The sequence below is a fragment of the Leptodactylus fuscus genome, chromosome 2 (genome assembly GCF_031893055.1).
Source record: "Leptodactylus fuscus isolate aLepFus1 chromosome 2, aLepFus1.hap2, whole genome shotgun sequence".
Classification (NCBI taxonomy): Eukaryota; Metazoa; Chordata; class Amphibia; order Anura; family Leptodactylidae; genus Leptodactylus; species Leptodactylus fuscus.
Window position 1 is genome coordinate 156,191,210 of NC_134266.1, and position 576,716 is coordinate 156,767,925.

Genomic DNA, 576,716 nt, shown 5'->3' on the forward strand with positions numbered 1-576,716 from the left:
ATAATCTAGAGTAAGTTTTGTTACCATAAAGTCTTTTGTAGAAATGAAAAGATTTAATAGTAAAGCAGATATTGGGTATTTATATATGGTGTTTGCTCAGGACCTGACCAACCTCCATAGCTGCTGCATCTCTTCTGTAATATATAACAGAGACCTGGCACTAATACCTGTAATCAGTGCCCACACTGATCGCGGGCACTAAAGCCCTGATGCTTCGGTCAAAGCTGACTGAGGCAGCAATTTCCCAGGAGCCTATTGAAATGAGATACAGGGCCAACCTACTGAAGGCTCCAAAAGTTGTCTAGCAATGATTTGTATGACAGGCAGCTCTATATAGCCTGTCATACAAATGCCAATATTTTGCAATGAATTAGCATTGTAATGCATTGTATTATTGATCAGACCCCTAGGGGTCTAATAAATACGATATTAAAAAAAAATTAAATTCAAATCACCCACTTTCCCTAGAATACATGAAAGTTAAAATATATATATATATATATATATATATATATATATATATATATATATATATATATAGTGAAACACATACACATTAGGTATCCCTGTGTCTGAAAACACCCAGTCTACAAAATTTTTCATCGTAGAAGAGAATCAAAAGTACCAATTTTTTCGTTGTTCCGCCTCTGATCAAAATTTTAAACAAAGAGCGATCCAAGCAATAGACATTCCCAAAAATTGTAGATCTAAAAGTACACCTAGCGATAAGTGTTTGCGATAACTGGCAATGAATGGTCTGTTTAAGGTGATGCCACAGAATGTGAATCATAATTAAGTCTAGATTTTGATGAGGCCACTCCAAAACCTTTTTTTTTTTCAGCCATACAGAGGTGGACTTGCTGGTGCGCTTCAGATCATTGTCCTGCTGCAGAACTCAAGTACGCTTGAGTTTAAAAATACAAACTCATCTCCTTCAGGATTTTTTCCTAAAAAGCAGAATTCATGGTTCCCCAGAAAGTTGTCCAGGTCCTGAAGCAGCCCCAGACCATGACATTCCCATCCCATTTGACTGTCGGTATGATGTTCTTTTTTTCTGAAATGCTGTGTTAGTTTTACACCAGATATAACGGGACACATGCCTTCCAAAAAGTTCCATTTTTGTCTCACCAGTCCACAGAATATTTTCCAAAGTATTAGGAATTATCAAGGTGGTTTTTTTTTAGCAAATGTAAGACAGGCCTTTGCATTCTTTTGGGAAAGTTTTTGTCTTGGAACTTGTATCATGAACACTGACGTTAACTGAGACAAATGAGGACTATGTTGTTTAGATTTTTTTCTGGGTACTTTTGTGATTCTTGGATGAGTTGTCGATAGACTCTTAGTTTTGTGAGTCCTATGGGAGGGGGGGGGGGGGTAGTGACCACCAATGTCTATAAAGCTTTGCGGAATATGCTGGTGCTATACAAGTAAGAGATATAAATAAGAGAGGAAACTAAAATTGCTCATTTAAAATGATTTTGTTCTCTGCCACCACCAAACCAATTATAGGTAAAAAAAAAAGAGCAAATTAGACATGGAATTGTGTTTATACTGGAGGAAGTTGTCCTTCTGCATCAGATTTCTATATTTCTAGAGTTGTTTCATCAAGGCTTAATAAGGGCAACAATGTTCCTTTTCAACTCTTTGACAACTTCAAATGCAGCTACGATTGTACACTGGGTTGCTTTATACTGATAACAAGTGTCATCTACGCAATAAGTGGCACATTTATGAACTTTGTTTTTAATATTGATCTGTGAGTGTTTATTAACATTTATATTTCAGTACAGGCTCCCCCCTCCTTGTTTGTGATGTTGAATTATTAAGACCATTTCCATATTAGACATTGTAAAGAGGTAAACAGGTGGGCGTGTTATTCATGTATGGCCAGCCATTAAGCTCTTAGGTCAGACACAAGATCAACATTTTGTTTGATAGGTTCAGTATAAACAAAGGATGTTACAATGAATATTACCTTTTTTAGTGCTTATTATATGTAAAGTTTAGTCACTAAACTGGACATATAATATTCCACGCATTTTCCAATCTCTTCTCCATTGTAAAAATGTAATTTAAAACATAAACGTGTCACTATTGCTTAAAATATTCTTATAATTTGCATGAAACTGTAACCTAGAGATTAGGCCACAGGGTAGAAAAGTGGAGAAACAACAGTCACAGGCAGCTATTGCATGTCAACAGTTCAACTGTAACTCAGAACATTCAACATTCCATGAGAAGGTACACAGTACATGAACACTGCAAAAACACTAATATCTATATGAACAATTTCTATAAAGTGGTAGGCTATGGTGGCTTCCTCTTTTAATAGTTCTTACTCTTACCTAGGTCTGCAGAGCCCTCACACATCATGGCCTACTAGAAGGAAGACTCCTGTTTCACCTTTAATGGTCCAAGTCTGTATAACATCTCCGTATTTCAAGTCTACACGGACTTACCTGTAGTATACTACATTCATCGGATGCACTGAAGCCCTATTGCTGCTTGGCAATGTTTCTTTTGGGTTCTGTCACAACTTTCTCAATTTATCAGTTGCCTCAACAGTCCTCCCCAGCAGTCATTTTCTAAAAAGTGGCTAGCAGGTACATCTGCAGTTTTTCTTGGTAACTGCTGTATCACATCTCTTAAACCCTTTGTACATAAAGGGATTTCTCAGCTCATAGCTTATGCTTAATGCATTTAGCTCCAAGGGCACTTACTTTTTTCTACTTTCATCTTTACTCACATATTCCATCATCCTCTCCTCACTCTCATGTGTTTTTTTCTTCCATCTTAAATCTACAGGTATGTTTCCCCATCTGACCTTAGAAACTAACACACTAAGAAAGCATAACTCTACAATATCATTGTTTGTTTATTGCCATTGTTATTGGTATGTTTTTTTAGCCTGCTATTTGTTTGTACTTCTGTTGGCACCATCTCAATCCATTTATTGTTCTAGATTGTCTTCTACAATCCCATTTTTCTAACCTAATCCATCCCTGTCTTTGATTCTACGTCCATTAGCCCACATGTATCCCTACCCCTGTTCTCACCTGTAACACAGACTGACTGTAATCAACCCTTACTAGCAAGTAGTATATATTTCAGTGTAGTGGTCAGTTCAGTGCAGCTTTTATATGTGCACAAACCAGAAATAGACTGAATGGAACTGAAGGCAATGTAACAATCTCACACCTACTCTCATCTACTATTCCTCTCACTGCTGGCAACATATCTCCTAATCTTGGGCCACCTCAGCAAATCCCCACTTTCAGATCTTATCCCTCTCGCTGCACAAACAGTGTTAACCCCCTTCTCCTTCAGTGCATTATGGAATGTATGTTCCATATGTAACAAACTGGGTTACACCTGCAATCTTTTCATTTCTCGCAAACTTTCTTTTTTGACTCCCTCAGATATTAGCTCCCATGCTGTGCTTTCCTATGCTGCTTTCCAGTTTTCATACACTCTTCGTCCCAACAACAAACCTGGTGAAGGTGTTGGCCTTCTCTTGTGTGATAACTGCTCCTTCACCCAAACCCCACTGTTCCCTCATATACTTACCAACAGGACCTACCACCATCTTCATTGATCAACACCTGGCTTGCAGTTCCTTTCAACTGATATCCCCAAAATGATCATGGGAGATTTCAACATCCTCCTTTTTCAAAACTACTTACAGTGTTGATTTAAAAGAATGCAAAAAAAAAACAAAAAAAAAACCCACATGCAGCCAATGCCAATATGCCAATTTCCCCATGTTAGGGGAAAAATTCCCTTCCGACTCCAATCATTCAATCAGTATAAAACCCTGGATCAACATGTCCTTACCAAAATCTAAAACCCATAACCCCTAATATTTTTCTGCTCAAAAAAGGCATCCGGGCCTTCTTTATACTTGCACAATGAATCCATCATCACCACTCCTGTAGCAGTGAGTTTCATAGCATTGCTTTTCTTAAAGAACCCCAGTAAAGAATCTCCATCTATGTTACTGGTGAAATTTTGTCTCTAGATGGAGCCTGATCAGTACACAGTTAGATCTTACCTGTCTTTGGGCTGTCTCTTGGCGGACTTGGGCAAATCTTCCTATTCTCCCTTAGGGGCTGACAAGAACATGTCAGAGTGCAGATGTCATAATACCAACACTCACTGCTCTATCTCAACTACTCACTGAGGATCTAACGGTCCTTTGGATTGGCCAAGGCTGTACCAAGCCATAAAAAGGTAGCCAACAGTGGAAATAAATCATTAGGAGTGAAACACTAGGGTATCTGCGAACATAAAATTTACATATATGCAACCAGAGGCAACAAACACAAAAAGGCAGTTTTAGCAGTGTCACTCTGGGATGCTGTATGTCCTTCTTGTAAACTGGGGTCCAAAATAACTTTCAACAACCTTCAATAACCTTACCGCCACCACACCATCATCTAAACAGCTTCTACCGCCACCTACTGTCTCTATCCTCCTTCCTTCATAGATTGTAAACCCATGAGGACAGGACCCTCTATTCCACTCTTCCAGTTGGTCACTGTTAGTATTGTTCTTGTTTTGTGTGTTTCATGTATTGTATGTAGACCCTCAAATATACAGTACCATGGAATTAGTAGTGCTCTAAAAATTATTAATTACTAAAATCAGACCAAAACATTGTTTTTACCTGTTGTAAATCCATCCGTGCCTGCAAAAAAATTAAAAAGCTTTATACTAACCCTGCCACTGTACTCCTCGCATTGGAGCAGTTCTTCACTGAAGCCATATATAGAGTCCTATGAAAAAGTTTGGGCACCCCTATTAATCTTAATCATTTTTAGTTCTAAATATTTTGGTGTTTGCAACAGCCATTTCAGTTTGATATATCTAATAACTGATGGACACAGTAATATTTCAGGATTGAAATGAGGTTTATTGTACTAACAGAAAATGCGCAATATGCATTAAACCAAAATTTGACTGGTGCAAAAATATGGGCACCTCAACAGAAAAGTGACATTAATATTTAGTACATCCTCCTTTTGCAAAGATAACAGCCTCTAGTCGCTTCCTGTAGCTTTTAATCAGTTCCTGGATCCTGGATGAAGGTATTTTGGACCATTTCTTTCTACAAAACAATTCAAGTTCAGTTAAGTTTGATGGTCGCCGAACATGGACAGCCCGCTCTCAAATGATCTGAAAACAAAGATTGTTCAACATAGTTGTTCAGGGGAAGGATACAGAAAGTTGTCTCAGAGATTTAACTTGTCAGTTTCCACTGTGAGGAACATAGTAAGGAAATGGAAGACCACAGGGACAGTTCTTGTTAAGCCCAGAAGTGGCAGGCCAAGAAAAATATCAGAAAGGCAGAGAAGAATGGTGAGAACAGTCAAGGACAATCCACAGACCACCTCCAAAGAGCTGCAGCATCATCTTGCTGCAGATGGTGTCACTGTGCATCGGTCAACTATACAGCGCACTTTGCACAAATAGAAGCTGTATGGGAGAGTGATGAGAAAGAAGCCGTTTCTGCACGTACGCCACAAATAGAGTTGCCTGAGGTATGAAAAAGCACATTTGGACAAGGCAGCTTCATTTTGGAAACAAAAATTGAGTTGTTTGGTTATAAAAAAAGGCGTTATGCATGGCGTCCAAAAAGAAACAGCATTCCAAGAAAAACACATGCTACCCACTGTAAAATTTGGTGGAGGTTCCATCATGCTTTGGGGCTGTGTGGCCAATGCCGGCATCGGGAATCTTGTTAAAGTTGAGGGTCGCATGGATTCCACTCAGTATCAGCAGATTCTTGAGAATAATGTTCAAGAATCAGTGACGAAGTTGAAGTTACGCCGGGGATGGATATTTCAGCAAGACAATGATCCAAAACACCGCTCCAAATCCTCAGGCATTCATGCAGAGGAACAATTACAATGTTCTGGAATGGCCATCCCAGTCCCCAGACCTGAATATCATTGAACATCTGTGGGATGATTTGAAGCGGGCTGTCCATGCTCGGCGACCATCTAACTTAACTGAACTTGAATTGTTTGTCCAAAATACCTTTATCCAGGATCCAGGAACTGATTAAAAGCTACAGGAAGCGACTAGAGGCTGTTATCTTTGCAAAAGGAGGATGTACTAAATATTAATGTCACTTTTCTGTTGAGGTGCCCATACTTTTGCACCGGTCAAATTTTGGTTTAATGCATATTGCGCATTTTCTGTTAGTACAATAAACCTCATTTCAATCTTGAAATATTACTGTGTCCATCAGTTATTAGATATATCAAACTGAAATGGCTGTTGCAAATACCAAAATATTTAGAACTAAAAATGATTAAGATTAATAGGGGTGCCCAAACTTTTTCATAGGACTGTATATATATAACTATTGAGAAGCATAACCCTATTGCAGTGCGGTTCAACTGTGTCTAAGTGTCGAATCTTACGAGGAGGTGGCCTGCCCCTCAATGAATGTGCACCCATCTTTCATCCATCATCTGTGTGTTTCCTGACAGAATTTTGTTGAAGAATCTCAGACATGTGTGTCTTCTGTATTTTCACTGCACAATACATGAGACAGCGGGCATTTTAGTTTGTCCGATATAAATTGACATTTATTTGGTTTCTTAAAAAACCTAACAATTTGGAATATATGGGTCAAACCTGTCCTGGAAAGAACTGCATCTCTGGTGGCAATGTGCTTTAGAGTTCACCATAAAGTCACACAAAAATCCTAATCAATCTTCATCCCCCATAGAAATTTCAGTTTTTCTAAGTTACTTAATTGTATAAATTAATGCAAATGTAATGTAATGTAATGCAAACAACACAACAATTCTACTAACACCATCGATTAAATCATATGAATTTCATGTAATTATTTATATTATGTACAAATATAAATATATATATATATATACAGTATATATATATATATATATATATATATATATATATATATATATATATATACAGTATATGTGTAAACTCTGAGCCGGTCAGATGGATGAGTATTTACCTGTATTATTCAGCATTGAGGACACCATTAAATGGTCAACTCTGAGGACCGTTGACGCAGTAGTTGGACTAGGAGACATACTTCAGGAGAAAGACACATCATTCTTACTTCCCTTCTAAATCGGAAGATTTACAGTAAAGCCATCAGTTTATAACTGTGACACTTAGGCTGAAAACCAGGGCCAGCCACAGCCAACACCACACTTTTTGGCTTCACTAGCTAGTAGCTAGTGGGCTTATGAACCTTGAGTAATATGTATACTAAGAACCTCATGTTCATTTTTGTAGATTTTGCTTAAAGAGGACCTTTCACTTACTGCTTTCCCGTACTGTGCCATAGGTGAAGAGCTATCGTGTCGGTACCGTAGCTCTTCACTGTCAGAAGGGCATTTCTAACAGTCAGTCAGAAACGCCCTTCCTCACAGCAGCTATCAGCACAGCAGTACCATCAGGAGGGGAGGGAGGCGTTCCTCACCGTTCAGCGTCATGGCTAGGCGGTAAGGAACTCTCCCTCTCACAGTACAGCACAATAGACGCTGCTGTGAGGAAGGGCGTTCCTGACTGTCAGAAATGCGTTCCTGCCTGTCAGTGAAGAGCTACGGTACCAGCACCGATATCTCTTCACCGGGGGTACAGAACGGGAAAGCCGACTTTCGACTTTCTAGTGGTGTATTACACCACATATGCCCCAGGAGGTGAAAGGTCCTCTTTAAAAGCATTAGATCAATTGGATGTGCACTCCATGTCTTTTTTCTCCATTGTATTATGGTAAGTCTGTCCCCTCACTTGGTACCAGCACTCCTCCCATTTGGTCCAAGTGTTTTTAATTAGCAGGAGACTGCAAAAGGGACCCACCTACTAGCTCACAGTCCTCTGACTGGGGCAATATGGTAAGGTGATTTTTTTTAGATCTGTTCACATGGTACGGTACTGCATGGTATCTACTGCTTCTGTGGGGCGGTGTGGCCCAGAGCCTGGGTGCTTGGACTTGTGACAAGGCAGCACCGCATCCAGTAGAGTAGGGACCCACTACATAGAGATTGCCATGAAGTGGCTAGTAAGCTTATGCACCTTGATCAATATGTATACTAAGAACCTCGTGTTCATTTTTGTAGATTTTGCTGAAAAGCATTTTTTTGTCCATTGTATTATATATCCGGTCACCTGATCTAAAGTTTCAGTTCTGAGTTGTCTTCAAAAATATCCAAGCACACTTGACTGGTTATTTTAAGAACTTCAATAGAAGTAAATAGAGCTGCACATAAATATATTCCCCTGTCAATGACCACAAGATGGGACCTGCAAACATTATATAAATATCCCATAAATGTCTGAGATGGAAGTACCGCAGTTGTTTATTTTTTAGTGAACAGGGTTAAAGTCACTTTTTATACTTCCATCTGTCAATAAATCCGAGTCTATCTTAGCTTTGTGAATCCTATCAATGTAGCATGGGGAGAGGAATACGGTGAAAACACTTCAAAATATTAGTCTAAAAATACTAGAGCAGCAACCTATACAATGTGCTCATTATAGTTATTTGTCTGTAATGTAATAGGGGCACTGTTTCCCAACCAGGGCTTCCTGCAACAATAGGGCTGACACACACTACCTCAAAATTTGGTCCCGACTGCTCACTTTTATGAGTTCAATTACAGAGGGTAATTGTTTGTAGAACATTGTGTGTGCATATTTCATTCACATGGAAGAGATGTAAATAAGCAGGCAGTTCTTTCCAGCATTTCCTGACAACAGCGCTTAAAGCACAGATAGATTTTCCATTAAATGCAAGAGTCTTATGCCTTAGAAATCCCTGCCATCGAGTTGCTTCACCTGAGAGCTCATGAACAAAGTCAGTAAAAAATAATAGGGCTATGGCAGAAGTATATACAGCCTTTACTGTAACTATATATGCTTCCAATTCTTTATGAAATCTGGAAAAAAAATAAAAAAAATCATGACATCTTCTAGTCTTCTACACATGTAGACTTTGCCTGGTAGCTACTAGAGATGAGCAAACATTGTTCGGATCAGCCGATCCGAACAGCACGCTCCCATAGAAATGAATGGAGGCACCTCTGACGCCGGACGCCGGCAAAGTCAGCGTCACAGGTGCCTCCATTCATTTCTATGGGAGCGTGCTGTTCGGATCAGCTGATCCGAACAGTGTTCGCTCACCTCTAGTAGCTACATCTCCACCTCCCCCCAAAAAAAGCTTATAATGGTGCACAGAACCTTTGTGACTCAATTCTGTGCCTGTGTGCATGCATCTTTACAGTCAGCACCATGTAATAGAAATTGGTAATGTAATCTAGTTTTTTCTCAGTTTTAGTTCCGGTGTCTAGTAAAGAAGGTGCTGTGCTGTTCCAGCAAAATATATCTTATAATTTAGGCTAGATTCACATCTGCGCTTGGATTTCTGTTTAGGGGGTCCCTGAACAAAGTAATACATCTCAGCCACTTATTGGCTGAAGTTATCTTATACGGGACAAAGGCAGTGGTGAACCTAGCCTCTCTGCTGCCTGAAGTGGACGATCAAAAGACGCCCCCCCCCCCCCCCCCTGTATTGAGTCCGGGGTGGGGGGTGTGATTGTTGTTCATCTTGTGATCGTCCGCCTATTATTTTGTGCAGTAATACAGGGGAAGTCTTCCTACATTTCCCATCTCTTCCCTTTGGACCGCCATGACCACTTCTTCCAGCTGTGACTTGTCTCTGAAGTTTGAAACACAGACATCTTTGACTCCTCAGTTTTCCATGCACCCAACCCCTATATAAATATTTATCCCACAGCGGCCCCAGCAGCCTATATTATGCCCCACAGGTGCACACTCATGAACTATTATCATACTCAGAGGTCTTTTCAGACCCCGAGTATAATAATCGGAGCCTCAGTTTTACTCACCTCTCCGGGATCCGATATTAATCCTAGCAGGCTTCGGGCCTATATGGTAACGCCCAGACGTCACGTGGTCTGGGATATTACCATATAGGCCCAAAGCCTGTGGTAGCAGTAACAGCCTGTTGCCCTACAGGCCCAAAGCCTGTGCTAGCAGTAACAGGCTATCACTACTAGCACAGGCTTCGGGCCTATATGGTACTGCTAGCACAGGCTTTGGCCTATATGGTAATATTCTAGACCATGTGACATCTGGGACATTACCATATAGGCCCGAAGCCTGCTAGAATTAATATCGAATCCCAGGGAGGTAACACTGTTTATTATGTTCCCTCACCTCCCCTGGGGCTCCGATTATTATACTCGGGGGGTCTGAAAAGACCCCCCGAGTATAATAATAGCGGTAGTGGGATCTCAGATATAGCCCAACACAGTTTGACCTTAGCACTCCACACAAGCAGAAGATAGGTAAGTATGATGCAGAGGGGTGGGCAGGTGGTTGGGGGAGGGGTCTTAATAGTGGGTGGGATAACTTAGCTAGGAAGACAAGGGGGTGGGTGGGCATACAGTAGTGGGAAGTATAACTTAGCTAGAGAGACAGGAAGGGGTGAGGGGGTGGAGCAGTGACAGAAAGGTAGTGTGGAAGGTACACAGGAAACTACATAGTAGGAACCAAACACCATAAACAAATGAAGAGGATGCCAGGAGCTCCCACAGAAACCCAGGCATCACCCAAAGCACTGCTAAAAGTATATGGGTGTATTTTTAACCCATTAATAACACTAACAGATTTAAAAAAAAAAAAAAAAAATTCTTGCCCAGAAATCCCCTTTAAGGCAAAGCACATAAGCACCACCATCTTTATGTAGTTCACCAGCACCTGGAGCGAGATCTAGGGCAGGAGATCAGTTACTATGACAGCCGGGAGACTATCTGGTATCCCTGGAATTGTTCCGACCCATAGACAGTGACATGTTATTTTGGCAGCACAGTGAACTCCATGAAAACAAAGCCTGTAAGAAAGTTGCAGAAATTCAGTTTTTCTTCAATATCACCCCTTTCTGAAAAAGTAAAAATAAAAGTAAACATTTAAAAAAAAAACCTCACATAACATAAACAAACATGTTAGGTATAACTAAGTGCGTATAAGCCCTCTCTATCCAAAAATAGTGTTATTTATCCCGTATGGTAAAAGCCGTAACATAATATATACTGCAATACGGAAAATAACATATTTTTCCCCAAAACAAAGCAATAAAAAGTGATCAAAAAGTTATACATATTAAATTAAACATTGGCACCAATAAAAAGTTCAAATTTGCCCCAGAAATAAAGAGCTCTCACATATCTCTGTCAACTAAACATTACAAAAGCGATAGGCATTAGAATAGTGTGAATCCAGGATCGTCCATTATCAAAAATTAGCAAGAGTCCATTCACATGGAGGAAAATGGCGCTTTATTTGGCGCTGAATTTTCAGCGCTGAAAAAAAAAGCCTCCCATTGACTTCAGTGGGTGCCTCTAGCTTTTTTTCCCTGCTAGCGGAAAAAAAAGCTAGCAGAACCCATTGAAATCAATGGGAGGCTTTTTTTTCAGTGTGGAAAACTCCGCTAGTGGGAAAAAAAAGCTAGCAGAACCCATTGAAATCAATGGGAGGCTTTTTTTCAGCACTGAAAAATCAGCGCCAAATAAAGCGCCATTTTTCTCCGTGTGAATGGACCCTAAAAGCAATTCTTGAGTATGCCATGTGGTTGGAGGCAGCGTGGTGGTCCCCTCTCATAATCCTCTCATCATCTGCACCTCACTGCTACATCAGATCCCTGAACCCTACTCTCCTCCCCGACGTCCATTTTCCTAGTTATGTTTTTTCCTTCTTTTTTATAAGTGGACCTGTTGGTGTATATTTTATCCACCTATGGCAGTCCTGTCTCTTGTGAGGCTTGTACACTTCTCTTTGCACTATATTATATTGCCTTGTTTAACTCTTCCTTTCCTGTTAATCAAAAATGCTTTCAATAAAAAATGATTAAACATAAATAAAGCAATAAACATAATAAATTAATATAAATATGGTATCGCCGTACTTGAAATGACCTGCTGGATAAAGCTGCCATGTCACTTTAAATGTGGAGTGAACACCGCAAAAAATGATGACAGAATTATGTTGTTTTTTTGTTTTTTTTTACACTGACCCCCCAAAAATATTAATAAAAGCTAATCAAAATTGTGCCAAATGAAAATACAACTCATCACACAAAGAGTAAGTCCTTACATAGCTATGTTAACAAAAATTTTAAATAAGTTATGAATTTTGGAAGGCGGGAAAAGAAAATATGAAAAAGGTTGCACCCAGGGGAGTGAGCGTATCTACTGGGGTAGCAGCGGTAGCGGCTGCCACATGGCCTGGGACACTAGGGGGCCCAGTGTGCCCCTGATGTGTGGTGGTGTTTTTTTTTACGGTAATAGGCCGTTACCTGCTGGATTAACCCCAGCAGGTAATGGGTCCTATTTACTTACCAATCCTCGCTCCAGCTCATGGCCGCCTGCGCTTCCCCTTTTGTGGAGGAGGCTGAGAGCAGGAGTCGGGATCTTTAGGTGAGGCTGCGGGCCCGCGAACCCCACAAACAATATCATTATACTCTGGGGGTCTTTTCATGTCAAATGTTCGATTTGGGGCCCTCCCATTCCTAGTTACGTCTGCACCCTTAAAGGGTTAAGAGTATTTAGTATATATCTACAATGTCTAACTCTTCAGCCCCATATGATTTATTCACAGGTTGCCTTTTTGTAGCAATTTCTAAAAATTGTGGAAAAAGCCACAAAATAACTGCAAAGTGTAGCGATGCCTTTTAGAGTACTGTATACGATAGAAACTTTCTGGCACATGCATTATGGCATTTCTGATACTGCTATGTTCTTATGTGGCAGAGGGTCTTCCCTGGCCCTGCTACTAATGCCAAGCTGTTCTTCATATGTAGTGGGGTGTGTGTCACCATGAAGACAGGTTGGTATGGCACAGCACCACTTATGTGCCCAGTGATGGGACTGCTTTTCTCTCATGTAGTGGTGCCCACACGTCATGTCAGCCATACCAATCGCCACTAGTCACACACGATGATCCCGTCCCCATGTAAATATGCACAAATGCATTGCAATACTTTCCATAACAAGACAACCGTCAGCGTTATCTCCCCAGCGCTGTGGTTTCCCGCGTTAACCCCTTCCTCGCTGCACCCCAGCTTGTAGCTTGCACTTGTAGCTGAATAAGAGGAAGTGAAGCTGGGAGGGAGAGGAGGGCTGCCCATATCTATACATGCTCGAAAAACAGTTTCCACTGTAAAATTACCGAAGGCTGCATCTTCAACATGCTAATGTACAAGCAGCCGAGGCCAATGGGCAGAGGCTAGGAGCCGTGGCGGGGGCTGGCGCTATTTGGGTGCTGACAGCAACCAATGAGCAGGCTTCAGGTAGCACAGGATAAGTAAGTTACCACAGAACAGGAACTTTCAGTCAGAGCATTCGCTGCTAATAGTGTAATAGTGCAGCACGAAGCGCTCATCTATGGTGGCACAGAGCAGAGAGTAGGATTGTCAGGGCTCGGCATGGCAGGAGCGGAGAACAGAAGGAGGGGAGTGTAAGAGCTGCAGCTAGTCAGGGCAGAGGCGGATCCCGCACCGGAGCTCACCTTTCACTATAGGAAGACAAGGTGTACGGCTGTAGGGACACACAGCTCCCCCCGGGAGAGGAGGTGACAAGAGAGCCCACTCCTAATAGTGCAAGCCCGTCCTCCTCCGTCTACACCCGCTCTGTTTGTCTGAGGGCAGGGAGCACAAGACCACCATGGACAGCGCGCACGCCAAGCCTGTGTCCGAGGTGCTCCGCCACTTCCAGGTGAATGAGAGCTGCGGGCTGAGCACCGAGCAGGTCAGGAGGAACAGAGACAAGTATGGACCGAACGGTGAGTAGTGGCCGGAGTCCGCATCAGGTCATTGGCTGTGGGCTGCTCTGTCCTCCGGACTAGTGTCAGGCCTCTGGACGCTACACACTGCTGGGGGCTTAGCGCCGGGGTTGCTGGTACTTGTAGTACGGGTGGGACTGCCTGTACCTATCATGTACGAGAGACCTCACCCATGACTTCCGCTACAGAACCGCGGCCCCCACACCTGTGAAGTGCTGCTCACCAGGATGGGGCTTATTTGTACACATGTAAAGTGAGGCAAGAAGCAGATGGGCTGAGATCTGAGCCAAGAAGGCATGGCAGACCTTAGTCAGAAGCTGCTGACTGATCTTACCTGTGCCCCCTCACTGGGCATGTGGTGGCAATGAAGAGGAGCTGCAATGCTCAGTAGGAAGATAGTAGACACATTACATACTATACTATAAATATATATATATATATATATATATATATATATATTACAGGTGCCACTTCTGTCACACTTGGGGGATTTACACGGCTGTGAAAGCATTAAGTCACGCAGGTGGCACATCATGTACCAGTGTTGGTGCCACAATCTGCAGCATTGCTGTCAGAGTGACAGGAACCAAATTTCTTATCTCTGAAGTATTTACTTTCATGTTTTCTAACATTTGCAAGTGTATACATAACATAAAGAAAATCTTGCAAATGCTAGAAAACACAAAAATAAACAATATGTAAACTATCCAGTTGTGCTATTACCAGAGGCAGGGCAGGCATCTATGTTGGTGACTTCTTATGAAAAGATGTTGTGCATTTGTCATTGTATCTGTAAAGCATCTTGACAACATCTTAAAGAGAACCTTTTATGCCTTTGGAGACGGGCGGTATTATATACTGCTAAAAAGCTGAATTCTGCGAACTGTAAGCTCTGCTAGTATGCGCCTGGGTGCTGTTAGTTTTGGCACTGATAACCCTTCACCATCAGAATGGTCGGCCTTAAAGCTCAGCGTCATCACTAGACTATAAGGGACGCCCCCACTTACAATACAAGGCTACGAAAGAGTACTGTTGGGGGGGCATTCCTTACAGTCCAGCAATGACTGATGATCCCACCTTTCTGATAATGGAGGGATATCAGTGGCGACACTAACAGCACCGATATCGCCAACACCCAGGCTCTGAATTCAGCACACTGTCAGCTTTCTATTGGTATATAATATCACCCATCTCCAAGGACAGGAAATGTCCTCTTTAATTCACTAAATAAGGTATTTCCTACGCCAGTCTTGATAAAGTTCACAACTAGTGTGATGCTCCTGAATTCTTAAGAGGCTCCATTCTTTTATTAAATCAGGCACACTCCTGAGGACCAAAATTGAAGTTTACATCAGTCAGGCACTGAAATAGATTTCATGTACAGATTTATGTACCCGAGGCTTCCCATCTTAGCCCGCCTTGCTGCCCACCCCTCTCCGCCCACTTATACAAAAAGTGAGTTCCAGAACAAACAGTTTGGTACATCTTTGAAGTAAGAAAGAGCCATGCAACAAAAATTGCACTACATTAACACCTATCTCAAATTCATAAGAAAATTGGTATGGATAGGTTAATAAATTCCCACCTTTACATTTTTCTTAAATGTATCATAATTTGGAATTGGAGATCTGATAACTAGGCTCCTGCTCTGGAGTTACGCACTGATTTCCATCTGACCTGTGCATATATATATTTTTTTTTAATTCAGATTTTTTTTCTTCTTGATATTTTATCATATAAAAGTTACACATATGCCTTTTTGTGCAACTCAATTACCGTAATTCTTGCATCTGTTACATAAGTAGCAGTAACCCAATTGTAAGCTCTTGCGAGCAGGGCCCTCAGTGACATTGTGTGAAATGACTTTCTTTGTAATGCATCTTTCTGGCTGTATTTGAACCCTACAAATTGTACAGCGCTGTGGAATATGTTGGTGCTACATAAATAAAATTTATTATTATTTATTAACCCAAGCCTTAAAGGGTTTCTGTAAGATTCGGGGAAAAGATTGTATTTCTTTTTATAGAGAGCACCACTTCTGTTCATAGGCTGTGTATGGTATTACAGTTTTGCTTTAGTCAAGTGAAAAACCTGACTAAGGCCTGGTTCACATCTGTGTTCGGTAATCCATTTGGGGAGTCCACATGGAGACCCCCGCACGGACTAACGAACGCATTGGCAAGTGGTGTGCAGTGAAAGCACATGGACACCATAGAATATAATGGGGTCTATGTGTTTTCCATGCGGTCTTCGCACGGAAAAGTAGATTGTGAAGTACCTTTCTATCCGCACTGCGCGGAAAGCACACGGACCCAATTCTAGTCTATGGGGTTTGTGTGCTTTCATAAGTTTTCTGCTTGCCAATGCGTTTGGTAGTCTGTTTGGGGTCCTCATGCGGACTCCCCGAACGCAGATGTGAACCAGGCCTAAGCTTCAACACCAGGCGAAACTGCAATTGCACTGGTTATGATAAGAAAGCAGACCTAGGGGCGCACAAATGTGCTCCCTCTGGGTAATGCTGGTTTTATTTGCCGATGATGTTATAACTCTCTAGGATCGAGTAAGTTACATTCACATAGGAAATACTGCCTACTTACAGACTGTTTATTCCTGGACGGATCACAGTCATATGTGTTTTGTCATATACAGTTTTTATCCGTCCCCACATCGATTATTCGTACTGTTGACCTATCCACAGGTGAATTGACCATGATTAATTGATTATTATTCACAGTGCCACAATGAACTAATTGATTATGGGCTGTCCTTTGTTTCTGGCTACATGGTATGCAAAACCACTTGGCTTATAATGAGAAAAAGATATTCATCAGTTAGAGCTTCCATTTTCTTAAAGGGATTGTGCTGCCCCAAATGGATAGGCCATCAATATGGGATCTGTGCTGTACTGATGATCTATGATGTTGATAGCTTATCAGTATAAAAAAATCAATTTCGGTCCAGACAACCCCTTTAAGCAAAAGAAAGCACTAACTAACGTTTTTTTCTTGTTATAGCCAAGTGGTTTTGCATAGCACGTACACAGAGATTTGGGACAACCCAAAATCAATTAGTGCTTTCACTTAAAGAGGGCCTTTCACCTCTTGGGGCACATGCAGTGTAATATACCTCTAGAAAGCCGACAGTGCCGTGAATTCAGTGCATTATCGGCTTTCCCGTTCTATTCCCCCGGTGAAGAGCTATCGCTGTCGGTACCATAGCCCTTCACTGTCAGAAAGGTGTTTCTGACAGTCAGTCAGGAACGCCCTTCCTCACAGCAGCGTCTATTGCGTTAACATAAAAATGCAACATAGTGTGACCAAGTGTGACCAAAACAGAGCCTAGAAATAAAAATTAAGAATGTGAAGTGTTCATACATGTCACATGCATGTTTATGACCACATGTATTTGTCCTCACACTTTCAGCAGAACTGAAGAGATCAAAAATCTTCATCCATAATTCAGATCCTTTCACCCCAACAGTCAAAATAAATCCTCGCTCTTTAAACCTGATGTTCACAGGAAAGATGATTTGTGCAACTGAGAAAGGAAAACCTGTACCTTGGATCAGTGAAGGCTTTACCGGGGAAGAAGTGACAGTGACAAGTTCTGGCCTTAGTTGCTGATGTTACAAATGGGACAGACATTGGTGATTGGTGGGAGATCAATTACCAGGACTCCGATTTGATCTTGAGAGCAGGCGGTACAGTGCTGTGCCCCTTAACGATGAGGCCATACATTGTGGAAACACAGCTATTTTTTATTTTTTTTTTTTTTTTTAAGCCAAAGCCAGGAGTGATTTTAAGATAAGGTAGAAATATAAGAGCTTCCTATATATTTCCCTTTCCTTATATAGGCTTTGACTCAAAAAAAACTTAACAAAACCTGCAAAAAAAAAAAAAAAAATCTGCCGTGGAAAAGCTGTATTTTCATAAACTACGGCTTGAGACGGAGAGATTTCAAAAGGGATATGAAATAAAAAGGAAGCTCTCATACAAGCCTTTCCTCTCAACCCACTCCTGACATTCAAAAACACAGCAAAATCTGAAACAAAAAAAGCAGCTTTTCCACAATGTGAGGCATTAGCCTTAAAGAGGACCTTTCATGGATTTGGGCACATGTGGTGTTAAAACCCCAATGTTATTTTGTTGTACCAGCAATGTGAACGAGTTTTTGGTTAATCTCATCCACACATTGCAGAAATAAAGAGCTGGGAAAAGCTGTGTTTTTGAAAATGCAGCATGTTAATTTTAGGTGCCCTAGCCATTCCCCCATATATTTAATAGGGGAAGAAAAAAATGCAGAGTTTTGTAACATGGGCCTTAGCCTAAAGGCCCTTTTTCTACGTTGCAGTAGAAACCTTCATTCCTAATTGTGGAAGATACCTCCTTTATTTTAAATAATGATTTTTTTTTTTATTTTGATGCACCAATTATTTTCTGTTGACTTAGTACACAGATAAGAGGTAAGGAACAGTGTTTGATACATCCTCTATTTCACTGCAGGAAACTTTCCCCTGAGATCTACCTCCAAGACATGCCTTGTCGTCTTGGAGCCTACAGCCCAACACATTTTCTCTTCTTTCCTTACTCTGCTTATCTAATTCTCCAGCTCCATGAACAGCTTCCTATATGCCCTCTATACAAGGGCTGACATTACAAATTCATCTGCTCCTTTCAGTTTTTTGCTGCTGTCTGCCATCTTCCTTTTTCTTGGTGTGGCCACACTTTTACTGTCCACTTAAAGGGGCTCTATCAGCAAAATGATGCGTATGAGCCCCATATATGCCTGAATAGCCTTTAAAAAGGCTATTCAGGCACCGCTAATCTTATTTTAAAAACTCACCCGTTTTTAAATAATACCCTAAAAACAGTTGTTAAAATCATAGCTGTGCACAGTGGGCGGTTCGTGCACTGGTGGACGTCATCATGCTGGCATGCCTTCCTCTGTGTCTTCTTCCAGCGATGTCCTCCTGGGCTCGCTCTTCCACACCTTCAACTTCTTTTCTTCTGGAATGAAGAAGTTCGCGAGCGTACTGCGCATGCTCCGGCGCCATTTTTTTTTTTTTTTTTGAGGGGGTTCTTTTTGGACCTAGAGTATAGTGATTGGAGGCCCAGGACAGGTAAGGGAACATTAAAAAACTGTTACTTAGCTCTCCGCGCTCCGGGTAATGCTTGGAGCCTACTTGCATGACGTCACATGACCAGGCCTGCGTCCTTGAAGATGGCTGACAGCGCCGGAGAATGCAGCGGAGCCGGGAGATAGGTAAGTAACAACAGGTTTTTTTTGGTTTTTTTTATCCCCCCCTGGGTCTCTGATTATTATACTCTGGGGTCTGCAAAGATCCCAGAATATAATAATTGTTCATGGGTGTCCACAATGGGGCATAATACTGCGTACAGGGGCCACTATGGGGCATAATACTGTGTGCTGTGGCCACCATGGGGCTATATAGTGTATAGAAATGTGTGTGTGTGTGTGAGGGTAGTGGTCAGTTGGTCAAGATCTTCGGCGTGGGGGGGGGGGGGGGGGCATATCAAAAGTTCGCCACGGGGCCCCGCCACCATTCCTGGTCACGCCACTGGAAAGCTTGGAAGAGCGAGCGCAGGAGGACGTCACTGGAAGAAGACACAGAGGCAGGCATGCCAGCAAGATGACGTCCACCAGTGTACGAACCGCCCACCGTGCACAGGTAAGTATGATTTTAATAATAGTTTTTAGGGTATTGTTTAAAAACGGGGGGAGCTTTTAAAATAAGATTAGAGGTGCCTGAATAGCTTTTTTAAAGGCTATTCAGGCATATATGGGGCTCATACGCATCATTTTGCTGATAGAGGCCCTTTAAAGCTGTGCATAGTGAACTTCTGGAGCGGTTGCTACAGTAAGGGGAATCATCTATCTTTTCAGTCAATTCTGCACAATCAGATTTATTCTGCATTTCTCCGATGTCTACCAAGCACCTGTCAATACAAGGTCAGGCCTTGTTTTCAACCTGGATGAACAAGAATGATACTAGTTACTAACAGTAAGCAGAGATCTTGGACATTAAAACAAAGTATAATAGAAAGTTGGATAACATCTACTGGACGTCCCTTTTATATCATCCATATCCATGTAAGGCTAAGGCCCCACATAGCCACAGCCAAAAAGTGCTGAAGAAAAAAAATGGCGGAAACGCATCACATGCTTTCTGTCCCTATTCTACCTATATGGAAAATGCTAATGTTTCCATAGGTATTGACAGGCTGCGATTTACAAAAATGCAACAATTTTTGGAATTGCAGCATATCTGCTGCAGATATTTTTCTGCAATGTGTGGCTGGGATTCTCATCCACTTTGCCGAAACTTTAAAATGATGCATTTTTTTTTCCAGTTCGATTTCGCAACATGGGCCCTGGCCTAAAGCAGTTTATACTGAGTTTTCTTTGTTTTTAAATATCATGTTACAGATAGAACTGAGAACTATATAAAGAAATGTTTTACCCAGGAGCAAACAAGATCTGATGAAGGAGGAGGTTGACAGTACATTTCATTCGCTTCATGGGTTTCCATATTCTGCTGACAGTTGACGGAAACCTGGCATTCAGTGTCCACCGGTAAGCGCCCATGAGCGTCTTCTGGTCTCCGCGGTGAAACCATTTTTTTTTTTAACCGGACACAAAGTCCTGCATCTCCAACTTTGTGCCTGGTTAATAAAACCCGGTTTTGCCACGGAGAGCAGAAGACGCTCGTGGGTGAATGGGTTTGATAATTGACTGCCACTTTCCGTGTCCTGTCCAGTTTCTCAGGCAGAAGATGGAAACCTGAAAGCGGAGACCGGGTGCAGGTGTGAACCCGCCCTAAGTTTGTGTGAAGGAGACCAGTACTCCAGTACACACATTTGTCTGACTTTTTCAAAGTTCTATAAAAAAATTTTGAGAAAAACTCTGAAAAATATGCTGCAACTGTAGAATGTATGTGTAAACTTTACATTATTTCAATATAGATGTTAAATCTGACTGCAGTGGCTTATGCAGCCTCTCCGCTGGAAAACAGGTTTGTTTTTTGTTTTTTTTTCTTTTTTTCTTTTTTTTTCTTTTTTCTGTCCGGACACAAAATTGGACGTGCAGGACTTTGTGTCCGGCCAAAAAAAAACCCAGTTTCCCTGCGGAGAGGCTGCATACGGACACCGGCAGTACGCTTTGAATGGGTTATTAAACTGACCGCCATCCCCTATGCAGTTTCTCTGGGGGAATAGGACAGAGACCTGGCGGACATGGGCGCAAGTGTGAAGCCCCCTAACAAACACAAAAAATACCATTGACCATATATGAATTGACCCTACAAAGAGGAAGCTGAAGTGGTTAACTTTTGACTGGTACATTACTATTAATACATACAGTTCTGCCCTTTTCAGTAAATTTGATATTGCTCTCCTTATGCTTTATGCAGTTTGGCATTTTTCTTAGAATATTCTACCAGGTGCTTACTCGTCAGTTTCTCAGTCCTTTGCCAATTTTTTCCAGATTCTGTGACATATTTTCATGTGTTCATCAGGCCCGTGTGGTACGTATCATATGTGGGCATTCAGTATAATGAAATAGAGTTTCTTTCTATCCAGGGACATTTGTAGTATTGGTTGATGTACAATAGATTCGAACTGGAGACGGCTATTGTAAAACAGCTGCCTGGCTTGGCTACATTCCTGATTATAGTCTCCTAAATCACCTTAATCCTTTTCAGTGCTTGTTTAACCCATTTGTATCCCGCTAATTTGGAGATTTGTTATCCTGTCATAAGTGCATAGTCTTCATCTGTCTACATGAGATATTTCTCTGTTCAACTGTGCAATCTCTCTAAATCTATCTACCCTGTAATATTATCTCCTACTATGTGGTGGTGGCTTGTCTTCTACTGAAACAAAAACATGGAGTATCAAAATAAATCATCAGTTGGAAGCCCCCCCCCCCCATACAAATCAAATGGTCATCGAGTTTATCTTAAATAAATAAGAAGCATAATGGCATGCTTCTGTGCAGGGTCCAAGTATTGAAGTCCCACAGATCTGATACTAATGATCTATTCTGTGGAGAGGCCGTCAGTATCAAATATGCTTTAGGGCTGGAAAATCTATTTAATGATATGTCTCTAAATGTTTTACTGTTGTGTTGTACTCCTTACCTAATTGTCCAAAACCTTTGTTTATTAATATAATTGTCATCCAGGCTTTACATATGTTTATGGAACAAATAGAAATGATTATAATAGCAGAATTTGAGCAAGCTGCTGCAGGTTCATTTAACAGCCAAAAAAATGACACATAAGTATTTAAAGCATTTGTGCAGCTGGTAAGCTAATGTAATGTCTGCTATCTAATCAGATCTGCATTGCATTAACTCTTGGGTCCTTGACATTTCTATACTTATGCATTGAATACAGGCCAACATGACAGCCTATTATGATTGATCTTTAAAGGGAACACTTAGGATTGTTGTTTTTAAATAGGATAGAGCGTATTGCTCTGAATTCTACCTTTCTATGATACCTGATTGAATAGTCTGTGCTATTGAGCTTAAAGAGGACCTTTCCCCACTTGGAGCACATGCGGTTTTATATACCGCTAGAAAGCTGACATTTCACTGAATTCAGCGCACTGTCGGCTGTCACGATCTGTTCCCCAGATGAAGAGCTATCGGTGTCAGTACTTTAGCTCTTCACCGTCATTAGGGCGTTCCTGACAGTCAGTCAGGAACGTGCTTCTTCACAGCAGCTCCTATAGCGCTGTACTGTGAGAGCGGGGAGGAACACCTCCACTGTACTCGTCTATGGATGAGTACTATCAGGAGGGGAGGGGCCTCCATGCTCTCATTCCTTTTTCTGCTAGGAACCCATTGAAGTGAATGGGAGGCTTTTTTTCAGGGCTGACATTCCACACCAAATTCCTCACCTTTTTCCTCCATGTGAGTGGACACTAATGGTAACAGAAAGTCCGCGGAGGAAAACTCTGTGAACCACGGTGTTTCCGGCCCGTGGGGCCTTAGCCTAAAGGTCCCATTACACAAGAGACTATCATTGGCCAGCCCAAAGGATTTTGGCAGGATTGGACAAACGTCTAACATATAGAGAGGTCTCATGATTCACTTAAAAAGATTCTGTTGGGGGACAAAAGGATGAAGAATGACGAATTTCAATGCCTCATCTTTTTGTTAAGCCAAATAGACAAGCTGCCTCCAGAAGTGTCTAGCAGCACTTTCCCCCCTGTTTCCATTCACAATATATGCTTGTTCAGATGAACCAAATGTATAGGGATATATCTGTTGTCCAAATAAATGTGTATGGACACTTTAAAGAGGAGGCCCCAAGTTGCGGAAAAACACCTTTTTCTGTTGCACATTTTGCTGCAGTTTTTTGACCCAAGAGAAATGGGAAAAACAAAGGAAGTGCTTACACTTCTCCCTTCTGCTCAGTCCATTCATAAAAATCTGTTCATGGTCATGTGATATACAGTTCATGGTCATGTGACGGACACATGACCATGCATGCAGGGTTTTTCTGTCCGCTTGAGAAGTCGGACATCTTCTCTTGCGGACAGGGAAGGACGGGCACGGAGTGCAAAAGAACGCACCCGATGCCCATTCAAGTGAATGACAGGTGTCACGGACACATCTAGTGTCCGCTCCTAGTGTCCGTGACAGATTTTGAGCGGACACTACATGTCGGACACCGACGGTAGTGTGAACGCCCCCTAAGTAATTATGATAGTTGGTGTATGTTTATAGATTTTATAGCTAGACACTACTAAAGATGGTGTTAAGTTTTAAGATCCTACTTCTGATACGGACTACATAGGTACTGACATACCGCTTAATACACTGCTCCATCATGCAGCTCTGACTGAGGTTTGGATGAATGAATGTATTATTGAAAAAAATTAATGTCTAAATTTCACCTCCATATATTTTTATTTCCCATGAAATGCATAAAGGGTTAACAAACTTCCCAATTGTGCTTTCGAATTAGTTGATAGGCGCAGTTTTAAAAAAGGGGTGATTTATGAGGATGAGGGTTTCTAATATATAGACCTTTAAAATCCCTTTCAAAACTAAAGTGGTGGGACATTTTCTTGTGAATCGGAAAAATTACTGTTAGACTTGAAAAATTTATAATGTCCAAAATAAATTAAAGGACTGTTAAAAGATGATGCTGATATAAAGCAGATATATGGTAGATAATATTTAATAATGTATTTGGGAGGTATACCTGTATAATAAGTAGAACATTTCACACTTGGAAAATTACAATTTTTCCTATATTTTTTTTTTCTTAGATTTACAGATTTCCTATTTCTCTATAAATAAATGCAAAAAATATATATAGATCAGATCAATGTTTACCACAATGATTACCAACATTTATCTCAAAACCACTTAAGTTAAAGCGTCTCAAAGTTATTGCTACATAAAGTGACACATGTCAGATATGAAAATTAAGGCCATTTAAGTACTTTTAGGCTGCATCCCTAAGGGTTAAATCTCCCATTCCTTTTGAAGCCATTCTGGGCTTGGGATCACAAAATGCATCTTTTCTGCAACGCGTGACCTCTTTATTAGTGTAGCTTCACACAATGCACTTTTTGGAAAACCATCACAGTTTTTGTGGCAGTTTTCCATTAACTTTTTTTTGTACCAAAGCTAGAAGAGGATTATAAAGAAATAGGAAATATAGAGGAAGACCTTTCTTTCTCTTTTCTGTTGCATCCAAAGAATTCCATATGTGAAACATTATAAGTCTCTGTTGGGGTCCCCTGTTTTTATTTGCATGAGCATGTCAGACAATCTGTTGTGCTCCTGTGTGGGCCAATGGTCACGGAGACTCTCCACTGAATCTAACTGAATGTACAAGCAAGTATAATGTATTTGTTATTTTAGGACTAGTTGTGTAGTAAAACTTTTTAACTGGAACACCTATAATCTATGATTACTTTGTTTTTGGTCAGAAAATAATCTGAACCTAAAGACTGTAGTTTTAATTGAATTGTAATCAAGATTTTATTGCAAATATTCCATTTTCATCTCTTTTATGCACCTGATTTTCACTCCCACGCTGTATATTGGGAATAGCTATGTTTTTTGCATATCTGCGTTAAGAGGCTTGAATAAAAAGTGTGCTGTTGAGATGTTTCTCTCCAGGTCTACCTGCCATATGTCCTGTTCAGTATAAATAACCTATTTGTTTACAGTGTATTTGTTTGTCTCTCAGCAAGCTAAAGTACTACTACATGTTAATATAGATTTCCTGTTTTTATGTCCAGAATCCCAGATCATTTCCATAGACCTTGTTTTATTTTCTGAGGTTCCTTTTTCTTCTTTGCAGGCTGTAACCTATGTCATGGTGACTAGTTTGCATATACTAATTTCCTTATAAGCAAAAATATTTCATATTTGGCTTAAAAACCTTCTCCTTATTTGTAATGCAAATGGAGCTTTGGTATATTTCTTTACTATAAAACATACAGCTTGTTTTTATCCCACTAGAAATTACTATTTATTGTTAGTGTACAATATTCCTGGTGAGGACATATGATACGAGATCAGCGCGGTGTCCAGAGCCCTGCCCTCCTATGATGGCCTCTGGCTACATGCAGGTGCGGCTAAAGCTTTGGACATGGAGTGGATGTGGCTCTGTCTTCATTGTCTGTCCTCACCCGCATATTATTCTGTTTAAATCAGTAATAATTCCTTTAAAATGATTAGCGTAGTGTAATGATTAGTGTAGTATTAATTTATAATCATAAGATGCTGTATGTAATGTATATGGTGGTAGTATTGTGTATGTATTAGCCCAAATCAAGATGATGGTAAACGTTATCCAAGAACTATCCTCAAAGATAACCTGTCGGGACAATTTAGGGCACTAAACCATCAACGGGTCCTTATGGATTTCAGGTTTAATATCCCAAATAGCCAGGTTGTAAATCTGTTGACGTTTGTAGTGAAAAAAAAAAGCTTTATACATTTTCTAGTGCCTGTACTCTAGGCGGTTGCATAGTGGTTCAATGAAGTTGGGGAAAAGACATCTCGACTTCATGGGGCATGCACAATCAAGCCAAGGTGTAATTTCCCAGTGTCTTTGAACCACTGCACAAGCGCCATGAGCATCAGAGATGAGTCCAGTGCAACTCATTAGACTCATCTCTAAGTAAGTATAAAGGTTTTTTTATTTTTTAATTGCAGGCGCAGACAGCTTTACGACTGCTATTTTGAACACTAAGTCCTGGTCCATAAGGACTGCAGGGTGGTTTAGTGTCTCAAATTGCCCTGACCATTTCCATTTAAGAGAGGTCATTCATTTGAGATGAATGTATGTATGAGCATGGAGCTGAAAGCGGATGTCTCCATATACTGTGCAGTGGTCATGCCGCACTATGTCACCTATTCACTTAAATGGAAGCTAGGCTGCAGAAGCTCAGTTGTACTACTAAACATTGTATAGAGATGTGTACACTGTGCAGAGAACAGCTTATTGGTGTGAGGGCTGGGTGTCAGACTAGCACTGAAGTAAAATTAACGGCCTATCCTAGCAGATCCCAAATGTCATGAACTGCTTTGTGACAAAGGTGGCATCCTACTACAGGGCCACATTTAAAGCTAACCTGTCATAGTGAAAACTTATTGCAATATGTTAGAGAGCAGAAGGAGAAGGGCAGATTGGTGGGAAAAGATCCGGCATAACCTGTTATTTATTCTATTATATTTTTTACATTCTGTTTTTAGAAATAGTCATCCAGTCCTGGGGGTAAATCTACATTGTGATTGATGACCTTCCATGTATGACTGCATACAGAAATAGCCTTTAGTAGGATTCCTGATTTATTAAGCTAGAGCCTCCAGATAATTCAGGTGTGCCTCGCACCAGTTGGAGACTTTACTAAGAATGGTGTAGGAAAGAGTAGCCTTAATAAATTCCTCTTTCTACCTGTAGATTAGACTTCATTTTCATCTGACCGTGTCACCAGAAAATGACCTATTTTTTAAATTAAGTTTTATGCTAAACATATTAAGACTATCTGATGATTTCATTTTTAATTTTCTGTGTCACTATCTATATTTTAAAAGAAGTACTCAATCTTGCTACACTCCCTCTATCCACTAAACTTAGAGGTTGTCCAGGATAAACCTGTTTTTTCTTTTTTTATATTAGGCCAGGGAAGGTGACAAACATTAAAAAAAAAAAAAAAAAAAAAAAAATCTTATACTTACCTGTTCTCGGTACTCCATTGTCTCCCAGCATGGTCGGACCCTACTACTCCTGTATTTACTTGTAACAGAAGTCCTCGCTGCATTGTGACATTCCATGTCCCTTTCTTTAGGCCGCTGATTGGCCTCATCGGTCACATGTGGCGGGGACTTCCACCAAAAGAAAAGACCGGAGCAGCAGGACTTAACAACACTGGGAGACATTGCAGCATCGGGGACAGATGAGTGTATGGGTTTTGTTCTTTTTCAATAGAATGACTTTGCAGCAGTCACCTCATTTACATTGCATACAGGAGCATGTTTCTTCTATAGATAACACTACACTGCATTACACTACATCCACTATTGACAATAGATGATATCTTGGCTTGCCTTCTCTCTCCCTGCACAGTACATGTGTAGAAAACTCTCCCATGGATCTCAATGAGTTGACTCCAGTCTGTCGCTGCCTATGACCATGAGTATACTGTAAAGCCTATCACAAAATAATGTTAACTCCGATTTTATTTTATTTGTTGCTGTTGTGTTTAGGGTTGTTTAGTTAACATTTTGGTAATATACTTCATTATTGTATCTAACTTCCTTGTAATAGAAAACAGACTGTAAAATTCTCCCTAGCAACCCTCTAACTGAGATGTTACCAGGGAAATCCACACATATTTGTATTGCCAGTATGTAGAGCGGCAGTATTTGCTAAAGGGGAGTGATTACTTCAAATGGTTGTATCTCCGGTTTTATACAACCTATAAATATGGTTCTGGCATCTTCGGAAAGCTGAGATATCAACTAGATATAAATTTATATTTATATAAAAATCACAATTTTGTCTCTGTTTTTAACTAGTGATGTCTTTGTTTTTATTATAGCCAAACGTGCAATCTTGGCATATGAAAACTAAGAATCTCAACTTCCATAAGATACCAGAACCTTTTTTTCTAGGCTATATAAAACTGAACATACAGCCATATGAAGTGAGCATCCCGCTTTGGCAAATGCCACAGATCTACATACACTGAGTACATATGTATGGGACAGACTAAATGAAACTAATATGATTTCTAGTGTAAACCTGTACTAAACGGTTCATCATATTTATTTTCCAGCATAAACCACTGTAAATGGCGCATTTTATAACTGTTTGGTCCAAGCCTACACTGTTTATAACGTAGACAATATTAGTAAAGCTGCCGCATTGTGTTGTTCCAAATCCATATCTGTTTCCACATTCTAACCTGCTAGTGGACAATCATGCTTATTTTGTTCCATACATAATAGTTATAAAAATAATAGAGTAGCTATTCTGTCTGTCAAGGTAGATGGAGAAGAATGAAAAGCAGGTCAGAGTCCAAAATTGTATCCTTTGAACTCAGTTTGCCCCATTAAAATGAATGGATCTTTATATGTTTATATGCTGTTTTATTGAATTACAATTTATACCCCCAACAGGAAGCCCATTGAGGGCTAAAATGTGGTATAAAAGTAGCCTAACATGCATGTAAAGTGCTCTACAGAGTTTTCATTATTCTTGTTTCTTTCTTCTTTGGTTTGAGACAGCTTGGAAGTAAAATGTTTAAGTCTTGTTATCATGCTTTAAGGAGAAACTTGTGAAAATAGCATAAAGAGAAAAAAATCCACTGACTCATATTTCTTTGTTGCACACACCATCCACCTCCAGAACCCACATTAGATAAAATATCTGATTTGGAGCGATGTGAATGCCAGCCTCTGATACAGGCTCCTGCAGGGAATTTGTTCTTAATTGAAGGGTATGACTAATTTTCAATAGATGTAGCTCAAAAACTAGTATTATACAGCATCAGGAAATTCTCTCAGACTTTCAGTATTTTTAAAGGGAATGTAGTTGGTGGCAATAGCTTGTGAGTAAGGCTGGGATCCCACATAGTGTAAATGGTGCGATTTAGCAAAAGCCGCAGCATATTACATTCCCTGCAAAGTGGATGGGATTCTGGCTAATCCCATCAAAACATAGCAGAAAAAATCCTCATCTGAAATGCTGCAATATCAAAACTGATTATGTTTTTGTAAATCGCAGCATGTCAATTACACCTACGGAAATGCTGGCCTTTTCTGTATAGGTATAATAGGGATAGAAATTCCGCAAAGGAAAACTTTATGCAATGTGGGGCCTTAGTTTTAGGGCGAGTTCACACCTGCGCCCAGTCTCCGATTTGTGGGTTTCCGTCTTCTGCCCAAGAAACTGTACAGGAGATGGAAACCCGGCAGTTATAGTTCATCCATAAGCGTCTTCTGGTCTCCACAGAGAAACCTTTTTTTTTTTTTTTTTTTTTTTAACTAGACACAAAGTCCTGCATGTCCAACTTTGTGTCCGGTTCAAAAAAACTATTTTGTCCCGGAGAGGCACAAGACACTCACAGGCGGACACTTTGCAAGCCCATTCAAGTTAATGGGTTTGAAAACTGGCTGCCGGTTTGCGTCTCCTGTCCAGTTTCTCGGGCAGAGACTGGGGGGACATGAAACTGTGGGCAGATGAAGGGGGGACATATAATTTACGGGTGACTGTAGGAGGATTATACTGTGTGGGAGCAAATTAAAAATGAATGAGAATGATCGGAGTCAACATAAAAGTGGGCGGAGCCAAATTTGCCCATATTTCTACCCTTCAAAAGTTGGGAGGTATGTGTACAGTGTAGTGCAATATAAGATTTTGAATTTAAATAGGACCTTTTGCCACCTCCATGAACTCCAACTCTTTGCATTGTTCAATAGACTCCGCGCCACTGATTCCAGAAAAGTTAGAATTTTATCTCTAGCCCCGACTGTTCCTGTGCAATGAGTACACTCATAGCCAGGCACCTGCTACTAACTCCCAGGACTGCCAATTATTCCTTTAGATGCTGCATTCCATAGTGACCATGGCATCAACGCCCCTATGAACGAGATCACAGGTCCTTTACATGGCAGCTGAGGGCCTAACGAAGGCCCTCAGAACTGCCTCAGCATAATCCTATTAGGCCATAGCAAAGGCATGGTCTAATAAACTGCCTGTCAGAAAGTGAAAGGTAGTGTAATGCATTGTACTACAGGGAGTGCAATATGTTATAAAAAAGATCACAAGATTAAAGTTAAAGTCCCGTAAGGGGGATCAAAAAATAGTATTAAAAAATGAAATAACATTAAAAAAACAAAAAAAAAAAACAAAACGTAAATTACATTAACATATTGATCCCCACATCCCATGATGTTTCATACATAATAAAAAACAAAACTAGCAAAAGTAGTAAAACTTAAAAAAAAAAAAATATATATATATATATATATATATATATATATATATATATATATATATATATATATATATATATATATATATAAATTTGGTATCAATTTAATCATATCGTCCTAGGGAATACATTTCAGATTATTTAAGCTGCATAGTGAATGGTGCAAAATTGAATGAAGTATGATACATGGCCTTTCAGTGTTAGGAGGAAATTAGCTCTTTTTTTCATTGCAAAAATAGAAGTTGGTTTGCAGGTTGATGATGATGAAGACTTCATGCTTGTGAAGGATTCTTTTTATTATCCATTAATTGTATAAGTGGTCTATAATTCACGGTAACTATTGTTAGCCTACTGAACATGCTGTAATCTCGTAAATAGTATATAAAAGAAACTGTATTGGAATGGTGTGCCTATAGACGTACGAAATGTAATCATTATTACACATACCCTTTTTGATCTTGTAATTTACAGAAGAAAACGAGTCACACCTGGTAAATTCCTAGTCTTTCTCCATATTGGTGCGGTGGAGTACCCATTTCTTTTATATATCCCAACATTCCTGCTGTGGTCGCAAATAGTCTATAATTCACTTCTTAAAAAATTTGCAAACCTGAGTCATAAATGAAATATAAATAAATGTATTTCCACTGGGTTACAGGAATGTGGTTTCATATTATGTAAGTGCGAAGTGCAATGCCAGACCACAAGATGTTGGAGAAACTATTATTGCAGAAGTATGGAGAAATAACCTGGGGAAAGCTGTAGTATACATGGAAATGCTTGCATGTTTTAACAAACAGTAATGATAGAAAATTAAAGTTAGTAGTCGGCATTTGGCACATTGTAAAAATGCTATCCAGAACTTCATGGTAATATTTGCCTTCAGGAAATTTTGCCTACAAGTGTAATGTTCTATAAGAAATACATAAAAATTCATGTTTTAGCTAAAAGTCTGACACAAGTCTGAGACATACAAGATCTCCAAGGTTCAAAATATGCAAAGTTCCTACATTGTGTGTGTGTGTGTGTATGTGTATATATATATATATATATATATATATATATATATATATATATATATATATATATATATATATATATAATATAATGTGTGTACATGCACTTTAAATTATTCACCGAAACTGAAGAGGTAAAACTCTATTCTTACTAAAAGTGGAAGCAGGAGGGGAGTATGCAGCCAGGGGGTGATGGTTGATATTGGGGGCAGGGAGCAAAGGGCCTGGTGGTTAATAGTGTCTGTGGCAGAGAGCAAGGCTGGGGAAGTTATTAGGGTCGTGGTCGGGGAGGATGCTGATTTTTCACGTAGAATGAGTTTTGGGGGTTTTTTTTGGCTGTTGCATCATTGAAACAAGACATTTTGGTGGGGACAACCTGAATCTCTCACTACAGCATTGCCGCTGGATGAGTCTCCCACTGAACGTACTCAGTTGGCAGATAGTAATGGAACAAATTGCAACATAAATATAATTTTAAGCACCCTGACTTGAGTGGTCTTCTTGAAGGATCCATTTCTTGAGGTTTCACTGATAGTTATTAGAAATATTTCAGTGAACGTCTCTGCATTTGATGTGCAGTAATGCTGCCTAGACTTCTATGGGTGTTGGGCTTTTCCTGTACAGCACCCACTATTCTTACATTGAAGGAGAGATTTAGTATTGCATGTCAGCTATTCAGGTGCTGCTACTGCTAGAACTGGAACATTGTGCCTGGAGTCAGCAACAGATTGAGACTGACAACAATACATAAATTGTCATCTTTGACCAGAGACCCACAACTTTTTATCAAATTCCAGCATTATTCTGATACATGTTCTGTAACTGTAATGTTTTAAGCTTTGCATTTTCTTTTCTTAGGCTCTTTGCACTATGTAAGGTATCAGAGAAAGCGTATGTTTTGAAAGGTCATTGCCAATACCAGTGCTCTGGACAGGAACTGTTTTAGTACATCATACAACTGTTTTGCTTTCCTGCTTGAATTGTTTCTATGGTGATTTTAGGTCTGTATGTACACAGCTAATCCCTACTATTAAACACACAAACCAGTTTTCTCCAAATAGTGTGTTGGATAGTGGTACAACACTAACACATAGACATGTGGTGTCTTATTACGCATCCTATTTTGCCAGTGATGTAGAATTGACTAATCAGAGCACACTGACCTGGTTTAATGCCATCTGTCTTATAAAAAAAAAACAAAACAAAAAAAAAACACACCTTATAATGCATTAGTTTATTAATCTTATAACAAAAACCTCCCCATGTGTAGTTAACTCAAAGTACCATATTATATTGTTTTTATACTGTGGAAACCTCTGCAGACCTTCCGTAGAAAGCGCTGTAGGACAAAAAAACTGATTCCCCGTGACATAGAGTGGCTCCAAATGAACATTATATAAATGACCACCCCCTTATGTTCATAATGGCCCCTTATATAAATAACGTCCCGCTTGTATTCCTAATGCCCCTTAGTAACCTTTTTTAAATGACCCCCCATTATGTTCATAATGCCCCCTCCCTTATAGTTATAATTCCCCCCTCCAAACAACCCCTTCTACTATTAAAATACCCACAGCTGAGCTTTAAAAAAAAAATTATACTCGTCTACCTAGGATCCTGATGAATGGAGCTGCCGCCTCCTTCATATCCAAGCGTAAGACCTCTGTGTATCAGCACAGACTGCGTGATGCTATGACGTCATTGCGCGTCTGTGCTAAGAAGCAGACAGACGTCTTTCTGCGTTGTCGCTGGCTTGTAAACCGCAGGCCTCATATGGCTTGCGGTTTACAAGTTTCTGTAAGCATTTTAACTAGACTGGTGTCTGCAGACACCGATCTAGTTAAAAGTAAGATATATTAATGGCGGCATCAGGTTGGGCCTGGACAGCCATCCTCTATGCCCCATCCTTTCTGCCTCTCGCCTCCTTCCCCCTGGCAGCACCCCACACAGTTAGCACCTGACAGCCCAGTGGGCCCACTCAGGAGCTTGGGGCCACACCACTTGCCTGTGTTTGCTGGGTGCTGATCCAGCCCTGGATCGGAGTTTCTGCTTCCCTCCCCTCCCAGTGGAAAACTTGTGTAGAGCAGGTGATGCAATTTCATAATTCAGGAATTGCTGGAACCTGTTCTGAGTGACACATTACGCTCCATAGCCTCAAGTAGAAATGTGTGTCTCCGGTGTCTGATTCTCACAGTTCATAAAAAACAGCTGATATGTACAGATAGCAGTAACACCTAAATGGCATTTAAAATGTACATGATGTTACCAAGGCAAACTATGAGGAAAATTTTCAATCCATTTGTGCCACTTTTTTTGGCAGGAAAATACTGTAGATTTTGGTCCATTTCATATTTGCATTAAAATGTGTGACTATTAACATTTTTAAACATGGTGAAAAAAGTTAAAGGGGTTGTCCAAGGCTTTTACCTCTTGCCATTACCTCTTCACTATTTATATCATACACAATCTGTTTCAAAGTGGCTGTACAAGGTAATTTCAACCTCATCCTATTCACTTCTTTGGGATCAGACTGTCTGGAGAGCGTTGTCACGCGGGAGCCAGGAGAAGGGGAGGAGTGTGACTCTAACCTCTGCATTGGCTGCCTCTGATTGGAGTTGTGAATCGCATCCCCCCGCCTGACACTGTCCTTCTGACATGTCCAGAGAGATGTGTGTTATTAAATATTGCTAGAAAGCCAACAGTGTGCTGAATTCACCATACTGTCGACTTTCCCAGTATGAACCTCAGTGACAGTGCAAGGCTATGGAAAAATACTGTCAGGGAAGGTGTTCCTCACAGCTCAGTGATGTCCCTAGGCTGTAAGTCCTGCCTTATTGACAGTGGAGAAATGTCGATGCTGAAACGAATTGTACCGATATCTCCAGCACTGGTATGCATGCTGAGAAAGCTGGCTTTCTAGCAGTGTATAATAGTGCACATCTCTGAGGACATGAAATGTACTCTTAAAAGAGTACATCAGGCACCAAATCTAACTGCCCCTTGTTGCTCTGGAATGGGTATGTGTGAAGGATCTCGCCAAAGCCACTTTGACCCAGCCTCTGGCCTACCTGACCTTGCCACGGGCAAAACTGCAATCACTTTCTTACCTTTACTGTCTGCTCTCAGCCTGAGAGGGGGACCGGATCTTATAGGATAATATGAGATGAGCTTTCTAAAGTCTTATATTTATTAACCCAAGATGGTCGATACTAGACAACCAACATACATAGAGATATATGCTAGCGGATACAAGCTTATATGGTTACAGAAAGGTAGGTTACTGTGCAGTAAGAGAAAAAGAATAAAAGATTAGAAACAGAATTGTAATACCCAGTTGGGTCTCCGGAGTTCACCTCATGAAATCCAGGGCACAGTCCTTTTAGAGTCCATAAGTAGTTAGTCCATAAGTAATCCTTAGGTGGTAAGGGTTTGACTACCCATTAGCAGAATAGTCCAGGGTGCATGGTATCTCCATAGGCAATAGAGACCTTAGTCCAAGGAATTAGCTATCACAGCACTTCGTGACACATCCCAGCAGTCCAGGAAGAACAACAAGAACCTGGGGTCTTGTCATGTGTGACAATATATCTCCACTCAGCCCCCTCCCACAATGAGGTCAGCAAGGTGGACAGCTCTCTCCCTCACCTTGTACCAGTATGACTATATACGGTCATAACTCTTTGAAAGTCCCCTATGGAGTCAGCTTTTTTGCTAAAAGGTGATAGCAAGGCTCTCAGTCCACTGATCCCAGACACCCCCTGCTAAGAATAACTAAGTTAGCACAACCATGACAATGCTGTGCCCATGTTGAGACAAAGGGATGAGCCAAGCTACCTCCAGGGAGGAATTAGGCTTGGACAATTGGACACTATCTCTGGCATCTTGCTAATCAGTTCGAGTAAATTAACAGATCAAAAGGGAAATATATTTGACAGGGCAGTGAAAAAAACCCCATAACTCTGGGCCATTCATCACAGTATGCTACAGAAAAAATGCGCTGGAATCAATGGATCAATGTTTATTAAAAGATGTTAAGAATTTGAATTGGTGGAGGTGGTGAAAGGTTCTTTAAATTTGGTAACCAATTCAGTGTAACGCTAAGACCCCACGTTGTGGAAATGCATCGCTTATTTGTTACATATTTCTCGTGTGTGTGTTTTGTTTTGTTTTTTTTTCTTTTTTTTGAGCCAGAGTCATGAGTTGCTTGAAAAGGAATGGAAAATATAAGAGAAGATCTTAGGACTGTTTCACATCTGCATTCAGGGAGTCCACTTGGATACCCCCCAAACTGAATACCGAATGTATTAAAAGTCGGTGAGCAATGAAAGCACATTGACTACTTTCCTCTCCGCATGATTCGTGCGGAAAACACATGGACCCCATTATATTCTAAGGGGTCCGTGTGCTTTCATTGCTCACCGCTTTTTAATGCATTTGGTATTCCTTTCGGGGGGTTCCCAGAAGACTCCCCGAATGGAATACCGAACACAGATGTGAACCAGGCCTTAGATGTTTCCCTTCGGTTAAATATGTGTCTCAAAGTGCAGCAACATCTGCAACAAAAATGCTGTTTCGGCAGTGTGAGCTCTGGCCTAAAATTCTTTTTTGAACAGATGTAGACATGTATTTTAAATGAAATGTTAAAGGATATTTTATATCCTGCAGTACCCACAAAACATTGATAGAAATAATTTGTCTTCATTGAGCCATGCAGAAGTCTGTGGACACATAGTATGCAAGATGCAGATTCATGTGCAAATTTGAAGTCAAATAAATTGATATTACACTTACGTTTCTTAGCAACATATTGCTTGAGCCTGTGTTAAGGTAAAGGTTCAACAGGCCACCTTTTATTATACTGTACACACTATTCATTTTCCCGGAAGTTAACAGCAAGGGAAAAATGGCAATTATGTTTTACAATGTGACAAAATGTTCATTTAATAGGTTCATTGAAAGGAGTTGCCCCAAGTTTATTTTTATAAACCTAGGTAACATTCGAGTCAGTACCAAATATGCCACTAATACATTTCCTGTTCCTCTTCAGAAAGGTCTGTCTTGGTGACTTTGCCCAATGCCAGTTTGATGCAGTTTTTCATGTAGCTTTTAAAGATAAAACTAAGGCCCGTTTTACATCTGCGTTCAGCTTTCCGTTCGGGGAGTCTGCTTTGGAACCCCCCAACTGGAAACCTGTACACATTGAAAAACATTTACCTAAGGAAACCACATGGACCCCATAGACTAATGGGGTCTGTGTGGTTTCCGCATGATTCATGCTTTTTAATGTGTATAGGTTTCTGTTAGGAGGGTTCTCAAGCGGACTTCCCAAATGAAAAGCCGAATGTAGATGTGAAACGGGCCTAAAAGTAAAACCTTTCCTAAGTTTTTCCTCTACACTTATGGTCCTCATCTGAAAATTGGCTTAACAAAATGCATCAAATCTGCAAATGTGAAAGGACTCTGAGTGCTAGTATCTTTTGATCTATCCCAATTCGCACTTCTCTACCAGACCATGGCACTTGACAGCCATGGTTTCTGAGATAATTTATTTTAAGCCCTAGTTTATAAAGATGGGTAAAATTGGCCCTACATTTGCTTCACTACAACACGATTTTTACATATGAGTGTCTTTTTTTTTTTTTTTTTTTTTTTTTTATAAGCAATTCCTATTTCTACTGGTAACCATATTAGTGTTTTGTCCCCCTGGTCAGTGGCTTTACTGCACACCCTCTGATTGGACAGTGTCTCATTATACTAGCTCATGTATTTGCAGAGCCGTATTTGCCTCAAAACCCTGACCGAAAAGACTGCTCCCATTGAAATCAATGGGAGCTGCTCAGAGAGGTGCTCATTCTTCAGGCCGAATCGCAAGGCGACTCGGCCTGAAGAATGAAGACACTTCGATTCATTAGGCCTAATCCAGAGCAGAGTGCGCGGCTGGATGCCAGTGCAGTGCACCGGCTTTCATTCGCGGCTACCTGGTTTTTGGATCGGAACCTGAGGCGGCCTCTAACTCAGGTTCCGATCCAAAAAACCCTGTGTGAACTCAGCCTTATTTAGCTTCATCAATTTAAGAGGTTGCAAGGACCTTATCAAACATAAATATTAGCACCAGTCGTGTCTTCCCTTTCAGTGTACTTACATTGTTTTCATCCAAGGCTTGCAATATTATACACTGTATCTAGGACAAAATAAGCTAGAAATATACTGCAAACATCTAGCAAATGTTGCTGCTTCTGCAGAATACTAGATCCACAACAATCATTTTAGAATTATTACATTAGTAATGGACGATAACTACACATGTTACAGTGTCAGACATGATCATCCGTAAGATTGCCATTGCAGAAATGATTGTTCCGTTACCATAGATACATTTAAGCTAAGTTTCCTGTGTACATTTAATGTAAGGCAGAAAGCATGTTCAGCAGAAAAGTTAACCCTGGTTTAACCAGACAGCATTCAGATAGTCTTTTATTATATGCATTTCAGTATTAATAAGCACATCAGTAAATGTTATGCAAAATGTATCTAGCTAGAGACTGCAAAAAGTTTACAGATTTCAGAAAATATATATATTTTTTGTTTGTTTTATTCTTTATACACACAAACCTGTTACGCTGAAATGTGGCAAATAATCCTTACACTGAGGCTAATTCCACATGGTTATTAATATCACAACCTCATCCGGTACAGGAAAGCATTTCATAAATAGAACAGTGTACATGCACTGTATGTGGGAGTAGTAAACTGGAAAAAGCAGAGTAACAGACCAAAAGGAAAATTTAGTGTTAGCAAGATGTTCAGTAATATGTCTGATATACCAGAAGTGTCCATAGCTGAGGGAAGCAAATGACTTTCTTGTTAATTGTCCCACAAAAGATATTTATTACTTTATCCCTAGTGCACATGAAAATGGTCTTTTCACTCCTCTGCCCCCACAACTCTACTTATAGTAAGTCTTTCATCCATACCTCCAGTTATAAACAAGTTTTCATAAGTGAAAATAAGAAACTTTGTAAGACCGGGGCCCCACGGGACGTAAACGCCGCGATTTGCCCGCAAAGGGGATGGAATTCATGCGAATCCCATGCCCACTTTGCGGAAAAAAATGCAGTGCGGACACGCTGCAACTTGCAAAGCCGTTGCAGCTTTGCAAATCGCAGCATGTCAATTATATCTACGGAAACGCCGGCGGCTTTCCCATAGATATAATTGTAACAAAGTCCGCAGAGGAAAACTCAGCAAACTTTCTGTTGAAAGCGCTGCGATTACGGCCCTAGGGCCTTAGGCTAGGTTTACATTTGCATTTGGGTTCCATCCCCAATTTCGCTTGACACTTGAAAAATGTGGAAACAAAAGTCCTGCAAACATTATAGTCTTTGGGTTCCACGGGTAAGTGTTTTTTAAGCAGCTTGGGTTTACATTTTTGAGGTCCCTAAGTGGACCCAAAGAGCAGAAAACCCAACACAGGTTGAACCTGGTGTAATATACCTTTTATTAAGAGCTTATATCTTTTACCACTTAAGCTGTTCTCCTTCTTGTTCTCTTCAGTCTGACTGCTTGTTTCCATTATTCATCTCTGTGTTCAGCTTCACACAAAGAGGTCTATGGAGAAGGGTGGGTGGAGTAGAATTCTTCTGCCAGTTAATCGATTTACTGTCTCATTCTGTGCCCTCATAGCCTTTTATCTATAAACCTAAGTGTAATGTAGGAACAGCCATTATTTTAGTATATTTCCTAGTTGCTTTTTCTTCCCCTCTTCATGGTCTAATATGTACATTGTATCTCTCTGCCTGAAGTGGCAAAGCAAACATATTTCTTTAAAGGGGTTGTCGGGGATAAATTGATCCTTATGATCTAAGCTAAACATTTCAACCATCCCCCGCCTACCTTCTAAATTGCTTAGTGTTTCAAATATCCCAGATCACCTAGGTGGTCATAAAAAGGAGGTGCCAGCTGCCCAGAAGAAGTGTCATCCTGTGCCTAGAAGGTCCGGGATGGAAGATAGGTAAGTATGATTGGGGGTTAGTGAGAAAGGTGGAGTGAGAAGGGGTGGGGAGTCGGTACTGAGTGAAGCTAAGCCATTAATCTAATGTGTATGGCCAGCTTTAGAAGGAGGTACAATTCAGTTTATAGCAGAAAGCAGCCTGGCAAATACAGCATCAGTTTTGTTTTTTGACAACTATTGAAGGCTATCTGGACAACCATGAAGCAACTGGATGAGGGTGATCTTTTGAGATTGTGAAATTATTAGCCTAAAGAAAATCTTCCTACCCATTGATTCCATGCATCTTGTGTTAGGTTTCTAGATGTTAAATAGCAGAACAACATGTTAGATGTTCTTTACATATCTATTACTAAACAAATCACAAGTAAATGAGCTTGTGCTCCCATAGGTGGTAATTTGCTGTGCTGTTCCAGTAGATATATACATAAATGTATGGCTGTCAACTAAATATGTATAAATAATGCATTACCTGTATGATAACTTTCTTCATCTCTAGTCAAGTATTCATCCTATTACAGTAATGAAAATGTTTGAACTGAATACTTTGTTATGGAGTAACCCCAGTATAGGGGCTGCTTTGTCACAGACTTGACAACATTGACTACTGTTGTAGTGTTAAAGCAAACCTCTCGCTATAACCAACTTTTTCTAAATGAATATTACAGGTGAATATTAGAGACTTTGTAATATAACTCATTAAGGAAATCTGTTTCTTTAACAACTTATTCAGCTGTACTTTTTCTCCTTATCTTGAATCTGAATGCTGTGTTTAGATTATATTTTGTCTCCATGTTCAGCCTCACACACAGAGCTCTATGGAACAGGGAGGGGTGGGATTCTCCTCGTGGATGGTTAATTGATTCATTGCCTCATTCTGTCCACTCGTAAATTCTTATCTACAACCTAGCAGTGCTAAAAATGTACAGAGTACCATAGTGTAGGGACATCAATTATTTTCTACCCCCTTCATAGACTACCGTGTTTCCCCGAAAATAAGACAGTGTCTTATATTAAATTGTCACTCTAAATATAGGACCTGTCTTATTTTCGGGGGGGTGCCTTATTACAACCGGCAGTCATGCCGGCACTTCCTTAGTGGAGCGTCAGCATGACTGTTGTAGGTAGTGTAGTGTAGGGGAGGGGGGAAGTTATCATACTTACCTTTCCCTTCTTCCTAGCAGCGCTGGTGCTGCTGTTCGTCCTGGAAGTGGTGAGCGGGGCTTAGCGAGGATTCGGGGGCAGGGCTTAGCGGAGCTTTGCAAGCTCCACTTCACTGACACAGCAGCCGTGCTCTGTGCTCCGTGTGCACAGGAAAGCCGGCTGCTGCCTCTTCTGTATGGCAGCTGCTGTCTCTGCCTCTGGGATGAGCTGGGAGAGCTCATCCTACAACAGCAGAGGCAGCAGCCGGCTTTGCTGTGCACACGGAGCACAGAGCAGGGCTGCTGTGTCAGTGAAGTGGAGCTCGCTAAGCCCCGCCCACTGAAACCCCGCACACCACTGCCGGGCATGCCTTTTTTTCGGGGGATGCCTTATATTAGGCAATTCAACAGAAACCCCCGCATGCCTTACTTGCAGGGGGTGTCATACTTTCGGGGAAACACGGTATGTAGAAAGTAACTCTGAAAAGTAGCAAATAAAACAAAACCTATTTCTTTAATAAGATATATTAGTGTTTCCTATATTAAACTGTAATATTAATTTATGAAAAGTTGTTTATAATTGGAGGAGCGCTTTAACCCTTTCACGGCCAAGGGTTTCTGGAAATTTTGCACCTTCAGTAGCCAGAGCAATCTTCACAGTTTTTAGATGGATAAATCAAAGCTAAATTGCAACATTAAAAAAGCATCCAACCCCCACATACCTACCGTATTTTTTGGACTATAAGACGCACTGGACTATAAGACGCACCTAGGTTTTAGAGGAGGAAAATAGGGGAAAAAAATTTTGACGCAAAAACTGGTAAAATATTTAATATATGGGAGTTGTAGTTTTGCAACAGCTGCAAGGCCACATTGACAGGTGACCCTGCAGCTGTACGGGAATGCATAGAGTGTTTTTTTTTGCGGGGCCAGAAGTACTTTTTAGTTATACCATTTTGGGGAATATCTATTGCTTAGATCACCTTTTATTGAAAAAAAAAACGGTGGTTTATGATATATGATTTTCTACTTATATATTCTAGGGACAGGAGGTGATTTAGAACTTTTATTTATTACATATTTTTATTTTATATTTTTAAAGCTTTTTTTTTTAATTTTTTTTTTTACTATTTTATTAGGCTCATTAGGCTCCCGGCTGTCACCCGAACAGGTCGGCTCTTGCGATATCGCCACGCAGGAGCCGGCCTGCAACTTTACAGGTACGGGGCCGGTGGGGACCGGCCCCGGGGGAGAAGGGGCCACGGATACTGACCCGGCATCCGCTGTACTAGAGAGGCGGATGCCGGGGAGGGATAGACGCCGGGGCCTGAGACATCGCTGCCCTGCCCTGCATGAAGCCAGCGGCGGGGGGACGGAGGAGCGGAATAGCATCACTCCTCCCACTGCTGGCTTCATGCAGGGCAGAGGAACGCAGCGATGTCTCAGGCCCCGGCACCTGTAATGGCGTCTATCACTTGCCGGCTTCCGCCTTTCTATTACAGCGGATGCCAGGCGCCACATTCAGCCTATAAGACGCACCCTTCTTTTCCCCCCAAATTTGGGGGAAAAAAAGTGCGTCTTATAGTCCGAAAAATACGGTATATATTTTCTTAAAGTAGACACCTGCAGCATTGTCAGAATGCCACTTGGTACTGTATACGAACAGGCACCTTCATGCAATTTTGATTTAAAGTGAATGTTTTATGAAAAAAGGCAAATAAATGAATATTAGTTGTTAAAAGTGGAAACCAAACAATAAATTATATGCACAAAACCTCCTAAAAAGAAGAGTTCAACATATGCAGAGTTAATTCATATCACTATGGCCTGTACCCGCATGCACGTGACTTCAGAAAATCACTAGAACTGGAAGGAACAAAAATCTGCTTTGAAGCTAGAGATGTTAAAGTATCATCCTATAAAATGTAGGGATTACACACCATGAAAAGCAAGTGAACCCCTAAACCCTATATATATATATATATATATATATATATATATATATATATATATATATATATATATATATATATATATAATTTTTTTTTTTTTTTTTTTTTTAAAGTAGACAACCTGAAGATTACATATGTCTCAATGGGTCATCAATAGCCACATCCACCTTCATGCAACTTTGTGACAAACACAAAACATTTTTTGAAAAAATGCACTAAAACACATATTTGCACCTAAAACTCATGTTCAATCTCACATTCATATGTAAAATACATTTAAAATAGCTTATGGTGTATACAATGTGTATATATACTATATGTACCGCAAACATAAACTACAACAAGAGCCCAGACTCCCAAAAATGCTGATACAGAAGACAAGCAGTATTTTGTTATTAACTAATATGTTAAAAAGCTATACTGCACCTAGCAAACTGACTGTGACACCAAAATATAACTTTTTTGAGATTGTGCATCATACCGTCTATAAAAACACAACTAAATGTTTCATATATACAACCACCTTCCTGCAACGTTGCGGCAAACAGAGATTGCTAGCAAAACTTGCACAAAAATTCAAATTTGCCACTAAAGTGCGACTCAAGCAATCCCTTCCTGAAAACAAAATGTACTTTCTAAAAAAACTGCAAGATATGAGGAGTTCATACATACCACACGTATATATTTACAGGGGCGGGTGTTAAAGTAATGCCAAAATCGCAGAAATGCGCCATCCCATTTTGTGCATGCAAATTAAATAGGACTTTACATTTTTCATATTTTCCATCCCCCTATAAATATTTTAGCAATCTATACATTCATCTCTAGTAATAATCACTATTACTATTATTTTAGCGTGTAACGGATATCACTAGAGATGCATTTTACTCTAGAAAGCTCAGGTATAGACAGGACAGGGATTGGGTGAAATGGAAACTTTATTCATAATTTTGTGTGTTTGGTGCGACTTTTTTTTTTGTTTTTGGCGCTGCGACCTGGACAATGGTAAATGTCTGGGTCACAGCACGAATAAACTTCCTGGTTATGTTCAGGGGGTATAACTAAAGAAAATCCCAGTAGTAAAGCTCAGGGGGAGTCACATTATACCTGTATGTGACAATCAGATTGCAAAAGTATAGTATGCTCTCTGATTGACAGGAGGGGGGAAATAGGGACTGAATCCCCCCCCCTCCTGGGGTCACATACAGGTTGTGCACAGGGACAGAGAAAATGCTTCTCTGTGTTCTGTGTGCATGCTGCAGATTCTCCTACTCCCCCCTTCTTGTTTCACTAATGCTTCCCGAGACAGGAGGGGGGACATTTTAAAGTCCTGTATCTCAGTACTCGTTTGACCTATGAAGATAATATTAGATTCATTTTAAAGATGAGAATCTCATCTTTAAAATGATACCAAGATCTTCATAATAGCCCTTACAGATTTTTATCGAATTGCTATTAAAAACACTGCCGGGAATTGAGATCTTCAATGAGATCTCAATCCTATATAGCATATTCAACAGTGAATCTCTTTGGCACAGTAAGGATTAACATGAAGAACTTGGTAGCATTTTAAAGATGAGCTTCTCATCTATAAAATAAATCTAAAATGATCTTCATAGCCCAAACGAGACCAGAGATATGGGCATTAGAAGTAAGGACGTAGCAGCTATGTCCTGGGCTATACAAGTGACACACTGGGAGCTACGTCCTTGGTAGTGAAAGGGTTAAAGGGGCTCTATCAGCAAAATTATGTGATAGAGCCCCACATATGCGTGAATAGCTTTTAAAAAGGCTATTCAGGCCCTGCTAAAGTTATATTAAACTAGCCCCCCCGGTTCAAAATAAAACTCTAAAAAAGATGTTAAACTTATCTATCGTGCAATGTCCTCAGGTCCCCTCTTCCTCCAAAAAAATGGCGCGGGTGCATGCGCAGCAGCAGCAGTAGTAGTAGCAGCATGCTACTGCGCATGCACCCGCGCCATTTTTTTTATCAATGGCAGTTCGCGAGCGCCGGAGGAAGACGGGACCCAAAAACATCGCTGGAAGAGGAGGCGTGGCTGAAGATGACGTCGGACCCTGAATGCTTGCCCACCGTGCACGATAGATAAGTTTAATGTATTCTTTTTTTTTTTTTTTTTTTTTTAAACGGGAAGGTGGGGGGGGGGGGTAGTTTAATATAACTTTAGCGGTGCCTGAATGGCCTTGTAAAGGCTATTCACGCATATGTGGGGCTCTATCAGCATAATTTTGCTGATAGAGCCTCTTTAAAGAGGACCTTTCACCACCTGCGGCACATGCAGTTTTATACGCCGCTAGAAAGCAGACAGTGCGCTGAATTCAGCGCACGTCTGCTTTCACGTTCTGTGCCCCCGGTGAAGAGCTGTCGGTGCCAGTACCGTAGCTCTTCACTGTCAGAAGGACGTTTCTGACACTCTGTCAGGAACGACCTTTCTCAAAGCAGCGTCTATAGCGCTGTACTGTGAGAGTGGTCAGGAATGCCTAGTGGATGTTCCTGACCGCTCAGTGTCATCGCTGGGCAGTAAGCAAAGCCCCCTCTCACATTACAATGCTATAGATGCTGCTGTGAGGAAGGACGTACCTGACTGACTGTTAGAAACGCCCTTCTGATCGTGAAGAGCTACGGTACCAGCACCGATAGCTCTTCACTGGGGGCACAGAACGCGAAAGCCGATCTGCTTTCTAGCAGTGTATAAAACCGCATGTGCCCCTGGAGGTGAAAGGTCCTTTTTAACTATAGTTTCTCAGAAGAAGATTAGAAAAATCACAAGAGAAGTCAGTTTTGCTGTTTAACCTGACAGTGGGACAGTCATAGAAAGGCCCTTGCCAGCATAAAGAAACTTCTGTCAGAACTGTCTCCTTAGTCGCCCCTCACCATCTGCTGGGAGACGCCTCTCTATTAGGACACACCTGACATTTTGAGAAGCACTTGTGTAAGTCTTAATAGAAACAAATATTTTAATAGTGAAATCTAAAGAATCTCTAAAAACAACTTAACTATGCTTTTTCTAGCAAGGACCACTTTCTTTTAACTATACACATACCTATAAAGTTGTGCTTACTTTTTTATCTTTTTGCATAAAGGCCATTATTTATTTTAAAATCCCCCCCCCTCCCCATTTTAAGACCTATAAATTATCTCCTCTTTGGATTTAGTAGAAATCTTTTTCCACTTGGATCCTTCTAGGCGAAACAAAGCACTCCTTCTGTGTAACTTTTTTTTTTGCTCATTCAGTGAGGGATGGTTATCTGATGCCGCAATAAGCTTTGCTTATTGAGACGGCTTTGCATTTTTCCACTGCTTACTGCCAAACCAATTGTTGAAAAGATGTATAAACACTCACGCTGTCAGAAATCTGACTTTCCAAGGGGAAAAGAAAGGAGCATGGGCCAGACAAGAATGTATCCTGCAGGCTCTGCCAGCCGGGCAGCCTGTGTCTGTACTGTGTCTGTACTGTTTTGTGTGTGAGAAGGCTGATGCACAGGGTGAGCGTGTTGTAATGTTCCTTCTTTGTGGGATGTACTCTGGCTGTCTCAGAATGTGGCTGGGCATGTTATGCTGATGGAAACAGCCTGCAGCTTGGGGAATCCCTTTGTCTGCCATGGAAGGAAACTCCTGGCTTCAGCAGCTCTTGTTTTTTCCCCTTCCTCTTTTTGGCCATGCAGAAAAAAATAAAACGTGTGAGGGAATCCTCAGGATGTGTTTCAGAAAAACATGAGTTGTGTAACGTGAGCCTAAAGTGCTGTGCTCAACTTTTTAATGTCGAGAAACTAAAGTGAATGACATCATTTTTTCATTAGGAATCAGCAGGCATGGAAATGTGCAATATTACTATTGGTACAGATTATTTAGCACCCCCTAAAATGGCACTGCAAATAACATATCAACCCAGTCTAAGCAGGCCATGCCCCATCTCTGTTCGCATGGTCACAGTAAGTAAAAAAGGCTTTTCTAGAAACGTTATATTCTATCCTTAGAATAGGTTATTAATATTAGATTAGTGGGTCCAAAACACAGGAGCCCCATGATCAGCTGCTCACGGTGGCATCAGCTTCCACATCTCAGACCTGTGATGTGTCCTTCACCAGCCACTTGGACTGTTAGCAGCTTAGCCCCATTCATGTGAATAGGGCTGAGCCGTAGTACCAGGTATAGATGCTTGAGCATCTGTGTCTGCTAGAGGTTGTAGTTCTTGTCTGAATGCTAGGAGTCTGACCTCTTTAAATAAGTGATCGGTGACTGTCCTCTACCAGTCTGATATTGATGACCATCTCTGTCTGTCACTACAGAATTTGTCAACGGTTAGGCAGAATTGCTTTCAAGAATAGCGATTAGAATTGAATCCTTAGAAATTGCAGCCATTGAACATATACTACCTCATCAGTTGTACAGATTTTCTGTTCCACCATGTTTTGTCAATACAGGTAGTGGAAGAAAAACATTTTCATTCGTTTGTTTAATGACAGCATACTTGCCAAACCAGTTTATCGTATATGACTGATGAATAAGCAATCCAAGCTGAAGGGAATGCCACTAACAATGAGGCATTATTCTTTCAAGATCCATAATGCAAACTGTGTGATGAAATAAATATATAAGATATGTTCACTTGAGTCTTTTAAATTAGAAATTAAATGTCACCACCTATATCAACTGCAGTTCTTAGTATCTGTTAATAGGTGAGGATCCCCTGATTCTGGCACAGTTGTTTTTTCTCTCTAGCCTCCATTGTACTCAGTCAATAGGTGCTATTAGTTTTGGTGGCTGATATGCACCTAAAGCTCTGAATTATTGAATGGCCACTTACTTTTCAGACAACAGTCTAACTTCATAGAGCATGTGAAAGACATTGAGTGTAGAGGACGTTCCTTTTCTGTGTTGTCAGTGATTAAAGAGGGAAAGAGCTGATTCTGCAAATATAAATTTTTACAAAGTAAGACAAGTCTTGTATACACTTGCACCTACTCCTGGCTGCTCGTGCGATTAAGCATGGGATCCTTTTTACATGTAGCAAACAGCTTTACTGACTGTGGTTGTTGTTGCTGTGTGTTGTGTGTGTGTGTGTGTGTGTGTGTGTTCTAGCTGCTTGGCTGTATACACTCACCGGCCACTTTATTAGGTACACCGTGCTAGTAACGGGTTGGACCCCCTTTTGCCTTCAGAACTGCCTCAATTCTTCGTGGCATAGATTCAACAAGGTGCTGGAAGCATTCCTCAGAGATTTTGGTCCATATTGACATGATGGCATCACACAGTTGCCGCAGATTTGTCGGCTGCACATCCATGATACGAATCTCCCGTTCCACCACATCCCAAAGATGCTCTATTGGATTGAGATCTGGTGACTGTGGAGGCCATTGGAGTACAGTGAACTCATTGTCATGTTCAAGAAACCAGTCTGAGATGATTCCAGCTTTATGACATGGCGCATTATCCTGCTGAAAGTAGCCATCAGATGTTGGGTACATTGTGGTCATAAAGGGATGGACATGGTCAGCAACAATACTCAGGTAGGCTTTGGCGTTGCAACGATGCTCAATTGGTACCAAGGGGCCCAAAGAGTGCCAAGAAAATATTCCCCACACCATGACACCACCACCACCAGCCTGAACCGTTGATACAAGGCAGGATGGATCCATGCTTTCATGTTGTTGACGCCAAATTCTGACCCTACCATCCGAATGTCGCAGCAGAAATCGAGACTCATCAGACCAGGCAACGTTTTTCCAATCTTCAATTGTCCAATTTCGATGAGCTTGTGCAAATTGTAGCCTCAGTTTCCTGTTCTTAGCTGAAAGGAGTGGCACCCGGTGTGGTCTTCTGCTGCTGTAGCCCATCTGCCTCAAAGTTCGACGTACTGTGCGTTCAGAGATGCTCTTCTGGCTACCTTGGTTGTAACGGGTGGCTATTTGAGTCACTGTTGCCTTTCTATCAGCTCGAACCAGTCTGGCCATTCTCCTCTGACCTCTGGCATCAACAACGCATTTCCGCCCACAGAACTGCCACTCACTGGATGTTTTTTCTTTTTCGGACCATTCTCTGTAAACCCTAGAGATGGTTGTGCGTGAAAATCCCAGTAGATCAGCAGTTTCTGAAATACTCAGACCAGCCCTTCTGGCACCAACAACCATGCCACGTTCAAAGGCACTCAAATCACCTTTCTTCCCCATACTGATGCTCGGTTTGAACTGCAGGAGATTGTCTTGACCATGTCTACATGCCTAAATGCACTGAGTTGCCGCCATGTGATTGGCTGATTAGAAATTAAGTGTTAACGAGCAGTTGGACAGGTGTACCTAATAAAGTGGCCGGTGAGTGTATATTTGCCCTGTATACACAGTCCATTGTTCCTTTATCTCCTATATTATGGTCACTTGGGCTTTTTTCAGGTATTTGTTTCCAATTGTATAGTTAGAAAACAAGAACATTATCAGCAATGGATAGGAAAGGGGTCTTACTGTACATGCCCCTTGTCTGAGACACAAATGCAGAATGTGTTTCAGCCCTAATTTGATTATTATAAGCAGACAAACTGATAGGACACCATGTGTGAAAGCGTATACAGTCATAAAACAGACTGCCCAGCAAGACCCTGTACACATTTCAACTTTTCATGAAAACGTTAAATGGGCAGTGTCAGGCAGAGGTGGAAAGTGTCAGAACTCCGAATCACATCCCTTACCTGCCTGACACTGAAAAGCTATATATGCTGCCTTTACCTCCTTCCATCAGTGCATCCTCGTGTCAGCTCTTCCCCACTTAAGGAACACAAGCACGCAGCTGTCCACATGATGTTAAAGAGATCCTATCATTAAAACTCATTTTTTTCTGTCTAACACGTAGGAATAGCCTTAAAGGGGCTCTATCAGCAAAATCATGCTGCTAGAGCCCCACATATGCGTGCATAGCCTTTAAAAAGGCTATTCAGGCACTGTAAAAGTTAAATTAAACTACCCCCTCGTTTTAAAATAATAACTTAAAAAAGAATGTTCTCTACTTACGGAACGTGCACCCTGGGCGGGCATTCAGGGTGTGTCTTCATCTTCTTCCCCGCCTCTTCTTCCTCCGATGTCTTCGGGTCCCGTCCTCCTCCGGGCTTGCTCGCGGACACTGATAAAAAAAAAAATAGCCCGGGTGCATGCGCAGTAGCCGTAGTAGAAGCCGCGTGCTACTGCGCATGCGCCCGGGCTATTTTTTTTTATCAGTGTCCGCGAGCAAGCGCCGGAGGAGGACGGCACCCGAAGACGTCAGAGGAAGAAGAGGCGGGGAAGAAGAAGACGGCGCACCCTGAATGCCCGCCCAGGGTGCACGTTCCGTAAGTAGAGCACATTCTTTTTTAAGTTATTATTTTAAAACGGGGGGGGGAGTTTAATTTAACTTTTACAGTGCCTGAATAGCCTTTTTAAAGGCTATGCACGCATATGTGGGGCTCTAGCAGCATGATTTTGCTGATAGAGCCCCTTTAAGAAAGGCTATTCTTCTCCTACCTTTTAGATGTCTTCTCTGCACCGTCGTTCGGTATATAATCTGTTTTTTGTTGGTATGCAAATGAGTTCTCTCGCAGCACTGGGGGCGTCCCCAATGCTGCGAGAGAATTCTCCAGCGCTGCCTCCATCTTCAGAAACGGGTCTTCTTCGCGTCTTCTTCCAGTGGTGGCTTCAAACTTCTAGGCCTCGGGCACCCGACTGCGCATGCCTGCCGGCCACAAGACAGTGGCCGCTTACAATACTGTGTAAGTGGCCATTTTCTTGTGACTGGCGGGCATGCGCAGTCGGCTTTGCCCCAGGCCTAGAAGTTTGAAGGCTCCGCCAGAAGAAGACCCATTCCTGAAGAAGATGGAAGTGGTGCTGGAGAGTTCTCTCGCAGCATTGGGGGCGCCCCCAGTGCTGTTTGAGAGCTGGGGCCCGCCCCCAGTGCTGCGAGAGAACTCAATTGCATACCGACGAAAACTGGATTATATACCGAACCCCAAGGTGGAGAAGGTTGAAGAAGAATAGCCTTTCTTAAGGCTATTCCTACATGTTAGGCAGAAAATGAGTTTTAATGATGGGATCCCTTTAAAGAAATTCTGCTTCCACCTCCTTTCATTGCTCCATGATACAGTTTGGGTGCACATTTGCCCTTTATAGGCTTTTGACAGCGGTTCAACATGCACTTTGACTAGTCTGCAGCTATGCACTACCATACCCATCAAGTTGTGATGCACTACCTGTTCTGACACTTTTTTTTATTTTTTATCACAGCCAGCATGAACTTTTTAAGATTTTTTTTTTTTTTTTCCATGACCCTTTTGTTAGCTCACTTGTTTGTCTTTGGACTTCTTTTTTTTTGCTTTATCTAGCGATCACTATTTGACTCTTGTGAAAGTCTCTCCAGATTTTTACCATTGCAGATTTTTCAAGATTCCAATATATCTTAAGTAGCGGACTGTTCATTTGCTCTCCCCCACTTTTGACAAATGTCATTGTCCCAAGATATTAAATGTTATTCACTTCACTTGTCACTGGTTTTAGTGGCTGATCGGTATATGTGATATCTAAGTATACCACTATCTAGCTACTGTGGACTAATTATTTTTTCATTTAATAAGTGTCAGTGCTGTTACTTGACTAAATAGACGCACTACATGAGCCGCACAGCCGCTCAGTTGCAGTTGATAAATTTGGAGTATAGACAGCGATACTGGCGAACCACGTTGACTTTCACACACTTCTCAAAAGTGGAGTGAGTGGTGTGCAAAATATGCATAGTGACTCTAGGTTCATAACTGCGCTTGGGTTTCCGTTTTTTTTGGGTCCACTTGGGGAAAACGGAAAACCATTCCACCTAAAAAGCAGTTGCCTGAGGGCCCCATAGACTATAATGGGGTGTGCTGGCTTTCTGCCCAGTTTCCGGCTGAAAAATTAGCAGAGAGGAGGACTTGCAGGGCATTTCTCTACACATTTTTCAAGCAGAATAGGGGATAAGTCTCCAAAGAATTCCAGCACAGACTATTAAGGCTGATACATAATGTGTAATACTTAAGGAAGTTACCATGCAATGTAACAAACATTTAAGTGTTGCTACATGTATCTCTTTTATCTTGACTTCTATCGTCATAGACTTTAAAGGTTTCTGTTGCTGAAATAGAATACAGCGGAAACGTTATTGTACACTATGGTGTCTGTGTGATCACATTTTGTCTTGTGGAGGGGGGGCAGCCCTTACTTCCTACTACAGATGTTGCCTAGTTTCCTGCGTTTACAATTTTGTTAGCTTTCATATAATTCCCCACAGGCTGTGGGGCAACTAAAATTATGTAATGGTGTAAAATTAGATCCAATGTCCAATCTATCTTATAATAGTGTGTTCTTTATCAGCTACACGCAAATGCTATGCCTTTGTCACAATGTCAGCTTTGGCCTGATGATATAGATAGAACTGAATACAATGGTGAATCAGAAAGCCTTTAGTTTCTAAGAAGTTCCATCATTCAGGCTGTGACTGGTGCAGTCTGTGATTGGGTACAGGCCTGCTCTATCAAGCCAGAGATCAGGAGGGAGAACTGTAGTTGGGCTTTGTAGGTATGGCTTTTTTAAAATTTGCCTGTCACAACCAGTGTGAGGGCTACTGAGGGAGCTATATGCTCAGTTATCTCTAAAGTCGAGAATAAGCAGAGATTAAATGAGTATATTACCAGTTCTACTTAAAGTTGTTTTCCCACAAAACAACTAAACTTGCAGATCCGTGAGGGTCCAATCACTTAGACCCCTACTGATCAGGGGAACGTTATGAATGGAATCGGTAGTCAGGCAGGGTGTGCACTGCTCCATTCATTTCTATGGGAGCAACAGAGACAACTGAGCACTGTCGCACACTCTATGGCGCTTCCATTAAAATGAATAAGGCAAATGTGAACATAGCCTAAGATGTTTTCCTCATTGATCAGGAGCTGTGTTCACATCTACACTGGAGGGTCTGCTGCACTGGAGGGTCTGATAATATGACAGAACAACAAAAGTCCTAACTCGCATGTGAACCCAGGTTAAGACCTCACGTTCATTTTGTAGGAACTTGTTTTCCCTGTGTTTGCATGGGGTTCCCACACTCCAAAGACCTACTAATAGGGAATTTAGATTGTGAGCCCTACGTGGGACAGTGACTGACAAGATCGCTATAATGTGCTGCAAAATATGATGGCGCTATATCAGTAAGAATAATAAATAAAGGAGTATAGGTCTTTGGAAGTAGAACAGTGCAGATTTCTGAACTGCGTAGTGGCTTTGTGACGTTTTTAAACACTGACAGCATATTTCTCTTGCTTTGGTTTTCTTGTTAATGTTATTTTAAAAGATGAATTCTGTTCTTTTTCACACTATTTCCTCTGATCAACATGTCGTGCTGGTTTTTTTTTTTTTTCACTCAGCATCCAGCAGGTGTCTATTATCTTTGGTACAGCGTATGTTTGACAAGGTCAGTGACTGCATTTGGATTTATTAAAGCTCTGGGTCTCTTTCTAGGATAAAACAGTAGCATTCTAATATTACACATTATATGGCTCAAGTCTAATTTTATAAATATGTCCCTTTTTTAAACAAATTGGAAATTGCAAATCTTAAAAAGCATGTTGAAAACACTGGTTTTCAAACTGTTAGGCTAAGGCCCCACATAAATTCTGTGAGGGGTCTAGATTCCAAAATCGGGTCACTTTTGGAGGGTTTCCATTGTATTGCTAGTTTAGGGGCTCTGCAAATGATAATCGTGAAATCTGTACCTTCATGGACCCAATGATTTAATTCTCTATTTCCGGATACCAAGCGGACTCATGAAAAGCGAAAGTGAGTGAAGCCTTAGGGAGCCTTCGCACAAAGTTTATGCTCCGCTCATTCAGACACATAAACATGTGTCAAAGTGACCGCTGTAAAACACAATCCCATAGACTTCAGTGTGTGCCGGTCTAACGCATGCTACACATTGAAATCAATGGGTTTAACCCCTTCCCGACATTCGCCGTAATAGTACGGCGCTGCAGGGAAGGGCTTCCTGCAAACCGCCGTACTATTACTGCGGATGCAGAAACTGTGTGCGCACCATGCACAGCGGGTGTCAGCCGTATGTTACGGCTGACAATGCCCCGTAACACCCGCGGTTGGAACCGGGTCCGATCGCGGGTGTTAACCCCTGATATGCCGGCGATCAACATGACCTCCGGGGTTCCGTTCGTGATCAGCCGATCACTGCTTCAATCCCCCATGGCGACAGAAAAAAAAAGTTGGACAGAAGTAAAAATAAAAAAGTTTAAATAAGTTTAAAATAAAATAGAAATAAATAAAGCCCCAAAAAGCCCATTTTCCACATGTAAAATGTTTTATTATGTAAAATAAAGAAAAATAGAAAAAAACATTACATATTTGGTATCGCCGCGTCCGTAATAACCTGAACAATAAAATTAAAACATTATTTAACCCGAACGGCGAATGTCGTAAAAAAAAAAAAACGTAGAAAACCGCACAAAATAATGATTCACCACCTTTCCCTTACAAAATGTTCAATAAAAAGTAATCAAATGGTCAGATGAAAACCAAAATGGTACCAATAAAAAGAAGTGGTCTTCCCGCAAAAAATAAGCTCTCAACCAGCTCTGTCTAGTGAAAAATAAAAACGTTATGCCTTTCAGAAGATGGCGATGCAAAAATAATTGATTTTTTTCCCTGAATTGAATTCTATTCTGCACAAATAGCAACGCATTAAAAAATAATATAAATGAGGTATCGCCGTAATCGTACCGACCCGCAGAATAAAGGTAACATGTTACTTATGCTGTACGCTGCACGGGAAAAAAAATAAATTCTAAAAAGCAATGCTAGAATTGATGTTTCCTTTTACATCCCACCCAGAAAGAGTTAATAAAATGTAGTCAATAAGTTACAGGGCCCAAAATGGTGGCATTGAGAAGCTCATCTAATACCGCAAACACCAAGCCCTCATATGGCCACATTGCCAGAAAATAAAAATAAAAATCTACCTTGTACAATGTGAAGACAAAAACCCCAAAAGTCGCCAAATCATTAGGACATAAGTGGCTGCGACTAGAAGGAAATGTGTAAGCGGTGCGAGCGTTTTCAGGGGACACCCCATATTTAGAGCTTATGACAGATAATACAGCAGCGCTGATCCCCCAGAATGCCCCTCTTCCCCGTCTGTGTCATAAGAGCTGGTGGGAAAATAGAATGGGATTTGGTGTACCCAATTTACTCCGCACAGCTTACATATTCACTTCGGGGTTACTAATGCTCACTACATCACTTGATAAATTCTTTGAGGGATGCGGTTTTCAAAATGGGGTCACTTTCTAGAGGTTTCCACTGTTTTGACACCTCAAGGGCTTTGTAAATGCGACATGGTTCCTGAAACTGAACGCAGCCAAATCTGCCCTCTAAAAGCTCTTTGGCGCGCCTTCCCTTCTGCGTCTCACTGTGCGTCCATATATTAGTTTACACCCACAAGTGGGGTACTATGGTAGTCGGGAGAACTTGCCTAACAAATTGTGGGATGCGTTTTCTCCTTTAACCCCTTGTGAATGTGCAAATTCTAGGGCTAAACGAAAATATTAGTAAAATCAATTCAAATTTGAAAATTTCACCTCCATTTTGTATTAATTCCTGTTAAGCACTTATAGGGTTAAATTACTAGGTATATGTTGTTTTGGCTTATTTAAGGGGTGCAGTTTTGAAAATGGGGTGATTTATGGGGGGCTTTAATACAAGGGTCTTTCAAAACGCCTTCATAACTGGATTAGTCCCTTAAAAAATGGGTTTTGGAAATTTCTTGAAAATTTTGAATATTGTTGTTTCACTTGTAAATCTTATAATGTCTGTAAAAATTAAAAGGGCTCCTAAAGTTTGATGCCGACATAAAGCAGAGATCTGGGACATGAGATTTATGATATAATTTTGGCGGTCTGACTATCTGTATGTAATGCACATCATTTCAAACTTTATAAAATGCAGATTTTTCAAAATTTCCACCAAATTTCCAATTTTTTCATAATTAAACACAAAACATATCAACCAAAATTTACCACTAACATGAAGTACAATGTGTTACGAAAAAACAATCTTAAAATCACTTTGGTAAGTTAAAGCGTTCCAAAGTTATTGCCACAGAAAGTGACACATGTCAGTTTTGAAAAATCGAGCTTGGTCAGGAAGTCAAAAAGTGCCATCGGCGGGAAGGGGTTAAAAGCCTCCCATTGATTTCAATGTGTAGCGCACGTAAGACGGGCACACATTGAAGTCTATGGGATTGTGTTTTACAGCGGCCACTTTGACACGTGTTTACTAGAGATGAGTGAACAGTGAAATATTTGATATTTGTTTCGAATAGCCCCTCAATATTCGTCTATTCAAACGAATATCGAACCCCGTTATAGTCTATGGGGGGAAAAAAAACTTAGTTTCAAGGGAAACCACTCTTCGACTCAGGAGAGTCACCAAGTCCACTATGACACCCCAGGAAATGAGGACAACACTTCTGGAATGCAACTGGACAGCAGGGGAAGCATGCCTGTGGGCATCTAACATGCCCAAGTCCCTGTATTACGCCACTAATAATTTGGAAGCTGACTTTTTCCCATAGGAAAAGTACAGCATTCGGAGTACAGCATTCGGCCAATCAACGCTGGTTCTGCCGGAGGCTCGTCTGTGAGGAGGCGGAGTCTAAGATCGGTTCACAGCAGTTTCCATTGTGGTCCGATCTCAGGTATAGCAGAGTTGACACAGCTCTGCTGCACCTGAGATGCAGCAGAGCTGGCCGTGCGCTGAGCTCTGCTACACCTGAGATGCAGCAGAGCTGGTCGTGCGCTGAGCTCTGCTACACCTGAGATGCAGCAGAGCTCAGCGCACGGCCAGCTCTGCTGCATCTCAGGTGTAGCAGAGCTCATCGCACAGCCAGATCTGCTGCATCTCAGGTGTAGCAGAGTTCAGTACACGGCCAGATCTGCTGCATCTCAGCGTATGGAAACGCTGGCAGTTTCCCTATAGGTGTAATTGAATTTGAAAGTCCTCAGAGGTAACTTTTGTGGACTTTCTGTAAGGAGCACTGAAGCAAAAAATGTGATGCACTGCTGCCGTAGTTTTTCCAGCTTTTATGTTGCTGCCTTCTACATACGGTCTTAGCCCTATGGGGTTTTCCAGGCTCAAATTGAGTTTTCCTATGGATGACCTATTCACAGGAGTCTGATCTGTCAGAGTCCAACACCAGGACTTTACACAGATCAGCTATTCCATCAGCTTCATGAGCCGAAAACTGCTACCTATGCCCATGATAGATATGGCTTTAATTAGTAAACTGACTGGAATAACTTGTTTTTAATAGTTTTTTTTTCTTTTACATGGCCAATTGTACTAAGTGCTGCAGTATTTTTATTTTTTTTATGTCATTGTCCAGTTTTATTATTGTGTAAGGTTGGAAATGTTTTAGGCTACCCTCGCATATCTTTTCCTTTTTTTCTGTTGAAGATTATAACTGGGGGATATACCCTCAGGTTGGATGACCTACTCCGCGCTCTTTACGGTGAAATGAAGAATCGTTTTTGGTATTAAACACTAATTTATTTTAAGATAACGCGTTTCGGGGTTTTCTAGTACTTCACGTGTACCACCCCTTCATCAGATCTCTATTCTATTTGCAATTTCTTGCCCCTTTTTTTTCTGTTGAGACAGAGTTCAATAACACTCGACAAACTGACATTGACTATAATGAGGTCTCTGCCCTTAAAAATAGCAGACACCGTAAGGAAAAGCAAAGTATAATTTTGATCGAGTCTCTTCTGATGGAGATCTGAGCAATGCCTTAGCTAACAGAGGAAGAGAAGCTTGGAAATGTATAATTCTAACTCCTATTACTTTGATTCCCACAAATAGATTGGCTGGCTTGACCAACATTTATCTAATGTGTATGGCCATCTTAGTCACAGATCAACTATGGCAATACACAAAGGAATTTTAGTGGGGGTAAATAATCTCATTATCCGTTCCTTGTGAATCTATACAGTACATGGTTATATGTTTCAAATGTGTATTTGACTCTCAATTTTATTGTGTGCCTTTGCAATGCTACAGTGTATACATTCTTACAATTGGATACTTACAGTTGGATTTTTCCAGATTTGACCATGGGTCAAAATAAACAACCTTGCAGTAATATTAAAAGGGGTCATATAAAGCAATGGCACTTGTACATTTTTTTTTTTTCTTGAAAAATCAAAACTCTAAATTTATTTCCAAGAGGGAATTAAAAAATAGAGTTTAGAAATCTAGGTGCATCCCATAATAAGGGAACAAACTGCAACCCGCAACTGACTGCATACCCCTGTTCTAAAACAAGTCAAAGATCATACATACAACAGAAAGAAGAAGGGGAAAAATCAAAGGATAGGATCAGGATCTAAATTGTTTATATCATATGCAGCGCTCCCTACATGAGGTTCAGCCTTGATTCTCTGTCCTTTTCTGTTTTATTGCTGACTGTTCTGCTTCTAAAGTAAAGTAAATAGAATGTATTTTTAGAGCTGAGCTCACCTTTTTGAGGAAAAATGTCAGGTTTTAAAGTGATTTCGGTGTGAGAGTTGAAGAGAAGAATGTTGTAGTTCCTGTCTGAGATTTTGCAGATGTAACCTGGATATAATGGTAACTAGACATTGTAGAATGTAGCCAGAGAGAGACATCCCAAGAAAGCAATTACTCTATGTATATAATGTCCTTTTTTCTGTAGTTACTTAGAAGGCAACAAGACTAAGAGGTATGTACAGGATAATCTAAGCGGGAATTTCATGATTTCTATCTCCAATTCCAGTAAAATTACACTAAAGGAATGCAATGAGAAACACAAGTCAATTATATATTAAGTAGAACCTCACTAAAAATACATCTCATTGATTATTTTTCTAGTGTTTTTTGCCTATAGCAACTTCTTAGTTATTGCTAGAGATGAGCGAACACTAAAATGTTCGAGGTTCGAAATTCGATTCGAACAGCCGCTCACTGTTCGAGTGTTCGAATGGGTTTCGAACCCCATTATAGTCTATGGGGAACATAAACTCGTTAAGGGGGAAACCCAAATTCGTGTCTGGAGGGTCACCAAGTCCACTATGACACCCCAGGAAATGATACCAACACCCTGGAATGACACTGGGACAGCAGGGGAAGCATGTCTGGGGGCATAAAAGTCACTTTATTTCATGGAAATCCCTGTCAGTTTGCGATTTTCGCAAGCTAACTTTTCCCCATAGAAATGCATTGGCCAGTGCTGATTGGCCAGAGTACGGAACTCGACCAATCAGCGCTGGCTCTGCTGGAGGAGGCGGAGTCTAAGATAGCTCCACACCAGTCTCCATTCAGGTCCGACCTTAGACTCCGCCTCCTCCGGCAGAGCCAGCGCTGATTGGCCGAAGGCTGGCCAATGCATTCCTATGCGAATGCAGACTTAGCAGTGCTGAGTCAGTTTTGCTCAACTACACATCTGATGCACACTCGGCACTGCTACATCAGATGTAGCAATCTGATGTAGCAGAGCCGAGGGTGCACTAGAACCCCTGTGCAAACTCAGTTCACGCTAATAGAATGCATTGGCCAGCGCTGATTGGCCAATGCATTCTATTAGCCCGATGAAGTAGAGCTGAATGTGTGTGCTAAGCACACACATTCAGCACTGCTTCATCAAGCCAATACAATGCATTAGCCAGTGCTGATTGGCCAGAGTACGGAATTCGGCCAATCAGCGCTGGCTCTGCTGGAGGAGGCGGAGTCTAAGATCGCTCCACACCAGTCTCCATTCAGGTCCGACCTTAGACTCCGCCTCCTCCGGCAGAGCCAGCGCTGATTGGCCGAAGGCTGGCCAATGCATTCCTATGCGAATGCAGACTTAGCAGTGCTGAGTCAGTTTTGCTCAACTACACATCTGATGCACACTCGGCACTGCTACATCAGATGTAGCAATCTGATGTAGCAGAGCCGAGGGTGCACTAGAACCCCTGTGCAAACTCAGTTCACGCTAATAGAATGCATTGGCCAGCGCTGATTGGCCAATGCATTCTATTAGCCCGATGAAGTAGAGCTGAATGTGTGTGCTAAGCACACACATTCAGCACTGCTTCATCAAGCCAATACAATGCATTAGCCAGTGCTGATTGGCCAGAGTACGGAATTCGGCCAATCAGCGCTGGCTCTGCTGGAGGAGGCGGAGTCTAAGATCGCTCCACACCAGTCTCCATTCAGGTCCGACCTTAGACTCCGCCTCCTCCGGCAGAGCCAGCGCTGATTGGCCGAAGGCTGGCCAATGCATTCCTATGCGAATGCAGACTTAGCAGTGCTGAGTCAGTTTTGCTCAACTACACATCTGATGCACACTCGGCACTGCTACATCAGATGTAGCAATCTGATGTAGCAGAGCCGAGGGTGCACTAGAACCCCTGTGCAAACTCAGTTCACGCTAATAGAATGCATTGGCCAGCGCTGATTGGCCAATGCATTCTATTAGCCCGATGAAGTAGAGCTGAATGTGTGTGCTAAGCACACACATTCAGCACTGCTTCATCAAGCCAATACAATGCATTAGCCAGTGCTGATTGGCCAGAGTACGGAATTCGGCCAATCAGCGCTGGCTCTGCTGGAGGAGGCGGAGTCTAAGATCGCTCCACACCAGTCTCCATTCAGGTCCGACCTTAGACTCCGCCTCCTCCGGCAGAGCCAGCGCTGATTGGCCGAAGGCTGGCCAATGCATTCCTATGCGAATGCAGACTTAGCAGTGCTGAGTCAGTTTTGCTCAACTACACATCTGATGCACACTCGGCACTGCTACATCAGATGTAGCAATCTGATGTAGCAGAGCCGAGGGTGCACTAGAACCCCTGTGCAAACTCAGTTCACGCTAATAGAATGCATTGGCCAGCGCTGATTGGCCAATGCATTCTATTAGCCCGATGAAGTAGAGCTGAATGTGTGTGCTAAGCACACACATTCAGCACTGCTTCATCAAGCCAATACAATGCATTAGCCAGTGCTGATTGGCCAGAGTACGGAATTCGGCCAATCAGCGCTGGCCAATGCATTCTATTAGCCCGATGAAGTAGAGCTGAATGTGTGTGCTAAGCACACACATTCAGCACTGCTTCATCAAGCCAATACAATGCATTAGCCAGTGCTGATTGGCCAGAGTACGGAATTCGGCCAATCAGCGCTGGCTCTGCCGGAGGAGGCGGAGTCTAAGGTCGGACCTGAATGGAGACTGGTGTGGAGCGATCTTAGACTCCGCCTCCTCCAGCAGAGCCAGCGCTGATTGGTCGAGTTCCGTACTCTGGCCAATCAGCGCTGGCCAATGCATTCTATTAGCCCGATGAAGTAGAGCTGAATGTGTGTGCTTAGCACACACATTCAGCTCTACTTCATCAGGCTAATAGAATACATTGGCCAATCAGCGCTGGCCAATGCATTCTATTAGCTTGATGAAGCAGAGTGTGCACAAGGGTTCAAGCGCACCCTCGGCTCTGATGTAGCAGAGCTGAGGGTGCACAAGGGTTCAAGTGCACCCTCGGCTCTCCTACATCAGAGCCGAGGGTGCGCTTGAACCCTTGTGCAGCCTCGGCTCTGCTACATCAGAGCCGAGGGTGCGCTTGAACCCTTGTGCACACTCTGCTTCATCAAGCTAATAGAATGCATTGGCCAGCACTGATTGGCCAGAGTACGGAATTCGGCCAATCAGCGCTGGCCAATGCATCCCTATGGGAAAAAGTTTATCTCACAAAAATCACAATTACACACCCGATAGAGCCCCAAAAAGTTATTTTTAATAACATTCCCCCCTAAATAAAGGTTATCCCTAGCTATCCCTGCCTGTACAGCTATCCCTGTCTCATAGTCACAAAGTTCACATTCTCATATGACCCGGATTTGAAATCCACTATTCGTCTAAAATGGAGGTCACCTGATTTCGGCAGCCAATGACTTTTTCCAATTTTTTTCAATGCCCCCAGTGTCGTAGTTCCTGTCCCACCTCCCCTGCGCTGTTATTGGTGCAAAAAAGGCGCCAGGGAAGGTGGGAGGGGAATCGAATTTTGGCGCACTTTACCACGTGGTGTTCGATTCGATTCGAACATGGCGAACACCCTGATATCCGATCGAACATGTGTTCGATAGAACACTGTTCGCTCATCTCTAGTTATTGCCTAAATCAATCACTTTGTGCAAAACATGCAAACAGATAACCAGTAACTATGTTGACCCTTTCTGTTGCTTGTAACCATTGTTCGGTCACACTGCCCTAGAAAATAATTTTCATTTGTATGTAAATAAGCTGTTTAGTGCACCTAGGGGGTGGCTACATCTGGCAGAGCAGCTGTTTTTGCCTTTAGTTGCCACCCAGTGCCTCCCCCAAAGGTAAATATTGACAGGTCCCAATGAATGGTGGCCACAGGCAAACATGGGTGTTCCGGCAGGCGCAGCCACATCCTGGGTGCACCAAAGAGCTCACTTGCATAATTGATTTTCTCAGCAGAAAGATTGCATTTTGACTTAATAAAGTTCACAGTTGCACTAGCTGTCCCTATAACTGCATATTTGTAGTTTAGAAGTGATTTTAGTGCTGGTAGACTCCCCTTAAATGGAATGGAAAGACCATTTATTAACCTAGGTTAATGCATTGCAAAATACCGGCATTTGTATAACAGGCTACACAAAGAATATAAATAAATAGCAGACAAGCCTGGGAACCTGCAAAATCTCATTATGGGTGTCAATGATTCTTGCCAAAATTATCACCTTAGACCAAGGCCCTGGAGGCCGTAATTCCCACGATCAATGCAGGCACTGATCACAGGTGTTAGCGCCAGGTCTCTGCTGTATAATACAGCAGAGACCCAGCAGTTATTGCGGCCTTTCAGCTCCTGTCAGATTTAAATACTGGACATCTGCTGTACTATTACAGCAAAAAATATTTATACTTGCCCGTAGTTGTTAGGCTGGGTTCACACTACTGCTGCTGTCTGTCGTGGGATTCCATCCTAAACCCCGGGGAAACTGGACAGGGGACGGCTTGCCGGCGGTCAGCTTTAAAACTCATTCATTTTAATGGGTTTTTAAAGGTGACATCCGGTGTCTGTATGCAGCTTTTTTTTTTTTTTTTTTTTTTTTTTTTTTGCACAGACACAAAGTCCTGCATGCATGACTTTGTGTCTGTGCAAGAAAAAAAATGGAAGTCAAGAAAAGCAAGTAGAAAACTTGAAAGAATTAATAAAGTATATAGGAAAATTGTATAACTTTTCATTATACAAACAATACAATTTTTTTGTAGAAACTGGATATACCCTTTAAAAATCAAACAATACTAGCCTCACTAATCTCTCAGCACTTTTTACTTCTGAATATCTATTTTCAGCACATAAGAAGCCCTTACTCAGTCACTCAGTTTTCAGTAGTGACTGGGCTTTAGCCAGTTATTGGCTGTACAGAAATTTCTGTATCCAGACAAGACCAGATAGCCAGTACCGCCAGTAACCTGATAATGGGGGCAGCGGGTGATCGCTGACTACTGCTTCTATGTTTGTTATTTTTTCACCTTTTCTAAACCTGTATGAAATATCTTTTCCCACCAAAAATACCCTAGAAAAGAATATGCAAATCGGTGTGATTCAATGCTAATTACAGTCGAGACAAATAAATATGGAAATAAAAATTATATGGTTATTCATTTTTAAATTAATGCAGAATGGTTTCCTTCAAACAGAATTTTCTTGGGTGGTGAATTCTAGAATGTCTATTAATCTTAAAATGCAGAATTTCAAGTTTAGTGGATAGGGAATTCCCATTTGGATATTTTGAGAATTATTTATCATTCCCTTGCTCTCTGGCAACTAAAAATTGAGAGAGCAATTTTCTTACACATTTCACATACTTTCCACGTTCAAAATGCATAAGCAACAAACTGATGTAAACTTTATATGGATTTTAAAGGGAGTCTATCACTGCCCCCAGCTACTTTAACCACTCCCTTAGTGTTGTAGATGCTGTTAGGAGAATAAAATTCTATCTATCTTATGTTTCAGAGCCCCAGGGTTGTGTAGAAAAAGCACTTTTATTCTTCATTCAAATGAGGATCTTGGAGCACAGGGGGAGTTTTTTCTATTACTGAGCACTGCTGCATCATCACTAAAAAAAATGCCCATCCTGTATTCAGCTCCTCCCCCTGGGTAGTGGGAGTTTATCCAGTGTGAGTTGGTCCTCATACTGCCCAGGGGGATGAGCTGAATGCAGGATGGACGTGTTTATTGAGCAGTGCTTAGTAATAGAAAAAAAACTCCCCCGACACAATTTACTAAAACATTAAATTGTATTAAAAAAAATTAAAGGGACAGCAATGGGTCCCGGTATCCGCTATGGTAACTACAGTGTATAGAGATTCGGGATCTGTAAATTGTGCTAATGGACTTGCATTCCAGATAACAACTAATAGGTGGGGTGCTGTGTGCTTGTATAGGGTGCTTAAACTAAATTAACAGAAATGATTGCTCCGTAACAATGGTGGCTAGAGGTAGAATTCCAATGGAGTCGGAATCAGTGGAACCCCATGAATTGAATGATACAAAGAGTTTGAATCAGTGGCGGTGGTGAAAGGTCCTCTTTAATAAATTGAGCGCATCTTGCTCTGACTCGGGGAAGATTACAGCTACCCATATGGATTTTACTCATATTATTACTTTGACAGTGAACATATCTCTAGACTTTTGTCTCATCTGATCACGTTTGCTGTGTCCCCTATATGGTTTGTGGCAAACTGCAAATGGCACTTATATCTTTTTTTTCAACAATATTTTTCTTCTTGCCATGCTTCCATAAAGGCCAGATTTGTGGAGTGCACAACTTAGGGAGCCTTAACACGGAGTTTATGCTCCGCTCATTCTGAACGTAAATCAATGGGAGGCTTTTTTTTTTTACCTATTGCTTTCAATGTGATACGCGAGTATTGATTTCAATGGGTAGCACACGTATGCCGACACCCATAGAAATCAATGGGATCTGTTTTTTACGCTGCTCATTCTGAATGAGATTACGTTCAGAATGAGCGGAGCGTAAACTCTGTGTGAAGGCTCCCTTATAGTTGTCCTGTGGACAGATTCTCCTACCCAAGCTGTTGATTTCTGCATCTCCTCCAGAGTGACTATGGGCCTCTTGGCTGCTTCTCTCCTTGCTCAATCTGTTAGTTTAGGTGAAGATCCATGTCTTGGTAGGTTTGCAGTTGTAGAATATATTTTCCATTTTTGGATGATGGATTGAACAGTGCTCCTTGGGATGATCAAAACTTTTATAACTTAACCCTGCTTTAAACCTCCACAATTTCACCTCTGATTTGTCTGGTGAGTTCCTTGGTCTTCATGATGCTGTTTGTTCCCTAGTGTTCTCTAACAAATCACTGAGGCCTTCATAGAACAGGTGTATTTAAACTGAGACTAAATTACACAAAGCTGGACTATATTAACTCATTCTGAAGGCATTTTATTACACTGGATTTTATTTAGAGGTATCGGAGTACAGAGGGTTGAATACTTTTGCACATCACACTTTTCAGATTTTTAATTGATTAAAATTTTGAAAACCATGTATCATTTTCTTTCCAATTCACAATTATCCACTACTTTGTGTTGGTCTATCACTTAAAGGGGCTCTATCACTGGGAAAAGTCATTTTTAACTAATCACATGCTTGCATAGGCTTTAGAAAGGCTACTTCACACCTACCTTTTGTATGTAGATTGCCTCAGTGGTGTCTGAATAAGTCCATTTTTATTCATATGCTAATGAGCTTCCAGCCAGCTCAGGAAGTTCCCAGCAGCCTCCTCTCTCCCATTATCTCCTATGTGTGTGAGGCAAACAGTAAGCTGAGTCATCATCATCATCAGTCTCCCATAGAAAACAACAGGGAAAGGTGTGCACGATCTATCGTGCACCAGTCTAATTAGCATATGAATAAAACGGACTTATTCAGAAACCACTGAGGCAATCTACATACTAAAGGTAGGTGTGGAATAGCCTTTCTAAAAGCTATGCAAAGGTGTGATTAGTTAAAATAACTTTTCCTAGTGATAGAGCCCCTTTAAAATCTCAATAAAATACCTTAATACATTTAAGTTTGTGGTTGTAGGGCAACAAGGTGCAGTGAAACGGTTTTGTTTAATTCTTAAATTGAATGGGGGCAGTGATAAAATAAAAAAATCCATACTCTTTTCCATGATGTTTCTGGTTCTCCCTGCGTGGTCTGATCTTCTCAATCCAGTGTTGATGTGTGGCGGAAGTCACACGTGACAGCTGAGGCCGATCAGTGGTCTCCGCAATGGGCATGCGGTGTCACTACCTGTGATCTCGCGGTTCTCTTTCTAAGCCATATTTAAAATGGAAAAAAAAAAAAAAGATAAATTGCCTCTTTAATGTTAAAACTCACCAGTGCATAGATGTTATGTACTTTTTTAAGGTGTGATGTTAGTTATTTGATAAACATGTTAATTATTATATGCTCTAACTCACGATTGTGTTCTTTTTTTCTTTCCCCTCTTCATGAACCCTACCTTACTTGTTTTTCACGTTGGACTGGATGAATATCAGAGTTACCAGCTGAAGAAGGTAAGTCCATGAATTTGGGTTTTTTAAAGGTCATTTCTATATATGCAGGTTTTGATCAGGTTTTATGGTGCATGATGAAATAGCCTGGGTCTGTTTTCCAGGATATCTCTCCTGCAAGCTTTATGCAGTTGTGAAGTTGTTGTACACTTGCATTGGAATCATCCAGGTCCTCATCAGAGTGATTGTCTTTTTCTGAGTCCATTTGGCTGAATGCTATCATTTAGAAGGAAACGTGTGAGGGTGATAACGGCCTGTACATTGGATTCTCCTTCTTCTTTGCTGTATGGAAGGGGCCAGCTGGCGACCACATTTTGGTTGACGTTATTCTCCAGATATGGGTGTCAGTTATGTGGAGAAGTAAGGTGTAAAGCATCGGCAGTGTGCCACGTCTCTACATTTTGGGGCCAGACATCCCACAGTTTTCTATTTTTTTTAGTAAAGTTTACAAGAATGCAACTTCTTGGGATGTAAGCTTCTCTGTTTTCACTATTTATAAGAGATAATAGTATCTTCTAGTATCTATACTATATAGAAAAAACAAGTGACTAATATGTTGCTGAATTTAATACTGGCAGTCCTCTCTGACAAAAGCCTACAGTATATCCAGTGGGGACAAAAAATGGGCATGTGACAGTGTCATTTATGTATTGTATATGATTTAGCTTTAGCCTGGATTCATACCAGATTTGTATGTATGGACAATACATTTAATCCACAAAGAGCTATTTTTATTGCTTATTGCTTACACAATAAATTTTGGGCATTTTTGCATGTTGGGAGTCTAGTTGGATTTGCTGTCTGTATACCAAAGCATAACAAAGAAAGTTATTACTATATATTATGATATGAATATCTTAGTTATAAAAATATGGAATTCCTTTATAAACGTATTGATTTATGTCTTTCCAGGAAAATCCCTTTGGGAACTAGTGGTGGAACAGTTTGAAGATCTTTTAGTTCGCATCCTCCTCCTAGCTGCATTTGTGTCTTTTGTAAGTTACAATTCTCTTTGGTTTTTATCATGGTTGTCATGATCGGGTTGTGTCAGAGTGTTGCGAGTAAAACTACAAAAATATTATTGCTAATATACCTGTATATCTTACGTTTATACATCCATTTTTATATAGAAAGTGTATACTACAAAGTGAACATGAAGCTATTTTGTGAATCAAGATTGCCCAGTTACCAACATAACAGTTCATATTGACAAAATAAATTACAAAATAAGTGCTTGATCACTTACATAGTCACATAGTTGGTACGGTTGAAAAAGGGCATATGTCCATCAAGTTCTCTCAGGGGAAGGCTATTCCACAGATTCACAGTCCTTACAGTGAAGAAGCCTTGTCTGCTCTTGAGATTAAACTTTTTTTTTTTAAATTTAGATGGAGCGAGTGGCCCCTTGTCTTTTGAGGGGATTTTACATGAAACAGCTTATCCCCATATTTCTGGTATGGGCCACTTATATATTTATACAGGTTTATCAGATCTCCCCTTAAATGCCTCTTCTCCAGACAGATTTAACTCCTTTAGTCTCTCAATGCCTTTTATCAGTTTTGTGGCCCTTCATTGATCCTTTTCCAACTCTAGGACATCCTTTATATGTACTGATGCCCTGAATTGAATTGAACTGAATGTTAGTCCATGCCCCTTTTAATACATGACAATATCCTGCTGGCCTTAGAAGCAACTGATTGAAATTGCATGCTATTACTTAATCTATGATCTACAAGTACACCCAGGTCCTTCACCAGTGACTCTCCCAGCATTATGTACATATGTTGCATGCAGATTAGTTTTACTCAGATGCATAACTTTACATTTATCCACATTGAACCTCATTTGCCAAGTGGATGCCCAAACACTTTGTCCAAGTCTGCCTGTAACCTTCGTACATCCTGTATAAACTGCACTGTACTACATTGCTTGATGTCATCATTAATAATTGTTATTGTAGTAGGGACATTAAGATACTGCCGCAGTCCCATTTACTGTACGCTAGGCCCTAGTTGCTTTTGCCATAGTACACCATTTAGGTTTATTTAATAAATTAGAAATACACATGCAGATATCATTTAGCATTAGTTACTATAGCTATACTTATACATTAAGTAGGTGGCATTGTAAAAATTAATTTAATCATATCTTAAATTTCACTTTAAAAGATCCTGCTGGGTAAGTTTTCTAGAACTATGTGTGGGAGTGAGATTTTTTTTTTTCCCTTCTGTTACCGGCATGTGAGTCACAGCTATGCAGATTGATGTAGACTGCACAAGGATGAGCAAGGTTATGGCAGCAAAAATGCAGAAATGTACAGTTTGCTATTCATGTTACTTACACATTCAAGGCTATACATTGTTCTTTCTGTTCTCTTTTGCTTGCAGACATTACAGTGGAAAAATCTAAAATGTCATTTACATAACATGCAAACTTTGCTTATTTTTTTTTCACAAACACCTGTAGTGTTAGTCACAGAACAACTAATCCTCTATTCTCTTATTAAAGTAGATTCACATTAAAGAGGCAAAACCAGTATGCCTTGAGATTTGCTGATTTGCACCATTATGTTAAAAGGGTTGTCCATCCCAAATTGACTTTTTTTTTTTTTTTTTTTTTTTTAATACTAATGACCTATCCACATATCAATGTGTTAACTGTTGTGGTCTGAACCCATATCCCACACAGATCAGCTATTCCAGCAGCCGATCAGTGCCATAAGTTGCTAGTGGATGGAGGGACAGGGGGCAGCCTTGTTCAGTTCATATCAGTGGTGCCGGTGAATTGCAACGTTGCTCCCCATCTACCAGCCGGGGGCTGCTGTGACAACTGAACTGTGAGGGCTTAAAGTATCAGACCACTGTTGATAGGTCACAAGTATGAAAAAATATTTTTAAGGCTGGGGTCTTACATGGAGTAAAAAAAAAAAAAAAGTACAGCAGACATGCTGTGATTTTTCATAATGGTTACGGTTTTGGAAACTGCAGCATGTCAATTACACCTATGGAAACACTGATGGTTTCCCTATGGGTATAATAGAAGCAGAAAGTCCATAGAGGAAACCTCTGTGGACTTTCTGTGAAAAGCGCTGCAGGGAAAACCTCCATTTTTTTTTTTCTGCGGCCTGCTACTTGGGGCCTTAGCTTAAATGACGTGACTTTACCAGCATCTTATTCTTCAAATATCAGGTGATGTCAGTGCTGACATGTGCACGTAGGCTCTTTGATTCTTTTATTTTTTTTTAAAGTAAATCTATCTTGGGCTAAGGCCCCACGGGCCGTAATCGCAGCGTGAAAGCACTGCGGAAAGAACCACTGCGTGATCGCATTGCGGTTCTTTCCGCAGCGCTTTGAAGAGAAGTTCAGAGTTTTCCTCTGTGGACTTTCTCTTCCCATAATATCTACGGGAAAGCCGATATAAATGACATGCTGCGATTCGCAAAGCCGCAATGGCTTTGCAAATTGCAGCGTGTCCGCACTGCGTTTTTTTCCGCAAAGTGGGCATGGGATTCGCATGAATCCCATCCCCTTTGCTTGCACTGTACAACGCCGCGATTTTTCCCGCAGCGCAGACAATTGCGGCGTTTATGTCCCGGGGGGCCCCGGCCTTACAGATAAATGTAGAAATTGGTAAGGGGATTACTAGGACTTGGGCTCCATCAGTGTTCCAAAGTGTATATACAGTCCTATGAAAAAGTTTGGGCACCCCTATTAATCTTAATCATTTTTAGTTCTAAATATTTTGGTGTTTGCAACAGCCATTTCAGTTTGATATATCTAATAACTGATGGACACAGTAATATTTCAGGATTGAAATGAGGTTTATTGTACTAACAGAAAATGCGCAATATGCATTAAACCAAAATTTGACCGGTGCAAAAGTATGGGCACCCTTATCATTTTATTGATTTGAATACTCCTAACTACTTTTTACTGACTTACTGAAGCACAAAATTGGTTTTGTAACCTCAGTGAGCTTTGAACTTCATAGCCAGGTGTATCCAATCATGAGAAAAGGTATTTAAGGTGGCCAATTGCAAGTTGTTCTACTATTTGAATCTCCTCTGAAGAGTGGCATCATGGGCTACTCAAAACAACTCTCAAATGATCTGAAAACAAAGATTGTTCAACATAGTTGTTCAGCGGAAGGATACAAAAACTGTCTCAGAGATTTAACCTGTCAGTTTCCACTGTGAGGAACATAGTAAGGAAATGGAAGACCACTGGGACAGTTCTTGTTAAGCCCAGAAGTGGCAGGCCAAGAAAAATATCAGAAAGGCAGAGAAGAAGAATGGTGAGAACAGTCAAGGACAATCCACAGACCACCTCCAAAGAGCTGCAGCATCATCTTGCTGCAGATAGTGTCACTGTGCATCGGTCAACTATACAGCGCACTTTGCACAAATAGAAGCTGTATGGGAGAGTGATGAGAAAGAAGCCGTTTCTGCACGTACGCCACAAATAGAGTTGCCTGAGGTATGAAAAAGCACATTTGGACAAGGCAGCTTCATTTTGGAAACAAAAATTGAGTTGTTTGGTTATAAAAAAAGGCGTTATGCATGGCGTCCAAAAAGAAACAGCATTCCAAGAAAAATACATGCTACCCACTGTAAAATTTGGTGGAGGTTCCATCATGCTTTGGGGCTGTGTGGCCAATGCCGGCATCGGGAATCTTGTTAAAGTTGAGGGTCGCATGGATTCCACTCAGTATCAGCAGATTCTTGAGAATAATGTTCAAGAATCAGTGACAAAGTTGAAGTTACGCCGGGGATAGATATTTCAGCAAGACAATGATCCAAAACACCGCTCCAAATCCTCAGGCATTCATGCAGAGGAACAATTACAATGTTCTGGAATGGCCATCCCAGTCCCCAGACCTGAATATCATTGAACATCTGTGGGATGATTTGAAGCGGGCTGTCCATGCTCGGCGACCATCTAACTTAACTGAACTTGAATTGTTTGTCCAAAATACCTTTATCCAGGATCCAGGAACTGATTAAAAGCTACAGGAAGCGACTAGAGGCTGTTATCTTTGCAAAAGGAGGATCTAGTAAATATTAATGTCACTTTTCTGTAGAGGTGCCCATACTTTTGCACCGGTCAAATTTTGGTTTAATGCATATTGCGCATTTTCTGTTAGTACAATAAACCTCATTTCAATCCTGAAATATTACTGTGTCCATCAGTTATTAGATATCAAACTGAAATGGCTGTTGCAAATACCAAAATATTTAGCACTAAAAATGATTAAGATTAATAGGGGTGCCCAAACTTTTTCATAGGACTGTATTGATTACCAGGTTATACTGAGTCTTTATTACTAGTTGGTCATGCTAGAATTTTAATGTTCCAGTATGTATTTATTATTTTCTAGTTCCCAGCTCAGCAGTCACTTGATCATTGGGTGCTGGGAATTGCTGGCCCCCTCTATACCTGGAGGGAATATTTTCCCAGATACAAAAAAGGGGAAAAAAGCAAAACCATAAAATCAAGCCCTATGTATCACTGGAAAAATACACAAAAATTTGAATAACCCAAATGAAAAAAATGTTGGCTTCTAAAATGCTTGAACAAAAAAAACTTGAAAATGTGACTGGCCATAAACCAGGGGAAATGTCTTGGTCATGAAGTAGTTAAACTCTGTTTCCATATTTACTCTATTCTTCTATGTAAATGGAAATCAGGGTTACGCCCCCAAAATCAGAGCAGGCAACCCTTGGTGTGACCTGTCAGGCTCAACAGAATTTTTTCCTACAAAAGTGGAGCTGACTTAAAACTTGTCTTTTTTGTAATTGGACACTTGCAACATTTTGGTGTAAATGAAACAAAGTTATCAGCATTACTAATAACACATCATTAAGAGAAGTAACTATTGGGCAGAAATTCAGTCTGTATACTGTTGGGGAAGAAAAAGGTTTGTAATGCACAAGAAATAGACTGAAGTTTGAATCCAGATCCCCTGCAAGAGTCCTGTGCAGGACGTGCTTGCTCATTTGTACTTTATGCAAAGCAACATGGTGCTATATTAAATCCAAGGAATATGGAGTCTTGTATGAATGTGACAGGATTCATAGAAAATAAAGGTCATAAAGATTGTATCCAAGGTATGCACAGTGACTATAGTATAGTGTGAACTATAGATCAGGCTAGAATCACATCTGCACCAGAGTCTTTGTTGGAGAGACTGCCACAGAAATTTCCAAAAATCAGCAGAGAGAAAAGTGCTGCACTCTGGATTATAGTCTATGGAGTCCATGGGTGACTGCTGTTTTAGCAGTCTGGCTGTCTGATCTGAATGATGGAGAGCACAGCACAGGTGTGAACATAGCCTAATAAAAAACGTTTCAAAAGGGTTCTCCAGTCTAGCAGGTACTTTTTGACAGTTTAGTTTTTTCCACAAATACAACCATATTTACATTTCTAGTCAATTAAGAGTTTTGGAGCGTTTTAAATATTTTTTTTAGGTGGTCACTGTCTTTTGTCACGACAGTGTATATGACCATGAATACAGGAACTTTCTTTGCTCTGTGACTTGTCAGAAACCAGCCATGACGTCCTTACTGTGGCCAGGTTATCAGGCAGGGACACTACATGCTCTGGAAGATAACTTGGCCACAATAATCTATGGCTGGGTTTCTGACAAGTGTCAGATAATAGAAAGTTCCTACATTCATAGTCCTATCCATTGGCAAAGACAAAAGGCTGTCACCACTAAGTTGGTTAGGGAAAAAATCTGTAAAACTTTGCAAAATGTTTAATTACGCATATCTGTTTAACTTTTAATTGTCTACAAATGTAACTATGGCTATGTTTATGGGAAGCCCCCTATAAGTTGATAACAAATTGTCCCTCTACTGGGACCTTCAGCAATTAGGCTAGGTTCACACTACCGTTATTTAAAGAGGACCTTTCACCACCAGTTCCTAGCATCTGTCAATAGGCACTGATTCTCGCAAAATTTAAAATTTTTACTCTAGCCCCCACCGTCCCCGAGTAATCAATGTTATTGGTTTTGGTGTCTGATCTACTATTTAGTCTCTGTACTGTCAGGGGACAGTGTCAGGCAGAAGCAGGCAAGGTGTGTGCCCAAACAGCAGTTTAAGCCCTCATATATGACCTTGTTGTACTCTGTATACCCCACATAATAATGTCATATGTGAGTATAAAATGCTGTTTGGACACTGTAGAAGGGTAGGTGTGCCATTGGGTTTTTGACCCACAGATTTGGACAGTTTGGATTTTGGATGCCATGCCACTTTTACAGATCACCTGAAATGTTACCCCTTTTTGTAAACTGCAACCCTCCAAGAATTTATCCAGGTGTGTACTGAGTATTTTTATCCCCAAGTGTTGCATTCATGTCTTTTCCAGAAAGGAATGTGTATTTGAAAATTGCAGTTTTTCCAGAAATAATTAATTTCAGTGTGCAAGATTTTGTCAGAGATGAACATGCACAAGAGAGCTGGTGGAACCTTGTGAATATGTTAATAACTGCTGTGCACCTAATGACATTGTTAGATATTTGGTTCCAGTTATTTTTCAATTAATTGCCAAGCCCTAGTCTGAGTATATTTAGCTGTGCCCTTTTATAAGGCCACGCCCCTTGAAAAGGACATTCCTACTTTTGCTGTAAAATACCATTTGCAGATCACTTTGTGGTAGGCTCTCCCAGGTTGAAGTCTTATGTATTTTCCTGTGATTGACATACGTAAGGGTGTCACCATTTAGCAAGCGAATACTTGTTTTTTAGGAGATGAAATCTTATGCGGGACCTAAAACTATCATTTGTTGCTCATACTGTACAAATGCAAACTGGAGCAGCCATGGTTGTTGCATGTAAATGCAGCCAACTACACTACAATGGTTGGACACCAACTTGCCTAGGAAAAATCTATCCATATAACTACCCTGTTCTTTAGTTCTATCATTGGGAAAAGTCATTTTTAGCGAAGCACATATTTGCATAGCCTTTAGAAAGGCTATTCCACACCTACCTTTTTGTATGTAAATCATCTCAGTAGTTTTTGAATGATACCGTTTTTTATTCATATGCTAATTAGCCTCCTCCATGCACTCCAGAAGTGTCTGCTATTCTCTATGTGTGTGAGAGCAGAGAGGCTGCTGATGACTCTTCTCCCTGCTATCACACACATAGAGAAAAGCAGAGGGTGCACACAGACACTTCCGGAGTGCATGAATAAAAATGGCCTCATTCAAAAACTGAGACGATTTACATACAAAAGGTATCTGCGAAATAGCCTTTCTAAAGGCAATGCAAGTATGTGCGTAGCTAAAAATGACTTCTCTCAATGATAGAGCCCCTTTGAGGCCCCACTTACAAGGGTCAAGGCAGCTCTATAGATATAAATGAATTGTTCATCTCCACATTGTTTTCATTTACCAGCATGGTGGTGTGCTGCTTAAAGTGATTTTTTTTTGTGATGCCAAAGAGATACTTTGTGTGTTTCTCAATGTAGACCTAAAGCTGCTGCACAGTATGACCTATTCTATGATTGAGTCATGATATTACACAGGATTTGTAAAGTGCAGCGCCATGAATACATCCAATGAGTTGAGGTTAGTGGAGCAATCTGATAAGGGCTAGCTATGACTGCAGTGCTAAGCGCCACATGTCTGCTTCAACGTTTACCATCTGCCTAACCTAGACATTCTCTTGTGTGCACTTATAGGTGTAGATATTAATTCCACCCCAAAGATCAATATGGGAGTAGGAAAATTAGAGCTTTCCTTTTGGCAGATGCAGCAGGATCTAGAGCCACAAAAGGCAATCCTTGTGACATGCTTTATGGTTTTATGCTGATTTTAAAACCATCTTGTACTGTAGGTATACATACAGCTTTATATACACAATATATTACGTAATGTAAAGACAATAGGATTTTAAGGGTATTTCCAAATTATATACTAATTTGCATACAAATAGATCTTGAATTGAAATGTTAAGAGGCGTCACATGAGGCAATATAGGGTCAGGCTGTCTGAAAGATCTGAGCCAGAAATAAGTGTAAAGGCGCCTCGGTTTCCCTAAATTCACACACAGCAATGTAGTCATGGCTTGTGTAGTGAACTTTGTATCAAGCAATTTCCCAGCCAGCAAACACACATACACAATTGTTCAGAACATAACATGAAGGTGTCGATACAAAGAGTAAGGGTAAGTTCACACCGGGTGTTTTGGTCAGGATTTTGAGGCCTTATCCACCTCTAAATTCTGACCAAAAAGATTTCAATGGGAGCCGGTCAGTTCTTTTTTTCCGGGAGCCGTTTCTTCCGGCTCCTGGAAAAAATAAGCGACATGCTCATTCTTCAGGCCGATTCTCCTTGCGATTCGGCCTGAAGACACTCCCTCCTCCCGACTAAGCCCATTCATTGGGCCTAATCTGGAGCGGAGTGCACGACTGGATGATAGTGCAGTCACGGCTACCCATATTTGGTCCGGAACCTGAGATGGTCTCCGCCACAGGTTCCGGACCAAAAAACCCATGTGAACTTACCCTCACACCACTGAACAGTTAGCATAGGGTCATACTGTGGAGATTGTAACTCCACTCCGCCCGCAGTACAAGCCCTATTACCTAACACAAATAGAATATCTGTCTCCAAGTACACGTCAACAGAAGTCGCATTGACGTCCGTTAGAACGTTTTTTACGCGTTGAAAAAGCCTCATGCAGGAGACTTTTCTTGCATTTCAACACTTAAACTTCATTCCGCCACTTCCTTAGCCCCTGTCACAACTTCTCCATCACAACCCCTTGTAGTCATTCACCATACTATTTACTGCTGATGTCTGCACATAATATATGGCACCGGATCCCCACAGTGTGAAACAGTAGAACAAGGGCCAAAACCACCAGGTTTCTGCTGTTGCTTTGCAGTATTATCACACACACACACACACACACACACACACACAGTCCCTGAATAACACAAGTTAAAAAAGGACATTTCCTATTTCTATCTGTTCTTCCAGCCTGGTGGACCAATACAAGCCTATGGTACTGTTTTTATTGTCTTTTTTCATATAATGTATTAGTTTCATGGATGTTAACTATAAATCAGTGGTTGGATAAAAAAATAAATACCATTGCAGTTTGTGCAATTATTCAGCAGACAGCTATATTCACACAACTGTATCTGTTTCTCACTCATGAAAAATGAGTGAATTAGTGACAATATCCTATGTGCATCTGTTTTGCATCTGTTCCATGTCCATTTCTGACAGCTAATTGTCATCTGTTTTGCATCCTTTTATCAACGGACCGTTGAAAATGGACAAATTTAATTGGTCTTTTTAATAGGACAGGAATAGGATTTGTCCTCAGTGATCGAAGCTTCAAGACGATCCCCAAAATGATATGATTAACAGCTATCAGAATATGGTGACTAAAATAAAAAATTTTTTTGCATTTTTCAAAGTTTTGGATTTTTATAAATGTATTGTGTGGAGAATCGCTCAAGTAGACGCTCGGTAGCAGTGCAGGAAACAGGGACACAGGCACTGGATTGCACACAAGTTCAGGCTTTATTCACTTGTAGTGCATTCACTGCCTATGCAAAGGCACAAATAACCAAAACAAAACCCTTCTCAGCTGAGAAACTAACTTAAACATAAGGAAACTTTACCCTGACTATACAGGAGACTGACCACCAGTTTCCCACCTTGGCAACAAGAACGGGTGGCACAGTACCTGCTATGGAGGATCGGGCTGGATAGGTCAGCTATGTCATTGTGGTGCCACACTGCTAGTCTTCACACAGATTATTATTAGGCCTTGAGTAGTTAGCTGACCTTCCTGGTGTGGGTCTTTACCATACACCCTTTATGTGCATGGCTGGAATATACTTGTCTTCTCAGACCACACCCTTTACTCTCTCACATGTGACATAATGAAAAACTGTACAAATTTTGACCCAAAAGATGAGATATATGTATCTGGAAAGTCATTTTTACCACACAATGAGCACCGTAAAAACTAGATCCTAAATTTGCTATATATGAAAGTTATAGAAATAATGTCCATGCTTAAATAGTGATCTCTTAGTAATGTTATACCTACATGTAATTTATTTTTATTACTGTAAACTTTTTACTCCTGTGACTAAAAATACTAAAAAAATTATAAGAGTATTTTTACACTTTTTTCTTTTTTTAAAATACAGATATACGCCTATATAGTACAATGATGCATACCAATTTATGACGAAGTGGTATAGGAATCTACCTATGCAGGTTGCCCAAATCAGCATCTGGCTACTACTTAAAGGGAGTCTGTCAGCACATAATTGAGATATAAACTAATCACAGTACCTTGTAGAGTTGTCAGCACAGTTTACAATGATGTATTTCTTATTCACAACCACTGCTCCATTTGTGTAAAAACCGCCCTTTTATTCCTATGCAGATGGGCAGAAAAGGGCTTTAGGGGCGTTGCGGTACGGTCAGCAAGCATGGACGCAAAACTGGACAGGAATAGGACCTGTCCTGAGTTTTGCAGCAAGGACTATAGAATTGAATGGGTCAGTGTGCTATATCGGAAAACCCAGATAGCACACTGAACTTGGACACGGTCATGTGCATGGGTCCTTAATACAGGAACCTTCTGCCACAAAGTGTGCTCTATGTGGGCATAACCTGAGAGGGAATTGATATTTGGCATTTGCTGCAGAAATTTTTCTCAAACATGAAATTATTAATGTAAGTAGGGTCTGCAGAAAACTGAGTATTTGCCACCAAAACAACCACATTCAGATTAGTAGAACTAATTTTTGATTGCATAAATTTCTGCAACAAATCTGCCTTGTGTGAATCCAGTCAGCTACAAGGGACAGTACATTGCCTGCGAAAACAGACAAAATTTGCAGTGGGAAGAGCTTAAAAGGCTGATACAGGTGAGTATTGAATATCCATTTTGTACGTTCTCCATGGTATTTTTAGAGAAACTCTGCTTTATGTATCTTTTCGTTAGATCCACATCTTTCTCTCACGGTCTAAGGATTATTTGGATTTGTCCTCTGAAATCATTTCAGTTCTTGTAAATGAAAAGCTGGTTCCCAAACACATCCTACACAGTCTAGACCAAGCTTCTGTTCTCTATAAAACAAAGCAGGAGCATGTTTACTCAGTTCCTAAAGTACAGCTCATTGCCAGCATGAGCCATGGTCTCTTTTTCTAAGCAGTCTACAGTATATGGCAGAAAAGAAAGCGCTTTGTTTGGATGATGTGAGTGTCATGTAAATATTTGAAAAGCTCTTGCCCAATCTATTCAATCCTCATAAAAATATTACATGTTGTTTCAACGTCTTACAGTTTACACAAAGAACGTATGGTACCGTATATACTCCTGAGCATATAGAATGGAACATGATGGCGGATACTAGGATTGTATTTACAAATGAACCCACCCACTCAAACATTTAGCACTTTGTGAAAAGCAGAAGTCTCTAGAAGTAGCTACATTTCTGACTTCCATCTTACTAGTCAAATTACATTCTTCTTTCTCTTGGCGAAGGGTTAAATGATAAAATCAGGAGAGAATGGATTGGCTGCTTTTTTTGTTGCAGAGTTTACTGCAATTTCTTTTTAATCCAAAACAGAGTGGCTATAAAGAATGGGAAATATATAGGAAATACTTATATTACTTCCTCCTGTTCAATCCACTCTGGGCTTTGGCTCAAAGTCACAGCAAAATCTGCAACAAAATGTGCAGCGGTTTACAGCACCTAAAAAGTGGATGGGATTCTGGCTAATCTCATCCACACATTGCAGAAAAAATCTGTAGCAGAAAAGCTGCGTTTTCAAAAACAACTGCATTTCTGAAAATCGTAGCATGTCATTTATACCTGCTGAAATTCTGTCGTTTTTCATATTGGTTTCCATCGCACTTTTTTACGCAACTTTTTTTGTTGCTCTTTACTGCGTGGGGACTTGGCCTCAAGGAATTTTCCAGTCTTATAAAATTTAGCCTATTTGAGTTTGACTTCTGGGACTCATACCAATCTTGAGAATGGAGGGAATATAGGGCTGATTAAAAGCCCCATTCATTTCTATGGACCCATGCACATGACCATGAATTACATAATTAGGGTGGGTTCACACCTGCGCCCGAACTCCGTTATGCAGGTTTCTGTATCCTGTCCGAGAAACTGAGCAAGAGATGGAAACCGGCAGGCAATTTTCAAACCCATTCATTTGAATGGATTTGAAAAGTGCCCGGCCATGAGCGCCTGTGAGCGTTTTGTGCTCTCCACAGCGAAAGTTGTTTTTCTTTTAACCGGACATGCAGGACTTTGTGTCCGATTAAAAAAAAACCAAAACAACGGTTTCGCCGCAGAGAGCACAAAACGCTCACGGGTGCTCACCATCGGGCACTGAAGGCAGGTTTCTGTCTTCTGCCAGCAGAAAACGGAAACCTGTATAACAGAGTTCGGGTGCGGGTATGAACCTGCCCTAACGTGTGTGGGCCGACAGTCTATGCTGCAAAATATGGAACAGTTCCTATCACTGACCAATTTTAGCGTCCATGCCTCCACGCCTCCTAAACCTATCGTTATATACGAGCGCTTCCTTTTGAAATCAGTGGGCTCTGTTTTGAAGCGCCACGCTCTGACACGTGTATACGTGTCTAAATGAGTGGCGCACTTACGCCGTGTGAAGGGGCCCTTAGCACGCTTATTCTCAGGATTGTTGGGTTTCATTTAAGAAAACAGTAACAGTAAGTGATAGTAAATTTCATAGAAGTTTCTAGCTGCAGCCTGAAGAACCAGATCACCTGCAATTTGCTGTTACATATATATCTACCTCTTGTAAGGTAATCATACTTGGCTTTTCCCACAGGCGGCTATGAAAGAATGTAAAGTGTGTTCAAGGCTAAGGCGCCATGTTGTGGAAACGCTGCCTTGTTTGTTGTTGCATCTTTTGCTGCATTTTTTCTGAGCCATAGCCAAGAATGGCTACAAAAAATATAAGCAATATATAAGAAGGACTTATACTTCTACCTTCTGCTCAATCCACTTCTGGCTTTGTCTCAAAGAAAAAAAAAAAAAAAAGCAGCAGCAAAATCGGTAGGTAGCAAAAAAAGCTGTGTTTCCGCAACATAGTGATAAAGGGCTTTTCTAGTTTTGTCCCCTGCTAGATCAACTGTTTCCTTGTGACGCTTCACTCGCCATACTTTTGATAGTGAGTGTGCGAGTACTGCATTGTTGCAGTATTGCCAGGGCCCCTATTTTTCGGTAATGTGTGGAATACACCACGTGAGGCCTCGGCCTTAGGTAGTAGACTAACATGGGATTCCAATATCTCAGCAGTAATGAATTGGTCATGGGAGGGAACACTCCCTTCCATATATATATATATATATATATATATATATATATATATATATATATATATATATATATATATTTTATTTATTTTTTACTATTTATTTATGTTGTCAAACTCAGTCTATTTTTAAAAGGACAAGGCAGTCACAGAGTTGGCTGCTGCTGGGGTTGGCAGAGATGAGCTACAGTCTTATGAAAAAGTTTGGGCGCCCCTATTAATCTTAATAATCTTTGTTTCATCAGTCCACAGGACCTTCTTCCAAAATGAAGCTGGCTTGTCCAAATGTGCTTTTGCATACCTCAGGTGACTCTGTTTGTGTCGTGCTGGCAGAAATGGCTTCTTTCTCATCACTCTCCCATACAGTCTCACTTTCTCCTTGTGCAAAGTGCGCTGTATTGTTGACCGATGCAGTGACACCATCTGCAGCAAGATGATGCTGTAGCTCTTTGGAGGTGGTCTGTGGATTGTCCTTGACTGTTCTCACCATTCTTCTTCTCTGCCTTTCTGATATTTTTCTTGGCCTGCCACTTCTGCGCTTAACAAGAACTGTCCCTGTGGTCTTCCATTTCCTTACTATGTTCCTCACAGTGGAAACTGACAGGTTAAATCTCTGAGACAACTTTTTGTATCCTTCCCCTGAACAACTATGTTGAACAATCTTTGTGTTCAGATCATTTGAGAGTTGTTTTGAGTAGCCCATGATGCCACTCTTCAGAGGAGATTCAAATAGGAGAACAACTTGCAATTGGCCACCTTAAATACCTTTTCTCATGATTGGATACACCTGGCTATGAAGTTCAAATCTCAGTGAGGTTACAAAACCAATTTTGTGCTTCAGTAAGTCAGTAAAAAGTAGTTTGGAGTATTCAAATCAATAAAATAATAAGGGTACCAACATTTTTGCACCAGTCAAATTTTGGTTTAATGCACATTGCACATTTTCTGTTAGTACAATAAACCTCATTTCAATCCTGAAATATTATTGTGTCCATTAGTTATTAGATATATCAAACTGAAATGGCTGTTGCAAACACCAAAATATTTAGAACTAAAAATGATTAAGATTAATAGGGGTGCCCAAACTTTTTCATAGGACTGTATATATGACCCATGGAGCAAGTGATCAATTCCTCTGCAGTGCCATTGTAGGTAAAATAAAACATTACACAGTTCCCTCTGAAATAAATGGTTTACCCATGTAAGGCCTCATGTACATGCCAGTGTGCTAGCGATGTTATTCACAGTTAGCACTAACCCATTAATTTCTATGGCGCCATACACATGACCATGTATTTTCACTGTCCGGTGTATGGGCTGTGTGTCGTGAACAAAACTTAGGACAGGTCCTATTCTTGTCCATTTTGCAGACCGTGCTCACGTGTGCATGTTGACCAATTCATATAACAAGTCCTCTAAATTGGAAAATGTTCTTTGCAGCTTATCTATATTGTGGTTCCTAGGTGAGGTTGCACAGGGACCACCCCCTCCATTATTAGCTCAGTTTTTCCCAAATACATTATTGAAAAATGGATATTTTAAGCAAAGTTACTCCTTTAAGTATATTTAAAATATACAAACAAAAGTGAGGTGAAGAAAGCCTAAGCCTGACAGTATATTTCAGTATACCTGAAATCAGAGCTATCTATGTGTTGTATATGAAAAAAACTTTAGACTAAGGCCCCATATTGTTGGACGCAGCAAATAGAAAAGTGCAGTGTAAACGCACCACGATTTTTTCCACAGTGTTTATGCTGCGTTTTTCTTGCCTTATAAATCAATATGTAAAATGCGAGTGTTGTCACAGATACATTTGACAAGCTGAGTGGATGGGAATAGTCCGAATCTTGTTCACTTTGCTGGTACTGTAAAACAAAGCGTATGGGGCCTTAGCCTTGAAGTACGTGATAAGTAGACTCTTAGTCCTTGAGATTCTGTAGGACACATTAAAAACCGATCAGAACAGAACTGTAATTCTGTGTTTGCCATGAATTTGTTGTGTCGCGTTTTAAACAACTTTGTGGGTGGAAATTTTACTAAAAGCACAATTTCTCTGTGACTGTTGTCAGTAGTATTTGTGTGTTTATAATCAGTTTGGCTATACTTGTAACCAAAGTAGGACTGTGTTCATACTGAGTGTGTAATGCATGCAAACCGTATGAATTGGAAGATCTTAGTCATTTACTCCCATTGTAAACCATACTAGCACCAACTGCCTGATTGTACAGTGGCTTGCAAAAATATTCCTACCCCTTTAACATTTTTACATTTTGTCACCTTACAACCACAAACTTAAATGTATTTTATTGAGATTTTAAGTGACAGACCAACACAAAGTAGCAGATAATTGTAAAGTGGAAGAAAAATGATACATGGTTTACGAAATTTTACTCAAATAAAAATCTGAAAAGTGTGATGTGCAAAAGTGTTCACCCTGATATGTTCTGCCAAGGGATAGGAGAGGAGGTAGGGGAGAGGAACAGGTGTGGAAAGTTGAATAATATACAATTCCACAGGAGCTAGTGGTATTTTGCTTTGAGAAGGCATCAAAGCCATTTTTGAACTCCAGCTAGATTCACATCTTCATTGGACTCCCCTGAAGATTCCGTCTAAAATTGGCAAAGAGAAAAGTCCTCTTAGTGGTCCGGGTCTCTGTCGTTTGAGTACCATTGTTTGCTCCGTCATGCGCAGATGTGAACCTAGCCTGACTTGTTAAACTATAAAAAAAAAAAAAAAAAAAAAAAAAAAAAATTCTATATATATATATATATATATATATATATTTTTTTTTTTTTTAATTTATCTTTAAGCTTTTCTGTTTTAAAAATACTCCTCCAGATTATTTTTGTCCTGTTCATAAGTCTATTTTGTTTTCTTCTATACTAATGCAGTGCATTTCTTTCAGATACTGGCCTGGTTTGAGGAGGGAGAAGAAACTACAACTGCGTTTGTGGAGCCTATAGTTATTATTATGATTCTAATAGTGAATGCTTTTGTTGGAGTATGGCAGGTATGTGTTCATGCTCACTGAGCAAGAGATATGGTTTTATTTACATTGTGTCTTTTTTTTTTTTTCTCTTTGGAGCTATGCAGTTCTGCAATATACCTCCATCACTCACACAGATATACATATGGCTCGCCTTCCATGATTTCATGTAGACAGTATTCATGATGCTTTTGCCATCATTGTACCCCTTTATCAGTGGTGAACCTAGCCCCTCTGCTGCCTGACGGTCGATCAAAAGACGCCAACACCCCCCCCCCCCCCATTAGGTTTTTCTTTTGATCGTCTGTATCAGGGGTAAAGTGTGCGTCTATATATATTATGCCCCAGAGTTGCCCACCACCCAACTCTATTATACTCCATAGCCGCTGTGGGGCATAATAGTGGTTGCAGAGGGACGCTGCTACTTTTTTTTTTTTTTTTTTTAGGACCACCCCCCTCCCCCACCCTACTCCACCCTGTTTTTATAACATACCAGTAAAAACGATATGTAAATGAGCCTGTCTGTGCACCCTGGGTGTTCCTCCAAGCCACCGTGCATCCCCCTGCGTCATACCTTGAAACCAGCTCCTCTTTAACTTGTGCACCGAAAATTCCTCCTCCTCTCCCCCTGTAACCGCCTCCACCGTCTCTCATCTCACTCCTGTACATTGAAATCTCGGGCACGTGCAGTAACACTCCCTTCTAAGTGCTACTGCACATGTCCGAGCGCCATTTTTTTGTGGACAGACAAAGAAAGCACGCAAGAAATGGTGATGAGAGACGCTGGTTACAGGGAGAGAGACAGAGGAATTTTCAGAGCGCAAGCAAGACGGGGCTGTTTGAAGGTATGCCGCAAGCGGGTGCGTATAGGTTTCTGTTTGGGGAGTGTCCAAGCAGACTCCCCGAACAGAATCCTGAACGCAGATGTGAACCGGGCCTAAGCATCACATTATAAAATACAATTTTAGTATGTGTAAAGGTAGACCTGTATAGAAGCAAATAAAGACAGACAGACCGATAGATAAGTTGTATATACTTACACATATACCCATCTATTCACACACATACAGTCATATACAACACATATACAGAACTCACACAGTATATAAGATACATAATGTAAACACATATACACATATTTTAACCAAGAATATATACTTACCTTTGGCCGAATTGCTGAGTGCACAGGACATGGAGGAAACTCCTGTGCAGCTCTGCATGGCAGTGGAGTAAGCTGTGACATCGCAAGAGACTTCTCCCCTCACACTCCAATACTGAGGGGGAGGGGCGGCACAGCAAGCTGATGTGTGCAGGGAAACTTCCCTAGTCCTGACAGGTTAGGGATTGATAAGGCACCCTTTGTTGACTATTTCTGAACACAGTGAATGCAGATACTTGGTTCTATTGCAGTATCCGCAGTTTTTTCCTGACAAACACCTAAATGAGAGGGAATTTGGGGGGAATTATTTTATATACATATATATATATATATATATATATATATATATATACACACCAAATATCCCTTAGTGGTTAGGAACTGAGAGGTGTAGCAATAATAATGTTTGTAATATTTATTATACCCAGGCTAGCTATATATTTTAATGAGATTTTAATAAAGATTGGATTTTTAATGCCTATTTTTTTTTTTTTTTTTTTTTTTTTTTTTTTTGGGGGGGGGGGAGTGTTTAAGATAGAGATTTTTGTGGAAGTTTGGATTTACAGGGAAACTTTTACAAATAGCGATGGGCAGCCCCTAATCGTTATTTAAATTACTTTAGCGTATAACAGATATTGCTAGAGAAGATTTTTTTACTCTATAAAGTATGGACAGGATCAATTGTAAACTTTTTTGATAACTTTTTGTAAGTGTTTTGTGCAACTCTTTTGGCGATGCAACCTGGATGATGCTAAATGTCTGGGTCACAGCGCCAGCAAACTTCCTGGATATGTTCGGAGGGGTATTACAGAAGAATACCCCTGTGATTAGGCTTGGGGGGTATTACATTATCCCTCTATGTGACAATCAGAATGCTAAGGCATAGTATGCTCTCTAATTGATAGGAGGGGGGAAAACTTGGCAGAAGTCCATACTACCTCTCCCCCTGGGGTCACATGCAGGTTATGCATGGACACTGATAATTTATCATAGTCTCTGCAGTTATGATCCTTCCCCCCCTACCTCATTCAGAAGCTCTTAAACTGCTGCCTGAGGCAGGAGGGGAAGGACAATTTAGAGCCCCATATCTCAGGATCTGTTCGTGCTATAAAGATGAACTTGGATTCATTTCAAAGATGAGAATCTCAAAAATGCTATCGGGAATTGAGATCTGCAGTGGCCTCTCAATGCTGAATAGTGTTTTTAACAGCAGATCACTCTCTGGATCTGTAAGGGCTATCTTGATGATCTTGGTATTAAAATTAATCCAAGATCATCTTCATAGCCCTAGTGGATCCTGAGATATCAGCCTTAGTAATAAGGATGTATTAGATACATCCTCTGCTACAAAGGTGCCGCATTACATGGGAGGCAGAGAAAGGGTTAAACCTATAGGGAAAATTGACATGCTGTGATTTTTAAAAATACAGGCATTTTTGAAAACGCAGCTTTTCCACTGCAGATTTTTTTTCTGCAATGTGTTGATGGAGTTAATCAGAATCTTATTCACATTACACGAACTGTAAAATGCAGCTTTTTTTGCCACGGCTTTTCTGCAGCGGCAAAAACACTGTGCTTTTGCAACTTGGGGCTTCAGCCTTAAGCCTACTAATAAGTAGTGTCTAGTCTAACATTACAGCAATAGATTTATCAAATCGCCTCAGACACTTTGATAAATCTAGGACAGTTTAAGACTGGGGCAGATTTAAAAATTGTTTTAGACAATGAAACTTTAGACCAGACAATGTGTCGATGCAGAAACAAATGCACTTGTGGCAGAATCTGAAAGACAAATCAAAAACAGAAGGATGAATGTTCAGACATGGTAGACAGACTAGGACATGATTCAATCAAGACAGACAGAAGAACTTGTGTTGAAACATAGAAGACAGAGGCTAGAACATAGTTCATACAAGGCAGGCAGAGACTATGGCATAAAACAACAGAACAGCATGCATGCGTGCAACCAGATCAGGAGCTGAACTCCTTGCTCAGCAAAAATTAGGCTAGAGAGGAGGGCTTAAATACATAAAGGTAGGGAGGGATTGGCAGAAGGAAGCTTAGCAGCTGAGCACATTAATACTTAAAGACAGTAGCACACAGAGGTAGCCAGGCAGCTAGATCTGCTGGGAAAGGCAGTATGCCGGCAAGCTGAGAGTGCGGTTGTTACACTTGTCTTGATTAATCCTCTAACAGACACATGAAAATTTCAAAAAAGCCTCCTGAAAATGTCACTTTTTATTTTAGATTTTGAATATATGGCTTAAAGGGGCTCTATCACTGGGAAAAGTCATTTTTAACTAATCACATCATTGCATATGCTTTAGAAATTCTACTTCACACTTACCTTTAGTATGTAGATTGCCTCAGTGGTTTCTGAATAAGTCAGTTTTTATTCATATGCTAATGAGCTTCCAGCCAGTTCAGGAACTTCCCAGCAGCCTCCTCTCTCCTATTGTCTCCTATGTGTGTGAGGCAAACAGGAAGCTGAGTCATCAGCAGCAGCAGCAGTCTCCCATAGAAAACAACAGGGAGAGGTGTGCACGATGTATCATGCACCAGAATAATTAGCATATGAATAAAAACTGACTTATTCAGAAACCACTGAGGCAATTTACATACTAAAGGTAGGTGTGGAATAACCTTTCTAAGGGCTATGCAAGGATGTGATTAGTTAAAAATTACTTTTCCTAGTGATAGAGCCCCTTTAAGTAAATATTGCTGGGGTCTGCTCTGTTGCCTTATGTGCATTTTTACCTTTAGCATTCTGACACACTTTAGCCTTAAACCAGTAACATTTTATCCCTCCCTGCATTCCAGCTTTCATAACTGTCAATTTTATTTCAATGTAGCTTTACAAGTTTTTATGGTATGTGGTGCTTGTCATGTAGAATAAATAATGTACTAACTTTACTTTTAGGTGTTGTTACAAATATGTTTATTTTATTGACATTAATGAGAGGAAAAAATTCAGTTTTTACTTTTTTCTATGAAACCACTTATCAGTAGCATCTAAGAGGTTAAATGACAAGTTTGCACTTTGATCGATAATGGTGAAGGGGGGAGTGATATAATAAACCAAAGTACGCCCTTCTCTAGGGTCATCTGAAGTGACAGGGGCAGGAAAATGAGAAATCCTTCTACTGTCCCTGCACACTGGCTGAAGTAAGAACTGCAAGTATATACAACTCCAGTTCAACCAGTGATAACTCTGGATCTTCTAGGGCTACAGGCAAGATCTTTCTTATTTTATTATTCTTTTAAAACCAAGACAAGCGCTATAGATCTTGCAGCTCCGGAGTTACATTGGTTTAAGTGACAGCTTTCTTCTTTGAGCTGTACTTTGCTCAAAGCCTGAGCAGGAGACATTCAAAACTGTCAAAAGGTTAAAGATGTATTCCAGTTTTAGAAAATAATACATAATGAATTTATAATGAAATGTTCAGTTCAATTCTTCACAGTTTTAAAGATCTGTATGGTCTTTATGGAAAGTCTCATTGTTTGCTTTTAGATTAAAAACTGTTCTGGGCATTTGATAAGCTTATTGCTTGTTATGGACCTTGCATCTATGTGACCATTACATGGTGCACATGACCAGGAGAGTTTTGTCCTCTAGGAGTTGCAAATGCGTCTCCAGACAGCACAGGAGGCCTGTAAGCGGCCACAGTAAAATGGCCGAACAGACATGCACGGTTGACTCTGCCCGAAACCCGATGACAGAGCTGACTGCACATGCGGGAATTTAGATTCCGAAAGCTGGCTCACCAGAAAAAGACTACACAAAGGATGTGGTGGAGAGGTGCAGCTGTAGAAGATGGTGTTGTCGCTGGAGAGTCTTCAGGCAGCACAGAGGACACCCCCTGTGCTGTCTGGAGACAATTTTTTTTTATTTTTTTTTTTTCATACTGGGAAGAACCAGTATATCAACGGTACAGCGGCGTGGAGCAGAAATATAAAGGTAGGGGACAAATAGCCTTTCTTAAGGCTATTCTGATGTGATATTACCTGAAATATGGATTCTAATGATAGAATCCCTTTAACAGCGAAGCATTCTGTTTCATGAAGCGAATAAATATTTTTAAATACTGGAAAGAAATGCCCAAAGAATACAAGAAACTTGAGGAGCTTTTCATCTTATAGCAGAATTCTCAGCCAATGGCCAGGATGAGATAATGAGATCCATTTACTTGACTATTTGGTCAGGAGTTACAGAAGCAGTCAAGCATGGCTGTTCTGCTTAGTTTTTGTTATGTTAGTAGAAGTAAATAGAGTAAATAGAAATTGCAGAAACAATGTAGTACAGCAATTTTTCTTAACTTCCAGATTTACAGAAACAGAGTAGCTGGTGGTGCTACAATGTTTCCATGCTTCCCGTTTGCCTCCATAGGAATTGTGAAAACTGTATAGAACAGCTATATTTGTCTTTTTCTGTGACTTCTGACCAACTCAGGGGGGCGGAAACTGGGTTAGGGTCTATTCACACAGAGAGGAACCCATTGAAGTCAATGGGATGCTTTTTTTCAGTGCTGAAATGCCACACCAAATTCCTCACCATTTTCCTCCATGTGAATGCACCCTTATTCTCATCTTAGCCATGGAAGGCTGGGATGGGTATAACCCTTTACAGTGTTCTGTAAATATTTACTATAAAATGAATCCGTAAAAGAATATTGGTCCCCTTTAAACCACTATATGGAAGTCTAAATAATTCTAATTATCTGCCCCTTATTTCTGGCACTAAATTGCAATAAACTGTGGAATTCCCAAGAGAAAAAGCAAGCCTCTGAGCAGAGAGAACCGATCATGAGACTCCTATGCTTCTAATTCATAATGATTGCGTCTGATAATTTGGACTATTATTATTATGGATATCTGCCACCTGTCGTGCTCTTTTAATAGAAGCCTTACTATATTAGGAGCAGTAATTGAGTTATTGTATTCCCATTTACAACTGACTTTAGAAGGTATTTAAGTTTTTGTTGCTCATTTTTATTGCTTTGTAGGGATAATAATTTGCATTCAGTGAGGTGTTCCTTTTTTACAATACACTGTTATGTGTAATTCATAGTGTTGTTTGCTGTTTGTTATTGAGTTGTCTCCGTTGCTAGTGAAGAAACATGTTACATTTAGAGCTATGCGGATACATTTCTTTTTTCCTTCTGCAGGGAAATGTTTGATTCTGCTATATACTTGGGTTGGAGAAATTCTGGGTGGTTCATTGAACTCAGCCAGGGGGATCTCCATGACGAAATCCACTGGAAAGTTCATGCTGGCACACCGCAGACATACAACATGCTGGCAGCTAGAAAGCCTAAGTGGCTTTTTTTAACTTAATCCCAGAATGGGAAAAAATACCAAGTGGCTTTAAAATATATGACATTCTCTTTTCTAAAGTATTTGTAGTACATTGGAAGGGAGAAGAGCTTAATGTGCAGGGAAAACACTCCGCAAAAACATCTGTCTCATAAAGTGGTCGTCTAATTATAATGTATTTAGTGTCTGTAAAAAGTATTTCCTAAAGTAAAGAGCTCACTGTTTTCCTGCCAGGAAAACACGGGGACATTTTTGGAATGACTTACTGGCTTGCATCAATAAAAGTTATTTTTTATTTTGTGTTTTATTTTTGTTATTGAAAATGGTAAAAAGAAACAAAATACTCGCCGCCCATAAACTCTATTTTAACACCTCAGAACATGGTCATGCCTTTTGTGCTTCTGGTAGTTTGTGGGTACCTTATTCCAGTGATACACAGGGCTTCTCTGTCCTTCTGTTGTAGTGGTAAAATAGGGCCACGTTATTTCAAAATGACTCTGGGATTTAAATATTGTTTTTTTTAATAAAATATTATTCACTTCCTGTTGAACTTGGTTTTTAACATGGAGACGTTAAACCTACTTTCACACAACCACAAATGAAAATTGTTGAGAAAAACATACCGTTAATTTTTGACAGACATTTTGCACCCAAGAGGCGCCCATTTCTTGGATACCTCATTTATTGCAGTGTATGGAGGGATCCGTGAAAATAGAGCATGACCTATATTTTGATGGTCAGTTACAACAGACTGTTTAAAATATCAGACATATGAATAGCCTCCATTCACAGACAGTGAAATTTATGTGGCCATGCAACTGCGCAAAAAAAAAAAAAGTCTGCCGCATAGCCAATAATCAGTGTTGTGTGAATATACAATACCTCTGTATTTGCTTGTGACACAAATGGAACATTGTCATCTAGATTTTACTAAGGCTAGGTTCACACTAATGCTCAGTCTCCACTTGGGGATTCCGTTCACCATTCCGCTTTAAAAATGCAGAGAGAAAAGTAATGGAAGCAGGACTTCTCTCTCCGCATTGTTCCGCACTTTTTGGGCAGAAACTTGGCAGACCCCATTATAGTCTATGGTGTCCACAGGTTTCTGAGGGTAACCGTTTTTTTAAGCGGATTAGGTTTCCATTCAGGGGGTCCACTTTGGAAACCCGAACCCTAGTATGGGCCTAGCGTAATAACACTTCATCTCTGCAGGTTCAGTGGGTGTAACCAGGCTTTTGCTTGATCATGTACAAATGCTAATTAGTAGTGTAAATCAGAAAACTACCACCACCTTATGGCCGGGTGTCCCTCATGGAAAAAACTTTAGCATTTTATAGTCACTGCAAATTAAATGCTATCCATACATTGTAGAAAAATACGCGCAGTGGGAATGCAACAATTTGCAAAACTGTTGTGTTTTTGGAAATTGCAGCATTTCAATTGTACCTACGGAAACGCTGGTGGTTTCCCTATAGGTATAATGAAAACAAAGTCCAAAGTGGAAGCCTCTGCAGACTTTCTGTGAAAGAACTGTAGGAAAACACAAAATTTGTTGCAATCAAGGTTTTTCCCACAGTGCTTTTTTTTTTTTTTTTGTGGCCAACTATGTGGGGTCTTAGCCTGTTAGACAGGGGCTGTAGTACCTATCCACTTTTATCTCAGGTTGAAAAACCTAAGTCTCAAGTGAGAGTCGCCCCTTACTTTTTTGATTTTGATTAGAGGTTAGTGTGTATTCACATGGATTGCAGAAATATGCACTAAAATCAAATTAAATGCAAGTGATTGGAGGTTCATTAATATTCCAAAGGAAGCCAACAAATAAGATTTCTAATTTTTCTGTAGGTTCTGTTGTGGGCTTGCTTTCTACACTATATAAACCTCACCTTTGTCTGCCTTCACGTTAGTGTATTTGGTTAGTGAAACCATATGGACCATATGTCAGTTGCATTTCCTAGACCAGACACTGAACAGGACCCGGACTCCATGCATCATTGTGAAGTATAATGCTAGGAATCTCTGCGGGACAACAGTCCCATGTTGAAAACATGGTTACAGTACATTGTTTAAACATTACTTCCTTATTCCCCATCCTATATCTGATAACACAGGTTGGAGGATGAGTCACTCCTCTCTGGGGGTGGGGGGGCTGAGTTCTACCCCTGTGCTTCTTGGAGGGCAATTGGCTCAGCGAATTGTCTCTGAGCTTGGCAAAAGTGTTCTCTCCAACTTTGTGTAATGTGATATACATTTACTGGGCATATTATTTGATCTGAATTTATATTAGATTTGTGTTAATCACAATAGATAATCTTTCATGGTAATAGAATGTCTGCCTGATGGACAGGCTACTATGGAGTACCTCACTAAATACAAACAAAGTCCTCCGACCAGCTTGTTAAAGAATACAGGAAGTGAATAGAATAGACCACAAGCAAACTGATGAGATAGGAAGATGGGAAAACCCCTTTAAGTAAAAACAGACTTTTTTAACTTGTTAATGAGACAAAATAAAAAAACACACAATTTGTATCACCACATCTGTCTCTAAAATAAAATTAGCACATTTTTGTTCTACATGAGAAATGCCACAAACTTTAAAATTCAGATGCCAGAATTGATGTTTTCTGATAATCTCTCAAAAGTGTAATAAAAACTGATCAAAATGACATATACTCTCAAAATACAAGGTGTAAAGCTGCATTGAAATAAAATGTAAAAATTTCTGAAAGTTGGAATGCAGAGAGGTATAAAAAGTTACTGGTTATGGGATAAAATGTACCATATACAGCATACTTGAGTATAAGCCGACTTTTTCATCACAGTGTTTATACTGAAAATGCCCCCTTCGGCTTATACACGAGTCAGGTAGCACAGACTGCAAGAATCTGCATAAATTAAGTGAAGGGGGAGTGTCCTTCACTGGTTGCTACAATAATGATATAGGACACTCCCCCCTTCACTAGCAAGAGAGATGAAAGCCCGGAAGGCGGTAGGTCCCTGCTCCTGTGGGTACTATTCCGTTATCTGGCCAGCAGCAGCGCATTTCAGCACCAGCTTTCGGGACAGCAGTTCAGTTCAGCAGCGGGAATTACAATGACATCCGAGGACTGCTGGCCCGATGCTTGTGCCCAGTAGCCAGTACATCAATGACCCCCCCTCCATCTCCTCCTCCTTCCAGTGCTGCCCCCCAGCTCTCCTTACATCTACCCCGTACCCTCTCCCCGCCACATGACTAAGCCGATGCTGGCCCGATGATAGAGGCCGTGCTTGTGTGTAGTAGGCAGTACATCGATCGATGCCCTCATCCTCCTCTTCCTTCCAGTGCTGCCCCCCAGCTCTTCTTACATCTGCCCCGTACCCTCTCCCTGTAATAGGCCTCACCGTAAATCTTGAGCAATGAATGCTACTAGATAGCCGCCGGACGCTGCAGAAAGTTTGTCCCTCCGGCTCGCTGTAGCTCACCGTTCCTATAGTCGGCGTGTTTCTTGTCAGGGCCTGGATTGAGCCCCGGTGTCTTTCCTTTCGGTCTCGGTACTAGCGCTGAGGTGAGGCCTAGTCGTGTGGCGGGGAGAGGGTACGGGGAAGATGTAAGGAGAGCTGGGGGGCAGCACTGGCAGGAGGAGAAGGATGGGGGAGGGGGGTCATCGATGTACTGGTTACTGGGCACAAGCATCGGGCCAGCAGTCCTCGGATGTCATTGTAATTCCCGCTGCTGAACTGCTGTCCCGAAAGCTGCTGCTGAACTGCGCTGCTGCTGGCCCGATAACGGAATAGTACCCTCCTGTGTCTGCATCAAGGAGAGCTGAAAGTGAAAGTAAAACACACAGGTACATACTGGCGTTACAATTCCTATTAATGTCAGGCATTTGGGGTTATTAATTTAGTTTTAGTAACTCTCTGTACCTCACATTAATAGCAGTTAACCCCATCATGTCCCTCACATTAACCCTTAATGCCCCATATAAGGATTACTAATATGTGAGACATACAAAGATAATAAAGTGCCTAGGAGCAACACGGTGGCTCAGTGGTTAGTACCGCAGCCTTGCAGTGCTGGAGTCCTCTGTTTGAATCCCACCAGGAACAAGAAGTTTGCATGTAAGGAGTTTGTATGTTCTCCCCGTGTTTGCGTGGATTTCCTCCCATTCTACAAAGACTTGCTGATGGGAGAAAATGAGTAAATAAAAAAAAATAAATAAAGTGCCTTAATAATGATTAATGTAATAATTATTACCTCCATGTCTTTCACATATCAGTAACCCTTATGTGAGGCACAACGGGGTTAATGTGAGTGACTTGATGGGGTTAAAGGGATATTCCCATGAACATAATTTTATCCATATTTATAGATAATTAAAACTTAAACATTTTTGTAAATATAAGTAGTTAAAAATTCAGCAGAGTTTTAAAGATTTTTCCATAACCATCTTAGTGGTGACAGTCTGTTATCTTGATCAGTTGCCAATGGTTACGACCACTAATGTAGAAACTTTCTATGGTCTGGGACTTGTCAAACACCCAGCTATGATTTTTTTTATTGTAGCTGGGATAACAGGCAGAGACACTACATGTATCAGAAGATATTCGGACACAATAAGAACATCATGACTGATTTTCTGAGCTTAGAAAGGTTCTACATTCGTGGTCGTATCCAATGGCAACCGATCTAGACAACAGACTGTGACCACAAGATATTTAGAGAAAATCTTTAAAACTCTGCAAAATTTTTAATTACTTATAATTGCAAAACTGTTTAAACTTTAATTGTCTACAAATTTATAAATAGTTATGTTCATGGGAATACCCCTTTAATTGCTATTAACCTGAGGTACATGGAGTTACTAAACTGTAATACACATGACCAGACTTTTTATCTGCAATGGTGGATAAAATTATGGACTATTACGTTTCAATGGGCCTGTACAGATAGATGCCGTTGCTATTGCAGCTGTGTGTCTGGGCCAATTTGAAGAACTGCAACTTATGGAGCAGGTCCTGTATGTGTCATATACCTATCCTATATGTGTCTGCTTTTGCAGCCCTATCAGTTCATTTTTAATGTAAAGATTGGTGATCAGTTAATGTAATTTTATTGAGATCTATTTTAATTTTTGAAATTTTCCAGTAGCTGCTGCATTTCCTCCCCTAGGCTTATACTCCAGTCAATAAGTTTTCCCAGGTTTTTTTTTTGGTAAAATTAGGGGCCTCGGCTTATACTCGAGTATATACAGTACATGAAGCGCCTGAGTTATGTCAGAAATTCAAAATCTGCAATTTTAATGTGACTGTTGAGGGTAAGGGGGCGTTCACACTACCGTCGGTGTCCGACATGTAGTGTCCGCTCCTAGTGTCCGCTCAAAATCTGTCATGGACACTAGGAGCGGACACTAGCTGTGTCCGTGACACCTGTCATTCACTTTAATGGGCATCGGGTGCGTTCTTTTGCACTCCGTGCCCGTCCTTCCCTGTCCGCAAGAGAAGATGTCCGACTTCTCAAGCGGACAGAAAAACCCTGCATGCAGGGTTTTTCTGTCCGCTTGAGAAGTCGGACATCTTCTGTTGCGGACAGGAAAGGACGGGCACGGAGTGCAAAAGAACGCACCCGATGCCCATTAAAGTGAATGACAGGTGTCACGGACACATCTAGTGTCCGCTCCTAGTGTCCGTGACAGATTTTGAGCGGACACTACATGTTGGACACCGACGGTAGTGTGAACGCTCCCTTAAAGAATAATATCATAAATATTTCTAATATGGCTAAATGTTCACATTTTCTGCATGTATTAATACTTACAAATTTTACAGTCTGGTTCCAAGTAGCTTATTTCAATAATCTATAGATATATGATATGAGTATAAAATGTCAAGCTTTTCTTCAATAGTGTATAACAGCACCTACAAAATAATGTTTGTTTGTTTGTTTGTTTGTTTGTTTTTTTATCCCACGTGTTTTTTGCAGGAAAGAAATGCAGAGAGCGCCATTGAAGCTTTGAAGGAATATGAACCAGAGATGGGCAAAGTCATCCGTGCAGACCGAAATGGAGTACAGCGTATCAGAGCAAGAGACATTGTCCCTGGAGACATTGTGGAGGTGGCAGGTACTGCTCTTATTTCTATAAAGCTATATGGCTATCTGTTTGTGCAAATATTCTTTGGGAAAATAGAGATTATGATTTGTCTTTCTATGGCTGAGAAATCACATAGCGTGAATTCATTAAAGGGATCCCATCATTCAGAAGTAATTTTTTCTGCTTAACATGTCGGAATAGAATTAAGAAAGGCTATTCGTCTCTTACCTTTAGAAGTGGTCTCCGGCCCGCCATTCGGTAGAAATACTGTTTTTTTTTTTACCGGTATGCAAATGAGATGTCTCGCAGTCCTGGGGGCGTCCCCAATGACGCAAGAAAACTCCAGCGACGCCTCCATCTTCAGCAGCAACTGCCTCTTTTGTGGTCTTCTTCCGGATGGGGTCACACTCCGGCGCCTGCGCAGTCGGCTCTGCCATTGGGACACAGGCAAGAACTGAGTGCACAGGCCGTCCAGCGGACATCTTTTGGAGGGCACTTACGAGCGCATGCGCAGTACGCTCCTGTTCTCCATAGAACTACAGGAGCGTATTGTGCATGCGCGCATAAGCGCCCTCCAAAAAATGGCCGCCGGCCAGCCTGTACAATCCACTCTTGCCTGCTTCCTGATGGCAGAGCAGACTGTGCAGGTGCCAGAGTGTGACCCCAGCCAGAAGAAGACCACAGAAGAGGCGGTTGCTGTTGAAGATGGAGGCGTCGCTGGAGAGAATTCTCTTGCAGCATTGGGAATGCCCCCAGTGCTGTGAGAGAACTCATTTGCATACCTGTAAAAACCGGTATTTCTACCGAACGGCGGGCCGGAGACCATTTATAAAGGTAAGAGACGTATAGCCTTTTTTAAGGCTATTCCGATGTGTTAGGCAGAAAAAAATTACTTCTGAATGATAGGATCCCTTTACAAAGGAAAAATGCAACTTTGTTATTTTCATAGTTCGACTTGTCCACAGACAGTGCTAACAGCACATATTATGTTGATACCTGTGAATTAATGGTGATTCTACAGTTAGAAGAATTTTGCACAGTATAGTAAAGAGCTAGCCTCATAGTATTAAATTCTTCGGTGTGCCAGTTTATCTCCATCAGACCCTTTGCATCAAATCTCTGCTTATGTCTCCATAGGTAGCAGTGCTGGCATTATTGAGCATTTACTGTACTGTATAAAAGTACTACTGAGCTGGATGCTCTTGCTTGTGGAAAGCTGCAGAAAACTTTTCCATAGATCTTTTTCTTTTCCTTCAGGAAAACATGGTAGTTTCCATGTATGAGGTGCCAGTAGCACCCCTATGGGTGATTTGACCACACAAATAGAAAGTACAGAATGAGAGCTTTGTTAGAAATGGAAAAATGCTGAAAAGTCATTAACATCAATCTTGGTAACGGAATCTGTAATCAATAGTTCTTCACAGGAGATTATGGCTATATTTGTAAGCAGCATACCACATTATATGTGACGGCTCCATGTTTACTGTAATATGTATAACTATATAGTGCTAATAATGCAGTACATTCTATATATTATTGTAAAGTCATATAAAGGCTGTTACATGTTGGTCAACAGAAAACAAACCTGATTCTCAAACCTTGTTATATATTCCTGGGAGGTACAGTATAAGTATTGTCTTTAGGATAGCCATGTAGCTAGTTGTCGCTGAGCCATGCCTTGCATAGGTTTCCTACTGCATGCGTCTTCACATGTGGCAGATTTGTAGCATTTATGTGGCTGTTACATAATTCCATATACATGTTGCACAAACTGTTTTCACTTACTGAATTTTCTGGAAAAAAAAAGTGAAGCATTATATATTCTCTGAATATATATCTTTTTGTTTTTTCATACAAAAATAATATATTAAGAATGAAACAAACTCCTTTTGACCAATCCCAGCTGTTCTCAACATTCATCCATGTCTTCTGGTGGGTTGTAGCTCTTTTTCTCAGGTCCCTCATGTGGCCCTGTATGATCAGATCTTAGTCCACCACGAATTAACAGTGTCTCAACCTGGCCCCTTTAGCATTGTGTATTATAGCAGTTATCGGACATCAAGATTCTAATCTGTGAATTTACTGTGCAACGCAGTGCGTTGCTGCAACTGTTTTTTCCCACAGCACTTTTTTTTGCTGTGGCCTACTATGTAGGTCCTTGTAGACATCTCAAGAGCGTTTTAATACTTCCTGTTCAGAATAACACAGCATAAAAAAACTCTATAAAAACACTTCAAGCTGCTGCAAACATGCATTATAAACAAATATACACACCACTGTGTGAAGAATGCATAAAAGTGTGAAATTACCCATAGTATTTAAATATATAAGCATCATATGGCTAAAGTTTATGAAGGCATATTGAATCCCTGCAACAGCACAGCAAACCTTTGAAGTGCTCAGGCCTATCATGTATGTTGTGTGGGGTTCTCTCATTCAGGGAAAGCTTGACCCTGTATTTCTGTTGCATTTTTCCCATATGTGTGGTAAATGGTTTCTTACGTTCAGTCAGCTTTGCTGAGCTGTGCAGATTACTTCTGAATTATCCTCCTAGGAAACCACATTTTTAAAATGCTACAGTTGATACACCTGCTGTAGAACTAACCTAGCAATCCTTAACCTTCTATTTACTGAATTTGAAGGGAAGTTGGGGCGGCAAACCTTCTTTTTGTAGGTGCCCTTAAAGGGGTATTCCCATGAACATAATTTTATCCATATTTATAGATAATTAAAACTTAAACATTTTTGTAAATATAAGTAGTTAAAAATTCAGCAGAGTTTTAAAGATTTTTCCATAACCATCTTAGTGGTGACAGTCTGTTATCTTGATCGGTTGCCAATGGTTACGACCACTAATGCAGAAACTTTCTATGCTCTGGGACTTGTCAAACACCCAGCTATGATTTTTTTTATTGTAGCTGGGATAACAGGCAGAGACTCTACATGTATCAGAAGATATCCGGACACAATAAGAACATCATGACTGATTTTCTGAGCTTAGAAAGGTTCTACATTCATGGTCGTATTCAATGGCAACCGATCTAGACAACAGACTGTGACCACAAGATATTTAGAGAAAATCTTTAAAACTCTGCAAAATTTTTAATTACTTATAATTGCAAAACTGTTTAAACTTTAATTGTCTACAAATTTATAAATAGTTATGTTCATGGGAATACCCCTTTAAGAGCTGCTCTAGTAATGCCATTCAGTCCTGGTCCCCAATTTATAGAAAAGATGTCCTAGAGTTGGTAAAGTTACAAAGGAGGGCCACAAAGCTGATTAGAGGCATGGCGGACCTCCATTATGAGATGAGATTAAAGGAGTTAAACCTATTTAGTCTTAAGGAAGTGTTTAATGGGAGAAATAATAAACCTGTATAAATGGCCCATACAAGGAATATGGGTAAAGGTTGTTCAGTGTAACATGCCCTCGAAAGTCAAGTGGACACTCCAATTGTCTAGAGAAAAAAGATTTAATCTCCAGAGGCGACAAGGTTTATTCACTGTAAGGACTGGCTGTGTATCTGTGGAATAGCCTATCCCAGGGGCTGGTCAAATTCATTGATATCTTTAAAAAAGGTTTAGGTGCATTTTTACAGCAAAATGGCATTGATACTTATGGAAATGTATAAATGTTTTATTTCTTTCACTCATTTTTTCAGACAGGCAGTTTTCCCTCCCTTATTTGAACTTGATTGGCATTAGTCTTTTCAGCGATACTAACTATGTCTTGCAGTAGTTACTAAATATCTCCTATCCGAATACAGAAGACAAACAAACATTACAGACTCATCAAGATTCATCAAGACGTGCATTGTACTGGCACTGACCTTGTCGTTAATCAGGCAGGTCCTCCAGTGTGCTCTATGCCTAAATCTACACCAACTCATAGCTGCTGTCCCCATTTAAAAATGCACTAATTTCTGAAAATGTAGCTTTTCCACAGCTTTTTTTTCTTCTGCAGTGTGTTTATGAAGTTAATGAAATCTCATTCACTTTGCTGGTACTGTAAAACAGCACACCCTTACTACACCTTTCCTTCAGAAAATGTTTTCGTTGTCAGGTGTAAAAATTTGTAGTGCTTGTGTAGTCACTTGTGCAAAAGTAAAGATATACGCCCTATCAATAGAAGATCAGGTGACAGATGATGTCAGAAATCCAGATCGGCAATTTGTCATCTTTACCACCTAGAGTTTTGGACAAGCTCTGCTTGGGGCTTGAGAAAAATACATTGCAGTTCACCCTGATCAGGACAGATCCAAATCTAACTCTGCGGGGGCTAGAGCTGTGGTCTTGCTTTATAGGCAAGAATCTTGGCTTTAAAATTAATTCAAGATTATGTCAGTAGTCAACATAGATTTAAAGATATCACTAGTTATAGCAGATGTGCAAATACTTACACTTTCACTTTAACCAGTGTATAGGAGAACACGTGCAGCTGACTTGCAACGAAAGGAGAAAATAATTTAATCATTCTCCTGTCCCTGTCACTTCAGATAACCCCAGGGGAAGGGGTACCATGGACTTTTATTCATATCACTCTTCTCCCATTATTAATCAGAAGCATACTTACAATTTAACCTCTTACATGCTGTGGCCACTATAAACATTTAGCACTATTAACATTCTTATGCAAATCTATTCTCCAGGATGTAATTAGGAGAACAGTGCCTCTGTATGCCGCCCTCTAGGGACAGTCCCCTTAACATCATGTATGACTCAGTTAATAAACCTACTGACATGATGCGGGGTTTATTGCCAAATAAATATTTCTATTCCAAAAGGAACAGATTCCCAGCTATAGACAGCGCTGTTTCGGTCTTTTGTACTTCCTCAGCATAGATATCGAATAGATTTGCATATTATTTACCCAAAATCCCTTGTGGAGCAGGAATGACTTGTAAGTCTCCGTATGCCTATGTAGGCACACACTCTTCCTAATGTGTATGATTATCCCCTGACTCTATTAACATTCTTAAAATTCCAATTGACCTCTCAAAGATGATTGCAATGGTGTCTTTATAGCACAAAGGACTAAGAGTTGGTTCACATCTGCTTTTGTATTCCTTCCAGGGAGAGTCTGCATGGAGACCCCCCGAACGGAATACAAACGCAATTGCAAGCGCTGTGCAGTAAAAGCACACGGACCCCGCACGAATCATGCGGGCAGGAAAGTAGATTGGGAACTACTTTCCTGTCCTCTCAATACCTGCGGACATCTCCCGTTAAGCACACAGACTTCATTATAGTCTTTGGGGTCCGTGCGCTTTTACAGCACAGCGCTTTGCACTGGTGTTTGGCATTCTGCGTTTGGTATGTTATTTGTTCTACATGATCAACCACAAAAAATTTAAAATTCAGATGCCAGAATTGAAGTTCTCTGATCATCTCAACACTCAGAAACAAATAGTGCTAAAAACTGAACATTAAGTGCTATGTACCCAAAAATACAAGGTCTCATAAAGCTACAGTGACATAAAATGTAAAAAGTTATGAAGGCTTGCATGCAGTGAGGGATAAAATGCACATAAGGCTCCATAGTTATGTGTCAGTAATATTTATTTGAGCCATAAATTAAAATCTGCTAAAAAAAGACAATTTTAGGATTTTAAGGTGACTGTTAAATATTGACACTGTTATCCAGAACTACAACCTTCACGGACCAATAAGGCATTTAGAAAACTGTAATCCATGGCAGGCATAACCCTAGATTCGCACAACTGTGTTTTCGCCCATGTAATTTGGTCCTTTTTTTTTTTCCACTGGCTTTACCATCCTCAACTCCAGCAGTGGGACTCCTAGAATCATGGTTACCTATGCTGTTAGGAGTCCCTTCCTCTCAGCAACATACTGTCCCATGCCAATTACAGTATGGTATAGGTTGTCGCTGGAAGGCAGGGACTCCTAGCAACATAGTTGGCTATGATATTGGGAGTCCCGCTCCTGACTTGAAATTCAGGCCAGGTAATCTGGCAAAAACACACAGACCGAGTTTCACCGCTGTCATCTTAACCTAAGGCATTGTGAACTACTCAGAACCTGTTACAGATCTATCAGTAAATTACAATCTGACATACGTTGCTTCACAGATCACATATAAATGTATCAAAATAGATCTATATTTTGAATCCGCTTCTCTATGCAAGGGCAAAACAAAAATGGGGAACAAACTATTTTGCTTTTTGGTTAGTTGGAATGATGGAAGAATATAGTGGATTCATAGTCATGAGTCCACTGTATATATGATGGGAACACTTCTCCACAGTGACCAGCAATACATATGAAGAGCTCAACGGAAAAATGGCCTAAGTCCAAAAATCAATATTGTGCGAAAAACGAAGTTTAAAGTTTTAGCCTAAAGCAAACAGGCATTATTGTGGAATATATCTATCCAATGTAATCAGCTAATGAACACCGTTAATCCTAATCATAAATTGTATTATTTATTAAAAAAATTGCAGCTTCATGTATAAATATTATTTATTTAATATTATTAATTAATTACTACTATTATTAAACGATGAAGAATAATAATTACCTGCCTCCCTTTTCGGCGCTAAATATGTGCAAAAGTCAATTTAGAGCCTTTTAAACAATAAGACAAAGTTTTTACACTAATATAAACAACAGACCGGAAGTCACGATTTCAATGAAAAAATGACCAACGAGAGTGAAGTAAGTAAGTTTGTATTGGACTTAGGCCATTATTCCATTGAATGTAAATTCTTCTGCATTGAAATATATGGACTTAGGTCATTAATCCTAGGTACCTTGTAAACCCAATGCATAGAACGAGGTACAAAGAAGCTTTCTAGGTAATAATTTGAAATATGACAAAATGTGGACTTAGGCCATTTTTCCGTTGAGCTCTTCATATGTATATGTTATTTTGTGCTGTTTTGGAATATAGTCAATGACCTGTTCCTGCAATATGTCCTCTTACATAGGGCAGCCTATTTAGTTTGCAGACTGTGTGCTGGTGCATATATAGGTGTTCTTAGTAAACAAAAAATAACATTTCCAGACAAATATACCAGATTGGTTATTGTATATGTAGAATGTATGTGAATGTAAAGTTATTTGAAGCCGCTTATTTCATTTTTAGTTGGTGACAAAGTGCCTGCTGATATTCGCATTATTGAGATCCGATCTACCACTTTACGCGTTGATCAATCTATTTTGACAGGTAAGAACTTTAATTTTTTCAAGTTGCTATTTTATTGCTATAATACACACGTGTAATCAGATTTTAAGTATATAGGAAGGAAGGAAAAAATTTAAAACAGAGTGAAAACATTTTTGCTGCATTTTTTAGTGCAGCAGAATTTTTTTAGCTGTATTTCGCTACGTGTCACCTTAGCCTAAAAGATATAAACTTATTGAAGTTTAGAATTTTGTTTGTTAATGTCTCGTGTTATATCTACTACTGTATGTGTAATAAAAATTTTCAGACATTCTGCTTTGCTGCCGTATGCTCGCAGGGGTATAAAATACTGTATGAAATTTGCTATTGTACTTTCTACAGGAGAGTCTGTTTCGGTAATAAAACATACAGATCCAATCCCGGATCCCAGAGCTGTCAATCAGGACAAAAAGAATATGCTTTTCTCTGTAAGTAAAATTGTATCTCTACCTATCTAACAATTGTGCTTCTATGGTAAATATTTATTTCAAGGCCCCTTAGGCCTTATTCACATGACAGTGAAAAATAGCCATGTGATGAACTTTTTTAAGACCATGAAAGTCTATAGGTCTATTCAGATGTGCATTTTTTGACAGACTGTTATTTACAAAAGTATAAAAAAAAACTGGCATGCTCCTCCTTTGTCCGTGTTGATGGACTTTAAAGGGGTATTCCCATCTCAAGGATGCTATCTATATTGCTAACTTATGTAAATTGGGGAATTTTCCTAAATACATTGTTTAAGAAAGGCTGCTTCGTTTTCCTACTGTTAGATTATCCCTCCCATTGTTTACATATTGATGACAAAGCACCTATCCTGAATCTGATACCAGGTTGTTTTAAAGTCAAATTGACTATATCTTGGATCAATCAGTCAGTCCAAATTAAATGAGCATGTTTGTGCACAAATCGCTAATAATGAGACAGACACAGAGTTCCGTATCAAACCAGCCATGCTCTTCGCCCATCTCAGCATCACTGGCTCTTTATTGAAAGTACACACACTTTAGAGACAAAGAAAGGAGGGGTTACTGCCCCCTTTGACATTCCTGAGTTGTTGTCCATCTCCCATTGGCTCCAAACTTCAATGTCCAGCCAGACACCTCCTTGCTCCAGTCTGTGGAATTCTGTTACTGGGTGTGTCAATGAGCAACCAAGCTCCATCTTGGTTTTAAGATCCTTTGTCTCAGATCCATGCAACCTCATTAAGGAAAAAATAGTATTTCTACAACAAACATGCAATACAAAGTATAAGAATCTTGATTCATGTTCTCAGACTTGACAGTTGGATGAAGTGACTCACTGCTCTGTGGAGGTGCTGAGTGCTCTATTTTACAATCAGAGCTGTTATCTGGACAATAAATAATCTCTCATGGTAAGGACAATGTCAATAGCTACTGAGGTTCATAGTGTCCTGTTCATCACTTAAAGCTGCCAACTAGCTTGTGGAAGAATACAGGAAGGAGAAGAGGAGGCAGCAAGAAAAATTCTGAGAGGTGGATTGGAAACCCCCTTAAGATAAAAATATGAATATACCCATAGACATTTTTGGGTTTTAAAACAGCCATGTGAAGGCCATTCAAAAAATGACAATGCCATTATTAACATGATTAAGTCCCCTTAATGGACTGAAGCAGTCATTTTTCACAGACATTGTGAATATGGCCTAAGGCTACATGCACGTGTTAAAGTGTTTGCTACAGATTTTCCACAGTAAAATATGCGACAAAGCCATACGTAAAGTAAAGCCTAGCATTGCAGAAATGCTACTTATTTGGTTGCAGATTTTGTTGCCTTGTTTTTTTAGCCAAACCCAGGAGTGGCTAGGGACACTGGAGTCTTGGGTTTAAATCCTGCCAAGGACAACATCTGCAAAGAATTTGTATGTTCTCCCCGTGTTTGTGTGGATTTAGAAAAAAATTAGATTGTGAGCCCTATATGGGGCTCACAAACTACATTAACAAAAAAACAAACAAACCAGGAGAGGTTACAAAAGAAATGGGAAATATAAAGTAAATACTTCTCCTTTCTGCTAAATCTAAACTATAAAAAGCAACTTTTTTGCAGCATGGGGCCTTAGCCTTAGGGTATGTCATCAATATTAGATATATGAGGGTCTGATACACAGGACCTTTGCAGTTCAGCTGCTCTGAGACACCTCCGCTCCCAGTAATCTTTACATGCCGGGAACCGTTCTGCTCCATACAAAATGTAGCAGCGGCTTCTAGTACAGCAGCATTTCCTCTTAAACTTAAATGGACTAGCCCGACACACAAACTGTCCTGGAACAAGTGATCCCAGGTGTAGGACCCTTACATATCTAATTCTGATGGCCTTTCCTAAGGATAGGAAAATCTAAGGGTATGTTCACATAGAGGAATTTGAAGAAGATTTTGAGATGGATCCAGCCTCTATAACCGCTCTAAAGTCCGTCTGAAATTTGTCTCCTATTATTTTCAATAGGAGGCAGTGAATAGACGTTTATTTTTTCAGCTTTTTACAAGTTCTGCAGGGCGCCATGGGTCTTTATAAACTGGAGTCATCTGGAGGTTGCTAGACATTATAGTGATGATATAGGCTATATTTTGCATATCATTTTACTGTTTGCTTGTTTTGCAATAATTTCCAATGTTTTCTTAGGGAACCAATATAGCTGCCGGTAGAGCTGTTGGCGTAGTGATCGCAACGGGTGTTTACACAGAAATTGGGAAGATCAGAAACCAGATGGTGGCAACTGAGCCAGAGAAGACTCCACTACAGCAGAAGCTGGATGAATTTGGACAACAACTATCTAAAGTCATCTCATTGGTCTGTGTGGCTGTTTGGGTCATCAACATCGGCCACTTTAATGACCCTGTTCATGGAGGCTCTTGGTTTCGTGGAGCAATATACTACTTTAAGATTGCCGTGGCCTTGGCTGTAGCTGCTATTCCTGAAGGTCTCCCAGCTGTTATTACTACCTGCCTGGCCCTAGGTACACGTAGAATGGCTAAAAAGAATGCAATTGTGAGGAGCCTTCCATCTGTTGAGACTCTTGGCTGCACATCAGTTATCTGTTCAGACAAAACTGGGACCTTGACTACCAATCAGATGTCTGTGTCCAGGGTAAGTGAGTTTTTCTGTCACTATTACAGTTGGTGCTTTGTGCAACACTGCAGCTTACACTATGATTATGGTTTCCAAAGTTGCAAAACTTCAAAAAAGGACAGTTGAAACCCTAAGGCCTTCTTGCACACCTCTTCGTAAATTATGCTATGAGTTTTGTACATTTTTCATAACTTTTTTTTTTTTTGTGGTTGTGTTTTATATTTTGTATTATTGAACTTCCAATGTCCTGGCACCTTTGAAGTCCTTTAGAGAAGTTGGTGAGAAGTACATGAACAATGTCATAATAAGAGTATGTTGGAATGCATCGGAAAAAAAGAATCTCTGCGCTCAGCTGATTAGCAAATAATATTCTTTATTTCAGTTGGGGGGACACTACGCGTTTCGGGCAAACGCGTAGTGTCCCCCCAACTGAAATAAAGAATATTATTTGCTAATCGGCTGAGCACAGAGATTCTCTTTTACCGGTCCATTCCAACAGTTGATTGACACCACAGGTGGCACGGATCCTGCTGTCTCATCACCTGGGGTAAAAAAAAAAAACCCTCCCCAAGTGGTTTAAAAGCCTGATTAACGGTTCTTTGCACAACCTCTTAAGGTGAGAACCTTTCTTACCATAGATTTCTCCTTACCATACGGTACCTCACCAAATGGAGCTCGGTGCTGTTCTCTGTTTTTTCTCTTTACATATAATAAGAGTATGATTTGTTTTAAAGAGGACCTTTCATGTCCTATGACATTAGCGGTGTTAACGTACCACTATAAAGCTGACAGTGTGCTGATTTCAGGTATTTGCCCCAATGGCAGAGATATCAGTGTTGTTAGTTTCAGCAACATTATTCCTGCAATGTTAGAGCACAGTTAAGATGCTAAACTGTAAGGCTAGCCCCTCTGAGGAAAGTGCTTGCTGACAGTACAAGGCTATGGAAGTGTACCGTCAGGTGGGCGTTCCTCACAGTCCAGCAATGACACTGAGCAGTAAGGCCAACCTCTCTGACAGTGCAGGGATATCGGTGCAGAAACTAACAACACTGATAACTCTGCAACCAGGCACATTCTGGCAAAGCTGACAGTCTGCTGAATTCAATACACTGTCCGCTTTCTAGTAGTATATAACACTAATGTCAGACGACGTAAAAGATCCTCTTTAAAGAGTAATAAAAATGGCTAGGTATAAAGTGGCTACAAAAAATTTGTGAAATATTGGGGAATGGACGCTAATGTGTTGCACATTTCTTGCACCACATCCACCATTCTGCACCTCACTCATCTTCAATCAAATGGGAGCAAAGTGGGGTGGAGAGTTGGGTGAACCAATGTATAATTATTCTAGCTCATGCCAGTTTTCTGGTGAGAGGTTATATACAAAATCTGCATCAATTTGTGACTTCCGTTCCATTTTCATACACAGGTGTTTGGTGAACTTGTCAGACCCTTTATTAAAGGGGTTTTCCAGACAAACAATAATTGTTCAAAAAGATCTGTTAGTGCTATTAATAGTGCAACCAAATACCTTTAAGGGTGCATTCACACTGAGTAAACGCTAGCTTATTTTGTAGAGTAAAATTACACTTGTAAATTTTGCTATCCCATTGACTTCAATGATATTTTTTTACAAGTGTAAAAATACGCCTGTAAAAAATACGCCTGTAAAATGTCATTGAAGTCAATGGGATAGCAAAATTTACAAGTGTAATTTTACTCTACAAAATAAGCTAGCGTTTACTCAGTGTGAATGCACCCTAACAGTGTTTTGAGTGATTTCTGGGTTTCTCTATGAACTCCTGGCATCCTCTGCATTTGTTTACATAGGTAGCTTCCTGCTCTGTTTTCCTACAACTACCATGGTGCATTGCTCTTCATTCACTCAGAGATGTCTTGCACTACCCCTCTTCCTCTCTTATGCCCCCTTCCTCTTTTACATCCCTTCCTGTTTCCCTAGCCCACCCACTACTGGCCCTTCTACTAACTCAACAAGGATACAAGGATGCTGATCCATTGTGATTATTCATCTGTGAATTAGTAAAATTTACCTCTGAATATATAAGGGTTTGTTTTCTCATATATACTTACAGGAGCTGTTCTAAAAATCACTATTTTTCATTTTTCTACATTCTACTGCCATCTTATATTTAAAGTGTAAAGTAAATCAGGCTGGCTCCAAATAGGTCATTGTGTTCTGTCTGAAACATGAGGCCTGATTGCCATTATTTCTTTCATAATGATATTTGATTTTACGTATTTATCTTTTTTGTGTAGGTATTAGTTGTTTTGTTTGACATTCAGCCTTTAAAGGGGCTCTATCAGCAAAATCATGCTGATAGAGCCCCACATATGCGTGAATAGCCTTTAAAAAGGCTATTCAGGCACCGCTAAAGTTATATTAAACTACCCCCCCCCCCCAGTTTTAAAATAATACCCTAAAAAAGAATGTGATCAACTTGCCCATCGTGCACGGTGGGCGGGCATTCAGGGTCCACCGTCATCTTCATCCACGCCTCCTCTTCCTGCGATGTCCTCGGGTCCCGTCTTCCTCCAGCGCTCGCAAACTGACATTGCTAAAAAGAAAATGGCCTGGGCGCATGCGCAGTAGCCCTAGTAGAAGCAGCATGCTACTGCACATGCGCCCAGGCCATTTTTTTTTTTTTTTTAGCAATGTCAGTTCGCGAGTGTCGGAGGAAGACTGGACCCATGGGGGCAGGCAGAGCCAGGCAAATTCCAGGAGCCTGGTAGCTACGTCATATTGAAATTTACAATTGGTATCTAATTTTTGATGAAATATATGTTATCCGTATACATTTTTTTTAAAAAAAATTCTGAGGGTGGCTATAGAGAAAGGATTTCTTATAGAAAGCCAAACTGGTCCTGCATTCCTACACACCGTATTAACGTAAGGTCGCTGAGTTTGTTCATCCTCACTGTTCTTGGTTGTTGACTGCCTTCGGTCACCTGTTCTTTGGATTACTGAGAGTTACTGTTTCAGCTATTATATACTTTGCACCTAGTTGTGGGCATAACTGCTATAGGAAACTGCATGGCAGCTGCTGTGTGGTGCAACAAGTACTGAGGCCCACCTCCATATTGTGGCGGGGGCATTATCTTTTGCATGGTGTATATTTTACTGTGACATCACTATATAATTCTAGTTATAGTAGGTTATGCCTATATTGTGTCATCATTGTGTGCATTATCCCTGCACTATGATATAATTATCACTATTGTGATATCACTGTGTATTATCCTTGTACCGAAATTTCATAGTGGAGATTCTCCAACAGTTGTGATGTTTCTGGGTGCATTATAGAAACCAAAATAATTATAAGCTTTTTTTTTTTCCTGAACTTGCTGCTGAAGGAATCATGGAAGCCAGACTGGGTTCCCAAATTTTCCAGTTTGGCCCCATGGTTACTATAGAGGACCATTCATCCTGAGTCTACCTTAACCTTTTACTTGCTTAATATGTATTTTTCTCTCATCCTCCTTCTCCTGGTGCATCCATTACTATATATATTTTGTCCCTGGTACAGTGATTTACCATTTGCGATGACTAGCCAGTGACCTGCAGCACTATGAGCATGCTGCTATTACTAGGACACTGTGATGACATCATTGCTCCACATAAATTATAAGATATCCGCTGTCTTGTTTAACTGCATGTACAATTTCAGTCCATTAACTGTAGCTGCAGCTGCAATTCCTTAACGGACTGTAGAAGAAAAGTGACCTTCTGAGCCCGTGGGTTAAGCCTGGGTGTTAAAACCAAAGTAATCCTCGTTATAAATCATGTAAGCGACCTGAACGCCAGGGTGATAATTATGAAATAGTTTCCATTTTCACTCTCATTATTCCATTCATCATTTGCTCTTAGAGGCTGAATAGGTTTTACAAGAAACTTCCAGAATCCAATTTTTTCTAGCAGTTTCTACTTGTGCCCCACATACAGTATACAGAGTCTGCTTTCTAAAGCCTATCAGCAATTGAAAGCTGCACACTTGAATAGCCTGATTTTTTTTTTTTTTTTTTTTCGATTGGAAAGACATTATTTTGCAACCTGCATATTTATGTTCCTTACACGGTGAACTATAACAGCACGTATTGAGATAGAAACATAACCATCCAACATCTGTGCTGAGGTGCTGCTTTTTAACTGATATAACCATTACATCTGAGGCCGGGTCACACCAGCGCTGGAACTCCTTTCGGGGATTCCATTCCCCTTTCCACTTGAAAAATGTGGACAGAAAAGCGCTGCAATGATGATTATCTAACTTTATACCACCTATTGGTTGGCTTACTTGATACCTAAAATTTGCTGCAATTGCAGCACACAATTTTTGCTAGGCCAGAACCTCTTTCTCCTTTTAAGCTACACAAAGGCTCAGGACCCACATAGCGAATCGCAGGGAAAAAAAATTGCGGAAAAAAACCTAGCGGAAATGCATGGAATTTTCTTTCCGCAGCGGTTTTCATTGCAATTTTGCAGAGTTTTTTCCTCTGCAGATTTTCAGCCCCTATCATTCTAATATGGAAAATGCCAGTTTTTTCCGCAGGTATAATTGACATGTTGTAGTACAAAACATTTAAAGGAGTACTACAGTTACAGTAAATAAATGTAATTACAATTTTTCATTGTTTTCTAGATCTCTGCTTGTTTTCATTCTTTCTGCTTACTTGCAGTGGATAGAAATCAGTCCATGGTCATGTGATGAACACACAGATGCGCAACTCATTATACAGTAGTCACAACACAGTAATCATACATCTGCATAGTAACGAGCTGTGTGCTCATCACATGACCATGGACCATAAATCACATGACCTTGGACTGATTTTTATCCCCTAGAGGTAAGAATGACAGGAAGCCAAGGAATTGATACACAAAGTGTATACATAATAAGTTTATATAAATTATTATTACAAAAAAAAAAATTATTAAACTGAACTGGACAACATTACCTTTAAGCCAGTTTTTTTAAAATGAAAATGTAAGTAGAATTTAGATTTATCTTAGATTTACTAAGGTAAAAGTAATCCCACTGGCTATTGGCTTAGATGCCAAGGTTTCAGCCAAAAAAGTGGTTCCCGTAGGTGAAAGATGCTTTTCACCTGTGATCAGGTGAGGCTCATGATTAGAGATAAGTGTTTTTTTTTTTTTTTTTTTTTTATAAACCTACACGTGAAGGCAGAGAGATACTTTTATATCAAGGGTTTCACACGCTGGTGACTTTCAATGCATGAGCAAAGATGGACTCGTGTAGGCTGGATTCACACTTTGCCTTTTTCTTCAGATCTTTGAAGTGTGTATTTTTCCTGAATCATAGGAAATAAAGCAGTAGAACTACTAATACATTTATTATAATATTTTATATTATTAAATACATTATATTACTGTTAATATGCAGTAACCTTTTTGTCTTCTCTCCTGCTTAAATTAAAAACACAGTTATGAAAAAAACAGCACCAGAACTGTGAACACCAGTGGTAAAGCAGCGTTTCACACCATTGTAGCTTTCAGGAACCAAAAAAAGTCTTGATTTCTGAGACCTAGGGCAAAGTACTACATAGAAATATGGTAAATTATAAGATGGTGTTGCAGGAATTGTGCACTGTTGGCCATTAGGCCACCCATCTGTTAGAGTGCATTAACACGGAATTTTGTGGCGCTGTTTTTGCCACAATGACTCGTGTAAAGAATCAGCGTTGAAAAACAGACTCCCATTGAGTTCAATGGGTTTCGTTTTCCGCAAGGTTCTAATTTAAAACAATGGGAGGCTTTTTAACCCATTGATTTCAATATGTTCCGCGCAGAAGATGAAACCTATTGAAGTCAATGGGAGCCTTTTTATCAACGCTGATTCTGCTGCGAGTTATCGTGGCAGAATCAGCACCACTTTACTCCGTGTGAATGACCCCTTAGGAGGTTGAGATGGTTTGGTGTGGAAGCTCCTGGGCAATGAGACTATGACCGGTATCAACCAAGTGGCTGACTTCTCTTTTACCCCTTGTGTCCCTAAGAGTAAGTTCATACTGAGTTTTTTGGTCCAGAACCTGGGGGCAGAGGCCACTTCAGGTTCCGGACCAAAAAACGGGTAGCCATGACTGAAATCCGGTGCACTGCACTGGCATCCAGTCGCGTACTCCGCTCCGGATTAGGCCCATTGAATGGGCCTAGCTAGTCAGGAGGAGGGAGTGTCTTCAGGCTGAATCATGAGGCGAATTGGCCTGAAGAATGAGCATCTCGCTTCTTGATTTCAATGGGAGACGTTTTTATGGTCAGGATTTTGAGGCAAATACGACCTCAAAATCCTGACCAAAAAACTCTGTGTGAACTTACCCTAAGGCTCAGTTCACACGTGGGCAAAGGGGAGGTTTTTGACAGCGGAATTCGCTTCAAAAACCTCTCCTTTAACATGGTGGTCTATGTAGACCACTAGCTTTTTTTTTCCTCCTAGCGTTTTCCGCCTGAAGAAGGGACATGACCTTTCTTCAGGCGGAAAACGCCTGAAGAATTGCATAGAAGTGAATGGGAGGCGAAAACCGCGTGGTAAAAAACCGCGCGGTTTTTTGCACACAAAACCGCGCGGTTTTTTGCAAAAAACCGCGCGGTTTTCGCCTGCAGTTTCTATAGCACATATAGGAAAAAAAAACCCTAGCGAAAACCGCTAGCGAAAACCGCGTCAAAAACCTCGTCAAAAACCGCGTGGAATGCAAAAAACAGCGTCAAAAAAACTCCTCGAGGTTTTTTACCTCGCACAAATAAGCTAGGCGGTTTTCACGTGTGAACTGACCCTAACTAAACAAACCCTCTTTTAAAAGCTTATTTACCACCACCCATCTATTTATGAACTTTCTAGATGTTAAAGCAAAGAAAAAAAACTCTCTCTTCAAACTATGACAAACGTTTCTAGTTGTCATGTTCTAAAAGCTTCAGCCAGAATAATAAGTGATTTATGAATTGCCGAAATGCTTTGCCATGATACAGTACAAGGACAAAGTTATGCAACACATCTGACTAGCATCATATTCCTTTGTGTGGCAAAATGTTGAAAAGGAATTAAAAACTATTGTAGAAGGCATTGAAGAGATGAGTGTTCCAAAAATATCTATGCTGCCCGTGTGTTTACGTCAAATATGAATGAAGAGTTATTGTCATGGTTATTTATATATAGCTGTGAAACTATTTTATATAATGTATGAAATACCATTAGATGCCCTAAATGAAATTTCTGCAGCTCCCATATTGTCTACCATTGCAAGGAAGGTCAGTGCCATGTCGCTAAACTTGAAAACTGCGAATGTGCGCCTGACTTGTTTCACTTCTTCATAATTTTTTTTATAAATTCTTTATTTATGAATACGAAATAAACAAGGAAAGAAACAGAGTGTAACACTCAATTGGGAAGCAAAACCAAAAAGGCCCAACATAGCAACAAAGGGCCGAATACGTAACAAGGCATAACAAACGAAAAGGGGACAGGGCCTCCCACGAACAGCCAGACCGGGACAGGCCCCAACACCACCCTAAACAGACAAGGGAGCAGGGAGAGGGAGGGACGAGAGAGAGCAGGAGAAAAAGGGAAAGGGGGGAAGGAATGAGGGAATCAACAAGTGGAGGGGGGGGGGGTCCCCAGGACCAGACCACGAACAGTCCCCAGGTCAAGGCAGAACCTCAGCCCATGATGTGCTTGTACTGCCAGGAGCCCTGGAAAAGGATCCAGGGGGTCCAGGCCTTCATGAAAGACTCATGAGTGTCTCGGAGAGACGCCGTGAGGTCTTCCATTGATTGGACATCCTCCACCTTACGGAGCCAGTGGTGAAGAGAGGGAGGATTGGGGGACTTCCACAGAGCTGGCATGCAGGCTCTAGCTGCATTAATCATGTGCCGTATTGCCGATTTACGGTAGGCACGGAGGGAGATGTCCGAAAGGTGGAGCAAGAAGGCCGGCGTGTTGGGAAGGCACTTCTTAATAAATTACCCTCACAACTTTTTATTTAGGGTAAGTACTTTCTATTTGTTTACATTATAAGTGATTGGTTCATCTTTATTCTGTCTTCTGCATTGGTAGTAAATATCTAGATAATGGTACCAATGGCTTTCATTATAGTGCCCAGCTGGAATTTTATATAATCTGCAAGCATGATCTTAACCTAGAATTTTGAGATCTGAAGAAAAGAGCTTTAGGCTAAGGCCCCACGTCACAGAAAAACTGCTTGCTTTGTTGCAGATTTTGCTGAAATTTTTTGAGCCAAAGTCAGGAGTGGATTGAGCAGAAGGGAGAAATATTAGAGCTTCCTTTACCTTTCCTATTCCTTCTGTAGCTTCTTCTGAGTTTGGCTAAAAAAAACCCAGCAAAATCTACAACAAAAAAGCATAATCTACAAACTGTAAGGCCCTGTGTAGTGGAAAAGCTCACAACAATGTCACAGTGTTGGGCTTGTGCTCACAATGATGTCACAGTACAGGAATTATGATCACAGTCATGTCATGGTACAGGGAGCACACTGTTACATCACAGTATAGGGATAATACTCAAAGTGACGTCACAAAGCAGGGATTATGCTTACAGTGATGTCACAGTACAGAGATTATGATTAGGGCTAGTTCACATGGGGTGAACACATTCTGTTGTGGCTTTCCACTCCGGATTAGGCCCAATTGAATAAGCCTAGTCCGGAGGGTGGTGTCGCAAGGCGGATTTCAGTGCGAGGCGGCAGGATTTTGACGTGGATTCCGCGTCAAAATCCTGACCATTTTACCCTGTGTGAACTAGCCCTTATAGGTCCTCACTATACAGAGATTATGGCCACACATCAGAGTATAGGGCTAATGTGCACAATGATTTCACAGTACAAGGATATTGCTCACGGTAATATCCCAGTGTAGTGATAATATTCACAATGATGTTACAGTACAGGGATAATGATCAAGGTGAAGTCACAGTATATGGATAATGATCACACTAATGTCACGATACTGGGATAATGATCATAGTGATGTCACAGTATAGAGATTATTATTACAGTGATGTAATAGTACAGGAGTTATGCTCACAGTGATGTAAAAATTCCTAGACTTTTCCTTCTTGGTGTTGTAATTTCAATGTTGAGGAGTATAATTGTATAATACCAACATCCCAATCCCTATGCTGGAAGGCTCAGCATAAGGGTAGTTCACACGGAGTAAACTGGCATGTATTTTGGCATGTAATTTTACACGTGTAAAATAAGACTCCCGTTGACTTCAACGACATTTTACACGTGTATTTTGACGTGTATTTTGATGTGTATTTTGGCGTGTTTTTTTTTTTTTATTACACGTGTAAAGAAATGTCATTAAAGTCAATGGGAGTCTTATTTTACACATGTAAAATTACACGCCAAAATACACGCCAGTTTACTCAGTGTGAACTACCCCTTATGCTAGTTGTTCATACCTCGGATCACATGTTCTGGGCATTTTTGAAAAGCTCATTTCTGGAGTAAAACACTTGCTGAAGGCTTTTCTTATAAAACAAACGCCTAACTAAATATTCATTGTTTAGGGCCACACCTTTGCTAAATGATCCATTACCCTCAAGTTCAATCATGTGAAGATTTTTCGATTCCTACACATCATAATGCCTGTCACTAATTCCAGTGAAATTCACTGCAGCCACTTTTTCAGCAGATCTCCCAATATACCCCCTCTATGAAACCAAGTACATAAAAAAAAAAATAATATCCTGATATCACAGTGGCCATGAAGCCACATAATACACTATTTCCTATGTATAACACAGGATCACACTGTTCACAATAGGTGATGGTCACAGCTAGCCTCCATGACTTCTGAACAGGTCACAGAATAGGTCCATAACACTCACTAGAAGTAAATGAAGATCTCTAAACTACAGTAGCTTTTGTCTATATGGCAGCTGTAAAACATATATCATATTAACAACAGCTCAGATAAGATGGCAACCCCAATAAACAAACATGTACAAAATGTAGAATAACACATCTACAATTAAAAAAAAAATAAAATAATAGATTTCACCTTATGATGTGAATTAGTAAAAATACAGGTGAAACCTTTCCTTTAAAGGGAATACACCCGATAGTCTCCATGTTTTTGCTGTGTCTCTCCTTTTATAGCAAGGCTTTGGTAACTCATACTTCTAGAAATGAACACAGCAGGATGCAGGATTTATTTAGTGTCTCCTGAAAGAAGCTGATAAGAATGAAGAATGGCATGCGTTCAACACATAGCATGTTAAATTAGATTAATATTAAAAGCATCATGCCATGTTGTACATGGGAATATTGAAAAGCACCATAATTCAAGCAGTTGGCGTGTCTGCTTCATCTATGCCTCCTGGTGAGACCAACCATGTCCTGCCAGCCCCCCAGGCAGCTGTTATGGCTGTCTAAGCCAACCACTAGGATCTGTCATACAGCCAGTATCCTCCTAGCAATCCTCAGAGCTGTTTGTACTTTGCTTATAATGGTCTACAAATATACAATACAAATATTGTAGAACGAAGTGTTGCCATATATGTTCACAGTATAACTGCTGCTCAAATAAAGAGAATGGATGTTTAGGTAATCCTAAATGACCTCATATTCCTACATCCCTCCCCAGCTGCCTATATAACTTCATTTTCGACATTTCATGTTAGTGAAACCAATTCTCTTAAGCTATTTAGCTATGTTTTATTATGAATTCTGTATTAGTTTTGTTATATACGTTATACTAACAGAAAAGTAGAGAAATGACATAACTATAGCCAAACAGTAGGGCTTATGGGTTATCCCCTAAATTAAGAAAAGAAAGTCATCCATGCATATTAAGTAGCTGCCATTCATTTGCATATTCAAATTAACCAAACATCTATGTTCATTTCAATGGGGAAATGGAAATTAGGAACTGCCGACACTTCAGTAGCATCTCTCAGGAAAACTAAGGATATTAAAATGAAACCTGCTCAAAACTTTTCTCCCAAAATCATGGCACTACTATAGAACATGGCTGTGCATGCGGCAATGATATACTGTACATCCACATGACAGATGTAGTCAATCCCTGGTCTTAGTGCTGGTACTTGTATGTTTGACACAAGACTGCTGAGTTGTGAAGGTACCAAGACCAACAGGGACTGCTGGAGCTGTGGGGGATTTAACAGGCGAGTTTTAGTTTTATTTTATTTTATCCTATTGGCCTTTACAATCTGTGGGCTGCTATTTTGAGCTCTCTAGCTAATAGGAGAAGGTGCCAAAGCCCCTTTATGGTAATGAGAACAAAAAAACTAGTATTCCCAAAGATACATGTGTATACGTGTGTATGTTTCTTGAATATATTCGCTTCAGCAAAGCCTTTGTGTCAGTCATAGACTTACTAGTTTGTGCAGGTTCTGTGCACGGTAACTATTAGTAGTAACTGCGATGTAATGCATCCTTTTAGTAAACCCAACGAAGCCACTTATTAGGAATGCTTTATTACCCATTGGAGACAGCAAAAGCATAAATCTGCAGGACAAGTATTACAGATCAGCAAGTTTCCGAGTAGACAGGAGAGCACTGTTAATGTTTAACCGTTGGGAGTTCCCTGGATAAATATAGGTGAACGCTAATGGCAGGATTATAGATATTATTCATGGATTTCCAGACCTGTTGAATTGTTAATATTTACCTAATAGCAGTAGCTGTGTCTTAGTTCATGGCATAAACAGGCTACCTGCACCTGGTGCAATGTGAATAATGTTTGAGGTTCATTGATAACAGAGGCTTCTGGGATTTCCGAATAAATATGAAATATTGAACATCACAATGTATATTGAATGTCACAACTCAATTAACCAATGCTTAGATATGGCTGTGGATAGATATATATTTGAAATAGCTGGATAACATGCAGGCTCCATATGGATTTGGTTAGGTGGGGGAATTCAGATCTAGTTTTCAAATAGGATGGTAATGATACCTTTCTGTCCATAATATAATACATAAAATAGGGTGTGAATTAAATGAAGAATGTGAGGTTTACTTTGGATTTCTCAATCTCTTTACAAAACCATATACTTTATTAGCAAAACTGTGCAAACTTCCAAGCATATTAACATTCTGATTCCAATTGCCCTATATGCTGGAGCTGAGCATGCATGTGTTCTGAAAGGGGAGAAAGGAGTAACCATTGGCAGTCAAATCTAGTGGCAGTGTTTCTCCCCTAAGTACAAAGGAATTGGGTATGTTGAAGTCCAAATCAAGGCCTGATCCTCCTCTACTCTGGCCAACTAATGACAGTCCTGAACAGGGGGACCTCTATGAACTCCTTTAGGCCGGGGCCCCACGGACCGGAAACGCTGCAATTTTCCTGCAGCGGAGACGCTGCGGGAAAAATTGTGGCATTGTACAGTGCAGGCAAAGTGGATGGCATTCATGCAAATCCCATCCCCACTTTGCAGAAAAGATGACAGCGCGGACACGCTGCGATTTGCAAAGCCGTTGTGGCTTTGCAAATCACAGCATGTCAATTATATCTACGGAAACGCCGGCGGATTTCCCGTAGATATAATATTAAGAGAAAGTCCGCAGAGGAAAACTCTGTGAACCTTCTCTTAAAAGCGCTGTGGAAAGAACTGCAATGCGTTCACGCAGCGGTTCTTCCCGCAGCGCTTTAGTGCTACGGATATGGCCTGTGGGGCCTTAGGGCTAGTTCACACGTAAAAACCTCCTGGCTTATTGTGGTCCTGAAAAAAAAAAAAAAAGCTCCCTAATTAGGAGGCTTTTTTTGACCTTGAGGCGTTTTTTGGAGCTTTTTCTGGAGCAGTTTTTGGTAAGAAAACGCCAGGCGGTTTTCCCCTCCCCTAAAGTGAATAGACTGTAAAATAGTGTATTTTTGTAAATTATACAATATATTACGCTCTAGAGAATCAGCCAATTATTTTTCTTCTACTAAATAAGTATGGAAGAGTAGACAGATTTCTTGTAAAATGTTGGGGGCCACACGGTGGCTCAGTGGTTAGCACTGCAGCCTTGCAGCACCGGAGTCCTGGTGTTCAAATCCCGCCAAGGGCAAAAAACCATCTGCAAGGAGTTTGTATGTTCTCCCCGTGTTTGCATGGATTTCCATCCCATATTCCAAAAAAGACATACTGATAGAGCTCACAATGTACATTTTTTCCCTATGTGGGGCTTACAATCTACATTTAAAAAAAAAAAAAAAAAGATTTCTTGTAAAATGTTGCTCTTTCCTTATTTCTCCTAATAAGTTAGTCTACAAGGTGTCTGATACTTTTCAGTCTGTGCAAGTTTAATATGCAGATGTGCCAAATGCTTTATTTGTCCTGGGAGTTGCAAAAAATCTGCATATTTCTTAGAGTACCGTTTGTCTAGTGTGAATAGGCAGCAAAATAGATGTCAGAGACACTTGACATTTATCACATAAAGCAATATATAAAATAATAAATGATAGTGTCTGGTTAACAATATAGCATATAGAGGATCTGTCCAAATTACTTTTCTTTCATGTAGAAGTCAGTGACAATTTAAAAGCATTTATTCTCTATCACTAAGTTCAGCTGGCTATATACGGGGCAGATTAAGGGGACCATAAGCCCCAGACTGTTCATGAAGCATCCCCCCCTTCATACCAAAAGATCCCTCTGACAGAATAATGCCCTTCAAGCAGTCTATTGTTTCATAGCAGCCTTCCACACAGTGTAATGCCCAAAGTGGCCCCTCCATATACTATAATGTTCCATAGGAGCCCTTCCACACATTATAATGTCCCATAGTGGCTCATCCAAACAGTGTAATGTTCCACAATAGTCCCTCAACACAGTATAATGTGGCGCTGTGGCACATAGGGTTGATGGAGCTGGGGGGGATTTTATATAAAATTTCCAAAAAATTTTGGTTAAGCCAAACTCAAAATTTTTGGGATTCAACACCCATGAACTATCAAGCTCAAGGGAGGTGAGCAACGCTGTTTGTAGTGTTTACTTGTTCCACTTATTTTTGTTTGGGGCCCGAGAGTTCAGCATCAGACATATTTGGTCCAAACAAAACTGCCAGAAAAACCTCACTATTTTCAACAAATCCTCACCTCTAGAAGACTCCCCTCCACAGTAATCCACTGTATTATAATGATTATAATGGGGTCATAACCTCCCCAGGTAACCACACATTTCACCATTATTATAATCTGCCCATGGCTATATAATATATCAAACTTCTTTCAATGCCACAAATGTCCTATACGAGAACACATTATATAAATGGAATTTCACATTTTCCACTCACTTACTGTAACTCCTGGCATGCTCTGCCTGCATCTATCCCAATTATGTTATCTTCTCCCACAATCCACTGCTCTCGTAACATTTCAGTTAGCTGTGAGAAATCGCTGGATTCAAGAAGACTCGACTTTATTAAAATTGCATGAAAGTGGTCATGTTGTTTTTTTTATGTTTTAGAAAATATTACTATAATATAAGGGCAAGTGAAAAGCGGAGTTCATGGCAGCTGTGTATCAGTACTGATACCAGGGTATTATTCTGTATTGTTCACAGCTACCTCTAATCCTAAAACAAGACTGTCTAAGGCAAATCTGCAGATATGGCAATATCTAGCACTAATAAACACATAGAGTGACATAGTTTGACAGCTTTATCCACTAAGGCCTGGTTCACATCTGCGTTCAGTATTCTGTTTGTGGAGTCCACTTGGAGATCCCCTTGAACAGAACCCTATACGCATTATAAAGCGGTTAGCGAAGAAGCCACACAGATCCCATAGACCAGAGGTGCTCACACTTTTTCAGCATGTGAGCTACTTTACAAACTGACCAAGGCAAAAGATCTACTACCCACTTCTTGTGGGCGGGGTGGGGCGGGGCATGTGGGCGGGGTCGGGCATGAGAGCAGGAGACAGCGGCGTTCTGTGGCCGCCCAGGGATCCCCGGTGTCTGCTTGTTCACAGCGCAGGCTGAGAGTTATCTCTGGACACTGGCAGGCTGGGGCTGCGGCAGCCCCGCCTGCCAGTGTACGGAGATGACTCTCAGCCTGCGCTGTGAACAAGCAGCACCCCGGCTCCCTCCATCCCTAAGAGCGGGGAGTGCATCATCCCCCGGAGCTGCTGCTGCCCAGACAGCCTGCACTGTGAACAAGCAGACACCGGGGATCCCTGGCTGCATCCCGCGATTGACCCATACGTCCTTTGCGATCGACCGGTAGATCGCGATCGACGTATTGGGCATCCCTGCCATAGACTATAATGGCGTCCGTGTGGTTTCAATTCGGTGTCCACATGAATCATGCGGAGAGAAAAGTACTACAAGCGGCACTTTTCTTTCTGCATGTTTTATGTGGAAACCACACAGAATCCATTACAGTCTATGGGGTCCGTTTGGTTTCTTAGCTAACTGCTTTTTAATACTTATAGATTTCCGTTCAGGGGGTCCCCAAGCGGACTCCCTGAACAAAATACCGAACACAGATGTGAACCAGGCCTCAGCAAAAATGTATAAAAATCTTATTATATTGATAGGTTTATGCTTTAGTGGCCCTAGTCTAATTTATTTCTTTTTTGTACAATATTTAGATGTTTTATTTTCATTCTCTTTCAAATGTGTTACACAATAAACAAAAGTAATGGTGCTAGTATGTGTGAAAAGTCAGAAAGTTTTATGCCTGTTGTCAAAATGTCTTCTCTTCGGGATGTTGGCATCCGTCCATGTAGAAAGGCCTCCGCATAAACTTGCTTCAATGTTTACCTTATAAGGGCGGAGGGCACACACTAACTCAGTGTAAAACAAAGAAGGGAACTCTGTTGGCAGAGGCCCAATCTCCTGTGCAGGTCTAGTCTATTGTTAACTCATTCAGATGACTTACATAACTGAACTGTTCTATGCACATGATTATCTCCTCCAGATATTAATGCTGGTTATTTAATAGGAAAGGTTTTAGTGTATAAAGTACTGTTTTTATTATATTACATATTTATTATGTACTATATATTACAGGGGTCAGCAACTTTTTTTTTTTTTTTTTTTATCGAAGATGAAGCAGTCAGTGTGCCATGCAATAGCAGCAAGGATGTTGACCCCTACATGACAGTTATATAAGGCACACTGTAACCAATTAACTGGTTGATTAAGCTTCCCTTTTAATGTAATCCTTGTCCATGGCTTTTTGCGCATCGATGATTCTTCCTGGGTGGAAAAGACTTTTGGCTAGACAGAGTACTCAGAGTCTGCAGTAAGCCAGCTTTATGGGGGCAGAGGATGTCCCTCACACAGAAGAATAAACACTCACTTTAGCATGTTCACCTGTCATATCTTACTTTATTTTGCACTTGCCCTAAGGTACAAAAAGTAATTGAACAGGCAATTGTGGTCCTCTAGCTTAAGCGAGCTCACAGCCTGGACACCAAGGGGCTATTTCTTAAACTTTCCCCTTTTTATTTCTTCCCCCTCCATATCTGTTTATATGGTCCATGTGAGAGGGGGATTACAAAGAGCAGCAACATTTTATACATTAGCTGTTTTACATTTTGTGCCAAGAAAATAAGCCTGAAGTGCCGGAGGTAGCTGATCCCTGGTATATTATATACTACTATACATAAATATACTTTTATTAGTACCTCCAAAATATATTGACTTTAAACATACCACAGTGAAATGAGTACACTGTAATAGGGTGAAGTACGCTCATGTCTTTTATAGATCTTCAACTGTCTTTAAAAGATAGCTTGAGATTGGTGTTCTATATTTTCATGTTATATATTATAGCGCAAGTATATCAGAGGATTGCATTTGTATAATTTAAAGGTGTAGCTGCCCCCAGAGGTATGTTTGCATGTTACTATTGTAACAAATTGTTTGTATTCTGGATCCTGCACTACCACTTCTTTACTCAAATTTGAGTGATGGATAAAAGTGTGTATGCTCTGGTGTCCATCCTCTTTCCACTTTGACATGAGGATGTTTCCCACACTTATTGTGCTGTTGTGGAAATCATCATAACTAGTTTTATACAGCATGTTTATAAATTCCCTGTAACATAAACCAGGTGATGCCGTACTGACACATAGTCTATGCACAAGGCTATTGAAAAGGAAATACATTGAGTAATGTCCAGGGTGACATGCTTAGTAGAAAGCTAGAGTGTGGGATGTATTTCCTCCAACAAGAACGTAATTCAGTAAACTCTTTACATTCAGTAGCAGAACCAGCATAATCTGTTTCACTGTGAAGCTCACAACAAGATTGGAATAATCTTTGATAGGGACTCTTGATGCTGAAATGCCTTTTATTACAATTTTAGTAGAACTATTTTTGGAGCACCTTCTATAGTGATACTGTACCATTGTTGTATATAGTTAAATAATACATGGGTTGGATGAAGACTAACATTTATCAAGTCCAACCTACAGTATAACCCTATAGTGTTTGATCCAGAGGAAGGCAAAAGAAACCCCAGTTGTCATATGTCAGGCAAAAAAAAAGAATAATAGAGCGATAGAGGATGCATGGAAAGAGAGAAGATTTTAATAGTCTATAAATGAAGAACTGATCTTACTAATCCATGAAAGAGCAGATCTTATTTATCCATTAAGAGAGACCTGATCTTATTAATCCTTGAAAGGAGAGCAGATCTTAGTCTATGAATGAACAGCAGGTTTTATTTGTCCATAAAGGGATAGAAGATCGTATTAATCCAGGAAAAGTTAAAAAAAAAAAAAAAAAAAAAAAAAAAAAAAAAATTTAAAAAAAATTCATTTTTTACTACTGTTGTGGGGGCATTTTCTTCATTTCTTTTTTGGGAATATAATATTAATGATCTGTCCTCAGGATAGGTGATTACTATTGGATCAATAGGCTCTGACTCCAGCAGGGCCACCAAACAGAGCTGTTTAAAGAGACTGTGGTGCTCAGACCGTTGTTCTTCACTACTTACCAGGCACTGCACTGTACATTGGATAACGGATGTGCTTGTTATTCAATTGAATAGGAATGAGCTAGAGACTGGCAGTCACAGGACATGTGAAAAGGAAGTAGCACTCGCCACAGCACTCCTGATTCAGACAGCTGATCTGTGAGGGTCCCAGGTGTAGGATCCCTATTAATCTAAGGATGGGTCATCATTATTTTAGTCCTTAGAAAAACCATTCAAGAAACGCCTCCACTATTGAAGCAACATTAAATATTTTTAATGCACTTTATTGTTGTATATCAAATGCATATTTACAATAGCATAGTTACTTTCATTAAGTACTGTAATTACGCATAGACATTAGATAATTGAGAAATACTTGTGTGTCCATTTAACCAATGTAGCAGAATTTACCAAATATCCTGCCCTAAATGATGGTAACTACTGCAATTGTTTGTCATTGTGAGTTTGGTTGTATTTCTAGTAGTTGTTATTGTAATCTTGAAAAGATTACGTAAAAAGCTACAGATATAATTATTCTATTCTTTTCTGGAATGTCAACCAAACTGGTATTTAAACTCAATATTCTGCAGATAATGAAGCATTGCTATGAATGTAACCATATTTACTAAATGCCATCTCCTTTTTCCATGAATTATTCATTATTCAGGCATTCCCACCACAAGAACTCTGTACATTAAAAGAACACTAAACACAGAAAATGCACAATAAATATCCCAGCTATTCCTCTCCATTTATTGCTTTCCTTTGATGTTATTTTTGTCTGAGAAGATTAAGATCCATTCCTTTGTCATACACATATATGCAAATATAGTCCATAAAATCCTGATCATGTATTGCCCACAATTCTGGAACTGAATGTGGTCCGGAGATCAGAATTCCAGAAGTCAAGTATCTTTGGTTTTTAACCTGTTTTCATTCTTTGATTATATTTTATAATTTTATCAGCATTTTATTATTATTGTGGCAGTCATTTTATGTGAGCTGCTACTCTTCTCTAAGATATACTTTTTCTCATTTCTAAAGACTGATGTTTTCTAGAAGGTTCTTTTTTATGTAGCTAGCAATTTAGCTTCAGAGCCTAATATCTACGAGACTGGCTTAAAGGGGTTTTCCAGGCAAAAAAAATGTTTTTGTTTTATTTTAAATGTCTGTTAGTGTTTTTATTGGGTTAACAAATACACCCATATACCTTTAGTTGAGTTATTTCTGGGTGTCTCTGGGAGCTTCTGGTATCTCCTGCATTTGTTTACATGGTTCAGCTTCCTTGTATGTAACTTCCAAAGTAACCCCTCACATTATTCCCCCCATTTTCCTCTTTCCCTCCGTCCCATAACCCCCTCCCTATCTCTCTAGCTATCACGCCCTTCCCTACTCAGCCCAACCCGACCTCATTATATACTTACCTTCTAGGCTTCTTCCTATGGGATGACCCCTCCTTCATTACTGATTCTGCACGCGCGCGATTTTCCACAGCACTGCTCTGTTCTCTGCAGTGATGATCCACCTCTACTGAGAATGCGTGTTAGCTGTGCAGTAGAGGTGGATTATCGGCAGCAATGTGCAGAGCAGTACTTGGAGAAGAGGGTGCGCCTGCAGAATTGGTAAAGATGGGGATCCGTCCTGCAGGAAGAAACCTAGAAGGTAAGGATAATGGAGGAGGGAGTAGTAGTGACAACCGTTTCCGGAAATAGGGAAACGGATGGTCACCAGATAATTAAACACTGTCCCTGGGGTGATCATGGATGACTATACATTTTTGATTATGTTATATAGAAAATAGAAGCAGCAAGGGTGTTTAGAATAGTGTAGGGATTTCCAGTCGTCTCAGACAACCTCTTTAATAACAGATTTTAGGACTGCATCCATGGTTAACGTGTAGCATCACTAGTGGACAGATTGTTGCTGAAACCCTTTTATTATCATTTTATTAAAAATCAAGACATTTTAAAGCCGGGGACCCACGTGACGCAAACGCCATGGTTTGGCCGCAGCAGAAGTGCCTTTTTACAGTCACAGAGGTTTCCTCTGCAGACTTTCTGTGAAAATCTCTGCAGGACGCTATGTGGAGCCAAATAAATGCTTTTCACCAAGAAAACAAATCTGTCATACAATCCCTTTACAGTGCATTTCTGAAATAAAATAATTGTCAGTAAGTTTACTGACAATGACAGGGTTTTCTCATCTGCCATGTTATTAAATCTCTGCTCAGGCATTTTGTAACTAAATCCTTTTGACCAATTCCACATCATATTATAGCATTCAGCAAAAACTCCATATTTATGGCCATGGATAGTATCAGAATTTGTTTTGTGAGATCTGATGTCATCACTTGCACTAAATATAAGGTTTCTAGATAGTGCCATGATATACATGTGATATATATATATATATATATATATATATATATATATATATAGTTTATTTATATTGAGTTATTTTTTGTTCAAGAAAATAGCTTTTTAATAGGTGTATGTATATGCTTCTACGTTAGACTAGTTTATTCTGCTACAGAAGAAATAAAGTAAAGTAGTTGCTGGGTATTATGAGACATTGTGCATTTATGTTTCTCTTTCTCCTTAAGATGACAGGTTGGTATGCCAAGGTTAAATTGCACTTGATTTGTAATGTTATTGAGATTCATTAAGTAAAACCCATTTTAGTGATCCAAGGGTAATCATGCAGAACAAAAAGCAGAAAATTACGGTAGTTCAGTGCCAGCGATTCAGCTGCTTTGTGACTTGTACTACCTTGTTTGGACATCTTTCAATGGTAACTAGGTCGTACATGGGTCTAAATAATATTAAGGTCTAAGCATTTTTTCCTGTTTCTTTAAAAGATGTTTGTAGTTGAGAAGATTGAAGGAACAAATTGCAGTCTCCACGAATTCACTATTACTGGATCAACGTATGCTCCAGAGGGGCAAGTGTGAGTATTTAACATTAAGTCTTACTGTCCTAAAACAGAAGTGTATTGGGAATTTCATTTGTTTAACGTTGATTCGATTTCAGAAACATTAATATGTGAAGTCTAAATCAAACAAGGAACGATCGTTTCATTAAATGTTATGAATAGGGTGAATAGAGAGTTGTCTCCTCATTTCTCTAATGGCACGTTGAAGCCTTCCTTAAAGCATAACTAAACTTTCCACAACTTTTGATTTTTATGGCAGCTTTTGTATCAATTTTCAATTTCATAATATACTTTATTAACAAATTTTGGCTCCTTTCTGTGAAATCCTGCATTTTTTCACTCTCTCCTTTGCTTGTCTATTTACAGTTGTTCCCTGCTTTTCGCTGTATACCATGTATAGGTTATGTGAAATGTAGAGAGAATTAGCTTTGGGAGGGTCACTTCAAATGGCTATATTTTGGGCATTATAGCTTTTATTTTATTTGAACAGCTTGAAAGATGATCACCCTGTTCAGTCTGGACAGTATGACGGTTTGGTGGAACTGGCTACCATCTGTGCTCTCTGTAATGACTCCTCTTTGGATTTTAATGAGGTAGGTATGGTCCTGTGATACAAGTTTGGGTTCTTCTCCATAACAATGGCTGAAGTATATGGTATACAGTAGGAACATAACCTAGTTATTATATAGGATGTTAATGTCTTTAGATAATCTCTTGTTAAGCAGGAATGCCTGCATGTGAGTGGGTATATACAGTGATGTATATAATGCCATAATTACAAAGCACAGTTACACATAAAAGGATAAGAACTTGTGCTTGTTCCATTTTTAAAGAGGACTTTTCATGACCTCTAAGACGTTCTCTACCTCGGCAAGCCTGGTTTTCAGTTTTACAGGTATTTGCCCCAGGGCCAGAAATGTCAGCGGGGTTAGTTTCAGCCCCCGCTATAACTGCACAGTCAGAGGGGATGGCCTCACAGTTCAGCATCATCACTGGGCAGTAAAAAACGCCCCCTTTTACAGTACAGGTTTGTAGAAGCATATCATCTGTAGGGCTCCTCAGTGATGGCGCTAAGTAGTGAGGCCCACTACTAAGTGAAATCAGTAGCCGAAACTATCAACACCGATCGCATTGGCACTGGGGCATATACCTGCAAAACAGAAAGTGCGCTGAATTCCGTCAGCACTGTAGTGGTATATAACATGCCACATTATCAAGGATATGAGGAGTCCTCATTTAGTATAGACAAAAGGTTATAGCAGTATCATATGTACAAACCAGGAAAGACTCCATCCTAAAACTGCCCTACAGTCTTGTTTAGAGCTGAAGCTAGACTTTCCATTGCCTGAGGCAAAGCTTAGAGCACATGTTCCTGTTTCCTCTCACACCTCTGCTTCCTGATATGACTTCTTCGTCTGCTCATAAAAGTTAGATATTGTACAGTACAGTAAGCTTGTATACAGTGTTTATTTAGTCATGAAATAGCATATAAAAAGGTATAGGATATACCCACCCAGCATCCAAACTGATCAGCTGATGAATATTAAGCACAGAATTGTGCATGGTATAGCGGCTATGCTTGGTATTGCATCTCCATCCCATTCATATGAATGAGATTGATCTGAGTACAGGCCATGTGACCAATGAACATGTGAAGAAAAAGAAGTGCTGACCCAAGCATACAGCAGATCAGCAGGCCTCACAAATCTTTTTTTTTTGTTTGTTTGTTTTTTGTTTTTTTAAATGAAGACTGTGAGCCCCAGATAGGGATCACAATGTCCTTTGTTCCCCCCCTATCAGTATGTCTTTGTAGAATTGGAGGAAATCCACGCAAACATGGGAAGAACATACAAACTCCTTGCAGATGTTGTTCCTGGTGGTATTCGAACCCAGGACTCCAGCGCTGCAAGGCTGCAGTGCTAACCATTGAGCCACCGTGTTGCCCCTTGCAGGCCTCACAAAATCTGATTTTGATAAGCAATCCTAAGGATAGGACATGAATATTAGAAACCCAGAAAATTGTATGCATTCTTCCAATAGTTTGTATGTTGGTTTGCAGCAGGAAACATGAATGACATTTACAAAGGTTCATGAGGGTGCAATCAAACAATAACAATTGAGAGAGAGGATATTTACATAAATATATAAAGTTTTTTTTTTTTTTATATTTCATTATGCACAATAATGTAATGTAATTTAACTGTTGACATCATGTTTGGGTTTTTTTTGTTTGTTTGTTTTTTTGCAGTCCAAGGGAATATATGAAAAGGTGGGAGAAGCAACAGAAACCGCCTTGACTTGTTTGGTGGAAAAGATGAATGTATTTAATACTGATTTGACCAAGCTTTCTAAGGTGGAACGAGCAAATGCCTGCAATTCTGTGAGTATGCATACTTTGTTCAATAAATGTGAAACAATGTGTGAATGTTATGGTGGTGTATCAAATATTTCAGTTTTCAAATAGTTTTGTAGATAATTAAGAGTTAGAGTTTGGGTTTTTTTGCTTTCATCTTTGTGCTATCAATCTTCTGTATTAATTGGTGCCAATGGATATGATCATGAATGCAGCAATATTCTATGGCTGGCACTTGTCAGAAGCCCAGCCATGATTTCATTATTGTAGCTGAGTGATCTTCTTATTTTCTGCATCTCTGCACTAGAAGATAATCTGGACACAATAAGTAAATAATGACGGGTTTCTGACAAGTGACAGGCCATAGAGAGTTCTTGCAGCCAAGGTCATATCCATTGACAAATCAAAACTAAAGATTGTCCCCATTAGATAGAGAAGATATGTAATATTCTGCAACATTTTTAACTTAACTTTGCAAAATTGTTTAATTGATAATTGTCTGCAAATTCCAATATGGCTGTGTGCCTTGTAATGGCCCTTAGGTAGTTTAAGCCCTACAATGACATCTGATCTTTAACTGTACATGTACTTTCAGTTCTAGTGAAAAGATGAGACAATGGGGTTGATTTACTACGTTGTATACACCTGAATTCTGATTTTGTTTACGGAAAAAAACAAAAGGGTGTAACAGGGTGTAGCGAAAGAGAGCGCAGTGGTAGCAGATTTAATCAGACTAAGGACCCTAAGGGCTCCCCAAAGGTCCCTCTGCTGCATAAAAATGCCATTATTCTAAACAGCACAAGGTGGGTCCAGTACAGATTTTGCTTTGGGGCTCAGGAGTGTTAAGTTACCTCTCTGAGGTGGAGCTTCGTGCAAAGTGACATGGTTTCACTAGAAAGGAGCGCCATGTGCACCAGCTAATAGTCAGTATGAATGTAAACTAAACAATCCATGGATACCTCAGATTTCTCACCCAGCATCAGTCACTGTGGTAAATGTGTTATATTTTAAGACTGTACTGTCTGAAAGTTAGGCAGCATCAGGAAATCTGCCCTTATCTACTTTAATAAACTAATAAGGTGGATTGTATGTATAGAAGAATTTTACTCTTTCATGGCAAATCAGGTTATAAAGAAACTTATGAAGAAGGACTGCACTTTGGAGTTCTCTCGGGATCGCAAATCCATGTCAGTGTATTGTACTCCTGTTAATTCCAGTGGCACAACATCTGGCACTAAGATGTTTGTTAAGGTAAGAGGGGTTGCTGTATTTTTTTGTGTGTACAGAGCATGATTGTGATGAAATGTGTACAGTATGCCATGTTTATTGAGGCTTTCTACATGGAACACTTCTGTTTCTTTCTCATAATCTAGAGTAGAAAGTGGCTAACAGGCAGCAGCTCTCACTGCGTCTGCATGACAAATGAGCAGCTGGCCACGTGTTTCCATGGCCAAAATCAGCCATTTGCTGAAAGATCGCTTCCATTTGTGGAAAAATACGTGCTGTAGACACACTGTGTTTTCCAAAACTGTTGTGGTTTTGGAAATCGCAGCATGTTTATACCTACGGAGATGCCACGGACTTTATGTGAAAATCGCTAGGGGAAAAAACACGATGTGTTGCTGCCGCGGTTTGTCCTGCAGCATGTTTTGGCTGCGGCCCGCTAAGTGGGTTCTCAGCCTAAAATCAGATTTGCAGGACTTTTCTCTCCGCCATTTTCTGTATAAAACCAGCAGAAACCAGACGGACCCCGTTTTGGTCTATGGAGTTTGCAGGTTTCCATGAGTAACTGCTTTTTAAAAGGACAGGTTCTCAATCTTTCGAGTACCCATGGGGACACGAAGGCCGGAAACCAGAACGCTAACGTGAACCTAGTGTTAGCAGTGATATAGCCAATTTGTGACCGCTGAAATCCGTGATTGGCCACAGCGCTCATCTAAGCTGCATCACTTCTGCTCCAGTGGGAGTAGTGGAGAATAGTGTTTCTTTTATTATTATTATTTTGTGTTATTACTATTATAGCCCAGCCTATATGGTTTTTCTGGTCTGCCTGGAAACCACTTTAAGCCCTCAAACACGTTTATGCTAATATACTCTGAATTAAGGACGTATTATTGACAAATACTATACAGAATTGATACTTATGTAAACTGTATTCAGTCGATGGATGTTCCAAGGAACACCTTTAATCAAAAGTTAAAAGCCCGTTCAGGTAAAAAAAATATTAATAAAAAAAAAGTGGCTACTTCTCTAGTAAAGTGTAATGAAACTTTTGGAGAAATTTTGATTTTCTGGCAGTATTTGTGTCAATAATAAATTTTGTAATATACTTTATTAACAAATTTTGGTTCCTTTCTGTTAAATCCTGCATTTTTTTCACTCTCTGTAATTCATATAGGTAGGTCTGCATACTTGAGAATCTCCTCGTTCATATGATAGCAAAAGTTTCTCCTTTTTCTGATGCCTGAGATATACCCATTTGAAGTGACCCTCCCTCACTTGTCAGTTTCTCTTCAGTTCACACAGCCCATGCACAATGAGAAGCAGGGAACAGCTCTCAATAGAAAAACAAGGGAAAGAGGGAAGTTATGGAGGATTTCCCAGAAAGGAAACAAAATTGGTTAATAAAGTATATTACAACATTTCTTAATGACACAAAGGCTGTCATAAAATCAAAAGTTCTCTGGAAGTTTAGTTATGTGGTTTGTGGTTACTTATAGTTAATAAAATCACACAGTACTCTGACCTAAATTTGCTTATAGAGTGGCGCTGTACTACCATCTAGTGTAGAATTAACCATCTTAGTTTACCTGTGGGTAATGATAGATTTTTTTTTTCTCCAGAATTAGATTTATTTACAGCTATCCAGTTCTATTTATTTATCGAATATCCAATTTAGTTTCATGTAAAATTTTTATGTCAAAATTGTTTGTTTGTAGGGTGCTCCTGAAAGTGTAATAGAGCGTTGTAATTATGTGCGTGTGGGTTCTGCAAAGCTTCCATTGACTCCATCTGCTAGAGAAAGGATCATGTCTAAGATTCGGGATTGGGGTACTGGTATGGACACACTACGTTGCCTTGCTTTAGCCACACGGGATGTGCCTCCTAAATTGGAAGACATGCAATTAGAGGATTCCAACAAATTTATCAATTATGAGGTGAGTGTTTCTGAATACTTTTGTGGTTGCTAAAAATGTTAATAGTATAATTGCACTAATTTGATTGTATGTTTTATTAGACAAATTTGACATTTGTTGGGTGTGTCGGCATGCTTGATCCTCCACGTAAAGAAGTAACTACCTCAATTCAGATGTGCAAAAAAGCTGGTATCAAAGTAATAATGATAACTGGAGACAACAAAGGCACAGCAGTGGCTATTTGCCGAAAGATTGGAATTTTCTCTGACTCCGAGGACATAACAGATAAGGCTTATACTGGCAGAGAGTTTGATGACCTCCCATTAGAGAAACAGAGAGATGCTTGTCGTAGTGCTCGGTGCTTTGCTCGTGTGGAACCAGCACACAAGTCCAAAATTGTAGAATATTTACAGTCTTTCAATGAAATCACTGCCATGGTAAGATCTGTCATTTAATAAAAAGTTAATAGTAGAAGAAGACTAAAAATTTTAAATGCTCCAATTGATATTTTTTATTGTCTTAGACTGGTGACGGAGTAAATGATGCTCCAGCCCTCAAGAAGGCAGAGATAGGAATTGCTATGGGTTCTGGTACTGCAGTGGCAAAATCAGCAGCAGAGATGGTCCTCTCTGATGACAACTTCTCTACCATAGTATCTGCTGTAGAAGAAGGGCGAGCAATTTATAACAACATGAAACAGTTCATTCGCTATCTCATCTCTTCTAACGTTGGTGAAGTAGTCTGGTAAGACATTGCTAGCATTTTTCTGGGAGTTCATATACATAGTATAGAAATATATTCTACTACGTTCTTCATGGTTTCTATTACTGAAATACATAAATACTGATAGAAACTATACAAGACATACAGAGGCACATTTACAGGAATTGTTGCAGAACATCTGTACTCATGCCCTTACTGACTGACCTGATACCTGACCCGAAACCTACAATCCCCACCTCCCTCTATTTAATTTCCTTGTGTCGTCTTTTACCTATTTCATCATTCTTAAAGGAAGGGATTCTGATATATATATATATATCTGTTAGGAAATACTTTAGTTTATAAATTAAAATCTATAATTTATTGATTCATTGGAAATGCTTAGTCACAATATTTTCTTTCAGCATCTTTCTTACTGCCATTCTTGGCCTACCTGAAGCCCTCATCCCTGTTCAGCTCCTCTGGGTTAATTTGGTCACTGATGGCTTACCTGCAACTGCTCTGGGATTTAACCCACCTGACCTTGACATCATGGACAAGCAACCACGTAATCCCCGAGAGCCACTTATCAGTGGGTGGTTATTCTTCAGATACCTGGCCATTGGAGGTATGTTCTCAAAACCATTTTTTTGATTAATCAAAATATTTTCTTCCCAACCTTGCGTTAAAAGTTGACCAAACTACAAAATATGCATTTTTATTTTTAGAAGTAGTCCTCATGAAAATACTGTACCATTTATGATGCTAATCTTTATTTATACACTACCAATATGTTCTGCAGTGTGTTACGTTTCAGGAGAAATGGAAACTATACAAAATAACATATGTTAAGACCTCTGCAACCTCTTAAAGCATGCTGAGTTTTGAAATAAAAGCCACAACCCAAAAGAATTGCACAAAAAGTTAGAAAAATCACTACAGAAAAAAAACACACTGCTTCACTAATCCCTCTTTATCTGTCCACCATGTTTTAGCAAGATATGGTGCAAAAATTGTGACTTTTTTCCAAAAAACAATAGAGAGGAATTCATTAAGACTGGCATTCTGTCCCCATCTTGTGCGAGATGCACCTAAATTATTTATGTGCTCCAGAATTGCAATGCCATATTGGAACAGGCATAAATTTAATGTATAACTCATGCCAACTTTCTAGCAGAAGGAACAAGGTGACACAGATTTGTTGGATTTTGACGCTGTATTTGAATAGTGATTAAAAGCTACTCTCCAGTAATCATGGTGCGCTAAAGTGATATTGGAGGAAATGGTGTTCACTAGTTTGTGAGTGATTATGACTAGAGTATTTGTCAAAAAGTCACTAAAAGTAATCTGTCAGGATGGTTTACATGCATACTATAAACTCAGATACATGCATGTTTATTCTCAAGACATACTCATCTGGATTACCTCCTGAAACCCTTTCTTCTGATCTTTTCAGTGTATGTGGGTTTAGCCACTGTAGGCGCTGCAACATGGTGGTTCTTATATGATGAAGATGGACCACAGGTCACATTCTACCAGCTGGTACGTTTAATTTGTTACCCATTTGTAAGAAACTTCAGACACATCCAGTGATTATCATGTGACGCTTACTAATCTCTTACAATACTTCTCATAGACATATGTCATACTTTCATTTCATTGCTCTGTAAAATGACACCTTTCTGTATCCGAGACCCTGCTATATATGAGGAATGACAGATTAAAGTAATCCGCTTTGTCAAACCAGATTGAGAAATTTTGTTAGCACGTGATAATACTGACTGTTTTTCTAAACAATATCACAGCATTCACTTGCAAAGAACTTTTCTTTCCAAAATAGGGTACATTCTCTCCACGTTTTTCACATGTGTTTATCTAGCCAGTTTAATGGATGCCAATGGGAGAGCATCTGGCTGCGTAGGGTTCAGTTTAAAAAAACAAAAACAAAAAACACTGTTCTGTTGCTGTTCAAAGTTTATAGGACACAAATACATAGTTTCATGCTTTTATACACATCACAAAATGAAATGTAAAGCAACGCTATGGAAATAGATGCCTTTGTTAGTATGTGAATGTACCCAAAGTTGTTTTTGTTAGGGATTCCATACAAATACTATTAAACTGTAAATATCATATTAAATTTAAGTACACAACAAAGAATTGGGACAACACTGTGGCTCAGTGGTTAGCACTGCAGCTTTGCAGTGCTGGAGTCCTGGGTTCAAATCCCGCCAGGAACACATCTAGGACAGTGGTTCTCAACCTTTCTAATGCTGTGACCCCACAATACAATTCCTCATGTTGCGGTGACCCAATTCAGTTTGGAATGTGCATGACATGAATGTACATAATGGCGTGTGTTCCAGCTGAATAGTGTTGCTGCAGACAGTAGCATGGCTTCTGAGTGGCTAAAGCCATCGGAAATATGTATTTTCTGATGGCTTTAGGCATACCTCCCAACTTTTGAAGATTAGAAAGAGGGACAAAACATGCAGCGCGCGCAGCGGCGAATTTAGCCCCGCCAACTTTTATGTTGACTCCGCCCATTCTCATTCATTTTTCATATGCTCCCACACAGTATAATCCTCCTACAGTCACCCGTACATTATATGTCCCCTCGCCATCTCTCCCCCAGTTTCATATAACCCCTTCATCTGCCTCCAGTTTCATGTCCCCCCTTCATCTGCCTCCAGTTTCATGTCCCCCCTCCATCTCTGCCCCCAGTTTCATGTCACCCCATCTCTTCCCCAGTTTCATGTTCCCCCATCTGTGCCCAGAGCTTCATGTCCCTCCATCTCTGCCCCCAGTTTCATGCCGTCCCCCCTTCATCTGCCCCTTTATTATGTTCCACCTTAATGTTTAAAACAAAAACTCTTATACTCACCTTCCAACGTTCCCCCGCCGCTCTCTTCGTGGTCTCACTTACTCACATAGATGTAGGCGCGATGTGATGTCATCACATCGCGGTTACGCATGCAGAAGCCGCAGCACAGCGTTAAAGCAGGAGCTGGCTGCGACAGCTCCTGCTTTAATCGCCTGTGTGTTCAACGCATCGGCATCCTCCGGGCGCCGATAAGTTGAAACCGGGACATTCCTCCCACCGACTGGGACGGTTGGGAGGTATGCTTTAGGCGACCCTTGTGTTTTGGTCGTTCGACCCCCGCTGTTCTAGGAGTTTGTATGTTCTCTCCGTGTTTGCGTGGATTTCCTCCCATTATACAAAGACATACTGATAGGAAAACAATATACATTGTGATCCCTAAATGGGGCTGACGATCTACATTTAAGAAAAAAAACAAAAAACTGAAAGAATTGCTAAATGCTAATGGTAAATATTACTGGTCAAGCCAATAGACAGACTGGATTGATGCTTTTTGCAAAGGCCACTTACACAGACAAGTTTTGAAAATCGAGGGAAAGAAGCTTAACACTTAAAAACATCTTCTCAGAACATGGAGCCTCTCTGTTCACTCCACCGTCACATACCCCACCATCAGCAAAGCAGCTGACAGTGATCAGTGACATATCATGATGTATGGTGTTAATGGAACAATATTTTATCATTACCTAGATATTTCCACTATATAACCTTGTATATACTTTCAAGTAAAGTTCAGCTTTTTCATGATTTAGTGATAGTATAAAATTTTTGAACTGGATGTCCATAAATCTTTTTTCTACCACTATGTAACTATGTACCACTCTTTTTTTCCTTTACTTCCTTTTACAGAGACATTTTATGAAATGTACACCTGACAATGCTTTGTTTGAGGGAATAGACTGTGAAGTGTTTGAGTCCCGCTATCCCACAACTATGGCCCTTTCAGTGCTTGTAACTATTGAAATGTGCAATGCCCTCAACAGGTAGGTAAATAATAAATGTTTGACTTGGAAGATCAAGATCATATATGTATATTATATTCTCATATACGCAATGCAGGATGTCTTTTCCCCTGCTTCCCCTTCAGCCTGACCACAGCCATATGGGTATGACTGGTGATGAACAATATACAAGAGACTTCACACTGAAAGTGCAATATCCAAGTCTTTTTTTTTTATTAATCACCAGATTGGTCTATATCAAAATAGTAGGGAATATATTGAAACAGTGTTACCGTACATCCAATGACATCGAAGTGTTGACAATTATGTAGAGGTGTGTAAAGGCTTTTCGTCACAAGGACCTTCTTCAGACTCCTAGAAGTCTTAGAAAGGGAAAAGAGGGTTCCGTATCCACTGTAAGTAGGTTTGTCTGAGTTGCAGAGCAAAGTGCAGTCATATAGCCGAGGAAGTGCTGGTGGTGGACAGATCTCCCATCCAATTCAATGTAAGAAATGGCCGACTGCGTTATTTTGTCTGTCTCCAGTACTCCCATTGAAGTGAATTGGGGCACAGTCCATCACCAGTCACTCTGACTCTGACTGGAGACATGCGGTTTAGGCAGTAGGCATTTATTACTATGTAGCTAAAAACCATAAAACAAGACAAAGTCCAGTAGGATTTGATGGGAGACATACAAGTACCATTGGTTGATTGTCTGTCATATACTTCAATTGCAGTCTGCTCTATACAGCCTGTAAAAGAAGTGCTGCAATTTTACAATGCATTGCAATGTAATTAGTGATTTTATAATTACTGTAAAAAAAAAAAAAAAAAAAAAAGTTAATTGCCCCCTTTTCCCTAGAAGACTTATGAAAATATATAAAAAAAAATTGCATGAAACACCTACACTACATGGGATACAAAGGTATCTCTGTGTCCAAAAATACCCAATCTACAAGATCAAAATAAAAATTTGGATAAAAAGTAATCAAAGCCGTAAAACATTCCCCAAATTACCGTATTTTTCGGACTATAAGACGCACTTTTTTTCCTCCCAATATGGGAGGAAAATGTGTGTGCGTCTTATAGTCCGAATGCAGCGTGTGCAGCATCTGTGTCCTGTCTATGAGAATCAAAAGGAGAGCAGCACGGTGCCTGCCTGGTCTGCCCCTCCTTCCCTGTCTGTGTCGCGTCATTGCAGGAGCGAGATCTGAGAGGCAGGGAAGTAGGGGCGGGCCAAACAGGTGAAGAAAGCGTGGTTTCAAGCTTGCCGAGAAAACCACGCCTCCTTCTCCCGTCTGGCCCGCCCCTCCTTCACTGCCTCTCAGATCTGGCTCCTGCAATGTAGCCACACAGACAGGGAAGGAGGGGCGGGCCAAACGGGAGGAGGAGGCGTGGTTTTCTCGGCAAGCTTGAAACCACACCTCCTTCACCCGTCTGACCCGCCCCTACTTCCCTGCCTGTGTGGCTTCATTGCAGGAGCAAGATCTGAGAGGCAGTGAAGGAGGGACGAGCCAGATGGGTGAAAGAGGCGTGTTTTCAAGTTTGCTTAGAAAAACCACACCTCCTTCACCCGTCTGGCCCGCCCCTTTTTCTCTTCTTGCATAGCTTCACTGCAGGGTGTCACTTTCCATCCATGCAGGGCCGCCGATAGGCCAGTACTACTGCTACTGGCGTCAGGGGCCCGGCCAAATTGAAAAATGGGGGGGGCCCGGTTTTGGCCCGCCACCGTGTGCCGGCCCCCTGGCGCCCGTAGCAGTCATTGTGTACGTCCTATTTCAACTCAGATCTGCATCCAGAGGATGCAGATCTGAGTTGAAGACATACGCAGCTGAAGCAAGGAGCTGACACAGGTCAGCTCCTCGCTTCGCCGCTGCGTGCCTCTCTTGCTGACACATATGCGGCTGAAGCGAGGAGCTGACATGTGTCAGCTCCTCGCTTCGCCGCTGCTACTGGCTTGTAGACGCGATGTGATCACATCGCGTCTACAGTAGCCGGCGGCAGCAGCGAAGCGAGGAGCTGACACAGGTCAGCTCCTCGCTTCAGCCATCGCGTCTACAAGCCAGTAGCCGGCGGCGAAGCGAGGAGCTGACACAGGTCAGCTCCTCGCTTCGCCGCTGTGCGCCTCTCTCGCTGTCACATATGCGGCTGAAGCGAGGAGCTGACCTCTGTCAGCTCCTCGCTTCGCGCCTCCGCTACTGGCTTGTAGACGCGATGTGATGACGTCACATCGCGTCTATAACTGTGCGCCAGTGAGAGAGGCGCGCAGAGAGCTGCGAGGGAACGAAGGAGAAGGTAAGTCAGTCAGTGTAATGTGGAACGTGAAACTGGGGGCAGAGATGGAGAGGACGGCATGACACTGGGGGCAGAGATGGAGAGGACGGCATGACAATGGGGGCAGAGATGGAGGGACAGGAATATGGGAGCAGAGATGGAGGGGGCATGAATCTGGGGGTAGAGATGGGGGACATGAAACAGGACAGAGATGGAGGGGACATGAAACTGGGGGCAGAGATGGAGGGGTGGACATGAAACTGGGGGCAGAAATGGATGGGCGGACATGAATCTGGGGGCAGAGATTGGGTGGCAGACATGAAACTGGGGGCAGATGAAGTGTGTATATGAAGCTAGGGGAGAGATGGAGGGGGGACATATAATGTACGGGTGACTGTAGGAGGATTATACTGTGTGCGGGCACATGAAAAATTAATAAGAATGGGTGGAGTCAACATAACAGTGGGTGGGGCTAAATTTGCCGCGGCGCGCCGCACATTTTGTCCCTCTTGTGGTTCTTCAAAAGTTGGGAGGTATGGGTACAGGGGGCAATGGAAAGATGTTAGAAGGTGGACGGGGGGGGAAGGGGGATTGTTGGGGCATCGGGTGTGCGGCACTGCGGAGAGGGAACTGGGGCAATAATATATAATATAGAAGTTTTTAGCTGGATAATGATGTAGGCTCCTATACTACTAGCATAGCAGCCTGTTTGGGGGTGGGACTTTCACTTTAAAGGAGTGTTCACATTGCGTTTTTGGCCTCCCTTGCCGGGATACGTTGGTAACCAGTCACAATCAGCTCCCCACTTATCCCTGCACGGAGAACTGCAGGCCCCCACTTTTTTTTTTAATGGCCAGTTCTTCGTGCAGGGATAAGTTGACAGCTGATTCTGACTGGTTACCAACGTATCCTGGCAAGGGAGGCCAAAAACGCAATGTGAATAAGCCCTGAGGATTTATTAAGAGGGCTCTTATAAATGGTGTTGGCTCTCTATAGGCGCTGTCACACGGAGCAGATTATACCTGCAAATAGAATCTGATTAAGCCTTGTAATGCTGCTAAATAAAGGGAAATGTAATACAGAATGGGTATGTCGCAAAATAAGGTAGTTTTAAAATGGGGGGGGGGGCAGACACTTAGGCTGTATGGGGCCCCAAAATTCCTGATGGCGGCTCTGCATCCATGGATTATATATATATATATATATATATATATATATATATATATATATATATATATATATATATATGTTCAAATCACCCCCATATCCCTAGAATACATATAAAACAAAAACATTACTGTTGAAACACATGCACATTTGGTATCCCTGTGTCCGAAAGCCCCCGGTTCTATTTACATTGGTGAAATATTATATTATTAGGTTATTAAATATATACCTTTTTTTTTTTTTTTGCTTAATTTTTTTTTTCCCTACTTTCCTCCTCTATAGAGATGAGCGAACAGTGTTCTATCGAACTCATGTTCGATCGGATATTAGGCTGTTCGGCATGTTCGAATCGAATCGAACACCGCGTGGTAAAGTGCGCCATTACTCGATTCCCCTCCCACCTTCCCTGGCGCCTTTTTTGCTCCAATAACAGCGCTGGGTAGGTGGGACAGGAACTACGACACCGGTGACGTTGAAAAAAGTAGGCAAAACCCATTGGCTGCCGAAAACATGTGACCTCTAATTTAAAAGAACAGCGACGCCCAGCTTCGCGTCATTCTGAGCTTGCAATTCACCGAGGACGGAGGTTTCCGTCCAGCTAGCTAGGGCTTAGATTCTGGGTAGGCAGGGACAGGCTAGGATAGGAAGGAGAAGACAACCAACAGCTCTTGTAAGAGCTAAATTCCAGGGAGAAGCTTGTCAGTGTAACGTGGCACTGACGGGCTCAATCGCCGCAACCCAGCTTTCCCAGGATCCTGAATGGAATACACTGTCAGTGTATTCCCGTATACCCGATATATACCCCGATACCCGTTCCAACGGTGTGCCCCCCCACCTTCACCCCAGAAATACCCTGCAAGTCCCCTAGCAATAGAATTGGGGCTATATACACCCACAATTTTTACTACTGGTATACAGTGCCATTGTCTGACTGGGAATTCAAAGAATATATTGGGAATACAAATACCCTCATTTCTTGCTACTGCCATATAGTGCCAGTGTCTGACTGGGAATTCAAAGAATATATTGGGGTTACGTGCACCCACAATTTTTACTACTGGTATACAGTGCCATTGTCTGACTGGGAATTCAAAGAGTATATTGGGAATACAAATACCCTCATTTCTTGCTACTGCCATATAGTGCCAGTTTCTGACTGGGAATTCAAAGAATATATTGGGGTTACGTGCACCCACAATTTTTACTACTGGTATACAGTGCCATTGTCTGACTGGGAATTCAAAGAATATATTGGGGTTATAAATACCCTCATTTCTTGCTACTGCCATATAGTGCCAGTTTCTGACTGGTAATTCAAAGAATATATTGGGGTTACGTGCACCCACAATTTTTACTACTGGTATACAGTGCCATTGTCTGACTGGGAATTCAAAGAGTATATTGGGAATACAAATACCCTCATTTCTTGCTACTGCCATATAGTGCCAGTTTCTGACTGGGAATTCAAAGAATATATTGGGGTTACGTGCACCCACAATTTTTACTACTGGTATACAGTGCCATTGTCTGACTGGGAATTCAAAGAATATATTGGGGTTATAAATACCCTCATTTCTTGCTACTGCCATATAGTGCCAGTTTCTGACTGGTAATTCAAAGAATATATTGGGGTTACGTGCACCCACAATTTTTACTACTGGTATACAGTGCCATTGTCTGACTGGGAATTCAAAGAGTATATTGGGAATACAAATACCCTCATTTCTTGCTACTGCCATATAGTGCCAGTTTCTGACTGGGAATTCAAAGAATATATTGGGGTTACGTGCACCCACAATTTTTACTACTGGTATACAGTGCCATTGTCTGACTGGGAATTCAAAGAATATATTGGGGTTATAAATACCCTCATTTCTTGCTACTGCCATATAGTGCCAGTTTCTGACTGGGAATTCAAAGAATATATTGGGGTTACGTGCACCCACAATTTTTACTACTGGTATACAGTGCCATTGTCTGACTGGGAATTCAAAGAGTATATTGGGAATACAAATACCCTCATTTCTTGCTACTGCCATATAGTGCCAGTTTCTGACTGGGAATTCAAAGAATATATTGGGGTTACGTGCACCCACAATTTTTACTACTGGTATACAGTGCCATTGTCTGACTGGGAATTCAAAGAATATATTGGGGTTATAAATACCCTCATTTCTTGCTACTGCCATATAGTGCCAGTTTCTGACTGGTAATTCAAAGAATATATTGGGGTTACGTGCACCCACAATTTTTACTACTGGTATACAGTGCCATTGTCTGACTGGGAATTCAAAGAATATATTGGGGTTATAAATACCCTCATTTCTTGCTACTGCCATATAGTGCCAGTTTCTGACTGGTAATTCAAAGAATATATTGGGGTTACGTGCACCCACAATTTTTACTACTGGTATACAGTGCCATTGTCTGACTGGGAATTCAAAGAGTATATTGGGAATACAAATACCCTCATTTCTTGCTACTGCCATATAGTGCCAGTTTCTGACTGGGAATTCAAAGAATATATTGGGGTTACGTGCACCCACAATTTTTACTACTGGTATACAGTGCCATTGTCTGACTGGGAATTCAAAGAATATATTGGGGTTATAAATACCCTCATTTCTTGCTACTGCCATATAGTGCCAGTTTCTGACTGGTAATTCAAAGAATATATTGGGGTTACGTGCACCCACAATTTTTACTACTGGTATACAGTGCCATTGTCTGACTGGGAATTCAAAGAATATATTGGGGTTATAAATACCCTCATTTCTTGCTACTGCCATATAGTGCCAGTTTCTGACTGGTAATTCAAAGAATATATTGGGGTTACGTGCACCCACAATTTTTACTACTGGTATACAGTGCCATTGTCTGACTGGGAATGCAAAGAATATATTGGGGTTATAAATACCCTCATTTCTTGCTACTGCCATATAGTGCCAGTTTCTGACTGGGAATTCAAAGAATATATTGGGGTTACGTGCACCCACAATTTTTACTACTGGTATACAGTGCCATTGTCTGACTGGGAATTCAAAGAGTATATTGGGAATACAAATACCCTCATTTCTTGCTACTGCCATATAGTGCCAGTTTCTGACTGGGAATTCAAAGAATATATTGGGGTTACGTGCACCCACAATTTTTACTACTGGTATACAGTGCCATTGTCTGACTGGGAATTCAAAGAATATATTGGGGTTATAAATACCCTCATTTCTTGCTACTGCCATATAGTGCCAGTTTCTGACTGGGAATTCAAAGAATATATTGGGGTTACGTGCACCCACAATTTTTACTACTGGTATACAGTGCCATTGTCTGACTGGGAATTCAAAGAGTATATTGGGAATACAAATACCCTCATTTCTTGCTACTGCCATATAGTGCCAGTTTCTGACTGGGAATTCAAAGAATATATTGGGGTTACGTGCACCCACAATTTTTACTACTGGTATACAGTGCCATTGTCTGACTGGGAATTCAAAGAATATATTGGGGTTATAAATACCCTCATTTCTTGCTACTGCCATATAGTGCCAGTTTCTGACTGGGAATTCAAAGAATATATTGGGGTTACGTGCACCCACAATTTTTACTACTGGTATACAGTGCCATTGTCTGACTGGGAATTCAAAGAGTATATTGGGAATACAAATACCCTCATTTCTTGCTACTGCCATATAGTGCCAGTTTCTGACTGGGAATTCAAAGAATATATTGGGGTTACGTGCACCCACAATTTTTACTACTGGTATACAGTGCCATTGTCTGACTGGGAATTCAAAGAGTATATTGGGAATACAAATACCCTCATTTCTTGCTACTGCCATATAGTGCCAGTTTCTGACTGGTAATTCAAAGAATATATTGGGGTTACGTGCACCCACAATTTTTACTACTGGTATACAGTGCCATTGTCTGACTGGGAATTCAAAGAATATATTGGGGTTATAAATACCCTCATTTCTTGCTACTGCCATATAGTGCCAGTTTCTGACTGGGAATTCAAAGAATATATTGGGGTTACGTGCACCCACAATTTTTACTACTGGTATACAGTGCCATTGTCTGACTGGGAATTCAAAGAGTATATTGGGAATACAAATACCCTCATTTCTTGCTACTGCCATATAGTGCCAGTTTCTGACTGGGAATTCAAAGAATATATTGGGGTTACGTGCACCCACAATTTTTACTACTGGTATACAGTGCCATTGTCTGACTGGGAATTCAAAGAATATATTGGGGTTATAAATACCCTCATTTCTTGCTACTGCCATATAGTGCCAGTTTCTGACTGGGAATTCAAAGAATATATTGGGGTTACGTGCACCCACAATTTTTACTACTGGTATACAGTGCCATTGTCTGACTGGGAATTCAAAGAGTATATTGGGAATACAAATACCCTCATTTCTTGCTACTGCCATATAGTGCCAGTTTCTGACTGGGAATTCAAAGAATATATTGGGGTTATAAATACCCTCATTTCTTGCTACTGCCATATAGTGCCAGTTTCTGACTGGGAATTCAAAGAATATATTGGGGTTACGTGCACCCACAATTTTTACTACTGGTATACAGTGCCATTGTCTGACTGGGAATTCAAAGAGTATATTGGGAATACAAATACCCTCATTTCTTGCTACTGCCATATAGTGCCAGTTTCTGACTGGGAATTCAAAGAATATATTGGGGTTACGTGCACCCACAATTTTTACTACTGGTATACAGTGCCATTGTCTGACTGGGAATTCAAAGAATATATTGGGGTTATAAATACCCTCATTTCTTGCTACTGCCATATAGTGCCAGTTTCTGACTGGGAATTCAAAGAATATATTGGGGTTACGTGCACCCACAATTTTTACTACTGGTATACAGTGCCATTGTCTGACTGGGAATTCAAAGAGTATATTGGGAATACAAATACCCTCATTTCTTGCTACTGCCATATAGTGCCAGTTTCTGACTGGGAATTCAAAGAATATATTGGGGTTACGTGCACCCACAATTTTTACTACTGGTATACAGTGCCATTGTCTGACTGGGAATTCAAAGAATATATTGGGGTTATAAATACCCTCATTTCTTGCTACTGCCATATAGTGCCAGTTTCTGACTGGGAATTCAAAGAATATATTGGGGTTACGTGCACCCACAATTTTTACTACTGGTATACAGTGCCATTGTCTGACTGGGAATTCAAAGAGTATATTGGGAATACAAATACCCTCATTTCTTGCTACTGCCATATAGTGCCAGTTTCTGACTGGTAATTCAAAGAATATATTGGGGTTACGTGCACCCACAATTTTTACTACTGGTATACAGTGCCAATTTCTAACTAGGAATTCAAAATGCGCAAGGCTCCCGGAAAGGGACGTGGACGAGGCCGTGGGCGAGGTCGGGGGAATGGTTCTGGGGAGCAAGGTAGCAGTGAAGCCACAGGGCGTCCCGTGCCTACTCCTGTGGGGCAGCAAGCATTGCGCCACTCCACAGTGCCAGGGTTGCTTGCCACATTAACTAAACTGCAGGGTACAAACCTTAGTAGGCCCGAGAACCAGGAACAGGTCTTGCAATGGCTGTCAGAGAACGCTTACAGCACATTGTCCAGCAGCCAGTCAGACTCTGCCTCCTCTCCTCCTATTACCCAACAGTCTTGTCTTCCTTCCTCCCAAAATTCCGAAGCTTTACAGAACAATAACCCAAACTGTCCCTGCTCCCCAGAGCTGTTCTCCGCTCCTTTCATTGTCCCTCAACCTGCCTCTCCACGTCACGATTCCACGAACCTAACAGAGGAGCATCTGTATCCAGATGCTCAAACACTAGAGTCTCCTCCATCTCCGTTCGATTTGGTGGTGGATGACCAGCAACCCACCCTCATCGACGATGATGTGACGCAGTTGCCGTCAGGGCATCCAGTTGACCGGCGCATTGTGCGGGAGGAGGAGATGAGACAGGAGTTGGAAGAGGAAGTGGTGGATGATGAGGACACTGACCCGACCTGGACAGGGGGGATGTCAAGCGGGGAAAGTAGTGTGGATGTTGAGGCAGGTGCAGCACCAAAAAGGGTAGCTAGAGGCAGAGGCAGAGGTCAGCAGCTTAGGCGAAGCCAGGCCACACCCGGAATCTCCCAAGATGTTCCAGTTCGTACCCAGCCCCGAAAAACTCCCACCTCGAGGGCACGTTTCTCGAAGGTGTGGAGTTTTTTCAAGGAATGCGCCGAGGACAGATATAGTGTTGTCTGCACAATTTGCCTCTCGAAATTGATTAGGGGCTCTGAGAAGAGCAACCTGTCCACCACTTCAATGCGCCGTCATTTGGAATCCAAGCACTGGAATCAGTGGCAGGCAGCAACGGCAGGACAAAGGCCGCCTGCCGTTCACGCCACTGCCACTGCCTCTGCCTCTGCCACTGCCACTGCTGACTGTGCTGGCGATGCACTCCAGAGGACGAGCCAGGACACCACTTCATCTGCCTCCGCCACTTTGTTGACTTCTACCTCATCCTCCCCTGGTCCTGTCTTATCTCCTTCTCCTGCACCATCAAAGGCACCATCAGGCGTTTCTTTACAACAACCCACCATCTCTCAGACATTGGAGCGGCGGCAGAAATACACTGCTAACCACCCACACGCGCAAGCCTTGAACGCCAACATCGCTAAACTGCTGGCCCAGGAGATGTTGGCGTTCCGGCTTGTTGAAACTCCCGCCTTCCTGGACCTGATGGCAACTGCGGCACCTCGCTATGCCGTCCCTAGCCGTCACTACTTCTCCCGGTGTGCCGTCCCCGCCTTGCACCAGCACGTGTCACTCAACATCAGGCGGGCCCTTAGTTCCGCGCTTTGCACAAAGGTCCACTTGACCACCGAGGCGTGGACAAGTGCATGCGGACAGGGACGCTACATTTCACTGACGGCACACTGGGTGAATGTAGTTGAGGCTGGGACTGCTTCCCAAACTGGCCCGGTGTACCTCGTCTCCCCGCCTAACATTCCTGGCAGGGACACGAGAAGAACACCCCCCTCCTCCTCCTCCTCTACCGCCTCCTCCTCCGCCACCGCCTCCTCCTCCGCTGTTAGATTGACCCCAGCTACGAGTTGGAAACGTTGCAGCACTGGCGTTGGTAGACGTCAGCAGGCTGTGCTGAAGCTGATCAGCTTGGGGGACAGACAGCACACTGCCTCCGAGGTGAGGGATGCCCTCCTCGATGAGACGGCAATATGGTTTGAGCCGCTGCACCTGGGCCCAGGCATGGTCGTTTGTGATAACGGCCGGAACCTGGTAGCAGCTCTGGAGCTTGCCGGACTCCAACATGTTCCATGCCTGGCCCACGTCTTCAACCTAGTGGTGCAACGTTTCCTAAAGAGCTACCCCAATGTTCCAGAGCTACTGGTGAAAGTGCGGCGCATGTGCGCCCACTTTCGCAAGTCGACAGTAGCCGCTGCTAGCTTAAAATCTCTCCAGCAACGCCTGCATGTGCCACAACACCGGCTTTTGTGCGACGTCCCCACACGCTGGAACTCAACGTTTCAGATGTTGAATAGAGTGGTTGAGCAGCAGAGACCTTTGATGGAATACCAGCTACAAAACCCTAGGGTGCCACAAAGTCAGCTGCCTCAGTTTCACATCCATGAGTGGCCATGGATGAGAGACCTTTGTGACATCCTACGGGTCTTTGAGGAGTCCACAAGGAGGGTGAGCTCTGAGGATGCGATGGTGAGCCTTACAATCCCGCTCTTGTGTGTTCTGAGAGAATCCCTGATTGACATCAGGGATAACTCAGATCACACAGAGGAGTTAGGGATAGCATCCGATCCGTCACAGCTGGAGAGTAGGTCCACACATCTGTCCGCTTCACTGCGTTTAATGGAGGAGGAGGAGGAGGAGGAGGAAGAAGAGTTGTCCGATGATGTGATGGTGATACAGGAGGCTTCCGGGCAACTTCGAATCGTCCCATTGTTGCAGCGCGGATGGGTAGACATGGAGGATGAGGAGGAAATGGAGATTGAACTTTCCGGTGGGGCCAGAGGAGTCATGCCAACTAACACTGTGGCAGACATGGCTGAGTTCATGTTGGGGTGCTTTACAACCGACAAGCGTATTGTCAAAATCATGGAGGACAACCAGTACTGGATCTTTGCTATCCTTGACCCCCGGTATAAAAACAACATCTCGTCTTTTATTCCGGTAGAGGGGAGGGCCAATCGCATCAATGCTTGCCACAGGCAATTGGTGCAGAATATGATGGAGATGTTTCCAGCATGTGACGTTGGCGGCAGGGAGGGCAGTTCCTCCAGTAGGCAACCAAGTTCTCACCGGTCCACACAAACGAGGGGCACACTGTCTAAGGTCTGGGACACCTTGATGGCACCCCCTCGCCAAAGTGCCGCCACGGAGGGTCCTAGTGTCACCAGGCGTGAGAAGTATAGGCGCATGTTGCGGGAATACCTTTCCGACCACAGCCCTGTCCTCTCCGACCCCTCTGCGCCCTACACGTATTGGGTGTCGAAGTTGGACCTGTGGCTTGAACTTGCCCTATATGCCTTGGAGGTGCTGTCCTGTCCTGCCGCCAGCGTCCTATCTGAGAGGGTGTTCAGTGCAGCCGGTGGCATCATCACTGACAAGCGCACCCGTCTGTCAGCTGAGAGTGCCGACCGGCTCACTTTGATAAAAATGAACCACCACTGGGTAGAGCCGTCATTTTTGTGCCCACCTGTGTAAAGCACCCCAACATGAAACTCCATGTCTGTACTCAACCTCTCCAATTCCTCCGCATCCTCATACTCATCCACCATAAGCGTTGCACAATTCTGCTAATACTAGGCTCCCTCCACCCTGATTTCCCCCAACTCTGCTGGTTAGAGGCTCCCTCCACCCTGATTTCCACCAACTCTGCTGGTTAGAGGCTCCCTCCACCATGAATTTGCCCAAACTGGGCTGTTTAGAGGCTCCCTCCACCATGAATTGGTCCAAACTGGGGTTTTTAGAGGCTCCCTCCACCATGAATTGGTCCAAACTGGGCTGGTTAGAGGCTCCCTCCACCATGAATTTCCCAAAACTTGGCTGTTTAGAGGCTCCCTCCACCATGAATTTGCCCAAACTGGGCTGTTTAGAGGCTCCCTCCACCATGAATTGGTCCAAACTGGGCTGGTTAGAGGCTCCCTCCACCATGAATTTCCCAAAACTTGGCTGTTTAGAGGCTCCCTCCACCATTAATTGGTCCAAACTGGGCTGGTTAGAGGCTCCCTCCACCATGAATTTGCCCAAACTGGGGTGGTTAGAGGCTCCCTCCACCATTAATTGGTCCAAACTGGGCTGGTTAGAGGCTCCCTCCACCATGAATTTCCCAAAACTTGGCTGTTTAGAGGCTCCCTCCACCATTAATTGGTCCAAACTGGGCTGGTTAGAGGCTCCCTCCACCATGAATTTGCCCAAACTGGGCTGTTTAGAGGCTCCCTCCACCATGAATTTGCCCAAACTGGGCTGTTTAGAGGCTCCCTCCACCATGAATTGGTCCAAACTGGGCTGGTTAGAGGCTCCCTCCACCATGAATTTCCCAAAACTTGGCTGTTTAGAGGCTCCCTCCACCATTAATTGGTCCAAACTGGGCTGGTTAGAGGCTCCCTCCACCATGAATTTGCCCAAACTGGGGTGGTTAGAGGCTCCCTCCACCATTAATTGGTCCAAACTGGGCTGGTTAGAGGCTCCCTCCACCATGAATTTCCCAAAACTTGGCTGTTTAGAGGCTCCCTCCACCATTAATTGGTCCAAACTGGGCTGGTTAGAGGCTCCCTCCACCATGAATTTGCCCAAACTGGGCTGTTTAGAGGCTCCCTCCACCATGAATTTGCCCAAACTGGGCTGTTTAGAGGCTCCCTCCACCATGAATTGGTCCAAACTGGGCTGGTTAGAGGCTCCCTCCACCATGAATTTCCCAAAACTTGGCTGTTTAGAGGCTCCCTCCACCATTAATTGGTCCAAACTGGGCTGGTTAGAGGCTCCCTCCACCATGAATTTGCCCAAACTGGGGTGGTTAGAGGCTCCCTCCACCATTAATTGGTCCAAACTGGGCTGGTTAGAGGCTCCCTCCACAATTAATTGGTCCAAACTGGGCTAATTAGAGGCTCCCTCCACCATGAATTGGTCCAAACTGGGTTTTTTAGAGGCTCCCTCCACCATGAATTTCCCAAAACTTGGCTGTTTAGAGGCTCCCTCCACCATTAATTGGTCCAAACTGGGCTGGTTAGAGGCTCCCTCCACCATGAATTTGCCCAAACTGGGCTGTTTAGAGGCTCCCTCCACCATGAATTTGCCCAAACTGGGCTGTTTAGAGGCTCCCTCCACCATGAATTGGTCCAAACTGGGCTGGTTAGAGGCTCCCTCCACCATGAATTTCCCAAAACTTGGCTGTTTAGAGGCTCCCTCCACCATTAATTGGTCCAAACTGGGCTGGTTAGAGGCTCCCTCCACCATGAATTTGCCCAAACTGGGCTGTTTAGAGGCTCCCTCCACCATGAATTGGTCCAAACTGGGGTGGTTAGAGGCTCCCTCCACCATGAATTGGTCCAAACTGGGGTGGTTAGAGGCTCCCTCCACCATTAATTGGTCCAAACTGGGCTGGTTAGAGGCTCCCTCCACAATTAATTGGTCCAAACTGGGCTAATTAGAGGCTCCCTCCACCATGAATTGGTCCAAACTGGGTTTTTTAGAGGCTCCCTCCACCATTAATTGGTCCAAACTGGGCTGGTTAGAGGCTCCCTCCACAATTAATTGGTCCAAACTGGGCTAATTAGAGGCTCCCTCCACCATGAATTGGTCCAAACTGGGTTTTTTAGAGGCTCCCTCCACCATGAATTTGCCCAAACTGGGCTGTTTAGAGGCTCCCTCCACCATGAATTGGTCCAAACTGGGCTGGTTAGAGGCTCCCTCCACCATGAATTTCCCAAAACTTGGCTGTTTAGAGGCTCCCTCCACCATTAATTGGTCCAAACTGGGCTGGTTAGAGGCTCCCTCCACCATTAATTGGTCCAAACTGGGCTGGTTAGAGGCTCCCTCCACCATGAATTGGTCCAAACTGGGCTGGTTAGAGGCTCCCTCCACCATGAATTTCCCAAAACTTGGCTGTTTAGAGGCTCCCTCCACCATTAATTGGTCCAAACTGGGCTGGTTAGAGGCTCCCTCCACCATGAATTTGCCCAAACTGGGCTGTTTAGAGGCTCCCTCCACCATGAATTTGCCCAAACTGGGCTGTTTAGAGGCTCCCTCCACCATGAATTGGTCCAAACTGGGCTGGTTAGAGGCTCCCTCCACCATGAATTTCCCAAAACTTGGCTGTTTAGAGGCTCCCTCCACCATTAATTGGTCCAAACTGGGCTGGTTAGAGGCTCCCTCCACCATGAATTTGCCCAAACTGGGGTGGTTAGAGGCTCCCTCCACCATTAATTGGTCCAAACTGGGCTGGTTAGAGGCTCCCTCCACAATTAATTGGTCCAAACTGGGCTAATTAGAGGCTCCCTCCACCATGAATTGGTCCAAACTGGGTTTTTTAGAGGCTCCCTCCACCATGAATTTCCCAAAACTTGGCTGTTTAGAGGCTCCCTCCACCATGAATTTGCCCAAACTGGGCTGTTTAGAGGCTCCCTCCACCATGAATTGGTCCAAACTGGGCTGGTTACAGGCTCCCTCCACCATGAATTGGTCCAAACTGGGCTGGTTAGAGGCTCCCTCCACCATGAATTTCCCAAAACTTGGCTGTTTAGAGGCTCCCTCCACCATTAATTGGTCCAAACTGGGCTGGTTAGAGACTCCCTCCACCATGAATTGGTCCAAACTGGGGTTTTTAGAGGCTCCTTCCACCATGAATTGGTCCAAACTGGGGTTTTTAGAGTCTCCCTCCACCATGAATTGGTCCAAACTGGGGTTTTTAGAGTCTCCCTCCACCATGAATTGGTCCAAACTGGGGTTTTTAGAGGCTCCCTCCACCATGAATTTGCCCAAACTCTGCTGGTTAGAGGCTCAATCCACCCTGATTTTCAAAACAAATGTTGGTGCCAACCTCAACTTACTACAAGGGCCAAATTCACTGCTGGTGACAAGCTCTCCTCACTGCAAGTGCCAAATACACACGTTTCAAGGTGTTTTCCTACTGTCAGAGATGTGGTATTGAGTGTGTAAAGTGTGTAGTTGTTAGGCTGTGATGTTGGGTAATAGAGGGTCTTTGGTGTGTTAGATGCCCCCAGACATGCTTCCCCTGCTGTCCCAGTGTCATTCCAGAGGTGTTGGCATCATTTCCTGGGGTGTCATAGTGGACTTGGTGACCCTCCAGACACGGATTTGGGTTTCCCCCTTAACGAGTATCTGTTCCCCATAGACTATAATGGGGTTCGAAACCCGTTCGAACACACGAACATTGAGCGGCTGTTCGAATCGAATTTCGAACCTCGAACATTTTAGTGTTCGCTCATCTCTACTCCTCTAAAACCTCTAAAAGTATAAATAGAAAGTATATCTGGCCCCACAACAAATACGCCTTATGTATCCCTGTACATAGATGTGTATAAAAGTTCCTAGTGTCAGAATACAGAATATGGGAGAATTTTTTTATTTTATTTTATTTTTGCAAAGCTTTGCATTTTTATTTTATATCTATTTGTTTATTTATTTATAAATTTAGTATTCCCGGAATACTGAGCCATAGACTACAGGTAACATGTCATTTTTGCTGTATAGTGCACATTGTGAAAACAAAGCCTGGATGGAATTTTTGGTTTTGTTTGCATTTTTTAATGCTTAAAAATTCAATAAAATCTTTTATATGTATGTATGTCCCACATAGGAAACATTTAATAGGAAACAATATATTTTTAGAATTCATGAAAATTCAATGTTTCATTATGTTTTATGAGCTATTAATTCTGTTAGGGGGAATTCACACGGAGTAAAGTGGCGCGCAATCTGACATGTATACACGTGTCAGCATTTTGCGCGCTCAAAAAGATCCCAATGATTTCATTGGGAGTTACGATCGTATACGGCGCATAATTTTGCGCCCGTAATTTTGCAGCCGCAAAATTACACGCCGTATACGATCGTAACTCCCAATGAAATCAATGGGATCTTTTTGAACGCGCAAAATGCTGACACGCGTATACGTGCCAGATTGCGCGCCACTTTACTCCGTATGAATTCCCCCTTACATAATAAATGTGTATTTTACAATATAAGGAGCTGAATATCAAATTTTAAATAAATGGTACAGCATTTCCCATGCCATACATAGTACAAGAGATGTTGCACATTATTTTTGAATCCTTATTATAACCATTGAAAACAAACAAATTAATATTACACTGCTTGAGATTATAAAGATATTTGTGAATCCCTTAATGTCATTGGATGTTACCATATTAGGTTAAGCTAATTCTTAGCCCCCTGTAGACGACTGTGTGTTAGATCAGTGTGCTGTTTTTTTTTCCCGCATAGCACACTGACCCATTCATTTCTATGAGCCCGTACACGACTGTGAATTTATACGGTGAGGTGTGCGGGCCAACAGTCCGGGCCACAAAATATAGAACAGGTCCTATTCTTGTCTGATTTATTTATTTTTTTGCAGCCCCGCTTCCGTGGCTCCTATTCATTAAATGACAGGGGCCACAGAAGAAACGCCGGTGCACAGGTGGCATCCATGTGTCGCCCACGCCACCTGTGCTGTTTATTAACGGCAACCGGTTAGCACGTAGTCATTTGCAACTGGCTCTAGAGTCAGCATCAGAGTTCTGACAGCACTACTGTTAAATCAGAAGTGATTTTATTTATAAACAAGTTCTCAAGTCTCTGGAATATGAAGACAGTCATTTAACTGTAGTAAGCTTATGCTGTGTTCTAACAAACTAGAACAACAGACAGGTGGACCACTAAAATTGTGGTTACATACGGAGCCCAATGGATCCTTTTCAATATAGGGGACTAATGGGTATATGTTGTTTTGTACAGATCTTTTTCATCCACTGATTTCAGGTGAACATTGCAATGGAGTCTCCACTGGAGATTCTGACGCAAATGTGAACATTGCCTTAGTCAGGCACTTCCATTATACAGACTTCTCAAAGTGTTGTTCTTCTAGAACTTCTAGAAACCACTTGTAATCTATGGAGTAAGTGGACAGCAAGTGTTAATTTCAGATTTATAGTCCATGCTCCCCAGAAAAAAGCCAAGTGGTGCTGACAGAATTTGCAACAGCTCGGCACTTTCCTAGCACTGTTAGTATTTAAAAGGCTTGCCTGAGCCTCCATGCAATTGTCTTACTGGTAAACCATCCTCAGGTTTGTTGATAGTCCAACCCCTAGATGCCACACCATCCAGCTGTTCTGGATGGCAGAGGCTGTGTGTAGAGATGAGCGAACACTAAAATGTTCGAGGTTCGAAATTCGATTCGAACAGCCGCTCACTGTTCGAGTGTTCGAATGGGTTTCGAACCCCATTATAGTCTATGGGGAACATAAACTCGTTAAGGGGGAAACCCAAATTCGTGTCTGGAGGGTCACCAAGTCCACTATGACACCCCAGGAAATGATACCAACACCCTGGAATGACACTGGGACAGCAGGGGAAGCATGTCTGGGGGCATAAAAGTCACTTTATTTCATGGAAATCCCTGTCAGTTTGCGATTTTCGCAAGCTAACTTTTCCCCATAGAAATGCATTGGCCAGTGCTGATTGGCCAGAGTACGGAACTCGACCAATCAGCGCTGGCTCTGCTGGAGGAGGCGGAGTCTAAGATCGCTCCACACCAGTCTCCATTCAGGTCCGACCTTAGACTCCGCCTCCTCCAGCAGAGCCAGCGCTGATTGGCCGAATTCCGTACTCTGGCCAATCAGCGCTGGCCAATGCATTCTATTAGCCCGATGAAGTAGAGCTGAATGTGTGTGCTAAGCACACACATTCAGCACTGCTTCATCACGCCAATACAATGCATTAGCCAGTGCTGATTGGCCAGAGTACGGAACTCGACCAATCAGCGCTGGCTCTGCTGGAGGAGGCGGAGTCTAAGATCGCTCCACACCAGTCTCCATTCAGGTCCGACCTTAGACTCCGCCTCCTCCGGCAGAGCCAGCGCTGATTGGCCGAAGGCTGGCCAATGCATTCCTATGCGAATGCAGAGACTTAGCAGTGCTGAGTCAGTTTTGCTCAACTACACATCTGATGCACACTCGGCACTGCTACATCAGATGTAGCAATCTGATGTAGCAGAGCCGAGGGTGCACTAGAACCCCTGTGCAAACTCAGTTCACGCTAATAGAATGCATTGGCCAGCGCTGATTGGCCAATGCATTCTATTAGCCCGATGAAGTAGAGCTGAATGTGTGTGCTAAGCACACACATTCAGCACTGCTTCATCACGCCAATACAATGCATTAGCCAGTGCTGATTGGCCAGAGTACGGAATTCGGCCAATCAGCGCTGGCTCTGCTGGAGGAGGCGGAGTCTAAGGTCGGACCTGAATGGAGACTGGTGTGGAGCGATCTTAGACTCCGCCTCCTCCAGCAGAGCCAGCGCTGATTGGCCGAATTCCGTACTCTGGCCAATCAGCACTGGCTAATGCATTGTATTGGCGTGATGAAGCAGTGCTGAATGTGTGTGCTTAGCACACACATTCAGCTCTACTTCATCGGGCTAATAGAATGCATTGGCCAGTGCTGATTGGCCAGAGTACGGAATTCGGCCAATCAGCGCTGGCCAATGCATTCTATTAGCCCAATGAAGCAGTGCTGAATGTGTGTGCTTAGCACACACATTCAGCTCTACTTCATCGGGCTAATAGAATGCATTGGCCAGCGCTGATTGGCCAGAGTACGGAATTCGGCCAATCAGCGCTGGCTCTGCTGGAGGAGGCGGAGTCTAAGATCGCTCCACACCAGTCTCCATTCAGGTCCGACCTTAGACTCCGCCTCCTCCAGCAGAGCCAGCGCTGATTGGCCGAGTTCCGTACTCTGGCCAATCAGCACTGGCTAATGCATTGTATTGGCGTGATGAAGCAGTGCTGAATGTGTGTGCTTAGCACACACATTCAGCTCTACTTCATCGGGCTAATAGAATGCATTGGCCAGCGCTGATTGGCCGAATTCCGTACTCTGGCCAATCAGCACTGGCTAATGCATTGTATTGGCGTGATGAAGCAGTGCTGAATGTGTGTGCTTAGCACACACATTCAGCTCTACTTCATCGGGCTAATAGAATGCATTGGCCAGTCCTGATTGGCCAGAGTACGGAATTCGGCCAATCAGCGCTGGCCAATGCATTCTATTAGCCCGATGAAGCAGTGCTGAATGTGTGTGCTTAGCACACACATTCAGCTCTACTTCATCGGGCTAATAGAATGCATTGGCCAGCGCTGATTGGCCAGAGTACGGAATTCGGCCAATCAGCGCTGGCTCTGCTGGAGGAGGCGGAGTCTAAGATCGCTCCACACCAGTCTCCATTCAGGTCCGACCTTAGACTCCGCCTCCTCCAGCAGAGCCAGCGCTGATTGGCCGAATTCCGTACTCTGGCCAATCAGCACTGGCTAATGCATTGTATTGGCGTGATGAAGCAGTGCTGAATGTGTGTGCTTAGCACACACATTCAGCTCTACTTCATCGGGCTAATAGAATGCATTGGCCAGCGCTGATTGGCCGAATTCCGTACTCTGGCCAATCAGCACTGGCTAATGCATTGTATTGGCGTGATGAAGCAGTGCTGAATGAGTGTGCTTAGCACACACATTCAGCTCTACTTCATCGGGCTAATAGAATGCATTGGCCAATCAGCGCTGGCCAATGCATTCTATTAGCGTGAACTGAGTTTGCACAGGGGTTCTAGTGCACCCTCGGCTCTGCTACATCAGATTGCTACATCTGATGTAGCAGTGCCGAGTGTGCATCAGATGTGTAGTTGAGCAAAACTGACTCAGCACTACTAAGTCTCTGCATTCGCATAGGAATGCATTGGCCAGCCTTCGGCCAATCAGCGCTGGCTCTGCCGGAGGAGGCGGAGTCTAAGGTCGGACCTGAATGGAGACTGGTGTGGAGCGATCTTAGACTCCGCCTCCTCCAGCAGAGCCAGCGCTGATTGGTCGAGTTCCGTACTCTGGCCAATCAGCACTGGCTAATGCATTGTATTGGCGTGATGAAGCAGTGCTGAATGTGTGTGCTTAGCACACACATTCAGCTCTACTTCATCGGGCTAATAGAATGCATTGGCCAGCGCTGATTGGCCAGAGTACGGAATTCGGCCAATCAGCACTGGCTAATGCATTGTATTGGCGTGATGAAGCAGTGCTGAATGAGTGTGCTTAGCACACACATTCAGCTCTACTTCATCAGGCTAATAGAATACATTGGCCAATCAGCGCTGGCCAATGCATTCTATTAGCTTGATGAAGCAGAGTGTGCACAAGGGTTCAAGCGCACCCTCGGCTCTGATGTAGCAGAGCTGAGGGTGCACAAGGGTTCAAGTGCACCCTCGGCTCTCCTACATCAGAGCCGAGGGTGCGCTTGAACCCTTGTGCAGCCTCGGCTCTGCTACATCAGAGCTGAGGGTGCGCTTGAACCCTTGTGCACACTCTGCTTCATCAAGCTAATAGAATGCATTGGCCAGCACTGATTGGCCAGAGTACGGAATTCGGCCAATCAGCGCTGGCCAATGCATCCCTATGGGAAAAAGTTTATCTCACAAAAATCACAATTACACACCCGATAGAGCCCCAAAAAGTTATTTTTAATAACATTCCCCCCTAAATAAAGGTTATCCCTAGCTATCCCTGCCTGTACAGCTATCCCTGTCTCTTAGTCACAAAGTTCACATTCTCATATGACCCGGATTTGAAATCCACTATTCGTCTAAAATGGAGGTCACCTGATTTCGGCAGCCAATGACTTTTTCCAATTTTTTTCAATGCCCCCGGTGTCGTAGTTCCTGTCCCACCTCCCCTGCGCTGTTATTGGTGCAAAAAAGGCGCCAGGGAAGGTGGGAGGGGAATCGAATTTTGGCGCACTTTACCACGCGGTGTTCGATTCGATTCGAACATGGCGAACACCCTGATATCCGATCGAACATGTGTTCGATAGAACACTGTTCGCTCATCTCTAGCTGTGTGTGGTACGGTACCAGAAGCCATTTTGATAGTTTTTACAGTCATGTTTACAATCACATTTATCCATTTCATGTCAGGGCTATTTTCCCTGGTTCTCGACCAGACACATTTTTAGCTTTTTTTTTTTTTCTTCTTGCATGCAGTTTTGAGTTATAACTTTTATTCAAATAGTTTTTAAATGAAGGAAGACGGCCCCTAAGATTAAGTTAAAATAGAGGATAAGAAAAGCCTACAATCAAGGAATAAATCATGTTAGAAAGAGTGATACATTTCACTGGTTTCAGTAAATTATAAACAATGGTGCTTTATAAAGCATATTGTGCATTTAGTAGTGATTTTGCATGGTATAATAATCAATAGTTAAAGATAAATTATTTGACTCAAGATTTTTATTTCTGATTTGGTTCGGGCTTTCCATCCGTTTATGTGCAAAGGGCTTGGTAATTTGTCAATAATGGTGTCAAATACAAGAGGATAATAGGCAAGTTAGTCCATCTGTTTTACATTCTGTATCTTAATATTTGTCCTTTTGTATATTTACAGCTTGTCTGAAAATCAGTCATTATTAAGGATGCCACCATGGCTCAACATCTGGCTTCTGTGTGCCATTGTAATGTCCATGGCTCTACACTTCCTAATACTGTACGTGAAGCCAATGCCTGTAAGTACAAAATCATAATGGAAATTCCTGTTTCACACTAAAATCCTTGTTTGTGCAGTTATGCTTCAAGGCATTGCATTGTGTTTATGTGCCATACACCCTGTGGCCTCGTCCATTTAATATGAAACAATGTCGTCTTTTTATTTGTGCAGCTAATTTTTCAAGTAACTCCTCTGAACTGCACTCAATGGGTGGTGGTGATGAAGATCTCATTGCCAGTTATTCTGCTAGATGAAGGGCTCAAATATATCTCGCGGCATCACTTGGACGGTAAGTATTATTGTTTGCACACATTTCTTCATATGTATCTTAAAGCCTAAGTATTAAAAAAAATTCTTAAAAATACGAAGTTATTCCGCACCACTTGTTGAGGTAAAATCAATTATAAATGGGCAGGTTTTAATATCTGCTTGGACTGCAATGCACAAATATGCAGCAGCACCTAAAAGTCAGAATATATATTATTTTATATTGTACCACTGCTACGTTTTCTATACTTATACAAATGAGGCTTATATTTTGACCAAGTTTTCTTGACAAGGTGTCCTCATTTTGTTGTGCCCCTACACTGAACAGTGTAACTGAACAATAGGAGGCTTACCTCCTTCACCTTACCTTGAGCCTAGGCATTTAACTTATGTAAGAAAAACAGAATGCCACGTAACATGCTTGCAGTCATTTTCTTTGCATTACACCCGTCTTTAAATGTTTCCCTCCTGTAAATTACATTCTTCTGGTCTCAGTGCTCACACAGGAGGAGACTTATTAAGTTATGCACTCTGGCATTTGGTCTTAGGACTAGTTCACACGTAGTTATTTGGTCCGGATTTTGATGTGGAATCCGGGTCAAAAAATGCCTCCAATTGAATTCAATGGGAGCCGGTCAAGAAGCGACCTGTCCTATCTTGATGCAGATTCTGCTGCAGAAACCGCCACGGCATCTGCGTCAAGACATCTCCTTAAAGCTTAAATAATTGGAAAATTTAGGGGCTTACACTACCATTATTTAATGTCCACTTCTTATCTGTCACAGGATAAGAACAAACGTCATTTCATAATCACATACACACTCCTGGACTGTACAGTACTTACTCCTTGAATAGTTAAAAACAGAATTTCTATAGCAGATAGACATATGTATACAATGGCATGCAAAAGTTTGGACACCCCTGGTCAAAATGACTGTTGTGAACTTTTAAGCAAGTTGAAGATAAAATGATCTTAAAAAGACATAACATTAAAGATAACATATTCCCAATGTATTTTTTGGAAAAAAAAATACATATATATTTTCATATTTTACATTTTCAAAATAAAAAAAACTATGAAAATGTCCTGAAGAAAAAGTTTGGGCACCCTGCATAGTTAAAGGGGTTGGCCACTTTCAGACCATTGACAAACAAAGGTACAATAAAAAGATATACAATTTTCCAATATACTTTCTGTATCAATTCCTCACGGTTTTCTAGATTTCGGCTTGCTGTCATTCATTCTGTTACTTCTAGGAGATAAAACTCTGACCATGGTCATGTGATTTACAGTCCATGGTCATGTGATGAGCACACAGGTGCTGCTCGTTATAGTCACAGCACAATAATCAGACATCTGTCTGGTAATCAGCTGTGCACCTGTGTACTCATCACATGACCATGGACCGTAAATCACATGACCATGGTCAGAGTTTTATCCTTTAGAAGTAACAGAATGAATGACAGCAAGCAGAGATCTAGAAAACCGTGAGGAATTGATACAGAAAGTATATTGGAAAATTGTATATCTTATTATTGTACATTTGTTTGTCAATATTAGTCTGAAAGTGGCCAAACCCCTTTAATACCTAGTAGTACCCATTATGGCAAGTATCACAGCTTGAAAGCGCTTTTTTGTAACCAGCCAAGAGTCTTTCAATTCTTGTTTGAGGGATTTTCATCCACTCTTCCTTGGAAATGTCTTCCAGTTCTGTGAGATTCCTGGGTTGTCGTGCATGCACTGATCTTTTGAGGTCTTACCAAAGACTGTCAATGATCAGATCAGGGTACTGTGAGGGCCATGGTAAAACCTTCAGCTTGCACCTTTTTCGGTAGTCTATGGTGGATTTTGACTTGTGTTTAGGATCATTATCCATTTTTAGAAGCCATCCTCTTTTCAAATTCAGCTTGTTTATCGATGGTGTTATGTTTGCTTCAAGAATTTGCTGAAATTTCATTGAATCCATTCTTCCCTCTACCTGTGAAATATTCTCCGTGCCATTGGCTGCAGCACAACCCAAACGCATGATTTATCCTCTCCCATGCTTAATGGTTGGAGAGATGTTCTTTTCCAGAAATGCTGTGCCCTTTTTTCTCCAAACATACATTTGATCATTGTGGCCAAAGAGTTCTATTTTAACCACAATGGTCAACAGGACTTGTTTCCAAAATACTTGTTTAGATGTTCTTTTACAAATTTCTGACGCTGAATTTTATGGTGATGATGCAGGAGGCTTTCTTCTGATGACTCTTCCATGACGCTATATTTGTGCAAGTATCTCAGAACAGTAGAACAATGTACTATAACTTCCGAGTCTGATAAATCTTCCTGAAGGTCTTTTGCAGTCAAGGGGGGGGGTTCTGATTTGCCACTCTGACAATCCTACCAGCCGCTGTCTCTGAAATTTTTCTTAGTCTTCCAGAACTTATCTTGACCTCCACTGTTCCTGTGACCTGCCGATTCCTAATTGCACATTGAATTGAGGAAAGGGCAACTTGAAAACGTTTTGCTATCTTCTTATAGCCTTCTCCTGCTTTGTGGGCTTCCACCATTTTCATTTTCAGTGTGCTAGGCAGATACTTAGAAGAACCCATGGCTGCTGTATTTTGCCACAAGGTTAGAGAAGGCTGGGTATTAATAAAGCTGTAAAATTTACATCACTTGGCCTTTCCTAACAATGTTAGTGAGCAAGCCATAATGAAGGTCTGAGACCTCGGTCAAAGTTATCTGAGTACACAAATCAACACGGGTTTCCAGGGGTGTACAAACTTTTGCATGCCACTGTACATATAGTATTTATGGATCAGAGTCTAGCATCAGTAAATTTATTATAAACCTAATCCCAGTACCTTGTAGAGGTGATTTTACAGTTTACAAATATGTCTCTGTTGTTCAGTTTTAGAGACCTATTGTTTTTGTACATAGACATTTTATTACTATGCAAATAGGGAGAAAGCTCTGAGTCCAGGAATCTAGAGCTGAGACCAAAGCTAAGTTATGCTCCTAAAGTACTTTTTCACTCATTTACATGTTAATAAAAACAGCAATTTACATAAAAATGGGGCCCCAAAGTTGAATAACAGAGCATATTGGAAATGCAGAACCATCTATACAAGATACTGTGATTATTCTTTAGACATAGTTCAGTATTTCAATAAACAGTAACAATTGGCATGGATTTTGGGATGTGTACTGCTGTTTTTTTCTTCAACATACACACTACTGCATGTGAAGTACAGTACGGTTAAGGCCCCACGTTGCAGAAAAGCTGCTTTTTAAGTTGCAGATCTTTTTGCATTTTCTTTTTAGCCAAACCCAGTAAAGGCTACAAAGGGAATTGGAAATGTAAAGGAATCCCTTATGCTTTTCCCTTCTGTGCAATCCACTCCTGACTTTGGCTCAACAAAACGCAGCAAAATCTGCATCAAAAAAGCTGTGTTCTCATAATAATTTAGAACTCCAGTAGTACTCCTGTAAAACTTGCCATTATTGAAGCAGCCTTGAAAAAAGGGGCACTGTTCTCACTTTTAACCAGTAGGTGTCAGAAAAGGCATTCTTATATTATTCACATATACATTTAGGGAGTTTCTATGTGATACTTCTGAGCCTCTGCTCATTCACACAGATATGTAACAAATTGTCAGAAAAACTTAGGGCACAAAAAGAATGTAGATATAATAAAGAGGTACAGTTATTCAAAATTTAGTGGAATAGAAAATAACACTGGTCACAGATGACATGAAGGGGACAGTAACCAAAGAAATATGTGACTATTAAGACTTTAATTTTATCAGCTAAGAAGCACAATGGAAAAAGTAAAAAAAAAAAAAAAAAAAAAAAAAATCTAAACCTGGTAATGCAGGGATCAACAACAACTCCCAGCATACACAATACACAAACTACAATGCAGGGAATGACCCAGTGCCCCATCAATTAGACCTATTCTGTGGATAAGGAGTTAATTAAATCCATGGAGGAAAAACCCCTTTAGGCTGGGGACCCATGTGGCATAAACTGCGCAGCAAAAACGATGGCATTTTACAATCCCTGCAAAGTGGATGAGATTATAGCGAATCCCATCCCCACACTGCAGAAATATGTGCGCAGCAGAAATGCTGCAATTTCCAAAACCATTGCATTTTTGGAAATCACATCATGTCAATTATGACTACGGAAACACCGTAGTTATACAGTTCACAGAGGAAAACGCTGCAGACTCTGAGAAAAACCACGCTGAGGGATAAACCGTGATGCGTTACCACTGCAGTTTTTCCTGCAGCGCTCTTTCGCTGCTGCCCTTATGCAGGGCCTTAGCCTTTAAGATGTAAACAGTGTTCCGATTAACTTTACTCAGGTACTTAGAGGATCTTTGTTTTACGGAAGGTTATTTTATTAAATGTGTAGGAAAGACAACATTGTAGGACATTGTTGCTTACTGGATAATACAAAGTAATTTTGTCTGAAATTCATTATATAATACACAGGCACCATGGACACCACCATTTTTAACGATCTCGGACAGAACGTCATTGAAAGGTGGTGATTCTTTGCTATGACAGCCAGGTGCCTATTGGAAGTTCACAGACCTATCATTACTATACTTCTATTACACTCTGCAAAAGGCAAGGGGGTCTGAAAATAAAATAAAAATAAAAATTCAAAGTATAAAAACGTACAAAAAATGCAAACATTCAAATCACCCCTCATTACCTAGGTCACATATAAGGGGAAGATCACACTTGTTTTTTTTGTTCAGGACTTTGAGGCCGTATCCACCTCAAAATTCTGGCCATAAAGACGGCTCCCATTTAAATCAGTGGGAGCTGGTCAGTTCTTTTTTTCGGGGAGCCATTTCTTCCAGCTCCCGGAAAAAGAAGCAAGATGCTCATTCTTCAGGCCGATTTGCCTCGCGATTCGGCCTGAAGACACTCCCTCCTCCCGACTAGGCCCATTCATTGGGCCTAATCCTGAGCAGAGTGCCCGACTGGATGCTGATGCAGTGCACCAGCATTCAGTTGTGGCTACCCGTTTTTTGGTCCGGAACCTGAGGCCAAAAAATCCCATGTGAACTTACCCTTAAAATTAATTTAAACATACTATTAAGTATACTCTTGTTTTAAAATGCCCAACCTATTAAAGTAGAAAATATTTATGCCATGCGGTGAAGTCTGTAGGGGGGAAATCTAAATAGCCAAAGGGTTTTTTTTCTACACGTTCTACACTTTTCTACAAAAAAAATAATAATTTTTTTAAATATATTTTGGAACTTTTTTTAAATTTTATTCTATTTTATTAGTCTCCATAGGGGCTTGAATCTGCAATAATTTGATTGCATAGACTGCAGATTTTATGTTTTCTGTTCATTCACTTTTAAAAAAGTAATAAAAATTGATCAAAAGTGTTATGTACCCACAAAATACAAGATCTCGTATAGCTACACAAAAATAAAATATAAAAAGTTATGAAAGCAGGAATTACATAGTTACATAGTAAATGAGGTTGGATAAAGACATCAGTCCATCAAGTCCAACCTATAACCCTACAATCCCTACAGTGTTGATCCAGGGGAAGGCAAAAAACCCCATGAGGCTCGTGCCAATTGCCCCATCCCGACTCCAAATCTGGCAGTTAGTATAAAAACCCTGGATCAACGTGTCCTTAACCCCTTCCCGCCGATGGCATTTTTTGATTTTCGTTTTTGACTCCCCTCCTTCTACACCCCATAACTTTTTTATTTCTCCGCCATATGAGGTCTTAATTTTTGCGGGACAAATTTTTCTTCATGATGCTACCATTAATTATTCTATATAATGTACTGGGAAGCAAGAAAAAAATTCAGAATGGGGTGGATTTGAAGAAAAAATGCATTTCTGCAACTTTCTTACGGGCTTTGGTTTTACGGCATTCACTGTGCAGCCAAAATGACATGTCCCCTATGTTCTGTGTTTCGGTACGGTTCCAGGGATACCAAATTTATATGGTTTTATTTACATTTTGACCCCTAAAAAAAATTCCAAAACTGTTCAAAAATTTTTTTTATAAAAGTCGCCATAGTCCGACGGCCATAACTTTTTTATACGCAAGTGTACGGGGATGCATAGGGCGTCTTTTTTTGCGGGGTCGGGTGTACTTTTTAGTTCTGCGATTTTCGGGAAATGTTATTGCTTTGATCACTTTTTATTCAAATTTTTATCAGAATCAAAACAGTGAAAAAACGGCGGTTTGGCACTTTCGACTATTTTTCCCGCTACGGCGTTTACCGAACTTTTAATACTTTTTATATTTTTTTTTATATTTTTTTTACTTTTTTTTTTTTTTCGCATTTATTAGACCCCCTAGGGGTGTTGAACCCCAGGGGGTCTGATCACTAATGCAATGCATTACAATGCTAATGCATTGCAATGCATTGCAAAAAATCATCCTTTCTTTTGCAGGCTGCATAGACCAGCCTGCAAAAGAGAGGATTTGCAGACAAGCCTGGGAGCCTTGTACAGGCTCCCAGCTGTCATGGCAACGGGACGTCAGCCCTGGAGCATGCTCCAGGAGCCGGCGATCCCGGGCAAAATGGCGGCTTTGACCGCGGCGCCGGAGGGGTTAATGCCTCCGATCGGTCCGGGGAACGATCGGAGGCATGAGAGCCGGTTGTCTACTGCTTAAAGCAGTAGACACCCGGCGGCTATGGCGGCCGCCCGACTCCCGGGCGGTCGCCATAGTTACAGACCCGACATGCGCCGTACTATTACGGCGCATGTCGGGAAGGGGTTAAAACCTATAGTCTATAATCCGCCATCACCACTTCCTGGGGCAGAGAGTTCCAGAGCCTCGTTGTTCTTACTGTGAAGAATCCCCTTCTATGTTTCTGGTGAAACTTTCTCTCCTCCAGACGTAGAGGATGTCCTCTTGTCACTGTCACTGGCCTAGGAGTAAAAATATCCTTAGAAAGTTCTTTGTATTGTCCCTTCATGTATTTGAACATTGTTATTAGATCTCCCCGTAGACGTCTTTTCTCTAAAAGTACAGCCAATCGCGCTGTACTGTGGAGCTGGGAGGAACTCCCCCCTCCCCTCCTGATAATACTCGTCTATGGACGAGCGCTGTGAGCAGAGGGAGGGGGCGTTCCTCCCCGCTCCACAGTACAGCGCGATTGGCGCCGCGAGGCAGAAGGACGTCTCTGGCTAATGGTCAGAAACGCCTTTCTGACCATAAAAGAGCTACGGTACCGGGCCGTAAGCTCTTCACACCGGGCACAGATCGGGAAAGCCGACAGTGCACTGAATTCAGTGCACTGTCAGCTTTCTGGCAGTATATAACACTGCCTGTGCCCAGATATGGTGAAAGGTCCTCTTTAAATGCTTTCTTTTTACCCCTCATTGCATTCTGTACCGTTTTAGTCAGCCATATTGGTTTTCTATGATTTCTGACCCACTTATTCCCATAGGGTATGTGTTTTCTAGTGCTCCTATATAGTATATTTATGAAGATGTCCCATTTAGTTTGTGTTCCTGTCACGTTGAGGACATTGTCCCAATTTATGCTGCTAAGCTTCTCTCTCAGCTGGTTAAAATTGGCCTTGCTGAAGTTTAGTGTTTTTGTACCCCCTCTACTGAACATTTTCTTATGTTGAGGGAGAACCCCCGCCAGAATACGGGTCACTTACAGTGGTCAGTCACCTGCTCCAAATCAATCATGCATGTGCGCGCTGACAAAGATAAACACTGACATTGATGCAGTTTCAATCTCAGTCCATGCAATGAGCGTGATGCCTATTCACACAGAACTGAGGTTTATTGAGGAAGTTACAGTTTTTATACAGGAATGCAAGAAAGATAAGAAAAAGGCAGGCTGTAAGCATATACGTCTTGTATCTGAATACACTGGCGATCAGTCATTGGCTGTTAAATTTCAACATCTCTTAGCTTTCGAGTTCCCAGGAAATGATACTGTCTTTCTTGTAAACCACATGACGATCATGTGCGTCAGCATCTGGGTGCGGTACTGGATACAGGCGCCATCTTAATGTATAAACGTTGCACAAAGAAAAATATAATTTCTTAAGCAGTATAAAGCATGTATAAAAATAAGAATAGACATGGTCTACCTTCACACTTAATGTGTACAAGAAAACTTATTACCGTATATACTCGAGTATAAGCCGACCCCCCTAATTTTACCACAAAAAACTGGGAAAACTTATTGACTCGAGTATAAGCCTAGGGGGGAAATGCAGCAGCTGCTGGAAAATTTAAAAAATTAAAATGGCCGAGTTCTTGGGTGCAGTAGATACTGGGGAAGGGGAGGGGGTGTTTTGGTTGTCTGTCTGCCCCTTCCCTGAGCTTGAGGACTGGGTTTTTTACCCCCAGTTGGAATTCAGCCTGGCTGAATATAGGGTATCTGCAGTGCTCCTATTAACCCCTTCCCGACAGAACAGGAGCACTGCAGATCCCCTATATTTAGTAGACCGGGCACTTTCAGACACAGGGATATCTAATGTGTATGTGTGTCACAGTCATTTTCTACTTTGAGGGCAGGTTCACACTAGCGCCCAATCTCCGTTATGCATAATGGTTTCGCCATGGGCAGCAGAAGACGCTCACCAACAGACACTGAATGTCGGTTTCTGTCCTCTCCTGACAGAAAACGGAAACCTGCATAACTGAGATCAGGTGCTGGTGTGAACCCGCCTTTATATGAATTATAGGGAAAGGAGTGATTTAGAACTTTTATTTATTTAATTTTTTATTATATATATATTTTTTAAACTTTTTTTTTTTTTTTTACAATTTTTTTAGCGCCCCCCTGGGGGATTTGAACCTGCAGTCATTTGATTGCAAGTCCCATAGACGGCAATACAAGTGTATTGCCGTCTATGGGAGATTCTCTACATTACTATTACGGCTGATCATAGACCAGCCGTAATAGTAATATAGCGATGACAGGCTGGGAGCCTTCATTAGGCTCCCGGCTGTCGTCGGAACAGGTCGGCTCCTGCGAGCTCGCTGCGCAGGAGCCGGCCTGCATCTTTAAAGGTATGGGGCAGGCCTAAGGGGGGAGGACATCTCCGGAGGGCACCTCCGTTGTAACGCTTACAGCGGATATGCCAAAGCTTATGCCTACAATCTGAGATCGCAGGCATAAGCTTCAGCATCTCTGTTGTAAGCATTACAGCGGAGGTGCCGGTTTCTATGGCGACCGCTCTGCAGAGCGGCGCCATTACACTTACATACCCGGCATCCGGACCCGGCATCCAGACGGGGCGGGTGCCGGGGCCCAAAGCATCGCCGCGCTCCTGCTAGGAGCGCGGCGATGCTGAACATTAAAGAGCTGCAGAAGTACTTACGGTACTTCTGCCAGCAGGCCAGGAAGCAGCCACACGCCGGGTGCGGGCCTGAGCTTACGTGGCTACGTCACCCAGCGTGTGATGGAGCGGTGGGGGGCGGAGTCTGCTATCCTGGCCTGCTAGCAGAAAATTACCGTAATGACCCGAATATAAGCCGAGGAGCACTTTTTCAGCACAAAAACTGTGCTGAAAAACTCGGCTTATACTCGAGTATATACGGTATGTTATGGTCACTATTACCCAGATGTCCCCCAACCTCCAATTTTTTTTTAAATTGTTTATTTATATGATTTTAACTAGAGATGAGCGAACAGTGTTCTATCGAACTCATGTTCGATCGGATATTAGGCTGTTCGGCATGTTCGAATCGAATCGAACACCGCGTGGTAAAGTGCGCCATTACTCGATTCCCCTCCCACCTTCCCTGGCGCCTTTTTTGCTCCAATAACAGCGCTGGGTAGGTGGGACAGGAACTACGACACCGGTGACGTTGAAAAAAGTAGGCAAAACCCATTGGCTGCCGAAAACATGTGACCTCTAATTTAAAAGAACAGCGACGCCCAGCTTCGCGTCATTCTGAGCTTGCAATTCACCGAGGACGGAGGTTTCCGTCCAGCTAGCTAGGGCTTAGATTCTGGGTAGGCAGGGACAGGCTAGGATAGGAAGGAGAAGACAACCAACAGCTCTTGTAAGAGCTAAATTCCAGGGAGAAGCTTGTCAGTGTAACGTGGCACTGACGGGCTCAATCGCCGCAACCCAGCTTTCCCAGGATCCTGAATGGAATACACTGTCAGTGTATTCCCGTATACCCGATATATACCCCGATACCCGTTCCAACGGTGTGCCCCCCCACCTTCACCCCAGAAATACCCTGCAAGTCCCCTAGCAATAGAATTGGGGCTATATACACCCACAATTTTTACTACTGGTATACAGTGCCATTGTCTGACTGGGAATTCAAAGAATATATTGGGAATACAAATACCCTCATTTCTTGCTACTGCCATATAGTGCCAGTTTCTGACTGGTAATTCAAAGAATATATTGGGGTTACGTGCACCCACAATTTTTACTACTGGTATACAGTGCCATTGTCTGACTGGGAATTCAAAGAATATATTGGGAATACAAATACCCTCATTTCTTGCTACTGCCATATAGTGCCAGTGTCTGACTGGGAATTCAAAGAATATATTGGGGTTACGTGCACCCACAATTTTTACTACTGGTATACAGTGCCATTGTCTGACTGGGAATTCAAAGAGTATATTGGGAATACAAATACCCTCATTTCTTGCTACTGCCATATAGTGCCAGTTTCTGACTGGGAATTCAAAGAATATATTGGGGTTACGTGCACCCACAATTTTTACTACTGGTATACAGTGCCATTGTCTGACTGGGAATTCAAAGAATATATTGGGGTTATAAATACCCTCATTTCTTGCTACTGCCATATAGTGCCAGTTTCTGACTGGTAATTCAAAGAATATATTGGGGTTACGTGCACCCACAATTTTTACTACTGGTATACAGTGCCATTGTCTGACTGGGAATTCAAAGAGTATATTGGGAATACAAATACCCTCATTTCTTGCTACTGCCATATAGTGCCAGTTTCTGACTGGGAATTCAAAGAATATATTGGGGTTACGTGCACCCACAATTTTTACTACTGGTATACAGTGCCATTGTCTGACTGGGAATTCAAAGAATATATTGGGGTTATAAATACCCTCATTTCTTGCTACTGCCATATAGTGCCAGTTTCTGACTGGTAATTCAAAGAATATATTGGGGTTACGTGCACCCACAATTTTTACTACTGGTATACAGTGCCATTGTCTGACTGGGAATTCAAAGAATATATTGGGGTTATAAATACCCTCATTTCTTGCTACTGCCATATAGTGCCAGTTTCTGACTGGTAATTCAAAGAATATATTGGGGTTACGTGCACCCACAATTTTTACTACTGGTATACAGTGCCATTGTCTGACTGGGAATTCAAAGAGTATATTGGGAATACAAATACCCTCATTTCTTGCTACTGCCATATAGTGCCAGTTTCTGACTGGTAATTCAAAGAATATATTGGGGTTACGTGCACCCACAATTTTTACTACTGGTATACAGTGCCATTGTCTGACTGGGAATTCAAAGAGTATATTGGGAATACAAATACCCTCATTTCTTGCTACTGCCATATAGTGCCAGTTTCTGACTGGGAATTCAAAGAATATATTGGGGTTACGTGCACCCACAATTTTTACTACTGGTATACAGTGCCATTGTCTGACTGGGAATTCAAAGAATATATTGGGGTTATAAATACCCTCATTTCTTGCTACTGCCATATAGTGCCAGTTTCTGACTGGGAATTCAAAGAATATATTGGGGTTACGTGCACCCACAATTTTTACTACTGGTATACAGTGCCATTGTCTGACTGGGAATTCAAAGAGTATATTGGGAATACAAATACCCTCATTTCTTGCTACTGCCATATAGTGCCAGTTTCTGACTGGTAATTCAAAGAATATATTGGGGTTACGTGCACCCACAATTTTTACTACTGGTATACAGTGCCATTGTCTGACTGGGAATTCAAAGAGTATATTGGGAATACAAATACCCTCATTTCTTGCTACTGCCATATAGTGCCAGTTTCTGACTGGGAATTCAAAGAATATATTGGGGTTACGTGCACCCACAATTTTTACTACTGGTATACAGTGCCATTGTCTGACTGGGAATTCAAAGAATATATTGGGGTTATAAATACCCTCATTTCTTGCTACTGCCATATAGTGCCAGTTTCTGACTGGGAATTCAAAGAATATATTGGGGTTACGTGCACCCACAATTTTTACTACTGGTATACAGTGCCATTGTCTGACTGGGAATTCAAAGAGTATATTGGGAATACAAATACCCTCATTTCTTGCTACTGCCATATAGTGCCAGTTTCTGACTGGTAATTCAAAGAATATATTGGGGTTACGTGCACCCACAATTTTTACTACTGGTATACAGTGCCATTGTCTGACTGGGAATTCAAAGAATATATTGGGGTTATAAATACCCTCATTTCTTGCTACTGCCATATAGTGCCAGTTTCTGACTGGTAATTCAAAGAATATATTGGGGTTACGTGCACCCACAATTTTTACTACTGGTATACAGTGCCATTGTCTGACTGGGAATTCAAAGAATATATTGGGAATACAAATACCCTCATTTCTTGCTACTGCCATATAGTGCCAGTGTCTGACTGGGAATTCAAAGAATATATTGGGGTTACGTGCACCCACAATTTTTACTACTGGTATACAGTGCCATTGTCTGACTGGGAATTCAAAGAGTATATTGGGAATACAAATACCCTCATTTCTTGCTACTGCCATATAGTGCCAGTTTCTGACTGGGAATTCAAAGAATATATTGGGGTTACGTGCACCCACAATTTTTACTACTGGTATACAGTGCCATTGTCTGACTGGGAATTCAAAGAATATATTGGGGTTATAAATACCCTCATTTCTTGCTACTGCCATATAGTGCCAGTTTCTGACTGGTAATTCAAAGAATATATTGGGGTTACGTGCACCCACAATTTTTACTACTGGTATACAGTGCCATTGTCTGACTGGGAATTCAAAGAGTATATTGGGAATACAAATACCCTCATTTCTTGCTACTGCCATATAGTGCCAGTTTCTGACTGGGAATTCAAAGAATATATTGGGGTTACGTGCACCCACAATTTTTACTACTGGTATACAGTGCCATTGTCTGACTGGGAATTCAAAGAGTATATTGGGAATACAAATACCCTCATTTCTTGCTACTGCCATATAGTGGCAGTTTCTGACTGGGAATTCAAAGAATATATTGGGGTTACGTGCACCCACAATTTTTACTACTGGTATACAGTGCCAATTTCTAACTAGGAATTCAAAATGCGCAAGGCTCCCGGAAAGGGACGTGGACGAGGCCGTGGGCGAGGTCGGGGGAATGGTTCTGGGGAGCAAGGTAGCAGTGAAGCCACAGGGCGTCCCGTGCCTACTCCTGTGGGGCAGCAAGCATTGCGCCACTCCACAGTGCCAGGGTTGCTTGCCACATTAACTAAACTGCAGGGTACAAACCTTAGTAGGCCCGAGAACCAGGAACAGGTCTTGCAATGGCTGTCAGAGAACGCTTACAGCACATTGTCCAGCAGCCAGTCAGACTCTGCCTCCTCTCCTCCTATTACCCAACAGTCTTGTCTTCCTTCCTCCCAAAATTCCGAAGCTTTACAGAACAATAACCCAAACTGTCCCTGCTCCCCAGAGCTGTTCTCCGCTCCTTTCATTGTCCCTCAACCTGCCTCTCCACGTCACGATTCCACGAACCTAACAGAGGAGCATCTGTATCCAGATGCTCAAACACTAGAGTCTCCTCCATCTCCGTTCGATTTGGTGGTGGATGACCAGCAACCCACCCTCATCGACGATGATGTGACGCAGTTGCCGTCAGGGCATCCAGTTGACCGGCGCATTGTGCGGGAGGAGGAGATGAGACAGGAGTTGGAAGAGGAAGTGGTGGATGATGAGGACACTGACCCGACCTGGACAGGGGGGATGTCAAGCGGGGAAAGTAGTGTGGATGTTGAGGCAGGTGCAGCACCAAAAAGGGTAGCTAGAGGCAGAGGCAGAGGTCAGCAGCTTAGGCGAAGCCAGGCCACACCCGGAATCTCCCAAGATGTTCCAGTTCGTACCCAGCCCCGAAAAACTCCCACCTCGAGGGCACGTTTCTCGAAGGTGTGGAGTTTTTTCAAGGAATGCGCCGAGGACAGATATAGTGTTGTCTGCACAATTTGCCTCTCGAAATTGATTAGGGGCTCTGAGAAGAGCAACCTGTCCACCACTTCAATGCGCCGTCATTTGGAATCCAAGCACTGGAATCAGTGGCAGGCAGCAACGGCAGGACAAAGGCCGACTGCCGTTCACGCCACTGCCACTGCCTCTGCCTCTGCCTCTGCCACTGCCACTGCTGACTGTGCTGGCGATGCACTCCAGAGGACGAGCCAGGACACCACTTCATCTGCCTCCGCCACTTTGTTGACTTCTACCTCATCCTCCCCTGGTCCTGTCTTATCTCCTTCTCCTGCACCATCAAAGGCACCATCAGGCGTTTCTTTACAACAACCCACCATCTCTCAGACATTGGAGCGGCGGCAGAAATACACTGCTAACCACCCACACGCGCAAGCCTTGAACGCCAACATCGCTAAACTGCTGGCCCAGGAGATGTTGGCGTTCCGGCTTGTTGAAACTCCCGCCTTCCTGGACCTGATGGCAACTGCGGCACCTCGCTATGCCGTCCCTAGCCGTCACTACTTCTCCCGGTGTGCCGTCCCCGCCTTGCACCAGCACGTGTCACTCAACATCAGGCGGGCCCTTAGTTCCGCGCTTTGCACAAAGGTCCACTTGACCACCGACGCGTGGACAAGTGCATGCGGACAGGGACGCTACATTTCACTGACGGCACACTGGGTGAATGTAGTTGAGGCTGGGACTGCTTCCCAAACTGGCCCGGTGTACCTCGTCTCCCCGCCTAACATTCCTGGCAGGGACACGAGAAGAACACCCCCCTCCTCCTCCTCCTCTACCGCCTCCTCCTCCGCCACCGCCTCCTCCTCCGCCACCGCCTCCTCCTCCGCCACCGCCTCCTCCTCCGCTGTTAGATTGACCCCAGCTACGAGTTGGAAACGTTGCAGCACTGGCGTTGGTAGACGTCAGCAGGCTGTGCTGAAGCTGATCAGCTTGGGGGACAGACAGCACACTGCCTCCGAGGTGAGGGATGCCCTCCTCGATGAGACGGCAATATGGTTTGAGCCGCTGCACCTGGGCCCAGGCATGGTCGTTTGTGATAACGGCCGGAACCTGGTAGCAGCTCTGGAGCTTGCCGGACTCCAACATGTTCCATGCCTGGCCCACGTCTTCAACCTAGTGGTGCAACGTTTCCTAAAGAGCTACCCCAATGTTCCAGAGCTACTGGTGAAAGTGCGGCGCATGTGCGCCCACTTTCGCAAGTCGACAGTAGCCGCTGCTAGCTTAAAATCTCTCCAGCAACGCCTGCATGTGCCACAACACCGGCTTTTGTGCGACGTCCCCACACGCTGGAACTCAACGTTTCAGATGTTGAATAGAGTGGTTGAGCAGCAGAGACCTTTGATGGAATACCAGCTACAAAACCCTAGGGTGCCACAAAGTCAGCTGCCTCAGTTTCACATCCATGAGTGGCCATGGATGAGAGACCTTTGTGACATCCTACGGGTCTTTGAGGAGTCCACAAGGAGGGTGAGCTCTGAGGATGCGATGGTGAGCCTTACAATCCCGCTCTTGTGTGTTCTGAGAGAATCCCTGATTGACATCAGGGATAACTCAGATCACACAGAGGAGTTAGGGATAGCATCCGATCCGTCACAGCTGGAGAGTAGGTCCACACATCTGTCCGCTTCACTGCGTTTAATGGAGGAGGAGGAGGAGGAGGAGGAGGAAGAAGAGTTGTCCGATGATGTGATGGTGATACAGGAGGCTTCCGGGCAACTTCGAATCGTCCCATTGTTGCAGCGCGGATGGGTAGACATGGAGGATGAGGAGGAAATGGAGATTGAACTTTCCGGTGGGGCCAGAGGAGTCATGCCAACTAACACTGTGGCAGACATGGCTGAGTTCATGTTGGGGTGCTTTACAACCGACAAGCGTATTGTCAAAATCATGGAGGACAACCAGTACTGGATCTTTGCTATCCTTGACCCCCGGTATAAAAACAACATCTCGTCTTTTATTCCGGTAGAGGGGAGGGCCAATCGCATCAATGCTTGCCACAGGCAATTGGTGCAGAATATGATGGAGATGTTTCCAGCATGTGACGTTGGCGGCAGGGAGGGCAGTTCCTCCAGTAGGCAACCAAGTTCTCACCGGTCCACACAAACGAGGGGCACACTGTCTAAGGTCTGGGACACCTTGATGGCACCCCCTCGCCAAAGTGCCGCCACGGAGGGTCCTAGTGTCACCAGGCGTGAGAAGTATAGGCGCATGTTGCGGGAATACCTTTCCGACCACAGCCCTGTCCTCTCCGACCCCTCTGCGCCCTACACGTATTGGGTGTCGAAGTTGGACCTGTGGCTTGAACTTGCCCTATATGCCTTGGAGGTGCTGTCCTGTCCTGCCGCCAGCGTCCTATCTGAGAGGGTGTTCAGTGCAGCCGGTGGCATCATCACTGACAAGCGCACCCGTCTGTCAGCTGAGAGTGCCGACCGGCTCACTTTGATAAAAATGAACCACCACTGGGTAGAGCCGTCATTTTTGTGCCCACCTGTGTAAAGCACCCCAACATGAAACTCCATGTCTGTACTCAACCTCTCCAATTCCTCCGCATCCTCATACTCATCCACCATAAGCGTTGCACAATTCTGCTAATACTAGGCTCCCTCCACCCTGATTTCCCCCAACTCTGCTGGTTAGAGGCTCCCTCCACCCTGATTTCCACCAACTCTGCTGGTTAGAGGCTCCCTCCACCATGAATTTGCCCAAACTGGGCTGTTTAGAGGCTCCCTCCACCATGAATTGGTCCAAACTGGGGTGGTTAGAGGCTCCCTCCACCATGAATTGGTCCAAACTGGGGTGGTTAGAGGCTCCCTCCACCATTAATTGGTCCAAACTGGGCTGGTTAGAGGCTCCCTCCACAATTAATTGGTCCAAACTGGGCTAATTAGAGGCTCCCTCCACCATGAATTGGTCCAAACTGGGTTTTTTAGAGGCTCCCTCCACCATTAATTGGTCCAAACTGGGCTGGTTAGAGGCTCCCTCCACAATTAATTGGTCCAAACTGGGCTAATTAGAGGCTCCCTCCACCATGAATTGGTCCAAACTGGGTTTTTTAGAGGCTCCCTCCACCATGAATTTGCCCAAACTGGGCTGTTTAGAGGCTCCCTCCACCATGAATTGGTCCAAACTGGGCTGGTTAGAGGCTCCCTCCACCATGAATTTCCCAAAACTTGGCTGTTTAGAGGCTCCCTCCACCATGAATTTGCCCAAACTGGGCTGTTTAGAGGCTCCCTCCACCATTAATTGGTCCAAACTGGGCTGGTTAGAGGCTCCCTCCACCATGAATTTGCCCAAACTGGGGTGGTTAGAGGCTCCCTCCACCATTAATTGGTCCAAACTGGGCTGGTTAGAGGCTCCCTCCACCATGAATTTGCCCAAACTGGGCTGTTTAGAGGCTCCCTCCACCATTAATTGGTCCAAACTGGGCTGGTTAGAGGCTCCCTCCACCATGAATTTGCCCAAACTGGGCTGTTTAGAGGCTCCCTCCACCATGAATTGGTCCAAACTGGGGTGGTTAGAGGCTCCCTCCACCATGAATTGGTCCAAACTGGGGTGGTTAGAGGCTCCCTCCACCATTAATTGGTCCAAACTGGGCTGGTTAGAGGCTCCCTCCACAATTAATTGGTCCAAACTGGGCTAATTAGAGGCTCCCTCCACCATTAATTGGTCCAAACTGGGCTGGTTAGAGGCTCCCTCCACAATTAATTGGTCCAAACTGGGCTAATTAGAGGCTCCCTCCACCATGAATTGGTCCAAACTGGGTTTTTTAGAGGCTCCCTCCACCATGAATTTGCCCAAACTGGGCTGTTTAGAGGCTCCCTCCACCATGAATTGGTCCAAATTGGGCTGGTTAGAGGCTCCCTCCACCATGAATTTCCCAAAACTTGGCTGTTTAGAGGCTCCCTCCACCATTAATTGGTCCAAACTGGGCTGGTTAGAGGCTCCCTCCACCATTAATTGGTCCAAACTGGGCTGGTTAGAGGCTCCCTCCACCATGAATTTGCCCAAACTGGGGTGGTTAGAGGCTCCCTCCACCATTAATTGGTCCAAACTGGGCTGGTTAGAGGCTCCCTCCACAATTAATTGGTCCAAACTGGGCTAATTAGAGGCTCCCTCCACCATGAATTGGTCCAAACTGGGTTTTTTAGAGGCTCCCTCCACCGTGAATTTGCCCAAACTGGGCTGTTTAGAGGCTCCCTCCACCATGAATTGGTCCAAACTGGGCTGGTTAGAGGCTCCCTCCACCATGAATTTCCCAAAACTTGGCTGTTTAGAGGCTCCCTCCACCATTAATTGGTCCAAACTGGGCTGGTTAGAGGCTCCCTCCACCATTAATTGGTCCAAACTGGGCTGGTTAGAGGCTCCCTCCACCATTAATTGGTCCAAACTGGGCTGGTTAGAGGCTCCCTCCACCATTAATTGGTCCAAACTGGGCTGTTTAGAGGCTCCCTCCACCATTAATTGGTCCAAACTGGGCTGGTTAGAGGCTCCCTCCACCATGAATTTGCCCAAACTGGGCTGTTTAGAGGCTCCCTCCACCATGAATTGGTCCAAACTGGGCTGGTTAGAGGCTCCCTCCACCATGAATTTCCCAAAACTTGGCTGTTTAGAGGCTCCCTCCACCATTAATTGGTCCAAACTGGGCTGGTTAGAGGCTCCCTCCACCATTAATTGGTCCAAACTGGGCTGGTTAGAGGCTCCCTCCACCATGAATTTGCCCAAACTGGGCTGGTTAGAGGCTCCCTCCACCATGAATTTCCCAAAACTTGGCTGTTTAGAGGCTCCCTCCACCATTAATTGGTCCAAACTGGGCTGGTTAGAGGCTCCCTCCACCATGAATTTGCCCAAACTGGGGTGGTTAGAGGCTCCCTCCACCATTAATTGGTCCAAACTGGGCTGGTTAGAGGCTCCCTCCACAATTAATTGGTCCAAACTGGGCTAATTAGAGGCTCCCTCCACCATGAATTGGTCCAAACTGGGTTTTTTAGAGGCTCCCTCCACCGTGAATTTGCCCAAACTGGGCTGTTTAGAGGCTCCCTCCACCATGAATTGGTCCAAACTGGGCTGGTTAGAGGCTCCCTCCACCATGAATTTCCCAAAACTTGGCTGTTTAGAGGCTCCCTCCACCATTAATTGGTCCAAACTGGGCTGGTTAGAGGCTCCCTCCACCATTAATTGGTCCAAACTGGGCTGGTTAGAGGCTCCCTCCACCATTAATTGGTCCAAACTGGGCTGGTTAGAGGCTCCCTCCACCATTAATTGGTCCAAACTGGGCTGTTTAGAGGCTCCCTCCACCATTAATTGGTCCAAACTGGGCTGGTTAGAGGCTCCCTCCACCATGAATTTGCCCAAACTGGGCTGTTTAGAGGCTCCCTCCACCATGAATTGGTCCAAACTGGGCTGGTTAGAGGCTCCCTCCACCATGAATTTCCCAAAACTTGGCTGTTTAGAGGCTCCCTCCACCATTAATTGGTCCAAACTGGGCTGGTTAGAGGCTCCCTCCACCATGAATTGGTCCAAACTGGGGTTTTTAGAGGCTCCCTCCACCATGAATTGGTCCAAACTGGGGTTTTTAGAGTCTCCCTCCACCATGAATTGGTCCAAACTGGGGTTTTTAGAGTCTCCCTCCACCATGAATTGGTCCAAACTGGGGTTTTTAGAGGCTCCCTCCACCATGAATTTGCCCAAACTCTGCTGGTTAGAGGCTCAATCCACCCTGATTTTCAAAACAAATGTTGGTGCCAACCTCAACTTACTACAAGGGCCAAATTCACTGCTGGTGACAAGCTCTCCTCACTGCAAGTGCCAAATACACATGTTTCAAGGTGTTTTCCTACTGTCAGAGAGGTGGTATTGAGTGTGTAAAGTGTGTAGTTGTTAGGCTGTGATGTTGGGGTAATAGAGGGTCTTTGGTGTGTTAGATGCCCCCAGACATGCTTCCCCTGCTGTCCCAGTGTCATTCCAGAGGTGTTGGCATCATTTCCTGGGGTGTCATAGTGGACTTGGTGACCCTCCAGACACGGATTTGGGTTTCCCCCTTAACGAGTATCTGTTCCCCATAGACTATAATGGGGTTCGAAACCCGTTCGAACACACGAACATTGAGCGGCTGTTCGAATCGAATTTCGAACCTCGAACATTTTAGTGTTCGCTCATCTCTAATTTTAACAATAAAGTAAAACAACAAGACCAATAAACCAGTATCGGTCCAAAAACAATACCATGGGGATACAATAAGTAAACTGTTAATAAGAGACAGGGACATGGAGAACAAACATGGACAGGACAAGACAGGGGAACGGGAAGGGTAGAAACAACAAGGGCAAAACCTGAGGTTCCAGGAATCCAGGGGATGGTACAGTCATAAAGGCTGAGTGGCCCAAAATGAGTCCCATAGATTCCAAACAGTATGAAACCGCTCCTCCTCCTCATTAAGCACAGCCGTCAGGTATTCCAGAGATCGCGCATTCCTGATCCTGTGGTATAGCTCCTCTAAAGATGGGGGAGTCGGCTGACGCCAATGTTTAGCAATCAAGCATCTAGCAGAAGTGAGAAGAAATAGAAAAAGTCGCAGGGCCGGCTTGCGCAGCTTCACCGGGTGGAGATTAAGGAGGTATGTCTTGGGAGATAGAGGAAGGCATATTCCCAGAACTCGGTGTAAGAGATCCCGAACCTGACACCAGGGAGGGACAGGACCAGAACAAATGAAAGATGTGTGCAGGGCGAGCACCACAACGCCAGCAGCAGTCCGGAATAGATCTATCAAAGGAATGGAGGAGCGTCTGCGTGTGGTACCAATGCAGCAGCATTTTTTTAAAAATTTCCTTATGGATGACACAGCTCGAAGTCTTAGAACCTCTATTCCAGATAAGGGACCATTCCACCTCCGAGATAGACTGACCCAGATAGGTCTCCCATCGTGACATACGGGTGTGTGGGTGGAATATCAGGTGTGGGGTCAGATAAAAGGCGATATATATCAGAGACCAGTCCCCTCGTTCCAGTACCATCTTTACAGATTCTCTCAAACCTCCACTTTTGACAGTGTGTCAGGTTGATTTGTTAAAATTAGGTCTAAAAGTGCCTCGTCTCTTGTTGGGTCCTGCACTAGTTGCGATAGGTAATTGTCTTTTTATTACTGACAAGAACCTGTTCCCTTTGTTGCATCTGCAGGTTTCTGCCTCCCAGTTGATATCAGGGTAGTTGAAATCCCCCATAATAATGACTTTATTATACTTTGCGGCCTCATTTATTTGTTTTATTAGTATATTTTCAGCTTCTTCCGTTATATTTGGAGATTTATAACAAATCCCTATCAGTATTTTATTATTTTTTGTTCCTCTCTTAATTTCCACCCATTAGGACTCCACATAAGGACTGGCTTAAAGCCGGATTTTACGTATAAGCAAACCCCTCCCCCTTTCTTATTTGTACGTTCCTTTCTAAACATACTGTACCCTTGTATATTTACAGCCCAGTTATAGCTAGAGTTCAGCCATGTCTAACTTACCCCACCATGTCATAATTTTCTTCCAACATCATCACTTCTAGTTCCTCGATCTTGTTAGTGAGGCTTCGGGCATTTACATTTCATGGATTTATCTTCCCTACTCTTGCATTGCCTACTAACTGCTCTAACCCCATCCCCCGCTCCACCCCCAGGTACAGTATCTAGCCCTCATTCCATTTCTACACTATCTTGCCCTCTACATCTGTTACCCTCCCCCCCCCCAGTACCTAGTTTAAACACTCCTCCAACCATCTAGCCATCTTCTCCCCCAGCACAGCTGCACCCTCCCCATTGAGTTGCAGCCCATCCTAGCATAGAACTTGTAGCCCACAGCAAAGTCGGCCCAGTTCTCCAGGAACCCAAACCCCTCCTTCCTACACCAACTCTTGAGCCACTTGTTCATCTCCCTAATCTCCGAGAATGCAGAGAGGGATAAAATATTACTGGTTTAAGGCTAAAATATTAGCTCACTAAAGGGTTACAAAGTTTATAAGAAAAAATATATATATACCGAGCAATCCAGATGATTCCCAAACATACACTTAAATATATTTGAAAAGATCGTGTACCATACACAAGGGAGATTTACAGCAGCAGTAATAACATCCAAATACCCCTTAGGGAACGATACATGAAGAAGAAAGACCGATGGATGCGAGGAGAAACTGCGCTACTCTCTTGAGTATCTGCCAGGACTATTTACTAGAGTCATACATTCAAAATCTGCAAAATATAAAAACTAATTTTTGCCATTTTAATGTGACTGATGGGGTTAAAATAAAAACTATTCAATATGCAGAGATGTGCAAAGGTTTTAGGCATGTGGGGGGAAATGCTGCCAAATAAGAATGCTTTCCAAAATAAGTGTTAATAGTTTATTGTTGTCAAGTGAACAAAAGAGAAATCTAAATCACATCAATATTAGGTGTGACCGAACTTTGGAGAAGGAGTCCTGGAAGTGATGTGGCTCCCACAGAGCTCTGATCTCAACATCATCCAGTCTGTATGGGATTAGATGAAAAGACAACATGATTTGAGCAAGCCTACACTCTCCGAAGATCTGTGGTTAGTTCTCCAAGATGTTTGGAAAAATGTCCCTGCTGTGGTCTGTCAAAACCTATGCAAGTGTATGTAGAATACTAGATACTTTTTAGAAGGTAAAGGTCACACCAAATACTGATTTAATATAGATTTCTTTTTTTCATTCACTTTACATTTTGTTACTTGACACAACCTATTCCCACCTCTACATATGGAAGTATTCTTGCAGCATTTTTCTACAAATGCCTTAAGTTTAGCACTGTACTGTATTTACTGAATTAATGTATGCCACTAGTGTCCTGTTTTCTGCCACATTATTTTTATAGCAACATGTCAGTGGTGAACCAGCTGTGAGGTGTCTGAGAGCTATGATTTGGGGCGCAAAATGTAAAAATGAAAAAAAAAAAAGCACCTAAAGTGCTTTATAAGGCGTCTCAATGTGCCAGAAATGTATGAGCCCACTTATTAGAAGGGGTGCCAACATACTCATGGCCACGGGTGCTGTTTTTTTATCCATTTGTTAAACTTGATTGTGAATCTGAAAACATGTTTTCTTTTTAGACAATTTTTGTTTCACTGAAAGCCCCAGCTGTCATTTTGTCCTTTCAGTATTGTACAATATATTACTAAACATTGATTACAAATAAATATCCTTTGCTTGTTGCAGTTATTATGACCCAGCTACAGTACAGATATTTGCTTATTAGTAGAAAGGTGACTTCTGTTACATTTCTGTTGACACCGCCTAAAGCAGTTTTTGTATTCATAATGGATGACATAGATATTTTTACTAGAGTCTATTTGTTCCTGTTTGTATAGGATAATGTGACATGGGCACATTTGTCAGTCTGATGGAAGTGAAAAGAATTGATTGCAGCTAGAAAATGTGGAAAATGTAAAATATTGAGAGAATAACTAGGTCATTGTTAATGGGCATCACTAATATTCAGAATCATAGTTGACAAATACAAGGTCATTTACTGTAACCTGTAAAGTATTTAATCAAAATACTTTGATATCATTTGATGCATATTGTTTTACTTTCACTAAGTTTACATTTACTACCTAGGTTTACTGAAGACTGTAGAACAGTCCTGGAATGGAACTACTCAGATGAAGGACTCTCGAAGTCAAGAACAAACTGGGTCAGTGGTTTTAATTTATTATTAAGTGGGGGGTTTTGTAGGTGTCTATTGACAGGAGCATGGAGTTGCATTAACCTGAATAAGAAACACAATAGCCAAGATATACTTAGCGTAAATGTGGTGCATCTTGCGGCAAATTGGTGCCATATTCGTGCATTAGTTTTTCCAAATTGACATGCTAAACATGGTTTAAGTATGTCAATATGCACCAAAATTGTGTCAGCTACAAGTCAGCCAACTAAATGGTGGTATAAACTTAAACTAAACAGTCTAAAGCTGCACCAGATTTATCATCCAGAGTCAGCCAACCTGATAAATCTGGCACATTTTCAGACTGCCTGCCTAAAATTACACAGCCTTTTAGTATATTTGGGAAAATATATATTGACTTTGTCATAGAGATCAGAGGTAGGACCTGTAGGACCCAGCAGCTCTTGCAAGACGCTGCTCCTGGCGGATCACGTGACCACCGGGTCAGAGGGCGGCAGCATCATGGCAGCGCCCATAGCTGTGTATACAGCACCCATTGAGCGCTGTATACACAGCGATCGAGATGGCAGGGAAGGGAATAAACCTTCCCTGTCATCTCTCTGGGAGCTCCGACTGAAGTTACAGCCGGCTACCAGCTTCAGTAGCTGCACGATCTCCGTGCAGCTACTGTGTTCTGAATGGACGTACCGGTACGTCCTGTCAAAACTAGGCATCCGGATGTATAAAGTCTATGGGTGGTCCGGAAGTGGTTAAGGAGTGTGGTCAGTGCCTAACAGTTAGATCCTGTGGTACTACAATTTAGGGAGTCTGCACACGGAGTTTACGTTCGCTCATTCTAAACTAAAAATTGTTCAGAGTGAGCGGCGTAAAAAACAGATCCCATTGACTTCAATGGGTGCCGGCATACACGCGCTACCCATTGAAATCAATGGGAGGCTTTTTTTTTTACCTATTGCTTTCAATGTGATACGCGCGTATCACATTGAAAACAATAGGTAAAAACTCAGTGTGAAGGTTCCCTTAGTTTTCTTTCAGTCTACCAACATATTTTACATATCGCTAAATCACAGTAAATGTGCAGTATGTTTTAAATTATTATACATTACCCTATTAGCTGCATACAGACAACCCTATTGATACAGTAGACTCCCCTTAGAATACACATTAGACAAAAGCATATACTTTGCTAGGTTCTTAGGCAAATCCTTAACACTTGGATACAACTTTTCATGACTTCACTGCCACATCTGTAAGTACATTACCAGTCATAAACACCTTTCTATCGATTTTATTGTATTTTTTTGTCGAAGACATAAACTATGAAGAAACGCATATGGAATTATGTCTGAAGTAGTAAACGAAAAAAATGTTAAACTTGAATACATTTTATATTTTAGATTCTGCAAGGTAACTTTTTCACTTTAATGACACTCTTTTAGCTTCATGAGGTAGTCACCTGGAATAATTTTCCAACAGGTTCCCAGAAGTGCTGAGCACATGTTGGCTGCTTTTCCTTCACTCTTGTCCAACTCTCCCCAACCATCTATATTTGGTTTATGCAATCCATGTCATCTGACACAGCACTCTGTCACTGTCCTTCTTTAATATATATCCCTTACATAGCCTGGTTGTGTGTTTAGGGTCATTGTCCTGTGGAAAAACAAATTATGATCCCACTAAGTCTGCAGAGTGCTGTGGTAGCCGCTAAGTGTGCCTTGAATTTTAAATAAACCAACGGTATTACCAATAAAACCCCACACAGACCATAACACCTCCTCCTTCTAATAGTTATCACAAAAACCTCGTAACATATTTGATGGGAGGTTTAATCCACCTCATTCCCTCTATCAAAGGCAGTCATGGAGTCAGCTGGCCTTGCATGTTCCCCAGTCTCCATCTGCACATTCAACTGCACAAGTTCCACCATTATATTTTGATGTACTCTTAAAAGAGCATTTGCTCTGTTATACTACACACACACACACACACACACACACACCACCTCAATCTGATACCTATCAGGCAATATAAATCTGACCCTCAAGCTAAAGAGATATAAAATAAAAAAAGGTCTGGCCGGAGTGGCCCACCACCACCCTCCCTGATTTCCCACCAACCCCCCCCCCCCTTTTTTTTTGTTTTTTGTTTTGTTTTTGTCTGTTATATCCCTCTGTTGTTCGTTCCTCCCTCTCTTTCCTCTTCCCTACTTACCCTTCTCTCTTTCTCTGCCGGGGTTCCCCTAGTTTCTTTTTTCTTTACTTTGATATATGATTTACCCTGCATTGTTTTAGTTTGTTGTGGCTTGTTTTATTTGCGGACCCTCTTTTGGTGGGTTCTGTCCTGTTGCTGACTGTCTTGTTTTCGTTGTTTAATTTTGTTATAAATAAAGAATTTATAAAAAATATATATAAAAAAAGGTCCTTATACATATGTCATCGGTACTCTCTTCAGCACTGGATCATCAGGGGAGAAGCATCGTAACCTCCCAGTGTGAGAGGTAAAAGGAGACTGCATATCCCAGGTGCCATTGGAGGGATATTGCAGATATTATAAGTAACACAGTACACATGTCAAAACTATTAAGGGATCATATGTTGGTTTTGGATAAACAATGCCACGTATAGATCTGTCAATCTGGTGGGACGGGATACTATTTACTCATTTTTGAACCATCTTTAACTTACTCCAGACTGACACAGCTGATTTATGTTTGTCGTCTGTTCTTTGTCCTCTTTTTAAATCTATTTATTAAAGGTGACGTTTTATATAATATATATAATATAATCTCTGTAGCTGTGAATTCGTTTTTGCCCAACTCCAAGGCAAATTTGTGTGGTACAACCTGTTTTGGTGACATAGTTGTCTGTACATTCAAGTAGAAAAGTTGGTCACTGGAGCCTGATTCACACTGTCCCTAGGCAATGGCCTCGATCTGATATATAGAGATAGAAGCAGAAAGAATTCATGGAATACTGCTCCATAATGGGAACGTTAGCTTTAGGTAGAGAGTACCTTAAAGCATAAAAAGAAGTAACATTATGGTTAGAAGCTACTTGCTCTAATGTTAACAATTTCTAAGCATAAAGCATGTACTCCATGTCTATTTGGTAATCGGCATTACAATTGGGAGGTGATACCTTCACTATGAATCTTCCTGTTTCTGCCTTGTCATAACTGTGTACTTTAGTCTTTAAACGTAGATCAGTCATACTTTTCTCCAAATTTTCCATTGCCTGGTGTGGATGGAATACATGGAGGGAATTGTTCAGCAGGGAGATGAGCTGAGTATGTGTAGCTTTGTATATGGTCCTGTCTCTATATTCTGTTAACCTAAAATGGCAGTAGGTGTCAATGTATATTTAAATAGACTGGCAGATTATATACACGCCTGGAGTAAAAACCTTGCAGAATGGCATTTTGCTTTTGCCACAGAGCTCTGTGAGACCTACAAGGTAAACAGAGCAAATCATCACGGCTATTTCTTCTCTGTGCTGTTACTATGTGCTGCTATACCTGCCGGCTTTAGGCTATTCTATTTTTTAGTGCTTCAATCATCTCTTTTTATTTACATTATTTATCGTCTTTTTCTTTACCTACTATCTTGTGTGTCTTTTATTCCAGAACAGGATAGGACAATGAAAAACACTGCCCTTTCTTTTAAGACATTTCCCTTTCTTTTATTGTACTACTGTCTGTAAATAACATTATACACATTTACTCTATCAATACATACATACTGTCTAAGAACTGGTACACCACATACTTTTCTCATTGTGCTTAAACTCTGAATAAAATCTCAAATAAATTCTACTTTGTGTTTAGAATATGTGAGTGTTTATATAAGCAAAGTATGTGTAGAAGCTCACACCTTACTTAAATAACACTGGATAGAGGATAAAAGTCTGTGTGAGTCCAACCTTGTAATCCCACATTAATGAAGCAGCTGGTTTTGTATGTGCGGCCTCTCCATTCACTTCTATAGAACTGCTGAAGACAACTAAGACTGGGTTCTCACTAGCGCTTGGATTCCATTTGGGGATACAGTCTCCAAATCTTCTTGCAAAGTGCAAGCAGGCAGGACTTTTCTCTCCCTATTTTTTGGGTGGAAACCTGGTGGACCTATGTGGCCAGTGGATTATTCCGTGGTAAGCGAATTGGGTTTCTGTTTTCGGGTCCCCTTGGAGAACGCAAGTGCAAGTGTGAACCTAGAGTAAGTGCTGTACTCTGCTATCCATGCAGTCGCAAAGGTAATGAATGGAGTTGCAGCACACATGCCGTTCCATTTAGATACAGTAACTGGATCCAGTGGATAGAGAATTACTCTAAATTATGGAATAGCCCTTTAGCATTGTTTATGGAATGTACCTGTATGTAGTAGTGTACTTTTAACTGGACCTTTTACCATATATCTTCTAGCAGAAGAAGAAGCTGAATACATTGATATACAGTTTTGTGCAAATAGATTGAGTATAACTTGTGATTCATTCATTTATATTTTTGTTCTCATCAGGGGGTGTTCCTATCATTGATGGATTATAGATATCACAAGACATCTATAAACTGAACATATACTAAATGAATATGCTTTTGACATATATTTTGATGAAATGTGTCAGCATAGCACATATGTCAGTGAGTTGTTGCGTAAGCTTTCCAATACAAGACCAAAAAGGCTTATACTACATGTAGACATGATGATATGTGAAACTATTTCACACATTCATCAGGATGTTTTTCTGGCATATTCCGTACATATACTGCAAATTTAAGTGAACTGAGGAGAGTATATTATGTTGCTTCATTATCCAAAAGAGAAATTACACATAATGAGAATATATTAAGGAAATAAATGAAGCAAGTAAATTCTAAATAATTGGTAAATTTATAGAAAAGACTTAAGGATAAGTTCACACGGCAGAAACCTTTTTTCCGCTGTGTGGCTAGCCGCGATGGGATGCCGATGCAGTGCCTCGCCATCCCGCTCCCAGATGAATGGACACCACGTGGATTCCGTTGCTGAGTCAGCCGCGAAGAGAGGGCTATGTCGCATTTTTTCCCCACTAGCTGAAAAAAATCGCTAGCAGAAAAAAACTGCGAGTGACTCCCATTGAAATGAATGGTAAGCGTTTTTGTAGGCAAATTTTGAGGCTGATTCCGCGTCAAAATCCACCTGCAAAAAACTCCATGTGAACATACCATGAGCTAGACTTGGTTTGTTTTTAGATTTACTGACAATGTTTGTTTTCTATTTTTAATGTTTTAGGAGGAAAAGATATCCACAACACTCGGACAACACTATATTTAAATAAAGCTTTCCATCACCACAGTCCATGAAGAATCCCATGTGTATGCAAGACTTCACTTGAGACGAGACTTGCTTCTTTCCACCTACCAGCAATGTGGGTGAACTCTGTAAACAAGAAAAAAAAAAAAGAAAGAATAATATTTGTTTGTAGCTTTTTTCTGTACATAACGGTGCAATAACTGGACATCTTAATTGTGGCTTGGGGATAAAAATAAATCATTTTGGCAGTGTGGATTATGGAAAATGAGGATTTGCTAGTTCTCTTTTGTAATGTGAAGAGGTCCTTAGTCCCTGTTGGTGCTGACATACACATGAAATGATGTAACTTCAGGGAAAGCTACAACATGCATTATCAGCCTGCCATCACGGGAAAGGAGACGCTTCCTGCTCACAGTACTCTTTAGTCATCTTGTATAAAGGCTCTCCAAAGACTACAATCATGTTTAACTCATGTTGATATGCTATTGCCAAAAATATCTGCTGTGATCAGCTTGTTCTGCTGATCTACAGATCGCCCGATATCTTTCAGCTATGGCTTTGAGAAGCTGTGACATTCACTGTGTGAAGTTTTAAGCAGTCTCACATCTTCTTTACTTTGTATGTATCTTGTCAAGAGAGCTCTGGTGTGTCCTTCATCCATTTCACCATATCAGCACAAATGCTGTGTTCTTAGGTTTGTCTAGATTTTAGCACTGTAAGTTGTGTGTGAGGAGTGGAAAGTTCAGTAGCAATGGTGTATGGGGTTATTGGCTGCTTTTTTTTTAGTAGTTTTTCCTGAAGATGAGAATATGGTTTTATAGCTCCTATACTAGTTTTCATAATGGATGAGGTATACAGGGCTGCATTGCACACTAATCTCATATTGGATGATAGCAGAGATAAGAATTGATCTGTAAATGAGTGAATACAGGTAATAACAGGGTCAGATATTAGATCCAGCTATCTATATAAAGATGGAATAAGCCCCCTACAAGTTGTCCCCAATGTGTTTTTATTAACTACATATGAAAATGTAACGGAAACTTTATTTTTAACCTCTTATCATCTAAATCATCACACAGTTGTCAATGTGATTGTCATGTGATCTGTCAGATATAAGAAGAATTATAGTATAAAGTATACCCGTCTCAACCTTCTTAATTTTAGTAATCTTTTTTTTTTTCTTCTTTTTCTTCTTTCCTTGCTCTTTCTTATGTGTGGAGGTGTGTTATACTGCACAGTGGTGAGAAGGTTGATATATATATCACTATTCACAGTTGCTAACCACATGAAAGCAATTTAGATCAGCGGTAAAGTATCCGTATATGGTTCACTTTGAAAACTTATAGTTTCTTTCTTTACAGATATTGGTTCTAGTTATTACATATTATAGCTCTATTATTATTAGCTGAACCAAGTGCTACTAGTTCATGTCCAAAGCTTTCACAGTGCAACACACTTCTGCCTGTTATCTGGTGTCAATGAATAATAATGTGGCCCGCTTTCTTGGTGGGAATATGTTACACAAAGGAGCAGTAGTAAGCTCTTCTCTGGGTTTAATGGTGCATAGATTGCTTTCACAACCTTGTAATTTTTTATTTTTTTCAAAATTTTGCCTTAACATGTATAAAAGGGACTGATTCCATGTTCTAAATCTATTTTAATGGTAAAATGTTGCCCACTGTTTTGTCATACTCTACAAAATATATCTCATGCCACCAAGATGCATAAGAATGTGTACACTTGTTATACTACTGAGTAGATTCATTGTACAGAAAAAATGCAAGATATCTTAATGTAATTAATTAATATATTCTATATTTAAGGAGCTCTTATTTTGCAAAACATCCTGAAAATGGTTTGACCAAACATATTATTCAGTTTTTCTTTTTGTTGAAATGTATTCCTGTTTAGAGTGGGTTCTGATTTTTAACAATATTTGTATATGAGTGGAATTTTTAAAGAATAAAAGAGTATTATATTACATTTTGTTGGGGTTAAATTATTTGACATAACATTTACACCAGGGGGATTCAGGGGTATTTTCAGTAAAGTCCCTCTGACCGTAGTCCACCATAAGGTGATGACGTAGGAAAATTTAAGAAAAAAATATTTCATATTAATTTAACTTTCCCTAGTGGTCAAATGGAGTTGAGGGGTCAATGGGGTCAATGTCATTAACTAGGAAACTTTATACTGTGTCTGGGTATTAAGGAGTATTCTACTGTGTGGTAGGCACTACTGGGGCATTATAGTGTATGGTGGCACTAAGGATCTTGAAACTGTGTGGGGAAAAATAAAGAACATTATACTGTGTGGAAAGGCACTAATGGGACATTTGTGTCCCACAAATCTAATGTGGCTCAGGAATAAAATTAATTTGCAGATAACTATCCCTTTGTTAGGGTCTGGACTTTGACAGGGCGATTCTAATACATGAATATTCGTTGGTCTAAATCATTCTACTGTAGCTCTGGCTGTAGGTTTAGGCTCATTGTCTGGCTGGAAGGTGAATCTCCTTCCCAGTCTCAAGTCTTTTGCAGCCTATAACAGGTTTTTTTTTTTCCAGGATTGCCCTGTATTTAGCTCCATCCATCTTCCCACCAACTCTGACAAGCGTCCCTGCTGAAGAAAAGCCTCCTTACACCATAATGCTGCCACCACCAAGTTTCACAGTGTGGCTGAGGTGTTCAGGGTGATGAGCAGTGTTACTTCTCTTCCACACATAGCGCTTTGCTTTTAGGCCAAAATTTCAACTTTGAGAAATTGTGAAGGATGGCATTCACAAGAGAAAAAGACATATATAGAACCAGGGCCACCATCAGGAATTTTGGGGCCCCATACAGCCTAAGTGTCTGCCCCCCCCCCCGCCATTTTAAAACTACCTTATTTTGCGACATACCCATTATGTATTACATTTCCCTTTATTTTGCAGCATTACAAGGTTTAATCAGATTCTATTTGCAGGTAAGATCTGCTACGTGTGACAGCCCCTATAGAGAGCCAGCACCATCTATAAGAGCCTCCTAATAAATCCTCAGGGCTTATTCACATTGCGTTTTTGGCCTCCCTTGCCGGGATACTTTGGTAACCAGTCAGAATCAGCTGTCAACTTATCCCTGCACAAAGAACTGGCCATTAAAAAAAAAAAGGGGGGGGGGGCTGCAGTTCTCCGTGCAGGGATAAGTGGGGAGCTGATTGTGACTGGTTACCAACGTATCCCGGCAAGGGAGGCCAAAAACACAATGTGAACACTCCTTTAAAGTGAAATTCCCACCCCCAAACAGGCTGCTATGCTAGTACATCATTATTAATACAAAGCACACATACCTTTGGAGGTATTGTGTGCCTTGTAGTTCTCCAGCTAAAAACTTATATATTATATATTATTGCTCCAGTTCCCTCTCCGCAGTGCCGCACACCCGATGTCCCAACAATCCCCCCCTCCGTCCACCTTCTAACATCTTTCCATTGCCCCCTGTACCCATACCTCCCAACTTTTGAAGAACCAAAAGAGGGACAAAATGTGCTGCGATTCTCATTCATTTTTCATGTGCCCGCACACGGTATAATCCTCCTACAGTCACACGTAAATTATATGTCCCCCCTCTCTCTCCCCCAGCTTCATATACACCCTTCATCTGCCCCCAGTTTCATGTCTCCCCCTCCATCTCTGCCCCCAGATTCATGTCCGCCCATCCATTTCTGCCCCCAGTTTCATGTCCCCCCTCCATCTCTGCCGGCAGTTTCATGTCCCCCCTCCATCTCTGCCCCCAGTTTCATGTCCCCTCCATCTCTGCCCCCAGATTCATGTCCCTCCATCTCTGCCCCCAGATTCATGTCCCCTCCATATCGGCCCCCATATTCATGTCCCCTCCATCTCTGCCCCCATATTCATGTCCCCTCCATCTCTGCCCCCATATTCATGTCCCCTCCATCTCTGCCCCATATTCATGTCCCCTCCATCTCTGCCCCCAGTGTCAGGTCCCTCCATCTCTGCCCCCAGTGTCATGTCCCTCCATCTCTGCCCCCAGTGTCATGTCCCTCCATCTCTGCCCCCAGATTCATGTCCCCTCCATTTCTGCCCCCAGATTCATGTCCCCTCCATCTCTGCCCCCAGTGTCATGCCGTCCTCTCCATCTCTGCCCCCAGATTCATGTCTCCACATCTCTGCCCTCAGATTCATGTCCCCCCATCTCTGCCCCCAGTGTCATGCCGTCCTCTCCATCTCTGCCCCCAGTGTCATGTCCCCACATCTCTGTCCCCAGTGTCATGCCGTCCTCTCCATCTCTGCCCCCAGTGTCATGCCGTCCTCTCCTTCATCTGCCCCCAGTTTCACGTTCCACCTCAGCATACACGACATTACACTTACCTTCTCCTTCGTTCCCTCGCAGCTCTCTGCGCGCCTCTCTCTCACTGGTGTACAGTGGTAGACGTGATGTGACGTCATCACATCGCGTCTACAAGCCAGTAGCGGCGGCGAAGCGAGGAGCTGACACAGGTCAGTTCCTCGCTTCAGCCGCATATGTGTCAGCGAGAGAGGCGCGCAGCGGCGAAGCGAGGAGCTGACCTGTGTCAGCGCCTCGCCGCTGCCGCCGGCTGCTGGCCTGTAGACGCGATGGCTGAAGCGAGGAGCTGACCTGTGTCAGCTCCTCGCTTCGCCGCTGCCGCCGGCTACTGGCTTCTAGACGCGATGTAATCCTGTGTCAGCGCCTCGCCGCTGGCTGCTGGCCTGTAGACGCGATGGCTGAAGCGAGGAGCTGACACAGGTCAGCTCCTCGCTTCAGCCGCATATGTGTCAGCGAGAGAGGTGCGAAGCGAGGAGCTGACCTGTGTCAGCTCCTTGCTTCAGCCGCGTATGTCTTCAACTCAGATCTGCATCCTCTGGATGCAGTTCTGAGTTGAAATAGGACATACAATGACTGCTACGGGCACCAGGGGGCCGGCACACGGTGGCGGGCCAAAACCGGGCCCCCCCCCCATTTTTCAATTTGGCCGGGCCCCTGACGCCAGTAGCAGTAGTACTGGCCTATCGGCGGCCCTGTATAGAACATCCTGACTACAAATGTTGATTTCTCAGGATCCATTAGGACTATAAAAAAGATCTTTGAATTTAAGATCCTCATGATAGCCCTTACTGATTCAGAGTAATGCACCATTATAAACACTGGTCAGGATGGAGATCTCCAGGTCTTTAAAGCCCTAAATTATCCTAAGATATAGGGATCTAAAGTGTCCTACCCTTTCCAGCATCAGGCAGCATCTCTGAGAAGCATCACTAACAGAATATGTTACAAGGATAATGCAGACTACATAGAGCATAATAGAGGTGTATATCAGACAAGCTTGGGAGCCTTCAACACTTTGACTGAAGCTTTGAGAGGGATAATGCTCGTGATCAGTTCGGTCACTGATTGAGAGCATTGCCTCTGGTTCTCCACTGCACAATACAGTTCTGAGCAGCTGCCATATTTAAATAAGATAAGATAATCCTTTAATAGTCCCACAATGGGGAAATTTCAGTGATACAGTTTCATAGATGGTAAAGTAGTATATAACAAGAGAGAAACACATACAAGCTCATGGCAGATAGAGAAATACTAGGAATCATAGTAACTAAAAAGAAAGAAACACAGACACAGTGCAGGATCATTTAGTTATCTGTGTGAAGTGATGTTAATAATACAGCCCGACTGTGGTTGGAGGACATGAGGAGGGGGGTCACAGCATGTAGATATAACAGGCAAAAAAAAAGGTTTTTTCTTTTTTTTTGCAGAGGTGGGGGACATATGCAGCTATCATGATAACGTGGCAGTTCCTTTGGTAGGTAGTGAGATCTCATGCTCACAGCTGATAGTTCGGTATCTTGCATCAGCTCTATTGTCCATTAACCACAAAAGAAAATACCCCAAATATCCTTCATCACAAGCCCTCCTCCTCCTTTCTTCTTACCACTGTGTTCTACTGCCCAGAGAGGTCTGAAGCCATCCAGGTTCCATAAACACATGGGGTAGGTGGATGATGGTAGGTTCCCAGGTTGTAACAGAGTCCCACGTGTCCACAATAAAAGAAAGAAATACCAGTCAGCTGTAGGCATCCTCACACATCAGCAATAGACACCAAAAATCATCTCCTTGAAAAGAAGAAGTCCACACTTCCATGTAGGTTTCTCCTCTATGCCACATGGTGTCCATGCTGTCCTTAGCTCCTTGGGGGATGGTAACAGGCACATGTGCACAGGAAAAACTCCAGGTCTTGAGTCATTGTCCATGCTTAACAATAGAAACAAAAGGAACAAAATACTCCACAGGATCTTCCATTCGATTTATAGTTGCTAATTCATAGTGCTAGTTTGCTTGGTTACAGGATTCTTGAAGATACAGAGAAAAAGAGTGAAAAAGGAAAGATAAAGGTTGCTCCCAGCTCGGAGCACTGTATCAAGGCAGCCACACAAGGCGGCGCCAGGAAGTATATAGAAGTATAAGTATAAATAAGTGTTAAATAATATGGTTATGCTTAGTTTTTGTGCTCCCCTCTCGTGTGTTTGCTGCCTCTGTGTACATCTTTGTTCCTGTATGTGTGCTGTTCTCTTTGGTGGTGATGAAGCACAGCACAACCAAACATAACTGATGTAGGCTGTGACTCTTCCCCCGTAGCGGAAGCTGGTGATGAATCAGCGGAGATGGAGCACGGATGTCTCAAGTACTGTTTGAAGCTGCTGTAAGATGATTGTATGAGAGGAGGGACCAGTAACAGTGGGTGAAGCACCATCTTGTGTGATCAGTGATGTAAGCTCAGACAAAGAAAGCTCTGGACCAATGTCCACCTCAGAGGAGTTTCTTCTCCTTTGCTCTCCACTCTATATAGACGGCTCAAAGTACGGCAAAATGGAAGCTGTTACACAAGCAATGGTGGGCGACGGTTAGAGGCGATTTTCTAGAGCAGAGAGTGAAGCCCCAGCAGTAGAAGAATTGCACATCTGAGCACGGGTCTTAGTTGTTAGGGTCTGCTGGTGAACCCAAACTGCTTAAAACAGCGGTTACCCGTACAATCCATAGATATTTTTTTAGATTTTTATACTAAAACTGGTGAAAAGAAAAGTTCTCCGTGCAGGACTTTTCTCAGTGACAATTTTCAGCGGTTTCTGCAGCAGTGTCTCCAAATGAGACTCCGACGGGGATGTGAGCCTAGCCTTGGAATAAAATGATTTTCATGAAAATGGAGCTGCAATACAGAATAAGCAAAGACTCTTTGAGTACAAGTAGCCCTACAAGGTACTGTCATAAAGCTTGATACAGATGTTCCTTTTGACAGACTTCCTGTAAGTCAAGTGGCACATTTCTATCCTATTCCTCACCATTTTGATCAGGAAATATTGGTGGGATAGAATTCCTGCTTTGCTATAGAGATTATATAAAATAAAAAAAATGTACTGTATGTATGAAAAGGTCAGTATGTGGAACAATAGTGGAATCAGAAAAAAAGTTAGATTTGGAAGTTTGGCTTACCGACTCCAGTGACGCAGAGAGGGTGTCGGATCAGGTATTGTTCTATGTCTTCACAAACTGGCCACTGCTAAGAAAATTCTGTATTCACCACATAGATACTTCACGCTGAGGCATATTGTGTCTGGAGACGCTGGTTCAGGTGAAATTTTACAATACTTTTCTGAATATACTAATAAGGATATTGCACAAAGTTAATAAAATCACGAAAAATACACATCAATATAAAAGAAAAGCTGAATGACAGGATTTAATGATTTTCTGAGGAAAAATTTCCAATAGATAGAATAGAACTGTTTTTTTGTATCTAGGAAAATAAATGTCTGGACTCTTTCATGTCTAGTTTTTAAATTGGCTTTTAAACAAAAATGCACAGCAGGGGTTTTGCCTGGTACACTATAAAGCCAGCCTGTTCTGGAAAACATTTTATATTCCCCTTCTTCTGTCTAACCACTTACATGCCAATATTGAACATGGTTATTGGGCTAAAAAGCCTGGACATGGCTTACCCTAGAGACTGCATGTCATCACAGTAGGAATAGCATTTCTTTAGAGGTGAAAGCCCACTGTTTTCTAGTCTGTTAAGGGGGCTTCTAGGAGGGTGTGTCACATGCCATATGACATCATGCTTGTCAGTCATATGACCAGCAATGACGCTAACCTGTGAGGAACGCCCTTCCTGACAGTACTCATCCATAGACTAGTGCTGAGGGGCGTTATTGCTGAGCAGTAAGGAATGCCCCCCCTGACAGTTCAGGACTATGGAGGAGTACAGTCAGGGGGGCTTTCCTTGCAACCCAGATAGACTGCCAGGAATGCCAGTGGGCAGAGATTGATAATGGCACCGATATCTCTTGCCCCGGGGCAAATAACGGTAAAGCAGACAGTGCGCTGAATTCATCGTACTGTCAGCTTTCTAGCGGTATATAAAACCACATGTGCCAGAGGACATGTAAGGTCCTCTATAAGGAGCGCCACGTAAATGGGCGTGGCACAAGACTTGGGGCCTTAACTGACAAAAACACTGGCATGATTGCACCACAGGGCTGAGCTAATCGCGGTTGTCATAGACCAGGAGAGGGCATGATGACTAAACAGGAAGAAATCGATGCGGCCGTAGGAGCCATGGCCCAGGAAGTGTTATGTATAGTCCTGACCCTGGAGGTGTAAGACCCTCCACACATCTACACAGCAGTGACAGTGGAGCGTATTTTTCATCTTGCAATTGAGCAGGAGAAGATGGGGCACAGGTGGGAGCAGATTTAACAGATGTGCTAAGTACAAAAGTAAAGTAGCCCCCAGGATCCTCATAACTTCATTATTATTAATGTACCAAACAGATGGGTCAAATCTCAGATCTATATTGCAGATCACAGACAGTATGTTGATTTCTGCATTACTCTATGTTCCCACTAGTACCGTCTCTGTGTTGTCCGGGTCCATCAGGGGGACCCAAGCAACAGAGGAGCGGACCACTAAAATAGTGGTTAAACAGTCCATTGGGTGTCTGTCATTTTTGAACTGAAAGCGGCAGAGGAAAAAGTCCTCCATGCAGGACTTTTTCCTCTGCCAATTTTCATTGGACTCTCAATGAATATTCTGATGCAAATGTGAACCTATCCTGTTTATTACAGAACATGCCTATACTGGAATACAAGACTCTGCCACTGCTTTACGTCATCCTGACTATCAGCTACTTGACTTCACTTTATGAAGTGATAATTTCTAATCATGCTCTTGTTCCTTTCTTGTGCACAGCGATGTGGGAATGTGACCTTGCCAAGTACTCAGGGTTTTCATTTTTGTTTTACAACTCGTATTCTAAGTTCTACCAATTGCCTTCTATGGTGATAAATCAGGTCAGTCTTTGGCATTAACATGGACATTTTTTTGTTAGTTATATTTTTGCTAACATTTTTAAATTACAAGAGAACAGTGCAAAATCCTGAACTGCGATATCTGCATCCTAACAAGAGACAGCCAATAAGAATACTATAACACTAAACAACAACAACAAAAAAACTTTCCAAAGGATATACAATAATCGATCTTAGTCAATTTGAACATGCTGAATTCAAATATGCAAACAGTTTTTCTGTATCACCCTCCATTCTTGAAATATCCACAATCTTAAATTTTATATTTCAATTAAAGGGGTTGTCCCATCACAAGGATCCTATCTATACTGCTTGTTAATGTGGATGTAAGACTTTTCCTAAATACATTGCTTCAGCAAAACTGCTTTGTTTGGCCACTATCTCACTTTATTCATTTTTTTGTGGCCACAGCCCTGACCTAGCTGCTCCTGAGTCAAGTGATGTATCAGCCTGCTCTCAGGGGGGAGGGAGGAGGGGCTAAGTGCAGGGAGCGAGCCTGGGGGGGGGGGTAGTTTACCCTTTGGGGGGAAGGGGCCGCCAATACAGGGTTACACGCCGGCACAGGGTTAGACGCTGGCACAGGTGAAGCCAGCAACATTGTTATGCTTCTGCCCTGAGGAGGAGCAGAATAACAGCATAGCTTCTGCCGCTGCTGGCTTCATGCAGGGCAGAAGCATTGCGATGTTGCTGGCTTCACCTGTGCCGGCGTCTAACACTCCCTGGCATCCGCTGTAATAGAGAGGCGGATGCTGGGGACTGTTAGTGGCCGGCACAGGTGAAGCCAGCAACATCGATATGCTTCTGCCCGGCATGAAGCCAGCTGCGGCAGAAGCAATGCTGTTATTCCGCTCCGGGGTCACATATGCAAAGCCAAGCGGCGAGATGCCGCCGGCCCTGCGTGCGCGCTCATGGACCAGTCTAGCCTTCTCAATGTGAATACAGACCCGGCAGGTCTGTATTCGCATTGTGAAGGCTAGACTGGTCCATGAGCGCGCACGCAGAGCTGGCGGCATCTCGCCGCTTGGCTTTGCATATGTGACCCTGCCCACCAATGACGCAACAAAGCCGGAAGACAGAAGATTTCACAGAAACGAAGACGGGTAGGTTTGCGACGTGGAAATACTCCTTTAATTACTTCAAAACATAAGAAATGTATTTTTTGCACAAAAACTTGTATTTTAAAAGTTATTGCTATATGAATTTTAAACGTAAACATGAACGTGGCTATAGCTACTGAAATTATATATAACACACATAAACATACACATGATAAACAAAAATTCAGTTTGAAGTCTAATATCTGTAAAATATGTGCAAAAATTCGTTAAACATGTTCATGGTTTAAATTTCTTGGCCGTGGACTTCCGCTTATACTGATAAGTTGACAAATCACGCTCAAGTGTCCAACAGTAGTCTGCCAACATCGCTGCACTCCATCGACCCTGATAGCGTGACTCTATTACCGAAATGTCCTGCTGGTGGAAACGCTCGCCATGTTCATGGCTGACTGCGATGAAGGTTTTCTAGAAAGGCTATTCCACACCTACCTTTTGTATGTTAATTTGCCTCAGCAGATCTTTAATAAGTCTGTTTTTATTTATATGCGAATGAGCCTTCTCCGTGCACCCCGGAAGTCTCTTTGTGCACTGTCTCCTGTGTATAAAGCACAGGCTGCTGCTGACTCCTCCCTGCTCTCGTGCATAGTACACAGCAGGGAGAGGGGAGCTGGCTGACTACTTCCTGTGCACCGAGAAGCTAATTAGCATATAAATAAAAACAGACTTATTCAAACACTACTGAGGTATTTACATACAGAAGGTACGTATGGAATAGCCTTTCTAAAGACTATGCAAGGATGTGATTAGTTAAAAATGACTTCTGCCAATGATAGAGCCCCTTTAATAAATAATTATAATGCAATATTCTTATATATATACTTATATATATATCCTACTAATATTATAAATGTGAACGTTTGAATTTATACTGCACACTGCGCCCGAGACATGGGCGCAGGCAGATCATCGCCAGCAACAATTGCATGCGTATACGCGTGTCGTTGCCAACAGCAACACGCACACAAAGTCGCGGGCAAATGCTAGTATATATAAATAGAGAGAGAGCATATATATATAATATAATTTTGTATACTGTCAGAAGCTTTTAGTCCTATTTAACCCCTTCCCGCCAATGGCATTTTTTGATTTTCGTTTTTCGTTTTTGACTCCCCTCCTTCTAAACCCCATAACTTTTTTATTTATCCGCTCCCAGAGCCATATGAGGTCTTAATCTGATCTTAATCTTGACTGGTGGATGGCACTGCCTGTTCTTAGACAATAATAAATCACTTCAAAAATTCGCACCCATAGGATAGATCGATATGGAAAAGACCAGATTTCGAAAAGGATGACCACGCTCAGCCAACAGTCATACAATATTCTTTACTTTCGTTTAGAACACACTACGCGTTTCGAGCACAACGCTCTTTTTTAAGTGTATAAGCTGACCAAAGGCAAATCCTTCCAACCATTGCCTGAAGTTCTAGTTCCAGTTTTTTTTTTTATTAATAACTGAAGAGTCGGTAGATTTTGTAGAGAAAAACCTCTGATTTCATTACAGCAGAAAAATCTTTAATCAAAACTCAAAGCTAAATTCAGTCATCCACAATGACATAGACATCCAGGCGGACCTCCTTTATACTGGTAATTGGCAATTTGGGAAATGCAGGTAGTGAAAAGATCCGCTCACATAACCGAACTTAACAGATGTCCTGAACTGTCAGAGCATGGGAATCAGCTGATATAAAGGAGGTCCGCCTGGATGTCTTTGTCATTGTGGATGACTGAATTTAGCTTTGAGTTTTGATTAAAGATTTTTCTGCTGTAATGAAATCAGAGGTTTTTCTCTACAAAATCTACCGACTCTTCAGTTATTAATAAAAAAAAACTGGAACTAGAACTTCAGGCAATGGTTGGAAGGATTTGCCTTTGGTCAGCTTATACACTTGAAAAAGAGCGTTGTGCTCGAAACATGTAGTGTGTTCTTCTAAACGAAAATAAAGAATATTGTATGACTGTTGGCTGAGCGTGGTGATCCTTTTCGAAATCTGGTCCTTTCCATACTGAATGACACCAAAAGTGGTACGGATCCTGCAGTCTCGTCACCTGGGACGGAACCCTCCCTCCTCAAGTGGTTCAAAAACCTAACTTATGGTTGTATTATACAACCTTACAAGGTGAGAAGCTCTCATACTACCAATAGCAACTTACCATACGGTACCTCACCATATGCAGCTCGGTGCTGTTTTCTATTTTTGTCATAGGATAGATCGAGACCTGATTGACAAATAGGCTGTGAAAAATTAGTTGGTGCTCAACATTCCGAGGAAAAAACACAGACATATACTGTTAATAGAAAAAAGTAAAGGAAGGGCACTCACCAATTGATATATCTTCCTAAAAATCAAATCCTTTTATTAGGTACATTTAAAAACAGCCTTGTGGTAGGGAGGAATGACATTATAGGCAAAAAGAAGAGGCAACAGCCGTTTCGCGTTCCTCAGAACGCTTTTTCAAGCCTTAAATGCAATACCAAACATTTAGCACCGCAGGTTTAAATACAAAAGCACCATAATCAGACTAAATTTGAAACCTGTGTGTTAGTCATGCCGTTAACCAATAAAAAAAGAGCGCTGATGGAGCTACTAGTTCTAGCTATTGGTGACGCCCCCTCCCCGATCGGCCCTGTAAGAAAATAGGTCTGGCAGTATCCTCCAATCGGAGAAGCGCCAACGGGGCTCCTCATTCTTTCGGTAACGTCCCTTTTCTTAAATCGATAGAGACAGGTCCGGCAGTCAAAAAGAACATCAACCAATCATTTGGTGACGCTCCCTAACCCTGAGCAGACCTGAATGAAAACAAGTCTAATAGCATACACCAATCAGGAAACCGCCGACTAATCCTCTCATTCTTATGATACCGCCCTCTTTTTCTATTTCTGGGCGGACCTGAGTAGAGGTATATCATGGTACGGCCAGCCAATCAACAAAAGGGCGGTACTCTAAAAAGGAGAAGAATGGTCGGCAATTTGTTGACCGCGGCGCCGGAGGAGTTAATGTCTCCAATCGGTCCGAGTATAGTTACACACCCGGCATGCACCGTAATAGTACAACGGATGTCGGGAAAGGGTTAAGCAAAATAAAAATATTTATACGACGATATCTTAAGAATCTGACCTGATAGAGCAAAACGGTTTTCAGATTTGAAATCTGCATAAAAAACTACTTAAGAAACACTTAATGACATTTAAGATATCCATGGTGTGTTTTCCAGTGTAATCTGCTATATCAGTACGTCTACACGCTGCTTTCCTATTCAAGTGTGTAAAGGTCCCACTGATAAACAGATAAATAGTACATGGTAGATCATGGCCCTATTTGGGTGGTTTCACACATAGCATTTGTTGTTCCTGGTTTATCTCCAAGAAATAAAAAAACTACAATTACATATTGGCTGCAAGTTAATATGGAAATATAAATCACACTGTAAGCTGTGCCCTTATGTGGTGTTTTTGTTGTTGTTGTGCATTTACTATCTTTGGTGGGCTTTTTTCCTGGAGTGTTTCCATAGTCTATTTTACAGGGAACAGCAGGTCTACAAAAACACATGAAAAAAAACACACCAAAAATCACTAACATAAATCATGAATTGAATTATATTTTTCAGGTCCGTAGCAAAACCACAAAAAAAAAACCTATAGAGAATTACATTTCATCTCCTCAAAGTCATATCAGATTTAACATATTACCATGGTGGATTAGAAGAGTCTCCTAGTTAGGATGTCATAGTGTGCTCGAAGTAAAGGTCCTACTTCCCTCTTCTTCTATTCCAGGTCCTACGAATTGATGTAATTTTTCACGTACAGTACTATGAATTGATCCCTCTATGTTTTTCAGAATTTTTGATAACCGAGATTCCTACATTTTAGGTATTTGGCATTATGTTATCTAAATGTCCTATAGTCTAAAGAAGGTCAGGTACAGAGACTGCTAGCGCTGGATATTGCTCGATCATGATTTAGCTGCTGGTGAGCCTATACGAGATAAAGAGAGTGTAAAGATGATGGCAGTATTAGAGGCCATTCAAACAGATGAAACTGAAGAGGAATTTGAGGCAGACTTGTGCCTCGATTCCTCTTCATTTTCCAGCCCTCAGACTCCCAGAAGAATGGGCCCATTCAATCGGGTCTCTCTTCAGACTCTGCGGCAGATGCAGCCACGGAATCCATTGCGAGATCGAGCAGGATGCTTATTTTTCAATGTCCTGCTCTGATCTCTGCCTCCCATTAAAAACAATGGATGGCATAATCTGCTGCTGATTTTGGGGCCCTCAGAAACAGGGGCGGATCCAGGGCCGGGCGAGCCGGGCAACCGCCCGGGGCCCCGCGCTTAGCGGGGCCCCACGGCCCGGCCCTAACAAAATGGTTCCGGTCAGCTCGGCATAGTCGGGCAAGTGCCGGGGCCCACAGAGCCTCTGGGGACCCCCTGGCACTTGCCTGTCACGATTACAGCTCATCGGCGTCCGTCCGCCGATGAGCTGAATACATACGCGATTAAAGCAGGAGCTGTGAGATCAGCTCCTGCTTTAAAGCTCCGGCCTGGCTTGCGTGTGTAGGCGCGATGACGTCATCACATCGCGCCTACACACGCAAGCCGGGCCGGAGCTAAGCAGGAGCTGAGGTCACAGCTCCTGCTTTAATCGCGTATGTGACTGGAGAGAGGAGCGTCGGGGGAACGATGGAAGGTGAGTGATAGAAGGTGAGTGTAAGTGTTTGTTTTGTATTAAATATTAAGGTGGAACATAATGAAGGGGGCCCATGAAACTGGGGGGCAAATGAAGGGGAGGGGGGGAACGGCATGACACTGGGGAAGATGAAGGGGGTGGGGAGAGAACGGCATGAAAATGGGGACAGAGATGGAGGGGGTCCAATGAAACTGGGGGGCAAATGAAGGGGAGGGGGGAACGGCATGACACTGGGGAAGATGAAGGGGGTGGGGAGAGAACGGCATGAAACTGGGGACAGAGGTGGAGGGGGCCCAATGAAACTGGGGGCAAATGAAGGGGAGGGGGGAACAGCATGACACTGGGGCAGAGACGGGGGACATTAAACTGTGGGCAGATGAAGGGGGAGAACGTGATGAAACTGGGGACAGAGATGGAGGGGGGGCATGAAACTGGGGGCAGAGAAAGGGTGTATATGAAACTAGGGGAGAGATGGAGGGGGGGCATATAATTTACGGGTGACTGTAGGAGGATTATACTGTGTGGGAGCACATGATAAATGAATGAGAATGGGTGGAATCAACATAAAAGTGGGTGGAGCCAAATTTGCAGCAGCGCGCAGAGCACATTTTACCCCTCTTTCTACTCTTTAAAAATTAGGAGGTATGGCGTTGGTGATGCCACACTCCTGCATGACGTCACTTGCTTCATCTGCGACGCACAGTGTCTCGACTCCCCCGCCTCCTTTACAAGGGGGCCCACTGAGGCTCTGTCGCCCAAGGGTCCTACGGACGCCGATGAGCTGAATACATAGGCGTTTAAAGCAGGAGCTGTCACAGCTCAGCTCCTGTTTTAACGCTGAGCTCCGGCATTTGTAGTCGCGATGTGATGACGTCACATCGCACCTACAATATGTGTATGAGGGAGAGAGCTGCAGGGGAACGAGGAAAGGTGAGCGCGCGCGCATGTGTGTGTGTGTGAGAACAGCATGACACTGGGGCAGATGGAGGGGGAGAGAACAGCATGACACTGGGGCAGATGAAGGGGGGAGAACGGCATGACACTGGGGCAGATGAAGGGGTAGAAAACAGCATGACACTGGGGCAAATGAAGGGGGGGGAGAACGGCATGACCCTGGGGCAGATGAAGGGGGGAGAACGGCATGACACTGGGGCAGATGGAGGGGGAGAACAGCATGACACTGGGGTGGATGGAGGGGGGAGAACAGCATGACACTGGGGCAGATGAAGGGGCGAGAACGGCATGACACTGGGGCATATGAAGGGGGGAGAACGGCATGACACTGAGGCAGATGAAGGGGGAGAATGGCATGATACTGGGGCAGATGAAGGGGGGGATGGCATGATACTGGGGCAGATGAAGGGGGGATGGCATGACACTGGGGCAGATGAAGGGGGGGAGAATGGCATGACATTGGGGCAGATGAAGGGGGGGAGAATGGCATGACATTGGGACAGATGAAGGGGGGAGAACGGCATGACACTGGGGCAGAGACGGGGGGACATGAAACTGTGGGCAGATAAAGGGGTAGAATGGCATTAAACTGGGGACATAGAGGGGGGGCATGAAACTAGGGGTACATGAAGGGTGTATATGAAAATGGGGGAGACATGGAGGGGGGACATATAATTTACGGGTGACTATAGGAGGATTATACTGTGTGGAATCACATGAAAAATTAATGAGAATGAGCGGAGTCAACATAAACGTGGGCTGGGCCTAATTTGCTGCGGCGCGCTGTGCGTAGGGCCCCGCCAAAGTCAATTGCCCAGGGCCCCGCAAACCCTGATTCCGCCACTGCTCAGAAATGTAATAATCTTTTTATTTATACCACTGCAGAATTTGGTAAGTGTTGGGAGGCCAGTTAATACTAACTGGATCTTTGGATACTAGCTGGATCTTTTAAAGGTGATCTATTGATGGTTGAGGAAAATAGAAATTAAAACATACCTAGCTAAGAAACAGGCACAAAGGTGTGAGGTGGAGTCAGGGTTGGACTGGCCCATTGGGAGAACAGTGAATCTCCCAGTGGGCCCCGCGCCATTAGTGGGCCCTATCGAACCCCTACTGGAGGTTTAGTAACAGGCAATGCATTGCTATTACCTGTAGCTGCCCCCTAGATACAATCTCACTGGTGAGCCCTAGACATCCCAGTCTGACATTGGGTGGAGAAGTAATTACCTAACTCTTTGTGTGCAATCTTATAAGCCTCAAAGCAGCAATAGAAACCCTGAAAGCAAAAGCCTGCAGAACCTTCTACGCCATCAGAAGACAACTGTACCACCTCAAACCACCGGTGAGGGTCTGGCTGAAGATATTTGACGCAGTCATCTCCCCGATCCTTCTCTATGGCAGCGAGGTATGGGGCCCAGCCACCTACCTAGACCAGTCAAAGTGGGATTCCAGCCCAACAGAGAACTTCCACCTGGAGTTCTGCAAGTACCTGCTCCATGTCCATCGCAACACCTCCAACATGGCCTGCAGGGCAGAGCTAGGCATGCTCCCCCTATGGCTCACCATACAGAAGAGGGCGCTAGCTTTCCAGGCACACATCCAGGGGAGCAAGCCTGACTCCTACCACCACCAAGCATGGCTAAGCCACCTGAGCAAACCAGACACTCACCAACCAAACATCAGCCAACCACCAAACCAAAAACACCGACAGATGATAACCAAGGCCGAAATAAAGGTGACCACAGAGGCAAACAGAGAGCGGTACATTGAAGAATGGAGAAACGAAATAAATAAATCCAAGAAACTCACCGTGTACCAATCCCTACAAAGGGACTACACCATGGCCACCTACCTGGAGAGAATACGCCACCCCAAGCACAGACAGACCCTGAGCCGGTACAGACTGAGCGCCCACAACCTAGAGATAGAGACGGGGCGATACAGGCAGACGTACAAGCCACGGGAGAACAGACTGTGCCAGCACTGTGACCAGGGGGCCCTAGAAGACGAGACCCACTTCCTGCTACACTGCACCAAATACTCAGCTGTGAGGGCTGTCTACTACCAAAGACTCTCTGCCCACATCCCAGACTTCATATCTGCAGACGAGAAGAGGAAACTCTACATCCTACTGGGAGAAGAAGAGGCCACTGTGGAGATCGCTGCCCAATACGTGTCCAGCTGTCACCAAATAAGAGGAAGATGAGACTCCACGGACTGTTATATTTATCCCAATACACCCGCCCCACCCCCACCTCCCCATATAGCACTCACCAACTAAGAGGAAGATGAGACTCCATGGACTGTTATAACCCAAACCACCCACCCTCACCCCCCCATACCCACCACTCACCCACCCGAATCCAACTCCCCCCCCCTCCCGCCCACTTTACTAGCTTTGGCAATGCCAAATACCTATTCGGACATGCCAATAAAGCTTTTTTGATTTGATTTGATTTATAAGCCACGCACACATAGCCCATAAATACCTCCACAACGATGTTTCAGCCAATCATCACAGTCCTTTTACAGTTTCCAAATACACTAAAGCAGAGGTTAACCTCGTCCTGTATGTGGTGGCTTTGAGCTCAAACCGAGTTGCAGAATAGGCCACAGAAGTTCTTTCCAGATTTAATAACAGTGTCTCTTGTTTATTAAACATAACAGGGCCAGGATGTATCCTGCAATGAGTTAATAACTAGAGATGAGCGAACACTGTTCGGATCATCCGTTCCGAACAGCACTCTCCCATAGAAATGAATGGAAGCAGCTGGCACGTACACTTTGCCGGCGGCCGGTCGCTTAACCCCCCGCGTGCCGGCTACTTCCATTCATTTCTATGGGAGCGTGCTGTTCGGAACGGCTGTTCCGAACAGTGTTCGCTCATCTCTATTAATAACCATGAATTATTATTAATTTTAACCAAAATATGCATGCTCACAACCTGAATTAAGGGTCTACATGTCTTGTAAGTCACTATGCTATAACAATGTATCTTTCAGAGAGTTATTTTTATTTAAGTGTAAGAAATCGCAAGCCATGGGGACCCAATTATTATTATTTTTTTGTTAGGGTATTAAAACATATCAGAGACTATACAGTGGGGCAAAAAAGTATTTAGTCAGTCACCAATAGTGCAAGTTCCACCACTTAAAAAGATGAGAGGCGTCTGTAATTTACATCATAGGTAGACCTCAACTATGAGAGACAAAATGAGAAAACAAATGCAGAAAATCACATTGTCTGATTTTGTAAGAATTTATTTGCAAATTATGGCGGAAAATAAGTATTTGGTCACCTACAAACAATCAAGATTTCTGGCTCTCACAGACCTGTAACTTCTTCTTTAAGAGTCTCCTCTTTCCTCCACTCATTACCTGTAGTAATGGCACCTGTTTAAACTTGTTATCAGTATAAAAAGACACCTGTGCACACCCTCAAACAGTCAGACTCCGAACTCCACTATGGTGAAGACCAAAGAGCTGTCAAAGGACACCAGAAACAAAATTGTAGCCCTGCACCAGGCTGGGAAAACTGAATCTGCAATAGGAAAACAGCTTGGATTGAAGAAATCAACTGTGGGAGCAATAATTAGAAAATGGAAGACATACAAGACCACTGATAATCTCCCTCGATCTGGGGCTCCACACAAAATCTCACCCTGTGGGGTCAAAATGATCACAAGAACGGTGAGCAAAAATCCCAGAACCACGCGGGGGGACCTAGTGAATGAACTGCAGAGAGCTGGGACCAATGTAACAAAGCCTACCATCAGTAACACACTACACCGCCAGGGACTCAGATCCTGCAGTGCCAGACGTGTCCCACTGCTTAAGCCAGTACATGTCCGGGCCCGTCTGAAGTTTGCTAGAGAGCATTTGGATGATCCAGAAGAGTATTGGGAGAATGTCCTATGGTCTGATGAAACCAAACTGGAACTGTTTGGTAGAAACACAACTTTTCATGTTTGGAGGAAAAAGAATACTGAGTTGCATCCATCAAACACCATACCTACTGTAAAGCATGGGGGTGGAAACATCATGCTTTGGGGCTGTTTCTCTGCAAAGGGGCCAGGACGACTGATCCAGGTACATGAAAGAATGAATGGGGCCATGTATCGTGAGATTTTGAGTGCAAACCTCCATCCATCAGCAAGGGCATTGAAGATGAAACGTGACTGAGTCTTTCAACATGACAATGATCCAAAGCACACCGCCAGGGCAACGAAGGAGTGGCTTTGTAAGAAGAATTTCAAGGTCCTGGAGTGGCCTAGCCAGTCTCCAGATCTCAACCCTATAGAAAACCTTTGGAGGGAGTTGAAAGTCCGTGTTGCCAAGCGACAGCCCCAAAACATCACTGCTCTAGAGGAGATCTGCATGGAGGAATGGGCCAACATACCAACAACAGTGTGTGCCAACCTTGTGAAGACTTACAGAAAACATTTGACCTCTGTCATTGCCAACAAAGGATATATAACAAGTATTGAGATGAAATTTTGTTACTGACCAAATACTTATTTTCCACCATAATTTGCAAATAAATTCTTACAAAATCAGACAATGTGATTTTCTGGATTTTTTTTTCTCATTTTGTCTCTCATAGTTGAGGTCTACCTATGATGTAAATTACAGACGCCTCTCATCTTTTTAAGTGGTGGAACTTGCACTATTGGTGACTGACTAAATACTTTTTTGCCCCACTGTATATATTTGCTACCCTCAAAATATTTTTTTTCCACAGTGAACGCTGTAGAAATAAAAACCATTAGAAATGCAATTTTTTTCTAATTCTGTACAATTTTATATTGGCTGCAACAGGACAGGGTTAATAATATGGTCATTAATAGGTTGTAATAAAAATAGTAAGCCTTATATAAGCCTGGCATCCACCCGCCTCATGAATTGTAGGTGAATGAGTCAATGTTTTATCACTATTTAGCACCTGTGCAGCCTCCACCATATACAGTGTACATACCACTTGTATATGGCATGTATAAAGCAAATATAACCTTTGGCACACTATACTTTTTATATACATCAAGCAAATGGATAAAATAGGCTTATGCACCAGGAGTTTTCCAAACGCCAAAGTGGTAATACATCACATGAACAGAATGGCCTCACAAAGGCTCAAGAGATATTATACAGTCCTATGAAAAAGTTTGGGCACCCCTATTAATCTTAATCATTTTTAGTTCTAAATATTTTGGTGTTTGCAACAGCCATTTCAGTTTGATATATCTAATAACTGATGGACACAGTAATATTTCAGGATTGAAATGAGGTTTATTGTACTAACAGAAAATGCGCAATATGAATTAAAACAAAATTTGACCGGTGCAAAAATATGGGCACCTCAACAGAAAAGTGACATTAATATTTAGTACATCCTCCTTTTGCAAAGATAACAGCCTCTAGTCGCTTCCTGTAGCTTTTAATCAGTTCCTGGATCCTGGATGAAGGTATTTTGGACAAACAATTCAAGTTCAGTTAAGTTTGATGGTCGCCGAACATGGACAGCCCGCTCTCAAATGATCTGAAAACAAAGATTGTTCAACATAGTTGTTCAGGGGAAGGATACAAAATGTTGTCTCAGAGATTTAACCTGTCAGTTTCCACTGTGAGGAACATAGTAAGGAAATGGAAGACCACAGGGACAGTTCTTGTTAAGCCCAGAAGTGGCAGGCCAAGAAAAATATCAGAAAGGCAGAGAAGAAGAATGGTGAGAACAGTCAAGGACAATCCACAGACCACCTCCAAAGAGCTGCAGCATCATCTTGCTGCAGATGGTGTCACTGTGCATCGGTCAACTATACAGCGCACTTTGCACAAATAGAAGCTGTATGGGAGAGTGATGAGAAAGAAGCCGTTTCTACACGTACGCCACAAATAGAGTTGCCTGAGGTATGAAAAAGCACATTTGGACAAGGCAGCTTCATTTTGGAAACAAAAATTGAGTTGTTTGGTTATAAAAAAAGGCGTTATGCATGGCGTCCAAAAAGAAACAGCATTCCAAGAAAAACACATGCTACCCACTGTAAAATTTGGTGGAGGTTCCATCATGCTTTGGGGCTGTGTGGCCAATGCCGGCATCGGGAATCTTGTTAAAGTTGAGGGTCGCATGGATTCCACTCAGTATCAGCAGATTCTTGAGAATAATGTTCAAGAATCAGTGACGAAGTTGAAGTTACGCCGGGGATGGATATTTCAGCAAGACAATGATCCAAAACACCGCTCCAAATCCTCAGGCATTCATGCAGAGGAACAATTACAATGTTCTGGAATGGCCATCCCAGTCCCCAGACCTGAATATCATTGAACATCTGTGGGATGATTTGAAGCGGGCTGTCCATGCTCGGCGACCATCTAACTTAACTGAACTTGAATTGTTTGTCCAAAATACCTTTATCCAGGATCCAGGAACTGATTAAAAGCTACAGGAAGCGACTAGAGGCTGTTATCTTTGCAAAAGGAGGATGTACTAAATATTAATGTCACTTTTCTGTTGAGGTGCCCATACTTTTGCACCGGTCAAATTTTGGTTTAATGCATATTGCGCATTTTCTGTTAGTACAATAAACCTCATTTCAATCCTGAAATATTACTGTGTCCATCAGTTATTAGATATATCAAACTGAAATGGCTGTTGCAAACACCAAAATATTTAGAACTAAAAATGATTAAGATTAATAGGGGTGCCCAAACTTTTTCATAGGACTGTATAGATTTATGGGTCATTATGATGAAAACGAGTGACTATTATTGCTTAGAAAGTAAGTGGTGTCAGTGTACCTACAATATAAGAGTTTGTGCTTTCTTGGTTTGTTGGTTGTGAAAAATCAGTTTTAATATAGTCCTGAAATATTATAGTCCTAATAAAAAATAATTTGCAGGAATTCTATCATGGGACAGAGGATTACATTTGCGTTTGTATGGATATAAGTTTTCTGCTATTATTGTTACAGTATGAGCATGTGCTAAATAATTTCTAGGACATTGGCTGTTTAGTTTATGAGGCCAGAAGATTTGTCTCCGCATTAGACAATACCTCAAACATAAACTGTATCCTCAGAAAGAAGGAAATACAAAGCAACGTGTCTGGAGAGCTAAGACGCCTGGAAGTTTGTGCATCCTCTGGAACCATCAATTACGCAGAACCTTTTATGGAAATCTGTCAGGGTTCGGTAAACAGATGTCTGTAGTATGCTAAAGATATGAGTAGACATCATCTCTGGACAATATTGTCTACTGTAATGTACTGTACATCATATAGCAGCAATATACACACAATATCTAACACAGAAAACTAGTTTATTCCTAGATTAATAATATTATATGTGCATAGTAATAGATCAATGTGTGTTCAATCTAGCAAGCTATTTTCCGTACTATTGTATTACTTTGGAAATTCAGAATATGTATTCCCTCTTTCATCTCATTCCACCGCAGACTTTTCCACAGCATTTGCCTGCGACTTATTTAACCCCTACCCCATATGCATAGCATAGGATAGATCAGCAGTATCTGATCTGTAGGGTCAGACACTTGCAGTCAGTTGTTAGGCTTTTTCACAAGTTGTACTCCTACACTTTTTTACTACAAGGCCAGGGCACCACGTTGTGAAAACTCTGCGTTTTACAATACCTGTAAAGTGGATGGGATTCTGGCTAACCCCATCCCAGCAAAACCCACCTCAGGGGATGAATGGCCTGATGGCCCTGGTTCAGAGGAACAGACCACAATGTAGCCATTGAGGAGAAACTTCTAGTGCAAATCATGTACAAGAGGAAGAAAATGTTATAGAAATTAATATTGATATTTATTTTGCTTACTTATATACCACCATCCTATTCCACAGCTTTTTTTACAGAGATATTGTCGTCACCGTCCCACACTCTAAATTCCCATGCAAACACTGGGAAAACATCCAAACTCCCTGCAAATGTTGTCCTTGTGCTAACCACTGAGCCACCATGCTGCCTGTTATTCATTTGTATTAAATTAGATTCTTATTGATGTATTAATAATCGTGATGAGATTTGCTTCTGTCTTACAAATACTTTTTATGAGATATTTTTCATATTTTTCTTTCTGGCAACTTTTTATATAAAATTAGATATGATAGCCATGTATGTACATGTCATTTCAATTACAACTGTGATTGGTTGATCAAATTCCACAACTGTGAGGCCTGGTTCACATCTGGTTTTGGTATTGCATTCGAGGAGTCCACTTAGGGACCCCCCCAAACGCAATACCAAACACATTGACAAGTGGTGGGCACTGAAAGCACACAGACCCCATAAGACTGTAATGAGGTCCGTGTGTTTTCTGTGCAGTGTTTGTACTGAACATGCGGAGAGGAAAGTAGATCATGAAGTACTTTTCTGTCCACATGTTCCTTGCAGACATCGTGTGGAATACACACAGACCCCATTATAGTCTCTGGGGTCCATGTGCTTTCATAAACTCACCGCTTGTCAATACATTTGGTATTCCATTCAAAGGAGTCCCCATGTGGACTTCCCAAATGGAAAACCAAATGCAGATGTGAACCAGGCCTAAGAGGCCTCAGCATTTCAATAAATAATTGGTTGTCATGGAATGAAATTCTAAGACTGCATATTCACAGACCTCTGTGTCGGGGTGTTGTTTTCTACCTGGCCAGTGATTCACACTCTCTAGCCTAGAGGGATAAAAATTTGCTAACTGTTATTTTATATCCCACAGACAAAGCAGTACAGTCCAAGATTTTGGGACGTCTCTAAATTCTGCAACAACAATCACAAATTCCTAATTCATATACACATTTAGGGTCCGTTCACATGGGGGAAAATGGCGCTTTAGTTGGCGCTGAATTTTCCACGCTGAAAAAAAGCCTCCCATTGATTTCAATGGGTTCTTCTAGCTTTTTTTTTCCGCTAGCAAGGGTTTACAGAGTAGGGTGTCCATATTTGCAGATGATACTAAATTCACGATGATCAACATTTACATAGTTATCCAGCTCACCATATCAAGGTCCATAAACAGAGAACCAAATTCAGGAAGCAGGGAAACCTTTTAGGATTTCAAGGCTGAATGGTAGGCATAACTGTAGTAAAATTCCAGCTTCAACTGTGGTTCCAATATCCAAAAGATCCAAACATGTATGGTGCAATAAAATTTAACTTTTATTTCATACCCAATTTAAAAAAAAGTCACATATTGACTAGGGAATCAGCATACAAAGGCTAGACGCTTCAGGACTGTGTCCCTTCCTCATGGCATCACATGAGGAAGGGACACAGTCCCGAAACGCGTACATGTTTGGATCTTTTGGATATTGGAACTGTGATGTTGTTATAAGTATGTTCTGTATGTTCTGTTCTGCTTACTTATTCTGCTTTGTCTGCCTAGCAACAGTGAGGTAGTAATGGAGGAGGAGCTGAGCTTAGGGGGAGGAGTTGTTAGACAGGGGGCCATGATGGAGCATGGAATAAAGTGTTCTGATCTACAAGAGTAACCATCTCATAGTGGACTTATTCCAGAAGACCTGCATCCTCACTACAACACTACAGGAACCACAGTTGAAGCTGGAATTTTACTACAGTTATGGATACTAAATTCAGTATGGTAATCAAAACGAGGCGGATAGTAGAATATTACAGGGGGATCCAAAGAAGCAGAATGAGCAGAAACATGGCAAATGAAGTCTAAAGTAGAGAAATGTAAGGTCATGCATTTTCGTTGAACAAATTAATAAATTTGAGGTCATCTAATTTAGAAAAAATATAGCTATGGGGAGATCTAATGTCAATGTACAAAGAGCTTTCTTATGATCGTTTTACTCCTAAGCTGGTGACAGTGACAAGAGGATATCCTGTATGCCTAGAGAAAAGAATATTTTACCAGCAATGTTCTTTACGACAAGAGTAGTGAGACTATGGAGCTCTCTGCCACAGGATGTTGTGATGGTGGATTCATTGAGATCAAAGAGGGCCTGGACGCCTTTCTCGAACAGAAAAATATTACAGGATATGAGTTTTAGATTTTGGTCAAAATAGGTTGATCCAGGGTTTTATACTGATTACTGGGCTTGGAATCTTTATGTAACATTAACAGACTTTGGCTACGTTTTTACATATTCAGTATTTTGTTAATTTTACTTTTTGGGTAAAATTCCCATTTAAGTGCAATAAAGGTAAAACCAATATGAATGTACAGTTAACCTAGACACGGACTGCAGGCATATGTAGACTGTTACCAACATGCATTTTGTAGGGCTATTTTAAAAGCTATGGCTCTAGTGAATAGCCGGACTGTTTTAGTAACTTGACAGGAAGTATTGCTTTTAACTTTGTACAGCTAAGTGTGGTTTTAGCCTAAACTCTTCAATTGGAAGCACATATCCGGCCTACTGCTGCATTCACAGATAACACATTTTGCTACTCACAATTGTCACAATTACCATGGCATAAAGAGAAATAGGCAAGGCAAAAGGCATGCAAATAAAACATTACATACATAGTAAAGATCAGTTTCCCATCTTGTGGTTTTCCATTTACTTTACCACTTTATTTGTCATTATTTTTAGTATTCACTATGCAGTAGAAATGTTATATTGCCTATATGTTCTACAGGTCATTGTGATCACCAAAAAACTAATTTTATTTAGTTTTCCCTCATGTTTTAATAACTCCATATTCTGACACCCATAGCTTTTATTTTTCTATGTACTGAGCTATGCAAGGCATCTTCTTTGGCAGATCAAGATGTAATTTTTCTGCTGCAAGCAAATCGCAGCATTTCCGTCCCATGTGGCCCCGGCCTAGGGCTATACAACTTGTAAACACAGGACACAAAAATCAATTCAAGGCTAAGGCCCCACGTATACTAAGCTAAGGCTTCCATTATACCTATAGGGAAACCGCCAGCGTTTCCCTAGGTATAACTGACATGCTGCAAACTACAATGGTTTTGGAAACTACAGAATGTCTGCTATACATATTTTCCTACAAGGTGTGGCTGGGATTTTCTAGCATCCCATCCACCTTGCAGTGACTGTAGAACACTTAATTTTTTTGCGGGGAGTTTACACCAAGTGGAACCCCGGCCTAAAACGGCTTCAACAGGATAATCAACAGTAAAACAGAATGTCCTTAATTCTCAGGTACAAATAAACAATGTAAAGTCCATGGCTCTTCACCAGATGCTGTGGGTTCATTCCAAGCTTGCTTTCGGCTTAACTCTATGACACTGTGGGTTCAATCCCAGCTTGCCTTCAACTTAACTCAACAGCACTGTAGGTTCAGACTTAACATCATGAGATGTTTTTCTCCTTCTAACCTGCTGACCATACTGTTCTCTGGCAACTTTAATTTTAATTAATGGCTGCACACACCTGGGGTAGCAAATTCATGTAAAACCAGGACTGGAATATAAAATTGAACTTCCTACCCAGGACCTTCAGTAACTCTTAAGTCCTGGACCCAAACTTCAGTTACTTTACATCAGTGAGACAAGAAATCTCAGCAGCACATATCTGCCATCAACCACTTTATCAACCAAGTGTTTACAACCTCAAAAGAAATTTACACTGTGAAGTAGATGCTATCAATGGGCGTCATCCTACTTACACCCAATTTAAAAAAAAAAAGTGGTAACATCGATGTAAAAACGTCACTTTCATCTATTATAGTTGCAAGTGGCTTTATAAAGTCAAAAAACGCTGGTTTGAGGAGCCACATGGTGGCTCAGTGGTTAGCACTGCAGCCTTGCAGTGCTGGGTCCTGGTGTTCAAATCCCGCCAAGGGCAAAAAACCATCTGCAAGGAGTTTGTATGTTCTCCCCGTGTTTGCATGGGTTTCCATCCCATATTCCAAAAAGACATACTGATAGGGATGAAAGCTCTATGTGGGGCTCACAATCTACATTAAAAAAAAATAAATAAATGCTGGTTTGAAACTTTGTTGCCAAAATAGCAAACATCTTAGCAAATCTGCCATATTATATTTTAGAGTCTGGATATTTTGTGTGGCGATACCGTTCAGTGGGGCGGGGGATAGAAAGTAAAACTACTAGAATCCTTCAAGTACAATGGTCACACCATATCCTGTATGCTTAAGTAGTGCGAGCAGCATCTTATAGCATCAACAACTGATTGACCCTCCCAGAAAGGCGCACACTCCTTCATGCCGCCTGGTGTTGGAATCAGATAAGTCTATGGTTGGAAGGGGGCTCTTCACTCACTCAAAAAGCAGCTCTGTGCATTGCACAAGTACAGAGGGTAAGAACACTTCTAGGGAAAGTTCCTACGATCCCAGGGTATACAGCCCTATGAAAAAGTTTGGGCACCCCTATTAATCTTAATCATTTTTTGTTCTAAATATTTTGGTGTTTGCAACAGCCATTTCAGTTTGATATATCTAATAACTGATGGACACAGTAATATTTCAGGATTGAAATGAGGTTTATTGTACTAACAGAAAATGTGCAATATGCATTAAACCAAAATTTGACCGGTGCAAAAGTATGGGCACCCTTATCATTTTATTGATTTGAATTCCCCTAACTACTTTTTACTGACTTACTGAAGCACAAAATTGGTTTTGTAACCTCAGTGAGCTTTGAACTTCATAGCCAGATGTATCCAATCATAAGAAAAGGTATTTAAGGTGGCCAATTGCAAGTTGATCTCCTATTTGAATCTCCTCTGAAGAGTGGCATCATGGGCTACTCAAAACAACTCTCAAATGATCTGAAAACAAAGATTGTTCAACATAGTTGTTCAGGGGAAGGATACAAAAAGTTGTCTCAGAGATTTAACCTGTCAGTTTCCACTGTGAGGAACATAGTAAGGAAATGGAAGACCACAGGGACAGTTCTTGTTAAGCCCAGAAGTGGCAGGCCAAAAAAAATATCAGAAAGGCAGAGAAGAAGAATGGTGAGAACAGTCAAGGACAATCCACAGACCACCTCCAAAGAGCTGCAGCATCATCTTGCTGCAGATGGTGTCACTGTGCATCGGTCAACTATACAGCGCACTTTGCACAAATAGAAGCTGTATGGGAGAGTGATGAGAAAGAAGCCGTTTCTGCACGTACGCCACAAATAGAGCTGCCTGAGGTATGAAAAAGCACATTTGGACAAGCCAGCTTCATTTTGGAAACAAAAATTGAGTTGTTTGGTTATAAAAAAAAGGCGTTATGCATGGCGTCCAAAAAGAAACAGCATTCCAAGAAAAACACATGCTACCCACTGTAAAATTTGGTGGAGGTTCCATCATGCTTTGGGGCTGTGTGGCCAATGCCGGCATCGGGAATCTTGTTAGAGTTGAGGGTCGCATGGATTCCACTCAGTATCAGCAGATTCTTGAGAATAATGTTCAAGAATCAGTGACGAAGTTGAAGTTACGCCGGGGATGGATATTTCAGCAAGACAATGATCCAAAACACCGCTCCAAATCCTCAGGCATTCATGCAGAGGAACAATTACAATGTTCTGGAATGGCCATCCCAGTCCCCAGACCTGAATATCATTGAACATCTGTGGGATGATTTGAAGCGGGCTGTCCATGCTCGGCGACCATCTAACTTAACTGAACTTGAATTGTTTGTCCAAAATACCTTTATCCAGGATCCAGGAACTGATTAAAAGCTACAGGAAGCGACTAGAGGCTGTTATCTTTGCAAAAGGAGGATGTACTAAATATTAATGTCACTTTTCTGTTGAGGTGCCCATACTTTTGCACCGGTCAAATTTTGGTTTAATGCATATTGCGCATTTTCTGTTAGTACAATAAACCTCATTTCAATCCTGAAATATTACTGTGTCCATCAGTTATTAGATATATCAAACTGAAATGGCTGTTGCAAATACCAAAATATTTAGAACTAAAAATGATTAAGATTAATAGGGGTGCCCAAACTTTTTCATAGGACTGTATATGCTGCATATACTAAAGTGTTATATATGAGGCAGAACTTATAAGACATCTACATATCAAGGATTCTGGCTAGATAACAATATTCGTCTAACAGAGTGTTATGATGCCAACATACATTACAGCATATCCATAAATAAGTTTAATCAAGAAATAGAGGCTGGTTTAAACCATGAATCCTATTAATATTATAAATGTGAAAGTTTGTGAGTTTGGATGTTTGTGGGTTTGTTTGTTTGGATGTTTGGATGTTTGTTCCTCAATCACGCAAAACCCGCTCAACCGATTTGGCTGAAAGTTTCCACAAACATAGTTAATACACCCAATTGCGCAATAGGCTACTTTTCGTCACAATAGCGCACATACGTTTGTGCCAGGACCCCCACAAAACACAAACTCACACCACCATCTCTGCAATCTCGCACACTTAGGACCATAGCAAGCCACAAAATTCATATTGCCCTCTGCAGCCTAGCCCCTAACCCCACACAATCACATATACATATAGTTTACCACTTTGCCCCTCACCTTAACGATACTCCAGGAGGCTCTCTTTAACGCTTCGGAGCAGCCATGTTTGCCGACCCCCACCGCTCTGACAATTCGCGACACCGCCCACCCATGTCAATACCCCTAGGAGGTCTAATAAATGCAAAAAAAAAGTTAAAAAAAAAAGTTAAAAAAATATAAAAACAAATAAAAAGGATTAAAAATTCAAATCACCCCCTTTCCCTAGAACACATATAAAAGTAGTTAAAAACTGTGAAGCACATACATGTTAGGTATCCCCGCGTCCGAAATCGCCCACTCTACAAAGCTATACAAATATTTTTCCTGTTCGGTAAACGCCGTTGCGGGAAAAATGGTCAAAAGTTCCAAACCGCCGTTTTTTCACTGTTTTGATTCTGATAAAAATTTGAATAAAAAGTGATCAAAGCAATAACATTTCCCGAAAATGGTAGAACTAAAGAGTACACCCGACCCCGCAAAAAAGATGCCCTATACATTCCTGTACACGGACGTATAAAAAAGTTATGGCTGTCGGAATATGACGACTTTTCAAAAAAAAAATTTTTAACACAGTTATGGATTTTTTTAAGGGGTCAAAATGTAAATAAAACCATATAAATTTGGTATCCCCAGCATCGTAACGAAACACAGAATACAGGGGACATGTCATTTTGGATGCACAGTGAACGCTGTAAAACCAAAGCCCGTAAGAAAGTCGCAGAAATGCATTTTTTCGTCAAATCCACCCCATTCAGAATTTTTTCCCTGCTTCCCAGTACATTATATAGAATAAATAATGGTGGCATCATGAAGAAAAATTTGTCCCAGGAAAAATTAAGACCTCATATGACTCTGGGAGCGGAGAAATAAAAAAAGTTATGGGGTTTAGAAGGAGGGGAGTCAAAAACGAAAAACGAAAATCAAAAAATGCCATCGGCGGGAAAGGGTTAACTTCAAATACTTCTGTCCCAAAGTCACTATGTAAAGTTTCTCACAACACCGTATATATAGCAGCTCTAATACAAAGTAACTTCAACACAAAAGTCTCCCGTATTCTCTGAATTACAGCAAAAACAAGAATTACAGAAACAAGCAATAAAACAATGAAACCGCTGATACAGTAGGACAAAAGTTCAAAAATAAAAGACATAGACAACAGGGAGAGACGGAGAGACACAGGACTAGAGACAGGAAACAAGGAGGGAAGGGAGGGGGGATGGGAGGGATCAGAGACCACGGGTAGAACAGTACGTGTCTCAAGGTGCCCAAATGGATAGAAATTTCTCCACCGTATTATTCAGTGTGGCAGTGAGAAACTCCAGGCACTTAACATGGAGTCCTGGGTTCAAATCCTGCCAAGGGCAACATCTGCAAGGAGTTTGTATGTTCTCCCCGTGTTTGCGTGGGTTTCCTCCGGGTACTCCGGTTTCCTCCCACACAACAAAGACATACTGATAGGGAATGTAGATTGTGAGCCCTATATGGGACAGTGACTGACAATATCTGTAAAGCGCTGCGGAATATGATGGCGCTATATAAGTAAGCATAATAAATAAATAATAAATAATTAACATCTTTGATACGAGCCTGTAGGAAGGGGGCCGTAGATGGTTGGGTACTTTTCTGATGACGAGCTATAAAGGACTTAGTCGCAGTACAAATATATAAAAAAAATAGCAAGGAAGTGTTTTTGCAAATGCAAAGTTTAATGGGTAGTTTATTATTACATATGCAGGTTATGAAACTTTTTTTTTTTTTTTTTTAAACCAAACTCACTATTGAAATGAAGTATTCAGACCTTTACAATAATTGTTTCTGAATTCATTTAAGGATATTTGATGGATATGGCAGCCATTTTGCATCTGTTCTGTTCCATTTTTGATGACCAATTGTCACCCGTTTTGCATCAACTGTCAATGAAATAAATGAACTTGAGTTACAGTTAGGGCCAGAAATATTTGGACAGTGACACAAGTTTTGTTATTTTAGCTGTTTACTAAAACATGTTCAGAAATACAATTATATATATAATATGGGCTGAAAGTGCACACTCCCAGCTGCAATATGAGAGTTTCCACATCCAAATCGGAGAAAGGGTTTAGGAATCATAGCTCTGTAATGCATAGCCTCCTCTTTTTCAAGGGACCAAAAGTAATTGGACAATGGACTCTAAGGGCTGCAATTAACTCTGAAGGCGTCTCCCTCGTAAACCTGTAATCAATGAAGTAGTTAAAAGGTCTGGGGTTGATTCCAGGTGTGTGGTTTTGCATTTGGAAGCTGTTGCTGTGACCAGACAACATGCGCTCAAGGGAACTCTCAATTGAGGTGAAGCAGAACATCCTGAGGCTGAATAAAAAATAAAAAAATCCATCAGAGAGATAGCAGACATGCTTAGAGTAGCAAAATCAACAGTCGGGTACATTCTAAGAAAAAAGGAATTGACTGGTGAGCTTGGGAACTCAAAAAGGCCTGGGCGTCCACGGATAACAACAGTGGTGGATGATCGCCGCATACTTTCTTTGGTCAAGAAGAACCCGTTCACAACATCAACTGAAGTCCAGAACACTCTCAGTGAAGTAGGTGTATCTGTCTCTAAGTCAACAGTAAAGAGAAGACTCCATGAAAGTAAATACAAAGGGTTCACATCTAAATGCAAACCATTCATCAATTCCAAAAATAGACAGGCCAGAGTTAAATTTGCTGAAAAACACCTCAAGAAGCCAGCTCAGTTCTGGAAAAGTATTCTATGGACAGATGAGACAAAGATCAACCTGTACCAGAATGATGGGAAGAAAAAAGTTTGGAGAAGAAAGGGAACGGCACATGATCTAAGGCACACCACATCCTCTGTAAAACATGGTGGAGGCAACATGATGGCATGGGCATGCATGGCTTTCAATGGCACTGGGTCACTTGTGTTTATTGATGACATAACAGCAGACAAGAGTAGCCGGATGAATTCTGAAGTGTACCGGGATATACTTTCAGCCCAGATTCAGCCAAATGCTGCCAAGTTGATCGGACGGCGCTTCATAGTACAGATGGACAATGACCCCAAGCATACAGCCAAAGCTACCTAGGAGTTCATGAGTGCAAAGAAGTGGAACATTCTGCAATGGCCAAGTCAATCACCAGATCTTAAGCCAATTGAGCATGCATTTCACTTGCTCAAATCCAGACTTAAGGCAGAAAGACCCACAAACAAGCAAGACCTGAAGGCTGCGGCTGTAAAGGCCTGGCAAAGCATTAAGAAGGAGGAAACCCAGCGTTTGGTGATGTCCATGGGTTCCAGACTTAAGGCAGTGATTGCCTCCAAAGGATTCGCAACAAAATATTGAAAAAAAAAATATTTTGTTTGGGTTATGTTTATTTGTCCAATTACTTTTGAGCTCCTAAAATGTGGAGTGTTTGTAAAGAAATGTGTACAATTCCTACATTTTCTATCAGATATTTTTGTTCAACCCTTCAAATTAAACGTTACAATCTGCACTTGAATTCTGTTGTAGAGGTTTCATTTCAAAACCAATGTGGTGGGATGCAGAGCCCAACTCGCGAAAATTGTGTCACTGTCCAAATATTTCTGGCCCTAACTGTATGGTGTTGTGGTATTTATGCTGTTTAGTTATTGTTTTCAATCACTCCCTTAAAATAATATGTCATTTTCCATCAATACATTCCTAAAAGGGCACTTAGCATTGTTTAAATAGAACTGTTAAGGTTTTATTGCAAAATGTGGTATATTTAGTCTTAAACATAAATACAAGAACTTTCTATGGTCCAGCCCTTGTCAGAAACTCAGTCATGACTTCCTTATGGTGACCGGATTATCAGGCAGGGTCTGTAACAAGATAATCTGTCCACAATAGGAAAACCATGACTGGGTTTCTGAAAAGTGCCAAACCATAAAAATTTCCTGCATTGATGTAATACCCATTGGCAAGCTATCAAGATAATAGATTGTCACTACTAAGATGATAAGAGAAAATCTATAAAATTCACCAAAATCTTTAAATATTTATATTTTCAAAAATGTTAAACTTTTAGTTGTCCACAACTTGAAATATGGCTATGTTCATGGGAAAACCCCTTTAAGTTACCTGTATCGTGCACACATCTAATCGTCCTAACAAGTAATACGCACATTGTCAATGTCAAGGTTCTCTTGAACAAATAGAAGACTCATCATTGGCGTAGTATACCAGCTCTCTTCTCTCAATATTTCTAGATGTAAGCGATAAAATCCCTATAAACTATGGGAACGCAGTAGCACCACACCTCAAAGAATAACCTATAAAAGTTAATCATAAATCATCTTAAATGTTACTTATGTGTGAGTGTTATAAAGTTAAAATCCATTAGGTAATGCAGGTAACATAGAAAGAGAAAAATATCCCTTGTGATACAGTTACAAAGATAAAAGTATTTTAGATATTTCAACAATAAAGCAACAAAACTATTTTAAGAGTGCTTATATATTCCAGATAGCTGATGCTTCTTCAGCTGACAGCTATTCCTCCTGACACGGTCATAAGCATGTATACCTGGCCAAGCATATCTGTTTGTCAATGGGGAGCATAAAGTAAGTTACTGCAAGTCTCTCCTGGCAATATCTTATCTTAAACAGTAACATAAAAAATTGTGCGTAGTAAGATTCAAAAGGTCTGACCCTTCTTTTCCCTGTTATCTGCCAGATATAAAGCAGAAACAATAGCATAACAGGTTGTGTGAAAATCTTGAAATACTCTTATTCCTTCAACAATATAACAGCATTTCAGCTCCTAAAAGCTATGTCAAGCATAAGTAAATGTGACCTGAGGAGTATGTAGAGATAAAACATCAATGCCACAACACATCACACAGACATCATATAACAAGAGCATTTAAAGGGATTCAATCATAAAAAGCAATTTTTTGTCCCTAACACGTAGGAATAGCCTTAAGAAAGGCTATGTTCTCCGTGCCGCTGTTCGGTAGAAATCCCGTTTTTCTTCTGTATGCAAATAAGTTTTCTCACAGCACTGGGGACGTCCTAAATGCTGCGAGGGAAATCTCCAGCACCGCCTCTATCTTCGCCTGGAATGGCTTCTCCCTGCATCTTCTTCCAGTGCTGGCTTCTAACTTCTGGGCATGCGCAGTTAGCTCTGCCAACGGGCCTCGGGCAGAGCCGACTGTGCATGCCCGACACCATTTTCTTGTGACCGCTTACCCCAGCTTACTGTGTGAGCAGCCACAAGAAAATGGCTCAAAAATTAAGTTCAAGGGTAAAAGGGATGAGGGAAAAACAGCCCTCTATGTTGTGAAAGAAATATATATATATATATATATATATATATATATATATATATATATATACTTTTTCTGCAGTTTGAAAGTGAACCTATTGGGACATATGCTGCAATATATATATATATATATATATATATATATATATATATATATATATATATGTTGCAGCATATGTCCCAATAGGTTCACTTTCAAACTGCAGAAAAAGTCATGTAATAGTCCCGGTATTCCAAAGTGCAAAAATATTTGAACACTCACTTGTTCCATACGAAGAGGAAAGAAGCGCACGGAAACTCCTCTGTTCCTCCGGCCCGGAACGTGATCACACAAATGAAATCCAAATGAGCATGGAGTCCAGTGATATCCTCTTTTCTTTAAAATTTTCTTTTTATTAAATCATGCTTAAAATTGTAGACATGCAGATAATATATGCAGGTAGTACATGGACAACTGGATATATGCGGCTAAATGACAGACCTGATTGACAAGCTGACGCGTTTCGAAACTATTGTTTCTTAGTCATAGCTCTCTCATGTTAGGGAGAAAAAATAGCTTTTTATTGATTGAATCCCTTGAGTCCATGCAGCATACAAGTAAACTAGCTATCACCATTTATTACATCATCACTGCATCAGAGGTGGGTTTACTACATATGCATAGCAGTATACCTTTTATCCTATACCTAAGGATAACAGTACTTCAACACCAGTAGCTATATACATGGCAGTGATGACGGTATGAATTACTTCAGTAATACTCCTCTGTCTGTTGGTGTAATAAAACCTAATTTAAAGAGGACCTTTCATGTCTTCGGGCACATGTGTTTTGATATACCGCTAGAAAGCCAACAGTGTGCTGAATTCTTTTCAGACCCCGGAGTATAATGATCGGAGACCGAGGTAAGATGCAAACATGAAAAACACCGTTACTTACTTCTCCTGGGCTCCGGCGCACTCCCCACTGATGTCGGCCATCTTAATGATGTACAGAACATCACGGGAGCCAGCCCTGCATCGCAACGCATAAGAGTTACTTCAGCAGGTAATGGCCTATTAAAAAAAAAAAAGAAAACATTAGGGCCCAGTGGGTCCCTAATGTCCCAGGCCCTGTGACAGCCTCTACCGCTGCTACTGTGCTTTTTACCACTGGCTCTCTGTGTATTATAAGCAAAGCAATGTCAAGACATGGCCAATGATGGAGGGTCACATAACGTACATCGTCCATTAGTAAAAAAGTGACATTAGTAAAAAACTGACACCTAAAAAAAAGCCCCAGCTTTTGTGACTTTTATGACAAAATGGATAATGAAATATATTGCAAAAGGGACAATCTATACCCTGACACCTGTTCCGCCATTGTGTAGTATAATACTTTTCTCAGGTCATTTTGCACCAGGGTTCTCTTTGAGTAGAACATCCCTTATGCAGACCAGATTCTTTGTGACAGATTTTTATTTCCAGCATATTCTGTAATATTCATATCAGCCATCTGAAAGGACTGCAGTCCTAAAAGTCTAGTTTTTTCCACTGTACGCAAATGGGTTTTTATAATAGGTTAACTGAAAGATGGTGAAAGACTATAAGCATACCACAATATAATAGAATAATAAGTGTTTAATAAATGAATAGAGATACCGTATACAAATGTTGAAATAGTTCACGGGATATTATGTACTAATGTATACCTATATTATTCAAATACTCCAAAGGTTCCTGGGCATTCTATGATCCCAACTGAAGCCAACAAACACAAGCATAGAGTTTTATAGTATCTTTGGTGAGGGGCTTTCCTGGAAGGTCTGTGTGTCTGGCCATAAAATGCACATTTATGGGAGGATGAGGAAATTGAAGGAATGTTTAGAAACTAAACAGGAACAGAAATTATTCTATAGATGGAACGTAAGCAATACATACAGACTGATCAATATGATACCCTGTCATAGCACATCAATAAGATATTCCGATTTTATGGGAAAACATAAATATGATATCCACTTGCAGCAATCCGTTTGATAACAGCTGATTAAAATGCGTTATAATAACTCTTTAAGGCCGGGGCCCCACGTGGTGTAAACGCTGCAGAAACACAGTAGAAAAAAAGGAGGTGTTTTACAGTCAGTGTAGTGGATTGAATTTTAGCAAATCCTATCCCTATCCCCACAGTGTGGTGAAATACACGCAGCGGACATGCTGCGATTTCCAAAACCATTATGGTTTTGGAAATCCCAGCATGTCAATTATATTTACGGAAACACCGGCAGTTTCCCTATATGTATAACTGAAGTAGAAAGTCCGCAGAAGAAACTTCTGCAAACTTTCTGTGAAAAGTGCTACAGTAAAAAATGTGATGCGTTGTGGCTTTTCTTGCAGCGATTTTTTATTTTATTTGCTGCGGCACGCTACATGGGTCATTAGCTTAACCCTTATCCTACACTGGACTTATCCAAAAGATAGGTAATTACTAGAGAGGAGCCAAGTACTATTCGCAACTGCTGTTTCGAATAGCACTCTCCCATAGGAATGAATGGAAGTGGCCGGACGCCGACACAGGCTGCGTGACGTTTTGAATAGTACTCGCTCATCTTTAGTAATTACTGATCCCTGATGGAACCATCTCTAGGATGGCCATGATCAGTAGAATGCGGATCATTAGACACTGATATATGTGGCCAATCTAGTGAAACCCCTATTTTCTTATTGGGGGGGGGGGAACCCAGTGGTAGGACTCCTAGCATCCAGATATTTATTAGTTATAATTTGGATAACTGATAACTGCCCATGTTGGGGCAACCTCTTTCTGAAAATGCAGGATGACTTTTCAGAATAGGTTGCGATGTATGTGTACATGGGGAATAACATTAATAATGTTTTCCCAGAGCCCGACTCAGAAGGGTGTGGAGACTAGATTGCTATGATGTCTCCCACGTTCACTGTACAGAGAAAAGGTGATCCTACTCTTTTAGTTCTTCATCTCACACACAGCAGCAGTATTGGAGACATTATGGAGAAGCAATGAAATAGAGGAGTTCAGCACTGTGGTGAACAAAATTCACTAGAAGCTGCAGCCATGAATGTGTCTTTCTCTCTGCTTAATAGACTTCTATGGCCACAGCTACAATATGACTAGGTATGAAATATTTAGGAGGATATCCTCACTCCTTGGGGAGAGACCACCATATAGGTGTGTGGAGACTTATTAAGTCTTTAGCACTCCACTTTGCAAGGGACCATGGGAATGTGCAAGCCTGTCTTCCCTGATGTAATTAGGAAGACAGAATCTCAGTGAAATAACCCAATAAAGGCTGCTCTCTTTAACATCATGCTTGACCTTCCAAGAGGCCTTTGTTTTGCAATGATGCTGGGATTATTACTAGGTATAGTCTCTCAACCGAAGATGGCCGTTTCGATGTTATTGCATCTCGTCAGCCCGGTGTAGAGAAGACTAACCTGGTAGAGGTGAGAGGCTTTGACGGGGTTAGGGGGATATCGTCACTCCTTGGAAATGGCCACTTGGAAGGTCAAGCATGATGTTAAAGGGAGCAGCCTTTATTGGGCTATTTCACTGAGATTCTGTCTTCCTAATTACATCAAGGAAGACAGGCTTGCACAGTCCAGTGAGCGCCCTCTATTGGTTTGCAACACTGAGGCACCTGACTTCCTAATTACATCATGGAAGACAGATTTGCATATTCCCATAGGTATGAAATAGTTAAGCATGGGAGCTCTTTAATAAATTTTCATTTCCTTATTAGTTTCAGCTTCTAATGACACCATGCATTGTTATGGCAATGAAATTTCAATAAGAAGGATGTGAAAAGAAAAGATTACAGGAGACTTCCTTGTATATTATTCCACACTAATCGGAATTTCTACTAATCTGCATGGTGAAGTCTTAGAAATGAAACCCAATCCCATAGTGGTTGGACTTGTATCACTACTATGAATGAGAAAGTTAAGGAAGTAAATACTTACCTTTACAAAGCCTCGGGGTCTTATGAAGCAGATGGTGCCCAGATGTTTTAACATTTTGATATTGATTTTATTCATGTTGCTATGATTTTCTGTTTCATATATCTGTCATCTTGTTTCACTTGGGGTAATAATATATGGCTGTTTGGTTATATCCCTGCTAACTTTGGTTGCAGTTTGATAGTGGACATCTTAACTACCACGACCAGGGCTGACCTTAGGTAGGATGAGGCCTTGTGCCTCCTATCCATTGTAAGGATTGTGGAATACATATACCCACATATGTTGGTCTATTAGGGGTCTTAAAGGGTATTTTTCTCCCCATAGGTCATCAGTATGAAAAATCGATCTGGAGCAGAAAAACCCCTCTAAGGTCTAGGAAAAAAAATTTCTTACCAAATTAGTATGGTTCAACTAATGGAACTATGGAAACAGGTATGTTAGTCTATGATGTCCCATGTTATTTTTCTCTAATACGGCATCTAAACCTTTTTTTTTTTTTTTAAAGTTGTCAGCTAAGACTGCTATGACCAACTCCTGGGGTAGGCAATTCCACAGACTGACAGTCCTAACAGGGAAGAAGCCTTCTGAGAGTCATAACTTTTTCATTTTTTCATTGACCTAGCCACATAGGGGCTTGTGTTTTGTGAGATGAATTGGAGTATTTACCATTTTGGAGTACACATATTTTATTGATAATTTTGTATTATAAGGAAAGGGTAAAAAAAAAAGGTAAGTCTGCCTTTGTTTTTCTGTGTGGTTAAGCCATGGATTGTGAACTGGAAAATAAAAACCACATACTGTGCCCCAATTTAAAAGGTTTCCACACTGTTGCTCTGATTCAAATTAAAACGTCTGTAGGGTGTCACTGTGCCAACTGATGAAAATGGCTATGTAATGCCCCCGATTTAGGAAGATACCACCACTGTGCCCTTTAATTAACAAAATGCGTATGTCCTCCATGTGCAATCTGATTAAAATAATGTAGCTAATGTGCTTCCTGATAAAATAAAATGCCTCTACTACGCTTTGTGAATAAACTTATATCTTGCAAGGTAACTCCTGGTTAAAGGGGTTATCCAGCTTCCAAAACTTATCTGCAAGTACATCCACAGCAGTGCTAAATTCCCACTGTTTCCCTGTGCACCTATTTCCTTGCTTTATTTTACTTGAGACTCCTTGAATCACTGTTATTCATAGGCAGTAAATATGTGAAGTAACTACAGTTCCCATGATGCATCAGCCAGCTCTCACTCCCTGTGTTTGATGCTCACTAATGGGAATGAGCTTGCAAATGAAACATCATGGCATCATGTGACCTCAGATGTGGGAGGGATTTATTACTTGTGAGAAGGGAGGGGTACACAGAGAGTGAGAGCAGGCAGATGCATCATGGATAATGTAATTTGTTGTCAGATTCTCTGAATGTAAATAACAGGGATACAAGGAGTCTCAAGAAAAATAAAGCCAAGTAAAGGCTGCACAAGGGAACAGTGAGTATTTAGCACTGCAATGGATATGTTTGCAGATAATTTTGGAAAGCTGAATAACCCCTCTTAAATAACTCTCACAAGTCCCTGATTACAAAAACTGCGCCCACTGCGCCTCTGTAATAAATCTATCCATCACACTTTGCACCCCTCTATCAGCTCAGTTAACAATACTGATAGCTTGGTGACATCTTAGTGTTTCCTGCACCACAAACAAGGTGCTGAATGTTGGTGCAAGGAACCAAGTCATGTTTCAGTGCACCTAGTAACACCAGTGCTGCATTTATACTCTGGACTGTAGGGACACAGACACAATGGAATTAAGAGAAGGCAGATGTACTTGCAGGGACCTCCGTTACAGTCTGGCACCCTGAGTGACCACAAGAGACGCACATTGCTAAAGCCGCCCATGATCACAATAGCATGGAACTTTGATAACATTTAAGTTGGATGTCACAAGTTTTGATGTTTGTTTTTGTTTCTGTAGAAAGTGAAATTAATATTTTATTTTATTTTAGAGATTTGCAAATTGCAACAAGGTTGTTGACGGCAACTTATATTAGCAACAAGACGAGACAATCTTACAATGGTTTCACACAGTGTTCATGTCTTATCTTCTCCAAAAAAAGCTGCGGCCAACTTTTTTTGGCCAACTGAAAGCAAATAATAAAATGCAATTCAAACAATACTCTTTTTCTGGCATTTTCTTACTGACATCTCCATAGGATATGAAAAAGGCAAATAAGTTACACATGTCTATTTATTTATTTATTTATTTATTTATTTTAAAAAGTCCACAAATATATATATATATATATATATATATATATATATATATATATATATATATATATATATACCGGTATTTAGGCAAAACAATCTGCAAAAATACTACATGTTAAGGAAGAATTGTGTGAGGTCTAACCTCTGTACCCCCTAGAACAGAATCCCCTGTCCCACATTTGCAGATGAAAGCGATCATTAAATGTCGGGGCTCTTTACATTATTTTCTGCATAAAGTGCAGAAACAAGAATGAACAGCACACCAGGGTTTGGATCCACATAGACCATAATAAGTATTCACTTTCATATGCATATTTATTCCCTTGAATTACAGTGCCTATTCACCTCATGAGATATATGATCATAATAAAATCTTTTTTAGTTAGAACATGCATAAACTAAACCCTGATACTGTTACGGTTCCCTCGTGTACATTGTATAAAGTACTGTAGAATAACATACGAGAGATCTAATTTATTAGTGACCTTACACTCATTCACATCAAAAGCCATAAAAAAACTTAGATTTTTCTAATATTCTATAACTCAAATGATTTATTATAATATTTAGGTTTAGTTTCATTTTATTATTTTTTATGACTTATTATGGTTCATAACTTTAGCAATTAACTGAATTACAAATAACAATTAATTGGAATCCTAACACATCTAAAAATGAGTGTGGTTGTGGCAGAACATTGTTCTATGTCACTGCATATGTCACTTCTGTCTGGTGAAATAAGAGTAATGGACAGGGGAAAATCTAATTTATCAGATCCTTAGATCTTAGCAGAGATCAGGAGATTCCATTGACACAGGTTATGCATCAAAAACAGAAAGATCTGCCATTATAAGTCCACTGACTGTGACCAGTTTGCAGTTTCTAACAGTTCTTTGTAAGATCTTCAGCAGTTATCACTCTTAGTACATGTTTGATAAAAAGTTTTTCTTCACACTTATCTAAGGCTGACAAACAAGACACTAGCTTTATCATTCTGTCCTAACTTGCCTGTATATGATGTGTGACCCTACTGTTAGTAAATTCCTCTGCACAGCCAAGTACAGCTGAGTTGCATGTGTGAAGTGTAGTAGAGCTCACAGCCCTCCCACAGCCACCCTCTGTGCAGGATCCACATCATACACATATAGGTCCTCTGCTCTGTCCAGGAATCCCAGCACATCCAGACCTTCTTCAGAAGAACACAAGAACACTTACACAAACTGTGCCTCTAGAGCAAACAAGGATTTAGCAAGATACTAAGGAACTCCACCCTTCACTGTGAGGAGCTGCTCTAAGCTGTTCTCAGAGCACTGAACTCAGGATGGGACGCAAGTTTAAGAAAGAGATCTCTGACTTCTTCTTTGAATATGACACCCCAAGGATGGTCCTGGTCCGGGACAAGAAAGTCGGGCTGACCTTCAGACTCATCCAGTTTGGAGTCCTGTGCTACATTGTGGGGTAAGGGATTGACTATGAGCATATAAGTGACAGGAACATGCATTGTACATACAGTATTCATACATTGCCCATGCTATATGTCATATATATATATATGTTATCTTCGGAATTAGTTTTGGGATTTCAATAAAAGTTATAAAATGGTAAATGTTATTTGATGAGTATGAAGCGACTGCTATTAATATATGGGATATATGCATGATATACTGTACTATTATAGTTATACTCTGTACAATACTTCTGAATTTCCGGGTTTTTTTCCATAACTCTATATATTTACGCTCTTGCACTGGCACTTTTGTATCTGTTCCTTCGTGTTAATGTAGTGCTTATTGTACATATACAATCTGCATGTGCCTGCAGATACTAAGTAGTGACCTCTATGTATCTTACTTATCCACTGTATATGCCATATAATGTCTAAGGACCCCTGACATTATGTATTCAACCCTAAAGTAAACAGAATTATTATTCAGCAAATATAACTTGTTACATATGACCAAATTCTTACTTTTATTTCATATTATAGTGTCAGACCTAGTGTTGTCCCTCTGGTGCCCCACATATCCATGATTATTAATAATAGATATTAAGGGTAAAGGTGCTCTCCCACCTACCTTTGATGAAATAGCAATGTGGCGAGATCATACATCATAACCCTAAATATGCAGGAAGCATCAGGACAAGTGGAGAAGAAAGAGCTGCAATGAGACCGGTCACAGATCACAATTATTAGAAGAGGAATAAGCTCAATACTATATCAGCTGAAAGTTTACTAATGTGACTTTCTTGTAAGTGACATTGCAGGAATAGTAATGAAAAGTGGGTTTGTAGTTATTGCTATTATCAATAATATATTGTTATATGAATTATACGTACAAATATAAGGCATTGTTAATATAAAGGAAGAAGACATTGGGTATTGTGAAACAGCAACGAATGCAGGAAGCTGTCAGCCATCTGCTTTCCCTGATAGGAATACATCCTTATACCCTTTGTGACTTAGCTTGATGGTGGTCAGTTAGTAAATCTAGTATAAAGCTATATTAACACGGATGACTTTCACAGCCATGTCATAGCTGTTCTTTTATTATTGCTTGTCATCCGGCTGCATGAAAATCAGTTCATATACATTCGGCTATTCACATGACTGATTTTGTGTTTTTTGACGTTCCATTAAACTGGAACATCAACAAATAGGACATATTCTATTTTTGACTGTTTTCATGGATCCCTCAACAAATATACCTCAGATGTAAAACAACCAAGAAATGTGTCCCTTTTTCATGATTGTTTTCCCTATTGGTGATATTAATGTAGCCTCACAGTCATAGTATCTGTGTGTGTAATATATATATATATATATATATATATATATATATATATATATATATACCTGTGTGTGTAAACATTACGTAAAAACCATATATACAGTGTTTGAGCTCTGTATGCTTGTGGGGGTTGTAGACAGAAAACTTCCTGTAAGTAACCTTATTAAGATAACTGATAAGAGCTTCTATGCAGTTGCGTAGACATACAGTACATTGTGAAATACTTTAAATTCCTTCATCTGATGAATTCCTTCTTACGTCTCAGTCCTATCAAAATCCCTTTCTTGGAAAGCGCCTGTGTAAGATCAGACGTAATGATCTGCATCAAATACCATAAAAACATGTAAAGGAAGGCTAAACTTACAGAAGACAACAAACCAATGGTGGTCAGAAAAGTCATGCAACCAGCATGCGATTGTCATATCTATCAGAATGATCCTTGTTGCTGATGGTTTAGATGCTTATTTGAGGACAGGGGACACCACAGGCTTTTCACTATCCTAAAAAAAATGGAGTATTGCAGTTTTCATTGGCTTTTAGAACAATCACAATAAGTTGAAATTTCCTGTATAGACACATCTGTTCACTGATTAGATAAGGATAGATAGCTACACTATATATATATATACTGTATATTACACAGGGGGTTAGTGGTTAGCACTGTAGCCTTACAGCACTGGAGACCTGGGTTCAAATCCAGCCATGGACATCCTCTGCAATGAGTTTGCATAATCTCTTTGTGTTTACATGGGTTTCCCTGGGTACTCTGGTTTCTTCCCAAACATTAAAGACATCCCGGAAATTAGATTGTGAGCCCTATATGGCATACATAAATTCTATCGTGATCTAAGCTTAGTTTAGCACAACCATCGCTATAAACAGGCCTAAATGTTGTGTTCAGTTGTATGCAGGTTTTTGGCTGGTGCTGTTGACTGTTTCAGATATGGGCATTTTATCTGAGATCTGCTGATTTGTAGAAGTACTTTCTGTGTTTGTTCCTACACACAGTAGATGCCTGAATACTGATATGCTGATATAGACAATTCACATGATTAAATAAGCACTTCCACAATTATTTTTTGCTACCCCTCCATCCTACTCACTCTTTCTATATAAGTGCTTTAGTCTGAGTGTGAACCTTACACTTAACTTTTTTTGTGCAGATATCGGGTTCCTGATGCCCCTCATGACCTCCACAAGTGCCTTTCAGTCAGTTGGAAGTCAGGACTCTCAATGGATTCTTATGTATTGAGCTTCTTACAAGAATGCATTGAGAGTCCCGTTAAGTTCAATGACTTTGTGAGCGCACTTATGGACCCATTATCTACATAGTAAATTGAATTGTAAGTTTTTACTAACATCATGGCATTAAACCAACTTTTTAGAAATAGGGCAGTGAATAAAATGGGGAGAGTGCTTCTTTAAGCCACATCTGAGCTTGTTATACAATGATGTTGATTTTTACAAGTTTATTCTTGTGTAATAGTTTACTCTTCATATTATGAGCATGCATTTTGATGTATCTTATATTTACAATTAATTGAATTGATTTATTTAAGTCAAACATTTCCAAACCATCATTTAGTTTATTTGTAAGTAAAGTACCAATGATGATGTTACACTGAAACAGATTGCTACCATCTGCGTACTACTAAGAATTATCATGTCGTTCTGGTTTTATCTCCTTTGTATCAAGGCAATGTGGAAGTTGTGTGTTTTCCGGCTATAAAAAATCTTGTTCCTGTATTGGCAACTGTTTATTATTGCGCTTTAGCTTTGGTAATGACCAAGCATGACATTTCCCTTATACACTTGCTTCTATCATTAAAAGGCTGAACACTTCAAAACTGCAAATTATTAGAGATGAGCGAACACTAAAATGTTCGAGGTTCGAAATTCGATTCGAACAGCCGCTCACTGTTCGAGTGTTCGAATGGGTTTCGAACCCCATTATAGTCTATGGGGAACATAAACTTGTTAAGGGGGAAACCCAAATTCGTGTCTGGAGGGTCACCAAGTCCACTATGACACCCCAGGAAATGATACCAACACCCTGGAATGACACTGGGACAGCAGGGGAAGCATGTCTGGGGGCATAAAAGTCACTTTATTTCATGGAAATCCCTGTCAGTTTGCGATTTTCGCAAGCTAACTTTTCCCCATAGAAATGCATTGGCCAGTGCTGATTGGCCAGAGTACGGAACTCGACCAATCAGCGCTAGCTCTGCTGGAGGAGGCGGAGTCTAAGATCGCTCCACACCAGTCTCCATTCAGGTCCGACCTTAGACTCCGCCTCCTCCAGCAGAGCCAGCGCTGATTGGCCGAATTCCGTACTCTGGCCAATCAGCGCTGGCCAATGCATTCTATTAGCCCGATGAAGTAGAGCTGAATGTGTGTGCTAAGCACACACCTTCAGCACTGCTTCATCACGCCAATACAATGCATTAGCCAGTGCTGATTGGCCAGAGTACGAAATTCGGCCAATCAGCGCTGGCCAATGCATTCTATTAGCCCGATGAAGTAGAGCTGAATGTGTGTGCTAAGCACACACATTCAGCACTGCTTCATCACGCCAATACAATGCATTAGCCAGTGCTGATTGGCCAGAGTACGGAATTCGGCCAATCAGCGCTGGCTCTGCTGGAGGAGGCGGAGTCTAAGGTCGGACCTGAATGGAGACTGGTGTGGAGCGATCTTAGACTCCGCCTCCTCCAGCAGAGCCAGCGCTGATTGGCCGAATTCCGTACTCTGGCCAATCAGCGCTGGCCAATGCATTCTATTAGCCCGATGAAGTAGAGCTGAATGTGTGTGCTAAGCACACACATTCAGCACTGCTTCATCACGCCAATACAATGCATTAGCCAGTGCTGATTGGCCAGAGTACGGAATTCGGCCAATCAGCGCTGGCTCTGCTGGAGGAGGCGGAGTCTAAGGTCGGACCTGAATGGAGATTGGTGTGGAGCGATCTTAGACTCCGCCTCCTCCAGCAGAGCCAGCGCTGATTGGCCGAATTCCGTACTCTGGCCAATCAGCACTGGCTAATGCATTGTATTGGCGTGATGAAGCAGTGCTGAATGTGTGTGCTTAGCACACACATTCAGCTCTACTTCATCGGGCTAATAGAATGCATTGGCCAGCGCTGATTGGCCGAATTCCGTACTCTGACCAATCAGCACTGGCTAATGCATTGTATTGGCGTGATGAAGCAGTGCTGAATGTGTGTGCTTAGCACACACATTCAGCTCTACTTCATCGGGCTAATAGAATGCATTGGCCAATCAGCGCTGGCCAATGCATTCTATTAGCGTGAACTGAGTTTGCACAGGGGTTCTAGTGCACCCTCGGCTCTGCTACATCAGATTGCTACATCTGATGTAGCAGTGCCGAGTGTGCATCAGATGTGTAGTTGAGCAAAACTGACTCAGCACTGCTAAGTCTCTGCATTCGCATAGGAATGCATTGGCCAGCCTTCGGCCAATCAGCGCTGGCTCTGCCGGAGGAGGCGGAGTCTAAGGTCGGACCTGAATGGAGACTGGTGTGGAGCGATCTTAGACTCCGCCTCCTCCAGCAGAGCCAGCGCTGATTGGTCGAGTTCCGTACTCTGGCCAATCAGCGCTGGCCAATGCATTCTATTAGCCCGATGAAGTAGAGCTGAATGTGTGTGCTTAGCACACACATTCAGCTCTACTTCATCAGGCTAATAGAATACATTGGCCAGCGCTGATTGGCCGAATTCCGTACTCTGGCCAATCAGTGCTGGCCAATGCATTCTATTAGCTTGATGAAGCAGAGTGTGCACAAGGGTTCAAGCGCACCCTCGGCTCTGATGTAGCAGAGCTGAGGGTGCACAAGGGTTCAAGTGCACCCTCGGCTCTCCTACATCAGAGCCGAGGGTGCGCTTGAACCCTTGTGCAGCCTCGGCTCTGTTACATCAGAGCCGAGGGTGCGCTTGAACCCTTGTGCACACTCTGCTTCATCAAGCTAATAGAATGCATTGGCCAGCACTGATTGGCCAGAGTACGGAATTCGGCCAATCAGCGCTGGCCAATGCATCCCTATGGGAAAAAGTTTATCTCACAAAAATCACAATTACACACCCGATAGAGCCCCAAAAAGTTATTTTTAATAACATTCCCCCCTAAATAAAGGTTATCCCTAGCTATCCCTGCCTGTACAGCTATCCCTGTCTCATAGTCACAAAGTTCACATTCTCATATGACCCGGATTTGAAATCCACTATTCGTCTAAAATGGAGGTCACCTGATTTCGGCAGCCAATGACTTTTTCCAATTTTTTTCAATGCCCCCGGTGTCGTAGTTCCTGTCCCACCTCCCCTGCGCTGTTATTGGTGCAAAAAAGGCGCCAGGGAAGGTGGGAGGGGAATCGAATTTTGGCGCACTTTACCACGCGGTGTTCGATTCGATTCGAACATGGCGAACACCCTGATATCCGATCGAACATGTGTTCGATAGAACACTGTTCGCTCATCTCTACAAATTATTAGATGATTTCTTTTTTTTTGAGATTTTAAATAAAAACTAAACAGAACAATAACTGAAAGTAATTAATAGATAACTTGCCAACAGTGTTCATCAGTATCCCGGGTTTTCTGCATGTTCCAGAAGTAAAAAGTTCTGTAGAAATCCTGCAGAGAAAAGAAGTTGCTGATAGACAGGGCAGAATAATGTTTCCTTCTACTATGGAAAATAAGAGCCAGTTGTCTTACAGCCAGACAAAGGATAGTGAGAAAGAGGGTGGAAATAGATAATCTCCTGATATGCATGCAAATCTTTATGCAGTTCTCATTTTTAATATACAAAGATTAAAGAGGAGGATGTAAAGGTTAAAAATTGGATTTTTTAAATAGTTCACTTAAGTTAAATTTAAAGAGGACCTTTCATATCCTTGGGCACATGTGGTTTAATATACCGCTAAAAAGTGCAGAATTCAGTGCACTGTAAGCTTTCCCGTTATGTGCCCCGGGGTAAGGCTGGTCTTACACAACCGTAATGTAAGTCCGCAAATGGTCCGCAATTGAGGGTTTTCAATTGCGGACACATTATATTCAATGTGGGCTCTTACACCACCGGATATTTTATCTGTGGTGTGGTCGGGCTGTAACTGTGGTCCGCAATTTATGGCACATGTCCGTAATGCCCGTGAATTGCGGCACTGCACGGACTTGCCCATAGAACTCTATGGGTGAGTGCAGCAGGACACGGACATCTGCGGAGTGTATGTTGCCGATCAGCAACATGCGGACCATAGAATCATTACGGTTGTGTAAGACCAGCCTAAGAGATATCGGTGTCGTTACCAATATCTCTTCACTGTCAGAAGGGCGTTTCTGACAGTCTAGCTGGTCTGTGAGGAAAGCTCCTCCTGACAGTACTGTCCATAGCTCTTTACTGTCAAAGGGGGCATTCCTTACCGCCAAGTCATGCTTATGCTTATTTTAATTTTCCAGGTCATTAGTGGCATTGGCCAGTAAGCATAATTGTATGCTTGTTCTGTTCTTTACACTGTACGCTATTCTGTTCACTTTTCAGCAGTCATCTCCTTACCCTGTTTCCCCGAAAATAAGACAGTTTCTTATAATTAATTATCTAACGAAATATATGACCTTTCTTATTTTCGGGGGATGTCTTATACAGCAGCTGGAGCGGGGAACAATCGGCAGTCATTCTGATGCTTCCTTAGCGGAGCGCCGGCATGACTGCCGGTTGTATGTGATCCAGAAGGTGAAGGGGGGGGGGTGTCTTATTTTCGGGGAAACAGGGTATCATCACAGACAGGATTAGAATGATAGGTAACATTTCTGTTATCTATGCTCCTATCCTCCTTGCTCAATGACCACTGACAGATCAAGTTTCAAAATCTCTTCTGAAGAAGTTAGTGTGTTATCTCGAGACTATTTCTTATGATGGTTCATGTGGCTGCTGTAAAACCTCTTTTTATATTGCCTTTATTAACAGCTGCTCAGGAAAGCTTACTTCCACAATAATCATATAAACAAAATAACATTAAAATAATTACAATCAGAAAATATAAACAGATTAGAGAAAATAATACTCCTTGTTATCTAGGTTTACCCGGTAAAAACTGTGGATGATTCACTCCCTGTAAGGTAGCAGAAATATTTAGTAGCACAGATGTGTCCTTATATTTACTCTTGGCTGGACATGTCCAAAAATTTGTGGCATGAGATGATCAGCTTTCACATTGTTGTATACAAGGTTTAGAAAATGAGCGACTAAATAGGTGGGTCTGCTACAGATACCTCTCACATATCCATTTGCTTATGGGAATGTTGTACAGTACTAAAGTAGTAGCAGGCATTTAGGAACTCAGTAGAATGACGGTTTAGTAAATTTTATTTCTTTATCATTGCTGTCTATGAAACATTATAATACTAGAACTCGGTCAACCCTACATTCTTTGAGTCTAGTAGCTGTCATAAAACTAACTTAGATCATGATAATGTTATCTTTTGGCTAGGATGTGACAGCCATCTGTTATGCTTATATAAATGTTAATAAATAATTAACGCTAAGTAAATATAGACAGGATATTAGAGCCAGGCACATTTTTATTTTCTTCTAAACTGTAATTTGTATTGGGTTTTAATAAAATGACAAGAGAAAACCACAAGGATGCAGAAAAGGGTAGCACAACAGTAGCCATCCATGAACAGGTAAAAATAAAATTCAACAACAGTAACAAACACAATACACAAAGAATATGGGGGGGGGGGGGCAGCAAGAAGGTGGGAGGGGGAGAGAGGAAAAGAAATCAGAGCCCTCAAAGGATACAATAGGTTTCACATGGGGACCAAACTGATTGGAATGCTTCCATAGTATTGTTAAGGGTGGCATTCAAGAAGGCTATGGACATCCTTCATATGGGCAGCAAGAGCAGGCCCTGTAGGGGGATAAATATTCTTCCAGTGGAAAGCCACAAGCGTTTTAGCAGCAGCACAGAGGTATAAAAATATTTTGGACGTCTTTTTGCCAAGATGTCTAGGAGGTAGGTTAAGCAATTAGGTGATACAACGTACCCAGCAATAAAGGACATCTGGGGGGAAAACTAGGGTTAAGGGCATGTAACAGGGCCATAGTGTGGTACCAATGCATCAGGATTTAATATTGGGTCTCACAAAATGTTATGTGTGTATAACTAAGGTGCAAGAGATCATATGATTTGCCATTGATCGGGTGAGATCTACCTACTGAGAACCTCAGTCCACTTAGCCATGTGTTTATGAGCGAGGGGGACCGTCCCTCTAGAGAAGAGAGTATATATATATATATATATATATATATATATATATATATATATATATATATCTCAGATCAGGCCATTCAGGGACAGAAATAGACTTGACAGGCTGATCAGAAGGGCCAGCTCTGTCCTGGGGAGCCCCCTGGACCTAGTACAGGTGGTGGTTGACAGAAGGATACTGTCCATAGTGAGCTGCATGCGGGAGAACAAGCGAGACCACAGTAAAGCATTAGGGTGAACTAGCGCTAACCAGAGCTTTGCGATTTCAACCAACTTGAAAGTACTTTCTATGTATAAATGTAACACAGTGGCCGTTTAACCCTTTTGATGACTTGGCTAATTGTAACTGAAAGATCTAAAACGAGGCAGCACATGAGTAACATCATTGCCATTTTCTCTAATTCTATACCATTCAGATTTATTTTCCGCTTTCCCAGTACATAATACATAATACTCAATGGTACTTTTAGGAAGTACAATTGGTCTTACAAAAGGTAAGCCTTCATGTCTCTGTCATGGGAAAAAATAAAAAGTAATGTTTTTAGGAAGACATGAGAAAAAATTAAATAAAAAATAGCCTTGTTTACTTATGCATGGTTTTACATTACAAAATTATTAAAATCTGCAATCAGAACTAAAAACATATCAGGCCCTATCCACGTCTGCGTTTGGGTTTCTGTTCGGGGAGTCAACTTGTGTACCCCCCCCCCCCAAACAAACAAAAACCTATACGCATTAAAAAGCGGTTACCTGGGACTAGATTCCACCATCATTATTAGGGGTTGAACCTCAATAAACAATGTTTTCTCTGTTGGCAATTATGTTGTCAGCTGTGAGTTACACCTAACATCCTATCTGGAGCATTTGCCATCTTTACAACATGCTATTAATTTGAATAAGGAAGCCCCATTCCCTGACATAATAGTCTATCATGGGATGTAACGGCACTCAGGAAGTGACATCATGTCTGAGAAGAGGAAGTTAAGCCCGTATGTGAAAGAAAGCCGCAATGCTTTCTAATGTTTGATAACTCCTATAAACATTGACCTTCCTCTTCATATACTGTTTTATTGGTGCATGTATAACTATAATAATGCTGACATTGCTTTACTTGTGTTTGTATTCAGATGGGTGTTCTTGTATGAGAAAGGCTACCAGACTGTAGATGACATCATCAGCTCTGTCTCTGTAAAAATGAAAGGCATTGCCATTACAAATGTTTCTAACATGGGCACAGAAATCTGGGATGTTGCTGACTATGTTTTTCCTCCCCAGGTAAGTTTTTGATTGGTTTAATAGAGTTTTGCAAACTCTGAGAACATATATAAGCATACAAAATAATAATAATATATTATTAATAATAATGATAATACACCCCACAAAATAGTTTAAACTATGAAGTAACTACTGTCAGACTCTTGGACTGAAGTAAGAGGTTTACAATCCAATGCAGGGAACTCAACCTTACAAAAGTCCAACGTGGATCTATGTGTGCTGCCATCTGCTGTCTGGGTCTAAGGCACAATTTGAGTTTTCCCACACACTAAAATCTATACTGGTGCTGGACAAAAGTCAAATGGCACTCAGGAGCTCCTATCACACTAGATGGCTCCTCACTGTCTCCTTATTGCTCTGCTTTCTAAGGGTCCATGCACACAACCATGTGGGCATCCAAGTTGGCAGTCAAGTTTATCTCACAATGCAGTCAGATGACATCCGACCATATTTTGTGATGCATTTAGGTCTATGGAGATCCAGTCTGTAATAATACCACAGTCGATTATAGTTATCGACCTATTCTAATCCCTGCTATTGGAACAGAATGGATCTGGAAGCCCCATAGACATGAATGTATTACAGAATGCACTCAGATGATACCCAGATGTCATTCGGATCCCAAATCGGATACACACTCGGTCATGTGCATAGACCCTGAATCCTCCCCCTTCAGCCCTTACCATTAATTCAGAGAACACATAAGGAGGGGCAGACACACTAACATAATGTATGTGAGAACACAATGCACATCACCACAGACTGCATGCACAAAGGGGAACATTTACAAATGATATAGGGCATGTTCCTCATTTTATATATAATTTAACCAAATATAGTGTGTGTGTATGTGCAAATTCTAGTGGCAAAAAAATTAAAAATATGACTATGAGGACACTTCCTTGAAAATGAATGCTTTCATAATGCAAGGTATTAACCCTTTCCTGACATCCATTGTGCTATTACAATGGATTTCAGGTATTTCAATATGGCAGCCACTCAGCTCCCATAGCTGCTTGATCTCCACGGTATCATACAGCGGAGACCTGGCTGCAGTGGCCACAATCACTCTCCGCACTGATTGCAGGAATTAACCCCCTGCCATTTTCCCAGCAGTGCTCAAGCTCCCCTATTTTTAGGTTCACCAATCCATTACCACGAAGTTGGTAGCCTATTGAAGCTTTCCAGGTTTGTCTGCTAAAGGCTTATACTGCAGGTTGTGCTTGGAAGTCTGTAATAAAATTTTATAATACATTGCAGTGCATTGTATTAGTGATCAGACTAATCAAGACTCCCCCTCCAGGGGGTCTAAAAATTACATTTTAAAAAAGTTCTAATGTATAAAAAAATCTAAAAAATAAACTCTAATCACCCCCCCCCTTCCCTGAAATACATATAAAAGAAAAAAAATAAATAAAGTGAAACACTTACACACTAATGGTGCTTTCACACGGAGTTTACGTTCCGCTAATTCAGACACGTAAACACGTGTCAAAGTGACCGCTGTAAAACACAATCCCATAGACTTCAATGTGTGTTGGTCTTACGCACGCTACACATTGAAATCAATGGGAGGCTTTTAAGCCCACTGATTTCAATGTGTAGCGCGCATAAGACCGGCACACGTTGAAGTCTATGGGATTGTGTTTTACAGCGGTCACTTTGACACGTGTTTACGTGTCTGAATGAGCGGAGCGTAAACTCCGTGTGAAGGCTCCCTTAGATATCTAAAAACAAAACCAGAGACTGTTGTTTTTTCGCCTCCTATAAAAATGTAGATAACAGAGATCGAAAAAATAGACATTCCCCAAATTGGTACAAATAAAAAGTACATGGGCCCCGCTAAGAAAAAGATGCCTTATGCATCCTGGTACACAGAAATATAAAAAAGTTACAGGTGTCAGAATACTGCGACTTCAAAAATAGTTGATTTGAGACGGGCTTTTCACATGACCATATTATTATATGTCTTATCTTTGCCCATTTTCATGAGTCCCTCAATAAATTCATGTCTATAAGAGATCTGTGAAAATAGTTTTGGAAATCGCAGCATGCCAATTATACCTACGGAAATGCTGGCAGTTTCCCCATAGGTATAATTGTAACAGAAAGTCCTCAGAGCAAACCTCTGCTGACTTTCTGTCTAAAGCGCTGTGGGAAGAACCACAATGGTTTGCTGTGGGATATCCTAAGTCACTTGCACAGACCCGCATCTCATTGTCATAAAAGCAGAAGGAGCTGCTGACACTGGGATTTAAATAATAATAATAATAATAATAATAATAATTATAAATTTTATTTATATAGCGACAACATATTCCGCAGCGCTGTACAATTAGTAGGGTTCAAATACAGACAGGAAGATACATTACAAAGAAAGTCATTTCACACAATGGGACTGAGGGCCCTGCTCGCAAGAGCTTACAATCTATGAGGTAGAGGGGGTGACACAGGAGGTAGCAGGGGCGGCATTGCTTATACAGAGGTCAGACACTTTTGTAATAGATGTGTCATTACATAAACATAAGACTTTATGAGCCATCGACAGTCGTGTCCTTTAACATGTGGATGGAGCTTGGACCTATAAAGTTAGCATGAGATGACATCATATCATGTGGGGAAATGTGGGAGCGGGGACAGAGGAGGGTTAAGGGTTTACGTTAGACATTGTGATAGGCTTGTCTGAAAAGATGTGTCTTTAGTTTGCGTTTGAAACTGTAGAAATTGGGAGTTAATCTGATTGTCCCCGAGCATTCCAGAGAAGTGGTGCAGTTCAGGAGAAGTCTTGTATACGAGCGTGGGAGGTTCTGATAATAGAGGATGTAAGTGTTAGGTCATTGAGTGAGCGGAGAGCACGGGTTGGGCAGTAGAGAGAGATGAGGGAGGAAATTTGAAGGGGCTCTATAACTGGGAAAAGTCATTTTTAACTAATCACATGCTTGCATAGGCTTTAGAAAGTCTATTCCACACCTAGCTTTAGTATGTAAATTGCCTTGTGGTTTCTGAATAAGTCCGTTTTTATTCATATGCTAATGAGCTTCCAGCCAGCTCAGGAAGTTCCCAGCAGCCTCCTCTCTCCTATTATCTCCTATGTATGTGAGGCAAACAGGAAGCTGAGTCATCAGCAGCAGCAGCAGTCTCCCATAGAAAACAACAGGGAGAGGTGTGCACGATCTATCGTGCAACAGTCTAATTAGCATATGAATAAAAACGGACTTATTCAGAAACCACTGAGGCAATTTACATACTAAAGGTAGGTGTAGAATAGACTTTCTAAAGGCTATGCAAGGATGTGATTAGTTAAAAATAACTTTTCCTAGTGATAGAGCCCCTTTAAAGGGGACTGTACCACAGTTACAGGAAGCCCCTTAGGGTATGTTCACATAGAGTTTTTTGCAGGCTTAAAAAATCTGCTTCAGGAATTAGGAAATAGATTTTTTGTTGCATTTTGTTATCACATTATTTTCTGATCTAGCACACTGTATGGACCTGGAAATTTCAGTTTAAAAAAATCTTATGATTTTTTTTAAAAAAAACATGTAACAACTCCATCAAAAACCACATGCTAAAAATGGATCTCATTTTTTCCAACTCCCATTAATTTCAATGGGTTTTTCAAGGAGGAATTTGCCTGATGATAGGTCATGTTGCTTTTTTTATGTCTCTAGCTGAAAAAATCAGCTAGAGAAAAAAATACTACTGACTCCCAATGAAATGAATGGGAGGTGTTTTTTCAGGTGGATTTTGAGGCGGATTCCACCTGAAAATCAGCCTGTGAAAAACCCTGTATAAACATACTCTAAGTATGTTTTTGCCTGACAGACTAGGTGAACCGCATTATTGACAGGTAGATTAGCTAAGCAATTGAAACCCAGATGACTTCTTGGAAAAAGTTGATAGGAGCATTGAGATATTTGCAAGCATGGGCATAACTAGGAAAGATGGGGTGCAATAGCAAGGATCTAATTAGGGGGCCCCCTGCTTCCTACACAGAATAACAACCCCTTTTCTGGCCCCCACATGGTATAATGCTCCTTTTATTGATCTTCTCCACAGAGCATATTGCTCCTTTATCGGCTCCAATACAATATATTGCCTCTTGTATTACCCCTAACAGTGTACTGTCGCAGGCCCCTACACCATATAGTGACCCCATACAGATTCCCACAAAAGGTACTTTAGGCTGCTAATTACTTTATTACTCCAGCAGATAGCAGCCAATTTTCGCTTACCTATCTCCTGTCCACGGCTACCTCTGTTTATGCCTCCAGGGGGCGACACATATTAAAACCTGATAATTAGCGACACAACGCGACATCTAGGACATAATAGACATCATCTACTGGAAGTCGTAAGTGAAGGTGGCAGTGGACAGGACAGGTGATAGATAAGAGAGAATTGGCCCATAACTGCTGGAGTAATCCAGTGTGTAATGGCCTGTCAAAATGTATATATATACTGTCCAGGCCCCCCCAAAGTCAAGGGCTCTGTAGCAGCAGCTATGGCGGTAGTTACGCCCCAAGTGCAAGTATAGTATATGGCTGTCACTGTAACAGTCAAATAAACACAAACTGGTTGGGAGAACTAGAGAAGTGGCACTGGAAACAGTGGGGGAGAAGGGGGGGGGGCTAATAAAAAAATATTACTTTTTTTACTCAACTTTAAAAATCCTTTTAAAACCAAAATTGGCCTTGTTCTGTAGGGCTATGGTTGTTACCTTAATTTTCCAATTTTTTTACCCAAAAAGGTAAGGGTGGCTGGCTGACAAAGGCAGGTAATGTAATAGACAATGCATCTGAGCATCTGAACATGGTCTGGGCAGACAATGGGTGTGTAATGAAGGTGCCACCATAGTCTGGAGTTTATAGAGTCTAATAGTCATGATTAAATATTACTTACCATTTGCACTAACTAAAGCTCCTTGCAGACGACTGTAGCATGGTTCTGTATGCTAACCGTGTTTTTCCTAGATAGCACACTGACCCATTCATTCTGTCAACACACACAACCGTGGACTACACAATTCCATGTGCGGGCTGAAAATCTGGGCCTCAAAACTGAGGTCCTATTTCTTTCCGGTTTTATGGCCAAGCTTCCACAGCAGAAGCACGGCCGGTGCACGGGTGACACACTGATGACATCTGTGGGTCGCCCGAGTGCTGTCCATGCTGTTCAATCACAGCTGGCGGCTTGTCAAGATCGTGTGTAACCGGCCTTAAAGAGATTTTGTCAGAAGGAAAATCATTATCAAACTAATGACAATACCTTTTTGGAGTGGCTTGTACATTTGTTCACTTGTACACTTGTTCGCTTGTACACCAAAGATGCCTTTGTTATTTTGCATTGCAGCTCCATTTTTATGAAAAATCAGTGTTCTATTTTTATGCAAATCAGATGAAAAGGGCTTTAGAGATGTTTCTTCACGCTATGCCGCTCAACTCCTCCCCCAATGCTTTAGTGAGATCTTCCATTTTTGCAGTTAGGGACGTAGGGATGTAGAGCGAAGCACAAAGTCCTTGAAATGCCCTTAAAGCCCCTTTCAGCCATTTTGCATGAGAATGAAATGCTGACTTTCATGAAAATGGAGCTGCAAAACAGAATAAGAAAACCATCTTTGGAAAGTTTAGAAGCTGCTCTACAAGGTATTGTCATTGATAAAGATTTTTCCAGATGACAGACTCTCTTTACGCCTCTAAATATGGAGCCCAAAATAGCTTTCATGTGTTCTGAAAATCAGTGTGGGATAAACAAAGTGAGAGTACTTTTCTAGCACTATCAATAGATCATATTCTAGGGTCATGCAAGAGTTTAGTTTACATTCCATCCGAATTACCAACCTCTGAGCTACTGACAGTTTGTGTGTTCTGCTTATATATGTTATTCTCTCTTTTTTTTCCACAGGGCGACAGCTCTTTTGTTGTGATGACGAACTTCATAATCACTCCAGAGCAGCAAATGGGGAACTGTAATGAGGTATCAACAACAGATCATACAACTATTTCTTTTTTGTATTTTCTTTTAGTGAAATGTGTTTAGCAGCTGCAGGGAACTGCCTTGTATCCAGCAATGGCTACATTGCAGATTTGGCCATATGTAGGATATTAAACCTAAGTTCTAAGATGAGACTTAGGCCTGGTTCACATCTGCGTTTGGTATTCCGTTCAGGGAGTCCGCATGAGGACCCCCGAACAGAATACTGAACGCACTGATAAGCAGTGAGCAATGAAAGCACACAGACCCAATAGACTACAGTGGGGTCCGTGTGTTTTCTGCACGGTGTCCGCACGAGTCATTTGGAGAGGAAAGTACTTCATGAACTACTTTTCTTTCCGCATGTTCCGTGCGGACACCGTGCAAAAAACAGACAGACCCCATTATAGTCTATGGGGTCTGTGTGCTTTCATAAACTCACCGCTTGTCACTGCGTTTGGTACTCCACTTGGGGTGTCCCCATGCGGACTCCCCGAACGGAATACTGATCGCAGATGTGAAGCAGACCTTAGGCTGCAGAGACACTAGTGTTAAAATATGCTGATTTTGGAAACCTGACAGACCCCATTATAGTCTTGTAGTCTATGGGCTCCATGGGTTTCTGTGGATAACCGCTTTTTAAGCATTTAAAGTTTTCCTTTTTTTGTGTCCCCAAGCAATGCCTGAACTCTAGTGTGACCCTAGCATTAATCATCCTTAACCTTTAGGGTAAGTTCAAACGGGGTTTTTTTGGTACGGAATCTGAGGCGGACGTCACTACAGGTTCTGGACCAAAATACGGGTAGCTACAACTGGATGTCGGTGCGGTGCATCGGCATCCAGTCACGCACTCTGCTCCGGATTAGAACCAAATGAATGCGCCTAGTCGGGAGGGAGTGTATTCAGCTGGATGTCGTGAGGCGAATCCACCTGAAAGAATGAGCATGTCGCTTCTTTTTCCAGGAGCCGGAACAAACTGCTCCCGGAAAAAAGAACTGACCAGCTCCCATTTAAATAATTGATTTCAATGGGAGTTGTCTTTTTGGTCAGGATTTTGAGGCAGATATGGCCTCAAAATCCTGACCGAAAAACCCTATGTGAATATACCCTTATTCTAGTATAATCTGTGCATATTGCGTTCACTATATTCCTTAATAAAGGTAATAGTGAATGTGGAAAGAATAATGGAAATGAGATATCTAAGGCAGAATCTAAAATAGGAGCCATTTATATTAATAGTAAGTACTATATCACAAGATCCCTGATAAACAGAAACCATCTGAATATGTTTGAATATCCTGGGAATATGCGAGTATTCAGAGCCAAATAAGGTCAGTTTCTTTTCATTAAGGGTTATTATTGCCAAGCAGTTTAAATGGAATGCACTAAATCATTTTTTAAATAGCAAAGATGGTTAATCTATATAAGATGCGGAGTACAGGGTAGTGGCAATGGCAGGGACGGTCATCTAAGGACTGTAATATTCATGTTTTCCAGCTTCCTGATGTAGCACCTTGCAAAACGAATGATGACTGCAAAGCTTTATCTTCTCGACAAAAGCAAGGTATGCAATGTGTGCCATGAAGTAGGTTTTCAAGACTGCTACATGATACTGATATATGACCAAGTAATTGTTCATGCCCTTCTAACCATATCCACAGTATGTGTATCATTGCATTTTCTTAATCTTTATTAATCTCTATCATATCATGTAGATTCTAACATCAATGCTGTGGCATTCTGTGCCAAAGAAGTGTTTGTAAAAAATGCAGTTCTTGGCCGTGGCTATGTCACATCAGTACATCTTGGCATGAGCTTCCCATTTCTATGAAATTTATCATAGTTGTCACCCTTAAATACTCAATAAATGTTAGAGAAGAGTGTTCTCACAGACACCTTTGGCTCCATTCATTTTTCCACCACTCCCAGATCGTAAATTATGATACATAGGAAATAAATAGGCTGATTAAAGGGGTTGTCCGGAATAAAATTAAATCCCTACACTAATCTAAACACTTTCCCCTTGCCCACTTTCTAAATAACATAATTTATCAAAAATGTATATTTACCCATATTTCTGGGGCAATTCATGTGACTGCCCCAGGGACATTATCTGGTTATCCGGTGACAATCCGTTTCCCTATTTCCGGAAACAGAATGTCACTACTACTCCGACCCTCCATCTACTCCACTATACTTACCTCTCTCCTTCCAGTCTTCCTCCTGCGGGATGGCTCATCCCAGTCTTCTATCTGCTGACACGCGTAATAGTCCCAGTGCTGCTCTGTGCTTTGCAGCCAATAATCCACATCTACTGCGCAGCTCCCACGCCTTTGCAGTAGAGATGGATCATTAGCTGCAGAGCACAGAGCAGCACTGGGACTATTGCACATGCCGCAGAATCAGAAAAGAAGCAGGAGCCGTCCCACAAGAAGAAGCCGGGAAGTAAAATGGGTCGGGGGTGGGTTGAGGTTGTTAGGAAATGCTAGTAGTGGGCGGGTTAGCTAGAGAGATAGGGAGGGGTGTATGGGAGGTTAGGGAGAGAGGAAAGGGGAAAATGAGGTGAGAGGGGTTAGTGTGGAAGTTGCATAGGAAGCTGAACCAAGTAAACAAATGCAGAAGATGCCAGGAGCTCCCTGAGACACCCAGAAATCACTCAAAACAATGCTGAAGGTATTTGCTAACCCATTAATAGCACTAACAGACCTTTTTTTAAAGACAAAAAACCTTTTTTTCCCAGAAAACCCCTTAAAGGCTAGGTTCACACCTTTGCTTTCTCTCCTCTGGGAGATCCCATCTCACTGGAAAAATGCGGAGAGAAAAGCGCTGCAAACAGCACGTTTCTTCCACGTTTTTTGCCCTTTTTGGGTGGACACCAGGCGGAAACCCGGTGGACCCCATTATAGTCTATGAATTCTGAAGGTTTCCACTGGTAACCATTTTTAAGCGGATTAGGTTTCCCGATTACAGGTGTGAACCTTGTGTAATATTGTTTATCTTTTGTTTGTACAATACATATATGTAATACAATTTATAGCAAGGCTGTCACCAGAAAACTCTATGTCAAAGCAGCCACATTGATTTGTGGGGCACATTATTCTAACTAACATCATACCTTTAAATAGTCAAAGAGACGCACGATTTCCTTGAAATAAAACAAAACGTTAAAAATGAATGCCAAGTGCAGTGAGGATGCAAAGGCTCCAAAGGCTCTGTATTCAGGTTTTAAAATCTTAACATGACCCCATTGTACTTTAGAATCATTGGCATATTTAGGAAAGAAACAACTATTGGACAATCTAAAGGTGTGTTGGTTCTCAGCATAATGTCCTCTGGCTGGGTTGATGTAATAAATTTCTAATCAAATAGGTTTTCGCTTACACGTCCATGCATACTGCTTTCCATTGGAAAGTGGACTAAGCTGTAACATGATTATGTGACCAAGAGTCATGAGGTCACTTCCTGAGAACGGGAAGGGGGTTCAATATCACAGTTCTGGAATACCCCTGTAATTTTCAGTTTAATAATTTGTTCCGAAATTTTAAGGTACAGAACGTATAAAATAATGACTATTTTATAAATATCAATAATAAGCAGATAAGCAATGTATTGTATATAGTAAGGGCAGTATAGTCATGAGTGGGCTGGGACTTCAAGCATTATAGAACACTGTGATACAAGAAGCCCTGGTCTCCTGACTTGGTTGGATTGAGAAATCCAACTAGTGTATGCAATGGATTTGCTGTCCACTTTTTGCATAGCAGTGGCTTAACTAGGAATGGCGCAGCCCCATGGCAAACTTTTGACATGGCCCCTGCCCCCGACCTACGCTGAAGAACCTGACCGACCTACCCCCCGCATTCCTGCGTGCTCTATTATTCCCCATAGTGGCCACTGCACATAGTATTACTCCCCATAGTGGCCCCTGCACTTAATATTACGCCCCATAATGGCCCCCTATACACAGTATTTTGGCCCATTGTGAACAGCCATGAACAATTATTATACTCTGGGGTCTTTTCAGGCCCCAGAGTATAATAATCGGAGATCGGGAGGGAAGGGGGACCAACATAAGAAAACAGTCACTCACCTATCTCCGGCTCTGCTGCAGTCCTCGGTGGTGTTGGCCATCTTCAATGACATCCGGGACGTCACATGACGTGGGATGCAGGTCCTGGTCATGTGACGTCATGGACGTCACACGACTAGGCCCGAAGCCTGCCCAGAGAGGTAACACTATTTTTTATGTTCCTTTACCTCTCCCGAGCCTTTGATCATTATACTCAGGGGGTCTGAAAAGACACCCAAGTATAATAATAGTGTTTGTGGGGTGCACAACGTCACTTACCGATCCTGGTTCCTGCCAGGATCTGTAAGTAAATAGGGCCAGTTACCGCCTTGAGTAACTCCAGTCGGTAACGGCCTATTAAGAAAAAAAAATGCAGCGGTGGCGGCTGTCACCGGGCCCCTCATGTCTCAGACCCTGTGGCATCCGCTACTCCTGCTAACCTGGTAGTTACGCCCCTGGTGCATAGGGCTTTACCTGGCAAATATCTCCACAAAAAATTCTATGCATCTGTGTATTGAGACCTGGTGTAGTTGATGACCTCTGCTGTAGAACACAGAGCTGGAATTATGAGCCTTGTGCCATTTTACGTGGTTTTCTTCCCCCATAAAAGATGATAGGTAGTTGCTTTATTGTTCTGTAGTTTCCATTGACTTGGGAAGCAGTTATTGTTTAGTGAAAAAGTTGCAGTTTCGTACATGCCCATGGCTCCAATATTTTAGCAACTTCTGCAGCATATTTTATACATTTAGTATATAAAAAAAAGTTTCTAATGGGATTTTACTGTCTTAATTTGGGATCTAATGATGGACTATTATTGCATGGTTTCCTTACAAATGGATTGGGAGCACTTAATGTGAATTTATATAATATCTCCTTTACTTACTGAGGAGTCAGCTGGAACTGCTTAGGGACGTGTTTCTTGCCAGTTCTCAGAGTTATAAGAGTCTACCAGAATTGAATGATGTCTGAAGAGAATTATATTTAACTCTGTTCCAAAATGAAATACATTCTGTATTATTTATTAAACATGATTATATACCTGGCTTGTTCTATAAAATACTTTGGCTTGGTTTTACTGAAAAATTCAACCCCATAATAATCTTGTTCATACTTGTAGTTATGTCATGTACAAGGCATATATAATATCAATGAACCTTTCATTTCCTTCTCACGGTACCTTGTACACTGTGACTTTATGGACACGAGCCAGAATGTGTTGTATGCTATTTCTTGAATGTTTGTTTTAATAACTGATCCAAGTAGGCAGAAGTTGTGTTGGTTGAGGGTGATGTTACAGACTGGATGAAAGTTCGGAAACTTAATGTCAGGCTACAAGACTTTTTATGAGATATTTTCCATTAACACTTTGACAACAGAGAGACACCTTGGCAAACAAGGCAACAAGCAGAAAAAATGTACCTTCCCTTCCTCCTGGAGAACAGAAAACATGTCTGGTAATGAAGCACATAATGCTGCAGATCTAATGGCCCCTTTTCATTACCCTTATCTTGGCCATTAAATCTTGAATAGGCTTTCATAAGAACACTTGCTCCAGATCATTGACCTGTGCTGACAGTCCAGCAAACACTTCTTTGTCAGCTGATTTAATCTTTAAAGGGAAAATGTCAACAGGAACTGACCTACTCTTTAGAATAAAAATGTGATTTAGGTTGTGGCCCCACGTTGCGGAAACACAGCTTTTTTTGTTGCAGATTTTGTAGCAGTTTTTTGAGCCAAAGCAAGAATTGGACTGAGCAGAAGATAGAAGTATAAGAACTTCCTATATATTCCCCATTCCTTTTGTGGACATTCTTGGCTTTGGCTCAAAAAACCACAGCAAAATCTGCAATGAAAAAAAGCTGTTTTTTGTTTGTTTGTTTTTTTAATACCGATAACATGGAATTCTCGTAGAAACTGACTATAAGGAAATTGCTAGAACAGCAATTCCCCAGCAGCTGCTGGTGAACCCTGGGGGAGGGGCACAATAGACAGGGAGTCCTAAGCTGAAACCACCCGTTGTCTCTCCCTGCTTGCCGGTCCTATCCTAAGCAATAGGCGACAATGGTCGACAAAGCCCTTCCTATGTATGCACAGAATGCAGACAAGGCAAACAACAACAAAGGGAGGTCAGCTAGCCAAGGGTCCAGTAACAATTGAGTAATGCAGTACAGAATCATAATACAAGAGAAAAGTCAAAAGGGAAGCCAAGGGTCAGAGGTCAGTAATACAATAATAGAAGAAAGAGGAGTTTAGCAGGGGCAAAGGACAGAATCACAATAGCCATCTATATGGGCTTATGACCTGTATATAGGAAGCCCAAGACCCACCCTAGGCTTAATTGAAAGACAGCTCAGACTAGAATTAACCATTTGATGAACAGAGGGAAACAAGGTGCAGGAGATGGGTGGAAAGTCAATTACAGAGATAGAGCAGTATTCACACAGTGCAACGAAAAACTCTAAGCAAAGAATCAAACTGAACTCGCCTCCTGCGTGCGAGTGTAGGGTGGCAGACCCAAACAGGCAGAGATGTTACACTGTCTAAACATTATTTAAAAATATATTTAACATATAACTTGGAAAAAAAAAAGAGGTAATTTTTTGGTCATACATTCCCTATGGTCACCTGACAGAAACACAGAAACTTACTTCATCAAACATCACTTCTATGGTAGATACAGAAACAGCGTAGCTCAGACCTAAGTTTTTATGGAAAGTCCAACAATTGCTGACAGGCTTTACAGGGGTGTGACTGGGCCCCATAGCAAACTTTTGACTTGGTCCCCCATCTCTCCACCACATAGGGCACCTTTCCTGTCCTCCACACCGTATAACACCCCATTTACACACACTATAATGTCCCATAGTTGCCTCCAGATAGTATAATATTCCATAGTGTCCATTGCACACAGTATAATGTCCCATAGCGGCTCCTCCAAACAATATAATTTCATATAGCGGACCCTCTATACAGTATAATATTTCATTGTGGCCCCTGCGGTGTTCGTTGCAATATTTTGGGAGTTGTAATACATAAAAAGCAGTGTTACGCACCACTCCTGCGCTTTGGTGCAACTCCCTGCTGTTTTTGTCCCTCTTTAATGACATTACAGATGTAGGTTATGGCAGAGAGATGAGTAACATTGATCTTTATGTTCGCTAACCTGCCCTGGATATCCGATCATTATACTCGAAGGTCCGAAGAGACCTCAGAGTATAATAATAGCAGTATTTGTTGTGGTTTGCCCAACAAATACTCTTGCTGCAGGCCCACGGCCTTACTTACTGATCCTTGCTGCTGCTCAAGGCCGCCTCCACTTCCATTTCTTCCCTCCAGATGGGCCCAGCGAAGTGATATGGGATGCATGGGGCATCCTGGAGGGCAGAAGGGGAAGCAGAGATGGCTGTGAGCAGGAACAGGGATCGGTAAGTAAATTTGGCATGTTACTTGCTGGGAATATTCCAGTTGTCATACCTGGTAACAGTGTGAGGAGAGATGCAGGTTTATAGGAGGACACTATAAAATTGCAAAGCAAAACATTGTTATTTAGTTAAATATATGTATAAGTAACTTATGTTTATGCACTGTAGGAGATCACATGGTGGCACAGATACAGTGTTTGGTATTTTGGTATTTTTGCCTTAAAGGGTTTGTCCAGGTAAAAATGGACAACCCCTTTAACGTTTGAATCAGCTGGGGAAGTGAGAAAAACTTTAAAAAATCATACTCATCTGTCTTTGATGCTCTGGTGTCCTCTGGCGCATTCTGGTTCTTCTGCTGAGGCCAATCAGTGGCCTCAGCAGGCCTCATAAAGAGACTTGTGATGTCACAGGTAATGACATCGCATGCCTTTCATTGATTGGTCTCAGAGGTTTCAGTGGGACTCTGGAAGAGATCTGTTACTCAGAGGAAACTAAATGTGTCGGGTAGACACCTGAGTATCAGGGACAGGTAAGTATGAATTCTTATTATTTTTTTCACTGCCCCTGGCTGATTTAAAGTTAAAGGGGTTGTTCATTTTTGCCTGGACAACCTCTTTAAGCTGTTAATTCCTATAAAGTATACTATGGGTTTGTATATTGCCATTGAGTTTGTCTGGGTTTACTTATGATGTCCAGTTTGCTCCAGCAGAGCAAATAAAATTTGAATTGGTAAGTACTTGTAGAGCTGGGGCTTATTGAAAGGGGTTTTTTGGGACTCAGAAAATAGAACTAAAGTCAGGAAATACTTTTAATATCAATGAGTAACTGAGAACCTTTATGTGTGTTTAGACCATTTTTACCATTCCTCATTTTCAGGCTTATGCAATACCTCCTGGATTTTAGTTCCTAGATGTGGGGGTGTCAGTTATTAGAAAACCATGTGTTTTTAAAAAATGCATGTGGTTTTTGAAATTCATGCTTTTTAAAAAGCATTGTTCAGAAACGTGTGCAGTTTTCCGTGCATGATGATAATGATAAAGCATTTACAATTTTGCCCATATTGCTTGTCTCCTTCACTCTCCCTATGCACCTACCATGCTGCCAGCCCATCAGTATCCATAAAAACCTCTGACTACTATATATACTGTATATATACAATTATATATATATATATATATATATATATATATCAGAAAACTACTTAAATTTGCCCTATCATGTCCTTGGGCATGTACAGTTTTATATAAAGCCGACAGTGGACTGAACTGTCGGCTTTCCCATTATATGCCCCAAAGGAAGAGATAAAGGTGCATTGTCCGATAGCTCTTAACTGTCAGAAGGGCGTTTTTGCCGGTCTAGCTGGGAAAGCCCCTCCTGACAGTCTGTCCGTATCTCTGTACTGTCAGAAGGGGCATTTCTTACCACCCAGTCATGACGCTGAGCGGTGAGGAACGCCCTCCCCCAGTACTAGTCTATGGTTGAGTACTGTCAGTACAGTTTTTTTTTGTTTGTTTTTTTTTTACACAATTCACTCCCTAGTACACCCTTAATTTTGAAGAAAGATCAGATATTTAGCCTCTTTATACAATACAAAAATGTTTAATTCGCTTCAGGAAGCAAAGTTTTTCACAAAAACAACTGAAAAACAAGACAATGACACAAGAAATACATTATAAATTAAGCTGGTAGCACAATTTGCATAGAAATTCCGCAATGGAATATAAATTGTTACCTGTACCATAGCTAAAATGTAATTGGGTCTTCCAACTGGGTAATAAACCTATAATAATAGTGTTTACATATACTGTATACAATATATATATATATATATATATATATATATATATATATATATATGACATTGTTGCTGCTTTTTAGAAAACACACTACATACATTCATATTAATTGTATTAATTTTGCCATTTATTCCCTTTGTAACTTTTCTTATCCCTAATGTCATCAATCATTATGCTCCATCCGTAGCTAAAATTGTTTAACATAGGATTCTTACAAAATACGATATGCATGCAAATATATATTTATTAACACAATACATGCAACACTTAATTTGTGTTATTTAATATAACATTACAATTTTCAAATCGCAGAAGTAAGTTAAATTAAAACATGTTTTATTAATGTGATAAATGTTTTTGCTTTTTCTTTTTGCAAACTTCACTAATAAGAAGGAGAGAGCAGTGATCCAACACTAAGTACTTCAGGTAACCTCAAACCATCCATATATAATTTGGTGGTGGTATTTTTATTCTAGTACCAAATCAAATGCATATATTATTAGATATACACATTAATGCAGAGATATTCAGGTTCCTTAATCTACCTGGAACATAGTGTATTGCCTATGAATAAATATAAAGTATACAGTATACTGTGATTTTAAAGAGGTATGCCATAGAAATTATTTATCTTCTATACATGGGATAGTGGTTAAATTGCTGATTGGTAGCGGTCTGACTGCTGAGACCCCACTGATCCTGGGAAGGGGGTCTTACTCCCAGTGAGAATGTAGCCATAGTACGGCACTCAACTACGGTATCTTAGGTGCCACCATTATAATGAATGGGACGGGCTCATACTTACATTTACTGCTACATACTCAATGGGAGTAAAACACGACTCATTCTCAGGATTGGTGGGAATGTCATTGGTCGATTGGTCAGCACCCCCAAACATTGGCCATTTTTAAATAATTTTCATGTCATAACCCATTTAAACTGATCTTCTTTTCAAAATGCCACTTAGATATTTTAGATGGACAAAGAGAATATCAGGACTCTATATACAAAAATAACACATCAAAACTACTCTGCTTTCAGTTTCTGAAAGGAGAAGATATTTTCATTCGGCCATATTGGTGTGTTTCCCTAATTGGGTGGGGGGGGGGGAATATGAGCAGCTCATAAAAATCAATTGACACAACATTGGTGCAGTTTCCAATAAGACTCCTCCCTTTATTAAGCATTTGTCAACTATATATAGAGCCCATACCTACAAATATATATTCCTGTATAATAAGGTTATATACGTTAAGCTATATGATAATATAGCTTGGATAATGCACTTATACATGTCAAACCTATACACATGAAACAGTGGATAGGAGACAAAATGGAGTTGTGTCTACCACATTGTAGAGGAGTAATAACACTACGAAATCCAAACCATCAATCACATTGCCTGGGCAAATTCTCCTGTGCTGCGTGATAATTCACCAGAGTTTTTGGTGGTCTCTAACATTTATGGACACCAGCTGAGATACAAGATGGCAGAACCTAGACTTCATCTATAGCAATCTCCTTTCCTGGTTACTAACAGTGTTTGCCAACACATAGTTATGCCCAGGATTTACATTAGAGACAAACTATGCAACAACTGGACAGTTGAGTACCACAAAACATGAAGCATGTATCACAAATTCAATAGATGACTGGACCAGAATAATGACAGTAGTTAGAAAATGGAACAAACAGATACTGAAGATGATATGGTGAACAGATGGTTAAAAAGACAATTGATAGCAACGGTTTAACCAATGGTTAAACAGACAACTGACACCAACTCTAACTTTCCCTAAATTTTTCCCTTGATCTATCTCTATATGCTGTCTGTAACACCAGACACCACTCACCTGCCAGATCCATATTCGATTTTTGAGAGAAAACATTTATTTCCAGAAGACAGTCCATCACATTTGCAGGACAGAAGAAAGCTGTTTTTCAGTTTGCTCAAATAGCAAATAGATCTACTTATAACTTTTGTGAAGATCCTGGGAACAGACGAAATGTCAAAAGGAATCTGACTAGAAGAATAGGTGAAAAGGAATACGATAATAGGCATTTTTTAAGTCGAGAGTGCACAAGAGCATCCTGGCCTATTGAAGGAATACTTGATTTGACTCCATTTTGAATTTCTTGCAAACAATTCACTTGTTTAGAAATTTCAGGTTTATTATCAGACAATAAGTACCATTGTCTAGAACTCATTTGTTCTGGGTTATCTCCCGCCCCTGTTGACAAAAGGCAGTTTATTCCCCCCCCCACACACACCTGCCCTGGCATCATGGTTTACTGATGGGTTTGTTGGAATTAGGGTTAAGTAGATATCCTCTGCCCCCACCACCTTTTAGGTAACTCCAAGGGCCAGACTTGCCTTTATCACAATTTGTGTCCTTTTTATATCTCTGATTATGAGAGGGATAGTGTTTCTTAGGGCTCATTCCCATCTGCGCCCAGGGTCTCCGTTATGCAGGTTTCCATTTCCTGCTCGAAACTGGGCAGGAGACGAAAACCTGCAGGCATTTTTCAAACCCATTCATTTGAATGGGTTTGAAAAGTGTCCGGCCATGAGCACCGGAGAGCATTTTGTGCTCTCCATGGCTAAACCGTTTTTTTTTTTTAACCAGACACAAAGTCAGACATGCAGGACTTTGTGTCTGGTTTAAAAAAAATGGTTACACTGCGGAGAGCACAAAACGCTCACTGGTGCTCACAGCCAGACACGGTCTGCCAGGTTTCCGTCTTCTGTCAGCAGAAGACGGAAACCTGAGAACGGAGACCGAGATGCAGGTGTGAACCCAGCGTTAGTTGAATTTAGCTTTAGGAAACACTTTATTCTTGTCAGCTGTTTTCTCTATCAGGTTGTCCAAATTAGAGCCGAACACAAACTCTCCATTAAAGGAAGCAACATCTTTATCAGAATCAGATGAAATCGGCAAAGGATTTTTTTTTTTTTTGTAAGGAGACTCCGTTGATTCTATTGATTTAGCTTTAAAGGAGGAAATAGAAGACTAGACCTCTTTAATTTTGGAACAACTGTCCCCTAAAAAGGATGGGTTTTCTTCAGCAATAATGTTTGTACCGTATTTTCCGGACTAATAAAATCCTACCATTTCCTCAGAAATCGTAAGTGCGCCTTATAGTCCAGTGTGCCTTATATATGGATTGAAGCGGCGGCACGCAAGGAGTTAAGCGGCGGCCGCCGGCAAAGTCTGCCTGCCGCTTCCATACATTGCAATGGGAGCGCGCTATTCAAATAGAATTCGTTCATCTCTAACTTCAATTGTAACTTCTTACAATTGAAGTTAGAGATGCGCGAATACTATTTGAATAGCGCGCTCCCATTGCAATGCATGGAAGCGACAGGCAGACTTTGCCGGCGGCGGTCGCTTAAAGGGATTCTACCATTAAAAGAAGTTCTTTCCTCTTGACCACGTCGGAATAGCCTTAAAAAAGGCTATTCGTCTCCTACCTTTTGCCATAGCCTTTTGCCTTCTTCCTGAGCTGCGTCCTCCCCTTCTGTGTTGTTTTCTTTGGGCCTCATGGATGACGCATGCGCAGTCGGCTCTGGCGGCGAGAGTCTGCGAATCCGATTCAAACAGCCGCTCACTGTTCGAGTGTCGAACGAGTTTCGAACCCCATTATAGTCTATGGGGAACATATACTCGTTAAGGGGGAAACCCAAATCCGTCTCAGGAGGGTCACCCCAGGAAATGATACCAACACCCTGAAATGACACTGGGACAGCAGGGGAAGCAAATAAAGTCACTTTATTTCATGGAAATCCCTGTCAGCTTGCGATTTTCGCAAGCTAACTTTTTCCCATAGGAATGCATTGGACAGCGCTGATTGGTCGAATTCCGTACTCTGGCCAATCAGCGCTGGCTCTGCTGGAGGAGACGGAGTCTAAGATCGCTTCACACCAGTCTCCATTCAGGTCCAACCTTAGACTCCGCCTCCTCCGGCAGAGCCAGCGCTGATTGGCCGAAGGCTGGCCAATGCATTCCTATGGGTATGCAGAGACTCAGCAGTGTTGAGCCAGTTCTGCTCAACTACACCGTGTGCTAGTCAGCCCATCAGATCCCTTGTGCACACTCGGCTCTGCTACATCAGAGCCGAGGGTGCACTGGAACCCTTGTGCACACTCAGCTCACGCTAATAGAATGCATTGGCCAGCGCTGATTAGCCAATGCATTCTATTAGCCTGATGAAGCAGAACTGAATGTGTGTGCTTAGCTCAACTACTCCACCGGCGTAGTTGAGCTAAGCACACACATCCAGCTCTACTTCATCATGCTAATAGAATGCATTGGCCAGCGCTGATTGGCCAGAGTACGGAATTCGACCAATCAGCGCTGGCTCTGCTGGAGGAGGCGGAGTCTAAGGTCGGACCAGAATGGAGACTGGTGTGGAGCGATCTTAGACTCCGCCTCCTCCAGCAGAGCCAGCGCTGATTGGTCGAATTCCGTACTCTGGCCAATCAGCGCTGGTCAGTGACATACAAGTTGCTGATCACATTTTAGTTGTTTCAATAAAGTTTGAATAAATAAAGTTTATGTACATGTGTACACAAAAAAATGTGCTAAAGCTTCTATCACAGGGTTCCCGAACATGCCAAATGCAAAAAAACACTACAGGAAAAACTGTTGGCGACAATGCAGTGTTTCCCCTGCGGTTTACATCACGTGGGGTCCCAGCCTCAATGTATGTTATTGTCCATTTTCATATCATCCTTTTTTTTCTTGTTTATTTTTTTGTTTTGCTTTCTTAGCATATGCAGAAAAACAAGGGACAGTAATAACGAACAGTATAATAGACAACCGTCTGTTACTATCTGTCATACGTCCGTTAATCATAGACATTAATGTTAAGAAACAACGGACACTTGACATCTGTAATAAGTCTGTTATTTTCAATGGACCCAGAAGTCCTGCACCCTGCGTTATTATGTCCACCAAAATAACAGAAACTACTGAAAATGGACACTAATGGACAACAGATCACATCCTATTGAAATCAATGGGATTTTTAATGGATTTTAGCCAGATCTGCTAGTGCCCATTTAACATTTTCTGATGGATGCTCGCAACGGACAGTAACAACAGTAGTGTGAACACCCCCTGATTGTGTGCAGTATCCACCCCTGGGGCCAATGATCCACTGCCATGACAGCCAGGAGCCTATTGATGGCTCACAGGCTTGTCTGTCATGTATTTCTATTAGAGGCTGTTGTGTGGTTACTCCTTTTTGGTTGTACAATGGAAGTCATTGCCAAAATCGCCACATAGTTCTACACTAAAAAGGAAGTTGCACTATTTGTCACAAAATTAGTTGGAAGAAACTAATAATATATTTCTATATATTTATTATTGGAGGCATCTGCCTCATTATCTAATAAATATTTTTTTTGTTTTTATTTCATAATTTTTAATAAGTTTTAATTTTCTGGCACTGATGTATTAGTATGGTAACTTCAACTGAAAACTAGTGGTCTCAGACAGATTTTCATCAGTACTGTGTATTTGTCTAATCTGAAAAATATTCTCTTGATAATTAATTATATTCATTATATTTATTTCAGGCATCCTTACTGGAAATTGCACACATATCACCAATGAAACCAAGACCTGTGAAGTTTATGCCTGGTGTCCTTTGGAAAATGATTATGTTATTCCTAAGTATGTTCATACAGGAAATCTGAGATCTTATTCACATGTCCACATTTCATAAGCCTGTAAGCCTTCTGCATTTTTCATGGACGGCATAGGTATCCATTCACTTCAATCCACTAATAGAAATATCTTGTTTTTGGGGGTTTCTTTTTACTGACGTAGGTCCATGAAAAAAAAATACACTTTTTTCTTTTTAACTGATGCTAACGAATCACAAATGCATTACACCAATTAAAGTCTATGGGCCTGTGAATAAAAAGGGACAACCATGTGTCCTTTATTTTTTACAACCCAGAGACATAGAAATGCATAGGAACTGAAAAATAAAAGGATCCAGACAATAAAAGTATCAACTATGAATAGCACACCATCTGCAAATAATTATCACAAACCTCACACGGCTGAGATTCGGACATCTGAATAAGGTCTTATCCTCCACAATATACTTTTTTTTTTTTTTTTTTATTGTAATGTAGAACCTTGAAAAGGTACTATGCTGGTGCTGAACTGCGCTGCTGCTGGCCCGATAACGGAATGGTACTTTTCCGTTATCGGGCCAGCATCGTAGTTCAGCACCAGCATCGGGACAGCAGTCCAGCATCGGGAATTACATCCGAGGACTGCTGGCCCGATGCTGGCCCGATGCTTGTGCCCTGTCTCTAGTACCCAGTACAGCAATGCCCCCATCCTCCCAGTGCTACCCCCCAGCTCTCCTCACATCTTCTCCGTACCCTCCCCGCCACACGACTAGGCCTCACCTCGGCGCTCTCAATCTGTCCATTCACGTTCAGGAGGAAGATGCTCGCACTGGAAGCCATGGCCAGTACCGAGACCGGAGACCAGAAGGAAACACACTGGGGCTCAATACAGGCCCTGAAAGGGATGCACTGACCATAGTAACGGGGCGCTACGGCGAGCCGGAGGGACAAACTTCTTGCACCGTCCGGCGACTAACTAGTAGTGTTGGTCAGTATTTATGGTGAGGCCTAGTCGTGTAGCGGGAGGGTATAGGGCAGATGTAAGGAGAGCTGGGCACAAGCATCAGGCCAGCAGTCCTCGGCTGTAATTCACGATGCTGAACTGCTGACTGCTATCCCGATGCTGGTGCTGAACTGCGATGCTGGCCCGATAACGGAAAAGTACCGAAAATTCTTACAAAAGTTCATGTTTTCAGTTCAACTGTTTTTGTTTTTTAATTTAATATATTAAAGGAACAGTCCCACAAAAATGTAATATGGTTATCATCAGTCTATAATTATAGACATATTTTGTATTTACACTTATTTAAAAAAATGCTTACAGTATATACCTATATATTCCAGGATTAATGTTAGAATATAACACCTGCTGTTCCTAGGAGAAGCCTTTACTGTGTCCGCTTCATTAAATGTACCAACGTGTATTTGCCTGCTTAGTCTTGCTTCTCTCTCAGCTCAAGTATGCAGAGGGATTCCTTATGATGGTGATAGTAATCTGACTGCCTCTGAAGCTGCAGCGTCTTCTCAGCTTGCAAAAGGAGTAGCCTAGTAACTAAGAGAATGAGATAGCATTGCTGCATTTACACTTGTACAAATAGAGACGACCCTACAGTTTCAGAGGGAGCCAGCTCAACACAACAGAGATCTCATTGCAGACTTGGTGGAGCACAGAGAGAAGCAAGACTGAGCATATCTCTTACCTTGAGGCTAAAGCCCCACGTTGCAGAAACACACTGCAGATTTTGCTGTGGATTTATGAGACAAAGCCAGGAGCAGATTAAGAAGAAGGTAGACATATAAGAGCTTTCAATATGTTTGCCATTTCTTTTGTAGCCATTCTTGGCTTTGGCTCAAAAAAAATGCAACAAAATCTACAATAAAAAGAGCTGATTTTTTTGCAACGTGGGACCTTGGCCTTACTGTGGTGGACAAAGTATACACTACTTGTAGAAACAGCAGGTGGAATATTGTGGAATATTTTTGAAGATGTAAGCAATTTTTAAATAAATGTAAATAAAAAATATAGTTATAACTGTTGGCTGAATTTAACTATAAGCAATATTCTTCATAGAACAATCCCTCTAAACTCAGATGACATTTTATGAGACTTTACACATTTATTTTAGGTTTACTGTATTGTTCATCACTATTACCATTATTATTTGCCTTTTGTTGAGGGTTGTTAGAAAATTGAAATTTATATTTCTGAAATCCAGTAATATTTTTGCCATATGTAATTTATCTCTGTTAGTAATGTCAATGTAATGTGTTATCCAGGTGATTAATGCTACTGCCCCAAGCTCTTACTAACTTGTACTTTTCTTGTTTCATTTTACAGCCCTCCATTACTATTGCAGGCAGAAAACTTCACTTTATTTATAAAAAACAGTATTAGTTTTCCTAGGCATAAAGTTAATAGGTAGGTATGAAAACACACTAAGATCTGTGCTACTTGATTTATTTTGGTAGTTGTACATGAAATGTTATTGTTTGCTTCCAATTAATTGATGTATTCTTTATTTGTTTGCCAATTTTTTTTTTTCGAAGATTTTATTTTTTTCCCTTAAGGCCGGGGCCCCACGGGATGTAAACACTGCGATTTGCCCGCAGCGGAGACGCAGCGGGAAAAATCGCGGCGTTGTACAGTGCATCCCCACTTTGCGGAAAAGACGTTGCAGCTTTGCAAATCGCAGCATGTCAATTATATCTACGGAAACGCCGCTGGCTTTCCCGTAGATATAATGTTAAGAGAAAGTCAGCAGAGGAAAACTCTGTGAACTTTCTCTTAAAAGTGCTGCGGAAAGAACCGCAATGCATTCACGCCGCGGTTCTTTCCGCAGCGCTTTAGCGCTGCGATTACAGCACGTGGGGCCTTAGCCTAAAGAAGTCTTTTCACCATTCCAACTAGTCCAGCTCTTTATATCAATTACTAGATGCCGCTCCACTGATTCTGGCACAGTTGGAATTTCTTCTAGCCTCCACTAAACAATTATGCTGTTAGTTTTGGTGTCTGATGTTATTATATAGGCTCTGTACTATCAAGAGTGTCAGACAGGAGCAGCCCACGGGTGTGACTTTGAGTTCTGACACTGGCTGCCTCTGATTGGTGTTCTGAATTGGATCCCCCCCCCCCCTCCTGCCTAACACTGCCCTTTTGACATTACAGAGCTTAAATAGCACAACAAGAACCAAAACTACCTGTACTTGTCGCTCTGGAATGGTGGGAACTAGAGAAAAAAATCCAACTGTGCTAGAATCAGTGGAGCAACAAGTATTAGCAGATGCTAAAAACTTAAATTAGTGAAGTTAGTGAAAGGTTCTCTTTAAATACACTTTTGGCAACTTTTTTCATATTGGTTAGGAATCAAATCACATCCAGCAAAGAAAAGATCAATTAAAAAAAAAAAGAATACAACAAAAGATGTGAACCTGCCCTAAGTTTGAGGCGACCAGACAGGCACAAATTTTACCGTACAGTCTTGCTTTCTTGAAGTGGCTACTTTGTGTTTTTAGTCAAATGATGTTTGTCATGTGAACTGATGTTGCTATAATGTATTTGTTTTCTTCAGACAGAATTTAGTGGAATCGGTAACCAGCAGTTACCTCAAAAGCTGCACTTACAATAAAGATACAGACAAACTGTGTCCTGTGTTTCGACTGGGATATATTGTGGAGCAGACAGGACAGAAATTTATTGACCTAGCACGAAAGGTAATGTTATTGTAGATCTAGTTATTTGTTCTGGTGTGCCACTGTGCACCATTGAAAAACTGCAGCTTTATTTATTCGATTATAAACCCAAAGGTTTAGCTATTTTTCACACAGGCAACTCTTTAGCAAAAGAAATACAGACTTTAAAAATGACATCCTTGAATATTTGTATGCTTGCATGTGAATATTGTTAATATAGTAATGTACAATGCTATTTAACTCATTTAATGAATATATTAAAGGGCTTGTACCACAATCAATATTTACCTCCTATCCACTATATAAATGTCTGATCACTGGAGACTCCATTGCTAGCTCCTAGCATCCTGTTCCTCTTCACTACACAACCGCAGTGAGAAGCCTTTGAATGAAGCGGTGGTTGAGCCATTCAATGTCTATGTTCACAGCCAAGTGAAACACTAGGTTGAAGCACTAGGAAAAAATATACATCACAAATTTGATAGCGCTGTCCCAAAATAGGCAAAGTATACATGCCATATAATAAGTTAGTCAAAGAGACCCTGTCAGTGGCCAACATCAGTGGGAATAGATTTCTCACATGTATCACATCATTGTGGTTTAATCAGGGTCTGTTTGCACAGGAGACAATTCACTGCTAGAGGATTATGTTCAGTTAACAATAAGTTAAAGGCAATTTATGCCTAAAATGACATATTAGTTAAATTAAGTTTTAGTTGTACGCAAAAAAATTTGAGTGGTGTTTATCCACCTAAATAGTCACACTGCCACTAGAACAGTCACAATAAGCTGATCCTGTTCTCTGTAGTTCATATGTCACCTATGCTGTGTATACAGGCACATTATCAGCAGAGGGTTGGCAAATGGATGATCAATAATTTGGGAATTTGTCTGTTGTGTCAGCACCCAGGGAAGATTTTGTAAATAAAACGTGAATATTTACAAGATTAAAAAGATATGAAACACATTATTAATGAAACGAAGATTAAATACACATTTCCTCTAATGTTTATGACTAGAGATGAGTGAACAGTAAAATGTTCGAGATTCGATATTCATTTCGAGTAGCCCCTCAATATTCGACTACTCGAATCGAATATCGAACCCTATTATAGTCTATGGGGAGGGAAAATGCTCGTTTCAGGGGTAGGCAAATTATACTTACCAAGTCCACGAGTGAGGGTCAGGCTGGATCCTCCGAGAGTCTTCTCTGTGCAGCGTCCACGCGGCATCTTCTGGCTCTGAATTCACTCTGCCAGGCATCGGGCCTGGGCAGAGCCGACTGCGCATGCCCGCACTACAGGCTTCAGAGTCGGAAGACGCCGCGGGGAAGCTGCACGGAGAAGACTTCTAAAGGTAGGAGAAGAACCAGCGTTGATTGGCCGACTGTATAGCATTCGGCCAATCAATGCTGATTATGCATCGAACTTTTCCATTCGAATAGCGAGTGGTACTCAATCAAGTACGAGTATTTCGAATACCGTAGTATTCGATTGAATACCTACTCGATCGAGTACTACTCGCTCATCTCTGTTTATGACCCTTTTTATTATCTTTCCGTAAAAAATATCTGGTATCTTCTGATTCTAAACTCCTTTTAAATATACTAAATAATTGTAACTATTTTATGTTACAGGGAGGAACAATTAGTATTATAATAGATTGGCACTGTGATCTTGATTGGCCATTGAAATACTGCAAACCCACATATCATTTCCATGCCCTACATGATGAGAACTCAGTCTCACAAGGCTTCAATTTCAGGTAGGTCATTTTTTTGTAAAATAAGAAACACTCTTTTTCCATCAGTTTCTCAAAAGAATAAGCAGGTTTTTGTAAAATATAAGAGTACAATATTTTATTACATTTTAATTTGCAATTATAGTTCTGTATTACCGTATTTTTCGGACTATAAGACGCACTGGACCATAAGACGCACTAAGGTTTTAGAGGAGGAAAATAGGGAAAAAAAAAATTTTAAGGAAAAAAAATTGGTGAAATATTTAATAACCTAATAATATAATATTTCACCAATGTAAATAGAACCGGGGGCTTTCGGACACAGGGATACCAAATGTGTATGTGTTTCACAGTAATGTTTTTGTTTTATATGTATTCTAGGGATATGGGGGTGATTTGAACATATCTATCTAATCTATCTATCTATCTATCTATCTATCTATCTATCTATCTATCTATCTTATTTCTACCCATGTAATATCTCTAATATGTCTCTCTGCACCCCATATACTTCCCTCCTCCACGTTACATGATGTAGGATAAGGTTTGCATGTTGCACAGGATGCTGGGACTTGTAGTACTTGGAGCAGCCCCCTCCATTGTTCCCACCCTATGCAGCCTATGTGCTGGGGTTACTCAGGGACAGTATATTGCATCTATCTATCTATCTATCTATCTATCTATCTATCTGTCTGTCTGTCTGTCTGTCTGTCTGTCTGTCTGTCTATCTAATCTCATCCATGGATGGAAAGAGACACCCTGCAGTGAAGCTATGCAAGAACAGAAAAAGGGGCGGGCCAGACGGGTGAAGGAGGTGTGGTTTTCTAAGCAAACTTGAAAACACACCTCTTTCACCCGTCTGGCTCGTCCCTCCTTCACTGCCTCTCAGATCTGGCTCCTTGCAATGATGCCACACAGGCAGGGAAGTAGGGGCGGGCCAGACGGGTGAAGGAGGCGTGGTTTCAAGCTTGCCGAGAAAACCACGCCTCCTCTTCCCGTTTGGCCCGCCCCTCCTTCCCTGTCTGTGTGGCTTCATTGCACGAGCCAGATCTGAGAGGCAGTGAAGGAGGGGCGGGCCAGACGGGAGAAGGAGGCGTGGTTTTCTCGGCAAGCTTGAAACCACGCTTCCTTCACCTGTCTGGCCCGCCCCTACTTCCCTGCCTCTCATATCTCGTTCCTGCAAACACGCGACACAGACAGGGAAGGAGGGGCAGAGCAGGCAGGCACCGTGCTGCTCTCCTTTTGATTCTCATAGACAGGACACAGACGCTGCACACGCTGCATTCGGACTATAAGACGCACACACATTTTCCTCCCATATTGGGAGGAAAAAAAGTGCGTCTTATAGTCCGAAAAATACGGTATTTTGAAAAATCTTTAATAAAACCCGTTTAAGCATAATTTGCAATTATATATTTTTAGCACTGAATGCACATTGCACTGCATTTTCATGGTGACTGATTCCTTTTTAGATATGTGGTAGTCACTGGGGTTGCTATCATAACATATTTACATTAACAAATTTGAAAACTATATAAATTCACGAAGAGATGTTGGAACATATTGCCTAAAATATTTTCATTTAAAGGCATGCAAGATACTACAAAGAGGATGGGAAAAATAAAAGGACATTATTCAAGGTTTTTGGCATTCGATTTGACATTCTTGTGAATGGACAGGTAATGTAAATGTTAATCTAAAGATTTGCTTTTTCATATTCTATATAGAAGGGTCTGTGAAAAGACTACCTATTTATAGTATAGTGGTTATCCAGTTTCTAATATCGATGACCTATTCTTGGGGTAGGTCATCAATATTACATCTGTGAGGGTTCGATCTGCTATATATATCTGGAGCCATGCTGCCTACTTGCCATACAATTTGCAGGTTTTTGTACTGCAGCGTTGCCCCGCAGATTTCAAAGGTGTTTTTCTTCAAATCTACAAAAGTGGCATACATAACAATGGTATGATGTTTATCACTGTAACACGCTCTCTAACATGGTGGTGGCAGTTGAATTTACTTGGAGGATGTGGTAGACTCCCTTTAAATTATATCACTTCCAGTCCTGAATAATAAGAAATCTCTAAAAAGACATGGCAATAATCTAAAAAATAGTTTTAAAAAAGTTATTTAGAATACAGCATTCAAAGAGGTGATATTTTGCCAGGACCTTCAAGGTCCAAAACACCACAGGTCACGAAAGGGTAAAATTGTTACCATGTTATATGTTGATACAGCAGAGGTAGGTGTATCAAATGTAATATAAAGAGTCTCAGTAGTCCTTAAAGTAGTCAGCATTATTTTCGTAAAGCCAATTTGTAGAAATCTACTGCTAGGGAAACAACGTAACACAGACGTGTACATGATGTCCAATGTTTATCTTACAGGGAGGAAAATTTGATATAATTCCAACAATGACGACAATAGGATCAGGAATTGGTATTTTTGGTGTGGTAAGTTTATAAATCTGTTTAACAGTGTGTCTTGTTAGCACTCTTTATCCTTATGTCTACATCATATGTTAACCTGCTCTATGATCTCAGCCTAAGGACTCATGTAGCGAGCCACAGGTAAAAAAAAACGCTTCGGAAAAGACCACGGCGGAAACGCATTGCATTTGTTGTTTACATAAGATTTCATCTTTGTATCTCAGCCTCAAACAAAGAACTCTATGGAGAAGGGGAGATAGGAGGCTGCTGCAGTCTGTGCACTAGTAGACTTTTATCTACAGCCTAGCAGTGTTAAAGAGGAGAGCATAGCACAGTATAGCTGTAGACATTATTTGAGTGTCTTTTCTACCAGCCTCTTCATCCTTCCTTGCCTCTTCATAGGCTATTATCTAGAAATTAATCCAGCCTCCAAAGTGGAAAAGTGGAGAAGAAAAAAATTATTTAGTAAGATTTATTAGATTCCTATGGTACTGTTTTAATCTGTATCAACTTTTTTCAGGCAACAGTTGTATGTGACTTAATGTTACTACATGTACTTCCTAAAAGAAATTACTACAAAGAGAAAAAATTCAAGCATGCCAAAACTGAAAAGGTATTTTATTTGTACATTTGCATAACTCTCTCTCAAGTTTTATTATGTAGACTAGCATATACCGTATATACTTGAATATAAGCCAACCTGAATATAAGCCGAGGCCCATAATTGAACCACAAAAAACTGTGAAAATGTATTGATTCGAGTATAAGCCGGGGGGGGGGGGGGGGGGGAATGTAGCATCTACTGGAAAATTTCAAAAATGAAAATAGATACCAATAAAATTACATTAACTGATCACTATCATTACGTTAAAAATGATTTAATAGGGCCGCAAATGCAGACACATATAGGACAAGTATAGGACACTTATAGGACCTTCTCCATAAGTTGCAGCTCTTCAATTCAGCCCGGACACACGACCGTACAGCGATGGCATTTATGTGTACGGGCCCATTGAAATGTAATAGTCCATAATTTTATCCACCATTGCAAATAAAAAGTCTGGTCATGTGTATTAAAGTTTAGTAACTCCATGTGCCTCATAGTACTCATAGGACACTCCCCCTTCACTTAATTTATGCAGGTCCTTGCAGTCCTGTGCTGAGTTGGACCCTGACTCGAGTATAAGCCGATGGGGGCTTTTTCAGCATAAAAACTGAACTGAAAAAAAAAATCCTCTTATACTCGAGTATATTCAATATTTCTCAGTATTCATTTGTAGAAAATATTCTTTTATTGCTCTTTTTATCAACAAATTGAAAATAGAGGCCATATGCAGATTGTAGAGCCTTTCTGGGCTTCCATAGCTGGAAAATCTTCAAGGGATTTACATAAAATCATCACTTGATAATTTTGCTGTGGTCTGAGGACAATCATGAAATTCACTCATCACCTAAGATCATTAGGCTGTTAATAAGACCATGCCTTGTACACCCCAAACTGACTTGAGTATATAACAGATGTAGTCTCATTGATCAAGACACTTGACACTATCCATTCCTTCTATGTTTCACAATATAGTTTGCTTTACTTCTGCTTATTTCAGAAAACATTAAGTGCAGAAGACAACTCGCCCTATGCTAATAATTTTCAACATGAGAATTCACAGAACTCTGAGGTTCCTGAAACAGCAGTTCCTAGTTAATCATACATGATGTTCTATAAAAGCACAAGGTATGTTACAGAAAATAATATGTGAATATAAAATTATTTTGAAAACTGTCCTTTGTATGTTGGACACAAACAGATCCTAATGGATTCTATTGACTATAGTGGGGTCCATCTTTCCGTTTTGCTGCCGGTCATTTTGCTAGACCAGGGGTGCCCAATACGTCGAACGCGATCTACCGGTCGATCGCAATGGACGTATGGGTCGATCGCGGGATGCAGCCAGGGATCCCCGGTGTCTGCTAGTTCACAGTGCAGGCTGAGAGTCGACTCTCAGCCTGCGCTGTAAACAAGCACTCCGGACACTTGCAGGCTGCTCTTAGGGATGGAGGGGGCCGGGGTGCTGCTTGTTCACAGTGCAGGCTGAGAGTCATCTACAGACACAGGCAGGCGGAGCTGCCGCAGCCCCAGCCTGCCAGTGTCCAGAGATAACTCTCAGCCTGCGCTGTGAACAAGCAGACACCGGGGATCCCTGGGCAGCCACAGAACGCCGCAGTCTCCTGCTCTCACGATCCGCCCGGCCCCACCCACAGGCTCGGTCCCACCCACAGACATGCCCCACCCCACCCCACCCACAGGCCTGCCCCAGCCCCGCCCACAAGAAGTGGGTAGTAGATCTTTCGACTTGGTAATGTTATGAAGTAGCTCACATGCTGACAAAGTGTGAGCACCCCTGTGCTAGACAAAAAAGTCACATTTTTTATTATTTATTAGTACTGGTAGTGGGCTCATAAACATAACAAACCATTACTCACCTGTACCTGTAATGGTGGCAGCTCTGTTAAACTACTGTATATACAGGTCCCCTGGTTCACATCACCATTGATGTCCTGTTTGTGTGAGGGAACCATTGCAGCCAATCACAGGCCTTAGAGACACGTGACAGCTATTATGTCCTGTTTGTGAAGAGGTGACCGCTGAGGTCTGTGATTGGCTACAGCGGACAACAGGCACAAACAGTATGGGGATCGGTATACAGACAAACTAGAAACTGCAGCCCCTAGAAGCCTAGGCAAGTAAATAAAATTGAACTCTTGAAATGACATAAAGGTAAAATAAAGTAATAGTTTGTATTGTATTTTCACAGAAATGCAGCAATGAAAGTCACTATTCATATACGTCACAGATTTGTGATTTGGACCTACAACCACTGCCTGCTACATCCTAAATATGGTTTACATATGGAGCTAATGATGTCCTAAAGGAATTACTATAAATACATTTGACTACCAAACGTCATATAACACAATGACTATATATTATATCTACAATGAATTAGAAGGGTATATAATTAAAGACAATTATTCCCTATATACAGAATAGGGAATAAGTGTCAAATCACTGGCATCTGACCACTGGGAGCCGATCGCGATCGTGAAATTTGACCAATCGGGATCCGATTTTTTCCGATCCCAATCGCTCAACCCTATTCAAGATCTAAAGATCACCAAGGTTCAAAACTGTAAAACAATGTGATCAAATATATTTGTCGCTTTGCCGGTATAGACGTCTACAGTAATTAGAAATAAATGACATTATAATTTAAAATCTTTATAACTTTTCAGATGGTAAATATTTTAGGCTTTTTTTTACATCACAACATAATTATATAACTTACACCTTATGGAGGTGCACAGTCATCCTTACTAATCCTTACTAATATTATAAAGTTTGTGGGTTTGGATGTTTGTTCCTCAATCACTCCCAAACGGCTGAATGGATTTTGGGGAAATTTCACACATACCTACATATTGCCCAGGAAGGAAACATAGGCTACTTCAGATGTTGCTCACCCGAAATCACCACCGCGCCCGGCAAAAGTTGTCCCTGGCTCTGCTGCAGGACCTGTCATAACGTCAGCGCAGGTCTTTGAACGGGGCTGCTATTGGTGTGTGGCGGTGTGTGGGCAGCACGCAGGCTTAACACAGCGGCCCCATATGTTGGCTGCGATGTGTGGACGGGCTGCGTGAGCAAGTAGACGCTGAAGAACATGGCGGCTGCCTGCATCTCCGGAGGGAGGGTCTGTTGCACTGCCGGGGGCCATTGTTACTTGCCGCGGACAGGGCCGGCTGCTGTGCGTGGGTGAGAGTGGGGCTGCGGGTGCGCCATGGCAGAGAAACAGCCTCAGCGCTAACATGCGTGCAGGGGGAAAGAGGACAGGTGCGTGGGGGAAGGGTGGGGCCGTGTGGGAGGTGAATCGCGCAGGGAGTGAGGGTGCAAAGTCGCAGGTAATGCTAGTAGTGCATAAAGCTGGATGTCTCACTTTGTAATTTATTGGTCCTGAGTCCTGACTTATTAACAGAAGAGGGAAACAGACATAATATGAGGCAATGAAACATTTATTAAATAATTCATAAAGGATGAACTGTTGTAAATGTAAGGACTATTTGTATCTTGGCTATATTATACTCATCATAGCACATATACATAACATCATAACACTTTGCCCACTATGCACTTGTGCTTTTATTTGGAAGTGATCAGACACGTTATATATACAGGTTAGCACTGCAGCCTTGGAGTTTGGGTTCAAATCCTACAACAGACAACATCTGCAAGGAGTTTGTATGTTCTCCCTGTGTTTTCGTGGGTTTCCTCTGGGTACTCTGGTTTCCTCCCACACTCCAAAGACATACTGATAGGGAATGTAGATTGTGAGCCCTATATGGGACAGTGACTGACAATGTCTGTAAAGCGCTGTGGAATACGATGTGCTATATAAGTAAGCTAAATACATAAATAATAATTTACTGCAAAATGAGCTGCCTGAAAAAGAAGAGTATGGCTAGAATATGTAAAAGTCCCAACAGCGCTATGTCTGCCAGCGACATGTCTTACATTAAAATACGTGTGCACCTTAAATGATCATTTGACATTGGTATATAGTAATGAAGCCCATTGATTTTAATTGGAATGCTTACGGCATAACCCAGAAAAACCTAAATCCCCCTCCCTACATCTGTTCACCTGTTTGTGGATCAAAATTACTATAGGAAATTACGATAGGAAATTTCTTAAACAGGTTGTAAATGTGAACTAAGCTAAGCAGCTCATAAGTATCTATGTAGGAAATAAACCATCCCAAAAATGTGATATTTATGACATTACAACAAATTGCTTCCACGTAACATTACACACTTTAGTGATGACTGGCATGATAGTGCCAATATGTATGTACACTGTATATAAATTCAGTTGCTATAATGTGCTTATTACATGGCAATCCTTACAGATCCAGAAGCTTATTACAGATAATATGTTTACAGTTTTATTATTAGTGAATGAAGGCACCACCATTGCTGGGCAATGTATTATTAAAGGCAATGTTAAATTATTTAACTTTTTTTAGTAGCACATTTATACAATCTAAGTTCCATACATTTGATATGGGATTGTTTTCAGTCTAAGGCTGTATTCACACAGAGTAACGCCAGGCGTTTTTTGTGTGTTTTTTGCACATAGCGCCGCGTTAACGCCGCGTATACGCAGCGTTAACGCCGCGCTATTTAGCGGTGGCGTTGCCCGGCGTTAACGCGGCGTATACGCGGCGTAAACGCGGCGCTATGTGCAAAAAACACACAAAAAACGCCTGGCGTTACTCTGTGTGAATACAGCCTTAGATATGACACAATTCCAGGGAATTTACAGACACATTAACTTAATGTTTATTTTATTTTAATGACATATTTCCTTTAGGATACCTAGAGGTCAACGTATTGGAATTTGCTTTCTTAATTGATGCACTCTATTGACCCCTGTTGTCTACCATTACAGACTGGGGAAAGGCTGATTGTAATGTTCTATGGGATGACTAACAGTCTGCCTAAGGCTGCATTCAGATTGCCATACTACCAGAATACATCCTTATAGTATGGTCCATATTATGGCCTTCAATCCAATCCCAAACGTGGGTCTGTTGGCCCAAACTAAAAGCATTATAATAGGACCTATGGTGGCGTAAGCTTGAGTCACTAAACTCAGGGTTGACATGATATTTGAGACCATAATATATACTGTATAATACAACGTACAAACCTATTACACCCTTCTGAATGTGGCTTGCGTACAAATTTTACTAATTTACAATTATATCAACTTATAAATTGCATATTAATAAAGCAAAAATGTTGCACTGTTTTATTTGTAAATGACATTGATTACCAATCATTTAGGGCTAGGCAACCATTGGCACTCCGGCTGTTTAGGGAGCCTTCACACGAAGTTTACGCTCCGCTCATTCAGACACGTAAACACGTGTCAAAGTGCCTGCTGTAAAACACAATCCCATAGACTTCAATGTGTGCCGGTCTTACGCGCACTACACATTGAAATCAATGGGTTTAAAAGCCTCCCATTGATTTCAATGTGTAGCGCGCGTAAGACTGGCACACATTGAGGTCTATGGGATTGTGTTTTACAGTGGTCACTTTGACACGTGTTTACGCGTCTGAATGAGCGGAGCGTAAACTCCGTGTGACGGCTCTCTTAGAAGCTGTGCCTCCCAACATGCATACTTGCCCTGTTGTCCTTGACACTGCATAGAAATTAATTGAGCATGCTGGGAGTTGTAGTTTCACAGCAACTGTTGTAAAAAGGTTTCTAACCTCTTATTTAGAAAGATATACAACCGAGCAGATACTGCTGATACAGCATTATGATGGTTGATAGAATGAGAACCTGTAAATTTCTTTCATATACTATGTGCAATAATGCCAATGACCTATGGTTTGCAATGACAGCTTGACAAATGCTGGGATAAATATTCTTGGCTTTAAATAAACCTGTACATTAAACCAATCAGCTTTAGGGAAAAATTGGGAAAAAAATTGGGAAAAATTGCTGAATGAGCTATAAGTGGTTGTTGTTAGGCCTGGTTCACATTTGTGTTCGGTATTCTGTTCGGGAAGTCTGCTTGGGGACCCCCTGAACGGAATACCTAACGCATTGACAAGCAGTGAGCAATAAAAGCACACGGAGCCCATAGATTATAATGGGGTCTGTATGTTTTCCGCGCAATGTCCGCACGAGTCATGTGGTGAGAAAAGTAGTACTTTTCTCTCTGCATGTTCCGTGCGGACACAGTTGCGGAAATCACACGGAACCCTTTATAGTCTATGGGGTCCGTGTGCTTTTACTGCACTACACTTGCAATTGTGTTTGGTATCTGTTCGTGGGGGCCCCATGCAGACTTCCCTGGACGGAATACCAATGCAGATGTGAACAAAGGGTTAGATTGGTGCTAGATGTATTTCCCTGCAACACCCATCGTGCAACTAAAGACCACAATACAACATGGCAAGTAACACAAGTGAAGGTGATTGTATTGTCACTTTGACACTCAGTTGCAGACAAAAAAGAGTGCACAATGTTTTTGTCACTGAGTCTTGGTCAGGGCAATGGGATCTCATTCTGTTACATTGCGTGTGATGCCGGTCAGACATGCAGCAGATGTTGTGGCAAAGTCAGTGTAGCCCAAGTCTCATGTTTGTGCCCCCCTACATAACCCCTGGCTTGCTGCACTGGATCCATATGCATTCTCATTTATGTGACTTTCTTTTACTACTCACAGCTGTTGGTTTTTTTTTGTATATTTTTGCAATTAAACCACTCACTGTCTTTCTTTATAAACATTTCATGATTTTGTATATACTGTATGTCGGCAGCATCTGTGTGTCTTGCAAATATGAGACTGTTGAGGAAAAAACCTAATAAATATTTTTTCTTACAAATGTTGTGGACTTTCATGTAAATGAAGTGAATGCACATTAGCAGAGTGCTATATTTTGTTCTCGATTCTGCACTAATAAGTAAGGGACAATTTATGTAATTAAGCTGGAAATAAATATTCTTTTTACTTAATGCAGTTATTACACACAGAGTATCTCTCACGGCTGTATTTACTCAAAATATTTGTAATCTGTAACATAATTAATTAAAATATGACATTATGTAAAATATATTAGTATTCAAGTGCAGCTGTAAAATTGGTCAGTGCTAACCAGGTCCAGGGAAAACATCACAGTAATGATATTCTGTATATCAGCAGTCTAATGTGGTGGGGATTGTATCCATACTGTTCCAGAGGGTGTCACTTATGTTATAGAATATATTAAGAGACCTAGCAAGAGCAGTAATATGAAGCTACATATCCTCAGATAAGCACACCAGACAACCAATTAAACACTTAGGCTCTATTCACATCTGTGTTCTGGTTTCCATTTGGAAAATTCACTTGGTGACCCCTCGAACAGAAACTTATCCGCCTAAAAAAGCGCTTACCTAAGGAAACCCGTGGACCCCATAGACTATAATAGGGTCCGTGTGGTTGCCGCACAAAACATTTGGAGAGAAAAGTGCTGCTTGCAGGACTTATCTTTCCACATATTTCATGCGGATAGGCAAATGGAATGACCTGAACGTAGATGTGAACTAGGCCCTACATATATTTCTTTCTTTCTTGCACTTGAAATGCTTATGTAGTCCATATCCTAACAAGTACAAGTCGCTAGTGCAGAGGTGCTCAAGTGCCAGACCATGGACGCCAGCTATTCTGACCCCTACTTTCTGGACCTGTACGATACAGGGGAGGTGTAGGGGGCCCTCAACAGACTGTTTCTCCCTGCTCTAGCAACATGACAGAAGTTGCGTGACAGACTGATATCCTGACTACTGTCCTATTTGTATTGATGGATCACTGTAGAGGCATTGTAGTATCAGCACTTGTCCCAACAGCCAGTGGTTGGTGGGACAGCACCAATGTAGACAAGGACCACGTTCCACAGTGGCAGTTCTGTGTTTCCATCATGCAGGTGCCTGTCTGGCTGTGGTGCACTGTGGATACTGCACAGTAGATATTTCCATAAGGTAATAATGCAAAAAAAGTCTTGATATTACATGAGATTAAGATACATGGGTTACTAATTTAGTATCCCCATATGCCTGATCTTAGCAAAATAGTTGTTGACAGATTCCTTGTCTGTCCCAGTCTGCCTCCACGTCTGCACAGACAATGAAAAACAGCTAAACACGTTCCCGCATGCATGCACATATACAGGAAGCAAAATCCTTTTTTTCTGTGCATGTACTAGACATGTTCAGCTACTTTTCAACTTGAACCTTTCAACTTGGACCTTCACCTGACACCAGACCAAGGTACATTGACCTATACTAAAAGGTGTTGTATCCTTGTGCTTGTGTATGGTTTTGTTATGTAAACAGCACTAAACATATGGTACTATCTCAGAGAACTGGGGAAAAAATCCAAGACTATCAAGACTATTCATGTTTTTTTTTACTTTTTTTTGTTTCCGCTTTCTGAGCATGCGCAGAAAGAAATGGACAGTATAACAGATGCCCGTCCACTACTGTCCGTTACCCATAGACTTTAATGTCAGAAAATAATGGACAATTGAGGTGGGTCATGAAACCATAGTTTTTCAAGGACACAAGTCCTGAATTCAGTATCTTTTGTCTACGAAAAATAATGGACATGTGACGGTTTTGGTGTAAACGGACACTAACGCTCACTACCGGACACCAGATAAAATCCCATTGAAATCAATGCAATTTTTAATAGATTTGTGATGGTTCTGCTAGTGTCCGTTATTGAAATCATGTAACGGGCAATAGCAACTGTAACTATTGATGGTCACCAACAGTAGTGTGAACATGATAATGAACAGATAATGAAGGGGATGGGTAATTTACAGTACAAAACCAAAATATCTAACGAGGTTATTCAGTTAATTAAAAAGATGGTTTAGTGGTGAATTATAATGTACAAATATATTAGCAAACAGTGCAAAAATCTTTCCAGTGATCTCTTTACATCTGTAACCATGACAAATGGCCATCCTCCCTGTCTAGAGGAAAAAAGGTTTTAGCATGGTCATAAGCTGGAATTTGCCGCCACAGGATGTGATTGCTTGAGGAGTCTCTTTCTTGAAAGTAAAAATATCAGAGGTAATGGGAACTCAAATTTTTGAGATGGGATCCAAGGATTTAGTCCAATTTTCATAGTTGTAGTTTAAAAGGAATTTTTTTCTTCTAATAAGGCAATTTACATATTCCTCATGGATTTTTTCATCTCCTTTGGATCATGTTGGTAGGTTTATAGGATGGTGGTCTTTTTATCCAGCCTTATCAAATGTGTAGAGCAATAATGCTACAGTCAGTTTTCCACTGCCCAAGTCCTTCATACTGATCAGTAATTGATCCATTATTTCCACAGAACATGAGGTCACTGGCATCTTCTTATCCATCTCTCTATATGGCAGCATGGGGAAAGATACCTATATAAGAAGAATGGCCTGTTTAAATATTCACCTACCTTTTCTTTTTCCTTCTTAGTATATTTAAGTGTAGGCAGATGTAATGTCTACATAGTTGAGTTATCTAGAAAGGTTTTACTTGCAGATTACATTCACTGCTGACAGTCATTGAAAGGCATAATGATAGTGACTGAAAACGTCTATTATTGCACTATAAGGTTTCTACCTCTAGAGGGAGCTAAAGCACTTGTAAAATGTAGTTTATAGATGAAAAAATAGCTGCCTCTATTTTGTATCAGATTTTGTAGGAGACAAAATGCAGAGCAAATCTGTTTAAAGACAAATCTGGTTTTATGTAGTATTTCACAGATGCTCAAACTTATTAATGGTGTGAAATGAAATGCAAATGAAGTAAATAAGACATATATTGCCTGTATGGTGACTACAACCCACAGTTGTAAGTACTACCCTAACAATGGCTTCATTGTACAAGGTTTCATTCATGGTCTTTCATTATGTCATTCTTGTGCTATTCCACACGTTCAATATTCAACATGAAGATTCTTTAGGTTCTCCATAAGCATTTGTTTACCAAAAATTAATGAAGTTTTACTGTCCTGTCAATGGCTTTTATGCATTTGCACATGATGGTCTATCTGGCCAGCTTACTTGTATACATTTTGTTTATATAGTTTTATAATATTTTATGAAATTGATGCTTCTAATAAAAGCTGTTATGGTGCCTTTCATTTTGTATTGTTGTTTATTCTGCTTTACCTTGAATTGACAGAATTAAAAATGATTCTTCTCTCTTAATTTCCATATTTTTAACCAGTGGCATTCACCAGTAATCCTTGTAAATAATCAATAATTAGAGGCTACAATGTATAGCTGCCAGGGTTCAGCCGATCTTGAGATTTAAGGTTTGTTTTTAAAATGCGATACCAATCACTTTCCATTCGAATTCGATCCTGATCCCAATTCTGATCCCAATGCAAGTCAATGGGATTTTTTTAATAATCAAAGATTGGATTTTAAAAACTATCCTATTCACTACACAGCATGGAGTCTAAAAATTGAACACTTTAATTGTTAGACTCCACGCTGTGTAGTGATATAAAAATATCCTCTGGCTCCTTAGTCCCCCCTGCTGTTCACTTACCTGCACAGATCACTGGTCCGGTCCCCGCTGTTCTCGGTCCTCTTCTCGCCTCGCTGCCGCCACCTCCCAGGTTAGTGTTACCGACCTAGGAAGAAGGCGGGGCTTGTGGCTTAGGAGAGTGTGGGCGGGTACAGGGTACAGATGTTAGCTAGTCTCCCGTTAGAATGAATGGACGCAGCCGGCATGCAGGGGGTTAAGCGGCCAGACGCTGACACAGGCTGTGTGTATCCATTCATTCCTATGGGACCTAGCTAACATTGTTAGCTTTTCCCACAATGTTTGGTCAGTAGCAAAGCATTGTGGGAAATAACCTCCAACCTTGATCCCACCTAAAAAGATCAGAATCGGAATTCCGATCGCGATCGTGAAATTTACTTGATTGCCGATCGGAATCCGATCTTTTCCGATTCCGATCGCTCAACCCTAATAGCTGCCCATATACAAGAAGGTACTATCGTGAAGGTTGTAAATATATGAATCACAAAAACATTGTTATTCTTAAAACTGAATGCAGTGTAATTATTTATGTTTGAAACTGAATATGATGTTACATGACAAGATAACGCCTGCACCGGGATCTCGGTGAAGGTGGCCCAGAAATAGAAAATCAGCTATGATGTGCCTTTCTGTCCCAGGTTGAAGTTAAAAATCAAATGTCCATGCTGGTATACTATACTCCATTGTTGTCTGGGGGAGACAATGGTCCCAATTCAGTTGATTTGAGCCAACTCCCTTTGGATGGAAACAATGGACCCTGAGGTCCAAAAGTGGATAAGCACTTCAATAGGGCCAATACAATAGACAAGGAAGATAAACAGAAACTTCAAGTGGACATCTACAAACAAAAGGAGGAAAAAGCAGCTGGACTGTCATAAAACATGAACAGATAAGATTCTAGCAAAGACAGTAAATCAAATGACCCCCAGCCCCTCACACACCTTATTTCTGTCAACTATATAAACCCTGGCTTCCTCAATAAAGGATATGTGTGCCACTCACTCTTACTGAGAGAGGAACTCACATTAATGCTTTGTGTCTGATGTTATTTCCTTGCCGCATGCACTCAGTAGATTCCTAACCTGGACAGCGACAGTTACCCGGTGTAGAACCACAGAGACAAACTCAACCCTATGGGCTGGAACAGGGTTGTAGTTCCTATGAGGATGTACATGGACTTCAGAGAAATAGTTATGAGTTTGATCTTCCATCTCAACACTAATATCTGTATTACACATTTTAAATCTCAAAACAGACTTCTAGTCCAGCCTAGTATCCGGCAATTTTGAAAAAAAGAGAAAGGTAAAAAATGAGGACAAAGCCAATTTTCCTAATTTTAGGAGAAAAAATCCTTCCAAACCCTAAATCTGTCAATCATAAGAAATACGAGCCTCTAAAAATCTAGCACATACAATGTTATATGAGTCAAGGTGAGTAAAAGTTTTTGTTATTTTTACTCATCTCACCTCACTCCCCTTCTGAGTGTATAGGAATGCTTTGTGGGAGACAAACTCAAAAATGTTCAGGTTCAGGCTAAGCTCAAAAATTTGTAAAATTCATGCAAAATCCAAGGCTATCTGTTAGGGAATTGCTTAGATGACAATTCCCCAGTAGCTGCTGGAGAACCCTGGAGGAAGGGGCACAAGAGATAGTGAGCCCTAAGCTGAAGCCCCCCACTGTCCCTTCCTCTTGCCAGGCCCTAGCCTATGTAATAGGCGGCAACTTAGAGACGATCCCTTCCTATATATGTGACACACAAAATGCAGACAAGACAAACAACAACAAAGGGAGGTCAGCTAGCCAGGGTTCGGTAACAGTCGAGCAATGCAGTGCCAAATCGTAGTCCAAAAGAATTGTCAATAGGAAAAGCCAAGGTCAGGATTAAGAATACAAGTAAAATAACAGCAAGAGAAAGCCAGAAAGCACGAGGCAATAACAGGCACCAGTGTGAATGTGAGCCAAAACTAAATAGGGGAGGATGAACCCGCCCTGGACCTGACAGGAAGGCAGGCTGTCAATCACAGGGCAAGACCAAATTAACTACTTCATGGACTGAGACAGACAAGGACAGAAGACGGGTGTGGTGCAAATTCAATTACAGAACTAGAGCCGTGTTCACACAGTGCAACCAAAAATCTAAGCAAGGAATGCACCATTCAAAAGCACACACATTTTTGAAAATGCTTTTTTCAGCAACATGTGTGTTAGAATTGCCCAAAGGTAATTCTCAATAATCACTGCTAGGGAAAGGGAAGATAATGAGCCCTAAAACTCGACCCACCCCATGTCCCTACCGATTTGCCTCAACTCTCCTAATGACAGGGACAACTGGAAGACAAACCCTACTCTAGGTATGTGATACACAGATAACACAACACATCACAGAAGAGAAGTCAGCAAGCCAAGAGTCAAACCAGAGAGACAAACAGTAACAAATCGCAATTCAGAGTAGTAGATTAGTCAAAAAAGCCAAAAAGCAGAGGTCAGTGAATACAATACAAGAGCAAGTGAAAATGCTTGGCAAGGTCAGAGACACAAAAGCCAGTAACCATGTGTGGGCTAATGGCAGGGGTGAACCCGGAGGAGGGGGCGGGGCCAAGCGGAAGGGGGCAGGGCCGCATGGAGGGGGCGGGGCCGAGCGGAGCGAGCGTCTTTAGCAGGCAGAGAGCAGGCAGGGAGAGGACCTGCTCTCTGCCTAAATGTGAGGGGCGGCCGCTGCAGCAGCAGCGCTGCTCCAGCGGCCTCCCCAATCCACCGCTCAGTGACGGTGACCCTAAGCCAATCCAGGACAGCTTGTCCTGGACTGGCTTAGGTCAGCAAAAATGCCGCCCTCCTTGAGGCCCTGGCATAGCGCCGCCTGAAATGGTAGCTTCAGGTCGCCTCATGGGAGGTGTGGCGCTGGCTAATGGGCAGTTTAAGGAAGTCCAGAACCTGCCCCAGGCGTGATTGGCAGAAGAGCTGTCAATCACAAGCACACAAAGGTTAACTCTAACAGTGCCGACGCAGAATGACAAGAGTCCAGGAGCAGGTACTCATGAGCGGATGCGACTCCGGCGCTGTACAATTTGGCCAGAGGATGGGGGAGGAGTTTGAACGGTTGAGGACATAACAGTGTGGATGAAACTAATGAAATCTCATACACTTCACCGATACATTTTTTTCTGCTGCTTTTTCACACCAGTTAAAAACACTGTGTTTACACTAAGTGGGGCCTTAGGCTAACGTAACATCTGTGCTAAAGTCTCCATTGGAGTCTCCATCCTCTGCAGAAACTGCCTGAAATCGACAGAGAGAAAAGTCTTGCACGGAGTCCTGCGGGTAACTGCTGTTTTAGCAGTTGGACTCTCTTTCGTTCAGGTCCACCAAGGGACCCGAATGATGAAAAACCGGGCACAGATGTGAACCTAGTATTGGCCTCATAGACTTTTAAGACTTAAATACAATCAGTGGCCAAAAGTCACGGGAAGTCATATCTCAGTGCCAGTTGTGTCGGATATGACGCTCAAACAGTATGATGCGATGCGGCCTATGGCATTAGTGTCATGAACATGGCAGCACATCGCGAGTTAAGTGACTTTGAACGTGAGATGATAATCGGTACAAGACGCATGGGGCATAGCATTTTGGAGATTACCCAGGAATTTGGGTTTCCAAGGTCAACGAGACATGTCTAGGCGGGAGGTGGCTCTTTAATGGTCTGGGCCGAGTTCACATGATCGCTATTGGGCCCCATTGTCTGGGTGCAGGGATCAATGACCAGTGCTCAATACGTGCAACTTATGGCAGACCATCTGCACCCCTTTCTGGTGTTGGAGTTCCCTGATGGGGATTCTGTGGACCAGAAGGACAATGCAACATGTAATCGCTCATTGGTGGCACGGGACTGGCTTAATGAACACACCAGTGACCTCACAACCCTCAATTGACCACCCACTCACCCGACCTCAACCCTATAGAGCATTTATGGGAAGCTGTGGATACCAGTGTCCACTCCATGGACCCAATGCCAACTACACAGGACCAATTGTGGGCTGCAGTGGAGAATGTGTGGATCAATATCCCTCCAGAACTCTTCCAACACCTTGTGGAGTCCATGCCTCGTAATCTTGCTGCAGTTATCAGAGCTTGCGTAGGGGCGACCTGCTATTAACGGCACATACGGTACCTTCCCAGGACTTTTGGCCTCTCAGTGTAGTTAGATCACTCCTCAGACATCTTATTTCTTACCTTACTAATCCAAAGTTTGATGATGTTTCAAGTTACTGCAGTCCTTGCATTCCATTTATTACTTTACTTGTCCACAATGAAACATATTAAACAGCCCCAATCTGTGCACACTATTTCCTTCTTGGAGTTCTCTATATGGAGTTTTCTAAAATAATGAAGGTATGGCAGTTGGTTATATGAGCAGATATTCAAGTTTTTTTGTTTCCTGAGATAAGAAAGTCCTCTAGTGGTGCTTTGAAGGAATTCTGCATTTCCATTCCATACTTTCTGGTTTGTCTTCTACAAGACTTTAAGTGACAATCACTTGTGCCTTGCATCACAAAACTGTCACCTAGCTTTCCACAGAGCCTTGCTGGCACTTCTACAGAGTACAGCACTTCCATTCTGCTGCTACTTTACTACTGTTCTGCCCTTGTAAACGCTGCCTACTGTCATTCTATTTTTGAACAAGGAGGATTAGGATTAGCTATACTATTAGGCCCTATCAAGCGAGGAGTGTTTATTTTTGGTATTTGCTGTTATATTTTCTATATTTTAGGAGTTCATACCTGTAATCCCATGAAACATAGTGAAAATACACACAGTGAATTATTGTAGTCACACCTAAGGATGATATTTGCAGGACTCCAGTATGAATTTCATACATAAACTCTTCAATTAGAAATTTAAAGGAGTTTTCCGGATTATATATATATATATATATATATATATATATATATATATATATATTGTATATAATATATATATATATTAAAAAAAAGGTCTGTTCGTGATATTAATGGGTTAATAAGTGCACTCATATACATTTCGCAATGTTTTGAGTGATTTGTAGGTTTTTCTGGGAGTGCCTAGTATCTTTTACATTTGTTTACTTGGTGTAGCCTCCTGCTGCCTTAGCTGATGCAATGCAGTCTGGTAGTTTTAGGCTTTCACACCATCTCCCTGTCCCTCCCTCTCTGACACCCCCTCCCTGTCTCCCTAGCTATTCCGCACACTGCTAGCCCTTCCCAACTCACTCAGCCCACCCCTGTACTATATTATACTTTACCTGTCTTCTACCTGTCCAGGCTTCCTATTGCAGGGAATGGCTCCCCCTGTTTTACAACTGCCAGTGCGCAGCAGTCCCGGCACTGTGCTGTAGCCTTCACTACATGTCTATTGCACAGGCTCCCACGTTAGCGCAATAGACACGGAGATGGATGGATGTGCGGAAGAGGGGGGAGTAGTAGTGTCGTTCTGTTTCTGGAAATGGGAAAACGGATCGACACTGGATAATCGGAAAATATCTCTGGGGCAGGTGGTCACATGACTGCCCCAGGGATATGGGTAATATAAATTTTTGACTAATTCTGTGATTTAGAAAGTAGGCAGGATGAAGGTGTTTAGATTAGTGTAGGGATTTATATTTATCCCAGACAACCCCTTTAAGTATTTTTCTATCTTCTTGCAATGGACAAAGCTTTTTTGCTAGAGATTTTAATGTTTTCCTATGGTTTGTTTTTGCTGCTTGTAAATTTCTACCTGATTTCCAGGAAGATTGTAAAGTATTATATAAATAAAAGTTTTAGACCAGTTTTACATGACCATGAGCTCCCGGCCAGCTGTGAATTGAAGGAGCAGGCATTGCATGGGGGACACACAGATGTCCCCCATGTGCCACCTGTGCATGGGCCGTTTTTCCGCGGCCCCTTTCATTAAATGTATAGGAGCCACTGAAGCACAGCTGCAAAATATGACAGGAATAGGACCTGTTCTATATTTTGTGCCCTAGACTGTCCATCCGCACATGTGACCATGTAATTCATGGTCATGTGTACGGGCGCATAGAAATGAACGAGTTAGTGGACTATCCGTGAAATACCCAGATAGCACACTGAACACAGCCACAGTTGTCTGCAACTGACCTTAGGCTGAAGCCCCAGGTTGCGAAAACATTGCATCTTACAGTACCTACAAAGTGCATGGGATTCTGGCTAAATCCTATCAACACATTGCAGTAAAGAATCTGTGGGGAAAAGTTATGTTTTCAAAAACGCCTGCATCAATTACACCTACAGAAATGCTGGTGTTTTCCATATATGAATATTAGGGACAGAAAGTTCACAGAGGAAAACTCTGTAAGGCTAAAGCCCTATGTTGCAGAAACGCAGCAGTTATTGTTGCAGATTTTGTTGTATTTTTTTGAGCCAAGGCCAGGAATGGCTACAAAAGAATTGTGAAATATATAGGAAGTCCTAACATGTCTCCCTTCTTCTCAATCCACTTCTGGCTTTGGCTCAAAATCTGCAACAAAAAAAGCTGTGTTCCTGCAACATGGGGCTTTAGCCTAAAAATGCAATAAAAAATGCTGTGGAATAAAATGCAGTGTGTTTCCGCTGCAGTTTTTTCCACAGTGGTTTTTGTTTTTTTTGCTGTGTTTTGCTGTGTGGCCTTAGCCTTATTGTCTATATAACCTAAAGCTATATAATAGACATTTGAAAGAATTCTCAGTATGTGCAGATATTTACTGTTCTTTCATTTTTCTAGTTAGACAAGCTCTAAAATCTGTCAACTTCTATTGTACATCATAGAAATTTGACATGCAGAACCAATGTAAGAACACTAACCCTGTCAGATGTCTACCACTTGATAAGGCTTATCCATTGATGTTTTTTACCCCTTCAGCAGCTCTGCAGTAATAATACTAGTGCTCTTATATCTAAAATAGAACTAGAGAAACTCATGATCTTTCTGGGTTCTAAAGCTTTAAATCAGCAAATATATGTTCCAGTGATCGCTATTCTTTCATTTATAATTCATATACGTTATGCAAACCAGTTTGTCAAATACTTGTATTGACTACACCATTTATAATTATTAGAGATGAGCGAACACTATTCGAAACAGCCGATTCAAATCGCACTCTCCCATAGAAGTGAATGGAAGCGGCCGGCACGCAGACTTTGCCAATAGCTGGCCGCTTAACCCCCCGCCGGCTACGTCCATTCATTTCTATGGGAGCGTGCTATTCGAAGCGGCTGTTTCGAATAGTGTTCGCTCATCTCTAATAATTATCCATACCCAAAAGAAAGCTATAAGATGTAGCTATGATGTCTTCCTGTAACAATACCAGACCAGTCTTTTGTAGTTACACCTTTTTTTTCTTTACACATTATGAAATTGAAGGGGAAGCTCTTGCAGACATAGCGGGAGTCTGTGTTTTCTGTGAGCAGGATGTGAGAACTGCAGGTCAGATTAATGAGAGGCTTTGATTTATCATAGACTCCGTAATCTATTGTTCAGAAGGAACTGTTAAAATACTGCCATAGAATGTCAAACACTCATTGAACTTCAGTATAAATTAACTAAACTGTAGTGGTGAATGGGTTGCAGATCAAAACAGCTTATCACTGCAGACAGGAACTGGGTAGATATAGCATTTCTAATTTTTCTGTATACATATGTTTATTGATTGGAAGTGTTTTGTTTGCTGTCATCTTAGGCTATAGTCACACATGTATTTGGTGACTGTTCTGGGATTCTGTCCACTATTCGGGAGCCTACACACGGAGTATACGCTCCGCTCATCCTGAACGTAAAACTCGTTCAGAATGAGCACGTAAAAAACAGCTCCCATTGACTTGCATGGGCGCTCGTATGCCGGCACCCATACAAGTCAATGGGAGCTGGTTTTTACGCGCTCATTCTGAACGAATTTTATGTTCAGAATGAGCGGAGCGTATACTCCGTGTGAAGGCTCCCTTACGTTCAGAATAAGCGGAGCGTATACTCCGTGTGAAGGCTCCCTTACGTTCAGAATGAGCGGAGCGTATACTCCGTATGAAGGCTCCCTTACGTTCAGAATGAACGGAGCGTATACTCTGTGTGAAGGCTCCCTTCTGCTTGAAAAATGCGGAGAGAAAATAGTCCTGCAAGCATTACTTTTCTCTACACATTTATCGGGCAGAAATCCCATTATATTCTATGGAATCCACAGGTTTCTGAGAATAACTACTTTTTTAACATAAAGAATTTTAATGAAATTTTTTCAAATCACAAAAAACAAGTCTAACAAGTTATTGATCTTAAAGGGCACATGGGGGAGATGTTGGGGAATGGAGGGAAGGGGGGGGGGGGACAAGAAACAGCAGGCAGGTACAGGGAGAAATATAGGGGTGGGAGGGAGACAATAGCTCTGTCCCAGCAGAGTCAAATACATAATACAGGAACAAGAACAGAAGTAAATATACATCAAGTCAGTTTAGGAAAAAAAGGGGGTGGGGATAGGGAGAGTCAGGAGGACACAATAACTGCTTTTTAAGCTGATTGGGTTTCCCTTTTTTGTGATTAAAAGAAATAGTGCAAAATTATAGCCTGAGAGAATACAGCACAAAATTATTAATATAAAAACACACTGTGTATCCACATTTTGCCCATACACTACAAATGTTCAATGTAATTTCCAATAATGGCATTGCAGGTGTCTAGGTGGTACTCCAGTTACATCCAGATGTGTGCCAGTATTACTTCAAATATGGACTTCCCTATTTCAGTGATACATTGTCTCTGGTTATTCTGTTCTGGTGAGGGGGGAAGATATACAATTATATCTATGGGGAAACTGCCAACGTTTCCATAGATATAATTAACATGCTGTGATTTCCAAAACCACACCGATTGTGGAAATTGCGGCATGTCTGCACCACGGTTTTTACCTCAAAGTGGGCATGGGATTCGCTAGAATCCCATACACTTTGCCTGTACTGTAAAGCACTGCGATTTTTCCCGTGGGGTTTCCAACGCAGGAAAATCACAGCGTTTCCATCCTGTGGGGTCCCGGCCTAAGGATATTTCTGTCCTTTTGGCCAATTTTACTACTCATGTCAACACCTATCCTGAAGATAGGTTATCTGTATCAAAATTGGCTCAGGAACTAGGCAACAGATTTTTTCCATAATTTAAATGTACATAAAATAATATCTTTACTTTGTTAGTATCATAATTACCTACCTTACACTTTTTTTTTTTAGATTATATGATGCATTATTCTATTTTTTACACAGAAAACTATAGAAAAAGAAATTGTAACTTTGATTACAGTTACACAGCCAGGCTGTTAAATTCCATGATTTTCTGTAGAGTGCAGATCAGCTAAATATATATAAAATATATATATATATATATATAATATATATATATATATATATATATATATATATATATATATATATATATATACATATACACTCACCGGCCACTTTATTAGGTACACCTGTCCAACTGCTCGTTAGCACTTAATTTCTAATCAGCCAATCACATGGCGGCAACTCAGTGCATTTAGGCATGTAGACATGGTCAAGACAATCTCCTGCAGTTCAAACCGAGCATCAGTATGGGGAAGAAAGGTGATTTGAGTGCCTTTGAACGTGGCATGGTTGTTGGTGCCAGAAGGGCTGGTCTGAGTATTTCAGAAACTGCTGATCTACTGGGATTTTCACGCACAACCATCTCTAGGGTTTACAGAGAATGGTCCAAAAAAGAAAAAACATCCAGTGAGCGGCAGTTCTGTGGGCGGAAATGCGTTGTTGATGCCAGAGGTCAGAGGAGAATGGCCAGACTGGTTCGAGCTGATAGAAAGGCAACAGTGACTCAAATAGCCACCCGTTACAACCAAGGTAGCCAGAAGAGCATCTCTGAACGCACAGTACGTCGAACTTTGAGGCAGATGGGCTACAGCAGCAGAAGACCACACCGGGTGCCACTCCTTTCAGCTAAGAACAGGAAACTGAGGCTACAATTTGCACAAGCTCATCGAAATTGGACAATTGAAGATTGGAAAAATGTTGCCTGGTCTGATGAGTCTCGATTTCTGCTGCGAGATTTGGATGGTAGGGTCAGAATTTGGCGTCAACAACATGAAAGCATGGATCCATCCTGCCTTGTATCAACGGTTCAGGCTGGTGGTGGTGGTGTCATGGTGTGGGGAATATTTTCTTGCCACTCTTTGGGCCCCTTGGTACCAATTGAGCATCGTTGCAACGCCAAAGCCTACCTGAGTATTGTTGCTGACCATGTCCATCCCTTTATGACCACAATGTACCCAACATCTGATGGCTACTTTCAGCAGGATAATGCGCCATGTCATAAAGCTGGAATCATCTCAGACTGGTTTCTTGAACATGACAATGAGTTCACTGTACTCCAATGGCCTCCACAGTCACCAGATCTCAATCCAATAGAGCATCTTTGGGATGTGGTGGAACGGGAGATTCGCATCATGGATGTGCAGCCGACAAATCTGTGGCAACTGTGTGATGCCATCATGTCAATATGGACCAAAATCTCTGAGGAATGCTTCCAGCACCTTGTTGAATCTATGCCACGAAGAATTGAGGCAGTTCTGAAGGCAAAAGGGGGTCCAACCCGTTACTAGCATGGTGTACCTAATAAAGTGGCCGGTGAGTGTATGTATTACTAAAATGCCCATATCCTGACCAGGATCTAATGCAGTGGTTCTTAACCAGCCATATGCACGGTTCATTTTGTGTACCAGTAAAAAAAATATACCTATATCTCGAATTTGGAAAAAAATCATATTTGATTTATCACTAAAGAAGGGTTCGGTGAATGTGCAAATGAAACTGGTGGGTTCGGTACCTCAAACAAGGTTAAGAACCACTGATCTAATGTAATGCTAATCATTACAAGAATTGCGCAAAATCCCTAGTAAGCTGCCCTTGTCACCTGTCTTGTTGTGTCATTAGGAAATGAAAAATGATCACCTAGTAATTAGTTTGTATCTTCAGATTTTTGTAGACCTCTTGGGACTTAGTGGCTGAATAATGTGTAAGATGACGAGTTTGATTGGGAAAATTAAAGCTAAGGAAAACTGCTCCATCTATTTCAGCTTCCTAAAGGCATCTTTTATTTCCTCCTAGAGTCTTCCCAATATATGATTTCTGTTTCATTCTTTTTTTCGTAGTTTAAAATGACACCCACGGTATGGAAGACAAGGTAAGAAAAGCAGCAAAGTAAGGATGTAGTAACATAGAAATAAACAAGGAAATATGAAAACATCTCAGATATCTGAGTCCAAGGAGTTAGGAGGAACATTTGGATGGCTGATGTATGGTATTGGTGATGTACTTACAGAAGAATCCATGATCCAAATGCAACCTCCATGTCTTGTAGGAATCCATTACCAAGTATGAGTATTGGGGTGCTAACATACCCCCTCTACATCCATCTTAAAAATGGACACGTAGAGAGCTTGCATAAAAATGTGATATCTGACATTTCCCATACTTTGTATATACAGTATGTTGCTATGTAAAAAAAAATACCACTGTGTATTTTTTGATGTGTCTAGCTATATAGGAGAGCTTAGTAGTTTAGTTTCCTGTACAGTAAAAAATGTATTCTAATGTGTACCTGCCAAGTGGATGCTAAAAGGAGACTCTATTGACAACCAATGGAGCTATGGATCTGTTCAGCATATGCACAGAAAGTATTCCCTGCAGCATACCCTGAGTGTACACACCGAACATGGTATGGGCTCATATATACTTGTTTACTGTATATCCTTAGCATTGATTCTCCCCTTTTGCTACACAGAAGTATCCAATAATTTGTTTAGAATCCAATGAACCATCTCTAAGATGACCATTCAAAATTGTGGTCTTCAGGGGTAGCAGAAGGGGAGTTCTTCTCAACAAAGATGACTAATATGCATAATGAATGCTGGGACTGAAAATCTGTCACAGGAAATTTAGTCTAGATAAGAAGTACTAGACTGTGAAATCTTCTGATCACGGATGCAATACACTGCAAGCTCTTCATTTTCTAGTGTATTCAGTCTTACATCAGGCATCATATGCAGGACCTAATATAGGGTTAATAATGGCAGTGTTTGTGAGGGGACCGCTGAGGTCAATCAGTGGCTTCAGCAGAACTCCAGAACAGACCTGTTCAGCAGAAGATCTGGGACGCATCGGGAGGACACCGGAGCATCAAGAACAAATGAGTATGAATTTAAAAAAAAAAATTTTTTCAATGCCCTCAGCTGATTTAAAAGTTAAAAGGGTTGTCTATTTTTGCCTGGACCACCCCTTTAAACTTACACAAACATCAAGAAATTAGCTGGGTTTCTGACAAATCCCATACCAATGAAAGCTCCTGCATTCATAGCAGGGACCATTGGCAACCAATCAAGACAACAGACGGTTCGAGAACATCTCCAAAGCTTACAAATCTGAAAATCGTTATGATCCTGGGAAAACTTCTTTAGGCTAAAGTCCCACTGGGGCTGTAAAACTGTGACGTCTACGCAACGTGGGGCCCCAGCTTTAGACTAGGGCTCCATGTTGTTAAAATGCAGCATTTTTTATAGTTGTAGATTTTGCTGCCTTTTTTGAGCCAAAGTCAAGAGTGACTATAAAAGAGATGGAAAATATATTTAAAAAAAAGCTCTTAGGTGTTTCATTTCTGTTAAATACACTCCTGAGTATGAGTCAAAAAAACAGCAAAATCTTCAAGAAAAAACACTGCGTTTCCGTAAAGTGGGGCCTTAGCATTAATGAGAACCACATGGCTACACAACTACATTTGTGTGACTTGCTGTCCTGTGACTATTTTAGAGCTGCAAATTGGCTGTAAAAAAGAAAAACTAGATTGCAGACATGTTGCCTGTGAGACGCAGGACATGGTCTTCAGTCTTTGGGTGTATAGTTGCATGAGTCTTGCGACCAAAAATACTACTTACCTCCCAACTAGAGATGAGCGAGTACTATTCGGATCAGCCGATCCGAACAGCACGCTCGCATAGAAATGAATGGACGTAGCCGGCACGCGGGGGGTTAAGCGGCCGGCCGCCGTCAAAGCGGAAGTACCAGGTGCATCCATTCATTTCTATGGAGCGTGCTGTTCGGATCGGCTGATCCGAACAGTACTCTCTCATCTCTACTCCCAACCATCCTGGATTCCGGGTTTTGTCCCGCTGTCCTAGTCGGTGGGAGGAATGTACCGGTATCAACTCATCTACGTCTAGTTGAATATAATGATGAAGCAGGTGCCGTCCGTGGACATCCCTGTGTGCTCCTGCCCCGGGGAGCTGTAAGCGTGATGTGATGACATCACTCACATCACACCTGCAGCTCTCGGAACACCCCAGGAGAAGAGATTGCTACAGATCAGCAGAAGTGCAAGGAGAGATGAGTATCAGTGTTTTTATTATGTTAAACTTTGGGGGCAAATGGATGGGGAACATTAAACTGGTGGCAGATGAAGGGGGGTATTAAACTGGGAGGAAGCTGGAGGGGGACATTAAACAGTGGGAGTTGCTGGAGAGGGACATTAAACAGTGGGAGTTGCTGGATGGGGACATTAAACTGGGGGCAAGTTTGATGGGGACATTAAACTGTGGGAGTAGCTGGAGACATTTCCAAACTGGGGGCATGTCTGCTTCTTGTTGCCCCCAGTTTAGTGTCACCCTCCAGCTACCCCAATGGTTTAATGTCCACCTCCAGCTGCTCCAGTTTAATGTCCCCATCTAGTTGTCCTCAGTCTAAACTGGGGCACCAAGAGAGGGACTTCATACTGTGGGGCAATTGGAGGAGAACATTATAATGTGGGGGTATATAATCTTAGGGTGACTATAGGAGCGTTATACTGTGTGGGGGAACATAGAAAAATGGATGAAAATGGGCGGAGACAATATAGAACTGGGTGGAGCTAAATTTACCACACATACTGTCCCTCTCTGAAGTTGGGAGGAATGGTACTAGAGTCTTAGGGCTAGCTCACGCAAGCATAGACGCCGCGCATTTTGTTCCTGATTTTGACGCGGGAAGCTGCATCAGAATAGGACCAAAATGCGTCTGCCATGACTGTCGCAGCTTCTGACAGTTGCATCTTCCCCCTCCGAAGTAGGCTCAAATGAATGGGCACAGCCACTGCCACGAGGTGGACGTTGGGGCTGAATCAGCTGCGGAATCTGCCTGAAGAAAGGGCAGCTTGCTACTTTTTTCCTGTGAGCTAGTGGTCTTCATTAGAGATGAGCGAACAGTGTTCTATCGAACACATGTTCGATCGGATATCAGGGTGTTCGCTATGTTCGAATCGAATCGAACACCGCGTGGTAAAGTGCGCCAAAATTCGATTCCCCTCCCACCTTCCCTGGCGCCTTTTTTGCACCAATAACAGCGCAGGGGAGGTGGGACAGGAACTACGACTCCGGGGGCATTGAAAAAAATTGGAAAAAGTCATTGGCTGCCGAAATCAGGTGACCTCCATTTTAGACGAATAGTGGATTTCAAATCCGGGTCATATGAGAATGTGAACTTTGTGACTATGAGACAGGGATAGCTGTACAGGCAGGGATAGCTAGGGATAACCTTTATTTAGGGGGGAATGTTATTAAAAATAACTTTTTGGGGCTCTATCGGGTGTGTAATTGTGATTTTTGTGAGATAAACTTTTTCCCATAGGGATGCATTGGCCAGCGCTGATTGGCCGAATTCCGTACTCTGGCCAATCAGTGCTGGCCAATGCATTCTATTAGCTTGATGAAGCAGAGTGTGCACAAGGGTTCAAGCGCACCCTCGGCTCTGATGTAGCAGAGCCGAGGCTGCACAAGGGTTCAAGCGCACCCTCGGCTCTGATGTAGGAGAGCCGAGGGTGCACTTGAACCCTTGTGCACCCTCAGCTCTGCTACATCAGAGCCGAGGGTGCGCTTGAACCCTTGTGCACACTCTGCTTCATCAAGCTAATAGAATGCATTGGCCAGCGCTGATTGGCCAATGTATTCTATTAGCCTGATGAAGTAGAGCTGAATGTGTGTGCTAAGCACACACATTCAGCTCTACTTCATCGGGCTAATAGAATGCATTGGCCAGCGCTGATTGGCCAGAGTACAGAACTCGACTAATCAGCGCTGGCTCTGCTGGAGGAGGCGGAGTCTAAGATCGCTCCACACCAGTCTCCATTCAGGTCCGACCTTAGACTCCGCCTCCTCCGGCAGAGCCAGCGCTGATTGGCCGAAGGCTGGCCAATGCATTCCTATGCAAATGCAGAGACTTAGCAGTGCTGAGTCAGTTTTGCTCAACTACACATCTGATGCACACTCGGCACTGCTACATCAGATGTAGCAATCTGATGTAGCAGAGCCGAGGGTGCACTAGAACCCCTGTGCAAACTCAGTTCACGCTAATAGAATGCATTGGCCAGCGCTGATTGGCCAATGCATTCTATTAGCCCGATGAAGTAGAGCTGAATGTGTGTGCTAAGCACACACATTCAGCACTGCTTCATCACGCCAATACAATGCATTAGCCAGTGCTGATTGGCCAGAGTACGGAATTCGGCCAATCAGCGCTGGCCAATGCATTCTATTAGCCCGATGAAGTAGAGCTGAATGTGTGTGCTAAGCACACACATTCAGCACTGCTTCATCACGCCAATACAATGCATTAGCCAGTGCTGATTGGCCGAATTCCGTACTCTGGCCAATCAGCGCTGGCTCTGCTGGAGGAGGCGGAGTCTAAGGTCGGACCTGAATGGAGACTGGTGTGGAGCGATCTTAGACTCCGCCTCCTCCAGCAGAGCCAGCGCTGATTGGCCGAATTCCGTACTCTGGCCAATCAGCGCTGGCCAATGCATTCTATTAGCCCGATGAAGTAGAGCTGAATGTGTGTGCTAAGCACACACATTCAGCACTGCTTCATCACGCCAATACAATGCATTAGCCAGTGCTGATTGGCCAGAGTACGGAATTCGGCCAATCAGTGCTGGCTCTGCTGGAGGAGGCGGAGTCTAAGGTCGGACCTGAATGGAGACTGGTGTGGAGCGATCTTAGACTCCGCCTCCTCCAGCAGAGCCAGCGCTGATTGGCCGAATTCCGTACTCTGGCCAATCAGCACTGGCTAATGCATTGTATTGGCGTGATGAAGCAGTGCTGAATGTGTGTGCTTAGCACACACATTCAGCTCTACTTCATCGGGCTAATAGAATGCATTGGCCAGCGCTGATTGGCCGAATTCCGTACTCTGGCCAATCAGCACTGGCTAATGCATTGTATTGGCGTGATGAAGCAGTGCTGAATGTGTGTGCTTAGCACACACATTCAGCTCTGCTTCATCGGGCTAATAGAATGCATTGGCCAGCGCTGATTGGCCGAATTCCGTACTCTGGCCAATCAGCACTGGCTAATGCATTGTATTGGCGTGATGAAGCAGTGCTGAATGTGTGTGCTTAGCACACACATTTAGCTCTACTTCATCGGGCTAATAGAATGCATTGGCCAGCGCTGATTGGCCAGAGTACGGAATTCGGCCAATCAGCGCTGGCTCTGCTGGAGGAGGCGGAGTCTAAGATCGCTCCACACCAGTCTCCATTCAGGTCCGACCTTAGACTCCGCCTCCTCCAGCAGAGCCAGCGCTGATTGGCCGAATTCCGTACTCTGGCCAATCAGCACTGGCTAATGCATTGTATTGGCGTGATGAAGCAGTGCTGAATGTGTGTGCTTAGCACACACATTCAGCTCTACTTCATCGGGCTAATAGAATGCATTGGCCAGCGCTGATTGGCCGAATTCCGTACTCTGGCCAATCAGCACTGGCTAATGCATTGTATTGGCGTGATGAAGCAGTGCTGAATGTGTGTGCTTAGCACACACATTCAGCTCTACTTCATCGGGCTAATAGAATGCATTGGCCAGCGCTGATTGGCCGAATTCCGTACTCTGGCCAATCAGCACTGGCTAATGCATTGTATTGGCGTGATGAAGCAGTGCTGAATGTGTGTGCTTAGCACACACATTCAGCTCTGCTTCATCGGGCTAATAGAATGCATTGACCAGCGCTGATTGGCCGAATTCCGTACTCTGGCCAATCAGCACTGGCTAATGCATTGTATTGGCGTGATGAAGCAGTGCTGAATGTGTGTGCTTAGCACACACATTCAGCTCTACTTCATCGGGCTAATAGAATGCATTGGCCAGCGCTGATTGGCCGAATTCCGTACTCTGGCCAATCAGCACTGGCTAATGCATTGTATTGGCGTGATGAAGCAGTGCTGAATGTGTGTGCTTAGCACACACATTTAGCTCTACTTCATCGGGCTAATAGAATGCATTGGCCAGCGCTGATTGGCCAGAGTACGGAATTCGGCCAATCAGCGCTGGCTCTGCTGGAGGAGGCGGAGTCTAAGATCGCTCCACACCAGTCTCCATTCAGGTCCGACCTTAGACTCCGCCTCCTCCAGCAGAGCCAGCGCTGATTGGCCGAATTCCGTACTCTGGCCAATCAGCACTGGCTAATGCATTGTATTGGCGTGATGAAGCAGTGCTGAATGTGTGTGCTTAGCACACACATTCAGCTCTACTTCATCGGGCTAATAGAATGCATTGGCCAGCGCTGATTGGCCAAATTCCGTACTCTGGCCAATCAGCACTGGCTAATGCATTGTATTGGCGTGATGAAGCAGTGCTGAATGTGTGTGCTTAGCACACACATTCAGCTCTACTTCATCGGGCTAATAGAATGCATTGGCCAGCGCTGATTGGCCGAATTCCGTACTCTGGCCAATCAGCACTGGCTAATGCATTGTATTGGCGTGATGAAGCAGTGCTGAATGTGTGTGCTTAGCACACACATTCAGCTCTACTTCATCGGGCTAATAGAATGCATTGGCCAGCGCTGATTGGCCGAATTCCGTACTCTGGCCAATCAGCACTGGCTAATGCATTGTATTGGCGTGATGAAGCAGTGCTGAATGAGTGTGCTTAGCACACACATTCAGCTCTACTTCATCGGGCTAATAGAATGCATTGGCCAATCAGCGCTGGCCAATGCATTCTATTAGCGTGAACTGAGTTTGCACAGGGGTTCTAGTGCACCCTCGGCTCTGCTACATCAGATTGCTACATCTGATGTAGCAGTGCCGAGTGTGCATCAGATGTGTAGTTGAGCAAAACTGACTCAGCACTGCTAAGTCTCTGCATTCGCATAGGAATGCATTGGCCAGCCTTCGGCCAATCAGCGCTGGCTCTGCCGGAGGAGGCGGAGTCTAAGGTCGGACCTGAATGGAGACTGGTGTGGAGCGATCTTAGACTCCGCCTCCTCCAGCAGAGCCAGCGCTGATTGGTCGAGTTCCGTACTCTGGCCAATCAGCACTGGCCAATGCATTTCTATGGGGAAAAGTTAGCTTGCGAAAATCGCAAACTGACAGGGATTTCCATGAAATAAAGTGACTTTTATGCCCCCAGACATGCTTCCCCTGCTGTCCCAGTGTCATTCCAGGGTGTTGGTATCATTTCCTGGGGTGTCATAGTGGACTTGGTGACCCTCCAGACACGAATTTGGGTTTCCCCCTTAACGAGTTTATGTTCCCCATAGACTATAATGGGGTTCGAAACCCATTCGAACACTCGAACAGTGAGCGGCTGTTCGAATCGAATTTCGAACCTCGAACATTTTAGTGTTCGCTCATCTCTAGTCTTCATAGACTTCTGTTGTGAGGGGGCGGATTCTGACGTGGATTCAGCGCTAAAATCCGACCCCTCTTGCCCTTTGTGAACGAGCCCTTATATTTCTGAGCCCTTGCGTTGACCACTGACACCCATTACAGGTGATGTCCCAGTATGTCACCTTCATGTTGTTCCACAACAGTCTCAGTGAAGCCCTCGTCTAGAAATAGAGTTCATGGTAGATTTCTGAACGCTGTGGAGAAATTCTTTTTTGGGAAGTAAAACTAAAAAGCCACAGAAACTAAAAGCAGAAGTGACTGGACTTGTGTGCATGAAATGGTCGGTGTGTGGGGCCGTGTACGGCTGCATTATTACTCCATGATTAATATGCTGTTTGCTCTGGAGGGCTGCCAGCTTTGTATTGAGCCGGGAGGCCGCTCCATATTCAGCATCACAACAGCACACAGCACCGAGTATTGACCGCTCAGTAGGCGAACATTATCACCTCACAGCCCGGCTGCTGCACTCAGCTCAGCCAATAGGACGCCTTTCCTTCAGCAGCCAATCAGACGTCAGGTTTCATCGGCACTCCGTGGAGTCAGTGCATACACACAGGCACATTGACATGTATAGCCGGGGAGTGAGGAGGCTGCAGGAGTTGCTGCGGGTACACGGCGGCTGCACAGGTGAGACTTACCTCTCACACTACTCATACATGTTCCAGGGCTCGGGGCTCCTCTGCAGTGCTGATTGGGAATTCCGTGCATGTAGTAGTCCAGCAGTGGATACATGTGATGGATGGAGTGCAGCATAGAGCAGGGAATGTATCTGTGTGGAGAACTATGTTACTGCAGCACTCCATCCAGGACTTCATCCATGTTCAGCTCTTATGTACCTGCACTGATTTTAAAGTAATACCATACTGCTGCATATATAGCCATGTATTTTATTATTGGTGTATATATTTTGTGTAATGTTGTAGCAATCCACTATATAGGACTATGAAGTGTGGGAAGGGTTAATAGTGAGACCTGCTGGTAGGCTGCCCCATTACACTGGTGTGCAGGGGGAGGTACTTGCTGTGCTGGTGTGTTTGTGGCTATATTTTTGTATAGTCACCAGTTAGCTGTCAGCTATGTTAGTATACTCCTCTTCCATGAAATTATTTTATTTCTTTGATAAAAGTCAAGTTTTTCAATTCCTGGATGGAGTGCAGGATTGAGAGATTTCTTCTCTGACACTAGTTGTTGTGGATGTAGTCTGTCTGTCCATCTGCACCCTGAAGGACGCCACACGTTGGAGTACACATGGAGATGGTGAGCTAAAAGAACTTCTTCCCATAAAGATCTTCCCTATTTGTGGAAATGCATTTGCGTACAGTGCAGAACATGCAAGTTTGATAAACTCATTAAATCCACATTGTGGATCGTGTAGTATGACATATGGTAAACTCACCTCTTCTTTAGTGAATAGTGACATGACCAGATAGCTCATCATATATAGATGTATAATTTGATGTAAAGTTACGGTTTGATGCAGCCGAGTGCAGCATCCTAAAAATCATATTCATTACAGCAATGGGAACAGCAAAGCGAATCCTGAGTCCTAGCAGGATAGTATATAATCTCTGTTGGAGGCTGTGTCTTTAGTGTGTGCTATTGGAGATCACAGAGATGATCCTCCTCCAGATGCTTTAATAAACTTGTTAGTCCGGTTACAATTAACCCCTGCCCTGCCAGTAGCCTTGTCATTCTACGGACAGCTCTGTGCGCCAGGGAATGATCCCGTCCCCTTCTCCTGGTGTAGTCTTGGTTACACATCGCTTGTTTTTTGGATTCATTCTGGCTTTTGCTCTTCTTTATAGAGGCAGTGGATGACAGAGTTTTTACATGTTGCAGACAGATCCTATTGATCTGCTTTGTTAATCCTCTTTGATGTTGTTTTGGTGCAGAGCTTGGAATTTTGTCTTTTTACAATGTAGAGAAAGCTACCCATACATGGAACAAGTTTTTAGAGAAGTGCATGGCAGCGGTGTTGCTGTGGGTTACTATAGGAAATGGGAATCATTGCCTGGGTGTATATATTTTCCTAACAGATTCTTGACCGAGGTGATTGAACAATATATGGACATTTCTAGCCATTTATTGGATGAACACTCTGATCGTCACAAAATATGATTGCGTCATTGATGGTTATAATCTGAAAATCATGAATCTACTCAATAGCTCAAATCTGATATCTAAAGAGATTCATTACAACTTGTGCAAAGAAGAAGAGGATGAGTTGTCCATGGCAACCACTCAAATTGCTCCCTTTTATTCTCAGACTACATCTTCTTTTTTTTTTTTTTTCTCCAGAACAAGGTCTGAATATGAATGTAATATTAAAGGGGCTGTCCAGGATCTGAAGGTAATTGATAATGATGACCTATGGACTGGATGAGTCATCTAAATCAGATCGGTTGGGGTCCCACACTGAGACCTAGTCCTGAATAGGTGTTTTGGCTGCCAGAAGCCATAGAAGGCTGGAAGCAGCCCTGCGCCTATTCAAGTGAATAGGTAAGGGGCTTCAGTTCTAGGCACCATCACTACAGAGCTCTGTACACTATATACAGCTTCCAGTCTGTATAGTACAGTGGTGACACCTGGAACTACAGCCCTGCTCCCATTCACCTGAGTAGGACTAGGGCTGTATCTAGAAATATAGCTAGCATATGGCTTCTGGCGGTCAAAACACCTGTTTGTGACAGGATCTCGATGTCAGATCCCATCCGCCTTCATACTGATGACCAATCCTGTGGACAAGTTATCAGTACCAATTACCTTTAGGTCCTGGTCGACAACTTTAACCCTTCATTACTATCATAGTGTCTATCATAATGATATGTGTATGATAGTGGGGTATGATAGACACCATGATAGTACTTAAGGGTTAAATAGAATCCCATCCACACATTACGGAAAATTCGTACAGCAGATGCTCTGTGATTTCCAAAATCATCGTGGTGGTTTCCAGGAAAAACATATTTTCCACAGCGTTTTTTACAGCAATTTGCTGTGCGGGGAATTAGCCTCACTGAGGGTTTTTTTTTTTTTTTTTTTTTTTTTTTTTTTGTGTGTGGATGGGGTTTGTTTAAATTTCAACCACAATATTGCTTCTGGATATCATATTGGTTTAGTCATTGCTTATTTTGCAGCAACACATCCTGTGTGTCTCCAGTCTCACTTAGATTGAAAAGGGCACATGGGTACCAACACTACCTTCTTTCCAAAATGTCTGATCCAATGAATATTTTAAAAAAATAAAATAAAGGGCATTATGCAGCAGACCCTCTAATGTGTTGAAGCAGCCCCATTGGTGCACATTGGAAATTCTTCTTAATGGTCTCTGTAAATTCACCAGAATGTTGTATGCAAACCCCCCAAAAAACTAACAACATATTTCCAATTTCCAGTATCAATCTTTTCAACAGCAATCTCAAGGTTGCTGTCAAGGTCACATTTCTTCACCATTATAGGGTTTCATCTTGTTGCCACATGGTTTGCTGACTAGAAGCGGGTGTGATTAGTGACTCTATATTGATCACTATATAGCCCAGGCCTCATGTAGCTTAAATCCTGCAATTTGGTGTTTGTTTGTTTTTTATAGTACCTACAAAAATTCTGGCTCATCCCATCCACACGTCGTAGAAAAATATCTGCATCGGACATGCTGCAATTTCAAACAATGTTTATCCTTGTAAATCGCAGTAGGTCTGTTATACCTACGGAAATGCTGGCGTTTTCTCTATAAGTATAATTGAAACTTAGTCCACAGAGTTTACCTTTCTGTGAAAAGCTCTGCGGGAAAACACGGGTCATTTTCTCACAGTGCTTTTTGGTTGCGGCCTGCTACTTGGGGCCCTAGCCTGTGTTTTTTTTTTGTTTTTTTTTTTACACGGCTATAATAGGTCCCTATTATACGGATATACAGTATTACATCCAAATCTCTGTCTGACTGCAGGTATAATGACTTGAACTAGCAGTATTATATGGATCTATATTGCTTCAAGACCTGATGCTTCAGAAGCGGAATCTGCACCAAAATTGACGCAATATAATCCCTGTGAACAGGGTTCTTATACACAGTAGGTAAATATTGGCATCACCCACTGATTTTAATGTCTGTATGTGGGGATCAGCAGTCTCATCGGTAATTGTTGCTACATGCTGTATAGGTTACTAAAACAATTGGCTCCATTAGAACCTATTAAGAATAATGATATGCTTTCATGTTTGTCACTATTTAAGCTTTACATTGCAAGACCTTGTTCAATCCCTATTAAGTTTCATCCAATAACATGATGAGTTTATTATTCAAAGCTATAATCCATGTTCCTATGCCTTGATAATGTGAATGGTGCATGCTGACAAGTGCTCCTATTAGTGCTTTAATTGACATGGTGCACCATAACTCTCATTACATTCATAAGCTGGCTTCCTGCAGGTTGTCACCCAAGTCAGGAAAAATCAGTTAAGTGGTCATCTTCTGCTCATCTTCTATATTTCCATGGTATGTTGTAATGGAAGGATCAGGTGCATACCACATCACATCAGCTGTCCCTGGAGCTCAGCCAAGCGCCTTCCTCAACCACTGAGCAACGTCTGGCTTATCACAAATATATCCACCGTTATTCAGAGATTACACCCTAATAGCCTGTCACGTTGTTTTATAATTTGTAACATTTTCTAGCGTTTTGTTTGGGCAAGAAGGTTTTGACATTAAGATTGGAGAATCCTGATGCATTAGCAGCACTACATCCTTTGAAAATGTCATCCTAGTTCTGCATGACCTTGTGCAATCTGATATATCTTTGTTCCAGAGGCTGAGAAATGAGTCTCTATGCTCAGGGATTTTATTGGACATGAAAAATGTTAAGTATCGAGGAAAATTCCCAGTTAAATAATTATACTGCTGAAAAGCGAACACGCTTGATGAAAACCAGTTGAGAGAATTCTGTGTGGGACAATGTGGATTCCAGATTTTTCTACTGCTTGTTGGACACAGGCCCAAGTTTGTCATGTTAAAGATGCATACTTGAAATGGCTTGGAAAATGTTCCTTCAGATAACTTTTCCGACATAGTTATTAACCCACACTTAGAGGTTGTCCAGGCAAAAAAATAATTATACATTTTTTTTTTCACCTCCTCCTGGCCTATTTAAAATATAAAATTTTTGCACAGACAACCCCTTTAATATCACATATGGCGGTGCAAAAAAATGTACCAATTATTTCTTGTAGAGGAATAAATTTGTGCCATATTAGCATTGGGATTTTATTAGACTTGCGCTAATTTCACTCCTGCGCTTGGGTTTGTGTTCTTTGGGTCTACTTAGAAACCCGAAAAATGGAAACCCATGCTGCTTAAAAAGTGGTTACCCGCAGACCCCATAGACTAGACTATAATGGGGTGTGCCAGAGTTTCTGCCCGGAAAATGCAGAGAGCATTTTTCAAGCGGAATGCAGGACAGAATCCCCAAATGTTGAGCAATCACAAATGTGAACCTAGCCTTAGTAAAATTTTGTTAGAAGTGGGTTGCATACTTCTCTATTAAAGCCATGGCAAATAGTAGCACTTTTGATGTTCTGTTTCACAGGTAACCTCCATATTCTAGCAGAAGGTCTCATATCTGTCTTCTGTTGTTATTTGCTTCTACTATTTCACAGCTTGTTTCAACAAGTAAAAATGAAGGAGTGGTCAGCTAGTGCCTGTGGCCATCAACCTGTTTTTGGAGCTACAAGTTCCATCACGAATGCCATTCAGAGTTATCTTGCACTTCAAGTAATCTTAAAGGGAACCGGTCAGGTCAGGTAAACTTGTATATGCTGATCTAAGGTTTTAAAGCTTATGACTTGAGTTTTCTGCAACAGAAATCTTAGTGACAGAAACCATTGGAAAGGTCATTACTTGATGCTGCACATGCTTGGGTCAGTTTAGGGTTGAAACAAACTCCTGACGTGTTCTCAATGACGTTAGTTAATGCTTCTGTTCATTGATAAACTTTGTCAGTTATACGGTATTCTGTGTCTACAGGATAGGAGAAGGAATTGCACATATAAGGCATCACATTCTCTATAACCCCTTTAAGTGTGAACTATGTTGACACTATTTATAAGCTTAAACCTCTCTGACTTCCTGTGAAAACGCTTTATAGGGTAGTTTGTACATCCTCTCTTCACCCTTAACAAATATTTGGTAATGGAAGCATTATATCTATGTTTAAGGAATTGTATAAGAAATTCAAAAATTTATAGGGCAAAAGAATATATTATAAGAGAAAAAAAAAAAATCAAACAGTACTCTCATGATAAATCCCCTGAGGCTGCGGATATCTTTTTGGTGTTTATTTTACTGTAGTGATGATATGTTGTACACCTATGTGAGGACTGCAGACAGACATCTGGTCTTCTCAGTGGTGCTACCATGTACAGTAGTCATGTGAACAAAGGCCACATAGGCCACCAGACAATCGAGGCTAGATTTATGGGAGAGTTAGCAGGTGAGCACTGTTATTTTGTAACATTTTCTGCTGCCAGAATACTATTTTCAACTCTTGGTCTTCACATAGTATTACGTTTTAATCCCATAAAGATTATTTAATGCACTCCTATTTTAGCCATTTATAATACACTCTAAGCATTGCAGTCTAGTACAGTGATTGCCAACCTATGCACGTGTGCCAGAGAGGGCACGCAGAGCCCCCTCTGCTGGCACACGTGCGGATGTCCGGATCGCTCACTAACGGGGAATCTGGTACAGGAACATTTCATACTGTGTGGGGAGGGGGAACTACTGTGCAGCATTTAATACTGTGTTGGAAGGGGGGCTACTGTGGAGCATTTAATACTGTAAGGGAGGGGGGCTACTGTGGAGTATACAGGTATAATCCTTTCTTGGGGCCACTGTGGGGCAGATTGTACTGTGTGTGGGGACCACTGCGGGGCAGATTGTACTGTGTGTGGGGGCCACTGCGGGGCAGATTGTACTGTGTGTGGGGGCCGCTGCGGGGCAGATTGTACTGTGTGCGGGGGCCGCTGCGGGGCAGATTGTACTGTGTGCGGGGGCCGCTGCGGGGCAGATTGTACTGTGTGCGGGGGCCGCTGCGGGGCAGATTGTACTGTGTGCGGGGGCCGCTGCGGGGCAGATTGTACTGTGTGTGTGGGGGCCGCTGCGGGGCAGATTGTACTGTGTGGGGTCCCCTCACTATTCATATCACACAGTATCTGTTTTATACTCAGACATGATATTAGAACAGGCTGTAATAACATTAATTGTTCAAAAGTACCAAAAGCACAGACCTTTACTTTTCAGTACAAGCTCTGTAAAGCCCCATTCACACGACTGTAATTTGTGAATGCACAGAGTTTTAAGGTTAAATTGCCGTGTTGACACTCCGCGATAATTTATTGGGTTTTGGGTTGCAGTTTGGGCACTCGGTCTCAAAAAGGTTCGCCATCACTGGTCTAGTACATTGTTGGTGCTCACAGTCAGAGCTGTCTCTCCACCACCACTACCAGCCTGTCACTTTGTCTGCTCATGTTCATAGTACTTGTTTTTTTCAAATTAGTCATTGTTGATTTTAATGTGTTTTAACACTTTTGTGTGTGTCCAGAACCCTGGAAGCTTATGGCACTTTATAAAGTTTCAGTTTTCAGTGGCACTAGGTTTTACATGACTCATAATTTTTCAATATAAGTAAACTGTAAAAGCTTAGACCAGAGCAAGTACCAAAGCAAAAGAACTGGTAGAAAGAAGCTTGGTAGGTGGCATGGTGGTTAGCACAAATCCAATTGCATCAACTGCATGGAGCTTGTATGTAGCTTTTTCCTGTGTCTGCTTTATTTCATGAATAGAAATGAAATAAAGAAAACCAATGATGGTGTATACTTTATACAGCTAAAACACAATAAATTCAACATTATTATTAATAATAATAATAATAATAATAATAATAATAATAAATATGTATTGCACATCTTACTGTCATTTTAATATTGGTGTAAATTTGCAAATGTACTCACCGCACTACTCTTTCTCAAGTACAGTAATAATTTTGAGTGCTTTGGTTTTATTTTTACCTTTTTCAGATTTTTAAACATACTGGGTAACAATTTAGATAATACAGCAGATTTTCTTTGGATATACCAGTAGAGTAAACTTTGTGTTTAGTCTTGATGAGAATAAGCCAATGTTAATGCAAAAAGTAGAAAGCAAAGTTAAAAACTGAATCTGTCTGCTGAAGGCTATAGATGAATAGTATTGATCCTGCTGCTTGCCATCTACTTCGATAATGTATGTAATCCATGCTAATGATCTTCTGAAATGTTCCATTTGGAATTAATTCATTGATGAGCACTAGGCACTGTGGGGAACAGATCTAAAGTTGTGTAATGTCAGGAGAGATTATTGATTTGTCTTTGTAGACGAGAGTATCATTTCTTACCCGCTACACGTAGAGAGCCGTACTAGTGCATGGTGTCAGTAAGGGTTTAGCTGCTGCATTCAGCTTAAGTCCATCCCAAATGTGATGGTAACCCAAATGGCTGCATGATTTTGGAAAAAAAAATGTTTTAACTAAATTGTATGGCACTTGGTTACTTTAAATGGCTGAGGTTTTGGCCATGTGCACCAGCCAGACTCCATGTTCTGAAAAAAGTAGTTTACTAAAACAATATTATCTGGACTACTGAAATGTATTTACAGGCTGTACCTGTGAGTATTCAGTCCTAGTGAAATTTATGTTTGTATGTGTGTGCTTTCTATTTCTGGTTTGTTCTAGCTTCTTTATCTTGGCATCAGATTTGGATTTATCTTTGCAGTTCTAGTATAACACAAGTATCAATTAACACCTTGTTATTGTTACAGTAGTCTTAAGTAATGAGGATTTAACTTTCAATTGGCTGTAACAACTCATGCCAGCCTCTCTTCACTTTACAAAGGATGTTGCTGCTGTAGGCGGTGCCCTTCTAACTTACAGAGCATGGTGGTTTTGTTAAAGGTGAGAAAAGTAAACTTCTGCAAAAGGGATATCCCAAGCTATGGTTATAGTTACTGTCCTGAGTTTTTTTTTTTTTTTTTTTTCTTTCAATAATTCACTATGCAAATCTGTCTCCCAAGATGTAAACAGGGAGACAGTGCCTCTGTTATGCTGCCCTCTATAGCAAACACCCTGAACAACATGCCCGACTTCCCAGATGTCTTTACTGCATGATGCGAGGTTATAATTCGATTATAACCTCGCATCATGCAGTAAAGACTATTGGGAAGTCGGGCATGTTGTTCAGGGTGCTTGCTATAGAGGGCAGCATAACAGAGGCACTGTCTCCCTGTTTACATCTTGGGAGACAGATTTGCATATTCTTCCCATGTTCCCTTGCAGTGGAGCAACTATGGCTGTATAAGTCTCCACACACCTGAGAAGGTGGTCTCTCCCTAAGGATAGACGTTATCCCCATAAATAATTCACTAAAGATATTCAAATAGAGTATATGGTGTTACTGGAAAGATTTATGAAGTTTGGTTTTACAGGGATTCTATCATTAAAATCAAAAAAAAATTTTCTCAACCACACGTAGGAATAGCCTTAAGAGAGACTATTCTTCTCCTACCTTTAGATGTGTTCTCTGTGCCACCATTCGGTAGAAATCCTGGTTTTTGTCTGTATGCAAATGAGTTCTCTCGCAGCACTGGGAGCGGTCCTCAACGCTCAAACAGCACTGGGGGCTTCCGCAATGCTGCAAGAGAAATCTCCCGCACTGCCTCCATCTTCTTCAGGAACGGCCTCTCTGCGCGCATTCTTCCAGAGCTGGGTTCAAACTTCTACGCATGTACAGTCGGCTCTGCCGTCAGGCCTTGGGCAGAGCCGACTGCACATGTGCGCGGCCATTTTTTTTTTTGTGGGCCGCTTACCCCAGATTACCACAAGAAAATGGGCACTTATACCAGGCGGGCATGTGCAGTTGGCTCTGACCGAGGCCTGACGGCAGAGCCAACTGCGCTTGCGTAGAAGTTTGAACCCAGCTCCGGAAGAAGATGTGCAGAGAGGCTGTTCTTGAAGTAGATGGAGGTGGCGCTGGAGATTTCTCACGCAGCATTGGGGATGCTCCCAGTGCTGTTTGAGCGCTGGAGCCCGCCCCCAGTGCTGTGAGAGAACTCATTTGCATACAGACGAAAACCGGGATTTCTACCGAACGGCGGCACGAAGAAGACATCTAAAGGTAGGAGAAGAATAGCCTGTCTTAAGGCTATTCCTATGTGTGATCGAGAAAAAAAATGTGATTTTAATGATAGAATCTCTTTAACACCAGAGAGTGTGCCTTAGCATCATTATGCCAAATGATAATAAATGTGGAATTTTCAGGAAAGTGGCATGGGAAGCACAAAACAACCAATTGTCAATTTATGTTGCAGTTGGCCTGTAGAAAGTTGCAAACCTGAGGTTTTTATTTTGACTTTGTGTAATAATATTCACGGTTACTGAAACAGTGTAGGAGAGATTTATTGTTAGTGTACAGCATATTTCTAGTGTAAATGAGGCACATTCTGTGAGAGCACAAGGGATACGGTAGTATAGTTAGAAGACCTTTCACCACCTCTACCTATTACATTTCTTAGAATCTGTTAATGGTCGCTGCTCCACTGATTCCAGCACAGTTGAAATTTTCTCTTTAGCCCCCACCATTCCCAAGCAACAAGCACAGGTAATTTTGGTGCCTGATACCAACCAGATTTGACCAAATTTTGGTACCTTTCATGTCCTCCTGCACATGCGGTTTTATAAAGGGCTTTTCTCTCAATCCACAATGAATATGATAAAACATGCAGTAATGCATGATTCAATCATTGTATTATATAATAATTGTAAGGGGAATGTTAAAGAAATAGGTACAAGTTCTCATTTTGTGTGAAGAGACTACATGGAGTGGCCTCATACGTATCCATTTTACTGATAGTGCATTCTTGACAGGAATTGAGGTTTTACATAAAGGTCCTGTCATAAGGAGTCCAGTACTCCTCATCCAAGATCCCTAATAAGCACATATCCAGAGAACCTCCAGAATGTCCAACTACAAGCTAGTGACCTTTACCCAAAATGGCTATCTACTGGTAAGTCTATCCAGGGTCAGGTAACTGTGGTGTAGGTACAGAGCTGAATTGATGTTGTTGGAGGTACCTACATATGGGAACCAAGAGCACCTGACTAAAGTTCAGCAGTTAAGGATATATACACTCACCGGCCACTTTATTAGGTACACCTGTCCAACTGCTCGTTAACACTTAATTTCTAATCAGCCAATCACATGGCGGCAACTCAGTGCATTTAGGCATGTAGACATGGTCAAGACAATCTCCTGCAGTTCAAACCGAGCATCAGTATGGGGAAGAAAGGTGATTTGAGTGCCTTTGAACGTGGCATGGTTGTTGGTGCCAGAAGGGCTGGTCTGAGTATTTCAGAAACTGCTGATCTACTGGGATTTTCACGCACAACCATCTCTAGGGTTTACAGAGAATGGTGTGAAAAAGAAAAAAAATCCAGTGAGCGGCAGTTCTGTGGGCGGAAATGCGTTCTTGATGCCAGAGGTCAGAGGAGAATTGCCAGACTGGTTCGAGCTGATAGAAAGGCAACAGTGACTCAAATAGCCACCCGTTACAACCAAGGTAGCCAGAAGAGCATCTCTGAACGCACAGTACGTCGAACTTTGAGGCAGATGGGCTACAGCAGCAGAAGACCACACCGGGTGCCACTCCTTTCAGCTAAGAACAGGAAACTGAGGCTACAATTTGCACAAGCTCATCGAAATTGGACAATTGAAGATTGGAAAAACATTGCCTGGTCTGATGAGTCTCGATTTCTGCTGCGACATTCGGATGGTAGGATCAGAATTTGGCGTCAACAACATGAAAGCATGGATCCATCCTGCCTTGTATCAACGGTTCAGGCTGGTGGTGGTGGTGTCATGGTGTGGGGAATATTTTCTTGGCACTCTTTGGGCCCCTTGGTACCATTTGAGCATCGTTGCAACGCCAAAGCCTACCTGAGTATTGTTGCTGACCATGTCCATCCCTTTATGACCACAATGTACCCAACATCTGATGGCTACTTTCAGCAGGATAATGCGCCATGTCATAAAGCTGGAATCATCTCAGACTGGTTTCTTGAACATGACAATGAGTTCACTGTACTCCAATGGCCTCCACAGTCACCAGATCTCAATCCAATAGAGCATCTTTGGGATGTGGTGGAACGGGAGATTTGCATCATGGATGTGCAGCCGACAAATCTGCGGCAACTGTGTGATGCCATCATGTCAATATGGACCAAAATCTCTGAGGAATGCTTCCAGCACCTTGTTGTATCTATGCCACGAAGAATTGAGGCAGTTCTGAAGGCAAAAGGGGGTCCAACCCGTTACTAGCATGGTGTACCTAATAAAGTGGCCGGTGAGTGTGTATGTGTGTGTGTATATATATATATATATATATATATATATATATATATATATATATATATATATATATATATATTAGAGATACGCCGGAGAACATAAGCTGTTCATCTCCTAAGAAGTAGAAAATACTTCTTTAAAACGCTAAGAGCTAACTTTGCATATTCAGCACACATTGCCAGGCAATGTGTGGACTGCAGACCCCCCCCCCCTTCTTTTTTTTATTTTTAATTTATCGCAGACTGTTCAGGCCATTCTGACTTCTGTGTTTCAAAATAAGATAAAAGTAACTGAGCATTTATACTATGTACTTTATGTGCTCTGAAAAGCTATGCAGTATACACAATCTGTATAACATTATATGTAAAGATATAAATCCAGTGCTTGTATAGAAAAATATAACGTGTTGATGATTATAATAATAATTGTGGGCTGTTTGTTTTGTGTTTCGGAGTGAAGCGCTGACAAGTCAGGCAACCCCCAGCCCTCCTATGTAACAGCATGTGCAAGATGAGCATAGTAGTTATTTTCTCTCTCTCATTTTAAGCTATAATTTGAGTATTACATACATTAAACTAATACTCAGATTGCAGTTGAAATTGTGTTTTTTTGAAGTAGTTGCATAGTTACTTACGTGTCTTTTTGGTGTTATACAGTGCTTTTATGCAGAGGTAAAATGACTTATGTACAGCATGGCAAGGTCTATTGCATTGTTGTGCATGGGCACTGTAAAACAGCTCATACTGTCAGATAAATGATGATGACCTTCCTGGCGCTGGAGTCCTGGGTTCAAATCCATCTGAGAACAACAACCGTGAGGAGTTTGTATTTTCTTCCCGTGTGTATGGGTTTCCTCTGGGGTACTCTTGTTTAATCTCACACTCCAAAGGCATATTGATAGGGAATCTAGATTGTGAAGCTCTACCTGGATCAGGGAGTGATGACCACACTGGTAAAGCATTGTGGAATATATTGGCACTATATAGACAAGCAAAATAAAATGTTTTTGTCAGTATCCACTTGAAACATGCTCTGGAAAAGCTGCTGGTGCATATGCAAAACGTAGAACTTCATTCACCTGAGAGAAGCCCAAAAAATGTTCCTCTAGCCTCCTTAAGGTGGGCTTTTTTGCTGTACTGAGTAGCACAGCAGGCTGTTCTATTGCATCCATAAAAATCATATATAGCACTATGCTAATTTCTTTTTACAGTGAGGAATACCATTATACTGTTCAGTAGTTTCTTTTATGCTAGGTTCACACTAGCATTCAGCTTTCTGTCCTTTGGGTCCGCATGGAAACCCTGTCCACTTAAAAATCAGTTACACAGTAACCTGCAGACTCCATAGATTCTTTGCAGGACTTTTCTCTCTGTCCAGTTTAAGTGGAATCTGGGATGGGGAGATTCTGGGATTCACTTAGCCGTGAATTGGTTGTCTTGTTCAAACATGGTATTGCCATTTAATTTATAAAATGTAAAGAAATACCAATGGAGATGTAAAACCAATATAAATAAAAGTAATAGTCTCCTTATACATTGGTGTATGTGCCATTATTTGCCCTGTTGTGGAAAGAGACTGGATTTATGAAGCTGCCAAGAGCAAAGTGAACTGTGTGATAAATGAAAAGGATCGATCCTCCTGTACAGTAGAGATTCTCATTCACATCTGCCATTCACTTTTTCTTCTAGTTACGCAATCATAGGAGAGTGATGTACTGGCAAACTAGTTCCTGGGATAGAGCTGACTCTGAAAGGCAGGATTAAACAGCAAATGGGCTAACCATCCAGAAGTGGCATGACCTGTATCTTATTTTCTTGCTTACTGGAGGTACTGATGAGAACATGAAACCAGTTACATCACTTTTCAATTATTATTTCTTTGCAATGCTAATGGAGATAAAGGGAAAGTCATCTATTTCATTTATCGGAAAATGTGAGATATCATCATACATTTAAGATATACCCTATTAATTTGCTATAGTTATGATTGAAGAGATTGTTATTGAGGACCTTTATCCACCTTCAACAAGTCCAGCTCCTTACGTCAATTGATAGGCTCCTCTGATTCAGGCATAGTTGGATATTTTTTCCCTAGCCCCACTGTTCCCAGGCAATCGATGCTGTTATGTTTGGTGTCTAATATGCTATTTTATGCTCTGTACTGTCAGGAGGGCGGTGTCAGGCAGAAGCAGACAAGGGGTATAGTTCTGAGCTCTGTCTCTGGCTGCTTCTGATTGTAGCTCTGAATCAGGGCTCGTTCACATCTGCGCCCGGTCTCCGTTCTGCAGGTTTCCGTTTCCTGCTCAAAACAGAGGCAGGAGATGGAAAGCTGCAGGACTCTTTCAAACCCATTCATTTGAATGGGCTTGAAAGATGTCCAGCCGTGAGCGGCGGTGAGCGTTCTATGCTCTCCGCTGCGAAACCGTTTTTTTAAAATCGGACACAGAGTTGGACATGCAGTACTCTGTGTCCGGTTTTAAAAAAAACGGTTTCGTGGCAGAGAGCATAAAACGCTCACGGCCGGACCCGCTCTGACAGCTTTCCATCTTCTGCATGCAGAAGACGGAAAGCTGAGAACGGAGACCTGAACGCTAGTGTGAACCTAGCGTCACACTCCCTAACACCACCGTTCCAAGATTACAGAGTTTAAATAGCGCATTAGACATCATACATTACTGCACTTATTGCTCAGACATGGTGGGGACTAGAGAAAAATTCCAACTGCGGTGTGATTAGTGGAGCAGCAGCTATTAACATGCTAGGTTATCTTGATTTGGGGAGGTGGTGACAGGTCCATGAACAATGGTTGTGCTACATTTTTTTTCTGGAAGAGTAAAAATACTTCAGCAGTGTCTCAGATTGGAGTCTCAGATTGTGCTTAAAATCAGCAGAGTCAAAAGTCCTGCATGGAAGACTTTTCCATCTGCCAGTTTGTGTGAAACCAGGCGGAAACCTAGCGAACCCCATTATAGTCTCTGCAGGTTTCCATAGGTCACTGCTTTTTAAGCGGACAGGATCTCCATCTTTTGGGACTCCATGCAGTTTGCACCTAACGTAAGAAGTCTCTATTTATGCAGGGAACCTTTATTGTAACTTTCCTCCATGCATAAATAGTGAATGACTATGGAGGCAGTGATAGCTGTATGTGGCTGAAACCCCATCCACATGTGGGCACCAATGATTGCACGATTATACAGCCTAATCACGCAGTGGTTAGCAGCCTTATATGGGTGACAGCAACCACTGTGGTAACCGCGTACTCTTTGTTATACTAGATACTGGTTGGCAGCTGCTGTGACCATTCATCCTAAGTGATAAAGTATAAAGTCAGACTGGCACAGTCCAATATAGTATATCTGACTCTGTACTTTATTACTTGCTTCAAGCACAGTGAACAGGTTACGGGGGGGGGGGGGGAGGGGAGATCAATTATTAGTGTATGGATATTAGACAGGTTGTCTGGGGAAAAGCTATATATGGGCTATCCTCAACTTAAGCCATAAATGCTTGATCAGTGGGGTCCAAGAGCTGTGACTCTACACCGATCAGCTGTTCAAGAGTATAATCTATACGATGGGCGCTGGAATCTGCTCTGTACAGCTGATCAGTCTGGGGGCTGGTTGTCGGAATACCCATAATCCATTCCAGAGCTTCAGTATAGTTTTGGCTCCAGGCCTGCTGTGCAACAATAGAAGGATGTTTGGGCAGTCTTCTGTGAAGAGGCATCAGGACAGCATGCACACAAGTTTAAGTGCCAGGAGGGTGGCATCTTTAGGTTAAACTGCCTGTTAATGTCTCGTGTATTAGTATACATGAGACATCTTCAAAATGTAAAATAATTTTTGCAGACGTCTTATACCTGTACAGGTGTTATTGGGACCTCTGTTCAAGAATTGCTGGCAGTGAAAGTGCTTTAACAATACCACAGGGCTTTCATACAAGCTCAGATGTAGTCCATGAACTACATTCCTGTAAAATGCTGACAGGAACCCTGGGCAACCATAGGGAATTTACAGGAATTGGTTAGGATTAGAAAACGGTCTGTGTTTTGTTTTTTTGCGAAATAGCACAACTCTTGCCAGGGGACTGTGCTTGTTATGACAATGCAGTTCTATCAAACTGAATAGAGCTGAGCTGCAGTATCTTAACATTTTTCCTGGATGATCAATATAAATTAATAATGGCTGCTTTGCTCTACTAACCATATAATAACGAGTAGGTGTATGTTGCATTGTGTGTATCTTTTCAGAATCTCTGCACTCACTGAAAATTTGGGATGGGGGGGGGGGCGAGACAGATTGTCGGCTTATACACATGAAAAACATACTTTTAGCATCAAGCATGTCATATTAGTGAACCATGGTTTGTTACTGCAAGAAGAATACTTACTTAAAGTCTGCACAGTGAGTGATCATCATAACCATCAAACACTTCAGGGCATTTCTGATACTGATTAGAAATTATTTTATCCTACAGATACTTAAAGGGGCTCTATCAGCAAAATTATGCTGTATGAGCCCCACATATGCGTTTAAAGGCTATTCACGCATATGTGGGGCACATACAGCATAATTTTGCTGATAGAGCCCCTTTAAAGCTCATGCTCTAATTATATATTAGTGCGTATTTTGGCAAAATACACGTGTAAAAATAAGACTCCCATTGACTTCAATGACATTTTACACGTGTATTTTGATGTGTATTTTTACACGTGTAAAAAAAATGTAATTGAAGTCAATGGGAGTCTTATTCCTACACGTGTATTTTTTACACGTGTATTTTGCCAAAATACACGTGTGTTTACTCCGTGTGAACGGGCCCTAAGGCTGAAGCCCCACATGGAGTAAACGTTACGATTTGGCAGTGGCGTTTCATAGTTCCTGAAAAGTGGACGGGATTCTAAGTGAGGTCAATCGGCGCCCTAAGAAGAGGAACAGAGACGTTAAAGGTGATGTCCCAAGTCCTTTTCTTTAGGTTGCTGATTTGCCTCAGCAGTCACATGTGGCAAGGACTTCCACTGGATCAAGCCTCAGGGCACTGCTGGCCTGGACCATTTTGTGTATTTTGTGTTTTTTTATGTAAACCCCATTTTCAAATGTAAAGCACTATGAAATCAATATTGCTCAAAAAATAAATTCTAATACAAATTAATATGTAGAACAGCATAATAATAGTGGGGTTTAGAACATATACTTAGGTTTTCAAGACAAATAATATTGATATTGTATACTTAACATAGGTAACCAATATCATATCAGCAGGGGTCCAACATCCAGATCCCCCACCAATCATCTGTTTACCAGCTAATATTTGGAGAACAGTGCTATAAGCAGATTGCTCTGTTCTCCATGTGATGACTGTGTTAAGATGCTCAGCTCCGATTCACGTCTATGGATACATGCCATCTGTTCTGATCAGAACAGAATGGATCGGAAGCCTTCATAGATGTGAACACATAACAAAATGCATTCAGATGTCACTCCTAAGTGTCCTCTGAGTACATTCTGCTGCAGGATTGGCCCCACATTAGAAGCACATTTGGTGGTGTGCATGGGGCCTTAGGCTCAGTAATAAGGCATACCTTGCAGCATTCTTTACTTTTTTTTTTTCCTAACATATTTTTATGGATCCCATGAGAGTAATCATTTTCTGCAGAATTGGAAGGACCCAAAGAAACCGTATAGGCATGTAGAGTCCTTTGGGCCCTGTATTCAGTATCTATATGCATGAAGTCTTATTGGCTGAGCCATATCCATACTGAGCAAGAGCCGATATTACAATGTACATTGAATATAGTAGACACTGAATTGTTATAATGCAGAGTTAAATAACCTCATATAGCTACATAGTCTAATTGGACAATACATAAGCTATACTATAAAGTTAGAATATATTTATTGTGCAAAATCATCTGCAGTCTTGCTAGATGGTGTTATTCTGCTGTACCTATTGGTCAGAGAGATTGTTTGCAGAAAATAGAGGATAATAAATTCCAGTCTGATTCACAATCTCATGCCAATCTGTAGCTGCTAGTCAAATAGTCACTGACTATACGTCCAGTCTATGAGAAGATGAGACAAGAATTGCGTGTTTGCTGTAGTGTGTGTGTTATAGAGGATCATTAAAAGCATATAATACACAATCTACCATGCAGTCTCCTCGATGTTGGTTTGTTATATTTTTTCTTCACTGTGACATATTTTAGGTTTGCTGACAAAGAGCTGACATAAATTCTGGAAGCTTCTTTGTTTTTCTGCTGTTTTAAATGCTGTTCTTTCTGTTACATATTCACAGTCTGGATGTATAACAATCCTATTAATATTATAAATGTGAAAGTTTGTGAGTTTGGATGTTTGTGGGTTTGTGTGTTCGGATGTTTGTTAGTCAATCACGCAAAACCCGCTCGACCGATTTGGCTGAAATTTTCCACAAACATAGTTAATACACCCGATTGCGCAATAGGCTACTTTTCGTCACAATAGCGCACATACGTTTTTCCCAGGACCCCCACAAACCCCAAACTCACATCACCATCTCTGCAATCTCACACACTTTGGACCATAGCAAGCCACAAAATTCATATTGCCCTCTGCAGCCTCGCCCCTAACCCCACACAATCACATATACATATACTTTACCACTTTGGCCCTCACCTTAACGATACTCCAGGAGGCTCTCTTTAACGCTCCGGAGCAGCCATGTTTGCCAACCCCCACCGCTCTGACAATCCGCGACACCGCCCACCCATGTCAATACCCCTAGGCGGTCTAATAAATGCAAAAAAAAAAAGTTTAAAAAAAGTAAAAATAAATATTAAAAACAAAAAAAAAAAGGATTAAAAATTCAAATCACCCCCCTTTCCCTAGAACACATATAAAAGTAGTTAAAAACTGTGAAACACATACATGTTAGGTATCTCCACGTCCAAAATCGCCCGCTCTACAAAGCTATACAAATATTTTTCCTGTTCGGTAAACGCCGTAGCGGGAAAAATGGTCAAAAGTGCCAAACCGCCGTTTTTTCACTGTTTTGATTCTGATAAAAATTTGAATAAAAAGTGATCAAAGCAATAACATTTCCTGAAAATGGTAGAACTACAAAGTACACCCAGTCCCGCAAAAAAAGACGCCATATACATCCCCGTACATGCACGTATAAAAAAGTTACGGCTGTCGGAATATGGTGACTTTTCAAAAAAAAAATGTTTTAACAGTTTTGGATTTGTTTTTAAGGGGTAAAAATGTAACTAAAACCATATAAATTTGGTATCCCCGGAATCGTAACGAAACACAGAATACAGGGGACATGTCATTTTGGTTGCACAGTGAACGCCGTAAAACCAAAGCCCGTAAGAAAGTCGCAGAAATGCATTTTTTCTTGAAATCCACCCCATTTTGAATTTTTTTCCCTGCTTCCCTGTACATTATATAGAATAATTAATGGTGGCATCATGAAGAAAAATTTGTCCCGCAAAAATTAAGACCTCATATGGCTCTGGGAGCGGAGAAATAAAAAAGTTATGGGGTTTAGAAGGAGGGGAGTCAAAAACGAAAATCAAAAAATGCCATCGGCGGGAAAGGGTTAACTTCAAATACCTCTGTCCCAAAGTCACTATGTAAAGTTTATACCAACACCGTATATATAGCAGCTCTAATACAAAGTAACTTCAACACAAAAGTCTCACGTATTCTCTGAATTACAGCAAAAACAAGATACAAAGTTACATTTCATATCCCATACCTTATACACTCTACGAAAACCTTACCCACGCCTGTATATACCCACTTCTACAATCACCGCAGACGAAGTCGCGGGTACCAGCTAGTATCCTCATATATTCAGTACATTGGCTGCCTATTCATTATAGAATCCTACTAATATTATAAAGGTGAAAGTTTGTGTGTTTGGATGTTTGTTCCACTATCACAGCCAAACGCCTGTACGGATTTGGCTGAGATTTTGCACATACCTGGAGATTTAGCCGGAATGAAAGATAGGCCACCTCCCGTGGCGCGCACTCCCCCGACTGCCTCGCTGGGACTGGTGAAACGCAACTCCGGCTCCGCTGTAGGGCCTCAGATGGCCTCCTCGCAGGTCTGCCAGCGGCGCTCCCATTGGTGCACGGTAGCCTGTGGGCGGGCCTGTGGAGCAGCGGCGCGGCCCGATACGTCAAAGCCACTCTGTGGGCGGCCGTTTTCCGCTCTCCAACAAGGCCAGCATGGCGGCTACTCGCGGCACTGGAGCGCCGCATCCATGCTGCCTGCTGTGCCTGGCCAGACACATCTCTCGCCGGCGGCCACGCCTGTGCATCCTTGCTCCAGACCCACGCACCTGCGCAACGCCACTCAGCCATACACGCCGCTTTCATCGGCTCGGGCAGCACGTTAAGTACACTGTAGGGGGAAAGGGGGGATTGCTTGAGAGGGAAGTTTAAAGGTGGCAGACGGGTGGGGGCCGCAGGAGAGTCGGTGGAGTACTGCAAAGTAGAGGGGCTGCTGAAGGAGAGCCAGGGTGCAGCAGGGGAGACAGGGGGGCCTGCGAAGTTGGGCTCACCAAGGGGGTGCTGTGGGTGGGAGGGGGCCTGGCCCATGCAGTACACAGGGGGAACAGGGTGCCCCAGGGTGGGAAGGAGCATAAGCCCTGGGAATTGCATGGGGTCAGGTGCGCGGGGGAAGGGGGGGGGGGGGCACCACAACCGTCAGGTGGAGAGATTGCGGTGCCCAGCGAGGGCCAATGGGGGCCAGGGGCACGCAGGGGTTAGCACGTGTGTGCACCGTCAAGCAGAACCAACAGTGATTGCTTACATATAAGCGGCTCAGCGCCACCGCCAACCCGCAGACTATGTCGCAGCAGATGCTAGTAAAATATAAAGTTATCACCCTCATCCACAAGGCTCTCCATAATGCTGTACCTCCCTACATTTCTCCCTCATCTCTGTCTACCGCCCAACCCGTGTTCTCCGTCCACTCAATGACCTAACACTTACATCCTCTATTATCAGAACCTCCCATGCTCGTATACAAGACTTCTCCCGAGCTGCACCACTTCTCTGGAATGCTCTATCCCGGACAATCAGATTAACTCCCAATTTCTACAGCTTCAAGCGCAACCTAACAACGACTCTTTTCAGACAGGCCTATCCCAATTCCTAATGTAAACCCTTCCGTACCGTCATTAGAATCCCCAAAATTAACCCTCCTCTGTTCCAGCTCCCACATTACCCCACATGATATGATGCCATTTCAGGCTAACTTTATATGTCCAAGCTCCATCCACATGTTAAAGGTCACGACTGGTAACAGTTCACAAAGTTTTATGTTTGTGTAATAACAGTAACCTCTATTACAGGATTGTCTGACCACTGTATAAGCAATGCCGCCCCTGCTACCTCTTCTGTCACCCCCTCCACCTCATAGATTGTAAGCTCTTGCGAGCAGGGCCCTCAGTCCCATTGTGTGACATGACTTTCTTTGTAATGTATCTTTCTGTCTGTATCTGAACCCTACAAATTGTACAGCGCTGCGGAATATGTTGGAGCTATATAAAAATTTATTATTATTATTATTACATTTTGGAAGAGGCCAGTGACTTAAAGGGGTTATGTGTGGATAGAAAAATGTATCTCGGTGCATTCATTGCATTGGATAACCATCCTTACTATATAAATGAGGGTCCCCTCCATTTCCGATTAGTAGTTTGCTGAGCACATAGCTCTATTTCTCTGACATCAATGACTCTGCTCTTCTCCTGTTTCTTTTACATGGAGTAAAGTGGGGTTTGGCCTTGTGAGGTTCAGAGACTCAGTTGTGGAGTCAGAGGAACGACATTTGCTTTCATAACCATGGCCACTTCATGTCTATGAACAAACTTAGCATTTGTAGTAAAAAAAAAAAAAAAAAAAAAAAAAAAAAAAAAAGTTGTTTTCCATTTTCTTTTCTTTTTTTCTGTGTTGTCACCAATGTTTATCATTTTGAGCACAAGTATGTGGATGGGGATTTATATGCTCTGCTATGTAACACTCATAGAGCCCCATACAGGTCTAATGATTCTGTGTTGTATATCTGTACGATTTGTCAAGTTCAGCAACACACACTGGAACCTAAATGAAAAGGGTGAGATAGTTGGAGATGACACAAGTTAGCAGGGATTTTAGGGTCATGGCATGACTATAGAAGCTTTGAGAATGAATTACGACAACAAGTATATTACAAGATGGCATCTTTTTCTAAAGGTGTCTTATCTTTTTAAGATCATAGTAAATATAATGGGGACTTTTTCCTATAAATATGAAATACTCTACATACAATATTGTAGGTTTGCAATGGTATGACCTTGATTTAGCCCTTTTACATTCCGCTTTCCATTATGGAGAGGCAGCTTGTGTTCCTGATGTTATCCTGCGAGTACTTTACCATGACAGGCACTTGATATAATCTGTGTTTTCCTTGTGGAGCTGTATGAAATTTCATATGTTGCAGTTACTGGATGGAGAGTGAGAAAGTGTCTGATAATGAACACGTGGTTTGTACTTCATGTTTATCCTGTTCTCTCCACCATAAGGATTAGCTGCAAACTGTCTATTAAATGTGTGATACAAGCTGTACCTACAAGGCGTTATGAGTAGCTGATAGATGGCGAATAACCATCATAACTAGTAAATATAAAAGGTGATCCTTTAAATAACAAAACATATTACATAGTTGAGATACCTTGTGAATGTATAAGTCTTTTTTACTTAGTATTTGATCAATTTTCTCTGTTGCTAATAATCTTGTCATGGCTGAAACACGTTTCACTTTTCTCTCTCAGGCTGTGGGCATGTACAGTAAGGAGTAGCCTGCTCCCCTCCTCAGGGGGGGAACCTAGGCTCTTAGCTGTCTGAGGTGACCTGTAGAAAGGTGCCACCCTCCGCACCAAATACCCGACTCTGCAATCTTTGGTTCTGTCAATGGGGGACCCAGTTATTAAAATGGTAACCCATGCACATCAAAAAATCCCTTTATGGGCCCCTCACAGTGTTTTACCTTTTACCTTTTTTATTGGCCCCCAAACTGTGTATATTTCCCTTGTTACTGGTCCCACACACAATATATTACCCCCTTTATTATCTCCCAAAGTATATTGTCTTCTTCTTTTTGGCCCCACACAGTATATTATCCCTTATCCCCATCCTCTACCAACCTCTGCCTATGTCACATGCCCCAGGAGTCACCACTAAGGCCTGTGAAGCCACAGACCCAAAGAGAGGTGAGTATTTCTGTTCGTTTTACTCGCCTGCCTTTGGTGCCACACAAGATTGGCTGCTTCCTATTGGATTATTCCAACAGGTAGCAGCCAATGTTTTACTCACCGACCTCTGCTCCTGTTGCGTATTGCCTCTGCTTCTGCCTCCAGGGTGCAGACACTGAAAAACACTGCAGAGGCTGAAATGAACAGGAGTGAGAATCATTGAGTAAAACCCATTTTTAAATGTAAAAGTGCATTACGTTTTAGCCCAGAATTATATGCTCTTTGAAGTGAGTCTAAGCTGTCTGAAAAGTTAGTGACCATTCAAAGTTCTGCTCTGGAACACATCAAAAATATGTTTAAATTCCACCCGGTTAGGTTCCAATATGTGGGATTTTTCTGCCAGAATCTGAACTGTTAACTGGAACTATTGTGTTCCCTTTTGTTGCTGATATGTTTGTAATCACCTTCAGATGGTGCTCTACTGGCACAGTTTTTTTTTTTTTTTTTTCTCTAGCCTCAGCTGTTCCTGAGCAATCAGTGCTGTCAGTTGTGGTGCATGACATGCTAGTTAGGCTCTCTATGGTCAGAAATAGTGATGGGAATTTCGGATCTTTTTATTGATGTGGATCATTGGACCAGCTTACTAAAAATAACCGGCTTTTGTGACTCCCAAATGGCTAATCCCCGTCATTCGCTTCAAAGAGTCGGGATATAGAGGTGGCTCTTTTGTGAACGACCCATCACTAGTCAGAAGGACAGTGTCAGGCATGTGCAGACAAGGGGGCGGTGATTCTGAGCTCTGAGACTGATCGCCTCTGATTGGATCTCTGAATCCTCCCCTCCCCCGACCTGACACTGTCCTCCAGACAGAGCTAAAATATCAGTTCAGGCCCCAAAGCTTGTTGCTCAGGAACAATGAAGACTAGAGAGAAAACTCCAACTGTGCTGGAATAAGTGGAGCAGTAACTATTAACACATGCAGGAACTTGAACTGGTGAAAGGTCCTCTTTGGCTGAAACTTCACTTTACAAATTTCTGTATATTCTTTTTCACCTACTCTTACTTTCTGGTTCAAGTGCGGAATGAAGAATTTAGGACTTGTCCCCTTCCCTGACTTGTCTGTTTTAGTAATTCCTTGTATTTCCCACAATATAATTCAGAAGCATATTTTCCTATGTATGTGCTGCTCCTCTGTTCCCAAAATTCAAAGGCTCTAGTTACACTTCTAGGAATACTGGGAGGTAATCAGAGACCTACATTACCACAGTCAGCTTTAGGGCTCATGCACATGAACATGGGTTCGACTGTATGCAGGTTGTTGTTTCAGCAGCTAGCATATAGACATATAGACTTTTGATAACTCTATTTACACGGCCATTGTCTGTACATCGATCTGAGGAAAAATGTAACAATTCTTATCTGGGGTCAAGTTCACGGATGCCTCAATAGTCTCATGTCTATAGTCTGCCCCTCTTCCCTGTAAGCAACTCTACCAGTTGATCACAGCTAACAGCATTATACTTTTGTATATTTTGTGCTTTGTATGTAAAGTCTCAAATATATAATGGTGCTCTAATAAGAAATAATAACGTATGAGAGATCCATGAGATCGGATTACTTACCCTTGGGTGTGCAGTCAGCTATGTAAATGTACAGGCCCCTATCTTATGAATGTAGCCTTACCGGATTCCTGAATGGCAAGTCTGCCTTATTTTAGGAGTGTTCTTTCCCTATACTCTTTTTGCTGAATAGCTAAGAAGAATTGCTATAGAGGAACCTGGGTGAAAAGCTCTGTGGCCATATTGGTTGTTTATGCTTGTATGAAAACAGAAAACATGACATACAGTTTAATTGAATGTTACCTTTCTGGTAATGGTGTTTTTGGACAGAAATATTCTTCATGTTGATAAAATAGTCTAAATAAACTTCTATAGCAGTGTATTGAACAGAAAGTTTGTTCTGGTTGCTGGGAGCAATGGATGCTTGGAATGCATGATCTTCGCTCAGCCTTGATAAACATGACATGGGCCATTGACTTTTCAACAGGCAGTCACCAGTGTCCTCCCAGCATGAGACTAAATGATAGATTTGGAAGGGGAGAGGGAGATATGATGCCTTACAGTAATACAGAAAGCCTAGCACAAAAAGAATGTCTCCCGAGTCATCCACTAGACAAAATGAAGATAAACTCTTTACTGTACTAAATGTGGCAACAGCTAATCCCGTAGCAGCGGTCACCTAGGTGTGTAGATGAAAGAGGCTTTACCGATATGATTAGTACTGCTGACCATCACACTGTTGTGCTTCTTCATACTTTCAGGAGGAAAGCAGCTGCTTCTAAAGGCTTCCCACTCTTTCCATGCGGAAACAGCACGGAGACAAAGCAGCCCAGTCATAAGCGTATACCATTGTATCTTGGGCTTGTTTGAACAGTTTATTTGCAGCTGGGATTTCAGCATGAAGCACAACTTAACTTGAAAACTAAATGCCTCTTATACGGGCCAGGATAGTATATTTAACTCTAGTTTTACATATTAATCAGTCCGTAATGAGAAAAATACTATATGCCATATAAAGAATCCAGAGGTCTCAATTTGCAGTACAGATGACAGCACGACCTATCTTCATCCAAAGTAAGTGGTACATTTTGCTTTCATGACCATGTTGCAGGTTATAATCCAAAAACACAGCATACATTTCCTGTAATGTTTTATGATCTAATAGTGAAAGGCTCCCAAATTATTGAAATCTATGTTTTAAGAACAAAGCTTAGAAAGAAGTGTCCATTGCGAAGCCTTCAGAGCCCCTCTGGCTTCTCCCTGTCCAGATCACCATGATTTGCAGATTTTTTCCTTTTAGAGCGAAATTAGTCAGACAAGTGGAGTCGTACGAGTTGAACCTTTCAATGCAGTTTTGGATGGTTGTCTCAAAGAGCTTTCACCGACAGATGTGTCCTTTACCTTTCTTCAAGATAATTCAAGATGAGTGGTGTGGAAAAGAAATACAAACCGGTTGAAAACACTTTTTTTTTCAAAGCCGTTCATCTTGCAGTATCTTAAACCTGGAGGAAAGGTAAGGAAGGACACATTTTTGTATATACTGTAGGGAACAGCTACCACAGTGGGGTCGGCAATGACATAGTTCACACAGGCAGCGGGTTTCAACATGTAAAAACAAAATAAAAGCCTAAGCCTACCCGGCTCTAACGAAACAGCAGCATGCCTCACTATCCTAGTGCAGGTCTAAAAATGTGTCCCAAAACGCAGTAGCATATGTCCAGTACAAGGGTGCTCTCTCTCAGGCTGCAAAACTTGTCAGGCCTCCTTTTTACCAGGCTTCCTTCCCCAGTAATGACCATCAGGAAGTCTCATCTGAGAACACCTGGGACTACTAGTGGACTAGGGGTGTGGACTGGAGGGCTCCCACTGCCAACCTGTCCTCCAATCCAGAAAATCCAGCCCATGTAATTTAAACAAGGAGCACTAGCAGACTACGTTCTGTTAAAGCAACATGTATCCTGCAAGATTTCTGCTACTGCGCCTGGCTGAGGAAACCAGGAGAGCTATACCCCCCTTCCATACCTTTACTATACACTTTACCACAATACACATGCAAAATATGTAAAAACATTAATTACTTGCCTGTAATGTAGCAAAAATTACATTGTAGAGTTTCTGCTTTCGACTGCCAAAAAGTTGCAGGATGAAAATAAAAATAGCTTGGCACCAATATGTGTGTCGGTTCTCAAGGACTCCTCCTATGCACATAGATGTCTATATTATATTTAGATCATATACCACTTAAACATTTGTTTGTGAAGTGTAAAGTTACAATCGGCACCTACATAAACTACAAAATCAAATTCATGAATTTAAGCTCATAAAAAACCTCATAAAAGAATGTATACTGTTGCTTTTTGGGTGTTATTTGTATTGGTACGTTACCTTGTGACCCTGGTTTCTTAGCATTATTGATGTTTTGACCTTGTGGAAGTCCAGTCAAGCCTCATATGGCCCTTTTCACATTTTTTTTTTCTTTATATCTGCTGAGTGTAAAGTAGTCGGCAAGCTGATGGTACCATGTTTTGTTTGTTTTTTTCCTCTTTTTAAAAAGAATATTTCCAGCTATTAAAGAGGACCTTTCATCAGATTGGACACAGGCAGTTTTATATATACAGCTGAGGGAGTAGAAATAAAACATAACTTTTATTTTTTAATATATTAAAATTGTGCCCATTATAGCATAAAATATTCCAATAGGGAGATTCACTAACCAGTAAAGAGATTAGGTAGATATAGCTTCTATCTCTTTGATAAAGTGAAACTCTCCCCTTTATCTTTCCAATTGGCAGGAAAAAATAGATAAGTATTCCATTTGTTCAGCAGGACTTGGAGGAGCAAGAGTTAGGGCTAGTTCACACGTGGGCAAAGGGGAGGTTTTTGACAGCGGAATTCGCTTCAAAAACCTCTCCTTTAACATGGTGGTCTATGTAAACCACTAGCTTTTTTTTTCCTCCTAGCGTTTTCCGCCTGAAGAAGCGACATGACCTTTCTTCAGGCGGAAAACGCCTGAAGAATTGCATAGAAGTGAATGGGAGGCGAAAACAGCGCGGTTTTTTTCAAAAAAACCGCGCGGTTTTCGCCTGCAGTTTCTATAGCACATATAGGAAAAAAAACCCTAGCGAAAACCGCTAACGAAAACCGCGTCAAAAACCTCGTCAAAAACCGCGTGGAATGCAAAAAACAGCGTCAAAAAAACTCCCCGAGGTTTTTTACCTCGCACAAATAAGCTAGGCGGTTTTCACGTGTGAACTGACCCTTAATATGCAGCATTAGCTCCCAACAGTACTCAGAGGTCTGACCAGGTAATGATATAGCCAGTATACAATGGATAAGCAGCAGTCCTATCTATCCTCTGGTTCAATTTAAATGTATTGTAAGTCCCTGAACTATTACATGGAGAAAAAACTATTTCCTAATACCCTCTATACGTATTTCACTAGCTGATATTCTAGCTCATCAGGAGGTTTTTCTTGACTTTTAAAGCTTAACCACACCCCCAGTCAACGCCCATGCAGGCATCACGTGATTCCAAAGGATTACACCCACGTAGATGTCATATGACGCTCAGGGGGCGTGGAGGCACTCATTAGTGCTCCTATGGATATATGCAAGTCTAGCTGGAGAACCACAAGTCCCAGCTAGAGAATAAATGTTTTCTATTAGAATCTCTTCAGTGTATTATTAATACTAGGGCATCCATGATACAGAGAGGGCGTAGTAATCATATAGCAACATTGATATTAAAACTGCGGCAATATTAACCTATTGTGAGACAATTAGAGGCTGTAAACATGGAATATCTATAGTAAAACACATAGGGGCTATAAATAAGTCTATAGTGAGTTATGGTGTATATATATATATATATATATATACACACATATATATATATACACACACACACACACACACACACACACACACACACACGAGTTCTCTATTCAGATCTATATTAATTTTATCAAAAACCACAAACCACAACACTATACCCCATTTTAACTATATAAAGCAACTATAATTGATATTCTCATTAAGCCCTAGTGGAGCCAAGGTTTTAAGTCTATATGTCCACTCTGCCTCTTTTTGTAAAATCTTTTTATCCCAATCCCCCCCTCTAGGATTCGCCTGTACTACTTCGATCCCTTGAAAAGACGATGTTTGAAGATTCCCATCATGAACCTCCCACATATGACGGCTGAGGGTACGGTCCTCCCGCCGTCTAATATTGCCGATATGGTCTAGAATGCGCCTGCAGAATTTGCGGCGTGTTTTCCCCACGTAATTCTTAGGACATCCACAGGTGGCCATATACACAAGGCCAGAGGTCTGACAATTAATAAAGCTGCGGATATCGTACAAATTTTTTGTAGTGACACTAGTAAAAACAGAGCCTGCTTTGATAAAGTCACATGCTTTACAATGTCCACAACGGAAGTTCCCCGTTGGGATATGCTTATTAAGCCATGTAGTGTGTATTGTTGGGGACAGATGGCTATGGACCAATCGGTCCTGGAGGTTTCTACCCCTGCGATATGTTATAGAGGGGGATGGTGTTAATAACGCATTAATATCTGGATCCAACCTCAACACATTCCAGTGTTTAGCGATGATTGATCTTATTCTAGAATTTTGATTGTCGAATGTACCAATGATTCGTAATTGATTCTCTCCTGTGGCTTTTGGACGAGGATTAAGTAAAGCTGTACGATTTTGTATGGATGCGTGTCTAAAGGCTTCCTGCAACACTTCAGATGGATAACCACGATCCACAAAAGGATTAGTCAAGTCGTCGCAAGCCTTACGGAAGTTTGAATATGATGAGCAATTTCGTCTCATGCGAAGGTACTGTCCCCTAGGTATCCCTTTACGGAGGGGAAGGGGATGAAAACTGTTCCAGGATAATAAGCTATTTGTTGCTGTTTCCTTCCTGAAAATTTTTGTGGAAATATGTCCCTGTTCATCTATCATGATAGATAAGTCAAGAAAAGTGAGTTCCCTTTTACTAATATTAGCTGTAAATTTCAAGTTTATACTGTTCTTATTTAACAACTCCACAAATTTATACAACTCTTGTTCCGTTCCAGTCCAAAACAACAGTACATCATCCATATACCTAATCCAGTCATGGATCTGAGATGTCCAAATTTCATTTTCCTCAACAAAGACGAGCCGCTCCTCCCACCAGCCGAGATACAAGTTGGCGAAATTTGGCGCAGCGGGACTGCCCATCGCAGTTCCAACCGACTGGTGGAAGAAGCGGCCGTCAAAAACGAAATAATTATGGTCCATAGCCATCTGTCCCCAACAATACACACTACATGGCTTAATAAGCATATCCCAACGGGGAACTTCCGTTGTGGACATTGTAAAGCATGTGACTTTATCAAAGCAGGCTCTGTTTTTACTAGTGTCACTACAAAAAATTCGTACGATATCCGCAGCTTTATTAATTGTCAGACCTCTGGCCTTGTGTATATGGCCACCTGTGGATGTCCTAAGAATTACGTGGGGAAAACACGCCGCAAATTTTGCAGGCGCATTCTAGACCATATCGGCAATATTAGACGGCGGGAGGACCGTACCCTCAGCCGTCATATGTGGGAGGTTCATGATGGGAATCTTCAAACATCGTCTTTTCAAGGGATCGAAGTAGTACAGGCGAATCCTAGAGGGGGGGATTGGGATAAAAAGATTTTACAAAAAGAGGCAGAGTGGACATATAGACTTAAAACCTTGGCTCCACTAGGGCTTAATGAGAATATCTATTATAGTTGCTTTATATAGTTAAAATGGGGTATAGTGTTGTGGTTTGTGGTTTTTGATAAAATTAATATAGATCTGAATAGAGAACTCGTGTGTGTGTGTGTGTGTGTGTGTGTGTATATGTATATATATATATATATATATATATATATATATATATATATATATGTGTATAATATATATATACCATAACTCACTATAGACTTATTTATAGCCCCTATGTGTTTTACTATAGATATTCCATGTTTACAGCCTCTAATTGTCTCACAATAGGTTAATATTGCCGCAGTTTTAATATCAATGTTGCTATATGATTACTACGCCCTCTCTGTATCATGGATGCCCTAGTATTAATAATACACTGAAGAGATTCTAATAGAAAACATTTATTCTCTAGCTGGGACTTGTGGTTCTCCAGCTAGACTTGCATATATCCATAGGAGCACTAATGAGTGCCTCCACGCCCCCTGAGCGTCATATGACATCTACGTGGGTGTAATCCTTTGGAATCACGTGATGCCTGCATGGGCGTTGACTGGGGGTGTGGTTAAGCTTTAAAAGGCTTGACTGCCGGCGCGCTCGCTGGCAGTCTAACCTAATACCACGTCCTACCACCAAGGACGTGGGAAGTGCAGTTTTCACTGCAGCTTTCATCTTTCCTTAGAAAAACCTCCTGATGAGCTAGAATATCAGCTAGTGAAATACGTATAGAGGGTATTAGGAAATAGTTTTTTCTCCATGTAATAGTTCAGGGACTTACAATACATTTAAATTGAACCAGAGGATAGATAGGACTGCTGCTTATCCATTGTATACTGGCTATATCATTACCTGGTCAGACCTCTGAGTACTGTTGGGAGCTAATGCTGCATATTAACTCTTGCTCCTCCAAGTCCTGCTGAACAAATGGAATGCTTATCTATTTTTTCCTGCCAATTGGAAAGATAAAGGGGAGAGTTTCACTTTATCAAAGAGATAGAAGCTATATCTACCTAATCTCTTTACTGGTTAGTGAATCTCCCTATTGGAATATTTTATGCTATAATGGGCACAATTTTAATATATTAAAAAATAAAAGTTATGTTTTATTTCTACTCCCTCAGTTGTATATACAAATTATTTTGAGTAGAATACCCGTCAGTGAATTGACAGGCAGTTTTATATACTGCTGGAAAGCCAACAATGCGCTGAATTCAGCGCACTATCGGCTTTCCCGATCTGTGCCCTGGGTAAAGCGCTATCGGTCCCGGTACCATAGCGCTTTACAGTCAGAAGGGCGTTTCTGACACACTGTCGGGAACATCCTTCTGCCCAGCAGTGCCTATCACGCTGTAGCGTGTGAGCAGGGAGGAACGCCCCCTCCCTCTGATCACAGTGCTCGTCCATAGACGAGTATAATCAGGAGGGGAGGAGGCGTTCCTCCCCGCTCACACTGTGCAGCACGATAGGCGCTGCTGGGCAGAAGGACATTCCTGACAGAGTGTCAGAAACGCCCTTCTGACTGTAAAGCATTACGGTACCGGGACCAATAGCGCTTTACCCGGGGCAAAGATCGGGAAGGCCAATAGTGCGATGAATTTAGCGCACTGTCGGCTTGCCAGCAGTATATGGAACTGCCTGTGCCCAATCTGATGAAAGGTCCTCTTTAATAAACTTTACTTTTTATGAGTCAAAGAAAAGACAACCTCTATGGCAGACACAAAGTAACACATACATCTGTCAGTTCATAGCTCCATTCAATATCTAGAACTATTAGGTAGATCTCAGAGACCAAATTCAGAATCTATCCACATTAGTAAAATAGCAATTTGTCTTGACCTGTGTCTGTATTATTTTAGAATATAATATAATGGTTTTTACTATCTGGTCAGTGGTTCCCAAACTTTCTGATGGTAGCGAATTTTGCCAGGGACCCTCCACTACTTAGCCGCATTTGAAAAGTAAATGTCCCTAATTGTATTTTACCTCCTATTCTGCCTTGTATTCTATTCTGACATTAGGAATTTTGGGGCCCCATACTGGCAAAATTATGTCCTGTGGTCCCCAGTGCTGTCCACACTGTACTGCAGATTGGCCCCACACAGTATAATGCCACACAGTGCCTCTGCGAATTATTGTACTTTGGGGTCTTCTCAGTATAAAAGCTGAGGCCCAGAGGAGGTGAGGAAAAAAAACACTTCTACTCACCTCTCCTCATCATTTGAATCAGTCGTGTCATGGATCCAGTAGAAGGTGCTGCCTCTGCCCTGTGAGTGTTAGCTGTGTGGCAGCCCATCATGGCTAACATACTCTGAGCCTCAGCATTTTCAGGTGTTGCATTGGTTAAGTAGAGGTAAACTATGCCTCTCCTATATGCAACTCTAACTGGTTTGATGTGGATCCAGCAGGCGGTGCTTGATACAAACAGCCACAGAAGGATGCCCAGGAGAGGACTGTATAACTGTTTATTTTTACTCACCTCTCCTGGGACCACAGTCTGCTGAAGACTGTCAGTTCTCCGCTACCAATAAAGCTGCTAACCATTATCAGCAGCCATTTTGGGTCTGTAGCATAACACCTCGTAACTACTACTGATGGGTCACAATCCCCCAGGAGGATCACAACCCTCCATTTGGGAACCAATGATTTCGGTTATTGCTTCACAAACATTTATAGTTGACAATATAGTCATTATAGTTTCCTGTAGGACTGAAAAGCTGTAAACTGTAGCATTGGACCCTTTTTATTTTTTATGTTCCTGGAGGTCTACAATGTGTCAGGATAATCGGGCAGATACAGCTAAAGGCTGGAAAAAACCCGCAATATTCAATAATTCCTATACATGCCTACAGAAATAAAGGCTACTTGCGATAACAAAGAAGATAAGCTCTCCTTCAGCAACAGACTGCTATGTTTGGGCACTGTAATAACCCATAATGTTTCCTGAAAGGGAATGGGCAAGAAATATGGTTAAGGGAATTTTCCCATTTTAAGTGCCTATCAATACTTTTTGGATTTCTTAGAGGTAAAGAGCCCTTTGCATTCTGTACTCCAAGTTTTTATGTTTAACACTACTATACAGAAGCAATTTCTCAAGCAAAAATGTGAACATTATGTCCTAAATAATTAATCTGCCATTCAGAAACTTTATTCAGGTACTTGTATGTGTGAAAATAATTTGACAAAACACATAATACAAAACTAATATTCACAGACATGCTGCAATGTCATAAAGGTCTAAATTTAGCATTACTAACTGTGGTATGTGAATAATATATTTAATGTAGCAATTCCTATGTAACCATGCAGTTATAGCAATTAGACTAATTACTATGATCGGATATTCAAATTGAAAGGTTATGAGTGTTTATGTTGTTAAAGTACAAGGCACAATGTATTTTTTATATGTATGCGGTATTGTATGAATGATACTAAATTACACATGGTGTTACAGGGGTTGTGCGATAGGTTTTGCAGGCGAACGTAATTACAGTAAATAGATCAAGGTACAAAAGAACTTGGTAAAAACACAAACAATTTAACAATCCGTTTACTATGGATAATTTACAGTTCTGTAATAAACCTGAACACTTTGACCATGACAAGGATCTCTGTGATACTTTGCGACATCTGAAATAGTTTCCCACAGTTCGGCAACACAAAGAAGACTCCTTTTTAATCTTCACCTAAACAAAATTTGCCATGGTGGAAGCAGTAGATGATTAAAGTTTCCATACACTTTTGATCACCTTTTTTATGCAATTTTTCATGCTAAAACTATGTGTGGATCATTACAGAAGAGAAAGTAATAATGACAGGATATTACTTTTAGGGCTAGTTCACATGGGGTTCCGTGTGAACACTTTCCGTCGCGGCTTTCTGCTCCGGATTAGGTCCAAATATCCGGAGGAGGGTGTCGCGAGGCGGACGCCGCGGCTGAATCAGCCGTGGAATCTGCCTGAAGAAAGGGCAGCTCGCTTCTTTTTTCGGTGAGCGGGAACAAACCTTTCAGGAGGGCCCACGTACTGAGTTGTAACCAAAAAGGACCGTGGAAAAGGCCGTGGCGGAAATGCAATAAGATCCAGGCTGAAGAGATTTGTTGGCAATTTTGCATGGGTTTTTTTCTGCTATTAGAAGAGTGTAAAATATTAGGGAAAAATTCTCAATCGCAGTGTCCCAGGACCTCACCAGCCCTTCATAAACAGTTGTGATCTTTGAAAATAGCTGAGCAGGCTGCCCCAGTAACGCCTTCACATTATGTAGTTGTTTTTTTTTATGCCAGCCTACACAAATAAGTACAGTATATTTTGTAAGAGAGGCCACCAATATGTGCCTCTTGTGTCTACTGATAAAGCAAGCCTGTATTAGCGCTCTACTGACAAAGTGTAGGCCTTCATAAAGTGCGCCTGTAATCTGCTAACATTGTCAGCTGAGAAGCAGTTATGAGTCTGCATTTCTCATCCGTCCTTCTGGGTTACCAGACGATCACATTCTTAACATAATGATATTACATCACAAATGGTTAGGCAATGTTATTACAGAATCAGTAAAGCAATACAACACACAAGTTTCAATTTAAAGGGATTCTACCATTAAAACCTCTTTTTTTTTTTTTTGTGTGGATAAGACGTCGGAATAGCCTTTAGAAAGGCTATTCGTCTCTTACCTTTAGATGTGATCTCCGCCGCGCTGTTCCTTAGAAATACAGTTTTTTACCGGTGTGTAAATTAGTTCTCTGGCAGCGATGGGGGTGGGCCCCAGCGCTGAGAATGCAATGGGGGCGTTCCCACTGCTGCTCGAGAACACGATCCTGCGACGCCTCTATCTTCAGCTGGATCCTCCCCTTCGTCGTCTTCCTTTGCGTCACCTCCGACGCCTGCGCAGTTGGCTCTGCCAGTGAGACACCAGCAGAGCCGAGTGTGAATGCCGGCCGGCGACCATTTTTGGGAGGCCGCTCCTGCATTTAACTACAAGAGCGGCCTCCCAAAAATGGCCGCCGGCAGGCATGCACAGTTGGCTCTACTAGTGTCTCACTGGCAGAGCCAACTGCGCAGGTGTCGGAGGTGACGCAAGATGAAGACGACAGAGAAGGGGAGGATCCAGCCGAAGATAGAGGCGTCGCAGGATAGTGTTCTCGAGCAGCAGTGGGGACGCCCCCATCGCATTTTCAGCACTGGGGCCGCCCCCATTGCTGCTAGAGAACTAATTTACATACCTTTTAAGAAGCATATATAGTAAATAGAAAAAAAAAAGTAGCTGGAATACAGGTTTTGACATAAAAAAAAAATTAACAAGTATTTTTTGCCATACCAGTAGCACTATTGAATGGACATAATGGGGGAAACTTATCAAACACTGTACTCCACATTTCTAACTAAAAATTGACACAAACTTGCTCCAGTCAGTGAGTGGTGTAAAAAGTGGAGTAACATTTCAGGACAGAAATGTGTCAGAGATACATTTACTATATCAAACATTGCATGACATTTCATAAATTTGGTGCAAACTCTGCTAATGATAAATTTTCCCCAATGAGATTTGCGATTTGTAACTGTCTTAGAGCCTAATGAGGACACAAAGGATCTATATACTTAGACTGAACGAACTTACTGTATGTGGGAGAATAGCTCAGTAGCATCAGCAATGCGGACACAAAGTCTGGTAAAAACAGGTTTTTAACCTGTTCCGTTTATTAGTCACAAAATAACAAAAACCCAGCTCGTCTGAGCACTCACTAAATAAAATAAGTCCTAACTATAAGTATGGCTAGCTCCAGCCACAAAAAAAAAAATCACATGGATCTCACCAGACTCTGACACTCCAGGACAGACCCAAGCACCTCCTCTCACTGGCAGAGTCTGCCCAGAAGTGCAGTTTCTGCAGCCTTTTATGGCCCATTTACGAGCCTAGGACCCACACCTGGGCTAAGGCCTACTGAATATGCCATTGGACCACAGATAGGTGAGGAACCTGGGTGAAATATGCCGACCCCTCGGCACCCAGTCTCACTTTCTCAAACATATCACAACTATCTCAGTGTTAATTCAAAGGTCATAGTATTTCTAAAAAATTTAAAAAAAAAGAAAACTTCATTCTTCCCTCCTTCAAAACGCAAAAATGTCAAAGCAATTGGGAATCCTATATGCACACTTGATTGAATTTGTTACTCAATTTATGGCATTTAGTAAGCTTTTGAAAGCCTGTGTTTGGATGATAAAAGCATACCCACATTCTTATGCCATCTGGTCCTCCTGAGATCCATCTGGACTCATTAAGAATAAGGCAAAAAGACAATATGTGCTACAATATGTGATAGGATGACATCACACTGAAAATAGATGCTCAGGAACAGTATACCAACGATCGTACATTCAGTGCATAAAGCAAACACAAATCTCCAGAGAAAAATAGATTACATTATCAGAACTAGAAAAGTCATTCATCATATAAAACAATATTTGAAATAAATATTTTACATTCAGAAGTTAAAATCCAGTAAATGACTTTATCTTTGACATGAAGCTGCATTCAATGAATATCATAGGAACAAGGCTAAAATGACCTAAATGTAAGTTATGTCCACATTTGTGTTGAAGGCCCTATTAGGAACCTCCTTTTAACATTTGCAGACAGTACTGTTACCATAACAGATAATAAACATTAGTTATAGGGAATCTGTTACTGTTTTATTTACCATATCTGTTTAGGCATCTGTTTAAATAGCTAGAAAGTATTTTAGTATACAATGCTTGAACTGTACAGTATGTACGGTTTCCCTCTCCTTATCTTTTTCTTAGAACCTCTGATGAGGCCTACCTTTGTAGGAAGAAACATGTTTGGATAGTATAGGGAATATTAGGGTGCATTTAGGGCACAGTCTGTGCTACTGCCCTTGTTAGGGCGGGAATTATTGATCTGGGGCTAATAAGGCAAGGTTCAGGGTAAACTGGGATTTGTCTACTTGTCCCACAAGGTATACTTCATTGGTGGTGGTTTTCATTTAATGAATAGGAACCACAGAAGGAAGGGCCGCAAAATAGGACAGGAATGGGACCTGATCTATATTTTGCGGCCCAGACTGTCAGCCTGCCACGGGACCATGAAATTCCTGTCCATGTGTACGGGCCGATAGAAAAGAATGGGTTAGTGTGCTATCCGTGAAATACATGGATAGCACACTGAACACGGCCTCGGTATCCTGCAACCAGTCCTAGACACAGTTTCGTACACAAATATTTCAACCAAAAGGGATTGTACATTGCATATTATGGCTGCTTACTTCCAGAATAAGTGCCATACCTTTATCTGAATAGTCTAGTATTGTAGTTCATCTTTACTGAAGTGGATCGGGTTGCACTACAATATCGCACACAGCCACGTGTGGCAGTTTGTGGATATAACCCTTGCTTTTATCTAATCCTGGACAACAACTTAAACAGACTGGCAGCCGTTGCAGGCCAATGAATGGTATCAGTATGTAAAGACAAAAGTAGCAGCCTATTTCTAAGCCAACGGTTAAAGTACATATTTACACAGAAATAATGATGGTAAAGCCTGAATATTAGCCAGATGGAGAGAGAATCACTATGACTGTTAGAGAACCACTGAAACCTTTTTAGAAACACCTAGCATATAATGACACATTATACATTTTTCAAAACTGAAGGACAGTCAGCGTTCATTTTTCTTTTTGTCCCCCACTATCTTTTTTTTTTCCTTTCTCTGATTATGGATGGCTATCCCACTGTGTTCTAAAGAAGTTTGGAAGCAAATAATTGGAAGCTGTGCGGTAACATCAGTGTCTACATTGTGCAAGCAGTAGGCATTATTACTTCCTTGACCACATTAGATCCGTACACCACACTTAGATGAGTTTGGACGACATTATTGAGCACTGTAAATGCTTTAAAACCACAGGCGCATTAGTAGGAGCACAGGGAGCTTTTATTCATGTGATCGGAAATGCACTCATCCCTTGTGCATGGAAAGGAAGCAATTTATTTTAATATCTCAATAGTATCATAAGAAAATCATTTCTCTGTGCATTTATGTAGACCATATTATATAAGCTGTCCTTATAAGTATATAGCTATAGCATATACTTCACTGACTGCTTGAATTTTCAACACACAATTTATAAAACTTCACTGACTAAAGTGAAAAAATATATACAATGTAACTATTAAATTTAATTAAAATTAATGGCACACACAAAGAATACACAGGTGTAAAATTTTTCCTCTTGGTATACGTGTGTGTGTGTGTGTGTGTGTGTGTGTGTGTGTGTGTATTCTCAAAAAAAAAAAAAAAAAAAGCATGGTTTTAAAATGCACCAAAAATGCCCCGACATTGTGTCGTAAAATTCGGCTCAAAGTAAACCAACTCAGCAGTGGCATGAACGTAGATTAGACGGTCTAAAGATATACCAGCTTTATTATCCAGCATCAGTCACTGTGATAAATCTGGTGTATTTTCAGATTGTCTAAGTTTGCACGAACTGAGCCAATACCTGTAATATCTGCAACTTTAGGGCCCGTTCACATGGATTGAAGTCAATGGGAGTCTTATTTTTACACGTGTGTTTTGCCAAAGTACACACGCGTTTACTCCGTGTGAACGGGCCCTTAAATCCAGGACACTTTTAAACCAATGGTCTTGTTGAGTTTGTACATGGGTCAGTGTCTTGACTATACATTAAACTTCATCAATGTTTTTCAACGTGCTTCACCTAAGTATTAGGGCTCGTTCACACGGGGGCAAGAGGGGGCGGATTATGGCACTGAATCCACGTCAGAATCCACCCCCTCAATGGAGGTCTATGTAGACCGCTAGCTTACTTTTTTCCGTGAGCGGTATGTTCCCGCTCATAGAAAAAAGAAGTGAGCTGCCCTTTCATCAGGCGGATTTCGCGGCTGATTCAGCCGCGGTGTCCGCCTCACGGCAGCACCCTCTGGGCTAGGCCCATTCATTTGGACCTACTCTGAAGCAGGAAGCCGCGACAGTCATGGCAGGCGCATTCTCTTGATGAGCTTCAAGAGGTAGTCACCTGAAATGGTCTTCCAACAGTCTTGAAGGAGTTCCCAGAGATGTTTAGCACTTGTTGGCCCTTTTGCCTTCACTCTGCGGTCCAGCTCACCCAAAACCATCTCGATTGGGTTCAGGTCTGGTGACTGTGGAGGCCAGGTCATCTGGTATAGCACCCCATCACTCTCCTTCTTGGTCAAATAGCCCTTACACAGCCTGGAGGTGTGTTTGGGGTCATTGTCCTATTGAAAAATAAATGATGGTCCAACTAAACGCAAACTGGATGGAATAGCATGCCGCTGCAAGATGCTGAGGTAGCCATGCTGGTTCAGTATACCTTCAATTTTGAATAAATCCCCAACAGTGTCACCAGCAAAGCACCCCCACACCATCACACCTCCTCCTTTATGCTTCACGGTGGAAACCAGGCATGTAGAGTCCATCCATTCACCTTTTCTGTGCCACACAAAGACATGGTGGTTGGAACCAAAGATCTCAAATTTGAACTCCTCAAACCAAAGCACAGATTTCCACTGGTCTAATGTCCATTCCTTGTGTTCTTTAGCCCAAACAAGTCTCTTCTGCTTGTTGCCTGTCCTTAGCAGTGGTTTTCTAGCAACTATTTTACCATGAAGGCCTGCTGCACAAAGTCTCCTCTTAACTGTTGTTGTTGAGATGTGTCTGCTGCTAGAACTCTGTGTGGCATTGACCTGATCTCTAATCTGAGCTGCTGTTAACCTGCGATTTCTGAGGCTGATGACTCGGATGAATTTATCCTCTGCAGCAGAGGTGACTCTTGGTCTTCCTTTCCTGGGGCGGTCCTCATGTGAGCCAGTTTCTTTGTAGCGCTTGATGGTTTTTGCAACTGCACTTGGGGACACTTTCAAAGTTTTCCCAATTTTTCGGAATGACTGACCTTCATTTCTTAAAGTAATGATGGCCTCTCGTTTTTCTTTACTTAGCTGCTTTTTTTCTTGCCATAATACAAATTCTAACAGTCTATTCAGTAGGATTATCAGCTGTGTATCCACCTGACTTCTGCACAACACAACTGATAGTCCCAACCCCATTTATAAGGCAAGAAATCCCACTCATTAAACCTGACAGGACACACCTGTGAAGTGAAAACCATTTCCAGTGACTACCTCTTGAAGCTCATCAAAAGAACGCCAAGAGTGTGCTAAGCAGTAATCAAAGCAAAAGGTGGCTACTTTGAAGAACCTAGAATATAAGACATATATTTTCAGTTGTTTCACACTTTTTTTAAGTATATAACTCTACATGTGTTAATTCTTAGTTTTGATGCCTTCAGTGTGAATCTACAATTTTCATAGTCATGAAAATACAGAAAACTCTTTGAATGAGAAAATGTATCCAAACTTTTGGTCTGTACTGTGTATGTATGTATGTATGTATGTATGTGTGTGTGTGTGTGTGTGTGTGTATGTGTATATATATATATATATATATATATATATTATGAGGGGGGACCCAAAAGTTTTCCAGCAGTTTTTGTAGTACGCGACTCTGCAGCTAGTTGTTTGTTCAACCACACCTTCTCAGTCAGTGTGCTAAGCGGCATTGATGCGGAAGGTTTCGTCTACCCGCAGTGAATTTTCTTGCAAGAGCTGTTTTTGTCCAGCCGTCGCTTGTCAAGTGAAGTCCAATGTGAAGACAATGGTCATTTGTTTTTTCGATGCAAAAGGGATTGTGCACTCGGAATTCGTTCCAAAAGCTCAGACCATCAACCAGGTTTTCTACTTGGGGTTCTCAAGAGGTTGTACAACAGTGTGTGGCGAATAAGGCCCGAAATGTGGCAGTCTGGTGATTTGGTTTTTCCACCACGACTGTCTCAGCCCACATCGCCATCTCGGTGACCACTTTCATGGCAAGAAACGGCCCACCCACCCTATTCACCCAATATGGCTCCCAGTGACTTTTTTTTTATTCCCACGAATGAAGAGGAACCTCAAGGGGAAGCGTGTCGCCGACGTGGAGGAGGTGAAGAGAAAAACAACGGAGGCGCTTGCACTCCTCAAAGTAGATGAGTTTAAAAAATGGCAGACGAGATTTGACAAGTGTATTGCCGCTAAAGGAGAGTACGTTGAAGGAGATTGAAGGAATTTTGTACAAAAAAATAAATAAATACACGCTTCAAAAAAAACTTTTCTGGAAACTTTTGGGTCCCCCGTGTGTGTGTGTGTGTGTGTGTGTGTGTGTGTATGTATGTATAATATATAAGTGTGTGTATATAATATATATATATATATATATATATATATATATATATATATATATATATATATTTGACCCATGTCTGGCTTTTGGCGGTATCTGACCTCTATACTGTTTGTGATGTGGATACAGTAGAGTGTCTACGGCCTTGCTGTTCTATGCTAATCAGTGTTGGGCATGAAACAGTTGCTAAGCCTGGATCAAAACTGGATGGTCCAGTGCAACAGGCAGTGATAACTAGTACAACTTGTAGGCGTTTCATCTACATTGTGTAATCAATGCATGTAGCCTATAGTGTCTTTTTCATATGGATACGCTACAGTGCTATGAGTTTCTAACACAATTATTGGTGATCAGCATCCACTTTCCTAACACCAAAAAAAACTATAGGGAAAAAAAGGCAAAATGGACATAATTTGACACACAACTCCAAAAATGGACCAGACAAAATTGTAGGCACTTTTTACAAAATTGGGCATAAATAACTTTGATTCAAGCATGAAATGCTTGTGTGGCACGTAACAGATGTGAGCAATATAAAAGTAAGCAAAATCAGATAAAAAGGAGAAAAGTTGACTCAGTCTTAATATAGGGTGCTTTTCAAATATAAGAGACCTGGAGCAGTTTGCAATTGAAGAGGGGTCCAAAATTCCATTTGGAAGGTGTAATAAGCTTGTTGACAGTTATAGGACGTGATTGATTTCAGTTATTTTTTTCAAAAGGGTGGCAGCCAAATACTAAATACTAAGTTGAGGGTGTTAGCAATTTTGTCTGGCCCATTTTTGGAGTTTTGCGTGAAATTATATCTTTTTTTTTTTTTTTTTTGTGGTGTTCCAATACATACAAAGAGAATAAACATATGTATAGCAAAAAGTATATAATTGTAATAATTTTCTGGGAGAAATATTTAATTTTCTGCAAAACTTTCAGGGGTGCCAACACTTATGGCTATGATTATATATATTTTCCACCTTAGTAAGGTTTGATAGTCTACATTCCGAAAAAGCACTATATTATAAATAGCTTAGAAATGTTTGAGTATGACGTTACATTGATATATATTTCCTTACAGAACTGACTTGATCATTGCTGCTTACTTTGTGAACCAGAAATTGACCAGTGACAGGATTGCGAGCTTTTCAATAACTTTTAATAATTTCCTAGTGCGCAGTCTTTTTCGAGGAATGTGAAGAGAACAGAAAACAAGTTAAATTGAGTCTTCATGGTACTATAACTTCCTTATCTTATTTTCTTAGAAACAACAGACACCAAAAAGAGTAGTGTGAATACCCCCCTATTTGTCAGAAAATGTTAAGAGATCCATCAAAAACCTGCCCTTACAATTAGTTTTTCATTCTAAGAGATGCCACATTTTTCCCCTCTTCAAGTTTAGAGGTCAATTTTGTTATATGTAAAGGCCATTTTAGTATGCCAACCAATTATGTAATATACTGTTCCTAGGAAGAGTACAGAGCTAATCTAATTTAACTGCTGCAAAATAAAAGGAGTTGTGGTTCCCCTACAGGCAATATACTGTACTATAGATGAAGGTCTATCTACCCATTGTAGCAGGAGATAATGCCATTCCTAGATGTATTGGTATATGTAGACGGACAGAATAGACATTTTCTTAATTTGTTTACTGAATAAATAATACAGAACTGTTATTTTATTCAAATCTATTGTCATTTGCAAATCTATTATTGTATAGTTTTTTTTCTAGATTGCATGTAATATGTGACAAATGACAGTAAAGGTTTTGAGTCTTCCAAAGGTTGTTCTGGAAATGTGCTCTGCAGTGAAAATCCTTTTTATAAGCTGACATCTTGCGTTTATCCCCTGACATGTGTTATCTTGGGTCCCAGCATTCACTCAAGCTTGTAGTATTGTAAGTGCCCTTTAAGTCAGCCAATGTTCCTGTGGAATATTCCCTTAATTGGGTGAAGCTGTCATAGTGAAATATTGTAAGTCATGACCAAGAGGGAAATAGATAATACAGATTTTCCATCATTTATTAATACATTTTATTCTGTAGTACAGTGCTGAAGTGTGAGTCTAGATAGACGTTTCCACTGACTCTGTATTGCTGCAGTGAGTGTATTATTTATTAACTTTATTACCAGTAAGAACGGTTTATTATGTTCCCTTTTTTCAAACCACTTCTATTTTTCTTTGTCTACAAGCTGATAAATAGACTTAAGGTAATGATTTGCTAGTATGATCTTGAAAAAGGGCCCACCATATTCTCCTTGCAACCCTACAGGATGGTAGCCCTAACTGCTCATCATTTCCAGCTGCATATATTGTGTATTTACTAAATGTTTTTTTAGTTATCGACTAAATGTTTCTATCTACTGATCAATGAAGCTTATTAAATTCTTTTTCTACTGAGTGACTTGGTGACACTTGGGCCAAATAGTAGTTGATGTCAAATATATTTTGCCCCTTAACTCAGTATAACACTACATAAGCACAAAAGGAAAACTGATATGATACAAAAATATGAGACGCTCTCCTGGAAATAATTTAATCATAGAAATCTTTATTCGCACTGAAAACCAATTGTTTCATCAATCAAATTAAGCTCAAGAAAATATCCATGATGATTTATATTACAGCAGCCAAAAACCGTGATTAAAGTGGTTGTCCATGATAACCACTTTCTTTATATAAGGCTGGGGAAGGTAAAAAAAAAAATAAATAAAAAAAATCCATACTCACCTGTCCCGTGTCCTTACCTTAGGCCGCTGATTGACCTCAGCGGTCATGTGCGGCAAAGACTTCTGCCAGAAGAGAACTCCTGAGCAGTAGGACTGGACACTGAAGCATCGGGAAGATTTCAGTGATCAACATTTAACATTGATGGCTTTTGCATCTGTTAAGTGGATGTAAAAAAGACTTGATCTGAATGGAGCTTCACATCAGTTTGTAAGCTGTTCGGTTGCTTTAGTGTGCCTGCGGGCAAACCTCCCTGTAAGCACAGTGAAGCAAAAGAGACTTCTTACAAGAAGATGAACATTTGTATATGAGATTCGATTCTTCAAGCCTGAAGCGAGAGCAGGAGCAGAAAATGTTATTGTTTTGCATTATATTATTTGATTTGTCTATGTACAGTATGTATGAATGCCCCCTTGATTTGTTGTGGAGATGTACATTGAATGATATAGGAAATGTTTAGATGAGCAGGCCTTATAACAATTCTCCAGACTACAGCCTACATTTCTTTACCACTGATTGCTTGTGTGAATGTATTCTTACAGGGTCACAATTAGGTTTTCTTTTCCAACTAGCAAGGCCACTTGCTGAACTATTGGAGATGCTATCCAATCTGAAAATTACAAAGCTGCTCAGAAGGGTATCATGCAGCTCCTGAGCCCTGACGATAAATCTGTACCAAACCCCCAACTATCATGTATTGTTTATAGAATGGATCTCTTCATAAAGGCACCTTATAGGTCTCCTTAGGCTACAGGGCTCGTGTTTGCATCCTCTGCACCCTCTCAAGTTACACCCCTGGAGCTGATCATGCATGTAAATGGGTTGTTGAGCCCTACAGCTATCAAAATTATATGGCTAGCCTTACCTTTAAAGGGATCCTATCACTCAATCACAATTTTTTCTCATTAACACATCGGAATAGCCTTAAGAAATGCTATTCTTCTCCTACCTTTCGTTGTCTTCTCCGTGCCGCCGTTTGCTTGAAAATCCGTTTTTGTCAGTGTGTAAATGAGTTCTCTAACAGTACTGGGGGTGGGCCCCAGTACTCAAACAGCTCTGGGGGCGTCCCCAATTCTGCCAGAGAACTCTCCAGGGCCGCCTCCATCTTCTTCTGGAACGAGGTCTTCACCGCATCTTCTTCCGGCGGTGGCTTGTAACTTCTAGGGCAAGCCAACTGCACATGCTTGCCGGCCACGAGAAAATGGCCATTTTCAATACTGTGTAAGCGGCCATTTTTCTTGTGGCTGCGGGCATGAGCAGTCAGCTTTGCCCGAGGCCTAGAAGTTACAAGCCACCGCCGGAAGAAAACTCGGTGGAGACCTCGTTCCAGAAGAAGATGAAGGTGGCGCTGGAGAGTTCTCTGGCAGCATTGGGCCCATCCCCAGTGCTGCGAGAGAACTCATTTACATACTGACAAAAACCGGATTTTCAAGCAAACGGTTGCGCGAAGAAGACAACGAAAGGTAGGAGACGAGTAGCCTGCCTTAAGGCTATTCCGACGTGTTAATGAGAAAAAATTGTGATTGAATGATAGGATCCCTTTAACATCTCCTGCCATATTTAGGGAAGGTTGATTTGGCTCCCAACTTCACCCATCACTCTAGTTATAAAATTTATTATTATTATTTTTTTTTTAAAGTTTATTGGCAGTTTGCGTTTGTAATCTGTACTTGTAATAGATTAAAAAATATAGAAATACAGAAAGACCTTTTTTTTTTTTTTTTTTTGCTAAAAGAATCAGTGAGCAGTTGTCAGATGATGGATATATCTGATGTATTCTTCCCTCTGCTGCCATCCAGCCATGATTAACTATAGCGAAGAAACTGTCAGAATGGCTGTTATTGGGAGAACGAGGTTTGCACAGAATATATTACTCTTCCTTCTGGCAGCAGGTCACCAAACTGCCAAAAACTTCTCCAAACCTACAGAAGTATCATGCGTTACAAATTGATGAAATAATCACTGTACATGGTACAATAGTACTATGTAACACAGTGGTGACAGTTGAATATGCTTAGGGGAGGTGGTAGACTCCCTTCTATAATGAATTGCTGTTCAGCTTCCTTGTGTAAAATAATGGATTTCATTAATGTAACTTGTAAACTAATGTATAATTATTGGACTCCATTCTTGTACATAACTAATTGTATGCAGAGGTATTCCTTTAATACATACTGATTATTCACAGAATATATGCTGCTATACTGGAACCCCATTCTTCAACATAATGCCCTGCATGACTTTCAGTGTTTCATTTGTGAACTGAGAACAGGAACAACTGGATTTCTGTTATAGTCCGTATTTATATCTGGACATTATATCTGCACAGAGCGAAAAGGCGGGGGTGGGGGACTTGATTTCTATGATCGGGCACTTGTCATAAACCCAGTCCTTATCTTCCTATTGTGGCTGGTTTATCTTCTCATGCATATAGTTTCCCTGCCTGATAACCTGTTCGCAATAAGGAAATGATGATGGGTTTTCTAAAACGTACTGGTTTATGAAAGGTTTCATTGTCATATACATTGGCAACCACAGACAAAACACTTTCACCTGTAAGATGTGTAGTAAAAAAATCAACAATTACTTTCATGTGTTTGAAAGTGTTTAACTTTTAATTGTCCAGAAGATACTTCTGTCCAAGAAAAACCTCAAGGATAGACTGACATTCTGTAGGAAATACAGGAATTGGCCTGTAAAGGACTGGGATAAAGTTATTTTTTTCTGATGAAGCCCTTGAGACTGTTTGGGATATCTGGAAAAATGATTGGAGAAGAAAAGGTGAGTTCTACCATAAGTCCTGTGTCATATCAACGGTAAAGTATTTTTCGGACTATAAGACGCACCGGACCATAAGACGCACTAAGGTTTTAGAGGAGGAAAATAGGGGAAAAAAAAATTTTATGGAAAAAAAATTGGTGAAATATTTAATAACCTAATAATATAATATTTCACCAATGTAAATAGAATCGGGGGCTTTCGGACACAGGGATACCAAATGTGTATGTGTTTCACAGTAATGTTTTTGTTTTATATGTATTCTAGGGATATGGGGGTGATTTGAACATATCTATCTAATCTATCTATCTATCTATCTATCTATCTATCTATCTATCTAATCTATCTATCTATTCTCATCCATGGATGGAAAGAGACACCCTGCAGTGAAGCTATGCAAGAAGAGAAAAAGGGGCGGGCCAGACGGGTGAAGGAGGTGTGGTTTTCTAAGCAAACTTGAAAACACGCCTCTTTCACCCATCTGGCTCGTCCCTCCTTCACTGCCTCTCAGATCTGGCTCTTGCAATGAAGCCACACAGGCAGGGAAGTAGGGGCGGGCCAGACGGGTGAAGGAGGCGTGGTTTCGAGCTTGCCGAGAAAACCACGCCTCCTCCTCCCGTTTGGCCCGCCCCTCTTTCCCTGTCTGTGTGGCTTCATTGCAAGAGCCAGATCTGAGAGGCAGTGAAGGAGGGGCGGGCCAGACGGGAGAAGGAGGCGTGGTTTTCTCGGCAAGCTTGAAACCACGCTTCCTTCACCTGTCTGGCCCGCCCCTACTTCCCTGCCTCTCATATCTCGCTCCTGCAAACACGTGACACAGACAGGGAAGGAGGGGCAGAGCGGGCAGGCACCGTGCTGCTCTCCGTGCTGCTCCTCATAGACAGGACACAGACGCTGCACACGCTGCATTCGGACTATAAGACGCACACACATTTTCCTCCCATATTGGGAGGAAAAAAAGTGCGTCTTATAGTCCGAAAAATACGGTATCTGGAGACCATTCATGTGTCGGGTTGCTTTTCATCCATAATTTGGTAGTGAACAGCACCATGTCATAAGGCAAAAGTGATAACTTAGTGACTCAAAAGTGAAGAATGTTGAACTTTTTGGTACCTGGCCAGTTAAGGGTAAGTTCACATGGGGATTTTCAGAGGCTGCCTCAGGTTCTGATCCAAAAAAACAGGTAGCCACAACTGAAAACTGGTGCTCTGCACCGGCATACCGCCGTGCACTCTGCTCCGGATTAGGCCCAATGAATGTGCCTAGTCCGGAGGAGGGAGTGTCTTCAGGCCAAGTCAACTCGCGATTCGGCCTGAAGAATGAGCATCTCGCTTCTTATTTCCGGGAGCCGGAAGAAATGGCTCCTGGAAAAAAGACCTGAGCGGCTCCCATTTATTTCAATAGGAGCCGTCTTTTTGGTCAGGGTTTTGAGGCGAATACGGCCTCAAAAGCCTGACCAAAAAACTCAGTGTGAACTTACCCTAACTCATCAGATCTCAACACCATTGAGAATCTGTAGGTAATTCTCAAAAATGTGAGTGGACAAACAAAAATACAAAAATTGTGATAAATTCCAAGCACTGATAAGGTAACCAATGGGTTGCTACTAGTCAGGATTTGTCTCAGAAGGTGATATCTTGCATGCAAGGGCAATTTGCAAATGTCTTGAGGAATAAAAGTCAACACTACAGTATAATTATTATTCTTCCTTTTGCATAAACTTGATAACCTTGTAGAAACATCTTACTAAAAGATTGAAAATCTGAGGCAGCAAACTTTGTGAAAACTTTGTGTCAGTATCAAAACCTATGGCCACTACTGTACACTTCTGAAAGGTGTTTACTGCATCAGTGTAACAGAACATATCACGCTATGTAGTGTGTAGGCTTACTTTGGGAGAGTGTGAAAGACACCACTCACAGCCTATGGGTTCAACATAGAGCTGCCTATGAAGGAATCATTTTACCATCTCTCATCCAGAACTTGCTAGAACAAGAAGTGGCAATGCTCTTTGGTGTACATCCACATCAGATGGTTCTGCTGCCCAATGTCTGTCATTAAAATTCAGTAGCAGTTTCTAGGAAAGCCATTGCCATAAAACCAACTGAAATGGCGTGAGAGCAGGAGCCATGTAAAAACTTGAGCAATAGAGATGAGCGAACACTGTTCGGATCAGCCGATCCGAACAGCACGCACCCATAGAAATGAATGGAAGCACCTGTGACGCTGACTTTTCCGGTGGCCGTCCGGCGTCACAGGTGCTTCCATTCATTTCTATGGGTGCGTGCTGTTCGGATCAGCTGATCCGAACAGTGTTCGCTCATCTCTATTGAGCAACAATGGCACTCAGGTTATTAGATGTTGCAGTCTGTGTTGAGACAGTAGGTAGCAATCTAAAGCAATAAAGCTAAAATAAAAGCCTAACATACATTGGCAGCAAAACTGTGGGGGGATGAAACCATGCTTCTGGGGTTCTGTAAATAAAATTGGATGGGGTTCTGTAAATAAAATCAATTGAATGATTCTATGCAAAAAACAAACAAACTATAGTTTCCCAGAAAATTCATTAATTTTGATAAATTGCAAAGGCGTAGTTCCTCATAATGGGTTATAAAGTAATCTAAAACCATAAAAGGCGTCCATGGCTTGAATTATTTTCAGCTTTCCTGCTGCTTTTATATTTCATCTGTTTGAAGCAAAAACTATTTGATTACAATTTGTTCTTTGAAAACAAGATCTTGCAGAAAGTTGATCGGAAAACTGCAAGAGAAACCGCATATGATGTTTGAGTGACAAGTTGACACTTTAAAATATAAAAGAACATATAGTCTTGGTTCAGTCGTAGTACACAGCTTACCTGCCCACTTATTACAATTGTACGCCATGGAATCTAATTTATATGATAAATTCCTTTTGTACCTCCTTCCAAGTGATTTAGGTTTACTCAGGTTTTCCTGGAAGGTTGACCTTGGCAAGCTACCGTATGTGTGTGTGTGTGTGTGTGTATATATATATATATATATATATATATATATATATATATATATATATATATATATATATATATATATATATACAAAGTTTTACTGTTACCAAGCCATGTAAGCAGACTCCACAACATATAAAGAAATAGTAGCAGATGACCACAATCTAGTATGCTACAGCTGTAGATCTGCCCAAAGCAGGCCATTCTGATAACAATCAAGTCGGTGCTAGGGTTCTTATATGAAAGAGGAGACAGTGTCTCTATCAACTACTGGACATATACTTCACCAGTTGCAAAATCGGATCACTTCTTAACCATGTGTAGTCTAACCCTTCAGGCTGCATTCACATCTGCGTTGAAGTGATGAAAGTCTGACTTTTTCATCCATCGCTTTCCGTTTAAAAGAACAGGTACCCAGTGAATCCCATTGCAGTTTATGGAGTCCTTCAGGGCCTGTATGTGACCGCTGTTGTAGTGGTCCTCCTAGCCACTGTTCTGGTACTCCAACAGACCAGAACAAAAATAGCCTGGCACTAATGTGAAGCAAGCATCAGTTATACCTTTCATAGTACACGGTCAACCAATAAGTATTTGGACACCTGTGGTAGAATAGATAACAGCATTTATTCATATTCAATAGTTGGCACATTCTGACAATCACCTTCCACTTCGTAATCACATAGACCACTGTTGATTTTGGGTAATTCAGTTTGCTTGCTATGTCCTTTAGGGATCGACCATTTCTGTGGTACCCCACAATTACCCCTTTCTTGAAATCGCACAACTCTGCACTTCGTGGCATCTTGCATGCGACTAATGCCAATGCTGTTTCCTACAAGATATTTAACGGCAGAAGGCGTGATGTACGACACGACTGCAGAGATCTTCATTTGCATTTGCATGGGTGTCCAAAAACTTATTGATAGACACCGTATAACTGCAAGGTCTACGCAAGGTGTGTTTGCAGTATGTCACCATGATCACACACTGATTTGCATATAAGATGTAGGCTCAAAATGTTAAACTATTTGAAAAGTTACTTACATTTTTTTTTATATGCATTGGAACAAAAATTCTTACATACCCTCTAATACAAGCCTGTTGTAGGTTGATAGGCTGGATTAAAGTGACTCTCCATTCTGTCCTTTCTAAGGTTTGTTTCCCTCAGTAATCCTTCAGAATCACTAGTTGTTCATGGCTTATAACCATTCTGCCTCTTCTGTAGTACAAATCCTCTCTCTATACATTGACTATTTGTTCAGCTTGTAATGGGCTTGTGTTTATACACAGCAACCAATCTGAAGAGGCAGAGCTGCGGGAAGTATCCGATATGTTTTCAAAAGAAATACAACGTACTTTAAAGGAGTTTTCTCATCTCACCATTTCAGCAGTTTGCCTGTTGTCTCGTCTTCTCACTTCCTGTATCCCCACATCACCCAGCTTGCTGAATGGGACAGTATGAAGTATTACAATACTTATTCAGATCAGATAATATGCACATGCTTGTAGAGAACAGACTCTGTGTTATCTGTGTGTTTACATGGAGAGATAACAGACAGGACTTTATCAGCAAACTGCAATTAGCTGAACTGATTGTCCTGCAGTGAGTGACATCACTTGTCCTATCACACATCTGTGGTTATGGAAACACTGTGTAAACAATGGGAGAAATAAGTTCACATAGTGGGCAAAACAAAGGAGCATTTCTAAAGCAATATATTTAGGAAAAGTGTTCAGTTTACATAAGCTACCAGTATAGATAGGATCCCTGAGATGGGACAACCCCTTTAATAGATGTTTCAATTGATTGGGATAAAAGTTGTGTGATAGTAGATCATCATATGGCAACTTTTATGTTAATATTATGTTAAGGCAGGATTCACATCTGTGTTGGTGTCTCTGTAGGTAATGTGTTTTTGTAATCCATCAAAAAATTCTAAAAACTAAATTTTTAGAATCCCATTGATTTCAATGGGTTTTTAAAACCATCCACTGGTGTACTGTATATTTGGTCTTTTGGATGGAGAAAAAGGCGGACTTGCATCCAAAAATGCCCATTTTGCAATCCATTTTTTTCCCTCGTGTGTTTTTTTGTTTTAATTATAAGGAACCATTGTTTTTGTTGATTTGGTTTTAAGACTGATTTGCAATGGGGTGGATATCCGGGGGGATGTTAACATAGCGTAAATTAATGGCATAAACATTTACATAATCCTATCCATTGAGGTTGGTTGTGTTCTCTCTAGCAAGTCAGGTGTGGCTAGGGCAACACTAATGTAACACAGTGGATAAATTCCAATTATTTGATTGTACCATTGAAACCAGGACAGGCAATAAAGAAATCCCTGAGGTATGGTCCAAAGAAGCATAGCATCTGGAAGAGCTCTGTAGCTTCGCTTCACAGATTATAGAGGGCCCTTCACTATGTCTATGACATACCAGAAAACATGCATGAAGCTCTGGGCAGGCAACAATACATATTAGCACTGAAATCTGCTAACCACAACTATGCACTATAATTCAGAATGAGTGCAAAAAATGTATTTATAGACTTAAATTTAAACAATAAATACTGTAATGTGTAAGATGGGGTGTGTGTGTGTGTGTGTGTGTGTGTGTGTATAGGTGAATACAAGTACACAGGTACATTAAATGACATAAAATAATAGTTCTAATCCTCCCCATCAGGAATTGTTTGAGTGGCTGCAGCAGTGAGATGTCTGTATACACACATCACCACTGCAGAATATGACAAGAGACTGCTGAAGCCAGTGGTTGCTGCAGAAATTAGGTGTGTATACGGACACCGCATTGTTGCAGCCATGTAAACCTATGCCAGCAGGCAGTACTGGAGCTTATTACTAGAAGCAGTGGCAGGGAGAATGGATATGTATAGGCTTATTTACTATTTTACTTCACTTTGCTGCACTTGCCCTAGATTTATTAGGACTTGTACTAACTCTTTAAAGGGGCTCTATCAGCAAAAAAATATGAGCCTCACATATGCGTGAATAGCCTTTAAAAAAAGCTATTCAGGCACCGCTAATCTTATTTTAAACCCCGCTCCCATTTTAAAATAAAACTATAAATACACATATGTAAATCATACCTTTGCATGCACGGGGGGGGGGGGGGGGCGGTTGTGCACGATCAGACGTCATCTTCGGTCCCACCTTCCTCTTCTTTCTTCTTCCAGCGACATCCTCCTGTCCTGGCTCTTCTCCGCCTTCATCTTCTGTTCTTCCGGAGTGAAGACGTTCGCGAGCGTACTGCGCATGCTCGCGTAGTTCTACGGGATACTTGGAACTACAACAAAAATGGCGCCAGCGCAGTAGCGCTCCAGATGGAGTGCTACTGCGCACGCGCGGGATTTGAATGTAACCCACCGGAAGAACAGAAGATAAAGGCGGAGAAGAGCCAGGACAGGAAGACGTCGCTGGAAGAAGAAAGAAGAGGAAGGCGGGACCGAAGATGACGTCGGATCATGCATTAGGGGGCCCGGTGACAGGGGCCACTATTGGGGATAATACTGTGTGCAGGGGCCACTATGGTGCATAATACTTCGTGCAGGGCTTATTAAGGGACATAATAGAGTGCGGAGGAGGGATCGGTCAAGGTCTTCAGTGTCGGTTGGGGGGGGGGGCATGCCAAAAGTTCGCCACGGGGCCCCGTCATTCCTAGTTACGCCACTGCATACCTGTGAGCAGTATCAGTTAAGCTAATTGCTGTTTGCTAATAAAGCCAGTCAGTTATCTCTCTGTGTAATCACACAGATAATTGTGCATATTATCTGATCTGTATAAGTGTGATACTTCATATCCTTCTGTTCAGTAAGCTGGGAGGAGAGGGGAGGGGGAAATACCGGAAGCGAGGAGAAGAGACTGCAGGCAAAGCTGCTGAAAGAAGGAGATGGGAAAACCGCTTTGATACTTAACCCCTTAAGGACCAGGCCATTTTTTGGTTTCGCATTTTCGTTTTTCCCTCCTCACATTTCAAGAGCCATAACTTTTTCATTTTTCAGTTCACAGAGTCACTTGATAGCTTATTGTTTGCGGGACAAATTGTACTTTGTAATGGCACCATTCAATATGCTGTGCAATGTACTGGGAAGCTGGAAAAAAATTCAGAATGAGGCGCAATTGGAGAAAAAATGCATTTGCGCCATTTTCTTATGGGTTTAATTTTTACAGCATTCACTGTTTGGTACAAATGACATGTTACCTGTGTTCTACGTGTCAGTACAAACGCGGTGATACCAAATTTATATAGTATTTGAAATTTTTTGATACTTTTAAAAAAATGATAAACTTTGCAAAATAGAAAAAAAAATTTGTGTCATCATGTTCTAACACCTGTAACTTTTTCATATTTCCATGTATGGAGCTGGTTGTGGTGTCTTTTTATGCGGGACAAGATGACGTTTCTATTGATACCATTTGGGGAAAGATCCGATGGTTTGATCACTTTTTATTCAATTTTTTATAGGAGGCAAAGTGTTGAAAAAAACGCTTTTTGGCTGTTTTTATTTTTTTTGCCGCTACGCCGTTCGCAGTACGGGATAAATGTTTTAATATTCTAATAGTTCAGGCATTTTGGAGCGCAGGGATACCTAATATGTTTATGTTTAATGTTCTTTAATTACTTTTATAGCTGATCTAGGGAAAGGGGGGTGATTTGAACTTTTATATTTTTTTTTATTTTTTTAATACTTTTAAAAACTTTTTTTTTTCTTCTGTTACATTTATGATCAGACCCCTTAGGTACCTTGAAACCTAGGGAGTCTGATCGCTCATACTATTCACTGCAATACTACAGTATTGCAGTGAATAGGAAAATCGCAGCACTTCTATTAGACGATGCCTCTGGCATCGTCTAATAGATCTAGTGCAGAGACAAGCCTGGAAGCCTTCAATAGGCTTCCGGCTGTCATAGCAACCGATCACCGCCCTCTTGTGACGTTCAGGAGGGCGGCGATCGGCAAAACATGGCGGCGCCCATGCCGCCGGCGCCGTTTACACACTGCGGTCACGTTTGACCGCAGTGTGTAAAGGGTTAACAGCAGCGATCGGCTCGGGCACCGACCGCTGCTGTTATTGGCAGGTCCTGGCTGTATTATACAGCCGGCATCTGCCGTGTATGGAGCGAGCTCAGCGTGTGAGCTCGCTCCATACATCCCCATGCGACCCATGACGTACAGTTACGTCAAGGGTCGCTAAGGGGTTAAAGGGGTTGTCCCATAACAAGGATACTATCTATACTGCTAGTTTATGTGGATATAAGACTTTTCCTAAATACATTGCTTTATCAAAACTGCTTTGTTTGTCCGCTATCTTAATTTATTCACTTCATTGTTGAAATTGGCCCTTGGGATTATCTGCTCATTTGTCAAGTGGGGGGGGAGGGGATGACAAACAATGGAGCTCCTCATATAGGGGAGGGGGAGGTGAGAGCTCCGGGATTACTGTGCTGTCTATCTTCAGCTTTTCCACTTATCAGCTGGTTTTATTGAATTTGGCTGATGAGGGCTGAGATAAGGAGTCCGTTACCTCTGTATGTAATGCAAGCTGACTCAAATCCAGCTCTGCTACATCAGTTTCCACATCAGCGTCATACTGTGGATCATAGCGGATAGCAGAGCAAGTGAAACCCGCCCACCAATGTGTGAGAAATCCAGGAAGTGAAGAGAGTACAGAGCCTTCAGGCTGCAGAACAAGAGTTATGGGAATACCCCTTTAAACACTAACCTATTTCTAATGTAATGATGTGAATAATTTGTTTGGTCAGCTTTAATTTACAAAGTGGTTGTATCTTAGGTTTTCTTACAAATGCTCAAATATCAAATAAACAGTAGGGCATCAATGATGTCTGACATATAGCTTATCAGTACTAGAGGTTATTACTAGTATAGCAATATGTTTGGACATGTGGTATCCTGCCCTTTTGTGGCTCTTGCGTTATAGCATAGATGGATCTTCTGTAGTCAATATAATTCATCTCTTCTTCGCTGAAAAGATTTTAGAATTTCTGGCATTTATGCCAAGCACAGAGTCATATATTTTGTTTTCGTGACATTCATGTTGTTTGCTCATTTGTTCTGGAAAATTAGAATTTCTTTTCTGCTTTTGTGAATAAATGCATTATCTATAAAGAATCTGTTGGTGCAGAACACAGCTGTTTCATGTGCATGGATCCATGATGATGTACTGAGTTTATAAATTGTATTAGTAATATGAACCCAATGTCTCACTATACGGTGCCTGGTCAAGGAGGTATATGACAGTGCAGTATGAGTCTTTATCTACACTCACCGGCCACTTTATTAGGTACACCATGCTAGTAACGGGTTGGACCCCCTTTTGCCTTCAGAACTGCCTCAATTCTTCATGGCATAGATTCAACAAGGTGTTGGAAGCATTCCTCAGAGATTTTGGTCCATATTGACATGATGGCATCACACAGTTGCCGCAGATTTGTCGGCTGCACATCCATGATGCGAATCTCCCGTTCCACCACATCCCAAAGATGCTCTATTGGATTGAGATCTGGTGACTGGAGGCCATTGGAGTACAGTGAACTCATTGTCATGTTCAAGAAACCAGTCTGAGATGATTCCAGCTTTATGACATGGCGCATTATCCTGCTGAAAGTAGCCATCAGATGTTGGGTACATTGTGGTCATAAAGGGATGGACATGGTCAGCAACAATACTCAGGTAGGCTTTGGCGTTGCAACGATGCTCAATTGGTACCAAGGGTCCCAAAGAGTGCCAAGAAAATATTCCCCACACCATGACACCACCACCACCAGCCTGAACCGTTGATACAAGGCAGGATGGATCCATGCTTTCATGTTGTTGACGCCAAATTCTGACCCTACCATCCGAATGTCGCAGCAGAAATCGAGACTCATCAGACCAGGCAACGTTTTTCCAATCTTCAATTGTCCAATTTCGATGAGCTTGTGCAAATTGTAGCCTCAGTTTCCTGTTCTTAGCTGAAAGGAGTGGCACCCGGTGTGGTCTTCTGCTGCTGTAGCCCATCTGCCTCAAAGTTTGACGTACTGTGCGTTCAGAGATGCTCTTCTGGCTACCTTGGTTGTAACGGGTGGCTATTTGAGTCACTGTTGCCTTTCTATCAGCTCGAACCAGTCTGGCCATTCTCCTCTGACCTCTGGCATCAACAACGCATTTCCGCCCACAGAACTGCCGCTCACTGGATGTTTTTTCTTTTTCGGACCATTCTCTGTAAACCCTAGAGATGGTTGTGCGTGAAAATCCCAGTAGATCAGCAGTTTCTGAAATACTCAGACCAGCCCTTCTGGCACCAACAACCATGCCACGTTCAAAGGCACACAAATCACCTTTCTTCCCCATACTGATGCTCGGTTTGAACTGCAGGAGATTGTCTTGACCATGTCTACATGTCTAAATGCACTGAGTTGCCGCCATGTGATTGGCTGATTAGAAATTAAGTGTTAACGAGCAGTTGGACAGGTGTACCTAATAAAGTGGCCGGTGAGTGTATATAGTTGCTGTATGACACAATGTGTAAAACGGACCCTTAGTAGAGCCATCTGTATAGAGTCTATACAAAGGATACTAATGTGACTTGTGCCATTAGCGATAGTGTTAATATATGAAGTACTATATAGTAGGAGGCTCACTTCAATACAGAACATTGGTGTATACTTTACAGTTATTTATCACTTATGTTTTACTAAATGTTTTAAGTTTATTTTTCACTTCAAAGAAATGTAGCAATAACAAAGTAACATGAATTTGTGATAGGCCCACGGCAAATATTATTATTGCAGAGAGAACATTTCTTAAGCTTTGTAGAGTTTCCAATATTTATTATACAAATCAAACCCATCTTGCCGGGGTCACAACATCCACCACTTTGCTTTTCCCTTAGAAGCAAAGTCAGACGGTTTTTAAGAATGCAACAACATAAAGACAGCATGTATTATTTGATATTGCCCCTGGTGATTTAGCGGACCTCGGTAGCTTCACTGCAGAAAACTGCATTACTGGGTAACTCCTATTTTGTTTTCGCTGTGTCTGTGGCTCTGTTATCTATTCTTTTATATGGTTTTTGTTCTTTTAGTACATGAGTTGCACATAAAATCTTATTTAAACCCCTAATCATATCTATACTTCAGTTAGGAATCTTGCCATTATTTGACCTCTGAGACCAAACACCAATTACTCCTTCCGCTTGTTCCCGGACACACAGGCCTCGGGATATTTTCTAAACGATTCTTTCGAAGCATTGTCAATTGTCCATATTGCTCCTTTGCAAGAGCACATTTGAGCAAGAGTTCATCTTTAAAATGACTACCCACCCATCTCTCATTGACTGCCACATATAATAGCTGGTAGCCTACATTCACAGTGCTTCTTTTTAACCTATTTTTCTTTGCTGATACAGTATGCCCAAGGACTTACTGATAGGGAATTTAGATTGTGAGCCTTGCTTGGGACATAGTTGACAAAATAATAATGATACATTTTATTTATATAGTGCCAACATATTCCACAGCACTGTACGATTTGTAGGGTTCAAGTACAGACAAAAAGATACATTACAAAGAAATAGTTACTTCACACAATGAGACTGAGGACCCTGCTCGCAAGAGCTTATAATCTATGAGGTAGAGGGGTGACACAAGAGGTAGCAGGGGCAGCATCACAGGTAGTATTGCTTACACAATGGTCAGACAATTTTGTAATAGAGGTTGCTTACACAAACATAAAACTGTATGGGCCGTCACCAGTCATGTCCTTTATCGTGCAGAGGGTGCCTGGACATATAAAGTTAGTCTGAAACGGCATCATATTGTATGGGCTAATGTGGGAGCTGGAACAGGGGAGGGTTCATTTTAGGGATTCTAATTATGGTACTGAAGGGTTTACATTAGGGATTGTGATAGGCCTGTCTGAAAAGATGTGTCTTTAGTTTGCGCTTGAAGCTGTTGAAATTGGGAATTAATCCGATCGTTCGGGATAGAGCGTTCCAGAGAAGTGGTGCAAGTTGGGAGAAGTCTTGTATATGAGCTTGGGAAGTTCTGATAATAGAGGATGTAAGTGTTAGGTCATTGAGGGAACGGAGAGCATGAAATCCCTATAAAGCACTGTGGAATATGATGGCGCTAGTAGAAAAAAAAAAGCTAGCAGAACCTATTGAAATCAATGGGAGGCTTTTTTTTTCAGCGTGGAAAATTCCACACCAAATTTATCACCATTTTCCTCTGTGTGAATGGACCCTAACTGAGCAGACCATTGGAGCTGAAAGTGGGGCAGATCGTGCAACTCATAAACTCTAAGTGGGATAGGGAAAGAGGCAGTCTCTTCCTTTCTGTGTTATGAAGAGGAAGTAGTGGAGTGAGTTCGCGACAACCCACTCCTGAGTCTCATTCCTGTTCCAAGCATAATGAGTAATTCAATCATGTTCAGGCTCAGGGAGGCTTACTACTGCTACCATGATGTTCTACCACAATACTACCACCATCAGACACCCTGCAGGCCACCTCAGCTGTGCGCCAGTCTAGGAGGAGTGTTGGAGGACCTGGTTGAGTTCCGTGCCACCATGACAATGGTGACCACTATTCCCAACCTCCTTGCCTTCCTCTAACTGTCTGCTGCATAATCTCATTGTTTTGTTCCATCATCTGCTCTTGCCACAGCACATGTAAATTGATGCATGAAGTCTCATTGGTTGATACCGTCATTCCCTACTGCTATGGTACTTATAGCTTTTGTTTCAGAGCCTTTTCATTTTTGTAGAAGAAACAAAAACCAGCAATAGTTAGATGCACATATTGTAGTCACTCACTGATTCATCCATGAAAATGCATCAGTAAGTAGACCTCTTAGGCGTTGAAAATTCACAGTTTTGCGACCTTTTGTTTACTGAAATCTAGGGAGGTGGCAGAATGTATCTCATCAGACCTCGGATCAACCCATATCATTGACCTTGTGGATTTTTACAAAAGCTCAAACTGTTTGTAGAAACTCAGAAATTTAAAGGTGAATATTCTTTTAAAATAAAGAAAAAAAAAATGAAACACCGTATAAAAAGGAAAATCCTTACAAAACTATTTAGAGTATAAGATAATACTTCTTATAGACTCCCATCATATGGTACTAAAAATAAGCCATAAAATAATTTGTAATAACGTCGTTTAGATTATTTTCTCATTTTCTTTCTTTTGCTTTGCAACTGAATACAATAAATTGCTAGATACTTTGTATTCTTATGGGACACATTTCCATAGAAGGCCTGCATTGTCACGTTTGTACAATTCCTAGTTTTGTAGACATTAGTCATGTTATCAGATACTACCACAGAGACGCCATTTAATGCATCAATGATAAAACAATGTCATAGCATTGGGATTGATGTGCAGAGCATAGATACTATTTTTTGATAGTGTTTGTTTCAGCCAGTGACATCCTTCTTTCCATGATTCACTATAATATAATCATTGTTTCTGTTTGATGTGTAGCGGGGTATGATAAAGGAGGAAACCATAAATAGCAGAAGCAGAGCTAGTTCCTTTGCAATATATTAGTGATTCATGCTGTATACTTACGAGGAAATAGGTTATCCTAGTTCAAGCATATTGCCTTTAAGCTAAATGACAACATTGTATATAGTTTTCGTGTGTGGTTTAGTCATGTTTCCTATGATGTTATAAAGAGTACAAAAGCTACTTATGTTTCCTTATTTGCCCTTTGTTTCACTGGTAAGTCTGCCAATAACTGGGCTAATAACTACTGAGATTCCAAAGGATGCACCTTGCTGTCGGAGGAGTTGAGGATGAGGCAGACGGGTGATGAGGAAGGGGGGGAATTATGAAGACTGGTACTAACTGCGTCTAAATTTGTTGGACCAAGGCTTCCCAGCCCTATTTGCTTTCCACTCCATTCTGCACACTATTGGATGCAGAAAGAGGAGGTGGCACATCTTTAGGTGGGCCTTTTTTTGTGCCATTTCCCTCTTTCATGATGACCAGTTTAGTAGCTATGTTACTTTTATGTAGGCTTCAAGGACAATTACCGTTCTTGTTTCCTGTATTGTAATGTATTAGCACTAAGGGTACATTGGTTAGGATAGAAGTGTTTGTCTTTAGGAAAGGACAGGAGGCAGGGACCCAGACAGCTTTCAGATCAGGGTGGGACAGGAAAGGATCGCCTCACAGCTCACTTGCTGATTGGGAAAATCTATTTGTCAGAGCTTCTCCCAATCATTAAGGACCCCCTGACTTCAGTCTATAAGATGCAGGGACTTTGTAGTTTGAGTTTTCCTTGCTAAAAAGTGCATTTTATAGCCTGAAAAATATGATAATTCAGCGATATATCACCTAATTTAAAGAGGACCTTTCTTGGATTGGGGCACAGGCGGTTTTATATATAGCTGGAAAGCCGACAGTGCGCAGAATTCAGCGCACTGTTGGCTTTCACGATCCGTGCCCCAGGTGAAGAGCGATCAGTGCCGGTACCATAGCTCTTCACAGTCAGAAGGGCGTTCCTGACATTCATTCAGGAACGTCTTTCTTCACAGCAGCGCCTATAGTGCTGTGCTGTGTGAGCGGGGAGGAACGCCTCCTCCCTCTTCTCACAGTACTCGTCCAAGGTCAAGTGGTTATAGCATTCATCTTCAAGGTCCATGGTTATAGCAACGCCGTGTAAACAATGGGAGGAATAAATTAACATACCAGGCCAACAGAATTTTTGGGGTTTTTTTATGTAGATTGTGAGCCCCATTTAGGGATCAGAATGTACTTTTTTTTTTTTTTTTTTTTTTTTTTTTTTTTTTAGAATGGGAGGAAATCCACGCAAACACTGGGAAAACATACAAACTCCTTGCAGATGTTGTTCCTGGCGGGATTTGAATCCAGGACTACAGTGCTGCAAGGCTGCAGTGCTAAGGCTGCAGAGCTCACCACTGAGGCACCATGTTGCCCCCAAAGCAGAATTTCTAAAGCAATATATTATGAAAAAAAGGCTTCAATTTACATAAGCTACCAGTATAGATAGGATCCTTAAGATGGGACAGCCCCTTTTAATTGTTTTTTTCTGAAAATTTATGAGAGCTTTCTTTTCAGTTGGGTTATGTGATCTCATTCTGACCCTTTTGGAAATACAGGGGGGGTGCAAACATCAGTCACTGTTACTGCTGATGATTAGAATAATCCTCCTTCACTAATAATGAAGAAGATGACAGTTAATCTTCTAACTGGATATGTATGATCTCTTAGACATTTAGGAGAATATAGAGAAAAGCATAATTGGACTCATCTCTTGGTAACTATAAAGTTTTATTAATTTTTTTGTTTAAACATATGTATTTAAAACAGGAACATTTGTGACCCTAAACCCCCGGTCAGCAGGGAACTGTGGGTGGTTTAGTGTCCCAAATCGACCTGTCAGGTTTCATTTAGTAAATTGGGCATTCTCCTATGTGCCAGAATGGTCATCTTGATTCATTATGGGATTTATAGCCGAGCACAGAAGCTGAGAAATGGAACCTGGTGTCTGATGTGTAGACTGCAGAGATCTGAGTGCAATAAACAAAAAGAGAAGTGAAGCAGCTGAAAAATAATCAGGTTAGTGGGGCAGGGAGAAACAAATTGATGTTGGTCTGCTTCTTTAAGTGTGCTTTTCAATCATATATACAAATAGTTACATTGCGTGATAGCTGTTTTTTTTTGTAGTCCTGTGAACAGGATATTTAAGTGACTGGGAAGAATTTATCTGCACATCTATGTACGTATTCCGGTGCAGACGCGTGATAATATGGCACATCTTTCGTGTAAGAACCTTTCCTATGTCAAAGTTGCAGCACATTCCCCTGTTTTGTGACTCGCTTGCCACTTACCGAATGTGGGTAGAGTGTAGCAGGCTGAGGACACCTTGATCCAACATATTTGTTCCTGACTAGCACAGGCTTCTGTTCTGGCACAAGGGCGTGCACGATTGACAATTCAGGCATGTCTTCTGCTCTTTCAGTTGGACATGCTGAATTTCAGCATCAAAATACACTGTTTTGTTTTGTTTTTTCCTTACCAGGGCAACATTTCCATAATCCTACTAATATTATAAATGTGAAAGTTTGGATGTTTGGGTTTGTTACTCAATCACACAAAAACGACTAAACGGATTTGAATGAAATTTGAATAGATAGTTTGTAACCTCGAGTAACACACAGACTATTTTTTATTACAGTAAATGACATGGCTTCACAACTGTTATGAATTTATGTTCACATACTACAGTATAGTAAACTGCTCTTGCCAGCATAGTATCTCAGCTACTTGAAAGTTTCTGATAAAGCCTGGTCTGTTAGCTCTCTAAGCAAACACACAGCTAACCCTGAGTCCATTGTGTATTGTGTATTTGCATATTATCTGATCTGCTCCACGCAACATGCTGACGCACTGGATGGGAAAACACCTATAATCCAAATTGGCAGTTTGCCAATTTTAAACATGCCAGGAAAAAGAAAATCTAATTTGTCGCAAAATTCTAAACGAGAGCTCTGAAGGTAGCCAGAAGCCACAGATTTCTTTTGAAGCGAAGCTCAGGGAGATCATCAATGCCAACAACACACTCATTATATGGTGTCCCAGTGAGCTACTGAGATGCCGGAACAATCACGGGCACAGCGCGAGGAACAAGTTCAGCAGCAGGACAGCTTGAGAGCTGCCAAAACTCTAGATCAGGCGAACCATCGACTGCAGCAATTTGCTGAAAATAGGTGGATCATCTACGCCAATAGCGCACAGACAAAGTCACGGGCAGAGGGTAGTGACTATATATTTACTCTAAAATCAGCTTTCATCTCTGTTTTCAGCAACATGCTGAGATTAATAATTTCCTGCAAGATAGTGCTTGGTGTGAAAGTGTGTGTTCTGTATGGTACTGAGGAACATGTCTTTATATTTATTCTCACAATGGGTAATAATACTACCCCTTATAGCCTTGATTCCTAAAAACAGACAATAAATGTGCCTGTTATGGAATTGCCACACAAGGAATAGATGAAGCCAGATGAGCATTTTTGTTATTAGGGCTGGACAATTATAAAACCAAAACAAAATCATGATTAATTGATCTTTTTACCTCGATTACCATTATTTAAGGCTCTCCCTTTTTTTCATGCCAATTTATATGCCATGCCACTGAATTTTCGTTGCATTTAGCAGTTCTGATTGGATAGTGAACAGTGAGTGACATATCCATTAGCCAATAGATTTATTTGACAGATTGACATGGAGGGAAAAAAAATGTAAATAATCAATGTGGGAAAATTCATATCGATTAATTGAGCTGACTTTCAATTTCAGTTATTTTTCAATTACCCAGTCCTGGTATAGTTTGTGTGTGTGTGTGTATATCTATGTATATATTATATCTACATACAAATAAATAGGAACAGCAATATTTTCAGATTCTATATAGCCTTGTGTTGTAAGGTAAATACATGATTTGTGCCGAAACAGTGGCTGCTTGTATAATTCACTGTTGTATTCCACTGGAGGTAAATATAACTTCTAATATATCATCTTGGGGTTATGATCATAAAGAGTAATAATTGCGGCAGCCCATATGACTTTCACTCCACAAGCTTGCTGGAGGAGCACTAATTGCTTTTTCTTCTCACCAGGGGTAAGACTGAGATCTAATTGATTATAAAGGATTACATCTTCTATTTAACCCAGGAGATGGCTATTTTCAGGAAGTTGTTCCATTGTTTGTCTAAATCATATAAACCGCGTTCCAAATTATTTTGCAAACAATATTTTTATCTGATTTTCCTAAAAGGTCAATCACCATTACAGTATAAATCAAATTTTATTGGCCAAACCTCCCAATGATTAAAAAAAATATATTTTACAAACTAAATGAATTTAAATACCCTGTTCCAAATATTTTTTTAGATTATAAAGCACTGAAAATTGTCATTTGTTGAATTTACAGCATTAAGAGGTCACCTTCACTAAATTCCATTACAAAACATCTTATCAGCCCAAGTTACCTGTTAGCAAAGGATGACTTATTTGATATCACCTTCAGAATTATTGCATACATTGAACTTGTAAGTTTTTGGATAGTTTCTGCTTGGATTTCTTTGCAGGATGTCAGAATAGTGTCCTAGAGCTGCTGTTTTGATGTGAACTTCCTCCTGCCCTCTGAGATCTTTTTACTTGAGGATACTCCAAAGGTTCTCTATAGGGTTGTGGTCAGGGGAGGATGCAGGGGAGGGACAAAAGAACAGCCACCTCTGCTAGTGCTCAGAAACCTAGGCAGTGAGCTGTAAACACTGAGGAGACTTAACCCATTTTTCAGTAACACCGGGACTACACTGTGAAAATGACCTTGTGTGCGCAAGGCAATGCATGCATGTGATCAGTTTAGGTTTCTTATCATGGGCGACATCCTGCTGGAGCACATGAATGTCCTGTTTCTATTCCTCAATGACAGATGGCGTTCGTAGGTGGGTTAAAGTACCCAATCCCCAATTAGGGATCATGGAAGTTAATGGGTTAAAGAGGACCTTTCATGACCTTGGGCACACGCAGTTTAATATACCGCTAGAAAGACGACAGTGCGCTGAATTCAGCGCACTGTCAGCTTTCCCGTTATGTGACCCGGGGGAAGAGATAACTTTGCAGTTACCGATATTACTTCATTGTCAGAAGTGCGTTCCTGACAGTCTAGCTGGGAACGCCCATCCTGACAGCACTGTGTGTAGCGCTCTACTGTGAGGGGGTGTTTCTTACCGTCCAGCGATGACGCTGAGCGGTGAAGTATGCCCCCCTCTCCGACAGTACTCGTCATTAGACTAGCACTGAGAGGTCGTTCCTCACTGCTCAGTGTGATCGCTGGACAGTAAGGAACGCCCCTTTCATAGTATAGAGCTACACACAGTACTGTAAGGAGGGATGTTCCCAGCTAGACTGTCAGGAACGCCCTTCTGACAGTGAAGAGATATTGGTAACTTCAACGATATCTCTTTCCCCGGGGCACATAACGGGAAAGCTGAAAATGCGCTGAATTCAGTGCACTGTCTGCTTTCTTGCGGTATATAAAACCACATGTGCCTGAGGACATGAAGGGTATCTGGCAAATAGAGAAAGCAATGCATTGGGTAAAACACTACCTGGTGTTAAGAAGATGACCGCATACCTTCTAACTGTGTAAGTGTTTCAGCCCTCTAGTTCAGCGGCTCAAACCTGTGAGCCACTGAACCCAATTTCTGAATTGCTAGTTTAAAGGAACATGCAAATATTTTCAAAGAATGCATCCATATTTTGGAGCTCTAAGGGAGAGCATAAGATTCACTCTCTTTCATGCCTCCAGTTACATAGTAGAGGTGTTACATATCATAGCAATTCAAATAATGGCTGGTTTTACAAGCACACGCTCTGTAAGCTGAAAAATTATAGCAAATGTAAATCTATTCTAAGTAAACAGTGACCAGGGCCAAAAGTAAGAGATTTCAATATTTTTTGTAATGTTATGTGATAGAAAGATGTGCGAATTGGTCCTCTAAGCACTCTGTATGCTTTCAGTTACCCAGAGGTTAAGGATGAGGTAATAGAATGGGATATGAAAATGTAGTATATTATGCACAATTTGGTTGTTTTGTGCAAAAACAAATGTATTTTTATGTTTGAGGGTGAAATGCTTTTATAATTCCTTGATGTTACATTGGTGTAACATTTTGTTGTGACAGTTTTCTCTTTTCCTTGCTGCCATTGATTGACATTTGTGTTTATTGCAGAGACTGTGGACACAAAGCCTTAATTAAGAAGATCTGCTGGAGCGGATTTGGAAATTGTACATTGCACCCTAGAGACTGTGCTGGAATTTTCCCACACTGTCACAATGGAGTGTGATTCTGGCCCAAGTAAAGATACTCAGACTGAGCTTGCTGAGAGGGTTGCTGCTATAGACGTAGATGAACAAGCTGAAGGACCAGATGTGCTGTTTTCTGAAGATATGAACAGCATGACAAATAATGGCATGAGCTCTGGAACTAGTGAGGACGTGTTTCTGTCTTCTCAAGATCAAAGGGACTTGAGCTGTTTTCAAAGAGCTGCATCTCGGCCTACTCTTTCGAACAGAAAATTCTCTCTCCAGGAAAGGCCTACAGGTGGTTGCCTGCCCTCCCAGAACCAGGCCTATGGCCCATATGCAACTGGTCCAACATCACACATATCACCTCGTATAGTTCGAAGGCCGACAATCGAATCCAACCGTGTGTCTATCTCTGACTCTGATGTAAGTTGTTCTATTTTATCAGTCTAGCCTTTATACAGTAAAGTTGCTTCCCCTTTCAATGTTATTTCTTCTTATTTTTCAACAGGACAATGACCTCAAACACACCTCCAGGCTGTGTAAGGGCTATTTGACCAAGAGAGTGATGGGGTGCTATACAAGATGACCTGGCCTCCACAGTCACCAGACCTGAACCCAATCGAGATGGTTTGGAGTGAGCTGGACCGCAGAGTGAAGGCAAAAGGGCCAACAAGTGCTAAGCATCTCTGGGAACTCCTTCAGGACTGTTGGAAGGCCAATTTCAGGTGACTACCTCTTGAAGCTCCTCAAGAGAATGCCAAGAGTGTGCAAAGCAGGAATCAAAGCAAAAGGTGGTCACTTTGAAGAACCTAGAATATAAGACATATTTTCAGTTGTTTCACACTTTTTGTTAAGTATACAATTCCACATATGTTCATGCATAGTTTTGATGCCTTCAGTGTGATTCCACAATTTTCATAGTCATGAAAATACAGAAAACCCTTTGAATGAGAAGGTGTGTCCAAACTTTTGGTCTGTACTGTATATGTGTATGTGTGTATGTATGTGTATATGTGTGTGTGTGTGTATATATATATATATATATATATATATATATATATATATATATATATATGCTGCGTCATATTGTGCCACTTAAACAATTTGATATTTTCGTGTAAAGAACATCATCAAGGATTTTTTTTGTGGAACAATGAGTAGTTTTCATTGATACCATTGTGGGACATGTGTGACGCTTTGATCACTTTTTATTCCAATGATGCCAGTGTGTAACCTTTCACTTAAGTTTTTCTTAATATGCCTTATCAATACTATATGGTAAAGCTGGAACCAAGACATCTAGACAATTACAATCATACCATGTTTAAAGAGGACCTTTCATCAGATCGGGCACATGCAGTTTTATATACTTCTGGAAAGCTGACCGTGCGTTGAATTCAGCGCACTGTCGGCTTTCCCGATCTGTGCCTAGTGTAAAGCGCTATCGGTCTCGGTACCTTAGCGCTTTAGTGTCAGAAGGGCGTTTCTGACAGTTAGCCAGGGACGTCCTTTTGGCCATCAGCGCCTATCGCGCTGTACTGTGGAGTGGGGACGAACGCCCCCTCCCTCTGCTCACACAGCTCGTCCATAGACGAGTATTATCAGGAGCGGGAGGGGGGAGTTCCTCCCCGCTCCACAGTACAGCGCGATTGGCGCTGCTGGGCAGAAGGGCATCCCTGGCTAAGTGTCAGAAACGCCCTTCTGACTATAAAGCACTACGGTACCGGGACCGATAGCGCTTTACACCGGGCACAGATCGGGAAAGCCGACAGTGCTCTGAATTCAGCGCACTGTCAGCTTTCCAGCAGTATATAGAACTGCCTGTGCCCAATCTGATGAAAGGTCCTCTTTAATACGCACAAAAAAAGTGGTAAAGGATGGAGCTTCACATAATCCTTACAGTTTTTACAATAAAGCTTTTACAAATTCACAGCTGACTGTAAATACGAAGACATTAACCAACTGAAGCGTCAGTGTGAAATCTGGCACCGCACATTTTTTACTAGACTTTAAAACCTGAAATTGAGCAAGTAGCTGAGAGCTATAAACATTAATGCTAAATGTGTTCTATAATTAGGCAATGGAAGATTTCAATACTTTAATAGCTGTTGAGATTGATGGATCCAACCATGTTACCTAGCTGATAGACTGCGCAGTCTGTTATGACTAGTGACAGTTAAACAATGCTAACTATTGCACCAAACCACTAGAATATTGTGCTAGAGCTGAACTCAGTTTCATTGCATTATCAAACATGCCAGAAGGGCACAGTGGTAAAGGGGTATTGATAGAGCAATGTAAAAGAACACGATTACATGGCAGCAATTCTAGATTAAACTTATCAAGAATAAATTAAAATGTAGAAAAAAAAACAACCTCAAATGTGTTCTGAATCTGTCATTCTGTTTATTCCGTTAATAACCTCTCTGCAATTATGCAGAAATATTCCTATCACCATGACTTGACTAGATATTAAAAAACTGGATTTGAATCCGTATGGGAAGAACACACAGGTGAGAGTGTTTTCCTCAATACACCACATAATAAAAGAGTAGTTATGCTATATACACGTCAGTACTTCAGAAGATTCAACTAAGGGGGCGTTCACACTTGCGCCCAGTGTCCGCCTTGTGCCACTCCACCGGATTTCCATCCTCAACCCCGAGAAATTGGACAAGGGATGGAAACCCGGTGGTCAGCTTTAAAACCCATTCATTTGAATGGGTTTTTAAAGGTGACTGCTGATGTCCGCCTGTGGCCTCTCCGCTGGGAAACCGATTTTTTTGCATGGACACAAAGTCAGACATGCAGGATTCTGTGGGGAAATTATTTTTTTCAGCTGGACACAGAGTCCTGCATGTCTCACTTTGTGTCCATGCAAAAAAATCGGTTTCCCAGCGGAGAGGCCACAGGCGGACATCAGCAGTCACCTTTAAAAACCCATTCAAATGAATGTGTTTTAAAGATGACCGCTGGGTTTCCATCCCCTGTCCAATTTCTCGAGACTGACTACAGAAACTCGGTGGAATGGCACAAGGCGGACACCAGGCGCAAGTGTGAACACCCCCTAAGGCTACGTTCACATCTACATCAGAATTTCTGTTTGGAGATTTAATTGCAGTGTCCCAAAACAGGAAATTATAGATGAAAAACATTTTGATGTTCAGAGAGATTGATGAAATACTGGTCAGTTTTATACCGTATACTCTGTCTTAGGTTTTGTAAGCTCTTGTTGTTCTCCTGAATAAATGTATACCACCCTACAAAGAAACAGTACCTGAGCAACTATTTCATGGGGACAGATTAAGAGGAACTGATTAGGAACCATGTTCTATAGGATGTTAATAGTCATACAAGCTCCTGTGAACGGCCATTTGTCTAGTAGATGAATTACCAAGCCTGCTGACATTAGACCCTAACCCCATCAGCTGTGTAAGAACCCCTGTATTTAGATGCAGTGAGGAGCAATGAAGAAACAGTGTCTTCTAACCCAAAGACATTCTAAGAATTGTCTTGCTGCTCTGGTTACATAGCCCTATACATTGTGAATATTACATACACAACAAGTGTATGAATGGGAAGTGGGTCTGCCTTTGAGATTAGTAGTTGCCCATGTAATATAAATCAGTAATAGGAGTTATTGATAAACTTATTTAGGGATTTACTCATTATTGACATATTGTAATAGAAGGACATCTACATCTCTGTAACAGTCTTTAAGTTTGCATATAGAGTATAGAGCAGCTGCACTTTTTCTACCAAGATACAATCACAGTAGCGTGTATATATATATATATATATATATATGTATATATACACACACGCGCAGTACAGAGCAAAAGTTTGGACACACCTTCTCATGACTATGAAAATTGTAGATTCATACTGAAGGCATCAAAACTATGAAGTAACACGTGGAATTATATACTTAACAAAAAGTGTGAAACAACTGAAAATATGTCTTATCTTCTAGGTTCTTCATAATAGCCTCCTTTTACTTTGATTACTGCTTTGCACACTCTTGGCATTCTCTTGATCAGCTTCAAGAGGTAGTCACTGGAAATGTGACTTGAAGGAGTTCCCAGAGATGCTTGGCACTTTTTTGGCCCTTTTGCCTTCACTTTGCGGTCCAGCTCACCCCAAACCATCTCGATTGGGTTCAGGTCTGCTGACTGTGGAGACCAGGTCATCTGGCGTAGCACCCTATCACTCTTCTTCTTGGTCAAATAGCCCTTACACCGCCTGGAGGTTTGTTTGGGGTCATTGTCCCGTTGAAAAATAATTGATGGTCCACCTAAACGCAAACCCGATGGAATAGCATGCCGCTGCAAGATGCTGTGGTAGCCATGCTGGTTCAATTTTGAATGAATCCCTAACAATGTCACCAGCAAAGCACCCCTACACCATCACACCTCCTCCTCCATGCTTCACGGTGGGAACCAGGCATGTAGAATCCATCCGTTCACCTTTTCTGCGACGCACAAAGACACGGTGGTTGGAACCAAAGATCTCAAATTTGGACTCATCAGACCAAAGCACAGATTTCCACTGGTCTAATGTCCATTCCTTGAGTTCTTAAGCCCAAACAAGTCTCTTCCACTTGTTGCCTGTCCTTTAGCAGTGGTTTTCTAGCAGCTATTTTACCATGAAGGCCTGCTGTACAAAGTCTCCTCTTAACAGTTGTTCAAACTTTTGATATTTTGTATTGAACTGCAGAATATAGGTAAATAAAATAACTCATTTTTATGGCACAGTGTAAACTGTAAAAGTGAAACCGTAAGAAAATAGGACACATGCATTTCTTTTCTCAGTTCCAACCCATTCTGAATTGTTATTTTTCCATCTTCCCAGGACATTGCATTGAACATTATTCCTAGATGCTTTAGGTTGCTGGCAAGACATACAGTTTATTACTCATGCTTTTATTATTTGGTTCTATTTGCAGCTGCCTTGATTTCTTTCATTTCCTGGATAGCACTTTTATGCTGTGATACAGTTTACAACTACCAGTTTAATTTTTAAAGGGTCTCACAAAAAGAAATACTCAGCAGTGAAGAATTGAAAATACATCCGTATGCCTGGAGAAATGCCATGCATAGAACCCCCATAAGGTGATACACTTTGAAGTTACCTTCAAGGGTTAGTTCACACGCAAATCCGCGTGTGCATATCCCGTCGCGGCTTAGGCCCAAATGAATGGGCCTAGTCCGGAGCGTGCAACATGCCGCTAGCGGAGAAAAAAAGAACTCTAGCAGTCTCCATAGACCACCATTGTGAGGGGGCGGATTATGACGTGGATTCCACGCCATAATCCACCCCCCTCTGTGCCCGTATGAACTAGCCCTTATTGGTGAACAAAAATAAAACAATTATGCATTTTGTACAGAGAAACAAATGCTTCATCTGGTACATCCAGTTCATTCCTGAGCGTAAAACTCATATAAAATATGCTTATCTATGAATTTTTATTTTTGTTTTTTTATAAAGAATATCTTAACGATTGGGTTTTCATCAAAAGGTGAAATATCTGAAGGGTTTTGAAGGGCAATGTGTTCTCTGGCCGTATAAGGCGAGATGTGTCTGGTTTCCGCTCAGGGACTCTGTTCCCCATTCCGCTTGGAATATATAAAGGTAAAAGACCACACATTTTTCAGGCAGAAACCTGGCTGACCCCATTATAGTCTGCGGGATAACCGCTTTTTAAGTAGTTTGAGTTTTCGTTTTTCAGGTCCCCAAGTGGATCTGAAGAACGGAAACCCGAACGCAGGTGTGAACCTAGCATAAACCTTCGTACTTGGCCTGCCCTTCTCCTCTATACATTAATACTACTCCTACTCCTACTACTGGTTTCTTTCCTGGTAATTCTGCCAGGAGTAACTGTAAAATTGCAAAAAAAAATATAAAAATAGCCAAGAAAAGCCCAAGTGAATAAGGAGATAGAGGAACACTAATCCAGGTTATGATGCAACTCAAAAATCTGGGCACAATTATGAAAACTGCTTACAGTCTATGGCTAACATGCCTTCTACAATAACACAAACAACTAAGCAGATTCTCATCACACTCGCTGTGAGCCGTGACGAGCTGCAGATTCCTCTCTGTGCTCTGTACAAGCAGGGAACACAGAGCAGACCTGCCTTGCTCCCCTTCGCTTCCTGTGCACTATCTTGAGCCTCAACATTTCTAAAGATGGATCTTCCCCAGTAGCTGGGAGTGAAAAGCAAATACCAAGGAGGGAGACACCTAGTGGTAGGATCTTTAGAAAGGGTTTTCAGGCAGAAAATTATATTTTTAAATAAAGAGCACTATGTTTTGGCCCCAAATCACATGAGACTAGCATGAAGTGTTATTGATTATAGAAAAGTACACATTATCATTTTATGAGAGTATTATCCACTTCAGTTCTAAGTTTTATCTCCAGGTTGCTTCACATCCAAGATGGGACATGGCTTCAATTCCTGAATGTCTTATGTAGCAACTGCTGTAACACTGATATTAGAGTTGTGTCCACCAGCTCAGCCCAAACAACTTCACACTGGGTATTCTGTAGCTTAATTGAGAATAAAAAACAGCCCTGAGACAAGTTTATGAAGATAGTTTTCTGGTGTAGATGGGTTATATTTTGGTAATCCATTTCTTGTTACAAACATAAGCCATGTTCCACTATTTGCACACCTCTCACCATTTTGACTCATGCCAGTTTTCTGGTGTGTTATACAGGAAATCTATGGCAGTTCCATGACATATGAAATGTCAGTCTTGATTATTCTGCCCCAATTTTATATTTTTTTTATTTTTTACATTACAGTCTAAATAAACAGGGTGTGAATGAATGCTCTTGCATTGGCCTCTGTTGTATATACATTTTGTAGATGGATCAGATAAGCAGATGATGGATGTAAACCTAGCCTTATGGACAAGCAATGGTGGTTTATCCTAATAGTTTGGCATTGTGCAATTACTGAGATTTATTTTTTTTTGTCATTTCTAGGATTGTGTTCAGTTGAACCAGTACAAACTGCAGAGTGAAATTGGTAAAGTAAGTATGCAGAATTGCTTCTATTCATATTTTTGCTAAAACTCAATGTATGATGGCCTTTGGTGAAACAATCAAGTTGTTGGCCCAGTGCCTTTTGCTTCTTTCAGCTGTCTTCATTTTTATTTTATGTGGAAAATTGTCTCCAATTTTATGGTCCTTGTAGGTAGACAGGTTATATGAATGAGCTTGATCTCACGTGTATTTTCTTAGAATGCTTAAAGGGGCTCTATCATTAGATTTTCAGCATTTGAGATAATCATATGCCTGAATAGCCTTTAAAAAGGCATTTGTATTCTCGGTGGTAGGGAATTGAAATCTCGGGCACGCGTAGTAGCATGCCCAACTGTAAGATTGGAGTAAGTTCCAGCTCCTTATTTTTGTGCCTGACCAGCTCCAGAGCTGCTCATTTCCAGCAGAGTCCCGGGAATCTCCCATCTTGCTGTGTTGCGTAAGCAGGCAATTTTCTAAAGGTCCAGCAGAAGCAGCAGGGTCAAGCGCTCCCTTCGGCGCTACTACACATGCCCGAGATTCCAATTCCCTACCACCGAGAATAGGGCTCTCTCCAAAGAGAGCTCTGACCTGTCCCATCTTTTGGAAACTTGTGGCGTATCCTGTTTAATATTCCGTAAATGTATGAAATGTGAAAACCCCATTCATTTTAATTCATGTAGAAGACTTTGTACAGCCCAGTGGTATTGAATATTTTGATGTCCTTTGTGTATGTGAAGTAGGTTTTTGTACATGAATGTATTTATGTATTTTAGTACTTTGTAATCCTTAAAATGTGTTTTTACTAAATGTATTTGAGTTTTAGCACTCTGTATGCGGAATATCATCCCATTTTATTTCTGAATGATTCCCTGAATATACAGGCCACAGAGGAATTGCTGTTTGTCGTACATGTATCGTATCTTATCCTACAAGTTTTCCCCAAAATTAATTTATTTATTTTTGGAAACACCCAAGCTGACGGCCTTCCACTTACAAGTAATTAATATTCATTTGTAGCGTTTTGTTTTAAGAGAAAGTTTTACAAGACTAAAGCTGAACAAATCTGCATTTATGTCTGTTCCATCCCAAGGCATTACACATAATGCTTGTTTGCATCTTGTATCAAAATGAATTCATGAATAAAACAAGAACACGCTGTAATTCTGTCTGCTGGATTTTGAAGTAGATGGTTTGTTTGATGATTGTTGAGAAACAGAAATCTGAAGCCGAGGCGACTCGCTGGCGGTATGAGTTTTTCTGTCAAATCATCTTCTTTTATCAGGTAATGCGCTGTGATGCTAACAACATCTTTACTGGAGAAAGGCTGAGAATATCAAGTTATTAAATCACTTGTAAATTATGCTAAGGTTCCACTCCGGAGATATGGTGACTTATAATGTGCCTAGAATTTACATTTTTATTTCATAAATGCTTTTCTTGATATAAGGCTATGAAGAACTGTACACACCCAACTTTCATTAAAGGGGTTATCTGGTTTCTAACATTGATGGCCTATCCTTAGACACCTGGAGGTCAGTGGTACTTTGCGTCATTGTTTATACATTGTGAGCAGCAAAGGTTTGTATGGTGAGTGAGCAGCGCAGCTCGTTGTATGTAACCAATAATGTCAACTGGAGTGTCTCAGTACCGGTGACCTGCAGGGGTCCTGGGTGTTGGACCCTGCAGACCAGACCTAATATTAATTACCTATCCTAAAGATAGACCATCAATATTTGAAACCAGATAACCCGTTTGACTCCTAGGTTGGGATGTATTTAGTACACAACCAATTATTACTCCCCGATTTTTCACCCTTTATAGGGATCTGATCTTTGCTGCAAAGATCACTACCTTGTGGTCCTTGTATGGCAGTGTCAAGTATTAGGGGACTGGCAAAATGCTTATGTACAGTCTGAAGGTCTGTAGCAGGTGTGTAAAAGAAGCCAAAAGACTAGGATGATCAGCTCAGGTTCACAGGTCAGGAACAGGCAGAGGTCATACACAGAAGGTTAGTGAATCAGAATCAGCAGTGTAGTGAAGAAAATTTCAAGTTCAGTAAATGGTGAATAAAGTAGAAACAATAGAGGAGCTATGGGCAGGCTCAGCTGCATCACCAGCAGGAGGATGGTATAGAAAGGCAGATCAGGGACTGGCAAAGGAGACAGGAGACTGGTAGACATGCAGACAATGCTTTAGTGAAGCAACTGGACTGGCAACAAGGTCCTCAAAGGAGAATCTGCCTCTGTCAAGAAGTGCAAATGAAGTACAGTGTTATCCCAGGAGCAGGGGCCTGTAGGGCGTACTGGGAGCTCTTCTCAGAATATGAGACTCCACTTAGAGCTCTAGGCGTATTGTGGCAAATGATACAGATTCAGGGAGAGGTTGTCCATTGACAGAAGTCACAAACAAAGGCTTCTTCAAATGCATAGTGGGATCACTAGACAATGAAGAGTTCAGGAAAGCTTTTATTGGTACATGGGTTCAGGCTCAGACTGGCCCACAGATGAGCCCCTAAATCGGGTGGACCCCCAGCTCACTCTAGCATGGCACTGTACACTCACTTTACTTCATACAGATACCAACAATGCAGCACTTCAACCAGGTTATGTGTCAGTATATTACAGTAGGTAGATTATTTTAAAAAATATACCATTTATTTTTATATATTCTAGACACAGTAGAAGACCGAGGTGACCTCTAGGGTCATTGTCAGGCCAATCAATATCCTTTCCTCCCTGGGCCCCATCTTCTTATTCAAATTGCAGGGGCCCCAATTACCATCATCTTGCAGTGTCTGTCTTCTGTCTTGAGACTTGCTGCTGTACGGGCATATTCAAAACTCACATGGCCCTAGGTAAAGGCAAACGTGATACTGACAGCCCCCCCCCCCCCCCCCCGAAAAAAATCAAAAACCTAATAGGCAAGGGCTAGGTGGCAAGCTACAACTAAAAAAATTTAACATTTTGGAATTTATTTCAGGTAACTATTGCATGCAGCTATATAGTGAGATAGTGGGTTCCAGAATATATTTTACAGGTGGTCCCTAGACATCCCAGTCTTGCATTACATGGGTTTCACCAGAAATCAGAGTTACTGGAACATATAGCTTGGGAGATGGAACTAGAAACTGCCATTACTCCAAGCTAATTGGATCTTAGCTTGTGGGGACAACTGCAGATATAATAATTAGTTCCTTATCATCACAATAGACACCAAGGTTATAGTTGTGCCTATGTTGAGAACCTTATGGAGATAGCTTAAGGCACTTGACCTTTATGGGTTCCTCAGTGTCTTTAGGAGCTGAAACAAAAAAAAAAAAAAAAAGTCTTGGAGTGATGATTTCAGCTGTGGTTTCATTGGAGATCTCTTTGAGGCATTCCCTGAAATACTGATCAGTACATGGAGCCCAAGTGACCAGGGGATGTCTGTTCCTAGGAGCTTATCTTTGATGCAACCAGACAGGCCTTCCCAGAATGCTGCTAGCACAGCCTCGTTGCTCCAGGTCACTTCAGAAGCTAGTAAGCAGAACTGTATTGCAGTGGCCCACAAACATCTCGCTCTCATGTAAATTGAACAGGGCAGAAGAAACACAACCAGGTTCTCCAAAGACGGCACAAAAGGTTACAAGCAATCCCATAGCTGTCACAGCAGTATATCATATTATGTATGTTGCAAAACAATAATAAGACAAACAAGGCTATCAACAGCAGTTTTACTGCTTTCAGACTGCAATAAAATAATTCACTGAGAAATAAGTAAATATTACAAACAAGGCAATGCTGTTCTATTACCAGGATTATTGAAAATCACTGCTGAAAGTATAGCAAAAGGTGACACATGGTCACTCTAAAATGCATGACTCAGGATTTCTTGGTTGCCATGCACTTAATGACACTACTTAAGGCTAAAAATATTGATGACCTATTATAAGGATAGACACAGAGATGGTCACAAACAATGTGAACAAGTAATGAAAGGTCATGTTGCCATGGCTGCAATATACCGTAATACAAAATGTTGCAACAGCACTCTGCTAGCACCAGAGCAGTACTGCTGTTTGTAACATACATGTTACTCAAACTGTATATGATCAACAAAGATGTTTTTTTATGTACAGTTGGAATTGGCAGTAATGTTCTTAGTGCTAGCAAAGTTTGGCACAACTTTTTGTTTAAGAATTTCTATTGCAGCTATGGTATTGTGCTCTTGTGTTACTTGCTTGTTTGGAAGTGCTCACTATTTTTATGTGTTTGTTGCATTGTGCATTTAGGTGAACTACACTTTCCTTTTATTCATTCAGAGACCCAGATGTTCAAAGAGCAAAGACCATTTGTAGTGTATGCTAAGCATGGCTGAAATGTGAGTCCTAAATTCATAGACAGCCAAGGACCAAAAAGAAGTGGCGCTAGGTTCACACCTGCGTTCACGGTCTCCGTTCTATAGTTTCCGTCTTCTGCATGCCAGAAGACGGAAACCATAGACTGGGTCCGGCCGTGAGCGGCGGTGAGCGTTTTAGGCTCTCTGCCGCGAAACCGGATTTTTTTATCCGGACACAGAGTACTGCATGTCCGACTCTGTGTCCGGATTATAAAACCCGGTTTCGCGGCGGAGAGCGCAAAACGTTCACTGCCGCGCACGGCCGGACAGCTTTCTCACCCATTCAAATGAATGGGTGAGAAAGTCTCCTGCAGGTTTCCGTCTCCTGCCTCTGTTTTAGGCAGGAAACGGAAACCTCAAGTACGGAGACCGGGCGCAGATGTGAACGAGCCCTGAGTCATTTTAGTGTAGGGACTCTGCTAAAAGAGGTTGCCTTCTTGCTGATAGATGGGCTTATACAGTTTGGTCAAAATGAACACCAAGAACCTTGTTTTCATTTTTTTGATACAGTAGGAATTATCAATAATGTTCTTGGTGCTAGCACAGTGCTGTTGCAACTTTTTGTGTTCCTTATACTAAGGATAGGTAATCAATAACACATCAGCGGGGAATCGGCTGCTCACTTCTTATGATACACAGGGAATGGAGCAAGAAGCTGACAGCTAATTTCTCTGTGTAGTGACCCGACCAGGTTACTATATCAGTATTGGCACCCATTTAAAGGGGTTTCCCCATTTCACTGTTTCATCTCTGCCTGTAATTCTCTTCTTCTCACTTCCTGTATTTCTCCTCCCTCCCTCTCTCTTGCTAAACGGGCCTGGGAAGTCTCATAACACTTATACAGATGAGATAATATGCAGATGCTTGTATGCAATGGACTCCGTGTTTTCTGTGTGTTTACATAGAGAAATAAGAGACTTTTTCAGCAAACTACAATTAGTTGAACGGATTGTCCTGTGGACACTGAGTAAGTGACGTCACTTGTCCTATCTTCCAGGTCCATGGTTATAGCAATGCTGTGTAAACAATGGGAGGAATAAGGTCACCTAACAGGAGAAGAAAGCAGGAAAAAGGAACCCATTGAAGTCAATGGGAGGCTTTTTTCCAAATCTTAACAAAAATGACATATGAAATCTCCATGACAGGTATTTCTCAAGTTTCTCCCCACACTTTGGGGAGTCTAGTTTTTCAGAGGTAGGAAGACTGCTAAAAGGGGTTAGGTATATGCTGACATAAGAGTAACAAGGGATATTTGGCTATGTCAGATCAATAATGTATACAACTAATACCAGTTTAGGCCGGGGCTCCACTTGGTGTAAATGCTGCAGTAAAAACCATGGCATTTTACAGCCACTGCAGAGTCTATAGCAGGGGTAGGGAACCTTCGGCTCTCCAGCTGCTGTGAAACTACAACTCCCATCATGCTCCATTCACTTCCATGGGCGTTCCAAGAACAGCAGAGCAAGTATGCATGCTGGGAGTTGTAGTTTTGCAACAGCTGGAGAGCTGTACGTTCCCTACCCCTGGTCTATAGGATACTTGTGAATCCCATCCACACATTGCAGAAAAATACACACAGCAGTCCCAAAACCTTTGCTGTCAATCATACCTATGGAAACGCTGGTTTCCCTATAGGTATAATGGAAGCAGAAAATCTGCAGAAAAAATTGCTATGGACTTTCTATGAAAAGCATTGCAGAAAAAACCTTGCGGTTCCCATTATATTCTATGGGGTCCACTGATTTACTTAGGTAACCGTTTTATAAGCGGCTTGGGTTTCCATTTTTTGGGTCTCCCCCCCGCCCCAATTAGTAACACCCTTTCCGTTTATTCACAACTTTCCAGGAGATATAACAGAAGATGGCACATTGCAGAGCTTTAAGACAAGATCATCTAGAATTTGATTTATTATTAGTTATTCTATGGGTGGAACAAATATTTGTTAAAGAAAAAAAAGAAAAAAAAAAACTTGTCAGGAAAGCCGTGGAAATGCAGCTTTTTTTGTTGCAGATTTTTGAGCCAAAGCCAGGAGTGGATTGAGCAAAAGGCAAAAGTATAAGAAATTACTATTTATTTCCCATATCCTTTTGTAGCCACTCTTGGCTTTGGCTCTAAAAATCGCAACAAAATCTGTAACATAAAAAGCTGCGTTTCCACAACATGGGGCTTTAGGCTTGACCTGATTAATTCTGCTGTCTCTATATTGGGTTCCTGCTTTCTCTTTATTGAAAAAAACATAAAATTGCTAAGCAGCGCTGAATCTAAATGTTCTTGTCTGTTTCATTTGCATCTGGAATATGCATCAAGCTGTCTAGGTAATTAGGATAACCAGCTTGCAATCTATTCTCATGATGCCGCTACCTTGGCAAGCTCTACAAACAATTACCGATATAAAAAGTCCACAGCAAGAACTTCCTTGACTGCAGAATTCCAGTCACCTTGGCCCTGAGCCATGTGAATAATTGTTTTTTGTTTCAGAAAGTTTGACACGTAGCTACAGCTGTGTTCACATTTACCATGTGTTGAATTTTATTTAGGACTTCAGTTTCACATGATACAGAAATTACATTCTTCTTGAGCCATCCAATCATAAAAAATCATGTATTAGCCATATACATTTTTAACATGGGTTGATGTATAGATTAAATCTACACATTAAATGTCTATTTATTATTAAGGGGCTGCTTAGCTCATTTTTATTAATAACCTATCCTAATAAAAGATTGGTGGGTTCTGATACCCGCTGATCAGCTGCTTGTAAGGGCCATGATGCTTGATCGAGCACTATGAGCTCTTTATTCTTATTATACTAGAATTATTACTATTATTATATTACACATTGTTTGATTTTATAGCATGTGTGCAGTGTACTTACAGCCTAATCCCATTCACTTCTATAGGACAAGTCTGTACTTACATTGCATATTTTCTTTATAGCAGTGATGCAGTGTGGCTAGTGGCACCTACACAAATGCCACAGCTTCTAGGGGCCACACGGTGGCTCAGTGGTTAGCACTGCAGCCTTGCAGCGCTGGAGTCCTGGTGTTCAAATCCTGCCAAGGGCAAAAAACCATCTGCAAGGAGTTTGTATGTTCTCCCCGTGTTTGCATGGATTTCCATCCCATATTCCAAAGACATACTGATAAATGTACATTGTGAGCTCTATGTGGGGCTCACAATCTACATAAAAAAAAAAAAAAAATGCCACAGCTTCGGATCAGCAGGGGTCCTTGATGTATGACTCCTATTAATCTTTTATTCATGATGCATCCTGAGGATAGGACATCAATAAAAATAACCTGTACAGTCCCTTTAAAGCCACACTCTGGGGATATATTTTATTCTTTAGCCCTGTAGTACAGTGCATAGTGATGTATAGTTAATGGTCCTGGCACTTATCCATTGAATCACTAGCTCCAGTACAGGTCCTTCAACTGGTCACATGATTGGCAGACTGACCTGGCGGTTCACATATCAGCTGGAAGTCACTTTTCTATGTATGTTTCATAGACCTGCAGACAAGCCAGGGTATATGAATTGGGTGGTCAGTCAGCTGATGGCAAGTGCTGAAGAATAAAATATATCCTTGGCGTGGGGCTTCAAATGAGATTTCCAGGCTTGTTACCTGATAAACTATCTTTAGGATAAGTCATCAAATGAAGATCAGCAAGGGTCCGACACCCAGGACGTCTGTTGATCAGCTGTTGGATGAGACTGTGGTGTTCAGATGTGTTCTGCAACTACTTCAGAGAAAAGCAAGCACAGCACCTTACATTTGTATAGCAGTTGCACTTAGTATCGCAACTCAGCCCATTTACTTGAATGTGACTGAGCCATGTGACTATTGACTATAATTACATGGCCTATGAAGCAGAAGAGGTGCTCAGTGAGCTCCATTGCTGCCTCAGACAGCAGATCCTAAAGTGTTCTAGATGGTGGAACCCCTTACTTCAATTGATGACCTATCCTAAAGATGGGTGTTTTAAGTTAAACTGGTTTTATCATTACAATACAATATAAAGCGGTAAACTGAATATGCATTTTAGAGTAACTTTGTATTGTTTATAGTGGTGTTTTTTTATGGCAGAAATATTGTGAAAAAGGCAAGACTCCCTAAGTGCTGCTCTCCTCCTTATCTGGGATCAAGATAAGACTAGGACAGAGCAGTATAGAGTGGTGCGGTGCTTTTCTAACTGCAGTTCCGTCACTGCTTGAGTTCTGTATTAGGATTCCTACTGTTTTATAAGTGCTGCTGCCCATACTGATCTTTCTGTCCGAGAAGCAGACCGAAAACTGTCGCCCAATGTAAATTATCAATACTTCTTTTACAGAGGGTACAGCAGACGCTGTACTGTATTCTACTGGGAATAACTAACAATGTCTAGAATGACATGCATAGTCCCATACATTTTGAACTAAAGGGGGTGTGATTTCAAGAAGATATTTCTGTAAGGATTTTTTTTTTTTTTTTATAACTATACTTTTACAAACTTACTTGAAAATGCATATTTATTTTACTTATTACCCAATTCTATTGATTGTACAACGCTGCTAAGGAAGGAACACATCACTATGTAAAGACCTTGATAATTGAAGAATAATTTGATTTGAGATTCTAGAGCCTCATTGTATCTATTTACTTCCTCATTAAAGGAGTTGACAAGGCAAATGTTTTTTTTCATCTCCCCCAGGCTTGGGGAGGAGAAAAAAACATCATACTTACCTGTCCCTGGTGCTTCAGTGTCCTCCCAGTGTGGTCCGGGCCTGCTGCTCCAGTGTCTTCTCAAAGTGAAAATGCTTGCCGACATTCCGGATCTCTTCTACTGAAGACACTGTTTAGCTTCAGTGGTCCAAGGAAGATACTCGGGATGTCACAGGCAGTGATATCTCATGCCCTTCACTGAGGCCGCTGATTGGCCTCAGCAGTCACGTGTTTTGTATCTGTATCACACAGTCAGTACTTGTATATTCTTACTTAAAGGAGTTGTACACTTTCTAGACAAATTGGAGAATTGCCATACAGTACAGTGTAATGGCTTAAGAAGCCCATAAGTCACTGCAGGACTCACATTAACTTGCACTCTGTGCCATGGTACTGATGTAAATAAGCTGCCCGTCCAGAACATCTCCAAGATTGCATATTTCTCCTCTACTGCAGATGCACTGAAAGTGAAAGCTACAAGGAGACTGTAATGGGAAAGGAGCTGAAGAATAAACAGTTTAACTGATGTGATTGAAACATTCGGTTTGATCAGTAATTCTTTAATAAAAATGTTGTTGGTTCTAGGTCTTTATATGCTTTCACGATGTCTTTGATATATAGATTGTATCATTACAGACAACCTTTGTTGGTTTTTATGGGTGTAAATTAGCTCTTGCTAATATATTTTCCTTGCAAGAGCCAATAAAGGGGGAATTTAATAATACGTGCAGCCATTCACAACCGCTTTAAACTGAGTCTATCAGCAGTAAATTGATTAGAAAGCTAATTCCAGTACTTTATAGAAGTGATTCTACGGTTTCCATATATACCTCTGTTATTCAGTTTTGGAGTCTCAATTTCATGTAAATTTTTCTTTATGTATATGAGGGGAAACGTTCTTTGCCTGAGAATCTAGAGCTGAGCCCAAAGTTCAGGCAAACTAAGACAGACCCCCTTATTTACATACTAGCAATACCCGCGACTTCGTCCGAAGCCCCGTTCTCCCTGTGTGTGACAGACCTGCAGCGCAGCCCTGGCTCATCGCCGCTGTGACGCTGGTCTCCCCTCTCACTCCACGCATGACCCCGGCCTCTCTTCTAGGTGTTCCCCCGCCCTACGACCCTGGCTATCCTGGCCTAAACCCCCCCACTCTTTGCCAACACCCCCCATCCCGTGACCCCGGCCCCCACCCCACAGCGACCCCTCAGCGGCTGGCTTGACCCGCTACAGCTTGGCTTGAGTCTGCACAGCTCCGCCCCCTCCATCGCTTGCTCGAATTGGAAATCAGCGCAAAGGAGTGGCATGACGTTAGCGCAGGTCCTTCAGCCCCCACCGACCGTGATTTCGACCTGCGGGGATCTAAAGGAGTCTATGTTTCCTGCCGGGCGCCATTCTAGGTATGTGGCAAATCTCACTATAATCCATTCGGCCATTGCGGAGTGATTGAGGAACAAACATCCAAACACACAAAATTTCTGTGAAACACATACACATTAGGTATCCCTGTGTCTGAAAGTGCCCGGTCTACTGAATATAGGGTGTCTGCAGTGCTCCTGTTCCGGAAGGCGTTAATAGGAGCACTGCAGATACCCTATATTCAGCCAGACTGAATTCCAAGTGGGGAAAGAAAAAACAGTTCTCAAGCTCAGGGAAGGGGCAGACAGACAACCAAAACACCCCCTCCCTTTCCCCAGCACCCAGTATCTACTGCACCCAAAACCATTTTAATTTTTGAAATTTTCCAGTAGCTGCTGCATGTGAAGCTTAATACACCATAATGATTTTGACATCATGGGCAACTTTGCCATCATTGGGTTTTTGACCAGTAATTCTGCCAATTGGTGAATTGTCTGTAGTCATGACATACTGAAACTTACTAAGCCAAGTAGAAAAGTGTTTTTATCATATCGGTAATCACATGCGTATTGTCTTTTATAATAATTTTCTTGTTTTTTCAGTAATAGCATTCTGATATCAGCAACCTGATGTATTTCCAGATGATATCACAGCAAATTGCTGTAGCATATTCTATTTTTAAGTCTCTTTTGATCAATTTAAAAGGTAACCCAATTGTACCAATTGTGAATATTTCGTAACATATCTGTTATATATATCAACCTTTTTTCAAATAATTGTCCCATAAAAAATCCTATTACCTAACAATCGGAACATAAGTAGATGTGACATGGTATCACAAATAACTGTCAGAACAAGCCTCATGGGAAATGTGTTTGCATCGCTGTTGACCTACTAAAATACAGCTGCATGGGAAAATAAATTGCACGTAGTACGCAGCCACATTTTGACCAAAATCCATTAAATGTTTGCTGTCTCATAGTGGAAGCAGTAAATACTCTATTTTCCATATTATTCACTTTTTGCCTAGCAACATTCAACAAGGTTTCTGCCAGCGAAATGTGGGAGTAGATCAGTATTAAACTTACAAATGTGAGTATGGTGTCATTCTAGGACCTGAGAAGAGGTGGCTTATATTAGAATAAATTAATGGCACTAATTTACTTTTTTTTTTTTTTTAATGTTCTCCAGTAATGCTGGTTTTTAAATGCAATTCAAGATATACTGTACTAACAAACATAAAAAAAAGACAAGTCCAACAAGTTCAGCTGGTATCTAATATTTACATTCCTTTTTATTAGCTTAGCATGAAATGTCTTATATAGTTACTACCCTTTCCTTGTGCAAAGAGATATGCACTCACAACTAATAACGTGCACAGAAAGAAAAGTGTGATTGCTGCAAAACTCATCATGCACTTGTTTCTCGGGCAGACACGTGGATTATTGCAGGTTTTTTTTCTCATTAGACACTGGTCTTGTCACATTGAATGTAAAAATGCTTCTCCCACTGCCTTAGAAAAAGGTCCTAAGAGGCTACTTTTGGGTAGTGTACCTCTTGGTGAAAGATCATTGACTGATAGATATGCCTCTGAAGACATTTTGCCCACTTGACACAGTTTGAGAGAGTGTGCATCATTAAAGAGAAGCAGGCCATGTCGATGAATTGCTGCAATCTAGGCGGTTGTGACCTAGCAGTTACGAATTGTTGGGAGAAGTGGTTACATGAGGGCCTGCTGAGATGTTGAACAGGCTCTTGACGGCCCAGACCGACTACTAGTAGAGAGAATCATTTGATCAGTTGTTAAGCACAAGAATCTCCCACTGTGTCCCTGTCCACCAGCTAGACACAGGTGGCGCCCTTATCACTCAATCCTGTATTGCTCATTATGTGTGCTTTCATTGACAACCAGCTACTGTCTTTACCATGTGGAGTGGTGTCATTGGTGTCTGATATTGTAATTGTAACATATATCATCATTGTTCCTTCTTAGTGGTTTATTTTTCTCTCTCATTGAATGTATTTCTTATGTGAAAATATTGTAATACAGATGATATTGCTGGTTTTATTGTAATACGGATGATATTGCTGTTTTTTTTTCCAGAAAAGATATTTGAGACTCTTTCAAATTTAGCAAATGTATGATTTGTAAGGTTTTTCAATATTTACTACACTGCTCAAAAAAATAAAGGGACCACAATGTAACTCCAAGCAACACTGATTGACAATCTATTTCACATGCTGTTGTGCAAATAGAATAGACAACAGATGGAAGTGATTGGCAATTATCGAGACACAGTCAATAAAGGAGGGGTTCTGCTGGTGGGGACCACAGACCACATCTTAGTACCAATGCTTTCTGGCTGATGTTTTGGTCACTTTTGAATGTTGGTTTTGCTTTCACACTCGTGCTCCAGCAATTTCTACAATATTTAAAAAGCAGAATATCTTTCTATACAACAAGATGAATGAAATATCCTTATATCATTACTGAATTTTTTTTATCTGTGCATGTAAGCTTATTATCAGTATATTATGTTGGTATGTGTGCATATGTTACTGTTACTTTGATAAATGTGGGTAGTATGTATAATAACTGGTTATTATACATAATAACCAATGATAGTGGTTAATGTAATAAATATGATGTATTTAAAAGAATTAATCACATATGTTATTAGTAATAATATCCAGCACCCTCAAGTTAGTATGATAAATGTCACACTGTGTGCACGGTTCGACCAGTTCGGCATGTGGCATCTGATTGTTTGCTTTCATGTCAATCGAGGTTGAGTGTTCATTGAGTGTAGATGTCTTGTGTCATCTAGATATGGATACCAGTCGTTTTAGCACAATGGAGGTACCAGTTGTTTTAACGAGGGAAAATGCTATAAGTGCATTGTAGTGCAAGACAAAAAAGATGAGGCTAATGTCTGAATTTAAGTTTCCAAGAGGCAGGATTGGAGACACTGTAAAAATACGGGTTCCTGATGTGGACAATGACGGAAGTGACTCCAGGAACATTCTTGGGGTCATTCTGCAGATGGATGCTGATGGTAAAATGTATGAGATTGGCACTAAGAAAGGAAACTTTGCTCAAAAGTATTCTAGGAACCAGTTTGCCATTTGTAATGAGAATTTCATTTCACAAGAGGAAGTTCCAGATGTAATTGTGACTCTTCATGAGTGTGCCAGGAAATCTTCAATCACAGGTGGACAAGGTTTCAAAAGCTGTAACTGTAGGGGGAAATGTATTTCAGGAAAACGTAGCTGCAAGATGCATGGGTTACTGTGTAATTCCACCTGCCATGACAGTTTGCCATGTTGTAACCCCCCATCAAGAGGGTTTGGAATAACCAGATAAATGATAAGTTAAAGAGGACCTTTCACCACTTTTGGGCACATGCAGTGTTATATACTGCCAGAAAGCCGACAGTGCGCTGAATTCAGCGCACTGTCGGCTTTCCCGATCTGTGCCCGGTGTAAAGAGCTTACGGTGCCGGTACCGTAGTGCTCTATGGTCAGAAGGGCGTTTCTGACAGTCAGTCAGAGACGTCCTTCTGCCTCGCGGCGCCTATCGCGCTGTACTGTGGAGTGGGGAGGAACGCCCCCTCCCTCTGCTCACACAGCTCGTCCATAGACAAGTATTATCAGGAGGGGAGGGGGCGTTCCTCCCCGCTCCACAGTACAGCGCTATAGGCGCTGCGAGGCAGAAGGATGTCTGACTGACTGTCTGAAACGCCCTTCTGACCATAGAGCACTACGGTACCGGCACCGTAAGCTCTTTACACCGGGCACAGATTGGGAAAGCCGACTGTGCGCTGAATTCAGCGCACTGTCGGCTTTCTGGCAGTATATAACACTGCATGTGCCCAAAAGTGGTGAAAGGTCCTCTTTAAATCCATATTATTACATTAACCACCTTTCTTGGTTATTATGTGTAATACCTGGTTATTATGCATACTAACACATTCATCAAAGTAACAGTAACATATATATGTAATGTCTTAGACTAAATCACATTACAAATTATTATGCAAATTATATTTTTGTCTTATTCTACAAAATGGCCAATTCAAATCATGGTCAGTATAATGTATATAAAAAAAATCACAAATTAAAAAATGAAAATTCACTGTTCCAAATTATTATGTACAATAGTTGCTGAACCTTATATAAGTTGTAAAGAACTGAAAATAGTCATTTGTTGAATTTGCAGCATTAAGAGATCACTTTTACTTAAATCAAAAGCATCTTAACAGTTAACGTTAACACAGGGTTCCTTCTTTGATAGCACAGTCACAATTCTCACATCCATTGAACTGGAGTTTTTGGATAGTTTCTGCTTGAATTTCTTTGCAGGATGTCAGAATAGCCTCCCAGACTGCTGTTTTGATGTGAACTGCCTCCCACACTCAGATGTTTTGCTTGAGGATACTTCAAAATTTCTCAATAGGGTTGAGGTCTGGGGGGGATTGTGGCTTCACCATGAGTTTCTCTCCTTTTATGCTCATATCAGCCAGTGACTGCAGACAGAGGTATTCTTTACTTTATGAGATGGTGCATTGTTATGTATGAAGATGATTTTGTTACGGAAGGCTTAAATGGTCAGGCAGAAACTCTATATACTTTACAGAGGACAATTACAGTACTTGCCTGGTGCAAGTCTATCAGGTTAGAAATGTTACAAAATTGTCTAGAAAGATGGTTTAAACCCTTTTTTTTTTCAACTTTAATAATTGACATTGGCAAATCAATGACTGTTATCTAGCATGATCCACCTGTGTGAATATTGTGTTAAGGGAACCTCTGTGGATTTGTGTAGTAGCAGGTTTTTCAGCTATCACTCTCTGTGCACCTGGCAAAACCTTATCTTGAACTCATGTCATGTACACCCATAGTGTTTGGAACGTGATATTCAGTCATCTTACATATCTTTCTATTTTTAGGGCTCGTATGGTGTTGTCAAACTGGCTTACAATCAAAGTGACGACAAATATTATGTAAGTAACACCTGACCAAAGTTGATCTTATAACATATTGTCTGTGTGTTAGGATGAATAACTTTACAGTGTTGAAATACATAAAAAATACACAATACCAAATTATTCATGACTTGCTTAAAGCATGTGAATTAAAGTGGACTCTAAGGCCCGGTTCACATCTGCGTTCAGCAAATCCGTTTGAATCAGTATTTGAAATATTCAATAGCTGATTTCAAACTGTCCGGATTAAAATCCATTGATTTCAATGGGTTTTAAAAGTAATCCGCATGTATCAGTTTGTGCCATTTCTGCGGGGAAACCAGTTTTTTTAGCCAGACACAAAGTCCTGCATGTCCAACTTTGTGCCCAGCCAAAAAAAAACAGTTTCCCCGGGGATAGGCCACAGGCGGGCACCAGCGGTCACCTTTACAAACCCATTCAAGTGAATAGATTTTAAAGCAGACCGCCGGGTTTCCGTCCCCTGTCTAGTTTCACTGGGGCTGAGGACGGAAACCCGGCGGAATGGCAAACACTGGACAGGGGCTCAAGTGTGAACGAACCCTGACACACGGTCAGTTGTTTTTTTGTTTTTTTTTTAACTGACACCCATTGACCAACAACTTACATAAAAGCTCTTAGTGTCCAAAAGTGACCCCAATAGATCTTGTATACCTGCATCCTATCAGCATGTCCATCTGGCCCCTCTGTTCCCCAATACACTGAAGTAAAGCTGCAAGTATATGAAGTTCCCACTTTGATCTGCTCAGGCTGGATCGCTATTGGAGCTGAGATTCTGGTCTTGTTCTTAAACAATTTCCTGGTTTCAAAACTAAGTAACAAATGGCTGTACCTGTGTTATGACTTTAGTATCGGCTCCCATCTGCAGTCCTATTGCAGCTACTTAGAACTCGGAATAAGCGGTACGAGGTTAAAGGTCATGTATGTTTCGCAACCTGTGCAAATACTCTTCATTAAAAATTTGCTACCATTTGCTATAGTTGCTGTGCAGACCTGCGTCTCCATGGAAACAAACACTATGTGCGATCCGATCCGGCTGTCATATTCTGCTCCATGTGTCCGTTACTGCTCTCCAATATTGTTTAGGTAAAAAAGTAATGGACATTTAGAACTAAGATTGACTTCAGGATCAGACTGCACAAAATTTGTTGTCTGTTACCATGGTGAAGCATATGTTTGTTTAGCAACTGAGGACCCAAAACTGAAAAGAAAAATATTTGCAAATTTTCTTAATTTTAATTTTGGTTGCATTGGAGCAATTAAACGTATTTGACTGTAAAGGTACAGTATATATAACCTGTAACCTTTTGACAACATTCAATATAAATGTATATCACATGTACCCAGGGAATATATAGAGCAAGCTCACTAGCAAACAATAATAAATAATAATAGCCCTAGCTCAATAATAGCCCTAATTACCACATGTGTCTGCCACATCTGTGATATTGCCTGTCACAGTTTCAAATAATAGCCCCTGTGAAGGTTATAATTAGAGATGAGCGAACAGTGTTCTATCGAACACATGTTCGATCGGATATCAGGGTGTTCGCCATGTTCGAATCGAATCGAACACCACGTGGTAAAGTGCGCCAAAATTCGATTCCCCTCCCACCTTCCCTGGCGCCTTTTTTGCACCAATAACAGCGCAGGGGAGGTGGGACAGGAACTACGACACTGGGGGCATTGAAAAAAATTGGAAAAAGTCATTGGCTGCCGAAATCAGGTGACCTCCATTTTAGACGAATAGTGGATTTCAAATCCGGGTCATATGAGAATGTGAACTTTGTGACTATGAGACAGGGATAGCTGTACAGGCAGGGATAGCTAGGGATAACCTTTATTTAGGGGGGAATGTTATTAAAAATAACTTTTTGGGGCTCTATCGGGTGTGTAATTGTGATTTTTGTGAGATAAACTTTTTCCCATAGGGATGCATTGGCCAGCGCTGATTGGCCGAATTCCGTACTCTGGCCAATCAGTGCTGGCCAATGCATTCTATTAGCTTGATGAAGCAGAGTGTGCACAAGGGTTCAAGCGCACCCTCGGCTCTGATGTAGCAGAGCCGAGGCTGCACAAGGGTTCAAGCGCACCCTCGGCTCTGATGTAGGAGAGCCGAGGGTGCACTTGAACCCTTGTGCACCCTCAGCTCTGCTACATCAGAGCCGAGGGTGCGCTTGAACCCTTGTGCACACTCTGCTTCATCAAGCTAATAGAATGCATTGGCCAGCGCTGATTGGCCAATGTATTCTATTAGCCTGATGAAGTAGAGCTGAATGTGTGTGCTAAGCACACACATTCAGCTCTACTTCATCGGGCTAATAGAATGCATTGGCCAGCGCTGATTGGCCAGAGTACGGAACTCGACCAATCAGCGCTGGCTCTGCTGGAGGAGGCGGAGTCTAAGATCGCTCCACACCAGTCTCCATTCAGGTCCGACCTTAGACTCCGCCTCCTCCGGCAGAGCCAGCGCTGATTGGCCGAAGGCTGGCCAATGCATTCCTATGCGAATGCAGAGACTTAGCAGTGCTGAGTCAGTTTTGCTCAACTACACATCTGATGCACACTCGGCACTGCTACATCAGATGTAGCAATCTGATGTAGCAGAGCCGAGGGTGCACTAGAACCCCTGTGCAAACTCAGTTCACGCTAATAGAATGCATTGGCCAGCGCTGCTTGGCCAATGCATTCTATTAGCCCGATGAAGTAGAGCTGAATGTGTGTGCTAAGCACACACATTCAGCACTGCTTCATCACGCCAATACAATGCATTAGCCAGTGCTGATTGGCCAGAGTACGGAATTCGGCCAATCAGCGCTGGCTCTGCTGGAGGAGGCGGAGTCTAAGGTCGGACCTGAATGGAGACTGGTGTGGAGCGATCTTAGACTCCGCCTCCTCCAGCAGAGCCAGCGCTGATTGGCCGAATTCCGTACTCTGGCCAATCAGCACTGGCTAATGCATTGTATTGGCTTGATGAAGCAGTGCTGAATGTGTGTGCTTAGCACACACATTCAGCTCTACTTCATCGGGCTAATAGAATGCATTGGCCAATCAGCGCTGGCCAATGCATTCTATTAGCGTGAACTGAGTTTGCACAGGGGTTCTAGTGCACCCTCGGCTCTGCTACATCAGATTGCTACATCTGATGTAGCAGTGCCGAGTGTGCATCAGATGTGTAGTTGAGCAAAACTGACTCAGCACTGCTAAGTCTGCATTCGCATAGGAATGCATTGGCCAGCCTTCGGCCAATCAGCGCTGGCTCTGCCGGAGGAGGCGGAGTCTAAGGTCGGACCTGAATGGAGACTGGTGTGGAGCGATCTTAGACTCCGCCTCCTCCAGCAGAGCCAGCGCTGATTGGCCGAATTCCGTACTCTGGCCAATCAGCACTGGCTAATGCATTGTATTGGCTTGATGAAGCAGTGCTGAATGTGTGTGCTTAGCACACACATTCAGCTCTACTTCATCGGGCTAATAGAATGCATTGGCCAATCAGCGCTGGCCAATGCATTCTATTAGCGTGAACTGAGTTTGCACAGGGGTTCTAGTGCACCCTCGGCTCTGCTACATCAGATTGCTACATCTGATGTAGCAGTGCCGAGTGTGCATCAGATGTGTAGTTGAGCAAAACTGACTCAGCACTGCTAAGTCTGCATTCGCATAGGAATGCATTGGCCAGCCTTCGGCCAATCAGCGCTGGCTCTGCCGGAGGAGGCGGAGTCTAAGGTCGGACCTGAATGGAGACTGGTGTGGAGCGATCTTAGACTCCGCCTCCTCCAGCAGAGCCAGCGCTGATTGGCCGAATTCCGTACTCTGGCCAATCAGCACTGGCTAATGCATTGTATTGGCTTGATGAAGCAGTGCTGAATGTGTGTGCTTAGCACACACATTCAGCTCTACTTCATCGGGCTAATAGAATGCATTGGCCAATCAGCGCTGGCCAATGCATTCTATTAGCGTGAACTGAGTTTGCACAGGGGTTCTAGTGCACCCTCGGCTCTGCTACATCAGATTGCTACATCTGATGTAGCAGTGCCGAGTGTGCATCAGATGTGTAGTTGAGCAAAACTGACTCAGCACTGCTAAGTCTGCATTCGCATAGGAATGCATTGGCCAGCCTTCGGCCAATCAGCGCTGGCTCTGCCGGAGGAGGCGGAGTCTAAGGTCGGACCTGAATGGAGACTGGTGTGGAGCGATCTTAGACTCCGCCTCCTCCAGCAGAGCCAGCGCTGATTGGCCGAATTCCGTACTCTGGCCAATCAGCACTGGCTAATGCATTGTATTGGCTTGATGAAGCAGTGCTGAATGTGTGTGCTTAGCACACACATTCAGCTCTACTTCATCGGGCTAATAGAATGCATTGGCCAGCGCTGATTGGCCGAATTCCGTACTCTGGCCAATCAGCACTGGCTAATGCATTGTATTGGCTTGATGAAGCAGTGCTGAATGTGTGTGCTTAGCACACACATTCAGCTCTACTTCATCGGGCTAATAGAATGCATTGGCCAATCAGCGCTGGCCAATGCATTCTATTAGCGTGAACTGAGTTTGCACAGGGGTTCTAGTGCACCCTCGGCTCTGCTACATCAGATTGCTACATCTGATGTAGCAGTGCCGAGTGTGCATCAGATGTGTAGTTGAGCAAAACTGACTCAGCACTGCTAAGTCTGCATTCGCATAGGAATGCATTGGCCAGCCTTCGGCCAATCAGCGCTGGCTCTGCCGGAGGAGGCGGAGTCTAAGGTCGGACCTGAATGGAGACTGGTGTGGAGCGATCTTAGACTCCGCCTCCTCCAGCAGAGCCAGCGCTGATTGGCCGAATTCCGTACTCTGGCCAATCAGCACTGGCTAATGCATTGTATTGGCTTGATGAAGCAGTGCTGAATGTGTGTGCTTAGCACACACATTCAGCTCTACTTCATCGGGCTAATAGAATGCATTGGCCAATCAGCGCTGGCCAATGCATTCTATTAGCGTGAACTGAGTTTGCACAGGGGTTCTAGTGCACCCTCGGCTCTGCTACATCAGATTGCTACATCTGATGTAGCAGTGCCGAGTGTGCATCAGATGTGTAGTTGAGCAAAACTGACTCAGCACTGCTAAGTCTGCATTCGCATAGGAATGCATTGGCCAGCCTTCGGCCAATCAGCGCTGGCTCTGCCGGAGGAGGCGGAGTCTAAGGTCGGACCTGAATGGAGACTGGTGTGGAGCTATCTTAGACTCCGCCTCCTCCAGCAGAGCCAGCGCTGATTGGTCGAGTTCCGTACTCTGGCCAATCAGCACTGGCCAATGCATTTCTATGGGGAAAAGTTAGCTTGCGAAAATCGCAAACTGACAGGGATTTCCATGAAATAAAGTGACTTTTATGCCCCCAGACATGCTTCCCCTGCTGTCCCAGTGTCATTCCAGGGTGTTGGTATCATTTCCTGGGGTGTCATAGTGGACTTGGTGACCCTCCAGACACGAATTTGGGTTTCCCCCTTAACGAGTTTATGTTCCCCATAGACTATAATGGGGTTCGAAACCCATTCGAACACTCGAACAGTGAGCGGCTGTTCGAATCGAATTTCGAACCTCGAACATTTTAGTGTTCGCTCATCTCTAGTTATAATCATGTAATGTATGAAAAACATTGTTATCCTTAAAAGCTGAATGCTAGATATAGTTGCTTATGCTTGAAACTGGTATAATGTTAAATGATAAGATGGCGCCTGCTTCCAGGATGGGTGCAAGAAAAACAAATGCTTGGCTTGCTGCTAGAAGACAGCTCCCCAAGGTCACCACACAGGACCGGGAGTAGCTGGCTATATATGGCACTGTTTAAAATATTTCTGTTTGATTGAGATGTACCATACCAATCAGGAATGAAAATTTATGTTGTTCTCCTATCACTTCCTTTCTCTGCTACTATTTAACCCCGTTGTTTTAATAAAAAGTGCGTCAGCACATATTCCTTAGCTGAGAGAAGAACGAATACCAACACAGAGTGGTGTGACTTCTTTACCGCCTGGCACTCAGCCTAATTAATTAAGATGACGACAGGATTATTGGTCAATTTGTAATAAACGCAACTCTCACCTTATCACTCCTAACCCCATAGAATCTGTAAAGGCTAGCCTATGCCTTGTAATAATGGTTCCCAAAGCCATAGTCACTTCTAATACAGCTATATTGGTCAAAATCATATCATATCGTCCATACTGCCAATCTTGTTACCAACAGCCATAGTTCCTCTGTAAAGCAGCTTTATACCATGTTTGTGGGGATAACGTCACTCCTTAGGGAGAGACCACCTTCTCAGGTGTGTGGAGATTTATAGCCATAGTTGCTCCACTGCAAAGGAACATAGGAAGAATATGCAAATCTGTTTCCCAAGATGTTATCCCCACAATCTGGTCTCACAGCCTCTCACTTAAACCAAATCAGTTCTCTCTAGGCTGTGCTGATGACGTCCAAAGAGACAGAAACGGTGCCGTCCGTAGCTGAGAAACTGATTTGGTTATAACCTCGCATCATGCAGCAAAGGCTTCTGGGAAGTCGGGCATGTTGTTCAGGGTGCTTGCTATAGAGGGCAGCATAACAGAGGCACTGTCTCCCTGTTTACATCTTGGGAGACAGATTTGCATATTCTTCCCATGTTCCTTTGCAGTGGAGCAACTATGGCTGTATAAGTCTCCACACACCTGAGAAGGTGGTCTCTCCCTAAGGAGTGACGTTATCCCCACAAGATGGCACTGGTGAGAGAGTTCTCCATAACCATAAAGGTCGACTACCAGTAGTACTGCTTTCTCACACACAGATCAGGTAGTCCCGCTGGCATAACTACATTGTGGCTGCCTCCGGTTACCAGGGGGAGCCAAATGCTACACTTGGCTGCAGTGGGACACAGCTGCAATGACAGGAGTGACACAGATCTGTGTGTGAGAACCCATATACCATTAGCATTTGCCAACTCTAAATTGTTTTGGGTATAAGAGGGTCTAATGAGTGGATTGTGGTTCGTGGAAAAAGATAAGACATCCTCTGAAAATAAGCCTTATCCCATCTTTCGGAGCAAAAAATATATAAATAACACGGTACTTACCTTATTCGTGTCCTGCTGCTTTTCACCTACACCCCCTCCCATCAGATGAGTAGCCACGTATCAGCAGTCCATCAATAACTCCGCTATGAATGAACTCTTTATTCAGAGACTGGTGGTCAAGACCCCTTCTATATCTTCATCTCTTCTTTATCTTTTCTTATTTACATGCCATACCCCTCATATAAAACATCTTCAAGCTAAATATAAGCAGCCATGAAATAAATGTACTTCGGCGGTATATATCTGTTTTGCTGTAATGAATTGAAAGCAATATTTACTGTTTCAGATGTCACATGCATTGCTGTAGACAGGTTTTATTTTCTACGTTGCTATGATGGGTGTCTGACACTCTGTGGTTTTAGATGATGTTGCTACACGTATAATTTTTCTAATACAAATGCTTTATATCTAGTGCCCATACAGGCTGTGAGATTTAATTGGGAGTTTTCCTTTGTATCTTTGTGTATGAATCCTAGTTTGGAATAAAATGGTCATTATTATGTGTCTTACTATCGTATTACTGTTCGAGCACAAGCGTAAAATATTTGCCAAGCTACCAGCTGCGAATCTGACTCAAGAGCACAGTTATGAGGTTAATATGTTTTTTTTTCTGACAGCAAATATTTTTGCTTTTCTAACTCTATTTCTCTGCATAGTAATAACACTGCAAAACAATGAGTGTAATAGTATGTGATTTAATGAGCAGTGTTAGACGAGGTGCACCAATTATACCGCTCGTGGTGTTTGTTCCAGGCACTAGATTTCAGGAAACCCAGAATTGAGCTTGTAGCTTAAAAATCTCCAATAAATTGGATAATTTAGGGCCAATTAATATTTGTAGTTTTCTTTATATTCCTCTACGCAATATAGACATGTACATTGTTGTGTGTCGTAGTAGTAGTAGTAGTAGTAGTAAAAGAAAATAAGATAATTGACCGTATTTAAAACTGTTTTATACCTGGAGGCATTTTTTATTACTTGGAATTAGTTCTTCTCCCAGGAAGAAGCCTTTTTTTCTAGTGCCACCTATAGAAGCTAATGTACCCTGTAAGTCAGTATCTTACTCCAGAAGGAGTCTTTGTGCATGATTTATGTATTATTCAATCAGGATCAACCATCTGTGAACAGTTCTTTTCAGGTCTATTAAACCTTACCGGCACAATGGTTGCTTATTAAGTGTACCCATTGTTTCAGGTGACTTTTCAGATTAGCCGTTTTGTATGTACATAAGGAGTAACTATTTCTGGTCTTATTATATAGTATTATTCACTTGCTTTCCTCTCTGCAGACTTTATCTCTAATTGCCAGTTTTCCCTGAGCTAGTCGGTGGGAACTACCTGCTGTTGTCCGTAGATATCACTTATAAAAAACATATATACAGGGAAACAACAACAGCATGGAAGACATTATAAAGGAATTCTAAACACTTTAGAATATAGTAGCTGTTAGACAGTAAAACATTTACTGTTAGCTGTAACATTACTCCTGTGTAGGTTCACTGCGTCTCCTCTCCATAGGTTTCTATGGGTAACATGTCATGTGAACTTACTGTAAGTTCACAATCTATCTTTTTCCCCACAACGAATTTAGCAGAAATTTTAAGTGAGTAGTTTAGAAATCAATGGGAGGAACCTCTTTCCTCATGCAGCAAATTGGACCTTCTGTCAAGAGGTGGCACCTCTACTGTACCTGACTGCTGTTGCTTGCTTGGCAGCATAGCCCGAAGTGGCTGAATTCTCCCTTGCTCATTAAGTAAAAAATGTGGTTAAAATTTAACCACATTGGTGAGACATTGTACCGTCAAAACATATTGATCATACTAAAATATTTTTGATTGCATGATACCCATTGAAAATATTGTGAACGAGGGAGAAAGATAATATTTTAGGGGTTGTTTAATAAGGGATATACTGGGGCAATGGTAAAGATGATACTCCTAAGCCAAAATCACTCCATATGCACCACAACCAGTGAGTGTACCAAGTGCTGCTATTATTGTAACAGCTTAGATGCCATAGTTGCTTTAAGCATGCCATCTAAGAGGTTAATTACTTGAGCGCCTTCATCTTTGGGCCAGTCGTTAACCCAGTAATGTCTTATGAAGGGTGTTTAGGCTCCTAAGCTTATAGTTCTATAACTTTTATTATACCCTGCCATAGGCTGTATGTAATAGAAATACAGCAATCTGAAAATACACTGCAATACAGAATAATCTCACTATATTATATGAGTGCTCAAACCCACTAGGGGTCCTAAATATAAAGAAAACAAAGATTTTAAACATTAGAACCCCAAAAACAATTAAGAATTCTAATCACCCCTCTTTCTAATTTTACATATAACAGTAAAGAAATAAACATCCAAAAATGCCTGAACTAATAAAATGTATGCTGCAATAGAAAATCAATGACCCCCTGCCCAAACAAAATGGATTAGAAAATGATCAACAATTTGTATCAACCCCATAATGATACAATTAAAAAATGACAGCATGTGATTCAAATAAAAGGCTGTTACATACAGTCCTATGAAAAAGTTTGGGCACCCCTATTAATCTTAATCATTTTTAGTTCTAAATATTTTGGTGTTTGCAACAGCCATTTCAGTTTGATATATCTAATAACTGATGGACACAGTAATATTTCAGGATTGAAATGAGGTTTATTGTACTAACAGAAAATGCGCAATATGCATTAAACCAAAATTTGACCGGTGCAAAAATATGGGCACCTCAACAGAAAAGTGACATTAATATTTAGTACATCCTCCTTTTGCAAAGATAACAGCCTCTAGTCGCTTCCTGTAGCTTTTAATCAGTTCCTGGATCCTGGATGAAGGTATTTTGGACCATTTCTTTCTACAAAACAATTCAAGTTCAGTTAAGTTTGATGGTCGCCGAACATGGACAGCCCGCTCTCAAATGATCTGAAAACAAAGATTGTTCAACATAGTTGTTCAGGGGAAGGATACAAAACGTTGTCTCAGAGATTTAACCTGTCAGTTTCCACTGTGAGGAACATAGTAAGGAAATGGAAGACCACAGGGACAGTTCTTGTTAAGCCCAGAAGTGGCAGGCCCAGAAAAATATCAGAAAGGCAGAGAAGAAGAATGGTGAGAACAGTCAAGGACAATCCACAGACCACCTCCAAAGAGCTGCAGCATCATCTTGCTGCAGATGGTGTCACTGTGCATCGGTCAACTATACAGCGCACTTTGCACAAATAGAAGCTGTATGGGAGAGTGATGAGAAAGAAGCCGTTTCTGCACGTACGCCACAAATAGAGTTGCCTGAGGTATGAAAAAGCACATTTGGACAAGGCAGCTTCATTTTGGAAACAAAAATTGAGTTGTTTGGTTATAAAAAAAGGCCAATGCCGGCATCGGGAATCTTGTTAAAGTTGAGGGTCGCATGGATTCCACTCAGTATCAGCAGATTCTTGAGAATAATGTTCAAGAATCAGTGACGAAGTTGAAGTTACGCCGGGGATGGATATTTCAGCAAGACAATGATCCAAAACACCGCTCCAAATCCTCAGGCATTCATGCAGAGGAACAATTACAATGTTCTGGAATGGCCATCCCAGTCCCCAGACCTGAATATCATTGAACATCTGTGGGATGATTTGAAGCGGGCTGTCCATGCTCGGCGACCATCTAACTTAACTGAACTTGAATTGTTTGTCCAAAATACCTTTATCCAGGATCCAGGAACTGATTAAAAGCTACAGGAAGCGACTAGAGGCTGTTATCTTTGCAAAAGGAGGATCTACTAAATATTAATGTCACTTTTCTGTTGAGGTGCCCATACTTTTGCACCGGTCAAATTTTGGTTTAATGCATATTGCACATTTTCTGTTAGTACAATAAACCTCATTTCAATCCTGAAATATTACTGTGTCCATCAGTTATTAGATATATCAAACTGAAATGGCTGTTGCAAATACCAAAATATTTAGAACTAAAAATGATTAAGATTAATAGGGGTGCCCAAACTTTTTCATAGGACTGTAGCTATGTAGATTGTAATGTGTCAGACTATGGCAACACAAACTCATTTTTTTTCAATGTCTTCATTTTCTAATAGAAAAGTTAAAAAAAAAAAAAAAAAAAAAAAATTATATATGTAATATACTGTATATTTGGTGTCACCCGCTGGAAATGTACTGGCCTGCAGGATGCAGTTAACCTGTTTTTTTTACTGCACAATGAGCAATAAGACCACAAAAAGTAATGACAGATCTCTGGTTCTTCACATACCTAGCATAGCTACACCAAGATAGTATGCCTAGCCTCAGCACCCTGCTTCCGTGTCTTTCCTCTTCAGCCTCGTATTATTAGAAGAAAATAGAAATAAGATGGACTGTGACTGCTAGCGCTGTGTATTTAAGTTTCCTACATGGATTTCTTACTTATGAGTTATGATTTTTATGGTAGGGGTCATTTTAATTTTCTTCTCAAGCACTAGAAAAGCGAGATTCTGCCCTCAGCGGGAGAGGAGATTACAAGCCTTCTAAGTGATAAAAGATGCAATTTTCTTAAATAAAATACATATATTTGTTAGATTACAAGTACTATTGCATTTTAACAGCGATAGCCATTGAAGCTTTTAAACATGGAGACATTTTGCAGAGTTACTGAAACTTATGGATTTTACTTTTTGAGATGGGTTTAACTGTTTGAGTTGTTTGGCTGCAGCATCTGTAGAAGGCTATCGGCCTTATTATACATGTATATGCCTCCAATTTCATAGAGTTTTTTTTCTGTTGGATTTTGTAAATATTGAACAGAAGTAAGTGATATCTGGTAGGTATCTTCAAAATACAGCCCTAAAACTGTGGCATGCTGAGTACCTACATTTGTGTAGTAAAGAGCTGCCTGGGGTTCTTTGTTCTCCTGTATGTGCTAGGCATTGTATACTGCCTAACCCTAATTACTTCTCTGTATTGGTAATGCCTAATAAAACATGCTATGTCTACTACCAAGGAAACCTAAAGAGATGGTTCCAAAAACAGTCTTCTGTTGGTGCATGTGATTTACTGTTTTAGCTATTTGTTTTTGCAAACATTTTACATATCAGTGCATTTCAGTCTCTTCATTTAAAGTTCAAATTATTTTGTTGTGCTCTCCTCTCTATGCTGTTGAAATGTTAATTTGGTTTAAAGGGGCTCTATCATTGGGAAAAGTCATTTTTAACTAATCACATCCTTTCATAGACTTTAGAAATGCTATTCCACACCTACCTTTAGTATGTAGATTGCCTCAGTGGTTTTTGAATAAGTCCGTTTTTATTCATATTCTAATTAGACTGGTGCACAATGCATCGTGCACTCCTCTCCTATTGTTTCCTATGCACAGACTGATGATGATGATGACTCAGCTTCTTGTTTGCACGCACACACACATAGGAGATAATAGCAGAGACGAGTGCTGCTGGGAACTTCCTGTCACTGAGGCAATTTACGTACTAAAGGTAGGTGTGGAATAACCTTTCTAAAGCCTATGCAAGGATGTGCTTAGCTAAAAGTGACTTTTCCTAATGATAGAGCCCCTTTAAAGAGGACCTTCGATGTCCTCGGTACATACGGTTTTATATACTGCTAGAAAGCTGAGAGTGTGCTGAATTCCCGTTATTTTCCTCAGGAGAAGAGATATCTGTGCATTTACCAATAGCTCTTCACTGCCAGAAGGGCGTTCCTGACAGAGTGTAGCGATACTGTGCCCAGCCATGACGCTGAGTGGTGAGGAATGCCCCCCCCCCCCTAGTACTAGTCTATGGACGTGTAGTGTCAGGAGAGGAGGGGGGTATTCCTCACTGCTCAGTGTCATGTCTGGGCGGTAAGGAACGCCCCCTCTGACAGTATAGCGCTATGGACAGTACTGTCAGGAGGGGCGTTCCCAGTTAGACTGTCAGGAAAGCCCTTCTGACAGTGAAGAGCTATCAGTAAATCTCTTCCCCCAGGGCACATAATGAGAAAGCCAACTGTGCCAGCTTTCTAACGGTATATAAAACTGCATGTACCCGAGGACATGAAAGGTCCTCTTTAAGGAAAATTTTAAAAAATGAAAAAAAAAGCAACAACTCTACATTGAGGAACTAATGAGAGACTGATAAATGCAAAAATCATATAACTACAACAATGTTCATACATGTACTGTGTAAGTTTTTAGTTGTTTATCTCAAATTCAAGTATAATTTGTAAACCGGACAGCTTTTTGTGCACACTTATATTTGGATTGGAATATTCTTTTATCTTGGAAACCGCCAAGGTAAACATGTTGTGGATAAAATATAATGTGATCCTAGAACTCTGTACTATTTTGGGCCTTCTCTGTTTAGTTTAGTAATTAACTGATAATAGCAATTGTAATTGATGTTCCAGCTTGGCTGAGCGTACAAAGTTTGGAGGCTGGAAAATAATAACATTTCATTCTATCACTACAAGAGTGTTTGGACAAATTGACTGTGTCTTGTTCTCCTACTTGCCAACTCTCAGGGAATGTCTAGGAGGCTCCTGAAATGAGGGGAGACCTTTCCGGACTCCCTGGAGAGCTGGCAAATCTCCCGCATGTTACTCCCCAGCAACAGGAGAGATATCATAAATTATGAGAAGAAAGCTGCTCTGCTCTGTAGACCTGATAACCTATGTAATACACAGAGTGCATGGTTATCAGGTCTCTAAGACAAAGCTGCTCTCTTCTCATTATATGTCTCTTCTGCTACAGGGGAGCAGCATCACTTGTAATAATATTTACCTACCCTGTGACTTTACTGTGTGAAGGACACAAAGTAGCATTAGTGTACTCTGAGTGGGCCACAATGTGATATTTTATTATTATTATTATTATTATTATTATTATTATTATTATTAGATGATGGAGATCCACAAGGGGACATTAAATAGTGTGGAAGCCACAAGGGGGCATTACTATACTGCACATGAGGCCACAAGGGGGCATGTTACAGTGCCCTGCACCACAAGGGGAAATTATTACACATGTGGATGGATCAAAAAGAGAGATTATTATACTGTGGGGGGGCTACAAGGGATCATTATTATACTGTGAGAGATGCACAATAGGGCATAATTATCCTATGGAAGGCCGCAAGGGGGCATTATTATCTTGTGGATTGTCACAAGGGGGTAATTATTATACTGTGTCGGGGCCACACAAGTGAATTACGCTGTGTGTTAAAGTGCTATTACTGTTTGGAGGCACAAAGGGACTGGGCAGTGTGAAATGGAACACTGGCACGATTAAGAGCCATAAATTTGCCCCTGAATATAAAATGTAGGTTTTGTGTAGCAGTCTTGTGTTGAATACGGAGGAGTGCAGCCTAGGGAGCCTGGCATTTTCCACGCAAAATGGTATGCATGTCACACTATTTGGTCAGATTTTTGATTTGTAAATAGTGGTATTACTTGTGATCTTGGCATAACACCCGGATCCCTCACCCATGGGTGGTAGAAACTGCTAGTGTGCAAACATCACATACAGCACTCCTCTTATTCAAGTAGTAGGAGCTGTGCTCCATTTCCCCAAAACACCACTATGCAGTGGACAGGGCAGCTTTTACTGTATAGGAGCGGTGCTGTTAACATTTTGGTTTTTTTTTTTTTAGTCCCCTTATAGAGCTTGAACCTTCAGTCTTTAGATCACTTGTGCCATAGACTTTCACTACTATGTTGCATCTGTGGCCTAATACAGGCAGGACTCAATTACTATATTACTATGAGACAGGCCTGGGAGACTTCAGATTTGGCTGTTTAATAGCATCTGATTTTGGGATCCATATGAATACCTGAAAAAACATAGTCGCACATCCCACAATGTAGATGACTTTAATAGTAAAATGAAGGTTTACTGTTGGCATCTACTTTACTTGTTTTCTGTTCTTATACTTTTTTCTTTTTTTTAATTCCCTTAAGTGAGTTACACTCTGTTTGACCCTCTAATATATTAGTGGGATTTAAAAAGAACTTTGTCTTCCCAGAAAAGTGGGTCTTCCAAGGGGGTCCTACAACTAAATTTGGTCATTTCATAGATCAAGTGAAAGATGTTGTGGAGAAGGGCAGAAGTATGGCAGTGTTGTCTTTTAGACACGACCTTGAAAAATAGACATATGGTTGCCATTTGCCATTGCAGCATTGTCACTTGTGTTGTGAGAACACATTGCATTCAATCTTTCCATTCACATGTCCATTTTTTTGACGGTCCATTTTTAACAACTGTCAAAAAAACCTGACCTGTACTATCTTGTTTGTTTGTTTTCATGGACATACGGACCCATTAGAAATCAATGGATCCCTTTTTAACTGATGTAAACAGATCGATGGGTTGGATCAAAAAAGACCAATGAAATATATCCATTGTCTTCACTGACGGTTACAAACTGACGCAAAACTGATGACAACTGGCCATCAAAAATGGAACAATGGATGCAAAACTGATGGAAAACAGATGTAAAAACGGACATTAATGCCCATTTTTAATGGATGTTAGATCAAAAAATTTGACCGTCTCTGTTTCTTCAAACAAAATATTGTCTAGAAATGCCTGTCTGAATAAACTATGCACGGTTGCAGAGGCGCCTTAAATTCATAACATATATACCTTTACATACAAACAGTTTTTTTTGCTTGCTTCTATATATTAGACCAGGGGTGCTCACACTTGTACAGGGGTTGAGTTACTTATAAATTGACCAATTCAAAATGATCTATTGTGTGGGCGGGGCCTGGGTCTGCTGTGTGGGCAGGGCCCACTAGTCTAACAAGCATGGGCGGGGCTTAACAAGTCTAAGGGGTGTGGCCTGTTTTGATGCAGACATTCTGATTGGCTCAGAGCTCACATGGCACTGCCCAGGCACCTAGCACAGAGCCGACACCACTGCCAGTAATGCTGGTGCCCACAGCACAGACCTTCAGCATGGAAGGCTCCTGCCCGCGGCCGACTGGAGAGCGGGGAGCGTATCATCCCCCAGAGCTGCTGCCGCTTCTGTCTTGTGTGTCTCGGTGGCGAGGCATGACTCGCTCCCCGCTCTCCAGTCTGACACGGAAACTAGGCGGGGCTGCGGCCTAGGCCACACCCACACAGCAGACCGCACCTGCAATGAACGCTTCTGGCTGCATCACGCGATCGACCTATACTTCGTTCGCGATCGACCGGTAGATCGCGATCGACGTATAGGGCACCCCTGTATTAGCAAGAGTAAAGTGAAAAGGACCCCTGTATTAGACCTTATTTACATATTTGTGAGCCAGAACAGTCACTGTTGCAAAACACTGACATGTGAATAACGCTGAACTAGGAAATTTGCTGTAAGGTTTTGGTATGTCTTGAGGACCTTGGAAATGAAAGCACATAACATTTTGCTTTGTAAAATATTATTTTCACACACACAGGTCACATGTATGTCTGTGAATATGTTTTACAACATGATTTTATGGTCCTTGTACCTCCTCTACAACATAGACACATACTCTACAGTTGTGAGACAAATAGAATGATGTGGTTTTGCAATGGGACAAATGGGGAATGCTTCAAAATTGTTTTGGAATCTAGTAATTTATTTAGGCTGTATTCACACAACCGAGACCTGTCTGAGAATAATAGTTGATATTTGGAAAACCTTTACCATACAGAGCCCCGGGAACTCAGGCTACAAGTGAGGTTCTCCGCAATCACACTGTGATTATTGATGGTGAACCCTTCAGAGCAGACATCCCTTTTAATAAGCCTTTAAGAATTGACCAAAGGTTACAAGGGTAACAAAGTAGCAAAATCAATTGACACCCCTTCACACTAGTGAATTTTATATGAGCCATAGTATGATGGTTAGTGTGTTTTTTTGTTTTTTCTTTCTTTTTATGCCTTTCCCTGACTATTTTAGAGAATTCAGTTCTGTGCCATTTCAATAGCTGCCTTGTTCAGTGCTTCAGGTTTACAATGGCTATATATTCATTGTGGAAATGAGAATTGCAATAGATGCAGATTGGAATGAACAATTCTCCAGCGCCATGCTATTATTCAGCCAGGCATAATTTAATCAGCTTCTTTTTGTGGTTATTCTTTTGTTGGAAGAAGAGATGGAGATTGGATTTTGCGCTTGTAGAAGTGTTTTCCTATGAAGAAATGGTTAGTACTAGGAATCGGTAGGAAAATGTGTAGATACTTTACTAGACTGCTGTAAAGCTAGGGGTCAACAAACTTCTTGCTTTAAAGAAATAAAATTTCCAACATTTGGACATTATATAACTTAGACAGCTCATTTAATTTTTTTTCCACTGTTTAATGTATTATATTCACCAATATCTCCAAGCTCTACTCTTTGGTGTGATTTTGTTATTTCTGTATGATGAAGACTTCTTTTATATCAAAGTATACAGGGGCTACCATATTTGACATACAGTGTTTCATTGAAAGAAGACCGATATATAATATATAATAATAATATAAATATATGATAAAATAATTATTAAGAAGTTGAGTTGTTCATATTACCACCTTGTTTTTTAATGAGCTATGTGATAAACATAAGTATTAGAATAAAAAGAAACAAATTGCAGTATACGTTTTGCGTCATTTCCGCTAGGTTACAGGCTCTGTTGCAGTTTCTTCCCTGCCAGAGGATATAAATCTGACTAGGTCATGTCATAAACACATTCATTCATAGTGAAATGGATAGTGATCTGTTTGTGTCCATTTTGTAATCCGTTTTTCCCTCTGCACATGCTCAGAATGAAGAAGAGGAAAAAAAAACACGTTTGCAAAAACAGACACAAATGGACAGGTTTTTTTTGACAGACATCCATTAACTAATCCGTCTAAAAAGATGGATTTGGGTAACCACTGTGTGCTGCTCACTCACTATAAAAACTGTATCGGCAAGTCTTAGGTACTTTAGTGCTGTCACATAGATTTTACTACAGTTTGTACGGCAAGTTTCCTTATCATTCTAACTATAGGGTGGTTTTCCTATAGTTATAATTGAAGCAGAAAGTCCACAGAGGAAATATAGCACCAAGTACCCATACAGCAATTTGCAACCACATATGGGGTATCTTCTCCTTTAACCTTTTGTGAAAATGAGAAATTTGGGCCTAATGCAACATTTTAGTGGGAAAAAAAAGTAATTTTTCATTTCTATGGCCCAATTCTGTGAAATACCTGTAAGGTCAAAGTACTCAGTATATCCCTTGATATTGAGATTTTCACTATTTGGCACTTCAGGGCTCTTGCAATGAGACATGATGCCTGAAAACTATTCCAGCAAAATCTGTCCTTCAAAAGCCAGATAGCGCTCTTTCCTTTTCAAGCCCTGCCATATGCTATATATCAGTGTACCAGCACATATGAGGTATTGTCATGTTCAGGAAAAAAATGTTAGTTGGTTATTCTACTTTAACCCTTTGTGAAGATGAAAAATATGAGACTAAAGCAACACTTGAAAAACCTGCAGGGTCAGATTACTCAAAATACACCCTTTGATAAATTCCTTGAGTTTGTCTAGTTTCCAAAATGGGATCACTTTCTGGGGCTTTCCACTGTGACATGGTGCCTGAAACTGATCACAGCAAACTCTGCCTATCAAAAGCGCATTGGTGCTCTTTCCCTTGCTGTGTGCCCATATATCCGTTTACATTCATGATGGGTACTATTGTAGTCAGGTGAACTTGCATAACAAATCGTGTGATGCATTTTCTCCTTCAATCCCTTGTGAATGTGTAAATTCTAGGGCTAAATGGAAATATTAGTAAAAGAAATTGAAACATGTAAATTTCACCTCCATTTTGTTCTAATTCCTGTTAAATGATTATAGGGTTAAGATACTTTGTATATACTGTTCCGACTTATTCAAGGAGTTTTGAGAATGGAGTGATTTATGGGGTTTTCTAATAAAGAGGTCTTTCAAAACCCCTTCAGAACTGAAGAAATCCCTTGAAAAATGCTGTTTGACTATTAAACCTTATACCGTCCATAAAAAATTAAAGGATGGTTAAAGTTTGATGGCAACATAAAGTAGAGAGATGGTAAATTAGGTTTATGAACTACTTTGGGTGGTATAACTATCTGTATGAAAAGCAGATAATTTCAAACTTTTTAAATAGCATAATTTTACAAATTTCCACCAAATTTACAATTTTTCAGAATTTAACGCAAAACATATCGACTAAAATGTAGAATGTGTCTCAAAAAAACGATCTGAAAATCACTTTGGTAAAGTTAAAGTGTTCTAAATTTAATACCGCATAAAGTGACACATATCAGACACATATCAGACACATATTTGAAAAATCAAGCTCTGTTAGAAAGAAAAAAGTAATTGCAGGAAAGGACTGTGTGGTAGGTCTCAAAACACGGATAAGCACAAAGGCCAGGTTGTGATGGGAAAATAGGGCAATAATATCTGATAAGCCCCCTACTTTCATGCTTGCTGTGATCTGACACCATTTTTGGGAGTAGTCTTTGGCAAATAAAATGCTAATCTGTTATCCTACGCATCTCCTGTGAATTACATGCTCTTGAAATTGTAGGAAGATCAATGTTTCCTGGGCTTTTTATATACATAACATTTATAGCATTTTATAGAAAAACAATTGTAGAAGCACCAGCAAATCTGGGGATCATCCCATAAATTGTACAGCAGAAACCCCTCTCCAGGCAAAAGGGTTTGCAATAGAAAAAACAATCCGGTCTGCCAGCAACTTGTGTGGATGGAAAAATGTCCTTTCATTGGAAAAAGCAGTACACCACGTATTGGTCCACACTAGGACCTTTCTCAAGTGCACTTGAGAAAGGTCCTAGTGTGGACCGATTCGTGGTGTACTGCTTTTTCCAATAAAAGGACATTTTTCCATCCATACAAGTTGCTGGCAGACCGGATTGTTTTTTTCTAGACTCATTTTATAGGTAGCAGTCTGTATAAGTTCAATTGATACCTTCTTATACCAGGTCTTGTGCTTCACTAGCTATGATTGAAGCACTGTTCAGAAAAAAACTGGCATATATGGGGTGAAAAAGCAATTGCGCGGTACCAAATTGTCAGTGACAGTAGCTGCCAGTAACAGTAGCAGGCCAAGGACTGCCATGTCTGCTCTTGATTCTACAAGTGCTTCTGCTACCTTAAGGCAGCATTCACACTGAGTAACGCTGGCGTTTGTGCTTATTTTGGCACATAGCGTGTGACAAAATAATGGCGCAAACGCGGCGTCTACGCGGCGCTATGTAACAGTAGCAGAAAACTCAAGCTTTTTTTTTTTTTATTAGTTTGAGAGGAGGTGTCTGGTTTTCTTTTTTTTTTTTTTTTTTTACTATAGTAAAACCTAACTAAAAATATAGTTTTGGTTTTTTTTCCTTTAGATTAAATTATGTATGCTTAACTCTGCGACCGAGGTCTGCAGATCAGTTGAATGATCTGGCGTGATTAAGGGGTAAACAAAGTGATGAGTGTGATTGGGGTAACAGGATATGTATTGTGTGTGTATATGTGTGTATTCAGTATTTCTCTTCTCATAAAGCAAGTACAGTGAGGGGAGAGAGATAAAGCCCTATTTTCTACAGTAAATATGTGTCACGGAGTGGGACAATATGTATCACTGACCTGTATCGCTGCTTTGTTTATCTCCTCTCACCGATCATTCATGGTGAGAGGAAATAAGAAATACAGCAAGAGGCCTTGCAGCTTGTCGGTATAGTGAATGCCGTTATTCACTGGATAATGGAGTCCAGAGACCAAACACTGCCGTCCTTGCCCCATGATCTCAGCTTCCTCTCGGAGCTGAAAGCAGGGTATTGGAATAAAGCCCATTAGTGACCAATGTAGGAAATGTAAATGACAGTTGCTAATGGGTTAAATGGTATCACTTATTAATAATGCCCCCATGTGTCTCCTAATTAAAGGGGTTTTATAGGTCATCAATAAAAAATATCAGTGCAGTTCTGACACCTGATCAGCTTTTTTGAAGGGACCACAGTGCTTGTGCATTCTCCATGACCCCTTCTCTGTTTATATTTTCTCATTCACTTCATAGTGGCCATGAGATATAACTAATAATAATGTTATTTATATAGCACCAACACATATTCTGCAGCACTTTACAAAGCAGGGGGTTCATAAACAAACCAAAGATCACTGTTTGCATGTCTGCCATGACCCCTTCCAACAGCTGATTAGTCGGGGTGCCAAATGTCAGACCACCACTGATCTCTTATTGATGATTTATCCTGCGCCACTACTGACTCCTCAGGATAGGCCATAAATACTTGATCAGTAGGGAGGCGACACCAGCCCCCAGACCAATCTGTTGTACGGAGCCACTACCGACAACCGTTCTGTACACAATACGGAGCCGGAAGCACAAAGCTCTGTCCACTGTATATTAGCTGGTCAAATTCACTGTATCTTAGCATATTGATCTGTAGCGGATGGAGTGTTCTGTTTCCAGCCATGTATTGTGTACAGAATGGGCACCAGAAGTCGTTCTGCACAATTGATGGGACCGTGTGTCAGCCTCTTACTGATCAGGTACTTATGGTCGATGCTGAAGATAGGACATAAAAAATTAAGCCTTTAATATGCCCCCACACAGTTTAATATCTGACCCACAGGATGTTTGCCCCACTACTGCCCCCACACAATATAATGGCCCCATCACTATTCCCCATACAGTATGGGGGACCAGTGAAGAGGGCACTGTATGGGATAGGGAGGGACCAGTGACATGGCCATAAAAAAAAGTTGGCCCAGACAACCCCTTTAAAGAGGTTGTCTATAAATTGGACCGATCCCTGTGGTGGTAAAACTAAAAAAAGCATACTCACCTGTCCCTCAGCTGTGTCTGTTCGGTCTCATGGCGGCAACTCACTTTTGGAAATTCTGTACCTAATTGATCTTAGCGGTAACATGAGGTGCAGGACTGCCAGCAAGAAGGCGCTGGTGCAAGACTGAATAGACAGTGGCGGCGGATACCAGAGCACCAAGGACAGGTGAGTTTGCTTTTTAACTTTTCTTATTTTACACTTCCTGCTCGCCACATTGGTTACTCCAATTTAATTTTCCAACCTCTTTAAAGGATTTATCCATCTTTCTAATATTGTTGGCCTGTCCTTAGTATAGGCCATCAATATTTCATCTTCAGGGGTACAACAGCCAGGACCTCTTTTACTTGCCATACAGAGTGTAGCAGTGAGTTTAGGTGGTCCACATCATATGGTGTGCAAGCAGCATGGCACCTGTAGCTGCGCTGTCTTGGTACAGCTGATATGCAGGGGTCCTGGCAGCGGGCCCCTAGAAACACTTCTACTAGTGGGCCCTAAACATCTCAGTCCGACACTGATCCGAGCAGTAAATATACTTCTTACTAGTATTAGCTGCCCCAAGGATAGATGCACAGTATAGTTTTTGCATGTATTCTATTTTCAGCATGCTAAATCCATTGTGTATTTTTCACACGTTTTTTCTCCAAAGAAATAAAACATAAACCAAGGACCGTACAACCAGAAGCCAAGCAGGGCAGAAGAATAAGAAGTTGTGTAAAATAGACTGTCAGTGTAAATGTATTCCACTTGATTGTGTAGACAAAAGCAAATAAATCTTTATTCCATTTATATTTTTGCATAAAGTATTTTGTCATTTAGAGGAGTTTAGTGCAGACATATGACACATTTATGCTGCAAAGCAATTTGGGGAGACGATGGCGTGTATTGCATTAAAAGAAAAGTAATTTACTGTTGCTGATTTTCCAGCCAGCATTCTTTATCTTGTCATGTCTCAATGGGGCTGTATATCACACAATCCGATTTTCCTCCTATTTTTTAATTGGAATTGTGACCTTTAGTGATCTGAAATACATTATGAATTTAGTTTTCGGTTTAGTATATTTGACAGTACTTTGTAATTCTCTGTAAACCTCCTACTAAATACAATATCGGCGACGGGTTTACATCTGCTCAGATGTCTGCCATCACAAATATATTACTGCACTTTTTTTGACTTGTGAAAAGGTTAGGTTGGGTCATATTTTCAAAGCCATTTGGATTGAATTGATGGTGTTGTAGCAATCTGATGTGCGGACCAAATGCTGCTGAATACTTTCTGTGAAATCCTAAGTAATAAAACGAACATAAATCACAAGCCCGGGAGACTCGGACATACACGCAGTCTCATGGTATGTATAAATGTCTCATTTTATTGTAACTCAGTCCAGCTTTTTATACCATTTTATTGATTCCAAGGTTGTACAAAGTCTACAAGTGGACAAACCGGGGTCTCTTGCTATCTCAAAACCATTCTCTTTGCTCTAAAAGTCACAGCACTTTCTAACATACAGATACTCATCTTGTCACATCCTCTCACCATCTGGATTGTTATTTTGGCGCCTACAGGGAGACTTCACTTGCCCAGTAGAGCACTCATTGCTCACTTAGCTCACTCACCAGAGGTCTGAGCAATACACCACTTCATACCCCATCGATTAGCCTGCTTGGTCAGATTGTCAGCGCAGGTCTATACCACTTGACACCCTGAATAAATGACACTACTTCATGTCCTAGTCAGGACTTACACAGTATAAGGGAAGACTCCAATTAGTGCACTCGCCCTCTATAATAAATCGGCAGACAGAATTCCCCCCCCCCTTTTTACTTTTTCACTATCCTGTAAAACTGTGACACAAAAGTACAGCACATAGAATAAGTAACCTCTTGGGTCTCCTCATAGAGCTTCATTTCATTCAAATGTTGACGGATAGTTTGCACAGACACTGAATGAGCCTGTAGGACAGCTTCAATTTCTTTGGAACTTGATGGGGGCTGTTTATCTACATTCTGGACTATCCTGTGTTGCAATGTTTCATCAATCATTCCCTTCCGTTCACGTACAGGGAGATTATCTACAGTGCCATAGACTGTTATCTTCTTGATTATTTTGTGCACCATGCCCAAAGGAATAGCAAGATCTCTGGAAATGGACTTGTAACCTTGAAATTGTTGAGATTTTTCCACCGTTTTGATTCTCAAGTCCTCAGACAATTCTCTTCTCCTCTTTCTGTTCTCCATGCTCAATGTGGCACACACAGACACACAATGCAAAGATTGAGTCAACTTCTCTCTTTTTTATCTGATTTCAGGAGTGATTTTTGTATTGCCCACACCTGTTACTTGCTACAAGTGAGTTGGAATGAGCATTATATGCTTGAAATAAACTTATTTACCCTCAATTTGAAAAGATGCCTAAAAGGTTTTGAAGTTTTGCAAAATTATGTCCAATATGCCTTTTTTTCTCTAGGAAATATTTAATTTTCTTGAAAAATTTCAGCTATGACTGTGTATGTGTATGTATTTATATAATATATATATATACTGTGCAAGAACAATCATGGCAATAATTGGTGGAGCTGCTGAGCATTAACCAATCATAGGATAAAAAAAATATGCCTGCAACTTTTTTCAGTGCTGTTAATACCATTAAATTAAGAGGTTGTCCATGCTTGTTTGTTAAACTATGCTATGCTGAGAAATATCTGAAAATGCATTTGAAAATTAAAAAAAAAAGTTGCAAAAGGAAAAGTAGGCATGCTATCTATACAAAGGAAACCTTCCTTTCAATACATAAGATCTTTTACCATGTTTTATAAATCAGCACTATTATATATTATTCTGTGTAAGGGTGCATTCACACTGAGTAACGCCGGGCGTGTATCACAGCCGTACACGCCGGCATTACAGCAGACTGCCGAACACTTCCCATTCACTTCAATGGGAGCGCTCGTAACAGCGGCGTTTACGAGCGCTCCCATTGAAGTGAATGGGAAGTGTTCGGCAGCCCTGCTGTAACGCCGGCGTGTACGGCTCTCATACACGCCCGGCGTTACGTAGTGTGCATGCACCCTAATAAGACTCTGTTCACATCAGTCATGGTTTCTATATGTAATGGACACCACTACATAGATAACTGCATCCAATGGACCCAGTTAGGCATGTCAAGTCATGACTCTGAGAGTTATCAAACCATCAATTACATTTGCAAGATAGTAAATGAAGGAGAGTGGAATGTATTATACAGTACCTTCAAGATATATTTATGATTTAACAGTGTTTTATTTTTCGTAGGCTATGAAAGTGCTCTCGAAGAAGAGATTGTTGAAGCAATATGGTTTCCCACGTATGTATTTTACTTACTGTAAAAGTATTACATAAGTTATCATAAATGCCTTGGTATATATCCAAAAGAATTAATTTTATTTCTTTAGTTCAATAATAGGACTACTACAGTTTATTTTGCAATCTGGAATTGTTGCTTCTATTTTTGTGAGTTTTGCAGATCAATTCCATGTAGACCACAGCCATAAGCTGATTGTTATCTCTGAGCTAAGAATAAAGTGCAGCAGAAAAAGGATAGGCTTGTGTTTTCACTGTAGCTGAGACATCCACAGGTTTATACATATGCCTTAGGGGTAAGCCACCTTATCCTGATGCTTTGTATTTTAGATAAGTCATAGCATGAGCGGGATGCACATGATGTTCTAAATATGTAAATGTGCAAATATTCTGCCTTGCTACAAGCTTGGTCTACGTCCATCAATAGCCTTCCATAACCAGACATCAGTGCATAGAACACTTAAGAGTAGAGGTCACATGCTGGGGAATCCATGCCTAGTACTTTATATTTACTTTACTTTAGCATTTAAGTGGTTAAAAAAAAATAAAAAAAATAATAATGCGTGTAATAGTGAATGTGTTACATTTTGTAGATTTACAGAACATCTAGGCTTTCAGTCTAAATTATGATTTTTCCTTGGGTTTTCTGATACTTCTCATAGAAGTAACTGGAAACATGGAAACACCAAATGAGATACAAAAGTGTATGTTGTATCATTAAAAGGTTCTTCTGGGCTAAAATTATTGCTCATTGATATCAGATTGGTGAGGGTCCATTCTTTGTCACATTGTGAGAACTACTGTAGGTGATAACCCCTCACCAATCTGATGTTGATGACCTATCCTTAGTATAGACCAGGGGTAGGGAACGTACGGCTCTCCAGCTGTTGCAAAACTACAACTCCCAGCATGCATATTGGCTCTGCTGTTCTGGGAACTCCCATGCAAGTGAATGGAGCATGCTGGGAGTTGTAGTTTCACAAGCAGCTGGAGAGCCAAAGGTTCCCTACCCCTGGTATAGACCATCATCATCTTGTCTATACTGAAAATGTAATTTTTTTTTGTATCCTTTTCTTAATAGGTCGACCACCCCCTAGAGGATCAAAAACTGCATCAGGAGATCAAGCAAAGCCAATGGCTCCACTGGATAGGGTTTATCAAGAGATAGCAATTTTGAAAAAGTTGGACCATATTAATATTGTCAGATTAGTTGAGGTAAGTAGAAAGAGATCATTCATTTGAACATTGTTCAACTTTTTGCCTTCATCCAACTTGAAAGCTTCTACTGTTAGGATGTTAGTATGTATGACCAGCAATGTAAGCACTTAAAGGGGTTGGCCACTTTCAGACCAAAATTGACAAACAAATGTACAATAAAAAGATATACAATTTTCCAGTATACTTTCTGTATCAATTCCTCACGGTTTTCTAGATTTCGGCTTGCTGTCATTCATTCTGTTAGGGAGCGTTCACACTACCGTTGGTGTCCAACAGCTAGTGTCTGATGCTAATGCGCGGACATTAGCATCGGACACTAGCTGTGTCCGTTACATTTTGCATTGATTTAAATGGACATCGGGTGCATTCTTTAACTGTCCAAGCGCCGCCTTCTTCTTCGTCCACTGCGTCATCCTCAATATCTTCTTCCAGCGCAGGCTCGTAACTTCTAGCAGAGAACAGCAGACTGTGCAGGCGCACAGGTCACAGGAAAATGGCCGCTTGCACAGTATTGTTAGCGAACATTTTCCTGTGGCCTGTGGGCCTGCGCAGTCTGCTCTGCTCTGCTAGGTTACGAGCCTACGTCGGAAGAAGACATTGAACATGACACAGCGGACGAAGAGGGAGGCGGCGCTTGGAGACACTTCTCTGGCAGCGGTGGGGACGCCCTCATCACTGTTTGAGCGTTGGGGCCCGCCCCCATTGCTGCAAGAGAACTCATTTACATACTGGTAAAAACAGTATTTCTGAGGAACGGCGTGGCTGAGACTACGTCTAAAGGTAAGAGACGAATAGCCTTTCTAAAGGCTATTCCGACGTCTTATCCACAAAAAAAAAGTTTTAATGGTAGAATCCCTTTAACTGTCCGTTTACAAAGATGTCCGATTTTTCAAGCAGTTTTTGCTGTCCGCTTGAAAAATCGGACATCTTTGTGAACGGACTGTTAAGGACACCCATGGACAGTAAAAGAATGCACCCGATGTCCATTTATATCAATGCAAAATCTAACGGACACAGCTAGTGTCTGATGCTAATGTCCGCGCAAGATTTTGCGCGGACATTAGCATCGGACACTAGCTGTCAGACGGTAGTGTGAACGCTCCCTTACTTCTAGAGGATAAAAGCCTGACCATGGTCATGTGATGAGAACACAGGTGCACAGCTGATTCCCAGGCAGATGTCTGATACTGTGCTGTGACTATAACAAGCGGCACCTGTGTGCTCATCACATGACCATGGGCCATAAATCACATGACCATGGTTCAGGGTTTTATTCTCTAGAACAGGGGTAGGGAACCTTTGGCTCTCCAGCTGCTGTGAAACGACAAACTATTCCCAGCATGCTCCATTCACTTCCATGGGAGTTCCCAGAACAGCAGAGCCAGTATGCATGCTGGGAGTTGTAGTTTTGCAACAGCTGGAGAGCCGTACGTTCCCTACCCCTGCTCTAGAAGGAACAGAATGAATGACAACTCTATATTTATTTTTCTGACTCCTCATGCTCATAAAGGGTCTGGCCCACATGATAGGTAATAACATACGGATTGCTGTACTCAGCTATCTCCGACAGACCCTAAGAGAATGAATAGAGCAGTAGTCCACATGCTTGACATGCCACTTCATTGGGATGAGGAATGGGACCCTCATTCTTGTAACTGGTTGGGGTCTTAGAGGTCAAAACATGAGTCAGCATGTTATCCCCAGTCCTGTAGGTAGGGATTAATAAAGGCCAATCCCTAAATTATCTACACACTGGAATCAGTCTTTGTTAATGTTATATTAATTGGACAAGAAAATTCCTTTTATAACCTAATTTTCTAAAAATAATAAAATAGTATAATTACTCTGTATTACTATTTAATTAACAGGTGTTGGATGATCCAGCAGAAGATAATCTTTATATGGGTAAGGATGTTCTTTGTTTTATTAAACATATCATATCATATTATGAATTCCCTGGACAGGAAACTGGAACTATGGAATACCAAATAACATGGTCTAGTAATGGCAAAAATGATGGCACAGTGTGGGAAAAAAGGACAACAATGATATATAGATATAATAAATAAGAGAGGTGATTGTAAATTGATCCAGGAGATCTAACACACTTCTTCTTCTTGTTTGATCAGAAATTTAATTTTTATACCCTATAAAGGCGTTTAATATAACCACTTAATAAAACATTTTTCAGTGACTTTTCATTGTTTTTTGCTGTCTTCTGTGATGAGATATTATTCTGTAGCAAATGCAAAAGTTTGGGTTAACTCTAATACAGTTGTTCCTTCCTCTTGATCTCCTTGAATTTGATGGACATGTATTTTTCAAATTTATGTGATACAAACTTAAAGGAAGTCCATTATTGGGGATTCAATTTATGTAAACTTATGTTGGAATAGCCTTTAGATATTGCCTCCTGAGCCGTTCCTTTATGCAGATTAGCTCATCCTCTTCACTACCTAGCAGCCACTTCTGTCTTCAGTGGGATCCAAATCCCACACATGCGCTGTTCAATCCTGTAAGAACATAATAAGGATGGCCAGTGGATGCACAGGATTTGAATCCCACTGAAGACAGAGGCGACTGCTAGGCAGTGAAAAGGATGACCTGATTTGCATGAACGAACAGCCCAGGAGGCGGCATCAAACGTGTAACACTGTGGTGCTCGGCCACAATGGTATGACGCTGTGGTGCTCCCTGTGCTTCATTTACATATTTGCCAAAAATGATATATTTCGAAAACCGCTGTGAGGAGCAGAGAAAGGGAGGTAGGGCTAGAATACCCTTTCTAAAGGCTATTCCAACATGTGTTTACTGTATATACTCGAGTATAAGCTGAGTTTTTCAGCACAGTTTTTGTGCTGAAAAAGCCCCCCTTGGCTTATACTCGAGTCAAGCAACAACAAAAAAAACCAAAAAAATTTTTTTTTTTTTTTTTTTTTTTGGGGGGGGGGAGGGGGGTGGAGTGTATGACCAGCCACAATAGTAATGTATAGTATTTCCCATAAAATAGTGAAACAAAAAAAAAAGCGTTAAAAAATTTAAAAAAAATAAAAAAAAATTAGTTTTGAATCACTCCTTTCCCTAGAATACATATAAAATTAGAAAATTACTGTGAAATACATACACATTAGGTATCTCTGTATCTGAAAGTGCCCGATCTACTGAATATAGGGTATCTGCAGTGCTCCTGTTCTGTCGGGAAGGGGTTAATAGGAGCACTGCAGATACTCTATATTCAGCCAGGCTGAATTCCAAGTGGGGGAAAAAACCTCAGTCCTCAAGCTCAGGGAAAGGGCAGATAGACAACCAAAACACCCCCTCCCCTTCCCCAGCACCCAGCATCTACTGCATCCAAAAACTCTGCCAATTTTAATTTTTTTTTAATTTTCCAGTAGCTGCTGCATTTCCCCCCTAGGCTTATACTAGAGTCAATAAGTTTTCCCATTTTTTGTAGTAAAATTAGGGGTCTCGGCTTATATTCGGGTCGGCTATACTCAAGTATATACGGTACTTAAAAAACTGAATCCCCAATGATAGAGTCCCTTTAATTTGTAAATAATATGAAATTGAAATATGTGGATATATACACACATTCATACATATATACACTCATATACAGTCGCTTACCCCCAAGGTTGTCCAGGCTGGCAAGACTACTGCAAGGGATATTGGTAGAGCATCCTGTTGCTGTACCCCTTTTGCAAATATCAAAGACTGCTAAATAGGGCCTGCCAAATATCGCTCTCTTCAGGAAGGGAGGTTCAATATACTTTTCATTGCATCGCTGTTATCAAGTCAGCAGAGCTTTGCAGGCAAATTGATCATTCACTTTATGTGACTTGATACCAGATGAAAATTCTATTACCTTGGTCAGCTGGGGGCCCTCCTGGGTGATGGGGCCCTGGGAAATTGTTCATTTTGCCATTCCCAAATGTTGGCCATGCTTGTAAGTCTAAACTGTCACTTGAACCAATTGTACAGTGCGAGTACAAGTAAAACAAGTGATTGCCTATGCTAGAAAATGTCCGACTTTAGGTAAATTGTACTGTTCTTTAAACGTTTTTACTGTGTCCTCAGTGAACATTAGTGAATCATTCTGATTCATTGCTGCATTTCTCTCTATTATGCATACAGCTTAGGTCACCGTGACCTTTTACAGAGAGGTTTATCACTGTCACACTTCTTGCAAAGCCTTCTGGGGTCCATTCTGTAAAATACCATTTCTCTTGCATTAATATGTGCAGTTGCAAAAATGTTAAATTCAGAAGCGAGTCCTCGGAGAATCAGGGGAAAAAAATAAGTTGTCCCCCTTTGAAAATTAAAGCGACTACTGTACCTTATGCGGCATTTTTCAGTTCTTATTTTATGCTGAGGTTTACAGTGTGAATGTAAAACTGTAGTAGTGTTACTCCACTTTCCCCTACATCAGCACATGAGAAGATTCGTGCTAAATACAATATAATAACATAAACATTATAGCATAAATGTCAAAAGTTATGATTGTAGTGGATGAATATGTGGAAACTGCTTATTGTATGGGCTCCTAATAGGCAGCTGTATATGTAAGGAATTGCAGATGGAGCTCTTGCGTAAGTGAAGTGTCAACCAAATTTAATGTTAATACAAGTCTGTCTGGCGCTCCCACTTTATGACTCTAGTTAAAGGGCATATAAAAAGTTCGGAGGTTGTCAGTTTAATAGAAAATTAGGCTAGGCCTATCTGCCGATGGAGAATAGACTATAAATTCTAATATTTATGTCTGCTGTCATACTTCACTGTATTATACTGCTGTAGCTCTCCTACCAGGGTGGGAACCAATTATAATGTCCTGGATGTAAACCAATGGAGGTATCTACTGAAGGGCAGCAATTATAGATCTTGTTGACACCAAAACTACAAAAGTATAATGTTAATAAAGGGTATGGTCGCCAAAATTCACTACACAAAAACGTCCACACCGTTTGATACCTAACAGGTATTATTGGTGTATGAACCCTATCAAGTCATTCTATTTTACTGTCCATCATTATTCACTTTGTATGTGTTTATATGTGTTAGCAGATTAAGTAATACTTTATTGGTTACTCTTTCTAATTTTGTTTTTTTTTTTGTTGTTTTTTTTCTAGTGTTTGACCTTCTACGCAAAGGGTATGTAGTTTCAGTGTATTTATGTACTATTATTTGTGTGGATAGACTGTATTTTTTGTATTAAACTATTGTTCTATAGGTTTTCCACATATTCATGACCTATCTTTAGTATAAGTCATCAATGTGACTGTGACCCTCACAAGTTCCATTCAAGTGAATGGGGCTGACCTGCGATACCATGCCCAGCCTCCTGCAATGTACGACAGTGAGCTAATTATTCAGTGAAGAGGTCCCACCATTCCCTTTTTAAACCAGCTGTTCTGTGAGGATCCTAGGTATCATTCCCCCACTGATCACAAATTGATGACCTATTGTAAGGGCCTTACAGGCCAGAAATAACTGGGATAACTGGCCATTGATAACTGGACGTTATTATTGACTGTAGTCCATGATATTTGTATAAATTGCATCTTAACCCCTTACTGACATCAGCCATACTAGTATGGTGGGTGCCACTCGGGAGCTGGGCTGCTGCCATAGCTGCCTGGTGTCTGCTGTTTTATACAGCAGAAACCCAGCTCTAATGCCCGCGATCAGTGCCCGCACTGATAGCAGGTATTAAACCCCCGGGTGCCTCAATCAAATCTGACCGAAGCGCCATTTTACCGGAGGTGCATGGGCGCTGCCATTTTCCTGTGGAGCTAGCATTGTAATGCATTGCATTAGTGATCAGACCCCCTGGGGTTCAAAAATATATTTAAAAAAATCAAAAGCGCCAAACCGCCGTTTCTTCACTGTTCTGATAAAAATGTACCGTATATACTCGAGTATAACAGAGTTTTTCAGCACAGTTTTTGTGCTGAAAAAGTGCTCCTTGGCTTATACTAGAGTCATTACAGTAATTTTCTGCTAGCAGACCAGGAACGCAGACCCCACCCCCCCACTGCTCCATCACACGCCGGGTGACGTGGCCACGTAAGCTCAGGCACCCACCCGGCGTGTGTCTACTTCTTGGCGTGCTAGCAGAAGTACCATAAGTACTTCTGAAGTTTGAAATGTACAGCATCGCCATGCTCCTGGCAGTAGCGTGGCGATACTGCGGCTCCGGCACCCGCCCCGGTGTCTGTATGTCAGGTCCAGATGCCAGGTCTGTAAGGGCTGGTTCACACATGCTGATGTGTTCTGTCCGTAAGGAGCCCACTTGAGGACCCTCCCGAACGGAATACAAGCGCAACTGCAAGCGCTTTGCAGTTCAAGCGCACGGGCCCCATAGACTATAATGGGTTCCGTGGGTTTGCCGTGCACTGCCCGTACGAATGATTCATTCGGGCAGTGCGCGGCAAGCCCACGGACCCCATTATAGTCTATGGGGCCTGCGCTTGAACTGCACAGCACTTGCAGTTGCGCTTGTGTTCCGTCCGTAGGAGTCCTCATGCGGACCCTTACAGATGGAACATATCAGCATGTGTGAACCGGGCATAAGTGTAATGGCGCCACTGCAGAGTGGTCGCCATAGAAACCCTCTGGAGATGTCCTCCCTCCCCTCCAAGTTTAAAATTAGCCCCGGGGCCGGTCCCCACCGACCCATACCTTAAAAGTTGCAGACCGGGTCCTGCACAACGAGCTCGCAGGAGCCGACCTGTTGTGATGACAGCCGGGAGCCTAATGAAGGCTCCCAGGCCTGTCATTGCTACTATTGCAGATCTGTCAAAACTGCCTCATTGGTGTGCTTCACCAACAATACAAGACACCCCACCAGTTTCAGAAATATTGATTTAAAAGGTTTTCTTTAAAAAGCATAAGTGTTCTTTAGGACGAGTAGAAAATGAGCTTTTACTCTTTTCTATTATCTTATGATGTGCATTCATAGTGTTCTGGTTGCTGGAGTGTTTGGATTTTTTTGTAAATATGTTCATCCTCCATAGATTCACAATGGCCTAGAAAAATATGTATTGTTAAACAGATTAAGAAAATCATTATTAACAGAAGAATGACCTTGTGTATTCATTTTCTGAACAAAAGAGCTGCTGCTTCCAAGATTTAGAGTGCGAGCGTTCGCTTTAGTAAAGAGATGTTCTATACAAATAGAGAACATAGAATTTAAGCTTTGCTTTATGTTTATTACAGTTTTTAGACGCTGTAATTCACCATGTATTTATTATGTCTTTTACTTTTTACATGCACTGTATTTGCATTCATCTGTATATGCATGTCTGACCTAAAAGGGTTATGCAAGACCCAAAATTAATAACCTTGCTCAAGCAGATATCTCTGTATATTGTGCAATGGCCAAGCCACACTATTGCAGCTCAGCTCAATTCATTTGAAGTGTATGTTAATGGAAGTACAAGTGGTTTCAGGTCACATTGGTACAGGAAAAACTATTATTTGATGGAAACATTGCGGCCTAAGGCCATGTAAGGCTGGCTTTACACTTGCGTGGGAGACTCCGTTCAGGAGATGTGTCTTAGGCTAAGGTCCCACGTTGTGGAACACAGCTGAAAAATCACATTGGAAACATGGTTTTGCAGTTTATCTTCCATTTGTAAATCTATAGGGAAACCGCAAGCATTTCCGGAGATAAAATGGACATACCATGTTTTTCAAAATCCTCTTCCGGGACCCTTTTTTTCAGGCAGTGTGTGAATTGAATTGGCCAGAATCTCATTCACTTCGCTGGTACTGTAAAAATGTAGAGGGTTTTTTCAGACTGACCGTTTCTTTATTGTCTGGTAACTTTAGTTAAAAAGGACGAACACCTGACGGACCACATTAGGGTAAGTTCACATGGCAGAAACCTTTTCTGCTGTGTGGCTTTTTGAAGATAGACAACCAACCAAAAATAAGCAACCTAAAGTATATGCGTAAATGCATGGGTTCCTTTAAACTATCCCAAGCCCTAAAGAAATCTGTGTCCTCACCATACACATAAATATCCACAAGAAAAGCAATCGTGAGTATGGCACTTAGTATAAAAGGAATATACTACACATCCAGTTTAGGTCAATAAACTTGTCATAATTTTATTTATTACATCATACACATATATAAAAGATGGACATTAGAAGGGGAATCTACAAATACAAACTGACTGGGTAAAAGTGAAGTGCAGCAGATGGTATGTGGTTCCTTTAAGTATTTACATACAATGGAATGCACATGGATTAAGCTAATGCCAGAAAGGACCTCAGCATTGGAGTCCTTTATACACCGTGTGTGGACATTATATACACATAGCAGTAGTATCAATAGCTGCTAAGGTATATATCATGAGTGGCCACTAAGTTATACACATTACCACAACAGCTCAAAGAAAGTGCTAGAAGTTTAAAGTTACCATGTGGTCCAATATATGTCTCCTATCCATTAAAGTAATAACATTGATATGCACACATAGGTGACTATAACAACATAGGTTCACATGTATCCTATATCACTATATACAGGTTTAATAGCACTGTGGCTTACCCATGTTGCCAATAGGAGGTATACAAGTCAGGACAGGCACTCACTCCCCAGTACCTGACGCGCATTTCGGCTATGCAGCCTTCATCAGGAGGTGTGTGGCTTTTTGGCGCGGCTACCTGTGATGAGATGCAAATGCAGTGCATCCGCATCCCATTACGACATCCCACTCCTGATTAGGCCTGAATGAATGGGCCTAAGCAGGAGGGTGTCTTGAGCCGTGGATGCCGCAGCTGACTCAGCTGCGGCATCCACGCGAACATATTGCATGTCACTTTTTTTTCACGCTAGCTGAAAAAAAAACACTAGTGGCGGAAAAAAAGTGACTTTCATTTAAATGAATGGGAGACCTTTTTGCTGGAGGATTTTGAGGCGGTTTCCGTGTCAAACTCTGCCTGCAAAATACTCCGTGTGAACATCCCCTTATAGCCAGTGGAGTCCCTCAGGCTCTGTTTGTGTCTGTCATAGAACGGATCTGTTTTTTCAGTCTTTTGGTGCTCCAATGAACCAGAAGATCAGAAACAACTATTCCACAGGAGTAAACCTAGTATAAGTTCAGAGATCACTGTAATGTCATTTGACAATTTCATGGGCAACATTTCTTTAGCCTCCCCCCATTGATCCTGAGCAGTTGTTTCTGTCAGTTTCAGCATATTTATGTTCTCTACTGTCAGGTGGGTAGTCCTGGACTAGAACAGAAAGACAGGTATAAAGGTATACTGGAAACTTAATAATATTGTATAGCTGTGAACTAAGGCCTTATTCACACGTCTGCTTATCATATATATGTGGGTTCTTTAGCAGACTGTAGATGGCCATAAAGCACATCTGTTTTCTTCACTTATTCTGATGCATCAAGGATATGTCACACCAATGAAAGTCTATGGGTCTAGAGATGTATAACATATAGAAAATGAATCCAAAAAAAGTAGATCTGCCGATGTGTGAATGAGGCCTGAGTGTATACTTTTATGACTTTTTATATTACTTGTAACATTGTTCATAACATTGGCAACTCCTATAGTACTTCAAGGCAGCAAATGTATAAAGGCCATAGAATTCTTGTCTTGGATTTAAGTTTTGATAAAGTGTTTTATCCTCTTAGGCCAGTCATGGAGGTGCCGTGTGACAATCCTTTTTCAGAAGAGCAAGCTCGGGTTTACTTCAGGGACATTGTGCTGGGCATTGAATACTGTGAGTACTAATGTTTTCTACAAAATGCCCATTTTCCTATACTTTGCTTTTAGCACTTTGGAGATGCTGGGAAGTATTCAAGAACTACCTGTGAATTATTCATGCTTGGAGGGTTTAGTCTTTTACAGTTGTTTATTTGTCACATGGGTGGAAATGATATGCTGTGGAAACAATTTAGCTCCAGTCGTTTGCTTGTTATATTCATTTTGTGGACTGATACTCACTGTAGTCTTACTATAGGCTATAGAAAGATATATTGTGTGTGTGTGTGTGTGTATATATATATATATATATATATATATATATATACACACATACCGTATATATACAGTATAGACCAAAAGTTTGGACACACCTTCTCATTCAAAGAGTTCTCTGTATTTTCATGACTATGAAAATTGTAGATTCACACGGAAGGCATCAAAACTATGAATTAACACATGTGGAATTATATACTTAAAGGGATTCTACCATTAAAACCTTTTTTTTTTTTTTGTGGATAAGATGTCGGAATAGCCTTTAGAAAGTGGTCTCCACTGCGCCGTACCTTAGAAATACCGTTTTTTACCGGTATGCAAATGAGTTCTCTCGCAGCAATGGGGGCGGGCCCCAGTGCTCAAACAGCGATGAGGGTGTCCCCACTGCTGCCCGAGAATTGTCTCCAGAGTCGCCTCCTTCTTCGTCCGCAGCATCATCTTCAATGTCTTCTTCAGGCGCAGGCTCGTAACTTCTAGGTGTTGGGCCTTGAGCAGAGCAGACTGCGCAGGCGCACAGGCCACGGGAAAATGGTATGAGTATTGTTAGCGGCCATTTTCCCGTGTGTCTATCTATCTATCTATCTATCTATCTATCTATCTATCTATCTATCTATCGATCTATCTATCGATCTATCGATCTATCTATTTATATATAATGTATGTGTATGCAGCCTGGGCTCACTGAAGAAAGTGAGTCTGTAGAGGCATCGATGGCACATCATGGACATCTTCCATGTGCCGCTTGTGACGTCCATCCATGGACCCAGCATGGAGGAAAATGAAGAGGAATTTTCCGCCGCCATATTCATCTACGGTCTAGCTGCAATGGGATGCCGATGAAAGACATCCGCATACTATTGTGGCATTCCACTGCTGATTACCAAGACGCTTATTTTTTCAGAGTTCTGCTGTGACCTCAGCCTCCCATTAAAAACAGGTGGAGGAAGATTCCAGGCAGTATCTGCCACAGGTTCAAGGATGGAATCAAATTCCTACTTGTGAAAATACCCCTAAATTAGTTTCATGGCACTGAACATCTCATTTCTGCTTATCAATATATGTATCATGTAGAATGCTGAAATATCAGGGTTTACAGACCATTATGCTGCAACCGAGAGTGGAGAGAATGGGAGTGGTATCATTGTCATTGTGCTCATAGTGGTCAGCTCTACTAGACTTCCCACACTTTAGACCGTTGTGCAGCATTAATGCTCTTGGTTGTATTTAATCCTCCAGGGCACATCTTGGTGTGAGTCCTGGCTGATGGTGGTCAGGGTGCCCTTGATGATATGGTTCAGGAATGAATAGGCAGGAGACAACTTGCAAACAAAACGCACAGTTCTTAAAGCAGTAAGGTGCAATAGTCTTTAACAGTTTGCAAACACTTCCAGTAATGGAGGTATAGATTCTTAACACTTTTTTGCAATAGAGTTGAAACCAGGGTTTGTCTTTTCTTATTACTTCTCAGTACAGTAATTTTTTGCTCTTCAGCAATACTCCAGACAGCAATACTTGTCAGTTTGTAGCAGTTCCAATGGCAGTGTTCAAACTTAATTTTTTCCGCATTTTTGTCTGCATGGCGTAGATTTTAATCTCCAGAGGAACATATGTTCCAGTTGTGGCTATGAGCCCCATTGATTATACTGCTTATAGGCTAAACTTGCTGAGCAGAGCTCTCCTTCTTGCTAAACGCATGTCCACAGCACAACAACCACTACTACTGAATCAGGAAGGACAGGTAGGTAGGCCTGACCTATATCTAGCCTCACCCTTTTTCCAGAAGTATCGCAGGGATTCTTAACAGTAATGGCTGACATTGGTTTTTTCTCTACTGATTAAACTGTGTCATTCTAAAAACAAAGTAACGTATAAAACAATAGTATGAACCATGTGTTTGGCTGATAAACAAGGTTCCTGCATCATAAAAACTCGTAATATTGCACAACTAACAGCTTTCTACTGGGATATTTCAAATAGTTCCCAGATTATAGGAATGTAACTGTAGTATAACAGGTACTGACCATGCATTAATGTTACTACTTCAATTCTGCTTATATCTACTTATGTACAATTTCACACATAATCACAGATGTCTTTTTTACAGTTTTATCAGGCTGAAACCTATAACAGAGGCCATGTTCATATTTTTGGTTCATGAACATAATACCTGGATGATTTGGAATACTATGCTGTGTAGTAGGAGATAAGGAGTTGGAAATTTTGTATAAAAAAAATCAAAGAATCATTTACAAACTGTAAATAAAAAAATATATAAAAATAACTAAGCAACTGCCTGTCTTGCACTGTATGTCTGCTGTTACCAGGTATCATCTAGTGCCTCTTACCCATATAGACAGCGAATATACAACAATGAAAATGGAGGGAAAAAAACCAGTTCACACTAGTGTTAAAGCCTAGCAAATGGCAATTTAATAGTAGTCTTGAGGTTTCTGTTTTTATACTTGGTATAGTTGGGATGCACTTTAGGTTTCAACTCTGATTTTAGAGCAGCACGGACTAAAGTAGCCTGTGGAGGAACAAAATGTATCTCCAGGCATGTAAGGAATTTGATCTGCTTCCAGATGTTTGTGGTGAGATATAAGCAAATGCCGCTTTGGTCTGCCACTTCCCCAGAATAATGTATGTTTCTCATAATACCTGCCAAGCCATCACATCTAATGAATAGCTCGCTAGATATGATTTAGCCACAGCTTGCAACCTACAATGGAAAAGGAGATAGTAAGTAGGAAATTGCTTGTTACTGATGGGGAACTGGATCACCTGAAACTACATCTTGAAATAGATTTAAAAATAACAAATAATCATTGTGAAACATTGTGTTGTGTGTTATAGCAAGTAAAGGTATTATTTGTATAATGATATATAATTTTCTTTGCTTGCTGTCATTCAGTGGGATACTTTATTTATATGCAGCATAAAATACTATCCTTGTCATAGGATGGACATACATGTGCATGGGTACACTATGTTGGAAAACACTTGTTCTTTAATGGTTTATTCACTGCATAGACAAAAGCCCTGATAGACATTTTTCCACAAGGAAAACGCTGATAGATTGCAATAGGTTGATCCACTTTCTTGTAGATTTATGATACATGGTCAACTATAAAAGGTATTGTCTGTTATTTATTAGATACTATAATTGGTGGGTGATGTCTGGCCATGAGGACCCTTCTAACTCTCAATCGATTTTGTATCTCCATTTTACTACCACATGTGAACCACTCCCAAGTGGATAACACAGAAGCCCTAGGTATAGAAACCTCTCTGCAGTCAATAAGGTAAAGACTACCTCAGCAATAGCGTCACAATCTTTTAGTTAACATGGCATGATAACATTGGCTTCAAGAGGAAGACTACTATCCCCTTACACCTTAAGATCGAGGCATTTTAACGTCCCTGCAAAGTGGATGGGACTCTAGTGGATCCCATCCACACATTAGAGAAAAATATGCTCACTGAAAATACTGCAATTTCGTTGCAGTTTTTGAAATCACAGCATGTCAATTAAAGCTATGGAAACGCTTGCATTTTCCCTATGGGTATAAATGAGGCAAAAATTGGAAACCTCTGTGGACTTTCTGCGAAAAGCGCTGCATGAAAAACCATGATGCTTTTCCACTGCAGTTTTTCCCAAGGCCCTTTTTCACCGTGGCCTGCTATTTAGGACCTTAGTCTAGAAGCAGTCTTTCAGCAGTAAATTTGGTATACAGTACCTGATTCTATAGTTACAGCACTTCTTCCATTTTAAAACTGAGATTTACATTAACATCTTGCTCCATAGCTGAATAACTGTTCCCATTCCACTTAAAATAGGAGAGAAAAGTCCTGCAAGCAGGATTTTTCTCTCCACCGATTGTAGTATAAAATTGCCATAAACCTGGTGGAACTCCTCATAATTTCTGCTGGTAAATGCTTTTTAAGTGGATAGGGTTTCCATTTAAAGAGGACCTTTCATGGTTTGGGGCACAGGCAGTTCTATATACTACTGTAAAGCTGACAGTGCGCTGAATTAAGCCCACTATCGGCTTTTCCTATCTGTACCTCGGGTAAAGCGCTATCGGTCCCGGTACTGTAGTGCTTTACAGTCAGAAGGGCGTTTCTGACAGTCAGTCAGGTACGTCCTTCTTCACAGCAGCGCCTATAGTGCTGTACAGTGTGAGCGGGAAGGAACGCCCCCTCCCTCTGCTCACACAGCTCGTCCATAGACGAGTATTATCAGGAGGGGAGGGGGCGTTCCTCCCCGCTCACACTCTACAGCGCACTGTCGACTTTCCAGCAGTATATAGAACTGCCTGTGCCCCGGACCATGAAAGGTCCTCTTTAACCACGGAAACCCGAATGTATTATGAATCTAGCATAAGAATTGCAATGATGGCTTCCCTTGTGCTGTGCAGACATGGCTGTATAGTGATGGATGAGATTCAGTGCCAGCAGGTAGAACAGGATCACTAAATGAAGAAAAGAACTGTAAGAATAATATGGTTATGGGTTCCACATAAAGAGTACTATTTGAGAAGGTATGTGCATATTCACTCATATTCACACAACTGTGGATAAAAATGGCCAAATTTTGTGTTACTTCATGGGTGTTTTGCACCCACCTGGGACCCACTTTTATGGATTTCTCATGGACTTAAGTCTATTGAGGATCTGTGGAAAAAGACAACAATAGGACAATCCATGAAAACAGAATATCAAATATCAGAAAAATGAACATGTGAATACACAGCTGTTTTTTACATTTGTGTGAATAAGGCCTTATTGTGTAAGTATTATGTCAGACAGTAGGATCTAAAATCTTTGTAATACAGGTTACAGAACAGAAGGCCAAAGTGATGTCAAATACAGATAGGAGTTAATCATTTATCCGACAACTAACTGGAAATGAGTTGGATTAGCGACTGTAGTCATAGCAATTTCCTATCTAGTGTCATTTTCTACAATATGCTTGGATAAGGACTGGTAAAATCCTATGGGCAACCATGATCTCTGCAACAAATTGAATTCACTAGATGATAATAAATGCACAAGGTGTCAGAGGATACAGCGCAGTTCACTTACTGCTTGAATGGTGATAGACGACTGCCACTCAAGCCTAGAGCTCAATCTTGACTATTTCTTGGCAGTATAATCTTTTAGCTCTTATGATATTTCTAGATCTCCTGTGATCAGCAAATGCATATCAGCAATGAAGCGCTGACATCCTTTTCTCCACAAATGCTGTGGTTTTTGCTCTTCTTTACTTTTATAGGCAGATGGATGTGATGTTGAAACTGTTCCAGGTTGGGATTAGGGAAACATTCGAAAGAAACAATTTCCACTGCTTCCATCACTTTGGATTATGTTTCCTGGCTGCAGCGAATAAATCACATTGCAGACAGGAAAAATCAGAGCGCTGCTGTAAATTAGGAAATTGAATAGCAGAATGATAGCCAGGAATTAAATGGGATATTCGTTCCGCTCACAAAAGGAAACATTTCACCTGATTAGAATGGCTGCCAGCCCCTGGGGCTTTACGCTCTACCTGAAATCCTCTTATGTTAGTAAAAATCACTAATATTTACCAGATGGAAATAAAACAGACGATTTGTGATGTTACATCAGCTGATTTCTTGAAGCTATTTTTTGACAACAAGAATTTATATTTCTCTGACAATATAAAGCATGAAGCATCAGTGATTTAGCTGCAGCAGCTTTATCATATTTACAAGCTATGGGTAACTTCTGTAAAAATTTTGAAAATCTCATTAAAGGGGTTGTCCCATCTCAAGGATCATATCTAAACTGTTAGCTTATGTACATTGAAGACTTTTTCCTAAATGTATTGCTTTAGAAATGCTGCTTTGTTTGCCTGCCATGTGAACTTTCTCCTCCCATTGTTTACACAGCATTGCTATAGCCATGGACCTGTGATATAGGACAAGTGATGTCACTTACTCAGTGCTGCAGGACAATCAGTTCAACTAATTGCAGTTTGCTGATAAAGGCCAGTCTGTTATCTTTCTATGTAAACACACAGATAACACTCAGTCTGTTCTCTACAAGCATCTGCATATTATCTGATCTACATAAGTGTTGTGAGACTTCTTGGGCCGTTCAGCAAGAGGGGGGAGAAGAAATACAGGAAATGAGATGAAGAGATTGCAGGCAGACTGCTGAAACACTGAGATGGGAAAATCCCTTTAACTTGTTGGGGAATGAAGGAAGGTGGGTATTTGCCATATTTGGACAAGCATTCTCATCCTACAGTTAAATTGTCATCATGTGTAAATGCACAGTCACAAGATTGTGACATCAGCTGGTCATAGCCATCGCCGGTGGGACCAAGCTGTCCCCTGCTGACTACTGCTGTGATTGCTCAGTCAACCCAGAGTAAGAGGATTATAACACCTCCCACTACTTCAATCTGCTCAGTTGGTGTGTGAATTCTGAGGAGGTCCTTAATTTGGGTTTAAAAAAAAAAAAAAAAACACGATCTTACGGTCCTATTGGTAGACAGATGAGCTGTACAATAAACCCATGTCACAGGGAAATTCTCCTAGAAGCAATGTTAAAATTCCTGCATTATGTCAGAGTCCCCCAGTTCTGGTTAATCCTATCCACACATTGCAAAAAAAAATATGCAGTGGATAAGCTGCAGCTCACTACGTGAGGCCTTAGCCTCACAATGAAAACAGCCAGTGCCCTGCCCCTAGTAACCTCATTTAGAACAGGTTATGTAAAAGTTGGCCTCTCCTAACTCATTTTAATGATAAATTTTCAGAACCAATACACCCAACAACAGAAATCTCGACAATGATGAATCGCTGGTGATATTTAAGGGGAGACTGAGATTCAGGCAGTATTTGCCAAGTAAAAGCGCAAGATACAGAATCAAAATTTATAAACTCTGTGAGAGTGAAAGTGGTTATATCTATGAAAGCAAAGACTCCCAAATATGTCGACCAGAATGACTTACCGTGCTTAAGCGCAAAAAGTTTATGGGACCTTTTGTAGCCCCTGCTTGGTAAATGGTATCTCCGGTATGTGTACAATTTTTATAGGAGTGTCCCTCCTTGTAAATGTGTCTTTGATAGAGCATCAGTAGCCTGTGGTACAGTAAGGAGGACTCAAAGAGGGCAACCCAAAAGTCTGGTTGACCAGAAATTGAGTAGAAACAGACTTATGCTGGCCAAATTTAGTTTCAAAAGTATTTCTTAAACAATTGCTTAAAAGAACAGGCATAACAGTAAAGGCATAAAGAAGGCAGTACATCAGCAGCAAATGAAACGGTTATAGATACATCAAAATATATAGATCAAAAACAAAGAATGAGATAAACAATACAGTAGAAATGTTTGCAAGGAAAATGAGAGTAGAAAAAAATTCGGAATAGTTAGAAAGAAAAGCACTGCTTCCCATCATGGGGGTCTCAACCTTATCATGAAATCAGAATTGGGATTACAGTTGAAGACAGTATGCCAAACCTGGACCACATTTTATCAAAATGAGACCAGGAGTCTGTCATGACAGAGTTAATCTTTTCGAACAGCATTGCATTATCAACATGACTATAATCTTCCGAGAGATCAAGATGTAGTGTCCTCCATTGGAAGCTATGTGAATTTTAGCTGACATCAAAATATATTGAAGTAGGGTGCAAAACATAGGTCTGTATATTTAAGGTAAAGTGGAAAGACAAGGGCCATAAAGGGTATCGACTGGCCTAAAAGCCTCTGCATCATCCTATGAATGGAAGACCAGTAACGGTGGTAGCGAAGCCAACATTTGGGGCTTTCAGGATTTAAGTATCTTGAGATACATTGCAGTGGATAATTTCCTGTTTGGATATGTTAATATTAGATAAGCCTGCAAAACATAACAGTTTGGTAACTGAGAGAAACAGGTTCTTAGCAAATAGGCTAGCTTTATACACTGCAGGGGCGGATCCAGAGCCGGGCATCCGCCCGGGGCACTGCGCCCAGCAGGGCCCGTACCTAACAAAACTCGGGTCGGTTGGTAGGGCAATTGCCGAGGGCCCCAGCACTTGCAGGGGCCCCCTTTCGGTCCTCTATCAGTAGCTGCAGCTCCCTGCACACAGTGTGCTTCACACATATACTTTTCCTAATAGGAAGTATATGTCGGAAGCACACTGTGTACCTTCAGCATCGGCTGATAGACAGCAGCCAGCCAGGGAGCTGCAGCTATGGATAGAGGACGCTCCCACCTCACCCCCCTTCTCTGGCTGCCCTCTGTCAACCAATGAGAGGGTGAGGAGACCCGAGGAGGCGGAGCTTATCGCTCTACAGAAGATCCCTGCCGTCCTGCATCTTACACATGAGAGGGAGAAGTTCAGCAAAGTGAACGTAAAGACAGAACACCCAGGTACAGGCTGGAGGGGGGAGGGAGGTTACTATGCCTATTAATGTCAGGCATTTGGGGTTATTCATTTAGTTTTGGTAATTCCATGTGCCTCATGTTAATAGCAGTTAACCCCATCATGTCCCTCACATTAACCCCCTGTGTACTTCACCATAAGGGTTACTGATGTGTGAGATATATGGGGTACTAATCATGAAGATACTTTATTATTACCTCCATGTGTCACATATCAGTAACTCTTATGTGAGGCACACAGGGGGTTAATGTGAAGGACATGATAGGGTTAATTGCTATTAATATGAGGCACATGGAGTATCTTAGGGGGCGTTCACACTACCGTCAGTGTCCACTGCTAATGTCATTCAAAATCTTGCACGGACATTATCAGTGGACACTAGCTGTGTCCGTGACATTCTGCATTCAATTAAAGGGGCTCTAACAGCAAATTTATGCTAATAGAGCCCCACATATGTGTGACTAGCCTTTAAAAAGGCCCCGTAAATGTTATATTAAACCCCGGTTCCATTTTTAAATAAAAGCTTTAAAACATATATGCTAATCGTACCTGAACGTGCACCATGGGCGGGGTTGCACGGTGCAACGTCATCTTCAGGCACGCCTGCCTCTTCTGTCTTCTTGTAGTTACGCCCTCTGGTTCCGTGTCTTCTGCCAGCTTCCTATTGGTCTTCTTCCGTCTTCTTGTCTTCAAATCCCACACCTGCATAATAGCGCTTCCCTCCGGAGCACTACTGCGCAGGCTCACTTGCCAGTCCCCATTGAACTACATGATCGTACTGCACGCTCGCGAACTGCCATTAAGTAAAATGGCAAGTGAGTCTGCGCAGTAGCAATCCGGAGGGAAGCGCTACTACGCAGGCGCGCGATTTGAAGACCTCAAGCTGGAAAAAGACCAATAGGAAGCCGGCAGAAGAGACGGGACCAGAGGGCGTCGCTCCAAGAAGACAGAAGAGGCAGACGTGCCCGAAGATGACGCGGCATCGTGCATCACCGCTCTGGTGCATGTTCTGTAAGATTTGCATATATGTTTTTATGCTTTTATTTAAAAACGAGACTGGGGGTTAATATAACATTTACGGTGCCTGAATAGCCTTTTTAAAGGCTATTCACACATATGTGCGGCTCTATTAGCATAATTTTGCTGATAGAACCCCTTTAAATGGACATCGGGTGCATTGTTTTACACTCCGTGCCTGTCCTAAAGATGTCCGACTTTTCAAGCGGACAGAAAAAACCTACATGTCGGGTTTTTGTAAGTAGGGCCCCGCCACAGTCAATTGCCCAGGGCCCCGCAAAGCCTGGATCCGCCACTGTTACACTGTCTACCAATAAGTATTTGGACACCCATGCAAATGAGATATCTGCATTCGTGACATACGTTGCGCCTTCCGCCGTTAAATAGGAAACATCATTGGCATTAGTGCATTGATATTAGTCGCATGCAAGATGCCACAAAGTGCAGAGTTGTCCGATTTCGAGAGAGGGGTAATTGTCGGGTACCACAGAAATGGTCGACCCTTAAGGGGCATAGCAAGTTAACTGAATTACCCAAAATCGACACTGGCCTATTTGCTTACGAAGTGGAAGGTGAACGGTGATTGTTGGAACGTGCCCCGAGTCGGCAGACCCCAAAACTGGGAGATACTAGAGACCGATGAGTGCTGGCCAGAGAAACCGCACCCAACCGATGGCTCACATACACCAGGAGGTTCAACAGGCATCCAGGAGTATTGAGTCGATCAGTACCATCCCTAGGGAAGCATCTGCTGGGTTCTACCAACTATTGTATATGAATAAATGCTGTTTTTCTATTCGACCACAGGTGTCCAAATACTTATTGGTAGACAGTGTATTCATGATCTGCAATTTGCACTCTGGAAATGTCAGGGGTTGCAGTATTTAGCTAGAGGTTCAATAGAAGGTTCTGCCTCCCACTTGCACTCCTTTCCCATACACACACAAAAGTGGGATAAAAAAAACTTTTTATCCTTCCCAACTTTAAACCCATTGGCACTGCAGACAGTCTTGACCTCCAAACTAATTTTGAACTTTTTCATTCTTCCATCATCATAGCTGTATAGATCTTTTTATTTTGGAACAAGTTATATTTTAAGTAGTACATTTTGGCACCATATTGAAAAAATTTGATTATTTGTGTGTGTGTGTGTGTGTGTGTGTGTGTGTGTGTGTGTGTGTGAATGAGAGAAATAGAAAACCATAACTTCACATTTTTTATATTGCTGACCATGAAGTATAGAATACATTTAGCAGGTTCATATGATTATACTGATAACAAACGTATATAGTTTATTTTGTTTTACTCCTTTTGTTTATTGGAAACCTGTAAAAAAAAAATTAAATAAATAAAAAAAAAAAATAATTTCAGATTTTTTTTGTCAATGGATCTGATTGAGAACTTATTTTTGTAGGATAAGCTATAGTTCTCATTGACATCGTTGTAGGTTGCATTTTGATAACTTTTTTTCTTATTCCATTTTTTGGGAGGGGAGTTGATGAAAAATATATATATATTTTTTTTTTGCAATAGCGCTAACCATACATTGTAAAGTACACGGTAACTTCATTTTATGTCAGTATGAAATCTCTAAGATCAGTTTAATCACCTCAGCAAGCATTTAGCCCCTTACCCCTAGCTCAGTAGCATACGAGTACAGTGCTAACATAGCACCTGTGGCAATGGAACTGAATGAAACACTTGAATCCAATGATTAAGAAGTGTGTTCAATACTTTTCTAGTAGTTTTAGTATTCATTATGAGATTAAGAGGATTTTTTTATATATATATATTTTTTAAAGGGGTTATTTGGTTCATAAAAAATATAGCTCATATGACAAGAATCTTCAGTATAAACAGAATCACTAATACACTTCATATTAAAATTATGTGCTGTTTAGCTGATTTACCTTTAGGTGACATGACCAAATCTGTGACGTTTTGTTTGCAGGATCCATGCACACATGATGTCATAGAGGATGCCGCAATGATAGGTGAACTACAGGCAATAGGTGTACAGGTGTATGTATTTGTAGCCCTGCTTATTTACAGTCCCAGCTGGGACAGGTAAGTGGTTAGGCTGGAACAGGTGACATACAACAGTGATGTTTTATTTGGTGGGAGCCTATAAACCAACGTTTTTCAATCTGATAGCGATTAGTAACATACTGCTTATTACTACAATTAGAATAGCCTGCCATTAATTAATAAAGCATGATGTAATCTCAGCCTTAATGTATTAGTAGAATAAGCGTGCAGGTAATTGTATAGCTAATAGTAAGGCAGAGTAGACTTTCATTAGGGAATCTAAATAAGGGGAAGCTTCATTTCTTATTCAGCTTTTCCTTCTAGAAATACATTTTAAGTTTAAGGTATTTAAATATTATTTTTATTTCATAATATGTAAATTAGAAACATATTCAGAACTCAGTCTTTTTATATAAATGCTAAGGTAAATTTATTAGTTAAAAATAATTTAAAGTCCTAGTATGTCTCATTTTCTTAATATCCATAAGTCAGTGGCCTACATTTCCGACATTAATACAGAGCCTAATTGGTACCATTCAGATGCTTGGTAAATGCTTACTTGTGCTCACATTAACCTATGATGTGCACTTCAGTGCTTTGCAGAACTTGCTGTCAAATCCCCTTCCATTAATGCACCCCGGGCCTAAATGTGAGCATACATGGCGCAGCAAATTGGCTCCGAGGATTGCTTGGAGAAGCGCTGCTTAGCTCAGACCCAGCAGTTTCCCAAGTTCTGTAGTTTTCTTACAGCTGAGCTCATTCCTGACAGGAGAATATGAGAGGAAGCGAAAAAAGAACTTCTGTCAACTACTGTCACTTAGTACTGAATGTATAGTCAGAACTTGTCAGATACAGAACTCAGAATGTTATATAAGAGTTGTAGGGAAATCGTAATATTTGCTGAATTGGGGTGGGGGGAATAAAAACTGCCCTGAGTAGGAAAAAAAAATTGAGGCACTACTCACGACACCAATACCGCAGCATTGCTTCCACGTGCCAAGTCAGTCAGTCACTGGCTGAAAAAGACGGCGCTATGGCTCTTTTTTCATTTTTCATTTCATAAGAAAAGAAAAATGTTTTTACATTAGGAGTGGGCCTCCAGCCATGGAAGCACTACATGGGTAAGATGGGTGATGTCATAGCAGTGGAAGCCAGAAAATGGTAGGGGTCTGAGTAGAAGAACTGTGCTCCAGTGAGCTGAAGAACCCTGCACCTGTGCACCAAGTGGCTGATTTATATAAGACTTTCAAAAGTAACGTACACAGCAAACGTATGTTTATTACCGTAATGTGCTCAGTAACATGGTGGTGACAGTTGAATATTCTTGGGTGATGTGGTAGATTCCCTAAAAGTGCTCACCCCATCACAATTATATTTAACTCGCCTATTAGGCACGTTCAGTTGACAAGTTACTCACATGTTAGTTACATTGGGGTAGTTTAATATTTAATACCATTTACACTAGAAAAAAAAAGTCACCATTTTTGGCCCACAGCTATTTTTGTTCCAGAAATGTGTTTGCAATATTACTATCCTGTATGCCATGTTCCTAAAAAGTATGCGCATAGGGGCAGGATTTTTCAGAAAGAGATTTTGGCTCCCAATGGCTTGTCAAATGCATGATTATTTATTCCTAAAACTGGTGTAAAATATAACTAAAATCTAGACCAGCTAGAGGTAGTTTGAGACACATTGAGCAGGAGATGAGCCACCAAAGCCTCTTGGGCTTCTTTCAGTCAAACCCTCAATGATCTGACACTTATCCCCTATCCACAGGGGTAGGGTATAAGACCAAAGTGTTTAAAATACCACAACCCTATCAAGCAAATCATACATATTACAAGTGTACAGCACACATCATTCATGCATACAGCACACATTGCTTACATATTACATGCACACAGCACATATGTCTTGCATATTATAGGCATACAGTACACCTCAATTACATATTACACACATATGCACCTGTCACTCACATACTGTATGTAGTACATGTATACTTCAAACATGTCAAAGCGTGTATTTTAGTCACTTACATACTAGACATATATGTCGGTAACCCTGTATAACATATAACATACATCATCTCACATGCATCCCTTTCTCACACTGTAAACGCTCACCCGCTCTTTGTTTTGGCTGAAGGATTAGTAAAGTGACTGCAATATGGCAAACCCTCCCCCCTGCCGCTAGTTATCTCTTCACGACACCCAGCCCTGTTACAACACCAAGCTGTGCTTCATTTGTGGTGACTGCCAAATATTCTATTACTGTGCTCTTATTTTGTCCCCAGCATTGCCTGGCCTCTTGACTGCAGGCTTTGCTCTCCAGCATATTCGGAGCCCCCTTCCAGCTGAAATAGCTGCACAGGCAGTATTGGTTTCTCCTGCTCCTGGTGCCTAGTGCAAATTCTGTAACACCATGTGCTTCTCTCGGTGGCAGGGGCTTTTGGGCTGCTTCCTTAGGCACTAGGACCTGGCTGTAACCGGCTATTTCTCAACCTATAGCTACAGACAATATGTAAACTAGTGAACCATACCTTAATGTTAGAATGTACCCCGTGTGACTGAAAAGGGCAGATTTACTTTCCTTTTATTATGTACTTATTAATAATATCTGACTGACCTTTATAGCGCATCAAATCTCTCTGAGATTACGTTCCAGGTCAGCAGTGACATTTTCGAGTGTGTTTACAATATTAAATCAATACTAATAAGTTTAACAATCTGTTTTTCAATGTTAAGCAGTTATGAAACTGTATTTTTGTCACATATTATAACATGATGAATCCACTTCCATGCATACCTAGCATGGAGTGTCTATAATGTGCCTGTATATGCATGTAAACATGTATTTAATACTATATATTTATAGAATGCATTTATAGGCATTGTGCCAAGGATATGATTAATTCATCCCTCTAAACCACGTGGCCTCAGACGTAGTCACACGTTTACTGGTTTCTAGTACAGATGAAATCTTCCCTCTATCGCTAGGATTTACTGGAGGGATTTATCATTTTTACTACTGCTTGACCTGTCATGACTTTATATAATGTACATGTTAATAATGAAATCAATCGCAGTGTACATTGTTCTATGTGTCTGAATACCACTTACTTAGTAGCTACTAAATAGACTGTGTGCAGGTAAATGTACTGGTATGTGTAATAAGAAGCCACATAACTTGACAAAATGCCGCAGCCCCTTCAAACAGCTGATCGGTGGGGATGTTGAAAGTCAGACCACCACGGACCTGATATTAAGGGTCAGTCCTATAAATAGGCTATCAGGATGGTAACACCAAAATGTCCTATGTCCAGCTTCACAACTAAAGATGTACCGAGTGATATGGTACGTAAACAATAATAATAATAAAAAAAATGTACAAAACATCTTGATGTTGACTTGAACGCATATTGAAACAAAACAATTGTGAGCAAAAGAGGTTAGGTTCTACCTTTTACTCTTTTATAACCAAATCGTAAAGAGCAGTGTCTTTAGCGATACATTCCTCAGAGGATCTTAAAGTAACAAAGGGTTTTCATATTATATGATACAGATTGGGAGTAGAAGATTTCCAAGTACAAACCACCTCCATATGGTTCTGTCAGATTTCAAACCCATTCACAAAGTTGGACATGCAGGACTTTGTATCCGCTTTTAAAAAAGTGGTTTCGCCACGGAGAGGCACAAGATGCTCACGGGCAGACACTTTGCAAACCTATTCAAGTGAATGGGTTTGAAAAATGACTGACTGGTTTCTGTCTCCTGTCCAGTTTCTCAGGCAGAAGACGGAAACCTGCAAAGTGAAGACCGAGCGCAGGTGTGAACTCTCCCTTAGCTCTAGATATGCTTTTTAATTGAAGTTTGAGGCAATGTCTATTGACAAATATTGACGAAATTTAGCAAATTATTTTGTGTCTGCAGCTTCTGTGTAGACTTGTACTCTGTTTCCATGGTAGCAGACTACAAGCAAACCCTGTGTAGTCTGGTTATGGAATCAAAAGCTTTTCAATCTGATCCCTTCTTCCCTCAAATGCATGTTACCAAAATGTACGGGGCAGATGGAAAGGAGTATGACAACAGTACCAAACTGTGCAGGGCTTGTTTGTAGTGTTTTTCAGTAATGACACATCGGCAAAGGTACAGTAGACAAATAAGGGTAGAAAAGACCATTTATAAACTTGCTTCATTTTGTTTTTTGATGTATTTGAAAATTAAATACTATAATTTTTATAACAACTATTTTTATTGTTCGCTTTCATAGGGGTCAAATTTATAGAATGAAAAAAATACTTCTAATACATTAGTCAATGAATTTTAGTTAAGTAATACTACATTTTGTCTATTGGGCAAGACGCATTTGTATTTAGTTCACGTATAATTGGAATAATCACCATCTTGATGTTTATACTGTCATCTCTGAATGTGGTTGTCAGTGTAGAGATCAATCCCATTGGTTGTGATAATGTCATAATGTTAAATGTAACTGTGTGTTTTTCTATCACTATTATTAAAAGTGAGTGGGAAGGTCGCATGTTATTGCCGAATGTCTTGTCTGAGCTGTTGAACTGAGTGTATTATTAATAATAAAATGTACGATCCAGCATGACTTCCAACGGGATACGTCTTTAAATATTAAATGAGTCTGTTAAATTATCCACACTACACTATAGATTATTACCAGAGGTTCTATCTCTCAGAAATGTGAAGGTTCATTTGTGATTACTTTTTTTGGCCTTTATGATTGCAGACTGTACCCTGAAGCTACCATACATCAAAGGGTAATTACATTTCCTCCTTGTATTTGTTATTGAGAAGTGATTTCTATGTTCCTGGTTAAAAACCAATTATAGGACATGATTTATTAATGTCACAAGAGTGACACTTGCTAAAATATCTGGGATTAGAATATTGTGCTATAGTGAAAAGACTAGTCAGATGGTGCACATCAGGGGTGGGTAATCATGTTCTCCGCTTGGATCTCACCTGATAAAGTTTTAAGACCTCAGCTGGAATTAAACATACTATACCAGACAAACCCAATACATTAGTACCATTATATGACGGTACCTTAAAGATACTGTCATAGACTGAGACAACCACGGCATAAGCGGCACAAGACACCCTCCTGTTTAGGCCCATTCATTCGGGCCTAATCCGGAGTGGAATGCTGCGACTGAATTCCAGTGCTCTGCATCTGCAACCTGTCGCGGCTAGCTGCATGGAATGTTCACACGGCAGAAATTGGTTTCCACCATGTGAACATACTGTAAGGAAACCTGCGTACCCCTTACACTTTAATGGGGTCCGTGTGGTTTCCGCTCGGTGTTTGCACAAAAAATGCGGAGAGAAAAGTGCTTATTTTCTCCCTGCATATTTCATGCGGATAGGGGAACGGAATGGCCGGAACGCAGATATGAACTGGGTTTAAGCAGTTTCTATTAACGGGTGTTATATAACTCACCCTGTTTTGGTGGCGAGTCCCCATGGGTTACACCACTTACAATGGCCTCTGTCTTTTGGTGTGGTCATATTAGATAAGGGTTCAGATTTCCTCCTCTGCTCAGATCACCATGCTGAGTTTGTACACTGCTTGTTGTTTTTGTGTAATTACTATGGTTCCTGACTTCTTATCCACACACCTAATCTTGACCTGAGAAATTTAAAGGGGTATTCCCACGTCGCATACTCACCAGTCTAAACTGCTGTAAAATCTTCTTTCTTCCTGGTTTCTTGCATCATTTGGTGGGCGGGGTTTCACATGCAACCTGCCGTTTAGCTCCGCCCCCAAATTAGTGTGTAGCTACGCCCACCGCATAGCGTGATCCTATGGTGCGGCTGAAGGGCCTGTGATGTCATCAAAGGCCCTTAAACACTATATGCACAATATTGGACTATGAAGTACAGGCAGGAGCAACTCCATTCTGTGTTACATACAGACACTGCCTGTCTCTGTCATAATGAACAAAATTGAATTAGCTAGCCTGATAACTGGGAGAACAGAAGATGTTCAGAAATGAAAGCAGCTCCCCTCCCCTATCTGAGTGCAGGACCTAGGTCACGTGGTGTAGACACAGGAATAGCTAGATACACAGGCTCACTCCCTGCACTTAGCCCCTCCTCCCTCCTCCCTCAGAGCAGTAGATACATCACTTGACTTTTGAGCAGATAAGTCGGGGCTGTGGCCACAAAGAATTGAATAAAGTAAGATAGTGGACAAACAAAGCAGTTTTGCTGAAGCAATGTATTTAGGAAAAGTCTTAAATCCACATTAACAAGCAGTATAGATAGGATCCTTGTGATGGGACAACCCCTTTAACTTTTACCCACTCGTGCCACCTGCAAATTAAACGCCAAGCATTTATTGGGTGTTCCTTCACTTAAGAAATGTCCTAAGTTATCAGCAGTACCCCCCACCATCACCACCATCCTGCCCCTGCTCTTCATTAATTGTCCTGTGCCATGTGACATTCTTTTCACAAAGGAAGGGATTTGGCATTGGTTGTCGCCAATAACTCAGGACATGTTACACATGAAGGGGCTCCAAGGGGATGCTTAGTGATCTGGTTTTTAGTTTTTCCCTATTTTCCTGGGATATAAGTCTTGACTGTATACAGTATTAACAGTGAAATATATAATGTACAGCTGCCATTCATATATGAGTTTGATGTTAAGTTATAGGAGTACTGAATGTTAAATATCCTGTTATAAGGGAATGTGCTCAAACTTTCCGTTCTGAAGGCATTATTATACACAAAAGTGGTGTTTTTGATGCATGTATTGATTTATATGAAGGCCAGCACCTCTTTTTACTTTCCAAGGTCATTTCTTCTCATCGGTAGAAATCTGTAGCCTTGGATTTAGAAAAGCCTCTCTGAGAAAACAAATTAATGTATTCACTCTGTAATAATGTTGTTTCCCATAAAATTACAGTTCTGTAACAGACACGGTATATGTACACTGCTGAACATAGAATACACGTTCAGTAGAAATAAATAGTTGATCTTAAACCTATCTCACTCGCTCCTGCCCCTCCCCCTGTCCTCTCTGGTGCACTATGGAACACTCGCTCCACATGCAATAAACTTGCATACATCCACAACCTTTTCATTTCAAATGAATTTACATTTTTCGGCATCACAGAAACATGGCTGACACCATCAAACACTGCCTCCCTCGCTGCCCTCTCCTATGGGGGGTCTGCATTTCTCACACACTCCCCACCCCAACAATAAACCTGGTGGAGGTGGAGGTGTCCTCCTGTCAGACAATTGCTCATTCACCCCAATCCAGCCACCACCTGCCCTCACCCCCCCTCCTTTGAAGTGCACTCTGTTCGTATCTACTCACCCTCCAACTGGCTGTCATATACCGACCGCCAGGACCTACCACCGCCTTCGACCATTTCACCACCTGGCTCACACACTTCCGATCCACAGACACCGCCACCATCATCATGGGTGATTTCAACATTCCCATTAATACAGAATTACCTCTCTGTTGGCCAGATTGTTTAGCGGCTGTAGTCTCCTTCCTCTCCTCCCGCTTTCTCAAACTCAATATGGAGAAAACGGAGTTCATCATCTTCGCCCCACCCCGTATGGCCCATCCAACTGTCAAAGTTAACAGAACCACACTTACCCCTGTCCCACGGGCCCAATGCCTTGGGATAACACTGGACCCCGACCTATCCTTCAAGTCACATGTTCAAACCCTCAACACTTCCTGCCGCCTCCAACTCAAGAACATCCACCGAATCCGCTCTTTCCTAACCCCTGAAACTACTAAGATGTTCATCCAGGCCCTCATAATCTCCCGCTTCGATTACTGCAACACTCTTCTCCATGGAGTCCCAGCTAACACCCTTGCCCCCCTCCAGTCCACCTTAAACTGCGCTGCTCTTAATCCACCTCACCCCCCGATCCTCATCGGCTGCTCCCCTCTGCCAGTCCCTCCACTGGCTACCCATAGCCCAGCGAATTGAGTTCAAGCTACTAACGTTAACATACAAAGCCATCCACAACCTGTCCCCTCCCACTACCTGCCCACACGTAACCTCAGATCCTCCAATGACCTGCTGCTCCGCTCTGCCCTCATCCACTCCTCACACAACAGTCTCCAAGATTTCTCCCGGGCATTCCCCATACTCTGGAACTCCTTACCAAGACACATAAGACTGACCCCCACAATCACAGGCTTCAAGAAGGCCCTGAAGACTCACCTATTCAGGAAGGCCTACAACCTCCAATAACACTATCACCGCACCGCCATCTGTACAGTCTCCCCCTCTCCTTCTGTCTCTATCCGTCTTCCCTCATAGATTGTAAGCCCTCACAGGCAGGGCCCTCTACCCCACAGTGCCAGTTGGACATTGTTAGTACTATATCTGTTTGTATATTTTGTGTACTGTATGTAAACCCTCAAATGTAAAGCACCATGGAATAAAAACACTATGTAACAAATTTTTATTTTTGTTTTATCTTTGTTTCAATAATGTTGTTTTCTGATTATTTAGATCTGAAAAGAATATTGAACACTAATTTCAACTCATAAACTTTGCTTTTCATACTAGCACATCAATATTTTAAAATCATATATTTTAATTAACAAGCATATCATATGTTTAGATGTTGGTGAAATATTCTAGACTGTTCTAAAAACTTCTAACGTCTACATTATTCTAGCCATGTCTAGACGTCGGTAGAATATTCTAGATGTCTGCCTGTTTACTATATAAGCATGTCTGCAGTTCAATGTTTTCTGTGGATTTTTTCAGCAGTGTATGGATGAGATTTACTAAAATCTCATCCTCTTTGCAGGGACGGTAAAAAGCGGCATTATTTCTACAAGGGTTTCCGCAATGTCCGTGACACAGCATTTCAGCTCTGTCTCCCCAGCTTCAGGTTTTTCCAGTTGTTTGATAACATATTACGGTGCTCTGTTCCTTTAGTATAAATCACTATTGATGTTTGATAACTGTATCTTTTAAAAAGCTATTCTGCTTGTTCTTCTACTAGGGTAGTGATTGGTATGCAGTTCTCATGATAGTCAATAATAGCCCATAGAGGTGGCAGCAGATGATATGTGGAAGGTGGGGTTGGTACTCTGTAGGTAGGTGCACTTAAAATTTGGGCAGAACCTTTAATATTCACTCTTTTCCCCTAAATTCTATTTATCTGTGGTTTTCTATGCAGTTATATAAAGGGTAAGGAGTCTTTATGTCGACCCGTGTGTAGTTTTATTGACCATGCAGTATTTTACGTATACGGAAGGACTGGATATCTTTCTAAAAACTATGATTATGATTTCTATTTAGAAGCAATTTATTTCCCCGATTGCCTCTTCCATCTAACTACATAGCAGGCACTGAAGCTTCTGATGTCTGCACAGGCACCTATTTTTTGTGCCTTAGATCCAGCAGACACTTTTTAATAGACGCAATGATAGTTTAACTCCATATAAATCGCTGTTTTATGATTTGTTATTGTCCAATAGCTCCTAGAAGTGAAGCACTGTCTGGGAAATGGCTGCTGATGCTGACACAGCTTTCTTGATGGTGTTAAATCATTTCTGCTTACTGAATGATGTGAGGGTAATACTAAACAGAGACCACACTGGAGCCATATGGATTGTGTTTGCCCTTGAACACTAATGGGCTTCTCTTCCAATCGAGCATATTACAGCACTGGCTGTTGTAAACAATTTGATGTGCAGGCATCTCTTTGTGTCTGCAGGCTGTTTACAGTTCAACTGCCTCAAGACGTGCTAAAATTTTCAAAAAGCTTAATGAAAACGATACAAGCTTTATACATTGTTGTTTTCTTACTTTGTTAGAACTGCTTTGCTTAAAGATAGCATCCTTATATTTACCCTCATTTACATTGATCTGTCTTACCAGTCATTATGTATTTAATTTGGCACACCCCAGAAACACCTGACCTGGTCTATGCAATACATCCTAATATTCAATACACACATTACAAACCATTCTATGGTAGAAATCACTAAATATACCATAGTACTGCTGATAAATTATTTGTGGATGTACAGAAAAGCATAGATCCTCCTTCATCTTTTCTATGCACACATTTTGTTTATATAATACATGATTTATTCTGTACGTACTGTCTTTAGGTTATTTTTCTTATTCCACTTGTCACTTTTTTAATAATAGATGTAAAGATAAAAGGTCCCCTCATGCGGGTAGCTTGTCTTAGTCTATTTACTGCATTCAACGCTATAAAAATATTGGCATAGAAGAATATGCATATTAAACTTAAAATTAAAAGAAACCTGTCAGGAGATTCACACTGCCTGAACCATGGGCAGTCTGAAGTTCCAACAAGCACCTTCTTTAAAATAAAAAAAAAAAAAAAAAAAAAAGTCAGCTATTTTAGAATCAAGTGATGCAGAATTTTAGTTAGTAAAATGCAAGATGGAAACTGAGAGAATTCTTGCCAGCTTGCCCTCCTGTTCTCCATCTACACCCTCAGCCTGGGCCAACTCACAGAATCTCATAGTTTTCAATACCATTGCTATGCTGATGACACTCAAATATATTTCTCTGGACCAGACATTACCTCTCTGTTGGCCAGAGTTCCAGAGTGTCTAGAGCAGGGGTGGGCAATTAATTTTCCCATGGGGCCACATGAAAAATTGAAACGGTTCTAGAGGGCTATGCTCGCTGTGGCAAATTTAGCTCCACCCACTTCTATATAGACTCCGCCCAGTCTCATCCAATGTCCCCCCTCCCAATGGTCCCACAATATTAAGTCCCTCTACTCATGCCTACTCATGAGGGTAACTACAGGCAGGCATGTTCCCCTTCTAGCTACCCCCCACGGTTTTAATATCCTCTTCCAGTTGACCCCAGATTAATATAATCCTCCATCTGCCTTCAGTTTAACTAACCCCTACATCTGCCCTCAGTTCACTCCTCTTGCTCAGACACACTGTCTCTTCTCTTCTCCTTAGCTTCCATCACTCTCCATTTCCAGCATCAAAGGTCCTTTAGCCGACTTGCCATTCAGCATTGATCTTTATCCTACAACCTATGTGAGCCGGTCAGAGACAGTTAGAGGGCCGGATGTGGCCCGTGGGCCATACAATACCCAGGTCTGGTCTAGAGGCTGTAGCCTCCTTTCTCTCCTGCCACTTTCTCAAACTCAGCATAGCGAAAACAAAGTTCATCATCTTTGCCCCACCGCATACAGCCCCTCTACCTGACCCATCTGTCAAAGTTAATGGAACCACACTTGCCTCTGTCCCATGGGTCTGTTGCCTTGGGATAACACTGGACTCTGACCTATCCTTTAAGTCACATGTTCAAACCCTGAACAGCTCGTGCCGCCTCCAACTCAAGTAAATCCATTGAATACACTCTTTCCTCACCCATGAAACCACAAAGATGATAGTCCATGCCCTCATTATCTCCCGTTTAGGCTACTGTAACACCCTTCTACATGGCCTCCCAGCGAATACTCTCGTCTCCCTCAGTCCACCTTAAACTGTGCTGCTCGCTTACACCTATCCCCCCCATTCTTCATCTGCTGCTCCCCTCTGCCAATCCCTTCAGTGGCTACCCATTGCGCAACGAATTGAGTTCAAGTTACTAACGCTAACATACAAAGCCATCCACAACCTGTTCCCTCCATATATCTCTGACCTAATCTCCCGCTACCTGCCCACACGTAACCTCTGATCCTCCAAAGACCTCCTACACCACTCTTCACACAACCGCCTGCAAGTTTTCTCTCCCGCATCCACCATACTCTGGAACTCCTTACCAAGACGCATAACATTGAACCCCACAATCACAAGCTTCAAGAAGGTCCTGAAGACTCACCTATTCAGGAAGGCCTACAACCTCCAATAACACTACAGTCACCACATCACCATCTGAACAGTCTCTACCCACAGCTTCCTTCTCTATTCCCCTTCCTTCATAGACTGTAAGCCCTTGCTGGCAGGGCCGTCTATCCCACTGTGCCAGTCGGTCACTGTTCGTATTATATTTGTTTGTACATTTTGTGTACTATATTGAAACCCTCAAATGTAAAGCACCATGAAATTAATGGTGCTATATAAATAAATAATAATATAATAGTAAAAGATCTCTCCCTATACATAGATTGGGGAGACCTGTAAATTTAGGCAAGCCAGGTAAGGGTAAGCTGGGGTGGAGTCAACCATTTGGCACTTCTTTCCATTCCCATTTCACTTTGTTTCTTTTGAGACACCACTGCATTTTAGAATAAAGCATAGTTAATTGTAACAAGGGAACCTACTAGGATTTCACGCCCTCTTTGGTTCTCTCGACATGTATTCATAATGAAGACCTTTCTCGCCCTCAGAGATGTGCATAATGAAATCCGACAATGCACTTTCAGCTTTCGTGCTATGTACCCTGATGCTGGAGATATTGGTGCCTTTACTTTTGAGACCGATATCTCTCCACTGTCAGAAGGCTGGGAAGCCTAGTGTCGCTCCCTTATTACAGCAAACAAGACCCGCCATTAGAGCAGTAGTGTAGAGACCGGTCCAACAAGACTTCTAGAAGGAGTGGGTCTCCCTCAAGCCATTTATCCCTTCTAGGGGAAATAAGTTATGGTTTGGCTCAATCAAGCTACAAGAAAAGGGATTAGTTTGCAGCCTAATCCCTTGTTAGAACCATCCACTTTTTCCCCACAATTGGAGAGTAGCCTGTAACGCCACTATAGGGCACAATCATAGAAGGAACTAGCTATTTTTTATTTGTATTTGTATTATTGAATAAAAAAAAAATATGTTTGTAAGTGTTTAGACAGGCAGTTACCTAATTTATATTGTTTATCACTGTAATGTGCTCTAAAACACTGGTATAAGTGTTTGTTTTCTACCATTGATTTTTCTGTGACTCATTTTACCCGAACTAAAAAGGATAATGATCTTAAAATGTAAACGTGTGACCGCTCATACTTATATTCCAGTTATGCAGCCTTAGTATATTTATTGTAATAAGATAGTACAATAATATAATATAAACAGCAAAGCTCTGTAAATAAGGGTATGTATCTGATGTGTCTAGATATAAATGAAGACTTTACCTACTGTACTTTAAATGCTGTCTTCATCTTAAAACACTCCAATGTTTGGAAAGTAGGAGATTCCAGCCCACATATCTTATTATTAATAGTAAAAACCATTACATTCTCATTTGTTCCAATGGATCCCTAAGCAAACATTTTTAGTGCATCAGGGTTCAAGTTTATTCTTGATGATACTGAAAACAGGCTACTGGAATAAAACAGTGTGTTATACAATTGTATATGCCAAGAGTCTTGTGAAGTATTCAACCTTTGCTTCGTTGCTGTTAGCATTCTGCATCATTACAACCATATAACACTTTATTTTTATTTTGAGAATAACATTTTGATGGAAATACTGATATTGTAACTAATCTTAGCTGGATACAGTAGATGGATAGATACTGTAAATATATAGGTACCTTAGAACAGGGGTCAGCAACCCCAGCCATGCATGACAAAAGCGGCATGCAAGCTATAACAGCTTGATGATGATGATCACCCCACCTCGATTATCCTGGATCAGGCCCACCACAAACTTATGGACAGGATTGATGTTTGCAAGTGTCTAGGGCTCACAGAATAGGGGTGTGGAGGTTATCCGTTATAAAGAACACAGTTCAGAGAGATGGAATCACAATTTGGGGCATTGTGCTGTGTATAGGGGGTATCATGATTTTTATGTAGGGGATTGACAACCTTAATTATACTACTATGTATATGGGACAATAATCCTACTAATGTTAATGCTAATGCTCTTAGCAGCAGCTTATTTCAGCTAATTGCAGGTTGCTGCTAAAGCCAGGTCTGTATTCTTTCTATGTAAACACACAGATAACACTGAGTCCATTGTGTAGATGCAATTGCACATTATCTAATCTGTTCACAAACACATTTCATCAAAATTGACAGTCTGCCAATTTTAAACATGCTGGGCAAAAAGAAAATCTAATTTGTCCCAAAATTCTAAAACACAGAGAGCTTTGAAGGTAGCCAGAAGTCACAGACTTCTCCTCAAGCGGAGCTCAGGAGGATCATCAACGCCAACAACAGACTCATTATATGGTGTCAGGCCAGCTTGAGAGCTGCCAAAACACTGGAGCAGGAAAATCGACGGCAACAACACGCTCATTGTATGGCGTCCCAGCCAGCTGCTGAGATGCCGGAACAATCACAAGCACGGCGTGAGGAACAAGTTCAGCAGCAGGACAGCTTGAGAGCTGCCGAAACACCGGAGCAGGCGAACCATCTACAGAAGCAATTTTCTGAATATAGGCGGATCATCAATGTCAACACGCAGATGAAGTCACGGGCAGAGGCTAGTAGGGCAATAAATGGGCATCATTCTGTGTGTAGGAGCATCACACCGTGTATAGGATCTGACAATGGAGCATCATACTGTGTATAGGGGACTACAATGGGATTTTTTGACTTTTATATAGGGCTTGTCAACCTTAATTATTGGAGGGCACACATACTACCTCATCTTTTTATTTTTTATTTTTTTTTGCTTAATTTAATGAAAATTGGCACGCCATACGAAAAAGGTTGCCTACTCCTTCAGTAAAACCTTATTGTTTTGTTCGTATTACTTTAGAACCTATTAATTATTGTTTATTAATTACATGCGATATTGATCAAATAGAATTGACTGATGCAGTTGAATACATGATCAGAGCAGGAAGCCTATGAAGAGCCCAGAGACATGTGTGTCCCAGACTGGAGCAATGATGCCACTGTATTACACGTTCTGTGCCAGAATACAAATGTCTTCGTTTGTAGTCTTGGTTCATTGTAAACTGCAAGCATGATGTGGCTTGAAATCCACAAGAACAGAAGAAACAGCAGTAACAGACTATTTTATATTTCAATACAAGGGGGTATTATGTCAATCCTCTGTCCGCTTGAGAAGTCGGACAGCTTCACTTGCGGACAGGAAAGGACGAGCACGGAGTGCAAAAGAACGTACCCGATGCCCATTGAAATAAATGACAGGTGTCACGGACACAGCTAGTGTCCGCTCCTAGTGTCCGTGACAGATTTTGAGTGGAGACTAGGAGTGGACACTACATGTCGGACACTGACGGTAGTGTGAACGCTCCCTTACTGTCTGCTTTCCTGTTCTGTGCCCTAAGGCAAGAGATACCGATGCTGTTACCGATGTCTGCCCACTATCAGAAGGGCATTCCTGATAGTCTAGCTGGGCTTTGAGGACTGCCCCCCTGACAGTACTCGTTCATAGCCCTGTAGTATCGGGGGGGGGGGGGGGCTTTCCTTACAGCTCAGTGATGATGCTAATCTGTTACAGTACTTCTGACAGTACTCATCCATAGACTAGTACAGGGGGGGCGTTCCTCACAGCTCAGTGTCATCACTAGGTGGTAAGGAATGCCCCCTCTGACAGTACAGGGCTATGGACGAGTACAGTCAGGGGGGCGTTCCTCACAGCACAGGTAGACTGTCAGGAATGCCCTTCTGACCGTGGGCAGAGATCAGTGCCGAAACTAATAGCACTGATGTCTCCAGCCTCGGGGCACATAACGGTATATAAAAACACATGTGCCTGAGGACATGAAAGGTCCTCTTGAATTCTGTATTAGTCTGAGACTCAATAGTCAGTACCTCAGTCCCTTCTGATTCAGGTTATTATGAGTTAATGTGAAATTTTTAACATGGCTGAAATGATTTCTTACATCTAAAAGAAGAAAAACAGCCTCTCAACTTGAAGCAGAGAATTGTCTGGTTTACATTTGGAAAGTACCGTCTTCTATATTGTGTTATTGTGAGAGGTTTGTCTAAGTATTGAACAGCTGAAATAATTGACTAGAAAAAATTTACTATCTAGTGCTTTTTACATCATGGAATATTCAGTTGCCATAGAAATTGATTCAGAGCTGTAATTGCTGCAATCATTAGGGGTTAATGTACGGCCCTGTGTGATTAAACTATTACACCGTCTACATGAATCATCCAGATCTGCAGTCAGCTTGATTGACAGCTTCATTCCATTTTATGTGTTCCTATTATGTAGAACGCTTTTGCGTTAATCAACTATGGTCACATGTGAAATGCTGCAAAATACTTATGCAAAAAGGTAGAATTCTTAAGAAGAAATATCAGGTGGTTGTCCGTACACGGTGTTCAAAATTATGATGCAAATTATTATAGCAACACTGTTTATATTCTTTGAATTTTCTATGGAAAACACGGTTCTTCTTTTTGTATCATGAAAGAAACTCTATATACTTTGCAGGGGTCATTTTCACATCTTCAGGGATCTTAAAGGAGTCTGCCAGTTCTCTCCTTTTGATTCTGACCCAAAATATGTAGCAGGCCACAGCTAAAAAGTGCCACATAAAAATAATGTTTGCAAGGCCAAACAGTGTCATATTTTGCACAGTGTACACATATATCACATCACTATGTGATCACTATGAAACGCTAGTGTCTCCATAGGAATAATTGACAGGTTGCAATTTCCAAAAACATGATGCTTTTGGAACTAGCAGCATTTCCAGTGCGCATATTTTTCTGCAATGTGTGGATCCGCTAGAATTTTTTTTACATTTTTTTATGTCAATATTTTTAATAAAATTTTTGCATATATACAATACAGAAAGTCAAAACCAGAAACACTGGATACATTCATGGCAACACAATCCGCATACATATAGAATATAGAATACTCGAGATGAACAAAGCATGTACAGGAATACATACATATTGAAATGCACACTAGTGACCTTCAAATCCAGATCTACATATAAGTATCCATATATAGCAGAGAAGTGTGAAGGAGCATTCCTCAAGTTGCAGCCATGAGGATGTAGGGAGAGTTTGCAACAAGCGGGAAGAAAGAACAAAGAACAGGCCTAAAGAATAGAGGGAAATCAGAACAATCTATAACGACCAATACACTGCGGTTTTTGTTGCGGTGTTTACGCTGCGTGGGGCCCCAACTTAAACTGATTACCGAAATATTTCACGTGTGGTACTAAGTTTAGTGATGATTTGATATTGAAGGCTGTGCTAGCCAAAACTTCTTTCTCAAGCCATGGAGTGTCATACCTGGTGCCTGTATACAATATATAGCGTATCATTTTCTTCCCACTATCTAGAAGGAAGGAGGTCTATTGCTGTTTGCTGTCCTATAAGCACAGTGTGTGAGGCTGCAGTTGCTCTCTGGGACACGGTTTTGCTGCTATAATCTAAGCCTGATGAAGTGATGTGCGCAGTTCAGTTTCGCTATTTTTGGCGGAATGTCAAGCAATGTTGTTTTTCCTCAGTCATTATTGTAGCACTGCTGGCAAGTCTTGCGTTTTGACAGATGTGATCCTTAAAAAGCTAATTTCGTGTAATTATTATGTGTGTGCATCATTTCTGCGGCAGTTTTCTTATTTCACCCATACTGCATTTTATGATCTAATATTATCATGGTGCAGTGATGTCTGTGACATGGAGTGTGTGACAGCTGTTTAACAATAATGGCTTCTTCCACAGAGCAGATAGACGTGCACCTGGAAATGACAGAACTGCCACTTACTTATATGAGCAGACTATCAGCTTGCAATGAAACACTTATTTACAATGCATCACTTTCAGGGTATTATTATTTTAATGCCTCTTTAGGAAAACCCATCGAACAGTAGGTTTAGTACATGAAATTGGAAGCTCCCCTTTGATGTCTATGTTAAAAATATTTGTAACATGCAAGATAATGGGATTTGTGAACAGAATTCAGAGTACACTCAGATCCTCTGACACAAGAGTGCATTAACTGAGAGCTCAATATATCATTAATAATCCCATCTCTATAGTTTAGGAATATATGTGTTATGTCACTCCTGACTTGCAATGGTTAGATTGTGTCAAAAGTCGTGTTATGCATACTAACAGTTAGTAAAGGGGAGAAAAAAAAAAAAAACAGGTCAGTCAAATTCAGCCTATTCTCCTGCAATGGTATTCCTCAGCTATAGCTATCTAGAATCGCATTTTATTCATATTTCTGTTTGCAAGAAAAAAAATGTAATTTTTTTTTTTTTCAAGAGATTTGATTTTTTTTTCCAAAAAATTCCTTTTACCCCAATAAATGATTGCATAACATTTTAAGTGGTTTTCCGATCTCCTTGGTTCAGCAGTTTGCCTGCTTTCTTATCTCACTTCCTGTATTTCTACCAATTCCCCCCCCCCCTTCCATCTTGCTGAACAGGACACTAAGAAGTATCATACTACTTATGCAGATCAGATAATATGCAGATGCTTGTATAGAAGGGACTCAGTGTTATCTGTGTGTTTACATGGAGAGATAACAGACCAGGCTTTATCAGCAAACTCCAATTAGCTGAGCTTATTGTCCTGAGTAAGGTAGTAACTCACAGGTCCGTGGTTATAGCAAAGCAATGTAAACAATGGGAGGAATAAGTTCACATAGCAGGCAAACAAAGCAGCATTTCTAAAGCAATATATTTAGGAAAAGTCTTCAATTTACATAAGCTACCAGTATACATAGGATCCTTGAGAATGGACCACCCTTTTTAATGAAAAATACAGGGATCCAGTGTTTACATGACACGCATAAGTGGGTCTACCTAATTTCTACTCCTGCTTACAAAGTATATGGTGAGCCTCACAGCCAGATGATTGGGTTTTGGGTCCTGAGGAATATCATGGATATACTGTATTGCTTCCAATAACATATGATAATATACTGAAAGTGCTAGTGAACTATATTGTTCTACGTTTATTTAAAACACATTTTCCAATTTTTTTTTTCTTAGTGCACTACCAGAAGATTATTCACCGAGACATAAAACCATCCAATTTACTCCTAGGAGATGATGGCCATATTAAAATAGCTGACTTTGGAGTAAGCAATCAGTTTGAAGGAAATGACGCTCTCTTGTCCAGTACTGCCGGGACTCCAGCTTTCATGGCACCTGAGACTCTCTCGGATTCTGGACAGGGGTTCAGTGGAAAGGTGCGTTGTGATAGAATTTACAATGAGAGAAAATTCTAACCAGAAGTATTTCAGTTTAAAATGGAAGGACTGTAAATAGGTGTTATATTCTCATAAGTGATAGACTATCAAAGATTTACTGCTGTGTAGTATATAATGAAGAGGCACCAATTGTCATTCTCTTCACCAGTGCATAGTTGTATTGTTTCACTTTGACTGTTTGTGTGTATGCCTTGATATTATCAAAAGGTGATTTTTTTTGTTTTTCCGGACCTCAAGACCTTGCTTTCAGAACTTGCTAAAAAAGCACTAACGTAAGCTGTTGATCTTTTTTGCTAAAGTGCATTTTTTAGTCACTGTTTGTTAAATTTTTCAGATGTACAAATTGTTATTCAATACTTTGGTAAAGCCTCTTAAAATTGCAGCATAAAAAATTGCAGCATACTCTTCAGCAATGCCACTTGTCTAGTAGCAACTGAAGCCTGTATACTGTGAACAATTCACAGAGGACACAGACTATACACAATAGGGTCTTTATAAAAATAAAACTTAACTTTTAATCGTTGAAAAACATGTTCAATAAAAACGAAAAAAATCACCAGATACAAAAATGGAAAAATAGCATGCAAGAAGACTTACAGCTCTAGTTCTGTACGTGGATTTGTGTGAAGCATCGGGACAAAAAAGCCTACCGGTTTCAGGGTATCTTCCCCTTACTCATGGTGAGTAAGGGGCAGATGCCCTGAAACCGGTTGGCTTTTTTGCATGCTATTTTTCCATTTTTGTATCTGGTGATTTTTTTCGTTTATATTGAACATGTTTTTCAATGATTAAAAGTTAAGTTTTATTTTTATAAAGACCCTATTGTGCTGAAATCTTGTATGTGTCTTTTCTGTTTTTGAGTTATTAGACTATACACTGAGGAGAAAGTGTAGTTTCTTGGAAAACTGTAGAATCTTGTAAAAAATGATTTGTCATGATCTGCCGGAATTACTTCCAGGCAGGACTGTGCAAGGTCCTCACTAGCTTCTTATTTTATCTAATACAGTTCCTTAACCCAAGGGTATATGGAGTCTGTGGTTTAGGTTACTGCCACGATTACTTACGCAGTTCTGTATGCCGTGGATCCGCATGCAGTGGGGCTTAACTGTCTGTAGCCACCTGCCACTGATTCGGAGAGCTTTCTGTGGCCATCGCTTCCCAAGTCAGTGGAACTTATATGGGCATTTTTATGTGGATTTTGGAGAAAAACGCACCAGAATCCATATTAAAAAAATTCCGCCAGCCAGCATGTTATGCTACATTTGTTCAAAATGTATGACCAAACATGGCTTTCTTTGTCAATGACAGCTAGTCGCCAGTCTTTGTGAAACAAGCCTTTTCAACGCTTAAAGCAGTGGTGTAACTACCGCCATAGCAGCAGAGGCAGCTGCCACAGGGCCCGGGACATTAGAGCCCCGGCGACAGCCGCTAACACTGCTATCATCATACTCAGGGGTCTTTTCGGACCCCCGAGTATAATGATTGGCGGACCGGGAGAGGTAAGAAACCTAAACACCTGTTACTTACCTCTCCACGATCCTGGCCAGCCCTCCTTCCTAGTTGTCTGACGTCACATGAACCCGGCCTGCGTCCCGGGTCATGTGACGTCCGACGTCATTGAAGAAGGACGGCAGCGGAGGCCAACAGTGTAGGAGCCGGGGGACAGGTAAGAAACAGTAGTTTTTTATGTTTTTATTCCCCCGGGTCTCCGATTATTATACTCTGGGGTCTGAAAAGGGGCCCCGCCATTCCTAGTTACGCCACTGGCTCAAAGGGTTATTTCCATCTCAACAAATTGCTGCTGAGACAGTAATAACTTCCTGCATGTTCCAAGCCCCAATACTAGACTTGTGGAACGGTCAAGAAGCACTACTCTATGCTGTTTGCATAACTCTCAAAGAAGTAAATGGTAGCTATCACAACATCGATACGTAGTTAGCTACATTGTTTCTGTAAATCAGGGATAAACGACCAGAATTTGGGAATAACACTGCGCTGACTCCAAACGTGTTTAATTCAAACAACGCACTTTATTGGATTTCAAATACACAGTGTGTTTGAAATCCAATAAAGTGCGTTGTTTGAATTAAACACGTTTAGAGTCAGCGCAGTGTTATTCCCGAATTCTGGTCGTTTATCCCTGTTATACCACCTGGTGTGGGTGTTGGGTTTCCTGCTGCTCATCAGTGCTCCAGTTCATTACTGTCAATACCTCCAAAAGGACTGTTGGACAGAATTTGGTCGCTCAGTACAATTGTTTGTTCCATGTTTATTGTTTCTGTAAATGTCTCGCAATGGATATAGCGTTGCTCAATTGTGCTACAGCGTTTACATAGTTCTTATCCATCTCTATGGGAGTTACAGAAGCAATGCAGACAAGCACTGCTGGCCCAAGTCTTGCCTTGGTATTTAGAACTTGGCAGCGGTCACATTCTTGTATTGATAGCAATGCGCTAAGATGGAAATAACCCATTATAGGAAGCTCTGATTCTGACTGTTCAACCTCTAAATCATTGGTATCACTGCTGACCACATGCAAAAAATAAAAGGCCCAACAATGCAGATGGTGGTAGATCCTGTAAGCCTGGATCTAATAAGGTCCCAGGGCTGTCTTGCAATAACCTCTTTTGGAGTATCCTTAAAGAGAAACTTCCACCTCACACAAGCATATTACACTACCACCACCACTGCATTACTGAGCACGACCGTGATAAACACCAGGCCTTAGTTATGTATGTCGCGGTTTTAGATTCAGGGAAAAACAAATTTGAAGCTTATGCAGTTGAGGAAGTTGGTGCACTGGGGGCGTTTTTCCAAATTTACAAAATAGACACACATTGTCTATCACTGTAATGTGCTCTGTAACACAGTGGTGGGAGCTGAATATGCTTGAGGAAGGTGGTAGACTTCTTTTATGGTGGTTCTCAAGGAAGGGTTTCTATACTTCCTTCCTGCAGGTTCTGTTATGGACAAACTACAAGTTTGTTGACTGATTCTAATCCCAGGTCAGGCGATCGGAGCCAAAACTTGGCTGCATAAATTTAATTTATGCTTTACCCTTAAAAAATTTAGACAAGTGAATGCTTACAAAGCTTATATTTACTGAAAATGATATAATAAAAATGTAGGACTCTTGTTGGAATGTAAGGAGCAATAATAAAAAAAAAAATTCTTTCTGTCCCTAAAGTCAACATACACTTCTGTGTCCCTCATTGACTTATACTGCGTATGATCACAGTAGTATGGGCTGTTTAGTTTGTAGTTTGAGCTCTCTGGATAGTTGGACACAGAGACACATGGGTAACTGGAGAAGCGCTGATGACTTTTAGCTCCCATATACATTCTAAAGGAAATATTATATTTCAACATACATGTCATATATGCATTGGTACATGGTCTTAAGGTGTCAGAATCTAAATTTCTTGTCTTTCTCTGTTACTAGGCACTAGATGTCTGGGCTATGGGAGTCACACTTTACTGTTTGGTATTTGGAAAGGTAAGCAACCATCATAGACCTAACTGATAGACTCAGTGTACTGTTACATGGCTGTGTGTAGCATGTTCTCTAGCTAAAACTTTGATTCTATCTCTATAATCATCTGTTATCTATCTACCGATCTCCATCTATAACCATTTTTGTCATTTGTTTTTCAGTGTCCGTTTATGGATGAATACATCTTGGTTTTACACAACATAATAAAACATAAACCAGTGGAGTTCCCAGAACAGTATGTAAAAGTTCAGTCTTTCAGGAGACTTCTTATATACAAGTGTTGGTGTGAATCTTAAAGACTATAAATATACACTGTCATACTCAACCCCAAATTCTTTCCACTTCAAGTGTAGCTACTAACCATAGTCGCGTTTATCGGTGTATACACAAATGAGAAGTGCTGTGCTGACTATTCATCTGTACTTTACACAGTTTATGGGAAACCTGCAAACTTTCTGAAAAAAGTGCTGCGGCTGCTTTTTTGCTGCGGGATGCTGTCAAGTAATATAATTTATTGGTCTATATTAAATAGGGAAATAAATTTCTCCTTAGAACCACAAGGATTTCTGTATTAATTTATCTATTGGGACATCCCATTTAGTATTTGAATTCACACCATTATTCTAGATGTGAAGCACTGCCACAGTTTTATCATTCTTATTTATGATGGACACTGAATTAATGAGATTATATAGATGGCTTAACTTAAAGGAAGTATGTCAGCAGGAAAATCAATATCAAACTTGTAAAAGTACCTTGTAGGACTGCTTCTAAACTTTCCAAAGAGTCTTATCTTTCTGCATTGTAGCTCCATTTTCATGAAAATCAGCGGAATTAGCTGAAAAAGGGCTTTAGGGGTAATTTTGCGCCCGCAAAATTACATGCGTTATACGGAAAAAAAAAAGCAATTGAACTCAATGGCTTACCATATTTTACACGTGTATTTTTACACAGGTAATTTGTGGCAAAATGTGCGGAGCGTTACTCCGTGTGAAGGCTAAAAGCCTCCCATTGATTTCAATGTGTAGCTCCCGTAAGCCGACACATTGAAATGAATGGGATCTGTTTTAAGCGCTCACATTCTGACACGTGTATACGTGTCAGAATGCGTCCGCATTATCTCCATGTGAACTAAGCCTTAGTGACATTTCTACTTTGTCACAGTTAGTCTGCGGTTTTCTAGAGCGAAGAATAAAGGCCCAGCTTTTAGTAAACTCCATAAACTCCATTTAGTAAACTAAGTTGCATTTGAATAAAACACCGATTTTCATTAAAATGGAACTACAATGCAGAATTGGGCTATGTTCACATCTTCACAGTGTTCACCCGAAATCACCGGACAAAAAAGTCCTACACACACAACTTTTTTGTCCACCAATTTCTGTTTGAAGTCAATAGGGGTTCCTTTTGGGCCCAGTGTGTATGTCTTATTGTAGCGGTCCACCTGTCTATTGTTCTTGTCTTCTGACAGAACAGAACAGTAAATGAATCAGCTAAGATGTGAACTTAGCCTAAGAAAGGCATTTTTGGACACTACAGAAGCATCCCTACAAGGTACTGTCTTTAGTTATACTGATTTTCCTGCTGACAAACTCCCTTTAATAATTTCACTTACACAATTTTATCATAATATATTAGCCCGAATTGAATCCAAATTTTGTTGAGTACTAGATTATTTATTGTTCCTTCTGTTTCAGGCCGGTTGTTAGTGATGAACTTAAAGACTTGATTATCAGAATGCTAAATAAGAAGCCAGAGGATAGAATAACAGTTCCAGAAATAAAGGTAGATCGCTTTGTAGAATGTTTTCACCTCTAGATATATATATGTACACCATTATTTGATTAAAGGTAACCTGTTATCAGATTCCAGCCTCATAGATAGATTAGGGTAATCTGAATCAAATGCGGTTTTACCCTTGTGAATCGGTATCTCTGTTGGCGAGATAGCACCACTTTTATGCCTATGCACAATACGCAATTGAGCTTTTTGGAGCAAGCAGATAATAAAAAATGGACTTACCCTGGTGCCAGTTTGAATAGAGCTGCTTATATAAGCTGTCATAGTGACCTCTAAGGCGTTAAAGGGATTCTACCAATCAAGAACACAGACTTGTGCAAGTACAATGCGTATATTATAGCATATTACAAATATGTGCATATAGTTACTTAGTAATAATGTTTAAAGTTCAGAACATTTTTTTACAGACATTGGTTTCAAATCTTGAAAAGAAATCATAGAATTAATGGTTGCCCTACTTTTTAAGGCACTTAGAAACTCTCCGGTGTTAACTTTTTGCCATAAACTCCATAGCAACAGACACATCAAACGATTAGCTTTCAGTGTAGTAGAATTTATTGTCCTAGCCAGTTGTATGAAGATGTTTTTTATATTCTACATCCACTTTGCAGCAGATGAATATTATTTAAATTACATAATTATTCATAAAACATGGACTCAATTATTGAGTCAATTATCTTCCTATGCATTCTCTCTTCCTGGAGGAACTCAGCCATTTAAAGGGAACTTGGCTCCAAGAAAATGCTGTGTAATCTGCAGGCAGTAGTCTTACAGGAGGAGTAGCGGAGCACTGATATATAGTTGTGTGGGAAAATATTCAGTATAATGTGTCATTATCCATTTTTATCTCTGTTGTCTCCATGTGTTGAAGTAGTAATTGAGTTCAGTGGGTGGTCCTAGGTCCTAACTTTGAATGACAGCCACCCCCCTATGACAGTGAATGACAGCTATTTTTGTATGCACTGTTAGGACCACCCACTGGACTCAATAACTCCTTTTAAGCATAGAGAGAACAGAGAAATAAATTTATAAATGACAAGTTGTACTAAATCTTTTTCCAACAAAACTATATAACAGTTGCACCTGCTGCTCTATAACATCCTGCCTGCAGACTACACTGAATGTCCATGGTGAGTGGAAGTGAGCAGTGGCGTAACTACCGCCATAGCAGCAGAGGTGGCTAGGGGCCCGGTGACAGCCACTACCGCTGCTATCATTATACTCGGGGGTCTTTTCAGACCCCCGAATATAATGATCGGCGGACCGGGAGAGGTAAAAAACATAAAAAACACTATTACTTACCTCTCCACGATCCTGCCAGGCCTCCTTCCTGACATCCTTTCTGACGTCTCTGACATCACATGAACCTGGCCTGCGTCCCGGGTCATGTGACTTCCGACCTCATAGAAGACGGACGGCAGCAGAGAAGACAGCGTCGGAGCCGGGGGACAGGTAAATAACAATGGGTTTTTATGTTTTTTTCCCCCCGGGTCTCTGATTATTATACTCTAGGGTCTGAAAAGACCCCAGAGTATAATTATTGTTTATGGGTGTCCACTATGGGGGATAATACTGTGTGCAGGGGCCACTATGGGGGATAATACTGTGTGCAGGGGCTACTATGGCAAATAATACTGTGTGCAGGGGACACTATGGGGGATAATAGAACGCGCAGGAATGCGTAGGAGGGGTCGGTCGAGGTGTTTGGCGTCGGTTGGGGGGGGCATGTCAAAAGTTCGCCACAGGGCCCCACCGTTCCTAGTTACGCCACTGGAGGTGAGTGATAGCATTATACCAGAGATGTAGTATGGTTAAATTGTAATAAATGCCATATGAATTAGCTATACTGAAGCTGAAATTTCTCCATTCTGTTTATACATCATTGCCTATATTACTTTAGGTTCATCCTTGGATAACTAAAAATGAGGAGGACCCAATGCCACTTGAGGAAGAGCACTGCACGATGGTGGAGGTCACGGAGGAGGAAGTAAAGAATTCAGTCAAGCTTATTCCAAGTTTGACAGCTGTGGTATGACATTTTGTTTGCTATGTGATTTTGATATTAAATGTATTATATTAGTGATATGAATTTCTTGGAAAATATTATGAATATGTAACATCTACTTTAAAAGATACATCAATCAAACTTGTATTTCATCAAAACCCATACATAGTATATTGGTATTTGAGGTATTGTTGTTTTATTCTTAACTTATAGGAGGTTATCCACTATAGTAGTATTGATAGTGTATCTTTAGACTAGGCTTTCCACATTTGATCTGCAGTGTGGCTTCTGGCATGTAAGATTGGACATTATTATTACAAAGGCCCTTTAAAGGCTACATGTATAACAGTAGTGTGTTCCTATTTTCCGTGATTGCAGCCATTGGCAATGTTTCTGGTAATCTTGCGGTTTAATGTACAGTTCTTCTAAGTTGAATTTTCTTTTCCAAACATTTAGAATCATCTTCCAAAATGTTTACAATTAGGGAAGTCTAGTCTATTTTTTTCTTTACTTTGTCCCTTGTTTTTTTATATGCTGCGTACTTAATTTGCAAAAGCTCATGTTCATACCAGACTTGGAAAACATCAATACTTTTCAAATCTTCTAGCAAAAAAGGAACCCATTGAAGTAAATGGGAGGCTTTTTTTTTCAGCGCTGAAATTCCTTACTATTTTCCTCCGTGTGAATGGACCCTAAGTCAGAGAACAATTAGTGGCCCCCAACAATAGAGGCACTAAAACTCATTTGATCTGTATTTGGCAGATAGCCATCAGTCCTCAAGTAGACAACATATCTGAGGAACCTCAGTAACATACAATATAACTGTATATAATTGAAAAGGTTGTCTTAGTCAGAAAGCAGTATATAACTAATGACCTGTACAGTCAACATTATTTAGTAGTAAAATGTGTTCCTGTTAGGAAACAGCAGCGACTGCATGTGGCTAAAATCCCTGGTGGCAAAGGGCCACATGATTTTGAAGGTAAAACCTCAGGTCCCCCCACAAATCCTGTAGTCATTGACCACAGCAGGTGTCAGTCTTGTGCTACAGCCAAATAGAGTGATGTGCCCTAACCCGAAAGCTTCCAAAATCACCACCTCTATGCTAAATATAACAGTATTGTACAGTTCCAGTTGACATATATCCTGCTGTAGCATTTTCTGGATGCTGTTCCTAGCTTCCTTGCGTTCCTTATTAGTGATACTTCTTGCCTACCTATTTTCTGCAGAATAAGAAGAAGGCGATGTTTCACAGATGGGTTCCAATAAGCCATTGGATAGACATTATATCAGCACATACATGTATGCAGTATGCTGTCCTGGTCGCAGTAATATTGAATTTGTTGGGGTACCTGAGTCAGGATTCATCTCCCCAGTTCTGTGATTGGGTGGTAGTTTTAGTAGATCTCACCCCTATTTATCATTATAAACATTTGGTTCCTATTGCACTCACAGTTTATCCAATGTAAGAGATTAAGATCTCTGAGTGCTGTGAAATATACTTATATAACATGCAGTATATAGTTAGCCATGATCAGACTGCAGGGTGAGGATGTTCACTTGTCATAGATGGTTAATAGAGTGTTTGGTTTCCATGGGAATATGCAAAATTTTGTCTATTTTATTCCCATCTGAAGAGCAATCTTAAAATGCAGTAGGCAGTCAAGCTTTACAAAAGTGATATATTTCAATCATGTTGAAGAGTTTCCCCATAGGTTATAGCCAGCACAAGCATTATTAAGTATGCAAATTTAATTAAATCATTTCTTTTCGGAGGAGAGAATTGATGACCTATATTTAACTTTATATCCTACGCTGCGCTGAAACATCATTTCTTATGATCAGTTAGATATATTTTACTTCATAATGTAACTCTATCAGATTTTCAGGATATAACATATAAGGTTTACCAGGACGACTCAGTGTTTCTCATTTAAAAAAAATTTTTAAAAAGGAAATTTATTGAAGTCTTCATAAAGGTAGATACAGAAAGATTACAGAACAGTTGTATCAGCTGTAAGTTACAAGAGTTCATTGTTGAAATAGCATGTTAGATGTCAGGGATTCCAGCCCATATCGAAGTCTATCTTAGGAACTGCTAATACTGTCATATACTATATATGAATAGGGGATGAGAGTCCGATCGCTGGGGACCCTATTGCCCGGTCCCCAAATGATCAGGAGGAGGAGGAGGGCTTAATGTCCTGTTAAAGTCTTTTTGTGAATGGATTGCGCCTGCATGATCGGCACTCCATTCACGGCTATGGGGCTGTTGGTACTGTAATCTCCATCAGCGGATGTAGCCCTATAGTAGTGAATGGAGTGCCATTCGTGCTAATGCACTGGCACTCAAATCACAAGGCTTCATGGTCTTTCAATCCCCTATGTCCTAATCACTGGGGGGACCCCAATGAACAGGCATTTTTCTCCAAAAGTAAAAGCAGTGGGAGGAGTTGATGACTGTTGGTGGTTGGATGTTGAGATGACATTTTGTTGTTAGGTTTGGAGGTAAACTTTTCTATCAGTCTGCCAAGGAGAGGACAAACAACCAGTCAAATGGTTTCCAGATTCCTTCCCTATATGGTTCTGGAGACTCGACAAAAGAAAGCCACTTCTTTCAAGGCGATCAGAGACTCAAATTTGGCATTATCTGGCATAAAGTTTGATGTAATCTTCTTATTGATTACGATATTCTTCCTTAATCCCTTTAACTCTTAATGTCCTATTCACATAAACATTATTGTAACCAACGATATTTAGTATCTATTGTAATTGGCCAAAATGCTGCAACAGTAGAAAAGCCTAATGAAGCCTACTCTACCCTGATTCTAGCACAGTTGGAATTTCATCTCTATCTCACCCCATATTAAATTTTGTTCCTGATATACTAATTACCCTCTCTACTGTCAAGTGGGCGGTCCTGGAGAGGAGTAGGCAAGGGAGTGGGATACTGAGCTACGACACTTTCTGACTTTGATTAACTTGAATCTGCCAGAATGACAGACACACCTTGTTGTGTTTTTAAGCATAACAAAAAGTTTGTTTTTACCAAAGTATCAGTTTTCATGTATGACAAAATGGAATAAACTGTATATTTATACACATATTTGGCATTCTAAGGCTAGGTTCACACCTGCACCTGATCTCCACTCGGGAATTCTGTTCGCAATTGCGCTTTAAAAATTTACACATTTTTAGGGCAGAAATTGGGTGGAAACCCGGAAGACTCCATTATAGTCTATGGTTTTGTGGGCAACCCCTTTTTTTTAAGCAGATTAGATTTCCATTCGTGGAGTCCCCAAGCAGATAACATGAACACAAACCCGAACACAGGTGTGAACCTAGTGTTACTTTGCAGCTTTTCCGTTTGTGTTTGTAAAATTTGCCAGTTGTAAAATGTATAGGAAGACACAATATTTATTTCTCACAAATTCCTTAGTTCATTACAAGTTTGTTTTTTCTCTTGAAGATTTTAGTGAAGGCAATGCTGCGGAAGCGCTCATTTGGAAACCCTTTTGAATGTGCCAGGAGAGAAGAAAGGTCTATGTCTGCCCCAGGAAACCTATTAATGTAAGTGAACTATAGTGCCAATATGCTGTTGACACAATAGGCCTCATGTTTGGTATAGATTGTGCTGTCACCGTATAAATTTGGTTATTGTTGTAGATGGACAATAGTGGTTATTAATCTGTATACAAGTCTTTGAATTTCTACTACAGAATTTCTTTAAAAATAATGATTCTATACTTAGTGGACATAGCATGAATAAATATGTCTAATTCCACAGTAAGTCTTTGAGGATAGTCATTGTAAAGGACATCCAAACACAGGCATCTCTGCAGAATTTACCTCACTTTCTCTCCACGCGCATCAAAGTGCCCAGACCATTTGGGACGTACCCAAAGGTTCCTTTTCACCATCGGACAAACCAGTGGGGCCATGTAACAAAAGCTTTTTATGGACTTTTTATACTATAACATAGGTGTAATGTTTTGTGGGGCTACTGTCTTTCATTACTGATGTGAATACGGACAGGCAGTTGCTGTTGTTTAAATGAGGATTATTGCATGCATGTGAACTTCAGAGAAACCGTATCATTCCCTATATATCTCATACTAGTTTACCTGTGTGTATGTCAGTGAAGCTAAGATTGAAGGACCTGCGAGCTGCTATTGGCTAATACGGGTTCATCTGATGTAATATGGAGAACGGACCTTCATGTGGAGGCCAGTAGGACTGTACTTACTTTTGAGATTATGTTGCTGGGTTGTAATGGAAATCCAGTCTAAAACAAAAAATGGCTGCATTGTTATGGAAAGCTGATGTAAAACTGTGTGTATGTCAGTGAGGCTAGAATGAATGATCTGCAAGATTCTCTTGGCTAATTTGGGTCATATCAGTATCGTTTATATCAGTAACAAGTAAAGTAGAACCATGCAGATCGTTAATTCTACTAGTAATGTATGTATTCTGCATTTGTAATTGTCCTTTTGCATTAGATATATTCTTACATTCTAATATTTTGGAAAGTTGGATCATCAAGGAAATATTTGGAGAGCTGCCACATTAAGCTTAACAATGTTCATATCTACCTTCACTTACCATCTGTTATCGCAGTAGGAATATGACACCACCACGACCCAAATGTTTCACAATCTGCTGCTTCAAGCAGCCGCCAGCCAGTGTTTACTTGAACCTATGGTTTCTGAAGGTGAAATTTTTTCTTTTTTCAGATTATTTTTTGATGATGATCACTGAAATGTCTTCCTTACCAGATAAAAAAAAAACATAGTGCAACTTCTATTTTTTCATCCTTTTTCAATATTAATCTGTTTTGCATTCGGCTTCCACCTACAGTAATTAGTCTACAGTCATACTCTGCAGTCAGTGACTCGGCAGAATATATTAATTTCCCAACACCAGCGGCGTAGGCGGTTTGCTCATTAAATGTCAATTCATTTTTCATTAGAATTTAAGAGTCAAGACAGGGCTCTCAGCTGTGAGCAGTTAATAATGATGTCCAGTGCATCGGTCCAGAGCATATACTGTTTCAAATTAATTTTCTGTAAACATAGTCAGGGGTGTATTTATTTCCTACTTCTCAAAATGAAATATGACATACCCAGCCTGAAATATCTGACATAGTGAACTAACAACCCTTATAGGATTTTTCCAGCAAAGAATATTTATAACTTAATAGAATAAGTTATCAGTATCAGATTGGTTCAGATTTATTATCCAACATCCCCACCAGTCAGCTGATCTCAGCAGCAGATACACAGAGAATGGAGCAGAAAGCAGGCAGCTTGTTCTTTATGTAGTGGCTGAAGCTTCGCTCCCATTCAAATAAATGGGAACTGACCTGTATTACCACTACACAGAGAAAAGCGCTGCCAACCATCTAAGAACCGCTGATTGATGGGGATGCTAGGGATTGGATCCTACCATTCTGATATTTATGACCTATTCTCAGGTTAGGTCATCAATATTTTTAGCCCAGATAACCCATTTAAAGCCTGTGTAAAATAAAAATAAAAAAAAATAAAGGATTTCAATGCATCCCAACCACAATTGCTGGAATTATGATCCGTGTTTCAACTATTATTGGACCGGGCACATCTGCTTAAGATGGTCAAGTGTCTTCTATATATTTTCCATACTCTACTCTTGTATCTCCATCTGAAGGCAGAAAAACTAATCAGTTTCCTGCTTTGTTGCTTCATTTGGAAGGGAGCCCCCATACCATATTGGGTTTTACAGCAAGCTTCGTTTAACCGCATTCACTGTGAAGTCAAAATGACATGTCACTTGTATTCTGTGGTTTGGTACTATACTGGGGATAACCCATAACTTTTTTTATATTTCTATGTATGGAGATGCATAAGGCACTGCCAGATGTACTTGTTAGTGATAACATTTTGGGAAAATGTGATGTTTTTATCACTTTTTGTTCTCATTTTTATGGGAGGCAAAAAAATGGCGGTTTAACGCTTGATTTTTTTTTTTTTTACCTGCTACAGTATTGTTATATGTTATTTGTATGTTTGTAGACCAGCATTTTTGTAGGTGGAGATGTATAATTTGTGTGTTAGTTTTTTCTTTTTAATCTAGTGAAAAGGTGATTTGAATTATAAGGTTTATATATTTTTTTTTATATTTTTAAAACTTTTTTTTTTTTTTTTGTAAAAGGGTTATTCCCATCTCAAGGATCCATAATGCTTTAGGCCTGTATGATAATGCCCCAGACGTCTGGGATATTATCATACAGGCCCAAAGCCTTATAGTAGCAGTAACATCCTGTTGCCATAGAGGCCCAAAGCCTGTGCTAGCAGTAACAGGCTATTACTACTACCACAGGCTTTGGGCCTATATGGTAATATCCCAGACCATGTGACATCTGGGATTTTACCATAAAGGCCTGAAGCCGGCTAGGATTAACATCGGATCCTGGAGAGGTGAGTAAAACTGTTTATTATTTTCTCTCACCTCCCCTGGGGCTCCGATTGTTGTACTCATGGGGTTCTGAAAAAAAAACCCGAGTATAATAATAGCGGCAGTGGGATCGCGGCTGGGGCTCGGGCTTACTCACTGCCAGCCTCCGCGGCCTATAGTATAAGGTGATGCGGGGGTTGGCAGTGAGCAGGACCGGGGACAAACAAACATTAAGTTCTCATACTTACCGACCTCGCGCTGCTGCTCCCGCTTCCGCCACTGCTCATCTTCTCCCGCGGCTGCTCCTGCGTCTCAGCGTAGGGGACGTGATGACGCTGCCTGTGCTGAGACGCAGTAAGACGTCATCGACATATGCCAGGTGCGGGCCTGAGCCGGTGTGTGTTGTAGCTGGGGGAGGGGGCCGGGACTGGAGTGGAGGCCCGCTGCAGCGAGTCAATACAGTCGAGTCAATTACCGTATTGACTCGAGTGGTAATTTCACTGGTCCACAGTAAAAGACATCTGTGGGAGGCTGCTGGATCAGCGCTGCTGCCAATAGGTGGTCGGTGCGGCAGCACTGTCTCCAGGGACGCCTTAAGATGTTTCCAAGGCAGAGAAGATGTTCTGGAAACATCTTGGGGTGGTCCTGGAGGCAGCGCTGCCTCACCACTCGCCTATCGCTGCTCCTGCGGCCTCCCACAGATGTCTTTTACTGCGGACCAGTCATATGACATCTTCAATTACCGTATTGACGCGAGTATAAGCCGAGGCGCACTTTTTCAGCACAAAAACTGTGCTGAAAAACTCGGCTTATACTCGAGTATATATGGTAATATCTGATACAATGAACCCAAGGAAGACAAAATACCTTTTCAATCTTTATCTCCAACAGACCGGTCCCAGAACAGATAGAGATGAAAAACAACCCTACCTGACTGCACTACATTTTCATTTTGATGTTTTTATGCCTTCCTTTATAAGTGAAAATGTAAAAAAGCGGCGTGGATAAAAGGACTAATAAAATATGCCAAATACCTATGAAAACTATTGGTGCACTTATACAGTATGCTTGCAGTTATGGCATATATGAAGAGTAGTGTATGTTATTTGTGTAGTGGGATACACCCAATATATTATGCTATACGCAGTATGCTGATAAATGAGGTGCATTTGTAAGATGTATTATATGACACTATTGCTGAATAACGGATTGTTCCAGCTAGAAAAACAAATGACTTTCTCTCCTGCCATTCTGTTTTTCTACTCCCCCATGTGCTATATTCAGTCCTATAGATTACTCTTTCAGTTGCTTGCATAGAGATCTGCTGAACACTGTGATGAATGCCCTACATACATGTATAGTGTTATTGTATAGCGTGAAGTGTGTGCTAGATCTTCCATGCGCTTTATTTCTTTAGAGTAACACTGTTGCCTTAGCTACCTTTCATATTATATTGTGACATGGAAGCAAAAAGGGGAGAATATTTGCACCTTGACATTATGGTGTACTCTATGTGCACTTTCTATTACTTCATAAATGGAACGGTGTGCATCTTACGTATATTTCTTATTACTTATATTTTAGCTTTCCCATTTGTTGGTAGATAACTGAATGCACTGTTATTAATAAATGGATCACAAAATTTTAGAATGTCATGTGATTTTCTGTCCTAATAGATATATAAAAAAATCAATGGGGTGCTTGGTAATACTAGTTGTTTCCATGGCAACAATGTTGGATTGTCATCTTGTATCTATAGTGCTGAGAAATGTATACAGTACTGTATTCCTCTTCAAACTTGCACAATGCTGTAATGTTATGACCTGCACAACATGATCATTACTGTACCTGTTTTATACACGTATATCTTCTTTTTAGAACAATTCGTCCAGCGGTTGGCTGTGTTGGCTTTCATTTCTCATCCAATGTAATGATTTCAATGAGATGTTCCCCATACCACATACAAGTGGAGATCATTAGATTACGGTCTTCTATTTAGTTTGTTATTTTTAGCATGATATTACATTCCCTAACCATGTCATTAAAATGCTTTACACATTTTATTTGCAAAAAAGTTTTATTGTTGTTTCTTTTCTTTTTGTTTCGTATCATTGTATCATCATGGAACAGGTGCCAGTTTAAGTCATCTTTAAAATTGCATCCCCACTTAAGGTAATTTCTGTGTTATGCCCCCCTTGGTTACACTGATGTGTTAAGTGTGTATTCAGTCCTCACCACTGTGCATCTAGAGCTTAATACCTGGCGTCCAAATTAACCAGTCTTTTTCTTGCCCTCTCCTTCCTAAATGTGGCTATGTTACCAATGCTGACAAGTTTTAGCATCCTTATTTGTTTCCTGGGGTTTGTAAACAAAACAGAAACGCCAATCACAGTTTGTGTTACTTAATATTAACCAGCATTGTGCAACTTAACACATCCCCAGGCTACTACTCCACTGGCTTTATAACCCAGCCAACCTGCTGCTTTCCTGCGTCCCGTCTGTGATTTTCAGCTAATCAGATCAATTTTCTCCATAGAGATCTTCACTCAAGCTGACATCTCATGTTTCCTTTTTCTCTTTGATAAGTAGTGAACGCTCAGCGTATCCTGGATGCTAAAACACTGTTATTTCTGCCTTCTGTCTTGTTTTGTTAAGTATACATTTATGTGGCTAAGATCTGGATTTTGCTCCATGAAATAGCAACCAATGTGTTTATTTAGGTTGAAATTTTGCCCTTTATGGAAACTTTTTGTCAAACTTTAGTATTATATAGAACCGTCTATTCAAAAACATCTGTTTTTCTGGCTGACCTTAATTTTAGGTGTAACACGTACAGACTTGTTATCATGTAATTTGTTATGCAATATTTGATATAATAAACCTACATATTCCCCTTGTGTATAATCAGAATTCCAAATAACCAAAAATTAATCAACCACAAAGAAATTATGTCATTGCATAACAATACACAACTGCACATAAATATTAAAAGCTCACATTAAAAACAAGGGTATAGCTTGGGGTTTCAACTGTTGTTACTAGCGATTTCTCCATAATGTTCACATGCAAGAGTCTAGCACCCTATTATAAGAGTGATATTCACTTCTGTCAGGTACTGAGGTCACATTTCTCTGTGTTATCCATATATGAATATTTAGAAACCTGATGTGAAAAAAATACTGGGGATAAGGCAGAATAAAATAGCTGTGCCTTTGGACCCCCCATAGTGCCTCTTGTCAGCATGAGTGTTCCTTTCCTAATATAAATAATGTCCATGTATATTAAAGAGGACCTGTCACCACCTCTACCAATTCAAGTTCTTAGCATCTGTTAATAGTCGCTGCTCCACTAATTCTGGCATATTTGGAATTTCCTCTCTAGCCTCCACCATTCCCAAGCAATAAGTGCAGTTAGTTTTGGTACCTGATGTGCTATATAAGCTCTGTAATATCAACAGTGCAGTGTCAGGCAGGGGTGGTGTAATTCTGAGCTCCAGTCAGAGGCAGCCATTTTCAGAGCTCAGAATCATACCCCTAGTCTGCTCTTGCCTGACTCGTCCTCCTGACAGTACAGAGCCCAAATAGCATATCAGTCACCAAAACTAACAGCATTGATTGCTCAGGAATGGTGGGGGCTAGAGAAAAAAATTCCAAGTGTACAAGAATCAACTGGGCAGAACCCATTAATTGATGGGGGAAAAAACTGCACTTGGAGGTGAAGAAAGATCCTCTTTGAATGGGTTATCCAACTTTCTAATATGGATGGCCTATCTTTAAAATACCATTATTCCATCTGTGGAGGTTCAACATGAAGGTCTATTGCAAATCAGCTGTTCCGAATGAAGTTGCCAGTAATATTAGCATGTCAGGAACTATGCTGTTCACCCACCATACAATGTGCACTGCTGCGTGGCTCCTGGCATGTTAATATTACCAGTTACTGCACTGTCTCAGAACCTTGATCTAGAAGGGTTCTGGTTATCAGACTTCCCGTAGATGTAATATCGATAGCCTATCCTAAGGGTAGGCCATCAGAATTAGGTAGATATTCCCTTAATATTATCTCCTTATGTCCCTCACTGCCCTCCTATAGTGCAAAGGCCCCCACAATGCAATGTACAATATAATAGCCTCCATACAATATACTAGCCTCAGCAGTGTCCCATACTGTATGATTGCCCAAATAAAGTGAGCTGGATGGGGAGGTTGTAAGTTTACAGTGTAAAAGCAGAACTTTTAGCAGTTTATTGTGGAATACTCAGGTATTGCGACATCATACCAACAAGGCGAAACATTAACCATGATTGCCAAGAAGAAATTGTTGCTGGCACAGAGGGGGCGGATTATGGCGCGGAATCCACGTCATAATCCGCCCTCTAACAATGGTGGTCTATGGAGACCGCTAGCATTCTTTTTTCCGCTAGTGGCATGTTGCCGTTAGCGGAAAAAACAAGCAAGTTGCCCTCTCTTCAGGCGGATTCCGCGGCTCGCTGAGCTGCGGCAACCTCCGGTGTCAGCCCATTCATTTAAGCCAACTCCGGAGGGAGAAGCCACGACTGTCGGAAGCCGCGACAGTGGTGGTAGGCATATTTTGGCCCGAGAGTGACACGGTTCCCCATATCACTCTCTGTGCCAAAATCCACTTGTATGACCCCTGTGTGAACTAAGCCTTAGAACTTTTTGTTACCAACTATTTCTCAGCAGACACAAAAGACCTACACATACCCAAGTGCTTTATTGTCTTATTAGACAGACATTACCTCAAAGAAGCTGCTTTGCAGCATTCGGGGTCTTATTTGAGTATGCATACCCTACTAAGATTTCTGAGACGGAAAATGCAAATAAATTCTCCTAGGAAGAAAATGCTTGCTATAGCATCACCTTTTGGAAAGCCATTCCCTATAGATCAGTGCCTGGTTTTGCTGAAACCCAGTAGCATAATCTGGAAATACACTCAAACCAAAATACCTCCTCTTAAAGGAAAAGAGACTAATCTACAGACTGCTGTTTCAAGTTTATTCCCTATCATTAGAGGAAACCAAGGTACTGGCTGGCTGAGAGGTCCTACATGTTCCCCGAAAAAGCTACCACAGAGGAAATACTTGGCTCCAAATTCCACTGGCAAAATCAGCCATTCATCGAGGGTGCCAGGTGTGGGACACTGGTTAGCTGATCACTGCCTACATGGCATTCCTACTGGGTGGATGAAGGCATAGTCCATTTAATCTCTTGGTGACATAGCTGGCAATATTTTGCACTCTCAGGATTATTTTACATCAGAAATTATAGGTGAAAATATGCAGAGGGAATAAAATACTAAAGAACTACCAATCTTTCCAGTGCACCTCTGTGTCGGTCCCACTATTGGTGTTGACATGCAAATACTGATTAAAAAAAAATATTGAACAAAATTCTTTCTATGGCACTACCCATCATATTTTCAGGCACTGTCACAGAATGCTCAATTTATAGTCTAGTATTTTTGATATTTTAGCAAGAACCCAACTAAACTTTGCCCAGAATAACGGCTTAAAAATGTGTCTCCATGATAATATAGTGGGTGGCTAGCAAAAGAAGGAAGGGACTAAAAAAGTATGATGATTGAGGCCAAGGTTACTACAACTCAGTCCATTCAACAGTTAATGGCCTTTAAAGGGGTATTCCAAGATAATAATAATAATAATAATGTGACTGAAGGGAAGAAATTTACATAAAATAGTAAAGAAAACTAATGTTTGCTTATTAAATTCCCTGTTCTAGACAGTTTGGTCTTTACATGGCTGCAACAATGACGTCAGTCTACCCACTTGACAGCCAGTGTTGTATGGACCACTGATTCTTGTGATTGGGTCACTGCGGTCATGTTGGTTGATGGGGACTCTATCACTGTATCCCTGTAAGCAAAGGCCAGCAAGGATCATCTGACCAATGGCAGGTGACTAATAGGTTTCGGTTCTTTTGCGCAATTCCTAATTTGTGCAATTATCTCAGAAAATAGAAAATGCTGTTTTTATTAAACCGATCACAAATCTGGGTAACCATTATTCTCACAGTCCTAGTCACAGTTTAGGAGAATGTGTTTTCTTTTTGTGTGTGTTCTTTCACCATACTTGATTTCTTGTGCGATTTATGTCGGAAACACTAATGTGTTATCTTCATCTAGCAGACTGTGCCTGTCCTTCAGCCCAAGTTAGTGCATTATCTCACCGCTCTACAAGCAAACTTTTAAAACCTGATATTCCATTACAGCATATTTGTACACTAGAGGTTATTTTTAATACCCTGTAGGTATCATTTCTTCATACCGTTGACCTGTTTATAAATATGTAACCTGTAAACCTCTAATATAAAGTTATTGTTAAATATACTGTCATGTAAAAACTGCCTAGGCTGAGGCTCCACTTTGCAGAAATGCAGCTTTTTTAGTTGCAGATTTTGCTGCTTTTTTTTTTTTTAACCAAATCCAAGAACAGCCATGAAATGAATAGAATATATGTAGGAATTGCTTCTACTTCTACCTTCTGTTCAATCCAATCCACAAGCTTTGGCACAAATAAACACAGCAAAGTCTGCAACGAAAAAAAAGCTGTGCTTCTTCAACGCGAGAACTCATCCTAAAGTTGCACTACTGGTAAATTCTGAGGACAAATTTTCTTGTTGTGATGTTTATTTGGCACTATGCTGTTATGTATACCATGTATGCATTTGGAGTCCTGGGTTCAAAACCTGTCAAGGACAACATCTGCAAGAAGTTTGTATGTTCTCCCTGTGTTTTCGTGGGTTTCCACTGGATACTTTGGTCTCCTCCCACACTCCATAGACCTACTAATAGGGTATTTAGATTATGAGTCCTACAATGAATGATGACAATATTTGTAAAGCGCTTCAGGATATATAAGTAAGTAAAATAAAAGAAAACTGAATGAAAAGATTTGATTATATTGGATTGAACCCACAGAGGAACGTGGTGCCATATTTCTCTTTTACAGCCTCACACTTTGAAGTTATAATAACCATGGACTATTGAATCTCTGTACACGTCTTCTTTAAGACAAATTTCTATATAAACTGAAAAATTTGCTCCGATAGTGGGATTTTAAATGGTACAAGTACAGAACAACTATGACTACTACAAGATTCAGCCAAATTCAGTTTTTTCACTATTTTCTTTTTCAACTCACGCAGCATGTGGAGGGAATATCTGGTTGAATTGATGATTGGATTAAAAGTAAATTGTCCCAAATGTCACTTGATCAGATTGGTTGACAATTTACGGTCCATTTTCTTGTACTGTATGGTAATTCTTTCCCGACCCAGACACATTATCACACCAATAATCTCAGCAGCACTAAGATTCCCATTTATATTGCAGTAGACCTAGAATTGTTCCGAACACCCATTTTGTTCAAATTATGTTTTTCCTTGAAAATATATACTTTTTTTTCAAAAATCTGATCTATATATCACTTTCTTTATTCAGAAAGCAAGCAAGTGGAGAGGCGCTGAAAGACACAGAACTGGCAGACGTGGAGGAGGATGATGGAACCTCATGAGGATTTGCATGCCCAAATGAACTTTGCCTGCTGCTATACCCCTGGCTTTTCTGTGTTGCACAAACTAGTACTCTCATGACCATCATGAACCAAAGCTTGTGGTCGGTAACCAACACAACCCGCTCTTTGTATAATGTTTACAGTATATTTGAGGAATGAAATTAATAAGTAGGGGCTGTACCTGTTGCCTACAGTATACATAGTGGAACCAGTTGTCATAAGCATGCCGAAAAATAGAGATATCTCGACGCATGAGACACTTTGTGCCTCCTGTCTGTGTAACATTAAATACCCATCAACTGATATTTACTGAAATGCCCATATGTAGGCAACAGGTACACTTCATTTGTGTTAAATGTCTGTCTGCATGTATGTGTTACACTATATATATATATATATATATATATATATATATATATATATATATATATATATATATATTCACAGGAAAAAAACAAAGAACAATGTGCCTCATCTCCATCTTTGCTTCTGCAGGATGCAGTCCGTGTAGCTTGAAGATTGCTTGACCTATGAATGTCTTTATTTATGATTCTAAAACCAAAAGCTTTTTCTTTTTCTTTGGTTTATCCTCACTCCTAGCTTCTCCACTGCTATAGAATGATATGCATATATTTTTTAAGTTTGATATATATTTATGTAAAGAGGACTGTACAGGGACTTTTTTTTTTTTTTGGAAAACCATGCTTGCTGCTGAGAACAATGATTTTTCTCTGTTGTGTTGGCTAGTAAGAACTTGCACATTACCTGCCCCAGTGCAGGGAGATACGTTTCGGGTTGCAATTGTATAGAAATGTTTACATTTGCTACAGGAAGGGCTATTTCTTCTTTGCACCTGCAGTTCATTCATAACTCATAATGTTTCGTATGTTACACTGGTCAGCAAGTTGGTTACATTCCCTTCGGTGACCTGCAAAGCATCATAGCAAGTCTGGAATCTGGAAAGTTTTCCATCCATTCCACCATATTGTACATAAGATCCACCGCAGCTACTGAATAGAGCATGTAATAGATGTAAAGGTATTTTATACAATAAAAACTGTCCAGTCTAATGCAATGCTAATAATTTCTGATGGATGAGCTACAAAAACAATGGAAAGCCAAAATGTTCTGTAAGTCAAATGTCCTGTAGGTGGACCTCATTTCCAAGGTGTGTTCACCTTTTTATAATTTATGCATACATTTCATTTACAGTATCTTTGTTATGGATTACGAATTGTTAATATGTTTTAATATTTTCATATTTGAACTATCGTCATATTTTATAATTATTTTGCATATTGGAAGCTAGTTCAAGAAAGATCAGGATATCTCTTGGCTACAGGACCCTGTGGATGGTTACGCTGATTTATATATTATGCAAACTGAACATTATAATAGAAATTGGTGCTTTTTATGAATCTTAATAAAATAAATCGAAGTTGATTCAAGGTAACTGTATTATACTTTTTTGAGCAAATGAATCTGTAAAAGGGACTTTGCATGATGCCTACAGTAAGTTATTAAAGGGGATCTCTCGGCTGCCCCTAAAAGGCCTCCATACACATAAGAGAAAAGTCAGTGAAATCAACTATCTATTGAAAGATGATTTTGATTTTGGAAAAAAGGGATCAGACATGTTGAATCCTCTTGTTCTTAGGGGAGTTAAGCCACTGCCAGAAATATCTAGCAATGAATAATCCCCTGACAACACATGAACTCTTGGCCAAACTATTTGTGTATGAAGGAGTTGGAAGGAAGTGTTCAGCAGACAGCTATTGAAGATGTCTCATTTTGTGTGGCAGTAAGGCGCTGGATACTTGTAGTAACTCTTCTTGTGCTATAACGGATATCAAATATATATTTAAATAAATATATATATATATATATATATATATATATATATATATATATATAGCAGCACTCCAAAAATTCGGTGAAAAAAGCTAGGTGGTGTTTATTCCATATTGTAAATTCCATATTGTGAATTTTCAGCTCCAATGAGCCTTTGTCAAGCGCTTTTTTCACAAAATTTTTGGAGGGTTGCCTTCTCCTTGGATATGCAGTGAGATTTTTTTCTGATTCTGAAGCCTTGGGCTATGCATTTACAGTTGGTATGGCTGTGGAATTTCTTTGGATTATATATACTGGATTTCCTGGTTATTTTATGGCTTGTGCTTATTTACAGCAGACAGTCTGAAAGGGAGTCTGTTTCTTATATAAATTTGTTATGAACCTAATTCCGGTACCTTATAGGTATGATTTTACAGTTTCCAAATATTCCTCAGTTATTCAGCTTTGAAGATCCATTTTTATATAAATTGCTGTTTTATTCAGATGCAAATACAGGAAAGTGGTTTGGGGTGTATTTTAGCTTATCTGGGCTTTGGATTATTGATTCCCAGTCAAAACATGTTTCCCCTCATTTACATATGAAAAACTCTGATTTACATGAAAATGGCACTCCAAAGTTGAATAACAGAGGCATAATTGGAAACAATTGTATCACTGCAATAAAATACTGAGATTAGGTTTATAACCAATTTACTGATGATAGAGTTCCCTAAACAATGGCTGTATAGTTGTAGCATAAAGCATGGGGGAGATTAAAGTACAGCATGGACCACTTATATAGGAGGTGGATTTCTGGACAGATTGACTTCTGATAGACAATGTAGCTAAGCCAGTGTCTCTGATCACAGGCATACCTTAATAGAGCTGAAGTCAAATCAAATAAGTAGTAAATGAGCATTATCCAAAACTAGACATTTACATATAATGTTTTAACTCAAACCTAACCTCCCGCCGAGTGATGGTTATTGCAGATTAATGATGAGACTTTCACAGATAATACTGCTGATATATGGCAACTACTGTTAATAAGCAACTGTGCAGACAAGACAGCAGGGAACCTCATTTCACGTCAAGAGCTACACGATTCTTGCTGTTCACAATATATTTTTACGTGTCATCTGACATTTCTGTTGCTTGTTTTCAAGTCTTAGTCCAGAAGTTGTACTGTGTTAACTGTTTCGTACATAATAGATTGAAGCTCCCGCTTCTCACATGACTTCTTAGCTAACATTAGCCTCCTAAGGCGATCAACACACACAACAGGGGTGGCCATCAACCATACAAATAAGGGATGAGCATTATTTACTCTGGTGCTTTCAGAAACTCCAGGCCCTAGAGCCGAAGCTTTCCACCACCAATGCAAACAAGTTATCACCAGCATCGGCTGTGCAAATTCTTAGCCAGGATGTAACACCCCAATCACCCAAAGGGTATATGTAGATGCTGGGAACACTTACTCTCTCAAAGAGCTCAGCAGTGGACTATCTTGCCGTAGCACAAAAAGTAGCACGTCAGATTGCTCCAGACTTGTGAAAGACACTGAACAAACTACCAACAAACTTGACCCAACAACAATCTCGAGCCGAAAAACTGGAACGGAGGGTAACATTTCTGGGATATTAAAATGAATGGCTCCAGACGCAGCTCAGACACCTCCATTCTACCAATACAAGTCTGGGAGGTAAGATTAACGATCTAGAGAAGGAGCATGTTAAGACTGGTGGAGCTAAAGGAATCCATTCCTCTCTCCCTGTGAATTACATTGCTTATATGAAAGAGACTTACCACTTTCCCTGGGTCTTTCCCATTGGTGCAGTTGCTGCATAGGATTGAACTAAACTCAAACTCCAGCAACAAGATTACAATATGTGACCACTACGATCCAGACAAGTGATGATGAAACTGCTTCATTATAATCAAGGTGGCCATTATGAGAGCTTACCAGAAAAGACAGCGCCTACTAGACCTCAGGGGAATGAAGACGATGTTCTTTGAGCACTATTCTCTTGAAGTGTTCAGTAGTGTTGCCCTGTTTTAACCTAAACAAAAATTTCAACTACAATATCTGGACATATTACAGGTCTTTGAGAACAATGGTCAAATCATCACTTACACTTCAGCTCAAGACACAAAAGAGGATCTAATGTACTCTTGCCTTAAACAAACTCAACATCCACAATGTATAGAAAATTGTTCGGTAGTGGAGGAAAATTGGTGAAACACAGAGCACTGATGCAGGTAGTGTCATAGCCCTCGCACCATCAAGCCAGCAATGGCCACTAAAGAAAGGCGTGAACCTAGGAGATGGACATATTTGTGAAGCATACAGCAAAATAACCTAAAACAGAATCCAAGAGTAACTCGACATTTTATGATTGTTCTTGTTTCCTTATTCTTTCCGGCTAATGCTGTAGAGTCGCTTTTTATGGTTGAGGCCTTCTTAGTATACCTTAATGTAGACCTTTGTAGTGTTACACACTTCTGGGTAATGGCTTTGAGGTCCATATTCCATTTGCAGCTGATCTTGCTTTGATTCGATAACAATTAGTTTTAACAGGTGGGATTAAACTGTCAAGAGGGTCAGAGGGGGAGGGAGACCATGGAGGTAGTTAGTCTTCATATTAGAAAAATTGTATTCTATTTTGCCATTTCCTCACTATTATGTTTTCATTGTTGGCTTTATATACTTTTTCCTGTTTAAACTGTGGTACACTCGGTTCACACTACAAGACTCTGTACTCATTCCGCGTAAAATAGGCAGAGAGAAAAGTCCTGCAAGCAGGTTCCCAAGCGGACCCGAAGGACGGAAAACCAAACACTAGTGTAAACGTAGCGTTACCAAGCATAGTTTTCCCCCCGCGCCATGCACTCAAACCCCCTGACTGTCTGACCCCCACTCACACAAAACAATAATAAGAATAGCCAAAAAATATAACTGAGATAGTCCTGTGGTGCGGTCTCACCTATAATGAGATTATGATTAAGATGAGATGGCTGCTAGTGCAAGGGTTGGCTAAAGAAACCCTGGTGGTAGACCTGGTGATATCTTATGTCTTTGTTTGGACTACAACACCTTTATGTTGAAAGGCATAAGGAGAAGGAGATCAAAAAAATGTTCAGAAAGTTGACAATCTTCATACGACATCATTCAGCACAAGAAATCTGAGATATAATGAATTCATTTCAATATACATCTTGGTACAATACTGGGGTGGATAAAAATCAATTCAAGGGCGTATACCACCTCCCTCAAGTATGGTCATCTGTCACCTCTCTGACGGAGCACATTACACAGATAAATATCATACCTTTTGTTTTGTATGTAACTTTTTGTAAATTTGAAGATCAACTACTTTGAAGTACAAATTACACAACTCTTACCACTCAGGGTCCTACTATACCATCTCCTGAGTGCGTCACCCCGTACAGTTAGAATTGATTCTCCCGCTGCTAAGACCTCACCCATCCTGCTTGATTGACAAGAGTAGCACTCCAGGGAGATGAAGACCCGCCCCCAGTGCACGAACTGCCTCATTTGCAGAAAACTTCAAAGTTATTTTTCTTCAAATCTACAAAGGTTACAAATAATATTTTTTCATGACAAAGGTATGCTGGTTATCACTGTAATGCGCAGTGGTAGCAGTTGAATGTGTTTAGGCGAGGTGGTAGATTCCCTCGAAAACAATATGAGGCCTAAAGCCATATGACATTGAGAAGATCAGAGGGTTTCAGTAGGTGAAGGATGGTGAGGGGGGTAATAACTCGAATAGATGCATTTATAAATATGGAACACACAGAAACTAGGTCATAGCCAGCAGTTGTACTTTTGTACACTTTGTGAAACTTGTATATTTTGTTGAATATTGTTTTCATTGTCTTCATTTTATCTGTGCTGTCTTTGGGGGGGAAAAAGCTGAAAAAATCACAAATAAAAATATTTAAAAAAAAACAGACCTTCATCAGGAACTAAAGCAAGAACAGATTTGTCATTAGACAATCCGTTCCAGACTGTCACAGTCCAGGTTTCTCATTCACAACATCACTGCAAATGAAGAGCCTTCTTCCCATTTTCCTGAACCTCACCACTACCCACTATGCATCCGTTATACTGATGAAGGTCATGTCGACCGAAACGTTTAATTTTGGATACATAAATCTTCACGATTTCCTGTGAGTGCCCGAAATTCCTTTTCTATATGATACCAAATTTATTTCTGATAAGTGCTTGGAAATGGTTTGGGCAGAGATAAGGGAGTGATTAAAGTGGTCTTCCAATTTTTAGTATTAATGGCCTATCCTTAGAGAAGGCCATCGATATTAGATCTGCAGGGGTCCAAAACCTATGACCCCCACAATTCCCCTGTACCGAGATAGCATGGTAGATTTCAGTGGCACAGCACTGCAGTATCTAGGTTTACTGCTATAGTTAGTGCAGTGAGTGAGCAGTGTAGCTCATGGTATGTAAACTGTACTGAGAGCCACGTGGTCTCAGTGCACATGATCTGCGAAGGTCGAATCCCCACAGATCTAATATTAATGGCCTATCCTATGGATTAGCCATCAATACTAGAAACCAGATAAGTACCTGTATCTGGAGGATTAATAAGGAAACTATAGGAGCTGCTCATGCAGATCAAACTAGTCACTCTAGTCAGGCTTTCCGAGAGATTGTTCACCGTATGTGTATGACCTCACTTAATAAATTCTCCCAACACCTCTTAAGAGCTATGTCAGAATGGCCTCGATGGTGGGAAGTTTGTCTAAACAACCATCTTGCGTCTCTCGATCCATCAACTGGGCAAAATGTCTTCAAGTGTGTCACAGATGCATGTCTAGCAGTTAACTGATATACACTACCTAAAAGTAGCCTCTAACAGCCTTTTTATAGAGTAGCAAGGGGAACACTTTTACGCCTTGTTGTGACAGGACCCATAGTTAATAAGGCCATACCTGTAATAATTTACATATCTGCCTGACACATAACTACTTTGAGTTTTGCATCAATCCAACACTTCTGAGTGTGCAAAACACAAAAATGTACCTATTTCATAACAGTAAGTCTAAGTTCACACAGTTTTTTGGTCAGGAATTTGGTCAGGAAACTGACTCAAATTCCTCCTCCTAAAAATGCCTCACCGTAGGACTATATGGTGAGGCGTTTTTTTGGAAGAGGAATTTGAGTCAGTTTCCTGACCAAAATACTCTGTGTGAACCTTGCCTAAGAGTAGTAGGGCTGTACCCTGTCCAAGAACATGCATAAGCAAAACATCCACTATTGTCCACTGCAAAGCATTAGACTGGGTGGGCAACAAACAGGTGGGTAGGGGGATCATATACCTAAGTGTAAATGTAAAATGGTGTGAGGTTAAAGAAGAATGAACAGCTCTCGCGTATAACACATTTCACAGATCATGCTCACAATGCCCTCCTCTGTCATTTTCTGCGTTTTGTGAGTTTTGCAAAACAAAAATCTCTGCCACAAATACTGTTGTTCAGGTAAGATGGCTGCTCCCAAAATCAGAGATCAAGAATACAGGTTATCGATTACAGATTATAAGGACACGTTGATCCAGGGTTTTTATACTGATTGCTAGATTGGAGTCAGGAAGGAATTTTTTCCCCTGAAATAGGGCAATTGGCATCAGCCTCATGGGGTTTTTTGCTTTCCTCTGGATCAACACTGTAGGGCATTATAGGGTTATAGGTTGGACTTGATGGACTGATGTCTTCATCCAACCTCATCTACTATGTAACATGAAGACAATACTATAAAAATATATAATTACATAATAGATTAAGATAAAAATTGTAGTATGTTGCAGCAAAACAATCATGCATTCCCTTTAAGCAAAAATACTTTGCCAATTCAGCCATATTGTGTTCCACTTGTCATTCAGATTACCGTATTTTTCGGACTATAAGACGCACCTAGGTTTTAGAGGAGGAAAATAGGGAAAAAAAATTTTGAAGCAAAAAAATGGTAAAATATTTAATATATGGGAGTTGTAGTTTTGCAACAGCTGCAAGGCCACATTGACAGGTGACCCTGCAGCTGTACGGGGACGCATAGTGTTTTTTTTTTGCGGGGCCAGAAGTACTTTTTAGTTATACCATTTTGGGGAATATCTATTGCTTAGATCACCTTGTATTGAAAAAAAACCCGGTGGTTTATGATATATGATTTTCTACTTTTATATATATATTCTAGGGACAGGAGGTGATTTAGAACTTTTATTTATTTAATATTTTTATTATATATTTTTAATATTTTTTTTTTTTTTTACTATTTTATTCCCCCCCCGGGGGCTTGAACCTGCGGTCGCTTGATTGCAAGTCCCATAGACGGCAATACAACTGTATTGCCATCTATGGGACATTCTGTGTATTAGTATTACGGCTGGTCATAGACCCAGCCGCAATACTAATACAGCAGTGACAGGCCTGGGAGCTCATTAGGCTCCCGGCTGTCACCCGAACAGGTCGGCTCCTGCGATATCGCCGCGCAGGAGCCGGCCTGCAACTTTACAGGTACGGGGCCGGTGGGGACCGGCCCTGGGGGAGAAGGGGCCACCGATACTGACCCGGCATCCGCTGTACTAGAGAGGCGGATGCCGGCACGGGATAGACGCCGGGGCCTGAGACATCGCTGCGCTCCTCTGCCCTGCATGAAGCCAGCGGCGGGGGGACGGAGGAGCGGAATAGCATCGCCGCTGCCGCTGCTGGCTTCATGCAGGGCAGGGGAGCGCAGTGATGTCTCAGGCCCCGGCACCTGTGCCGGCGTCTATCCCTTGCCGGCATTCGCCTCTCTATTACGGCGGGTGCCAGGCGCTACATTCAGACTATAAGACGCACCCTTCTTTTCCCCCCAAATTTTGGGGAAAAAAAGTGCGTCTTATAGTCCGAAAAATACGGTACATTATATAGATGGCCACACTAAGTCCACCCCTTTTGTTTAGGTAGTACATGCACATGGAACATAAGTAGCTTTCTTCCTTTTACTGATGGCTTTATACTCCTTTCCCTTATGCTGACTATTTTTTAGCAGAGAGTTAATGGTCCAGTGAGTGTTATTCTGGCTTTAATTTGGAGAGATATTCCTGGTTCTGTGTCGCTTACAGGCTGGAAAATCTTCTGCTGAATTGTCCAGTGTCTATGGTGTCAGGTATTCTCTATTGCATTCTGATTTATTTCGCAGAGAAGTGTCAGACAGCCAAGACAGACATTTATTATTTAAACAGTTTATTATTCGGAAAAATTCAGTGAAAAAAAATTCTCCCAAAGATATTAAAAGCTTTTCTACTTCCATCCAGTCTCTTCTAAACCATATTTGTACACATTTGTGGTTACTAATTATTGTGTTGTTGTTTGTTTGTTTTTTTTGTAAAATATGCTACATTTTATAGTCTTCATAACTGTAAACGGTAGAATTGTGGGTGTGTATACAAAAAATTACTCAGTGTAACCATAAATATACAATATAACAAAGCATTAAAAAAATATTTTCTCACTGACTTTTGATGCTGAATTGCAATTTAGAAATTTAGATTTTCTTGTTCACATCTCATTTTGAGATTTTAGAAGATAAGTAATAATGTGATGTTATGTTTTTTGTACTGTCCTATTTTCATATTTTGACTTTTCCAAGATTTTTTCACAGATGCGGAGACTGTCAGTCTGCCCTTCACTTCTTGCTTTCATTTGAAAGCGCGTCAACTCTTATGTCATTTTTGATGTTGAGAAATCCTAGAGTTTCCAGCCAATAATTGAGAGGCGTGTAGCAGCTGTCATACGCTTGTACTTCTTTATCAAGAATTTTGACAGCTTAAGTGCCTGTGCGTACCAGTGTTTGCCATGCCAGTTTTATATACATATGGCAAGGAAGTCTAAAGGCTACTATCATCAAATAAAATGTTTCAATATTTTGTGTATTCAGCGTTTAATACAGTATTTTAAGGTGTTATTTAATATAGAGTTTAGCTTACTACTATTATTCCTTATGGTGTGATTTAGCTGTTGGCTTAAAGCTCTGACATCTTTTTTGCGTCTGTACTTTCTGCGAGTCAGCGGTCCAAATGTGTCCTGGCCACTCCTTGTTAACAAACATAACAGCTTTCGAGTAACAATAATGGGTCTCCAGTTTCTGGCATTAAATATGTATATATTATACGGTACAAATTATGTGTCCAGTTATGCTTTAACTGTTGTGTGCATTGTCGTAGTGGGGTTTTCGCTTTAATGTGTCAGTAGGTACTGTATATCATAAGCTGGAGTGTTTCCTTTGTACAGTAATTATAACGTGTAATCCATAAGCCCGGATATAGGTAGATGATAAGTCCAAGGTGATAATTTAGTTGTGCTCACCCTAATCAGCAAGACCGATGTGCTGATCAGAAAAGACATTGCAACTCTGGGAAATGTGACAGCCCCGTAACAGGTGGGAGGTTTAAGGAAGTTTAGACTAGTGTGACAGGTGAGCTAGAGGGGTGTGGAAACTGAGTACCCCCTTTCTATGATCACATATATGGTGAGTAGTGTATCCCACAGAATTGGTATACAAGGAGTGACTATATCTTGTGTGAGACTCCAATCCATGACAGTTTCTCACACCAATTTACAGATCATTGAACCATTCAATCCTAGATGTCATGTTCATGAAGATGATGCCCAGGACCGAGCACTGGATTATGTATTTCTTTGTGCTGTTGTCAGTGAAAGGGACTGGCTAAAGTGACCGCTGATGTACTTAAAGGACAGGAAGGAGGATGACTGGAGCAAACATGTCATAGTAGTCAAGGGATACCTATTGGGCTTCTGGACACCTGGTGCCTGCTCTTACTTGTTTCTATAGCCCATACTGTTGGGTGTTGAGAACCTGTTCAGGTCTTCGCTCTACATGGAAACTACATTATCAAACCCATGGGTAAGGTATTGACCCAAGGACCATCATGGGAAGTGTGTTGAGAGGGGTATCAGCAGGAGGCTTTGTGTCCATGAGAGTATAGTTTGATATTCACTATAGGGCCCTTACTCTTTGTATGCCGATTATTATAGCGATATGTTTGTTTCTACTGAAATACACTTCATTACTCCAGATTTACATAACAATTATTGGATTATGCATCAGTGTAACTGTTCACAATAAACCTACATCAGAAAATAGGTGATCAGAATAACAACCATATTCATCCGGTATCATGTTGGCATGCAGATATACACTCACCGGCCACTTTATTAGGTACACCATGCTAGTAATGGGTTGGACCCCCTTTTGCCTTCAGAACTGCCTCAATTCTTCGTGGCATAGATTCAACAAGGTGCTGGAAGCATTCCTCAGAGATTTTGGTCCATATTGACATGATGGCATCACACAGTTGCCGCAAATTTGTCGGCTGCACATCCATGATGCGAATCTCCCGTTCCACCACATCCCAAAGATGCTCTATTGGATTGAGATCTGGTGACTGTGGAGGCCATTGGAGTACAGTGAACTCATTGTCATGTTCAAGAAACCAGTCTGAGATGATTCCAGCTTTATGACATGGCGCATTATCCTGCTGAAAGTAGCCATCAGATGTTGGGTACATTGTGGTCATAAAGGGATGGACATGGTCAGCAACAATACTCAGGTAGCCTTTGGCGTTGCAACGATGCTCAATTGGTACCAAGGGGCCCAAAGAGTGCCAAGAAAGTATTCCCCACACCATGACACCACCACCACCAGCCTGAACCGTTGATACAAGGCAGGATGGATCCATGCTTTCATGTTGTTGACGCCAAATTCTGCCCTACCATCCGAATGTCGCAGCAGAAATCGAGACTCATCAGACCAGGCAACGTTTTTCCAATCTTCAATTGTCCAATTTCGATGAGCTTGTGCAAATTGTAGCCTCAGTTTCCTGTTCTTAGCTGAAAGGAGTGGCACCCGGTGTGGTCTTCTGCTGCTGTAGCCCATCTGCCTCAAAGTTCGACGTACTGTGCGTTCAGAGATGCTCTTCTGGCTACCTTGGTTGTAACGGGTGGCTATTTGAGTCACTGTTGCCTTTCTATCAGCTCGAACCAGTCTGTCCATTCTCCTCTGACCTCTGGCATCAACAACGCATTTCCGCCCACAGAACTGCCGCTCACTGGATGTTTTTTCTTTTTCGGACCATTCTCTGTAAACCCTAGAGATGGTTGTGCGTGAAAATCCTAGTAGATCAGCAGTTTCTGAACTACTCAGACCAGCCCTTCTGGCACCAACAACCATGCCACGTTCAAAGGCACTCAAATCACCTTTCTTCCCCATAATGATGCTCGGTTTGAACTGCAGGAGATTGTCTTGACCATGTCTACATGCCTAAATGCACTGAGTTGCCGCCATGTGATTGGCTGATTAGAAATTAAGTGTTAACGAGCAGTTGGACAGGTGTACCTAATAAAGTGGCCGATGAGTGTATATGTTGGTGTGAACAATTTTTACATCTTGGCACAGAATGCCAGTCATACCTTAATGAGAAATACACCACTGAAAGGAGTAATTTTTTTCTCTGCTATAACCTAACCGGTCTGTTATGCCTATATCACAGGCTGGTTATCATGGTGAGGCTGGATTCACACTTGCATTGGAGTCTCCACCGCAGATTTCACTTAAAATCGGCGGAGAGAAAAGTCCTGGAAGGGGGACTTTTCTCTCAGCTATTTTTTTACCGAAACTAGGCAGAAACCCGATAAACCCCGGGGCCACACGGTGGCTCAGTGGTTAGCACTGCAGCCTTGCAGCACTGGGTCCTGGTGTTCAAATCCCGCCAAGGGCAAAAAACCATCTGCAAGGAGTTTGTATGTTCTCCCCGTGTTTGCATGGATTTCCATCCCATATTCCAAAAGACATACTGATAGGGAAAAATGTACATTGTGAGCTCTATGTGGGGCTCACAATCTACAAAAAAAAAAAAGAAACCCGATAAACCCCATTATAGTCTTTGGGGTCCGAGTTTCTGCATGTAACCACTTTTTAAGCGGACAGGATCTCCATCTTTTGGGTCCCCATGCGGGCTTGAACGATGGAGGCCTGAACGTTTATGTGAACCTAGCGTACCAGATCACTTCAATTCAACATATTTATAACATGAATATTTCACCGTAGCAGAACCACTGTGGTATCTGTTTGTGTCTCTGAATTATGCACATGTTAAGTTGAATATCAGTCTGTAGTAGTAATAAAACTGTATGAGAGCAGACACTACATTATTTTCTTCTCAGCAATCTGCTTTTTCCTGGCACTCATGTCTTGGCTGCCACATGTGACTGTACTCTAATGATCCCTCTAAGGATAATGGTCTCCCTGTGAGCTTCTAACAAATGAGAATCCGACAGGTTTGGCATCAGTGATTCCCTGTAGGGTCCACAACAACCACTGTGCTGGGCCTCCCTGAGTCACAGGTGCATTCCTAGAAACCAAGGATGTGACTGTGTTTGTCATGTGTATAAATGAGGTTTCCTTTTGCCAGAATACAATAGTGTTATGTTACGTAATTTCATTGAATATCTATATTCAATACTACAAAATGATATCCAGCATACCAGGGTGAATTGCAGGTCTTGAAAGATAAGGTGAACACTGCAAATGTGCATTTACATAAACTTGATGTGTTTTTCAAAAGGTAAAAACGTATAAAATGACTATAACTGTACTTAAAGGGGTTCTCCCATCTCAGCCTTTCAGCCAGGCTCTATGCAGTGTCTGCTTCTCACTTCCTGTATTTCTCTCCCTCCCCCTCCCTCCTGCTGAATGGGACACAGAACACTTCTGCAGGTCAGCTAATCTGCAGATTCTTGTACAGAATGGACTCCGTGTTATCTGTGTGTTTACATAGAGAGATAACAGACCAGACTTTATCAGCAAACTGCAATTATCTGAACAGATTTTCCTGCTGGCACTGAGTAAGTGAAGTCACTTGCCCTATATCCCCTTTCTCTCCTATTGGCCTCCACCAATTATTATATGCTCCCCACACTGGCCCCCACTCCTTGCAACCATGATCAGTACGCCACTGATGGCTACTCATTTTTGGCTTGATATGATCACTGTATATTCATCAGAGAGGTGGAGTAGTTTAGGTCTCCAAAGTATAGGTAGCCAAAGCAGAAGAATCATCTGGTGCACACTCTATAACCCGCTCTACCAATAGCCATTCAGATTTCATGTTTGTGGCTATTTTTGGTTTCATAAATAGCTATAAAAATGTATCTGTTGTTTGATCTATAGAGTCTATATTTAAAGGGAGTCTATCAGCACTAAAACAATTATTAAATCAGCCCCAGTACCTTAATGTGCTCAGAGCTGTGCTAACATTGCTAGAATTTGTTTGTAGAATGGCTGCTTAATTATGATTAAAAAGCTGATTTTCTATTGCTATGCAAATGATATTATGGGGATAATGTCACTCCTTAGGGAGAGACCACCTTTTCAGGTGTGTGGAGACTTATACAGCCATAGTTGCTCCACTGCAAGGGAACATGGGAAGAATATGCAAATCTGTCTCCCAAGATGTAAACAGGGAGACAGTGCCTCTGTTATGGTGCCCTCTATAGGAAGCACCCTGAACATCATGCCCGACTTTCCCAGAAGTCTTTACTGCATGATGCGAGGTTATAACCTAATCAATTTTTCAGCTACGGCTGGCCAAATCAGTTCTCTCTAGGCTGCGCTGATGAAGTCCAAAGAGACAGAAATGGTGCCGTCCGTAGCTGAAAAATTGATTTGGTTAGAACCTCGCATCATGCAGTAAAGACTTTTGGGAAAGTCGGGCATGATGTTCAGGGTGCTTCCCAATAGAGGGCAGCATAACAGAGGCACTGTCTCCCTGTTTACATCTTGGGAGACAAATTTGCATATTCTTCCCATATGCAAATGAGCTAAGAGTTCCTCAGGGGCATGGTTTGGGACTTCTTTGTCTCAGTTTAGCCTCCCTTCTCTACTTGTCTGCTCTCTTTTTACAGAAGATTGTAGTCTTTATTGCCAAAACTTTTTTTTAACAACTGACTGTTCACATCTTTTATTACTAAAGAAAATAAGTCTATTTAACAGGTCCAGAAAAAGATGGCAAAAAATGTGATCTAAATAGCCCTTATTTGAAATAGTGTAGGGTAACGTCACTCAATGTACATGTAACATTCTTGTATGTTCGGATTTCTGCACTATCCTCCATGGTATGGTACACTCCTGCACATGGTACAGCGCAGGAGTGTGTATACTTATGATCTCCTGCGCCTCTTGTTTTATTCTGTGCTAGCACACCTGAGTTTGTTTCAATATATCAGTCCAGCCAATACTTTGAGTTCTCTATAGTTTGCTAAGAGTTAACATTAGTTGCTGAATGATTGACATCTTACCTTCCAATCACATCCGGGGCAGATTCTGGGCTTCCCATATATAGCCCATTAGTCCACATATGGGTGCTTGCTATCAGCCTCTTAGATCATGCTAGCGTTTTTCTTTCTTTTCTGATCTGTATTCTGACCTTAACTTTGACCTCTTGACTATTCTTCTTGATTCCAATTTTGTACCTAGTTGCCTATCTGGTTCCAACACCTTGGTTTGTTTGACCTTCCGTTCTTGTTGTCATCTTATCTGCATTCAGTGTTTCATTATAATAGGAAGGGACCATTGCCCAATTGTCCTCTACCATTTAGGGTAGTAGGAAGGGACTTTGGGGTGGGTCTAGCATTAGAGTTCACTGTCCGAGTCTTTCCCCCTCCTCCCAGTTCCCAGCAGCAGCTACTGGGGAATTGCTTAACATTCATTCAATAGAAGTATTTGGCAAGCTAGGCCAAATATAGACAGATCATTCACCAATTTGTGCAGACTCAAAGCAATTTTTTTCTATACTTCCCCCTTATCAGGCAGTTTACTTGTTATATTGATGGTGGGATCATTCACATAACTGATCCCAACACTGGTCCGTTGGCTACATTACAGCACTTTATCTAATGTGTATGGCTAGCCTTACAGGGGTTGTGTGGTTTAGAAATCCCATTGTCAAATACCTTGTTAGTACATTCTGTACTCTACCATATTTACTATCAATAAAGAGGTCTCTTTTTAAGTTCTTTTCTTTTAGCCACATATTGATGACTTTCACCAGATATTGCAGCTGATCATTGGATGCACAGCAGCCTTGGACTCTGTGATCTGCCTTCTTACAGAGATTTTCTGAAGCAGACCATGCCTTTAAAGAGCAGGCAAATGTATGCCATCAAAACCATGATCAAAGGATTGAATAGATCATAGGGATGTCAATGTGTACTTCTATTTTCTTTTGCATCTAAACCCAGGAATTCTGATTCATTCTGTTTACTGGATATCAAAAGCTTTCACCACGTGGATGTGCCAGTTCATAAGCCTGCTGATCACAGCTCTCTCTTATGACAAGTACCAGACAAAGTATAATAAACAATAACTTATCATGATTATTACTAATGTATAGCTACACTCTTGTGTATACCCAAATACGTTGATGTATTGTTATATCCTGGCTTTGAGCTGCAAGCACTGTATGTCATTGGACTAGAACAAAAGCATGATATGTGGACTCATTGAAGTAACAGTATATATCTGTTACATGTAAATATGTATCATTCATAGAGATGTTATTTTTGCATGCTTTTGTACTGTGCAATTAAGCAAAAATAAATAAAATGCACAATAAAACATTACCCTTCTGTCTGTACTGTTTCCACAATACACAAAAAAAGTCATAAAAATGTTGTCGTCTTATTGGTGAAGTCAAGAGCAATCGATGGTGAAAGCTATGTGCCCGCTGCTGCTGCCCAACCACAGTCAGCCCCAATTATTTACATGCCCATTGCTAAGCATAGTCATACTTATATGGATTTAGGTGAGAAGGGAGATGAGGTGAACTCACAACAATCATACATTGATGATCCTTCCTAAGGGGGAACCCCCTCTATTTTTGTAGCATAGCTTCTGTGTGTTGATGAAAATTATGTATCATAGCCAGTGTTGGACTAGGGTGCCTGGGCTCACAGGTAAAATTCATTCTGGGGGCCCACTATACAGCTACAGGCAAATTTTACCTAACACAAATTTCTAATAATATGTATTTTTTTAGTAGTATTATTCAATTGATCCTCTGTCAGTTTGTAACTGATAACAAAGAAGGGAGCGTTCACTGCATCATAACTGACTGCGATACAGTGATTCCTATGCACACAGCCAAGTGCAGTACGGGTACTATGGCCTACACATGGACTGTTTTCCATGGATGGGACTCGGAAGGGTCCAAACAATAGTGAGTGCTGAAATGCTCCAATAATGGTGTATGTCAGTGAGGCTATTAATAATGAAGGACCCATTAGCTTCTACTGTGTAATATGGGTCATATGCCTACTGTCCTCTGATAATGGCTGATAACAGGAAACAATAGTGAGTGTTGCAATCCTTTGATAATGCTGTCCGGGTTGAGTCTACAGCAGGTGGTGTCTCATACTAACAGTCACAGGAGGCAGCGCCACCTACAGGATCCATGGCATATCTGGCAGCACCTTATTTTACCCATTCCGTTTCAGCATCTACCATGCTGTCAGTGACACTATTAAAAATGAAGGACTTGCAAGCTTCTATTGACTAATACAGGTCACGTGAGTGTTGTTCTCTGATGTCTGTTCTTTATGTATGGCCAAATTTTAATTTTTATATAGACAGATTAAAAAAAACAAAACAGAAAACCTCACCTCACTGTCTTTCCGTCTTTCCAAAGCAGATAACTGTAAATTACTAGAAGGGAGACACCTAGTGGCAGAAACTTTAGAGAGGCTTTTCAAGTAAAAAGCAGCAACATTTTTAAAATGCATTACATGTTGGTCGTGAATGATATGCTCTATGAAATATGACTAAGTTGTCTGAAAGTTAGCGGCCATTTAATTTCAAAGGCATTTATTGAATGATATCAGTAACATAAAGTTTAAAAGTCACCAATACAGTCATAAAAATGCAAGAAAGTATAATCACACGTCAGAGAAACTTCTAGACAAGAAAAGTCAATATGCATAGAAATAAAAGGCAAGGAATAAAAAGGGATAGAAACATAAACCAACAAAAGGGGCGTTGGGGAATAGAGGGTAGCGCATGAAGGCAGGTCCATCAAATGTGGAAGGTAGTGCCTATATATATTTATTTTTATTCTAAGAATCAACAGCCCTTGCAAGTGGGAGTTTCAGGAGTACCATACACCATGGCGCACTGATATTGGTAGGAGGGAAGCCAGGCAGGCTGTATAGTCAGACATGACTATGGTGATGACCAAACATGTGGCAAGGCCGCAATAAAAGGCTTGACCCAATGGAGGATAGATATTTGGAGCCTCAGGAACCGTTTCAGTAATAGAAGGGGGACCAGGGTGGGAACCCCCAAATAACACAATGCTAGATGTGAAGACAGGAGCTCTCTGAGCATGTGTCCAGTCAGTTTCAGCATCAGGTCACACCTCTCTTAGTGACCATTTATATCTAGCACTGACAAAAGAGGAACACAGACACTGCTTTCAATAAGGAGATTTTATTGAAAATAAAATAAAAACCAAAATAATAAGCAAATAAGACATATAAGATAAGATGTAAGAAGACAAAGGCTGAGGATATTTATATGGGTAAAATAAAGGGAAATAACAATCACCTTGGTTCTAACAATAAATATGCTAACTAAGAGCATACAAGCAATGAAACTAATACACAGAATCTAAGTATACAAACCTCTCAGTAAACCTTAGCTTTCTCTATAACTCGTCCTTCTCAGATATAAAGTTTGTGAGACTGTAGAAAAAGTTTCTATTAGGATGAAGCCTTGGAATGTGTCATCATTAAGCAATGCTTGGATTGTTAACGGGTAACTTGACAGTTTAATTAATTGTTTCATTGCCTTAATTCTATTCTGGTGCTGCTTGAAAGTCATTCTATGGAACAGAGCTGTCTTTATCGCTTTATAGATTACATAACCAACTCTTATGTGAATCTTTCTATATTCTTTTACAGACAGAAGACTTGTACATGTTCATGTCTATAGGTGGTGTGGGGAATCGCTCAGGTAGATGCTTGTAGCGGTGCAGGAAACAGGGACACAGACACTGGATTGCACACAAGTTCAGGCTTTATTCACTTGCAGTGCACTAATTGCCTTTGCAAAGGCACAAAATAACCAAAACCAAAAACCTCGGCTGAGAACTCACTTAAACATAAGGAACTTTTCCCTGACAATACAGGAGCCTGGCTACCAGACTCCCACCTTGGCAACAACAACGGGTGGCACAGTACCTGCTCTGTAGATTTGGTCTGGACAGGTCACCTCTGTCTGTGTGGTGCCATCCTCCTAGTCCTCATACACAGACTATTATCAGGCCTTGATTAGTCAGCTGACCTCCCTGGTGTGGGTCTTTACCAAACACCCTTTAGGTGTCTGGCTGGAATGTACCTGTTTTCCCATACCACAGCATTCACTCTCTCACAGTGGATACCACCTATAATGCACAATGATACCACCTACAGTACATGGATAGCTAGAACTGATCAGTATTATGTATGAGTTACTTAACACAGTGATATCGCAGTGTGCGATAGCTATACACAATGTTGTCACACGTCAAGGAATAGTAAATATAATGGTGTCTCAGCTAATGGCCAAGAAGCACAGAGCAAGGATATTAAACAGAGCGTATGGACATGATGGCCAAGAAAAACAGAACAAGCTTATTTAACACAGTGTATGAACATAAGGATAATGTACAGTGGTGTCACCATATGAAGGTAATAAACACAATGATGTCCCAATATAGGGATAACAAAGGCGTTGATAACCCGAAAGTTTTTGGATACACCACTCACAAACTATTATTATACTCTGGGGGGGGTTTCAGTCCACAGAGTATAATGATGGGAGGCTTAAGGGAGATAACAAACATAAAAACCAGTGGTGCTCACCATTCCGACGGGACTCCTGCTGTTTTCAGCCCTCTTCAATGACATCACAGACGTCACAACAATGGCCTGTCCACGTGACGTTACTACAGAGGCCCGAAGAAAGGGGAGATCTGCACTTGATTCCAGGAGAGGTGAATAACACTGGTTTTTATGTTCGCTCACCTCCCCTGGACCTCTGATCATTATACTTTGGGGACTGAAGCATAATGATCAGTATAACAGCAAATTATAATAGCAGTATTAGTTGGGGCTCACCCAACAATTACTCCTGCCGTGGGTCTGCGGCCTTACTTACCTATCCCTGTTTCTGCTCATGGCTGCCTCCATTTCCCCTTCTTCCCTACTATTGGTGAGCGGAGGTGGCTGTGAGCAGGAACATGGATCTATAAGTAAATAAGGTCTGTTACAGGCTGGGGTTGCTCTAGCAGGTAACACCCTATTTAAAAAAAATACATTTAAAAAGCAGCTGGGGCCCATCGAACTTCTTAAGGTCATGGGCTCTGTGGCAGTTTCTACGGCAGTATTTATGCCACTGGTAGGCAGAATCTATGTTCACACTGCCACTTACAGTATTCCAAAACAAACTCAATAGGTGAGTTGATATTTTAGATGTCTTTCTATTCATTGAGAGTGGCTATCCAGTCGCTCAGACCTGAGTCAGTCCTCACAGGGGATGACTACTTAATAAAGAGGCATCCACCTGTCTATTCAATGGTTCAGGATGCCGCTCTGTTCCTCAGGACAGCACGTCTGCTTCTCAGATTTGCTGCTGCATATGCACACAAGTCTATTACAGACTCATCAAGAAATCCATAGTCACAGTCTGTACTTTATAGTCATTCAATACTATTAAAAATCAGCTCAACTACCCATCAGTTAGAAAAGGATTATTAGGTAAGTGCCAGACTCAACCTGAGACAGTCCCAAAGGATGGCAGGATAAAAAGAAAGAGCAGCATTTTACAGGGAATAAGGCAAGAATAAGCAACGTGAATAGTGAAAAGTGGAGATTTACCTATAACACTAGTGCTGTTCACTATCCAGAACACTACCACATAAATGGTCAAGAGGTGGAGGTTCTGCTGGAAGTCAGAGTCTCAATTCAAGGTGCTATCCAAGATGGAGATATGAAATGAATGACACAGGCAAAAATTCAGCTTGCTCACTCTTCCACATAAATATTACCAGTGCAAGTAGGAGGTAAAAATAATAATTTGATCTCAGTATGGACAACATGTTTAAGGGTGCACAAGTCTACTTTCTAAAGCAAAGGCTACATGCACATGACTGTGTGCATGTACCAAATCCATTGATGAACATTATGGACAGCTCGTGGTTGATGTCAGTGCACTGGTCGTGCCTCCAGAGACCCATTTACTTTCTTCAGTGAACCTGGGCCGCAAAATGGACAGGAATAGGACTTGTCCTGCACATGCCCTGGGTGCAGAGACCCATTAATATACAAAAACTTGTATATAGGACCATTACAATATAATGAGGCAGTGTGATAGCTGTGAAAAACACAGGAAGAACAATGACAGTGCACACGCTCATGTGCATTGAGCCTAAGGCTGCATTCACACGGAGTAACGCCAGGCGTTTTTTGTGTGTATTTTGTGTGTATTTTTACAGCCGTAAAAAGCAGTCTCCATTGAGTTCTATAGTAAAATACGCCTGTATTTTTACGGACGTAAAATTACGGACGTAAAATTACGGACGTAAAAAAACGCCAGCATTTTACTATAGAATTCAATGGAGACTGCTTTTTACGGCTGTAAAAATACACACAAAATACACACAAAAAACGCCTGGCGTTACTCCGTGTGAATGGAGCCTTAGGGAGACTTATCTATCGATCACCAGGGCTAAGGATTATCTAGGATATGAAACATTTCATTTCTTCCCTTCCTCCAAATACGTTGGGCTCCTCCATAGATTCCAGACACAGATAAAGGCATGATATGTTTAAGCTATACTGACAATATATAGCCCGAAATGCATAAGTAACTCTTTATCTTGCATCTGAATTTTGTTGCTGGATAAAAACACCATCTGCTACCTGGCTGTTACCTGTTACACTTTCTATCTTCCTTGAATCATATAGATATATGTTTATGTCTAATGCCTTTAAAAGCACTAAATATATCCAATGTAGTCATTGAGCGCCACTGTCTTTACTGCAATATTATATAGAAAATGGCAATCCTATACAATACCATACAATGCGTCTCAATGTGTAAATACCACCTACTCCATGCCACCAAATACCATAAAATACACATAAGAGGTCTGATACTATACAGTGATTAAATGCATTTAAGGCTGGGGCGCCACGATGTGAAAATGTAGCATTTTTGCCATGGCAGAAACACCTACTGCAGCAAAAAATGCTGTGTTAAATTACCTGCAAAGTGGATGGCATTCTGGCTAAACCAATCTACACACTGTAGAAAAAAACGCAGTGGAAAAGCTGCGTTTTCAAAAACACTTGCGTTTTTGAAGTTGCAGCATGTCAATTATACCTACGGAAACACTGGTTTACTTGTATGGCGCCATCAGCCTGAGTGCTACAGTATATACTTTATACCAAGAAAACAGATTGGAAACCTATCAAAGGTATACAAGACAACCTTCCTCTAGCTACCAGAAGGTATCACTAGAGCGAACTCAGAGATGAACAGATCCTAATGCCCTGAGCCCATTTGGGCTTTATTTTTACTTTGGCTTAGGGGTTGCATCATTTAAAGATAAGCTGGCAGAGTGGTCCCCTATTTAGCTGTGCCCGGATGGCACTGCCACATGAACACCTCAGTTACAGGTCATGCTGCTAAATGTTTTGCTTGCTTGTGCTCTATGCAGATGTAATACTTGGGGATACGTGATTATTAGAGATGAGCGAACAGTGTTCTATCGAACACATGTTCGATCGGATATCAGGGTGTTCGCCATGTTCGAATCGAATCGAACACCATGTGGTAAAGTGCGCCAAAATTCGATTCCCCTCCCACCTTCCCTGGCACCTTTTTTGCACCAATAACAGCGCAGGGGAGGTGGGACAGGAACTACGACACCGGGGGCATTGAAAAAAATTGGAAAAAGTCATTGGCTGCCGAAAACAGGTGACCTCCATTTTAGACGAATAGTGGATTTCAAATCCGGGTCATATGAGAATGTGAACTTTGTGACTATGAGACAGGGATAGCTGTACAGGCAGGGATAGCTAGGGATAACCTTTATTTAGGGGGGAATGTTATTAAAAATAACTTTTTGGGGCTCTATCGGGTGTGTAATTGTGATTTTTGTGAGATAAACTTTTTCCCATAGGGATGCATTGGCCAGCGCTGATTGGCCGAATTCCGTACTCTGGCCAATCAGTGCTGGCCAATGCATTCTATTAGCTTGATGAAGCAGAGTGTGCACAAGGGTTCAAGCGCACCCTCGGCTCTGATGTAGCAGAGCCGAGGCTGCACAAGGGTTCAAGCGCACCCTCGGCTCTGATGTAGGAGAGCCGAGGGTGCACTTGAACCCTTGTGCACCCTCAGCTCTGCTACATCAGAGCCGAGGGTGCGCTTGAACCCTTGTGCACACTCTGCTTCATCAAGCTAATAGAATGCATTGGCCAGCGCTGATTGGCCAATGTATTCTATTAGCCTGATGAAGTAGAGCTGAATGTGTGTGCTAAGCACACACATTCAGCTCTACTTCATCGGGCTAATAGAATGCATTGGCCAGCGCTGATTGGCCAGAGTACGGAACTCGACCAATCAGCGCTGGCTCTGCTGGAGGAGGCGGAGTCTAAGATCGCTCCACACCAGTCTCCATTCAGGTCCGACCTTAGACTCCGCCTCCTCCGGCAGAGCCAGCGCTGATTGGCCGAAGGCTGGCCAATGCATTCCTATGCGAATGCAGAGACTTAGCAGTGCTGAGTCAGTTTTGCTCAACTACACATCTGATGCACACTCGGCACTGCTACATCAGATGTAGCAATCTGATGTAGCAGAGCCGAGGGTGCACTAGAACCCCTGTGCAAACTCAGTTCACGCTAATAGAATGCATTGGCCAGCGCTGATTGGCCAATGCATTCTATTAGCCCGATGAAGTAGAGCTGAATGTGTGTGCTAAGCACACACATTCAGCACTGCTTCATCACGCCAATACAATGCATTAGCCAGTGCTGATTGGCCAGAGTACGGAATTCGGCCAATCAGCGCTGGCCAATGCATTCTATTAGCCCGATGAAGTAGAGCTGAATGTGTGTGCTAAGCACACACATTCAGCACTGCTTCATCACGCCAATACAATGCATTAGCCAGTGCTGATTGGCCAGAGTACGGAATTCGGCCAATCAGCGCTGGCTCTGCTGGAGGAGGCGGAGTCTAAGGTCGGACCTGAATGGAGACTGGTGTGGAGCGATCTTAGACTCCGCCTCCTCCAGCAGAGCCAGCGCTGATTGGTCGAGTTCCGTACTCTGGCCAATCAGCGCTGGCCAATGCATTCTATTAGCTTGATGAAGCAGAGTGTGCACAAGGGTTCAAGCGCACCCTCGGCTCTGATGTAGCAGAGCTGAGGGTGCACAAGGGTTCAAGTGCACCCTCGGCTCTCCTACATCAGAGCCGAGGGTGCGCTTGAACCCTTGTGCAGCCTCGGCTCTGCTACATCAGAGCCGAGGGTGCGCTTGAACCCTTGTGCACACTCTGCTTCATCAAGCTAATAGAATGCATTGGCCAGCACTGATTGGCCAGAGTACGGAATTCGGCCAATCAGCGCTGGCCAATGCATTCTATTAGCCCGATGAAGTAGAGCTGAATGTGTGTGCTAAGCACACACATTCAGCACTGCTTCATCACGCCAATACAATGCATTAGCCAGTGCTGATTGGCCAGAGTACGGAATTCGGCCAATCAGCGCTGGCTCTGCTGGAGGAGGCGGAGTCTAAGATCGCTCCACACCAGTCTCCATTCAGGTCCGACCTTAGACTCCGCCTCCTCCAGCAGAGCCAGCGCTGATTGGCCGAATTCCGTACTCTGGCCAATCAGCACTGGCTAATGCATTGTATTGGCGTGATGAAGCAGTGCTGAATGTGTGTGCTTAGCACACACATTCAGCTCTACTTCATCGGGCTAATAGAATGCATTGGCCAGCGCTGATTGGCCGAATTCCGTACTCTGGCCAATCAGCACTGGCTAATGCATTGTATTGGCGTGATGAAGCAGTGCTGAATGTGTGTGCTTAGCACACACATTCAGCTCTACTTCATCGGGCTAATAGAATGCATTGGCCAATCAGCGCTGGCCAATGCATTCTATTAGCGTGAACTGAGTTTGCACAGGGGTTCTAGTGCACCCTCGGCTCTGCTACATCAGATTGCTACATCTGATGTAGCAGTGCCGAGTGTGCATCAGATGTGTAGTTGAGCAAAACTGACTCAGCACTGCTAAGTCTGCATTCGCATAGGAATGCATTGGCCAGCCTTCGGCCAATCAGCGCTGGCTCTGCCGGAGGAGGCGGAGTCTAAGGTCGGACCTGAATGGAGACTGGTGTGGAGCGATCTTAGACTCCGCCTCCTCCAGCAGAGCCAGCGCTGATTGGCCGAATTCCGTACTCTGGCCAATCAGCACTGGCTAATGCATTGTATTGGCGTGATGAAGCAGTGCTGAATGTGTGTGCTTAGCACACACATTCAGCTCTACTTCATCGGGCTAATAGAATGCATTGGCCAATCAGCGCTGGCCAATGCATTCTATTAGCGTGAACTGAGTTTGCACAGGGGTTCTAGTGCACCCTCGGCTCTGCTACATCAGATTGCTACATCTGATGTAGCAGTGCCGAGTGTGCATCAGATGTGTAGTTGAGCAAAACTGACTCAGCACTGCTAAGTCTGCATTCGCATAGGAATGCATTGGCCAGCCTTCGGCCAATCAGCGCTGGCTCTGCCGGAGGAGGCGGAGTCTAAGGTCGGACCTGAATGGAGACTGGTGTGGAGCGATCTTAGACTCCGCCTCCTCCAGCAGAGCCAGCGCTGATTGGTCGAGTTCCGTACTCTGGCCAATCAGCACTGGCCAATGCATTTCTATGGGGAAAAGTTAGCTTGCGAAAATCGCAAACTGACAGGGATTTCCATGAAATAAAGTGACTTTTATGCCCCCAGACATGCTTCCCCTGCTGTCCCAGTGTCATTCCAGGGTGTTGGTATCATTTCCTGGGGTGTCATAGTGGACTTGGTGACCCTCCAGACACGAATTTGGGTTTCCCCCTTAACGAGTTTATGTTCCCCATAGACTATAATGGGGTTCGAAACCCATTCGAACACTCGAACAGTGAGCGGCTGTTCGAATCGAATTTCGAACCTCGAACATTTTAGTGTTCGCTCATCTCTAGTGATTATATAATGTACTCAGACAAACATTCAATCTAGTGTCTATGCTCAGTTGAGAGGATAGAATGACCCCACAGGATGTCCCGCAGCATTAAAGTCCTGTAGGAAAAATCATGGTGGCAGCGCACTGCGGTTCTTCCTGCAGCGCTTTAAACAGAAAGTTGGCAGAGTTTTCCTCCACGGACTTTCTGTTGCAATTATACCTATGGGGAAACCACCGGCATTTCTATAGGTACAATTAAAAATGCTGCGATTTCCGAAATCGTGGCGTGTCCGCGCGGCGTTTTTTCCCACAAGGTGGGCATGGGATTCACTTGAATCTCATCCACTTTGCTTGTACTGTAAAATGCCACAAGAAAATCATGGCGTTTCCAGGGGGTCCCAGCCTTAAAAAGGACCTTTCATCAGATCGGGCACATGCAGTTTTATATCCATCAGCTTTCCCGATCTGTGCCCGGTGTAAAGCGCTATCGGTCCCGGTACCGTAGCGCTTTAGTGTCAGAAGGGCATTTCTGACAGTTAGCCAGGGACGCCCTTCTGCCCAGCAGCGCCTATCGTGCTGTAGAGTGTGAGCGGGGAGGAACGCCCCCTCTGCTCACAGTGCTCGTTCATAGACGAGTATTATCAGGAGCGGGAGTTAATCCCCGCTCCACAGTACAGCGCGATAGGCGCTGCTGGGCAGAAGGGCGTACCTGGCTAAGTGTCAGAAACGCCCTTCTGACTGTAAAGCGCTATGGTCCCGGGACCGATAGCGCTTTACCCGGGGCACAGATTGGGAAAGCCGATAGTGCGCTGAATTCAGCGCACTGTCAGCTTTCCAGCAGTATATGGAACTGCCTGTGCCCAATCTGATGAAAGGTCCTCTTTAAATAGTTTCTTTCTCTTCCGAAAACAGTAAAACAAAAGGGTACATGCTAGTGGCCTAACAGAAGAGGCTGTACAAACTTGCTGTCCATTAGGAATCTGGGTCACAGTCACATTTTATAATCTTTCATTCTATTACATTCATTATTAAACATAAGCACTACTGGATTCACTGAGTAGTACTGACTGGGGGTGTGAAAGTGTATATGCTATATGTTATATCAGATGACTCTGGTGCTAACCCTAAAGGTGATTTTTTATTTTTTTTGCAAGGTAACATTTTATTTTTTCAAGCTGATAAAAGTGAAAATTCTAGCTAAAATAGACAGCACGTCTTTAATTACGGTTATGACTTAAAGAATAGCATTTAAAGAGGACCTTTCACCACTTTTGGGCACATGCAGTGTTATATACTGCTGGAAAGCTGACAGTGCGCTGAATTCAGCACACTATCGGCTTTCCCAATCTGTGCCCGGTGTAAAGAGCTTACGGTGACGGTACTGTAGTGCTCTATGGTCAGAAGGGCGTTTCTGACCATTAGCCAGAGACGTCCTTCTGCCTCGCGGCGCCTATCGCGCTGTACTGTGTGAGCGGGGAGGAACGCCCCCTCCCTCTGCTCACACAGCTCGTCCATAGACGAGCATTATCAGGAGGGGAGGGGGCGTTCCTCCCCGCTCCACAGTACAGCGTGATTGGCGCCGCGAGGCAGAAGGACGTCTCTGGCTAATGGTCAGAAACGCCCTTCTGACCATAGAGAACTACGGTATTGGCACCGTAAGCTCTTTACACCGGGCACAGATCGGGAAAGCCGACAGTGCGCTGAATTCAGCGCACTGTCAGCTTTCCAGCAGTATATAACACTGCATGTGCCCAAAAGTGGTGAAAGGTCCTCTTTAAAAGAGTAGGAGGCAGATTTTGTTGCTTAAAGTCTTTAAGAAAATATCTAATATTTTGCTGTTATTTTTTTCCTTTTACTTGAAATATATTTTAGGAAATTCTGTATAAATCTACAACGTAACAACACACTACACATATCATTGAATCTGGTGCCATAGGTGGCAATGGTAACCAGCTGGTAAACCAAAAGTAACAGATATTAGATAGATAACCCTCTAAGGCCAGGGACATACGTGTTCGTCTCGCTGTCGGTTAGCTGTCGCCAAACTGGTGATGTACGTTAGCAGCGTGGTGGATAAGACTGAAAAAAAAAAGATAACAAAACAAAGTGTCTTGTGTGTCAGGGTCTTGAACCCACAGCATATCAGTTATTATATTTGCGTATGAAAGCTGCAGCAAAAAAAACCCCTGACAACTTCAGCAGTTTTTTTTTCCACAGCTGGGTACTTATTGGGATGTCCACATAGGACCCAACCCATGTAGCCTTAGCCCTAGGCTCAGTTCACAAATGTTCAATACCAAATATCCACACAAAATTCCAAAGTAATGCTAGGTTCACACTAGCGTTCTCCTATCCGTTCTGTGGTTTCCGTCTTCTGCATGCCAGAAGACGGAAACCACAGACCGGGTCCGGCCGTGAGCGGCGGTGAGCGTTTTAGGCTCTCCGCCGCGAAACCGGATTTTTTTATCCGGACACAGAGTACTGCATGTCCGACTCTGTGTCCGGATTATAAAACCCGGTTTCGCGGCGGAGAGCCTAAAACGCTCACCGCCGCGCACGGCCGGACATCTCTCTCATCTATTCAAATGAATGGGTGAGAAAGAGTCCTGCAGGTTTCCGTCTCCTGCTCTGTTTTAGGCAGGAAACGGAAACCTGCAGAACGGAGTTCACAACGCTGATGTGAACGAGCCGTAAAATAACAATTGTAACTTTATTATATCAATAATAAATAAAAATACAATGAGATAAAACTATAAGGGCCCGTTTACACGGAGTAAACACGCGTGTATTTTGGCACAATACACGTGTAAAAAATACGTGTAAAAATAAGTCTCCCATTGACTTCAATGACATTTTTTTACACGTGTAAAAAAAACACGTAAAAATACACATCAAAATACATGTGTAAAATGTCATTGAAGTTAATGGGAGTCTTATTTTTACACTTTTATTTTTCACACGTGTATTTTGCCAAAATACATGCACGTTTACTCCGTGTGAATGGGACCTAAGGGTAAGTTCACATGGCAGAAACCTTTTCCACCATGTGACTTTTCCACACGGCTAGCCGCAATGGGATGCCGATGCAGTGCATGAATGGGCCTAACCAGGATTGAGTCTCGCGCCACAGAATCCATGGGAAAATAGGGCAAGTTGCTTCTTTTTCCCGCTAACTGAAAAAAATTGCTAGCAAGAAAAAAAGCGAGTGATTCCCATTGAAATGAATAAGAGACGTTTTTGCAGGCGGATCTTGAGGCGGATTCTGCATCAAAATCCGCCTGCAAAAATCTCCATGTGGGTCACAAAAATAACAAAGTGCTAAAATGGGCCATATGATGCAGATCTTCTGGCCTCTTCTGGTCTTCATGAATGACATCTGAGACAGCTGAGGCCTATGACTGGGCCTCAGTGGCCATGTCAGTGACTTAACGTGAAATGAAATTGGCGTTACCCATGTGTCATTACGCCGGCTCTGATGCCAGTCATTCACTCGCCTGTCTCCAGTTTTCCAGTGTCTGACACAACAGCTTGTTCAGTTGCGCACAGTACCTAATTCTCCCTGCACCCCACGTGACTGCTGAGGTGGTCCGTTCAGCAACAGGAAAATGGCCGAACTGTCATGCGCAAAGACAGCAGTGCGGATCAGAATAATAAAGGCAGGAGAAGAATAGCCTTTATATAGGCTATTCCGATGTGGTGTTTGTAGTAAAAGGGATTCTAATGATAGAATCCCATTAAACACCAAGTTTGGATTTTTATAAGCACTGTGTATAAACAGAAGCTGGGAGCAACTCTGCGCCTTACGGAAGGAGAGCAGGGGGTTACATCAATCACATCACTCCTATGCCCATCCATAATCAGAAATGACAGACTCTTTTTAGGAGGCCAGCCATTATGGTGTACAGTATATATCCAGTACTCTCACGGACTACAGTTCAAGTGGTTGTCTCTAGAATACTTCCCATTTTCATATGGGCTATTAGCAGTGGTGAACCTAGCCCCTCTGCTTCCTTCGGCGGACGATCGAAAGACGCCAAGCTCCCCACCCCGGATTGAGTCCGGGGGGTGTTGTTCATCTTTTGATCATACGCTTAAGACAGCGGGGAAGGGGGGGGGAGGGGGAACATTACAATAGATACAATGCAGTAATACTCACAGGAGACATCTGCCCACATTTACCGTCTCTTTCCTTTGGACCGCCATGACCATTTCTTTCAGCTGTGACTTGACTCTGTAAAGTTTCAAACATAGACATCTTTGACTCCTCACTTCTCCACGCACCCAACCCCTATATATATATATATATATATATATATATATATATATATATATATATATATATAAAACAACTTCTCAAGTCCCAGTGTGGACCGATACGTGGTGTACTGCTTTTTCCAATAAAAGGACATTTTCTATCCATACAAGTTGTTGACAGACCAGATTGTTTTTTTTTTATTGCAAACCCTTTTGCCTGGAGAGAGGTTTCTGCTGTGCAATTTGTGGGATAATACCCAGATTTGCTGGTGCTGTTGCAATTATTTTTCTTTGAAATATATATATAGACTATAATGGGGTCCCTGTGCTTTCTGCGTGGTGTCCGCAAGAAACGTGAACAGAAAAGTACTTCATGAACTACTTTCCTGTCCGCATGACTCTGGTGGAGACCGTGCGAAAAGCACACAGACCCCATTATAGTCTATGGGGTCCGTGTGCTTTCACTGCTCACCGCTTACCAATGCTTTCAGTAGTCTGTTCACGGGGGGTCCCCATGTGGACTCCCCGAACGGATTACCGAACACAGACATGAACCAGGCCTTAGACATACATAGTTATTTTGATGCTGGTTTCACCAGTTGGAACCATGATGGTCAGCTTATCTACCTGCGCTTTGTAAATGACAGTACTTACACTATGAAAGAGTTAATCCTTTAAAGCAGTGTGAGCTTTTCCTTAGCATGCATTTACAATACCACATTTTACTGTACCTATCCATAGCATATTATACATAATAAATACTGCATAATGCTTTGCAATTCCATAAATGTCTGTGACATCCAACCAGGGATGCATTGAATTGAATTGTGCGTTTTGAGGTTGAATCTTAGCAGGAGCGGTCAGATCTATTATAAGAGGAATGAACTTTTTATTTAATGACACAATGATGGTGGAATTACAGGGAAGGTGGAAAGAATGATCTGGTGGAGGAGAACAATGGAGATAATATACCTTTCTAATGGATTTGGACCACTATAAAGGACTCACGTTGCTCATTGCGCTACACATCTGCACTGTGGGGTATAAAATGAAAGGAAGCAATGAAAAGAGCTAAGTGCCCCAGGATATTGAGTGTATTTCTGTACAAGACCGCAGAGAAAACTTTGCTGGTTAGCAGCAGGCAACAAAAAGGATTTTATTTTACACGTCTTAAAAGGGAACTATACCTTTAGTTTACAAAGGACTGTAAAATTTCTTTATGCAAGAAAAAAAAAGAAAGAAAAACTCTGTCAGTCATTGACCAATATTAATTGGTTTCTCTACATGGGGTTATGTATAAATGGTTAAATTAAGGAGATGTTAAGCCTTTACTTAATTTACTTTTATATTACTGTGGTTGATGGCATTTTCATCAAATTACTTCACTGGCTGGGGAAGTTTGTGGCTTTGACTACTAGTGGCAGTGGCGTAACTATAGTCTTGTGGGCCCGATGTAATCTTTGGTCTGGGGCCCCCTATCTCATCCCTACAGTGATTTCTTGATAGTAATGGTTACGTCGGCTAAGGAGTTTAATCAACCTTAGTGTTGTTAGCATAATCTGTGGGTCTGCTTGGTTTATGGGATAGATGGAAGCTGCAATCTCAATAATGATGCCAGTGCTTATGGGCCCGGTGTGACTGCTCCCTCTGCACCCCCTCAAGTTACGCCCCTGACTAGTGGATTTGTGGGGGTGAGCAGAACACAATTTGTAGAGTACAGTCACATATCTGTAGTAAGCACATAAAGTTTCTTTTTTTACTGCTATCACAAGTAAAACTTGCGATAAATAATTTAACAAAAAAAAAACCCAGAACCAAACAGAACCAATTACTGACCCATGAAATGTTTACTAATAGAGTAGAGTTAAATGTTGCCAATTTTTACTATTAGATGGTGCTGTTTTACTATTATACTACCAAGGACAACTTTATTCTGACTACTGGAATAGCAAAAACCTGAGTGACATGTAAGGCCATTCTCGCTTATATCATAACAACTAGAGATGAGCGAACACTATTCGATACAGCCGTTTCGAATAGCCGCTTAACCCCCCGTGTGCCGGCTACGTCTATTCATTTCTATGGGAGAGTGCTATTCGAAACTGCTGTTTCGAATAGTGTTCGCTCATCTCTAATAACAACACATATGACATTCTGCAAACTGGGATGAAAAAGAATATCAAAACTGCATAAAAATGCAAGATGTGAAATAGACCTTAGAACAGTTTCATACAGCTAGGAGTGAAATAGCAAATACAAACAGGAGTGATATAGTTTCATGCCACAGAAAACCCCCGATTCAGTAATAGTATATGACTATATACCACGTGTGGGCTCTTGGTTCCAAATTGTGAATTAAAAAAAAAAAATCTTCAAAGAGAAAGGTTTGTCTTGTTTTCTCTACTATGACTCAATCCCTTATACGAAAAATAATAAGTGGCCTTGTCTGTTCAGACGAGAATTTCTGAAATATTCATGGAGGCTCCCGACATTGATCGCATTTTCTATTTCATTCACATAATATGGTATAGAAATAGACTAAGAAAACCCCCTTTCACACACTTGGAGAGATGACGCAAGTAAAGGATGTCTCTGTGAACAATATAAAATATTGATGAGTCAAACAATATAGGATTTTAACTGCCCGTAGAAAATATGTTTGTGCTTGCAGCGGTGACTCAGATGTAAGCAGTACAGCATTGCCAGCATTAAGTGTTCTGAATCCAGGAATATTCATATAATAAATACAATCTACTAATAGAAAAAAAACAACACAATTGGAACCTTCCTATTCTTCCCTTATACAATTTCTAAGTATCACAAGGTCTTCATGAGCACTACTCGGAGAAAAGCACTGAAGAGAGTCATTCCTTCCGCTTTAATAAGGTCTAGGAGTTGAACCTGCGTTTCCATAGTGATAAGGGATGTCAATGTTCTAGAAGGCAGCTCCCATGAAGATTGCATTTATGACACCAAACTCTTACTTTGATTCAAGGATGGTGACTCATCCGTGGCTGTAAGTAACAACAGTTTAATAGGTTTCCATCACCTGGCTCCAACCAGGCAGCAAGGGTCACTATGGTTCTATACATGCAGTGTATCCCATCACGTTATAACTACTGATAAAGGAATTTTTTTGCTTCAATTTTTATTAAGGGATTACCATATTTACATTTTTTTATAGTACAACAATCATACATTAACAAACAAGCAGTAATTAAGTTACATTAATTCTCAAATAAGTAGATATTAAGGGGAAAACATAAGACAAGAAACAAAAAGGAAAGGGAAAAACAAAGGAAGGTCTCAGAAAATTAAGCCAAGTTAGAAAATATGGATTGAATAACCCCAGTGTCGTGCTCAAGTCGCCCCAATAACTATGATGGTAATAATCGAGGTATTACTACAGTACCATATAGTGTATTAATGGGCTGTACAATATGTGCTTTCTCTCCAAACTCTCCAGATATTATTGTATTTGGCAAAGGACAAATTTCCCAATGGTATTGTTCGTTCATAAGTATGAGTAGTGTCAATAAGAGTTAAGAGTTCCCGAACAGAAGGTTGTTTCCAACTCCTAACAATTACTAGTTTAGCAATAACTAAAATCTTACATATTAATTTTCGATTTGGAGATGGGATCGAACTCAGTTCTAAATGGAGAAGAGCTCCCTGTGGAGTTCGAGGCACAGAACCATTAATTTATCCAAAATATCAATAACCTCTTTCCAGCATTCAGTTACCCTGGGGCAGTCCCACAGGATATGAAATAGAGATCCATTCTCCCCGCATAATCTCCAACATGCCGAGGGAGAACTGGGGAACATCTGATGTAAACAGGCAGCAGAAAAATACCATCCCAGGGTAACTTTATATACAGTCTCTATATGGGAACTGCATTTACATGAGGTATGTACCAGTGAGAAAGCGGCTTGCCATTCTTCATTAGACCAACTTTTATCAAGTGTTCTCTCCCATAAACGAATCGGGGTACTCTTTTGAAAGGATGAACGAAAATCAATAGAGTAATAGATAGGTCTTAGACCACGACGAGGTAGTTTAAGAAAAAGTATAACTTCTGGGTTACAACTTACTTTGAAATAATCGTAAGATTGTATGCAATGTCTAACTTGTAGATATTTATAAAATCACTGTTGGGCAGATCAAATTCTTTGGACAGAGAGGCATAATCCTTAAGAATATTGTTTTGAAACAAAGAATTTAAACTGACCAGGTCTTTAGCAATCCAGCTCTCCATACTCAAAAATGGGACCAAAATTGCAAATATTCGGATAGGGCTCATAGAATAGTCTAATATACCTGGTCTAACTGCTCGTGAATGAAGCAGAGACAGAGTATTTAGTAAAAGGTGAACAAAAGCCCAAGTTAACTTTAGACCAAAAGAAGGCAAATATAATGTCTCGAAGACTTTTAGCTGAAAAATAAGATTTCTCAATATGCATCCAATGAAGATCTTTCTCCCTAGACAAACCGTTCATTAATAGAGACACAAGGGTAGCAATATGATATCCCTGAATATCTGGGACAGGAGACCACCGAGCAAGTTATGTCTAATCAAAATTGTACAAGAGAGGCGAGGTTTCTTTCCTGCCCAAATAAATTTAGTAAGTAGGCCATTCACAGAAGTGAAAAACACAGATGGGAGAGTAATAGGTAATGTACGAAACAAATATAATCAACGAGGAAGAAGCAGCATCTTAAAAGCTGCAATTTTGCCCAACCAGGAGATCTCGTGCAAGCCAATTCGATCTGCCTCAGATTGCAAAGAGCGCAGCAAAGGAAGAAAATTAGTTGAGTATAATAAAGAATGTTGGGGAGTAAGAAAAATACCCAAATATTGGATACTACTCTCTCTCCAATCAAATGCATATTTCTGTTTAAGCAAAGAAATCTCCTGGAAATACCCGTATTTAAGGATTTTTATTTATTAAAGGGATTCTATCATTAGAATCCCTTTTTCAGTTAATATCACATCGGAATAGCCTTAAGAAAGGTTATTCATCCCCTACCTTTATATTTCAGCTCTGCGCCGCCGTTCCGTTGATATACCGTTTTTTCCCAGTATGCAAATGATTCTCCAGACAGCACAGGGACGTCCCCTGTGCTGCCTGAAGACTCTCCAACCTCGCCTGCATCTTCTACAAACGCGCCTCTCCGCCGTGTCCTTCGTGTAGTCTTCTTTCGGCCAAGCCTACGTTCAGAATCTAAATTCCACGCACATACAGTCAACTCTGCCATCAGGTTTCCGGCTGAGCCGACTGCACATGTCTGTTCAGCCATTTTACTGTGGCCACTTACACGAACGTGTGTGTATCAGGTCATTTCACTTCTCCCGTCATGAAGTGATTTACATGGGAAGCACGTGATCCTATTGCAAGGAGACTATTAGACTCTCCTGTGACATTACTTAGTGGAGAATTTAAGTACATTGTGCAGAATAGTAAATGGTACCATTATGAAGAACAATTTATCCTGCAAACAATAAGCCCTAATATAGCTCTGTGAAAGGAAAAAAAAATAAAAAATTTATGGCGTTTGGTAGGCAGGGAGTCAAAAATGGGACCATTAAGTTAAAACTGCAGAAGTTTGTAGACACACACAGTGCTACTCTAACAGGAAAGGAAAAGTTGAGTCCCTTTGAAATCTTGTTTGGCTCAGCGCCAAAAACTGATTTATATTTTCCAGAACAGCTCCAGGGAGACTATTTCACTTTAACCTCCTATCTGGTTAAATTGCATGAACATTTGTCATACACACATTCATGTGTTTTTTCTTCCATGCCAGATCCTAATTCATCGGAAGAATTTCACTCTTTAGAAACAGGAGACAGGGTGGTGTCATTCATTTAGGAAGCACGTGATCCTATTGCAAGAAGAATATTAGACTCTCTTACGATAGAACCACAGAAGGATAGAACCTCACTCTTCTAAATTTCATTTATTGGAATATAAAGTACAACATTTCGGGTATACAATGGGTATTGCTGCCCCCTTATCTGACCTTAATAAAGGTGAATATTCAGTCATGGTCAAGTGGACTGCTGAAGCCGAGCAGGCCTTCCAAAGACTGAAACAAGCTCTGTGCTCCCAGCCAGTGTTGATAACACCAGATTTCCAAAAAACATTTATTATGCAAACTGATGCCTCTGACGTTGGCATAGGGATGGTGTTGTCACAATTCAGGGGTGGGGAAGAGCATCCTGTAGTTTACACAAGTAAAAAACTGAATGAGCATGAGAAGAGATATGCCATTGTCAAGAAGGAATGTTTAGCGAACAAGTGGGCATTAGAAGCTCTCAGGTACTACCTGATCAGGAGAACATTCACACTTGTGACAGACCATGCCCCACTTAAGTGGATGTCTCAATACAGAAAGAAAAATCGGTGGGTGACAAGATGGTTTACCATTATGGACTTTACCATTATGGTTGAGCACTCGGCTCGGTCATATTGTTTAAGTACACATAGTGTACCGTCCCTGACGTCGAAACGGGAAGGAGGAGAAGGACAGATATGTGACAGGACCAGGGGCAAAGTGGTAGAAGGAGTATACATTCCCAGGTTCCTGTCATATACGATCTAGATGCAGCTGAGTAAAGCTGTGTTCCTGTGTTCAGGCTAGACGCTACAGCAATATCTCTGCTCTGTGCCAGTCATTACATTGGCTGCCTATTCATTATAGAATAAAATATAAAGTTATCACCCTCAACCACAAGGCTCTCCATAATGCTGCACCGCCCTACATTTCCTCCCTCATCTCTGTCTACCTCCCAACCCGTGTTCTCCATTCACTCAATGACCTAACACTTACATCCTCTATTATCAGAACCTCCCACACTCGAATACAAGACTTCTCCCGAGCTGCACCACTTCTCTGGAATGCTCTACCCCGGACAATCAGATTAACTCCCAATTTCTACAGTTTCAAACGCAAACTAAAGACACATCTTTTCAGACAGGCCTATCACAATTCTTAATGTACACCCTTCCGTACTATAATTAGAATCCCCAAAATTTAACCCTCCTCTGTCCAGCTCCCACATTAACCCACATGATATGATGCCGTTTCAGGCAAACTTTATATGTCCAAGCTCCATCCACATGTTAAAGGACATGACTGGTGACGGCTCCTACAGGTTTATGTTTGTGTAATGACAGTCACCTCTATTACAAAATTATCTGACCACTGTATAAGCAATGCCGCCCCTGATACCTCTTGCGTCACCCCCTCTACCTCATAGATTGTAAGCTCTTGCGAGCAGGGCCCTCAGTCCCATTGTGTGAAATGACTTTCTTTATAATGCACCTTTCTGTCTGTATTTGAACCCTACTAATTGTACAGCGCTGCGGAATATGTTGGCGCTATATAAATAAATTTTATTATTATATATTATTATTGCTTGCTGGAGGGTTTTACCAAAACCCTGGTAAAAAGGTCTGGCTGCTGGAGTAGACCCAGCTCTCTAGTGAGGTACCTGTGTTGTAGGTAGTGGCCAGAGAGCAACATTTTGCCTAAAACAGATTCCAGCAAAATTTTCCCTCCAAAATCCCAGTAGCGCTCCTTTACCCTATTGTGTGCCCATACATCAGTTTACATCCTCATGTGGGAGAATTTCATGCTTGGGAGAAATTACATACCAGATTGTGGAATGCATTTTCTCCTTTAACCCCTAGTAAATGTGTAAATTCTAGGGCTAAGTGAATAAATATGATAAAATATTCTCAGAATGACTTTGACAAGTTAAAACGTCTCAAAATTATTGCCACATAAAATGACATGTCAGATTTGTAAACTAAAGCCTGGTCCTTAAAGGGGTTGTCCAGGATGATTGGAAATACCTACACCCTCCCTCCTCCTACTTTCTAAATAACATTATTAATCAAAATGTATATTTACCCATTTTCTGACTATCCGGTGATGATCCACTTCCCCATTTCTGGAAATGGATCGTCCCTACTACTCCCCCATCCACTCCATTATACTTACCCTCTATGCTTCTTCCAGTGCAACGGCTCCTCCTTCTGTAATTGCTCTTCTCCAAGCAATGTGCACACTGCTGCTGGTAATTCACCTCTACTGTGTTTTCACACGTGCACAGTAGAGGTGGATCATCGCTGGAGGAGAAGAGCTCGAAGACTGAATCAGTACAGGAGGAGGAGGGGCCGTCTCACAGGAAGAAGCGTGAAGGGTAGGTATATAATATGTGTCTGGGGTTGGGCTGAGTAGGAAAGGAAGGGCGGGATAGTTAGAGATAGGAAGGGGGGTAGAGGAAGGGGGGAGAGTAAGGCGAGAGGGGTTCATGAGGAAGTTACATAGCAGGAAGCTGAAGCATGTAAACCAGGGGTACCCAATACGTCGATCGCAATGGACGTATGGGTCGATCGCGGGATGCAGCCAGGCATCCCCGCTGTCTGCTTCTTCACAGCGCAGGCTGAGAGTTATCTCTGGACACTGGCAGGCTGGGGCTGCGGCAGCCCCGCCTGCCAGTGTCCGTAGATGACTCTCAGCCTGCGCTGTGAACAAGCACTTGCAGGCCGCTCTTAGGGATGGAGGGGGCCGGGGTGCTGCTTGTTCACAGCGCAGGCTGAGAGTCATCTACGGACACTGGCAGGCGCCAGTGCCTGCCTGCGCTGTGAAGAAGCAGACAGCGGGGATGCCTGGGCGGCCACCTCTTACGATCCGCCCGGCCCTGCCCACATTCCCAGCCCCGCCCACAGACACGCCCGTCCAGACCCGCCCACAAGAAGTGGGTAGTCGATCTTAGGGCTTGGTCATTTAAAGAAGTAGCTCACATGCTGACAAAGTGTGAGCACCCCCGATGTAAACAAATGCAGGAAATACTAGGAGCTCTGAAAGACACCCAGAAATTACTCAAAACACGCTAAGGTGTATGGGTGCATTTATAAACCCATTAATAGCACTAGCATACATTAAAAAAAAAACAAAAAAAAAAAAAACAACAACTTTTTTTTTGCCCGGAAAACTGCTTTGAGGTACTTTTACAGTTTAGGTCATTGCAGACAAGGCAATACTAATTAGATATAGGTTTGTTTTATTTTTATAACAAAAAACAATGCATATGTGGATTTTTTAGTCCTTTTTATCAGCTTTCCTACTTCATTAGCATGTATATTCACTGCAGATACAGTACTCATTCTTTGCAGGGTATTAATCTGTTGCTAGTTTGTTGGCCCCTTTAGGCTTCCATACACGTGAGAGCCACAGTTTTTGTGTGTGTTTTTGAATATAAACACAGGGGTTTTTGGGAGACAATTTCATAAATCTCAGCTTATGTTTCACTTTGAAATAGGGCTGAGCAATTCTGTCTGAAATAACTTCTTATGGTTCGTTCTCCACTTTCTTTTTTTTTTTTTTGCTTAATGAAACTAGAAATGCGTTCAGTGCAGGCTCTCTCATCCTACCAACCAAAGTAAACAAACTGTAGGTCACAGCTGGTGGGAGAAAGCCTGTATGGGATATATCAGGTTCTGTTTATTAAAACTATGGAGGAAATCTGTTAACCCATTTACACCAGCATATATAAGTTACATATTTTAGTACGGACAACAGATTTACATTGTCTCATAGCATGTATAGAATTGTTTTTCTGGTGCATGGAGAACCAAATGAGGCATCAAAATTATTATGAGATCCATGTCTGTACTTTATGCTGCTCCCGGTTAAGCCGGCATGAATTTGCTATCCTGCAAATATGTATATGCAAACGTTGTCTGGTTTTAAATCATTTCTTAGTTTTCTCTTAACTTCCTTTAATATTGAGGCAGTGCCATGCATCTTCTATATTATAACTGAAGCCCAGAAATTTCCTATTGTATAGTAGGAGGGCAACGGTATATAGCGTATATTGATGCTTCTGCACGGACTACAGGGTATCACAGCATTACTACTACTTTGACTTTTGACCTTGTGACATAAAGAGGAATTAACAGAAAGAAAGAAATTGAAACGGACAAGCAAAGCTGAAGATCTGATATATTAAGTCCATGTATTTTACTCCACAGAATTGATCAAATAGCTTTCTTGCATGTTACATCCAGTTTCAATTTCTTATGCTTTATATCTATTTTCTTCACTGTGCCCTGCAGTTTCTTTGAGGTTTGCACCATAAACGCAAAGCTCTCCATAAGGTCAATGTTTCCGTGTTCTCTACAGATTTTGTCCATACTGTCAAACCAAGTCAATATCTTCCCCAGCTCTGCTTGTACGACATTCTGTTCTTCCAACTCAGCTAAAAGAGCCTGAGAAGCCAGACACTCGGCTTTGTACTGTACTTGTAGGGAGGACATTTCACTTTGAAGAGAGTCAAACTTTTCTTTGCTGTATAAGCAATCTGCGTGGACTTTGTCTTCGGGCAGCAGTACATTTCTGGGCACATTCAGAACCATTTTCAACAAACATTTCTCCATCCTCTGAAACAACTGATTGAAGCGTTCATTTACAAAAGTCAGATACTTCTCAGTGCTCTGTCGAACCTCTGATCGGTTTATTCCACAGTTCGGAAATTTCTCGATTTTCTTTAGGATTACACTTTCCACAACCAGCAACATGTCAAATAAGTAGTCTTGAAATGAAATGTACAGTCGGAGAACACAAGTTTGGGGGGTAAACCCAAAAAATTGGGTTTCATAACACATTGGTACAATAGACATCTTTGTCAGAGAAGATCTGGAAATAAATAATAGAATTAATTGCATATATAAAATTCATGACCATGTATAAAAAAATAAAATGCACATTCAGCTATTCCTCTACACCATGTTCTCAAGAAAGAACCAGTGATCAGACAGAAAACAAAATAGCCAAGACTAGAAAGGCTATCATCTGACCTCTACTGTCACCTAGTGGTAATTTATGGAATGACATCACACAGGTTAGACTTCTCTCTAGCATGAAAGATTCTGGATTGAGCTTTATTATGGACTTTAACAGTATTTAGATTGATGGCAGAAACAATTACTGTCAAAAGTGAGGAAACCTCTGTGGAACCTTATGAAGAGGAATTTGAGGTAGTCTCCACTTTCCAGACGTCAACATCTCGCAGTGGAAAATCAAAGTGGAACTTAGCAGTAGTCTTGTGCTTCAGGTTCTGCACAAGATCAAACTGGATGCACCTCAAAATCAGCTTCAAATTTCTATATATGAACACACTAAATAGATTTAGAATGGAATTGAACGCAACTTTATACAGTCTATTAGGCAGTTTCACATGGGTTCTCAAAGCAGTTTAACATTACAGGGATGTTCCCAACAAAATACGACATGCCAAAAAGTCTTGACACATGTGGGTCCCACTTCTATGACCTGCACCTATGTTGAGAATTGGTGCCCTCCATGAAGGGGCCTCCACTTGCTGTATCCAGGAGAGTGAATGGAGAGGTGTGTGGGATTCTCACTGCAGATACGTGACCCCAGTTTGGAACCTACACCACTTTATCAAGCGGATTTATCAAGGGGCGTACAGAGCATTTTTAACCCTTGAGCATTGCGTTACTTTAATTTCCAGAAATTAGTGTGCAGCCAATAGTGAAAATTGCAGTTTTTCCAGAGATACGCCACTCCGGTGACCAATATGTTGAGCCCAGCCTGTGTTAGCAGAGACACACACTCCAAAAACTGTTAAGCAGGTAACCCGGGTACAACAGCTTTTGGAGCATTTATCTCCGATACAAGCAAAGCACAACATATCACGCACTGAAATAACGAATTCCTGGAAAAATTGCCATTAACACCTTTCACCATCAGATTCATTTATTTTCCAGAAAATAATAAAATTCAACACTTGGGTGTTAAAAATACTCACTTTACACCTGGATAAATGCCATCAGGGGTGTAGTTACCAAAATGGGGTCACATATCATAGCGTTCCACTTTACTGGCATTTCAGGGCTCTGCAAAAGTGTCATGGCGTTCAAAAACCAAACCATCTAAATCTATGCTAACTCCCCCCCCACCAAAAAACAAACAAACACACGCCCTACTGTATGAGGGCATATTTTGTGGGATGAGATGCATTTTGTAATGTGGACACCATTTTGGGGTGCCTAAACCTTTTTAAAGATTAAAAAATAAAAAAATGATGGCATGGCATTTTACTTTTTCCCATTTTTTGCCACACAGCATAAGTAACATTACCTTTATTGTGTAGGTCGGTGTGATTACAGCGATACCTACGGTAATTTATATATATTTTTAATGCATTACTAATTTTGCAGAAAAACCCATTTGGAGACATAAATAAAATTGTTTTTGTATCACCGTCTTCTGAGATAAATAACATTATTATTTTTTGGTTGACAGAGTTTTTTGAAGGCTTATTTTTTGTGGGGCGACCTATGATTTTTATTGATACTATTTTGGGTTACTTATGTCTTTTTGATCACTTTTTACAGCATTTTCTGTAAGGCGAGATGGCAAACAAATCATTATTTCTGGAGTTTTTCCTTTCCCAAATATTCACCATACAAGTTAAATAATGTTTCTGTTTTATTGTATGGGTTGTCACGGCCTGGGCGATATGAAATATATATATTGTTTTGGGGGTCATTACATAAGTGGAACCCCTTAAATGCTGCAGTCATGTTTGACTGTGGCATCTAAGGGTATGAAATCCCCAATTGCAGCTTAGCAGGGTGTTAGCCATCCTCTAGAACAGGGGTCTCAAACTCAACTCAGCATGTGGGCCGCAGAGCAAGATCCCAGCCAGTCGGCGGGCCGCACCGCGGCAAATTTAGCTCCATCCACTTTTATGTTGACTCCGCCCATTCATTTTTCATGTGCCCCCACACTGTATAATCCTCCTACAGTCAGCCGTAAACTATATGTCCCCCCTCCATCTTTCCCCCAGTTACATATACACCCTTCATCTGCCCCCAGATTCATGTCCCTCCATCTCTACCCCCAGATTCATGTCCCCCCATCTCTTCCCCCAGATTCATGTCCCCCCCATCTCTGCCCCCAGATTCATGTCCCCTCCATCTCTGCCCCCAGATTCATGTCCCCTCCATCTCTGCCCCCAGATTCATGTCCCCCCCATCTCTGCCCCCAGATTCATGTCCCCCCCATCTCTGCCCCCAGATTCATGTCCCCCCCATCTCTGCCCCCAGATTCATGTCCCCCCCATCTCTGCCCCCAGATTCATGTCCCCCCCATCTCTGCCCCCAGATTCATGTCCCCTCCATCTCTGCCCCCAGATTCATGTCCCCCCCATCTCTGCCCCCAGATTCATGTCCCCTCCATCTCTGCCCCCAGATTCATGTCCCCTCCATCTCTGCCCCCAGATTCATGTCCCTCCATCTCTGTCCCCAGATTCATGTCCCCTCCATCTCTGCCCCCAGATTCATGTCCCCTCCATGTCTGCCCCCAGATTCATGTCCCTCCATCTCTGCCCCCAGATTCATGTCCCCCCTCCATCTCTTCCCCCAGATTCATGTCCCCCCATCTCTTCCCCCAGATTCATGTCCCTCCATTTCTGCCCCAGTGTCATGCCATTCTCCCCCCTCCCTTCGTCTGCCTCCAGTGTCATGAGCCCCTTCATTCCACCTCAATGTTTAAAGAGGACCTTTCACCATTTTGCCCACAGGCAGTTCTATATACTGCCGGAAAGCTGACAGTGTGCTGAGTTCAGCGCACTGTCGGCTTTCCCAATCTGGGCCCAGTGTGAAGAGCTTACGGTCCCGGTACTGTAGCTCTTCTATGGTCAGAAGGGCGTTTCTGACAGCCAGAGACGTCCTTCTTTACAGCACAGCCAATCGCGCTGTACTGTGAGAGCCGGCAGGAACGCCCCCTCCCTCTGCTCGCAGTACTCGTCCATAGACGAGCATTATCAGGGAGAGAGGGGGCGTTCCTCCCGGCTCTCACAGTACAGCGCGAGTGTCAGAAACCTTCTATGGTCCCTTCTGACCATAGAAGAGCTACAGTACCGGACCGTAAGCTCTTCACACTGGGCCCACATCGGGAAAGCTTTCCGGCAGTATATAGAACTGCCTGTGGGCAAAATGGTGAAAGGTCCTCTTTAACACACAAAAAAACACTTATACTCACCATCCAACGCTCCCCCGCCGCGCTCTGCAGTTTCACTAATAGACCTGTAGGCGCGATGTGATGATGTGACGTCATCACAACCCACCTATATGTCCACTAGCCGGAACGTAGCGGCTAGTGGATATAATCATCTCGCAATGTATTCAACCGGCGTCCCTAGGCTTGTGCGGGCCGCACAAAATTGTTCGGGGGGCCGCATGCGGCCTGCGAGTTTGAGACCCCTGCTCTAGAACCAGACAGCTGCACCGTACCATTAAGGAACTTGTCCCCTAAGAGTTTAAAATTAGTTTTTCCTGTATTTTTCTTCTGTATTGCAGTACATCTTAGGGCTCTGCAATTATGACCTAAATCAAAATAGCAATTAATTAGAATTTTACCTCAATTATAATTAATGACAATGGTTTGTCTGGCAGTTTTGTTCAAACCGAATCGAAACTGATACCGTGTTTCCCTGAAAGTAGGACACCCCCGAAAGTAAGACATGCGGGGGGCTTTTTGTTGAATTGCCTAATATAAGGCATCCCCCGAAAATAAGGTATGCCCGGCAGTAGTGGGTGGGACTTCAGAGGGGGGGGGGGGGCTTAGCGATCCCCACTTCACTGACACAGCAGCCGTGCTCTGTGTGCACAGCAAAGCTGGCTGCTGCCTCTGCTGTTGTGTCCACTGTCCCTGCTGCTGTAGGATGAGCTCTCCCAGCTCATCTCAGAGGCAGCAGCCGGCATACAGAAGAGACAGGCTGCTGTGTCAGTGAAGTGGGGATCGCTAAGCCCTGCCCACGAAAGCTCCGCTAAGCCCCGCCCCGAAGCCCCTGTAAGCCCCGCCCACCACTGCCGGAACGAACTGCAACAGCAGCACCAGCACTGCTATGAAGATGGGAGAGGTGAGTATGATACCTTCCCCCCCTCCCCTACACTACCTACAACCGGCAGTCATGCTGACGCTCCGCTAAAGAAGTGTCGGCATGACTGACGGTTGTAATAGGGACCCCCCTCCCCCCCCTGAAAATAAGACAGGTCCTATATTTAGGGCGACAATTTAATATAAGACACTGTCTTATTTTCGGGGAAACACGGTACTATACTCTGGGGTCTCTTAAACTTAAATGGTTAGTCCAGGCTAAAATTGTATTTTTTAATTAGTCCAGGGAGAGGTGAATTTTTTTTTTCTTTAAACACCTGCTTCGGTACCTCCAAACACAGTCCGATCCTGTAGCTCTGTTGTTTTATTCCAGTGGAAGTCCTCACCAATCAGTGATCTCAGTGGAAGGGACCTAGGACACCACAGTTGGCGAAGGATTTGATTGCAAAAAGGCAGCCGGACCGTGCTGGGAGGACATCGGGGACAAGTGAGCACATTTTTTTTTCTCTTTACCTTCCCTGTCCTAATTGAAAAAAGAAGATTGAAGCCTGGACAACATCTGTAAGCTAACTGAAATGTTTTGGCCAATACATCGCCTCAGCCATCTTACTCCGTATGACAGATATAACTATACACTATATGCCTAATCAGTATTTACAACTAATTGCCTAGGTTATAGGCCTACTCTCTGATCAGGTTGATGTAGGGGGCCACATAAAGTGGAGCATTATACTGTGTGAGCCACAATGAGGGGTGGTATTAAACAATGTAGGGACTAAAATGGGGCATAATTCTATGTTTGGTCTACTAAAGGAGCATTGTTAGAGTTTAAACGGGCTCTATCATTGGTGAAAAGTCATTTTTAACTAATCACATCCTTGCATAGCCTTTAGAAAGTCTATTCCACACCTACCTTTTGTACGTAAATTGCCTCAGTGGTTTTTCAATAAGTCCGTTTTTATTCATATGCTAATGAGCTTCCAGCCAGCACAGGAAGTTCCCAGCAGCACTCGTCCCTGCTGTTCTCTTCTACGTGTGTGTGCAAACAGGAAGTCATAATCAGCAGCAGCCTGTGCTGTATACACCCATATGAAACAATAGCAAAGAGGAGTGCACAATGGTAAACCGAGTCTAATTAGCATGTGAATAAAAACGGACTTATTCAGAAACCACTGAGGCAATCTACATACTAAAGGTAAGTGTGAAATAGCCTTTCTAAAGGCTATGCAAGGATGTGATTAGTTAAAAATGACTTTTCCCAGTGATAGAGCCCCTTTAAGCTCTTGTGAGCAGGGCCCTCAATCCTATTGTGTGAATCCTTCCTACTAATATTATAAATGCAAAGGTTTGTATGTTTGTATCTCAATTACGCAAAAAAGGCTGAACGGATTAGAATGAAATTTAACCTCGATTAACACATAGGCTACTTTTTATCCCAGTAAATGACAAGGTTTCACAACTTATGAATTTATGCTCACATACTATATTAAATTGCTCTTGGCAGTAGCCCTATCTGAGATAGTTGATAAAGCTAGGTCTGTTATCTCTCTATGTAAACACACAGCTAACCTTGAGTCCATTGTGTACATGCACTTGCAAATTATCTGATCTGCTCCTGGCAGTTTGCTGACACACTGGATGGGAAAACCCCTTTAATCCAAATTAGGGCTCGTTCACATCAGCGTTGTGAACTCCGTTCTCCAGGTTTCCGTTTCCTGCCTAAGGGTGCATTCACACTACAGAAGTGTCCGGCGTTACAGCAGGGCTGCCGGACACTTCCCATTCATTTCTATGGGAGCCGGCATGCGAGCGCTCCCCATAGAAATGAATGGACTGCTTTTTTCCATTCATTTCTATGGGGAGCGCTCGCATGCCGGCTCCCATAGAAATGAATGGGAAGTGTCCGGCAGCCCTGCTGTAACGCCGGCGTGTACGGCTCTGATACACGCTGGCGTTCCGTAGTGTGAATGCACCCTAAAACAGAGGCAGGAGACGGAAATCTGCAGGAGTCTCTCTCACCCATTCATTTGAATGGGTGAGAGAGATGTCCGGCCGTGAGCGGCGGTGAGCGTTTTATGCTCTCCGCCGCGAAACCGGGTTTTATAATCCGGACACAGAGTTGGACGTGCAATACTCTGTGTCCGGATAAAAAAATCCGGTTTCGTGGCGGAGAGCATAAAACGCTCACTGCCGGACCCGGTCTGAGTTTTCTGTCTTCTGGCATGCAGAAGATGGAAAGCACAGAACGGAAAGAAGAACGCAGGTGTGAACCTAGCGTTAGCAGTTTCTTATTTTAAACATATCGGAAAAAAGAAAATCTAATTTGTCGCAAAATTCTAAAACAATGAGAGCTATGAAGATAACCAGAAGTCAACAGAATTCTACTGAAGCGAAGTTCAGGGGGATCATCAACGCCAACAAGACAGATGCGCAGACGAGATGCCGGAACAATCACAGACACGGTGTGAGGAACAAGTTCAGCAGCAGGCTAACATGAAAGCTGCTGAAATGCTGGACCATGCGGATCATCGATGCCAACAACACGCTCATTATATGGCGTCCCAGCGAGCTGCTGAGATGCTGAAACAATCACAGGCACGGCGTGAAGAACAAGTTCAGCAGCAGGACAGCTTGAGAGCTGCCGAAACGCCAGAGCAAGCAAACCATCAACGGCAGCAATTTGAGGAATATAGGCGGATCATCGACACCAACATCACGCAGATGAAGTCGCGGGCAGAGGCTAGTTGATTTATATATAAATATATATATATGTGTGTATATATATTGTAATGTCGCATTTTGTCTCTACACAAACCCTATGATGTGTAAATGTCACCCCCAGACGAAGGCAGGCATGCCGAAACACGTGCGTCGGGTGTGAGCCGGCGGTTCCTCTTATTGCCCTCCTACTTATGTGGTTTATATCATGAGTAAGCTGTACTTCCATTTATAAATATGATAGACCTGCTGTGTAACCTCTGCTGCCGCTGACTAAGTCTTTTACAATATATTTTGTGGCCATTTTTTCTTGTCTAAAAGTACTCAATGCTTACATGTAGCATTTGTATAATCTGGCCTTATGCTTTAGCTTACCTTGCTGGTTCATGTGGTATATATATATTCTGTTTACCACTCACGTGTAACTAAATCTAATAACTATCCTGGGCAGTATTGGACTCTTTGCTGTGCTCTTTTTTGTACATTTATCTGTGTGTTACTCGCATCATCTATTTTGTATAACTTTTTAATGTGATACTATTAAAGTTTGTATATTCCTATTACGAGTTTTGGTCTATTTTTGACCTCACTATTTTGAGTGTCTGTATACCTATTTCTTTGTCTTTTCTCTATTAGTTTGTGGTATAGACACGATTTTGGATGTAGGACCCTACTTTGGGAACATACTATGTGTCTCAAAACTATATTTAGTTTTTCCCTCTTATGTGCTAGGTTTGTTTTTATTTTGTAAATGTGCTGTAGAATATGTTGGTGCTATGCAAATAAAAGTTTATTATAGGACACAAAAAGACATGAATGGGAATGGGAGAAGCCAAGGTGAGATAAAGTGGACAGTACGTGCAGTACCTAAATTCACCACAGTGCTTTAAGGGCGCCAAAGATTTTGTCTCTGGGTCCTTTTAAAGCTGGAAGGTATGTGCACCTAGAATAAAGTTGGGTGTAGCGCTATAACCCGCAGCCTGTATACTGGGCCAACACCACAGGATCCCTACAACATGCAACTACAGTCTAGTTACCTGTTCTCACGCTGCGATTTTTTTGCTCCCTGGTCTCCGCTTCCCGCCCGCTGCAAAAACAGGCTTGAAAGCCAAACTAAGCACGTCACACACACACCCCAACCAATCCTGACTGCTCTGTATTACGTATCTATGCGCCGACGTGTGACGGAAGAGACATGCGCGGCCATATTGGATTCGGGTAAAGACATTGTAGTTCACGTCTATCGTTACAATGTTTTTTATACGGCATAGACTGTAGCTTCCATTCCGCACAGTTCCTGTACCCCCTGTACAGGTGTCTGAGCCTAAACTCATTGAGGAGACCTCCAGGTAACAGCGCCTCATCCTCTCCACCAATCAGCTTTTACAATCTCTTTCTACGCGGACCAATGGCAGGGAGACGTGACACTACTACACGCTGTGGGCGGGAGCGACAGAAGAAATAGCCAATCAGGAGGAAGAGACGAGCCTAGACGTCACCGTATTGGTTAGCAGCTGCGCAGACATTTGAATGTGTCTGTATGATGTACTAGGTCTGGACGAGGCGGAGATGAGAGCGGAGGAGTGGTGGGAGGCAGCAAGATGGCGTACCAGACTTTCCGGCAGGAGTATATGCAGATACCTCCAGTGACCAGAGCCTATACCACGGCTTGTGTGCTCACCACCGCTGTAGTGGTAAGAACCGGCGAAGCTCAGGGCGGGAGAAGACACCTCTCTGACCTGGGTGCTCCGTGTTGTACGGTTGTCTACTCCTTACTAGCGCTGAGTGGGGTTCCCATGTCTGTCCGCTCCTGACACCAGCGCCTGTTATTCCCCCTATGTACCCCAGCCAGTACTGATGATGCTCGGCTACTGAGTACAGCTCCATGTGCTGGGGCAGTCTGACTATAGGGACACGTCAGCGGAGGATGTAGCTGTCCCACCTGTCACCTATAGTATTTGTCTATGCTCATAGCCATGCATGTATCTGATGGCTGAGTCACGTGTTTTCCTATTAATATTATAACATTATTAATCTATTTCTGCTGTTTATAAATATTGATGGGGATGAGGAAGACCCTGAACAAGCAGCCCCTCCAGTGCTTAGAGAGTGGTAATCCAGCTGGTGCTTGGTGTACAGTCATGTCATTGTGTGACATAATGCACTGAAAATTCCCCAGATGTATGAATCTCACTGATGGGGGAATCCTCGGTTGTGTGACGGACTATGTATAATAACTTTCTGGAGTTGTGTAACCTGCCTCATAAAGGAGCAGTACCCCCCCTCCTCCAAATATCCAAAATGCTCTGGGGTAGGTGACAGTGAGCCTTGACATTAGGATAATACAGGAGTGTAGATGTGGAGAAATTTTGCAGAATTTCTTCTGAAAATCCATAGCCCTGAAAAAAAATTGGCAAACGGTGTATTTCTTTTTGGAAGCAACATGGTGGCTAGTGATTAGCACTTGCAGCGCTGATTACAACCTTGCAGCGCTGGAGTCCTGGGTTCAAATCCCACCAGGAACAACATCTGCAAGGAGTTTGTATGTTCTCCCTGTGTTTACTTGAATTTCCTCCCATTCTACAAAAGCTACTGATAGGAGAAAAAAATGTACATTGAGATCCCTATATGGGGCTAAAAATTTACATAAAAAAAGGTGTATTTCTTTTTGTGTATTTTGTTATGGGAATGCTGTAGATCTGTCACACATTTCACCCCCTGCATTTCAAAGAATGAAATTGACGTTTTGCAAATGTAAGGGTCAGTTTATAGGATGCAGACATTTCTGTAATTGTCCTGTGCATTTAGATGGGACTTTAAACCACCCACAGGTCCTTATGAATCAGTGGCTTAATGTCCCATATAGACCTGTACTAATGCCATTTGTATCTTCATTTTTTGAACGGAAAAAACAAAAAGGCGGTTCTTCAGTGAAGCCAGCTATCTACACCTCAGTTTCACTGCACATGCACCCGAGGTCTGGAGTACTGAAGCCAATGTGTACTACTTTGACTTTAGTGTTGCATTCCCCTTAAAATCCATATTGAAGGTTAATTTGAACATGTACTCTGTTCAGATGTTATCCTCAGCATATGGATGGAAACTTTCATTCACCTCGCTGCTATTGTTTCCATGTAGAAGTGTTGTACCATTTTAATTGTAACCTTTAAAGTGGGTTATCCAATTTTATAAAATATATTTATCATATGACCATATAAACAAAACACTAATACATATTGCGTTAAAATTATGTACTGTTTAGCTGATTTAGCTTCAGGTCACTTGACCACATCTTCATGCTTCATTTGTAGGCTCCCTGCAAATGAAACGTCACTGTGGCATGTGACCTGTTCTAAGCTGCCCATTCGCCTTCCTCCTCTCTGCACTAACTCACCCCAACCACCCCGCCACTCGTTGGGACCGAGCTCACATATAACTGCTGCCAGTAGCTCTGCCCTCTTAGCCTATTGCTGCCTATTAGCTTGGTTCCAAGGTGGGAGGTAAGTGGGTTGGTTCGAACATGTCACATACCACAGATATGGTTCATCTGCAGGCAATGGCAAAACATCACAGATGTGATTGCATGACCTGAGGGCAGTGGCCTAACTACCGACATAGCAGCAGAGGCAGCTGCCACAGGGCCTGGGACATTAGGGGCCCGGCGACAGCCGCTACCGCTGCGTATTTTGTTTTTTCTTAATAGGCTGTTACAGGCTGGAGTTACTCCAGCCGGTAACGGGCCCTATTTACTTACTGATCTTGGCAGGGCCTGGATCGGTAAATACCACTGTGGGCCCCACAAACACTTATCTTTTCAGACCCCCGAGTATAATGATCGAGAGAGGTAAAAAACACTATTACTTACCTCTCCACGATCCGGACAGGCTTCAGGCCTATTTGTCTGACGTCTCATGACCCCGGCCTGCGTCCCGGGTCATGTGATGTCTGACAACATTGAAGATGGACTACAGTGGAGGACTGCAGCAGAGCCGGGAGATAGGTGAGTAACAGTGGGTTTTTTTTTTATGTTTTTCTCCCCCTGGGTCTCTGATTATTATACTCTGGGGTCTGAAAAGACCCCAGAGTATAATAATTGTTTATGGTTGTCCAAAGTGGGGCATAATACTGTGTGCAGGGGCCACTATGGGGGATAATACTGTGTGCAGGGGGCCACTGAGGGACATAATACTGTGTGCAGGGGGCCACTGAGGGACATAATACTGTGTGCAGGGGCCACTATGGGACATAATACTGTGTGCAGGGGGCACTAAGGGACATAATACTGTGTGCAGGGGCCACTATAGGGCATAATAGAGCACGCAGGAATGCGCAGGGGGGGGGGGGGGGGGGGCATGTCAAAAGTTTGCCATGGGGCCTCGCCATTCCTAGTTACGCTACTGCCTGAGGGTAAATCGGCTAAACAGTGCATAATTTTAGCATGGAATGTCTTAATGATTTCGTAAGAGCTAGTTCACATTGGACACAGAATGGCGTATTGTGGTCCTGATTTTGATGCGGGAAGCTGTGTCAGAATAGGACCAAAATACGACTGTCGCAGCTTCTCGCTCCGGAGTACGCCCAAATGAATGAATGGGCCTAGTCTGGAGGGTGCTACCTTGAGGCGGACGCCGCAGCTGAATCAGCTACAGAATCCACCTGAAGAAAGGGCAACTTGCTTCTTTTTTCTGTGAGCGGCAGCATACTGCTCACGGAAAAAGGAAGCTAGTGATCTACATAGACCTCTATTGTGAGGGGGTGGATTCTGATGTGGATTCAGTGCCAAAATCCGGCCCCTCTTGCCCTGTGTGAACAAGCCCTTACACTAAGGAATACTGACATGACAAAAAAAAATTTTCTTTCTTTCTTTCTTTCTTTTATAACCCAATAAGACTGAGGTCCCACGTTGCAGAAACACACTTTTTGTTGCAGTTTTTTAAGTTAAAGCCAGAAGTGGATTGAGCAGAGGAGAGAAGTATAAGAAATTCCTATATATTTCCCATTCCTTCTGTAGCCATTCTTGTCTTTGGTTTAAAAAACTGCAGCAAAATCTACAGCAAAAAAAGCTTCACTTCTGCAGCGTGGGGCCACAGCCTTAATGTAGTTCAGTGGGAGTGAAGTCAAGGAGTGTGTGTTATTTCACCTTGACATTTTGTTCTTTAGGGGAATCTTAGAAATAACCCATGTGAATCCCCATCTCATGAAGCTGTTCTTCAGTTACTGCAGTAGTAGAAGGGGCTTTCCATCTCTGAGATGTGTGGAGTATCCATATATTATGCTATGATTGTCCAATAGATGTGCGGTTCACCTTTTGGATCTATCTTGAGAACAGTGACGTTCTGTGGATGGGCTGTAAATGTCTGAAGTTTTGTGTTCTATGTAGGAAATTATTGAAGATATAAAATATGCTGTATGTATGATATTTATGTTCAAGAATTTTGTATTGGATTTGTGTACAATGTTACAAAATTGATAAAAGCACCTGTAAAAATGCTATTTAAAGCACACAGACTTATGAACGCTCCTTTCTGTGAAATTATACATTCTCGTAGCAAGAGGATATCTGCTGGCAATAGAGAACGAAGGAAAAGAATACAGAAGGGATAAAAAGTTTCTTTAAGTGCAGGAATTCACGGAATGGAGGCAAAATCCATTAGTAAAATAGATCACAATATTTCTTAATGTCACAAATGCGGACAAAAAATGAAAACTTGTTCAAAAGTTTAGGTACGCTTTAAAACATTGGTGTTTGTTCAAATTAACTTATTTTGGCTGGCGGTTTTCATTCAGGACATGGTGGTATCAGGCTGGTTCCAACCCTGGATTACATGTTCGATTTCCCGTGTCGCTCTGCCTACTCTCTCCTCTTACATTATCACTGGTATTTATTTGCCTGTGCTATAGGTCTTGCATGAATAAACCACCACCAAAGTAAGTTAAACAGAAGCCTTTGGACAACCTCTATCTTTGGAGCAATGGATTACCTGTTTACGTTCTGTTGGCTAACTTCATTGATCTGGAAAAGGAATGTATACCTGGAAGAGTCTGCACTTTTGGCTAGTATGTTTATAGCTTCTAGTTTCACTAATAAAGGTGCTAAAAGTAACAAACACTTCTGAGAATTTTTTATATGAAATCTGCCATCTTAACACCTTTTAGGGTATTGCTTTCTTATTTCAGCTCCTTTTTCTGGGGCTATCAGTGGCTCTGCTGACCTGAACTTAGAGCATCCTAGGTCAGTATTATGCTCTATGTATGTCCCAGGAGACCCACACTTGGGCTGGGATGTAATACGGGAGCAATATCTTCATCTGCGTCAGCCCTTAATCTGTTATTTATTATTATTATGCTTACTTGTATAGCGCCATCATATTCCGCAGCGCTTTACAGATATTGACAGTCACTGTCCCATATAGGGCTCACAATCTAAATTCCCTATCAGTATGTCTTTGATGTGTGGGAGGAAACCGGAGTACCCAGAGGAAACCCACGCAAACACGGGGAGAACATACAAACTCCTTTCAGATGTTGTCCTGTGTGGGATTTGAACCCAGGACTCCAGCTCTGCAGTGCTAACCACTGAGCCAGATTTTATAATCTGTATAAAATAGTGTACAGTACAGCTGTATATGTATATAATAATAATAAGGCAAGGTGTAATTCAGGAAATAAGGCACTTGACTTATATACTTTTATGTATTACATTTCTCTGAAACGCTTTCCCTTATCTGTTTTCTCTCTTCTAGCAATTAGAAATCATCACACCATTTCAGCTGTACTTCAACCCAGAACTGATATTTCGACATTACCAGGTACGTCTCATGGGTTAGATGCTTCTTTTGCTGTATATATTATATTCCTGTTAGCACTACAAAAGGTGCTAGAAAGTTGTAGGCACAGTCAGTATCTTATACAGGAACTAATGTACTAGCAGGTTTGTTTCAATTTCATTGAAAATAATATATTTGCATGGGCAGGAAATAAGAATGTTTAATGCCTCATCTGTCCTGATATACAGCTGTTAGAAGATATTACAGAAGTTTACATTTGGTACAAATGCTTTACTATGGCAAACACTTTAAAGGTATACAATATTAGTGCTCCTCAAGGGAGTCTGGCAACACCAAAAACGTTATTAAACCAGCTCCAGTACCTTAAAGCACTCACAGCAGTGAGCACAGTGCTAGAATTTGTTGTAGAATGGCTCCTTGAGTTTGACAAAAAAAGCTTTTTATTTCTATGCAATTGAGCCAAGAGTACATTGGAGGTGTGATCTGGGGTGACTGAGCGCCGTAGCAAGATCTTTCTCTTACTCAATACTCCTCCCAGCAACACTTACATAATTAGAGCTTTCTCCTGCCTCCTCTCAAGCAAGGAGGATCTTGCCGCAATGCTCAGCAGCGTCAGAACCTTCCCTTTGTGTAGTAAAAAAATCAGCCCTTTAGTCAAAATCGGCCATTCTACAAACAAATTCTCACACTCCGCTGACAGCTCTGAGCACTAAGATACTGTACTGACAGACTCCCTGACCTACGAACTGGAAACTGCCCTTAACAATAATGCTTTTTTCACGTTGCATTCTGGCTTCAAATTTAAAGGGATTCTACCACTAAATAGCTATTTTTTTTCTGCTTTAGACGTCAGAATAGCCTTTAGAAAGGCTATTCGTCTCTTACCTTTAGACTTGGTCTCTGAGGCGCCATTCCTTAGAAATCCTGTTTTTTTTTTACCGGTTTTCTAATGAGTTCTCTCGCAGCAATGGGGGCGGGCCCCAGCGCTCAAACGGCAATGAGGGCGTCCGCACTGCTGCCTGAGAACTCTTTCCAGCGACGCCTCCCCTTCTCGGTCATCTTCCTTCTGCGTCAGCTCCGCCGCCTGCGCAGTCGGCTCTGCCAGTGAGACACTAGTAGAGCCGACTGCGCATGCCGACGGCCATATTTTCAAGGCCGCAATTGCATGCATGCGCAGTACGCTCCTCGAAGTCTTTGCCGAACAGCGTGTACTGTGCATGCTCAGTAAAGTCTGAGCAGACCTCCGACGTGCGAGTGAAGTCATCCAGGTTTTGGAGCGTACTCGGCTCTACTAGTGTCTTGCTGGTAGAGCCGACCGCGCAGGCGTTGGAGCTGACGCAGAAGGAAGACGACAGAGAAGGGGAGGATGCAGCTGAAGAAGGAGGCGTCGCTGGAGAGAGTTCTCAGGCAGCAGTGGGGACGCCCCCATCGCTGTCTGAGCGCTGGGGCCCGCCCCCATTGCTGCGAGAGAACTCATTAGCATACCGGTAAAAAATGGGATTTCTAAGGAACGGCGCCGCAGAGACGAATAGCCTTTCTAAAGGCTATTCTTACGTCTTAAGCAGAAAAAAAATAGCTATTTAGTGGTAGAATCCCTTTAAAGGGGATGTCCGGGATAAATGGAAATCCCTACACTAATCTAAACATCCTCCCCCTTCCTACTTTCTAAATAGCATAATTAATAAAAAAAAAAAAAAAAAAAAAATTAAAATGTACATTTACCTATATCACTCACATGACCGCCCCTGGGACATTTGCTGGTTTCTGGAAATGGAATGTCACTACTACCCCCTTCACCCTTTCCCCAAGAAATATCTAATCAAAGGCTACTTATACCCAACACCTAACAGTCAGTTTACAGATATTGGTACAGGAAAACATAATTATATGTTGCATTATAAGAGTTCTTTAGCTGGTACACTTTGGTAGTTTTAGACATCAGAACTAGCATGTAAGTCATTTGTCAAATAAAATGGCAATAGCAAATTTTTCTCTTTTTTTTTTTCTCTTTTTTTTTTTTTTCCCCAGGTATGGCGACTCATCACAAACTTCTTGTTTTTTGGACCAGTTGGATTCAATTTTTTATTTAATATGATTTTTCTGTATCCTTTTAAGGTGTTTTATGAGTGAATGGCATGGTCCTTAATAGGACATGAGAATTTATTTCCTTTTTTAGATTTATAAGTATGAAGAACTTTTATCTAGAAGGCAGCTTAATAAGTTAGTGCTATTTCCATATATGCAGTTATGGTTGCGATAGAAATATGAGGCCCTGTGTCCTGATCACCAGATCGGAGTGTACATAAATGGTGGAACACACCCTTATTTCTCAAGGAAGCCACGTAGAACAGCTGTGTTTAACTATTTCTGCTACCCTGAGGTAATCGGGAGTTCTGGAGACACAGGTAATGGAAATGGCATATCCTAAGACTGGCATTTTTGTCTGCTTTGGGCAGTTTGTTAAAATTGATTATGTCAGGGTCTGGGGTTGCTAGGTGGGGTGGCATAGACACAAAAGTCCAGCCTCTTTAGTCCAAAAACAAAGGTAGAGTTTATTTTCACTCAAAAAGGCAGTGCAGCAACAAAGGAAACAATACAAAAATAAATACCTGCCCGGCTAGGCTCTAACTAAACATAGAATAGGTTACCTCACATAGAATCACAGAAATCAAAAGCCAGTAGAATTCGTTCAGGACACAGCTCCAAAAATATGACCTCTCTCTTTCACTCTCCAGCCAAACTCTGCCCAAAGTGTTGCTGCTGGAGCTGACTTGTTAAGCCTCCTTGACGAGAAGACTCTCTGCAGCTGAGTCACTGCCGGAACAGCCCCAAACTGTGAACTGGAGGGGGGTAGAATGACAGGTCCCACTACAAACCTACCTGCCGTTCCTAAAAATCCAGCCCAGTAACCGGAACTCTGAAATAACCCTCAGCAGACAGAATTATCTGCTGAGAAACATTGTTTCTGGAGTTTTCTCATCTCACCCACCTGAGTAGTCTGGGTGAGATGTACACTCCCTCCATTACCTGACCAGCCATCGGCTTACACTTAAAATAGAACTGCTCTCTGGATGCAGCCAAAGCATTTGACTGGAATAGCCCTTCCTCCTACAGGTTCTGCAGGAGGGCAATAATTTACTACATGGATTACTCTTCTCTATCAATCCCCTAGAGCGCACTCTCCATAAATGGTTACCTGTCTCCATATTTCTCATTACACAGGGGCAGGGATGTCCGTTATCCCCATCACTCTTTGCATTGGCTATAGAATCTCTTGTCATCATTCTTAGGACAGACCCGATATATAAGGGAGTGACTATTGGTACCCACGAAGAGAGGAGAACACTCTATGCAGACAATCTGCTTTTGCTTGTCTGACCTTAATCACTGCCCAGAACCATGGCCCTAATTGATAGATTCAGTATCTACCCTAGCTTGTGCACTAACCAGTCCAAATTGTCATTTATCATATCATTAAACAGTTAACGGTAGATACCAGTGAATATATTTGTGGCCTAAAGGTAACGGACACCTATAGATACCTGGGTATTTATATTTCTGCTGACCATGGTAATTTCCTAAATTCAAAAGTCTACCCACTTCTTGGCCACTTTAAAGCCAAGTTCTAAGTCTGTGTGGTCCTCACCTCTATCAATGGCTATCCTATAAAAATGGTGTTTCTCCCTAAATGTTTATACATTCTAGAACATGCAGCCATGCCAGTACGTTTACGTTTTTCAAGCCGTTGGACTCCCTACTTATTCTCTTTTATTTGGGGGAGCTCTATGAAATGAAAAAAAATGTAAGGGGATATATTCTAAATCTGAGTACTTCAGATAAATCTGCTACTCAGATTTAGAATATATCCCTTGATGAGGAAGACTTTGATAAATAAATTTGCTTAAGGGAGCTGTAGCAAAAGTGATAATGGTCTCCCTATATTAGTGTAGATATGTATTTTCTATCACTTTTGTGCATTTCTTATCTTTTTATAGTTACATACCCTGGACCTTTATTTTAACGTACATCAATAAAATCTAGTTTTAATCATGCCATTTATTTGAGATTAATTATATTGTTCATCTACCAATTTGCAAAGACTCATTACTCTTTGTTTTTTAACAACTGAACTGCCCTCTCATGTGACAGTTTACTTGTTGATGGCGAGTTGTTTTTTTTTTTTTTCTCATCCTAAAGTCCAAAATGTGATGTGGATGGCTGGCTTTAGGCTTGGGCTACACTGTAACCTTTTGCAGCACTGATGATGGATTTTAACTATGGAGTGACATCTACAGCCTATAAGATTGCATACAAGTTGATGCAAGCATTTTTGCAGCTGTAGCTTAATAGTTAAATTCAGTTAATAAAGTTGCAGTGAAGCACTGACTTTTAGGTAAAGTAGCATAGGCTACCCGAAATGTCTGCTTTATTTTAATGATGAGGAAGCCACATATGTCTAAATAGAACTGTTCCTTAACAAAATATGTATGTCAGATATAGGTACTGCCGGATGCTTGAAGAAGGATCGTTTCGTGGTCGTACAGCAGATTTTGTATTTATGTTCCTTTTTGGTGGCCTTTTAATGACTGTATCCTTACATATATTCAAAGTTTTAACTTGAGAGTTGCATTAATGGGTGTTTGTAGTAAAATCTTAGGGACAGACATTTAGGCCGAGTTCAGATGGAGTTTTTTGGTCCGGAATTTGACGTGGAGGCCACCTCAGATTCTGGCCCAAAAAACGGGTACTCTTCTCCGGATTAGGCCCAAATGAATGGGCCTAGTCGGCAGGGAGTGTCTTCAGGCAGACGTCCAGCCGCGACATCCGCCTGAAGAAAGAGCATATCTGAAAAAGGAACCCATTGATTTCAATGGGAGGTGTTTTTTGAGCCGGATTGTGACACGGATTACAAGTCAAAATCTGGCTCAAAAAACCTGTGTGAACTCAGCCTTAGGCTGAGGCCACATTTTACAGAAAAGCTTGACAGGAATAAATAACTTACTGATCATAACTAGATAACTAACTTACATAACTAGAGATGAGCGAATATACTCGATCGAATACCTCGGCCGCATAGCTCCTGGCGGCAGGGAAGGAGGGAAAATTCGATGCCCCAAAAGTGTTTTTGCACCGGGAGCTATGCGGCCAAGGTATTCAATCGAGTATATTCGCTCATCTCTAATCATAATTTTTATTGTTGCAGATATTGCCAAGTTTTGTGCTTTCTATAATGTGAGGCTTCAGCCTAAAGCTGATCAAATGGAGAATGTGACAATGAGAAAATGTGAGGCTTTTCTGGATGTTTATACTTACAGGAAATATCTTACACTTAGCTTTTAATCATCTGTATATTTTAAACAGTATTTTTTTTCCTTAATATACTTTAGATCTTTGGGCTTTTTGTCAATTTAGTTTTCCTTGGTCAAGCTTTTACAATAATGCTTGTCTATGTGTGGAGTAGAAGAAATCCTTATGTTCGCATGAACTTCTTTGGTCTTCTGAACTTTCAGGCTCCATTCCTTCCATGGGTCCTTATGGGCTTTTCGTTGTTGCTGGGCAATTCAATTATTGTAGATCTCTTAGGTAAGATTTGTGCAGCCTGGTTTGAAACTTTGCATAAAGAACAAATGTCACTCAGAAATTCTTACACATTGCTTTTGTGGGTACCCTCATGTCCTGGTTAAAGAAAAAGAAATATTTTTAAATTATTGAAAAATACATCTTTCACTGTTGCAGCCTGTTGCTTTCTGCATCAGGAGAAGACTAAGTATATTTGAGGCTACCTATGTTTTTTTTTGTTTTTTTTTTATTTCATGTCAAAAAATTTTTTAAAAAGTAGAGATAAACAGCATTTATTTAAATCTATACATAATTTAATCTTGGGGAAAACCCCACTTGATTGAAACTAGCCTAAAGCATACTACCGTATTTTGCGGACTATAAGGCGCACCGGACTATAAGGCGCATTACCCATGAGCGCCTTATAGTCCTGCCTAGGTCCATATATAAGGCGCACCGGACTACAAGGCGCAGCGCTGTCCGGTGCGCCTTATATGATTGAAAGCGGCGGCCGGCAGACTTTGCCGGTGGCCGCTTAACCCCCCGCGTGCCAGCCGCTTCTATTCATTTCAATGGCACGCTTCCATTGAAATGAATGGAAGCGCTCGGCACACGAGGAGTTAAAGGGATTCTACCTTTAAAAGAACTTCCTTCTTGATCACGTCGGAATAGCCTTAAAAGACTATTCGTCTCTTACCTTTTTACCATAGCCAGCGCCGCCTTCTTCTGCAGCTCCGTCTCTGTCTTCTTTGGGCCTCATGGATGACGCATGCGCAGTCAGCTCTAACAGGCTCTCGCAGCCAGAGCCGACTGCGCATGCGTCATCCATGAGGCCCAAAGAAGATGACACGGAAGGCGCGAACACAGCTCAGGGAGAAGGCGGCGCTGGCTATGGGAAAGGTAAGAGACGAATAGCCTTTTTAAGGCTATTCCGACGTGGTTAGGGGGAAGAAGTTCTTTTAATGATAGAATCTAGAGTTGAGCGAGTACTGTTCGGATCGGCTGATCCGAACAGTACTCGCTCATCTCTAGTAGAATCTCTTTAAGCAGCGGCCGCCGGCAAAGTCTGCATGCCGCTTCCATACATTACAATGAGAGCGCGCTATTCAAATAGTTAGAGATGAACGAATACTATTTGAATAGCGCGCTCCCATTGCAATGTATGGAAGCGGCATGCTTTGCAGGCGGCCGCCGCTTAACTCCTCGCGTGCCGCCGCTTCAAGCCTTATATAAGGTGCACCGGACTATAAGGCGCACTTTCGATTTCTGAGGAAATCGAAGTATTTTATGTGCGCCTTATAGTCCGGAAAATACGGTAGTATTGATCCACCCAAAGGTCTGCTAGAACATGCATTCCAAAATATGCACTTTGATTGTATTCTGTATACATGTAATTTGAGTGGTATGCATTCTTAAAGGGGTTTTCCCATCTCCCTTTTTCCGCTGCTTTCCCCGCTGTCTCTTCTTCTCATAGTCTTGTATTCTTTATCAAACAGGCAAATACACCTCTCCAAGCATTCTGAAAAGAAAACTAGGAAATATCACAATACTACTAGAAATTAATATAAATGCGCAGATTAAATAATATTCCCATTCTTCTAGAAAACTGACTCCATGTTATTTGAACTGCAGAGCTGTAGATGAGTGAGAGCAGTAAGTGATGTCATCTGTCCTAACTTATCACACAGGTCTGGCTCTATGGAAACGCTGTGTGAACAATGGAAGGGATAATTTCACATAGGAAAACAAAGCAGCATTGCTAAAGCAATATATTTAGGAAAACACATGTACATAAGCTAGCAATTTAGATCCTTGAGATGGGAATACCCCTTTAATAAATGAGTGGTGTATGTGTGCAATATGAGTGTCATATGCTATATAATATTTGAACGAAGTTTGCTGCATGCACATAAATTATAGGTATACTGTATGTTATTCATATTCTATGAGTAACATGCTGTATTCATTTAATATTTGAGTGAAGTTTGCGACATGCTTGTACGATTTGAATGATGTGTGCAGTATTCGGGTAATATGTGATTGATGTATGCATGTAATCTAAGAGGGACGTGTGCATCTAATACGTGAGTGATTTGAGGGATATGTGTGATATAAGTGAGTGTTGTGTTATGCAGAGGCTGGCATAGATTTCAGCTACGACTCGTATCCGTTTTCTGCCATCAGCAATTGGAAACCTGACAGTCTGAGGCATCCCTGTCCTGGCTCACCTTAATCCTCACCCTGCTCCACCAACTGTCTTTTTAAAGAGTGGCAAGCAGGGTGGAAATGACAGAAAGTGATGCCAAGTCATTTCTCGTACAGCAAAAATGCACCATTTCTGTGCCAGTTTCCTGGCATAAATAATACATTGTATAGTAAATTACCCCCACATAGTACAATGCATCATGTGTGAGTGGCCTGTATGTGTCTTATGTGGAAGTGTTGTGTATGCATCATGCTTGTAATGTCAGTGGCGTGTATGGGTCATGTGTCAGATACTAAATATATTATATATTTGAGTAGCTACTTGCACAGGGGCCCATTGCTGTCATTTTCCATCTCTGATAGCACAATGACTATATACATGGTGTGCATAAGGCTTAAATCTGATGCTTTACGTTACAAGTGTTTTTTTAATCCTTTAATACTTGGCAGTTCACTTGCTTCATCCGTGTGTCTGGCTCATTTATTTATTTTTTTTGGAGTGCTTGTTTGCTCAAAGCATTATGAAACCTGTCAGAGTTCTTTTCATGTCCAAGTTTTACTTATGGAGAAAGTTACTTTGTCCTTTGTTAGTTATCAGTTTGGGTTCTGTTCGAATTTTGTACTGTAACTTTTTTTTTTTTTTTTTCTTTTTTTGCAGGTATTGCAGTTGGACACATCTATTTCTTTTTAGAGGATGTGTTTCCTAACCAACCTGGAGGAGGAAGAATTTTAAAGACACCGTACATTTTGTAAGTATGGTACATGCCTATATACATTCTGCTTTCATCTTTATTTGGTCTTCATCTATTAGGAAGCAAGCATCACTAGTTGGGCTAAGTTTGCACCACAGCTAAGGTCAGGGGCATAGCTATAGCGGGGACAGAAGTAGCAATCAGAAGGGGACAAAGGTGTCTGTAGAACTTAAGATACCACTTTTATAGACGGTACATAGTAAATAGGGCCCCTTTATTTTGCATTGCGACCCAGGAGCTTCACATTACACCTATGCCTACGATGAATATTATACATAAGAGTAAGGATAAGACCCTGATGTGCTTATTAGTGCCAGATTTTTGGAAATGTTAGTTGAAAATGTGCTCTAGACTTACACTAATAGTCCAGTAGATTGAAAACTGGGCTGAAGCCTAGTAGCCATGGTTGACAGTCCCCTGTAGTGCAAATTTTTTTTTTTTTTTTTTTTTTTTTGTGGTAGTGTGTTTTAAATATTGACTGTTAGTATATGTTCACATGGTGGAATTTGTAGAAGCTGAAAAATTCTGCTTTAGGAATTCACACCAAATCCGCTTTGACATCCATCACTGAATTTGCAAATTCTGCTTCAGCCAGGTGATATTTTTCTGCTTCTCATTCATTTCAGTGGGATCTATCAGGCGGAATTTACCTGGAGATTGAGCATGACCGCTCAAGACGAAGCTGAAATCAGCTAGATCATGGATGTCAAACTCTTTTACGCCAAGGGTCACATCAGCCTTATGGTTGTCATTAGTAATTCTGCAGCTGTATAAATGTAGTTATGCCAGTTAGTTGTATGACCTGGGTCATTCCGTGTCAAGTGAACCAATGATTATTCCCTCTATATTTTTAATTCTTTTGAGATTTTGTTATTTGGTAATAGTGTGTCAGAGAATGCAAAATGTGAAGAAAAAAAAATTCTAGAAATTTTTTTGGATTTTTAATTGATTTTCAAAGTTCATAAAGTGCGAATTTCTGTGTTGCCTGCCTTTACATTTCTCCTCATAATTTAGGCTAGAAAAAAGATAGAGAAACAAAATAAACGCCATTCTACTCAGAACTATACAGGCTTTCACCAAATATGTCACAAGAGTATCTTTGTTAATATTTTACCCATGTGAACGCAAACGCAAAATTTTAAAACGCATTTCCGAAAAAAAACCGTTTTATTTAAAAAATTTTAAAAAATGCACATGGGCCTGCTATGCTCCAAGCCACATCTGTACCAAAATTCAAGTTGGGATCGCGATGGGATAATATTTTAAAATATAACTATTACAGTGTCATTCCGAAAATCTTGAATTCAGATCTGTTCAGCCTGTGGTCTAAAAGTGTGGGGTCTATATGTGAGATATGTACAGAGAATGATCCACCTCACAAAACTGTAATGTTAACTAGTGTCAGACTAGCAGTATACAGGTAATAATGTAATATGACACTAGAGTGGGACCATCTCTCTCAGAGGTGTGTTTCTGGTAGGACACTTATTGTAGTTCACCTCCGATAACCACAAGAAGGGAGGTTCCAATCTTCATGTTTGATGCATGTCCCTTATTATTAAAGGTAGAGTAATTAATACAGAAGTCATGTTATGTTCTCATATTGCATTGCTCAGTATATGTTGATGCAGTCACTGATGTAAGGAATGACTGAGGACTTGATGCTAATGTACAATTACTAGGTAGTATGGAAGGACACTTATTGTAGTGCACCTCAGATAACAAGAAGAAGGGAGGTCCTAATCTCCATGTTTGATACATGTCCCTTATTATTACAGATGAATGTTAATAATATAACCCCCCCCCTCCCCAACCACACCAGTGTCAACTCATTAGGTGTGCAACATATAATTACCAAATAATCCATGATTTTTAGATATCACTGTATTATTTTATTATGTTGATGATAAAAGGCCAGTAGTTTAAAAATGTCCTATTAATTGTTTGATTAGTTCATATTTTATAGAATGAGGATTTATCTACTGGACTATTTATCTTAATAAATTACATGTTTAGTGATATAATAAAAAACAATTGTTACATGTAGAAATAGGTGTTATAAATATTGGTTCTTGTACTCTTGTTAACATATAATTAGGATGAGACTATTTAGAAAAATCGCACTTGAGGATATGAGCAGCTTTTTTCTTTCGGTTTGTTCAATGCATTCAGGTTGAAAATGCTGGACAAGCTGTGTTCTGATAAGATGTATTTGTTCTGGCACTTACAATATTTGTTTTTTATGTTTTTTTATTGTTGCATATAAATGTTGAATTCAGCAAGTTGTAATTTGAAAAGAAAAAAGGAAGAAGCTCACAAAAACATAAAATCAGATGATTCAAGGCTTAAAAAAAAATTGATCCCAATTTGGTCCCAAGTTGAAAACCTGTACAAATATAACCAAGAACACAAGTAACACAAATGCATTTTTTCACAATTTTAAAACATACGTTTTTTTCACAATTGCGCATCAAAATTTTGAATTTGATTTCTCCAAAACAAAATATAAAGAAACCTCATCTTGTGACATATCAAATGAAAGCCTGTATCGCTCTGAGAAAAATGATGCCTCTCCCACCTATTTATCTTAATTCTAGCCCAAGATATGTTAAAAAATGTAAAGCCATACCAGGGCAAAATTCACACTTTTTCAAAACTTTAGAAGTCTATAAAAAATTAACTGATGAAGAAAAAAATTCGAAACTTTTTATTTGTAATTAACTTAAGTTGTACTTCATAAAAAATAAAAATAAAAAAAATCCAAAGACGTCAGGTAAAAAAAACATTCCTATTTGGATCACTTGATATGGAATGACCCACCTGTTGAAGGCAACCATAAGGCTGATGTTAACATATTGTTAGTACACATAGGTAATTGTGTCCTAATTGGCTCCACCCCTACTGGTAACAGTCTACCCATAGGTAATAGTGTCCTATTTAACCACCACATAAATATTGGTGACCCCCCCCCCCCCTCCCACCTCAAATTACATCACATACAGTCTAGGCCATACAACCTCGGTGAATTTCATACACCTCCTCTATTGTCCTGCCAGCTACCTTGCCTCTTGTGCTATGGTACCACAAGTGATACCATAGAGCAGGAGACCTCATGGCCAGAAGGACATAAAATCAAAAGCACAGCCAGGCATGAAATTCCCTACACCTGGAGGTAGTAGTGTGGGAAGGTTTAGGGGCCTGATCTTAAGGGTGACGTACAAATTTTCCATTAAGGAATTTGCTGTAAATCCAGTGCAAAATCAGCATGTTGCTTCCTGATGTGTCACAGATTTCCTGCAGAAATCCTCCTTTGCATTGACAAGGGATGACCTTGAAATCCACAGCACAAATTAATAGCCTACGACTTTTAAAGCAACTTCTAACATATCTCATTAAATAAATCTGGAAACATAGCAGTGTTATGAGCTTCCAAGCTCAGTGTAGCAGAGATTAGCAGCAAGAGATTTTTTTTTGTCTTTTCGGCCTCCCTTTCCATAGACTTCTATGTAAAAAGTAGCTTAGTCTGATCAGTGGAAAAAGAAGCAAACAGATTTCCTAATAAATATGTTGCAAAGTTTATTCCCATACACTATTATGAAAAACTGTTTCTATAACTGAAGATTCACTTTGAAATCCACACTGCAGGCCATTTTTTTTTCCTGCATTGCGTGGATAAGATTTGTTAACATCCTGTCTAAAGCATTTTTCACAGGAATAGAGGACTTTCATTCATTCAGACAGAAAATCCACCACAAGAAAAACTAATTTTTGTTTTTCTTATGTGGTGCCTACTTGTACTTAAATTATTTAATTTGCTTTGCAGAAAGGCAATATTTGATACACAAGATGAAGATCCAAACTACAATCCACTCCCAGAAGATCGTCCTGGTGGATTTGCATGGGGAGAGGGACAACGACTTGGAGGTTAAAGAAAAAGATGCGAACTAAAGAAAGCGGCACACGGGAGCTGAACTTTGTAATATCGTCTTGAATGCACATTGCCCTGTTGCAGAGATAACTTGCAGAACAGGAAGCACTTTATCATCCACTGACTGACACAAGGAGACATTTTCATTTTCCCACCAGTGCCTCCCGGTAGAGGATTTGTTTGCAATGGTACTTGAAGCTCTTGGAATCTGAACTGGAACTATGGAAACTGATACTATTCAACCAGACCACACAGACTTCTTTATTGCTTTTTAACAGTTGTATGTTATCTTATTTTTGATACATGAAAGAGATAACAATCTTCAGGACACGACTTGTCCTACTTTTGCCAGTTTGTAAACACAAACTTTAAATGTAGAGACTCCTGCCCGTGCAAATAACGCACAAAATAGGGGACATACAACAGCCATTCCTCTACTGTGTGACATAACGTATGACGCGTATCATTTTATAAAAATATACTTCAACCTTAGACTACACTGTTTCGAGCAGTGACACAAGCTTGTTTTGCTGGCTGATTTCTTGGTTTGATTCTCAAAATGACAACAAATTGTGTTTTATTATTGCATTTCAGTAAGATGATGTATGTACAAGGAATCCTAGAAAAAAGGCGGTGTATTATAAAATATTTTATATGCACAATAAATCCATGGACGTTGTGCTTTTAAACACTCCTGAAAGCATGGCATCATAGACGTATGTGATATTGGGGTAAATACTACCAAAATCAGCTGTAAATTTGGAAATTGGTGGTACTACTAGGCCATATTTAGACAATAGAGATTTGTTGCAGATTTTTGATTTTTTTTTTTATTCCACATTATTGGCAATGACGTACAGTTCAGTGCTATTGAATGATGTTCTAGAAAACAAATTTACTCATGAATGAATTATATAAACAGCCTTTGCAGGTTTTAGGGCATGGTGCTGATTTTGCTTTAACCTCCATGGAATGATGTATTGTGGAAGTTTGAAGAACAGACTATACGTATTTTAGGTGACCATGCCAGATCTCCATCATTTGTAATCTGGTGTTGTCACAGAGAAATCCTCAGGGCCTCTTCCTGTCCCTTAAAGGTGTCATCCATCTATCACATGCCTGACAAAGGAGGCTTTCCCCATTTTACAGCTCCAGCTACCTACTAAGTTAATACTCAAGCTCACATTTATTGTTTTTTTTGTGAAGCAGGTGTAAGAGAAGATATGGTTGGAGCGCTCCAAGTGTATTACCTAACTTAGGCCTGTTAATAAATTTGGCATATTTGAAACTGCCTGAGAGGCAGTAAATAAGTTGTACAAAAAACTGTGCTATTTTCTGGATTCCAGGTGAATAAATTTGCCTAAGGATAAGGCTACATGATGTCATTTTGCAGCTGCATGTCCACAGCGGTCCCACCCACAGCAGAAATTGACTGGTTTGTGCTGCAGAGATATCGTGTGCCGTTCCTTGGGCAACAAACCTGGATTTCAGGTTGAAATCTGCAGCTGAGCATGCAATAATAATTGCCATGCTTTTTTGGTCTGCAGTGTGTGGATCGTATTTCTTCTAAGTCCTACGCATTGTACATGTACTATAGTTCACAGCTCACAATTTTTCAATGAATTGTGCAATTTTAGGCCACACCCATTTTTTGAAAAGCTACACCATCAGAGGCGGATTATAATAAAGGTGAAATGGGTCATAGCCTAATGGCCCATTTGCTCCCATTATAATCCGCTCTCTGTATTGTGATATGCTGATATAGTTGATTACTGTTGTAAGACATGGTAGTCTACAGGAGGTGAGTATGTATTGGGCAAACCTTGCGACATTCACCTGGTGATTTGACCCGGGGTCACTGGCAGTGGTGGAGAATCCATGGGATATACTTACGCCAGGTCTAACAGCAGCCCACAAGTTCCCTGCTCTGGCCCTTCAGGATCTTTTCCCTCAATGATGCATCTCCTGTCACATCTTCCCACTATACAATATGTATAAAAGTCCTGGTAAACCAAGTGAAACAGAATTGTAAACTTGAGACAGCTGCAGTACACTTGGACCTGCGCCAATTATCTGAGTGTGTGGACACCCTTGAAACCACTTGTGATAACAGCAGGCAGTATGTCTCCCATTTGCAAGAAGTTGCCTCTTCCCACCCCATGGTTATTATAGACTGTCTGTAACGCGTCACTTGGAAGATTTCGACAATAGGGGTCGCAAACATAACATAACATAAGAGTGCGGGGTCTCTCAGAGGCCATTGGAGAGGAGAACCTAAAAAGGATCCTGGAAGGCATCTTTAATGAGATCCTCAGCAAACAACCTGGCCACTGGTACTTGATAAAGTACATAGAGCGCTTCGCCTATAGGGAACAACTACTACTCCGAGTAATGTTATTTGTTGTGTTCAGGACTTTGAGCTTAAGGAAGAGATTATGGCTCAGGAACTTTCTAAACGAGACTTTGATGGTGCCGATATATATTATTCCCTGATCTTTCATGGATTACCCTCCAAAAAAAAGGCGACATCTACACCCCTGCTGGCGGTCCTTAGGATCTTCAACTCCCATATCGCGGGGGCTTCCCTTTTTCTTTGATAGCCAGAAGAGACGACCACTCTGAGATCCTTCACTGCTTTACCTGACATATGCGACTCTAGGTCAAGGGTCCTCAAACTGCGGCCCGCCAAGCACTTCTACCTGGCCCCGCCGACAACGCCAGCAGGCGTGCATTTATAATGAAGCTCCTGGGGAGCTTGGGTCAGGCCATGGAGCGCACTTCGCTTTACCTATTGGAGGGCACCGCTCCCGATGTCTGTGCGACCTGCTCTGCTTCTGGCCCACTGTTTAAAAAGTTTGAGAACCCCTGCTCTAGGTATCCCTCAGCCACCCCTCAAGGACTGGTAAGTTCATGCCCCACTGCGATCTCCCATTTGGAAATGCAGGAAAAATGCAGATCACTGTCCAATGACTCTGGGTCTTCCCCTGGCCCCTTCCGCCCTCCTCCTCGGGGACTGTAATGCTCATATTTCCTGGACTCATCAGAGTGCCTCTTAGTTCCTCCACCCTGCTTTCTATGGGACCTGCCAGTTGCTGTTGCTCTGTTGTGAGCCTTAGCTGCTTTAGTTTTCTCCCTATCACTACTACTACTAAAATCTTTAGAAATATGGATAAAATTCCAACATCATACATAATAATTTTTCATAAAATGTAACTTTTAATTTCCATTTCAAAATTTACCTACCAGGATTGTAGTCAAAGAAATATGTTTACACTTTTTGAGGCTGTGTCCCCCTTGGATATAGTATCATTTCAACAGACTATTGTCCATTTTTCAAACCAAATGCCACTCCCCCTGAATCACATGACACGTTAAATGGAAAAATAACCTTCATCCACATTAACAACAAAAGGCTCCGAAATCAACAAGAAAAACACTGTTAGGGTGCATTCACACTGAGTAAACGCTAGCTTATTCTGAACGTAAAACACGTTCAGAATAAGCGGCGTCTAAAGCAGCTCCATTCATTTCTATGGGAGCGGGGATACGAGCGCTCCCCATAGAAATGAATGGGCTGTTTCTTTCACTCCGTGCAGTCCCATTGAAGTGAATGGGGAGTGCCGGCGTATACGGCAAGCTCTGCTCATGCCGGAGCGTACACGCCGGCACTCCCCATTCACTTCAATGGGACTGCACGGAGTGAAAGAAGCAGCCCATTCATTTCTATGGGGAGCGCTCGTATCCCCGCTCCCATAGAAATGAATGGAGCTGCTTTAGACGCCGCTTATTCTGAACGTGTTTTACGTTCAGAATAAGCTAGCGTTTACTCAGTGTGAATGCACCCTTACTTACCTCTCCACGATCCAGGCAGGCTTCAGGCCTAGTCGTCTGACATCTCATGACCCCGGCCTGCGTCCCGGGTCATGTGACGTCTGACGTCATTGAAGATGGACTGCTTCGGAGGCCGACAGCGTAGGAGCCGAGAGATAGGTGAGGTTTTTATTTATGCTTTTCTCCCCCTGGGTCTCCAGTTATTATACTCTAGGGTCTGAAAAGACCCCAGAGTATAATAATTGTTCATGGGTGTCCACAGTGGGACATAATACTGTGTGGAGGGGCCACTATGGGGGATAATACTGTGTGGGGGGGCCACTATGGAGGATAATACTGTGTGCAGGGGCCACTGATGGACATAATAGTGTGTTCAGGGGCCACTAAGGGACATAATACTGTGTGCAGGGGCCACTATGGGGTACAATACTGTGTGTGCAGGGGCCACTATGGGGGATAATACTGTGTGTGCAGGGGCCACTATGGGGGATAATACTGTGTGGAGGGCCCACTATGGGGGATAATACTGTGTGGAGGGGCCACTGAGGGACATAATAGTGTGTGTAGGGGCTACTAAGGGACATAATAGAGCACGCAGGAATGCATAGGAGGTGGTCGGTCAAGGGCTTCGGTGTCAGTTGGGGGGGGGGGGGCATGTCAAAAGTTCACCACGGGGCCCCGCCATTCCTTGTTACGCCACTGTCAAGAGGACTCATACTTGCGGATTCGGCAGATACAATTCATGAACAGTTGACAGCCCTAATCCTCAATGAGAAAGAGAAGTCTGATAGGATCTGGAAGGCCTAGGATACTTTTGGGCTCTTCATGTCCTTTAGGCCTAGGAGTTTGGCCCTACTCACTTCTCCTCAACATATTTACATAATTTGGAGATGAGACCCTTTTTCCTCTCCCCTCCGGTTCATGTCTCTTGTCTCCCCCCCCATCTTCAAACATCGCCTCTTTCTTTGTGTTTTCTCATGTGACTCCATTGTTGTGGCCCTGTTTCTCTCTCCCGGTGTCAAAACCCGCGCGGGCAGTTCACGTGTGAACTGACCCTTGCAGTAAAGAAAAGATATGAAACCAAGAAGACGTCTGGTGCCAAATGGGTTGCTGGCCTAGTTTATATTGAACATTTTTAGCTTCTAGCTCAAAACCCCCTTGCTGAACCTGTATAACTTTTTAGAAGCTTTGTTGCATGCCTTGCCTGATGGTCACTGGTATGGAATGTGACCTTACACCTTCGGTATCACAAAGCTAAAACAACTTAGCTTTAAACAGCTAAAAATGCTAGAATTGAAATGAAAGAATCATCAAAAAGCATTATTAATAGAGATGAGCGAGTACTGTTCGGATCAGCCGATCCGAACAGCACGCACGCATTGAAATGAATGGAAGCACCTGGTACTTCCACTTTGACGCCGGCCGGCTACGTCCATTCATGTCTATGCGAGCGTGCTGTTCGGATCGGCTGATCGCTCGCTCATCTCTAATTATTAACCTTTTACAATACTCACCACCTCCGATCAGCTGTCCTCAGAAGCTGATATACAGAGAACAGAGAAGGAAGCCGGTAACACTGATCCCTGTTTAGCAGCTGAGCTGAATCATTGTTTGGGTATGTTCACAGGGTGGAAACCTTTTCCACCATGTGAATTCTCCACGCGGCTAGCCACGACAAGGATGCTGATGGAGTGCATCCTGCTCCTGATTTGGCCCGAATAAATGGACCTAATAGGGAGTGAGTCTCGAGCCACGCATGCCGCGACTGACCATCCACGACAAGATAGGGCATGTCGCTTCTCTTTCCCGCTACCTGAAAAAAGTCGCTAGCGGGAAAAAAAGCGAGGGCCTCCCATTGAAATGAATGGGAGCCTTTTTGCAGAGGGATTTTGAGACGGATTCAGTTTCATAATCCACCTGCTTTTTTGTAGAGTTTTTTCTCTGTGTGAACTGATCCTTTAGCTACTATTCCAGTGAATGGAAACTGATCTGCAGTAATCTGATCTGCCCAGTGCACAGAGAACAGCACTGCTTCCTACTCTGTGTATAAGCCACTAAGAACAGCTGATCGGTAGGGATGCAAGGTGAGATCTAATCTGATATAGAAAACCTTTACTTAGGATAGGTCATCAATATTTTTACCATGAAAACGCCTTTAAACTAATACCTTGGGGTGGCATGTTAAATTATGCATTTATTTTTTAGCGGAGCCTTAGGCTTTATATACATGACTATAACAATACGAACACATCATTTTGTTTATACATTGGAGATACTTATGATGACTTTCGTATTCAACGCCAGTCTTCATAGCCCCAGTGCCAGGGAAAGAGCCGCCACATTATGATGCCACAATGCTCCTAGCTGGTGTAGATGTCAGTGATCATTTCTGGCAGAAATACAACTCCTAGTGACCTGGGTGGTGAAAATATGGCAGTAATTTACAATGGCACAAACCTGAACTATGTGACTTTTCTACTCCAGATAGCTGCATAAAGGAATAACAGATCTTTCTCACTGTGGTGATTGGACATATACAACTAGATCTGTCTGGTGTCTGTATTAGCCATGTAGCAACATCTGCACATATGAATGTCAATCAAATAATCCTGGGTCTATGACATCTAGTAAATAGTTACAAAATCTGCTGAAGTGATGGATATTTCGGGAGCTTTCTGGTCTACCTGCACTTACCCCCTTGTCCCACAAAGTACTAAGAATACTTGAGTAGTGAGTGTGAGGATGCTGAACGCCCTCTAGCGGCCTAGTCGGTCATTGCATGGTTAGTCGGCGGAAGCACGTGTGCTGGTGAGCGGAGGCTCGGTATGGTCACCCCGGGTTGCCTCTGCATTTCCCGGGGGCACGGCTGGTGTCGCACCGATTAAGCAGCGGCTATACCAGTACATAATACTATGTCTCAAGACTCCTATCACCCGCCGGCCAAGAAGTTCAAGCCCGGCTCCCTTCATTCCAATCACAAGTGGAAAGGAGCCATGCAGCCCGGGCCCAGGAAGCAGCCGGTGCCTATAGAGCAGCAGAGACGTGGTCTGCCCATCTACCAGGCCCGGGCACAGCTCATAGGACAGCTCCGGCAGCTGGAGAGCGCTGTCATCATCGGTGAGTTGGCTGAAGCTGCTCCGTGGTCAGGGCCTTGTTTACAGATGTGTACAGCCTGCGCAGCGGCTTCTCTGCACTATGTCCTCATGTAGGTGGATGGTCATGTATGAGCTCAGTCCTATATCTCCTGTGTAGGTGGTCTCTATGAGTGTAGTGAATATCTCCTCATGTAGGTGGATAGCCATGTATGAGCTCAGTCCTATATCTCCTGTGTAGGTGGATGGTCATGTATGAGCTCAGTCCTATATCTCCTTGTGTAGGTGGTCTCTATGAGTGTAGTGAATATCTCCTCATGTAGGTGGATAGCCATGTATGAGCTCAGTCCTATATCTCCTGTGTAGGTGGATGGTCATGTATGAGCTCAGTCCTATATCTCCTTGTGTAGGTGGTCTCTATGAGTGTAGTGAATATCTCCTCATGTAGGTGGATAGCCATGTATGAGCTCAGTCCTATATCTCCTCATGTAGGTGGATGGTCATGTATGAGCTCAGTCCTATATCTCCTCATGTAGGTGGATGGTCATGTATGAGCTCAGTCCTATATCTCCTGTGTAGGTGGATAGCCATGTATGAGCTCAGTCCTATATCTCCTCATGTAGGTGGATTGTCATGTATGAGCTCAGTCCTATATCTCCTGTGTAGGTGGATGGTCATGTATGAGCTCAGTCCTATATCTCCTTGTGTAGGTGGTCTCTATGAGTGTAGTGAATATCTCCTCATGTAGGTGGATAGCCATGTATGAGCTCAGTCCTATATCTCCTGTGTAGGTGGATGGTCATGTATGAGCTCAGTCCTATATCTCCTGTGTAGGTGGATGGTCATGTATGAGCTCAGTCCTATATCTCCTTGTGTAGGTGGTCTCTATGAGTGTAGTGAATATCTCCTCATGTAGGTGGATAGCCATGTATGAGCTCAGTCCTATATCTCCTCATGTAGGTGGATGGTCATGTATGAGCTCAGTCCTATATCTCCTCATGTAGGTGGATGGTCATGTATGAGCTCAGTCCTATATCTCCTGTGTAGGTGGATAGCCATGTATGAGCTCAGTCCTATATCTCCTCATGTAGGTGGATTGTCATGTATGAACCCAGTCCTATATCTCCTCATGTAGGTGGATTGTCATGTATGAGCTCAGTCCTATATCTCCTTGTGTAGGTGATCTCTATGAGTGTAGTGAATATCTCCTCATGTAGGTGGATAGCCATGTATGAGCTCAGTCCTATATCTCCTCATGTAGGTGGATTGTCATGTATGAACCCAGTCCTATATCTCCTCATGTAGGTGGATTGTCATGTATGAGCTCAGTCCTATATCTCCTTGTGTAGGTGGTCTCTATGAGTGTAGTGAATATCTCCTCATGTAGGTGACCACACACCAATATCTCTTCATGGTGGACTGTGTGAGCCTAGTACCTAGAAGGTGCCCACACTAGCATAAAGAATACCCAGGTACTTTATATGCATAGGTTGCTAAAGTCTGGTAACAGCTGGCACTGTATTTGCCATGAGGAGGGGGCATTTAGTAACTAGCCCAGCATCTGGTGGTGACCTGCTAGAGCGCCACGTCCCAGTGTGGTCACCTACTGTATTACAGAAGTGCAGCTTGGGTGTACTGGGGCATGATCACCCTAATAAACCACTTCATGAAGCACACTTCTGATTCTCAGAGAACACCCTGGAGTTTACTGTGCAGTTTTAATTATGACATAGTGCTTTCTTATTTCCATTACATGTGTATGCCAGGACATCATTTAAATATATGGAACATGAACACTAATAAAACTCAAGATGAATGCTTACAAAGCTGCAACTGCAGTGCAGAACTCCGCACCTTTGCTAAAATCAGTCAAATGAAATAGAATTTTGTTTGTATATTATTCCATTTTGTATATTATTCCAAAACATAAATCCTTGATGGAAAATACTGAAAACTGCAATGTATGAACACAGAATTAAGTGACAAGGGAGAAAACTGCAGGAAAGGTTGTCCGTATGCTTTATTGGGAGTACTCAGCAATGGGAAAGGGAATTATCCTATGCGAACAAACCCTTTAAATGTAAGTTTATTGACCACGTGCTGGAAAAATCATTGACAAATTCTACCATATCCTGTCTGTGATATATAAAATGTGAGCAAATCTGGCATTGAGCACCAGCACTGTTGGTTGTTGTGTTTGTAGCATATTCTGTATACATCTGTATCTTTCTATGCCTGTGTATCTCTTTCTATGCCTGGGTGTTATTTTTGGTATGTCCAAGTGTAATGGAAACTATTTATGTCTTTATGTTAAAGGGGAAACTGGTTCTGGAAAGACAACTCAGATTCCACAGTACCTATATGAAGCCAGCATAGGGCGACAGGGCATCATTGGTGTGACCCAGCCTCGCAGAGTCGCTGCTATATCTCTGGCGACAAGAATATCGGAAGAGAAAAAGACTGAGCTCAGTAAACTGGTAGGCAACTGCATTTATATTGCTGGTGGCGGTTAATGTCAAAAGGGGAAGTCTAATATAATTTAGTATGGAATTGCAAGGTTTATTTTGTATAGTCTTGGTAAGTTATGAATAGAGGATCATTTGCAGATTGGTGGGGGAGTGTAAGGTTTGGATTTACAACGGGGTATGAGCAAAAAAATTACTATTAATTCAGTTGGTAGCAAGTATTAAACCTGTATATTTTTACAGGTTTGAGCTTTAAGGTTCAAGATGTACACAGACTTCAGTCACTTATATTCAACTGACCTGTCACTTCACAACAGCCTAAGGCCCGGTTCACATCTGCGCATAGGTTTCCGTTTGGAGAGTCGCTTGGGGACTCCCAGAACAAAAATCTAATCCACGTAAAAAAGCGGTTACCTTAGGAAACATGCGGATCCCATAGACTATAATGGGTTCTATGTGGTTTCCGCAGAAAAAATGCAGAGAGAAAAGTGCTTTTGCAGGGCTTTTTTTCATGCGGAGAGGGGAACAGAATGGCCCGAACATAGATGTGAACTAGGCCTAAGGTGAGGAGATTTTACTTCTCTTAATTTAGATACTTCTGTGTTTGTATCGGCAGGTGGGTTACACGGTACGTTTTGAAGATGTTACATCAGATGAGACCAAAATAAAATTCCTTACTGATGGTATGCTGCTTCGTGAAGCAATTGGAGACCCACTTCTACGCAGGTATAGCGTAGTCATACTGGATGAGGCTCATGAGAGGACAGTGCACACTGACGTGCTGTTCGGCGTTGTCAAAACTGCACAAAAAAAAAGAAAGGAGCTTGGGAAGCTACCATTAAAGGTAAGCACAAGAAACTATCTAAAAGTCTGTCAGGTCCAAAATGACTCCAAACCAATTATAGAGCCGTGTAGGGGCTTTTAATAGGAGCAGAAACCATGCCTTTGTGACCAGAAAAAGGCTAATCAATGCAGAAATAATCTTCTTTTATGTATATACAAATCAACATGTGAATTCTGAAAAATTGGGTCGGCCCAATCTGTCAGACTTGCCTACAGACAGTTGTAGGCTGTAAATGTTATTTTCAGGTAAAGTAGCAGAAATTACAGCTGCCTATAGGCAAATTGGGGCCGCTGTCAGGTTGATTTGCATTTCCAGAAAAAGATTCTTTAGAGAAAATTTCAAGCCATTCCACTTTAATTCTGTTTTAATACTCACTATGTCCATATCTTGGTAGTACTTTTCGGCCACAAACCGGCAAAGGTATACGTTTTAGGTTTGGGAGACATTTTGGAAACAATAAGCCTCCCTTTGATATGAAATATGCGATTATATGATATTGTTTTTTTAATTTATTTTTTTAATTACAAGTAGCATCAATTACAATTCTGATACCAGGGTCCTATTAGATAAAGAGACTAACAATTTATACCGCAGTAGATCCTCATGATGTAGATTAGCTGGCATGTCTTTTTTTTTTTTTTTTTTCCCTGTGATGTGGAACTCATTGGGAGCCTAGATGTTGGTGGGTTTTTCTTTTTTTCGTTCCAAATTCCCACAAATATTGCTCAAACAGTAGCATGTTTTTTTTTACACCATGCTGAATTACAATGTTTAAGGTATGCAACCCAATGTATTTCCCCGCTCTTTTACCAGGTTATTATTATGTCAGCTACAATGGATGTGGACCTCTTCTCTCAGTATTTCCATGGAGCCCCAGTTCTTTACTTGGAAGGCAGACAGCATCCTATCCAGGTTTTCTATACTAAGCAGCCTCAAAGTGATTATCTACAAGCTGCTTTGGTTACAGTTTTCCAGATCCATCAGGTAATGTGAGGATGCAAAGCGTCTGAATTCTTCATGTGAAGTGTTTAACTAAGGCCTGGTTCACATCTGCGTTTGGTTTTCCATTCAGGGACACTGCTTGGGCCCCCCCGAATGGAAACCTATCCGCATAAAAAAAAAAAAGAGGTTTCCTAAGGAAATCCAAGGACCCATAGACTATAATGGGATCCGTGTGGTTTCCGCGCAAAAAATATGGAGAGAAAAGTGCTGCTTACAGGAGTTTTCTCTCTGCATATTTCATGTAGATAGGGGAACGGAATGGCCCGATTGGTGATATGAACCAGGCCTTGGAATATGATCTTCTTTCATGGTATTCCAGAATGAAAGGAAGATAAATTAAGCTATGTATGAAATGCCTTTATCTCAGTACTGTCGAATACTAATGATCTTGCATGCTCAGGGCTACTTACACATATACTGTGTCAGGGATCCAAGTGCAGGCAGTTTCTGTATTAAATGCTCTCTTTGTAAATATTATTTGAGAAACAGCAATCTCATTCACTCTCAAGTGTTCTGGTTTTACTGTAGTGCATGTATTTATTTATTTTTTTTGTTCCTGTAGGAGGCACCACCGTCTCATGACATACTAGTGTTCCTAACTGGTCAGGAAGAAATTGAAGCAATGACAAAGACATGCAGAGACATAGCAAAGCACCTCCCAGATGGCTGTCCCCAGATGACTGTAATGCCCCTTTATGCTTCTCTGCCACATTCCCAACAGCTCCGTGTTTTCCAAAACGCCCCAAAGGTAAGTCTGTCACCCAGAGCTCTTTGCTACATCAGTGTCCCCAGAATTTGGATCTCAGGCAGCTTCCTTCAATTGCTCATATGCAGTGCATCTGTGTACAGTGAATGCACACTGAAGTCTGCACAAGCATTCCTTTTTCATTCTTAAAGTTTGTCATAGAGTTGGTATTGATGGCCTGTCCTGAGGATAGGCCTGCTGGATCCTCACCAATCTGATATTGAGGATAGGCCATCAATATCAACTCTTTCATGACCTCTTTAAATATGTTTAGGTAAGTTTAAAATTGTTAAAGAAGATTTGTTCCAAAGTGTGAGAGCATGCTTAACTTTATCAACACTGTCCCTGAGAACATCAAAAGAAGCATAACTTGTTTGTTTTTCAGGATCATCGCAAGGTTATTCTTTCAACTAATATTGCTGAAACTTCCATCACCATAACAGGAATAAAATATGTAGTAGATACAGGCATGGTAAAAGCAAAGAAATATAACCCTGGTATGTGTCTTTTGTTTTTTTTTCAATAGTAGCATGCTGATGTGTGCAAATTTACATGATCTATGTTTCTAACAACAGATATGCTGCAATCCCAGGTAGAACCTGTCATGTCTCTAACCACAATCACTGAAAGAGTAACTAAAACATAACTTTTAATAAATACGATTAAAAGGATTCAAAAATAGATAAATTTAGTCACAATTGACTGTGTATTGGGGACAGGGCTATTGGCGGTACGTCTGTGGTAAAATACCTAAATACCCCAAATTTACAGACTTTCCAGTTCCCTATTTACACTGTCTAAATAACTGACCCCCCAGATATTATCATGGAGTCTCACACTATCAGAGGCCTGAATTCCCATAAGCAACTGACATAGTGGCAAGGATTAGGCGAGAAGGCAAATGTGAACAAATCCCTTCAGTCCACTCGCTGCTGCATGCTCCAATAAAGCATTCACCCTGCCACCTTAATTAACCTGCTCCTCTACGCGTTTCATAGCCCTATTTCGGACCTACTCATCAGGAGGAATGAGAGGAAACTCATTGGTTATGAGAAGATGCGGTAAAAACCACAATTCCCCCACCCTTGATGGTAGGACGGGGTACTATTGATATATATTTCCAATTCCACCCCATTCTGAATTTTTCACCAGCTTCCAATGAATGGAATATTAAATGGTACCCTTCCAAAGTACAATATACCCCACAAACATTACATCCCACACTCTGTGAACGAAAGGTACAAAGTTAGGGAGTTTGGAAAACAAGGAGTCAAAATTTATTTATTTTTTTTAATCAGTTTATGTTCTGACCTAAATGAATTGCATTTGTTCCCGTAGAAAGTGGTCTTGAGGTTCTAGCAGTGCAGCGGGTATCCAAGGCCCAGGCCTGGCAAAGAACTGGTAGAGCAGGTAGAGAAGATAGTGGCATATGCTACAGACTCTACACTGAAGAAGAGTTTGAGAAGCTTGAGAAAATGACTGTGCCAGAGATACAAAGGTAAGTTGTAGAGGTTTTAAAATTAAAGAGGACCTTTCACCGATTCGGGCACAGGCAGTTCTATACACTGCTAGAAGGGCGTCCCTGACTGACTGTCAGGAACACCCTTCTGACTGTAAAGAGCTACGGTACCGGGACCGATAGCTCTTTACCCGGGGCACAGATCGGGAAAGCCGACAGTGTGCTGAATTCAGCGCACTGTCAGTTTTCAAGCAGTATATAGAACTGCCTGTGCCCAAATCGGTGAAAGGTCCTCTTTAAGGAAAAGCAATTGGTGTCAATGATGTTTTTATTCAAAGCTAAAGCTGATCACAATAAATCAATAAAAATTTATGTTTCTTAAGTTATGTTAAATAGATATATTATAGAAATGGGCACTTTACCGATCCAGACAGCTTCTTCCAGATCTATTGTTTCTTAATATGGAGTTGAGTTAAAAGATGCAAGTTTTATGTAGTGGGAATTTTAGGTGTGTTTTGGTATTTGTGTGGTTATCGTTGGATCTGCACCGATGTGAACTACACAAATGACCCCTTTAACATTATACAAATAAATTGCCCATATCCCTATGCAAAGCAGTTTTAAATTACGGTAATCCTAACTTGCCTGCCAGAGGAATTGTTTATTAAAAAGATCTTTAATATTTCTGTATGGGTTTCAGTCTGGATGCGTATTATTAAAATAGATATAATTATACAGCCATTATACTATATTCATATTAAGTAACCATAGAATGTTATATGTAAAAGCGTGTTCTTAAAACTATGAAAAGGATTAATTATAAATGAAGTGTGTCTTAAAAATGTTTCCTACAGGTGTAATCTGGCCAGTGTGGTGCTGCAGCTTCTTGTCTTGAGAGTTCCTAACATCCTCACATTTGATTTTGTGTCAAAACCCTCACCAGGTATGAGCTCATTCTACAAGATCTAATCTAAGAGGAGTAAATAAATTACATTTGTAGTTTAGTTTGGTCTTGCATCTTTGGCTTTGAAAACCTTATCTAAGATAAGTTTCAGTCCTGGCCCCACGTGGTGGAAACGCTGCAGGAAAGATTGCAGTGTTTTACAGTCAGGGCAAAGTGGATGGGATTCTAGTGAATCTCATGCAGACTTTGCAGTAAAAACCGTGCTGCGGATACACCGCAATTTCTATAACCAGCACAGTTATGTATATCGCAACATGTCAATTATACCTAAGGAATGCCGACGGTTTCTCCATAGGTGTAATTGAAACTGAAAGCCCGCAGAGGAAATCTCTGCAAACTTTCTATCTAAAGTACTGTGGTAAGAACCTCAATTCGTTGCCGCTGCGTTTTTTCCCGCAGCGCTTTGTTGCTATTGGATGCCACATGGGTACTTTCTAGGACTCTAGTATTGCTGGTGTGTAGAGATGAGTGAGTACTATTCGAAACGGCCGTTTCGAATAGCACGCACCCATAGGAATGAATGGAAGCGGCCAGCATGCAGACTTTGCCGGCTGCTTAACCCCCTGCGTGCCGGCTGCGTCCATTCATTCCTATGGGTGCGTGCTATTCGAAACGGGAGTTTAGAACAGTACTCGCTCATCTCTAATGGTGTGTTTACGAGTAGGCCATCTGTAGTTGATTGGTGGGGGCTCATCTCCTGAAACATCTGACAGTCAGCAGAGTGGAAGAAGTACACAAGTCATTTATTGTTCTTCTGTTGCATTCTGTACAACGTTAGCAAAGAAAATTTTGGCATACTCCATTTTAAGGAATATATACGATGCTATCTTCCATGGTCATCTATACAACTTAAAGAGCTAGCTATGTATTGGAAGTAAAAAATAGACAAAAAAACCCTTATCCTGTAACCTTATTTTTCAGATTCTATAAGGTCTGCTATGGAGCAGTTGGATCTGCTTGGTGCAGTGGAAAAGAAGGAGGACCAGATAATTCTTACACCATTAGGGAAGAAAATGGCTTCTTTTCCTTTGGAGCCTAAATTTGCAAAGGTAATTTTATTTATTTTCATGGAGTATCAAGATGCCATGGAATGGACATCCACATTTTTTCAAAGGCTCCTTTCACATTGTGTCATGGTTTTAATTGAAAATGCAAAACATGAAGTGCCAAATGCCGTGTGTCACAGACCCTGTTGAAGTACAGTGAATTATCATGGTGTCCATCATTTTGATGGGAAGAATAGTACTACATGTTGCTTTTTTCTTCCTGTCCAAGATGATGGAATCTGCGATTGAGGCCCTTGATCAGGTTCCACATTTCATTGCACAGAGGAGATCCTGACTATTGTGAACATAGTGTTCAGGTGATCAAAACTGTATGATCATAGCTTCCGCCACTAATTGCAGTCAAAATATTTAGAAGCAGGAATGATAATTACAGATGGAGCAGATTTTACACTGATGGAAACGATGTGTATTTGATACCATAGATGTAATGACACCTCAAAAGACATACTGATAGGGAATTTAGATTGTGAGCCCTATATGGGACTGTCAATGTCTGTAAAGTGCTGCGGAATATGATGTCGCTATATAAGTAAGCATGATAAATAATGATTACTCTTAACATTATTGGCTTAGGCTTTAACATACCACTTTTTTTTTCTTTTCAGACTATTCTAATTTCTCCAAAATTTCACTGCACAGAGGAAATCCTGACAATTGTGGCACTGTTGTCTGTCGACAGTGTTCTTCACAATCCACCTGCCAAACGGGATGAAGTGCAAGCAGCACGCAAGAAGTTTATTTCTAGTGAGGGAGATCATATCACCTTACTCAACATCTACCGAGCATTCAAAAACTTGGGTAAAAATAAGGCAAGTTCAACTGTGCTATTGATATTACATTTATCAAAACATTTGCACCATATCCTGAACCAAATACTCTGCCTATTCTATCAGCACTCAACACACAACATGAGTAAATGTCATAGGAAATCGCTCTGAAAACAGCAGTCTAATTAAGTATTGTTCACACAACATATTTAAAGATATTAGGGCAGATTTTTGAAGAGTGGTGTTACTCGCATCACTCTTCATAGCCCTGCAGCCACTGGGCTTTGCACCTGGAGGAAAACGTATGTCAGCTTGTAACGTTCAAAAAAAGCTTTGAGCCTAGGTAAATGCAATCCATTTTTAGCATTTTATTTTTGCATTTGTTAAAAGAATCCACAAAATGGATGCTAAAAACATAATGTGATCAGACCTTAGATTAGCTCTTAAAGTGGCAGTAACAGCTGCAAAATGCAACTTAGAAGTTACATTGTGGTCAGGAAATAGTTATTGCTCAATACATGCACATAACTCCTGCTTCTGAATATTCATCTGGAATGTGTATTAAAGATATATATTTAAAACTGACAATTTTATTACAGGAATGGTGCAGAGAAAATTTTATTAATGGCAGAAATATGATGCTGGTGTCAGAGGTTCGTGCTCAGCTAAGAGACATTTGTATCAAGGTACTGTTCTTCTTGCTAATTTATTTTACAACTTCTATTTAAGAAAATTTGGCACCTGGTTTATGCTCCTCAGCATAAAGTAGTGAAAAAGTTTGTGATTTCAGGGCTGTGTCATTCACTAGGTGTGTTACACAGCAATTGTATGAAAACGACTATATCTGCTGCAGTTGAATTCTGTGTGACTCACAAGCAGTGGGCTCCTTCTTATTATGATTGATAGCTTTCTTCCTATACTGTGCATAGGGATAAACCTGTCAATAATAAGCAAGGGGAGCTCGCAACACATGATTATTGGAGAGGAACCTACTGCAGTATATATCCACTAAAGGACACAGCAAGGTAATGTGTGTCCCTTTTAAACTTCAGATGGAGTGGCATAAACCTGGTCACAGATTCCCTAAAATCACCTTGGTTATGAGATAGAAGTTCTGTAATCAAGCGCAGACTATATATGGTTAAATTAGTGAGTGGTAAGATCTTGCTGCCAGAACCTTGGTTTGGGGGAAGTGGGAGCTTCATAATGTACCTGCCAACCAACTTTAAAAAGACACTTGGGAGAAATATTTCAAGAGTCCTCTCTGTCAGCCGATCCGCATCGTGGACAAACATTGCTAGTGATGCTGATTGGTTGAGAGGAGTATCTGACGGCAGCTCATAACGTTCTATAGCTTCTGTCACTCACTGGGTGAATCTTATGGTCTTCATATTAATGAGAAATAAATGCCAGATTTTCACTTAAAGTACCTTTGTCTTATGAGATACACACCCTGCCTTGTTACAGTTTCCATCTAATGTTACTTTGTTTTGACTTCAACAGATGTCAATCCCAATAGAGTCATCAAGAACAGATACGCGCAATATCCGACAGTGCTTAGCTCATGGCCTATTTATGAATGCAGCAGAGCTGCAACCAGATGGAACGTACACCACAGTTGAGACGCACCAACCCGTGTCTATACATCCCTCCTCTATTCTTTTCCACTGCAAGCCAGCCTGTATAATCTATAATGAACTTCTTCATACTTCTAAGTGCTATATGAGAGACTTGTGTGTTGTGGATGCTGAGTGGCTGTTTGAGGCAGCGCCAGAATATTTCAGGAGAAAATTAAAATCTGCAAAGACCTGAGAAGCAACATTTTGTGCTAAATAGGATTTTGCTATAGTGGTCTATCGCTACTTGATTCTGTAACTCTTCCAATAGGAGTTGGAACGCCTTTATGTGGATAAGAGTGTTATTCAGATGTTTTTATATTCTAATTCTATAGGGTTAACATTCAGCTATTCCATTACTATTATGATTATGCTTGCCTGACAAACCTTCCACACATTAAAAAACAATCTATAGTCCAGAGCTATGTAGCTGAGCTCAACCTTTAAAAATTTCACTTTATGAAATCTAAATGTAATATTGAGCAAGTCTGCAAATAATTTGCTTTGCTTAATTCTCTCTTCTCTAAATCTTCACTTGGATAAGTAGCTGTAATCCCACTACCTTCTTATCTGAGATTATATACTAGAATAATTATACAGTATAAGTCTGACTATAATTTCTGTATGGGGCATGATGTAACAGGATGGGCCATGAAGAACGGGACCCTGTTTTCCTTGTGTGGTTTGTAGAGCATAATGGATAAAGGAAGGATGATAACCTGCCTGTTACAGTGGTTCAGTAATATTCACAAAGAATATTGAACCCGCAATCCATGTACACGTAGCTGCATACCACATGCTGATATTTGGATATTATAGAGGCTGTTGGTGCAGTGCGTGTCTTTATTTTTTAAAGGGGTATTCCCATAACTCTTGCAGCCTGAAGGCTCTGTGCTCTCTTCACTTCCTGGATTTCTCGGCACATTGGTGGGCAGGGTTTCACTTGCTCTGCTATCTGCTATGTTTGCAGTCAGTAATGAGGGATTGGTTGTAAATGCATTACCACAGTAAAAAGCTGATGTGGAAATTCATGTAGCAGAGCTGGATTTGAGTCATCTTGCATTACATACAGAGGTATCGGACTCCTTATCTCAGCCCTTATCAGCGAAATTCAATAAAACCGGCTGTTAAGTGGAAAAGCTGAAGATAGACAGCACAGTAATCACCTTCCCCCTCCCCTATCTGAGGAGCTCCGTTGCTTGTCAGCCACCCCACCCCCGAGAGCAGGCAGCTACTCACTTGGGAAATGAGCAGATAACACCAGTGGCCATAGAAATTCAGTGTCAACAATGAAGTGAATAAGTTAAGATAGAGTCCAAACAAAGCAGTTTTGATAAAGCAATGTATTTAGGAAAAGTCTTAAGTCCACATAAACTAGCAGTATAGATAGGATCCTTGTTATGGGGCAACCCCTTTAACATTGGTCATCCATTCTGTGTTATGCTGCTTCCATAAAAAACATTACCATATGTGTACTGATCTTTGATAGATGAGGAAGATCTGGAAATTCAGGAGCGAAACATTCCCATGTTTTGTTTTTTTTTATAATTTGACCTGTGCGTACAGTTTTCCATTTCTCACAATTTTTGGTTGAATCCCTTATTAATTTTTGGAACACTAGTACAGGGTACTAAAGTTCTCTGCAAAGTGTACCACTCGACTGACAGGGTAGTATACAATTGACTATTTATGACTATATATTATTATTCTTAAACTATTCTGATAGGTTACTATGGGCAAGAAAGACTTTTACTATTAAAGCAGTTTGAATAAATGGGAATCCGATAAGCATTATTCTGTACAAATCACACAAAGGAAACATTATTACATGTAAAAGAATTAAAAATGAAAGCTGAACTTTAAAGGGGTTTTTTCATCCTAAACAATGGTGTCATAACCTGGAATATGCTAGCTATGTCTGATCAGCGTGACACCCCTTGTTTTCTAGAATGAAGTAGCTAATTTGTTTCCTGGGCAGCCGCGTTTTGACATTTACACAAGGACATTACATCATGTAGACTATATTTATTCTTTTTCCCTGTCAAATCTGTTCTATGAGTGCAGTAACACATTAGGAGAAAATGATCTTTTATTAGTTCAATAGAAACTGCACTGATTAATCCAGCTTGCTAGATTGCTGGCAGTTTGATCCCTACAGATTAGCTGTTGACTGGAGTTCTCAGCTCCTGGCATTGTTTGTGTGCCAGATGCTGCACTGCTCATAAGCCATACTTACATACAAGCAGCACTGGTGGTCTTAAAGGGGTTTTCCCACACTGAAGTATCAAAATACTTATGCAGATCAGTTAATATGCACATGCTTGTAGAGAATGACTCAGTGTTATCTGTGTGTTTACATGGAGAGATAAACGACTGCTTTATCAGCAAATTGCAAATAGCTGAACTGATTGTCCTGCAGAGCAGTGAGTGATGTCACTTGTCCTATCTCACAGGTCCGTGGTTATGGCAACGCTGTTAAACAATGGGAGGATTAAGTTCACATGGCAGGCAAATAAAGCAGCATTTCTAAAGCAATATATTTTGGAAAAGTCTTCAATTTACATAAACTACCAGTATAGATAGGATCCTTGAGATGGGACAACCCCTGGGACACCGCTGCGGCACTGATAACCGCTGCTACTAAAATTACGGCAAATGATCTGTGTTTGGCACTTAATGCTGGGAGAGATGCACTTTGGTAAACATCTGATCTGTAGGTGTCCTGATAGTTGGACCCCCACTGTTCTAAAATTGATCAACTTTCAGGCATGTTTTTTTTGTTTTTTTTTAAAGCTCGATAAATAATCTTTTTGTGACATGTTTTTTTATATTATATTCTTATAACTACTCATTTAAATCATCTGTACATTTCCATAAAGTTGTATTAATAGCTTCTGCATACATTCATAGCCTAAAGTAAGTTTTGCCTGTCTGTATCACAACCAACCCCTTGGGGATGATTTTACTACAGTCGCCCAGTGGGATATGGTTCTGTTTTTAAACACTTCTCATACAGAGTCATAACCTGCCCATATGACCATATCTTAAGGCGGGAAACCACTGAACATTTTATATTGTTTCTCTGTAAATATTTTAATGTAGAATACATTTTTGAACTGTCCAGGAAAAACTGATACTGTTATGCCCAGTGCAGGGCCTTAAGGGGATGATGCATGACTTCTGTTTTAGGTGTATTTTCCATCTTCAAGTCTTGCACTTCATCCCTCAAGCCCTTCATTATACGTGGTATATATTGTTTCCTGGAATTCTTCTTTAAAACATCTTCACTTGTAGAAACTGAACTCATAGGTTAGGCAGAATTAGGAGACTGGGGATCGCCTGAAGCTCGGCCTTGGGTCAAGTTACCCGTTTTTCCTATAGGCTTTTTACTTTGATCATGCTATTTACTCTTAATGCTGCTGAATAAGCTGTTATATTAGAAAACTGAATATTAGCAGGTATAATTGTTTATGCCAATAGTCTATACAAAAAGCAAATTATTGTAAAGTGGGCTCTGCATGGCATGCTGTGCTAGAAAATATGTAGTGATGAAGTTGTGATTGGGCGATTCATCATAGCATGTATTTAAAATAATGTAATACTCATAATATAACTTCTCTATTCTTCAGTATCCACAGTTCAAAGTTCACAGTAATGCCCTATAAGGCCTTAAGGAAAGGCCAGATGGCAGAAGCAGGTATACTGCCATCCTTTTCAATTTGAGCATACTTTTAATACTGGGACAATACAAGAGACTATTTTTAAGAAGTGTTTGTAAAGGGAGAATGTGTGCCTTCTAATGCTGAACATTTTAACAAAGGTTGCTCAGGGATGTTTACCACAAACCTCTCTGGGGTCTTCTAAACATAGCGGTGTCATTTGTAGGTTTCCATTCATGTAAGTAGACTGGTGAGTGCGTATGCCAGGTTGCTGTAATGTTTATTCTTGAAACCAACTGCTAGACCCTTCCGACAGGACTCTGATAACACAAGTGATTGATAGAACTGAAAAATCCTTTTAGTACTATGTGGTATTTGAATGGTTGGCAATAAGGATTAAGCCAAGATTGTTAAAGCTGAGCACTGACAATTTTATAGTACATATTAGAGATGAGCGAGTACTATTCGAAACTCCTGTTTCGAATAGCACGCACCCATAGGAATGAATGGACGCAGGAGGTTAAGCGGCCGGCCGCCGGCAAAGTCTGTGTGCCGGCCGCTTCCATTCATTCCTATGGGTGCGTGCTATTCGAAATGGCCGTTTTGAATAGTATTTGCTCATCTCTAGTACATATGGATACTTTTTTTTGTAGATTAATGCTGCAAGGGAATTGTTTCCATTGCTTTATGTTCTATCAATAAGGATTATCTGTGGTTTAGATTTTTATGTGAAATTTATTTAATTTATAACGTTTCTATACAAATAAATGTTTGTGGCTAGAAAATATATACATACAGATGTGGCAAACCTCAAAATATTCTAAGCATGATATCGATTAGCAGAACAAAAGTCATTGAAAATATCAAGTTAAACTTTTCTTGCAACAGTGTATTTAACGTACCAAGTGTCAAGTTGAAGTTTGCTTGTTTGAAGTGACTTGCAATGTGACCCCTGCCATTCAGTTATCTGACATATGATACAGCTTACTAGTAGTTTATTGAGGAGCAAAAGATATACAGTGTTACTATAGTGGCATCTCATCATCATGTCTGTGGTTTTAATAGAAATTAGGCTCTAAAATTCTCCCTAGCAACCCTCTAAGGGTGAATTCACACTGAGTAAACGCTAGCTTATTCTGAACGTAAAACACGTTCAGAATAAGCGGCGTCTAAAGCAGCTCCATTCATTTCTATGGGAGCGGGGATCCGAGCGCTCCCCATAGAAATGAATGGGCTGCTTCTTTCACTCCGTGCAGTCCCATTGAAGTGAATGGGGAGTGCTGGCGTGTACGCTCCAGCATGAGCAGAGCTTGCCGTATACGCCGGCACTCCCCATTCACTTCAATGGGACTGCACGGAGTGAAAGAAGCAGCCCATTCATTTCTATGGGGAGCGCTCGTATCCCCGCTCCCATAGAAATGAATGGAGCTGCTTTAGACGCCGCTTATTCTGAACGTGTTTTACGTTCAGAATAAGCTAGCGTTTACTCAGTGTGAATGCACCCTAACTGAGCTGTTACCAGGGAAATCTGTTCACATTTGTATTGCAGTATGTAGAACTGTAGCATATACCATACGGAAAATAGTCATTTAAATGGCTGTATCTCCGGTTTTATACAAACTAGCGATAAAATAACTTGAGATATCACTAGTTAAATGATACATAATAAACTCAATTTTTCTGACTGTTTTTAACTAGTGATATCTCTTTTTTATATTAGAGCTAGATTCTGAAATGTTGACAGCAAGTGAAAGCTATGAACTTTCTAAGTTGTAAAACTAGAGATACAGCCATTTGAAGTGACCATTCCCCCTTTGGCAAATGTTACAGATGTACATAGTGCATTGAGTACAGGTGTATGGGACAGACTCTCCCTGGCAATACTTAGCTCGGAAATATGTGTAAAGTGCTGCAGAAAATGATGGTGCTATACAAGTAAACAAAATAGAGCATTGCTAATGGGAACTTTACAGCCTGTACTTCAGTAAAAGGAAGTTAAATTGGTGAATATTTTAGTAATATTCTTAATAAAGCTAACAACCTTCTGGCACAATGCCGAAAAAGTACACTTTAATTTCCTATATTTTTTTATCTTTATGAAAAACCTAGAGAGAGATGGCCATGTAAATGCACACACAGTGACATGGTGTGCATAATGTTCCCATGGATGTGTGTTGTCTTCCAACTAGACACATGTATGTAACTCAGTTACCTACTTAATGCCAGGGATTACATGATGTGTCCAGAAGTAGGCCACTGTGGCAGTAAGCAGAGCGTCTACAGCCTGCCTAATTAATTGAATTATCTGACACCTTTTGCAGATTTTTTATTTTTTTTCTGTACAATGTCACCGGGATGACCTCACTTATATTGTGTACGCACACATGCATGATATCTTATCTTGAGCCATTGTAAAAAGCTGAGTAAGGCCCTCCAAAGTAGAAGAGCTGTAGATGGGCTCTGAACACCTGTTATCTACGCCCTGCGACAAAAACCAGAGGCACAGAGTGCCAGTCTTTTTTTCATTTTTATTCCCCGCCTTTCATAAACCATAACTTTTATTTTTCCATTCACAGACTCGTAATGAGAGCTTGTTTTTGTGTGATAATTTCTACTTCACAATATCACTATTTAACATTCTGTACAATGTACTGGTAAGGTGAAATTGGAAAACAATTCCACCACAGGTTTTGCTTTTACAGCGTATTCTCTTGGTCGATATGATCATGATAATACCAACTTAAGATAGTTTGGGGTTTTTCGCCATGTTTTTAAATCTTATGTGGAAAAAAAAATAAATCTTTGAAAGGGACCTAAATGGGCATTCCTATAATACGACACCTATAACTTTAGATTTCTGTGTACGGTGTTGTGTAAGGTATCATTTTGGGGGGCAAACTGTTTTTATTGATACCATATGTGATGTTTAGATCACTTTTGTATTCAGATTTATTGGTTGGCTGTCTGCGATCAGGGATGTTGCTGAACATAGGCACTGCTGTCAGGTCACTGCTGTTTAAATCGGCATAGACCCCATGGCCCCTCATAGCTTCTAAGCAGGCACCATGTTTAAATACGTGTGAACCACAGAAAAAAACCACCTGATTTTGGGTGGTATTTGCTATGGCAAATATTTACTTATCTAATTATCTGCCATGTTAAGGATTGCTACATCTATATGTACGTGTGTGTATACACATATATAATATTTATATCATATATGTATGTATATATGGTGTACAGTTGCTTATAGGTTGAAACCTAATGTACTAGATAAGTACCAAACATATCAGCTTTGTACATTATGTTTAAATGTAATTTAACTACAACAGATTATAAAAGCACAACAATAATTTGGACTCATATGACTGTAATATATTTAGACAAAAAGATTTGTATAGATATAATGTTTTGTGCTTAACATAGGGAGTACTTACCCTAAATAATAATAATAAAAAAATCAATAATTTCTCAGTCATTAAATTGTTTTCTGGCATCACCTTTACAGACCACTTTTATTTGCCATCTCTGTATTGCTACTGTAAAATTTTAGCCGTCATTTTGTGGAACTGCTTTAATCTAGACTTGCTGGTAAGTATGAATGTGACATCACATGGCCTGTCAAGCGAAAGCAATGCTCCATGGGTGTTCCAGGTGTTGGACCCTCCATGACCTTCAGTTGATGATCTATTCTATCCTAAAGATAGGTCATACATTGCTAAAGGCAGGAAAACTCTAATTTCTCCATCTACCATGACAGCACCCATGGAGAGGATCCACCTCCAATACCGGAAACCCCATAAGTCTTTTCAGACCTCCTCCTAGCCTCAGTGTGGTATCCTGTCCTTGAAGGTAGGAGACCTGTGCAGAGCAAGCAGCTTTTTATTTTTTCATTTTGGGCCTGAAGCTGGTTGGAGGTACTCTGGTTACCAGGGCTGTCCTTGGTGGTGCCTTGTAGCATCACTCCCCTGCTGGGGCAGCTACTGTGTGTGTTTCCTTCTTCTTCCATGTTCTCCAGAGGAGAAGGACATGTCTCTGCTAGGTGGGATGCGTGGTCCTGGAATGAAGTCATGCGGCACATGATGCTATGGTCCAGGGTTCTCCAGGGGGAGGCTAAAATGGTGCATAAAGTCCCCCAACTGTTCTCTGTGGCAGTGTTAGTAAAGAAAGGGGTGAAGTGCATTTTTTTTCCAGATGATGGGTGCTAGTTGTGAAATCAGAATGGGTCCTTCCCACTCTAGTGCGATGTCATGCCTGTGCCCAATATTTACGTGCATCGGAGTAGTTCCTTTCATTTTCCAGGGAGGGGGAAGGAGTTTGCTTCAGTGGTGTACGCTGAAAGTATGAGACCCTGGCATCTTAAATGGGCGGTGCTCTGTCCAAATGGTGCCAGAGGGTCCTGTGTTCTCTCTTGGTAGAACAGGGAAGGTGTTCACTAAACATACCTAGTCACACAGCCAGTGTAGTGTCTCTGTCAAAGTAGTCCAGGCCCGGTCAGGTTTTTCTGGCTATTGCTGTACCTTTCAAGGACCCAGAGTTGATACTAACCCTGCCACGGTATGAAAATTTACACTTCCCGCAGCTTTATGGAAGCAGATGTAAGTGGATCGTCTTGAATACAATAATGTCCTAGGGAGATGTTGTTATGATTAAGTTACTATGGTTGTGTGCAGAAAATAGTTTCTAAAGCATCTCCTTCATTGTTGAATGAGATGAGATCCTTAAGAATAGGGGTGCAGTGTTATCTCCATCTTAAAAAATCTAGGATGGAAAGTAAAATCAGTTTGAAAATCAGCCCTCTCCCCAGAAAACGTAAAACAGATTCTGAGGATTCAGTTGGATCCCATAGCTGCATGTTTCCTTCTTCTAAGGGGGCGTTCACACTACCGTCATTGTCCGACAGGTAGTGTCCACTGCTAGTGTCCGTTCAAAATTTGTCACGGACATTAGGAGCGGACACTAGCTGTGTCTGTGACACTTTTCATTCATTTAAATGGTGATCGGGTGCGTTCTTTTGCACTCCGTGCCTGTCCTTAACTGTCCGTTTGTAAAGATTTCCGACATTTCAAGCGGACAGAAAAAGCCTACGTCGGGTTTTGCTGAAAAGTCGGACATCTTTACAAACGGACAGTTAAGGAAGGGCACTGAGTGCAAAAGAACGCACCCGATGTCCATTTAAATGAATGAAAAGTGTCACGAACACAGCTAGTGTCCGCTCCTAATGTCCGTGCGAGATTTTGAACGGACACTACCTGTCGGACACTGACGGTAGTGTGAACGCTCCCTAAGAGAAAATATTTTGTCTATACCGCATGGCTCACATACTGTCAGAAAATCCAAGAGTATCCCTTTGGTCAGCAATGTTGGCCTTGGGTCTTTTGACATTGTGTATTTCCGGCGGTGTCCTGGGCTTAAGTTCCTACCAGATCATTGCAGATGACCATACTTGACAGTAGCGACAGAAGCCTCTTTTGTCCTGAACAGCTTATTCCTTTTAACCAGATACACTATTTAGTCTTTGGAATAGTGGACTCTAGAAGAAAATTTAACCAAGGGAGTCAGATGGTCACTCCAGGATCCTGTTCTAGTAAGTACAGATGCCAGTCCGTTAGGCTGGGGAGGCCATGAATGCAACCTTTATTATCAGGGCCAATGGTCTCAAGAGGCAAATTCGAAGGAGCTATAGTCAGTCAAAAAGGTCCTTTTTGCTTCCCTTTCTCAGCTGAGAGAGAAGAATGTAAGAATATTCTCGGACAACACTACAGCAGTTTCAGATAGAACAAGATCCAGCACCATTGTAGCTATAAACTAAGATTATCATCCCCTATGACGGCACCCCTTCAAGTAGTACCAACCATGCATGACAGAAAACCTGAAGATATAGTAAGCTCACACCCCTACCACACTTCATTTCAGGCTTAGTCATTCCAGATGGTTGATCCTGTAGATACTACTAACACCCCGGGCTGAGGACAGAGAGCAGATACCTGATACTCCTGATTCTGGTGGGGCATATCTTGTCTTATGACACTGCCTGATCCTCAGTCTGTCCTGGTCTTTTCTCTGGTCCCTCTTCCACTGCCAGGACCGATTTGGGCAGCGGATGCTCCACAGTGCCTGGGGCTTTCCCTTTGGGGCTGCTGGATGGGCGCCAGGTGATGGCCAGCAGTTCCACATACTACTTACCCCTGGTATGTATTCTATCCAGTTAGAGTCCACATGGAGTCCCCCTGGATGAAATACAATTGCAAGCGCTGTGCTGTAAAAGCACACGTACCCCATAGACTATAATGGGGTCCGTGTGCTTGCCGCGCACTGCCCGCACAAATCATTCTTGCAGGGCAGTGTGAGGCAAGTACACAGACTGCATTATAGTAGTCTCTGGGGTCCGTGTGCTTTAACAGCACAGGGCTTGCAATTCTGATTGTATTCCTTCCGGGGGGCCTCCATGTCAACTCTAACCAGACGGAATACATACGCTAATGTGAACTGACCCTTAGGGAAAGGAGTGCACGTAGGAGGCAGAACCTTCTATTGAACCTTTAGCTAAACACTGCAACCCCTGACATTTCCGGAGTGTAAATTGGAGATCATGAATACACTGTCTACCAATAAGTATTTGGACACCTGTGGTAGAATGGTAAAACAGCATTTATTCATATTCAGTAGTTGGTAGAACTCAGCAGATGCTTCTTTACGGATGGTATTAATCGTTACAATACTCCTGGATGCCTATTGAAACTCCTGGTGTATGTGAGCCATTGGTTAGGTGCGGTTTCTCTGACCAGCACTCGACAGTCTTTATCTCCCAGTTTCGGGGTCTGCCGACTCGGGGCACATTCCGGCATTCTATTTTTCAGGGTGCCATGACAGACCCAAATGATGGAGAACCCAGCTGCATAAGTGATCCTAGAGCCTTACTCTAGTAACCACATCACATGAGAGACCATTGGCTGGTTATTCCATAAGAGCAGGTAAGTAGGATCGGTGGGGGAGGTTTTTTTTTTGGCTTTGATAGACTAAGTTAATAACCAGTGCAGGTGTTTGTTTTTTTTTTTTTTTTTTTTAATGGTTAATGAGGGTTGTGCAGAGAGGTTTTAATTCAGTATTTTTTTTGTCTATTTTTTGTTACATTAATACTGCTGTAGGTGGGGGTTATTGTTAGCCATAGACCCTACGCTGACCAACCTGTACAGAATACACCGAGACCATGAATCCACCTGCAGTAACTCTATTCTAGTCAGTTCAGTAGTGAGACAGCTAGAATGGAGTTAAATTATATAGAAACATATCTTTATAATAATAAACTGTATTTACATAGCGCCAACATTTTCTGCAACACTTTACAAATCAGAGGACACATGAACAGACAATGACATTACAATGTGACAAATTAACATATCAAACAATAGGAGTCAGGGCCCTGCTCACATTCTATGAGGAGATAGGGGGACTCAAGAGGTCAGAGGGCTTGTTTGCTACAATGGTCCAGCCATCTTTTAATAGAAGAGGTTATGTAACTGAAGCTGTATGAACCTGACACCAGCCGGGATCTGTGACTAAACAGATACTAAATACGAGGAGTACAGTGTAGATGGAGAGGACAGGATCTGAGGGACGGAGGAGGAAGGATAAAGAGAGTTCTTGTTCTATTGTTCTGCCATTCCTCCCTATAGAACCTCCCCTCTATCTTCTCCTGTAGTGAGGAGAGGATTGGAGTTTCTGGGGCAGCTCCTGTAAGCAACGTCATTCTAGTCATGTCAGTAATAACCAGTCTGCATTGGAGTCGGTTCTAGCAGCTCCATTCTAGCCCGTTCACTACTGAGGTGACTAGATTGGAGTTGCTGGAGGGAGAACCTACCAGGAGCAAATCCCTTCAAGTCTCTGGCCTACTTAGCCCCACCCATTCATGCAGCTTGTCAGGTGATCCTCGGCTCCTTGAGCTCTCCTATTGGCTAAGGCGGCGCTCGTCAGTTCCGGTGATGTGCTTCCTCCTGCAGGGGTGAAAGGTCAGGGGTGTCACAGTGTCCTCTTCTTTCACACGTGGGTTGTCGCTGTTGCACCATGTTCTCCTCTCTGTCCCGATCCCTATTCACAGCCGCAGCCAGGGTAGTGGTCGCCCGGCCGCTCCCTCTGCTCAGCAGTCACGGTCCTGCCAGAGCTCTCACACGGTCATTATGGCTGCACGGAGGAGCCAGCAGTGCTCTCAGGCCGACCTTCCTGAACCCGCACAGGGGCTTCCCGGCTGTGTCGTGTGGATGTGGAGGGCTTCACACTGAAGGTGAGAGGGGAGCTAGCTAGAGATGACTATAGAATGCAAGAGGCATTACATGGGGAGGATTTTTATCATTTTGGATTTTTTAAAAATGATTTTTAGCTTTTATGTATTGGGGCTCCTAGTACGTTATGAAGCTATACATTCACATTGCCTGTGATCTTACATTGCTTTAATCTGTCGCAAATTCAGAACATTAAGTCAGCATTTACACTGGGCTTTTCTACCAAACTGTGTAATGAGTAGCACTTGTGATTGTGTCTTTTGCCTGTAGGTTTGCGAGCGGACTTCCTGAACGCAGATGTCAATAGGGCCTTAGATTTGGACCTTAAGGGGCCCTATATGTTGTCTCTTACCAATATGATGAGACCAGTCCTATAAAAAACTAAATT

General features: G+C 41.4%; 7 protein-coding genes across 11 annotated transcripts in view; 6 read left to right on the plus strand and 1 right to left on the minus strand.

Moving 5' to 3' along the window:
- The first annotated feature begins 13,334 nt into the window (after positions 1–13,334).
- ATP2A3 (ATPase sarcoplasmic/endoplasmic reticulum Ca2+ transporting 3) lies at positions 13,335–190,798 on the plus strand. The gene is made up of 22 exons (XM_075264868.1): positions 13,335–13,854; positions 66,114–66,131; positions 67,041–67,123; positions 83,379–83,483; positions 95,891–96,029; positions 103,107–103,187; positions 103,527–103,612; positions 105,825–106,289; positions 127,062–127,150; positions 127,626–127,728; positions 129,384–129,515; positions 130,614–130,739; positions 132,428–132,646; positions 132,727–133,062; positions 133,149–133,369; positions 133,753–133,955; positions 134,784–134,869; positions 137,058–137,191; positions 159,281–159,398; positions 159,551–159,668; positions 183,482–183,557; positions 188,812–190,798. Exons 1-22 carry the CDS (start codon positions 13,737–13,739, stop codon positions 188,855–188,857), a joined length of 3,102 nt encoding a protein of 1,033 aa, XP_075120969.1. The 5' UTR covers positions 13,335–13,736; the 3' UTR covers positions 188,858–190,798.
- Positions 190,799–232,092: 41,294 nt separating this feature from the next.
- On the plus strand, positions 232,093–274,101 carry P2RX1 (purinergic receptor P2X 1). Its single transcript, XM_075264905.1, has 14 exons — positions 232,093–232,384; positions 242,124–242,271; positions 248,173–248,244; positions 249,739–249,805; positions 257,919–257,954; positions 263,110–263,206; positions 265,517–265,597; positions 266,748–266,889; positions 268,505–268,632; positions 270,197–270,287; positions 270,999–271,064; positions 271,561–271,653; positions 272,645–272,772; positions 273,854–274,101. Exons 1-13 carry the CDS (start codon positions 232,248–232,250, stop codon positions 272,741–272,743), a joined length of 1,257 nt encoding a protein of 418 aa, XP_075121006.1. The 5' UTR covers positions 232,093–232,247; the 3' UTR covers positions 272,744–272,772; positions 273,854–274,101.
- Positions 274,102–301,421: 27,320 nt separating this feature from the next.
- Positions 301,422–479,577, plus strand: CAMKK1 (calcium/calmodulin dependent protein kinase kinase 1). 5 transcript variants are annotated; one of them, XM_075264891.1, is made up of 17 exons: positions 301,422–301,548; positions 368,411–368,910; positions 375,479–375,526; positions 390,902–390,955; positions 416,148–416,199; positions 417,277–417,410; positions 419,282–419,318; positions 422,540–422,561; positions 427,072–427,160; positions 457,713–457,912; positions 461,376–461,429; positions 461,588–461,661; positions 463,124–463,211; positions 465,127–465,255; positions 468,701–468,801; positions 473,794–473,835; positions 479,143–479,577. In XM_075264891.1, exons 2-17 carry the CDS (start codon positions 368,515–368,517, stop codon positions 479,213–479,215), a joined length of 1,593 nt encoding a protein of 530 aa, XP_075120992.1. In that variant the 5' UTR covers positions 301,422–301,548; positions 368,411–368,514; the 3' UTR covers positions 479,216–479,577. The 5 variants fall into 5 exon arrangements, with proteins under 5 accessions (XP_075120992.1, XP_075120995.1, XP_075120996.1 ...); XM_075264892.1 differs by lacking the exon at positions 301,422–301,548 and adding an exon at positions 302,029–302,178; XM_075264893.1 differs by lacking the exon at positions 301,422–301,548 and adding an exon at positions 326,542–327,211.
- Positions 479,578–518,768: 39,191 nt separating this feature from the next.
- Positions 518,769–528,402, minus strand: MIS12 (MIS12 kinetochore complex component). The gene is made up of 2 exons (XM_075262791.1): positions 528,344–528,402; positions 518,769–520,355 (listed from the first exon to the last, which is right to left on the minus strand). The coding sequence occupies exon 2, from the start codon at positions 520,337–520,339 to the stop codon at positions 519,698–519,700; it is 642 nt and encodes a 213-aa protein (XP_075118892.1). The 5' UTR covers positions 520,340–520,355; positions 528,344–528,402; the 3' UTR covers positions 518,769–519,697.
- A 438-nt stretch (positions 528,403–528,840) lies between these two features.
- Positions 528,841–547,058, plus strand: DERL2 (derlin 2). The gene is made up of 7 exons (XM_075264936.1): positions 528,841–529,000; positions 534,050–534,115; positions 536,123–536,196; positions 538,589–538,682; positions 539,482–539,677; positions 542,517–542,607; positions 546,434–547,058. Exons 1-7 carry the CDS (start codon positions 528,908–528,910, stop codon positions 546,537–546,539), a joined length of 720 nt encoding a protein of 239 aa, XP_075121037.1. The 5' UTR covers positions 528,841–528,907; the 3' UTR covers positions 546,540–547,058.
- A 6,130-nt stretch (positions 547,059–553,188) lies between these two features.
- DHX33 (DEAH-box helicase 33) lies at positions 553,189–564,806 on the plus strand. The gene is made up of 12 exons (XM_075264884.1): positions 553,189–553,486; positions 555,778–555,938; positions 556,543–556,770; positions 557,584–557,754; positions 558,335–558,520; positions 558,903–559,014; positions 559,856–560,015; positions 560,831–560,919; positions 561,862–561,989; positions 562,613–562,816; positions 563,374–563,460; positions 564,278–564,806. Exons 1-12 carry the CDS (start codon positions 553,282–553,284, stop codon positions 564,584–564,586), a joined length of 2,040 nt encoding a protein of 679 aa, XP_075120985.1. The 5' UTR covers positions 553,189–553,281; the 3' UTR covers positions 564,587–564,806.
- An 11,223-nt stretch (positions 564,807–576,029) lies between these two features.
- The window catches only part of C1QBP (complement C1q binding protein), a 7,322-nt gene continuing 6,635 nt past the window's right edge, over positions 576,030–576,716 (plus strand). The window contains exon 1 of the mRNA XM_075264932.1: positions 576,030–576,330. Within this exon, the coding sequence (XP_075121033.1) occupies positions 576,114–576,330 (217 nt within the window). The 5' untranslated portion in view covers positions 576,030–576,113. The remainder of the gene's footprint in view (positions 576,331–576,716) is intronic.

Bases quoted from the DNA above. Each gene is read 5' to 3' on its own strand.
- MIS12 (XM_075262791.1), bottom strand. From the start codon at position 520,339: ATGTCTATTGTACCAATGTGTTATGAAACCCAATTTTTTGGGTTTACC.
- P2RX1 (XM_075264905.1), top strand. From the start codon at position 232,248: ATGGGACGCAAGTTTAAGAAAGAGATCTCTGACTTCTTCTTTGAATAT. The intron at 249,806-257,918 runs GTATGCAATGTG...TTCACTAATAAG, and splicing joins ATCTTCTCGACAAAAGCAAG to AAGGAGAGAGCAGTGATCCA. The intron at 265,598-266,747 runs GTAGGTATGAAA...TGTTTTCTTCAG, and splicing joins CCTAGGCATAAAGTTAATAG to ACAGAATTTAGTGGAATCGG.
- DERL2 (XM_075264936.1), top strand. From the start codon at position 528,908: ATGGCGTACCAGACTTTCCGGCAGGAGTATATGCAGATACCTCCAGTG. The intron at 529,001-534,049 runs GTAAGAACCGGC...TCTCTCTTCTAG, and splicing joins TGCTCACCACCGCTGTAGTG to CAATTAGAAATCATCACACC. The intron at 539,678-542,516 runs GTAAGATTTGTG...CTTTTTTTGCAG, and splicing joins AATTATTGTAGATCTCTTAG to GTATTGCAGTTGGACACATC.
- DHX33 (XM_075264884.1), top strand. From the start codon at position 553,282: ATGTCTCAAGACTCCTATCACCCGCCGGCCAAGAAGTTCAAGCCCGGC. The intron at 553,487-555,777 runs GTGAGTTGGCTG...TTTATGTTAAAG, and splicing joins GGAGAGCGCTGTCATCATCG to GGGAAACTGGTTCTGGAAAG. The intron at 558,521-558,902 runs GTAAGTCTGTCA...TTTGTTTTTCAG, and splicing joins TTTTCCAAAACGCCCCAAAG to GATCATCGCAAGGTTATTCT.
- CAMKK1 (XM_075264891.1), top strand. From the start codon at position 368,515: ATGGAGTGTGATTCTGGCCCAAGTAAAGATACTCAGACTGAGCTTGCT. The intron at 461,662-463,123 runs GTATGTAAAAGT...CTTCTGTTTCAG, and splicing joins CCAGTGGAGTTCCCAGAACA to GCCGGTTGTTAGTGATGAAC. The intron at 468,802-473,793 runs GTAAGTGAACTA...ATCATGGAACAG, and splicing joins GCCCCAGGAAACCTATTAAT to GTGCCAGTTTAAGTCATCTT.
- ATP2A3 (XM_075264868.1), top strand. From the start codon at position 13,737: ATGGACAGCGCGCACGCCAAGCCTGTGTCCGAGGTGCTCCGCCACTTC. The intron at 129,516-130,613 runs GTGAGTATGCAT...ATGGCAAATCAG, and splicing joins GAGCAAATGCCTGCAATTCT to GTTATAAAGAAACTTATGAA. The intron at 137,192-159,280 runs GTAGGTAAATAA...GTATATTTACAG, and splicing joins ATGTGCAATGCCCTCAACAG to CTTGTCTGAAAATCAGTCAT.